At 38.2% G+C, this 523076-nt stretch overlaps 6 protein-coding genes across 24 annotated transcripts; 4 read left to right on the top strand and 2 right to left on the bottom strand.

Annotated features, from left to right (window-relative positions):
* The first annotated feature begins 43888 nt into the window (after window positions 1-43888).
* On the top strand, window positions 43889-118862 carry APC (APC regulator of WNT signaling pathway). 7 transcript variants are annotated; one of them, XM_083351472.1, is made up of 18 exons: window positions 43889-44329; window positions 45198-45241; window positions 54398-54495; window positions 64469-64621; window positions 68082-68166; window positions 70585-70786; window positions 71564-71672; window positions 72308-72421; window positions 77181-77264; window positions 84871-84975; window positions 89341-89439; window positions 102012-102390; window positions 103283-103378; window positions 104963-105102; window positions 105777-105854; window positions 106946-107062; window positions 108342-108556; window positions 109069-118862. In XM_083351472.1, exons 4-18 carry the CDS (start codon window positions 64487-64489, stop codon window positions 115622-115624), a joined length of 8514 nt encoding a protein of 2837 aa, XP_083207598.1. In that variant the 5' UTR covers window positions 43889-44329; window positions 45198-45241; window positions 54398-54495; window positions 64469-64486; the 3' UTR covers window positions 115625-118862. The 7 variants fall into 7 exon arrangements, with proteins under 7 accessions (XP_083207598.1, XP_083207597.1, XP_083207600.1 ...); XM_083351471.1 differs by lacking the exon at window positions 54398-54495 and having other exon boundaries at window positions 43889-44321; XM_083351474.1 differs by lacking the exon at window positions 54398-54495 and having other exon boundaries at window positions 72320-72421.
* A 7926-nt stretch (window positions 118863-126788) lies between these two features.
* SRP19 (signal recognition particle 19) lies at window positions 126789-132877 on the top strand. The gene is made up of 5 exons (XM_083351496.1): window positions 126789-126936; window positions 130147-130222; window positions 130989-131060; window positions 132127-132238; window positions 132392-132877. The coding sequence occupies exons 1-5, from the start codon at window positions 126896-126898 to the stop codon at window positions 132523-132525; spliced, it is 435 nt and encodes a 144-aa protein (XP_083207622.1). The 5' UTR covers window positions 126789-126895; the 3' UTR covers window positions 132526-132877.
* Window positions 132878-134555: 1678 nt separating this feature from the next.
* Window positions 134556-153468, bottom strand: REEP5 (receptor accessory protein 5). The gene is made up of 5 exons (XM_083356796.1): window positions 152856-153468; window positions 150912-151005; window positions 138213-138351; window positions 136445-136613; window positions 134556-135637 (listed from the first exon to the last, which is right to left on the bottom strand). The coding sequence occupies exons 1-5, from the start codon at window positions 152971-152973 to the stop codon at window positions 135588-135590; spliced, it is 570 nt and encodes a 189-aa protein (XP_083212922.1). The 5' UTR covers window positions 152974-153468; the 3' UTR covers window positions 134556-135587.
* A 6890-nt stretch (window positions 153469-160358) lies between these two features.
* On the top strand, window positions 160359-239482 carry DCP2 (decapping mRNA 2). Of its 11 annotated transcripts, none has more exons than XR_014491059.1 (14): window positions 160365-160477; window positions 163228-163379; window positions 166375-166502; window positions 166774-166872; window positions 172202-172354; window positions 174041-174153; window positions 174281-174391; window positions 177571-177703; window positions 178186-178302; window positions 181901-181949; window positions 183249-184154; window positions 185810-185867; window positions 218623-219052; window positions 222463-222766. XR_014491059.1 is itself a non-coding variant. In XM_083351493.1 (12 exons), exons 1-12 carry the CDS (start codon window positions 160425-160427, stop codon window positions 183291-183293), a joined length of 1176 nt encoding a protein of 391 aa, XP_083207619.1. In that variant the 5' UTR covers window positions 160365-160424; the 3' UTR covers window positions 183294-187864. The 11 variants fall into 11 exon arrangements, 4 of the variants coding, with proteins under 4 accessions (XP_083207620.1, XP_083207619.1, XP_083207621.1 ...); XR_014491060.1 differs by having other exon boundaries at window positions 183249-184850; XR_014491061.1 differs by having other exon boundaries at window positions 183249-185867.
* MCC (MCC regulator of WNT signaling pathway) lies at window positions 189697-385560 on the bottom strand. Of its 2 annotated transcripts, XM_083351476.1 has the most exons (19): window positions 385350-385560; window positions 368708-368955; window positions 358982-359193; window positions 263516-263629; window positions 257563-257705; window positions 250374-250516; window positions 242645-242808; window positions 236982-237188; window positions 222973-223119; window positions 218596-218685; window positions 217431-217579; window positions 216298-216438; window positions 211879-211979; window positions 209916-210099; window positions 203380-203614; window positions 202513-202719; window positions 201339-201436; window positions 193928-194050; window positions 189697-193605 (listed from the first exon to the last, which is right to left on the bottom strand). In XM_083351476.1, exons 1-19 carry the CDS (start codon window positions 385514-385516, stop codon window positions 193425-193427), a joined length of 3054 nt encoding a protein of 1017 aa, XP_083207602.1. In that variant the 5' UTR covers window positions 385517-385560; the 3' UTR covers window positions 189697-193424. The 2 variants fall into 2 exon arrangements, with proteins under 2 accessions (XP_083207602.1, XP_083207603.1); XM_083351477.1 differs by lacking the exons at window positions 358982-359193; window positions 368708-368955; window positions 385350-385560 and adding an exon at window positions 337036-337377.
* Window positions 385561-394605: 9045 nt separating this feature from the next.
* Window positions 394606-441205, top strand: YTHDC2 (YTH N6-methyladenosine RNA binding protein C2). 2 transcript variants are annotated; one of them, XM_083355895.1, is made up of 31 exons: window positions 394606-394874; window positions 396052-396142; window positions 397560-397756; window positions 398916-399115; window positions 399283-399449; window positions 401139-401241; window positions 403147-403303; window positions 406092-406199; window positions 406363-406508; window positions 407789-407924; window positions 408392-408518; window positions 415741-415806; window positions 419182-419360; window positions 419949-420045; window positions 420140-420227; window positions 420316-420396; window positions 420684-420766; window positions 421020-421125; window positions 422754-422873; window positions 422996-423268; window positions 424351-424477; window positions 425322-425527; window positions 426519-426714; window positions 430472-430581; window positions 431565-431857; window positions 432787-432849; window positions 433742-433919; window positions 436024-436227; window positions 437616-437798; window positions 438077-438179; window positions 439957-441205. In XM_083355895.1, the coding sequence occupies exons 1-30, from the start codon at window positions 394682-394684 to the stop codon at window positions 438155-438157; spliced, it is 4359 nt and encodes a 1452-aa protein (XP_083212021.1). In that variant the 5' UTR covers window positions 394606-394681; the 3' UTR covers window positions 438158-438179; window positions 439957-441205. The 2 variants fall into 2 exon arrangements, with proteins under 2 accessions (XP_083212021.1, XP_083212022.1); XM_083355896.1 differs by lacking the exons at window positions 432787-432849; window positions 433742-433919; window positions 436024-436227; ... (1 more) ...; window positions 438077-438179; window positions 439957-441205 and adding an exon at window positions 432021-432744.
* The last annotated feature ends 81871 nt before the right edge of the window (window positions 441206-523076 follow it).

The following is a 523076-nucleotide window of genomic DNA, read 5'->3' as shown; positions in this document are numbered from 1 at the left end:
TTTCTGAACGGGAGTGTCTGTGAAGATGGTACCTAACAGGACACTGAGAGATAAAAGTAATTGCCTCACCTTACCTCCAGGGAAAATAGGTAATGGGTAAGAGAATGATGCTTCATCACAGTGGTTTTATAATAACCTTCATTCTCTGAGTGCATCAGTATGAATTCAACTCATTTTCTCCTAAGCATCTTTTTTTTCACTGCTCAACCCTAGCTTTAAAAAGAGAAAGAAGTTACCTTCTTTATTGCTAGGTTAGCAAAGAGAGTTACTGTAATTGTAGAAATCTTTCACCTGGATTGCACTATTAGAAATAGTTCTGATTTATTGATCAGTTCCATAAGTAACGTAAGCAGTCTACATGATACTTTGTCCTCTATTTTCCCCATGAGAGACCTGTGAGGAGATTAAGCAGGCCCAAAGTTATCTAGTCAATTTCTGGGTCTAATGAAAGACTAGAGGACCAGAACCCATGGCCTCCAGGTTTTCTAGTCCAACACCTTAATTGGCAATGTAAAGGCAATCATAAAGCTCGACTCAAGATCACTTACTCCATTATACTGTTGGTTTTTTTAGAACAAGCATTTTGACATTGGATATTGACAGCAACTAACTTATAAAATGATAATTATTTATATCACATTTGAAGGGACAATGTTAATCTATAGATTTAGTCCTACAAACTTCTGCTCTGTGCTTAAAATGCATAGTTAGCATTCTAGTGGCTGCAGAAATTAGCCAAGAGGAAATCAGAATGGATTAATTGCAACTATTTCAAGAGCCTGCTCTTTGAAGTCAGTAGGCATCTATTCATCAGTGAGATGTTATCTCCAGTTATTATTCCCAAACTGAAGTACTTTATTTATCATTTTCATATAGGGCTTTTTTTCTCATAGAACGCTCAGAATGGAGTTCCGGCACCTTTTTTGGATGGAACCTTGTAGGGTAGGCAAGGCAGGTTGTATGACGTGTGAGTTCCGGCACCTTTTTCTTTTACAAAAAAAGCACTGCATATAGCCATACTAAAATGAAGGCAAACAAGGTCCAGGCAGAAGAAGAACATCATGGCTTCAAAAATCTAAGGGACTGGTTTGGACAAAACTCAGCAGCACTTTTTCGTGCGGCTGCTGATAAAAACAGGATCGCCAACGTCCGATAACGGATATGGCACAAGAAGAAGAATAGATACTAAAATGACCTGTCATTTGAATGGAGGCTGAAAATGTAGCTGGAGGCAAAACGTTGCAATGAATACCTTATAGTGTCCTTTGTGTTCAGTTTATTAACAGGGTTACCTTTTAGCACATTATTTCCTTGTAAAAAACACATTGCTAAAATACCATTAATTTTTATGACTTTTCAGTTTAATCATCCAATTATTCTTCATGAGGTAAATTTACTGTATTATACATGAGTTTTGGACTAAATTCCTATATTCTATGATAGATAGATAGATAGATAGATAGATAGATAGATAGATAGATAGATAGATAGATAGATAGATAGACAGACAACCTTTATTGTCATTTTTTCCTTTGGGCACAATGGCACACATTAAAAATGAAATTTAGTTGCCTCTCAAAGTGTACACATACATAACACACATTTAAAAACATACAATATACAACATATGTATAGAGACCTACACCCTACAAGTAACACATAAATATTATTCACTGTCCATCTTGAATACATAACGGAAGGAGGAAGCTTTAGATTTCACGAGGTTAATACTGTATGGAACAAAGCTGTGACTGAATCTGGATTTCTGCTTCAGTTACTAGAGTAACAAGTTTAAAAACACTAGCAGATTATTATGAATAGTGGCATGTTTTATTCTGTCTATCTGAAAATATGATATTGACTGATAATTGTGATACAATCAGATTTTTAAAATATTTAGAATTTATAAATTTTCTCACAGATTTGCTTTATTTGTTAAGAATTTGGGAATGAACGTTTTCTTTTAATATATTGTTGTTAAACTTACCTGATAAGGAGTAATGTGAAGTCATAATCAAAATCACAGATCTTCCATAGTGCAAGGCCTTCATCAGTTAAAAGGCTGTTAATATATGTGACTAAAGAGTAAAATATATCCACTGAGATTTATTCATAAGTTAATGCATATAGAACTGTGATTTTCAAAATACTTCCATTTAAACACAAAGCTTTCAACATATACAACAGAGTTGATCAAATAGATTTTAATAGATGGATAAATTTGAATTACCAATTGAACTGATGGTCATTTTAGCTCCATTATGAATGCTAATAATATACAAAGTAATGATGATAGAATGTTCTCCCTTTTTTTCTTCCTAGTGTTCTCCTGCAAGTCCAGGGCCTCCTTTTTTTCAGATCAATCAAGTATCAATCCATTGGTTGCAACAGGAATTGATTGGCCAGCTTGTTGTGCAAGCCTGTTGTGAGCAGAGAGAATGTGAATGGCCCAAAGTGCCCCAGCCAGTTTTCATGTCTAAGGGGGAACTAGAACTCATATCTCCTAGGTTTTAGCCTGATGCCTTAACCATTAGACCAGATTGGCTCTCAAAGCATGTTCTTATGTATTTTAAGTTATTAGTTATTCTTACAGATAAAAGGTTTTTGTTGTTGTTGTTGTTCTATATTTCCACACCTAGATCAGACAGGAAATGCAACAGAACTTCTTATTAGATATTTAAAAACAGTTTGGAGCTACATGGGACAAGACATGTTGAAGTTGAATGGATGGGAGTTGCTGTTTGCCCAAAACACTGAGCTTTTATTGGCTTTAGATGTTATTGCTGTTTGCCTGAAGGAGCACCAGTGTAAGTTGAAGATTCTTTTTGAATTCACAGCTGCTTCAGATAGGAGCCTGACAGCAAGGTTTTTCTCTAGTGAACCCTATCACTCATTCTAAAATAGTCTATTCACCAATGTCTGGATGACAAAACTGTTCCTTTGCTGAGCTATTTGGCTTAGGTCCTTGTTTAACTGGACTGTTTTAACTATATCTTAATTACACTTGTTTTTTCAATAGATAGTTTTTGGGATATTTATAATATTTATGTGAGCTATCCAGAGTTTGTAATGTAAAGCAGTATAAAAAAGTAAATAAACATAGATTTGTAGCTCAGCTTACATTGCCATATTGCCTACAAAAGTCCCTTAAAACTTTGTAATCCATTCTTGCTCAGTCCTTGTGGTTATTGTGCAAAGTGTCTACTACTATAACTATTTTGCCGAATATAATTTAAGTGTTTTATTCAGGTAATATGCAGCTATCCAGAATTTGAAGAGCCAGATCCTTAAATCTATAACTGACTAGTTTTTCACTGCCAATGAAATAAGCAAGAATCTGTATTCTATAATGTATGTAGTTCCCTTACTACAGGGGTATCAAACTGCTGGTCCACAGGCCAGATGCATCACGCCAAAATCGCACCCCTCCAATTGCCGGCAATGGGGAAAAAGTTGCAATACGTCGTGACACGTCACGTGACATCGCAAGTTTGACATCTGTGCCTTACTATATAACAATGCCATTCTCACAGCAGCCCAACTCCAATATTTTCTTGGCTGATTTTGTGAAAAATAAAGAGTTGCAAGATAATGATGGCTGATACTATCAGATTCTTGTATTTCTTCTGGGAGAAAAAACCTTACTTCTCCACCAAAGCACTATTGCATAATGTTTAATTTCCTCTTAAATGGTATTTGTGTTGTTAAGCTGATAGTAACACATGATTAGGTGTATGTGGGAGAATTATGGAAAGATTAATTAGTTGTGTGGTCAAGGCTGCATAAGATCCTTTTGCAAAAAAACCTGGTGTCATAAATAACTTTTAGCTCTAATGAATTTAAGAATTTCCATTGTATTTTTTATTTTTTTGAATAACAATGACTGTGAGGTGTTGCAACCGTCATGTGAGGTAGTTGCCAAGCACCCAGATCACAATCATGTGACCATGAGGGTGTGCAACAGCTAGAACTTCGAGGATCTGTCGTAAGTACAGGTAGTCCTTGACTGACAGCAGTTCATTTAGTGACCAAAGTTGCAATGGCACTGGAAAAAATGACTATGACCGTTTTTCACACTTATGACCACTGCAACATCCCCATGGTCACATGATCAAAATTCAGATGCTTGACAGCTGGTTCATATTTATGATGGCTGCAGTGTCCTGGAGTTATGTGATCACCTTTTGAGACCTTCTGCTAAACAAAGTCAGTGAGGAAGCCAGATTCACTTAACAACCATGTTACTAACTTAACAAATGCAATGATTCATTTGTTCAATGTTGTTACAATTCTGAACAGTCACTAAACAAGTGGTTGCTTACTGAAGATTACCTGTAGTTTGTTTGGTACTGGGAATACTCGATATGGTACTTGAAAATCAGAAATTCCAATTATGTTTGTGATCACATTTTTTTTGCAGCATTGTTTTCCTTTTCCATTCCTATCTTTTTAACTTAGCAGATGTGAGTCTATAACCTCTGAAATGTTCCATTAAATTTTGTTGTAATGTTATTTTAAATTAAATAAAGAAAAGAAAAAGCTATAGGTGGGTGACTGCCAACCTGGACAGCTATATATTGTAGTTAGAAAAGTTCAACTCCCAGAATTCCTGAGCTAGCATGGCTGGCTCAGGAATTCTGGGAGTTGAAGTCCACAAGTCATAAAAGAGCCAAGGTTGCTTACCCCTGATGAACTTTTGACATCCTAGAAGGCTTCTTGGATTTCACCTCCTCCAGAATATCCTCAAAGTAGAACTGCTGCTGGTCTCTAAAACAAAATGTTTTTTGTTTCTTGTACAATCATTTTGAAACAGACCTTTGAAAGCAAACATTAACTCTTCCCCTTGAGTAGTGCCTACAGATTGCGTGGTAATTGGCCTGCCAAAGAACCTTGTACATCTGCGAATAAATTATTTCTTTTCTCACAGCAGTGATTATGCTGTACATTTGAGAGGGAACATAATCAGTGTTTATTATGGCCCAGACTAATCTTTTATCCACAGCTGCTTTGAGGCACTAAACGTTTAGCAGGATATGGTACACTACAAAATACCACATTTTGTATATTCTGTGGAACTGTATCAAAATGTACACAATCTGGTACATTTTTTTACCTTTGGGAAAATCGTTCCAAAAGAATACCGTAATACATTTGTATTGATAAATTTCTGGAATATTAAGAAAGAGGGTGTTTTGGTGCTGCATTGAACATGTAACAGATTAGATGAGTTTTGTGGCTGTAATGTTAGCTATAACATTTTGTTATAATATTTTTGTTGGTTTTGTTATGTTTACATATAGTCAAAGAAAATTCATCATACGAGAAAAATCTAATTTAATTCCTTAGAAATTCATACATTATAGATGGCAATAAGGAATAACGCAATAATATAATTGAAAAGAAGATGATTCCAAAATAATTGATTCACTTACTGTCATGTCACAGAATATGTCTTTCTCACTTTGGTGAAGGTTGGTATATATACAAAGCACAAATGGCACTCCTGTTAATAAAAGCTGGCCTTTAATGTCTGCTTTAGGCATGTACTTCTTAACTATTATCACAACAATTCATTAATATTTTCTAGCATATGAAAATGTATATGCATACATGCCAAGCATCCAGATAGGCAAAAGCTAGTCAGACAATTGATGCTTCTAGCTACTGTAGTCCTTGTTATCTAGCTGACAAAAGAAGCATTATTTTCAAAGCTGCTGATTGCACTCAACTATATGAAGTCATGATGAGCTGTCAGTGCAGTATTTCATGCCAAAAGCAAATGAAAAGAAGCTACTATTTTCACTTCTAATAAAAAAAATTACTAAGATTAAGAGATGTTTCTTCCAAACAAGATCTTTGATTATTTATTTGACATATTTATGGCACATACTTTAATGTTGGGAAAAGTTATAAATTATTTTTAAAATGCAATACAGCATCATTATCATGATAACCAAAATAATAATGATAGAAGTATCAATAAAATCATAATTATACATCTGAGTGGCAATAGTATAAGATTTATTGCTCATTAAAAGTTTGGTTGACTGGTTTTCACTTTGAAGATGGATATTTTACAACAGAGGCACCATTATGAATAATACAGATCCTTTCACATTCCCTGGTTACCTTATCACTGAGGACAGAAAGCCAAGAAAGATTATATATCTTTATAAAGCAACCTTGTATACAATTAGAAGAGATATGGCATGCCATCGCTGTGTATCAGAATGGCTCTTACATCCTGTGAAGGTTCAGTATGGGGGGGAGGAAGAACAAAACCTGAAATAGCCACCCTTAGACCCCTGCGAGGTTGTGGCCATTGATCGGGGGTTTCTACATCGCAAGGAGAATTGGTGGATCTCTTGTGGCCCAACAGGCTGTGCAAGTGGTGTGAGAGATTTAGACACATGGGCTCAGCCCAAGGAAAACCTGTTAAAATGAATAAAACAAAAAACTGTGCCCTCACCACCACCCCCTTGAGTGTGTTATCAAAAACGTTGATAAGCTCAAAACCCGTCGGGATATGAAAATAATGCCCTCTGGCATCAGGATATGCCTATTGTTTGGCCCAAATAGGGGGTCCATAGATTTGGGTTTTTTTGAAACTATGGGAGATTATGCTCAAAGAGGCATGGATCATAATCAAAGTTCCATTGTGAATTCACTGGCTTCCTCTCTATCCCACCTTAGGGATGAAAACTGACTGGGTGATTTTGGGCCAATCATCTCTCTCAGCCCAATTCACCTCCCAGGTTGTTGTCTTGGGGAAGATAGGAGGAAGAATGAGTATTAGGTATGTTTTGAGTTATTTATAAAATAACTTGAGTTATTTATAAAAATAAAAAGGGATTAAAAAAATTCAATCCAGGCCGCAGCGAGAAGCCAAATACCCGAGAATACAGGTACTTACAACTTACAACTTACGTTCATTCAAAGTGACCACTCAAAGTTACAATGGCACTGGAAAAAGTGCGTTATGATTGTTTTTCACACTTATGACTATTGCAACATCTCCATAATCACATGATCAAAATTCAGATGCTTGGCAACTGGCATGTATTTATGAGAGTTGCACTGTCCTGGGGTCACATGATCACCTTTTGTGACCTTCTGACAAGCAAAATCAGTTTCGCTCAATTACCATATTACTAACTTAACAATGCAGTAATTCACTTAACAACTGTGGCAAAAAGGTCGTAAAATTCTGAAAATGCTCTAAGAGGCTTGCAAAGAATGAAAAATAAAATAGAATTAGTTAGAACAAATTACAGTGTCCAAAAACTACAAGAATGGTTCCTGACCATTAACACACCAAGAAAAATAATCATGGCAGCACTAAATGCCTGCTGAAAGGAGGGAACATGCCATTATATCAAACCCTAAAGGTATTCTGGCACAGCCAGGATTAGTGGATTTTCTAAATACTTTTGGTAGAACACTGTTCCAAAAAAGAGTCAGCAATAGAAAAAGGATACTCTCATGGTCCTGGTGACATCCCTGAAAAAATGAGATTTGAAGGGCACAACTGGTGCCCAGCTTTCCTAATTCCAGCCTTACATTCCAGCAACATTCAGCTACTGAGGCCTTTATATGAATACAATACTTTTGCAAGTTTTAGAATTTCAGCTCTTCCCAAGATTTCACAAAAATAGACAAAAGATTAGTTCAGGTGCTGCACCAGGCTCCAGGTCTCTTGGAGATTCTCCTAACCTCAGTTTCTGGGCACTTGCCCTTGGGTACTTCTCCCTTATTCTCTGAATTTATGCAGAAGTGCATATATTCTGGGGATGGATTTATCGCAAAATTGTCACAGGTATTTTTTTTAATGCAGGGAGTGGGCAGTACTAAACTAATTTTGATGAGTTATCATTCTGCGTAAACAAGATTTCCCTAGAAATTCTCTGTCTGCATTTTACTTCTCACACATACACCATAATCACATGAAGAGGTGAACAGGGATGACATGATTAAATCTCCTAATTCCATCCATTGTGATGCCAGTTCTGATTGGGCTACTACAATTTTTTTTATCAAATATTTATTTTAAAAAAATTCCCCACTTCCCATTTCACTGAGGCATCTATGATTGAATGCTATTAGAACACGGAGCTACCGTAAGTATTTCTCTCAGGGTAGCAACTGATTCAACCACATCATGGAGTCCTTGCCAATAGACAAATGCTTCTTAGAGAATTGTTTTTTGTTTGTTTGTTTGTTTTAGATAGGGTACACTTACTCAGCTGGGAAAGATTGAGGGCAATAGAAGAAGGGGACGACAGAGAATGAGGTGCCTGGATGGAGTCACTGAAGCAGTAGGCGTGAGTTTAAATGGATTCCAGAAGATGGTAGAGGACAGGAAGGCCTGGAGGAACGTTGTCCATGGGGTCGCGATGGGTCGGACACGACTTTGCAACTAACAACAACAACACTTACTCAGAAATGTATGAAATGTATATAGTTTATACATGCTTCAAGAATATTCATTACTGAGGGATGAAGTGGTCCTTGTGGCAAATTTATTAACTTTGGTTGATATATCATTAGCTACATCCTTTCCTGGATAGGCTGGCTGTTGTAATCCATGCATTAGAACAGGGGTCTTCAAACTTGGCCCTTTTATGACTGGTGGACTTCAACTCCCAGAATTCCTCAGCCAGGCACTGGCTGAGGAATTCTGGGAGTTGAAGTCCACAAATCATAAAAGGGCCAAGTTTGAAGACCCCTGCATTAGATGATGTATGTTTTGATAATTGCAATGGACTTTACATGAATTTACTTGAGCAGACCGAGATACCAGGAGGTTGACTGGATCTCCCGCTTTTTGCACTGACTATATTTTAGCAGCTGATCTGGGTTCAAGAACTTGCAATTGGTTTATGAACAATATGCAACTAGAGCCTGACAGATGATCTCTTTTGATAATGATCTATTAGGCTGGGCTACCCATTGTCTATGGGCCAACTCCACCCCACCCACCCACCCACCCACCCAAAAAAAACCCTGAGAGAAAGATATTTATCCTATCAGAATTTACCACATTATTCAATAACACTTTTCCAGCCCTCAGGCCTCCACAGCCAATAAAGTATGCCCCGAGGAGATGCCAGTTTGAGGTAGGTAGTAGTTAAGCCATTAGGCTAGAAACCAGAAGATTAGACCCACCTTAGGCACACAGCCACGTGTGGGTGACTCTGAGCCATTGATTCTCTCTCAGCTCTAGGAAGGAGGCAATAGCAAACTTCTTCTGCAAAACCTTGTGAAGAAAGATGCAGGGAATTTGTCCAAGGGAGTCGGCAGGAATCAAATATGGATTGGAAGTCCGTAATGTAAATATACAAACCTCCACTCGTCTAGCCAAGACGGGGCAAACCTTTCCCTCCCCGACCTTCACTCAGCTATCTCAAGATTGACAGCCGAGACCTAGACTTGGAATCCGCAGTGGCTGGTCACGTGTAGGCAGCGAGAGAGACAAGTTCAGACTTGCCTAATCACTTCCCTCCTCCAAAGGAAAAAGCGGGGGATTTAAACACCTGAGGTTTAAAGGTAGAAGAGAAATAGAGGGGAACGAGCGAGCTCGGGAGCTCGGCAGAGAGACAATAAAAAGATCCTGGAGGGGAAACTGGGGAAAAATATGAGGTTTTATCATCTATCCTGAACGTGGAAAAGTAAGACAAGGTAATATTGAATCAGAAAGAGGTTTATGTTTGAGTAAATATAGGTAACCAAATTCAGCTGTTAACTCTCTGCAAGGGTTTTCTATTTTATTGCAATGTGTGTTGCTAATTATATACTCTTAACGTCTCTAAAGTTTTAATGTTTGGGATTATTGTCTGTGGTGATATATTCTTTGCATACATGGAGCGATTTGTATAGTTCTTCTCGGGTTTTGTTTTTGTTTTTTGCATTTTGGCCTCATTACCCCAGAGGGCTTCCAAATAAAGATAAGCTAGTAAACATGGTCTGCTCTGCAGTTTTCTCCTACATACTATGAGAGATTATCTTTAATATACAGCCTGCAGTTTTAGCAGCGTTATGGAATATTTTCTGCATCATTCTCTGTGATTACATATCACTTTGAAATCTTATTTGTAATACAGCTTTATAATAGAATTATTTAATTATACAAGCTTTTCCCTTAATTCATACTACAGTTACAGAATGGACTATAGATTTTAGTTTGCTTTTATCAGTTTAGTGATCTCGTATTGGATGGAGGATATACTCTTTTATAAAAAGTGAGTGTTAGTAGCAAAAGTGGTTGTGCTGAGGCAAGAAAGCAGGGCAGAGTATATACAAGGATTTCTGCAAGAGGAAAAGAGAGAGTCATCACCTTTTACCTTACATCTCCCAATCCTGGTTATTAGGTGACTTTCTCTAAAATCATTGGAGGAACCTTGAAGGTAAGCATCAAAGAGTATCTTCTGGCCAATATCTGTGTCACCCATTATTGGAAATTTTTTCTACTTGGATGTTTAGCAAATACTATCAGTGAAGTCTATCAAATGTTAAGTATTTCTGCCAGCCCCACCAATATGTGGGTTACATATCTATTCAGTTTGATCCATAATTGATGATCGCCTCTTTTTCATGTTTATCATTTTAATAGTTGATATTTTAATGCTCCTTCTAAATTTTAGTTGTTCTGTACACTATGTGATGTGCTTAACATAGAAAATGATAATACATGTCACAAGGGGTACTTCTAACATCATTCTATACTTCTTAGACTAGAGGTTAGCAAACTCTGGCCTATGGGCCAAATCTGGCCCATCACCTTTTTTTTTTGAGCTAAGAATGGCATCGATTACTGGAGTGAAGGGTGGAGGTGAGGGCCAGAGGTGGGGTTTAGCCTGAATTGTGGCAGTGTCCTATCAGCAACCTGCTTGCTGGTGATCCAACACTATACAGTGTCTGCCACATGGCTTGCTATGTAGACCTCCCAGTCGTGCCCATGGAAGAGAGGTAGCATCTGGCCCTTTATTAATACTTTGCCAATCTCTGACTTGGACAAAATTAAAAGATGTAAAATTAAGATATTCAACACATGGTATGCTTTTCTGATTTATATATCAGCACTGAAAAGTTCTGTTTTACTGAATAACTGCAGAACCTGGTCATCCTTTCAGAGATATTTCCTTATGTAAACAGAAAAATAGAATGACCATGGATGGACAAAACTGGCATTTTCTGCCGATTTTCCATTGACTTTGCTTGTGGGAAGCCAGCAGGGAGCATCAGAAATCCTTCCTCCTTCTCCACTTCTTCCTCCTCCTCTGACCCATGGAGCTGCCTGTCACATTCTTGCAGGAGGGAGAACAAAGGGAGGTGCAGACCATGAGTAAAATTGCACCCCAACTCCCCATCCTGACATGTTCCCAGAAATCCCCACCATCCTGGGAGGAAGAGGCCTCACCCATTGATTGCCAGAGACTCCTAACCAGTCCTACCTTACCAGCAGGCATCAGAGTCACTCCTTGTCCTGTGAAGGCAATATATTAGAAGCTCTGAGGAATTTGGTAAGGATACATCTCTGAAAAGATGACCCAAGGGGTCACACTTTGCCCAGTATACTCTCATTCACATAACTGCTAACTGGGTTAAATGGTACATCATAGGGCAGGGGTGTCAAACTCGCAACGTGACGTGTCGTGATGTATTGCAACTTTTTTGCCATTGCCAACAATGGGGTGGGTGTGGTTTCCCTATGATGCATCTGGCCCGCAGGCCGGCAGTTTGACACCTGTCATAGGGCAATAATTTTTGAACCAAGATACTTCAAATGTGGGACCCCATGACTCTCATGGAATTGAAATTTGGTACATTTTATGAAACACTTTATGACATAAAATTATCATAAAACAGTTTATGACAAAATACAAAGTGTCATAAAATATTTTCTGTGCTGAGGCTTGTTCTATACAATTCAACATGGGCCATTTTCAAGGCATATACATTTCTGAATGTATCTCATATTTTCCAGTGATGATAGGACATTAGATATTCTGTGATGGTTTGAAATATCTCTGAAACAATAAACCAAGTGGTCATGAGTTGTTTAGTACGCATACAAAACGGACTTTAATTATGGCACTGCTTTTCCACCAACTTGTCTGTTTTGACTCCCTCACAGATGCCACTGTGTGTGTGTATGTGTATGTGTATAATGCATCATACATGCTGTTGTATACATTATATTCTGTATGATGTGCTGTATATGTTTTATCTGTGTGTGTATATACATATGTGCATGCACACACACAAATATGTGTGTCTGTGCGTGCTGTTTGTAGAAATGATATGTGTACAACATTATAGAGTGTAGCATGTAAAAAGAAGCTGAGACTGGGAATATGAGATGTGGAAAAATGTATTCATTTTGAAATGATCTACAAAACACACATAAACCTCACAAAAATACTTGTGATAAAGAGCACAAGGATGATTTCAGTACTCTGAGAATGGAATCCTGCAAGTGAGTGTTGAGCATGACATGATTTTTTCCCATGGGAATGTCTTAAAAGTCATTCCTATGGAGACATCAATGGAAAATTTTATAAACCACATGCTTCTCTTTTCCATTTTGTACATTGTGTGCTACAGTATATGTATAACGTATCATACATGCTATAGATAATATACTCTATATCATATAATGTATCATATATAAACATTATAAATCTAATTTAATACAATGTATATAAAGTCATTTGAAAATATACATATGTATATGGATATATTTCTGGTCAGTGACTGAAGGTGTGTGTGTGTGTGTGTGTGTGTATTAAAACAGGAATAAATCTTCATTAAAAATAGAACAATCAAACAGGTGAGTAATTAAAAAGAAACAGCATTCTACCCATGTAATCTTCAGAACGTACTTTTGTTTATCTCAAAATATGTAGAAGCCTTCATTCCTGGCTTAATCAAATGGTCATCAATTTTCTTTCTTTCATTTATTTTCATTTATATTCCTGCCCAAATCGCACAGAAGTGATTTTGGATTACTTACATGTAATTAGGAAAATATAAAAGACCTATAACAAACATAAAACCCCCACAGCATAGAATAACCAAAGCAATTACAGCATATTTCACTTCAAAGTCATTCCAGGAAGGAAGAAATAATGTTAAAAGCATTATATATAGTCTTACAAAAATACTACAAAAAGCCTCAGTATGAACTTAAGGGAAGAGAACCAGAGTTCTTTCTGCAAGGCAGCACTTTAGCTCGTATTTGCTGTATTCTTCCTTTGGCAATCTGTTTCCATTACTGTTATGAAAACCTCTGACATAAGTATATGAATATAATGTCACAACAGATAAGCATAATTCTTTCCCATCCCCTTTACTGTGGCATTTTAAAGAGACATTTTTAAAATGTGGGAATGTTCATACATCAAAAGCAGCATTGCTTTACTTGTTATAGTAATAGTTTTTAGAAGGTGAGGCACTGGCTGTTGTGGAGAGATGGAACTTTCCTCTACCTTAAAGCATTTTAAAAAGGGTTAATTTATCTTCTGTGCTTCTGATAGCTAATTAAAAAAAAGAAGTCTATAGGGCATGCATGGACTTATTTCCCATCAGCAATGGTATTCCATTCCTTGGAATTTAGAGGTGCACATGTATGATCGATTGACAGACAGGCAGGCAGACAGACAAATTTATTAGCTGAATTTCAAAGACTATGTACATAAACTTTGATTTATATAATCCAAAGTCAAATAAATGCATAGACTGCAAAAAGAAACCTAGGGAGAAAAAAGGAGCAGACACATCCATTATAAGAATGTATGTACAAGTGGCAAACCAAGGCAGACTGTCAACTATAGTTAAAAAAATTGATAACTGGCTTTTCTGTGGTCCCTCTAGTTTGGATTATTTGCATTTCATGCAAAACACTGAACAGCTCAGAACTGTTCCAGGAAATAGTAAAAAAGAGGGAGACTTCATGTAAGCTAAATACTGCAGTATAAAAAGAGATTTTAAATGGGGTTAATAATAGATATCCGATAACTGCTAGTTTGCTCATTGTTAGCCGATTTATAACATTCATGCAATTATTTTGATTTACGCAGATTACTAACTGACTTTTCTTATAAGACTACTTAGGTATAAAATGACATTCCGGGATAATTTGAAGGTATTAGCATTTTGTAAAGGCTTGAGGCTGTTTGTTTGTTCTGAACTCCATATATTCTTACCTTCTCTTTGTGATGGAGAAATTTTTTAAGCCTTTTAAAATCTCTGCCAAATGCAAAGGTGAAATGTTCAATTGTGGTTAAACCACTGTTTTTGTAAGGTATTAATATAACAGAGAAAAGTATTTTGGCCAAAATCCAAACAGCCCCTCCTTGGTGAACTTCAAGTATTTCCTCAAATACAAGGCTCTATGCAAACTTTCTTTCCTGTGGACTGGCATGGGAAGGGAGTTTGCATCACAGGACCCATCACACATAAAAGAGTAATGTGTCAGAAAATCTTGTGTGGAGTTTATGTTTCACAAAAGGAACCAACCCATTTGTCTACGCTGGGAAATATATGAAACTACAATTCTGTTTTTCCAAATCCATTGCATTCATTCATTGTCAACTTACAAAGGTTTCTTCATTAGTAATCCTTAACAGAACCCAGTCCTTGGGTTCATTATGTATATTTTCCCTTTGTGTCATTGTCCTGACTCTCCTCATTCTTCTTTGGATTTTGTGGCAGGCTGGTGCTTTGTAGTACAGAATAAGGACTTTAAAATAATAGCCTAGACTAGAGAAAAGACACAGTCAGCATATGTGAGCTGAGGTGGTGGTGAGGGGATAAATTTGGGATTGCCAAGCCATTCTTGTGATGCTGTAAATTCTCACTGTAGAAAGACTCTTAAATTAAAATCTAGATTACTGAAGAAGTGTTTCATAATATTTATCCCTAAGCAAAAGTGACCTTTTTTTGGAAACATGTAGATTAGCAGAAATGTGTAGATAAAAAATCAATAACAGTCTTTTTGAGAGTTTTCTTTTGTTTTGCAGGGGAGAGCTATGTTGGATATACTGTATTCATACTTGTCTCTTATGAGTTTTCTGTAATATTTATTAACACTAATAATATAAACAGGAATCTCGGCATACTACACAAACACTTAGTCTTGCTTTTTCCTGGTTTTCTTGGCTAATGTACCTAGGTGACCAGATAGAGCCTGACTGATTGAACTTGAAAAGTTCTTAATTCCCTATCAACTGTAGCAGGGGTACAATTTTCCTATCTGTTGAAGCAATGGCAGGCTATGTAGGATAGCAGTGAATTTCATAGTTTCCACTGGGCTCCCATCTGATTTTGTTTGTAAAAGATTCTTTTAATAAAGTATAAGTAGAAGATATACTTGAAAGCTGCAAAAACAAAAAACAAAACAAAAAAAAACACAGATTTGTCGTTGTTTAGAAATATGTCTTTTTGTTCCAGAGAAGAAAGTAAAATATTGTGGGGTAGTTGGAGTCAGAAGGAGAGGCAGGCAATTCCATCAGCCTATCTTTTGCCTTGCAATTGGGCATATCATCATAGCAGCTGTTTTGTGAATGGACAAGCTAAGGAGTTAACTCTACCCATATCTTCCCTGCTTTTACATACAGTATTTAGCACATCGTCTGGTTTGTAGAACTTGCTTGTTCTAGAGTGAGTTTTGGCCACTGACCATTTCTCGAGGACAAAAACATGCTGTGTCATCCTTTATCCACCTTGGGCCACTGGGAACACAATTTTGCCTAGTTTTCTGCTATACAGAAAACTTACAGCCACAATCAGGACCAGAATTTTCATTGCTAAACAAAGTGGTTTGGCACTCAATTTTACAAAATGTTTTTGCAATGATTGTTAAGTGAATCACATAGTCATTAAGCACATCTAGCTTCCTCATTGATTTTGCTTGTGAGAAGCTGGCTGGGAAGCTCACAAATCACATGAGTCCAGGATGCTGCAACTGTTATAAATACATGATCACATAACCATCAGGATGCTGCAATGGTTGTTAAGTGTGAGGACCAGTTGCAAGTCACTTCTTTCAGTGCTGTTGTAATTTTGAGCGATCACTAAATAAATAGTTGTGAGTTAAGGACTATCTGTATGTCAGTAGTATGTTTTTTTTACTTCTGTCAACACAGCCAATTCTCTTTATTTCATTTTATTTAATTATAAAAAAACCTTTCAACTCCATTTGGCTACTGCATGTATTGTGGAAGACACATTCTGTTTCTTCTGATTACTAGTCACTATCCCCCATAGTGTTTTTTTTCCTTTTTGGACAAAGTTCATCAATGAAACTGCAAACAGCTGGCAGTTTTTTATGTTTTACAGGTTCATTAAAGGAGCAAACATTTATACAAACATTCTTTTAGAGAGTCCTTTGGGGCCATTTGGAGGTTTTTCTGTGTCCTCAGGGTTACCTGAGTAGTGCAAATGTGTGTGGAGTCAGAAGGACTCTCTAAATTAGAATGCAAATGACCAACTGTCTACAAGGAATATAAATCCTTCCATTCCCCACCAGCCGCTCAGAGGTGAAGAAGCTTCTTGGATGAGAAGCGAAATGTCTTCAAAGAAAAACAAAGTCCAGTTACCTCCTGAAAAAGCACCTTTGGGACAACCATGACCTGGATGACTGAGAATCTCCATTGACACCAGAGATGAAAGTATCATAATTAACCATATAGACATATTAATAAATCAGCCTAAAAATAGTTTCTCACTGAGTATATATTTCTGATTCCTTATTTTCATTAAAATCTAATGGTTAAATCTCTCCTTGGGCTGAAACACATCCTGATCCTCTCCCTTCTATTTTTTAACAATCATTTTCCTCTTTGACTTTTTGCTAGAGTTAAGGAATTTATTAACCCTATGGTAAAAATAACCATTATAGTAACTCCCCATAGCTGTGCTTCAAAATGCTCTCAAAATCCCAGATGTGCCCACTGGTTCAAATAATTCACCTATCATGGCTTGAGGTTTATTCATTGGGGTACAATTTATTTTTTAAAGTCCTATTCTTTCTGCTACTACTGTGCTTTCTATTGTCTCCCCCCCCTTCCCCTAACCCTAATCCTTTATTTCCTTTTCCTGGTAAACTGTTTAGGGAATATTCCTGAAGATGTTACCCTTATTTCAAGAGTCACTACAAATAAATCCAAGCAGTGCAAATTGCTTTACAGTGTCCACCCATGTGTTTTTGTGGTTGCATCAATACTAAAAATACTTATTCTGATTAATTTGTTCTATTTGTATAAATGATTGAAGGTATTTTTCCCCCATTATCACTCCCAAAATTCTAAGAAGCAGTTCTGTGGATTTGAAATGCTAAGAAGAAGGAGCAAAAATCACTGTCCTGTAATGTTTATTCTGCACACAAGGTGTCACTCTTGCTACAAATTACAAAATGAAGAATGGGTCAGATTTTATTAGGAACAGATTATTAATTAAAATTAAAATTGTTATTACTAGAAGTTCATAACAGATAAATATACATTGGGCTCACAGGCAGTATAAAGTGTTTGATCTTCTGACTTTTATTACTGACAATCATATTTCAAGCACTGAGTAACCAAAAGAGAAAAAGTATACACTGTCATCAATGTCCCTTTACTATTGGGTTTACTATTGGTTATTTTGCTGTGCTGTCTACCATTTGTCTCCTTTGATTGTATCATGGTCGCATTTCTACATCAATGTGTTATCTATTGTAATTATGCCATCAAAAAGAACAAAGTCTTTTTGGAATCTCTGGAAAACACACAGAAAAAGTTACTGTGCCATTCAGAGACCCAAGAACAAGTGAGAATGGATAACATTTTGGTATATTTTTATTTAAAGAAAGGTTTGTTTCTTTCATAAGAAAGTTTATTCATATGTAGACATATGTCTATTCATGTATCATGTATTCATATGTAAATATGGCAAAGAATGACTATCAATTTAAGGCAAGATGGAATTGATCATTTATTATGAAAGGTTGAGATAATTAATGAAGAACAGAGATATAGTGATTCTGAATATCGGACATACCATTATTTGTAGGATTAGGCTTTGGGGAAGAATGAGCATGGAAGAAAAGGAAAAAAAATGAAAGAAATTAGAACGAAAGAACTGCAGGAAAAGAACGTATATTCTGTATGAAAAGTATTGGAAGTTAAGATTAATCTCTCAATAGAATGACTAAAATGAGCAAAATGAAAGAGAATGTAGAAGTTGCTTGGAACAGAATTGGGAAAAAAAATATGTTAGACAGCACCACTGAATGCGAAAAATTGTGCTATTGGGAAATAAAGAAAAGGATGCATGGAATAATGATAAAATGAAGGAGGTTGTGGATAGAAAAATGTTTGTGTGAGAATAAATGGTGGAGAAAATGCAGAGCAATTTTGATGGAAATAGGTTGTTTGGAAGCGTGTTGTCTTACAAATTTTATTAGTTGATCAAAATATAAAATAAAAATAAGAATAATGGGAAAGTAGGGGAGGTAAAGAGGAAAAAGCGTAGGATAAAAGAGGAAACAAAAACATTGACATCCAACTCTTTATAGCGCAGTACAATCAGGTAATAACATACAATCTCAACTTTTTATTTTTACATAGTACAGGTAGTCCTTGTCTTACATCCAGTTCATTTAGTGACTGTTCAAAGTTACAATGATATTGAAAAAAGGGACTATTGACTGTTTCACATGACCGTTGTAGCTTCCCCATGGTCACATGATAAAAATTTAGATGCTTGGCAACTGGTTCATATGTATGATGGTTGCATTGTCCTTGGGTCATGTGATCAGCTTTTGGGACCTTCTGTCAGGCAAAGTAAATGGGTAAGCTAGATTCACTTAACAACTGTGTTACTAACTTAACAGTTGCAATGATTCACTTAACAACAGTGGTAAGAAAAGTCGTTAAATGGGGCAAAACTCACTTAACAAATGTTTCACTTAGCAACATAAATTTGGGCCTCAATTGTGGTTGTAAGTCAAGGACTACCTGTAATATGTACTAGCCATTGCTACAACAACAAACTTATTTAATCCACAAAATCCAAAACTGAAGTTTCATTTTTTCCCACCTCAAGCACAAAGTTGTGAAGTGGTTTCCAAGTAAAAACACTACTTTACTTTAAGTAAAGTAGTCAATTTAGTCATCTCTGCTAAATGTATCAGCTTTTGCAGGCAGTCATTCATTTTGGGAATTGAAGTAACTTTCCATTTTTATGCATAAAGCATTCTTGCTTCTATTGGCATATATAACATCAAAGTTCTTTTTTTTCAAATCCTTTGTCTGTTAGACCCAAAAGAAAAATCTCCAGTTCTATCTTTATATTCACTTAAGTATTAAGATTTGAATCCTACTCCAATATTTCTTTGCTGGAAGTGTATGAAGAGGAGTAATCATGAAGCCTTCAACAGAGTAAAGAGAATTTTAAAAAGCTATGAAATGATTTGGGTTGAAACAGAATTGAAGGAATAGAAGGATTTTATTAGAGATTTGTATAATAATGCGTATAGAATTGTAATCAATGCTATAAATTCGATAACAATCCCAAACTGATAAAAAACCCATAATAGTCTGAGAATGCTGAAAATTGTAAGATTGCAAATATAGTCAATGTATAATTGAACATAAATGTTAAAATATGGGTGTGATTTGCTTATGGAGCAATTTTTTTCCATTTTTCTTCCTCTTTTACAGTATATAAAAAGGGCATGAAGAGTTTGAATGTTTTTTTATTTATTGTATCTTATCTACTATCACAGAGCTCTTTGAATAATAAGCTCTCTTTGGTAAAACTCTTCAAGAACTTCAATAAATCTCTTTGCTGTTATTTAGAGAAATTATCCAGACTGATCTTTTTATGGGCTTCCTAAAATCATTTGGTTGGCCATTGTGGGATTAGAAACATCCTTTGCCAACCTAGAAGATTTTAAATTTGTTGAGTGTTAAACTGCCGGCCCGCGGGCCAGATGCGTCATGCCAAAACCACGCCCACCCTATTGCCGGCAATGTGGAAAAAGTCGCAATATGTCGCGTTGTTGCAGAATCAAGAGACTCAGACCCCGGAATCAAAAGAAGTTTGTTTTATTTTGCACAAAAGGTTCAGAGCAAAAAGGAACATCAATGTCTGAACATGTTTTCAGGGAAAAGCAAGTACATATATAGTCTTCAAAAGTAGCAAAACACGGAAATGTAACTTATGAGCATTGATTGGTTACTTAAATTACAGCCCCCAACTCCCCCTTGTTGCTATGCTGAATTTAGCTAAATATCTTGCAACCTTTTACTGATCAAGGTCACAGGTTCCTTGTAGAAGTGCTTAAGTTTCTGGCACCATGTTTGTGGTTAGCTACAAACGAGACATATGTGGTTAGATGTATCACAGCTCTGTTTGACTAAATAGGTGTGAGAGACAAATGAACTCGTGGTTTGGCATTTTCCATTTCCTCGTTCTTTTCTAACTAATGCACACATTTTCTTTATGCTTCACTTTTATGTCCTGCCTTCACTTTATGTCCTGCCTCAGTGCGACATCATGTGACGTCGCGAGTTTGACATGCCTGTAGCAACATAAATGTGGGTTCCCTTGTTAATTTCTTTAGAAGCTTTAAAGTAGCATTCCCCAACCTGATGCCCTCCAGAAACTTTACATCTCTAACATGGTGGCTGGGGAATCCAAACATCTCTGGTATATTTGTTTATATGTATGCATTTAGGAAGATTGAAGTAAGGTTTTGGTCTATTCCAGCAGTTATTAAATTCTTTAGCATTCTTCTAAAATTATTTTTTCATTTCTCCTGATTTGTAATTATTTCAAACTTAATGCTAGTTTTAATGCTATCTGTTTTGGAAAAGTATGCCATAAATTGCCTTAGGAGTTGTTATGAACATTTTATAAATAATTAACACATGTATATGAAAATAAATATTTGCTGAATATCATACTTGACTATCTTTACAATGTGGCGTATTCTGATTTGATACACCTTGGAGGACAGTGTTGATATGATTATCACCAAAATTGCTATGAGCTCAAGAAAGAAGATAATCAATGCCAATATGTAAGCTATCACTCACTTTTAGTGCACAATCAATGAAGTCAGAGTGGCTGAGATAATTGTGCTCAATGAAATCAGCAGAAAACTCATGTAGACAGATTTTTCATTTCTTCCTGGAAATTACAAAAGGGAGGGGAATACTTGGGAAGTTCTTTTAATTGGGGGCTGCTGAAATATAACTTGTCTCCTGTTATTAATCTTGCCCATAAAAATAGACACTGGAGAGGTTCAGGAAGGAAGCTTTGTTAATTCAGATACCCAAGAGACTGACTAACATCATGTGCTGAGAATGCATTTTGAAGAATAGAACTTCCTGTGTAGAGGAGGCATTGTGTCTCTGAAAATGGATAGAATTTTTTAAAAAATGGTTCTGCAGACTGAGTAATTAAAGTAGTGGTATGCTGCATAGTCTATTTTATTATCACAGTTAAATAACAAAGTTACTTAAAGCAATCTAGGTGGGAATCAGTTCTCATTTTATCTTAACAAGATAAGGTAAGATAACCTTTATTGTCAATTTTTTTACTGTGGGCACAACGGCACACATCAAAAATGAAATTTAGTTGCCCGCTCTCAAAGTGGAACACATACATGACACACAACTAACCATACTATATACACATATGTATAGACCCACACCCCTACATATAGATAACAAATAAATATTAAATACTGTCCATCTTGAATATATAGCGGAAGGAGGAAGCTTGAGAGTTCACAAGGTTAATGCTGTATGGAATGAAACTATGGTTGAATCTGGATGTTCTGCTATGGATACCACGAAGCCTCCTCCCAGAAAGTAACAAGGAAAACAGGTTGTGAAGAGGATGAGTAGTGTCCCAGATAATCTTACGGACCCTGTTCAAACAATGCTTCTGTGCTATGTCCTGGATGGGAGGGAGGGAATTGCCAATGATCTTTTCAGCCATCCTCACCACTTTGCACCACCTTCCTGTCTGAAGCAGTGATGCTTCCAAACCAGACTGTGATGCTGATAAACAATATTTATCTCTGGGGTGACAATGGGCCGAGAGATAATAATTTGTCTCAAGTTGCACAGCATGTTTTAGCTGATATTTTTTACAAGACCAAGCTTATGTTATCATAACTATTTTTTTTTAATTCCATTTATATCCCGCCCTTCTCCAAAGACTCAGGGCGGCTTACAAGCTTAGCAGTATAACTATAACTATAACAATTTGTCCTGGTGAACCCAAATCCATTTCAATGTTATCTTCGAGATTTCATGTGTTATGGCTTCCTACTAAATATAATTGTGGGATTCCCCAGTCACTGTCCCTTGTGTACTAAAGCTTACCGTATGTGCCCCATTCTCTACCTAGACTGAGCAATCAGGTGTGAGCTGCAACAGTCCAGTCAACTACTTCATGGATAGCAACACTTAAAAAGTTTTCTGTATATTTTTATTGCTATGTTATGGTTGTCCACATTTTTGCAGCCCTTTTGAGAGTAATCTCTTGGATTTTGGTGTTCTTCAATATCTCTCTTTCATGATAAGAAAATTATGCTAAGCAGTACTGAAGTAAGCCTCTCTCCTCCCATGAAATTGTTGCAGCAAAAAGACAACCTCTCTTCAGACCCTTTGCCATATTTAACAGGAAGCAATAACTTTTCTGTCATTGACAGGCTAATATATAACCTTAAAACAAATAACCATAAATCATACTCACAAAACAGATGAAATAGTTCCTGTGACTGAGAGGAAGTGAATGTTAAAATACAATAAGTTTAGAGCACGTCTGAACATTGTTAACAACAAATGCTGATTCCCAGGGGGGAGGAAAAACCTCTGTTTTGAGCAAAATAGAAATTTTCTAGTATTTATATTTTAGTACATTTGCATGAGGTACCTTATGTGAATCCACAGCCTGTTTATTGCAAGTTACTAGTCAATAAAATTTCACCTGGTAGGAATCTGTTTATATAAGTGAAGTGCCTCCTCAAGATTCCCCTTCTATTCTATCCAAATGAAGTTTGGATAATTTATAGTATTCCTAAATTAATGAATTAATCAGCATAAGTCAAGTTTCAAATGCAAATGAATTTGAAACCCTCTTTAAAAGCCACTTAGAAGAAGAAAAAATGGCATCATGCTTTAAAAAAGTGTAGTTACTGGCCATTAAAATGAAGAGACTAATCTTAGTTTGCTTATTCTTCTATCAGCGTAGTATCATCATCTGATCTATTTATCATTACAATACATTACATTTTGGAGAGCTAACAACTACATTTATTTGGACTGAAAGAATATATGGAAAAGTGAAATTATTCCAAATTCTTTAGCAATTATTATGCTGTTTTTTCCAATCTTTAATGGTTTTCTACATACCAATCCCAATACAAGTAGAGTAGAGCATAATTAAGTGGCAAGTTGCCTCAGCTTCCAGCAATACGTTTCATGTTAAGTTTAGGCAATTAGTCTGGGGTTGATTTATCCAATTTGTTCATAACAGAATCAGCAGGAAAAATTGTAGTCAAAAAACAAACCCAAAGGTGAAGGCAGTTAAATATACTGTAAGTAGCAAGTGCAGAAGTTTGAACAGTTAAGCAGTAGCCAAGATTTCCTATTACAAAATTAAAGTCACAACTCAGATGCAAACAGTGTAGGTTGGTTATTAATGTCCCATTAGCCAACTGGTCACAGGCAGAGGTTTTGTAGAGGAGGCAGTCTTGCAAGTAAGTCTACCAATCCATCTCTCTGCCCTCTGATTCTCAGCCTAGAGCAGGGGTGTCAAACTCAATTTCATTTAGGGCCGCATCAGCATTGCGGTTGCCCTCAGGGGGCCGGGTGAGTATGGCCAGGGTGGGCGTGGCTAGAGTGCGTATGGCCTACTGGGTGGGCATGGCCAGCTTTACATCGTTCGCATCAAGAGTGCCTATGGGGGCCTAGGCAGGAGTGGGACAGATCTGAGGGTCTCTGGCAGGAGGGTCTCTGGGCCAGGGCAGTGGGGGCCGTTCCCTCACTGTTTCCAGGATGGCTTCGCGGGCCACATGAAACCACTTCACGGGCCGGATCTGGCCCCCGGGCCTTGTGTTTGACATGTCTGGCCTAGAGTCATTGCTGCCATTAGAAGCATAAAGGATATAGAATTCCTCTATGATTCTAGCCCAGAACCACAGATATGGAGGAGGTATAGTTGTTACTGTATACAATAAGCAGTGCTGCAATGTCATGATGTAAGCTTCACTCCTTTCCTACATGGCATTGCAGAGTATGTGTTTTGAAGAGGCAATTTTTTAAAAAACATAGTAACTAAAGGAGATGGGTGTTATCAATGGGCACAATAGTTGTGGGTTTTTGCCTTTCCAGCTAAGAGGTAGTAGATAAGAAGAATTGTTATTTGAAATGTTGAGAAAGGCTTTCAGGAATAGTTTTGCTCCAGTTCAGAACTGCTGGTGGGAGGATAATAATAATAATAATAATAATAATAATAATAATAATAATAGTAGTAGTAGTAGTAGTAGTAGTAGTACTAGTAGTTGGAAGGGACCTTGGAGGTCATCTAGTCTAATGCCTTGCTCAGGCAGGAAACCCTATACCATTTCAGACAAATGGCTGTCCAGTCTCTTCTTAAAAACTTCCAGTGTTGGAGCATTCATAGCTTCTGGAGGCAGGTTGTTCCACTGGTTAATTGTTCTAACTGTCATCCTTCTCTTCATTAAACTAGACATACCCAATTCCAGCAACCATTCTTTCTATGTTTTAGCCTCCAGTCCCCTAATCATCTTTGTTGCTGTTCTCTGTACTCTTTCTAGAGTCTCAACATGTTTTTTACATCGTGGTGACCAAACTGGATGCAGTATTCCAAGTGTGGCCTTACCAATGCATTGTAAAGTGGTATTAATACTTCACCTGATCTTGATTCTATCCCTCTGTTAATGCAGCCTAGCACTGGGTTGGCTTTTTTGGCAGCTGCAGCACACTGAAGTAAGTTCATAGAATGACCTTTTAGTGACTATTGGAAAAGGGGGGGAAAAGAAGCATTTCTTCAATTATGTCACCAGCGAAATGTCAAAACCCACCATTTTCTATAGCCCGCTTAAGAGGACATTTTTTTGTAAAATGACAGATACAAAATAGATTTCTATGCTGGATACCTCTTTCAGATGTAACGTTGGTCCTATTAAATAAAAGCTCAAGGTGGTATACTTTAGTGTACTTTACAATAATAATGCTTCTGAATATCGCCTTCAGTTTTCAGTCTACCCCAGAATTCTTTCCTAAGATAATATACCAAATATTTGATGAGGTGCCTGAAGTTAGGGGAAAAGTTTGACAATATCTCAGTGGCACTTATTAAATGATCACTCATGTCTGAAGCAGACTAGATAGACATTTAGGAGAGGCTATGGAGAGAACTAGAATAGTTGACCTGAAATTCTGTAAACAATAATGTAAATATTGAGTTCAGTAAATCACCCTTTTGGGAGAACAGCCAGACAATGAATTCCAAACTGAGCCAAAATAAATTAGGAGAATTTCTAGCATGCAGAACAAGGGAGAAGTTCAAAGATGTAAGGGGCTGGTCACCTATTTGAGCAGATTTATATTAAATTTTCTGGCAAAGCTCCCCTTCTAGCACTTTAAAAAAAAATCATGTGGTATTGATATGCCACATGAATCAGGGTTCTGAAATGTAGACTAAAATGTTTAATGGAAAGAGCTCCAATTGTTCAATATTTTAACAATAGAATACTAAAAAAATTATGGATGTTTCCAGGGTGAGAGTTCTTGTTTGCCTGGCACAATACCGAAATCTCCTGGTGCACTTCTCATTTGTCATCTTACAATCCTGTTGAATGCTGCAGTGCACCCACATTCAGCAGCCTGCTATGCTTTGAGTGTTTCGCAACACCTTTAACCATGCACTCAGTGCAAGGTATTTTCTCCTCATCTGCAGCACATCAACTGGGATGCCAGAGATCAAGATTTGGAATAGCTTCTAGCATCATGAGCACCAAGCTGAATTTCTGCCCACAAGCCTAACTTATCTGGAGGGACCTGTTCAAGAAACCATGGTTAATGTATACAAGGTCTCCCAACTCTTCCTATGTGCTAAGGTAGACACAAGAAACGGTGCACTGCTAGGGAGGTGTGGGCCATTACCATCAATTTTTCTGTGGAAACAGATCTTGTATTCGATATAAAATCAATAAATATAAAGCATATGTAGAAAGTAGTTAACTCTTCTAAATAACTCATTTTCAGCTGTTTAACACCAAATATGTCAGAAACCTAAAATAACAAGAAATCTATCTAGCCTGGGTTCAGCGCCAGCTTGTTTTGTCCATCCAGATCTTCAATGACTCAGTTGGCCACCTTAACCAAGGCTACTGGCCAAAACTTGATAGCTGCCACTGGAATAAGAGGAGAAATAATGAAAAATTTCCCTTCACTCCCCACCCTGAAATCATAATATGCCGGTAGGATTAAACTTGAGTTTGTACTTAAGTCTGGTGAGTTTTACTTTTCGTTTTACCAGTTCTCTAAGTATATCTTCTGACACTTCCTCCTCAAAAAAAGGTGGGAAATGGTTTATTATTACATAGCGGGCAGAGTTTCACTGTCTTGCTATTTTGATAAATACACAATTTCCACTTCATAAATAAATATACCAATTGCAATTTAAATTATTTGATTTCAAAATTTGTTGGCAATCCAGATTTTTCTGTGTATTTTTCTGAACATTTGTATAAAATATACATATTTTGGAAAAGTACAAACCAAATATTTTTGTTAATGGAGAAAAATAGGATGAATGTATATTAGAATATTTTAAAAAAATATTAGGTAAAAATATAAAAATGCATGACCAGCTACTGAGAAGAAATAAAATAAAAATTAATCAAACCCATAAACTTTCCTGGATGACATGAGAGACTCTTTTTACTGCTAAGAAGGACTTAGCAGTAAACCATTCATTTCTGATTCTTGAAGCTGATTCTTACTCCTTCACTAGAGTTTGAAGAAATCTCACAGACAAGGGTCAGTTAGAAAAGGCAAAAAAGTTATTGCTAATTGTATATAAAAATGAAACCGTACCAAAAAGTTAATTGTCTACGGCCAGTGACTCCTATATCCATGATAGTTTAAACTTGCTTTTCTTTCTCCACCCCTTCCAATGAATTAATGGATTCTTGGCATGGTGTTTTGGATTCTTGAAGCTGGGTGGTTGTTGTATGTTTACATAACTCTCATCTCTGCCTAAGAAATTCTATTTCTTAGGAAATAGTGTTTCTGTAGAAGTAATAAGACACACAATCTGTGTTTATGTTCTGCATATATAGTCACAAGGCAAAACCCGCAGAGGTAGTAACACTTTTTCTAAATATGGATAAATTAAAGTATTAATTCAAAAATGGTATAGCAAGATAGGAGAAAAAAGCAATTTTCTACTGAAGGCATTCCTAAACTGACATTGTTCTACTGACCTTACTTTCAACTTCAACCTTTACTCTCAAATTCAGGTAAATTATACTAGAATAAAGAAGTAGTTATTACAGCTGGAAGGCATGCCACTGTATCTTAGCAACTAAGAAGAGGGAAGCATTGTACAATTAATTCATTTAAATCTGCCACACTGAGCACAGCCATGAGGTTTAAAAATCCCAAGTTCAGAAATGGAACTATACAGTCATGGATCAATGACCTGATTTCATTATAATATGAAGGACAGAGATGGGCACACACAAGATGTTTGACAGTGCAAATGCAGCCTGTCTGTATTCATTAAAGCTGCTCCACTTTTTTCAGACTTCTGCACAAACCTGAAAAAAGTCACTGCTTTAGGAATCACATTAACTTTAATGTGTAGATTCCTTAAAGCAGGGATGTGATTTTTTTTTCAGGCTGACAAGAAAGCCTGAAAAAGGTTAGGCCAGGGGTGTCAAACTCAAATTTCATTGAGGGCCGCATCAGCATTGCGGTTGCCCTCAGGGGGCCTGGTGGGCGTGGCCAGGGTGGGCGTGGCCTAGTGGGTGGGCATGGCTAGAGTGCGTATGGCCTACTGGGTGGGCATGGCCAGCTCTACATCGTTTGCATCAAGGGTGCCTATGGGGGCCCGGGCAGGAGTGGGACAGATCTGAGGGTCTCTGGCAGAAGGAGGGTCTCTGGGCCAGGGCCAAGGCAGTGGGGGCCGTTCCCTCACTGTTTCCAGGGTGGCTTTGCGGGCCGCATGAAACCACTTCGCGGGCCGGATCCGGCCCCCGGGCCTTGTGTTTGACATGTCTGGGTTAGGCTGTTTAAATGAATAGCAGACAGGAGTTGAGATCGTGCTTGTGTAAGATACAAAACATTTCTTCTGAAGCGTTTTTGAAGTATGCACACTCCAGAAGAGAGCAGTTTAGCCTACCTCTTTCACAAGTTTACTGAAATAATGACGGGAAGGTTAAATGGATCACATGGAAAGGTAATCGTTTATGCTCTTGGAGAAAAAAAAATCTCAATATTCTATTATTTCAGATTCTATAGAAATCACACATCAAATTACAGAAGTGACACTATTTGACAAGTAAATGCAATATGATGTGTCAGATTTGACATTTTCTTAAACTTTATAACTACTCACTATAAGTGGAAATCAATGAAACTAGAAAATAGAACCATTGTACCAGGCATGTGACAGGCCCAGAAGATATTATTCGAAGCATAATATATTTCCTTTAATATGCTTTTTATTTTTCTAATAAAATATTTTTCTAATTACCATGGGCTTTAGAACAGATTGTTGATATCATCTTTTATCCAAGATAACACCAAGAGATTGCAATTGTCTTTCTTCTGAATGGTAAACTCTATTAAATATTCTTTCAGAGCAATCACCATTGCTGTAGTAACATTTATACATAAACTTCCCAAATCTTGTTATTTTGCATTATCTGTATTCTAGCCTTTGACTGTGATTTGATTTATTATCTGGATACTTTGGAAAACACTCCCTCCCTTCACTAAGAAATGGAGATGAGCACCCACACACACACCAGAATCAGACACAATTGAAAACCTTTACTTTTTTAAAGATGTATTATTTTCTCAAATTATTCTGTCCTCTCCCAGTGATTGTTTTTCACTTTGGATTACAATTAGGGTGCCTCCAAGGTCACTAGCGGAATCAAACTTGTCTAGCTAGATCAGCCATGTTTATATTAGCAGGATTTTGGAGTGGGATATCATTCATTTTCATATGCACACCATTTAAGAAAGATGTGATAAATAATTGAATATATTTTCTTCAAAATAATACTTACTTGGTTAATATCAATTTTGATTAATGTGCACTTATGAAATCTCAGTTGAAAATACTATGCTTTAAAATTAACAGATGGCTAGAAGATTGAATAATACGGAAGAAATAGAGGTCTCTGAAGAAAGAAAAACATTGGAAAGCTATGCATTTTTATGTATTACATAGGGCATGAAAATTTGTTGTAGATCACAGAAGAAAAACTGCTTTTTAATTACCATATTTCAGTAACGCAGCTGTGTTTTATATAACCTCCTTTTATCAGACAATGGGAACAAAGCATACAATTAAGATTTCTGGTAATTTTCTGAAGTACCGTGGCCTTCAGAAAAGGGTGGATTGTGCCCTCAGGGCCTTCTGTAATCTTATTTCATGATTCCATGATGCTTTACTGGTATTCTAAATGCCACAATACCATTTTTGGATGGCTGAGATTGAGAACGTGTACTCATACCCATCATCACAATGTGATAGCTTCACCTTGTTTCCTTGAGTTCCTGAACTAAATTATCTTTCATGTTGCTCCACAAATTGTTTCACTGTTATTAAAATGTTTCTCCTAAAACTTCACCAAGAAAAGTCCGCTATAGAACTCTTCTTCCCAATTTCCCAAGAAGTTGTCTATTCCAGAGTTCTAAAACAGCTGTGTTTTAGAGATGTACAATACAGTTGGCAACTGGACCTATTATTTCAAAAACAAGGTTTTGTCTTCCATTACCAGCGGTGTCATCGTGCAATGAATTTATCTTGGAATGGAATGGGGTGGGGGAATTGGCTTATTTTATTTTAATTTAGTTTAACAAGCAACTAAGAAAAAAAGAAGGAAGGAAGGAAGGAAGGAAGAAGGAAAAAAAAGATTTATGAAAAGTATAAAACTGAACAAAAATAGTGTCTTCCCTACACCCAGTGTTTTCCCTACCCCCCCCCCCCCGAGGCACCGCTTACTCCTTACCTGGAACTCTGCTAAAGAGCTGCAAGACTGGTCTTGTTAGGGTTAACACTAAACCTGTTTCTTCCCAACTATGCTTTACAGTCTGCAGGCAATGAGGCAGGCCTTCTACAGCATCACCTATGTGATGTGTAGCCCCAAAGGAAGCTGGCCGTCATTTGCAGCCTCATGTCTATGTTAAACAGCTGCAAGGAGAATGTAGGGCCCTGCGGACTCATCTACACCAATTGAAATCAACACTAGAAGAAAATCACTGCTACACAGTGACTGCCCAATCTCCAGAGTTGGTCTAAAAAGATATCAACAACAGTATCTTGTTCTTAGCTACATTTATATACAGGTGGTCCTCAAATCATGATTGATTGCTTAGTGACTGTCTGAAGTTGTGATGGATCCACCCAAAAAGAAACTTATGGTCTGGATTCAAAGCTCTGATGGCCAGCCTCCCACCTGAGTCACATGAAGGCATTTTGGGTGCCCTGCAGGTGGCCCACTTTTACAGCTGTTTGCAGCGTCTCAGGATCATATGACCATGATTTATGACTTCTTTTGCTGGAAACTGGCATTTACTTCCAGTTTCCAGCAATAAATGCCATAGTTGAGAATGGGTTTGCTTAATGGCTGCAGCGTTCACTTAATGACCACTGCAAAAATGACATAAAATCAGGTTGGTTGATCATGTGATGACCCACTTAACAACTGGCACAATTAATGACGGTTATTCCGGGCTCAATTACGGTCATAAGTCAAGGACAACGTGTAGCCAATTTCTGATAGCAAACCTGAGGTATTTAGCTGTAAATCACCAAATTAACACAGAAGTCGAAGTTTCTGGATAGAAAATCGGCACAAGAGCTTACTTTTCCAAGTATCTGGAAAGTCAAATTTCAGGCTCAGGGAAATCCAAGAATAGTCCATATGCAGTCCAAGATTCCAGGTAATCCCACAAATGTATATTGACAAAGTTGCAGTTAGGAAATTTAAATGCTATTTGTCACAATAAGTCAGGCATATAACCCTGATTACCAGCTTGACTTCAATGGCTGAGTCACTGGCTGAATCACACTTGTTTTCTTTCAAGTAGATGTCTTGTTTTCCTCTGCTCTTGTCTTCCTGTTGTTTTTTCCTCCATTCTGCTATATTTACCCTTCTTTTGATTTCTTGTTTTTGTTTTAATGTAAATTTAAACAATATATAAACTTCCCCAGAGTTGCTGTGAGTTGCGTGGCATAAATTGCCACATTATTATTAATATATTTATATTATTATTATATATTCCTATTTTGTAAATCTACACATTCCAAAATAATATTAAACATTTTATGTATATCAGTCTAGCCTGATACTCTTCAGATCTGTTAGGGAATTCCACTCATAAATTCTATCCAACCAAGAAGCTGATGTCCTAATATAGCTGGAGATGGTTAACGAAGACTTAGATATGGCATTACTCATGAATGAAATATATTTTAAATTAAGAAGCCTATTTGCCCTTTTCCCCCTACGTGCATCTTGTTCTCATACTGTACATAAGAGATTATTTTCATATTTTAATGCGTTCATAAGAAGAATATTTTAAATTCCATTGTTGATCTGTTTGGAATGATTCCACACTCTTATAAAGTGATGTAGTGAATGTAGCGAGAGGCTCAGATCCCTAAATATGTTAGCACAATATTAAGAGGAAAAGAGTAATGGTGAAGGATATGCTACATTTTTATTAATACTGCTTCGTTTTCAGTGTAAACGTTACCTTGATTTTAAAAAAAATCAGTAGCAATGCTACAGAAATATTTTTATTCCAGGCACCTACTTTTTATGGAAATCAAGTTGGCTGTTTTTAAGGCACACATGTTACATAATTTACATTGTGGCTAAATATAAAGAGGTAATAATTAGGAAATAGTCCCCATCCCCGGAACCATTGGGAACTCCTCCTGAATCTGTGATGAACTGTCTTACCCCTATTGGATTGGCCCATCTTACCTGCATCAGAAGAGGCATGCTGTGAATCTGGTCACTCGAGGAACTCCAGGTGGCAGGGTCCAGGAGAAGAACCTTTTCTGCTGTGGCTCCTGCCCTCTGGAACATCGTGCCCTTTGAGGTGAGATCTCTACTCACCCGTTTGGCCTTCTGAAAGGGCCTGAAGACTTTGCTCTTCTGTGTCGTTCTGAAGGTGGTTAATGGATTAAATAAGATTTCACCCTTCCTGTGTGTGTCTTGCACCCTTCCTCCCCCTCTTTTCAATTTTAACCAAATTTGAAATTACTGCTTATTGTTTTAATGTTTATATTGATGTTTTATCCAGTGTAAGCCTCTTAGAATTTCCTCCAGGCAAGATGGGTGGCGTATACAAAAATAAATAAAAATTGTAGAGTGGGGTGAAGCAGCAGCTTGAACAACTGAAAAGTTTTAATCCTTTTGGTCTCTGACTAATTAATTAGTAGTTTGTTTTCCTGCCCACTTTTTTTCCTTATTCCTTTATTCTAGTCTATTAGACTGTGATAGTTATTACAGTGGATTAAACAAGACAGAAAGAGTGAATAACTCTTAATGTAACAACTCACAAAAGACACAAGATTATGTCAATACAATATTTACTTTCTCTAGGAAATATTCTCTAGAATACAATTAGAATAGGCCAGAAACTCTGATAAGTGTGTGTGAAAAATTGCCTGCATTATTGCAATTTACTCATTTGTCTATAAACTGTCATACTGGATGCTTCATTTATACAGTAGATGTGACATAAGTATTGTGACTGTACAGATCATGAGATTGATTGGAATAGATGCTTCAGACCGCATATAAATGTACAGCCTTTTCTTTATGAGCCTTCATTATGAGCCTAAAAAAAGATATGGCTACTTCAAGAATCACAAGGAGTTGACTCCTTATTTTATATTTTATTGATTTTTAGAATAACAGTCTTTAATGCTTAGTAAACAATGTGTTGTCTGGGTTCAGATATTTAACAACAGTCAATAATAGTTAATATCTATATTTTCATAATCAACATGTTAACTAAAAATACTTTTCCTTGATCCTCTCTTCTTCCAATAGTGTTCTCCTTTTACCAACATTAAGCAAATATAATTCTTAATACTATCAATACATACAAATTTAAATATAAACATTTTTCTAATATTTCACAGTAACATCAGTATGTAATGTCTTTTCTAATCAGCTTATTTTACAGTTGCCTTTGTACAAAATCATCTTATATAAATCACTATAGTTCCTGTTTTCAGAACTCTTATTTAAGCTTAGTTTTCCCTCAGTAATCCAAACATTTCTTGCCAGTTATGGTTTTCTCAAAATTGATTACATTTAAATATCCAAAATATTTCGTACATGCTGGCTGAGGAAATCTGGGAGTTGAAGTCCACAAGTCATAAAAGGGCCAAGTTTGAAGACCCCTGATTTAAATCATCCCAATATTTTTAGATTTCCCATATCATAAAAAAGAAAGAAAAAAGAAAGAAAAAAATACTATACTACTTATAAATCACATTTCTCTTACTGTAAAACCTCTTCATTTCCAAAATTTAACTATTCTTTTAATCATGTTTAGACAAAATACTTGGTCATATGATACTCCATCTGGTATGTCAAGTCATCTCTCTCAAGTCTAGTTCTTGCCTGTTCTTACTTAAGCTTAGGTTTCCTTCAGTATTCAAAACATATAATAATAATGATAATGACATCATCATCATCATCATCATCATCATCATCATCATCATCATCATAATAGACTGTGGCAAAGGCAAGCAAGGGTAGTACCAATAGTAATAGGCGCCTTGGGTGCAATCCCAAAACAACTGGAGCACCACTTGAACACTATTGACATTGACAAATTCACCATTAGTCAATTGCAAAAGGCGGCCTTACTCGGAACTGCTTCCATGCTGTGACGATATCTGTAATACCATCAAACATCCACATCTGCCTATCCCAGGTCCTTGGTAAGGACTCAGTAGGTAGACAAAAATGCCAGATCCAGTCTGAACATCTGGCTGACTGTGCGATGATCAATAATAATTTTATAATAATTATATTACAATACAATAATATAATTAATAATATAATAATAATACTTTCTTTGTCTGTGTTGTGGTTTTCTTCATTTGTAGCCTCCAAATAACTTTCCTCTAGTTTTTGTTCTATTTTCTGATTGATGATGATGATGATGATAATGATGATGATGATGATAATGATAAAGTTGGAAGGGACCTTGGAAGTCATCTAGTCCAACCCCCTGCTCAGGCAGGAAACCCTATACCATTTCAGACAAATGGCTGTCCAATCTCTTCTTAAAGACTTCCAGTGTTGGAGCATTCACAGCTTCTGGAGGCAGGTTCTTCCACTGATTAATTGTTCTATACTCTACTCCACTACTAGATGTCAGTGTTTATTTTCCAGCTTTTAAAACCAAAAGATTATTTTCTTGTAATTCCGTCAATATTCTTTTAGTTATAAAATCTTAACAATTTCCAAAATTTTCAGTTTTATCCAAATTATAGCTTTATATTAGTCCATTTCAATGTATTTCTGTCCCCCATAAATACAGTATTAAATCACCGCTTCCATCTATGGAAGAGTGGGGTTATAGTCCCCTTCCTTCTCACTTTTGGAGGATTTTTTGCTTCTTGGGGATCTTTTCCAGGAAATCAGTTTCAAAATAGAGAAGAGAAGATCAATAGTCTGACCCAGCTCCAAAATGCTGTTCACAGTTGTTCTTGGTGCTTTTGGAGTTTGGATGCCAGTAGCTTGGGCTAGTCACTGGAGTGCAGCTAGCCTTTCTCCTGTAGGGTTGGAGAGCTTCCCTCAAATCAAACGGATTGACTGATTTCGTACCGCGATCATCAGGCTGCCCCTCCTTCTTTGTCACCTCTCCGAGGCGACTTTCAACCCATTTAGGGTCTTCAGGCAGGGCAAAAGCAGCCGTGTATAGTATGTTCACTTAATCTGTCTTCCCAAATAAATAGGCAGTTAGGTCTTATACTAAAAACATCCTACAAGCACATTTGTGATTATGTATCTAAGGTAAATCTGCACAACTGATTTCCATGAAGGTAAATCAGTCTATTGGCTATGTATAAATTCAATAAAATAATTCTGTAGTTGAACAATGCTTAACAACTACTTCAAGGAGTAAATTCTGGATGTCCTGAAAGAACAGCAAAATCTGCTAATTTGCTGTGATGAATTTGTTTATTACATACTAGGGGATTGGCCTCATATGCTAAACTAAGATTGGGCCTTTGCTTTGAGCCTAATGTTGGGTAGCAATGCTCTGTTTTTTGTCCCACAAAAACTCACTTGGGTCAACCCTGTAAAACTCCTATCTTACAGTTTTACATTTGCTATAAAATTATTAAAATTATATATGACAAATGGAGTAAAAGTTAAATAGAAGTGACAGACTGACATTTCCAAACAAAGCCCAGCCAAAGGATTTAAAAAGTTTGGTTGTTAGATCTACAATTGAAATGACAGATTGTCGAAGGATGTATCCATACAATTTCATTTTGTAGTAAGCAATGACATGGAAAGTGGAGAAGAAGAGTACAATATGATGAGCAAAAGAATTGAAGATGGAGATAAAAGGAAATCTAATCAAATGTAGTGCACACCAATACAATTCAATGAGCTTTCCCCTAATTTTCTTTACAAATCATCCTTCTACACAGCTTCTACATATTCATACACAGCTTCATACATTGACTTCTGTTCTTTAAACTTATTTTTGAGGAACTCAGCAATTCAATCTAATTGTGACCTTGGTCTTCCTCTTCCTTCATCTACTTCAGTACTTCATTCAAGGTTTTGCTTTCCTGATAAACCAATCTTGCATTTCCGTATGACAAAATAAATATAAGCACACTCTTATACACAGATATTTACAATATTTACTTGCACTAGAGCACAGGTCTGCAACCCGCGGCTCCGGAGCTGCATGCGGCTCTTTCAGCCGTCTCCTGTGGCTCCCAGTCCTCTGCCATGTGCAGTCCAAAAAACGGACTAAAAAAGTTCAACCAATCAATTCAAATATGCAGGGTAGGTGCATATCTCACCTTGGCTCCACTCTTCAGTCAAACCCTGTTCTGCGCATGTACACGCATTTGCACACATTTTTTGTGGCTCCCAGTTTTTCCTTTTGTGAGGGAACCAGTTCCAAGTGGCTCTTTCACTGTTTCAGGTTGCTGACCCCTGCACTAGAGTATATACTACCCACTACCAACATTTGTGCATATATCTCCATACATTTTCCTGTCTGTGGTAAACATTCTACAAAGGTGCAAAATTAATTTACTTGCTCTAATTTCACCTTTTATATCTTACAATCTTTCATTTCACATATATTCTTCTGTAAATTGTACTTAAAGGTGAAACCAGCGCAACACCTTCTTCAACACAGTCTAATATGGATTTGATGAGATATTTTTTAAAAGGAAAGGGGGAAAAACCTTTGCTATGATCTTTAAAGAATTCTTACAAATTTCACTACAAATCCTTGACTTGACTGTGACCAATTTAAAAACATAGAATCAAGCATTTTGTCAAAAGTTACTAACCATAACATCACTAGTACTTTTAACTATGGTCATTTCTTTGCTGCAGCTTACAGAAACTATGTGTAGCTGTGATTAATGAACCCAGAAAGAGGACACATCCACGGTTAAGATTATATTCCAGTTTGAAGGCACTGTCTGGACTTATTATATTTTTATCAGCAGCTGACCTTGTCCTTGGTGCTAGCCGTTTCCTCCCCCGTCCTGGCTGAGTCCCTTTCTTGCTGTTTCAGGCATTGTCTCGAAGAATAACTAAGGTGTGATAGATTACTCCTGACAGTTGTCCCTAGCAGCACAGCTGACAGGCTTTGTGCATTGGCTTTTCTAATGTCATTGTTTTCTAGAAAGGAGACAGTAATAGAATGAAATGGCCGTGCAATTGAATCTGTGGTACATTGTCAAAGGGACCTATTCTGTGTAAATTTTCACAGCACTGTTTTAACACAGCAGGCTCTGTGGTATCATTACGTGCTAGAAATAGCCTCACTTCTGCGTCAGCCTGGGATCAAAAATTGGAAGACTGCTTACAAGGACTTTGGAAAAATGCCATGTTCATCCATTCTACAGCTTCTTCTTCCTGTCATGTCTTTAAAACTAAATTACAAAGGAAATCTTTTTATGCTGGCACTAGTAAGTTAATTTGGATACAAGATGCGTCTTATGTAACTAACAAAGTATGAATGCTATTATTCTCTGTCCTCCCCCTTCTTTGCCTGATGCATTTGTAAATTTTCTAGATGGAAAAAATATTTTTAAACAATCCATTCTCTTATAAAAAGCTACCGGGTAAAATTGCTTGATTTTGGTTGGATTGGGATAGTATTAAAAGTAATCATTTGTAAAGGTCAACTACAGAATTAAAAATAACTACAAAATTGTATTTAATAGGGGCAATAATGGTCAAACTCTTGCATAATTACAGTCAAAGCAAGTAAAAACCCAAATGAGGTTCTAGAGCAGGGGTGTCAAACTGCCAGCCTGCGCTCCAGATGCGTCACGCCAAAACCACGCCCACCCCATTGCCAGCAATGGGAAAAAAGTTGCGATACGTCACAACATGTCACTTTACGTCACAAGTTTGACACCCGTGTTCTAGAGCAAAATGATTTCTACCCATTTTGTTAAGCTACTGACTACACTTAAGTATGGCATGCATTGGAAAGCTGCCTTCAGCTGTGGTACCTTGCCCATTTACCCATTTCCGGCTTTGCAGACTGGCAGGGGGGAGGGGAGAGGGATGGTTCCACGCATGTAGCTGGCAAGCATGCACATGCAGCTGCATTTGCACAAGCGATGTGCATGTACGCATGCCACTCATGCAAATGGAGCACACATGCATGCACTCATCTACTGCTCGTGCAAGTGAGGATGTGCACACTCGGTCACCCATTTCTGTGACCCGGTTGCAAACAGCTGATGACTGACTAATGGGCTGCAGCCCAGAGACTATAGCTGAATAGAAAAATATATCTTAAAGGCATATAGAGAGACATAGACCATGTAGGTTGTAGATTGATGCAGTTATATTGTAATTCCATATAATTTCTCAAACTTACCCCAGATTTATGTTTTATTACTTATAATATTGAATTTATAGTCAAAAGTCAGAAGAAAAAATGCATTTTGATGAGTAAGCTAAAAATGGGCCACAGTATATGCAGTTATATGGAGCTTCAGAAAGATTGAGGCACTTTAAGCAGAGCAGCAGGTCGAGATGGCCTTTGAATGAGCAATTTGAAGGTGTGAAGATGAAAAGGCTACAGGTGTGTGTTCTGCTCACAAGAATGCTTGTTGGTATTTTTCTGGTACCATTCTGGGCATTTCATGGCCTGTGGACCACATCCAGCCCTTTGGCGGTCTCCAATCTGTCCCATGGCATTGGCAGTGGGGCTTTGGTGGTCCAGCATTGGTGGCAGGGTTGAGGTGGTATCAGCAGGGAGTGGGGCATCAGCAGAAGGAGCAGGGCAGTGGTCCAGCATTGGTGTCAGGGGCAGGGCAATGGTAGTGTGATGTCATCCTTCCACAACAGGCCCAATTTCTCAGGTGGACCCTTGAGAAAATTAATTGCCCACTCCTGTTCTAAATAGATACTAAGATAATCTAGAAATAGGAGGCCTGTCATGGATTCTTCCTAAATCTGAGACAGTTCCAAGCGCCAAAAATGCAATCATGTAACCACGTATGTGGGGGAGATGCGGCACAATATTTGCAAAGGCTGCAACTTTACAAGATATAAAACCTTTCCAAGGTTGTTATAACTTTGACCAATTTTTAAACAACCGGTCATAAATCAAGGTGTACCTGTAAACCCATCCCTCCATCTCAGCAGAGGAATAATTACAGATGGAATTTAGTTGGCACAAGAAAGGCAGATCGGATTATTTAATTCAAGGGATGGGCTACCCACACAAAGAATTGTAGCTGGAAACAAGTAATATATACCCTGCTCATCATATTTGACAGTTCCTTTTGCAAACTACCTCATTGGCTTCAGCATCTGTCAGTTTTGAGTCAAAATAAACATTGAATCTCATGAAAAAAGAACCAATTATTCCTAGGCTAGCTTGAACTGTTGGATAAATACTAAGCAGATCTCTCCCTTTCCAAAGGCAGGAAGGAAACAGCCAAATTGAAAAAAATTTAAATCCCAGAGCAGACACAAATATAGGCCTGAAGAGAAATTTCCTGGGTATTTGTGGCTTCTATCTTATCTGCATTAAAGCAATTTAAATAGCAATGTTATATCTGCAAGGTTATGTAATAAACAAGTTCTAAAATACTGAATGCTCCTGCAGAAGAAAGAATCTTATTGCTCCAGATGTGAATTTTCATGGGCAATGGGTTGGATCTGTGGACTTACCCAATGCAGCCTGCAATGAGTTTAGGAAATCTTTGCTCTCTCTCCTGAAGCCCACATTTTTCAATGTAGATATTTTAAAAGCATATATTGGCACATATAGTATTGGGGAGAAAACAATTAACACTTTCCTGTCCATTAGTATAGTGTCTTTTTGTTTTTGTTTTTTGTAAAGTGGTACATCCAGCAATACAATGCATTTCTAAATTTTATCTATTGATATTAGCAAAAAATGTCACTGAAATCTTACTGTTGATATTGTGATAGTTTCTAAAATTTTGGCAGGCATGGAGTTGAAAAAGAATGTCCAATCTTATATAATAATCTTTTAAAATAATAAAACAATACTACTAGAAAGTCTGCACTACTCAACTGCTTTGAAACTCATTGAATTTGATAGTCAATGCATTTTGATGTGAAAATCTTGCCCCGGTACTCATTGGTTTTTTGGTACTCAACGAACAAGCTAGAATCTTTCAGTGTTGGACGCCTTGTGACTCCCTACATTATTCCTTATGGGCCTCCCAGAAGCAATTAATGTTGAGTATCAAGGTACCACTATATATAAAATCTTTGGAGAAAAGCATAGCAGTATATGTTTATGTGCTAATATTGAAAGCTATTCAGTTCACATGGCAAAAATAAAGTTCCTAAAATTAAACAGATATAGAGAGCTAGAATTCATAGCAGGAACTTGATGCTATAAAGAAATAATATGGGCATGATTGTTGGAAGCACAAGAATGGTATGTATGTGCTGGTTTTATTCTACAAGTCAAACTGTATGTAACATCCATTGAATGTGAGTTCATATTTAAAAGAAGAGCAAACTCCCTAAATAGAAGTTTACAGAGATTCTATAAGGCTTTTTAGAAACAAATTGTAAAATGTCTTCCTAAATACAGTATAGTAAAGCACACTGGAAATTGAGAAGGATCCTTTCCTGATATTTTTATTACTAATTTTATTTCACTAATTTTCATTCCATACATCTTTTAAAAAATTAACAAACATTTAAGAATATGCAAATGCATTATCAACCTTGTCTAAATTAGTACCCTACACAGATATGTTGGTTCCTATAATACTCAATCAGAATTGTTAAAGTTTTTTGAGAATTGAAGTCAAGCATACCTGGAGGGAATCAGGGAATCAGGTGGGGGATTTTAAGTTATATGAACCATAAGCACATCATGAAAGAAATAGCATAATTTGAACTTAAACCTCATGTGCAGAAAAACAGCTTGTTTTAGGGTAGTAAAATTATAGAAGAAATTTAACAGTAAAAATACATAAGTTAACAAACTAAGATGCTCTTCAACTCCTAATGATAAAATTCACATTTCTTAGGGTATGACCTCTTTTCAATATCCCCTTTTTGTAATTTTCAAATATATTTTATTTTCCACATTAATCAGATTTCTTGTATGGACATAGTTAATTTCTTCAGAAAAAAATATTTTATTTTACTTCTGGCTTGCTTTTCCACTGGCAAATGTTCAAATATAGATTAAAGAGTGAATGCACTCTTATTTTGATAAAGGGAATACTTTTTATACCATTACTCAGTGAACAGAATGTTAGCTATGAATCAAGAACAGTAACTTCTTTATTACACCAAATGAGACAAATGTAACTAAGTTTGGGGGAGGACTTAATCTATATTTGGAAATTTTAAAAGAGTCTTTGTTATAATCCCATAACTTCTAGTGACATTTCAAAGAAAGCACACTCATAAAAATTAGGCAGGGCAATCAGACTGCCAGTCATTATTAAAACACAAATGTCTGTGACTCACTTAAAACTACTTTCCTCCAGTAGTTGTGAATGCGCCAACAGTGAAAGTTTTTAAGAAGAGATTGGACAACTATTTGTCTGAAATGGTATAGGGTTTTCTGCCTGAACATGGGGTTGGACTAGAAGACCTCCAAGGTCCCTTCCAACTGTTATTCTGTTGTATCTATACAATATATCCTGCAAGAATTCCATTCAAACTCTTTAAGGGTTGAGTAAAGTTCTCCAGTAGTGCACGTCAGGGAACAATTGCATTTGTCATTCAAGGATGGGTGCATAACTGTTCCATTTATGTTTCTGCAAATGTAACATTCTGGCTACAAAGCACTCAAACAGCAAAGCACAGAACAGGAAATCAGATCAATCAATCAATCAGTATCAGGTTGCGCATCTGCTTACAACCTGTAGTTGGGATTTGGATTTGGATTTGGATTTGAGAGATGTGCACATTGACCTGTCTACAGCCATCTACAACTTTCGCTTACTCATCAACCCCATCACAGCATAGGTATGTGACGACAACTACCTGCAGTTGTAGGCAACTAAATCAGCCCTTAGAATGTGTTTCAATTTACTTATCTTTTAAATAATGCCATTGGACCTATGCAGAATATTTTGATTTTTAAATATATATATATATTTGAATTGAAGACATGGAACAATCAATTAAGTACAGGTTATCTGTTCTAACTATGCAATAACTTTTTAGCAACTTCAACATTGCTTCCATGTTGTCTTTCAAATTACTGAACTTAACAATTTCCACACATTTCACTGCCCAAATTTCTAGATATTTCCCACCAAAATAGGTTTTCTTCCTGAATAGGATAATGATCATATACCATCAAGCTACACAAAGATAAATGAAAAGATGAAGGTCACATATTTATTTTTTTCTTTTGCTCAGGATCTTAGGATATATCCAGCAGCTAGGTTTGTATGTTTCTTACACCATAATTTGTTCAATTTTGACTTGTTATATAAGCCTAGTATTGTAGTTTGCTTTATGGTTCTGTACAAAACAGTTATTCTGATTCGTTCAGCAAACCACAACTCAGTACAATATATGAATCAGATGATATATGCACATCCTTCTATTTACTATGCCACTACCTGTAAGAAAGCAACACAACCTTGTGAACTTTCAAGTTTCCGGTTTCGCTATGTATTCAAATAGTCATTAATATTTGTGTGTGTGTGTATATATATATATGTATATGTATATAATATACATATATATATATATATACACCGCATCCCTTAATATATATATATATATTAAGGGATGCGGTGGCTCAGTGGGTTAGGACGCTGAGCTTGTTGATCAGAAGGTCGGCAGTTTGGCGGGTCGAATCCCGAGTGCCGTGTAACAGAGTGAGCGCCTGTTACTCGTCCCAGCTTCTGCCCACCTAGCAGTTCGAAAGCACGTAAAAATGCAAGTAGAAAAGTAGGGACCACTACGGTGGGAAGGTAACAGCGTTCCGTGCGCCTTTGGCGTCTAGTCATGCCGGCCACATGACCACGGAGACGTCCTCGGACAAACGCTGGCTCTTCGGCTATGAAACGGAGATGAGCACCGGCCCCTAGAGTCGGAAACGACTAGCACGCATGTGCGGGGGAACCTTTACCTTTTATATATATATATTATATATATTATATATAATAGTGTGTGTGTGTATGCTATAGACATATAGACGTATATATAAAATGTGTGTTATGTGTATATATTTTTTCGAGAGCAGGCAACAGAATTCAATTTTTAATGTGGACCATTGTGCTTACAGTAAACAATGACAATAAAGCTTATCTATCACATACATTTTTAAATAAAGGCAAAATACTAATCCCTAGTATCATAAACAGTTGGAGAAAAATAACAGCAAGTTTAGATTCTTTATTTGGATAATGGGAGTTATAACCCAACATATATGGAATGGTCGAGATGTTCGCTGACCCTTCAAGATCCTTTTCTGTAGAATGTGTTATTTGCATTACAGAGCAACTCCCTTTCAACCTCGTAAACCTAAAAACCTAAAAAGGGCAGTCCGGCGTGTTGACCTCAAACACCGCTCCGCGCCTCCTTCCCGCAGCTTCTAGGCCAGGGGTCGGCAACTTCGGCTCTTTTATGACTCGTGGACTTCAACTCCCAGAATTCCTGAGCCAGCTGGCTCAGGAATTCTGGGAGTTGAAGTCCACGAGTCATAAAAGAGCCGAAGTTGCCGACCCCTGTTCTAGGCGAGCCACGAATAAACCGAAGCTCCTCCCTCGGTTTTTTTTTCCCTGTCACACAGCAGGTGTGAGCCGGCGCAGGCGCACTCGGCTCTTCCTTTCTCATTCCGGTTACCCCTACCCAGAAGCCGAGCAAACTTCTTTGGGAGCCGGGATTTCCAAGTAGCGCGCATGCGTCCGAAGCGGGCTCCCTAAGCAAGATGGCGGAGGGCCGCTGAGGGAGTTGCGGTGAGGGAAGGAAGGGGGGCGGCGACGGCCGCAGGTAGAACTACGGGGAAGGCAAAAGGCCGGCCGAGGTCCGATACCGATTGGAGCAAGACTCGTGCCGAACGGCGAGGATTCCTCGGTGGCTGTGCTCTTCGGAAATGCGGGGTCAAGGTGGCGGGACGAGAGGTCCTATTACCCCTTTTGCCCGCCGCCGCTCGTAAGCAGTGTCCCGTAGGGCCTGCCCGGCGCCCCGGATGTGTGGGCGGTCGTCATCTGGTTCCTTGGTGGGGCCGAGTCCCCCGAGCAGCGGCCGCGACGGAGGCGGCGGCAGAGTTCGGGGAGCTGCGGAGGCTGCGGCGCCGTTGGGTGTGGAGTGCGACCAGGTGGGCAGGTGAGTGGGCGCTTTCGGCGGCGTCTGTCTCTAGGCCAGGGGTCTTCAAACTTGGCCCTTTTATGACTTGTGGACTTCAACTCCCAGAATTCCTCAGCCAGCTTTGCAAAGCTGGCTGGCTGAGGAATTCTGGGAGTTGAAGTCCACAAGTCATAAAAGGGCCAAGTTTGAAGACCCCTGCCCTAGATAATATAGCTTCTTGGGGATCTATAGTGTTTGCCTAATATGAAGACTACTAAATTCCAAGAGGATGCACACCAAACTGTTATATTCTTAGTACTTTCTGGTCCTGATGGGTAAGTGCACTTTTCAAGTAGTTGAAATGATTGTGGGATGACTATAATTCATTAGTAGCACATGCATATTTTTTATTCAAAAGGTCCTAGGTTCTGTTTTTAGCATCTTCAATCAAATATGAGGAATGTGTCATGTTTGAAATTTAAAGAAGTATTACCAAACGGAATGAACTATTTGGCTGGTTTAGAGTAATGTCATAGATCTCTTTATGATAAGCAGCTTTATAAAACTCACATGATGTGGCCAATAAAAAGAAAACATTTTAAAAATACTGTAATAGTAGAGAAGGTAATTCATTTTTAATGCAATGTCAGGAGCTATGAATAAAGAACAATAGGTTACTAATAACTTTAACCTTGACTTTTAATCTTTATCGGATTAATATTGTATATTAACGTTTTATTTAGCTGATGGGTAGGGAATGAGATAAGTTGTATTTTGTTAAATCAGTATATTGTTTCACTCAGCATCAGTGATAGAATTATTCAGATATTTCAAGTTTTCATGATTTTATTGAAGCCGGGCTTGTTTATTGAAGCTAATCCTTCCACTATATATTTTGTCTACTTAGATATATTGTATGGAGGCAGAGGGAATCTAACTTTTGTTCTTCAGGTAAGTGTGATATATTTGGGGAGGGACATGTTTGTGAATGTATCTTTCCATGAGTTATTCAGTGGTGACATCTGTTGTTGGACTACTTTTATTCCTACCTTATACTTGCCTTGATGAGATTAGTAGTAAGTACTACAGAATCTGGCAAATACTAATAACAGTAATAATAATAATGATGTTGAAAGGGACCTTGGAGGCCATCTAGTCCAACCCCTGCTCAGGCAGAAAACCCTATACCATTTCAGACAAATGGCTGTCCAATCTCTTCTTAAAAACTTCCAGTGTTTGGAGCATTCACAGCTTCTGGAGGCAGGTTCCACTGATTAATTGTTCTAACTTTCAGGAAATTTCTCCTTAGTTCTAGGTTGCTTCTCTCTTTGGTCAGTTTCCATCAGTTGCTTCTTGTCTTGCCTTCAGGTGCTTTGGAGAATAGCTTGACTCCCTCTGTGAATAATGTATTGCTGTTTATAGTTACCATTAATATGAAAGTTGTTGGAAACTTATAATACCCTATGGTACTTCTAGGCAGTCACTATGCCACTTGGATGCACTTACTAACATGATTTCTCAGTACTGAACCAAAGTTAAAAATCAGTTCAGCTAAGGCACGATTTGTCTGATACAATAAGTATTTTATATCTGGAAGATAGATCTATTGATCATTGTAGGGTGAATGATAAATGTTTAATGGTGTAATGCTATGCCAAATACTTTTGAATAACATGAGACAGAAAAATTATTTCCCCATGATCTTTTCCATTTTCTACCTCCATGTTTGTGGAAGCTTTGCATGTCTATAACAACATAGATAAATTTTTATCTAGATATTTCCAGCTGTGAAAAGGGTTTTTCCCCATAAATAGCAGTTTATTGCTTGTATATAAGGGGTTTTCTGAAAATGTGTGTAACTAGGATAACTTTGAGATTCTGCATGGTAGACTGCATGGTAGGTAGTTGACACAGAAAAGTGTCTTTTTACAAAGAGAAGCTGATGTGTGCACAGATAGGGTGACATTAGAAAAGTAATAGTAGTAGCTTTTTAAAAATATAAGTAGCCAATCCGTTTGGAATGTTTCTTTTAGAACTGTTCTAATTTATTTTCAGTATATATTTGTAAAGTCCTCCATTTATATAAATTCCTTAATCAGTTACCAGCCTATAACACAAATGTTTTTTCTTATCTTATAATAACCATCTTTGCTTGAAACAATATAAAAAACATTCCAAATCACCCTTGTTCATTACTTCTCAAATAATTCTAAATAGCTAATGAAACAGGGTTTATATTAACAGAGACTATATGGAGTCTTAAGCAAGACTTGCTGTGTATATTTGGCAATTTTGTTTTTAAGATTTGCATTTTTTGCTGTTGGTAGTTGTAATCCTTTTGTAACAAGCAAGAACTATAGTAGAAGGAATGTGTAGAATTGCACAACTTTGACTGGCTTCATGGTGGCTGAAAGTGACACATGAATTACTTCCAGTATTATTTCAACTGCATAGCATGTAATGGAAGATAATCATTATGAGCATTTATGTTCTGATGTAGCATTTTGAATAGATTCTCAGCTATAGTGAAAGTTACATTGCCATATTGAACCAGTGTATCAGTTTGTGCAAGAATTTTGTGGGCACTTGGGTGTATCTTGAATTCATAATACTTTTGGAATAGATGGAGTATGAACATTGGGAATTTTCTTAAGCTGCCTTTGTGAAAGCTTTGTGCGCAGTAAATTGTAACACAAGTAGAGTCTGACTCTAAACCAAGGAACAAGTATGGGAATTTTCTTCAGTGAGTAAGGTTAGCATGTTAAGATTTTAAAATTATAAAATTTTCTTTATGTTAACAGTATTTCTTTGGTTTTATTTCATATGGTAAGAATTGACTTTTTACTAGTTATGTTAAGCCTGTGTGATATTGAATTAATGTGGAACTGTGTATTTCACTAACTTTTTGGTGCCAGCTCAAGTGACAGCTCGCTAATTAGATGTCATTGTTAGACCTTGAGAACTGGACTTGGTTCATGAAGTTTTTTCCAAAAATGTTTCAAGTGTAATGCATTTAAAAGAGTAAATTGAATGGGGAAAAAGTTCTTGTCCTCTTTAAGCAGTGAGTTTGTGTACTTCTCTGTTAGCATGAAAAAGTAGGTCTTTATGCTATTCTTATTTTTACTAAGGAACAAAATATCTTAACTTCAGCTGTTGAAATAGTTTGCCTCAGAAAAGTCTTTGTTTATATTACATTAAATTAGTAATTGTGTAAAGATTAAAATTGGATTTATTTTTATAGCATTAATGTATAACATTGCCTTAAATATATATATTTATTTTATTTTTATAAATAAAAAGGTAAAGGTTCCCCCGCACATGCGTGCTAGTCGTTTCCGACTCTAGGGGCCGGTGCTCATCTCCGTTTCAATACATCTACCTATATGTCAAAACTACATTCTTCTAAGCATATCCAATGTGAAAAGCAAAAAAAGCAAGTATTTTATCAAGTAAGACTGTACATAAAATGTAGCTGCCCCTTGAATAGTTACTAAATGGCAGAAAATATTAGGATGAAGACTCATTACTAACATTACATTCATTTCTGCAACTCTCCCAGTTAAGTGTTTTTACAATGATAACCAGTATTTTCTCTATTATTTATGTATTGAATCTCTTATCTTCATTTTGAAGTAAGACTGTCATATCATAAGAAGATATGCAATTATTAATTCAGTGCTATAGCCTTTCTCAGTTATTTCTACTATTTGTGCATAAAAATAATTTTACTTTGTTTACATTTCCAGCTTCTATCACTGCAATTTCAACATAGTTGATGTAAATAATATTTGTATTCCATTCTTGTTATAAAATGTAATAGTTAATTAGGTTCTTTTGGCAAGTTTTTGCCTCTGATTAAATTTTTCCTATAAGAAGCTTTTCCATGTTTTATTCATAAATTAATTTCTTGTAAGTAGTTAGAATTCAAAATATTTTTAGAATTTATAATAGAGCTTAATTAGTTAAATGGACAGGGTTCTCTTGTAATTTGATGGTGATTACAAATAAGCACAAATCTGAGTTATTACCACAAATACAATTCAATATATTTTATCTAATTTATTTTCAAACCATACTAGAATTATTCTTGTAAATAACTGACAAAGGCAAGGAACCTTTTTCATATCCTTTTCATGTAAAACTCAGTGACATAACATTTTGTTTTAAAATATATTGTTAAGCATTTTTAATAGAATTCTTGAAATAGTAACCATTTTAACCATTTTATGACAATTCTTCCCATTTGAAAAATTCCCCCAAAAGACCATTTTCCATTCCTATCGTGGGTCATCATATTTAGGTGTTTGATTAGTGCAGTTAAACATGTTTATAATATTATACATAGCTTTTCAAGACTGGAATGAAAGACTTATTTTCATACTTTATATCCTTCATATACTAACACGTCACTCAGATATATTTATGGGCCAGTATGGGGAAGGAAGGGTTAAGGGCAGGGGTTCCCAACTAGGGTTGCAAGATGATATTCCAGGGGGTGCAAAAACTTGGGTTTTCAAAATTATAGTGTATATGCATAATTCATTGCCGTTATTTTGAACTTTTGTAGGGGGTGCGATAATAGTGTTCTAGGGGTGCGGGGTATAGAAAAGGTTAGGAACTACTGGTTAAGGGGAATCTGTAGCATTTGATTTCAGATGGTATTGATGACCTTAGTTTAACAAAGTAGGAAGTTGGATATTGCTCAGGACTTTTGTGTGTCTTATCACAGAGGGTGATAGAATGATCTGTGGCTCAGTGATTTAACTGGGGTAGGTGGAGCTGGAATTGACAGTTTTTTATATGATGGTCTAATGCTTCATTGCAACATTGGTGAGGATTATTGTGCCTAGTTTTCTTATTGTTCCATAGACAAAAATGTGAGGTTGAAAATCAGTATTTTTTGGTTCAATTTCAGTGATCTCAAACGTTAATAGAAAAAAGCTGGGTTTGATTTCATTATTAAAGAAATGAGTGTATATTTTAAAAATGTTTATTTTAAAGCATTGTTTTATTTTATTTGCTTTTCTAAGTTCTAAACAATATAGTGCAGCGATTCACAAACTTTCTTAGTTCACAATGCCCTTAGAACACCCTATATTTTTAGCTGCTACTAACAATAGACTACCCACATATAATAATCCCCCAATGTGAGGGACTACCTTGATGTGGTTGTGGGGCTTATGTGCTCTGAGAAAGAGGAGAAATATGGCAGAGGTTCAGCCATACTAAACTGTCTCATTAGAGGAGTCAGCCTCTGCCATCAACAATATGATGATATATAATTTATAGGAACCCATACTGGACCAGTTGCGGCCAGGTCAAAAAGGACCATGCTAGGTGTTTGAGTTCCTGGACATCTGTTAGAAAGTGAGTTACAGGACTCAGAACTATTGGCTAAGCAAACAAGGCCAGCAGGTGCAGAACTGCTGGAAGAAAAATTGTTCACTCGTTGCAAAATATAGAAAGATTAAGATCCTGTAACAATACGTTTAACAACATCAAACAGCATCTGCTTATCCCAAATCCTTGGGAAGGACTAAATAGGTTGATAAAATTGCCAGGTTAAGTCTAAACATCTGGCCGACTGTGTGACCAACCATCATAATAAGCCCTCAGTGAGACAGTATTTTTATGTGCATGTGGAGCTTGCATGTCCTGAGGAAGACGAGAGCTATGCCAGAGGTTCAACCATACAGGACATGTCTCAACATAAAAGCAGACGAAGAGCATCCCCCCCATAAACAATTTGGTGAGATGAAAATTACAAACCCTCTATCAGATCAGTTATCTCCCAGGTCAACAAGGACCACACTTGGTGTTTGAGTTTCTGGACTGTTGGTGACAACTGGCTACAGGACTCAGGACTTTGGCTAAGCAGTCAGGGCCAGCTGCAGAACTACTGGAAGAAAAGTTGCTTGCCCATGGCAAATATTCAAAGACCCCAAACAAAGAAATAATAATTTGCTATTGCAAATCAAGTTCAAAGAGAAGAGGATATTTGAAAAGAATGCACCAGTTCTGGAAAGAAAAAGATCCAGAATCAGAAATAATAGGACAGAGATTAATAGATCATTACTAATTTATAATATGAAATAAAGTATTCACAGAAGTAGAATTGGAAGAACTGCAAATGTCTGTCCAGGGCAAAGAAATCAAAGCTTTGCTGAAAGTAATTTAGACAGTAGAAACAAGCCAGGGGAGAGTTGATAATAAAACTTGCCTCACAATTGAACTATTTTCATTTGCAAACCAACCTTCCCTTCCTCTACCTTCTCCTCAGAAGCGACAAAGTACTCTAATTGGAAAAGAAGAATATGAAATGAAGAATAACTGAGCACCTAGAACTGCAGGAAAAAAAACAGAATAAAGTTGCCAGAATTGAAATTTTATTACAAAAAAGCTTCAGTATTAAAAGATGCCAATACTATATAAGCATCACCACACTGCAAGAAACAGATCAACTGATGGACAGCTTAGTTGCTGCTATAACTGAATATCTTAGATGCAAAATGCACAAAGAAGAAAAAAAGACAAATATCAGAATGGATGATCAGGTTTGAGAATAATATGATGCAACATTGAATGCAAGCAAGCTAGAATAGAAGTGAAGGCCAAAAAAGCTGAAGAACAAGACCAAGTTACACCTGATTAAGAAATATCACCTAGAGACAGGATCAAGGAAGCACTGGAAATAATAAAGGAGAAAATAACAGCCATAGCCAAGAAAATCAGCAGGTACGAAGCGTGAATTGCTCACTACAGTAGACAGCATTTCCAATTTCAGTTAAATATTTCTACTAATCTATCAATGGAATGGAATGAACCAGCCAACACCTTATACAGAATACGGTAGATACGTATATCTGAGGGCAGCTATGAGACAACCCAAAGAAGTACAACGTGAACACAGTTTGGATAAAGGAGGGGAAAAAGGGGGGGGGGGAAGCTGAGATGGAAGAACTTGTAATAGCAACAGAAATGGTGGAGAAAAGGGCAAGGAAAATTAAGAACTGGTCAGCACCAGGTGAAGATGAACTGCATTTATTTAACTGATCTGCACCCACTCATTGCCAAGCAGTTTAACAAATACTGCAAGGAGGTGAAATTGAAGATTGGTTAACATCTGGCAAAACCTACCTGATAATGAAAGAGCCAACAAAAGGGGCACCACTAGGCAACTACAGGTTGATTATTTGCTTACCTGTAACTTTCAGGTTATTAACTCGTTTGATAGTTGATGCATCTAATTGAAAATAAACTCTTTCCATCTGACCAGTAAGGAAACTATCCAAACAGCAGCAGGACAAAAGATCAGTTCCTAATTAACAAGATGATTTGAGAAAACTCTTAGAAAAGGAAGATCAACTTTAATGTAGCTTAGACTGTGATTACTAGAAGGCTTCCCTATGTCCCTTTGGCTCCCTTTTCACATTACTGGATAATTAAGTGCCTAGAAATAATAAGAATCAGTAAAAACATATGAAGCTTTGTGCAAAATTCAGTAGTACAGTGGAAGACAGTTTCTAGTTGGTGATAAACCAATACAGGTTAACATTGAGAGAGGAATCTTTCACGTAGGCTCACCATGACCACTACTGTATGTCATTGCATTGATTTCAATAGTACTGAACAAGTCAGACTATGGTTATCAAACATCAAAAACATCTGCCAGGTGATCTTCTTTACATGGACAATCTGAAACTGTATGGAAAACTACCATCTGAAATAGAATCATTGCTCAACACTGCCTTATATTCACCCAAGATATTACAGTGAAGTTTGGACTGGACAAATATGCCACCTACACTATCAGCAGGGGAAAAATATTGGAAACTGAAGAAATCCGGATGATCAAGAATATGGATGAAGATGATCATTATGAACACCTGACATCCTTCAAGCTGACAACATCAAGCACGCTGTAGTCAAGAAGGTTAGTAATGAATACATCATAAGAGTGAAGAAAATCTTAAAGTCAAAACTCAGTGGCAGAAATGCCATGAAAGTAATTAACACCTGGGTAATCCCAACATTAGATATAAAGCTGGAATAGTGAATTGGACTCAAGCAGATGTAGAAGCCCTAGATAGGAAGAGAAGAAAAATAGTGAAAGACGGTAATTATGGCTTCATAAGAACAAGCCTTAAGAACAAATGCATATAAAGCTACAATTGAAAAGACAACAACAGATAGCAAAGAAGCTGAAGAAACAATGGACCATGTACTTAGCTGCTGCAAGAAGATTGCACAAACTAATTATAAATAATGAAATGATTTATTGGAATATCTGCAAGAAATATCACTTGGCTGAAAGCCTGAACTGGTGGAACCATAAATGGAGTAATAAAAATAAAAATGTTCTGGACTTTAAATTTGGCAGTGACAGATAAGCAGATGAGTGTAGTATCTGCTACACAACACTCCAGACATAACAATTGTTGATAAGAAAGGATGAGAAAGTCTGGATAATGGATGTGGCAATATCTGGAGACAGCAGAATAGAAGAGAAATAACTGTAGAAAATCACAAAAAACCTGCAAATGGAAGTAGAATGACTGTGGCAAAAAAAGAGTTATTACCAATAGAATAGGTACCTTGGGTGCTAGTCCAAAACATCTGGAGCACCACATGAACACCATTGGCATTGACAAAATCACCAGCCAATTGCAAAAGGCAGCTTTACTTATAATAGTTTACATCCTGCGATGGTACCTTTAATATTTTTAAACAACAGCATCTGCCTAACCCAGGTTGTTAGGAAGGACTCAATACATGGTCAAAAGTGCCAAGTCCAGTCTAAACATCTGGCTGACTGTGCAACCAACCATAATAATAAAAACATAAAAAGAGCAGTGATAAACTAATTCCATATTGTTGCCAAAAAAATTAGATGGATGTCTCCATAGTCTACTTGAGGAAGACTTTGTTATAAATTATAGCAAACTAAAAATAACTTTGTAAAGTATAGACAATGTTACTTTAAAAACTATGTTGTGTTTTAAACTGTTTTAAATTAATTACCATTATTACAGGAACCTGATTGTATAAATAGGAAATGAAAGCAATTTTTGTTAGCAAACTATCCTAAAGCAGGATCCTGTAATTTAAATGTAAATGGATTAAATGACTGTCAGGTTTAGTAATAGAAAACAGATCTGAAGTGGCTCTCCCTGTAATCAAAGGAGTTAATTCTTTTCCATAGTAACAATTTGAGTTCATTATCAATTGCCATTAACATACAAATATTACTTTTGAAAAATTCCATCTCGGTGCAGAGATAAATCCTTCAGCTAAATAGGATAAAAGAATTCTGTTTTGGATACGTTTTTCCCCCCCAAGTCCAGCTGTTAGTTTTTCCCTGACTCCATTTTATTTTGTTTTCTTTGCTCTGTAAAGGTTGTGTCCTTTCCTGTTCTTGTTGACAAGTTACCCCTCCCCTCTCTGTGTAGATTGTCCAGGCAGCAAGTCAGGGTGAGTAGGAAAAGGAAGCGTTGGGTATGAACCATAGTCTGTTACATTCTCCGAAGCAAGCAGGCCATTGGCTGAACTGGGCTGGGCACCCACGTGATTGGAATGTGGCTGTAGTGCTCTAACTGTAGCGCAGTCATTGAATACAGGAGGCTACTGGATATTGTAGACTGAATGGAGGTGCAGTCAGCATCGGAGATGGGGTAGGTGTACATTGGCATTGTACTCTTAATAGAAATTAGCATTTGTATCTGTGGCAATGGGCTGATCCATGCATTTGTATTGACAAATAATAGAGAGGGCAGCCTGGTTGTTTTTACCCATCTCCTCATTTTGACTTGTAGAGAAATATACGAGAGATAGATTCTTAGCATTATAATCCCTGTTTTTGACAGGCTGGAAGAAGGTGGTAATGGTGCACTTAGAAGGCAGTTGAAAAAAATAAGATGTCTTTATCGGGAACAAAAGATTGTTTTAAAGGTTTGACATAGAAAATGGGAAAATGGTATCTTAGGAGACGGAAAAAGGGCAACAAAGAATGAAACGGATTCATTGCTTAGAGGAATGAGAACTGAGTCCATTGAAATCCTCTGGTTCTCCTCCTCCTCCTCCTCCTCCCCCTCTCCCCTCCTGTCACAGAAGCAGCAGCCAGAGAGAAAGACACAAAGCCACATAGGAGATGCCTTGATGTGAATCGTAACAGCCCTACAAAATAGAGGCTGTAGGGGGAAGATGAGGCAAGTATTATAGAAACTGAATTATTTTAGCTTTGAAATATTTACTTTGACATTGGGAAGCCAGGAAGATTCTGTACTGAAAATGGTGCAAAATCATATGCCTTTGTTACTGACACGATGTATAAGTGGCACTTCTGCGGTTTACTGCAGCAGTTTTTCCTTCCTTACTTAAAAAGAAAAAGCTACCTAGAGACGAGAATGTTTCCTGCACTGCTGCAATCAGGAATGTAATAAAGCAGCTGCCACCTGGAAAAAAAAGCAATTGCTGAAATAGAAAATAAAGCTGTATATTGGGTTTCTCATTTTCTTTGATCATCCACCCAGCCGAAGCTATCTGAATTATATTCATCATCAACAAGACTCAGAGTTATTCAGTCTTGGATAATATTAATAATAAATAGCAAATGAGGTGTTTTTCTTTTTTCTTTTCTTGTCATATGGTTCTTTTAATGTAATAATTAGGTCATCCTAGACTTAGGTATTTCAGTATGGATGAAAAATGAAGGATTTTTCAGTATCAGTAGATTTATAAATAGTAAAGTAAAGCAATGATTTTAAAGTAAATGGATAAATTGAGAATAATATTTGGTAACATAAGCAGCAGATAGCATTTTAGAAGAAATTTGCTGCTTTTGTGGGAGGAGGGGGTTAGCCCAGATTATTTTTTAAAACTCGTTATCCTAAATTTAGAAATGCTATTTTTTTTCTACATGTGTATGCTTTTATTTTCCTGTTTTTGTTGGAACATTAATTGCATTCATGAAAATTGTCTAATTTTAGTTATATCCACCAATATTCCTTATTTTTAAAAAATGGGGAGGAAGACTTAACTATAGTTAGGGCAGGCCAGTTGAAACCCATGGAGGCTTCAGTCATGAATAAATGGAATCCCATTGATTTCAACTGGTCTTTAATCTTGAATCACATCTAATTTGTTTTTAGAAAGTGGGTAAATTAAGATGTTATTTCAAGATAATTAGTTATGATTTTAATAATTATAGCAAAGGGTATAAAATATAACCTGCCATTTAAATAATTTTTATTGAACAGAACTAAATAACAATGCTATATATATCATCTGGTACTGAAGTTCCATTGAACTCAACGCTATTTTTTTGTTGCTTAACGTGTAGAGGTTTGCACTTGATATCTATATAAAAATATTGTATGAATACTTTTGTATAAAATGTATTTTAGTATATGTAATTTTAATCATTCAGACTTAAACATATTACTATATAAATTGGTAGTAGTCCCAAAAGGATAACAAGTAATAACTATGGCACTTAATAGTAGCAGAAGATAAAGGGAAAATAATCTACCAATAAAGGAGAATATTTATAGCTCAGGTTGAAATGAGGGGTCCTTGGTGCTCTCTGAGCTTGGTTGTTTTCTTGCAGATATTTCATTACCCAAACTAGGTAACATCAGTTAGTTCCAAAGGGCAGGCGCACCCACAGAGAAGGCCCTCTCTCTGGGAGTCACCCGCCAGCAATCCTTCACCGGCGGTACCCTAAGAAGGCCCTCCCTGTGGGAGCGCAAGTTAAGTTAGCAATAGCCTTCATTCTATGTATATGCCTGCTTATTAGGGCTTTCGGGGGCCCCCAAGCGGCATTATTACAAAGTCAGCTTATTGCCCCCAACAATCTGGGTCCTCATTTTACCTACCTCGGAAGGATGGAAGGCTGTCAACCTTGAGCCTGGTGGGACTCGAACCTGCACTAATTGCAGGCAGCTGGTGTTACTTAAGGAGGCATTAGCCCACTGCTCCACCAAGGCTCTTTTTAATTATCCTACCCATATTGACTTACCTTTAAGATTTTTCTTATTTTGGGAAGTTACTATATAGAATATGGCTTCTTATCCTTCCTGGATGGTAAAAGCGAACTGACACTTCCAGTTGATGGCCTGAATTGTGAATGTGTCCCCAACCCCAGGGCCGCAGCCCGGTGAAGGCCCTTGCCTGCCGCTTCCGTGACCCGGTTCTGAAAGGGCTGCAGCCCAGTTAACAGGCTGTGGCCCTTTCAGAACTGGGCCACGGAAGCAGCAGGCAAGTGCGTTCAGCTCCATTTTTGTGAGTGACAGGCATGTGTGCCTGCCACTTGTGCAAATGTAGCTGCGTGCTCGCCTGCCACTTGCACAGAACCATCCCCTCTCCCATCAGTCCGCAAAGCCAGAAAGGTTGGAGACCACGGTCTTAAAGAGATGATCTTTATGTTATAAGACTGGTGTCTGAGCATTTCTTTTCAAACATAATGGCCATTATATGACTGATAATTATGGTCTTGATTTTAGCAGATCATTTCATTGGATTTTGATAATGGTCCTAATTCATTTTAATTGTTTTCGTTGAAAGTTTGGTACCTTTTTTGGGGGGGGTGTCTAAACAGAGAAGGTATATAAGGTATTGAAGGGTGCTCCACAAGAGTCAGTATTAGCGCTGTTCAGTTATAGTAAATGCTCTTTAATATTTAATAATATTATTTAATATTAAAATATTACATACAATATTTAAATAGAATACTACTGAATATTTAAATTATTTGGAAGAGTCAATGTTGATGTGTAGCTGAGTATCAGTTTCTGGTGATGATTCAAATTTTTGTTACCAAAGTTTGTAAACTGCATCATACAGCTTTGTTCAGTGACTTTTCAAAGTTACAGTGGTGCTGAATGAGTGGTACTTATCGTTTGTTCTTGGAGATATTGCTGTTGCAGCGACCCCATGGTCATTTGATCAAAATTGGAGCACTCAGCAGTCACAGCTGCCTAGTGCACTTCAGCTGCCCTCCCTCCTGCCTTTCTGCTCCCCCATCTCTGCCCTTATACCCATCCTGCCCTCTGCTACCTTGCCTTCTGTCTCCCCCAGTAGACTTTCACCATCTTCCTCCACCTGCTGCTGGAATGGCTCGCTACCTGTCCCTTTGCAAAGGTCTTGTGCTGCCAGCAGCTGTCTTGCAAAGGGCCAGCCCAGTGGCACCTTGTGAGCAGGAGGAAGCAGATAGTCATAGTTGGTAGGGGGCAACTGAGGGTAAGTTGGTAGAGCGCAGGGTAACCAAAAGGACAAGGTAGGGGTGGAAGGAAGATAGGTGGGTAGCAGCTGAAGCAGAGGCAGGAATGATATGGCAGGAGAAGCATGAAGCTTTTGCCTAATGAGTCTTGGCTTAAGAACCCGCAACTGGGACTGCTGAAATTGCCCTCGTTAAGTGGCGTGGTAACGTAATATTTCACTTAACCTTAGGTGACGCTTAGACAATGCTTAATGGTGGAAAATCCTGCCCCAGATAGGGTCATTAAGCAAAAGAACATTTGAAATGCAGAACTACTGTTTTGAACTTATATTGAATAAGAGAAATAGCCTGAAACTGAATCCAGGCAAATCAGAAATTATGCTGATAAGCACTTACAAGAACTAGATTGACTGTGTTTCTTTTTTTTCTATTTGAATAGATGCAGAATATTGGAATTTTTTATGAGTCAGAATGATTAGCTAATTTTTTACCAATTGTATGTAACATTTAGAGTCTCTGCAATCTTGGGCAGAGCCAATATGCTAATCCGATTTACAAAAAAAAAGATTCTTGTAGTATTCTTAATGTAAGGCTGCGCTTGAAGCTGTCTAAAAGAGATAAATAAGCTGGATGGTAGCTCTGTACTAACTTCATTCTATTTCACTCCTCTAGCTTCCTTGAAATTTTTCAGTGGAAGCCAGGATGCTATGTAAGCTCTTTACAACATTCATTTTTCCAGCTAGAATTTTTCTTTCATCTAGTCCTGCATTACTTTACTTCCTGCCAAATTATTACTTTAGTAATCAGCACTTCATTATCTACCTTTTCCACTCTTGATAAGAAGAGTATAAATCCTTAATCCTCCTTTCAACTGTAACCATCACTTTACTAAAATAAAGAATTGCATTCAATGTGAAAAAATGTGGACAAACCTCTCGAAACATAATAATAAAGTTGGAAGGGACCTTGGAGGTCATCTAGTCCAACCCCCTGCCCAGGCAGGAAACCCTATACCATTTCGGACAAATGGCTGTCCAGTCTCTTCTTAAAAACCTCCAGTGTTGGAGCATTCACCACTTCTGGAGGCAGGTTGTTCCACTGGTTAATTGTTCTAACTGTCAGGAAGTTTCTCCTTAGTTCTAGGTTGCTTCTTTCCTTGATTAGTTTCCATCCATTGCTTCTTGTCCTTCCTTTGGGTGCTTTGGAGAATAGCTTGACTCCCTCTTCTTTGTGGCAGCCCCTGAGATATTGGAACACTGCTATCATGTCCCCCCTCGTCCTTCTCTTCATTAAACTAGACCACAGGTCTGCAACCCGCGGCTCTGGAGCCGCATGCGGCTCTTTCAGCAGTCTCCTGCGGCTCCCAGTCCTCTGCCATGTGCAGTCCAAAAAAAAAGTGGGATTAAAAAAGTTCAACCAATCAATTCAAATATGCAAGGTAGGTGCATATCTCACCTTGTCTCCACTCTTCAGTCAAACCCTGTTCTGCACATGTGCACATGTACGTGCATGTGCACACATTTTTTGTGGCTCCCAGTTTTTCCTTTTGTGAGGGAACTGGTTCCGAGTGGCTCTTTCACTGTTTCAGGTTGCTGACCCCTGAACTAGACATACCCAATTCCAGCAGCCGTTCCTTATATGTTTTAGTCTCCAATCCCCTAATCATCTTTGTTGCTCTTCTCTGTACTCTTTCTAGAGTCTCAACATCTTTTTTACATTGTGGTGACCAAAACTGGATGCAGTATTCCAAGTGTGGCCTTACCAAAGCATTTTAAAGTGGTATTAGTACTTCACTTGATCTTGATTCTATTCCTCTGTTAATGCAGCCTAGCACTGTGTTGGCTTTTTTGGCAGCTGCAGCACACTGCTGGCTCATATTTAAGTGATTGTCCACTAGGACTCCGAGATCCCTCTCACAATTACTACTATTGAGCAAGGTATCCCCTATACCTGTACATTTGGTTTTTCTTGCCTAAATGTAGAACCTTACTTTTTTCATCACTGAATTTCATTTTGTTAGATAGTGCCCAGTGTTCAAGTCTGTCCAGATCCTCCTGTATGTTAAGCCTATCTTCTGGAGTGTTGGCTATCCCTGCCAGCTTGGTGTTGTCTGCAAATTTGATGAGTTTCCCATTTATCCCTTCGTCCAAATCATTGATGAAGATGTTGAAGAGCACTGGGCCCAGAACAGGCACCCCACTACATACCTCCCTCCATGTAGATGCGGTTCCATTGAGGACCACACGCTGAGTACAGCTGGTCAGCCAGCTACGAATCCATCTGGTGGTGATTCTGTCTAACCCACATTTTTCTATCTTATCAAGTAGAAGGTTGTAATCTACTTTATCAAATGCCTTACTGAAGTCCAAGTAAATTATATCTGCAGCATTTCTCTGATCCACTAATTTTGTCACTTGGTCAAAGAATGCAATAAGATTTATCTGGCATGATCTGTTTTTGACAAACCCATGTTGGCTTTTAGTAATGACATTAATTAGTCTCTCAGTACAATGATACTGTGCATGCAATCTGCATATTTACAATATATTTATATTCATTTCTTGATGCAAATGTTTACTAAGTAGGTTTCAGGTTGTGTAGTCATCTTCTAATACGCAAAATTTCAGCTTGAAAATGCATTGAAAATTTTTGTCTATTAGTTAATTTAACTTTTGGGGAAAATGAAGTATATAAGTTTTACCTAATAATATTTCCCCAAAATTTACTATCTTCTAAGCATTCATTAAAACCTGATCTATTTTGGGACATATTAAATTGTTTTGAAGGAGTAAATCTGATTTCTAAGAATTCAGGGGACAGTTTTTCCCCCCCCCTGAACATCATTATTAAAATGGATTTAAAAATATAAATAATAAAATTGCCTAAGTTTTCAATTTCTGTACCAAGTACAAAAATAGGAATTGATGGGATGGAAGCTAGACATCAAATTTACAGGTAGTCCTTGACCTATGACTGTAATGAGCCTGCCCATTCTGTTGCAAATTGTGATGGCTATTAAGTGAAGCACCCACATGATCGCTCCAATGAATTACTCCCATCCCTCTTTTTCCAATGCAGTGGTTAAGTGGAGCAGGGGGGAGGAGGCAGCTTCATTTCTCCCCCTGGCTTCTAGTGTGCCTAGGCTACAAAAGAAGACTAAAAACTATTGGGGGGAAGAGGGAGCAAAGCTGAAGCAAATTAAGTGAGCAGTCAGTGATAAGCCTGGATGAGGAGGAATGTATGGTACCTGGTGGAGTGGGAAGCAGGCCCAAAGTCTACAGGGACCCGGCTGGGGGTGTGGGAAATAGATGGAGTCTTACAGCAGTAGCTCTGCAGTCAGTTGTAAGGGTGAATGACCACGGGGGCGCTTCAGCAGCCTTAACTTTGAAACTAGGTCAGAGGTAAACTGGGTCAAGCAGTCACTAAGTGACCGTCATAAGTCAAGGACTACCTGTCATAGGTTTTATCTATAGCCAGTGGTCAAGGATACTGTAAATAATAATCTCAGGAGTTACTAGGCATTTTGCATTTATATATAAAGCAGATTTCTATAACTGCATAGGATGAGGGCCACACTTCATCTTTGAATGAGGAATTACAAAGCACATTCCAAATAGAATGGAAAGTAATTTTTTCTTCAGTTTGAGTTTAGCTCCTAGTGGCTTCATGAATATGTTTGTGTAGTTTTTCCTGGAAATATTATGCAAGTGATTTGCTATTCCTTCTTTGGGGATTTTTTAAAATAATTCCTAGACTAGTCCTTAATTCTGTTATTTCTTGCTGGTCTTCTATTTAATCAGCATCCAAATGGAAAAACAAGTTGCCAGAATATGCATGGCTATTAAAAATATAAACATAAATAAATTGGTGTTAATTGCATCAAGTTAAATAGCATGTGCTATTATTGAAGTTCTCTGAACTTATACATACACACAAAGATATGCACACGCGTACGCATATGTACCTTATTTAGGCCAATAAAATGAATGAATATGGGAGCAAACTAATTAGCAAGGAAGATTCATTTATTTTTTTTACTCACTGTTCATAGTTCATTTCTGAATTAAGCTTTCCTCCAGTCATCTTATATGTCCCTGCTATGAATGGAATATTTGTATACACGTGCATACTTCCTGACCGTCATGAAGCAACTGATTCAGTCCTTGGAATAAGGAAATTACTTAGCCATATTCTTTTTCCAAAATACTCTGTTGCTCATTCATAGCTGAATACCTACTGTTTTAGAATTAGGGTATTACCCACATTTTAATATATTTCATTTAAGTGCATTCTCTGCTTTCTATTTTATTTCCTCTTTTTAGAGAAAAGTAAGAAAATATTTTGTCTGTTGTATTCAAGTAACATTCTCAAATGGAATGTTAGTCACCTAATATATATATATAAGTAATTGCCATCAGGCATACTGGTGAAAGTATTGCCTACTATCCTTTCTGTAGCCACCTAAAAGCATATTCATTTTTTTTAAAAAAATCAAATGGACCTTAGAGACCATCTATTCTAATCTAACTCCTAGTCAGTACAGGATCCACTAGACTAGAACAACTATGACAGATATCCATCCATTCAGTCTCTCTTTGAAGACCTTCAGCAAGGGAGAACTTACAATGTCATACAATAGCCTGTTCCACTTGATATCTAACCTGTGCCTTCTCCTTTGTAATTTTGACTTCATAAATTGAAGTAAGTTTAGGGGAAGTGCCTATCTGGGGTATCAAAGTAAATACTACTCTTTGTATTGTGAGACAGCCCTTTATATATGACTGCTGTCAGCCATCTTTTCTATAAGATAAACATATCTAGATCTTTTAACCATTCCATATAGCAGGGGTCTCCAACCTCCAGGCTGCAGCCCGTTGGGAACCGAGCTTCTCAAGGGGCAGATGACCACACAAAGTTTCATTTGCGCACATGTGGGATTAAGTTATGTGCATGAACCCATACCTTCTCCCCTGCCACCCTTGCCAGTGCCGATCCATGGAGCCGGAAAGGTTGGGGACCACTGCCTTATAGGATTTAGTTTCCAGACCTCTCAGCCTCTTACTTCAAATTATCATTGTCATTTATGAAGTATGGTGCTCAGAGCTGGAGACAGTACTCCACAAGCGAGGCCTGGTCACAGTCACAGTTACTTTCCATGATCTGGATTCTGTATTCCTGGGGATGCATCCCAAGATAGGATTTGCCTTTTTAGCAGTTGCATTACACTGCTAACTCACATTTGATTTGTGGTCATGTAAGCCAAGCCTTACCCATCTTATAATTGTGCCTTATAGTTTTCCTGTACATTTTTTAATCAGAATTTTGCATTTTATCAGTTAAATTGTTCATTTCAGCCTACTGCTCAAGTCTATCTTGATTGTTTTGAATCTGTCTTTTATGTAAACGTTAGCCACCCTTCCCAATTGTCTGCAAACTTTATAAATATATTTTTATGTTAAACAGTGTATGGTCTAAAATAGAGGCCCAGGGCATTTTTCCCCCAATATTTCTTTTCAAGTTGAAGTTAGAACCATTTATGAGAACTCTTTGAATACAGTTATTTAATCAACTCTTGAGTCTTAACAGTAGTATCATCTAGGCCAGGGGTAGGCAACCTCGGCTCTTTTATGCTCATGGACTTCAACTCCCAGAATTCCTGAGTCAGCTCTAGGCTATGTTATACAATAATTTTAATGCAAATATAATGAAGTGTTCTATCAAAAGCTTTACTGAAATCCAGACACACCATGTCTACATCGTTATTCTGACCTACTAAGTTTATCACTTCCACAGATAAAAATTAGATTAGTTAGGCACAGTTTCTTTATAACAAACCCATTCTAACTACTACTACTTGCAGCACAGCTAATCCAAGTCTTTATAAACATACTGTTTGATCATCATTTAAAAAATCTTGTCCAGCATAAATATCAAGCTGACAAGTCTGTAGTTTCCTTTCTCTTCTTTCTTCCCTTTTGTGAAGATTGGGATGACATTCGCCTTCTGTCAGACTTCTGTGACCTCATCAGTACCACAGGAGTTCTCAGAGATCACTAAAAGTGTTCCTATGATTGCTTCTTTTAGTTCCTTCTGTACCCTGAGACCTAGCGATTAGGACCTTGATCTGAACATTTGTTCAGCAACTGTTCAAATTTACAACAGTGCTGAATTAGTGGCAGGTCTGTTACACGTCTCTTTGCCCATCCTAAAACATTTTTGTTCTCTCAGTGGAAGAATGACCAAGTAGGGCATTATTTCTGTTTTGAAAAAAGATATGCATAAAATAGGAGTTCAGAAGTTTTGTCTTCTCGTTTGTCAATTCATACTGTTTTCTCACACTGAACCTACAATCTTCTCGTGACTTTCCTTTTATTTTTAAGGTACTCTTTTTATTTTTTGTGTCTCTTGCAAACTCAGCTCACTTTGAACTTTAATATTTCACTTTCATTCCTTTTTCCACAGTGATGAATTGAGTGTGCTTTAAATTTAGTACATTAAATTAAGGGGCTTATCTATTTATTACAGCATATTTATTGGTTCTGAATTATTTTGAAAATGAATTCAGACATACTACTTGTCTATATGGAAATGCATGCTGTATACTAAAATTTGGATTGGAAACTTCTCATTACTGAATATTGTGATATTGTGATAACATTTATTGTCTTAAATGTTATTGTCTGAAGTAAAGGCATTCAAAAGTTTATTTTATTTATCTATTTAAAACAGTTACAGTATATAGCTGTCTATCTTTCAGCCAACTCTGGGCTGAAAGTAAGCAGATCTGCTCTGTACTTTGTACTTAAATAGGGAATTACTTGAAGTTCCAAGACATTTTTACAATATATAAAAACTGCAATGATAAATTATTTAGGTGGGAAGTAATGTTCTGTTTTAAAAATAATTCATGATATGTTTCTTGGAGCAAATGAAATCAAATGTTTATTCTCTATTTGCTTCAGGTCCTGGGGTAGCCCAGAATGGCTGCAGTGTCATATGATCAGTTGTTAAAACAAGTAGAGGCATTAAAAATGGAGAACTCAAATCTTCGACAAGAACTGGAAGATAATTCAAACCATCTTACAAAATTGGAAACTGAAGCATCTAATATGAAGGTATGGAAATAATTTTACTTTAAAAGCATTTTTGGGATTGTGCTTCGGATTGCATAGTTCTGTGATTTTTCCCATAATGCAATGGATATTGAGCTTTGTCCTTTTAAATAATTGATTTTCCCTTTAAAATCTCTGTTGTATCACACCTCTTGTATTTGTGTGTGTGTCTCTCAGTGTGTGTGCATTTATATTCTCTCAACTGTTTAAGGTAATATCCATATACAATTTCTTAAATAAAATAATTGGCAGTTCTGCCCTATTAATGGTGAGAGCTGCTTCTTCATGTGCTTTGTATCTTTAGGTTGAGATCAATTCCTTGTAAAATCTTCACCTTAGGAAAGCATGTTCTAAGCCAGGGGTCTTCAAACTTGGCCCTTTTATGCTGGCTTAGGAATTCTGGGAGTTGAAGTCCACAAGTCATAAAAGGGCCAAGTTTGAAGACTCCTGTCCTAAGGTTTCAATTTCATCAGAGACAACAGGGGCATCTTCTGTGTGTAAAGGTTGTCTGGTTATATCTTCAGTGTGTTATTGCACTGAGAAAGGCATTGAAGTTTGCTTCAGGGAAGACCCAGAATTATTTGGAATTGAATAATTTGTATATAGGTACTGTTCGTGTTGCAGCTTCTATGTTTTAACTTTTATATCTAATCTCCCTTTGAGGATTATATTTTTAGTATTATATATCTATCCCAGCATCCAGCTAGGGGTGAAGCAGCCTCAATGGGCTCCTGAATTTCTCTCTATAAATTACTCCACACATTATTTTAAACCCGTTTGGTAGGACTGTATGAAGCCTCATTGGCTTTTTCTTTTTTTAACTTTTCAGACCTTGAAGCTCAAAATCTTAGATTTATCATTTAATAATGAAGGAATTCTAGGGAATAAAGTGTAAGGTTAAATAACCCCATAATGTGGCATTTTTGTAAATAAACAGAAAGAATCAGCAAAGCACCATGAGTACCTTACCAAGCATTTTTATGTTTTACCGACAGATGAGAATATTTTAAACTGTGGTGTCCTTGGTCCTCTCTGACCTTGGTTGTTTTCTTGCACATGTTTCATTATCAAACTAAGTTAACATCATCAGTGCTAATAGGTGATCTTGTTTTATATACTAGTGCAGGGGTAGGCAGCTGTTCTGTACCAGCCTGCTACCGGCCCTGCAGAAAAGGCAGGGACAACCCCTTTTACAAGAAGGCAAGAGGCTGGAATTACGCCTGCCAAATTTATTACCACAAAAACAAACAAGACACGAACCAAGAAACAGGAGCTTTAAGAAACAGGAACTATCCAAGCGGTTGCCTTCAGCAAACCAGCCCTCCCACACATTCCCCTTATATACAGTTCAGGGCGTGGCTTCTCTCTGCCTCCTTCCGAGGAGCCCCATTGCCTTCCTCTGTTTACTCCTAATTTAAATTTAAATTAAATTTTAAATTTTTTAAAAATTTTTAAATTTTAATTCCATTTATATCCCGCCCTTCTCCGAAGACTCAGGGCGGCTTACAAACTTAGCAGTAGCCTTCATTCTATGTATATGCCTGCTTATTAGGGCTTTCGCCTCCCCCCCCAAGCGGCATTATTACAAAGTCAGCTTAATTGCCCCCAACAATCTGGGTCCTCATTTTACCTACCTCAGAAGGATGGAAGGCTGAGTCAACCTTGAACGCAGGAGGCGTTCAAGGACTGCCTCCTGCGTCGGGCGTCCTTGAACAGGGCCAGCTGTGGGTCATCTTCATCCACGCTGTCAGGCTCACACAGCTGGGTCTCCGTGGTGACCAAGTGGGAGGGGCCTGGCTGAGGGCTCTCATCAGCAAGATCTTCAACCCCCTCAGCAAGGTCTTCAACACCCCCTCCTCCTCTGAGTCGTCCGACCCAACTGCCGAACCCACAGGCTGACCCTGAATCACAACAGCAGCCTTGACTTTTTTATGACTCGTGGACTGCTGGCTCAGGAATTCTGGGAGTTGAAGTCCACGAGTTATAAAAGAGCCAAGTTTGCCTACCCCTGTACTAATGGTTTGCTCTGTCAGTATTGGAGGGAGTAGTCTTGGTGATTCCTTGGACTGTTGTTTATTGTTAATTAAACAAGTTAGCAGTAAATAGTCCAAGAAACCTTGCTTCCTCGGTTTTAAGTACTTGTTTAATAGGACCCTTCTAATTTTAAATACACAGAAATAAGAATTGAGCAATTGATGTAAGGACCAATTACAACTGCACTATTATCTCCATCCCTCCCTACTTTATTCTGAAGTTGAAAAGAAGGGAGAAGGTGGTTTGGTAGATGCATGACAAACATACCCCAAATTTCTTAGTCATGTAGTATTGAACCCATAAGCTTCCTTTCATTCTTTGCTCTGTAATAAGAAAAGGTTAGGCTTTTTAAATCACTACTCAGTACTGTAGTGATTTTCTGAATTTTTACTTCTCTTCTACAAGAGTTGCAGTATGTCACCTCTTGAACAGCTGCTCTCTAGTGGTGATCAGAAGATTTCTATTACATATTAACCAATTAATAAATATTGGTGCAGAGTATTCTTGGGGAATTGGGGAAGAAATGGTTCTATCATTCTTCTACTCAATTGACCAGGTGTTCAGCGTCAGGAATGAGAAATCAGATTTGAAATATGTGCTTTGGACTTTAAATCTGGTGATCATATGCACAACAAGAGGAGAACACAGTGGATATAAAAATGTATGTCAGTATGCTACAGAAAGGAAGAAACCACTGTTGATTGGTAGCTGCATCTTCTACATACAAAACAGAATTTAGAATTTTATGAATTCATATTTTAAAATATATTTAAAAGCATCAAAAAGATTATGCTCAGTGCCTTCAACCATCCTATAACATAATCAAGATGTCAATTATAAGAAAGGTTTGGTGAATGAAGTTGAATAGCTGGCCATCTTGAAGTCATGTTATCATATGTTAACATAGACTTGAAGAAGAGATATGTCCATGTCATAAAATAAAACAACAAAAAATTATCTCTGCTAAATAATGAAATATGAAGTTAAGATCCAAACTATAACTCCAAATATAAGCACTATCTGCTTTTTCTATTATATTTTATTTAGCAATTGAGTATAATAATTTTAATTTTAAGACATTAATAGGATTTCATAATATTTTTATTGTAATGCACATGAATTGATCTTTTTTCATTCTAAAAGCACAGTTCTTTTTCTAATGTACATATTGCATGCTGTAAAAAGTATTAAGAAATCATATATACAGTCCTTGAAAAATTATCAATCTGTACTAAAAATAAATAATAGCTATTGGGAATTAAAGATGTGCAGCATTTTTTATTATTTAATTTATCATTCTAAATAAAATAATTCTGTACGTGTTCTTACCTAATTCAAAAGATGTGTTTGAAAATGGGTGCACTATAAAACAGTAACTTTTATATTTCATTCTTGCTTAATTTTTTAAATGCTGTTCCTTATATTTCAGGAGGTATTGAAGCAATTGCAAGGAAGTATTGAAGATGAGGCAATGGCTTCATCTGGTCAGATTGATTTGCTGGAACGTCTTAAAGGTAAACGTGGGAGAAAGCTACACTAGTTAGCAAAGCAAATATTTTCCATGAATTCTTTCTGTGAGATCAGACAGGGTGAATGAACACTGTGAGCCAAAGATATATTCTGCCCCCCTGCCACGAAAAAAATGTTTCTCAAATTATCACGCAAATATGAAAACTCTGGCAATTTAACTTTCATACTTATAAAGTTTATATGTTTAGATATAGTAATATTTAGTACTGAATAAATTTCCATTCTGGCAGCTTGAAAACATGTATTCCTTTTGTGAGTTTCCTAATAAAATATTATTTAGTAGAAGAGAAAAGAGCTGAATAAATCTAATCCAATTGACACTAATTTTAATTTAGTAGGAAAAAATTTCTGTCTTTATGAAATATTAGAAGATTTGTTGCCTACTTTTATCTTTTAATCTGGAAGAAAAATTCACCAAACTCTACTGACAAACTGGGGCAAGTAGATAAATTGATATATCTTGTTGGAATATTTCCTAAAGACAGAGAAATAGCTGGAGAAATTTTAAGAGATACAAATACTAGTAAAAATGTAGTGGTAATAGTATTTTTACAGTGTTCTTGTGTGATTTCTGTTTCAATAATCTGTCAAAGCTTATGCATTAAAAACAATTGCAAAGAAGGGTAGTGGTAGTGTGAAGACAGATGACTTTATGTGAGGAATGAATGCTTGTTAAGAAATGAATATGTGAATGCAATAGAAATGGGTACCTAGAAAGAAATAATGAAAGAAGAAAAGAGAAGGGGAAGAATGGTTCTGAATTGAAAAAATGTGTGTTCAAATTACAGGATGGTTGAGAGAAAGGTGACTATTGAAGTGTTTAAAGAAAAAAGGCAGTGTATGAACCAGCCAGTGAACAGACATGGTAGAAGGATAGTTTTCAAGGACAGGAAGGCATGGACAGATAAGGGAGAATGCTGGGGCAAACTAGATTAAGCAGTATACCTTTTATTTTCTCTTACTGATTGCCTTGAGATTTTGGGGGGGTTTTTTTGTTTATTTCTTACAGGTGGTTCTCAATGTATGACTTGTCATTTGGCGACTGTTCAAAGTTACAGCAGACCCCAAAAACTACTTACAACCCAGTCCCAAAGTTATAGATGCCGGAGCTCCCCCACAGCCATTGACCCTTACAGCCAGCCACATGCACACTGCAGTGCCCCCCCTCTCTATCTCCCCTGGTCCTTGCAGACCCTGGGCCCACACCCTCCTCCTTATTTATCTTTCAAAGATCTGCAAAGCTTGGGTTAAGGAAGGAGAACAGGCCATTCCATTGCTGGGTCATGTGATACAATCCTTGTAGAGACTGCCATTTTCCGAGTAACTGCATTGAATTGTGGCCACCCAAAAAATGGCGGCTGTTTCCAGGATCATGTTGTGCTGCCCAGCAACGGAGCAGCTTTCTTTGTTTCCCTAACACAAGTTCTACAGCATTCCACAGCTGCGTTTTGCATTGAACTGTGGCCATTCAGAAAATGTTGCCATTTCTGGGATTGTGCCATGCTGCCCAGCAATGGAGTGACCTGCCCTCCTTCCCTAACCTAAGCTCCAGAGATCTTTGAAAGGCAAGTGTTCAATGGCTCATGTGGGGTGAGGAAGAGAGAGTGGGTCCCAGTGGATGGGAAGCAGGCCCAAGGCCTGCAGGGACCCCAGTGAACAAGAAGCAGAGCACAGGATGCCCTGGGAGTGGGGAGGCCTTGGGAGATCTTGGGCAGGGCCTGTGCTAGCCTCCTAGGGCAGACATGTCAAACACAAGGCCCGGGGGCCGGATCCGGCCCACGAAGTGGTTTCATGCGGCCCGCGAAGCCATCCTGGAAACAGTGAGGGAACGGCCCCCACTGCCTTGGCCCTGGCCCAGAGACCCTCCTTCTGCCAGAGACCCTCAGATCTGTCCCACTCCTGCCCAGGCCCCCATAGGCACCCTTGATGCCAACGATGTAGAGCTGGCCATGCCCACCCAGTAGGCCATACGCACTCTAGCCATGCCCACCCAGTAGGACACGCCCACCCAGGCCATACCCACCCGGCCCCTTGAGGGCAACCGCAATGCTGATGCGGCCCTCAATGAAATTGAGTTTGACACCCCTGTCCTAGGGCCTTCCCCTAAGGTCCCCCTGCTCTGATTAACGACCCATGCATTTGTTTAACAATCACATCAGGAGAGCAAAAATGAGGGGTTGTAAGTGACGAGATCATGTGGGTTCTTGACTTAATGGCTGTCACAACTTCCTACCACAGTGGGCATGCTCCATTATGTTAGTGAGTCAAGAACAACCTATATTCCTTTTCTGCCTTTTGAATAACATTGCTTACCTAAACAGGGAATGGTATAATAGAAAAAAAATCATACAAGACTTTTTTCTTGTTAACTTGACAAGTTTTCTTTTTTTTTTTCTGTTCAGAACTGAATTTGGATAGCAATAACTTCCCTGGAGTGAAGCTAAGGCCAAAGATATCCATGCGTTCATACGGAAGCAGAGAAGGATCAGTTTCCAGTCGATCAGGTGAATGCAGCCCTGTTCCCATGGGATCATTTCCCAGAAGAGGTTTTATGAATGGAAGTAGAGAAAGCACTGGTTATCTAGAAGAACTAGAGAAAGAGAGGTAATTTTTAATCAATCTGATTTATATCAATCTGAAACTTTAAATTAGTTGTACCCCTTCCTTCCTTCCTTCCTTCCTTCCTTCCTTCCTTCCTTCCTTCCTTCCTTCCTTCCTTCCTTCCTTCCTTCCTTCCTTCCTTCCTTCCTTCCAATAGCAGGGCCCTCTGGAACGATTCTGGAGTCTGAAAGAAAGGAAATCTGGAGGGCTTTGTCAGGGGGCTGGGGGTAGCGCAGAGTATGACACACCAGCAGAGACAACTTAGGCATTTTCTGAATTTTTGACATGCTGAATAAGTATGAATTTTATGTATTGTTGAAATTCTGAGCAGCTGTGAAACATTATCTTCCACTTGAAAAATAACAAGTTATTAAACTGTAGATAAAAAGACAGTATGAAAATATAAAATTTAAGATAGCCTTTTCTAATTTTTAAATTAGTATTCCCTAACCACATATTGATACTGTTAAGTAACAACAAATTAGAATGTATCAATCCAAATAAATCTACAACACTATCAAGATTAACATCAAATCAAGATGAGGCAAGATTCAATTAAGATGAGAATGGAGTAAGCATAAGTGATAGAATATTGGATTTGCATTGGGGTGAGGGTACATTTAAATTTGTACTCTGCACCATGAACCTCATTGGCTCATCTTAGAGAAGTTCATGGATGATTATGGAAATCAAAAATGATTCACTTATATAACTATTACCTGTCATATATTGGTTAATGTAGAGTAATAAATGATACAATCCTTGTTTCTTCATCTCTAGATCTCTCTTGCTTGCTGAGCTTGAAAAGGAAGAAAAGGAAAAAGACTGGTATTATGCTCAGCTTCAGAATTTGACTAAAAGGATAGATAGTCTTCCTCTTACTGAAAATGTAAGTGGTAACAACTGTACACATATAATAAGTATTATTTAAATTAAAATGTACCAGTTGAGATACGACATTATTTCAGATATTTTAAGGACAAGATTAAAGTCTACAGAAATATATTGGGAATATTTTTTAACAGTCTTCAGAGCCTTGGTGGAGCAGTGGGCTAATGCCTCCTTAAGTAACACCAGCTGCCTGCAATTAGTGCAGGTTCGCATCCCACCAGGCTCAAGGTTGACTCAGCCTTCTATCCTTCCGAGGTAGGTAAAATGAGGACCCAGATTGTTGGGGGCAATTAAGCTGACTTTGTAATAATGCCGCTTGGGGGGGGGTGTGTGAAAGCCCTAATAAGCAGGCATATACATAGAATGAAGGCTACTGCTAAGCTTGTAAGCCGCCCTGAGTCTTCGGAGAAGGGCGGGATATAAATGGAATTAAAATAAATAAAATAAAAATAAAATATGTTTATAGATTTTTCTCAGTCTTTCTGTGTATCTAGGTATGTCATATTGGGAAAAGGACATTAATTAGCTTTAACCTTTATAAGCATTGGATTCACATACTTAAATTTCTTTAGTTTATTATGGGATATTAGCATTATTCTTCATTGGAAGTATTGTATTTCATGTGTTTTTTAGTTTTCATTGCAGACTGACATGAATAGAAGGCAATTGGAATATGAGGCAAGACAGATCAGAGCTGCCATGGAAGAACAACTTGGTACATGTCAGGACATGGAGAAGAGAGCACAGGTAATCTCTTCTGCACATCAGTTCAGTAACAATTTATTAACAATTCAAAGGTGTACCTGCCAGAGAAAGTGCCTTTGTTTTCAAATGATATATTTAATAATTGTGCAGTAAAATTAACAACTGTGGTTCAAGAAAAAAACTGAGAACAGAAACAGTGGTATTAAATACAGTACAATACTGACATAGCATGAAGTGACTGCTCAATTTCGCTCAAAGAAAAGTAAAATAAGTTGCTTATTTTTCTTCTTACATAATCTTTCTCTTCTTAGTACTTTTGTCTGTCTGTTCCCTGCAATTCCTTTTCTCACTCTTCTTACCAAAGAGAGATATGCCAGCAGATATAAGATCTCTCTTATATGTACAGGTAAGGGAGATCAAGGAGCCACTGGATTTCTTAGTTTAAAGGTTTATTTTCTTTCATACTGACAGGATTGACCAAAACAATGAGTCTATGGAATCTATAGTCAGAATGAACCTGAGATCTTCTCTTTTGAGGAAAGGTTAAGTCTCAAAAAGGATCCTGAATTTTATCAGCCTGTATATAAAAAGGTGTGTTTAGAGTTGAGATCAGTTTTTAAGGCATTATAGACCAGAATGTAGAATAGCAGTATAGCATAATGTTGTATTCAACTTCTATATTAATAACATGGTAAAATGGTTAAATAAATCAAATTACCACCCCAAAAAAATAGGTGATCGAGGCAGATGATGCTGTGATCCTCTCCAGGACACCTGTAGGACTCAAAACAGCCTTGCAAGCCCTCGTCCAGTATTGTAATTACGGTAAACTAGACATAAATTACCAGAAAACCAAGGTTATGGCCTTTGCGAAAAGGCCAAAACTCTTTTCATGGTATCTTAATGGCCATATTATAGAGCGAGTAACCACCTTTAAGTATCTAGGGGTGGTCATCCATGCCACCGGATCGAGAATATGCGGCTGCCTCTGGCTGAAGATCAGCGAATGCTATTCTCAATTTTTTCTGCACAAAGGGAGGATACTATGTTCCTGCCACAATTTACTTCTTTCAGGGCAAGTCGCTAGCACAGCTTCTTTACAGGACCTTGCTCGGACCCTCAGCTTCGTGTTTCACACCATTGGAAAGAGTTCAATACAAATTTATTAGAGCAATTCCCCAGATGTTTTGTCTCAAATGCACTTCTGTGCCTGGAGACAGAATTGATAAAAGTCAAAGCGAGAATCTGTATAGCTTCTTTAAATCTTTGGCTAAAACTTAATTTTTTTTCGGCAAGGCCTTGCTCCATTAATCCTCCAAGACAAATTCTCCTCTTCATGGATCAGGGCCATTGAAACCTTGCCAAACTAGGTTTCTCTGCAGCCTCAATACTCAAGTTGAACTACGAGCAAGCAAAACAAACCTTGCAACAAAGGGTAGAGGACATTGAGAGGCAAGTGGACTTGGGGAAAGCTTTCTTGTTTCTGACTCCAGACTATACTAGATATGTTGTTACTCCTGCCAGTTATCTTAGGCAGTTGGAGACGGAGAAACACCGGAAAGCATTTTTGCTTACACAGTGCCATGCGCTTCCATCAACTGTCCTGCACGGCAAGTATAAAAAAATACCATTGACTAAAAGACTCTGTTCCTGTGGCTCAGGAGAGGTGGAGACAGTGGTGGGATTCAGCCAGTTCTCACCGGTTCAACAGAACCGATAGCTAATTTTTTGTTGCCCAGGCCCAGAATGGACTTCCGGAAATGGCATCCACACAGTTCACTTATTTGAATCCAACCACTGGGTGGAGACCATTGGACACATACTCTTTTGATATTCTTTTTAGAGAGATATTTTTAAAGATATTTTTAAAAAGCATATCCTCCCAATAATCAATAGGTGTCCTGGCTTATGTCCAGTGGCTGCTTAAGGACGAATAGACGGTGATTAAAGCGCAGGTGGCTAGATTCTGCACAGCAGCTCTGGGGATTCGTCAGAAACACGTGATTAATCCACCATAGCTATTTTACACAACTAATGCAGCAAACCCTTTTGCATTACTATTCTTTTGTATTTTATTTATTTAATAACTATGGGCCTCACGGTTTAAGGACTGATATTTTAGTATAGTTAGGCCATGTGTAATTGACAGATTGGATGCCCAATTGTGATTTCAATATAGATTTTATGTGCTATTTATGATTTTATTCTAGAATTTTTAACTCTGAATTTTTAACTTTCTTTGACTGTAGTAAACTTGACTTGAGTATCAGTAATCTTTCAGCAATAAAATATAAAAGAGGATATTATTAGAATCATCTGCCAAAAGATTCTAAGCAGATTCCTATACTCAGCAAAAAAAAAATGAATGACTTGAGGCGTATTAGACAATTTGAAACAGGTCATTTTTAAGGATATTTTTTAATCACCAGTAGTTTGATTCACATGGATTGTAAAAGAACATTGGACTATGAAAGGACTGTAGATTTAATTTAATTTAATTTAATTTAATTTATTGAGATTTTTATACCGCCCTTCTCCCAAAGGGACTCAGGGCGGTTCACAGGGCATAAATATGAGCTTAAGATGTAGACTAAATTTCTAGTATGTAGTACATATTGGCAGAGGAAAGCTAGCAAGAAAAAGTCTTAAGAAGACTTGATAAAGATTAAGGGTGTTATATGGCTGTTCTAGGGACGTGGTGGCTCAGTGGGTTAGGACACTGAGCTTGTCGATCAGAAGGTCGGCAGTTTGGCAGGTCAAATCCCGAGTGCCGCATAACAGAGTGAGCTCCTGTTACTCGTCCCAGCTTCTGCCAACCTAGCAGTTCGAAAGCACGTAAAAATGCAAGTAGAAAAATAGGGACCACTACGGTGGGAAGGTAACAGCGTTCCGTGCGCCTTTGGCGTCTAGTCATGCCGGCCACGTGACCACGGAGACGTCCTCGGACAAGCGCTGGCTCTTCGGCTTTGAAACGGAGATGAGCACCAGCCAATAGAGTTGGAAACGACTAGCACGCATGTGCGGGGGAAACTTTACCTTTTATGGCTGTTCTATAATCTAATGTACCTTTATTTCACAATATGCCCTTGTAGTCCTTCAGCAAATAGCTATTTGTATCAAGAAACAAAGAGATAGACTTGTTGATCTTTTTACACATACCCCCTCCAATTAGGTGCCCAAACTACACTCTTTATTTCTGCCCTCCAATCTTGATCCATTTAAATCACTTAATTTACTGCATACCTGGAAAGTGGTGACAAAAAATCTGTAAGTTTCTTACCTTATTGAGTCATTGCCAAGCTGAAGAGTAGAGAAAAAGAAGCAAAAAAAATATCATCCTGCAGCTTGTTTGCCTTGAGGAGCTGAAGAAAAAGTTCAGCTCTTAAAAAAAGCATCTAAAGCACAAATGTGGGCACCAAACTACAACAGAAGCTGGGTCCTAAAGGAAATCAGACAGGCAGTCAAAATCTTTGAAACCTTTGGGGAAAAAAGGATCAAGAAGTCTGTCCTCAGGTTATTTTTTGTTTGTTTATTATACTGGAAGAAATGTGGGTTTCTGGAGGAGGAAGGGCGTTAAACAAAGGAAAAGTTTTGGGAAGCCAGGGCAGACACCCAGCCTACAAGTGTGGCTTCATTGGCCAAGCATGGAAGCTTCTCTGGTATTGGAACACTGCAGTCAGCCTTAATCTAATTGGGTCCTTCTTCCCTGCTGGGCTGTGTTTGGCTTTGCAAAGCTTTTTGCTGCTTGTCTGCCTCCCCTATGATCCCAGCTGGGTGACCTGCCTCTCAGGGCCTCCCCACCCATGTTTTACTTCCTGCTTACTTAACAACCCTGGAATTGGTTTATCAGTGGCATCAGGGAGAGCAGAGTCTAGGGCACAGGTCTGCAACCCGCGGCTCCGGAGCCACATGCGGTTCTTTCAGCCGTCTCTTGTGGCTCCCAGTCCTCTGCCATGTGCAGTCCAAAAAAAAAAAAAATTGGGACTAAAAAAGTTCAACCAATCAATTCAAATATGCAGGGTAGGTGCATATCTCGCCTTGGCTCCACTCTTCAGTCAAACCCTGTTCTGCACATGCACGCATGTACGCGCATGTGCACACATTTTTTGCGGCTCCCAGTTTTTCCTTTTGTGAGGCAACCGGTTCCGAGTGGCTCTTTCACTGTTTCAGGTTGCTGACCCCTGGTCTAGGGGGTCATTAAGCAAGGCTGTCTCACTTAACAGTTATCATGACCTGCATCCATAATGGGCAGGCTCCATTACAGTTGTAGATCAAGGACTGCTTATTTATTTTCAACACATTTCCCTCTTTCCTCTTTCTGCTAGAAGAACCTTGTGATAGAGAAAGTTTTATGTTATATCAATTAAGTTTACAAATGGACAACTTTAATGAAACATTCATTTCCAGTGAACATTATTTAATTCTTGTCATTATTCTATTCTTTTTGAGGGAAAAACATATTTTTAGGATTAATTTTAGCTGGAAATAAAAGACCTTATGTATCACTTAAAGAGAACATTTGAATATCGATCTTTTTAAAGTGTTTTCCTAATGGAGGTGATCAGTGATCCTCCTCCTCCTTCTCTAGAAGGTTGTCTTAATTCAGGGTTATCTTCCTTCCTATATATAGCAATATATTCATTTCGAAGCAAGATCGGTAGCAAACAAATTTAATAAATAAATATTCTGAGTCAAACTTTACACTGCATTAAGAGCTTTTACATTGTAAGTGTCATATCTAATTTTTAAAGGAGAAATAATAACTGTGTTGTAATAGTTCTTAAACTTCATGTTGTTTCAGGTCCGAGTGGCTAGAATTCAACAAATTGAGAAGGATATTCTGCGTATAAGACAGCTATTGCAATCCCAAGCTGCTGAGGCAGAGGTTAGTTTTTGGTTTTTTTGCCATTTATTCAGGCATCAATGGGATAAAAAGAAATAATAGGAATTAACAGAATAATGAGCATATTCAATAGAAATAGTTAATAACCTATGCCAGTCTTTTAGCTTTGGTTAAATTGCAGCTGAGTAATATTAAATTATAATGGTATAGAAAAAAATGTCAAAATGCCTCATCTTGAGCTCAAAATAATCCAGTTTTGAGTTTGAACTGTTCTAACTGATACTGTTTTGTCTATCTTAAAAGTGTCCTAAGTGCAAAATTGCCCCATTTCAGACTTTTAAAACATTGTTTTGAGTTCAGAAGATAAACAGTTGAAATCTGTTTTGGGTTTGAAATGTTTTGCAAACCAGTATTATATTGTTTCAGTCAGACAAGAAGTTTGTTTAAAGTGTCTTTTCTTTTTTAATATGATACATTCAGTGCAACTAATAGCATGATCCTCCAGTCACTTAAAGAATCAATAGCCATACAAAAAAGTTGCCTCTGACTTAAAACAACATGCAGGCAGTCCCAGTTGTAGTAATTAGGCCACAACCTCTCCTGCCATATGCAAACTGCTTCTGCTTCAATACTCCCCCATCTCCCCACTATCGTTGCCCTTTTGTCCATCCTGCACAGCATGGCTAAGATGAGGAGGCCACTGAATCCTACCATTACCCTGAGCTGATCTTTTTTTTGTATATATATATATTTTTAGTAGTTTTATTACAATAATATCTTTAAAAAGCAACGTGGTGTCCAGGTTACAATGGTTCCATTTCAGACAAATACATATTATTACAAATTTCCAAGTTATAATCAATACTTCCTCTCTCTTTTTCCCTTTAATACATACCATCTCTTATCAATTTTCTTCAATATCTGGTAATGTAATCCATTTCTTATCTCATTTCCATATCCATATCAATTATACAATATTTAGAATAGTAGTCATTAAAATACCAATTTGTAAGGAGGAGAGAAAAAAAAACAAAGAACAATATAATATTCTTGTTTCTCATTTATAGTTTCCACATATTAAAAATTAACCAAAATTTCTTCCATTTCAACATTTAATACATCCTTTCATGTCTCTACATCCAAGTATATTAGTTACATTCTATCATTTTTAGCATATATACATCTTAACCCATATTTAAAAAACAATATTTCAATGTTAGTATTCATACATCTGTATTTTATTTTTTATTTATTTATTTAGTTAATCAGTATTTTTATCTACTCATCAAAACAATCTCTCGTAATTACAATACAATCCTGTCTATTTTAATATTATCTATTTCAGGCCTCTTAAAATGTTCATATTTCTTCAATCTTATTCTTACTTTCTTCCTTTGCCATGTCATTTTACGCTTCTTTGCCTCAGGGTCATCAAAGCATTCTTGTATTACTATATCATATTGAAGTGGCCCTCCAGTCTCCACCTTTGAAGGATTGAAGAATCTGCCAACAGCACCAAATCTTCTCATTATTTTCACCTCTTGATATAATTGTCCTGGTCCAAATAAACTTCCTTCCATATTTTCTCCATTACAATCTTCAAAAAACCTGTATTTGTTGAATATTTAATTCTTCTGCCAATGTATTTGACTGTTCTATTTCTTCTGTTAAGTTTTGTCCCAATAAAATATTAATTGTAGTCACAGTTTGAATTTGAGTTTGTTTCATCGAGATGCTTTCTAATTCTTTTCCAAAAGCTCTTATTTCATCACCAGCTGTAGAAAGGAACTGATAGGTTTGGTAAGATATTTCCCACAAAGCCTGAATTTGTTTTTGAAACTCTTCCATCGTGAAAATTCACATCTGGTGTTCAAGGTTACTCTTATCTTGTTTTTCTTAAATATTTTCTTGGTTTTTTTTAAAGAGAAAGTCAGATTGCAATTTCAAGTTTAGCCACTGGGTGTCCCCCAAGTACTTTGGAAATTCTTTTCTTTTAGTATTTCTTTCTTTAACGTTTTTTTAAAAAGCACCCCTGGGCTTGTTCGCCGCCTTTTGAAGGGAGGGTTAAATTTCCCCCTCCCTCTCCACAGGGGGGAAAGTACTTAACAGTTTAATTAGATGAAAAGAAGATGATTAATGTATAAGAGAGGAATCTTACCCCCCCCCGTCTCTTCCACACTGCTTTAATGTTGCCTGATGATAAGTTTGACTTTGGCTGTCTGCAGCCTAGTAACTGGCCATATTCCTATGGTCAGTCTTTTGTCCACCGGTACAAAGGGAATGCAGGCACTAACGGGGGGGTTGCTGCTCCCCCGCATTTCTGCAAAAGCCCCTTCTGTCTGGACACCCCTCCAGGGCGACTCTACGGTCCTTTTAGGACCCCCCAGCGATGCGAATCTGGATATGGAAGACGGGAGCCGTCCTCCAGACGTTCATTGTCAGCTGTTGGCAAACCGGAAGTACCCTGAGCTGATCTTCACTGTTGTCTTCATCTCCTCTCCCCTCTTTTTCCCTTTCCTTCCTTCTCAGCCCAGTCCAGTCTGGTTTGGGAGATGCAGCCTCTCCTCTTGCCCAACTCAGCTGAACTTTGCCAATGGAACCATGAGGAATTTTGCAGGGAAGAACTCCCCAAGCAGAGTGCCTGGAGTGCCCTGGAGCCAGAGCTGGGAGTTGTGGGTTGGAGACACAGAAGTGCAGCCACAGTGTGCACCAAAAGGCACTGAACATTCCCCAGCGCTGCATAGTTTCTCTTTGCTCCTGCACTGTTCAAAGATCAAAAAGCAGGGATCCCTGGCAGAGGGACTCATATGTTGGCGGCAGTTCTTTGTTGGCAGTATCAGAACTAGGAAGAAAGCAGAAGCTTCTGCAGTTAGCAGGTTGCATCAGGATTTTTGCATCAGGGCAACGGGCAAGTCCAGGGCAAACTGGCACAAACCCCTCCTCTCAGGGCACTCATGTCAGCATGAACCCTGGCTTAACAGCAGGCTGAAACTGCTGAAGTGGAGCAGGCCCACCAAGACCCCAGCAGCTCAGTTTTTGAACCACCCAAGTTGATTGCTATTGCCACAACTACTGGCAGCAAATTCCACAAAGTATATCTGTAGTTTATATTGGTCCCACATCTCTCTGGATTTTGTTTCAAAGTCGAACTGACCTTGTAACAGAGTGAGAAAAATGCATGCTTCCTTTTATATGCACCCTACATGATTTTGTATACCTCCAGTGTGACTTCCCATACATTCTTTCATTCCAAGCTAAAAACCTTAATTGCCATAGTCTCCCTTCATAGAAAGGGACGTGGTGGCTCAGTGGGTTAGGACGCTGAGCTTGTCGATCAGAAGGTCGGCAGTTTGGCGGGTCGAATCCCGAGTGCCGCGTAGCAGAGTGAGCGCCTGTTACTCGTCCCAGCTTCTGCCAACCTAGCAGTTCGAAAGCACGTCAAAATGCAAGTAGAAAAATAGGGACCACTCCGGTGGGAAGGTAACAGCGTTCCGTGCGCCTTTGGCGTGTAGTCATGCCGGCCACATGACCACGGAGACGTCCTCGGACAAGCGCTGGCTCTTTGGCTTTGAAACGGAGATGAGCACCGGCCCCTAGAGTCGGAAACGACTAGCACGCATGTGCGGGGGAACCTTTACCTTTTACCTTACCCTTCATAGAAGAGGTGTTTGAACCCCCTGTTCATTACAGACACACTTTTTTCGCCTTTTCTACCATTATAATATCTTTCACAGTATTTCATGTCTCACACACATTTATATAACATTATTATATCAACTTTTTTGTTTTTAATTCTCTTAACGATCATAAGTGCGGCATTTTCTTTTTTACAGCAAGTGTGCAGTGTTCACTGTTCAGACCACTATTTCTCTAATACAGCTTCCTGGATCCATTATAATTGGTTCAGATCCCACTAACAGGTTGATTGGATTTTCTGTGTCAATATGCATCAATTTGCATAATTTATGCTGAATCTCAGTATATATTTGAAGCCTATTTTGGAGAGATCCTTTGGAATGTTTCACAAAGCCTTTTTTGATTTTACTCTGTTGATCAGCAGTACAACTACTTCACTGCTCGCTCTCATTCTGATATTTTTCTTTAAAAATTAAAAATCACCAATATCAACACTTAGTTGATGACTAGTACATAGGATATATGTAACTTCCAGCTAATGTTCCATGCCTTGAACTGAAAACAGTTTTAAAATGTTGGTTTTTATTTTTAAGGACATACATGGCTTGGCTCTGAATTATTCCTCAGAACCTCCAAGTAAATCAGGATAATGGATTTTCTAGTAGAACCTGCTAGTGATCTCCCACTGCTAAGTTATTTCTCGAGTAATGAATCTAATAAATACTTTAAAAAATATATTGAGGGCAGGAAATACACAAGTTTATAAACATTGCAATTTCATTGTAAAATTCTGCACAAAGAATTGTACTTCCACGTAAAAGTCATTTCTTTTAAAGTTTATTTTTGGGCTCCACAGGTTGACAACAGTAAAACTTTCACATTATTTCATTTCTTTGAAACCAGATATTTGTCTACTCTAAAAATGAAGAACCCATTTTGTTCTAGTAGTTAGAGAAGATTCTACCAAGGAGAAGAACAAAAAGGAGAAGGAATAAAATCAGTATATGAAGTCTAGGTTTATCATTTTAGTATCAATATTTTATTTATCAGAAAAATAAATTTAGAAGGAAGTATGCCTTTTCTGGCCCAATAAATCTGATTTTACCATGGATAGGAGTTGTAATTCCCTACAATCACTGAATCCGTTATTGATTACAGTTTGGTTGAAATTAGAGAAATCTTGTGCTCTTAAAACTTTTATCTGCAAAATATAACAAGGGATAATATCTGATTTTGGTAGAGAAAAATTAAACTTTAGTATTGGAAGAAACCAATGTTTTTTAACAGTAAGGAACACTCTTTTATGATGAACCAAGCAGAACAGTAATGAGATGTTTTTAGAAGCATCAGGGTAGCTATAACTAAACATGAGAACTGCCAGGTTTTGATAAATTCAACAAAAAATACAGGTGACTCACTTCTGTGGAAGTTCAAATGTGTATATGCTTCCAGAGTGGATATCAGCTATGTCACTGCGTGTTTTTTAGTTTTGCCAGCTTCGCTCGTTTCTATCTGTACATTTTCCCCTGCTGTCTGCACCTGTGTTACTATCTTATCATGTAACCATAGTGACTCTCATATGTCCAGCTATATGTTATGGTTTCAGACTCACAGTTACTTTTTTTTTTACTTTTCTCTTCTGCCTGATGAGAGAATGTAGTCAGTTTAGGTCTTTTGTTTTCTCATTAAAGGTTTTACAATAGAATATGCCTTGGATTTCTTTTCTTTGATATTTACCATGCAAATGAACCACGGTCCATCCTCCTCTGGTCGGAATGTTAATTATTCCGCGACAAGCTTGACTTAAAGCTATGTCTGTGGTAATGATTAACCTAATTTATACACCGAAATAGAGCTAAATAAAAGAAGCAGAAAGTAACAACAAAATGGAAGGGAGGGAAAAGAGAGAAAAGCAGATCTGCATAAAAAGATCAAGATGACCACAATACTCAGGTATCACCATGTTGAAAACCTCAAAGCCAATGACACTTGAATTAGTACCTTAAAGCAATCAAACCTATGTTGTTTTTTATACTCTTTTATGTTGAGTTCTTGGAGTTCCTCAGAAAGGTGCTGTAACACATGGCCAACCAACCAATACTAAGGGAACCATAATTGAAGTGCAAACCTCTTAATAGCCACTAGATGGAAGCATCTAATAGATAATACCATTTTTTGCTACCATTCAAGTGATTCCTGTTTTTGCAGCCCCTGTATGCAACACAGTTGTTGGAGAAATGAACAGAACTAGCCTACAGGTTGGAACATTAAGAGGGCATATGTGCTTTCACCCTATGAAACATGCAGCCAAAATAACAGACCAGTATAAGAATATAAGTAGCTTAAGAGGAGAATCTGGGCGGTTGTAGGAAGAGACATAATGAGATGAAGAGAATAGCAGCATTCTATGGCAGGAACAGCAGCCAAGGACAGAAGGTTAACTAAAATCTAAGAAAGTATTAGCAATTCAAGCCTGATTACAAAAGGAAGGAGGGAGAAGCAGGGGAGAAGCTTTATAGAAAAAGGTAACAAATTTATAGAAACGTAGAATGTAGTATGTAGATATAGGATACAGAAATGTAAGACAAAAAGTAAATGGAAAAAACCACAAAGATAGCAATAAAAAATAAAAGACATAGAAATAAAGCATAACTATTGGAATAAGTGTATAATCTCAATTTTTAAACAATAAATCCCTGCATCAAAGAAGATAAATTTCATTTCTTATTTGTGGTCTGTGCCATGTTCCTTAAAGAATCTGTAACGGAGTGCAGACTTTAAACAAGGAAGGACAAGAAAATGTTAAATAATGGCAACAATAAAAAAGGGGTGGGAAAGAAAAGTAGAGACCTTTAAAAGAAGATAGGTGAAATTACAGGAATATTTGCAGGAATCCTTAAGAATAAACATAAAAGTGATCCGATAGAGGCAAATAAGGTTAAAAGAAGATGGAATGACTTTTGAAATCCTTTATAAATGGGGTTACAACATGAGAGAATCATTTGTGATAGATGATCCTTGTTTAGCAACCACAATCAGGTCCAGCAATTTGGTCATTCAGTGAGGAATCACATGATCATGACTTTGCTTATGATTTTACTTCAGCTTTTCCTTTTTCCTAATTCCCTTGCCTTTTGGAATGTCTACCCCAGCATTGGGACGATTAGCAAGAAGGGAATTATCGTTGGGTTTACATTTGTTGGAGGGAATGGGGTTACAAGAATAAAGAGGGAGTAATGTAGAATACACATCAAAAGGATTGTGCATGCATCATTTGCCTAGCATGCTTGGGCTGGAGATCTTTTAAAATCCTGTATTATAGAGATGTCCCCATAAAATATGCATAATAGCTCTGAGCAGTAAAATGGTTCTATATGATGTTCTATATTTCAGTCAGTTTTTTAAAAAAATAATGTTGCTTTTATAAGTAAAGAACCTATAAACCTATTTATAAATTTGGGGTTTTTTTTCCAGGAAAAATGGATAGTTTTATATATCTAACTAGAAATTAAGCTAGGGACAATGCATTATTTGCTGTTAAAATGGATGCTTCCATATAGGTCATCCTATAACTGAAACATTTAAAAATGCTTTTTAAACTGAAGTTCTGTGTCGATTTTTATGCAAATATTTATCTGTATTATTTTGATTGCTTTATTTGTAGCCTCCAGTAAATGCGTAGGTCATGTGACAAAGCAGCTTGTTCTAATTCTGTTACATTTCTGAAAGTGATGTGAGCACAGCTGGTGGAAGATGGTGTCTTGTGTCTCACAGCAGATCCTTTGTCTTCTAGAGCTATAATCCTCAGAGGACATGCTTCACTTTCATGCTACAGTTTTGCTTAGGCAGCCAGTCTCGAGTGCTAATTATTGAGGCTGGGGATTATAAAATACAAAGTACACTTTAGTGGAATGTAAAATTACAGCATTTATTCTTTCAGTTTTTAGAAGGTTTTGCATGATGAAGTGTATTTGATCTCTATGCATAATGCCAGAAATTCTTGCGTTAACAGAGAACAGCTCCAAGCAAGCATGGTGCAAGTTCACATGAATCTGAAAGGCAAAATGAATGTCAAGGAGCAGCTGAAATCGTTGTGGCAACTGCTGGCAGTAGCCAGGTAAGGCTATAAATTGTGCTTAAAAATACAGTCTTCTTGTAGGTTATAGGTAGTAATTCTGTAATAGCAACTTGTGCCTGCATGAATTATTTCATTTTTGTTAAACCAGAAAGCTAGCGTGCCACTGGAAGAGATGAACGCTCTTTAATCTGCTACAGAAGATTTTTTTCTAAACTGAAATATTTTAATATTCCATATTGTAATAGTATAATTCTTGTTCAAAGAGCTATTATGAATACATTTGGAGGAAAAGAATAAATGTATCTTTAAATTGATTTGTCATTTTTAATATGAGCATGTGAGTCAAAAGAATATTCTTTTCAATTGTGGAATGATTTTGAAATAGATTTGTTTTTCTTAAAAGGTGGAATTTTGTAAACCAAATAATTCCATCATTCTAGGGAAATGTTGAAAGAAGATATATTTTTAAAAAGTGCTTCCTGTGTTGTACATTATGTATTAATTTGGATATAGTCCAGCTCTACCTTTATACATGGCAGGGATTATCATCTAATTTAATATAGATCTGCATTTTGCTTTCAAGAGCCCTTTATAATATATATACATATGCTTTGGATCTACATTAATAACTAGAATTATTATATTTTTTCATAAATCAATTTTTACAAATCTGTAAAATAGTTTAAATCCACTTATGTACATATATACTTCTTAATTTTATTTAAAGTTATTAAGACTTCCTAGTATTACATAGCAACTATAGCTAAAATGTATTTTTAATTTTATTCTTTTTCTCTGTTGTTTTGGAACAACAAAGATCCATTGCTAAATCCTAATGAAAATTTAATTTAAAAGTTAAAAAAGATAGGAGGACATATTATTGTAAATAACCTTCACTATTTGACTTTGTTGCTGTCGTTGCTTTGTCACATTTTATTTTGATTATTTGTGTACTGAAACCTAAATATATCTCAAACCAGAAAATGAATTTTAAGCAGCTTTCCTTTTTAATAAGAAAAGTTCCATCATAACGTGTTTGACTAACAGGATTTCAGTGCATTAATTTTAATTTTTTTATTTGACCATTTTTATAGAACATAACATTAAAAATGAGGTTGCTTAAAATGATATGTAATAAAAGCACTGGACTAAAAAAAATGTAAGCAAGTCAGAGTAGTAATAATATTCAGATTACAAAAATAAAGTTACTTAAAAGGTGGCATCAATACAAAATAATTCAGTTATTTATTAGTACAGCCTAGTATGCCACTTCACTTTCGTGGTAGCTCTAATGGTTTAAAAATAGGTTTCTCAGTTTTATTCAAAGTACTTGTTATCATCAAGAGAGGTATATATGCTGTTGCACTGGTATACTGCCTTCCCAGAATTATTCAGTCCAACCACCTGGAGAAGGTCTGCTGAGAATCCTTGCAGGAAGTGCTTAGAACTTGGGTTAGATCATGGTGAGGCGGGGCAAAGGGCCGGGATGGTTTTGCGTGCACGCGCCATTTTCACAAATGCAACTTTGCGTACACATGTGCGCTCACCCACTACTTCTATGGTCCGGTTCCGAATGGGCTGCGGTCTGGCACTAGGCCATGGATTGGGGGTTGGAGACCCCTGGGTTAGATGACAAGCCTTCTGTGTACTGACCACTTAACCTAGAATCTGCTTTCCTGGAGGAATATGCAAAACTCTTTCCTCCTTAATATTGCACAAGTCCATGAAAAGTTTCTATCATCATAGTTGATTTAATGTAGCCATTCCATCTTTGCATGTTTTGTTTTTACTTTTGATATTTTCTGTTCTTCTATCTTTTTTGTACTCTGCCCACAGTCTTACATTTGGGACAATCTATGACTACGGTAAATAAAGAAATCCATAGCTTTATGATTATTTAATCTCTACAATAATTCAAAACCATAAAAAATCAGACAAAGAATAACAGCAAAATAATCTGTTATAACATCAGATGCAGTCATCACTTCCAGACAATCATCAGCTAATTCAGCCACAGCATAATAAAACTTTATTCCTGGAAGGCTCTGTGGAAAAGTTGTGTTTTAACTTCCTGAGTATTAATGTTCTGTAATTGAGCTTTAATTGCTTCTATTTTATTATATATTTGGTATTATACTAGTTCTGCCTTCAGTAGCTCAGATCCAAAAAAATGTAGAAACAACAAGATAGTGGTTTTTTTCCCTTCTTCCAGTAGCAGGTGTTTAGCTTCTTAGAAAATCAGAAATGAAAGCTTCTGTTCAGGGAAGCTTTAAATAATTCTTCCTTTCTATTAAGTTATCTGTAGCAAACTATCCCAGTTCAAGAGGATCCCCCAGAGTAATATCGGGTCCTTAGGGGGAAGAGGAGACCAATAACTACTTTTCAGTGGTGTGTTTTAAAGTAGAATTGTATATAAGGCCATTTTCAAGTTGAACTCAACTTCTGGTGACTTCATGGACAAATCCATATAATTTTCTTTGCAAAATACAGAGATGATCTTGCATCTTCTAAATGTTTTTCAGACTGCTACCTTTGGGGTTTCCGGGTCCTAGTACAATTCAGCTGCAATTGACCCTTTTGACAGATATTACTCTAATATAATACATATTTTACCTATCATGCAATTTCTTTTTATGCCAATCAAATTTATGTAAAACACAGAACTTTATGCAAAGCAGGTTTGATGATAACCAGTTTGGTCTAGTGGTTAAGGCACCAGGTTCTAGTCCTGCCTTAGACATGAAAAACTTTCTGGGTGACAGTCACTTTCTCTCCCACCTCAGAGGGTTATTGTTATTGCAGAGAAATAGGTGGAAATATTGTGTGTGTTCACTGCCTTGAGATAGTTATAAAAATAACAAAGTTGGGAAAGAAGTAGTTTTGACATCAAAATCTGTGGATGTTCCCATTGTGCCTGGAAAGCTTCAACTTGTGCAGATTTCTTTAGTTGTTTTGGTGATGTAAAACAGCTGCGCCATTGCAAAGCTCACATACTATTTTGCTTGATTCTGTTATAATCAATACCTTCCATTATTTAATGAATAAATTATTTTTATTTATGCAACTGATGCTGATGCATTTTCACCTTAATATTACTTTGTATTTATTTCATTTATACTGTTCCCCCCACTCCCTGGAAGACACTGTTTAAGATAGCAGCCCTATTTTAGAACTCTGTCATCACCTTTACTCTACAAATAAATTATTTTTAGAAATCAAAATTGCTATTTTGCTGCTGCAAGCTGGTATAATGGTGTGTCTTGGCTTTAGGTCTTGTTGTTCTGCAAATATACAGTTCCATCTATCCATGTGACTCCTGAAGAGCTTTGAAATCATTAGTTCTACCTTATATTGCCCATCTGGGAGTTACCCAATCAATAAAAAGATGGAATGGATTCATTTACAAAGGTGATGGGTGCACTGCTGCAGGATCTGAAAGAGCAAGTTAGGAGCAGATAATGATGGGAGAAAATCTGTGGTTACTAAGAGTCAACACTGATTTGATGGCATTTAATCAATTAATGAATTGAAAATAAAATCCTACAAAAGGACCTGTTTTTGCATAAGTGGCAAACTCTTTTTTCTCTATACTATGGTGGCTTATTATTATAACATATTGAATAAAAATCTAAACAATAATGAGATAATGAGCTTCGGTGTAAGAACTGTAGTGGAAGATTATATATTGCTGGCACTTGACTCCACTTACATTGGCGCATATATTTCAGAATTATTTTTGCAAATATTTGTGAGGTTGTCAAAAAGTGGCCTCAGTTTCATTTGTGATAGTCATTCAATAAAGGCATGCTCTTATGGCATAACATTTTTGCACAAAAGTACCACTATTAAATAAAAAAATAAATGCTTCCCAGATTTAGGTTTATTACATTTATTTACAGGACCAGATCTCAAGTTTAAAAATAAGGAGCTTACTATTTATTTAATATTAGCAAATAAAATAATAATTGCCCAACATTGAAAAACTGGATAGATGTGAATTAACAAATTCACTTCAGTTGCTGACTTTCAAAAAAAAAATCACAGGTACTGTTAAAATAATCAATCATCAGACAATTCTATCAAGTTTGGATGGATTTTATAGTTTATCTCAAAAGCAATAGGCTATAATATGGTAACTTTTATGGTAAATTTTTATATCTACAGTACCTGTCTCTTTGCTTCCCTTTTAAGTAGATATTTAAAATACTTTCTATATACCTTTTATCTATGCATCTTGGATTTATGTTATTTTGTTACTAGATAATGTTAATCATAGTTCAATAAAATATACATACATATACATAATGAGATTTACTGAGTTGACTTATTTAGTGGAACAATAAGTTCCACATTTGCATTGTGCTAATATTTTAACCCCCTTAACCCTATTTCTTAAACTTACAGAGTTCAACTGCTCGGATGGACCATGAAACATCCAGTGTTATGAGTTCTAATAGTAATTACTCTGTTCCTCGAAGACTGACAAGTCATTTAGGCACCAAGGTAACCAAAGTTTTCTGTAGATTTGCTAATCCTCCATTTTATAATTAAAATATATTTTACATCTGCATTGACCTATCTGAATTTATAATCAGTAATGGATGTCTCTAGTCCCTATTCTGCTTAGTGAATTCAGAGAAACAGGTGTGAAAATGAAGAATATCTATTTGGAGATGAATGGAGTCATTTTTTTAAACTATAAAAGAGATTTTAATAGATTTAATAGATTTTAATAGATGGAATAGTCTGCTGCACTGGGTTATTTTAATGGTTTATATGGCTGTTTTTAAATTGATACAATTATCTTTTTAAAAATGCATTGTTTTGTTTTTAGTAATTATTTACAACATTCATAAAATTTTGGGCTTTAAGGTTTTTACAGTAGTCATTTAATGAATACAGAAAAATACAAAAAAAGCTGAATAGTTGAGAAAACACTATATGCTGAAATTCAGGGTGAAATGTATTGATATGTATATAGACTTTTATTACAGTGAAGCAGCCTGAAGATGGCCGTAATTAATATATAACTCCAGAAATGCACACCTGGTATATAGAGTTAGTGGTTAATATTATTTTTAATAGTGATTTTCAGATTTAACATTATCTGTAACAACAATTTAATATACATCCTGAAAGAAGTTGAGTGAGTCATCAGATTATGCCTATGCTCTACTAATGCTGGGATTCTTTAGATTAGGGCTTTTCAACTGGTGGTATGTGTACCACTGGCGGTACATCGGCACCTGGCAGGCAGTACGCTTACGATGGGTTGAAAAGCACTGGGGGAAAAAACATGTAAAATTAAGTGTAAAAGTGTAGCGTGGAGGTGAGCTGAAGCGGGGACAACACAGCACAGGCCTGTGGGAGAGTCAGCTGGAGCTGGGGTGTTGCCGGGGCTCTGCTGAGTGCTCAGGATCCACACAGGGCTCCAGCTGACTGGCGCTTCCAGAAGCTGCATGCAGCCTGGGGAAAGGAGTCAGTTGCAGCTACACCAAAGACAAAAGGAGGAGAAGGGGATAGACAGACACGCCCACGAGGTGTATATATTTGGCCTGGGGCCACCCTAGAGACAGTGAGGGGCCAGCCCACCCTAACCCGTAATCAAAGGAAAACCCTTAATTCAGCGGGCCAGAAGGCAGCTCACCACTGCGCTCCTCCGTTTCCTTCTCCTCGCCCCCTGGGCACAGATGCAGTTGCAACTCCTCGCCATAGCTAGGGCGGGACGTGCGATTACCTCCGTCCTGCAAAGTGGCGTTCCTGCCCGCCACCATACTGGCAGGCCCGACTAAAGGCTGCACGCTCCAGCCTCACTGCCAAGAAAGGGGGCAGCAACCAAGACTACAGCAGATCTGCAGCTTGTCAGCAGCGCTCAAAGGCTGCCCAACTTTATCCTGCAATTTTGGGGTTGGAAAGTGGAGGGGCAGCACTGCGTTTGCAGGCCTGGTGGCACCTACTGAAAAGCCACCTGTTCCCCCCTCCCCCCACAGCTACTTCCTTCAGAGCCATCCTGATGCCGACGGGTCTGCCAGCATAGATCCTCCAGCTTCATCCTGCAAAGCACGGGTCAGCTGGCGCTCTCACCTGTCTGCCGGCATGGTGGCAGGCCTGGCGGGATGAGGATGGCTCTGCAGGAAGTAACTGCAGGGAGGGGGGAAGCAGGAGGCTTTCCAACAGGTGCCGTCAGGCCTGCAAACACGGAGCTGCCCCTCCCCTTTGTGGCCATGCAGTTCTGAAACCAATGGGCTGATGCTGGGGAGGAGAATCTTATTAGGGCAAAACGAGCGTAGTCCACCATGGTTTATTGATTGCAAACTTTTCCTCGGGTTTTCCTATCCCTTCCTGAGCTATTAAAATCACATTGGCAAGGTCTATACTGAACATCTGGCTGCAAACTACTCAACTGGATTTTAGCCTAGCCCCTTGTGCAATCTCAGGCCACATTCTGGAGGTAAGAGGATGTAGTAATAGGGAAGAGCTGCAAAATTGATTCATTATTTATTCTTGCCTTTACCAGCAATACAGGGAGTGCAGAATTATTAGGCAAGTTGTATTTTTGAGGATTAATTTTATTATTGAACAACAACCATGTTCTCAATGAACCCAAAAAATTCATTAATATCAAAGCTGAATATTTTTGGAAGTAGTTTTTAGTTTGTTTTTAGTTATAGCTATTTTAGGGGGATATCTGTGTGTGCAGGTGACTATTACTGTGCATAATTATTAGGCAACTTAACAAAAAACAAATATATACCCATTTCAATTATTTATTTTTACCAGTGAAACCAATATAACATCTCAACATTCACAAATATACATTTCTGACATTCAAAAACATAACAAAAACAAATCAGTGACCAATATAGCCACCTTTCTTTGCAAGGACACTCAAAAGCCTGCCATCCATGGATTCTGTCAGTGTTTTGATCTGTTCACCATCAACATTGCGTGCAGCAGCAACCACAGCCTCCCAGACACTGTTCAGAGAGGTGTACTGTTTTCCCTCCTTGTAAATCTCACATTTGATGATGGACCACAGGTTCTCAATGGGGTTCAGATCAGGTGAACAAGGAGGCCATGTCATTAGATTTCCTTCTTTTATACCCTTTCTTGCCAGCCACGCTGTGGAGTACTTGGACGCGTGTGATGGAGCATTGTCCTGCATGAAAATCATGTTTTTCTTGAAGGATGCAGACTTCTTCCTGTACCACTGCTTGAAGAAGGTGTCTTCCAGAAACTGGCAGTAGGACTGGGAGTTGAGCTTGACTCCATCCTCAACCCGAAAAGGCCCCACAAGCTCATCTTTGATGATACCAGCCCAAACCAGTACTCCACCTCCACCTTGCTGGCGTCTGAGTCGGACTGGAGCTCTCTGCCCTTTACCAATCCAGCCACGGGCCCATCCATCTGGCCCATCAAGACTCACTCTCATTTCATCAGTCCATAAAACCTTAGAAAAATCAGTCTTGAGATATTTCTTGGCCCAGTCTTGACGTTTCAGCTTGTGTGTCTTGTTCAGTGGTGGTCGTCTTTCAGCCTTTCTTACCTTGGCCATGTCTCTGAGTATTGCACACCTTGTGCTTTTGGGCACTCCAGTGATGTTGCAGCTCTGAAATATGGCCAAACTGGTGGCAAGTGGCATCTTGGCAGCTGCACGCTTGACTTTTCTCAGTTCATGGGCAGTTATTTTGCGCCTTGGTTTCTCCACATGCTTCTTGCGACCCTGTTGACTATTTTGAATGAAACGCTTGATTGTTCGATGATCACGCTTCAGAAGCTTTGCAATTTTAAGAGTGCTGCATCCCTCTGCAAGATATCTCACTATTTTTGACTTTTCTGAGCCTGTCAAGTCCTTCTTTTGACCCATTTTGCCAAAGGAAAGGAAGTTGCCTAATAATTATGCACACCTGATACAGGGTGTTGATGTCATTAGACCACACCCCTTCTCATTACAGAGATGCACATCACCTAATATGCTTAATTGGTAGTAGGCTTTCGAGCCTATACAGCTTGGAGTAAGACAACATGCATAAAGAGGATGATGTGGTCAAAATACTCATTTGCCTAATAATTCTGCACTCCCTGTAGCTATGTTGTTTGACGACTTTGCTAGCAACCCGCAGGCTGTGAACTTTCCCCCTTGGGGAAAGAATTCAGGAGTGCTAGATTTATTTTTCCTGCTAATTACACTATACCTTGTGGGTTTTTAAAGGAGCGTATGAGGAAAAAAACCTGTCTGAAAATTAAAGGATGTATGGATTGAGTTGTGTGACAGGGAAGGGAAGTACATGGACTTATGCACTTCCAGTTGCTGACAGATGTGCCACTAATATTCTGACTGGACACCTGCATACTCTCAGGGCCCAAAGATTATCTTAATTCTTCATTGGGCAGTACTGTGGATTAACTAAATTTTTCTGGGTTCTGATTTTAAGGTGAGTATCCTGAGCTATGGAGACCTTTGATCTTCTTCTTAAATACATAATAATGAAATAATGAGAACTAAAGGCTCAAAGGGAAGGCAGATTAGAAAGAACAAGACCTTTTGGGGTCTTCAATTCCCTTCCTCTTAAGAGTTCCTTAATAAGGTTTGCTCTTGCTTCCTAACATCAATAAAGGTGGTTTTTCCAGAAAATATGTGAAAGCTGTAATTAGAGATTTAACTATGTTTTCTTTTTGTCTGTGTTTTAATTTATATATAATGTATGTTTAATTGAGGAGGGCTTGGAGAGGTAGAAGTGGCCAATATGGAGGCTTCACCTTGCCCTCTAGATCTCTGTCTCCCCTGCAGATCTCTGGAGAGGAGGAGTGGGTAGTAGAGGAGCTGTGTGAGGGAAGCCTGCCCCAACAAGCCAGCATCCTTTCCAGGCACAATTGGAAATGGGAATTCCCTTTCAAGAAGGGCCAGCCTCCCTTGTGCAGGACCCGGGAGCGCTGTTCCTCTGCCGCCTCCTCTTGGTCTCCAGAGATCTGTCAAGATAGAAGTTGGACTCGGAGGAAACTGCTTCCTGCAAACATCCTCCACCTCCTGTTTTGGCAGGAGGGGGCACGGACAGGGAAACACCAATGATGTCTGAGATTGGGAAAAGAACTTCTCTTTACCATGCTATACACACACACACACACACACACACACACACACACACACACACACACACACAAACATTCCAAGCTTGGAGACTTGTGTCCACATCTGAGCTAGCAAATTGCCAATCATGCCTGGGCTTGGGGAGAAGGCCCCCTCCTTCCTCTGTAGATAAAAGTCCCCAAACCTGGAATGTGGTGTGTGCGCGTCTGTGTGTGCATGTGCACACACATGTGCTTGGCTACTAGCACTTTGGGGAGGCAAGGAGTTTGTGGGGCACCGAGTTGTCCCCACATTGAGTTAGCCAGTGTGACTTGTTCCGTTCTGACCCAGCTGTCTCGAGTCAGCTGTGTCCAGTAAGTGGCGTTGAGCAGGCTACGCCCATCTGTTAGGTGACTGGTGGTATCAAATATTGCCATATCCTAAAAGTGATACAATCTCTGCAAAGGTTGAAAAGCCCTGCTTTAGATGAGAGAGGCAAGCTGATACCATCCAGATATTTTAGATTTCAATTTGCTTAAGTGTTTACTATGTAAAATTTGCATATTCTACTATAGTCAGTGTAATGAAATTTGCTGTTGTTGCCTTAAGGCTAAGCAAAGCCTAAGAGTGGCGCCCTTTCATTGGTTAACTGACAAGACATTAAGATTCCATAAGTGCTGAAAATTAAAGTTGAGTGTGAAAGTGAAAGAGGCTAGGTCAGTGATGGCGAACATTTTAGAGACCGAGTGCCCAAACTGCAACCCAAAACTCACTTCTGTATCGCTGGGTGCCGGGTAGGCATGGCCCATTTATATATTTATTTATTTATTTATTTATTTATTTATTTATTTATTTATTTATTTATTTATTTATTTATTTATTTATTTATTTATTTAATAAAGGCGGTCCGGGTCTGGATGGGGAGGAACAGGCTTCGTCTCAACCCCGACAAGACGGAGTGGCTGTGCGTACCGGCATCCCGGGATATTCAGGATATCCCACCCCTCATTATGGGGGGTGAGTCATTACCTCCTGTAGATAGGGCTCGCAACTTGGGAGTCCTCCTAGATTCACAGCTCTCTTTAGAAGACCATATTGTAGCTGTAACTAGGGGGGCGTTCGCCCAGGTTCGCCTGGTGCGCCAGTTGCGGCCCTATCTAGACCGGGATGCCTTGCGCACGGTCACTCATGCGCTCGTGACCTCTCGTCTTGATTACTGCAACGCTCTCTACATGGGGCTACCCTTGAAGACCACTCGGAGGCTCCAGCTGGCACAGAATGCAGCCGCGAGAGTTGTGTCGGGGGTCTCCCGATACTCCCGTGTTACACCTTTGCTCCGCGAGCTGCATTGGTTGCCAGTTGTCTTCCGGGTGAGGTTCAAGGTGTTGGTAATGACCTACAAAGCCCTCCATGGCATGGGTCCAGAATACCTTGGGGAGCACCTGCAGCCGGCGTCAACTTCCCTCCGCCCAGTACGCTCCCACAGAGAGGGCCTCCTCAGGGTGCCGCCGGTCAAAGAATGCCGACTGGTGGCCCCCAGGGGGAGAGCGTTCTCTGTGGGTGCACCGGACTTATGGAACCATCTTCCGGTAGAGCTCCGGATGGCGCCCGACCTCCGCTCCTTCCGGTGCGACCTTAAAACCCATCTCTTTAAGGAAGCGGGCCTGGCCTGATGGGATGGGGTGGGTTTGTTATTATGACTTTAATTTTAAATTTGTACTATTTGTACTATGGGCATTGTTTAATCATGTTTTAATAATTTTAACTTTTGTATTTGTCTTTTACGTATTGCCCTGTTAACCGCCCTGAGTCTCTTGAGAGAAGGGCGGTATATAAATTAAATAAATAAATAAATAAATAATAAATAAATGTATGTATGTATGTATGTATTTATTTATTTATTTATTTATTTATTTATTTATTTATTTAATTGGATTTGTATACCGCCCTTTCCCGAAGGACTCAGGGCGGTTAACAGGGTAATTAAAACAAGAAATAAATACAAAAATTAAAAACAATTTAAAAGATTATAACAGTCCCTGAAAAAGTAAAAAACCCCAATTAAAATTAGAATTAAAATTCTCAGCCTGGGCCAGAGAGCTCAAAGAGCCAGGTCTTCAGGTCCCGGCGGAATGAATGGAGGTTGGGGGCAGTCCTCAGCTCCACGGGCAGCTGGTTCCAGAGGGCAGGCGCACCCACTGAGAAGGCCCTCCCCCTGGGTGTTACCCGCCGGCAATCTTTTACCGCCGGCACCCTGAGAAGACCCTCCCTGTGGGAGTGCACTGGAGGAAGGGAACTTGATGCTGGCAGCAGGTGTTCCCTCAGATATCCCGGACCCAAGCCATTTAGGGCTTTATAGGTCATTACCAGCACCTTGAATCTCACCCGGAGGGCAACTGGAAGCCAATGCAGCTCGCGGAGTAGAGGTGTTACATGGGAGTATCGGGAAACCCCCATCACAACTCGCGCGGCCGCATTCTGCACCAGCTGAAGCCTCCGAGGGGTCCTCAAGGGCAGCCCCATGTAGAGAGCGTTGCAGTAGTCTAAACGGGAGGTCACGAGCGCATGAGTGACTGTGCGTAGGGCATCTCGGTCCAGTCCATTGGGTGGCTGTGGCCATTGGGTGGCTGTGGTGGTCACAGCAGACTGGGTGGGTGTGGCCAGAATTGACGTGGCCACCTTGATGTTGCTTATGGGGAGGGATACCTGTGGGGGCCAGGCAGGGTTTGGGGAGAACCAGGGGGTCTCTGGTGGGTGGGATGGTGTGCAGGAGGCTCATCCTGCAGGGTGAGGTGAGGCGAGGCAGGGGGCAGGGCAGGGGTGCCATTGCTGCAAGGCAAGGTGAGGCAGGGGCCGGGGCGGCTGCTGCCTGACACCATCGGTCCCCGCACACAGCGAGTCCATGGGGGCCAACTGTGTCCATCAGCAGCCACAGTCTGCTGCTCCCTCAATTTCGGCACAATGTGGCCATTTGCCACCTCCCGCATTGCACCTAATGCTGCTATGAGGCTGCAGAACAAGCCAGGCAGAGGTCAGGAACCGGTATACCGGTTTCTTACCGCTGCCCCATTTGTTCCGCAGCCTCATGGCAGCGGTATTGGGCAGGTGGCGGCAAATGGCCGGTTTCGGCGTGATGCGGCCGTTTGCTGCCTCGTGTATTGTGCCCAATCCTGCTGCAATGTGGCTCGGCCGAAAGTGGAACAAGTGGGGCAGGTTTCCCATCTGCCCATTCAACTACAGCTTTGGTGGCTCTGTAGGCAGAGCTGCAGAGTTGCTCTGCCTATAGAGCCACCAAAGCAGCAGGTGGAATGCCGGAGGCTCAGGGAGGGAGGGTGCTGAAGTGAGCGGTCGGGCCATTGGCAAGAGCAACGCGTCTGAGTGGAAAGCGGTCTTGGAACAAGTGGGGCAGGTAAGGAAAGAAATCCTCACACCCCCCCCAGAAATTGCCTTTCTTTCCTTACCTGACTTCCAGCCCCATGCCGTATCTCCTTCACAATCCGCCGCTGCCGCCGCATGCAAAGAAACAAAGGGGGTTTTTTTGGGGGGGAAGTCAATCAATTCCATCTTTCATGAGAAGCCATAGGTTTGCCACTACGGGGCTAGGTCATGGTAGCTAGGAGGGAAAAAAACACTGTGGTGCCCCCTTCCCTTGGTGCATTAATCACTGTTTACTTTGCTTAATGTTTAATCCAGGGTAGGGATAAGATCAAGTAATCAGTTACCTGTACAGAAGCATAGCAGCAGTCTGAATCACCTGACCTAGAACCTGAGCAGGAAAAGATCCTCGGCCTTCACATATATACCAAGTGAGTAGAACAGAAATGTTCAGCGAGGTTCCTTAAAAGAAAGTCAGGACTCGGGAATAGATGTGCCTGACTAAAAGAGCTTTGGTGTCAGACTTTTGTTGGCAAACATCTTTCCGGTCTCAGAGGTTACCTCCTGAACATGTTCTGATTCCCTGATTGACTTTTGGACTGGCGCAAGGCTACAGAGTCAACTCTGATTCCTGGATCTTAGATTTGTCTGCCTGGAACTTACTAATAAGCTAGTTCAGTTTTCCTGAATAGTCTCTCATTCCTGCGCTATAGTGAATTATATAGTTGCCATAAAGAGCTCAAAGTCTAACTTTCTACATTTGTATTTGCTGATACAGGACAGATTTCTCTTGCAGCCCAAGCAGTAATGGCTGTGGAGGCAGTACCCAGTGACTGGGGAGGAGCGGGGAAATATTTGCAGATGCCTCAAGCAGGCGATAAGACTTCCAGAAATGCTAGATGTTGATGATTTCTTTTGTTCTCCTAGATTTATTTTGAGAGATTATGAAAAATGCTATTTTAAAAGTATAACTGTATGTTCATTTTGGGGTGGTATAAAAGAAAGGCTGTGTCATGAGGATATTTCTTCTAAAAATGTATAATGGGACATATTTGTCTCACAGTTAGAGGGACACAAGGATAATCCTCTACTCCAGGGTTGTCAAACTGCCGGCCCGCAGGCTGGTTGCATCATACAGAGGCCGTGCCCACCCCAGCTCCGGCAATGCAAAAAAAGTTGCGACATGTGACACGGCAAGTTTGACACCCGTGCTCTAGTCTATAGGAACTCTCATTGCAAATGGGCATGTAATTTGTTTCTATTTTGTCACGTGTACCATTCAGTATTAAAAACATTATTTAACAGAAATACAGCTTCAATTCTTCACAATTTTAAAGTCATAGTTTTTGTTTATCCAATAATTTCTGTGGTTGGGCTTGTAATATCTCAAAAGACAGATTCACTGTAAAAAGGAGGTTAATAGATTTGAACATTGGGCCTTTTCCAACAAAATGCAATTCAGTTGTGAGAAATGTAGAGTTCTCCATTTAAGTAGGAAAAAAAATAAGTGCTACAGGTATAAGATAAGTGATAGCTGGCTTATCAGTAGTACTTGTTAAAAACGATCTGGATGTCCTGATAGACCACAGATTAAGCATGAGCCAGCAGTTTTTTCTAACTTTCAAATAAGCCAATTAAATTTTGGGTTGCATAATGGGAAGTGATATTTCCAATCTCTGCTGGAGTGGTCAGAGCACAGCTCAAGTATTGTGTCTAGTATTGATTACCACACTACAAGAAAAATGCTGAGGTACTGGAAGGAATGCAAAGAAGAGCAACAAAGAAGGTTAGAGGCGTGGGACTGAATCTTGTATAGAACAGTTAAAAGAACCGGCAGTATTTAGCCAAAGAAAAGAAAAGAGCAGGAAACATGAATTCAGTCCTCCAATACCTGAAAGGCTACCACAGCCAAGAAGATACAAATTTATTTTCCAAAGTAGGATAAGAACCAATGGGTGGACACGGAAGAGAGAAACGTGAAATAACATGGAATTTCCTGACTGTTGGAGCTATTGTAGTGGAACATCCTGGCTCATGGAATCTTGGGTGCTCCATCATCAATCCAAGCTTGCACAGCCATTTATCTGCGATGGTCTGAGCATTCTTATCCTCGGGAGGAGTTTGGACTAGAAGATTTCTAGGAATCTTTTAAATCTGTGTCCCTGGTTTTTCCAATAATGCAAAATGTAATATTAACAAACCTGACCTTATTTTGTTATTTTGTTTTTAAAAGCAAGCTCTGTCCATGCAATACAGCACAAATTTTTACGTAACAATTAATTCTTTATTCTTATCCATCTGGACTATGTATCCTGTGGGAAAATTTATATTACAGATGCTTTTGAAATATTTTATATTTTCAGAAGGTCAAATAGTTTTAATTAATACATTTCAAATCAAATTACTTTTTATTTATTTGAATTTTTTATCCCACCTTTATTATTGTTTATAACTCAAAGCAGCTAACATCCCTAATAGTCCTTCCTCCTCCTATTTTCCCCATTACAATAATCCTGTGAGGTAAGTTGGGCTGAGAGAGAGTGATTAGCCCAGAGTCAACCACTGGATTTTTATGCCTAAAATGGGACTAGAATTCATGGCCTCCTGGTTCCTAGCCCAACACCTTAAGCACTAGACCCAATGGTGCTTTTTTCAAGAGGCAACTGGACTTTGTTTTTCCTGAACATGTTTCGCTTCTCATCCAAGAAGCTTCTTCATGAGAGCAAAACATCTTCAAGGAAAAACAAAGAAAGTTTAATTGCTTCTTGAAAAAAAGCACCTTTAGGACAATCATGACCTTGGATGACTGAGAATCTTCATAGACACAAACACTAGACCCAACTGGCTGTCTTATATTGTAATATGTATAATCTAGCAAATGTTAACATCTAACATACTTTTTAATATTTATTTCAGTTTTATAAAACAAAGTAGTTAATGTGCCTGTTATGACACTGTTAATATTGTTATATAATATCTGACTATTGCCAAATTAATAGTTTGAGTTGAATGCTAATGCATAATTATTTCCAAGTGCTTTGTTTACCCACAGAAATTATTAACTACCCAAAAGGACTGTGCTCTGCCTTTAGCTTTTTAAGTAAGTTTTAATTTGGCACTTAAACATGTTAAGTTACATTACCATACGTTACCTTACATACATCTCTGCCTGTGTGTGTGTATATAAACAATATTTATATATACGTATATTCATATATACCTATATATAATTGAAGTCACCCTAGAACAGGGGTCGGCAACCTGAAACAGTGAAAGAGCCACTCGGAACCAGTTCCCTCACAAAAGAAAAAACTGGGAGCCCCAAAGGACGCGCATGCGCGCAACAAGATGACAGAACAGTGGAGCCTAAGGGGAGACATGCAGCTGCCCTGCCCCCTCCGAGATCGGCGTTTCTCAGCCCGTGCTGATCTCACGCTCCTTACAGTCTCCCTCTCTTTGTTTCAGTTTGTTTTCTACATTTGGGACAAAGACTTGAGATTCGAAGAAACGCTCACTCCCTCTGCTGAGCCATCCCAGTTACTTACCTGGAGCACCTCCATATCTCGCAAGGGCGCACAGGAAATCTGCGTTTCTCCACGCACGCCCATTCCCTCTGCTGAGCCGTCCTAGTTGCTTGCATTGCAGAAGGCAAGTATTTGGGATGAAGACTCAAGATTTGGCGTTTTTCAGCCCGTGCTGATCTCGCCCTCCTTACAGTCTCCCTCTCTTTGTTTCAGCTTGTTTTCTGCATTTGGGATGAAGACTTGAGAGAGGGAGACTATAAGGAGAGCGAGATCAGCGCGGGCTGAGAAACGCCAAATCTCAAGTCTTCATCCCAAATACTTGCCTTCTGCAACACAAGCAACTGGGACGTCTCAGCAGAGGGAATGGGCATTTCTCCGCGTGCAGGAGAGGTCTGTTAGGGAGGTGGTGGTCTGGCGTTGTTTACCTCCCTCCTGTGTGTGTGTGTGTGTCGGACCCGGAGGGAACGGCTGGTAGAGGTGGCCATCTGGTGTTTCCCCCCCTCCTGTGTGTGTGTTGGGCCCATGGGCTTGACACACAGAGAGACGCAAACACCAGACTGCCACCGCCTCTACCAGCCATTCCCCACAGGTCTGACACACACAAACGAGAGTGGGAAAAATGCCGGACTGCTGCCTCCCTACCAGCCGTACCCCGCGGGTCCGACACACACAGACAGAGAGAGAGAGAGAGAAAAGGGGGAAAAGAAGGAGGGGATCTGGCAGCACCCAAGACTCCATATGCTGCTCAGAAACACCACCACCAAACCCGCACGCCCCATCCGACCAACCCACTACTTACCTTTCCAGCAGTCCTCCCGTCTCTTCCTCCACTGCCGCCATGTGCAGTCCAAAGAAGAAGAGGTTGTGGGCAGTCCCACAAACCAAAGAACTTCAACCAATCAATTCAAACTTCACAAGTTTTTTCTTTTCCATGACAAGTTTGAATTGATTGGTTGAACTTTTTTAGTCCCACTTTTTTTTTGGACTGCACATGGCGGAGGACTGGGAGCCACAGGAGCCGCGGGTTGCCGACCCATGCTCTAGAATATTCATGTGAATATATCCCATTAATTGTAGATAACAGTGTTTTAAAACTATTTCCTTTGCAGGTTGAAATGGTGTATTCACTGCTGTCAATGTTGGGCACCCATGATAAAGATGATATGTCACGAACATTACTAGCAATGTCTAGCTCCCAGGATAGCTGCATAGCTATGCGCCAGTCTGGATGTCTTCCTCTTCTCATTCAACTTTTGCATGGCAATGATAAAGACTCTGTGTTGTTGGGAAATTCTCGTGGAAGTAAAGAGGCTCGTGCCAGAGCCAGTGCAGCACTACATAATATCATTCATTCCCAGCCTGATGATAAACGAGGCAGACGAGAAATACGTGTTCTTCATCTTCTAGAACAAATCCGAGCTTACTGTGAAACTTGTTGGGAATGGCAGGAAGCCCATGATCAGGGCATGGACCAAGATAAAAATCCAAGTATGTTGGTTGCAATTCAGGTTTCAAAATCTTTGTGAAGTATTATTTGGTGTTAACAGCTTTGAACTCTAGCTAAATGTGGAATAATTTTTTTCCCAAGCAGGCTGTCAGAAATATAAGGTGCAAGAGGGAATGGGCAAATGTATCTATGTTAAATCATGTCATTTTTGTTATAAAGTATATATTTCTGTGTTGATTGGGAATTTTAACTTCTAAAATTTATTTTGACATGATTAATGGAGCCTCAATTTTTTTGTTCCTAAATGAGACAGTTGTTAAGTTAGTTTTGACAACCTTGCTTGCCACAGTTATGTGAATCACTGCCATTGCTAACTTAGTAACACCGTTGTTAAGTGAATCTGGCTTCCCCATTGACTTTGCTTGTCAGAAGGTCACAAAAGCGATCACATTACCTTGGGACATAGCAACAGTCATAAGTATGAGCCAGTTGCCAGGTATCTGGTTTTTTGATCACATAACCAAAGGGATTCTGCAACGGTCATAACTGTGAAAAACTGTCATAAATCACTTTTTTCAGTGCTGATGTAATTTTGATCAGCCACCAAATGAATAGTTGTAAATAGTTGTAAATTGAGGACTACCTATAAAATGAAGTTACATGGAAGTGATTACGAGTGACGGGCAATAGGTATCACATTCATTGAGAGCAAGTATGGAAGTGATCTGTTATTACTGATAACTGATCTGTTATTCTTCCTGATGCAAAACTGGCAGACTTCAATTTTTTCCATCGCAAAAGCTTAGAGAAGTATGTCCGTTAGACTTCGTTTAATAAATTGTTTGACAGTGTAACTTTAAAGTTTTTGTTGCATTCTTTAATTGATACAGTATATTAAATGAAAATGTGTTGTTTTTTTTTGTTCTAACATAGTGCCAGCTCCAGTTGACCATCAGATCTGTCCTGCAGTATGTGTTTTAATGAAGCTTTCATTTGATGAAGAGCATAGGCATGCAATGAATGAACTTGGTAAGAAAAAAATGACATTGCAGAAAAGTAAATCTTTCTCCTTAATATATAGTTGTTAGAAGGAGGTCTTAAAAGTCAGGACATTCTTTTGCAGGGAGCAGATATTAAATTAATTGTTTTCACCTAATAGAATGTTTCAAAATCCACATTAAATCATTGTTTTTATTAGGTTTACTCGAAGTATTCAGAACGAATACATTTTTAAAAATTCCTTATTATGTGAAGACATACTGGGGAAAATGGGCATATGCTTATAATATAGTAAAATACACTCATATACTTACAATACAGTAAAATACATTCATAAGATTGTATACATAAATTTATATATAATTCAGGGTTTGTCTGGTGCTCTGGCAGTTTGTTTGCACTGAGACGTGCACCAAGAAAAGTGCAATTGATTGAGTTTCCATGTTTAAAAATATAAAATGCAACGGTCATTTAAGTTATCTTACTACTAGAAAAAGACTCAAAATGAAGCTTAATAATGATTTTATTAAAAAAAGGAGCAAGAAATGCCACTTGATAACTTTAGGTAGTATTTAGAAGGAAAAATAATTGAGTTTTTTAGGATCTAATTTTGAATAGCTCCATCTGGTATTTTTCATAAAATATACATAAAATTTATTTTATACATAAAATAAAGGAAGCTAGCTAAGAGAAGGATTCCAGATTAGCAGAGTAGTTATGCCAACACAGAGGTCATACATGTGTACATACACATACAAAGGCGGACACTACACACACACAGGCTTTTTCACCAATTTAATTCAATGGTTATATTAACTATTTTATTTATATATACTTAATTACTTACTTAACTATTATATTATCTTGCTTTACCGGCAGTCTCAGCCCAAAGGTTGTACATGCATACATCAATAACCAACAGGAGTTTTCAGAGCAGCCACTGAATTCCTTTGTTTCATGTTTACATTTTACATATATATGTATAAATGAAAATTTATAAGGCTGCCCAACTCACACTCATTGACTCCTAGAGTTTGGGGCATACAAAAAAATTTAGAGCATCCAATAAAATTTGAAATTTAGAGCACACAAGAGATTAATTCATTCTAAATGTTAAATAAACATTAAAACCTACAAAATAATATTCATTGACTCAGCCTTCCATCCTTCCGAGGTAGGTAAAATGAGGACCCAGATTGTTGGGGGCAATTAAGCTGACTTTGTAATAATGCCGCTTGGGTATGTATGTGAAAGCCCTAATAATCAGGCATATACATAGAATGAAGGCTACTGCTAAGCTTGTAAGCCGCCCTGAGTCTTCGGAGAAGGGCGGGATATAAATGGAATTAAAATAAATAAAATAAATAAAAGTAGAGTTTCCATTAAATCAATGAAAAGAAATTGACCATATATCTGTAGTCCAGGATTATAAAACTAAGGATGTGTTATTTCCAAAAGTGATCAGTTTTGTTTCTCTTGTGTACAATAAAGCCATAATAATTACATTTGTTTCTCTTTTTTTGGTATATTAACATTTTTTAAAAAAGGAATTTTGGTAAATAAATATGCCAATTTACCAAAATATTTCTAACAAATCTTTCAATTATTTTATAGGGGGTTTACAAGCCATTGCAGAATTGCTACAGGTAGATTGTGAAATGTATGGGCTTACTAATGACCATTATAGTGTCACGTTAAGACGATATGCTGGAATGGCTCTGACAAATTTAACTTTTGGAGATGTAGCCAATAAGGTAGGTTCGAATCTATTTGGATTTATTTCTATTTATTGTAATAGATGTTTTTATACTTCACAGATTGATTCTTGCTATTTAAAGTCTTGTTGTAAATTCTGAATCTAGGTGTTGTCTGAATCTTATCAGCAGTTTTCTTCTTGGGTGAACTAATTATAATGAGCCAAGATCCAGTTCTTTTTGTTTCATCTTATTCGTGCAGCTCTTTATTCATTGAAATTGTCTTTTTTTAAAAAAAATATGCTCCTACACTTGTTCTATGCAATGAATGTTGATCTATAATTATATATGTGTTATTTATACTTGTACTATCAATTATTCTAATTTATATTTGCATGTGTGCTTGTTTATTGTGATTTTGAAGAAGCTTATTTCAATTTCTCCCCCCCCCATGTTTTAGGGGGATCTTTCCCCTTTTGGTATTCAATTAGGTTTGGGGGTTCTCACCTAAGATGTTCTCTTAAACCTCCCCTAGAAAAAAACTGCTTCTTATGTTCGTCATTCTTATTTCTTTATTACTTTAGTTTTATGAAAAGCCGTTAGTTAGTTGGCTAAGTGCAAAAACACAGAAAAGAAATAATTCTATTTTGAATATCCATTAGATAATTTATCCTCGACTGCCAACATAAATCTAATTACCTGCTTCATAAAATCTCTTTCTCTCTTTCAAATAGGCTACTTTGTGTTCTATGAAGGGTTGCATGAGAGCTTTAGTAGCACAGTTAAAATCTGAAAGTGAAGATTTGCAGCAGGTAAACTTCATTGCTAGGATATTCCATTTCTATATATTTATAACTTTCATGCAACATTTCTTTTTTGCTTCCTTTGTATACTTTAATCTGCTATATAGATCTTCTGGTTTTTCAAAAGTTTTCCCATTTTATTTTCTTATTCTGTATACTTTCAATTAGTATATTTAGTGACATAATTTTTCTAAATTTGTTTTGAGGGGGAAAAAAACACAATTGACGTGACTGGGGACAACTTGAGGAGCTATCCAGTCACTAAATTGATTAGTGGAACAAATCAAGCATTAAATGTTATTTGCCCTTCTTTTTACTACAACATTTGATTTTTATTGATTTTTTAAAAAGTTACGGTAAATGAATTAATATTGAGTTGAACCAATTATAATGTCTGAAAGTCCATCAAATAAGATAATTTTTATAAGCAAACTATCCATATTAGGGATTTTACATTGATGCAATTTATTTTCTTACCCTGAGAAATATTTTATTTTATATTGAATACTTTATGCTAAAATAATAATTAAATTGGAAAAGTTTTCATATTTCATAATACTGTATTAGAACACTTTCATTTACAGATGAATAGTGTAAATAACATAGATAGACAAATAGAGATAGAGATTTATAGATACTATTTTACCTCAGATATGTTGTCTGTTATTGTCAAGAATTCTTATGAAAAAATTTAAAAAAGATGATGTTCTATATTTCTGATTTAAAGTCTCAAGCACTGAATTATTTAAAATCAATATACATTGGTATCTCTGTACTCAGCGTTAGTAGTTCTGGGAGGTGCAATGAATACCAAAAACAATAAGTACCAAACAATTTTTTTCTATAAGAAATAGTGGAGTGAGTCATTAGCTAGCCAACACGAGTTCTAGTTTGTGTTGAGTACCAAAGAAATAAATAGCACAAGGACAAAATTTTCATGTCAAACTGCATTGAGTACCAGATTTGATGAGTTTCATAGCAGTTGAAACTCGGTACCACTGTATTAAAGTAACATATTAAAATGAGTAATAAAAATATTTTTCAGAATACCAAGTTAAAACACATTACTTTTTTCTATTATTTCATTAACAATATTATAGGTTATTGCAAGCGTTTTAAGAAATTTGTCTTGGCGGGCAGATGTGAATAGTAAGAAGACACTACGAGAGGTTGGTAGTGTGAAAGCACTAATGGAGTGTGCTTTGGAAGTTAAAAAGGTACTGTAGCAAATTAGTGTTTCTTTAGTATTTAAAAATATAAAACAAATCCTATTTTCTTGTTTAAGAATTTACATAAGAGAGAGTTCAAATAGTTACTTTTGTGAAAGAAGACAATCATTAATAGTTCCTGGAAAGCAGAAGCTTCTCTGGGAAGGAAACTAGGAGGAAGAATTGTTAAAAAAAGTATTTTCCACTTATGGTACTCTTCTAAATAAACTATACACTTGCCATTTTTATCTGGTGCTGTTTTTGCTTGTATATTATTTTGTAATAGTACTGTACTTTAGAACAAATTTAGTTGGTTGTGTATTAAATTAATTAGTCTTGAATCCCAGTGAAATCAACTCAATATATTGGGTAAAATCAGTTAGTTCCCATAGATTAAAGTCTGTTTGAATTTATAGAGTAATTTCCATCTAGTAAATAACATTGAAAAATACATTTAAATTTAAATTGTTATAAAAGCTGATGGGAAGTATCTCCCAAAATAAGTACTTAATTTTGGAAGGACAGGTGTTCTCTACTAAACCTTATTATATTAACAATTTGAAATTTTTATTAGGGCTATAATATGTCTTTGGAATACATCTGTAATGTACATGTATGCATAAATGTATTTATTTGTTCTTTTCCATGCCACAGTGAAGAGGTTATCACTGGATTACTATCAAATAATAAAATGCCTATGGTATATTTACAATGACATAACAATAAATGGCTACACATACACAAATTCCTTTAATATTTAAATAAAGACACATATTCTGTTATACATGTAGACATAGACCCATACATTGATAACGTTGCTACATGATTGCTGCCATGGGCAGAGTACTGATTTTGAGCGAAAAAGGGGAAGGAGGACGATAAGGCCTGTCAAGCACTTGTGTGGGGCATAGAAAATAATTGATCCTGCAGAGCCAGCTTATCTATTAATCCACTTATCCATTTATATCTTAAGACAGGGGTCCCAAACCCTCAGGCTGTGGCCCACTACTGGGCCCTGGCCTATTTGCACATGTGCCATGCGCCAGCATACACACACACACACACGCAGGTCGACCTGCAGTCGAGTGCACGTGCATGTGCACTGGCCTGCCACTCGTGTGAGTTGAGCTGTGCCACATGTGTGCCGGCCTGCCGCTCACACGGCCCGGTTTCCCTCTCCCAGCCAGGCCGCCAAGCCACAAAGATATTAAGATATTTCCTATTGAAATAAAGTGTTAATGTTTTTTATACAGCTAGGAAATCTAATGTAATGTTTTACTCTCTGCAGGAATCTACGCTGAAAAGTGTATTGAGTGCCTTATGGAACCTATCAGCACATTGCACTGAGAATAAAGCTGATATATGTGCAGTGGATGGTGCTCTTGCTTTTTTGGTTGGCACACTGACATACCGAAGCCAAACAAATACTTTAGCCATCATTGAAAGTGGAGGGGGAATTCTTCGTAATGTGTCTAGCTTGATTGCTACAAATGAGGACCATAGGTAAGCATACTGCTTTGTTGCATTATTTAGTTATCCATTCAATCAAAGATGCTTTATGAATGATTTGGGTGTGGGAGGCAAACTCTCGAATCAGATCTTAACATAATGAAGCTTTTATAAACAGATGAGGAGCTGCTGTCTCAGCAGAGCCAGCTGAGTAGCCATGTTTCCTTTTCATCTTTCTGTATTAGATTCATATTTCTAGAGTAAAATTACTTTATGTGCAGAATATTTAAAGTAAGTGAAATAGCATTATCAGCATAATATCTGCATGTAATATTTAGGGATATTCACATAGCTATCTCCTTGGCATAGGGAATATTTGCCATGGTAAATAATCTGTTGGAAACTATTGTTTCCATAGTACTGTTTGACTTTTTTTATTCATTCTTTGAGAGGATTTGTTATTTAGAGCTTACAAGCCATATTGTATATGGAAAAATAATGTTGATATATTTGAACTTTTTCGTGTTGTTAATGTGATTATTTTTATGCTTACATCTCAATTCCAGGCAAATACTGAGAGAGAATAACTGCTTGCAAACCCTCTTACATCATTTGAAGTCTCACAGTTTGACAATAGTCAGTAATGCATGTGGAACTTTGTGGAACCTGTCTGCACGGAATGCAAAGGACCAGGAAGCATTATGGGACTTGGGAGCAGTCAGTATGCTCAAAAATCTCATACATTCGAAGCACAAGATGATTGCCATGGGGAGTGCTGCAGCTCTAAGAAATTTAATGGCAAACAGACCTGCAAAATACAAAGATGCTAATATTATGTCTCCAGGTTCAAGTTTACCATCTCTCCATGTCAGAAAACAAAAAGCACTGGAAGCAGAATTAGATGCTCAACAATTATCTGAGACTTTTGACAACATTGATAATTTAAGTCCCAAAACATCTCACCGCAATAAGCAAAGACATAAACAGAATCTTTACAGTGAATATGTTTTGGATGGTAATCGCCATGAAGATGGAGTGTGCAGGTCAGAAAATTTTAACAGTGGAAATGTGACTGTACTTTCACCATATTTAAATACTACAGTGTTGCCTGGCTCCTCCTCCTCAAGCAGAGGAAATACTGAGAATTCTCGTTCTGAAAAAGAACGGAGTTTAGATAGGGAACGTGCAGTGGGATTGAACAGCTACCATAGCACAGCAGAAAATTCTGGCAATTGTTCTAAACGAATAGGAATGCAAATTTCTACTGTTGCTACTCAGATTTCAAAAGTAATGGAGGAAACAACAAATATGCACATATCACAAGATGAAAGAAGCAGTGGATCTATAACAGAAATTCACTGTTTGTCGGAAGACAGAAATGCTTTAAGAAGAACCTCTACTGGTCACTCTCACACAAATAGTTATAACTTTCCAAAATCTGAGAACAGGGCATGTTCTGTACCATATTCAAAAGTAGAGTATAAAAGAGCTTCTAATGATAGTTTAAACAGTGTCAGTAGCAGTGATGGGTATGGTAAAAGAGGACAAATGAAGCCTATAGAATCTTACTCTGAAGATGAAGAAAGTAAATTTTGCAGTTATGGACAGTATCCTGCTGATTTAGCTCATAAAATACACAGTGCTAATCATATGGATGACAATGATGGAGAATTGGATACTCCAATAAACTATAGTCTGAAATATTCTGATGAACAATTGAATTCTGGAAGGCAGAGCCCATCTCAGAATGAAAGATGGGCAAGACCTAAGCATGAAATAGAAGAAGAAATAAAGCAGAATGAGCAAAGGCAATCCAGAAGTCAAAGTGGAGCATATCCTGTATATCCTGAGAGTGGTGATAATAAACATCTAAGTTATCAATCAGCTTTTGGACAGCCAGAATGTGTATCTCCTTTCAGATCAAGAGAATCCAGTAATTCAGAACAAAACAGAGTAGGATGTAATCATGGAATAAATCCCAAAGTCAGTCAATCCTTGTGTCAGGTTGATGATTATGCGACTGATAAGCCTACAAATTATAGTGAGCATTATTCTGAAGAGGAACAGCATGAGGAAGAAGATCAGCCAACTAACTACAGCATAAAATACAATGAAGAGGCACACCATGTAGATCAGCCAATTGATTACAGCCTTCGATATTCAACAGATGTTCCTCCTGCACAGAAACCATCTTTTTCATTTTCAAAAACTCCGTCAGTACAGAGTACTAAAACAGATCATATTTCATCAAGCAGTGGAAATACATCATCATCTGTTGCGTCAAAAAAACATAACCAACTTCATCCAAATTCTGCTCAGAATAAGACAAATAATACTCAGAAGCCTACATCCTGCAAAGCACCTTCCATTAACCAGGAAACAATGCAAACTTACTGTGTAGAAGATACACCAATATGTTTTTCAAGATGTAGCTCTCTATCATCTTTATCATCAGCTGAAGATGAAACAGGACGTGATCATTCCACACGGGTAGCTGATACTGATAACTTTCTGAAGATAGTTGGAATGAAAGAAAACAGTGGGAATCTGTCAACAGCAGTTACAACTAATGAAACCTCATTAACTTCCCAGCATCTTAGGACCAAATCAAATAGACTTCAGACTTCTACTATTTCTCCTTCTGATTCAACAAGACATAAGGTTGTTGAGTTTTCTTCGGGTGCCAAGTCTCCTTCAAAAAGTGGTGCCCAAACTCCCAAGAGCCCACCAGAACATTATGTGCAGGAGACTCCACTCATGTTTAGCAGATGTACCTCTGTGAGTTCCTTGGATAGTTTTGAGAGCCGTTCGATTGCTAGCTCTGTTCAAAGTGAGCCATGTAGTGGGATGATAAGTGGTATAATAAGCCCAAGTGATCTTCCAGATAGTCCTGGGCAAACAATGCCACCCAGCAGAAGTAAAACTCCACCGCCTACCCAAGTGCCCCAAGTAAAAAGAGAAACAGCCAAAGCAAAAGTATCCAACACTGAAAAGAGAGAATCTGGATCAAGACAAACAGCTGTAAATACAGCTGTTCAAAGGGTGCAGGTAATGCAAGATGCTGACACATTGTTACACTTTGCAACAGAAAGTACACCAGATGGATTTTCTTGTTCATCAAGCCTGAGTGCTTTGAGTCTTGATGAACCATTTATACAGAAAGATGTAGAATTGAGAATAATGCCTCCTGTGCATGAAAATGATCATGTAAATGAAGCAGAACTTGAACAATCAAATGACACCAAGGATAAACTAGAAAAAGATACAAAAGAACCCACTGAAATAGAGAAAGATATTCTGGATGATTCAGATGAAGATGATATTGAAATATTGGAGGAGTGTATTATTTCTGCTATGCCAACTAAGTCTTCACGTAAAGCCAAAAAGCCTTCGCAGGCAACTGCTTCTAAAATACCTCCACCTGTAGCCAGAAAACCAAGCCATTTGCCTGTATATAAACTTCTTCCTTCTCAAAGCAGATTACATTCCCCAAAGCATGTTACATTTACACCTGGTGATGACATGCCACGTGTTTATTGTGTGGAGGGAACACCAATAAATTTTTCAACAGCTACATCTCTGAGTGATCTAACAATAGAATCACCTCCAAATGAACTGGCCAGTACAGGGATTGCTGTTTCAGGAATGGAATCAGCTGAAATTGAAAAGAGGGATACAATTCCCACGGAAGGAAGAAATACGGAAGATGCTCAAAAGGGGAAAAACAGCTCTACTGTTGGGCTGAATGATGACAAAACAGAAGAAGGTGATGATATTCTTGCAGAATGTATTAATTCTGCTATGCCAAAAGGGAAAAGTCACAAACCTTTCAGAGTGAAAAAGATAATGGATCAAATTCAGCTAGCATCTACATCATCCCCAATAACTACTAAAAATCAACTAGAAATAGAGAAAAAGAAACCAACGTCACCAGTAAAACCTATGCCACAAAGCAATGAGTACAGAGCACGCTTAAGAAAAAATGTAGAATCAAAAAATAATTTTAGTAGTGAAAGAAATAATGAGACTAAAGAGACAAAGAAGCAGACTCTTGAAAATAATTCAAAAGATTTTAATGATAAACTTCCAAATAATGAAGAGCGTACAAGAGGAAGCTTTGCATTTGATTCTCCTCACCATTATACTCCAATTGAAGGAACTCCATATTGTTTTTCTCGAAATGACTCTTTGAGTTCCTTGGAATTTGATGATGATGTAGATCTTTCAAGAGAAAAGGCAGAACTGAGAAAGGAGAAAAACAATAAAATTGAAGCCAACTCCAATAAAGAATATATTCCAAATCAGCAATCAGTTAGTGGATCACAAGCTGGTCAAAAGCACTCTTCAACAGGAAGAAATCAACCCAAACCTTTAGGGCAAAACCAGATCTCTTTTTGTCCATCAGCCAAAGACATTACGTCTACAGATGAAAAAACACAAAATTTTGCAATAGAAAATACACCTGTTTGTTTCTCTCGTAATTCCTCTCTGAGTTCTCTCAGTGATATTGATCAGGAAAACAACAACAGCAAAGAAAGTGAACCTGTAGAACAAATAGAACCACCTGATAAACATATAGAGTCAACTAGAGTACAGGTTTCTGGATATGCTCCTAAATCATTTCATGTAGAAGATACACCTGTATGTTTTTCAAGGAACAGTTCCCTTAGTTCTCTTAGTATTGATTCAGAAGATGACCTTTTGCAGGAATGTATTAGTTCAGCTATGCCTAAAAAGAAAAGGCCATCAAGGTCAAAGGGGGATAGTGAAAAATTTAGTTCTAGAAACACTGGAGGCATTTTAGCAGAAGATCTCACATTAGATTTGAAAGATATACAAAGGCCTGATTCAGAGAACGGTTTCTCACCAGATTCAGAGAACTTTGACTGGAAAGCTATTCAAGAAGGTGCAAATTCTATAGTTAGCTGTTTACATCAAGCTGCTGCAGCAGCATCACTATCTAGACAAGCTTCATCAGATTCAGATTCAATCCTTTCATTAAAATCGGGAATTTCCTTAGGATCACCATTTCATCTTACACCAGATCAAGAAGAAAAACCTTTTACTACTAATAAGGGTCCAAGAATTATTAAACCAGGAGAGAAGAGTACACTGGAAAATAAGAAAATTGAATCTGAAAATAAAGGGATTAAAGGAGGAAAGAAAGTTTATAAAAGTATGATTACAAGTAAAGCTCGTTCTAATTCTGAACTTACAAGCCATTTGAAACAGCCCTTGCAAACAAATATGCCCTCTATTTCCCGAGGAAGAACAATGATTCATATTCCTGGAGTTCGAAATAGTTCATCAAGTACAAGTCCAGTTTCTAAAAAAGGACCACAACTAAAGAATGCAGCATCCAAAAGTCCAAATGAAAGCCAGAGTTCTACTAGCTCTCCAAGAGTTGCCAAACCTTCTATGAAATCTGATCCAAGCCCTATATCTAGACAGCCATCTCAACAGGGTATTTCAAGTAAAGGACCTTCTAGGTCAGGATCTAGAGATTCTACACCTTCTAGACCACAACAACAACCATTAAGTAGGCCTCTGCAGTCTCCTGGCAGAAACTCGATTTCACCAGGTAGAAATGGCATAAGTCCTCCCAATAAGCTTTCCCAGCTGCCAAGAACAGCATCACCAAGTACAGCTTCCAATAAATCATCAGGTTCAGGAAGAATGGCATATACATCACCAGGCAGACAAATGAACCAACAAACTGTAGCAAAACAAACAGGATTGCCTAAAAGTACTAGTGGAATTCCTAGAAGTGAATCTGCCTCAAAAGGATTAAATCAAATGTCTGGCATCAGCGGATCAAATAAAAAGACTGAGTTATCTAGAATGTCATCAGCCAAATCAAGTGGGAGTGAATCTGACCGGTCAGAGAGACCTGTTTTAGTACGTCAGTCGACTTTTATTAAAGAAACCCCAAGTCCTACTCTAAGAAGGAAATTAGAAGAGTCTGTCTCATTTGAATCTTTGTCACCTTCTAGACCAGACTCTCCAACCCAGTCCCAAACACATACTCCAGTTTTAAGTCCATCGCTTCCTGACATGTCTTTATCTTCTCACTCAGCCACCCAAGCCAGTGGCTGGAGAAAATTACCTCCTAACCTGAGTCCATCTTTAGAATACAGTGATGGGAGGCCAACAAAACGACATGACATAACTCGATCTCATTCTGAGAGTCCATCCAGATTGCCAATTAATAGATCAGGAACTTGGAAGCGTGAACACAGTAAACACTCTTCATCACTTCCTCGTGTAAGTACTTGGCGAAGGACAGGAAGTTCTTCCTCAATTCTGTCAGCTTCTTCAGAATCCAGTGAAAAGGCAAAAAGTGAAGATGAAAAGCAACATGTAACTTCTTTTTCTGGACTCAAACAAGGTAAAGAAAATCAAGCGCCAACCAAAGGGACTTGGAGAAAAATAAAGGAAAATGAAATTCCTCAAATAATGACAAGTCCTTCTCAGAATATCTTATCAAGTCCCACCAATGGTGCTGATTCAAAAACTCTCATTTATCAGATGGCCCCTGCAGTCTCTAAAACAGAGGATGTATGGGTGAGGATTGAGGACTGTCCTATTAATAATCCAAGGTCTGGAAAATCTCCAACGGGAAATACTCCCCCCGTTATTGACAGTGGTTCAGAGAAAAGCAGTATAAATAGCAAAGATTCAAAAGATCTTCATGGAAAACAAAATGCCGGAAATGGAAATGTCCCGGTTCGCACCATGGGTTTAGAAACCCGATTGAATTCATTTATCCAGTCTGATGGTCCAGACAAGAAAGGAAATGAAACAAAAATAGTTCTAAGCAATTCTACAGCTGCCCCAGAGACTAGTGAAAACACTCTAAGTGAGCGCACACCATTTAGTTCTAGCAGCTCGAGTAAACACAGCTCACCCAGTGGTGCTGTTGCAGCACGTGTGACGCCTTTTAACTATAATCCAAGCCCCAGGAAAAGTAGTCTGGATAACAGTTCTGTTCGACCATCGCAGATACCAACACCAGTAAATAACAGTACAAAAAAACGAGACTCAAAGGCTGAAAGTCCAGATTCGAGTGGTGCACAAAGCCCTAAGCGCCATTCAGGGTCTTACCTGGTGACTTCTGTTTAATAAAAAATTAACAATGTATTGATTTATGTGGATTTTTAAAAAGTAAAGCAGCAAAATTGTGGTTAGCCCCTCTTTTTTTTGTAAATAGGTTTGATTCTTGTAGAGGGTTCTTGTTCTGGAAGCCATATATATTCTTTGTCTTCACTAATAATATTTGAGGGATTCCCAATTGATAATTTAGCAATAAAATTGCTAAAATAATTATATTTGTACAGTATATTTTACATATATTTAATTAACATCCCATACCTTTATAATTGTTTTGATGGGTTGGGGGAATTTAGAAAGATGAAAAACAGATTAAAATAAATAATTCTATTAATATATCACTTCTAGAGTTGCAAAATGGCTAAATAACTTCAGGGAAAATTTGGTATTTATGCCAAAAAAAACCAACCCTCCACCTTAGTATTTGTGAAGCCACTAACCTTTTAATTAATCATGTGGCTGTGAAATTCACAGTAATATGGTTTCTGCTGAACAAGCCTTTTATTCCTGCATGGATAGAACTGATGTTCATTTTCTGAAATGATAATTAACATTTCTGTGGTCACATAATGTGCATAGATAGTTATAGTGAAATAAATACATTTTTGTTTTTGTGCTCTGCAAAAAAGAAAAAAGAAAAAAAGGACATCTGTGTATGTGTAAACCTTGAACAAAATTATTTTACCAGAACTAGATTTTAACTGACAGTAGGTAGGATTTTTGCTATGCTGTAACTTGTTGTATATTCTGGTATTTGAGGTAAGATGGCTGCTCTTTTATTAATGAGGCACAGGTGAAGTCTCATCAAAACTAAATGACGGAATAAATTATTGCTGTATGTACATTTTGTTGTGTGTTACTTTTGCAGTACATAACAATGTTTTAATTTTAATGTTTAAGAAATCCGTTTCCTGTTATGCATTTCCTCAAAAAGCGTGTTGGGAACAATAATTATTCTACTGAAGTCAGTGGAAACATTCTTACAAATTTGAATGGATCTGCATTATATCCACTGCCTAATACAGTCGCACACTGGTTTTCTTCCAATTTCTAATAGCTGTTTGTATGTATCAGCTGCAGCTTTAGGATATAGCATTAGTGTTTTCAGCTGAAATATTTTTGGGTTCCTCCAGTACAGAAAAGAAGTACTTCCATATATATGCCCAAAGGCATAAATTTCCTATTGCACAGCCTAGAGTGATTTCAATATACAAATACAACATGGAAAGTATTGAGAATGAAAGTTGTTTAGAATATTTTTTTTCATTTGGTTAATGCACTAGAAACTAATGTACTAAATTTTAGCGTCTTATAGAAAAAAAGATTTGTATATTAAACTGCTCTGGATAAACCAACTTGTTATTTACATATATTTTTACTTTAGAGACCTTCCGTGACTGTTTACAACAGAAGTACTCTACTAAGTGCCTCTATACAGAAATAGCAACATGCGTGTGCACATTGTTAATTAAAACAGTATTGAGCAAATCAAATATATATCTCAGGCAGGTTTTCATTATTACAATCCTATTCATGATTATTTGACAAGTTCAAAATCTGTTTACAGATGTTCTCAGATAATCCAGTTTAATCTATAAATCAAACCAATGCTTTAAAATGTGTGGATGCTACAACTATTCTAATACCAATTTTAACTTTTTCAGACCAGATAATAACCTCTACATTAAGATAAGAGTGACAGCAACAATTAGTATGCATTTTCAACTGACTGATGGCCAAATTCACACAAAACAGAAAACTAGATTATATGAGAAATGATCACAGTATCCCTTTTACTTATTTCCTTATATTTTCTTTTCTTACACTTACGGTATAATAAAAGTGTGAAAAAAGAAAAGTTACGAGAAACAATTTAAGGTTTTATAGTGCCCAACTTTGAAGCACTGCGTAAAACCTTAAATTGTTATTGCTGTTATTAAGATTAGCAAAAATAAGCCAATGTCGTAAGCTTAAAAGTATTTTTATATTAAGGATAGTTGATATTATTTGCAATTTGTCTAGGCTTCAACATCATGATAAAGTAGCCCATGGTAGGAATTCTAGGGATGTTTCTGGGGTGTTTAGAATTGCAGCTCCTGCAGTCATTTGCCATTGACCACAGTAACCAGATCAAAGTACTATCTACTATGGCTTAGCCCAGGGGTCTTCAAACTTGGCCCTTTTATGACTTGTGGACTTCAACTTCCAGAATTCCTCAGCTAGGCACGCTGGCTGAGGAATTCTGGGAGTTGAAGTCCACAAGTCATAAAAGGGCCAAGTTTGAAGACCCATGGCTTAGCCTAAAACAGAAATAAGGTTCTAAAGTCATGGCCATGCTGGAAGAAGAGACAGCAATCTAGGCCTTGTAAGTTGGTTTAGCATTACATAATTGTATCCTTTGATGCAGGCTTGTATTTTAATTTCCCAGCCTCTATTCCACTGGGTCGTTTTTTGTTTTTGTTTTAAAATGCACACGTATAGGTAGGCAATTAGCCCAATAATCCTAATCCTAATATTACTAAGACCACAAAAAGAATTAATTTAAATTTAAGGTGTTTCCCCCCCAAAGTATGACATAAGAATAGATGTAACTTCCTATTACTAATTCTCCGTCAAAAAGATTATACATATTTATTTCTTGTACTTTTTGCCTTTTAACAGGGCATATTTATTGGCATACCATATTGGTAGAATATTTTACGTGAACACAAGGCCTGCTTATCATATATATAATCTTTGTGATGGATTAATGTATATGTTTCAATGTACTTTTTGTGAGGCATCTTATGTGGGTCAATAAACAGGATCAGTATGCAGTATGGTTCATCTCAATTTATCTTTAAATCACTTGTTGTATAAAGACAATAGGAAAGCATAATGGGAAAAGCCCATCATATACCCATCTTTGCTGACTATTAACTTTAATTCAGCATCTGGAGGTCACTAATGTTGTCATATTTGTACTTGCTGATTACTGCTATTTTGCTTCTACTGAAATTAATCACTAACTTGTAAAAGTGATGCGCCGTGCAGTATGGATAGAACCAAGTCAAGAAATTAAGGCAACATTTTTTTAAAAGTTGACAGATTCTTTTAAAGTTTTTCTGCTGCTTTCTGCAGTTTTGCTAATGAGAATTGTACTAATTTTATCCACTTCCTTGATTATTTGTGAGTTGATGTATAAGACAAGAGCTTTTCTTTTGTAATTTAATTCTCACACTGAAATAAACAAATTATTTGACAAATCAAAGTGCACCTTTTTAACGAAATGTTCCAGAAAATATGCATGTATTATTGTGTCTGCTTTTTATTTACATGAAGTACTTTCAGTTCCAATATATTGAATATATAAACATATAGAAGAAAATATCATATCTATCTATGGGGGGGGGGTGCTGTCCACATTTAATTGTGAACTCCATTTGCTGTCAGTTTTTTCACATAATTTATAGTCTGAAATATGCTCATTCCAAACCATAAAAAATACTATTCATTGCAGTTCACCATGCAGTAAAGTACAGGATAAAAAAAAAATCTGTATGCTAATAATTAACTATATCCTGTTTACAAAGCCATCCATTATTTTTACATATAAAAAGGAGGCGTATTGTGTATGAGATGCCCTGCTGAAATTGGAATCTGGCTTAATCTGTTGAGGTTTGCCATCTGACATTTTGGCTTAAACTATTTTTTTTTTACTGACAGCTCAGTTCTAGAATTTGCATCATAATTATTTATAACCCTGGAACAGGTGTAAATCTGAACCTAAAATGTTATAAACATGTAAGCTTAATATTTATATCCAGCTGGTCTCATAAGATAGCTCTGGGGTGAAAATATCTGGCTCTAGACTGACATTCTGAAAGATCTATATTCTATGTAATTCCTTTACCGTGTGTGTGTGTGTGGGGGGGGAGTCTGAAGATTATACTCTATGCCCAACTTATGGAGACATTTCACATGTTAGGTTTAAGAATAGTCCTGTACAAAAGTAATCATGTCAGTCATACATGTGCTTCTATGTTGCATTTTCTACTTGGTGAGAAATAACCAAATAACCTTTCTTAATTAACAACTGTGATACATTTGCTGAGAATACTATTCTCAACCACAATTTTGAAGATTGCCCAATTTTGCTTAATCATTACTATTTGACAATATTGTAGTTAATCTATCCTCTATATCTTTTATGTTCTTTTATCTGCCCTGTTTTCATTTAAACACATCTATTCAGCATCTTGTTTTTATATAAACTGAGGTAGCCAGTTATGATCCCAGATATCTGAAAAGGAAATTTTCAAAGCAGAATCTGTAAACTGTAAAACTTAGATGCTTTTTCACAGTATGGTATATAACATAACTGCATGGTTGCTCAACTTAAAATTTCCTATGACACATGTAAATATAAATTAATTTAATTTAATTTAATTTATTGAGATTTCTATACCGCCCTTCTCCCAAAGGGACTCAGGGCGGTTCACAGGGCATAAATATAAATGACAATACAAAAATTAAAAGACAATTAAATCAATGCCCAAGTTAAAATAAGAATAATAAAACAAGCCTATAAAAACCCATGTACCCCCATCAGGCCAGACCCGCTAGTTCAAATAAATGGGTCTTCAACCCGCGACGGAAGGATCGGAGGTCTGATGCCGTCTGGAGCTCAACCGGCAGTTGGTTCCATAATGCCGGAGCACCCACAGAGAAGGCCCTCCCCCTGGGGGCCACCAGTCGACATTCCTTGACAGGAGGCACCCTGAGGAGGCCCTCTCTGTGGGCGCGCACAGGGCAGCGGGGAGTCGACGCCGGCAGCAGGTGGTCCTCGAGGTATCGCGGACCCATGCCATGTAGGGACTTAAAGATCATAACCAAAACCTTGAACCTTACCCGGAAGACAACTGAGCATATTATGTGTGGTATCTACGTGCATGGGTGCTTTTAAATATACAGATAACTTTGGTTTCATGCATTCTTAAATTAGATTGAAAAACTTCGTTAAAAATGAAAATGCAAGAGAAGGCTAAAGTTGGTTTACACATAGTTGAATAGATATTAAAATAAATAGAATAGAGTATAAGATACTAATATATCACACACAGACTTTGGCTTAATACAGCTCTTTTCAAAACCAGACAATCTTTCATACAATTGTCCATTGTTGCTGTTGAAGAAATAATAGTACATGATCTTAACCAGACAATCTTTTCTCTGCAAATATTTTAATGTATTGTATATTCTCAGGACAAAATTGCAGGTATTTATTTGACGTTTCATTCACCATTAAACAAAATCTAGAGATACCTTGGTTCAAAGTAGATTTAAAACAGCTTTTTATCGTATTTGAAAATTCATATTTTATACGATCTTCTCAAGAGGGCTAAAGCTCTATCTGCTAAATTTAGCATGACTTAGTTTAAATGTGAATAAAATGTATGGTTTGTCTTCTGCAAACTGCCCTTTTAATTGTTTTATTTAAAGTAAATAAAATCTGACTTTGCTAAATTGGAAATTTGCAGCAACATGGCTTTCCTGTAATTATGCAAACATTTCACCGCTTTTTCTTAGTACTAACATTGTTCAGCATTTGCTCTTGCCTACCTTCATTTATAGGCTATATCTGGAATGAGATATGGCATTCATGAAGATGCTAAGGGCTATAGCATGGGTAGGCAACCTCGGCTCTTTTATGACTCATGGACTTCAACTCCCAGAATTCCTGAGTCAGCATAGCTGACTCAGGAATTCTGGGAGTTGAAGTCCATGAGTCATAAAAGAGCCGAGGTTGCCTACCCATGGGCTATAGAATATATATTATAGAGCTGACTAAAATGATGCAGTGGAAAGACCTATTTATGGCTTTCATGATGGAACAAAACACTTATTTTAGTGAAGGTTTCCCTGCCAGTGAAGATATAAAAGGCAGACCTATTCTTGTGAGTCTGCCCGTGTGTACCCCCAAAACATTAATGGCTGACATTGACCCGGCAATTATGGGATACTTCTGGCTCATTCGAATCACTTCCAGTCAAGAGATTAGGTTAGGGCAATATTGAAAGCTAAGGCATACTTGGGCACTACTGAAATTGTAGAAGGCAATATTTTCAATATTAAGCAAAAATCAAGAACTGACAGGAGGGAAGTTCAAAAGCAATGTTAGAAAGTATTACCTCACAGAAGCTTGGAGCCAATTTCCAGCAGAGGTAAGTGGATCAGCCCTCAGTAATTGAGTTTAAACATGCTTGAGATAAACATATGCCCATCACCTGAATTTTTTTAAAAAAATTAAAAGAAAAACTCAGGGCAGACTTGATGGTCCAGTGGGTTTTTTTTTTTTCCTGTCCACGGTTTCCTGTTTCTATGAAATGCCTAGGATAGAGCTATGATTAACTTGCCCACTTATTTCAGTGAGACTAAAGCATGATTTAGTTTAAATGTGACTTTGTGCTTCATTGTTTATGTTTATTGGACTTATGTTTATTGGACTTAAGAGTATTAAAATACTAAAATATACATCTTAAAGGTATTTGTTTATGTAGATCAGCTTTAATGAGTATGCTAGAACCAGATGCTTGTGTATTTTTCAATACTGAATAACTGTTATACACCAACATTCAAACCTATTGGGAAACTCAAGGGTTTACTGTTTCCTCCTGTCCCTTTTCTTAATAGTTGTTTTGGAAACAATGTTAAAATATGCAGCCTATTTGCCTATGACTGTAGTCATTTGTTTTTTTGTTTCTAAGGACCCTCTCTCACAGATGTTTTCTCAAAAGATGAGCAATGTAAAGATGCCTAGGGAATTGCAATACATGTAATCAAACAAGAGTGATCTGATTTATTTTACTCATATAGCAATATGGAGCTTTGCTAAAAGTTGGTCTTGGATATAAGTCATGCACACAATAGAGATATATAGGTAATTTTTAATGCATACATTTTGAAAAATGTAAGCATATACTAATGAAAAAGTTAATATTTTCTACTAAAGCTGAATAGGATCAGTGAAGGATTTTGTATGGATCAGCTAAACTTTGTCAAGTACTTAGGGATAATTGAATAAATCCAAAGCATGTCAGAAAGCATATTTACTGCTTAACTGGATTGATTGATTCCAGTGGGCCACTGATTTATTTTATTAATCAAATATATATATCAGTCACAAAAGACTTGTGGCAGCTCACAAAGATAAATAGGACATAACTGTAACAAAATAGTACATAAAAGCATCCTATAATTAATTCCTCAGAATAATACATGCTGTCAGACCACAAAAACTTATTTTCAAAATTTCATTTAAAATAAAAATAAAATATGCAAATTAAAATGATATATTTATTATGTCATTTTATAAAAAATATAGTTTTGAAAACAACAAAACTTAGCAACATTCAAAAAAAATCATACTGGCTAATAGCAACTGTCAGTTATACATAAAATAGATTAAATGGCTGAGAATTTTGATAAAACAGATATAAAACGCAGCTGTGTATCTTTATAAAATGCGCAATGCAACAATACTGCATATGGATTTTATTTTCAACAGTTACTTCCCTACAAGAACAGGATCAAATAGAAAGTAATTTTCCTAAACCTCCTTCTAAGGACAGTTGTTAAAAGTCTATTGTAACATACTGGGGTTTACTGCTGTCTTAAATTTAGGGATGGAAATACGATTTAGACATCTTGTTGGTTTAAAAAAATATTGCTTACTTTTCAAAATTCTCTAGGCCCTAGGCCCTAGGATAACTGATAGATGTAATTGATTTCTTCATGTTCCTTAAGGCTTGACACAGCTTGTTTGTAATCTATCATCACTAATGTATCTCATGAAAAGTTGTAACTGCAACATCCAGTGAATTTAGTCTCCCAAGTTGATTCAAAATTATCAACCAGGAGCAGAGTACCTAAAGCATGCTGCAAAAAGCTGTGATTTCAACCACAAAGAAAATATGCACAACCTTTTACTAGTCTCCACTCTAATCACATCAGTTTCATGAAAGACCACATTAGCATATAGAAATTGGAATTGTATTCTTTAATGAGGCAAAAGAGCTTTAGCAGCCTATGTGGAAACCAAATAAAAGTTACACATGATCTTTTGCTGAAAATGCTTTAATACAAATACAAATAATGTCCCTCTAGACCAGGGGTGGGGAACTATGGCCCTTTTATGACTTGCGGACTTCAACTTCCAGAATTCCTGAGTTATGGCATAATAAAGAGTAGTAAACAGAATAATAAAAAGATTGCAGGCCAATGCCAATTTTGAGGCATTTTGAATAATATAATCCCAGCGAGCCCTATGGTTACCAAGGAACTGAAACACTATTCACAGATACGTTCAGATTTTAACTTGTTCAATCAGATGTTCATTCAACTGTCAGGCATGGATTCTGGCATGTTTGACAAATACTAAGATCTTAATTTTAGAATTTATCTTCAGTATTTCTTATGGTTCATGGCAGAGCAAACACAACTCATTTCAAATCAATTGTCTATGATAATGATACTGCATCATTCAATGTGAATGTATCACAATGTGTTTATCAACCAGTTTCAGGGGATAGTATGCAGGGATATTCTATTGTTAAGAATAGATTTGGTGTAATATCCTTGTTTGTTTATATCCAGCCTTTATAATGGAAGGACTTACAGGATACTGTTATCATTAAGTATCTCAATAAAGTAGATTCCTATTTTTCCTAATCTGGTTTACAATGAAAGTTGACACGAATACTCTTAAGTCCTGAATCAAATGAAAGTTGAGAAGATGAAACTTAACCCTAGGGTTCATATCCTTTGTTAATCATTGCTTGGTTATGTGGACTGAAAGTCAGATGAGATTTTTTTCCCGGGGAACTTCAATAAAATCTTCTGATGCAAATATTGTCCATCCATTCCTTTGTATTTCATGTTGCATCCACTTCCTTACTCAGAACCACAACCAAGCAGCTAATTATGTTGTTAAAATACAGATATTGAGGGCTATTCTGACTCTTGTGAGGGAATTTAATACTTCCAACTAAGCAGTTTGAGTATGTTTCAGACTATTGTTTTCTTTTTTAAACAGTTGTCAGTAATTATAAACTATCCTGTTAGCCACTGTGTCATTAAAAGACAGACATATTAGTTGCCAGTATAATTTTTAATACTTCAAACCTAAGAAGTATATCCTTTGCTCTACTTGAGAAGATGAAATGAATAAATCAAATAATTCCTGATTTTTCTGCCACAATGTCCTGGACCTCCTTTTATGCTCATGTGTATATTTTTTTATCATTTTTCTTTGGAATAGATTTAACTTGGCAGGCATTAATCTCTTCCAACTAACTTCTTCTCCCAAATGTCTGTCTTATAGTTTCCAGACCTTTAGTAAGGAGCAAATGTATTCATCTTCAAAGGCCTAGACAGAAATGACATGAAAGCCCTTAAGAATAGCTTTCATTCTAATAATCATCAAAGGTAAAGTGGAACTGTAGGACAATTCTTTTAAATTTACATTAATTAGGAAGCCAACACAATATCTACCAAATCATTATATGAACTTGACAATGCAAGTGCTGAAAGAGAATGCACAAAAGCTTATCTATTATACATTTTTTCTTATCTGAAGCAGGCATTGCAATCTGTAACATAATTCTATGTGGTTATAAAATACAGAAAATGCCATAAATAATTCAAGTGTGTGTACCCAGTCTTGGAAGCTGAGGTATCTTTTGCATTGCATTGCTGCACAAACAGATCACTTCCCCAAACTGTTTGGAGTGGATCTCTGAATTTTGCAAAGATTTTGCATATATATCATTTATCTTTGTATAAAAAGATCTTTCTATACAGTATATTTCCATAATCTGAGTCCTTCGGGAGAAGGGCGGTATACAAATTAAATTAATAATAATAATAATCTGAAGTAGATTAACACATCTACATATAATGTGACGGGAAAAATAAACCTGGAATATAGACACTAGAACTTGGATAGACGTGTAAATAATCCAGTAACTAGTATACTTTTTCTTGGCAAAGGGGTCTATTTGCCAATGTTGACAGTTAACAGTGACAATGTTTAAAGCTTCTGGTTTTGCTGCCCTCCCAGTTTCATAATGTTATCAGCTGGCAGGAAACTATCCACCAATCATAACAGCAATGTGTAGGCAGAGAAATACAGATGTGTACCTCACTGGATGCTCTCTTGCTTACCTTGTGTAATAAAGCAAGAGAAGGTGGGAGTACTCACCAACCCCTCAGGCCAGCTGAAAATCTCTTTCCATTTTATTCATTTTATGAATGTTTTGGAACAGAAAAGCAGGACTGACTCAGGAATGAACAATAGAGCTTCCAAAGGCTATGTAGTTTTGAATTAACTGGACCAATACAAATTCTACCTCGTTCCCTACTCCTGTTCAAACCGTCATAGCTAGGACTTATTTCTCCAATCTCAACTCCAGTTCCCATAGTCCCTGACACATAACTGTAGATACATAACTGAAGAGCCCCAAGCTGGGAAAGATGGGTAACTTTTCATGTCAGCGGTAAAAGTCACCAACGTTACATGCTCAGCAAAGAGCAGGTGATCTCCAAACTTGGCAACTTGTTAAGACTTGCGGACTCCCATTCCCAGAATTCCTCAACCAGCAACGCTGGCTGAGGAATTCTGGAAGTTGAAGTCCACAAGTCATAAAAGGGCCAAGTTTGAAGACCCTACAGCGGGTGTGATTTCAGTAAGATTTCTTCTCTGTTTATATTGCTAATTTCTGTTTCTTACTCTTATACAGTATGAATTCTGAATTTTCTCCCACGGCTGTCATTATTGCTTTTCGTGTCTAGATGCAGACATTTTACCGAGTTCTTTTATCAACCTTCGGGTCTCTACAAGAGATAGAATCCTGTAAAAAAAAAAAAGAAAAAGAAAAATCCGTCACGTGCAACAACGTCCAACATGGGAGCCACATCAGCACCCACCGTTTTTCCTGCCTCTCTACCTACATAATCTGACGCATCTTTGTGGTTCGCTACGTCATCCGCCCGGCGAGGAGGTTAAAATCAGGGACCTCCCTCCGCAGCTCAATTTCCCATCTCTATAGTACCTGAGTCTCGCGACACCGAGAGAGTCCCACGAGCGACACTCCGACTAACCATTCAGGTCGAACGACGTCACTGAGCGAGGGCGGGACAGCCGGTTTCGCTTTCTCCGCTTCCTGTCCCCGCGTCGCCGTGGCTGGTGAATGGCCGAGTCACGAAAAGCCGCCGCCGCCGCCGCCGCCTGCCGACGCGGAGGCCATGGCTTGGGCTGCGTCCTCTTTACCCTCCGATAAATCTCGGTAACGTGGGAACGGGAGCCGCGCCGTAGCTCTCTTACCCGGGTTGGCTCCGAGCGGTGAATTGCCCAGTCGTCTCAGACTCGGCGCGGGGTGTGAACCGCGGTTTAGTTAATCCGGGAGTGCCTGGGTTTCCCCCCCCCCTCGGCTCGGGTGGCCGTCGGGAAGGGCCGGACGCGACAGCCGAGAGTGGCCGAAACTCAAACGAGAGGCACCTGTGCAAGGCCGCGGCGACGGTTGCAGCTGTCCCGTTTTTCTTGGGCTTCGGCAACCTCGGCTCTTTTATGACTCGTGGACTTCAACTCCCAGAATTCCTGAGCCAGCTATGCTGGCTCAGGAATTCTGGGAGTTGAAGTCCACGAGTCATAAAAGAGCCGAGGTTGCCGACCCCTGGGCTTGGTCTTCCGCAGCTCGACTGGGAGGTCCGGTGGCTTCCATAAAGGAGCCCGTTGGCTTGGCGTGTGGTGGGAATGCGCTTTGTTTCGTGGTCCCTGCTCGGTGGAGCTGAGAAAGAGGGACCTTGCATGCTTTCCCCCCCCCCCCCCCCCACACACACACTGTTTTTCGTAACTGAATCAGGAAGGGCAAGAGAATAAAGCAGGGGTGTCAAACTCAATTTCATTGAGGGCTACATCAGCATTGTGGTTGCCCTGGGGGGGGCGGGTGGGTGTGGCCTGGGTGGGCGTGGCCTACTGGGTGGGCGTGGCTAGAGTGCGTATGGCCTACTGGGTGGGCATGGCCAGCTCTACCTCATTGGCATCAAGGGTGCCTATGGGGGCCTGGGCAGGAGTGGGACAGTTCTGAGGGTCTCTGGCAGAAGGAGGGTCTCTCGGCCAGGGCCAAGGCAGCGGGGGCTGTTCCCTCACTGTTTCCAGGATGGCTTCGGGGGCCGCATGAAAGCACTTCGCGGGCCGGATCTGGCCCCCGAGCCTTGTGTTTGACATGTCTGGAATAAAGGCTGCAACATGCTTAGAGATTTCCTTCATTTATTCATTCGATGCAACCCTCTTTTCTTCAAGATCATAAAAGAGGACTACAAAGAACTTTTTTCTGCTTTTTTCCTCCCAACAGCAGCCTGACCAGTCCCATAGTCACCCCGCTGAATTTCTTGTGTGAGGGTAGACTACGCCCTTGGTTTTTAGCTCCTAGTCCACAGGTCTGCAACCCGCGGCTCTGGAGCCGCACGCGGCTCTTTCAGCCGTCTCCTGCAGCTCCCGGTCCTCTGCCATGTGCAGTCCCCCCCAAAAAAAGTGGGACTAAAAAAGTTCAACCAATCAATTCAAATATGCAGGGTAGGTGCATATTTAATTTTTGCGGCTAGACTTAATTTGATTTTATTTTAATTTTATATTGGATTGTTTTTAAATTTTGCCTTGTAAACCGCCCTGAGTCCTTTGGGAATAGGGCGGTATATAAACCGAATAAATAATAATAATATCTCGCCTTGGCTCCACTCTTCAGTCAAACCCTGTTTTGCGCATGCGCGCATGTGCACACATTTTTTGCGGCTCCCAGTTTTTCCTTTTGTGAGGGAACCGGTTCCGAGTGGCTCTTTCACTGTTTCAGGTTGCTGACCCCTGTCCTAGTCCAAAATCTTAACCATCCTAACTGATTAAACGTTAATAAAACAAGCATCCGACTTTGAGCAATGAATTTACATGAGTTAGCAGACCCTTCCTTAAGACAATCATCTAGGTTTTTGAGATCCGGTTTTTTGGCAGCACACAGTGGAGTGGAGTAGGCATCCATAAGAAGCCTGATGTCACATACAAATGTTGCATGTTATATAATGTTTGTGTGTGTGTGTGTGTGTGTGTGTGCTATATAAGTTGCATTAGTTGTGTTCACATAATTGGATGACACTGTCGTGATGGTGTGATATCCGTGCCCTCTTTGTAGGTGCTTTTCCTGCAGGTGCCCATTCATGCCCACCCTGCAAATGCCCATGCATTTTGGGAGCCTCTTCTCTTTAGATATATCCATGGTTGGTTTTAATGCTGTTCTTGTAACCTGTGATGGGTCTCGCTCTAGTTCCAGCCCACCTTGAAGGCTATGCTTGTGCATCCCTTGATTGAGGGAATAGAAATGATTTCTATTAAAAAAGTGGTTTACATCTGCAGTTGTGTTAAGCTACTATATGATTTAATTTAAAATATTAGAGACAGAATCTGCAAATAAAAATAGCAAATTAGCCAGTTTCATATTCTTCCTGTCAAGTGTTTTAGTTTTTCTTTTCTCAAACGTTCCATATGGTGGTGTTCATGCTAATTTCCTACTTTAAAAGGATTGGGGTGGGACAGAGTCTTTTATCATTTACCGGTACTTATTTATTTGGGGTGCATCTGCAAGCTTTAGGAATTCTTAAAATCTGCTGATACTTCTTTATAGGGATTGGCACTTGGCAACATTGAATTCACTCATAAAACATAAAATGTTTTGGAGAGTCAGTTTGGTCTAGTCAAGTTAAGGCACCAGGCTAGAAACCAGGAGACCCCAAATCTTGCCTTAGGTGACTTTGGACCAGTCTCTTTCTCTCAGCAAAATCCTCTTCTTCTTGTGAAGAAAATAGGAGGTGGAAGGTGTATTAGATATGTTTGTCACCTTGAGTTTATAAAAAAATAAAAGTGGAATATAAATAGATAAATGGTTTATTACCCAGTTCAGTTTTATCTATATGTTATTAAAACTTTTGTGTCTGTAACGTTTAACTGGGCCAAACAGTGCATCATAGGTCAACAGTTTTTGAATCAAGGTACCTCAAATGGGCTAACGTATAGAATGCATCCAAGAGCTGGGACCCATGCTTCCCATAAAATTGAAATTTGGCAAATATGTGGTCACTTCAGTGCTCCTGCAGTGCTGCACTGTTGCCTGGAAGCTCTTTAGCCTGATCCCACCCTAGCCCTCCGGTAGCTAGGTAGACCAGTTCTACATCAAGCCGGCTAGAAATCAAACGTTGCTCCTGTTCCCATTGCTTTTTTGCCCCTTTTATGTGTAGGTAAGGCAACGTCTTTGAAATGGCAACTCGTTAGGTTGTCTAGTTAAACTTTAAAAATATAAAAATAAGCCCTTTCACTGATACAGTTCTTAGCCATAGTGGATTTCTTTACTTTAGGAGCTGCATATGTCATATTTGGAAGAATATTTGAATGTGAAGAACTAAGTATTCTTTTATGTATCCTATCAGCTTTCAATTCTTATTTCTTGCCTTAGGTTTATCTGTATATATCCAGCCTATATAAATAACAAGAAGACAATAGCAGAAGGAAGAAGAATACCTCTTGACAAAGTAATTGTGGGTGAAGGGAGGAAAGAAAATCTGTGCATCAAAAATATAATTTGGAAACTTATGTAGAATAAAATGTATTTGTGTGAACTGTTATTTCATGGAGCCTTATTAATCAGATACTAAGATGTAGTATATAATTGCTACTAAGATGTAGTATATAATTGCTTTAAGTAAAAAAATAATTTCATTGTATATATTCATTAGCACATAATGTCTTTCATGTATAAAAAGACTTGGTTGTTTTAATGTAGTTTAAAATTAAAGCACTTAAATGATTTATGTATCTTGGAATATTAAAAATTTCAGTTGCAAGCTATAATTACTCCATGCTTAACTGTTTTGTTACATGAAAATTTCTTTGCTTTTTTTTTTCTTTTGGTATTGGGTAACAAATTGGTGAGGGTTGTCAATGCCAATTTTTAAAGCTGGCATATGGCTTGCAAAATTTAAAGCTGTGCATGCTCAAATTTATATCTATACATTCTATGGGCTATATCATATGTCTCTAAATATTTCCTATTTTATTGTGTTAATTGGTTTTTGTTGTCAATTGTACCTCAATATATTTTAGGAAATGTTTTTTTCTTTTTCCTATAAATGTGTAAGATGCACATAATCCTTTTAATGCTATTGCAATAAAACGCTGAAGGCTCCAAATTCTGTAGCATTAGCTAATAACGATATGTGGGTGACAGCTTAATTGGTGGCCAGAAATCATAGAAGCTAAAAAATATTTGGTTTGGGTTGTTGTTGTTTTTTTGGTTAGGCTATTGAAAATCCTACATCTACAGAAATCCAAGATGTTTGTGCAGCAGTTGGTCTTAATGTGCTTTTGGAGGTAATTTTTTTTTGTTATTTCCTACTATACTCTTATGTAAAACTATAATTTCACAATTTGTGACAAAGGGGAAGGGAGTAAGAAGAATCAAACTCATGGAAGCAATGTTGTAACACAAGTCCTTCCCTTCCTTAGAGTAATGAAAGCAGCAGATCTTACAGAGGACACTCTAATAAATGGAGGTTGAGGATTACAGAACACATTCTTCCAATAGAGTGTTAACAACACTCTGGAGAGATATAAATCTAAAATGTTTATGCTGGTATAAAAAGGTAAAGGTAAAAGTTCCCCCGCACATGCGTGCTAGTCGTTTCCGACTCTAGGGGCCGGTGCTCATCTCCATTTCAAAGCCGAAGAGCCAGCGCTTGTCCGAGGACGTCTCCGTGGTCATGTGGCCAGCATGACTAAACACCAAAGGCGCACGGAACGCTGTTACCTTCCCACTGTAGTGGTCCCTATTTTTCTACTTGCATTTTTACATGCTTTCGAACTGCTAGGTTGGCAGAACCTGGGATGAATAACAGGCACTCACTGTTACGCGGCACTTGGGATTTGACCCGCCAAACTGCCGACCTTCTGATCGACAAGCTCAGCGTCCTAACCCACTGAGCCACCGCATCCCTTTTCATGCTGGTATAATATAATAATTAAGATAATAAGCTGGGAAATCCATCTTTGAAATCTAATCCTTGGCATACACTCTAAAAAAACCCTTTAATAATATAACTTTCAAATTGTTACAATAACATGTAGCCTTTCTTACAGAGTTTTCCTTTGAATTACTAAGGTAATATATTTGACTATTAAAATAAACAGTTTAGCTCAGGGGTCTTCAAACTTGGCCCTTTTATGACTTGTGGACTTCAACTCCCAGAATTCCTCAGCCTGGCACGCAAGTCATAAAAGGGCCAGGTTTGAAGACCCCTGGTTTGTTCCTGTGTAACTATTAGGACTATTAATTTAATAATTTAATGGTTCTTGCTCCCAAAGTAGATTTATAATTGTAAGCATTTTTATTTTGCTTACGCTTACTTGTAATGTTCTGAACTATTTCTTTATGTACTAGAAAAACAAAATGTACCCCAGGGAATGGAACCGTGATGCGCAATATAGGGGTAGAGTTCGCATTCAGCTGAAGCAGGAAGATGGTAATCTATGTCAGCCTCAGTTTCCAACACGTGAGTGTTATAAATATTCACAAGACTAGTTCCTTTTTTTCATTTATAGATGGAAGCCAAAGCTGCATATTATGGAACGCAAATGGTGGATAATTCCTGGTTACCCTCTGCTTGGTGAATTATTTTCTTGTTCTTTTCTCTCTGTTTATTTAGGTAAGGCAGTAATGTTATATGCAGCAGAAACAATTCCCAAACTGAAAACAAGGACACAGAAAATGGGAGGCAGTGACCCAAGTCTACAGCAAGGAGAAGGAGGCAAAAAAAATAAAGGAAAAAAGAAGAAATGAATGTGACATGGACTAATATATATTCAAATGAGTATGGTTACAGAAGAATAATGATTTCAAATGACGGACAGACCAATGAGAACATGCAAAGCTATTTTGTGGTAGTTTTTGAATTAGAATGAATTTCATTTTGCATAAAATTATGGTTGAACTATTTGGGAACATAACCAGAAAATCCTCTTCTAATATTTAAAAAATAATGTTTTAATGTATTGAAGTGTAGGTACAAATGAATGCAAAGGAGTTTGTTTTTGCCTTGGATACATTTTCACTTGATAACTTTACAATGAAATACATTGTCATTGTGATGTTGGGCTTCTCTTTATTACAATAAACATATGTTTGAATTAAACTGTTTAGAATGTTTCAATTGCTAAGTAGTGCTTCCAGTTATATTATTTTTTGATGGAAATCAATAAGCTGTCATGCCTGGGAGGGTTACAACAGCTGTATTTCATGGGCAATTGCAGGGAAAGTACTCATAAATTGTACTCTGTTTATATCAATATATTTTCTGTAGATGTCCAAAGGAATAATTTAAATTTCATAACTGAACTTTTTTTTAGTGCCAAAATACATAAGAATATCTAAAAGTAATCTAGGAGTTGCAATTTAGATTGGGACGTTAAAAATATCTACAAAGTGACATCAGCAAACCACTTCTATGTTGTTGCCAAGAAAATTATATGCCTATTTCTATGAAGGCAACTGGAAGTTGAGTTTGAATCAAAAGGAAAAAAAATACTTGTAAAACTAGAGAATTACTATTTCCGAGAGCCCCCCCCCTTTGTTCTACATATGTACAATTCAAATGATTTTATTTTTAGCTCCCTTTCTTTTGAAATGTGTGTTTTAAGAGCTTCTGTGCTATTAGCAGTATTGAGATTACCCAAGCTATTGGGAGTATTATTTCCTACAAGATACATTGATGGATATTAGCACAGGTCGTTTAATATTTCACTTAGTATACAGGAAGACAAGCAGGCAGCAGCTCTCACTATCTGTGGGATGGAACATCATCCTTACAGAGGAGGGATTCAGACACACATCACAGTACCTTTGCTGAAGAAACATTCTAAAATATCACCAAGATCATTGTTAAACTGTAGAAATGAATACAAATTGCAAGCAGATAGCGTGTATAGGCAATAAATACCTTTTCCCTTTTAAATAATCCACTTTAGCAATACTAGGTACATTCACAAATGTTAGACCAGGATGTTTAAATCATAGTTTATTAAACTGTATTTGCCTGGTTTATCTGTTAACACTTGAATGTCTGAATTTCTGCGTTGTTGTGATTCAGGGTCAGCCTGTGGGTTCGGCAGTTGGGTCGGATGACTCAGAGGAGGAGGGGGGTGTTGAAGACCTTGCTGAGGGGGTTGAAGATCTTGCTGATGATTGCCCTCAGGCAGCCCCCTCCCACTTGGTCACCATGGAGACCCAGTTGTGTGAGCCTGACAGTGTGGATGAAGATGACCCACAGCTGGCCCTGTTCAAGGACGCCCGACGCAGGAGGCAGTCAAGTAGGAGTAAACAGAGGAAGGCATTGGGGCTTCTCGGAAGGAGGGAGAGAGAAGCCACGCCCTGAACTCTTTAATAAAAAGGGAATGTGTGGGGAGGGCTGGTTTGCTGAAAGCAACCGCTCGGATAGTGTTTCAAAGCTCCTGTATCTTGGTTCGTGTCTTGTTTGTTTTTGTAGTAATAAATGTGGCAGACGTTATTCCAGCCTCTTGCCGTTTGTAAAGGGGTCGTCCCTGCTTTTGTTGCAGGGCCAGTAGCAGGCTGGTACAGAACATGCGTAGCCAATAATGAACTCTTGTTTTGTTGTTGCAACTAAGCCAGTGCATTTGAGAAAATGTATGAGATGTGGCTGCCCACCTGCTTGTTTTAATAAGCACCCACTATTCCCTCGTCTTGCTGCTGTATGTTTTTAAATTAAAAATAAAGGTGAAAACACTGGGAAGCCTATGGAATGAATAGCATTCGAGGGCCAAGTAAACTAAAACACATCAAAGAACACAACAGAATCACTTTTAAAATTTTTATTTTATAAACTGAGCAAGCATCATCTGGGATTGCTCAAATGAAACACCATCACTATAAAAACCCATTACAGGATTGAAGTTCAGTGAACCAGAATAGCGTGTCAATGGGGAAGGGGAAAATGTCTTTTCTCTGCTTTAATCAGTGGTTTGGTTACATAACTCAGGTAATATTATAGGAGAGCCAGTCTATGTGTTAGCAAAAATTCAGTTTTCTTGTAGCAGCTTTTTCTAAAACAGTAGATTTTGTTAAAAAGCACAGACTTTTATGAGCTGCGCACTCTGCATCTAATTAGGTGAGCCCCAGCTCAAGAGAGCTTACCCTTGTTAATAAAATGTGATAGTCAGAAAAAGTGCTACCAGACTTTCCAATATGATGATGTTAAATAGCTTTTGGCAAAGGGTTCATTTTTTGGTGTTTAAAAGAGAATGCCAGTCAATATACATATACTAAACCAGATATTACAAGTTACAACCAATCTGTACTTCAAGTTTCCAGCACCGTCATCTCAGTTTATTCTTCCAACATTATAAGTAATTGGAGAAGGTCTGTGTGAAGAGAAATACACAGCAACACCCTTGTATATATACAAAACTATGCACACCAAATCACTATCATTACACTTTGATATTTAACTATGCTATAGCAAGAACTAGTCAAATATGAAATGAAATTTGCACATACAGCTACTGCATGCACAAACAGTGTAATATTCAGAGCCTGGGGCATATTTTCTTTTGAAAGTTACATGAAAGGCAAATAAGACGTTACTGAAAATCTTTCTGCTTAGAAGCTGTATAAGCTTTAGATGCCATCTACTGCATTGACGTTAAATAAAAATGCTTACTTTCAATACAGAAAACTGCAAAAACAGCAAGCAATCTTACAATACATTCTTTTAATAAAATCAAAATGGTTTACAAGGCAACATTATTCAAATTACTGTATCACAGTCCCCAGAAACATCACACTGTATAAAGGTAGTGATAAGAAGAAATTTCTTCCAATTAATTTCTTTAGATGCTCTTCTTCTCATCGCCCAGTAAATTTATTGTTGCTTTTTTAACTAAAAGATGGAAAGAAATCCATTATTTTTAACAATACTATAACAAGGTAACTCAAAATTATTGTAAATACCAAATTATGTTCAACTTCTATGGGACAACATCCACATTTGCATATAGTAATAAAGAAGTAGGGGTAGAGATAATGAAAAGAGAGAGTGGAATGGAGTAATCAACACTCCATGTCTAACTAAAATGGAATTATTCCAACATTTAATACAGAATGTTGTACTGTACTATATTATTAAACAACTTAGAAGTACTCAGCATGGTGTAATCAGTATAAATTACACAAGATAAATATATTTACATATTTAATTAACATACTTAATTACTTAATTTCTTGGATAGCATTTTTTCAGGGGCTGCTACCATTTGGGGAAAGGAATAAATAGGATAAGTCTCCCAATCTTCCTGCATGACAATTCTACTTTGTTGTGAAATTTCACTGTCTACAAAGTCTATAGCCCATTGCTACAGACCTAATAGAGCAGTCTTTCCCAACCTAAAGTTTCTGAAATAAATTTCTTAGAATGCCCAGCCTATGTGGATGAAATCGTATACATGTGGAGAAATAACACTTTCCAAAGAGCTTGGTATGGAGGCTTGTCTTGGAAAAAATGACCATTGAATTTTTCAACATACAGTAACAAATTCTGCACTTACATAGTTCAGAAACAGACATACTTCCTCACAGCAAATCTTGCTGTACATTTTTTTCTGATTAACTTCACTAAAAATGATTGATTAATGCATAATTATCTACGAAACAGACTTGTTTGAAATTGGCCTTGCTGGGCTCAGCTTACCTTCCTTAGTAATGGTGTCTGTTGTCTCTCCAGCTTTTTCTTTTAACTCCTTCATTACGTTATCCAACTGAGCCTCATGCTTCAAGAAAATAGGGCGGATAATTCTGCGGTAAAGGAACTCTGCTCCGTTTGAGGGACTTGCGGCCATACACCACACCAGAAAGCCACACTATACAAACAGAAAGAGCAAATAAGGAACAGGCTGTGATGCAGTGACCAGCAGTGGTATTTAAATATCAGTAATCCCGATACAACAGTTTAGGCAGCTTCTTAGCCTGAGTTTCTCACTGTGATAAATATATTAGCTTTAGTACTACCTCTTCTTCTCATCTGCAATATGAAGATAATATCTTACACAGAGACTATAACAATGTGAATCATTTTGGGCAATAAAGCCATACAAGTATTGTATGGGTCCCACAAAGCTCTGCAAAAGATATTACATGTATTGCAGATAAACTACTTCTTTGAGTTAAAGAAAATGGGTATCTAGCCTAAAATTCTAAGAACACCACCACTTCATAAATAAAGGAACACTTAGTGTGATTAGTTTTTGCAATAATCTATAATCCTAGGCTAAGGAATGAAGTGATTTTTCACAGCTGGTGGAATACACTATCTGAGAGCAGCCTCCAAAACAATAGGAGAAATTCCTGAAATTTGTCCTTGCGTCTCCTTGTGCATTAGAATATGGGAAGAAAGGTTTAGAAAATCAATGTGCCCTGCCTATGACACACCTATTAATAAAAATAATTTTAAAATAAAATAATTTCTGCCTCAAATCAGGTTTTAGTTCTTGTTACTTGATGGACACAGCCATGTGATTTCTTTGCAATAATATAAAAGTAGTTTGGCACTGGCTTCTTCCAGGTATATACATAATTGGGAGAATAAAATCTTCTAAACATAAGGTAGCAAAATAAGATTCATGCAAGTTTCCCCAACTAGACAATTGCAAATATGTTTTCCAAAACTGATAGAGAGAAATAATGCAAAATTTCGTGCCTTTTCCAATACTGGGGCATAGCTTTGGTTTAAGCAAAAAGGGCCTGTAAAGAAGTGGCCCCAACTTTTCTGGTACCAGGGACCGGTTTTGGAAGAAAAATTGTCTTCCAAACCATGAGGGGGGATGGTTTCATGCGCAATCTAGATCCCATGCATGTGCAGATGAAACTTTGCTCGCTTGTCCGCCATTTGTGTGGCCCAGTGCCTAACAGGCAATGGACCGGTACCGGTCTGTAGCCTGGGTTTTGAGGACCCCTGCTGTAAAGCACTTCTAACCATTGCAAAATGTTGCATCCCCTTCTGCAGTCATGTGATCATGGTCTGGATGCTTATAGGATTGCTTGTAATTTTAAAATTGTTCCAATATTGTTTGATATAAATGCAACTACAAAGCAGATTAATAGTAACTTTTGAAAAAGTCATGTTTAAAAGCAAATGGAAGTTTGCATGAATTTATGATACCTAAATTTATTCTTTTATGTATGAAGAAGTGCTGTTATCCTATTGTTGCTTGGATATTTTTATCACTATTCCAGACAATAGGTTTTGGTTTAAGAAACATCTTCAAGAACCAAATCTTGGTATGTTTGGAAACTAAATCACAGTTGGAGTTGAAGTTCATTGTATAAATTAGAGCTACTTTATAAACTAAGATTAAGATACATTTAACTATAGTCATTGCACCATCCAAGCTTATATTTCTCATTGTGATACTTGTTTCTTGAGAGAGGTATGTGTATATGGGGAGCAGAAGACTACAAACCTTCATCATATAGTAGAATGGGAACCAAGACAGAAAGATGTCAGAGAAAAATTCCAGTATGCTGAAGATTCCATACACGACCCAGTAGGTCAACCACTGTGTATCATCATCTTTGTTAGGGCTTTCAATGGCTTTGATGCTGAAAGAACAATAATCAGGAGACAAGTCACATCAAATATATGGATCATAAACCTGGCCAATTTTCTACTACAAATAACCTATTCTACAGCTGGGCGCTTTATATTCATCTAACAACTGTGTGACTCACTTAAGGACTGCGGCAAAAATGGTAAACAACTACATTGCTTAGCAGCTGAAATTCTGGTCACAACTGTTGTCATAAGTCAAGAATATAGTATATAGTTAAGCCTAAGTCTATTTGAATGCACTATTCAAACACAATATAATGAATAGATATCTATAAGCAATATTGATTTGATTTTTTATGATAAAAGATTGATAGAATTAATGAAAACCATCATATAATGTGTCTGGAGGGGGAAGTGGAAGAAACAGAAATAAGTAAAAGAAATTACATCAAAGTAGACTGACTGTAGGAAGATAAACATTGCCGCTCCCATGCATGTTTGCTTCCAACCTTTCTTCGTTTCAATTTTATCCCCATCACACAGACTCCTAGGGTTGGAAGGGACCTGAGCCTAATACAAAAAAACCTTATCTTCATGGAATTATTTTCTTACTTAATTCATTTCCCATGGAACCTATTGGCCCTGTATAACTGTGAAACATCTCAGAATTGGAAAAGTTTTAAAGTATACAACAGCAGGGCATAAAGAAGTCTGTTGTTGGCTGCTTAATGTATTCATGGAAAAATGTGTAAGGCACGCTGTGTTAATAAGAGAGATCAGTGCAAAAGAAGTGTATTAAATCAGAGGTCTCCAACCTTGGCAACTTTAAGACTTGTGGACTTCAACTCCCAGAATTCCCCAGCCAGCATAGCTGGCTAGAGAATTTTGGGAGTTGAAGTCCACAAATCTAAAAGTTGTCAAGGTTGGAGACCCCTGCATTAAACGATGTACCCATCTAGAGAGAATGAATGGGAACCGAATATCAAAACAAATATATTATAAAGGACAAGGGAATGGTTTGAGAGGAAAGAAGACCGAGAAAAGAAGCGATTAGTTAATTAATAAGAAAAGGAGGATTGAAGTTTCTGCATGAATTGGAATATGGGTGTAGCTGAAACAATAATAGTGTGCAAGGTTAGAAAAGTATAGAAAAATAAAATATTGATATAAATTAGATTTAGCTAAACTTCATTTACTTTTTCTTGTCTCGTGCCTTTAATTTCTTTGTCTATTGCTTCATACTTTCTGTGTTTTACATAATCATAGTATGATAGTTATGCATGCAAATATGTATACCTGTGCTATCCATTGCACAGGAAATAAATATTATTGGTTATTCTGCCTGACAAAGGTATATATGAATTCAGAGAATAAATTAAAAGTAATACATGATGGGCAAAACTACAGTAGGCAGGACTTCCATCAGAAGACTGTGAAGTTGACTTGCAATGCGTGTTTCAACTACAGTACAAAAACATGTGGTTTCAATAATGCAAAGTAGGTGAAAAACAAGATTAACTGGTTTTGATGCCAGAGCTCTAGAGAGAGAGATAAAATAATAACAGTAAGAGAACAGTAACACTAAAGCAGCAGAAACAGAAGCATAATATTTTATTGTTAATTGTTAGTACAAGTCAGTATGTTGGCACACCATCAGTCAATCTATTTTGATTAAAGCAGTCATTTAATCACAAGCTCTTGAAGAAGCCAGAAACAAGCCAGAGTTAGCATTCTAAATAAAAAAAAGTATCTGTAGGATGTGTTTTTGGACTAGTTCTTGGTCTGTTTGCCCACATTTTTGGTCAGATATTTAGGAAAGGAACAAAATCAAATCAGGATTATGCCAGGAAACTCTGAACAAACCATGCCAGTCCTTATGTAAAATATGCTAAATACCGCAATCAGTAAGACAACAAGAAATCATTGTTTCAAATTATGATTTACAGATAGACTGCTCATTTAGTGACTGTTCAAAGTTAAAGTGAAAATAATGACTTATGACCATTTTTCACACTTATGACTATCACAGCATCCTCATGGTCACGTGAGCAAAATTTGGACACTTGACAACCGGCTAATATTTATGACAGTTGCAGTGTCCCAGAGTCATGTGATCACCCTGTGCGACTTTCTGACAAGCAAAATCAATGAGGAAGCCATATTCACTTAACAATCCCGTGTTACTAACTTAACAACTGCAGAGATTCACCTAACAATAGTGGCAAGAAAGATCATAAAATGGGGCAAATCTCACTTAACAACTCTCCCACTTAGCAAAAGAAATTTTGGGCTCAATTAGGGTCGCAGGTTGAGGATTATCTGTATTATCTTAAAATAAACAATAATTTATTTGGTCATCTTATTCTAATATTACTCTCAGTCAAAAACAAGCCAACCACATTATGGCATAGTGTGATTGCGCAAATTGATTGATTCTGTCAACGGCCAACTACTGCAAACAGTCTAACAATAAGCATATATTGCATGAGACAGCAAAGGGTAGATTTTTCTACTGAAAACGAGTATTGAAGACAGATCTTTATCTTTATTAGACTTATATACCGCCCTTCTCCCGTAGGACTCAGGGTGGTTCACAAGGTTTTTAAAATAACAATACAACAATTACAAAAATTAAGAACAGTTAAAATGATTACATTTAGACCTTGAATAAATATAAAACCCCAATTAAAATCCAATTAAAACCCCAATTAATACTCTCAGTCCAGGCCAGAAAGCTCAAAGAGCCAAGTCTTCAGGTCCCGGCGGAATGAGCGAAGGTCAGGGGCAGTCCTAAGCTCTACAGGCAGCTGGTTCCAGAGGGCAGGCACACCCACAGAGAAGGCCCTCCCCCTGGGTATTATCCGCCGGCAATCTTTTACCGGCGGTACCCTGAGAAGACCCTCCCTGTGGGAATGCACAGGACGAAGGGAGCTTGATGCCGGCAGCAGGTGTTCCCTCAGATATCCCGGACCCAAGCCATTTAGGGCTTTATAGGTCATCACCAGCACCTTGAATCTCACCTGGAGGGCAACCGGAAGCCAATGCAGCTCGCGGAGCAGAGATGTTACATGGGAGTATCAGGAAACCCCCATCACAACCCGCACGGCTGCATTCTGCACCAGCTGAAGCCTCCAAGTGGTCCTCAAGGGCAGCCCCATGTAGAGAGCATTGCAGTAGTCCAATCGGGAGGTCACGAGCGCATGAGTGACTGTGCGCAGGGCATCTCAGTCCAGGTAGGGCCGCAACTGGCGCACCAGGCGAACCTGGGCAAAGTCCCCCCTGGTCACGGCTCCTATATGGTCTTCAAAACTGAGCTGCGAATCCAGGAGGACGCCCAAGTATGAATATATTGAATGAGGCATTCAGGTATATTTCCAAAATTGGTAGCAGATGTTTTTTTTTTCTTACCACAGCTATAGCTACAGACATACTATTCAAAACAGACAAATGAATACATGCCTGGGGAGGATTTTCTAAATTCCACCTGAATGTCTCACTGAATTTGGTGAAAATCCAGGGAGCCTTCAGGACTGGATTTACCATCATCCCCACAAAGCAAATAGAGAACATCCACAACTCTCCACTGACATATTGTACTTATGACTTGATATTCAAAATCAACTATCTTTGAGCCCAATATTTGTTTTTTTTATTGAAAAGTTTTACAGTACATTTTATTTTTAACAAAACAAAACAAAACCCCTCCCACCCCCCAACCCTCTTCCCAACCCTCCCCAACACCTCCCTCCCTCCCCCTCCCCCCCCTCCTTCCCAGAGCTAAATACAAGGTATAAAAGTAGAAACAATCATAATCTACCATATGCAAACAACAATAAACTATTAAGTCTATCACACTTTAACTCTTATAAAATAACTACAAGCAATATAAATATCACCTCAATACTTATTCAAATGCTAAATGAAACTTTTTAGTCCCATATTTATTCTGGATGTAATCAATCCATTTTTTCCACTCCACAATATATCTCTGTTGCGAATGGTCTTTCAGATACGCTGAGATCTTTACCATTTCTACCAGGTTGGAAACTTTTAAACTCCATTCTTCTATAGTCGGCAGTTCTTCCTTCTTCCAATATTGCCCTACTAAAAGTCTTGCTGCCGTAATTAAGTTAAACATCAACTTAGTGTCCACAACAGTAGTGTCAGTAGTAATGCCCAGTAAAAACAATTGCGGACAAAACTTTATCCTTTTCTTAAATATCTTCTGCATATTCCACCAAATTTTAATCCAAAATGCTTTAACCTTTTTACAGGTCCACCATATATGAAAATACGTTGCATCTTCACCACCACACCTCCAACATTTAGGCTGGCAGTTCGGATACATACTTGCTAGTTTTTTAGGATCTAAATGCCACCTATAAAACATTTTATAAAAGTTCTCTCTTAAATTTTGAGCTTGCGTAAATTTTACATTTCTCACCCAAATCTTTTCCCAAATATCCATTGTAATGACTTCTTGAAAATTCTGAGCCCACTTTATCATACAATCTTTAACAAGTTCTGTCTCTGAATCAATTTCTATCAGTACAAGATATATCCGTTTGATATGTGCTTGACCTTGATTTCTAATTTGCTTTACCAAATTTTCATCAGTCATTGAAAAACCAATTTTCTGATCTTCTTTCCACCTGGCCTGTAATTGCCCATACTGAAACCAAGTTTGAACAATCTTTTCTTCTCGTAAGATATTATACGGCTTCAAATGCCATACATTCCTTTCCAAACTTAAAATTTCCTTATATGTAGTCACATCATGTTTAAACCCAACACTTATATTTTCTATTGCGTGTTTCGGTATTGCCCATAAAGGTATCTTATAATTTAGCTTATGTCTATACTTTTTCCAAACTCGCAACAGAGCATGTCTTAAAATATGCACCTTGAACACATTATCCACCTTCTTATCATACAATAGGTATGCATGCCAACCGAATAGCAAATCATGACCTTCAAGATTTAATAATCTCACTTGTGTTAAAGAGCCCAATATTTGTTTAATTAACTGACATAAATGCATATTCTGATCTCAAGAATAATATGAAGGCGGAAGAATTATGAATGGGGTTGGCAGTAATGATATAAGGCAATCCATTATGCATAGTTAATTTTAAACAATTAGACAGATTGATGGAAAAGTTACAGGAAAGCAGTGCAAGCAGCTATTTATCACAACAAATTATTCATCCTGCTGCCTTTGCTTTTTCTTCCTGAGTCATTAAGGTCAGAATCAACCATTTTTTATTGACTGATAAATCACGCCATAATTACCTCCATCTAGAGTTGCTGTGAATACTCAATCATAAATGCATAGGTTTGGGTCCATGAGCATACACATGTCCCAAACACAGATACACACATGCATAGAGACAATTTCTGCTGGGATAGTTCTCTACCTGGAAGTTTTAGGAGGCTATTATAAATCCTCCAGTGTCTGAATACATCTGAACTGGTTAAAAAGAAATTAAATCTCTCTTTCAATCATTCATTTTTCTAACATATGGAATTGTGGAAGAGCTTGCTGCTTTCCCTGCCGTCTGAGTCTTCCTCCTAGCACAGTCAGTACAGCAGAATCGCCTTGGTGCAGGTGGGGAAAGGTATAGATCTGCAATCCCCAGGAAACAAAGAAGTGCAGCAGTAAAAAGAAAGAATGCATAGAGGAATCGAGTATAGAGGAAACCTTGTAATAGTAACAGAAATATATTGGATGGGACTAGAGGGAGTAGGAAGAAGTCACATGTCTTTGTAAGTTTTATACATCTCCTTTAGATGTATACATCTCGTGTTTCTCAGTAAAATCCATTCTCTCATCCATGATAATGCTTCAGCCTGATTACTAACACCCAGGTGCCTCTAGGCAACACTGCAGCTTCAAAAGTACTCCCAGCCGAAATATAAGAAGAAAAAATGCAAAGAAAATAGCAAAAAAGAGGCAACTCACTTAAAACAAACAATTTAAGACGACCCCCGACTTTTGAGAAGATTTTCATGGGTTAAAAAGGAGGCTTGAAGTTGCTTTGCAAGAAGGGGGGGCGCTCGATTGATTTATGTACCCGTATTTTCCGGCGTATAAGATGACTGGGCGTATAAGACGACCCCCGACTTTTGAGAAGATTTTCATGGGTTAAAAAGTCGTCTTATACGCCGGAAAATACGGTATTGCCTTCTTTTTGCCTTCCACTTTTTTCTGCTGCTAAGTTCTGGAAGAGGAGCAGCTTAAAAGCCCACTCCCCCACCCTTTCTCCATGGCTTCAAATTCTTCTTATTTTCTCCCTGCAATTTCCAGCATTTAAGAAGGAATTTTTTTTTTCCCTTTTACAGTCTCTTCATCATCTCACCCAGGCGATCCTCCAATTTTGCTTTCTGATTCTTCTAAGTGACTGTCCCGGCTTTCTTTTTCAAAATAAAGTCTCCTTAACTCTTACAGACAGATATAAAGGAACCACCTGATCCAAGTATTAATTCTTTTGAGTCTGGGTTGATCAGAGTGGGTATAATTTTAAAAAATTGTAATAAAATCAGATTTAGCTAAATTTTATTGTAGTTCAACACAGAAAATCAGTACTTATTTATTTGTATGTGTGTATTTCTCATTTATATACAGCCAGGCTCAATCGATTGTGCTTTATAGCCATAAAGACAAAATAATATGGGTAACACACAATAAAACAATATAAACTATGGCCACCATTTCAACTGCAAAGTAGCATGCCCCAACCTAAGGCAAAATTGGCTTTTACAACCCTCTGTTCTACCTGCCTTTCAAAATGCATTCAGAATGATTAGATCTCTAAGAGGCTGTTCCCATACAACAAGGACAACTCCCAGAACATATTTCTCCAGGCCTTGCAGCATTCCCATCTAGGATGAGTGGGCTGGACTGGTCATTTGTACCTATATGGAAGATAGGTCTACAAACATGCAGGAAACAAGACACTGAAGTATTTAAAGATCAAAAGTAACAGTTCAAGTTGCACTTGGATGCCTATCAACAACCAATGCAGCACCAATACAGGTACTGTTCTACTGTAATAGCTTTCCCTCCTGTCAGTACACAGGCTATTCAATTTTATGTCAGTTGCAACTTCAAAGGAATCACCAAAGAGAGCACTGAAGCAGAAAATACAGGTGATGATAAGGGCATGAGTTGCTGTCACCAAGTCTTCTCACTTCAAGTTGGGCCACAAGGGCACACCAACTAAAGCTGCTGCTTCTATCTTCCCATCAATTACTCTGCATTCAGGAGGATACCAAAGGCATGGACTTGTTTCTTTAGGGTAGTGTCATTCCTTCCAGAGTAGAGAGAAAACCAAAGGCTTCTGGATAAACAGCAACTTCACCTTTTTAGGATCAACTTCAGGTTGTTTCATCCCACTTAGACCCACATACTGGTAACGGTGAACTGAATCAGAGAGATTGTCCCTGAATATTATCAACACACTAGTGATATATGACCCCAAACATATGGATGACTTCTTCCAGAAGTCTGATACCATTATTGTTTGTGTTTTTTTTTTGCTTTCGGATGGCATATGGAATAGAAATGTGATTTTTCAACTATTTAGGTATACTACTTACTACATAAGTAATTACTTGCTAAGAATAATGCAGATTGTTGTGCTAATGATTGTTAGCAGAAGGGAGAAAGTGATAGTAGAAATGGGAAGATAGGGGACTGTACACAGGAGAGTGTGGATCACACCATGACTGTTTTTTTGTTAGAGAGGAAGATAATGGAGGAATATTTAGCTTGAAAAAGGGAAGAAAGGAATGGAGAGAAAACACAGAGAGACATTATACACACACAATATCTCTTTTATCAGAGAACCTGGAAAGAAAGCAACAAAGCTCAGAGTTGTGTTAATAAAAGGGTTTTGCATCTCTAAAAAGAAAACCTACTAAGTTAAAATACTATCACCTATGTAAGTTTGTCAATTCCTACTCTATTTCCTCTGCGTAGATATTTTCCTATTGTGTGAGTCAATCATGGTAGGCAAGGATCACTTATTCAAAAACTATTCAACCTTATGATGGTGCTGAACAAGGAGAGTTACAGATAGTCCTCAAAGTAGTGGCTGTTGCAGTGTCCCTACAGTAAAGTGATCATGATTGGGTGCTTGGTAACCAGCTCACAATTACAATGATCACAGTGTCCAGTGGTCATGGGATAGCCATTGGTGACCTTTGCTTCTAACAAGCAAAGTCAGTGAAGCCAGCAGGAGGTTACAAATGACAATCACATGATGTCACACCTAACAACTGCAACTCAAGCAGTTGGAGTTGCTACTGTAAGTTCATGTGGTCACATGATGTCACGCTTTATGATCACCTTGACAGAGTTTCCGTTCCCAATTAACATAGTTAACCAAGAACTGTTATTATTTTTCTTTGACTTTTATTACTGTATTCTTTCAGAAGTCAGTAACCAATGCAGATAACTTCCACCAATTAAGGCATGGCAGGCATAACGGGATAGGTCTGTCTTCAGAAGTCTGCCCACGTTGTGGATTGTGAATTGATTGTCCCTACTCTGGCTCCCCAATTGAGCATCTTTCAAGTTTAAAAATAATGCAAAATAAAGAAATATATGGGAGCATACCAGGAAGAAACCACCCCCAAAATGAGGAAGACTGCATCTATTTGTACAACTACCTAGGTGCTGGAGAATGAGCAAACACACTAGCTGATGGACAGCCACTCTTTCACTTCATCAGAAGGGGAAGTGTCTGAAATTGACAAATACAGGGGAAGTGGTAACCTTCTCTGCTTCTCCAAATGAAATACTTAGTTCTACTCTCAACTCCTCTGAATGTTCCCTGGAGGGAATGTATGTGGGGGAGGCTGGGGGGGGGGAGATGGGTATGAGTTCTGAAAGGAACACAGGAAATGCAGGGCTAATGAAGAGGACAATGTCTGGCTGAGATAGTAGTAGAGGTTGGCCTCTAAGGACACAGCCTGCACCTTTCAACAGTTCTGAAAAACTTTAATAGTCACCTGAGTTTCCCTGAAAGACAATGAGTGGTAAAGTGTAATATGGTAGATTTTATACACCTTGAGGCTGTCCTTGGTTAATATAGAAACAATATGGGATATGCATGTTTCATGTTAGTTCTGGAATAACAGTTTAACTGTGCTTTCTCATGGGTTGGTTACAAGACAGCAGCAATCTCACGCAAATAAAGAGGAAATTGCTGCTATCAAGGGATGGCATACTGTGGTCAACAGTGATGGGAGAAGATGTAAATTGGAGCTTTTTTACTTTTTTCTTCTTTTTTCCCCTTTATGTTTTGAAAAAACAATACCTGAGGGAGAAAAATAGCGTGAAGAACTACTAGAGCTAATCTTTTTGAAAGTGTTTTACTTTAAATTTTCTATCGAGAACAGGAGCAGTTTTTGTCCTCAAGAATTTGCCCGATATAGTCAGCCTTGAATGTAAGACAATTCAGTACTTCAGACTAAGTCTTTTCCAGTCCAATCAGAGATGTTAGTAACTATAAATCTGAGACAGAAACACTGTTGTTTATTCAATCTCCCCCTCTTGCCTAAGTTAGTGATGATAATGTCTACCTTAACTTCTGAGATGCTGGGCCAAAAAAATTGCAGATAAATGCTGCCTAGTCCTAAAATATGCTATCATCCTCCTTTTAACAGATTTATGATGCCCACAAAATATTCTATTAGAGCTGTGCGATGTTTCAGATTAAATTTCTCACAGTTCCTTCAGAGCAAATTGAAATGCTAATATAACACCTGTCTGCAATGTTTTAAAGCAGCATCTTTTCTCAGGATTACATAGCTACTCTCTAAACAGCCTTCATGTCTATATAATTACGTAAGGAATCTGAATTATATGTTGGGACTTTGGAGGAAAACTCTGTTGATCCATGTAAAAAAATAGCAACAGCTTCTCTGCCTTTTGGCTAAGATTAAGTGTAGTGTAGCAACAGCAAAAATTGATCCAGAGAAGTCTGCATTCAAGTTGCATTTATAGTCAGATTAAAACTGTATGAACAGTCTACATGCTGTATCATATTTTGCCTATGCTAATATGTATAACGTTTTGCATATGAAAAACCCAATGGGTTTTCCCATTCTACCCAAACATTCTTTGCATGTCATGCATGCTGCACTTCTTCACCATTTGTCCTCACTGTTATGATACTTGAGATTACTGTTCCAGGTTTATTCATCTGGAAAAGCAATTTCAACAGAGATTTGTCTTCCCAAGCTACATTATATTTTTGCTGGGAGAATCAATATTTAATAGGTCATAAAAAACCAAATGCATTCTATTGGAGATTGACTCCTTCTACTTGTATGCAATTTTTACTGACTCATTTCTGCTACCTTCCTGTATCAATGAGTTAAATGTTAATGGTTTTACCATCTTTTACAGGAAATTTGCAACCAACCACAAAATACAGAAGTTATTAAACTCTGAAAGGAATATAATATATCTGACTGAGGGAGGCACTATGGTAAGTACAAACTTTTGAAACTGTTTTGAAGCTGCTTTGAAATGTTGCTGTGAGTTCATGAATACATTCAAACCAGTGTTTCATCCAAGTATTTCAAAACAGATCTACCAAACAAAGAAATTAAGCTGGAAAGTGGGAGGAAGAAAGGAGAGAAAATTGATCACCATAGGTGTAAACTGGAAACATTGAGAAATATTGCATTAGAAGTGTGGATTAGCTAATCATTATATAATGAATAAATCATACATACAGGTCATTAAATGGTAAACACGTGCATGAGAAAGCTTGAATTCAATAAAGACACAGATCTGATCCATGTGACAAAGTAAGCAGTATGGTGGTTAGGTGAAACTGATTGTCCATGCTGAAATCATGGAGCAAAATTAGTTAAACCATATATGTACTCATGATCTCCACTTGTCTAGTCCAGCCAATGTTATCTTAACATTAAAGCAGCTGTTGTTCTCCCAGAAAACAGTATGTGTTGCAGGAATAATCAATGTTTTTCTGTCAGTTCTGGGTTTTCATTCTTTGCAGTTTTGTTTTTAAAGGAACTAAGGAGAAAGGTACACATTCAGGTCTTCGGTGAACCATTATTATAATCACAATAAAGGTTAGCAAAACACAGTGCAGAGATGACATAATACTATATAGCTGTGGCCTTCAAACATGTATGGCAAGAGACAGATGAAATATTCCATTAAGATCATTTCTCCACTGAAGGGTGACTTTCAAAGGTGATGTGGGAGACTTAAGAGGGTATTTCCAGATATTTTTGCTGACAGCAGCATGAGTAGACATTTAAATTGACTGCAGTACTGGGATTGGGGGGGGGAAGAATTTAATCCTTTTTGTGCTTTTTAATCAATTTAAATATAGCATCAATTATCCTTATAGCAGAAGAACATATACATGGACTCATACTCTATCTGGCTTTTCTTTTACCATCCCAAAATGCAGCTTCAGAGTGAGTATCATCAAATAAATAATGTATGATTAATATTTATCCCTTGCCTTAACATCCCCCTAATCCTGATTCCAATGTTAGATATTTTTATACACATGCCAGTTACAAATCTCCTATGTAATGGCTCTTCTGGGCTGAAAACCTGGATCATCAATAGATGGCAACAACTACAGTACAGAAAACCCTGAACAATTCTACTTAAAAGGTAATCATTTTGTTGAAAACAGGCAGTACATATTACATATCATTCAAATATCTCACTATTTCTAATTGTTACTGAAGTGCTGCATTGGTTTAGAATCTTAAGAAAAATACAATGGATCTAAATAAATGACCCAAAACTAGAAATGGCAAAGCAATATTAGTTTTAGCCGTTGGGTGGGAGTCCTATATGCAAATACATGCTGGACAATATACAAAGCTGAATATTTTCAGCCATCTTAGAAACAGCACAGAACAGTTGAAAAACTCTGCCTCTAATGTTTGATCTGCAACAACAGTTTCAAACACAAAGATTTTATACCATACTGTAAACATCCCCACATGAAACCACCCTGAGATTTCTTTTACTACAGGAGTCCTTATACTTAAGAGAAACACAATCTGACATTGTTTCTCTCCACTAACTAGGGCACCATAAAGTCACACTGTAACCAACCTCACTGAAGACAGTGTACATTTTCCAATCCTCCCAGAAAAATTCTAGCATGACGGATTGTAGCTTTAACTGTAATTCAAATCAGCTGCTGAAAACATTTAGCAGCAACCTTCAGTCATGTTCCTTCTGAATACATGTAGATTCCATAGGAAGAGGTGGAATACAAAGCTACAAATACAAATACCTTGGTTCTTCCTCTTGTCTTTAGTCTATGGCTGGTTCTATCTTTGCAGTAACATGCAAAGGAATCAAGCCCGCAATTGGCATCTGCATCCAATCTTTCCATTCCCAATCTCTACAGTGCCAGAGGCCAATTTGGCAAATGCAATCTGGCAAATGCAGTCACTATCTGGGAATAAAAGCTCAGTCCCCACAGTGCAATGGTTTGCAAACTATTGGCAACCAAATGAACAAGAAATATTATCTTTCACCTATAACCAACTCCCAGCATACAGTAAGAGAAGGGTTAGCTACCAGAATACTTACGAGATATATGCAGGATAAGCAAACCCAATCAGGTTGCACAGCAATGATGCTCCATAGCCAATAACCAGGTAAATAGCCAGCACAGCAATAAAGGCTAAAAGAAAATGCAGAAAGTCAGTCCATCAGTCAGGACGGGAGACTTAGTAGGATGGGTGAGAAGCATAATAGTGGTCCTGTTTACACAGAGAAGCATGCTTTTGTAAGGGAAGAAGCAAAGAGGAAATGGGAAAATATTTCCACAGAGCCAAACTTTCAGCTCACTAATTCTTACCAAAAGTTACATTCAGGATGAAGTCAGCTTGCCATTTACCTACAAGTTTCAGATTACAAGACATACCAGTAGGAAGGGGTGGGGACAAAACAGAAATACTAAAGGGATACATGCCAGATGAGAGAGGAAATCAAGACTTCAGTTCATCCCATGCAGGTCAGTGAGTTGATTACTATCCAGGGATGTAACTCTTCTTCCTCCCCTTTATATATCTACAGATATAATTTCCTTAAAACTACTGAGGTGAGCTCCATTTCCTGAGGAGCTGGTACCATTTACACTTCCCCACAAGAAGGCTTAGGAGTTGCCCTGAATAGCTGTAAGGAAAAAAAATATCTCATCTGCCATAACTGGAGCCCTTCCAGCTAGGTTACTGTTTCACCATTCAATATCCCGGGGGCTTCAGCCAGCATTTCTCCCAAATATCCTCACAAGATGCTCTGCAAGATTATCTATAAATATGCAAGGAAGAGATGGGTGCCAAGGAGGTGCAGAAGCTGCAAGTACAGTTAGTCCCCGACCTACAACAGTTCGCTTAGTACAATGGCACTGAAAAAGTGACTTATGACCATTTTTCACACTTATGACCGTTGCAGCATCCCCAGGGTCACGTGATTTACGCTCGGACGCTTGGCAACTGATTCACATTCGTGATGGTTCCCGTGTTCCACGATCACCTTTTGCAACCTTCTGACAAGCAAAGTCAACGGGGAAACCCGATTCACTTAACAACCGGGTCGCTAATTTCACAGCTGCACTGATTCACTTAAAACAGACGCGGCGAGAAAAAAAGCACAAAACGGGGCAAAAGGCACTGCACCCGTTTCTCACCCAGCACCCTACGTTTTGGGGCTCAGTTGTGGTTGCAACCATCTCGGCGTGGCGAGGCGGAGGAGTCATGTTCTCACTATCCCCTAAGGCAGCGTTTCCCAACCTTAGGAACTTGAAGATGCGTGGACTTCAACTCCCAGAATTCCCCAGCCAGCATAGCTGGCTGGGGAATTCTGGGAGTTGAAGTCCACGCATCTTCAAGTTCCTAAGGTTGGGAAACGCTGCCCTAAGGGTGCAGTGGAAAAAAAACAAAACAAGGGCGGGAGGGGAGGGGAAGAGGGAAGGCTGTGTACCAAGACGAGGCCGGCTACCTCCCTAACCGGACAGATCTCGTGAACTATTGCAGCATCTCACAGACCCATCCTGGCACTGGGGCTGTGGCCTGGAGGAAGGAGACAGACTGCACAGCCCAGCTAAGGCCACAGCTGCTAGCAAGCCAAACACAAACGTCCCTTCCCAGGCAAGGCTCGACTTTTGCTTCGTCTTCCAAAGAAGCAAGCCTCCGTTCCTTTTTTATTATTATTATTATTATTAAAGAGTTTTACAGTACATTTTATTTATAAAAAAAAACAAAACAAAACCCATCCCCACCCCCTCCCCTCTTCCCAACCCTCCCCAACCCCTCCCTCCCTCCCCCTCCTCCCCCTCCCCGACTTCCCAGAGCTAAATACAAGGTATAAAAGTAGAAACGATCATAATCTACCATATGCAAAGAAGCCTCCATTCCTTTCACCCACCCACCCACCCGGTAAGAGCACAGCGAAGCTTCGGCGGGCAAAATTCCCCCCCCCCCACCTCCACGCACACTGCAAGGCTGGGGCGGGATGAAGCGGAACCCTCACCGATGGCGACGTAGGACCTGCTGACGCCGGTCTTGCTCTCAATTTTGGCCAGCGCATCGGTCAGGCAGTTCTTCTCGCGCAGGAACTTGTCGAATCTCTCCCTCATGGACGCAGTCATGGCGAGACCTTTGGCGCGGCGGCGCGCGGCTTCCCCCTTCGGCTCCGCGCTCAGTCCGAGAGCTGATCCGCCCGAGCAAGAATCCCGCCGACGCTTCGCCTTTCTCGCGCGGCGGAATAGATAGACAGAGCCGGCTCCCGGCCTCTAAGGTGGAAGCGGAGCGAGAGCAAAGAAGAGAGGCGAGGCGACGTCAACGCGAGGGCTCGCTGTGCGCTGGCGTCAGCACCGACTTGGCCAGCCGACCGACCCACCCTTCGCCCTGCCTCCTGCCTCGGGTCCGCAATTTTAACGCCACACCCGACAAGCGCCGGCAAATAGCGCCCTTGCGCCAAGAGCGGGCGATCGGTCGTGAATACGACCGACGGACTTCGGGGTGGTGAGGAGAGCGGCGAGCCGGCGGCGTCCCTTGCCGGCGGCCTCGGACCTTTCTTTGTAGACGTCGTCCGAAATGCTTGCGAGCTTTAGAGCCTCATCCGCACGCCCTCGGGGCTCCGGTGTTATGATGGAAGGCTCCTCGCCGCACAGAATCCGGAGCAAAGTTGCTTTTTTTTCCCGATGGAAAAGGAGGAGTCGCAGGGGCTGAACCTTCTGATTCGCACCGCAAGGGTGTGGACCCAAATCGCGTCTCTCCTGTGCGAAATCCATTCAAGAAGGAATACAGAAGCAAAACAACCCAGCGGGATGTGTTTTTTTTTTTTTTTTTGCAGCAGGGCCTGTCTTCATTGGGACATTTGATGGTAGCGGCGGTGCCGTTTCCCTTCACCAATGTTACCAGAATCAGCCAATCTAATTTTGCATTGTTGTTGTTAGATGCGAAGTCGTGTCCGGCCCATCGCGACCCTATGGACAATGTTCCTCCAGGCCTTCCTGTCCTCTACCATCTTCTGGAGTCCATTTAAGCTCACGCCTACTGCTTCAGTGACTCCATCCAGCCACCTCATTCTCTGTCGTCCCCTTTTTCTATTGCTCTCAATCTTTCCCAGCATTAGGCTCTTCTCCAGTGAAATTTTGCATTAGGGAAGGGGTATTCAGGCTGCAAAGTGCACATAACTGTACTCTTCTGTCCAGAAGATGCTCAAATGTGAAACTATAGTCAAATCTAGGCTACCTTTTGAAGTAGACTTATATGCAAGATACAAATATTGGAATTGGGCTCTAGCCCTGAGTTCCATTGATCTGGATAGAGAATGGATTTACTCTGAACAAGAATAGCGTAGTAAATCATGGCACAAAGCTGGGCCTTGATGAAAACACCTTCTGCTTTGGTCCTACGATAGTTGATTCCTAAAAAAGCATCTCAGCGTTTGTGCAAGAGTTTTGAAACCATGAGAACTGCTACCTGGTGTGCTGGCCTCTAACCCCTGCAGTGAGAGAGATGACACCAAAATTTTTGTGTCTTACTGCCAATAAAGAACAAGGCAACTCAGCATGGGTAACAACAACCTATGTTAGAACTTACCATGTGACAATAAGGAGGGGTTGAAACATAATTACTTTTAAAAGTAACTTTTCTAGAAAGTAAATAGTAAAATGCAACACAACCAAGAAGAATTGTTTAGTATATGAGAGTGCTAATGTTTTTTTTTTAAAGGGCCACATTATTTGCACATCCTTTCCCCATTTAGTTATAAGAACAAACACTTAAGGAGTTAGTCAACAGTGGAAATTTTCACACAATAGAAATAATTTATAGGTAAAGTTTGTACAATATTGGCTAAATCTGAAGTATGAAACACAAATATATTTATTTCAAATACTGTTAAGCTCCAACGGCCAAGTAATCAAAATCCCAATATCTGGATTTCTGTAGTCATCCCTTAGAATATTGTAGTTGTTGAATGGCTAAGTATATAGCGTTGAAGGTTGGGACTCTCGTATTTCCTACCAGTGAAGCCCTCCAAGACTTGATATACTCACTCTAACACTGATGCTTGATATAAGGCTGTAACAATGTGTTTTTTTTCTGGAGATTGAAAAGCAAAAGTGCAAAAAAACCAAACTAATTTCAATAGTGCAATGTCCTGGCCATGGAGCATAGATGCATGGGATTAGCTTATATAGTTGCTCTTTCCTTTGCAGACAGACCAGTTAAATTTTATTTAAAAAGACAAGTAATATGTCAAATCCCCTTTTAACTTGTGGGAAGTCAGCTCCCCAGAGAAGGAAATATTAAGAGGGCAGGAAAATACATTTTTTAAAAAGAAGTTAAAGAGGCAGGAAAGCATGCCCAGTTTTTCTTAATAGCCCCAAGTCTCCCTCCCCCCAGCAGAAACCAACTCTACAGAAATGCAGATCTTGTCAGGAAACTGGGATTAGGAAGAAAGATCTCTAGAGCAGACATGTTAAACACAAGGCCTGGGGGCCGAATCCAGCCCACGAAGCGGTTTCATGTGGCCCGCGAAGCCATCCTGGAAACAGTGAGGGAACGGCCCCCATTGCCTTGGCCCTGGCCCAGAGACCCTCCTTCTGCCAGAGACCCTCAGATCTGTCCCACTCCTGCCCAGGCCCCCATAGGCACCCTTAATGAGAATGATTTATAGCTGGCCATGCCCACCCAGTAGGCCATATGCACTCTAGCCACGCCCACCCAGTAGGCCATGCCCACCCTGGCCATAACCCACCCGGCCCCCTGAGGGCAACCGCAATGCTGATGCATCCCTCAATGTAATTGAGTTTGACACCCCTGCTCTAGAGTCAACATCAGCCACAGCCCCAAGGAAGCAGGGGACATAATAGGACATACAACCAGCAAGAATCCTAGAGGGGCACACCTAGGCTCAGGATAGAATAGGTGACAAAGGAAATACAAAGCTTGCAACAGGAAATAACTCCAGACAATAGAGTCCAGGGGGTATAAAAACCCACTACCCACATGTGCTCACTCTTTCTTTTCCTGTTGGATCCATCTTTCTGTCTGGCTTTCCTCTATAAACTACAACCTTCTTCCCAAAGCAGTTGCCATGTTTATTCCCCGCTTGGAGGAACCATAAGAAGACTTTACTTCCTACAAACCTTTGCTATTAAGATGCAAATAATCAGTGTTGGTACGTTATCAGATTGACAGTGAAATGACTGTCAATTTTGTAAAAAAAATTGCCAAAGAAAATGCAATGCATTTGCAGACATGGCTCTCATCTACTGCAAATGGTGCATTTTGTTTTGGAGAAGTTGTAATTTTGGTATTATAGACAAGATTATTATAAAGAAAATGAGTATCTTCACGCCCAAGTTGAAGAATCACACAGTTTGTAAGTTTTGTATAGAAATAATGGTAAAAGCTCATTTTAGCAGAACACAAAGGAATAGCAATCAAAGCTAGCACATGAGCAGCAGGTTGGACTAGGAATAGCTCCTTTCTTCCAAGGTCCTTTCCTAATCTGTTATATTGTTACTGTTAAAATTTCTTGCCTGAGAATCTTACCTATTCTTACATAGAGGACTCTGTTCCCTCTGCTTCCATTATCTAGACTGTTCTGGCTTCCTAGAGATTCTAAACTTTAATCAGAGACTTGGAAAGTCTTCTTAAACCTATTTCTTTTTCATTCCAGGTTAGCAATTTCTGCCAGAATACTCTATCCAATTTTGAAAGCTCCACTCTCTTTTTATCCATGCTCTATTCTTTGTCATACACTAGAATTTTTATTGTCAGAATGCATCCTCTGTGTCAGGCTGGTAGCCTGTAGTACTGTGAATGTCTATGAAGCAGGCACATTCACAAGTACTGTTGTTTAATTGCTAAGTTGTGTCCAACTATTTGTGACCCCGTGGACCATAGTACGCCACACTCTCCTGTCCTCCATTGTCTCCCAAATTCATGTTTTTTTGTTTTTTTTAATCCCATTTATATCCCGCCCTTCTCCGAAGACTCAGGGCGGCTTACAATTTAAGCACAAGCCTTCATTCTATGTATATGCCTGCTTTATTAGGGCTTTCGCCCCCCCAAGCGGCATTATTACAAAGTCAGCTTATTGCCCCCAACAATCTGGGTCCTCATTATACCTACCTCAGAAGGATGGAAGGCTGAGTCAACCTGTTCATTGTGTCAATGACACCATCTAACCATCTCATCCTCTACTGTCCCCTTCTCCTTTTGCCTTCAATCTTTCCCAATATCAGGGTCATTTTCAATCTCCTCATTAGGTAGCCAGAGTATTTCAGCTTCAGCTTCTGTATCTATCCTTCCAAAAAAGAGTCAGGATTGATTTCCTTTAGGATTGACTGAACTCCTTGCAGTCCATTGGACTCTCAAGAATCTTCTTCAGGACCACAATTCAAAAGTATCAAGTTTTCAATGCTCAACATTCCTTATGGTCAAACTTTCACAGTCATACATACTACTGGAAAAACCATAGCTTTGACTATACAGACCTTTGTCAGCAAGGTGATCTCTCTGCTTTTTAATATACTGTCTAGGTTTTGCCATAGCTTTCCTCCCAAGGAGCAAGCGTCTTTTAATTTCATTGCTGCAATCGCCATCTGATTTGATCTAGGAGCTAAAGAAAATAATATCTGACATTGCTTCCATTTCTTCCCCTTCTATTTGCCAGGAGATGATGGGACTGGATTCCATGATCTCAGGTTTTTTTAATGTTGAATTTCAAGCCAATTTTTTTCACTCTCATCTTTCACCCTTATCTAGTACTACAAACATCTGAACAGAATCAGTCCATTTCATAAGTCCATCTCTGCAAAAGCTGCATAGATTCTAGAATCCCAGTTTTAAAGATTTCATGAAGGTCTTCATGGCACAATTATATTTAGAAAATATAATATAAGCACAAACCTCAGGGACTATTACCAGAGATTGGCTGATACAAAATTGTCTTTCTTGGCTTCCCATTTTTGAACTGGATTATGCAAAAGTACAACTTCAAATTAATAAGAGTATCTTTCTCAGATGCAGAGAATTCGGTGTTGATTGCAGTTTAAGAATTGTTGAACAGATGTTTACATGTTGTAAAAACACAAAAGTAAGTTCTATTTATATAAGGGATGGAATTATGAACCAGATGGTTTACATATACATGGTCACAGTTCCTGACAGATAAATACCAAAGACATGACAGATGGCAACAGTTCAGCAGCTAGTTCTCTTTTAAGATTTGCTCTTTTTATTGAGTAATTATATGCCTATTACCATATACATCCTTTTTCTAGTTTATTTTAGTACAATAGACAGAATATCAAAACAGAAACAGTAACAACAGTAAACTTATCATTAAAAAAGAATTAAAACACTAAAAGAAGGAAAAAAAGAAAAAAATCTCCAATAATCTTGGAAAAAAATAGCAAAATTTAACAAATACAATACCAAGGGGATTAGAGTTGAAACAAAAATCAAATCTATATAATTTATGGTCAATGTTTTACATAAAATACTGTATTGTAATCAGATAGAAGGAAAACATTTAGTGCAGGGGTGTCAAACTCAATTTCACTGAGGGCCGCATCAGCATTGCGGTTGCCCTCAGGGGGCCGGGTGGGTATGGCCAGGGTGGGCGTGGCCTACTGGGTGGGCATGGCTAGAGTGCATATGGCCTACTGGGTGGGCGTGGCCAGCTCTACATCGTTTGCATCAAGGGTGCCTATGGGGGCCTGGGCAGGAGTGGGACAGATCTTAGGGTCTCTGGCAGAAGGAGGGTCTCTGGGCCAGGGCCAAGGAAGTGGGGGCTGTTCCCTCACTGTTTCCAGGATGGCTTCGCGGGCCACATGACACCACTTCACGGGCTGGATCTGGACCCCGGGCCTTGTGTTTGGCATGTCTGATCTAGTGCCATTGTAAAATATTGTAACATGTATCCCAATTATATATTGTTTCTTTAATATTCTAAAATTCTAAAATCAGGAATGAATAAACCATGGTTCAAATAAGCATATTAGTATGAGTCACCTACTATGTTCATGGGGGCATATTTTCTTATAAAGGCATCTAGAATTTCAATTTTAGATTGCAAATCTATCTGCACCTATCTTGTTTCCACTGAACATAACAGCACTCAAGTGATACATTTACAATTACACACTTCTTCTCTGAAAACCCCGTATGATTACTCATCCAATTAGTGACATGTGGAACAAGTTTCTTTTGATGGCCAGTATGATATAAAGTGCTATAATAACCCACTTCAAACTAACCTCTTAAAGTAGCTTAAAGGTAAAAATTCTTTTCTGGAGCAACTTAAAAAAAATCCTAGCAGAAGACGTATTTTCCATTGCCCAATGCATATATGGTTTATAAAAAAAGAGCTAGGGAAGCTATACTACAGCAATTCAGCATCCTTTCTCATCTTAGAATGGACTAGCACCTGGATCAGCTATGCCCATTGGCTAGTTTCTGACACCAAACTAGGAATTAGCCAACCACGTTGTAGCCAAGCGGGTAGTGCAAACTGCCCACTTAATTTATGGCTCCGTGTGTTGCGTAAAACCAGAAAACTGGATTCAGCAAACACCAATTAAATTAAGCATGGGTATCTTATATGAACACAATCACTAAAACAAATAGCACGATCATACTGAGGGAAAAAATGGAACAGGACCGGGACTTCATGAACCCAGATTTAAATTACAAGCTACAGTATTCGGGAATTAACCTGCTTTCTGGCTTTGCTTCAGCCTCGGGGACTGCCTACGATCTAAAGCAGGGGTCTTCAAACTTGGCCCTTTTATGACTTGTGGACTTCAACTCCCAGAATTCCTCAGCCAGGCACGAATTCTGGGAGTTGAAGGCCACAAGTCATAAAAGGGACATAGTTCCCTCATGTTGGCTGAGGAATTCTGGGAGTTGAAGGCCACAAATCATAAAAGGGTCATAGTTCCCTCACGCTGGCTGAGGAATTCTGGGAGTTGAAGTCCACAAGTCATAAAAGGGTCAGTTCCCACACACTGGCTGAGGAATTCTGGGAGTTGAAGTCCACAAGTCATAAAGGGGTCACAGTTCCGTCACGCTGGCTGAGGAATTCTGGGAGTTGAAGTCCACTAGTCATCAAAGGGCCGAGTCTGAAGACCTCTAATCTAAAGCATACGCAGTCAGTGGCCAGACTATAGGGAAGAGCTGCCCGGTAGAAATTGCAAGAGGTTTTAATCCTTAATCTTTTCTTTAAAAGCGCGGGATTGCGCCCCAAACACTCCATCCTCCATCTCAGCTGCTTCCTCCCAACCCCGTTGTTTGCGGCAAGAAACGGCGCTCCGTCCAGGGTCGCTGGTTTATAGCGGAGAGCTATTTTCTTGGTTTTATGTCACGATGATTGGTTCCGATCTCCTTTCAACCCGCCCTTCCCCCCGAACGTCGACGGGTCTGATTGGCTTTCACGAAACCCCTTCTTTCCTACGGGATGGAATCGGTGAGGCTCCGCCTTTGCTGTCTTCGCCCGGTTTGGGTTTGCCCCCTCCGGCCTGTGTCGTGCGCTGCTCGGGCCTCGTTGCGTCGGGATGAGCTACGCTCTTTCTCCATGGAGACCAAGCGCCCTGAGATTCCCGGCAGCGTCTTGGACGACCTGTGCAGGTAAGGCTTCCGCCCAGAAAACAAAACAACAAAACAAAACCCAACAAGTTGGAGTGGCCCCTGCGGTCCTCCTCGTCCCCCAAAATGCCTGCCTCCGCCGCCGCCTCTTCAGCGTGGTAGCAAGCGGTCCGAGGGACCTCCACAGTTGCCTCGGTTTCAGTTAAATAATTTTAAATTAAAAGTGCTTGGACGGAGGGATGTTTGGGTGTTGACCATACTCTGGGATGAGATCCATCCGTTATGCTGAGCCGTAAATGCATGAATTATTAAACAAACTGCAGTTGGCTGGATTTCCGCACAAGGTTAAGCCATAAACCGTGGTTTATCTGCAAAGGTAAACTTGGGTTCCTGCAACCCGTTAAGCCAGCCAGATATTGTGGCTTTGTGCGGTCTGAACCTCCTATAAGATCCACGGATCAATTCTATGAAATGAATGCCGGTTTTTAGTTTCGCCCCCCCCCCCTCTTTTGAACACTTTTGCAGTTCTGTTGCGTTGTTCGCAGCAGATTTCCGATATTTTCCAATAATTCTGAAATTGTCAAAAAATGTTAATTTTTTTCTCCCTAACTTATTAAAAAATTAATTTTTTTTTAAAAAAAATGGGGAATATCCTAAACCAGCTTTAATTAAGAGACTGATCAAAAATATTAACATTTATTGTGGAAGAGAACTAATAGAGGTGAAGTAACCATAACCTTATGTGTCTTAAGTGAAGGATAAAACAATAAAGGCCTGAGGCTAAATCAGGTATTTTGGCTCAATTCTGACTTAAATGATTATAAAAATATTGATTAGATTTAAGTAGTGGTCAGGAAGAGTTCTTAGCTTGTTTAATTATATGAATACAAAGCTTTTAGTAATTAGCTTTCTGGATACTTACAGTTATATATATATATATAGTGTGTGTGTGTGTACGTAAGTACACACACACACACACACACACACACACACATATATATATATATTAGATACTTGTTATTTAATTAAATTATTTAATTAAACTGAGCCACATTAAAAGACTAATTCTTTTGTTGGACAGGATGTTTCTTTAAAAGTCAGGGATGGAAAATGTAAAATAACCTCTGGCAAAGTTATACATTATTAAAGAAGTGTGATGGATGGGTTTGCAAATTTATTAAAGTTAGTATCAGTAGTTGGTAACCAGGATCTTAGAAGAGGAATTGCCTTATGGTAGAGAAAAGTTGAGATGTCTCTTGGGGTGTTCTTAGTTGGATACAAGTATGTAATCTAAAAATACTTCTAGGGTCCATGAGATAATTTCTTGGAAAAAGTGTAAGTATAGAAAATACATTTAGTTAATGAAGCTGTAATTAAAAAAGGTGACAGCCCATTTAGAACTGTTTCAAGATTTTAAAAAATGCTGGGTGGCCCTAGATTTAGTGACATATAAATGGAATAGGTAAACGCTCCCATTTGACATTATTACTAGTGAATGTCTAGTAATATTTTGGTTACAATGAAATTGGCTTCTGACTGGTAATAACTTTTTAAAAAACTATTTATAGTGGATGGTTTAGGAAAATGGAGGAAAATGTTGGAAAACCAAAATTTTCTTATTAGAGCAGTATTGTACAGACTACAGATTTCCAAGATCTGATTTGTTATTAGACTCCTGAATTTTCCCTAGTTGATAAAAAAATGCAAAATATTAATTTGATAATTTGTTCTAATAGTTTAATAATTATATTCATATCCCTCATTCTTCAGTTACAGGAATAATTTCTTAAATATTATATATTTTCAGTGTTAAGCTCAAAGATAGCCTGTTTTTACAGTAAATAATTCAAAATGTTGTTACAGCTTATCCTTATAGAATAGATACATTATTTGTCCTATGGAAAACACTTGTATGGGCCACATCCCAGTAAGTAGGAGGGGCAAAGCAAAGAAAAATTCTGAAGCAGCGTAACTTCAAATTAATTTTTAAAATTATACATTAAAATAAGGAGCCAGTGTGGTATTGAAGTTAAGGTGCTGGCCTAGAAACCAGAAGACTCTAGGCCTCCCTTAGGCGTGAATGGCCCTGAAGTCATGAGTTTGCTGTTTGGCCTGGGGACCCACGGTGGTATGGAGTACATCAGCTAGTTGGTTGGATTGTTGTTGCTAAGGCCTGGAGTCACAGTGAGTGTGTTAGATGGCCATATAAAATTTCTGAATGAATGAATGAATGGCAGCTAGGTGACTTTGAGTCAGTCACACTCTCCTGACTCACCTCACCTCACCTCACGGTTGTTTTTGTGGGGAAAATAAGAGGCAATAGTATTAGGTATGTTTGGTGATTTGAATTGATTATATATAGGTGTGTGGAAGTGGGATGAGGAAATATAATAACAGTTATTTTATTTTACTCTTTTGTCACATTAAACTGGACTGAATGGTTTCAGAGGGCATGCCAAAGAATCGCACATGGTTGTGGGGCTGCAGGTTGTGTACCGTTTTCCTAAACCTAAAGAAATTGAATCTTCATATTTCACTAGTCTTGGTTTTGGTGGTATATTAGTTCTTATACCAAATTTGGGAATGCCTCATCACAGATCTTAGTCTCAGCCACTGTCATTTTGTCCAGCATTAGTATAGTTTCCAGGTGCCTCAAACTTGCCTGCCTGAGTTTTAAATCGTTTTGCAACTTGGGCTTGTTTTATAGAAGTATTGGATTCATGTATGTTGTACTTTAACCATAGAAAATAACAAAATACTTATTTCTTACATTTATTTTTTACTTTTGACAGTCGTTTTATTTTGCACATTCCGAGTGAAGAACGAGACAATGCAATTCGCGTCTGTTTTCAGATTGAGCTTGCCCATTGGTTTTACTTGGATTTCTACATGCAGAACACACCAGGATTACCTCAGTGTGGGATAAGAGATTTTGCTAAAGCTGATATCCTTTCTATGTGATTTTGTTAAACATACAAATGATATTAAAACATAGATAGGAAAAAGGTTGCATTGGGGATGATATACAAACTACCCAGGGTAGGTGGGAATTTTGCAGCTTATAAATTTAACAACAACAAAAAAAAACAATAATATACGTGCACTGCAGAAATAGAAGCAGGGGTTTATATGAAGACTAACAGTCAAAGAAGAAAAAACACGCATTGGCTGATTATGTAAAAGGTAGCGAAGAACAAACATTGATGCAAATTAAAAATTGGAACTTAATGTACAGGAAACAAAACATGAACATCAAAATAATTTCATAAAAACATGAGCCGAATGCTGGCAGAGAAAAGTATTACATGGTCAATTTCTACAAAAGATCAAGGGAAAGTGGATAAAGATAAAAACAAATGGAACATTTAAAAAATAAATAGTTATAAAATAGAATTAAAGATATTTGCAGATATGTAACATCTAGACAGTATAAATTGAAATAAACCATTATGAAGACAATCAACACTCTAAGTCTTGGCATAAAATGTAATGCTTTTGAAAGTAAAGGAGATGAGTATGTATCCCAAGGCTACTGAAAACTTGTTATCCTGCTAAGTGTTAAGTTAATGCTTTATATAGCACACTGTTATCTTGCTGTAAGAAAGGAAATAAATGAAGTCTTATAACTTGAAAGTTCAGAAACTTCATATTAATTTTGAATAAGGCTAATAGTCAATACTTATGTTTTAGGACAGAGTTCCCCAACCTTTTTGGCTGTGTGGACCAGTGGAGGGGAAGAGGGGACAATTCTGTGCAGGAGGCTGGCAAGCGTGCCCGCCGCACATACAGAACCATCCCCTCTACCCCCCCCCCCGCTGGTCAACAAAGCTGCAAAGGTTGGGGGACCCAAGTGAGGATGTGTGTGTGTGCTTGCCCACCACTTTTGCAGCCCTGTTCTGAAAGGCTCAAGTCCTGGTAGTGGACCGGGGGTTGAAGAGCCGTTTTAGGATATCACAAATCCATCAAGCTATTATTTTCTGTGATCTGATCTCTTACGCTGATTTCACCTGACTAAATAACGGTTCATTTAGCCACCTGAGAGTCTAGGACATTGGTCCCCAGCCCTCGATCTGAGGCTCACTACCAGGTCTTGAGCTTTTCAGAACCAGGCTGCGGAAGTGGCGGGTGAATGTGCGTCTGCATGTGCACCATTTGCGCAAGCGGGCGCACGTGCCTCCTGCTCATGCAAGTGGAGCTATGCACATGTGTGTGAGCTTGCCCGCTGCACACGCAAACCATCCCTTCCCCCACCAAATTGCAAAGCTGCAAAGGAGCTATGGGCGTGTGTGCGCACTCACCCGCTGCACAAGCAAACATCCCCTCTCTCCCCCCCCCCCCGCTGATCTGCAAAGCCACAAAGGTTGGGGAAATCTGGTCTAGGAATTCATTCCAGATTAAAATGCTTAATGGGGGAGTGCTTTATTCGGGAAAGCATTTCCCCAGTTCGGTGGCTCATTGAGTGCTCTTCTGCTTTTGGTTTGAACTTACTGCTTTTCACTTTTATAATTTATTATCTATTTTATACATTTATTCAAATACCAGCCATTAAATATATTTGCGTTTTATGAAAACAACTGTAGCAGAATATCCCATTTACTTTGAATTTGAAAACCCATTGTTTTTGTGTAAATATACAGGGGTTGGACAAGATGACCTCCAAGGTCACTTCCGACATCATCATCATCATCATCATCATCATCATTATTATTATTATTATTATTAGTAGTAGTAGTAGTAGTAGTAGAAAAATATCAAAGAACTAGGCAATAACCATAAGTTAATTACATTCTGCAACATATTTGTTAAAAAGGAATAGGTTTTTTTTTTTTACAAATTGTACTTTTCTATCATTTTCTGCTGTCATGGGTCATCAAAGGAGGCAGCAGAACAATTTTTTCCCCTTAAAACTGAAATTGATCTAATCAGCTTCATCAAAAAGCATTATTAAAGTAACTTTGGAGCAACTGTTGGCGACTAAGGCAAATCTCACTTAAGAATTGACTTGTATATTGGCCATTCAAAATAGCAACAGCACTGAAAAAGTAACATTTGTGGCCCGTCCTCGCATTTTTGACCATCACAGTGTCTCCAGGATTACATAGTCATGAGATCCTTTGTTTCATGAACTGCAGGGACTTGCTTAATGACAGAATGGGAAATGACATTGAAAGTCCATCATAGTCACATGATGCTTCACTTAATATCCCACTCTAAAATTGTTTCCCGCCAGCTTTTTCATGTCATAAACTTGATCAGATTACATAAACTGCCTTTTTTTTTACAACTTAATTCTCAGTGGTTTTAGAAATTGGTAAGGAATGTCTTGAGATTTTTAAAGTTCTTACGGTTCATTAGAACAGTTTCCCAACATTTTAATCCTGTGGAATGCATCTCAAAATGAGAGAAACTAGAGTTGAAATTATTGTAAAATGGCTCCTAGGGGATAGGCTGTTAAAAAAAAAATGTGCGCCCCCTTCCCCCCCTCCCTCGTGGCAGGAGAATCTGGTCATTATGTCCTTTGTTAAAGAAATTTTGAAGAGTTGGTTGAGAACAAATCATGTAGAGTTCTTTTTTTAAAGAAAAACAACAGAAATTACTTTTCCAGTAAACTCGGTAAACTGTAAATAAAAGGCTGATAAATGCACGGGGCTTTTGAGAATACAGCTGGGAGTATTTGGGCCATGGGCGTACTTAGGAAAATAAAGAGTTAAAGGAAATTGCAACTTGTACAGATAACTAGGGCAAGTAACTCCACAGTTGGCCAGATTTCCCAAATTGTTTTTAATGATCATAGACATTCAATCCTATCCAGGAAACGAGACAGCAGAAGAACGATGTTTACTAAAGGCAGCATGCCGAAGGGAAGAGGAAAGCAGTAGAAATGTGGTTTAAAGTTTTGAGATGTGATTTAGTCGATGAATTTCCTTGACTCCCTATACTTTTCAGCCATTGCCCTTTTTTACTCCCTCAAGGCGAAGATGTGCAGAAGGTTTTAGATGAATGGAAAGAGTACAAAATGGGAGTGCCAACTTATGGTGCAATCATTCTTGACGAGACCCTTGAAAATGTAAGGTATTTTCTTTTTAGCTTTGTTGAATAGAATTGACAGATTTAACTCTTGACTTTCAAAGGCAATCGGCAAAAGCAGATCTTCCACACCTGTTTCCCCACTGTAATAGAAGTATGTATGTTATCGGTTTCATTTCATTTTGTTTGCTTTAATTCAGACTTTAGTATCTAACTCTTTGTGAATGTTAACTGTGTGTCTATTTACCATGAGTTGATTTTTTTTTCCTTCTAACATTTTAATTATGATTGAATATTTTTATGTTTTGCAGGTGCTACTAGTTCAGGGTTATTTAGCAAAATCTGGCTGGGGTTTTCCAAAAGGAAAAGTGAATAAAGAGGAGGCTCCACATGACTGTGCTGCCAGAGAGGTGATTCTGTTTATTATGTTGTTTGACATATTCCTGTCAGAAGATAGGAAAGGGATAAAAACATCCAGACAAACATACATTGCTGTTCTCCAAATTGAAGCTTTATAAATAATAATAGCATACGTATGGACATTTATAGTGTTTATTGCAGTTCCTCATCTACTTCACCTGTCTGTTCCCTTATTTATATACTTAATAATTGCTTTATTACATTGCTTCTTTTTGACAGCTTAAATGGTGTTTTTACTTTTACTTTTACCTCTTTAGCCTTTTCTATAGCAAATAGTTGGAATTAAGATTGCCGGAAGAAACATCAACAACCTAAGATATGCAGATGATACCACTCTAATGGCAGAAAGTGAAGAGGAACTAAAGAGCCTCTTGTTGCGAGTGAAGAAGGAGAGTGCAAAACCTGGGTTGAAACTAAACATTAAGAAAACCAAGATCATGGCATCCGGCCCTCTCAATTCCTGGCAAATAGATGGGGAGGAAATGGAGGTAGTGACAGATTCTATTTTCCTGGGCTCCAAGATCACTGCAGATGGGGACTGTAGCCAAGAAATTAAAAGACGCTTGCTCCTTGGGAGGAAAGCCATGGCAAATCTAGATGGCATACTAAAAAGCAGAGACATCACCCTGTCAACAAAAGTGCGTATAGTCAAGGCTATGGTCTTCCCAGTTGCAATGTATGGCAGTGAAAGCTGGACCATAAGAAAGGCTGAGCGCCAAAGAATTGAAGCCTTTGAACTATGGTGCTGGAGAAGACTCCTGCGAGTTCCTTGGACTGCAAGGCGATCAAACCGGTCAGTCCTAGAGGAGATCAACCCTGACTGCTCTTTAGAAGGCCAGATCCTGAAGCTAAAACTCAAATACTTTGGCCACCTAATGAGAAGGAAGGATTCACTGGAGAAGAGCCTAATGCTGGGAAAGATTGAGGGCAATAGAAGAAGGGGACGACAGAGAATGAGGTGGCTGGATGGAGTCACTGAAGCAGTAGCCGTGAGCTTAAATGGACTCCAGAAGATGGTAGAGGACAGGAAGGCCTGGAGGAACATTGTCCATAGGGTCACGATGGGTCGGACACGACTTCGCAACTAACAACAACAACAATAGCAAATAGGAGGAAGTAGAGAGGGAAAAATAACTATTGAGTCTCTTGGAAAGCAGCATCTTAGTCACATTATCTGCACTGACTCTTGGTCTGTCCTTTCCACTCTTTTTCAGTTCTTTTTGCCAGCCAATCGGCTTTACGGATGTCACTGATTCTGCAGGCTTCTATTGGGCCCTCAACTGTACATTTCCCCTTCTTCCAAGGATTCTTTCTCCAACAATGTGCCTGCTTTCCTCCAGCAGCTTCAGTTCTTGCTGCTCGATACACACACAGTCTAGCACAACCACACCAACCAATCAACCAACAATCTCCTTTCTTAGCAGCTCTGCCCCTTATAAATCTTCACTGGAAGGCAAGCATGTCGGTTTAATGCAATGTCTTCAATAGTCTGAGGATATTCTTACTGTCTTTATGGCTCTTGTCATGGACTTGACCAACTGGCAAAACCTCAGCCTTGGGGCTAAGTTACAACCCACTCTCAGTCTTGGCAATTCATCCTGCTGACATCCAAGCATTTTTAATTGAAAAGATTTTTAGAATACAAATATAATATTAAATATAAAGTTGGTGCTGACTCCTTAGCAAACTACATAAATACTGTATATTTTCTCAGGAATAGAATATGCATATTGTGTATTGTAAATACAACATTTACAATACCTTTAAAGCCCTACATGGCTTAGGCCCTGGATACTTGCAGGACCATCTGCTGCCGGGAACGAATTCCCATCGCCCAGTACGCTCACACAGAGAAGGCCTCCTCAGGGTACCGTCGGCTAGACAGTGTCGGCTTGTGACCCCCAGGGGAAGAGCCTTCTCTGTGGGAGCGCCAACCCTGTGGAACCAGCTCCCCCCTGAGCTTCGGATGGCCCAAGATCTCCAGTCCTTTCGCCGCGGCCTCAAAACACTCCTTTTCCACCTGGCTGACCTGGACTGACAGGGATTTTAATTATGTTTACAATTTTAATTCTAATCTTTAATTTATTTCAATTTTTAATTTTAATTTACTGTACAGAGACCTTTAATTTTGTTGTTGTTAGCTGCCCTGAGTCCTTCGGGAGATAGGGCGGGATATAAGTCCCATTAATAAAATAAATAAAATAAACATACTTTTATACTTTTCTACATTAAATAGATCCTGGTGCCTTCATTTGTGCTTTCTCTGTTCCAGGTTTCATTATTGCAAGTGATAAAATAATATCCAAATTTACCAAGTCTTTTAGGGTGTTTGTTTATTAGAGTTATCTCCTGCTAGTTGATTAAAATTTCCTGGGAGATGGTATGTGATTGACTCAATATAGAGTTAAGTAACAAGAGCGAGCAGTGGTGTCTAATCAGAGACAGCATTTCCCTTCTCCAGAAGCCATCACTGGACCTGACAGTTGGACAGCTTTCATCTAGTCTCCAACCTTCCCTTTCTTAGATTATTAAATCATGGTCAGATTGTAGCTTTAAAGATAAAGGTAAGGGTTCCCCTGCACATGCGTGCTAGTCGTTTCCGACTCTAGGGGCCGGTGCTCATCTCCGTTTCAAAGCCGAAGCGCCAGCGTTTGTCCGAGGATGTCTCTGTGGTCATGTGGCCAGCATGACTAGACGCCAAAGGCGCACGGAACGCGGTTACCTTCCCACCGTAGTGGTCCCTATTTTTCTACTTGCATTTTTACGTGCTTTCGAACTGCTAGGTTGGCAGAAGCTGGGACGAGTAACAGGCGCTCACTCTGTTATGTGGCACTCGGGATTCGACCCGCCAAACTGCCAACCTTCTGATCGACAAGCTCAGCGTCCTAACCCACTGAAGCAGATTACCTGGTCGTCAAGTCAGGTTTCACATTGAGACATAGTATGGGGATGGCTTTAAGGTTAATGCTGATAAAGGTTGTATAGCCAACTTGCCTCTTCTTAATCTCTTAGCAGCTTTAATACTATCTATCATGATATTCTGTGTCAGTTCCAGGTATTAGGAATGGGAAACATGGTGTTACGGTCTTTTTCTTCCTGTCTCTTGGACTAGTTCTAGTTGGTGTTGGTATAGAAAGAGATTGGCCCTTTGGCGCCTTACCCATTCAATGTCTCAAGGTTCGAAATCACTGGGTGAAACCATTTGTTGACAGAGGCTCTCTCAATATGCCAATGATACTTAGTTGTATATCTTGACCCCCCCCCCCCCCCCCAGCTATCATGTCATGGTGCCTGGAAGCTTAAACTCAACCCTGGCAAGGCAGAGTGGTTATGGATTTTGGGGTCTTCTTGTATCTTTAGTTATGGACAAGGTTGCACTTCGTCAGAGAGACCTAATATGTAATTTGGAAGTTCTTCTGGATCCTGAATTCTGTCTGAGCAGCTATGGCCCAGATTTGTCTGGTTGCACCTATTACATTCTTGCCTGGACTGAGATTCCCTTCTCACAGTCATTCATGCCTTAAGCACTTCACATTTGGACTATGGCAATAAATTGCAACCATAGGGTTGAGATTAATAGCAGATCATACAGGCAGTCCCATAACTATTCAGGCAGTTATGGGTGCATCCGTACACCCATGTAACATATCTGCTATTTGAATTGCTAATTATTTATAGGTAGGCCTCAACTTATGACCAGCTGTTTAATTGTGACAAGCCTGGATTGGGTGCTTTATGGCCCATAAAACATTTATGACCATTATAAAATGCTGTGCAACACTCCACCCCCCTTGCATGGTTGTATTTTGGGTGCTTGACAGTCAGCTTGCCTTTATGATCAGTTGCAGCATCCTGTAATCACATGATCACAAATTGTTATGCCTTTTTGCTGGTTTCTGGCATTTTTTTGCTGAATACCATCAAAAAAAGCCCCATTCAGAACAGTGGCTTCACACTTCTGATTGCAACGGTTGATCAGTGACTTTGGATTTGCTTATTGACTGTTCCAAAAAATTGTAAAATCAGATCTGGTCGTGTGAGCACCTCAACTTACTGCATGATCATAGAAACACAACCGTAAATCCAGCCTCACTAAGTCAAGGCCTACCTGCATTTACATTATCTTATTATCACTGCGCTATTCTTGAGGTGCATATTCAAAACTAGAGGTACGTTCCTCCAGCAGAGGTGTGATACCTTTAGCTATTGGAAATCTAATTATTTGAAAAATCCACTAATAATAACAGTATGATTCATTTTCAGTTTCTGTTCCAAATATCCTTGTATTATATAATTTTAGTAGTTCTGCATACCGTATATACTTGAGTATAAGCCGAATTTTTCAGCCCACTTTTTGGGCTGAAAAATTCCACTTCGGCTTATACTCCAGTCAACAAAAAAAACTTACCGAGGACTTGTGCGCGGCCGAGGCTTTGGTGCTTCCGGGATTGCGCGCACCTCTCCCAAGCCACCGCCGTCCGGAGACCTGCCGAAGTTTGGGGAGGTTTGGGGAGGTGCGCGCGCACCTCCCCAAACCTCCCCAAACGTCGGCAGGTCTCCGGATCTCCGTGCCTTGCCTGCCTGCTTCTTTCCGCTGCGGAAAGAAGCAGGCAGGCAGGTCACGGAGATCCGGAGACCTGCTGACGTTTGGGGAGGTTTGGGGAGGTGCGCGCGCACCTCCCCAAATCTCCCCAAACTTCGGCAGGTCTCCGGACGGCGGCGGCTTGGGAGAGGTGTGCGCGATCCTGGAAGCACCGAAGCCTCGGCCGCGTGCAAGTCCTCGGTAAGCTCCGGGCGGTCACTTGCTTCGCGTCTCCTGAGGGAAGGGGGGGCGACTGGAGCGGGCGTGTTTCCTCACCTGCTGGGCGCCGCGATTTGCCCGGGGAACGCGCGGGCCCGAATGGCAGCGTGGAGCGAGGAAGCGGACAGCCAGGGCTTCCCCGAGAGCCGCGGCCACACAGGGTATTCCTGTGTATTCAGGCTTGCAAAATGGCGGATCGAGCCTCTGCTGGCGGCGGAGGCTTGCAGAACAGCGGATCGGCTTATACTCGAGTCACGAACTTTTTCCAGTTTTGGGGGGTGAAAATGGGGGTCTCGGCTTATACTCGAGTCGGCTTATACTCAAGTATATACGGTATATCTTTTTTGTTTTCTTAAAACCGTAGTAAGGAGTTACAACTTTAGTCAGATAATATAACTAAGCCAAATTTTTAGAGCAAAAGTCTGCATCAGATTTCTTATTTTTTTCAACCTAAAACAATCATTGCTTTATTCCTAAAATATTTGCATAAATTGTATTCTGATCTTATCCCTTTTCAGGTATTTGAAGAAACTGGTTTTGATATAAAAGATTATATTAATAAAGATGACTATATTGAATTAAGAATCAACGATCAGCAAGCACGATTGTATATCATCCCAGGCATTCCAAAGGACACAAAATTTAATCCTAAAACAAGAAGAGAGATTCGGGTAAATCTACCTTTCAACTATAATTGAATGCTCAGATACTAGAAAATTATTCCTGATATAATTTAGCTGCCTCTATCATCAACAAGGGTACCACTACCAATATCTTGTATTCATGGAGCTTCCTAAAATATATTATTTATTTATTTATTAGGTGGTCCACAATGAATATGCTTGCAATGATTTCCACTTATAAAGTGGTACTTCAGTCTCATCCAGGTTGAAGATTCACTGAACTAAATCTTTAATTGTTTATCTGGTGCATCATTTATTTATTAAACACATTTCTATAGGTACCCATCTCACCAAAGTGATTCTGGGTGACATACAACAGTTGAGTAAAACAACAGATATGTATTTTTTAATGTAGAATTTTATATTTTTATGTTATAAAAATGAATATGCAAACTTTGGGCAGAGAGAGGATAAGAATGGATAAGGATAAGGATAAGAACCATAAAACCATGTCTCTGATTACCTGGGAGCCCCAAACCTGATAACTTTTATCAGGCCTTGAGGGACTTCCACATTGTCAACATGGATGGAGCTAATTAATTTTGGGGGAAAGCATGTTCGATATGGCGGGCACCATGGCAGAGAGGGCACCTCTCCTGGGACCCACCCAATATAAGTCCCTGGTTGATTGCACCTACAACATGCCTTCTCTGCCAGATTTAATGAAGTGGGCTGATGTGACTGAGGAGAGGTGTCACTCAGATAGCCCAGTCCCACGCATGAAGGGCTTTAAAGGTTAAAATCAGCATCTTGAATTGGACCTGGAAGCAAATTGGCAGCCAGTGTAGCTTGTGCAGCAGAAATGTAAAATATGTGGTTCTAGGGGTGCATATGTCCATGTCATTGCATTCTGCATCAACTGAAGCTTCTGGATATTCTTCCAAGGGCAGATCCATCTAGAATGCATTTCAGCAGTCCAATCTGGGGTGACTATTCATTTATTTTCATAAAGCCATATTTATTAGAGATGAAGAAAATTGTTGTAGTGTCACCTTTCTGCTTTGCAAACAGAAGGTAGGAGAACATCAAGAAGAGACAAGACTGCTTAGATTCTAAATGTTTTGAAATAATTTTGTAGCAGCCTTTTTTTACATTACAGATACCACTTGTTCAGTGACCATTCAAAGTTACAGTGGTGCTGAACGGGGAAACTTACAACTAGTCCTGAAAGTTGCAGCTGTCACAGTGTCCCGGTGATCATGTGATCACAATTCAGGTGCTTGGCAACTGTTGCAGAATTATGATGGTCAGTGTCCCTTGGTCACATGATTGCCATTTGCAATCTTTAACGGCTGGCTTCTGATAATAAAAGTCAATGGGAAAGCTGTCAGGAAGTCACCAGTTGAAGTCACATTATGTGTTTAACAACCATGATGATTTGCCAAACTGCAACTGGAATATTCGTCGTAAGTTGGTGTGGTCATGTGATTTTTCACTTTATAACTGCGTTGTTTAGTAATGGAATTGCCAGTCCCAATTACCGGTTGTTAACTGAGGGCTATCTGTATTTACAATATTTGCTCGATTCAATATAAAGAATTCAAATTACTGTTTGGCGATAGAAAAGCTTCCTGAAGATATGCTTTATTTCTTGTTTAGAAGGTTAGTGGGAATTATTTATTTCTATCTATCATATCTGTAAAATGTTAAGTAAATCTCTTTTCTGTGTTTCAGAATATTGAATGGTTTTCAATTGATAAATTGCCTTGCCACAGAAATGACATGACACCGAAGTCGAAGTTAGGCTTGGCACCTAACAAGTTTTTTATGACCATTCCTTTCATCAGGTATGTTCAAAATGACAGAAGAAAATAAATCTGTTATGTTCCATTTCTGTATTGAGGATTTAAGGGTGGGGTTTTGAAATCCTGGTTCATAAACCTGAATATTGTTATTCTAATGTTAACTTTGCAGACCCTTAAGAGATTGGCTTTCACAACGGTATGGAGACTCTTCAGATAGTGACAATGGGTTCTCATCCGCCAGTAGCAGCACACCACCTAAATCCAATATAGAAAAACAGAGGTAATTCATTGTAAAACTGATATTTGCTTTCAAATATAAGTCAAGTGTTTTTCCCCCTGTAAATGAAATGAATAATAATAGTTAATGACATTTACCTGATATCATTTATCAGCTTTCTCAATCCTGATGCTTGTTGGATTCACTGCATTTTCAGATTGCCATAATTGCTTATGCTTATCAAATACTACTACTACTAATAATAATCAGGATTCCTTAACTAGCCTAGCTAATTTACCATGTCGATGAGAAATTGTGGAGTTGGTATAACAACATTAGAGCATCATCATTGTCTGTCTGTTTATCTCTACTGTATCTACCATCTATTATCTTCATTCAAAGCATCAACTGTATATAGTTAACTCAGTAAAGGCAGCTTTCATTTAGATTCTCTAGAAATTTAAAAAGAAATACCTGCAGTACAAATATGTTGTCCTATCTTTGAACAAATGCTTCTCCAATTTGAGCATCTGTGAATTGACTATATTGTATGTATTATGGAGCTATAGAGATCCTTATCTGCGTGCTGTATGTTAGGTAAAGGTAATTCATATTTTTGTGGTAATAATAATAGCCTCCAAATTATTGTGTTCACATTTTGGGATATCATTTATTTGTGTCATGGCAGAATATAGCTATAGCTAAGTGGCCTTCACTGATATACCATGTGTTAATTGTATTATTTATCAGCATCTTTTAATACTGAAGCCATTGTCAGTGAAAGATTAACTAAGATTAAAGATTAAAGATTAACATTTACAGTGTCAAGGTATATTCTTTACTTTTAGATAACGTGCTGACTTATATTACAGCATGTAAAATAATAATGACCTGGTAGAATAGGCCAACATGAAACAGCTTTTGGCTGAATTCATAATTGGCTGAATGACCGTACTTGGAGACTAATAAAAATGATATTCAGTTGGAGAGCAGACTATCAAGTAGAATTGCTCAGAACAATGTCTTGGGCCCTTTCTGTTCAGCATTGTTCTTAATTACCTGGTTGGAGTCATTGAAAGATTATCAAGCTACAGGTGATACAAAGCTAGGAGTAGCTCCTGCTTTAGAAATGAAAGAGAAGATACAAAAACACATGAAATGTACAGTGAGCCAAAAAGAACAGGGTGAAATTTAACAAGGAAAAAGGCATCTGGAAACTAAAATAGAAAGGCATGAGTATAGACTGGAAGATACTTGACTTGGCAGTAGTACATGTGAAAAGGTTTGTGTGTTTTAGTAGATTTATGAATTGAGTATGAGCCAACAATGTGATGTAGCTGCTAAGAAAGCAAATGTCATTTTGAAACATACCAACAGAAGCAAAGAGTCCAGATTATGGAAAATATTTTTCTCATTCTACTCTATTTTGGTCAGGCCTCACTTGGAATGCATACTGTGTACCGTATTGGCTGGATTGAATTCAGAGGAGGTGTCAGTTTGATGAGGGAACTGAAAGCCAAGGCCTGGGAGGAATGACCGTGTTTCTCTGAAAATGAGCCCTAACCTGAAAATAAGCCCTAGCTTAATTTATACGTTTGCGCCTAATATAAGCCCTACCCCCAAAATAAGCCCTAATTTTGGGGCGAGGCACACATGTAAAAATCAAGCTATGGCGGGGGTTGGGTGGAGCTGCCCCACACGCCCCGCACCTCCTTACCTCAGGACTGCTGCAGCCAGGCCTTCCATGCCCCAACCCCTGTCACGCCACTGTGTTACCGGTGTGATGAGCTACATGGCCTCTTGGCACTATCGGCAGCATTGGCACGATCGGTATGACGATTCATGTGGCGTCCTGCCACTTGAGGCGGCACCAGCACAGTATGTCATGTGGCATACGGCCTCAAGTGGCCGCAGAAGAACTCAGGCAGTGGCACTACAGGTGTCGGGGCGTGGGAGGCCTGGCTGCAGCGGTCCTAAGGCAAGCGGGTAAGATATCCCCTGAAAATAAGACCTGGTGCCTCTTTTGGTGGCAAAAAATATATAAGACCAGGTCTTATTTTGGGGGAAACACGGGATTAAAGGAACTGAGTATGTTTAGCCTGCAAAAGAGAAAACTGAGGCTGGGATGAAGGTACAATAGCACTCTTCAGCTATCTAAAGAGTTGTCATGGAGAGGAGGAACTTGTTCTCTGTATCCTGAAGGCAAGAGCAGAACTAACGAGTTGAAATGACAAAAAAGTAAATTGTGCCAACTATAAGTAAAGAAGTGTAGTCTGACAATTGTTTATCAGTTTTTCAATTCTTTTGGGAAAAAAGCAGTAATGCCCTAAAAAGAAATTTATCACACTGCTAAATGATTATTTGATTGTTGTTGTTGTTAGTTGCGAAGTCGTGTCCGACCCATCGCGACCCTATGGACAATGTTCCTCCAGGCCTTCCTGTCCTCTACCATCTTCTGGAGTCCATTTAAGCTCACGCCTACTGCTTCAGTGACTCCATCCAGCCACCTCATTCTCTGTCGTCCCCTTCTTCTCTTGCCCTCAATCTTTCCCAGCATTAGGCTCTTCTCCAATGAATCCTTCCTTCTCATTAGGTGGCCAAAGTATTTGAGTTTTAGCTTCAGGATCTGGCCTTCTAAAGAGCAGTCAGGGTTGATCTCCTCTAGGACTGACCGGTTTGATCGCCTTGCAGTCCAAGGGACTCGCAGGAGTCTTCTCCAGCACCACAGTTCAAACACCTCAATTCTTTGGTGCTCAGTCTTTTTTATGGTCCAGCTTTCACTGCCATACATTGCAACTGGGAAGACCATAGCCTTGACTATACGCACTTTTGTTGAAAGGGTGATGTCTCTGCTTTTTAGTGTGCTGTCTAGATTTGCCATGGCTTTCCTCCCCAGGAGCAAGCGTCTTTTAATTTCTTGGCTACAGTCCCCATCTGCAGTGATCTTGGAGCCCAGGAAAATAAAATCTGTCACTACCTCCATTTCTTCCCCATCTATTTGCCAGGAATTGAGAGGGCCGGATGCCATGATCTTGGTTTTCTTAATGTTTAGTTTCAACCCAAGTTTTGCACTCTCCTTCACTCGCAACAAGAGGCTCTTTAGTTCCTCTTCACTTTCTGCCATTAGAGTGGTATCATCTATCATTATTTGATAGAATAGTCTTATTAATACAGTTGTGTTGTATGATCATAATTGTCTGCTGAACTTTTCTAAAAAGATGTTGTTTTTTTTAACGAATCAGATCCAAACTCCATTATAGTCAGCAGGTGTTTACAGATACGCCTGTGGGAGACCAATCAACAAGGCAGAGGCAATTACAGCAACAAAAGCCATATAACAATCTTTTGGATATGCCTGAAGCTTTAAAACTAAAGGTGACTTTCTATTAAAATTGTTGTTAGATTAGGTTTGGTAAGAATTGACTTTTAATATGTTTTAAACATATTTTTTAATTTCTTGAACTTGCCTTTTAAATGGAACAAGATATTTTTAAATAAACTGAACATATTCATTGGTGAACTATTGAGAATACTTGGGCTAGAGGGATTGCTGCCGCCTTTATTGGATGTTGGCTTTTGGTGGGATGTTTTGGGGTTTACTGGGTTTGTTACCTTGCTTTTTTGTCTGAGTTTGATTCTGTTATTTCCTGATCTCTCTCATATTGCTTTGGTGTGTTGTTAGTTGCTCAGGCTCATTTAGAATTGGGCAGCATCAAATTAATTAATGAAAGTAAATAAACATACTTTGGTAAATTAGATGTATTTTGTTATGAAGATAAATGTATTTTAAAACTAATTATTTTCAGTTGAAAGCTGTCCTTTGTTCATTTTTTGTTGTTGTTGCGTTACTTGCTTAGAATGCACGAGGCAATGGCAAAAAGCAGTTCCAAGATACTCCTAATCAAAAAAAGAGAACAAATGGAGTTCAGAATCAGCCAGCCAAGCAGAATCAAACTTTGGTAAGATGCACAAAGGTAAATGCAAAAGGGAAAGCATTTTGAACTGGAATTGGGAATAATTTTTGCATCAAGCACTGTGTGTTGGTGACGTTATCTAACGGGTGCCCCATCAATGGCTCTGGAAATGTTTTTCAGTGCTTTGATTGCCGAGATGGCTTGTGACATAACATAAACCTGGGTATTCAGCTCTATCTGTTGGCAAACAAAGCTCTGTTGGCAAACAAAGCCTTTGTGCTCAACAGGTAGCTTTGGGGTATTGCTACTCTTAAGGACCACCCCACCTTTAACCTGGGCTTGATAGGAAAAATGGGGAATGTGCTCTGTTAATACCATCTGAGAATGTAAGATGCGTTGAGAATATCTTGCAGTCTTTCTGGGATAGTTTTGTTGGGAGTTTTCTTGTTAGGCTGCTGCTTAAAATGGTGTAAAATACAGGCATTGATTATTAGTGAATAATTTATTTTTAGGCTGGTGAGGAAAAGAATCCCGCAGCATGAAATACTATTGGATAATTTTGTTATTTGGTAGTGTATTTGGTTAAATGTTCTTGGCTTATGGTAGGTCTGCCATGACTTACCTGTCGTCTGGAAAATAACTCCTCCTCCCCCTCCCCTCCTCCCCATCGAATAAGAAAAGTGAATGGCAATTGGAAAGTTCACGTTTGATTGAGGCAAAGGGAAGATTAAAAAGGAAGGGTTGCTTTCTGATTACAAGGGCTACAAGTACAATGCAAATTGTGAGGCTTCAAATGACACGTCTTGAGGGCTATGATTGTGGGAGAAGTAAATGAGCATAGATACATGGGAATGTAATTCAGATGGTATTTTGAAGAATACCTGTTAGATCCTGTTTCCCAGGCAAGTGAATAAATCTTGTTTTCCACTTTTCTAGAATTTGTGATGCATTTGTTAGCTCCAAGAATATACAGAACTGCATATTAAAATGTGCTTGCTTGAATTAAGTGTTTAAAATGTATTACTAGATGGGCAATTATTTAAAAATAAGTATTCATTTTCTTTTAAATAAAAAACACAGATGCAATGATTTAGGAGCTTGTAGAAAATTGGCATAGCAACAAAATAAAAGGGTAATTTTAGGTAATCCCCGAGTTACGAGTGTTCACATAATGCTTGTTCAGAGTTATGCGACAAGCACCCACTAATGTTTACGAGCAAGTCCGAAAATCACAAATATTGCAGCACCACGGCAATTGTTCGCCCTTACAAATGACTGGAGAGGCTCTGCAACATTTGCCCTATCCCCCCCCCACACACACTCCCCACAACTGCTTCCCCCTCTCTTCCTGCCGCACCAGATACATTCACCTTGCAAAATCTGTCTCTTCTCTGCCACGGTTTCTTTCCCTTCGGGGGAGAGGAGAGTCAGCTTGGAAATGCTTTTTGCGCGGACAATGGAAACTCCTGGGTGCTGCAATATCATGCAAGTTCAAACACAAATTCTCTACAAAAGAGGGAGGCTTCTTTGCTTTGTTTGCATGCCTGTGGGACAAAGTGTGAAATTGGAGCTGGCCGGGCGCGGGAACCAATGCCGTCCATTACCCGGGTGTGCTGTTCGCTCGCGTGCACCAGCCTTAGTTTGAGGGCAGGAACAAAGCCTTCAACTGAGCAGGGAGGCATCGCGGAGCCAGGCCCCTTGCACCTGTATCCAAGCCACCGGCGGCAGTAACCACCTGAGTAGCCACGATCCCCCAGCCCCAACCAGCCACCGCCCAACCTACTCTTTGCCTGACTGGCTGGCTGGCACGAATCCTGACCGATCTTCTCCTTGTTGTTCTTTCTACTCAAGTGGCGGTAGTGGCTTGAGTTTCTCGGCTCTGTCCAAAACAAAGAAAGTGGAGACGCAATAGCAGGATTGCTCTCAAGAAGACCCACGTGCGCTGCTCGCTCGTGTGCGCCAGCCTTATTGAGAGCAACCCTCCTGCTGCGCCTCTGCTTTTTTCCACTCGGACGGAGACGCTTGAGTGGGAAGAACGACAAGGAGAACAGCAGTCAGGATTTGTGCCAGCCGGCCTGCCAGGCAACAAGTAGGTCGGGCAAAGTGGCTAGGTGGTTGGGGAGAGGAGATCATGGCCACTCAGGTGGCTGCTGACACCACCGCCAGCAGCTTGGGTTTCTCAGCTCCATCCTAGTGGAAAAGAGCGGAGGCGCACGCGAGCAAGCAGTGCATCCGGGTCTTCTTGAGAGCAATCCTGTCGCTGCATCTCCGCTTTCTTCCACTTGGACGGAACCAAGAAATTCAAGCGGCTGATGCCGCTTGAGTGGGGAGGTCAGTGAGGAGAAGAGCGGTCAGGATTTGTGCCAGCCAGCTGGTCAGGCAAGGAGTAGATCGGGCGGGGTGGATGGCTGACTGGGTAGGGGGGATCATGGCCACTCAGATGGCTGCCACCGCCAGTGGCTTGGGTTTCGAAGCGCCCCAGAGGCGCTGAATTTTTTTTTATCCAAACGGAGACCTGATGGAGACAGCAAGCTCCGTATGCCGGAAATGGAGTGCCTGAGAAACGGAGCCTTGTGCTCCGTTTCTAAGCGTGCATTGGCAGCCACACGAAGGTTCCAGTCTCCCCAAGGTCTCCGCATGGCTGCCAGTGCGCGCTTAGAAACGGAGCAGAAGGCTCTGTTTCTCAAGCACCCCATTCCAGGCATAGAGAGCTTACTGTCTCTTGTCAGGTTTCCGTTCGGATAAAGAGTGTTTCAGTGCCAATGGAGCGCTTCAAAATCCTTGCATTTTGAAGCGCTCCATCGGCGCTGAAACACTTTTTATTCGAACGGAAACCTGACAGAGACAGCAAGCTCTGTATGCCTGGAACGGGGCTCCTGAGAAACGGAGCAGAAGATAGGCACCGCAAACATCGCTAGAGTTCATTCTCTGCAAAAGAGGATGGGTGCCTGAACTTGCGCGATATTACGGGCCTCCAAAAGCTTCCATTACTCTCCTTCAAAGGCAGAAATCACAGCAGAGAGGAGACGGATCTTTTCAAGGTAAGTGAGTCTGGTGCAACAGGAAGGGAGGGGGAAGGATGAGGTATCTTAGTGGATCAAAGAGGCCTTGGGGGGCCTGTTCCATCAGTAGCCCCCTCCCCCCCATGGCCTTCCCCACCCTGAGATGCCTAATGTTCATTTAACAAGCCACGCATGTGTTAACGAGCAGGGAGTGATCTCTTTCAAGGTACGAGATTCATTTCCACGAATTCTTGAGTTACGAATGGAATGGGCAGGCTCCATTCCATTTGTAAATCGAGGACTACCTGTACTAATTGAGAGACGGACTGGCCCAAAGTCACCCAGATGGCTTTCATGGCTAAAGCAGGACTTGAACTCACTGTCTTCTGCTTTCTAGCCTGGTGCCTTAACCACTAGACCAAATTAGCTCTTTATTTTCAGTTTTGTTTGCTTAAAAGCACTCCCTTAGAAGGTGCCTCGTACACAGAATTGGAGATACAGACAATAAAAGCTCATAATCCAGTTTTAAATTTAAGCAAATGCTTCATTTATTTAATGATCCTCTGTTTACGAATGAAAATGTTTATATTTCTCGGTTGGGTCACAAATCTCAGAATTTTCTGAGAAGTGTTTAATGTGATTATCTTCTTAACTAGAAATGTGAAAAGAAGCATCCAAGAAAACTTCAAGATAATTTTGAAACAGGTATGTGTGATTATGTCACTTTAGATGATGCAGAATAAAGGTATATAGCATTTATAGTTCATATTACTTGTTGATTAGCGGACAACTTGGTACCTTAGTTTAAATGTCTGAGATTAATGCTCTATAATTTACAGTGCCCAACCTAGCAAAATGTTTGGTTTTACCCAAGGTATTGTGCTTGAAAAAGGGACGCGGTGGCTCAGTGGGTTAGGACGCTGAGTTTGTCGATCAGAAGGTTGGCAGTTTGGCGGGTCGAATCCCGAGTGCCGCGTAACAGAGTGAGCGCCTCTTACTCGTCCCAGCTTCTGCCAACCTAGCAGTTCGAAAGCACGTAAAAAATGCAAGTAGAAAAATAGGGACCACTACGGTGGGAAGGTAACAGCGTTCCGTGCGCCTTTGGCGTCTAGTCATGCCGGCCACATGACCACGGAGACGTCCTCGGACAAGCGCTGGCTCTTCGGCTTTGAAACGGAGATGAGCACCGGCCCCTAGAGTCGGAAACGACTAGCACGCATGTGCGGGGGAACCTTTACCTTTATTGTGCTTGAATAAGAGTTTCCTATACAGCTGAACAGGGAAAACTAAATCCCTGCACTGATGAACAGTATAGTCATGTAGTTTAAACAATTGTGGTTATGATAGTGCTAAAGCTGGGTACGAAAAGGATACGGGAGGGTTTTCAAGAGTATATTACAGTACTGTACCCAGTTTTATTAGCCTGAAATGGTTTCTGAATAGAGTACTGTACTTTAGTATTAACAATTTCTTTTTTAAAAGCATGGCTTTTCAAAGTGTAAATTCTAAGGAAAGCTGTAAAGTTTAACATTGCTTTAGTTGATGCTTGTGTTCTCTTATTTGAGAGCAAGGTTACAAATTCTGCAAGCTACTGTTATGAGAAAATGTCTATTGTAACAGTATACTTTTGATGTTAATGATCACCATCTTATTAAAGATGTCGCAAACCTATGGTGTTGTCACTGCTTATTCTGAAGATTAATAATAAGTTGGAAGATTGGGATTTAAAGGAGGAATAGGACACAATCTTGGGACAAAGGCTATTTTCATTTAGATCTGCTTTGCCTAAGGTAGCTTTCTCCAATCTGCTGCCCCTACTGTGCCCAGTTTTATTAGCCTATAAAACTGTGTAACTCTAATTTGATTGTAGTTCCCATACTGTCCAATTTTTAAATCAGTGAATGTCTAAGTAATATGATACTGTATATTTGAACTTTTCTTAATATGAAATTATTTTGACCCATATTTATAACTCACTGCTAAATTCTTTTTTTTTTAATGTAGAAACAGCGTATGATTTGTGCTGTCTCAGCGAAGACCAGCAACTAGAGCGTGGACAATTGGTGTCATGCAATGGCCATTTCAAATTCTCTTTCTCCTCACGTGCTTTTCTGAGCTTCAAGTTTGACCATGATGCGATCATGAAAAATTTTGACTTCTGAAGCTTGGTTGTTTGGACAAGCTGGCTAGAGTCCTGGCACAGAGCAATTGAGTGGGTTTTTTAAATCCAACTTTTACATTTTCTCAGGTTTTAAAGCAATGCAGGGACCTAGTGGTCGACTGGAAGGTTTTGTTCTCATTGTAATATGGGAGTAGCACCATGCAGTGTTGCACTTTAAATGCAGTTTAACTTTTACCTGCAAAAATGCTTTCCAATATATCATTTAGTAGTTCCTAGCTATGCATTAGTGGGCATTTTTAACTCGTTTGTTGTCTGTCTAGATTTTGGAGGAGTATTTTACCCTTGGCCGTGTTAACCTTTTACACATTTAAATTGATCTTATATATCATATTGGGTTTTTTGTGATATTTTGCAGTACAGCTGCTGAAAACCCATACAGATTTTCTGAAGAGTACCATATTCTGTACTGAGCAAAGGAGTAGGTATTTTATGATTCAGAATGTTGAAAAGCAACCTTTCATTCTGAGAATTATTCTGCCTGGGATCTTATATCATTCAAATCAATTTATTTCCCCATCTTCATTGTTGCACTGTACTGTAACTTTTTAAAAATATAGGCATGATTTAAAATTGTATTACTAGTGTGATATTTTATCTTACTTTCTGTTCAATAGTTGCGTTGTTTCAGGTCCAATGAAAAGATGGTGGTGATATTGGAATGTGTCTGATATAACTTTTACTGTTCCCCATGTGTGAAATGTCTAAGCTGTTTCCGACCAGATTTACAAGTACTTTGAAAAATGAAATAGGAAAATGTATGTTTAAGGAGATAATTCTAGGAGATAGAATAAATTAGTTTTTGGAAGTAGTACAAAAGAAAAAACCAACATTATATGAAATTACATGGCTTATAGCTTTTGTGGCAACCAAACTTAAGGAAAACATACTCTAGCCCAGGGGTAGGCAACCTTGGCTCTTTTATGACTCGTGGACTTCAACTCCCAGAATTGCTGAGTCAGCATAGCTGACTCAGGAATTCTGGGAGTTGAAATCCACGAGTCGTAAAAGAGCCAAGGTTGCCTACCCCTGTTCTAGCCAATCTCAAAGCCCTATTAGTTATGCTGCCTATGGCAGAAGTTTCATGGATGGTCTGAGGAGGTTATCTTGTCTAATGGAGCTGTACAGTTTAAAATCTCCTAAAAGTAGTACGAGAGGGAATTAACTACACCAGCTTCAGATTGGCAGAACTGATAGCCTGAATCAGGAAAAAAAGCATCATTGAACCATTTTGATCCAAAGCTGGTTCTTTCCCCACCTTGGAACACCATATATTGAGACTGTGTGCCATTTACTGCCTATAGAAACACCACCAGTTGACTTAGAAGGGTTTCCACAGTAATGGAATTGTTGGCAGAAGGGCACCACCACCCTATGCTAATGCCTTCATTCAAACAACAAGGACGTTTGTTTGTCCGGTTCACTAGGTTTGTATCATTTTCAGTATTTTGGTCTGACTTAGAACTGAGTTTTAAGAGTAGTAGCTCAAAAATGCATTGTGCTATATCAGTGAAAACATGGAGCGGAATAGCAACAAGCAATAAAACCTGAATTTATAGTCCTAGCCCAAGGTGCACTGAAGGAATGTCTATAAATACAGATTGTATAAAACCTACTGAATTTTGTTTCCTCGGTGCTCTAGCCTTATTATGACAGTTTGGATTCACAATATTCACTGAGGTTTCTGAAATTTATCTAGAGTAGGCTTGAAAGTTAAGCGTAGCCCATTCACTTGCAAAATGCTTGCAATATACAGTTTTCTCTTGTTAAAGGATAATACAATGAAATGTACATGTAACTATCAAACGTCTTGTTCATAATAGCAAAATAGGTGCAGATTAATTCCCAAGTAAGTTCAGTTTTCTTTATTGATCATTTTGTAAATAATTGAATTACGGACTAACCTAGTCACTATATGCCTGCTTACCGTATCCAGCATTTATTTCATAACATGAAGTTAATTGGATTTGCATTATCTGTTAAAAGTAAGATAGTTGAAAAACTGGTGATGAAGATGCCATATTCTTTTGTTTAATCTTCATCTGTGAAAATAACTTTTTGGTCAGTATTTAAAGCAGGTTAACTCTTCTAGTAATAAAAGTGCCTAATTTGCTAACTTCTCAATCGCTGCAAATTGGATTTTCAGGCTGCTAGTGCCAATATTCTTCTGATGAGTACCTTGATTTCCAGGAATGTTACTGTTTAATGCTGCTTCCTTTGTATGATGCCATTAATAAGAGGAACTTTGGCACAGTTATGTGTATTTTGAATATGAGGTGCTTACGTGTTATACTAGCAATGTGAGATTAATTTTCCTAAGTGTAAAGTAACTTATAGGGCCCACATTCTTTCCTTTTGAATATAGAAGATATTTTCTGTTTTGCAGAGAATAATTTCTTAAGAAAATCCAGTGTCTGACTACTACTTTGTTGAGGGCTTTCCAGGTACTCTAAAAGACTAATTTTGCTTTATTAACCTAGCCTTAATACAGGTTGCAAATTAACATAGCAACATATGCAAAAATTATCACTTTTACTACATATTGTATTGCACGTGGCTGTATTCCTTAATTTGATTCTTATCATGTCTTAAAAGTATGGGACATAATGTAATAGTTCCTGGGTGCCCTGCACTGTGAACATTTCAGATTGTTTACCTCTTCAGTTAGTAATTATTATTTTTTTATTTTCTTGCAGAGAGCTTAAATATTATACTCACTTATTCCAAATTGCAGGCATATGGTTTTCTTAGGTTTCTATGTATCAGCGAAGAAAAGGCAGTTCATTGGCTGTAACTGATTCTTGTTTCTCTAACGAGGCATTTTAAAGGATGAAAAATAAATGATCTGTGCATGGATCTGTACTCATCTCCATAACAAACATTACTGTTTGACTGTTGGATTCTGTACTGCTGTTTAGCAGAGGGCATAGCAATTATTAATCTGCCTTACTTAATTGAATTAAGTATGTCTTTTAAGATCAAGTTAAGTCTGCTCTAAAAATATAGACTAAATCATCTGGGGAGTGTTTCTATGTGCATGCTTAGTAAAGCTTTTCATTTGTTCTTAACCTTTGTCTACTCTGTTAGGGGTATCAGTATATTTTGTGTGGCATGAAGTCTCGTATATTTGGATGCTTTCAAATGTTCAGAGAAAACAGATTGAAGGAAGTATTCCAGCTTCAATTCTTCATTTTTTTTCTGGATTATGGGCTAAATTTAAGCAGAATTTTAAGAGATTTGTTATACAATTGTGCATGTTTGTTTCAGTTTAAGTGGAAAGTTTATTTCCAAGGCTGTCAAATATAGAACATATGATCACATAGCCAAGTGATATATTGATATAACCTTTTACACAGTTTTTGGTTATTATTACAAAGTAGGGAGTGCCGAATAAGTTAATAAATATGTGCTTAAAGCAGCTTTTGACATTTTAAATCTAGGGGTGATGGATAGTGTGCCTCTTTTCCAGTGTTTTTTCTTCTTCTTTCCATTGCTGCCTGCCTGAAATTGACCAATGACATTTTTTCTGCTATTTTAAATTTCAGATCAAATACTTTGTGAGATTTTTCTGGTTAGATGTGTAGATTTTGATTTTCCTGGATCAGGTATGTGGAACATGGATATTTTTGTAGCTATTAATCATGAAGCACTCAGTTCAGATGTTCTGTTCCTGCTTTCTTACATTTGAATTCTTATAGGTACGTTTAATCCTGTGCACTGTGAAGGCTTCCTTATAGGAAAGCTGCCTATTACTAAAATTGGAATGTATTTAAACGTGTATTTTGTTCAAGAAGCGGGAATTTGACTTAAACTGCTACTATATGCTGAAAACACTGATGGATGCAAAATGTCTTCAATGCTTAGTATTCAGTATACATTTCACTTGTTCCTTCAAGCATGCTTATCAGAAATGATGCAAGAAGGTCCCATTTTTCTTAATGGGTTTTGAACTACACATCCATTTTTTAATATCAATAGTCAGTCTCTTGTTTCATTGATCAGGATTCATCAATCAAACTTGTTCAAGGAGATTTTCGACTTTCCTTAGGCAACGATATCACATATTAGATGGCAACGATTTTTTTAAACCAAGGGGTGTTTCTTAAGTAATTTTGTATGTGACAAAAGTTTCTAACACAAGTTTTGTATGTGTGGAGTGTGTGGATGAAAATACAGCTGGACACATAAGCTTTTTGATGTGATAAAAGTAATTGTAATTAGGTTAAGTAACGTCATAAATATTAGAGAATTAAAATTAACCTGTAATTTTAGAAAAATAAAGTGCATATTGGGGTCCTGTTTGAAATGAGTTTTTCTTAAGTTGTTTTGTTAATGTAATTTAATGTTGTGTAAAAACAGCTTTTTGCAACTTATTGTAAAATGTTATAAAATCAGTTTTTCAATTGGTAAATCAGTTAAATAGTCCAGTGTCGTAAAATGACTATACAGTATTCATTGTGGCTTATTTCTAGAAAATGTAAAAATCTTTCCATAATGGCACATATATTAGTGGAAATATAAATTTGATGTCCAAATTAGTTTTTCTTGACCAGATTTAGTTTATTCCTTAAAGACCAATCTTAATCCATTGTAGTGAGTGGTGTCTCAAACGTGTTAAGGTGTTTTTCTTTGTTTTTAAACAAAGCAATTGTTAATATTCACTGTTATATGGTATAAAAGAATGACACTGCAATAGCAGCAGCTTGTTTTTGATGAGATGGCAATGAAAATTACAACCGAAGGTGCAGTTATAGTAGGTAATAAGAATCCATTTGAGAATTTTTATTGTTTCGCAATTGGTCTAATATATATGGTTTAAATATCTTTACTGCTGGACAAGACCTAAGGAAGATTTGAGACAATAGAGAGTGCAGATTTTTGCAATAATTTGTTCTTCAAAATGTTATTTTACTATTTTTAACAGCAAGAAACTTTGGTCCTGACCAGTGAGGAACAATGAGTTGGTTAGTAGAGTAATTCTTCTATCATGTTAGAGGATAGAATTTTTTTCCATTTATATATTTAAAATAAACCAAGATTATCTTTTAAATATAATCAGATGCCAAGTATCTAATGTGTATGATTTTGTACGTTCACCAAGATATTTGTATTTTGAAAAGAAACTATAAGAATGGGACTTGTGATAACAAATAATTTGAAATACTATGTTTCTGAACTGCAAGATTGTAGTGTGCTGCTTGGACTTTATACCTGACATATTGCATAGAAACTACAACTAACATTTACATACATTTAACATACATTAAATGATTTCAGTATTTAAATTGTAAATCATCCTTCTCAAGCAACTTGCCCTTAACAGGGAATTTCAATAAGCTTTAGGGTGCTTTAGGCTGCATTGTCACCAGTGTCTTTATTGCTTTCTGGATCTTCTTATATGTTTTCCATTTATATTTTTAAAATAAACCAAGTTTGTCTTTAAAATATAATCAGATGCCAAGTATCTGATGTGTATGGTTTTGTGTGTTCACCAAGATGTACTTTGAAAAGAAACAACTATAATGTTGCTACATTTAGTTGAACTTGCTCAGAAATATTCCTAGATCATGGACTTTCCTTTTCCAGGATTCTTGATTGCAGGATACCTTCCAGCTCAACAGGAAGATGGCACATATGCAGTAAGATATACAAGAGCAGCTATTTTTCCAAGCATTTTATCCAGAATAGGCTTTAAAAAGTGCCATATCCTATATTTAGTGGTTAAAATACATTTCTAAAACGGTGATTTTGTTATAACATTAATTTTGCACGATTCTTCTATGACACCATTAAACAATTTTCAGTCATAACTGTCATGTAAACAAATGTAAAGTGCAAGGTGTCAACCCTCAAAATTCCTGAGCCAGCACTGAAGTCTGCATAGCCAGAATTTGCTAAGGTTGGGGAATGGTGGTACAGAAAATATTCCAAGTGGAATGGAAACAAGTGCTATAAAACAGCGGTCTCCAACCTTTCCGGATCGGCGGCAGTGGGGTAGGAGGAGGAGAGGGGATGGTTTCATGAGCATGCATGAGTGCTGCTTTCACAAATGCAGCTTTGCATGCACTACCTTGCCCACCACTTCTGCAGCCTAGTTCTGAATAGGCGGTGACCCAGAGGTTGGGGAACCCTGCTGTAAAATATTCCTATATATAGAATAGCTTCAGCTTGAGAAACATTTCACGCCCCCCCCCCCAAAAAAAAAACATATCCAGGGCTTTTGACAAAGAAGGGCAAAATACATTAATCTGTTAAGAAAGAAGACTGAATGCCTTCTCAGCATTAATTTTTTATTCAGAATATAAGAACATTTATAAAAGTGTTATAAATGTCTCTGTATAAATTAACTAGTTTGTACAATTCTATATCAAACCCAAATAGCTATTTTACAGCATCTAAAAAACTATTAGAATGAGAAAAACCAATGACAATGGTGGTTTTTCAACAAAAAATTGCTAATATAAACAGGAACAATACTGACATTTAATTTAAAAATGTGCTTGCTGTTTTGTAAATAAAAATATATTCAAGCTGGTGTAAAAAATCATGCCTTGAAAAAGTAACAGAATATATTTTGTACAGTATATCAGATTAAAATAGAAGCCTATTTTAACAGCGTAACGTATCACGAAAACAGCTTTTGCTTAAGAGACAGAATGGATATTAACTGTATTACGATGGTGGAACTATTCTAGCATGCCTGCCAGCTTTAGCAAACCCAAGATGCTGGATGCATCCGTAAGTTTTTGCTCAGGTAATACCACTGATGGAATGCTGGAGAAGGTGCAGTTTCCCTTATCGTGTTGAAAAAATTTGGAAAATGCAGGACAACAATGGCAAAATTGCTGCATTCTTTTCATTTGGCATGATCCTCTGCTGGTTGAAAAGCCTTACATCAATTCAAGGAATCCAATTTGCATAAGCTAAAGTAGGGCTTTCCTATCCACCTAGCAGTTCGAAAGCATGCAAATGTGAGTAGATTAATAGGTACCACTTTGGTGGGAAGGTAACAGCGTTCTGTGCTCCTTTGGTGTATAGCCATACTGGCCACATGACCACAGAAAATGTCTTCGGTCAAGGCTACCTCCCTTGACCAAGAAAGGAAGATGAGCACTGTGCCTTAAGAGTCGGACAAGACTGCATAGGGAAACCTTATGGAAAAACAGCTAAATGGCATGCCAGTTAAAATAGGTTAAGAATTATAAGTAAAATATGGAATGTATAATGTAGTTCACAATACAATTCTGAAGATTTCTAACTAGAAGGAAAAAAGATAATGAAATAAATTACTTCCATGTACCAGAAACAGGTATTCTTTAAACTAGCAATTTCTAATAAGAATTGTCATTGCTAATCCAAAAACAAACCCAGAATGATTGAGACAAACTACTCTAAGTACAATGATAAAATACTATTACAAAAAATATTAAATCATGCAACAAGAAATTTTAAAATGAGAATGAATAATCTTTTTTCAGAATTACTTGCGGTTTACAACTTGTGAGGAAAAAAGGAACCAAATAGGTGAATTCCCCTCACATTTTACTATATTCTCCATGGATTTCTTTTTATATAAATATCTGATTTGCTTAGATTATGGAGTTGATGTAGTTTTGCCTAACAATCATACCATTTGTCATAAAACAAATGTACTATATTGAAAAACGTCAAGCAGAAAACGGCCCAAATGAAGTCTAATGTGAATAACTTGCAGAGCAATACCCTGGGTGTCACATGGAGATGGGAAGAATCACAGGTGAAGGATGTCACAAAGTGTCAGGATCACGTTAGCGAGCAGAAAGCCATTTTCTCCATAGGATGAAAAAGATGGAGTAAATCAGTATTCAGAGCATGCTTTTCTTTCCTATCCTTTCCTTCCAAAACCTGTCATGCAGATCAGCTTGGATACTCATGAAGCAAGAGCTTAGAAAACTGCATGGTACAGGAACAGGGATAGGACATTGTGTGTGTGTGTGTGTGTGTGTGTGTGTGTGTGTTTAACTCCACTTTTGGAAAGGGCAATCTGAAATGTTCTGTCTATACCAAATTCAAATGCAGATACCTTTGAAAATAAATTCTTACATAGTTCTTATTTCAGACAACTCCAAATTGATATAATTTAATGTCTCTAAGTAATCCTAATAAAGTAATGCAGGTTAGATCTGTCTAACTTGCTTTATTTGAAAACATGGCTAGGTGCTGATCTTCACTATAAAAGAAATAGAAAAAATCAGTTTGATTGTAAAGTGTATTAAATTGCCTACAATGATTAAATGTGGACGAACATTCAAAGGACTAAGAGGAAATTGGTAGGACTATTGGTCTTATTGTAGTCTTTCCAAGAATCAGTGCAAGGAGAAATCATTTTAAAAGGAAGGCACCACTGCAGAACATCTGCCATGATTGAGGATTATCCTTAAAAGATTAATGTCCGACATCTATACAGCAGACTAAAGGAAAAAGAATTATTGCTACGCTTATATCACAAAAGAAAAATAGAATAGAAAGACATTTCAATTTAAAAAGGCTTTAAAATTTAAGGGACATAGTACTACATTCTTCTCTAATTCTAATTGATATGGTTTACTGAGCTAAGTGGACAGTATTAGCATCATAACATCCTCACTGGAAATTAATATCCCCACATTTTTTTGGAAGTACATTTACATTCATTTAATCAGGCACATTCCTTAACATTTTATGCTGGTTTCAGTAAAAAAAACGAGCAAAGTGGAATATTGTTATTTTAGAACTTGTTAGTTTTATGAATCTTACCCCATACACACAGTATTCTAGAATATTTTGCAACACTCATGTAGTTTATATATGGAATGCAAAGGATTAGACATTGTCCAGCAATATATTCCATTTCTTTTATAAATGCATAACTGCTACAAATTAAGAACAACCTCTTATTTGTGATAGATAAGCAGCAGTGAAATAGCTTGTGTTTAGACAATAGATCAATGTTTCCCAAACAGATGAATTCTGGGAGATGAAGTCCACACATCTTAACAATTGCCATGTTTGAAAAATACTGCACTACATGTTTAGTCGCAGAATTACTATGGATTCTATTCCATGACTAACTGAGATGGCAAACTGCAGGTTTACCAAGCCATGCAATAGGATAATGCTGGGGCATTTTCAATGGGCACATTCTAAAAATTGTACTACAGACAGATAGAGGCACCAGTTATACTATGGGAGAAATTATTCCAGTTGGTTTGACATAAAATTCTTCCACTGCCCATATTCTTACTGTTATTTAATGAGAAGCAAAAAAAAAACCCCAACTAATTTAGTCTCCATTTCAAAAGCACAATTTAAAATCATTTCCAATACATCTTCCTTTGATTTGAATTGCAACAGCTATTTATCAACTTACACCTCCATTACTGCAAAAATTATATATGTGCAGTAGTTATTGTGACTTCCCATCACTTGAAGAAGGAAGAGTAATTCCTGTTCCCCTAAAAAGCCAATTGTATGCTAATACTTGATCTGCTGTGTACATAGAGGTTGACTACAGATACCTGATTTACATTGTAAGGGGGAATGCAGAATGAATGACAAAAGAAAATGGGAAAAGAAATGCTATTATCCAAATGAAAGCGATGAGTGCACTGGTGTTCCAACACTACCTCGTTATGGTAGACTCCAAAGAGAGCGTTCAATGAATAAGCGCAGAAGAATATAGTTACTCATACAAATTTGAAATTTATAAGAGAATCTGTAGTAATATCAGTAAAACTATTACATGAAAAATGTGATAAACTGATCCATTTACCATCAGGCACTGAGTATGCTCAACTATACAAAAACATGAGTTTGGGGGCTCCTGCCCATGGCTGTGTGTTGAAGTTGCAATCTCACTATGAGGTACTGATCTCCAACTTTGCCTGGTTTGTATCAATTCACAACTGTGTTTACTATCTCAAGGAGTTTTGTAAGGAGTCATTTTTGTAATGGCACATTGATTTAAAGAAAACTAATATCTCTTAAAGTGATGTCTCATTCGTATGGGGTCTTGAGTTTTCTTCTTCCAGCAAAGCAATTCTTTGTTTGAGCATCCTGACTTGCGTCTCATGTCTTTCCACCATTGCCATCATCTGGGATTCCAGTTTCTTCAGCTTATTTTGGTGCTTCTTCTTTGCTTTCTCATAGGCAGCCACAAGGTTACTATGGAAACACAATAATAGAAGGTCAAGGTAGTCATATCTACACATCCATTCTGATTGGCAGCATCTTAAATGGCTTTTGATTAGTTGACATACTGGGCAAGATCCCCACAACAACTTTTCAATTCCAGCTGGCTACACAGCTCTGCTCTGCTCTGCGTATAAGCCCAACATTCTGCTAGTGCATTGTCAGCCATGTATATTCCATATAGTGATTCACAAGAAGTATAACAAAAAACATGTTAGTTTAGCTCAGCGTATATACTTTTACTTTACTTTACTTTACATATAGTATGTTGCCATTGACTGGAGGAACCATTTACCTGTTTGCTCTTTTCAAATCATTAACAAACTCTGCAGATTGCTGATGCCGAATTTCGCTGCTCTTAGTTAGTCTTTCTAAGGCACTCACCAACTCCTGCACTCTGGATTTCAGTTTCTTTTCTCTGGAAAGTACAAAGCATAGTACCATCAATCCAAATGATGTTTCCAGGGCAAATAAGTTGAACAAAATCTTATTTATCATCTGCAATCTGAGTGACATGGCATTACTCTGATAGCATGGAAGCCACAGTAATACTGGTGTTGTTTATATGTTAATTAACTTCTTTATGTATTCAAGATGGACAGTGATTTATATTTATATCTATATATAAAGGTATGTATATATATATATATGTTGTATATAGCCTGTTTATATGTGTGTTATGTATGTGTACACTTTTGAGAGCAAGCAACAGAAACTCATTTTTAATGTGTGCCGGTGTAGCCACAGTAAAAAATGACAATAAGGGTTATCTTATCTAACTTATTGACTCAGGTTTGAAGCTGCACAAAGGGGTGGCAGCATGGACCATTTTTCTGTGATACAGATCTCATAATACTATTATATAACAACAATATTTGTTGCAAGTACCACACTGCTGGAGAGCTGCACATACAGAGTCCAAATGATAACCACAAGCAGGACTCTAATGAGTCACTCCAAAGCTGTTTCAGTATGGAAGATGCTACTGCTATTACATACTATTGCTAATTGCTAACACAATTGCTTTTCTAGGTCGGCAGTTTGGCGGGTCGAATCCTGAGTGCCGCGTAACAGAGTGAGCGCCTGTTACTCGTCCCAGCTTCTGCCAACCTAGCAGTTCGAAAGCACGTAAAAATGCAAGTAGAAAAATAGGGACCACTACGGTGGGAAGGTAACAGCGTTCCGTGCGCCTTTGGCTTCTAGTCATGCCGGCCACCCAAACATGGGACAAATCTTTATTTCATGTTTCGGCCTAACCGAAGGCCATCGTCAGGCAGTAGTCACAACAGTGACAGCTCATATTTATGTAAATTTTTAGATTGCTAACAAAGAATTAAAGGGAGACTGATATGCATTTCAAACTTATTTGTTTTCATCAGTCAGCTAGAATCTCAGAAGGGTATGGCTGACTGATGAAAACAAATAAGTTTGAAATGCATATCAGTCTCCCTTTAATTCTTTGTTAGCAATCTAAAAATTTACATGTATGTATGTATGTATGTATTTAATTTATATCCTACCTTTTTATTCAGGAGCTCAAGGTGGTGGATATACTGGCTTCTCTTCCTATACTCCCCAACAGGCAGGTTGGGCTGGGAGAGAATGACTTACCTAAAGGCAATGACTGTGCTAGTGGGGTAAGGGTGGCACTGGTCTCAGTGCCAGTCCTGCATCTTAACAGTACATCCCACTGGCTCTCAATGCCTTATATTATGACTTTCATTATACAGCAATTCCAAGATGGCCAAGCCATTTCTTATGAAACTGTAAGCAAGTCAGACTTGACAAGTACGTACCTAGTTTTCTATCTCTAGCTAAATCTAAGAGGTACTTCAGAAAGTGCAGGACGGCAAGCAGCCCCCTCTTTAAAGCAACTGCATTTTTAGTCTGAATTCCACACAAGCCTGAAAAATGATATGGCTGCTTTACAGAGAAGTTTACCTGTCTTCTGTCACACACTAATCATTGTATCTGAATCATCAACAAGCACAGTACAAATACCGGCACAGAGTTGAAAGTTATACTTCCGTTTTGGAGAGTTCTTATAGCTCAAGACTGTCCTATCTTACCAAATGCCAAAAAATAGTTTCTTTGTCAAAATAAAGCAAAAGCTTGGTCCTAAACTTATTAAAAGATATCATTCAAATTAGTTTCTAATTGTAATTATCTTTTTTTCTTTGGAAACTTTGATTTGTAACAATGAATGGCTACAACAAGACAGCAGAGCAGCAATACTGAAAAAGAATCTATGAACCCTCATCATTTTCAAACAGCCAGTACAATTGTACAACATTAGCCGTTAACTTTTTATTTACAACTGCAGCCTTAATCTGGCCTCCTGGTGGCACTGTCTACAATGCCAAAAGCCAAGCGTGCTGCCTTTTCTAGTAAATTTCACTTGAGCAACAGATATTTTAAAGGCATGCCTCTTAAACATTGTTGTCATCACTAATCAACCTGTAAAGCAAGTTTGCTAAGGAGGTGAACCTCTATAAATGAAATTAGAGAGAATGAGGCAGACTAAAAAACACCCTTTATCTGAGTCAGAGACTGATCTAATTTAACTGAGGGGCAGGGTTTAATCCATGGCTTAGCACATATGGCAGATTTGGAAGTATAACAGGAGAGCTACTTCTAAGGAGTAGCTTTTGCACATATTACTAAAAGATATAATGCTTTCAAGAATTCACTAAGGCGCCTGAAGGATCCTGTGCTTGGGTTGGATCAAAACCAAATACAGCTATCAATGGAATCTGGTACCTTGCTTCATTTAGCACCCAGCTCATGCCAGGAGCTTTTAGGTCTATTCAAGCCAACACAAATATAACTTCTCCATAACTCCTAGCTGAACACGTAGAGGTCAGAAAAAGTACAGAGTAGAGCTGTATGCAAAGCTCTGCTCTGCACCAGTTTGTTAAAATCAATACCTGGAGAGATTACCTTTAGTTATACCCAAGATCACCACTCCAAGATCACCGCAGATGGGGACTGTAGCCAAGAAATTAAAAGACGCTTGCTCCTGGGGAGGAAAGCTATGGCAAATCTAGACGGCACACTAAAAAGCAGAGACATCACCCTGTCAACAAAAGTGTGTATAGTCAAGGCTATGGTCTCCCCAGTTGCAATGTATGGCAGTGAAAGTTGGACCATAAGAAAGGCTGAGCGCCAAAGAATTGAGGCCTTTGAATTATGGTGCTGGAGAAGACTCCTGCGAGTCCCCTGGACTGCAAGGCGATCAAACAGGTCAGTCCTAGAGGAGATCAACCCTGACTGCTCTTTAGAAGGCCAGATCCTGAAATTGAAACTCAAATACTTTGGCCACCTAAATGAGAAGGAAGGACTCACTGGAGAAGAGCCTAATGCTGGGAAAGATTGAGGGCAAGAGAAGACGGGGACGACAGAGAAGGAGGTGGCTGGATGGAGTCACTGAAGCAGTAGGCGTGAGCTTAAATGGACTCCAGAAGATGGTAGAGGGCAGGAAGGCCTGGAGGAACGTTGTCCATAGGGTCGCGATGGGTCAGACACGACCGCAACTAACAACAATACCCACACTGAAGAGAGAAATTGCACTAAACCACAGCAGATCCAATTGAGCTCAGAATTATCACCAGTGGGCAGTATCTCTCTCTAGGGCAGGGGTCCCCAACCCCCTGGATCGGCACTGGACCGCAGCATACCAGCAATCAGGCTGGGCAAACAAGTGAAGCCCCACCCGCTGGATACAAGCAGCACATGAAACCACACCCCACAGAACCGGTCCTTGGTGCTCAAAAGGTTGGGGGTCTCTGCTCTTGGGTCACAGATAGCTTTGCCACCAGTCCCTCAAAATGTCAGAAACTAAAGCTTTCTGGAAATAATATGGCCAGGATCCGCTTCCAAGCCTTGTTGTGACAAGCAGCAGTTTAAAAAAATGATGAAAGGTATTTAAAAAGTAATATATTAATGGGAATTTGTATGTAATTATGAGGAACATCATTTCCATTAATGACATATTTTTTTTCCTTGGGAATCTATCTACAGTCCAAAAACAATATAAATATTCAAGTTTATATTTTATAAATTCTTCATTTGTACCATATAATTTTTCTTAGGAAAGGAAGGCCAGATTATTTCAATTTTTTGACAAGCCTACCTTTCTCCATAATGCTTTTTATTTTTTTATACTTCATTACACTTTTTATTAATTTATAGCTTCTACTAGAATTTAGTTCTTCTCGTCCTCCTGTTATTGTTTTACAAGTGGAATCAAAGTTTTCATGTTATAAAAAACCATATGCTGCTCAATTCCTCAAAGGCACAAAAAAATTTTTATGATGGAAAACTGGTATACACAGGTAGTCCTTGTTGAGCAATCATAATAGGAGCCAGCAACTCAGTCATTAAGCAGTTGCTAACTGAACATGACTGTGCATATGATTTTACTTCAACTTTCCTTTGCTTTACAAAGCTGTGCAGGTCACAAATGTGAGGTTTGCTGCCATTTCTTTTTGCACACCGTCACTGTATGAGGCAGCTGTTAAACATGAACTACTTTTAAGCTGACATCAGTATTCATCAGTATGTAACCTCTTTCCTTTCAATGGAGAATTAAAAGCTACTCCACATACTTTTATTTACAAATTAGCTTATAGTTGAAAAAAGAAATTTGTGAGGTAGTCTTAGGTTTCATCTCTTGGTTTCAGTTTTTTGTTGTAGCCAATTGTCAATCTAATATTAACAAAAGCCCTTGAGTTCCTCCCCCCCATAGCCCCTTCCCCCATCTTTGTCTTATTGGCACCCGGCATTTCCGCAGATGAAGAAGCCGATGACTTGGCTACCACTGCCAGCTGACCTTCCTCATTTTCTTTGCCTTCCTCCCTGCCTGATCCAACTGCGGGCTGGTCTGGGAGATGCAATCTGTCCTACAGCCAAAGCCCTGCAAAGCTCACATGCCCAAGTCCTGCCCAGCTCAGGCAAACTGCCACAGGGATCCTGAGCAGTGGCAGTGCTGCCTCCTCCTGGGCAGACCCATCCCGTGAGGCTGCTTTGCAGGCAGGAACTCCCAAAGTAAGAGTCCACGGTGCACCCCGGGACCAGAGCAAGGAGTGGAACTTCAGCTGTGGACACCCCAAAGTTTCTCCATATGTCCTGCAACTGCCCAGTTACCACTTACCTCTGCCTTGCCTCCAAGGTGCAAAGACCAGAGAGCTGCTTTAAAGCAGCAGTGAGCCTTGGCAGAAGGACTCACAGGTTGGTGGTGGCTCTTTGCAGAGAGATAAGCGAAACCAGGAGAAGCAGGAGCTTTTGTGGGTGGCAGTTTGCAGTAGAACTTTTGCACCTGGGTGCTAGGTAGGTCCGGGGTGAGCTGACGCAAGTCCTTTCATGCATGGTAAGCTTTTTAGCATAGCTGGCAGCAGGGTGAGATTGCTAAAGTAGGGCAACAATATTTTCAAATTTGATTCAGGATTTCATTTGCTTTAGTTTTTCTGCTGACATTTTCACAAGAGCACGCTAGTTAAATAGAATTTTTCTGCATTCTGAGATCTCACCCAGACCTAGAGAACTAAAATTGAAAACCACTGTACTGTGTATTTCTGGTTGCTAACTTCTTTGTCATATTGAATAGCTTTTTAAAATGATGTATAGATATTGTCTCACGCACAACTGTGTGTAACGTGGATAGAGAGGTCCTTTAGTCTTATTTGTTTCAAAGGTTTTAAATCCAGTCCTTGCTCTCATGCATTTTTAATAGTATCCTAGAAATATGATACAATAATCCTCTTCCCTTCCTAAACCCCCCCCTCCTCTCTATTAGATCATCTTACTTTCCATCCTGCCTGTGTATGATTGTTCCCTCTAGGATCTTTCGCTCCTTTCTGTTCCCTGTGGAGTAACTGCTCTTCTGTGCTCCTGACCTGTTAGTGAATTTATAAAGCCCAATATATAAAAAAGAAACAGCAAAACCTGCATCTCTCATCTATGACTGCAGAAGAAAGCTTACTTGTTCTCAAGGAACAATGTTATACTTAACACTCATGCCAAAATAATCTTATGTTTAGTACATACTGTTATTTTAGGATAGGCAAGTGGTACTATCAATATCCACATTACGATAAGCTAGAATACGTATATTGCAATAACTATAATGCTTCCTTTGCTTGCAAGGAAAGCAAGTCTTGGTCACAAAAAGAGTTAGATTTCTAACTGTCTTCCCTAATTCTTGAACAAGCTATATGGCCCTCCACTGCAAATACCAAAGACATTCCAATAGACTGGGGACGGTTCAAAGTGCCACTGAATTAGACTTGACTCAGCTCCTCCAGGAATATTCCAGTAGTTTCTTTGATCTCCTCCATCCATCTTAACTGCTGGCTTCTTCTCCTACTTTCTACAACCTTGTCAATCATAGCAGGTTTGGTTTTTTTTTAAATAATCATCCGCTCATATTAGGGGTTCCTAAATGGTTGGTTCTTCTTGCAGACCATGGTACTAGGGAGTCTTTTAATCCAAGAATTTTATTTTCTATTTCTATTTCCATAAGGCTAACGGTAGTGTTATCTACATATTGAAGTTAATATCTCAGCCTATTTTCATTCCAGCTGATATCTCTTCTAATCCTGCCACTCCTTTTATTATTTTCAACCCAAACCAATGTTATACAGAAAGTATAGAAGGGGCTCAGACCATTCGTCAACAGAATAGGAACAAATCTGATGTGACAGCAGAAGTCAGCAAAAGAAAAACTGAATTAAAATATGAAACCTACAGAGAAAAAAGTCCCCAAAATACCTCTATGGGAGAGGCACCCGAGGAGCAACTTGAAATGCTTCCATTGTTCCATTCTAAGCTCCTCCCTCCAGATTGCTTACCCAGACAGGATCTGGATCAGTCCTTCCCTACCTAAACTTAACTGACAGGCAGATGTTCCTGTGAGGAGACAATCGCTGAATAAGATAGTTGCTAAACAAAGACTACATGTTGTAACAATGCAGCTGTCATAATACAGGAGTTACATAGGTATATCGTGTTATACCATTAACTTTTCGGGTCATGGCATATAAATATTAGTATGAGCATATCAGCAACTATTGTCTTACCCTTCTAGCTACAACAGACAAAGTTATCAGTATGACAGTTAAAAGCATCAAACTGCTGGCAAGTAGTTCCTTTATGCTCTTAAGAGTAATAAAATGGTCGACTGGATTGCCTACTATAATGCATAGCATAGTAAGATAATTAAACTGTTTCACTCTGGCAAGAATTAGAAGGCAATTTAGAAGAACTGACAAGATTTGTGAGATAGGACGTACTGCTGATATTCTTTTTTTATTTAGTTATTTCTAGAATTACTGTTAATATAAAACTTGGCAGCTTATTCTTACAGGGAATCTAAACTAACAGAGATAATTCTGGAATGCTATTTCTAAATTTGCCAAGTCTCCCTAGTGATTTTTTGATTAGCATAGTCACCTACTCTGTCCTCTAGAGTTTTCATGTACGTTGTGAGAATTAACAGCAATAATTAATCTGCTGGTTTATAGATATTGTGAAAACCTGAGGGACATGCAGATGAGCATTTCAGAATATGAAATGAGAAAATGGATACTTCAAAACTACATAATTGCAGAACAGTAAGAACATCTGACTAATTTAAAGGCCGCTATAAACTCATAGATTTATTAGCACCTTTCTGTTCAGAAAAGGGAGGGAGAACACATCTCTCTTACCGTCTGAGGGCATTTGCCAATTCTGCAGTCAGCTCGCTTTCACTGTAAGATTTGAGCTCAGCTAGTGTTAATGATGCTGATGTGCCATCTGTGCACTCCTGCAAATTTAACCAAGACAAGGTAGGATTACCTTACATAAATCCAGGCACATTTTAAAGTTTATAGTAATCATAAAAACATAGCTTCATCATCTGACTATCAGTCACTTGGCTCCATTTTAACCTCTTTCAAGGAGACTTTCCAAATAAAAACAGCATAACACGTAATAAAAACATGTAATAAAATAGTAAGAGATATAAAAACCTTTCAAAATACCTATCCACAAATGCCACTTTTAAAACTTAAAAGACAACAGAAATTTATTTAAATCCTCTTAAATGTAGCATGCACGAAATCCTCTATGTATTTATACAGTAGGAAAGGAATATAACAGAATAGGCACTAGCAAAAAAAAAAGCTCCTATTGTTAGTACTCAGTTTTATGCATCTTGGAGGTGCATCAGTAAGAAAACTTGCAATGTTGACCTTAAAAATAGAAAGAGCTGCATATGGATATAGGTAGTTCCCCACACTAAAAGAACAAAGATGCAGCTTTAAATCGTTCAATAATGAATCAGCAACCATTGCAGCAAAAGGACTGATGCAACATTACCTACAGTCTTCAAGGGCAAAAATTCTCCCCACTTCAAGCATTTGATATTTGCTTTGCAACAAATTTGAATAAGCCTAATCTCTTACTATACAAATAAGTACAGGTAGTCCTCGATTTACAACCACAATCGAACCCAAAATTTCCATTGCTAAGCAAGATAATTGTTAAGTGGTGCCCCATTTTATGACCTTTTTTATACTACAGTTGTTAATCAAATCACTTTAGTTGTTAAGTGAATCATATGCAATTGTAAAGCAAATCTGGCTTTCCCACTGACTTTGCTTGTTGGAAGCCAGTTGGGAAGGTTAGAAATGGTAATCACATGACCCCGGGACAGTGCAACTGTCATAAATACATGCCAGTTGCCAAGTGCCCAAGTTTTGATCATGTCACCATGAAATGCAATGGTCGTTAAGTGTGAAAACTAGTCATAAATCCCTTTTTTTCAGTGCCGTTGTAACTTCAAACAGTTACTTAAGAAATGGTTGTAAGTTGAGGACTACCCGTATGACAGTAACTCACCTTACTTGACTTGTCTTTGCTGCTGCTACCAGTTGAACTGAGAGACCTCATTCTCTGTTCTTTTTGCTCTTCTACTTCTGACTTTAGGTGCTCAATGTGGACCAAATATGCTTGTTCTTGAGCTTCTCGACTGCTCAGCTTCAACTCGAGAGCTTTCTTCTCTTTTTCTAGCAAGTACAGCTGTGCTTTCAGTTCTGCCATTTCTTCCTGTTGGGGGAGACAGCACAAGATCAAAGTAGTATGTCAGATCGAATTCCGCATAACTAGCATGCAATATTTATTCTGTATCTGATAAGATGTGGTCTTCTTAATCATAGGTACAAAAAATATGTCTATTTTGTGTTCTATAGTTCACTGTTCTGGGTTAAATTGTTTAAAAATAAAATGATTTTACATAAAATTATTGCAGCTATACTTTTAAATCAAGATACCTGAGGGAACACCTGCTGCCGGCATCAAGCTCCCTTCGTCCTGTGCGCTCCCACAGGGAGGGTCTTCTCAGGGTGCCGCCGATAAAAGACTGTCGGCGGATAACACCCAGGGGAAGGGCCTTCTCTGTGGGTGCGCCTGCCCTCTGGAACCAGCTGCCCGTGGAGCTTAGGACTGCCCCCGACCTTCGCACATTTCGCCGGGACCTGAAGACCTGGCTCTTTGAGCTTTCTGGCCCAGGCTGAGAATTTTTAACTGGGGTTTTTAATTTTAGGGATGATTTAATCTTTTTTTAATTTGTTTTTAACTTTTGTACTGGTTGTTTTAAATGCCCTGTAAGCCGCCCTGAGTCCTTCGGGAAAGGGAGGTATATAAATTTAATAAATTTAATTTTTAATATCAAGATTGCCTTGCCTGATACATCATTAAATAAAATACCTTCATTGCCATGAGTTCCTGCATAAGTACAGCGTTTTCTAGATCCAGTCTTTGGCTGTCTCCACGAGGCTTGACATCGTAACTGAGGGGGTCGATATGGATGCTCTCCAGCTCCAGCATTGTTAATTTAATAGCTGCTCTATCATTTTTTAGCTGTTGAATGTAGTCCTTCAATCTCTGCTCATCCTCCTTTGTGAACTCTGTATCACAGCTGCTTGCTGTTGAACTAGTAGTACTTAGGAAAAAAGGGAAAACACATTTAGCAATGATATATCTAAATAGTCCTCTTATGTGCATAAGAATAAAAGAAATAAACAAAAACATGTCCCACTGTAGATATTGATAAATTTTTTTCAGTAAAACAGTGTTAAAGAGTCAATGAATAACTTAATTGATGAATAAGACCTCTCTTGTTTTAAGATTTACACAAAAGTGGGCTTGATAGACTATTTGCAAAAGAGAAGCCAAGAAGCTTATCACTTCATCATCTTTAACTACATGCTATAATCAGTATGACCTATACTCCAATATCATCTAAAGCACGGGTGTCACCACTCAATTGCATCACGTGACGTATTGCAACATTTTTTGCCTTTGTGGAGCTGGGGTGGGCATGGCCTGTGCGTAATGCATCTGGCCCACAAGCCGCCAGTTTGACACCCCTGACCTAAAGTCAGAAATGCTTGGTTTTCACATTTTATAATTGTAATTTATTATTTTATTTATATCCTGTCTATTTTTACAAATAACTTGAGGCAGTGAACGTATCCACCATACCTTCCTCTTCCTCTTTTCCCCACAACAACAATCCTCTGAGGTGGATTGGGCTGAGAGAGAGTGACTGGCTCAAAGTCATCCAGCTGGCTTTCATGGCTAAGACTTGAACTCACAGTCTCATGCTTTGTAGTAGTGTACTTTAACTATTAGACCAAACTGGCTTTCAAAAATAAGTTTAGTAATAATTTACTTATAGTGCTCCTTCATATAAACATAAAACACATATACAAATAGTTTTCTGGAAAAAAAACACAAAATTGCTAGAAGTTGGCTAACAGACCTAAGTCTAAGTCTAAAGAGATTTAGATTTAGAAATGATTGTGTTTTAAAACTGTAAAGAAACTAGCACTGCAAATGCTTCATATTTAACTACATAAGCCTGCTGACAATTTTTATGCATTATCTCAAATTAGAACACATAGCCAATCCGATCCTGTTTGTACATTTCAAATAAATGTTAATATGTTCCAGAATTTCTAGATAACTAAGTTATTTCTCAGTTATTTGCCATTCTAGTCATCCAAGAAAAAAGATTTTTAGAGGTTAATTGTGATTCTTCAATTCATCCCTTAACATTCATTATTGAACATAATTGTACTGTTACTACAAAGAGACAGAAACAATTCCACATTTTCTACACCCTTGTGCAGAAACTATGCTGTCTCCTGAGGACCTGTAATCAGCTGATGGGTAGGGGTTAAGTCATCCATTAGCTCTGCCTGTCTGGAATGCTGGATGATCTCAGTTATCAGCAAGGGAATAAATCATTTTCTGCACTGGGCTGCAATATTTTTCCATCCACTTTAGACAAAGAGAAGGAAGAAAGACATAGCACATGAACAGTTTCCATAGCCATACTTATCATGGCTTTATATTTTAAGCCTCGTTTTTCATTCTATTAAACTCAACTGTCTTTATAATTTAAATAAGTTATCAAAGAAACAGCTTGACAGTCTTCTAGAGATTTCCAAGCAAGCTTATCCTAGAAGTTACAGAAAAGTATTGGCAAAGTACACAGATCTGTCTGACCTGTTGTTTTCATGTAGTAGCCCTTATATGCTCCACATTGCTAAGCACATTGATTTGTGCTTTAGATTGTAAGCCGCCCTGAGTCTTCGGAGAAAGGCGGGATATAAATGGGATTTTAAAAAAAATCACCAGCGAACCTCTAACTCTTCTAGCAACAAGTATGCTGTGGAGCAGTAGCTAACAAGTCACTTTATTATTTTCTCTTAAATTCCCTTTGCCTTCACTGATAACTGAGAAAGGTGTAAATATGCATATCTATGGATATTCTCAGCAATCCAAATCATGGTTGTCCCAAAGGTGCTTCTCAAAATGCAACTGGATTTTCTTTGTTTTTCCTTGAAGACGTTTCACTTCTCATCCAAGAAGCTTCTTCAAGCTTCTTCAGTGTTTTTTCAGTGCCTTTTGAAAAGCACCTTTGGGTATAAATATGCAGTTTTATGCAAAATCTTGGATTCCTATATATTTCAATCAGTCTCGAGGCGAATACAAGCTGACACAACCACAGTACAAAGTTAACATCAACTTTCTGTAAATTCACTGTTTATATGCTACAGATTCAAAGTAAGAAAACAATGAATATGGCACGCAGAAATTCAGACCTTTCTGTCAATAATTTTTATCATCTTTAAATCGAAATAATGTCAAACAAATGCAAAGGTATGTGTATTCAATTCTCAGTAGAGTGTTTGAACCCCCACTGAATAACAACTGGCTCAGGAAGTAATTGAAATGTATCATTTGATCAGGAGTATCCACACTTTTAAGGGACACAGTGGCTCAGTGGGTTAGGACGCTGAGCTTGTCGATCAGAAGGTCGGCAGTTTGGCGGGTCAAATCCCGAGTGCCGTGTAACAGAGTGAGCGCCTGTTACTCGTCCCAGCTTCTGCCAACCTAGCAGTTCGAAAGCACATAAAAACGCAAGTAGAAAAATAGGGACCACTACAGTGGGAAGGTAACAGCGTTCCGTGCGCCTTTGGCATCTAGTCATGCCGGCCACATGACCACAGAGATGTCCTCGGACAAGCGCTGGCTCTTTGGCTTTGAAACGGAGATGAGCACCGGCCCCTAGAGTTGGAAACGACTAGCACACATGTGCGGGGAACCTTTAGCTTTACATTATCCACACTTTTGCCTACAACTGTACTTTCTCTTTACAAATATATAGGCTTGAACAAGGACTCTGATTTTCCTCAAAAGTCTCTGAAACTTTTAATTCACTAAGAGAGAGAGAGAGAGAGGAGGGAGATCAAAAGAATCAGAGAAGCCCCATGCTCAATTAATATCACATTCCATAAAACTTTCTGAAAATTTAATAGATTGTTTAGGCTCAAAACTAATCCTTTGGATATCATATTGAGGAACAGCATAAAGAAATAAAGCAAGTTTCTTAGTAGCTAATTGCTAACTGAATTCACTACAGGCAATAAGTTTTTTTATAATAGAAAATCTGATAAAAGTTATAATGGCTCAGAAGATACCTCCACATAAGCCTTGTATCATGCAAACTTTTACATTTTAGTTAAATGAACTACTGTAAACCTATTGTGTTATGTGTCTACATATCACAAATGACAATAGACAAAAATATAGTCTAAATGCCCAGGAATATATGCCTGTGTAAAAATTAAACATTTTGGATTAAACATTTGAGCAAATTCTTAAAACTTTCATATTTCTATAAGGATTTTAATGGTCTTTTAACTTGTAAGCCACTCAGAATCACTTATACAGTGAGATGGATGGGGCATTAATTTGATCAATCAAACTATTTTTGGTCCTAGACCATGCATGCACGCCTACTACAAATGCAGTCTGGATACTTCTCTCATAAAGTTCCAAATTCTGGTTTTATATTGTCATATCTGTGTTTAAATGCATGAGTTTAACAATCCCGTAGTTGAGTTTTAATCCCAGGAGCAGAACTGGGGGATGGAGAACTTTTTTCACTCATGTTGAGATATTAATTTCAGCTTCTCTGCAGCAGAAAACAGTGCCTAACAAAAGCCCTTGTCGTGTCTTCCTATTTATTCCCTGCATTCTTTATCCAAAAGCTATAGAAAATACTGTAATATTACTAAATGTATTTTATACCAGAAGAATGTGACCACCCTCTTATGGGGTTAACTATATCAAGGTGCTTCTATGTTAGTTTCTTTCAAGAACAGACTACAGATCAAGGCTTATAATGCGATGTTTTTTTTTTAAGACAGGCAATATAACTGCTAACACGTTCTCTAATAACTACAGTGATTTTTGGCTTTAATGGATTCAAACCCACATTTTAAATTTGGATTAGTCTATTAACCAATTATACTGTATGTTTATTTCCATGTTTGTTAAGACAGCATCATGCTTTTATAGGAGAAATGTAATGGAGACAACTCTAAATTTAAAAACAAGTGTAACAGGAGGTTGAACAGATCCATATTTGTGTAACAAATGTAAAAAATCACTGGCTATAGTTGCAAAAAAACACAGTGAAGCAAAACAGTATTTTGGACGTACAGTATGACTTTTTTCACATTCTAGCACAAAGATATGCTTTGGGATATGAATTTATTAATTATGTTCCTTAAATTAATAAGCTTTGATGTATTTCTAGTCTAATGTTGACCAAATAGGAGAGAGTAGTACATATGAAGTTTGGAAGCAATATCATTATGTCCTTAAACTTCATGAGAGCGCAGATCATTGTGGGTAAGTATGGGTTAAAAGAAAATCATTATAATTTTTGTGAAAGGTCATGTATTTACCAGGGTATATTTTAGGATATCTTAACTATTTGAGTACACCAATATACAGTGTTAATACTGTATCAAAATGAGTTTCCAGTTGCACAAAGTTTCAGGAATCATTTTGCTGATGGCTCTTTTAGCTTTTTCTACATCACCTAAATGCCATCTAATGTTTCAATGGTACTAATAAACAACGTACACATTCACTTTCTAGTTATTTATTCCATCTTTTCTGCAGCAGTTCAAGGTGTTTTAAATGGGGATTTCTCTTCACTTTATTTACACAACAAACTTGTATAACTGTTTGACTGAGAAAGAATGCTTGTCCCCCTCAAGACGCTGAATCAACTTGAATTACATGAGTGGCACAGAAGTATTAAAAAACAACTCTTCTAATAAATATAAAATATATCTCAAACCTGAAGCGTGGGGGGCCTGGAATGAAGAAGACTGGGTTCCTCTTTATGAAATGAGATAAATTAATTCTTTTTCAGCAGAAGGATTAGGTTGTAATTAGTATTCTAATATTATATATCTAGCAATTTCCAAGGGATGATTGTAATAATCTCCAGGAAGAAATATTTTAAAAGATTAAATAGAATATGAATCAGCAATATAGATTAGAATCCATATTTATCTGGCAAAGTAACCTCTAGTCCCTGAAAGTTTATGCTACAAATAGACTTTAATGTCTTGATACGTGTGTTTAAATATCAAGTAACAACTTCACCCCTTCCCTCTAGTGTTTTATTTTTCCTCCAGGTTCAATCAATTGTGCATCTTAGAAACATGCTTTGAGGCTGAGCTTTTGTCTTTAAAACGATTATTACTTCTTCATCCACCAGAGATGTATTTCTCTTTTCACAAAGGAATAAGCAGTCTGACTGGGAGGCTGCAAATTGAAATTCTAGCTATTAATTTTATTCACTGCCTAGTAACAGCAGCCTGTGTGCTGCTTTTTCCCATTTTATTGCAAATGCTCCCTTTTATCGCCTTTAACCTCCTTGTCCCTAGTGGTTGCCTGAGCATTTGTTCCCAGTAATGTGCTAGGCAATCTGACATTCAGCAGCTCATTTTTGATGCTGAAGTTAAGCCCAGGTCAACACTTCAATTACAAACCCCATTTTAAGGGGTCTCAAACAGCAGAAGAAATTATTCACATTGACATGGAAAGTCTTTTCCAAGGAGAAAGGCTCCCCCATTTCTTTCAGTGTTTACAAAAGAATTATACCAAACATTTGGAGTATCATCGGACACTGTGTATTACACAGAATCTATGAGCTTCAATCTTTTACACAGTTCTGTGGTTGCACAATTCAACCCCTATAATTGTACTGTGTTTTAGGAAGTGATCATCCAGAGGAACCTACAGTTGTTGCCAAAGCATAACCAAGGAAGGTGCATAGATGTAATAGCTAAATATGATGATTAAATCCTCTTACATACCCAAGCTCACCAATCCACATTGCAATAAAGTGTTCTTCAGGTGCAGAGGATTAGCAAATAAGTTATATGCATTCAGTTCTAAATGTCAAATTGACCCCATATATTGCATTACATTTTTAACATCAAATGGAATTACATCAAATGACTTCATTTATGTAGTTAACAGGCAACTTGGAGAAATCAGATTCTTACTCACTGTAGATCTGTGAAGACTTCATATAATACCACTGAACCAGTAATATATATTTTAAGTTTCAGTGAGAAGAAATGGAGAAATAAAGTAGCAGAGAAATTACCAAAATAAATAATATTGTTTATGAAACAGATTAGATTTCAAATACAATAAATGTCCACAAATCAGAACAGAATCCAGTAACAGATTGAGATCACCCTGTAATAATTTATTAAGAACACCAATATTATTGAACAGGTTGTTGAAGGATGGCTGGCTAGCTAATGCAAAAAAACAACAACCCCCAAATAACCTCTAAAACCTTAAAAAAAAAACCAAACGACTGGAGATTAACCGTGCCAATGAGCCATAATTACCTGGTATGACTGTTGGAAGAAAGACTCTCCCAGGGCTGTACACTACAGCCAGTAACTGCATAGGCTCCCCCACAGCTTCCATCCAATTTCATCAACAGGGCTTTGGCTGCATTCTCAGCTGTCTTCCTACAGTCATGGGCTCTTTTAAGCATCTGGGTGATGCTTTCATCTCCTGTTTGATCCCCTGTTGACAAGCAAATCATCAGAACAACATAATACTGGAGCAGTTCAGAAGTATTAATGTGAGTTGATGGGCTTTTAAGCAAATATCTATGTTCCCATGAGGACATTAGCACTTAATGGACTTCAAAAATAATTGGACTTGGAAAGAGGTGAAATAGGCAGTGGTAAAACTATAAACTCTCCACACAGAGTCTACACAGAGTGAGTCTTTCATCTGTTCTTGCTCTTCACATGACATCTTTGTAGGAACAATGAGATCTGAAGAAAAAGTTAGGCTGCATAGTGAATTGAATGGGATTCTATAAGAACCGAATCATAGTCATAAAGGATCCATACCTCTACCCAGACTCTCCTAACTTTTTTGTACTACCTGAAATAGAACAATATCTATTCATACAAATAGTTTCACAGCTTCCAATCATTATTACTTTGTATTCTGCTAGTGAGAACTGTTTCGATTAATCATTTTTATTCTTTGCATTAAAAAGTTTATACTATGTTTTAAAAGGATGTCTCTGTACAATTTAAAATAAAATAATATCCATGGATTTTTATTGGTGAAATAATGACAGACACTTTTTATTTCATGTGAAATGTACATTTTATATAATCTTTGCATTAAATGGTACAAAGATGAATATGAAAAACCTGAAGTTGAATGTTTGCATGTTTCAGCAAGACAACAATCTGAAGCTTTCTTCCAAATCCACTAAGAAGGGCTTACAGGAAAGAAAGATGAAAGGTTTTGAAACAGCTTTTACAGACCCCATAATGACAATAAATTCTAATAAGTGCTTTTGGTAGTGTGGAGAGCCCTAATCCCCTGCTTTATAGTCCCACATGGCTCTAGATCAGGGGTCTCCAAACTTCACAACTTTTAAGACTTGTGGACTTCAACTGATTAATTGTTCTAAATGTCAGGAAATTTCTCCTTAGTTCTAGATTGGTTTTCTCCTTGATTAGAAGCAGGTTACTATTGTTCAGTCCTGATTTTCTAGGTGTCAGGCATAATATTTTTTATTTGGACATGTTATAGTTTTATATTTTTAATTACTTAAATTACAAAAGCTATATTTCTTTCTTTTGAATAGCTTTTGTCAGAAGTATTTTGCATTTTATATAAAATAAGAATACAATTAACTTTGGCTTCTTAAAGCTATTGTTCTAAATAGATTTTAAAATAAATAATTTTTTTTCTTAAATAAATTTGTTTTCAATTTAGAAGAAAAGACTCATACTGGAACTCTCCATAGCGACTGTGAATAATTAATTCCAATATGCTAAAACAAAGGACTGAAATTCATTTGCCTTCTAAGAATGAAATCATATGATCATTTGATCCTTAAAAACTTCTATATAACATGTTGACTGTTGAGATGCCGATATAGTGAATTTAAATCTTTAAACATGTTGTTTCCATGCTCTGAAATACTCCAGCAGATGCCTAATTTTGGGAAACAAACTGGATGAAAAGTAGCATTTTTAAATTACTAATCACACGTATAAAATATTTAACGTTCTCAATCATTGTTGATGTGACTGTTTATGGATTTCCATTTAATAATCCTATAACAAGATGAGCTATTGTTCAAAGCACTTTTTCTCGCATTCTTTATTTAGCTTGCAGTTGAATCATTTGTTTTAACTGTACTAGGTTGTCCTAACAAGCACATACCAGTCGGTAGTCATGAGACAATTCATTATTGTAATGTTCTCTGTAAGGGTGATGGATAGCCAGTAAAGTGCAAACTGGATTATTAGAGGGAAAGTGAACACTTACCAACAGACCCAACACCTGCAGCTCTGAATTGTCCAAGAATGAGAGACTGTTCACTTTCAGCCAATGCTAGCAACAGCTCGTAGGCTTCAATGCACTGTTCACTGAGGAGAGAAAAAGACTGTATCAGTGTATTTGGTGGAGGAAATTAATCTATTTAAACCCCCACTCTGGTGAGTGGGAAACTAGCAAGTATGGTGATCATTGGTGGTCTCTATGTTCCTAAATAAGCTTGAATAATTAATATAGATAACATGAGAACTGCATGAATAAAATTCACAGTAAAATTTTGATTGTAGAATAGAAGCCTTTAACTCTAGGTATTATGAAATTATAGAACAACTTTCCAATTTTTTTTTCTAGAACACATCACCACACCAGTTCCAGAAACCTACTTTTTAGAATAGAACCAAGTAGTTTAGATGAAACCAAGCCAGGTGCTTTTTCTCTCCACATGTCCTACAACATACCAGGCATCCCAGAGCAAAATATGGGACAATTGAATTGGATGAATAAGCATTAGAAGAGCAGCAACTCTTTCCTTGAAGCATTTCTTCTGTTAGGTCTTGCTTTGGCTTGAATAAGGAATAGCCTGAATAGCTGATAAAGAACTTCCCTGAAGACGTTTTTAGTACCAAAAATATTTTGGATTTTTATCATGAATTATAACAAACATGGATTGTTTGTTTATTAGCAGTTTGATAATGTGTTTTGATTATGTGTTTCGCTAAATTGTTCTTAAAAATAAGATTTAGATACTTTGTTAAGCCTTAATGTGGAAATAAGTTGGAGTTTTAAAATGAAATAAGTTGGAGTATAAAAATGAACCAAATAAATGCTAAATACAAATATACATCACTTTCCTTTAATTATTATTATTATTATTATTATTTATTGCATTTATATACCGCCCTTTCCCTGAGGACTCAGGGCGGTTTACAGGGAATTAAAATCAACCATACAAAAGTTAAAACCCAATTTAAAAAAATTAAATCGACCCTGTACTAATTAAAACCCCAATTAAAATGAATGTCTCCTCAGCCTGGGCCCGAGAGCTCAAAGAGCCAGGTCTTCAGGCCCCGGCGGAATGATCGGAGGTCGGGAGCAGTGCTCAGCTCCACCGGCAGCTGGTTCCAGAGGGCAGGCGCCCCCACTGAGAAGGCCCTATCCCTGGGTGTCACCCGCCGGCAATCTCTTACCGGCGGGACCCTGAGCAGACCCTCCCTGTGGGAGCGCACTGGGCGAAGGGCATTTGATGCCGGCAGCAGGTGTTCCCTCAAATACCCCGGACCCAGGCCATGTACGGCTTTATAGGTGATAACCAGCACCTTGAATTTTACCCGGAGGGCAACCGGAAGCCAATGCAGCTCGCGGAGTAGAGGTGTTACATGGGAGTATCGGGAGACCCCCATTACAACTCGTGCGGCTGCATTCTGCACCAGTTGAAGCCTCCGAGTGGTCTTCAAGGGCAGCCCCATGTAGAGAGCGTTACAGTAGTCCAAACGGGAGGTCACAAGCGCATGAGTAACTGTGCGTAGGGCGTCTCGGTCCAGATAGGGACGCAACTGGCGCACCAGGCGAACCTGTGCAAAAGCCCCCCTGGTCACGGCTCCTATGTGATCTTCAAAATTGAGCCGTGAGTCCAGGAGGACGCCCAAGTTGCGAGCCCTATCAACGGGGGGTAACACCTCACCCCCCATCGTTAGAGGTGGAATAACTTGGTTAACCCGAGATGCCGATATGCACAGCCACTCAGTCTTGGCGGGGTTGAGACGAAGCCTGTTTCTCCCCATCCAGACCTGAACCGCGTCCAGGCACCGGGACATCACGGAGAGGGCATCGCTGGGTTGGTTCGGGGTGGAAAGAAAAAGTTGGGTATCATCAGCGTACTGGTGATACCCCACCCCGAAGCCACGAATGATCTCGCCCAGCGGCTTCATATAGATGTTGAACAGGAGAGGCGAGAGAACCGACCCCTGAGGGACTCCACAAATGAGAGGCCTCGGGGCGGATCTCTGCCCTCCCGTCAACACCGACTGCGAGCGGCCCTGGAGGTAGGAGAACCACCATAAAACGGTGCCTCCCACTTCCAACCCCCTGAGACGCCGCAGCAGGATACCATGGTCGATGGTATCGAAACCCGCTGAGAGATCTAATAGGACCAGGACAGAGGAGCAACCCCTGTCCCTTGCCCTCCAGAGATCATTCACCAGCGCGACCAATGCCGTCTCCGTGCTGTGTCCGGGCCTGAAACCCGATTGGTACGGGTCCAGATAATCAGTTTCCTCCAGGAACAGAGGGAGCTGATGCGCCACCACACTCTCAACAACCTTCGCCAGAAAGCGAAGGTTGGAGACTGGACGGTAGTTGTCTAAAGCAGCCGGGTCCAAAGCAGGCTTCTTGAGAAGGGGTCTCACCACCGCCTCCTTCAAGGCGGCAGGGAAGACACCCTCCTTCAAAGAAGCAGTTATTACTGCATGGAACCAGCCTCGTGTTCCCTCCCGAGCCGCATAAGCTAGCCAGGAGGGGCACGGATCCAACAAACAGGTGGTGGTGCTCAGTCTCCCCATGATCCTGTCCACATCATCAGGGGAAACAGGGTCGAACTCAGTCCAGATAACGTGCTCAAGACCGCCTGATTCCTCCACATCAGACTCTGCCCAGAGTCCAGGCCGGTCCGGATCCGAGCGATTTTGTCCGCCAGATGATGACTAAACTCCTCGGCTCGTCCCTGTAAGGGATCCTCCCTCACCTCCTGGTTAAGGAGGGAGCGAGTCACCCTAAACAGGGCGGCTGGGCGATTATCTGCAGACGCGATAATGGCGGCAAAGTAGTTAGACTTCGCCGTCCTTATCGCCGCAAGATAAGACCTTATAAAGGTTCTTAACTGCAATCGGTCGGATTCGGATCGGCTGGATCTCCAACCGCTCTCTAGACCTCGTCTCCGACGCTTCATCTCCCGGAGCTCCACAGAGAACCATGGGGCCCAACGGGATCTGCGCCGGGTCTGAGGTCGCATGGGTACAACACAGTCAAGTGCCCTGGTGGCAGCCATTTCCCAGGCCTCCACCAGAGCATCGACTGGGCTGTGGGTAAGGGTGATAGGTATAGGCCCAAGCGCCCTCTGGAATCGATCCGGGTCCATTAGGTGCCTGGGGCGGAACCACCTGGTCGGTTCTGCCGCCCAGCGGCGGGGGGTGGCATGACGGAAAACCAGCCTCAGGAGGTGGTGATCTGACCATGACAGAGGGGTGATGGACGGGGAGCCCCCTCCCAGATCATCCAACCACTGTCCAGACAGGAATACCAGGTCGAGAGTATGATCCCCCACATGAGTCGGGCCCTCAATAACCTGGGTCAGGCCCATGGCTGTCATGGAAGCCATGAACTCCCGAGCTAACTCCAACGACCCTCCCAGTGACGGCAGGTTGAAGTCACCCAGGACTATAAGCCTGGGGAACTCCACCGCCAACCCTGAGAGGGTGTCGAGCAGCTCAGGCAGGGCTGTTGCCACACAGCTGGGCGCCAGGTATGTAAGCAACAAACCCAACTGAACCCGAGAACCACATCTCAAGAGGAGGGATTCACTCCCGGCCATCTGGACAATGGTGGCCTCCCGGGGACACAAAGTCTCCCGAATAACCACTGCCACCCCACCACCCCTGCCCTGAGCCCGTGGCTGGTGCAGCACCCATAATACCCATATTGTCATATGAACTGACAATCCCATAAAAGCAAAGATACAAATTTGAAATAAAGTGATTTCCCAACTGTGAGAGCTATTAAACAGTGGAACAACTTGCCCTATGGAGTTGAAACTGACAGTTTTCAAACCAAGGCTGGTAGCAATTTGTCTGGAATGGTCTGAGAATTCCTGCCCCGGGACAGGGATTGGACTAGAAAATGGAGCCTGTGGCCTTGAAATGGAAAACGGCCTACGTACGGTTATTTCTGTAAATTCACTTGCTAAGTAGAAACAGGAATGCCAGCAGGCAAGAAATTAAGTAAAATAAAGAGAAAACACAATGCTTTGGTGCAGTCCTTAAACTTTTTATAGTACAAGTAGTCCTCGACTTACAACCATTGCAGCATCCCCTTAGTCACATGATCAAAATTCAGGTGCTTGGCAAGTAGCATGTACTTATGACAGATGTGTCACGTGATCATCACTTGTAACATTCCCAGCCAGCTTCTAACAAGCAAAGTCAGATTCGCTTAACAATCCCATGATTCATTTAACAAATGCAATTATTCGCTTAACACTGTGGCAAAAAGCTCATAAAATGGGGCGAAACTCACAACAACTGCCTTGCTTAGCAATGGAAATTTTGATGGTAAGTCAAGTACTATCTGTAAATCAAACAATGTAAGAACATGTATCAGTTCATTTATTTTTTTCTCATATATTCTCCATTGTTATACCTGTATTGCAATGCCAACCTGAGGGCTGTGGCATTGGATTCATATTTTCCAACCAACATGCTCATCCTTTCAGCATTGCTCTTACACTCTTCCAGAGTTATTGTCAATAAATCATTCTGGGATTTTAAGTGCTCGATGCGACTGTGGAAAAGAAAATCCTCTTAGTTTTCATGTAGAGGTTGCTGCCACCCTACGCTGTCTTAGGAGTTCTACAGCTTCTACAGACAATCCTTAAGTTGAGGAAAACTGATGTAAACCATCTATGCTTTCCTTGGACCTATCAAGGGCCTTAACTGGATAAAGTATCAGCCACTGGTGTGTTCTTTTATGAATTTGTATGAGGCTGGGGAGTGTAATCCTCTCACATGGTGGTCTGATTTGGCAATTCCTGCTGATTTATTTCTCTCACTCTGATCTACCCAAATCACACTTAAAGATTTCATACCACATTTCTTTGGAGATAACATCAGCTATTGTTATGACTTACAGAACAATATGGAAAGACTAACAGATTCCTTTATGACATAATACTAATGACTTCATTATCTTGTTGAAAGAAAGATAATAATTAGGATTGTCCTCTTTTAATTATCATAAACTTCCATATTGCCATTCAGCTGACATAAGCATAATTCATAAAAGTCAAAATGAAGAAGTTAATAAATCAATTAACTGAAAGAGATTACTCTTGCTCTTTCCCTCTCTACACTTATGTAAAGATTTTTTGATAAATATAAAATCTACTAACATTTGTGCACTGATAATGAGTTTGCATATCTAGTTGTTCTACAGGGTCAATTTTATTTCACAATATATTTTCCTATGCAGATAAAATTCATGGCCCAATTATTTAATATATTTATGAGCTTCTCTTTTAAAAGTTCCTAACAGTGACAAACAATAAGTGAAAATGTGCAGTAAAAATGATAAACTATAAATTATAATTTCTTAATTTTGAAAACAAAAGATGTAAATGCCAGATAAAACTCAGATTTTTTTCCCCCATAACTTTGTCTCAAAATGGAGAAGGCCCGTTCTCATGTAAATCATTTCAGTGCCAACTTTGGATTAAAATTAAAAAGGGGAATCTACTCTGTTGCAAAGTGGCTCTGCACATAAAAATGTCATCTTACCTGTTCAACCGTTCTGTTTCTACTTCAAATTCTCTAATTTTGCTTTCAGAGATAGCAGATCCATGTGAGTAGAGTGTTTGGAAAATCTCTTGTATATTGGAACAGTCTTGAAGAGAATGTGCCAGGTGTTCTGCCACACTACTGGATACCTGTAGGCAGTTTTTGAGAAAATTGTTAAGAATGGATCTATTATTTGGATATTGTTTTGTCCCTTGTTGTATAAATAACAGGAATAGTCATTAAAATAATTTTATGTTCTGGGGACTTAGCCACTGCTCAGCTCAGATTTACATGTGCTGGAATACAAAGAAGTGGGGAACAAATATAAGCATAATAGAGTTTTCCTAGAAATTATATTTTTCATTTTTGCCTTCAAGCTAAAAGCGACGAACAAAAGAAGTTAATAAAACTTCAGTGTGAATCTGCTTTAGATGTTCACATCATGGCTGGATTAGCCTGCAACTTCTATAATGAATGGCCAAGTAGAAAAATAAAAAAAGAATAAGAAACATAAAGTACAAAGTACATGAAAAAAATAACCTCAGAAGAAATAGCCATTTCTCATGCTCCTCTAGTTATGTAATTAAGTGCATTCCTAATAATTCTATCACCTCTTAAGAAATGATAAGACCATTATATGAAGATTGTATACTAATTTGGTCAACTCTATTCAACTGAGTCTAAGGAAACTGAACATTGTTAAGAAGTATTTTCAAAATATTCTATCAACATAATAAGAAAAGGAAATGTTGATGGGGAGAGGAATAATCAGTATTCCAAACTTAGTTCATATCGTCTGAATTTTCTCTAATATTCCTCATATAACTTTTAACAGAGCTACATAAAAACATAACCCTTGAGTATGTATTTTAAAGCTGCTTCATTAGAATGCTTGCCTTCTCTAAAAACAGCTGCAGGAAATGCAACCCTGACTGTAGATGTTTACTGCAGAATCCAAATGCATGACTGTGTCTGTTTTATACACATTCCTAGAATGGCTATCTTTATCTTGAAGGATTTTCATACTTTGGAGGAGAAATACCCAAAACATGAATAACTTAATTTAAGATGAGAACTGCTTTTATTTCTGTGACTTCAAACAATCTTGATCATGACTGTCAACTAAAGTAGCTAAGTATGCATTTTGTGTGGATATTATACTTACTCCTATGCTACTGATTTCTGATCCCAGGACAGGACGATCAGATGCTGAGGATTCTGACCTCGTTTTTGAAAGCTTCACTCTCTCCGCAATCTAGAAACAATCAAGATAGAATGGGGAACAAATCACAACAATGACTTCTGGCTTGTTGTCATGACGAGACAGGCAAAAGAAATCAGGGCTCTGGTTTCCTAGCCCGATTTCACTCCGTCTGGAGACCCCAAGGGGTCGGAAAGTTGCCTTGGAGAGGCAATGAAGAGGAAGGGAAGCCATGGAAGCTTGGAGCCAACAACGGTTGGCCCAAATGAACTGAGGAACCTCTTCAAATGGACAGAAGAAAGGCTGCCTGTAAATGCACAGGCAGCCCAAGTCACAGACAATCAGGAAAAAAGCAAAAAAAATGCGGCATGCTACAGCATGCTGCCAAACAGCTGATTGTCAACAACGTGCTGAGATCCAGGTGAGATTGTTTCTTATTTCTCTTCTCTGTGGACTTAGAAATAAAAATCCCCTGAATGGATAAATTTCCAAAACAAAGACCCCAGGAAGACTTGGGAAGAAGGGAGTCAAAAGCGGTGAAAAATTTTAAATAGGGGAATGAAATGAAGGAATATAAAAGAATATATCAAAATGAAACTGGAACTGATTTAAAGAAAATTTGGCTAATCTTTACGACATGGAATTTATTTATTTATTTTCTGTGTGAAAACATTTTAAAAAGAACTTTTTTAAACCTGGATATAGACAATGCAGTAAATAAGGACTAGTGGTGAGCGGAGATACTAAAATAACACCAAAAGAATTGGAGAAATTGCTGATGTTGAATGAACAGCTGCTGTAAACAAAAATAAATTTATGTGACTCTATGCTAGAAAAGACCTTCTACAATCATATCTTTTGACCCTGGACATAACCATAATAGAAACTATTTGGAAATAGAGGGCTTTTTACATTTTTATACTAATTGGAACATTTGGATTAGCCTAAAGCAGTTGGCTTGTTTCACAGTTGGACTATAGCCTAAGGCAGTTTGCTTTTTTTTTCTTTTTCCTTTTCTCTTCGTGGATTTACTAAACCTGTTCACTTGAAAAATGAGTGCACCAAATCTCACTAAAATCACAAAAAATCCTCTTCTGCACCCTCTTCTGGAACATCTAGTACAGCAAATCAGGGATCTATTGAAACAATGTTACAACAAGAAAAAACAAATAGTTTTCAAAAAATGTAAGCCACATTACAGCTAATTCAAGAAACAATGCAGAAAATTCATGAAGAGACAAAAAACAACTTAGATAAGTTAAATGAGCAAATGATTGATATAAAGACACAATTTGATGCCCATCAACAAATGATTGCCAAAAATAAAGAATTCAGAAAATAGAAGATAAATCAGAAGAAACGGATTAAAAAATGGAGGCATTAATGGAAGAAAATGAAAGGCTAGAACAAGCAAATCAAAGCTTAGAAGAAGTTGCAGCCTTGTAGAGAACGCTGTACACTATTTAAGATTCCAGAATATACCTGAAGGAAGAAGATATAGTAGAAGTGATTATCAATCTACTGGTGGAGAATCTAAAAACAGATAGAGGGGAGATACAAATGGAAATTGACGGAATACACAAATTGCCTAGAGACGTTCATGTAAGATTTGTAACGGAAACAAGAAATTGTGGTATTGAAGCAGATTCCTAAGAGAATAAGGGGCACCTGAAAACAATATCACTTTTTGACTACAAAGTTAATTGCAAAAAGGTGTAAACTTTAGATGGTTAATGCCAGAAGGGATCTTAATCAACTGGAACAATACAAGATATCAATTGGATTCAGTTTGGAAGGCAGAAGATTTTGAAGAAAGAAACAGAGCATTCCTGGATGAAAGAGTACAAAAGCAAGAGGACAGAAAAGGCCAGAAACAGACAGAACAAACAACAGAGGAAACAATTACACAAACAGAAGAAGAGAAAGATAAGCCAGATCAAGAGGGAATGGCAAGAGAGCAGAGGACGAGATCGACAAGACATAAATATAAGTAAATAAAATGGAGAAGGAAAACAGAATTTTTTCAGTGAATATAAATGGACTAAATTCCCTATCAAAAAGGAACAGAATCTTTAAAAAATTGCAGAAATTAAATATTGATATAATTTGTCTGCAAGAGACACATATAAAAAACCCCAATACTATAAACTTTTGGAATACCCAAAAATTGGGACACTTTATTAATGCATCAGCACAATAACAAAAAAGAGAAGTAGCTATATACGTTAAATAGACAATAGATTCTAAAATGATTTATTCAGATGAAGAAGGAAGAATTGTGATGGTAGAAATATTTTTTACATCAAAAACAGGTACTTTTGGTAGCGATATATGCACCAAATAAGCAAGAAGAATTTAATCAAAGTCTTCATAGAAAAATAGCATAAATGGAATATCAAAACATTTGCATAGTAGGAGAATTTAATGCAATGACTTGCAGATGACTTGGTATTCATCCTAGAGGAATCCTAAATTACTGGAAAAGATAGAACAGTTTGGAGAGATAGCAGGACTGAAGATAAACAGAGAAAAAACTAAAGTGATAGTTAAAAATCTTACAGATAACAAAAAAAATGTCAGAAAAATAGAATTACAAATAGTCAAAAAGGTTAAATACTGGGAATATACCTGACAGCAAGGTGTTCATTGATAAAAGAAAATAACTATATAAATTACTGAATCAAATAAAACTTGATTTGGAAAAATGGAAAAACTTGCAACTGTTGATCTTAGGAAAAATTGCTACGGTGAAAATGAACATATTACCAAAAATATTGTTTTTATTTCAAACAACACCTATAAAACTGGAGAAAAAATTCGTTTAAGACTTAAATTCTCTAATTTTAAAATTTATTTGGCAAGGGAAGAAAGCTAGAATTAAATTGAAAATATTACAAGAGGTTTTGGCCTTCCAGAATGGGTTTATATTATCAAGCATCAGTACTAACACGGGTAAAAGAATGGATCTTAGAAATAAAAGGTTGTTGTATTTGGAGGGACATGACCTACAACTCGGTTGGCGTGCCTTCCTATGGTATGGGAAAAATAAAATTCATAAACATTTTCAAAACCATTATATTAGAAATGCATTATTACTAACATGGGAAAAAAAATAAAATGTAAAATATACTTGAAAATTCCAGGATGGCTTTCAACAATGGAAGTATATGTACATCCAAATTTAGTCAGTCTTGAGAAAATGTGGATATATAAAGATATTCTAAACCCTGAAGGGAATTTAAAATATAAACAAGAGATGGGAAATCAGGGCATATTTACAAATACAAGTGAGATATGATAAAGATGTTAAATTGTACGGATTTCATAAAGAGTAGAACTTGTTTGATCAGATATTATTAACCTCTGATGAGAAACTAATTAAGAAAATGTATAACTTTTTATTGAATTTGAAAATGGAAAATGAACAAATAAAAGAAACAATGATAACATGGGCAAAGAATTTTGGATACAATATAGACTTAGAGAAATGGCAAAACTTGTGGGAAAGAAATTATAAATTGACAAGGTCAACCTCTTACAAAGAAAACTTATATAAAATGTTTTACAGATGGCACTTGCCACTAGTAAGACTAGCAAAAATGTTTAATAATATGTCAGATAGATGTTGGAAATGTAATCACAAGTCAGATACCTATTACCATGTATGGTGGACATCTCTTAAAGCAAAGAAATATTGGACAAAAATACATACTTGGCTAGAAAAGATGTTGGGAAAACGTGTAGATTTTAAACCTGAACTTTTCTTAGTAGGTATAATGCCAGAAAAGCTTGACAAACAAAGTATATACTTGATTTTACATGTGATAACAGTGGCAAGAATAATATTCGCACGATATTGGAAAAATGAAGAAATACTACTAGAGAAAGAATTCTAGATTGTGCGGAAATGGACAGACTTACTTTGAGGTTGAAAGAAAAAAGAAGAAACAGAATATTTTCAAATTTTGGACTTATTTTATCAATGGCTGGAGAAAAGAATAAGGCATTAGGAATTCAATTTGTATTAATGAATGATAACTACGACAACACATTTATGGAATAACTACTTTTGAATTGTATTAAAAAAATCAATAAAATTTTATTAAAAAACCCAATATTTTATGGGGCCCACATAACTCTTCTAAGATTCTCCTCATTTCACTCGGGTACTATGTTCAGAAACTCAATCTTAAAATGCATATATAAACTAGAATACATGTGTTATGACCAAACAAGGCTGACATTTTTTTTAGAAAAATATCTCTCCTGCTGGTTCAGGATCACTGTAGAATAGTAGCACAACAGAGCAGCAAACATAAGCAGTAATGTCCTAGGACTCACCTTAGCAATGGGAATGTCATTACTACTGCTGCTGGTGCTTAGTTCTCCAGTGCTAGGATTAATGGGACGGTTTGCAGAAGTGAGGCGACCTGGACTTGATGGGCCTGTTGCCTGAACACTCTGTAATCGGGTCTGTAGTTCTCTGACCTACAAAAATATAATTATATAAGCCAATATTATTTCTTTATTCTCTTTAACTTGTTTTGGTAATGTAAGAGTTAGAGATACTCAATTCTGCTTCAAGTTGGGATAACTGATAACAAACCTTCAATATTTTTGACTCAAAAACTTTCCCTGGACTCTTGATAGCACAAAAGGATACTTATTTTTGTGTCATTCTACCTAACATCATCATAGTTTCAAAACATTTTCTGTCTGTAGAGAAAGCATATACTGAAGATGCAATCAATAAATTTCTGGCAAGAAACATAAAAGATGTATGGCATGGATAACTGTGTTACAGAACTTTTATACAGAATCAAATATTTGAAAATATATAGCATAATTGAAAAAAACCACAGGGACACATAGAGTTCCAAATTGATCAAAACATTGTGTCTGCCCAGAATCCAAATTCCAAAGAACCAATGAAATAACTGGAAGGATAAATTTATTTTAAATGACAATGCAACATGTTTTACTGATTTTCTTCTCCAAATATAAAGAAAGGTATATAAGAAATCTCAATATTATGTATTGCTTTAGTTTTTCTTTAGGAAATAACAAATAAAATAAAATGGGCAATTTTTCCCTGGCAAAAGATAAATAATTCACTTCACTAGTTAATTGGGAATGGTGAAAATTCAGTGATGAGAAAAATTGAACTGCAGTCAGCCAGTGGCAACACAGTGGCCAAAAATATGCCAAAGGGTTAAGGGAATTTTAAGATGAACATGAATTAGAAACAAACTATAGATACAGATGATTCTCCAAAAAGCAATTCTTCAAAAGTTTGTTTGTTCTGGAAAAGTCAGATCTAGACCTAAACTAACAAAGCTTAAGCAGCAAGATTAAATAGTTTAATACTGTATATAATTCACTGTTAGGAGATATATTGCAGTTACTAGGATAGATTAATATCCAAAATAATTGGTATTCTTTAGGAGCTTTCTCATTGTCTTTATGAATTTGGAAATAAGTCATTAGTCTGTTTTGCTCTTTTCTTGTTCCTTTCACATAAGATAAATTTAAATCATTGTGTTAACTAAGTTTGCATAAAAATTCCTGTTAAGATACTATTTTTGATTTCTGAATAAAGAAGACAGGAATCCAGCACTCAAGATGGGAAAAGGGAAGATTAATAAAGGGTTGGGAAAGACAAGTTTGCATCATGGTTTTTCCTGGGTTATTAAATTATGAAGTTGAGAAAGATCATCCAAGTATGTTTAGTTAATCTGTTGTCAAGACAAAGGACTCCTTATCAGGTTTTAAAAAATCAGCTTGAGAGGATTCTTATCTTAGGATATATACTGCTCAAAAAATAAAGGGAACACAAGATAAGACATCCTACTATTAAATACAGTACATTATGTTGTTTAAGTGTTCCCTTTATTTTTTCCAGCAGTATATATTGTACTGATTCCCTTTTTATGACCCTCTACTCCTTTAATTCGGGTAGAATTGAAATAGTACTGACTATTCCAAATATGTTTTAACTACTGAGCAGACAAGGTAGCTCAGAGTAAAAGGAAAACAAAATCTATGGTCTACCTCAAAGGACATGGATGAAGATGGTCTTGATGCTTTTCCTAAATGTGAAAGGAGTAAAAAGTTAGGAGCATCTCCAAAGAAGGGCATTCCATAGTTCTCCATTTGAGCTTTGTGGATTTCTCTTAAGTCTTAGGCAGCCCAGTCAGAAATGGCCTCATTTGATTTGGAAGAAACATTTTAGAAAAAATATACACAACACCACTCTGCTATTTGTTAAAGCGGCCACGTCTTTTTTCAGGCTCATTCAGAAATTTGGAAAAAAAACCTGCTTTATTAAAAGGCAGAGAGATGCTTTGCTTCTGCAAGTTCTGAAGCATATCAAAATAGTTACAGAGTGTAATGTAAAACTTCTGATCTTCAAACCTGAGGCAGATACTTAATATGAAGAACAGAACCTGGCAATCTTCCATCTGCAGTATCACTCTGAAATAAGGCTTCAAAAATGTGTGTTGAGTAAAAAACTTCAAAAACGAATGTGAGTTATTAATGTCAACTTAACAGAAATGAGGGAGGACATTGTGAATAATTGTATTTCAAACCTTACAAAAATTTGATAAGAAAAAAAGGTAATTGCAGAAGAGAGATCACTTTGCTTATAATTAAAGATATTTAGGAAAATAGCCTTAGTAAAACCATAATTTTTGAAGATTTTCTTTAAAAATGACCAAATTAATTGGGAGATTGTACATAGAAAAATTGCCAAATCTAAACATAATTTTTTAGTTTTATTTCCCAGAATGCCAGAGGCATTTTTAGGGAAAAAACATAAATGGGGGCTTTATTTTGGTATTATGCTTGGCAGTATTGCCAGAAAAAGAAAGTTAAAATTGAATAGATAGATGTCATGGAAGCTTTGTTAACTGCATTTCACTGAAAAGAACAAAAAGAAGAGTACTAACCATTTTAAACACAATAGAAAAGTAGTTTCACTAAAACTTCATTACCTGAATTACTGAAAGAAACCTGATGAACAATGCAAAACTATCTGAAAGAAAGTAATATTTTAAAGCAGAAATGGTTTATCTTTGTTTCAATTCTACCAATGAAACCGGTGACAAACAACTTTAAAATTTAATGTTATGAAAACAAACATGGATATGACATTTAAATTCCCCAAACACTGAAAATACATAAAATGTCAGTTGGGAAAGGGGACAATTGTGATAATTTCATTGTTAACTAACTGGATATTTTTATTATTTATCCAATACTATTGAGGTTTGGCCTGAACTGATTTTCAGGAAATAAATTGTTTGAATCCTGGAAACCTTTGAGAAATATTTGTTTGCTGGCATACATCAATATCTCATATTTTTCTACCCTAAGGCTCCATAATCAATATTATATATCTCCCCGACTCAAAATAATAACTGAATACTCTTATCATTAAATGTTAATAATTAAGAAAAGGGGGTATACAACCTCCTGTAACTTGACATCATTTAAGGGTATAAGATATATGGTAAATAATCATATGCTAGCATAGAATATAATATAATTTCATATGTATTGAAGAACAAGTTGTGGTTTAACTTGTTAATCAATTGCTGATACTTTAGAATCATGGTCAAGCAACATAGAGATATGCAGGGCTTTTTTTCTCATAGAACGCTCAGAACGGTGTTCCGGCACCTTTTTTTTTTTGCAAAAAAAAAAGCTCCCTCTATTGGCTTTCGAAAGCCTATTGCAAGAGTAGGCAATCTTGGCTCTTTTTTATGACTCATGGACTTCAACTCCCAGAAATCCTGAGCCAGCCACACTGAGGGGAAAGGAAGAGGTTTCCAAGCTGAGCCATGCTGGCTCAGGAATTCTGGGAGTTGAAGTCCTTGAGTCATAAAAGAGCCAAGGTTGCCTACCCTGCATTAGAGGAGGACATTAAAATTATTTACAAGGTTACTTCTTTAGGAACTAAACTTTCAGAATCTAAAACAGCTAATTCAAAAAAGCCAACAGGAAAGAACCTCACATTTTTCATCTGCTTCTGTCTTTTGGAAGGTAAAATTAGATAACAAAATAATCTATTTCCTATGTTAACATCTCTGCAATGAAATCAATAAAGGTAACAGGAAAAAATGAGAAACATTTTTCTCAATGTAATATGTCTAATTTAGCTGATGCTAGAAAAAAATAGTATCTTTTGTACACTCTTGAAAACTATTTTGAATCTATAACCATCTATTACAACTAAACCACTTTAAATTAAACAATTCTTAAGAATGAAATATTCTTAATTTGGACTTTACTTTTACTGTTTGGACTGTTGTGTGTTTTGAAAAATAGATTATTTAGAATCTAGTTATGTTGCACTTCAGTCTTTAATTAACCTAGTATATACATAACAATATATGATGTTTTCCATGGTGAGCTTAAAATCAATAACATTTATTAAAAAAAGCTAAAATAATTTCTGGTGGTATTATCTGTATATTAAAATTTTGTTTAGTCACAATCTTTCACTTTTCACATTCTGGACAAGCAGTGGTCATGTATCCTAGCAAAAAGATGTTACATATGTGCATAAGCATAGTCAGTAGCATATGCCTTTTAAAAATATCAAACATGCAAAGAAACAAAAATACGTCCAAAATATCTGTATTACATCCAGAAATGCCAACTTTGCAACCAATATTTCTCATCCATAACTATGGCATCCTAAGGATACCTGCATACCATATTTTCCGGCGTATAAGACGACTGGGCGTATAAGACGACCCCCCAACTTTTGAGATGATTTTCAAGATTTTTCATCTTATACGCCGGAAAATCAGCGAGCCCGGGAAGGCACGCCCTCCCCTCTCACTGTGGAGGAAGCAGGGCAGGCTGGCGTCTGGCGGGAGCCGGCAAGGCAGTCCTGCGCACGCGCGCACTCCGGATGCGCATGTGCAGGACTGCCCTGCCGGCTCCCGCCCGACGCTCTTCCCTCTTGAGGCAGCATCCCCGAGGACTCCTTAGGAGCCGGGGAGCGATGCTGCCTCAAGAGGGAAGAGCGTCGGGCGGGAGCCTGCCCTGCTTCCTCCACAGTGAGAGGGGAGGGCGTGCCTTCCCGGGCTCGCTGATTTTCCGGCGTATAAGACGACTGGGCATATAAGACGACCCCCCAACTTTTGAGATGATTTTCATGGGTTAAAAAGTCATCTTATACGCTGGAAAATATGGTACATGCAAATGCTTCTCTGGGATCAGTAACGCAGCAGGGATTGCTTTTTCCTTCCAGTAACAGATTGCTGGGAAATACCAAACATGGTCTTGAGAATTCCAATGTTTGTTACAAATTTTTCTGGATGTGGTTGGAAAGAGGCCTACAAATGCCAGCACAAATACATCACACTTGCTGAACGTGCACACACAACTAATTACAATCTTCAATTATATGTGATATATCTAAAATGAGATGAGCTGTCTCAACTACAACTTGCAAACCGTTCTGTTTTGCGGCAAAACAATCCAGGACAAGCTGATTAGCAGAGCTTAGAGAGGACTCATTAAAACAATTTTTGGGAAGAAAAGAAACAGAAGTACAGTTTAACATCTTCCAGTTGATGTTATGTTATGTAACATCTTCCGGGAGTTGAAGTTCACGAGTCATAAAAGAGCCAAGGTTGCCTATGCCTGGCCTATTGGCTTTTGAAAGCCAATAGGATTTGCTGTTGAGTGCGCCAAAAGACCTGGCTGGCAAACATTGCACAGGCAAGTTGTCTGCAGTGAAGGCAGGAACTTTGCACCCCTCCCTGCTGCCCAACTACACCATCTCAACTAGGTAAGTAAGATATTATTTGCAAATAGGATGGCAATAAACAATTTAGGCTGCATTTACATCAGGGCTTCTCAACCTTTTCAGAAATTGTACCACTTTTAGGACATGACAATATTCAAGCACCACCAGTGCTTAACAAGGTGTCAAAAACTTGATGACTAAAGAAAAGGGGGGGGGGTATTTTGGGTTTCATTGGTTAGATTCATTTACTGTTATAGAAATGGCTAGTTTATAATATTATAGAAAAGCAAAAATTTGAGGTTCAATATTAATGCTTCCTTCTACTCCTGTAACAGAGGAAGTCAGAAGTCAGTGCCTTTTCTTTTTCCCTTCTCCCCCTCACTTTTCCCTTTTTCTCTCACCCTTCGCTTGCAAAAGCCCCATCACTCACTCACACTTTGCTCACAAAAGCCTCCAATCGCTCTCACTCACTCCTCCATCTCTTTCAAAGTCACCTCGTTCAGTCTCTCTCCCACTCACTGCGTCTCTTTCAAAGGCCTCTTGCTCGCTCTCTCACTGCCCCATTGCTTCCAAACGCCATTTGCTCATTCACTTACTCACTTGCTGCCCCGTCGCTTCCAAATGCCATTTGCTCATTCACACACTCACTTACTGCCCCGACGCTTCCAAACACCATTTGCTCATTCACTCACTCACTTACTGCCCCATCGCTTCCAAATGCTTCCAAACACCACTTGCTCGCTCGCTCACTTACTGCATTTGGAAGCAACGGGGCAGTAAGTGAACAAGTGCCGGTGCCGGAGGCCATCAGCTGTTTGGCGCCAGAGACCACTGCCACGAGGAACACAGCTCTGGGTCGAGGTTCGGAGCAGCTCCAGGCTCAGCACAGGCCGTGGCGTGGCAACTGCGGGGAGGGGAATCCCTATGGCGGCTGTGGGGAGGGGAATCCCCATGGCATGTGGCTCCGAGCCGCAGGGCGGGGGTGCAAAGGATGGGCGGTGACGCCATAGCAAGACACCGGCATCGCTCCCAGTGAGAGCACCTCTGAGTTCCGGCACCTTTTTTTTTTTTTTTAGAAAAAAAGCACTGGAGATATGTAACACATTAGCGAATTGCTTAACATTGTTTCTAGTTTCCCAGATCAGAAAGGAGATAGCATATTAGGTTTACTTTCTTGATTGTTTACTTTTCTAGTTTTCAGGGCTTTCATATTTTAAAAAAAATAAAATAAATGATTTTATCTCTAATATGTTTACTAGTAACATAGATATGAATGATTTGTACCTTTGATCTAAAACAGATGTTCAACATGTTTATTTATCCAAGTTTATTTTAAACTGAAGATATTGTGTATTTATAAATATACATGCAGTACTGCAGATCAAAGTAAAGGCAGATCTGTTTAGAAATTGCTCACATATTTCCATGAGTTATAGATAAATAGGAACCACATAGGTATACAATATCAGCCTGATTTTTTATTTAACTAAGATGTACACATTTTTAAAAATATACCATTAATATATATGAATTTGCAAACATTTTGCATAGTATTGTACTGTATCAATATATAATACAATATTACATATTAATGTATTAATATAAGTCAATTTGTGAACAGAATTATTAAGCAATATGCATATTTCAGTACAAATGCTTTTATAGATAGCAAACAAATCTAATAACCTGACTGCTCTTTTTTTATATGGCTACTCTGCAAAGAAGTAAAGCCACATTATGTGCACACTTAAAAAGTAAGTAATTACTTCATTTACTAATGACCTTGAAGAGGTACATGTCTTAGTTATTATACTCAAAAGTAGAACAAACTGTTAACTGAATACATTAAATATCTAAATTAATTAATCCTCTAACAAGCCTCCAAAACCCAACTGAGAGCACTTTGTCTGATTACAGATATTGGACTAAAGTAATAAACAGCCCTATTGATTTCTTAAGCTTTGACTTCTTTTATGTACCCAATTTAATGTGTACAGAAGAAAAACTAAATTTAAAGTAAGGGTTTCTTTCGCATCCCCTAGGGAAGTAATATAAAGTCCCATTTGGTTAGAGTTTCATATATAAAATATTTAATAGGTCAGAGAAAACATTAATTTGTGTGGCAGCTATAGTCTGTATTACAAATGCAAATAAGCTCCCTGGTGCACACCATTACATCATGTGCCTGACATGGACATTTGTTACAGACAGATTCCTCCAGGGAGAAATAAACTTACTGTTAAGCAAATTAGCATTAGTTTAGAGTACAAAGTTTTCCTAATTTTCAATATGCAATGAGAAAATGAAGAATAAAAATTCTGCATTAAGTGATCAGAAACCTATGTTTCAATTTTTGTGTTATGGGCCAAAGTTTACAGGTTAACAATAGCAAAGAAAAAAGAAAAAAGAAAGAACCATATTACTTTTGATTTTACACCAAGTGAGACTATTTCTTTCAGGGGTGGAGATCAATAATTGCAGTGCAGGATCTATTCTGAACAAAAGCACGGGGATCAAAATGTTATTTTATAGATTTTATTCCCATAAAATGTGATAAGGACCTGGGTTTGAAGTGGATTTAAATGCATTCATGGAGTATAAATATAACTTTCCTATTCATGTTATTGAGTATTGAAGAAAAGTTGTTTATGGGTAGTCACTATAGAAAGTAGGATAACTTGATTAGACAGACCAGGGACAGAATCTTTTAGCTCATGGACTACATTCATATCTTGGTAGGCTCCTTTAGGACCTGTTATAAATACCTCTCGCTGTAATTTCTCTTTCCTATGATCCTACCAATACTTCCCCCAATTACTGAAATACTTCTCAGCATCCCATTGACCATTTGTTTGATAGGCTTCAAGGAAGTGCCATCACACTAGGACAGGGGTAGGCAATCTTGGCTCTTTTATGACTCGTGGACTTCAACTCCCAGAATTCTGGGAGTTGAAGTCCATGAGTCATAGAAGAGCCAAGGTTGCCTACCCCTGCACTAGGACTAGCGTGATAGAAGACTATCCTGGTGCAGGTTTTCCCATAGTCCTTTCACCAGCTAATGGCATTTCTCCGCAGCCCACTAAACATTTATACCAAAAGTTGTGTATGGGAATGCACGTGTTTTTATACATAGACATGTACCAAGACATATGTATAGCATCAGAGAAATAATTGCAAAGCTCCTTCTTCTATTTGACCCCTATGATTCAAATATAAAGCAGAGCCTGAATTATTTAAAATTAAATCATTTTATTTAAAAACATGTCATAGTTCAAAATTAAGGTTAATTTCTTTTTCATTTCAATCTGGTCAATTCTTCTATTGCTTTCTGATGGCTACTCTAAACTCATGGTTAAAAAACAACTGAATTTCATTGGTAAATAGAAGGAAGACAATTTATCTTATTAAGACCAGCTGTTGCAGCTCAGGACAAAAAAAGAACCCTAAGGAGCCACTGGGAAAGAAAGGAATTTGCTGTAAAGTGGGGAGGGGGTTTAAATGCTGAATCTTAGGGAAAAATGCATACTTTCCAGTCTTACAGTTAGATTTAACTGTCTCAACTGTTGGCACAAAGCATCTTTTAATTGCTTTACACCTAGATAAAAACAGATAATTTGCCAAGCTCCCCTTTTCTGGATAAACTAAGATGACATATTGTACATCATGTCTACTGATATAAAAATCAGCATTAGGCTGGATCTTGAGGATAATCTATGGTCCTTGAATAGTAGAAGTACAGATCTGAATAAAATTCTTCTGTGTGATAAATAAAATGCATTCCATTATCACTAAACTTTTTGTTTTTGTTAAAACTAAAAAAAAAATCCTACAACCCCATAATCTACTTTTCAATGATAAAATCCCTCAAAAGGCTCACTGTAAGAAAATCAAGAGAGATAAAAATGAATTTTGCAATGGAGCAATTTTTTTTACCCAAAAACAATATTTGACTGCTAAGATGAATTAATAGAAGAGCAACATTTGAAAGCTGGAAAATGGAATAAAGTGACCAGGAAAAATTGAGGCCATCTGGTACTTTAAATTTATTTTCTACAATTTAATATTCTGCACCAATGTTAGGTTAATAGATCTGGAAGACATGAAGACAGGGGAAGCTGTTTTAAAAAGCCTTCATTATCAGATAGCAGAGAAAGCTGACAGCTATGGGTGGTATATAAGCCCTTTCTTTAACATGGACACAATGGAAAACCTAGCTTCATACCTTATCTTTAACTTGTTTGTAATTTTTTAAAAAATGCAAAGAGTACCTTAAGTTTCTGCTTTTTTTGTATGATGGACTGACTGGGTCCCTTCAGCTCAGAATTGCTACTTTAGTACACAGACAAGAGAACAACTTCAAACAATTGCATACTCCTGATCTATGCACTTTTAAAAGGTTTCTGCTCTATTGCTCTAATTATACCATACACTTGATTAGATACACAATGTTTCTAGGCCTGAAAGACACATTAAATTGTGCTGAATAGAAGTTTTGATAGTGAGATTTTTTGTAGAGCAGAACAGCAGATCCGTGAAAATAACAAATGAGAGAATAAGAAATGCATTCAGAAATTACTATTTTTAGTGCAAGCTCCTCAGATGACAAGGAAAGTTATAAAAGTAGGCTGATGTTAATTCCCAAATCCAAATTATGTAAAAAATGAAGCTTCAGCGAGAAATAAATATATAGCTATATATATTTGTATTAGACATGTTCAATGCACTCAATGTACACCACAGATATTAAACATCCTGCTTCCAAAATGTTCCTGCCCCACATATGATTGAAGTGCACTCTTCAAAATATCAATGAAGTCTGATTCAGCCCTACCCCAACACTAGGAAGATGGAATTAATCTCTTGCATTCTCAGAAGTCTCTTCCATAAAATCTTTTATATACAACGGCATAACTGTAAAAAACTAATCAGCAGTATCAGATTTCTAGGATTATAATTTCAGCTGGCAGATAATTTTTTTTAATTTGTTTATGTTTATGTTTATGTTTTATTTAATTTATATACCGCCCTTCTCCCTGGGGACTCAGGGCGGTTCACAGGGCATATAAATAAAATACAATACTATACAAAAGTTAAAACAAAGATTAAATCAGTGCCCAATTAAAAAAAACAATAATACAATCTAAAATGACAATTTAAAACCCAGCTCCCCATCAGGCCAGACCGGCCAATTCAAACAAATGGGTCTTCAGACCACGACGGAAAGTTCGGAGGTCCGATGCCGTCCGGAGCTCCACCGGCAGTTGGTTCCACAAAGCCGGGCCACCCACAGAGAAGGCTCTCCCCCTGGGGGCCGCCAGTCGGCATTCCCTGACCGGAGGCACCCTGAGGAGGCCCTCTCTGTGGGAACGCACAGGGCGGAGGGGAGTTGAAGCCGGCAGCAGGTGGTCCCCGAGGTACCCCGGACCCATGCCATGTAGGGACTTAAAGATCATAACTAAAACCTTGAACCTCACCCGGAAGACAACTGGTAACCAATGCAGCTCGCGGAGCAAAGGTGTAACATGGGAGTACCGGGAAACTCCCAAGACAACTCTCGCGGCCGCATTCTGTACCAGTTGGAGCCTCCGAGTGGTCTTCAAGGGAAGCCCCATGTAGAGAGCATTACAGTAGTCAAGGCGAGAGGTCACGAGCGCATGAGTGACCGTGCACAGGGCATCCCGGTCCAGATAGGGCCGCAACTGGCGCACCAGGCGAACCTGGGCAAAAGCCCCCCTAGTCACGGCCACTACATGATCTTCTAGGGTAAGCCGTGAATCTAGGAGGACTCCCAAGTTGCGAGCCCTATCCACGGGGGGTAAGAGCTCACCCCCCATAGAAAGAGATGGAACATTTTGAATGTCCCGGGATGCCGGAATGCACAGCCACTCAGTCTTGTCAGGGTTGAGCTGAAGTCTGTTCCTCCCCATCCAGACCCGAACCGCCTCCAGGCAACGGGACATCACAGCGAGGGCATCACTGGGGTGGTTTGGGGTCGAAAAGAAAAGTTGGGTATCATCGGCATATTGATGATACCCAACTCCAAAACCACGAATGATCTCACCCAGCGGTTTCATGTAGATGTTGAACAGGAGAGGCGAGAGAACCGACCCCTGAGGAACTCCACAAACGAGAGACCTCGGGGTCGATCTCTGCCCCCCTGCCAACACCGACTGCGAACGTCCCAGGAGATAGGAGGAGAACCACCGAAGAACCGTGCCTCCCACTCCCAATCCCCTGAGACGCCGCAGCAAGATACCATGGTCGATGGTATCGAAAGCCGCCGAGAGGTCTAATAGGACTAGGACAGAGGAATATCCCCTGTCCCGAGCCCTCCAGAGATCATTCACCAGAGCGACCAATGCCGTCTCCGTGCTGTACCCGGGCCTGAAACCCGATTGGTAGGGGTCCAGATAATCCGCTTCATCCAGGACCAGAGGGAGCTGATGCGCCACCACACTCTCAACAACCTTCGCAAGAAAGCGAAGGTTGGAGACTGGACGAAAGTTGTTCAATACAGCTGGGTCCAAGGCAGGCTTCTTGAGGAGAGGTCTCACCACCGCCTCCTTCAAGACGGTGGGGAAATAACCCTCACTCAAAGAAGCAGATATAACCGCCTGGAGCCAGCCTCGTGTCCTCTCCCTGGCTGCATAAACCAGCCAGGAAGGGCACGGGTCCAACAAACATGTGGAGGAGCTCAGCCTCCCCATAATCCTGTCCACTTCATCAGGGGTCACAGAATCAAACTCTTCCCAGATAACATTGACAAGACCGTCCGTGTCCTGATCGCCTGACTCTGCCCAGCTGGAGTCCAAACCGGTCCGAATCCGAGCGATTTTATCCGACAGATGTTGACTAAATTCCTCGGCACGACCCTGCAAGGGATCCTCCCTCACCTCCTGATTAAGAAGTGAGCGAGTCACCCTAAACAGGGGGGCCGGGCGATTATCTGCGGACGCAATGAGGGTAGAGAAGTAATTACACCTCGCCACCCTCATCGCAGCGAGATAAGACCTAATATAGGTTCTTAACCGCAACCGGTCGGGTTCGGATCGGCTCGACCTCCAACAGCTCTCTAGGCCCCGTTTCCGACGCTTCATCTCCCGGAGCTCCGCGGAGAACCATGGAGCTCGCTGGGATCTGCGCCGGGTCAGGGGCCGCAAGGGTACAACCCGGTCAAGTGCCTCAGTGGCTGCCCTTTCCCAGGTTTCCACTAAGGCATCCGCCGAGCTGTGAGCAATGGAGGCAGGTGGGGACCCCAGCGCCGCTTGGAATCTATCAGGATCCATTAAGCGTCTGGGGCGGTACCATCTAATTGGTTCCATATCCCCACGACGGGGGGTGGCAAAACGGAAGACCATCCGCAGGAGATGATGATCGGTCCATGACAGGGGCATAATAAATGGAGAGCCCCCACCAAGATCATCCAACCACCGTCTAGATAAAAAAACCAGGTCAAGAGTGTGGCCTCCCTCATGAGTTGGTTCAGAAATTACTTGCGTCAGGTCCATGGCCGTCATGGAAGCCATGAACTCCCGAGCTAGCTCAGATGAGCCTCCCAGGGATGGTAGATTGAAGTCTCCCAAAACTATAAGTTTGGGAAACTCAACCACCAACCCTGAGAGGATATCAAGCAGCTCGGGCAGGGCTGCCGCTGTACGACTAGGCGAAATGTACGTCAGCAGCAAACCCAACTGCGCCCCAGAACCAAATCTCACAAAGAGAGACTCACACCCGACTATCTGAGAAACGGTGGTCTCCCGCGGACATAAGGTCTCCCTAATAATAACCGCCACTCCCCCACCCCTACCTTGAGCTCTAGGCCGGTGCAGCACCCGGAAGCCTGGTGGGCAGATGTCAACCAAAGGGACCCCACCCTCTGGGCCCAACCAGGTCTCCGTGATGCAGGCCAGGTCCGCATGCTCACCCTCAACTAAATTGACTAGATCATTAAAGATCATTAAAGGCAGAACTGTTTGCTTAATTGGGGAAAGCACCAGTCCCCAAAAATGCTAGTGTTTTGTTATCCTGTATATTCTATTAAACTTGAAGGCCCTAAAGGCAGATCAGATGTTCTGTTTTAAGCCATCCTCTCTGCAATTAACTCTAAACTTATTTGGAAAGCCAAGATTTTTTTTCAAATACTAATACATACAATTTAGTTCGATACTCTTAATTATTTTTATCTGGAATACTATGTTTGATTGTTGCCTTCCTGTTGTCTTCTTTATATCTAGACTTTTGGCTTCATTTGTTTAAAAATGGAATTTCTGATTAAAAGTTTCCCAAGCACCAGACTGCACTACTATTCATTGTGTTTCTAAGAGGCTCACAAGATTTGCTAAATTCTATATTTTTGGATTTTGGAAAGGAAGATATAAAGTACCTTTCTTTATATTTCTTAGAGCTGGGATTACTTTATGTAATTACGTTTTACTGGCAAATCCTAGCAAGAAGAATCAGCCAAATTATTAACCCCCTCCAATTTAGAAGATAGTGTGAGAAAGAGAGAGAGAGATGAAACAGCTCTTTATTGTAGCAACTTCCATTTTTCTCACAAAATTAGATGTCAATCAAGAAATCTCACCCTTCTGCGTAATCTGTCTCGTTCTTCACGGATAGCATTCATGGTGGCCTTAGTTCTGTTTAATTCTTCTTCCTTGCTGCACAACATTGCTGTTAAGCTTTCATTCTCTTCCCTCAAACCTGCCAGTTCCTTCTCCCATCGGGACCTTTCTTCAGCCAAATTTGGGTACAAATCCCGCCCAAGCACACCTTCAATCTCCTCAACTGTCTGAAAAACATAATAAATTAAAATTTTAGAGGAATGTATCATGAGGAATCTCTGAATATACACATTCATATTAGTTCATTGCCGTTTAGTAGATAATTTTGATTTAAAAACTATCATTTTTGAGCATTTATGCTACCATTTTAGTCCTTTGTCCGTAGATAAATTCAAACATAATCAGAAAAATATACTAAAAAGATACTGTTACTATTCCACATCCTTGCTCCAATTTATTTGGATCCATGCTGGATTTGAATTAGAATACAACATTTCATAGAATCTTTCCTAATCTTTTATGGAAATCAGTGCTTTTACTATTATGACTTTTAAATCTCATAGATATTGTATTGGGAGGACTGAAAGAAAAGGTGTGTTTGTCTATGTATATATGTGTGAATGTATATGTGTGTGTACACACACAATATATGTGTTATTCTGGCTATACCTATATACAGCCAGAATAAAAAAACAGAAAATAAAAAATCTTTTCTAAACCAGAATTCCTTAAACTTTTTGTTTTCATAAGCTTGTCAACTTAGATAGGAAAAAATATACAATATAAAACATACCCAATACAAAAAATAAAAACACAACAGCAATGTCTCAATATAAAAAAAGAATAAAGAAATTGACAATATTAAATTGCAGTTTAGGGTATCCAAAACAGCTTAGTCTTAAGAGCTTTAAAAAAACCAGAAAATATCGAGCCACCCAGATCTCCACAGGGAGTCTGTTTCAGAACGTTGGCATTCTGCTGACAGAAAAGTAGCACCTTCTTGCCGCAGCCCCTCACACCTCCTCAAAATGTAGGATCCGCAGTAACTTTTCGTTGGAAAAAATTTTTTGGTTTGGGTGAAACTGACAAAAGAAGGCAGTACTGCAGGTAAGCAACTGCCAAATTAGGAAGAGTTTTATAGAATAGAAGCAGTTTACATTGGACTTGGAAATCACTTGGCAAAGAGTAAAGGTTGTGTGAAAACGGTGTTGTTTGCTGCCAGCACAGAGAATAATTTTTTCTCTGTGTCTCTTCTCTCCCCAAACATTTTTGTGGATGTTTATTAAATTAATTAATTAACTCAGAAATGGACAAAAATTGATTTAAGCCCGGCAAAGGAAAGAAATAAGGAATCCAAAATATATGCAGATAATATCCCCCCATCCTGAAGATAGCTAAACATAATGGACACTTTCTTGGTTTATTTTGAAGCGTTTCCCTCAGATATATCTTTTTACCAAGCCAATCTGAACAGTAAAAGGCCAGCTATTGGTTGAAAAACTAAAAATAACTTTAAAAATTCTGAAGAATAAGATAAAGGATACTATGCAAATAGGTAGGTGTTTCTTTAGTGCTAAAGAAATTATGAGTATTTCTATGAGATTTATTGACATAGATTACTTACAACTATGTTTGCAAGACAATACTTGTTACAACTTATTTACAGCAAGATCATAACAGCAGCTGGAATTCATATGCTATGTATTTTATATTGTCATGTATTTCACTTCTTTGAAATAACAGTGATTTATTTGGAAAGAAAACACAATTCAAATTTGTTTAAAATTTGTAACTGTAATTTTCTCAACTCCTTTCTATTTCACTTTCCTGGGCTGCACTTGCCTCCAAACCAAATACATACAACTATGTTTAAGGCTCAGTCAAGAGAAAATTATACTTTTTAAAGATAAAAAGGGCTATTTCATTCACATCTTGTTATGCTAATGTAAGCAATACTAAACCATTGACATTTGTAGAGCATATTTGCTCAGTAGGCAATGAAGCTCTAATTAACCTCTAAAATGGGTAGCAAAGTGCATTCCGGTTAATCAGTCGATATATTAAGTGGACTTACTGCTGCTTTCATTAACTAATTGAGAAAAAAAGTTGTTAACTGAATGAACTACCACTTAATGCAAACACTACAGGCTCCTTATCTGGAATACACATAGTCTAAAAGATGTTCTGTACAACTATTCAAATAACAGTAACCTATGGCAGTTTCAATTTGCATAACTTTGAAGTGTTTTACTGACTATTTCGTCTGCTAGGCAATAGAGCCTGACCCAAAGAGATTGGGAACAGCCAATTGCAATTTCAATCTGGAGTTCCGGGGACTCTTCTTAGTTTACCATTCTTTTTCATCTCTTTCCAGGAAGAAAAACCAGGATAAAACTGCTCATCTCAGCTCTCTTAGGAAGCTGCATGCATGTAGCCAGACAGCTTATCAATGTCTGAGACAGCAGCACGGAAATGTTGGAGACCTGTTTTTTTTTTTTTGCAAAAGCCATGTTTTAAAAGAAATAGCTCTTCCATTTTACTATTTTGTAACCAAAGAAATGACAGCTGGTTTCTTTTGACAAGAGATGTTACTGTGAAAACTTTGAAGTTCTGAAGAACACTAAATCTGCTATCTCTGAGCAGATAATCATACCTGGAGGAGTTTAATAATAAAGCAATAAACAGTGCCATATACATCTCTTTTTATCCCCTCCCCAATTGAACTGGAGTGGGGAAACCATCAGTATGAGAGGACAGGGAGCATTTTTCTTGGTCTTCTCTAAAGACGGACAGAACTTGCAATCTGTCCTCTCCCTTTACACTTCGCCAGATGTGTGTGGGTACGCAAGTATATTTCTTCTTTAGTCTGACTTCAAAGCTACAGTTGGCTATGAAGCAATAAAGGCATAATTATTATTCCTAGTTCGTATTCCAGCTATGGATTAAGCAAAAACCACTCGCCTTTTTCTCTTTCTTCTCAGTGTGTAAGAATAAAGGAAATAATTCGTGTAGAATTGAAAAGAAGGCATCTCTAGAACATTTTCAGTGTTCTTTGTAAGTATATTTACATGCTTTGGGACAGAAGCTGGCAGCAGGTGTGTTATCCAAATCAGTTTTATCATGATGTATCTTGCCAGATATCAAATCCTAGTCCATCGCTACATTTTGCCAGGTGAGGACATTTCAGTTGGCAGCAAGCCAGAATAGGGGCTCTAAGGATCAGCAACTGAGGCAGAAAATATTATGTTGCTTTAGTTTTTTGCCGGCTCAAGAATTAATAAGAAAAGAAAGATGGGACATAGGAATAACTGAGCATGAGACATAGATCTGTTGTCAATGTTTTTGAAGATAGAGAATTCTAAAACTCCCAAAGAATATGGGCAATATTACATTTGCAATAGTCATAGCAAAAGTGATTTCTATAAAGAAGATCATGTTTATGTTATGCCAAATTAAGCCACAGGTATTCATAAGTCCCATTCACATGAAGTGGCAGAAGTAGGATTTAGTACTTTTGAGAAAAGTTGATTATGTGACCAAAATGAAATCCTTCCACTCACATGCTTAGCAATGGAAGTGCTGGTCCCAATTGAGGTCATAAGTTGAGGACTACCTGTAACTTACCTGCATATACAAAAGTACTATATAGTATCAATAACTTTAGTCACTTATGAAACTCATGCTTGCATGTGATTAGCATTTAAAAATTAGCATGAATCAAGATGTATAAATTCAGTTAAAATTTGTGCAATTATAATACTTTAATAACTATTACAGTTAAAACGTATGTGCTTGCAATACTATTATTTCTTATTGCAAGTGTATACTACACTATATGAAGGCTGAGTTATGATCATTCAAGTCTGAATATATATGTAAAAGTGGCAGGAACATTGATTAACTAATAATTAATTGTTTCTAGGAAGACGTGGTGGCTCAGTGGGTTAGGACGCTGAGCTTGTCGATCAGAAGGTTGGCAGTTTGGCGGGTCGAATCCCGAGTGCCGCATAACAGAGTGAGCGCCTGTTACTCGTCCCAGCTTCTGCCAACCTAGCAGTTCGAAAGCATATAAAAATGCAAGTAGAAAAATAGGAACCACTACAGTGGGAAGGTAACAGCATTCCGTGTGCCTTTGGCGTCTAGTCATGCCGGCCACATGACCACAGAGACGTCCTCGGACAAGCGCTGGCTCTTCGGCTTTGAAACGGAGATGAGAACCAGCCCCTAGAGTTGGAAATGACTAGCACGCATGTGCGGGGGAACCTTTACCTTTACCTTTACTAGGAAGACATGTTTCTGTATTAGCCTAATGGTGTGCTCATTTTTAAAATTTCTCATTTTAATATTTTTTAAATGTTTTGACCAAAGTAGACCCTCTTCCCTCTTAAGCATCTCCTGATGTATCATTATAATTCTAATTTCTATTACTATCCGCAACTTCTCATTTTTAACATGGTATTTTATGAAACAGCACAGATTTAAAGGTGACCTACATAGATCACCTTTAAATCAAAATTCAGGATCCTTCCCTAAGCTTTTCAGATTCTGGATGCATGAATGAACTTCATTTTTGAAGTATGAAAAAAGGTTTAAAACAAAATCCCTTTCGAATACATAATTTTTTAAAAAGTAATAGCATTTTCCTTTATGAAGAAGAAATGCAGCACATAGAAAATTTCCCAGTTATTACTAATTATAATAATCATTCAAATAGGAAGTCTAACTTCCTTATTATGTCTTAAAATGGTTTACAAAGTGTACAAATTTTAAAAGTCTATAAAATGATATACAGGGTGCATATCAGGCCTGGATATGCAACAGAAACAGCACTGGTTGCTCGTTTTGATGATCTCTAGTGGGAATGTGACTAGGGTATTGATCCATTCTTGCTCTACTTGACCTTATAAATTGACCATGGCTCCAGGGGTTGGGGTGGGGGGCACTGCATTGTGCTGGTTTATTTCCTGTCTCTGGAACCATTCTTAGTTGAAGCTGATTGGGGGCAAAAGGTCTGAACCTTTGCTTTGCGGGGTCCATCAAGGGTCAGTACTTTCTCTATTCCTGTTTAAACACCTACATCAAACTTCTGGGAGCGATCATCCGTCACATTGGGATAAGATATCATCAATATGCTGATGATGTTTGGCCATACATCTCTGCCTATCGTGAGTTAACCAATGTTACAATTACTCTCTCTTAGTGCCTGAAGGGTATTGAGGTTTGGATGAGGAGCAATAGACTAAAACAGAATCCTGGCAAGATGAAGTGATTCTGGGTTAGGCCTCTTTGGCTCTGGGAGAATTAACATCTTTGGACATGAGTGAGGTTGCGCTATCCCAAACCAATTCAGTGCATAATCATAAACAAGACTCCCTGTCATGTTGCCCTAAAAATATTGTTTTGTCAGCAGGCATGGGGCCATGAATGGAGATGAAGCCAAACAAATGACTGATTTGATTATGTGGTTGCTGCCATGGGGTGGTGTATCATGTGTGTCTGTGTGGTTTATAGGTTTTATCTGGTGGATCTTTAAATATTACAAGCTGCCTGAAGTCGCCCATGTGTGAAATTGCAGCTACAGAAATTGGTTTAATAAATAAATAAATGCTTCTTTATCAAATAAACAACCATACATGTGGACCAATTGTATCACATTCTATAGTTACAGTTAACATTACCACACCTTAATGGCTAAGTCACAGTGTTCACTGGCAGTTGTGAGCTGTTCAATATGCCGGTCGACATCTGCCACAGACAAGCTACAGCTGCTCTTCTTTCTCCCGCAGACAACATTCTCCAGTCCTGTCAGCACTCTCTGCAATTCCGAGTTCAAGTCACTACAGGTATCTGGAATAAACAAAATGTGTCAGATGAGCATTGCAGAAAAGACTACCTCTTCATCTTTCTAACGGGATTAGGGAAGAAGGGTGCAGATTCAAATTTTCCTTGAAAATACAGTACTAACATCCTAATTTTGCAACCTACTAATGGTCACCTGACAACTAAGGTAAAAAATTAGTTCAAATACTATCTTCTTTAATTCAGCATTAAAGCTCCTATTGCTCAATTTCTATGTAAGGGAAATCAAGGTATTTTTTCAGAACAATATAAATGGAGGTTGGTTGCCATTATCTTTTGGCTCCCCCCTGCCAAACTCTGGGATTTCCTGATAATCTTCTATCCAAGTATTAATCAGATCTGGCTTTGTTTAGTTTTTTCCAGACCAGCCAATCAGCCTAAAAGTTGGGACCCTGATTTTCAACAACATGACAAAACATTAACTTGAGGACCTCAATGGTAAGGTCAATTTGCCAAAAATGTGAAACATCTACACCAGGCATGTCAAACTTGCGACGTCGCACGATGTATCACGACTTTTCCCCCATTGCCGGCAATGGGGTGGGCATGGTTTCAGTATGATGCATCCGGCCTGCGGGCCGGCAGTTTGACATGCCTGATCTACACAATATCACTAAAGCCAACAAGTAAGGCAAACCAGAAATCTTCAGTGTAATGTAATTATATTCTCCTAAGCAATCTTTAGCATGGTTCACTTACATTTTATAACACCTTATAAGTGTCTGTAATATCAGAGCACTATATCTTCATTACAATTTTTTCAAAAAAGTGAGGTGATCTCTGTTTCTGCTTGCACTGAATCTGATTACTTTTATTATTCTGGATGGTCAGAAGATGAACTGGTACAGTCCACCCACATAATGGTGGTGGTGAGGAATAAACTTAATGCATTTGATAATATACTTATCTTGTATATCTGACAATAACAAAGTGACAGGCAAGCAATATATATTCCTACTGAATTAATAATAATAATAATAATAATAATAATAATAATAATAATAATAATAATAATAATAATAATAATAAGTTGGAAGGGACCTTGGAGGTCATCTAGTCCAACCCCCTGCTAAGGCAGGAAACCCTATACCATTTCAGACAAATAGCTGTCCAGTCTCTTCTTAAAAACTTCCAGTGTTGGAGAATTCACCACTTCTGGAGGCAGGTCGTTCCACTGGTTAATTGTTCTAACCGTCAGGAAGTTTCTCCTTAGTTCTAGGTTGCTTCTCTCCTTGACTAGTTTCCATCCGTTGCTTCTTGTCCTGCTTTCAGGTGCTTTGGAGAATAGCTTGACTCCCTCTTCTTTGTGGCAGCCCCTGAGATATTGGAACACTGCTATCATGTCACCCCTCACCCTTTTCTTCATTAAACTACACATACGCAATTCCAGCAACCGTTCCCTATATGTTTTAGCCTCCAGTCCCCCAATCAATCTTTGTTGCTCTTCTCTGTACTCTTTCTAGAGTCTCAACATATTTTTTACATCGTGGTGACCAAAAGTGGATGCAGTATTCCAGGTGTGGCCTTACCAAGGCATTGCAGTGGTATTAGCACTTCACGTGATCTTGATTCTATCCCTCTGTTAATGCAGCCTAGCACTGTGTTGGCTTTTTTGGCAGCTGCAGCACACTGCTGGCTCATATTTAAGTGATTGTCCACTAGGACTCCGAGATCTCTCTCACAGTTACTACTATCGAGCAAGGTACCACCTATACTATACCTGTGCATTTGATTTTTCCTGCCTAAATGTAGAACCTTACTCTTTTCACAATTGAATTTCATTTTGTTAGATAGTGCCCAGTGTTAGAGTCTGTCCAGATCCTCCTGTATCTTAAGCCTATCTTCTGGAGTATTGGCTATTCCTGCCAGCTTGGTGTCATCTGCAAATTTGATGAGTTCCCCATCTATCCCCTCATCCAAATTGTTGATGAAGATGTTGAAGAGCACTGGGTCCAGAACAGAGCCCTGGGGCACCCTACTACACACTTCCTTCCATGTAGATACAGTTCCATTGAGGACTACACGCTGAGTACAGCCTGTCAGCCAGCTACGAATCCATCTGGTGGTGATGCTATCTAACCAACATTTTTCTATCTTACCAAGCAGTAGGTTGTGATCTACTTTATCAAATGCCTTACTGAAGTCCAAGTAAATTGTATCTACAGCATTCCTCTGGTCCACTAGTTTTGTCACTTGGTCAAAGAATGCAATAAGGTTTGTCTGGCATGATTCTGTTTTTGACAAACCCATGTTGGCTTTTAGTGATAACTTTGTTCGCATCAAGGTGTTCGCTGATTTGTTGTTTATCTTTTCCAGAATCTTCCCAGGCATTGAGGACAGGCTGATAGGTCTGTAGTTTCCTGAATCTATTTTTTTTCCTTTTTTGAAGATGGGAACTACATTAGCTCTTTTCCAGTCCTCTGGTAGTTCCCCAGTGAACCAGGATCTTTGAAAAATATAGTTCAGTGGTTCTGAGATCACGTCTGCCAGTTCCTTGAGAACCTTGGGGTGTAATCCATCTGGTCCTGGTGATTTGAACTCGTCTAGGCTGGACAGGTGCTCACTTCTTACCATTTTCTTGCCTATCTTAACTTGCGTTTCTATTCTGTTTTTTATGGCACTGGTTTTGGTAGGTTGGACTGTTTTTTCCCTTTGTGTAAAGACAGATGCAAAAAACGAGTTAAATAGTTCTGCTTTCTCCCTGTTGCTTGTCACCTTCTTGCCACTTTCCCCCACTAATGGACCAATCATTTCCTTAACTTTTTTCTTGTTTCTTATATGTTGAAAGAAGCTTTTTTTGTTATTTTTGACTTTGGTCACAAGCCTTAGTTCATTTTGAGCCTTAGCTTCCCTCACTTTATCTTTGCAGGCACGGGCTGTTTGCTGATGTTCTGCAAATTTCTGCAATTTATTGGGTAATGTTTATAGAATCCAAAGTACTTTCACTTATTTTATTTATGATCATGAATCAAAATGAAAGCAATAATATAGTTAGGAACTAATAAAACATAATGAAGAATTAACATACAAAAGGGACAAAAGGTAATGAGAAATATTAAATGTTGGCAACTTTCTATACCATATAAGACAAATTTATAGCATCACTCAGACCTTTGTGTCATTGAAGAATACATTAGAAATATTTTCTATAAGAATTCTAATAACAAAACCAGCAGAATTTAACAACTTTAATATGTCAATAGATTGATCCATTTGTAAAAATTGCAGAACTTCCATTTCAGGTCAAGGTAAAACACTGAATCTTGCAATGTAAATGCCCCCCCTTGTAGAACAGAGACAAGAGGTGGTCTATTCTAAAATCTCCCATAAAAATGATTTGAACCTTTGCAGAACGTCTGTCCTTTTACAGATCCAAATCAAGGAGTCTGACTTCTACCACTGGGATTGGGCTAAGAGGCTGCAGTAAGACAATTCCAAGGCCATGCATTTTTCTTAAGAAGAGTTAAACTTGTCAGCAAGGACTAAATGAACAAATGACCCACCCTGGGAAATTAGATTTGGCTGATATTTCTAACTAGCATTAGAACTAGGAAAATTAATTATAGCATTGGAAGATTCTGGGCATACAACAACAGCTTTTCAAGCCATTTGTTAATTCTAAGCAGCTGTAGATTCAAAATCAATTCCAAGCTATGTAAAAATCTTGGTCTATTCAGCTGGGATACCATTGTTTCTCTGACCATATTTATTATTTAGTAAAAAAGCCATTTTTAAAAAATAAATAAATCAATTTGTTTCATCAAAGTAATGTGTTGCTATAATTCTGCTGAAAAGTAACCTGAGTCTGGAAGAGAATGACAATGTAAATGAATATTGCCTAATCCGGACACTGAAATTAAATTTTTACTTTCATAGAACTAAACAGGAGAAGCTTCTTGAGTGAAAACCCTAGTTGTATAGGAAACTATTTGCTAGGTAGTGATAAATATTAGTGACTTTTTCTAAAAGTTTTTATTCTGTATGAATTTATAAAAAAGATGATCATATTGTAAAATATTCAAAACTTGTAAATTAATAGTTTTTCATTTATGTAGTTCAGATTCCTCAGTCTCAATATGTACATATTGCTATATTTTGTCTCTGTTGGCGACCTTCATTGAGCAACTGAACACTACAAAACTGTTCTCAAAACCTAATTTTTGTTAACTTAATATACTTAATAGTTACTACCTGTCTTTGTAGAAAACAAATACAAGATGAAAAAAACTTTCTTTCTGTTTTTGCTATTCTGACTGGTATAGCCTCAACATTAAGGTATACTAGACTCAAAGGGGAACCGGTGTCACATGTAAAACAGTCTGGCAGCTTCTTAAAACAATAACAACGTTTTCCAGGTTCATGCTGCAGTCTAATACAGTATTTGTTTCTGTTCAAAATTAAACTAGCGAATTTTTCCAAACAAGATTATCTAAAATAATATCTTTATGTATCTAAAACAAAAATATCTAAAAATCTGCTCTGGGCAACTTTACCATTCAATATGCATCTCCAAATTTGGTGGGTCATATATAGCTGTATATTAATCAACCAGTATTAACTATGCATAATATTAACAAATGACACCCATACATAAATTTTGCTTTTGCTTTAAGATCTTACAGTAATTGGACCACTGGTTGTTTTTTTTTTGCTTTATGGTGGCACATCATAAAAAATATGTATAGATAGAGCCTTGGTGGAGCAGTGGGCTAATGCCTCCTTAAGTAACACCAGCTGCCTGCAATTAGTGCAGGTTCGCATCCCACCAGGCTCAAGGTTGACTCAGCCTTCCATCCTTCCGAGGTAGGTAAAATGAGGACCCAGATTGTTGGGGGCAATTAAGCTGATTTTGTAATAATGCCACTGGTGTGTGTGTGAAAGCCCTAATAAGCAGGCATATACATAGAATGAAGGCTACTGCTAAGCTTGTAAGCCGCCCTGAGTCTTCGGAGAAGGGCGGGATATAAATGGGATTAAAATAAATAAATAAATAAATAAATAAAATATCAACAGTTACCCCCTTATACTCTATTTTCTGGTTTTATTTTGCTCTGAAAGAATTATAGAAATACAGAGATTATTATAATATAGGAATTAAAAAACAAAGAGCAAAACTTTCAGTACATACATACTTAAGTACATACATACTTAAGTAATTTTAGAAAACATTTAAAATGCTTTAAATATTCACATTCACATTTCTATCCAGAATAACTTTTGTACAGAGGATATGGACCCAGGGCTTTTTATGTCATAGAACACACGGAACGGTGTTCCGGCACCTTTTTTTGAACAGAAAAACCGGTTCCTTCTAAGCTGCCAGCGCGAGTACATGTATGGCTGCAGAGTGATTTTGCGGACCCCTAGCAGCCTGATCCAGGCTCTGGAGGCCTGGATAAGGCCTCTGCCGCCTGGTTCTATGGCTGCAGAGCGATTTTGTGTCCCTCCCACAGCCAATCCGGGATCCAGAGGCCTGTTCCAAGCCTCTGGAGCCCAGAACCATGGCCGTGGAGCGATTTTCGGCACCCCTGCGACCCGATCCAGGCTCTGGAGGCCTTTTCCAAGCCTCCAGAGCCCATATCTATGGCTGTGGAATGATTTTGCAGCTCCTCTGTAGTCTGATCCGGGCTCTGGAGGCCTTTTCCAAGCCTCCAGAGCCCGGATCCATGGCCACAGAGCGATTTTGCGCCCTCCCATCAACCCGATCCGGCCTCCGAAGCCCAGATCTATGGCTACGGAGAGATTTTGGGGACCCCGCATGGCCCGAACCTGGAAAAGGCCTCCAGAGCCTGGATTGGGCCGCAGGGGACCACTCCAAGGTCATGGATCCAGGCTCCAGAGGCCTGGAAAATGCCTCTGGAGCCCAGATCTATGGCCACAGAGCGATTTTGTGGCCCCCTGCAGCCCAATCTGGGCTCCATAGGTCTTTTCCAAGGCTCTGGAACCCGGATCAATGGCCACGATGCAATTTTGTGGGGCCCCCAATGTCCGATCTGGGCTCCAGAGATCTGGAAAAGGCCTCCAGAGCCCAGATTGGGCTGCAGGGGGGCCCTTGCAAAATAGCTCAGCGGCCATAGATCCAGGTGGCAGAGGTCTTTTACAGGCCTCCAGAGCCTGGATCGGGCCATGGGGGGCTGTGGATGCGTCCCCTGGTCTCAGATTGGTGCGGCAGCCAGAACTGCGGCAGAGAGAAGACAGACCTTTTCCAGGTGAGTGATATGTGCATCGGAAACTCTCTAAAGCGGTTTCTTCTCCCCCCCCGCCGGCTCTGTAATGGCTTTCGACTGGAACCGGAGCTGTGCATGAGTTCGGGCACCTTTTTTTTTTAAACAAAAAAAACCCACTATATATATCTATTTGGAAAATCATTTTTATAGTCTGAAAATGGTGAGTAGATTTGAATAAAAATATCTTCAATTGCAATGTTTCAATGTTCCTTTATATGCTGACTTTTTTAAGTCAATTTTTTTAGCAATTTTATATATTTTACAGATCCAATCAAACATTTATTTTTCAAATATTTTGCGATAGCTAGGACAACAGTAATTTAATCAATTTCTTAGCTGAACTAATTTATATGCCATAAGAAACACAGATTTCCAAATGTATATTCAGGAAAATGTGAGACACACACACTACACAACATACTCTTACCAATAAATTATTAGTAGGTTTAGAAGAATCTTATCTCTCTGAACTAAACATCAGAATCCAGAATCTTTAAAATGTGACTTGATATACTGACTCTTTCTGTCACAAGTTATTTCTACATAGCACATTGGCTACAGGCCCAGGCAATGGAACCACAAAACCTGCTGGAACTTGACAAAAATCATGATTACTAGAGTCATTCTGACACAAACAAATGTCCCTAACACTTCCCAGCTCAGCCAAATGTTATCTGAAACCTGCCATCTGTATAAAAATTATACAGCTTTCAGAAAGCAACAAGTCTTGGAAGAACACTGCTTTTCATTTTCTTTGTTACTGATCTAATAGTACTAGCAATTTATGAATTTATACAGTTAATTGCATAAGAAGAAATCTTCAAAAACTAATAATTTAATGTACTATTGAATAAAATGCTATATTTAAACTTAATTAATTATATCAGAATATTTTAAAAAAGTAAATGGACAAATGAGAATGTTTTACTTCAGCACTTTGCAAACATTTAAAAAAAAGATTACCTCCTATGTTATTTCTGATTTTTTTTTTACTGCATTTGAATTCTCAAATACAAACATTCTCACTACAACTGTTGCTGAAATTAATATTCTATACTTATTTCTGGGTATTAATGTTTTATGTGTATTTTGAATACTTGTATTATTAAAAAATGTTTGATATTTTTACTTTACTTTCAATGTCATTTTTTGATGTCATTTTTCCTTCAAAAAGGAGGCTAGAAAAAATTATTAAATGCAGCTGTTTACCTCACATTTTAAAAAATTAGGAAGGTTTGCTAGTTATTTAAATCTATTTTGAGATATGGCACTATAAGCTTTATTTTAAAAATTAATCTTTTACAACTATAAATATATTCAATATACCAATGTCAGCTGTGACCATAGTTGACTGGTTTTCAGGAAGGGAAGCAGAGGTCTGATCTTGGTCCATGCTATGTGAATCATCATTGACCTCATGTTGACTCTGACTGAGTTCTGATCGCAGTTCAGAATATTCATCTTCTTCTCTAAGGAATGAAACATAAAATATTCAGAATAAATAAAAAGAAACTGAACAAATGTAGTTTAATAATTTCAAATGATCAAAAATGCTTTTTATAGATATTCTACATTACATTCAGTAATATCTAAGATGTTTGTAAGATCTAAGACATTAATACACTGGTCAATGAAGGGAACATAAAGCATACAATCGATCACAGAAGGTATTGAAAATAAAGCTACATACAGTACATTCAGTACTAGTATTCAGTTATTTAAACTCTGCTTTCAAATTGTTATTTTATTCATTTACCATTTGTAACTTCCAGGTTTTCAAATGAGCAGAAATACATAGTTTATACAATTCCACTTTCAACCCAGGTCTATCTAATTTACTCTCAGGGATCTCTCACATTTTTCTTGCATTATTCCTTTGCTAGTGGGTGGGTGTGTTTCACTTTTAAGAAATTCATTATTTCACAATATTAATTAGCAGTATATAAATGAACAGAAAATATATCGTTGGAAAAAATCAGTCACTTTATTTCACAGAAGGCTATAGCTAGGAATTACGTTCAGTAGCACATTTCTTCAGGTACGCTAAAATTAATACTTTAAGAACTGCAGAAGTGATTATTTTTATACCTTAAAAGGAAATTTATCCTACTGTGTTGACACATTGTACAGCAAACTATTTACAAATATTTCAATAACACATTCCAATAGAAATAGATTTTATTTAAATATATAGTTCAAGGGCTTTCTCCTTCCCAAGAAAATATTTAAGTGCAACTATTCAACTACAATTGAAGGCAGTAATGGAATACTCCGGACGCCCACAAAGACGCCTTCAAAAATGCCTAGATTCAATTGGCTGAGGACTTTCCTTTAAGAGGAGAGCAATTATTTGTGTTCAAATAAGTCAAGGTTGACTCAGCCTTCCATCCTTCCGAGATAGGTAAAATGAGGACCCAGATTGTTGGGGGCAATTAAGCTGACTTTGTAATAATGCCGCTTGGGGTGTGTGTGAAAGCCCTAACAAGCAGGCATATACATAGAATGAAGGCTACTGCTAAGCTTGTAAGCCGCCCTGAGTCTTCGGAGAAGGGCGGGATATAAATGGAATTTTTAAAAAAATACTAGCTGTTTATGATAATAGGAAAACATAAAATTATTACTTGCTCTTTGTGCAAGTGCACAACTATTCAAATTATCAAAACTAAATTCAAATGAGAAGTATTAGTTTATTAGGAGAACCAAAAAATATTCAAAACATGCCAGGCGTTTGTTTAAAGTTGAAATCAAAGCTATATATTTATTAAATAAGAGAACTAAATTCTAAATAGCACAGTAACTGGCACACAAATTAAAATTCATGATAATGAAATATTGGTTAATGCTCTATGAATAGTTAATTACTGGGAACATTACACTCCAATAATAATTAGCCTTAAGCAAAAAAACAATTACCATGATGTTGAAGACATGTCTTTTTTGGTTAGAAGGATAATTTGTTTGCTTCCTTAGTCAACTCTCTGCAATTAGTCATTCATTTCAAAACTTGAATTACTTCTTTCCTGGTGAAAGAGCTTATCACCATATTAAAACTGAACACACAAGATGCAATGAATATCAAATTTATTCTATTTAGCCAAACTGGGTTAAATTCAAACTAGGAAGTAATGTTAGCTTTTTCTTTGTGAAAACAAACAATGCATATTTGTTATAGCTGAACACAGTCCAACAATCTGGAGAGCATCCCTTACACATGCAATTTCCTTATTTTAAAGGAAAGACTGATCAGTCTTCTCTAGTTTTCATTTTATAGAATCCATTTAAGGAATACTTTTTTCCAAAATTAATTTAGTTTTGAAAGAAATCTGACTAACATTTTTCAGTTTAGCATGCTCCCTTTATTTATAACACATGCAGGCTAATAATCTGCCTCATGTTAATATTAGTATTTCTGAGTTAACTTAAGTATGACTTCATTGCACAATTGTGTTTCCCACACGCCTCTTTATGTCGTGCATTTTTTTCTTCTTGCATATTTTATTACATAAGTGATCCCATCTCACCTAGATATCACATATATTAAATATATATAAAATTAAATATACTTATATGAATTCAGTACTTTCTTCAAAAATGTGTTGTACCATCTCTTTTATTTGAGGTATCACAGCTTTTGATGTCTTAGTGTTCTCTATCCCTAACCCTAACCTTTCTTGCACTAGGGACTGGTTTTGTGGAAGACAATTTTTCCATGGACCAGGATGGTGGCGTTATTTTGTGCAACCTAGATCCCGTGCATGCACAATGAAGCTTTGCTCTCTTGCCCACCATTTCTGAGGCCCAGTTCCTAACAGGGGGTTGGGGGCCCTGTTCTAGATGTATTGGTCATACTGACTGAGAATTGTGAAGTTCAACACACTGGAAGACTCTAGGCTATGGATAATTGTATTACAGCAAATACAGTATGACTCCAGACTGAAAGTTATTTGTGTTTGGCTAGTAAGTGTATGGCATATGTGTAAACATTTCAAGTTGAACATGTTACGGAAATTATAACTGCTCATTTTCTTATATATATATATATATATATATATATATATATATATATATATATATATATATATATATATATATATATATATATATATATATATATGTGTATATGTGTATATGTGTATATGTGTATATGTGTATATGTGTATATGTGTATATGTGTATATGTGTATATATGTATATATATATATATATATATATATATATATATATATATATATATGTTTTAGTTTAGTTTAGTTTTATTGTATTTGTATACCGCCCTTCTCCCGAAGGACTCAGGGCGGTGAACAGGGCATACATAAAAAATACGAGATACAAAAATTAAAAAAGAATTAAATAATAGCCCAGTTATAACAGTCGGTAACAATATACAATATAAAAATCCCCATTAAAAATCCCCAACATATCCCCATCAGGCCAGGCCATCTTGTACAAATAGATGGGTCTTCAGACCGCGTCAGAAGGAGCGAAGGTCAGGTGCCGTCCGGAGCTCGACCGGCAGCTGATTCCATAAAGCCGGAGCGCCCACAGAAAAGGCCCTCCCCCTGGGGGCCACCAGCCGACATTCTCTGACCGGAGGCACCCTGAGGAGGCCCTCTCTGTGGGAACGCACAGGGCGGAGGGAAGTTGACGCCGGCAGCAGGTGGTCCCCGAGGTACTCCGGACCCACGCCATGTAGGGCCTTAAAAACCATTACCAAAACCTTGAATCTCACCCGGAAGACAACCGGCAACCAATGCAGCTCGCGGAGCAAAGGTGTAACATGGGAGTACCGGGAAACTCCCAAGACAACTCTTGCGGCTGCATTCTGTACCAGCTGAAGCCTCCGAGTGGTCTTCAAGGGAAGCCCCATGTAGAGAGCATTGCAGTAGTCCAGATGAGAGGTCACGAGCGCATGAGTGACCGTACACAGGGCATCCCGGTCAAGATAGGGCCGCAACTGGCGCACCAGGCGAACCTGGGCGAAAGCCCCCCTAGTCACAGCTACTATATGATCTTCCAGAGTGAGCTGTGAATCTAGGAGGACTCCCAAGTTGCGAGCCCTATCTACGGGGGGGTAAAAGCTCACCCCCCCATAGAGAGAGGTGGAATATTCTGAATATCCCGGGATGCTGGAATGCACAGCCACTCAGTCTTGTCAGGGTTGAGCTGAAGTCTGTTCCTCCCCATCGAGACCCGAACTGCCTCCAGGCAACGGGACATCACGTCGAGGACATCACTGGGGTGGTTTGGGGTCAAAATGAAAAGCTGGGTATCATCAGCGTACTGATGATACCCAACTCCAAAACCACGAATGATCTCACCCAGCGGTTTCATGTAGATGTTGAACAGGAGAGGCGAGAGGACCGACCCCTGAGGAACTCCACAAACGAGAGACCTTGGGGTCGACCTCTGCCCTCCTGCCAACACTGACTGCGAACGTCCCAGGAGATAGGAGAACCACCGAAGAACTGTGCCTCCCACTCCTAATCGCCTGAGACGCCGCAGCAGGATACCATGGTCGATGGTATCGAAAGCCGCCGAGAGGTCTAATAGGACTAGGACAGAGGAATATCCCCTGTCCCGGGCCCTCCAGAGATCATTCACCAGAGCGACCAATGCCGTCTCCGTGTGTGTGTGTGTGTGTGTGTGTGTGTGTGTGTGTGTGTGTGTGTGTGTGTAAAAGAAATATCATATATATGACATTCTGGACACAGCTAATTGCTATGCTATTTAAATTTATTTTTGAGAATTATTAGGTATACATAATAACAGAAGTATTTTGAAATATATTGAGTTGATGAAAGCTCTGTACAAAAACCTAGTTTTCTAGTTACTAATCGTTGGCTTTCAATCAGATCACAACCCCATTTTAACAGTTATCACCTATCCTTCTAAGAACAGATCATATATATTTGCTTTTCTCATTAAACAAAACACAAGAAATTATACTAATTACACAAACTTTTACTGCTCACATATTCCTCCACTAAGGAATTAATTTGGGTTGCTGACAGGGTGTGTGCACAGTAATTCTATCGTGATTTCACACACAATCTAAAAATTGGCTCTTTTCCAACTTTCATTCTGTTTTAATCAGTGCTGCCACAATACCTTGATATCTATGGTTTGAAATCCTCTGTGAATAAAAGAGTTATTGTAATTCAACTTATTTTAATATTTGTGTTACGTCTTCTCACTGTTAGTTCTCTCATATGAACACTGATTAACAATCCTCCATTTTTTTCTGACCTTTGGTAATCTGAATGGATGACTTTGTTCCCTTGTGCAACAAATCAATTTTGTGAAGATAAGAGATTTATATTCTAGAATATGGACAAAGGAAAATCCTTTTTGAGTGTAAAGAAAAAAAAGAAATTGAATTTTATTTTTTTATTAGGGTTAGGGTTAAGAAAAATAAGAAACAATAAAAAATTTCCCTCATAGCAAATTTATAGTTAAAATAAATATACAGCATCAAAGCATAGAATAATTTGCTATCAAGATAAGCTTTCACAGAATACTAAATGACAGTGTATAGAATATGTCACACACCAGTAAAGATCTAAACAGAAGCTGAACACAGATATTTGCTAGATAAGCATTCCTAAAATTAAGAAGTTAATCAAATACAGTTTACTTGTTTCAAGTCATTATTTCAGATACTTCCAAAAGTGGCAAGGATAAACTGATCCAAAGTTATTATATAATCCACAAAATAATAAATGGACGTCAGAAATTTTATTTTAATTAAGCTAAATGAGAAACAAGGCTTCACCCTCAAAAACTTATAAAAATCATACATTTTGAACTAACATCTATTTGATGAATTATACAAACACATACAACTCTTTATCACAGAATAAAGAAAAAATAGCAAGCAGCAATGATATTTACCCTTTTAGCTATTTTTTTTCAGTAGGAAAATAATGATTTCAAATGGTGAATATTGTCAGTACTCCTTTGCTTGCATTAATGAATTTTAGAACAATGCCTCTATTTTTAATAGTGTATGCTTTGTTGAAAAAAATTGAAAGATTTTTGACAATACTAAAAACCAAATCAGCCCTGTCATTAAAGAAAGACTACTTAGAGAAGAAACATATAATATTGCACTGCATTGAAAACTCTGCTTACATTTATTTTTGAAGTCATTAAGTCATTTCTATCTGTGCCATTCAGTCCAGTAGGAGTGAATGGCAACTAGCAGGGTCCAGGAAGAAAACCTTTGAAATCCTGGTACTCCACCCTCTGGAATGTCATTCCTTCAGGCACCAGGTTGATCTCTTCCCTGCTGGCCATAAGGCCTTGAAGATGTGGCTTTGTGCTTGAAACAGGAAGCCCTAGAGATGGGACCCCAGTTTGGTTATATTGACTGTTCAACTGGGGCTTTACAATTTTTTTCTGGTGCTATGGGTTTTATATTTTTTGTGTAAGTTTTTATCAGGATTTTTATTTTGTTAGCTGCCCAGAGTCATGAATATGAGATGGACAGCCATATAAGTCCACTGAATGAATAAGAAAGAATAACAAATGGAAGTGCATTAAGAACTTATTGTTATAATTTGGTATGGATCTTATTTTGCTTTGCAAAGTCTTACATACACAGATGATACTAAATAAAAACTATAAGTCTTCATTACTAAAATGTTACTCTCCATATATTTTGCATACTTTGTACATGTAGTTTTACCATCTATTGATAAATGCTTGTGAGTTGGACAACAAATCTATGTAACACTAAATAGTTTTCTTGTATAAAACCAGTGGATCAGAGTAGTTGGTAGAATTAATATGGACTACTCATAAATAATATTCATTCATAGTCAAGAGTGTGTGGTGCCTTAATGTTTCAAGGATAGACTTCTCTGGAAGATGTAAGAAACTAAAGAAAGGTATTAAGAATCATCTAATGGCATAAATGGTCAGCAAAGCACAGTATCATGTTCCCCTGGCAAAATCAGGGCACTTGCCACTTTGTCAACAACTTTTTGGTGGATTTTTGGAAATGCAATCTACTAAAATACCTTTTTCTTTATCATTACAGGGCTCCTGATCTATAATGGAGCAGAGTTTTATCTACGAACCCTCATGCAACTTCTTTCCCAGCATTGGCCTGGAAATTACTGAAATGAGTGTTACAGCTTCTCAATCTCCCTGGTTATTGCAAATAAAACTTGTTCTGCTCCTCTTATCAATAATATAATCTTCTCCAGTGACCAGAAGATTGTTGACAGACTGTCAAGGCCTCAGGTTGCTCATTCCTATTATAAATAGTTAAACTTAAGGGTTTTTAAAAATGAACTTTTAATTCTGTGTTATTTGGATAGGTGTTAAATGCTAAGGACTTGGAAAGAGTGGCAAGAGAGTTTATGAAATGTCCAGAATATGAATAGGGGAAGCAAAACACAGAATTCAGTCACTAATCTAAGGTCTAAAAGAATGTATATATAGAAATTGTTTTCATGAAACGCAAAAAGTATGTTCACATGCTTGTTAATAAATACATTTGTCATTGTACCTTATAGTAGTTCCTTGCAGTCGATCTATTTTCTTATTTAGCTCTGCAATAATGCTATGAAGCTCTGTGATCCGTTCCTCATAACGAAGCGTTGTACGCTCTTGCACATCTTCATGCTCTCTCATTAGGTGAGATTGCTCACACTAAATAGTGTAAAAAGAAATTTAGAGGTCATATGGAGGCAATATGGAACATGATGCAAGATAGTATTTTACAACCTGTCATCTTCCCCAACATATAAAAACTTGTAACAGGTTTAGATTAGTTAGACTGGTTAATGAAAAATTTCCTTCAAGGTTTAATATAAGCCATAACAATACTCCTTTTTGTGTAAATATTCTTTGATGAAATTATTTGTCTTTGTAAAAATAAAAAAGCACCCAATGAAGTTTAGGAAGATAACCTTGCTCTGTCCCCAGGCTCTTGGGTCAAAATGAAGAAATTCCTAACTGATGAAATATAGTATATTATATGTCTGATTGCCATTTACTTCTTTTAGTTTGCTTTATAATGGTATCTTTGGTATTTTTATTTTGTATTTTTTATTGTACATCACCCAGAATGATATAGTTTGAGTTGGGTTCCCATATAAATATACTAAATAAAACGAAGTTAATCCATTATGCACAGTCACAGCACAGCACAATGTATTCTCATCACTACAATATAATTTATAGTCGGTAACTGAAACTATCAACCTTAAACTATAATTTAAAGAACTTTTGAATCACACATTCTTTACTCTTTAGTCTACATTCTTTAGTCTACATCCTGCTGTAATATCATATGTATTTCCTGTCCCAGTAAATAGTAAAAAGGTTGACTTCTGGATGGTTTGGATCTGTAAAAAAAAGGTGGCTATGACATCTGGATGTCATTCCTACTACAAAGAAAAGAGGCTAATCTGCTCAGTGTGTTTTCTAAAGAAGTGTCCCGTCTGGTGAGATGGATCACATTGAAATTATTTTTGGCTATGTACTAGTCCCAAACCTAATATTAAAGAAGAGGAAGAGTCCTACCAAAAACATTGATCTGGAACATTCCTGATGGCAACTTATGCAAAAATATATATGAATCACAGAAATCAGAATGAAAACCCTATTAGTTTTAGGATATTGATACAATAATTTAATGGATGGTCTCATTTTAGATTTAATTAAAATTAATTAAAATTTAACTAATTAATTAATTAAATAAAACTTTATAATAACATACTGTAGCTTCATTGTGATGAAAGACCGTATCGCTGTAGACTCAGCTATGAGACTAAATTTAAATTTTAAGTAATGAAAGTTCCATATGAAGACAGGATCATTACATTACTCAATATATCATGATAATTTACAAGGTGTGTCATGTTTGAAATAAAGGGGAGGCTAGCTTTCCATTTAGGTCATTTAGAGTAGGATCAAAGCAGAAAGTAGGAGCAAAACGGGATGCAAAAATGTTTCCTCTTTAGAGTAGCTAGGGTAATGCTTGAATGATAGTGGGTGGATGAGAATGATTAATAATCCTGATATGGGGATAAGTTCACATATCTGCTGGGTTTAACTGGATGCAAAATACATATTCCATTATTTTACAGTAAAAGAGCCACTGCCTGAAAACTAGACCAGAAATTTAGTCGTGCAGCATGCTCCAGGGACAAAAAGAAGCAAGGACTTTTTAAGAAAAAGGTGGAAGAGTCAGGATCAGAAAAAGGAAAGGAGGTTGTCGTGCAGGAATACAAGCTAATTTGAGAGCTAATCAACATAGAGCTCCATTTCCATCTGCCCTGTTTGCCATCGTTCACTCCCTAGAGATTAAAATGGATGATCTGAAACTTGAGCTGGCCACAAGCAAGGAGTGTATATAGGAGGTGGTGTCCCTTTGAGAGCTGTATGCAAAATTTCTTTTTGATGTATGCCGATAGGTGTACGTTCAAAGGGACAATAAAGTTGTTGTTGCTGTTACTGTTGTTGTTATTATTATTATTATTTTTATGCATAACTGTGCAATCCATGACATACTGTAACTACCCCATTAGCTTCGCTGGAAAATTATTCATGTTTTTTATGGAACTGTCAACCGAAATCATTTAAGGAAGTTACTTCATGCTAGTTTCTCTGTTTTATCACAGCAGCAAATATTTCAGACACAAATTTTGCAATATAACATTTTAATTAACTGAACAATTATTTTTAATACTTGGAAATCATCAGAATTCAGAAAACTGGTATTAGTTATCTTGTATATTAAAATATTCACAGCCACAAATATTGAATTGCATAATACTAGTATACTGAAGATTATAAAATATTTTTCTTTAATTAATAATCTGTTTTTATAGAAGAGTGTCTGTGTATTAGTATGTTTAATATAGTTTGGGTGTCTTCTCCTTCCAAGATGTTGATGACCAAATCCCCTCTATGCTACTCTTGCAATTCTTCATAATTTAGACAAATCCAGTTACATGGTTATTGTAGATGCTGCTTTGTCATATATTGCTTCTTTTTTCTTCTATTGTTCCTTCTAACCAAGTACATTATATAGAGATGCATCAATGATCCAAATATTTAATTGATGGTCATTACGAACCTTTTTTTCCCCCTCTGCCATCTCTAGGACTTCCAAGATTTGATCTTTTGTTACTCCACAAGATTCTCAAAATTCTATTTAAAACCCTATTTCAAAGGCTTTTAGACTGTTCTTAGTCTCCTTGGATATTCTTCATGTTTCACAATTATAAAGGAGAATGGACCAAATACAGCATCTGATCATGCCAATTCTTCATTTTAAATCTATTTTCCTTGAGATTAGAATATTTTTAAATTCTAAAACAGCACTCCAGGCAATTTTTATTTGCTTCTTTATATCACCAGTTTCCCCCCCTCATCTTCTAAGTTTAAATTTTCAAAATCAACAAAATGTTGCCTTGCTAAAGAAAGGTGTAATTGATTTTTGTTTTTATTTTGCATCTTCACTTTTTGTATTAAAATGTAACCTACACTTTTTACTATTCTCAGGCTCTTTAGTTCTTCTTCCAGTTCCATCAGGAGCATAGTACCATCTGTATATCTTAAATTATAAGTTATTTACTTCACCAATCATGGTGAAGTTCTTAGTTCATCAAATATTTTTCAGTATAGGCACTGAAAAGAAAAGGCGACAGAATATGCCTCTAGTGCTCTTCCTTCCGGATTAAAAACTGATTTGAAAACTTTCCTTCAGTCTCAAAACAAAACTGCTCCCAACGTAGGTATATTATAATCCACCTTAGAATTAGTAATTATAGTTAGCATGTGATCTCCAAAGAATAATTATCTGGTGATGTGATGATCTTACTATACACTTGCCTGCTTGATACTGTAGTTTCCTCATATTAAAAAAATCCGAGATTTCATATTGAAAGGAGTGAGATAATCAATATTATCATGCCTTGTTCTAGGTATATTGCACATTAGGAAACTACTGAGAAAATTCAAGACAGACTAACAAACTACAATGGAAATGTCATGAATGTAATAATTTATGGTTATTAAAGTACATTAATACTAATCAAAGAATACACAGTTCTGGTTTATGCATTAACTCCTGTCCAACTGAATAAGGATTTCTTTTTTGATGTTCCTGCTATTATTGTTAGCAGATAGTTTTCAATACCGTAATTTGAAACAAAGCCCTAGGTTAGAAACCAGGAGATTGTTGTGTTCTAGTCCCACCTTAGGTATGAAAGCTATCTGGGTGACTTTGGGCCAGTCACTTTCTCTCAGCCCAATTCACCTTACCAGAATGTTGTTATGGCGAAAATACAAACAGGAAGGAGTATTAAGTATGTACTTAAGTAGGAAAAAGTTGCAGTGTACAGTGGATTACTCAACCCAGCAGTCAAGCTTTGTCCATAACATTTCATGTAGATTTTGGCCAATAAACTGATTGGTAGAGAATAAAGCTCATGAAAAAGAAATGGTTCTTTAATTTTGTGAGCAAGTTTGTCAAGTCCAGAAGAGCCAACTCCAGGACATTACAATTGCAGTTTGCTAGACTAACAGACTATGGCCACCAGCAGCAGATATACTGTCACTGGAAGAAAAGAAACTCAATTGAAATTGCAACATAAAATTCCAACTAACAACAGTCAGAAGTTTCAGCTGGAGGACAATAAATCATTCCCACAGATGGCAAGAGAGAAACCTAGTCAAAGTCGGCAGTTCAGGTTTTAGTGCTAAGGAATAGAGGAAACCAAGATCCCTCTAAATCAAGTGTCAGTGACATAAAAACCATTTACAAGATATAAAAAAAGTTAGAGGGAAAAAAGAGGAAACCTTGAAAGGTTCATGGACAAAAATAATTTAAAATGGCAAGCTAGCCCCAAATATACAGTGATGAGAAAACAAGGAAAGATATAAAAGAGGTGGAGCCAAATTTAATTTCTCAAATTAACAAGGTGACAAAGTATTCTAGTCAAGTTTAGCTTTTTTAACGTAGTCTGGGAAAGCAGTCAAAGCTGAACCTGTAGAAGACAGATTGCCAGATCCAGAAGGAGGAGTCAAGCAGAGAATTAGTTCAGAGTCTTTATGTAATCAAAAGAGTCAACCCCCCCTCCCCATTGCTGTTAAACCCTACCTAGTTTTACCCAGGGGCAAATTGTTAGTTTGAGAAGATTCCTGTGTATAGGCATGAGCCAGAAAGCAGTAAACTGGAACTTTTATGTATGGACCTGATTGTTTGCCCCTGGCATTATCAATTCAGAGATAAATAGGTAGTGGTTGAACCATTCCAAAAAGAAACTGAAAGTTAAATTTGTTTTCTTCACATCTTTATAGCATTATAGCATTTACTAACAACCAGTCTAAATATTTCCTGAGTATTTTGTACCATCCCAAATCTATAACAGAAAATAATTATTCTATACTCTTATCAATATAGCCTAATTTTGCATTTGCCTTTTTTTTTACAATGCATCACATTGCTACTTACCTTTTTTCACAACTGTTATTACCAAGCCAGGTATCCCCATCCTTTACTTGTGTGCTTCATTTAATTTCCTAAGTGAAGAATTTTGTATTTATCTTTACTGAATTCATTATGTTACCTTTCAGCCCATTCCTCTAATCTCTCACAATTGTTTTGAATTTTACTTCTGTCTTCTTTGGTATTAACTATCCTACTCTACTTTGTATCACCTTAAATTTGTTTCCTTCTACTATTCATCTAAGTCATTACAAAACTATTTTAAGAGTCTAAGACTCAGGATCCAGTCTTGTGGCATCACACCCAATATCACTCCAATATGATGAAATGTCATTAGTGAATATTCTTCAAGTGCAATTTTGAGACTGTTGCTGTAGGTATCAACCTGCCATATCATCTTGTCCAGCCTTATCCATTGTGCTAATCAAATATTATCTGTCCTTTTATCAAATGTTTTGCTAAAATAAAGGTATAGTATATTTGTATATTGCCACAGTCTATTAAGAAAGCTTAATACCAGAAATGTATTAAGGTAGTCTAGCAAGACACTGCAGAAGACTTCTGGATTTCTCGAGAAATCCATGCTAAGTCCTGATAACTGTTTTCAAGTGCTTATAAATCAATTAATTTCTCTACAAACAGGAATTTTGCTTCAATTGGTGAGAAGCGCAATAAATATACATGCCATTTTGGACTGAATGCACCACTTCCATTGGTAGGAAAATTACTGATCATATTTGCAGGAATTTTGTTTTTCATAAACTGTACAAACTCTTTGAATAGGGCAATAACTTGATTATGTATTACTAAAGTAACTTTGTTTTACACAATTTTGTTCCCCAATGCCCTTAGTATAAAAAAACTACTTTGGTAGACTTTGATATGTTAATCTGTGAAAAGTCACATTTGATGCTTTTGATGTAACAACAATTCTTTTGATTGGTTTAAATGCTTGAGATATTGAGCAAAGGCCATTTTAGTAAGTTGAATAATGACTAACCTGGGCTTTTGCCAATTTCTTTTCCAACAAATCTCTCTCTCGTTCTGTTTGCTGTAAGCGCTTATTAAGATCAACGATGTCGCCTTTCAAAGATGCCAATGCTGCTAAGTGGAACTGTAACATATAAACAAAATAGAGCTAAAGTTAAATACAATCAATAAAACATGTCCTAGTTGAGACAATGCAAGTGGTATAATTCATGTATAAAATTTCATACTTTGGAATTTCAAATGGATAAATAGAACAACAATTTCACATTATTCAAAGTTCTACTTTGTATACCTCCAGCATTAATATTTAATACATTTTATTTTTTAAAATTTATAATTCATTTATTAACCAAAGTTCTACTCTGCCACAATTTAGGGACTTTTTAAAGCTGACATTGATTACAAAAAGCAAGTAAAACATTCACATCACAACAGTGATAAGAAGGTTAAAGCAACATAAAAGCTTCTATAACATCAATGAGCAGGGTAGCCTAATTAAAACTAGGAGGCCAATCCACAGAATTGGCTCCACTACAGAAAGATAGCACTTCTAACTTTAGCCTCCTGGACCTCCCAAAAATGTGGGATCAATAATATTTCTCTCTGCTTAATCTAATGATGGGACCGGTAATGGCTGGAGTAGACTGTATTGCACCTAGGCAGCAAATCTTAAAGAGCTTGAAAGGTTAAAACCAATACCTTAAACTGTACTCAGAAATCAACTGGAACAAACATGAGAGTATTTGTCCATCTAGGAATAAGTGATGTAACAGAGAACCCCATTACATCCACAACAGCTCAGATTTACTAGGCCTCACCTTCAGCTGTTTTTTTCCAGCCAGGCCCAGGTGGCTTTCAGGCACCAGAAAAGAACATCAACAACAGTGATGTACAATTGGGTATCATCAACATACTCATGATACTGCACCCCATTGAATGACCTCAAGCAGTAACACCCATTCAGGGGCCATTTAGCCAATCATTACTTCCTCAATGTGAAAATTGGAACTAACCACTGAAGAAAGGAGCTGGACCATTATAGACCATTGTCTGTTATCTTCAACCTCTGCAGACAGTCCAACAGGATACCATGATTGATGCCATCAAAAGCCACTGAAATGTTTAGTCCAGAAAGGGTTCACCATACCCATACAAGTCTCCAAACCTGGACTTAGTCAGAAAATCTACTTTTTCTAAAATGCTGCAAAATTGATCCACTATTACCAGTTCAACAACCTTCCTAACAAAATCCAGTAAAATCAGTGGGAATATGCTCCTCTCGTATAGTGTCTAGCAGAAATCATCTGCCAAGATAAATCAAGATTAGTTCAGTCCCAATCTCAAAGTTAAAACAAAACAATCCAAATGGAAAAGAATATGAAATCCAGTTGATACCAGCTCCTTAAATACTCAAATTATAAGTTCGAGAATTAGTTAAAATGGCAAGGCAGGTGAACTGTCACTGAACTAGCATTTACAAATCCTTATTATTATTTTCTTATTATGCTCTTTTAAAAATGGTTATTTCATTATTTATTTATTTAATATGATTTGGAAGTTAATTGATTTCCAGATTATTTTGGGCAGGTTATATCCAAGGAGAGGATTTGCCCATTAAGAAACAATTCTGATGAAACACTGAATCTTAATATATCCACAGCAGCTCAGCTTAATTATTATTATTCAGTATAAAACGAACAAAACAATTTCATTACAAAATGGCTGTCTTTCTCCATAATACATTAACTAAGGAATTTAATGAACATCCATATTCAAAAACAGCCAGTTTGGCTTAGTGGTTAAGGCACCCTGCTAGAAACTGGGAGACTGTGAGTTCTAATTTTGCCTTAGCCATAAAACCATCTGGGTGACCTTGAGCCAGTCACATTCTCTAAACCCTAGGATGGAGAGGCAATGGCAAACGACTTCAGAAAAATCTTGTCCAGACAACTGCAGGAACCTGTCCAGGGCAGCTCCAAAAGTCAAAAACTGATCTGAAGGCATATCCTCCCACCTACCCTCCCCCCACATTTTCAATATGATTATTAGAAATGTGATGTTTTCATAAGGAGTCTGAGAAAAACAAATACTTTAATAGTGTACCTCTTCTCAGAACTAAACACAACTTAATTACCTGGAATTGGAATATAACTTACTAACATAAGAGCAAGTGTCACAATGCTTTAAGGAAAAGAAACCCCTTTTATTTCTTTACTGGGGAAAAATGAACTATTTTTACCCTTTCCTAAAATTGAATACTTTTGTGCCAAGAATTGGTACAAAATAGATATTGAAGATTTATGCTAGTTCCAACATTTATTCTTTACACAGTAAACTGACAGCAGAGAGATAGACTTATATATACACCTTGAATAAACTGGAGGGAACCAAAATGGCGAAGTGGAAAGCACCTAGCGATCAGGGTCTATTGGTAAATTTCTATTTTTATCTTATACTATCTTTTTAATCTTTTTTAATTACTGGATCCTGTGCATAAAGATGAGCTTATACATGGAAAAGAGGAAGAAATGACAAAAATGAATTCTGGCATACAGATATTCCTCAAACCATCTAAGAAACAAAAAATAGACAAATTTTTAAAATAAATAAATTTTTAAAAAAGCACGTGAAAATGAAAACTTAAGTAATGACTGCACAAATGTTAACATTATTACTAAACCAAACCCTGCACATATTTTAAATATCCAAGCTGGGAAAGGAAGGAAGGAAAGGAGGTGGAAGGAAGGAAGGAAGGAAGGAAGGAAGGAAGGAAGGAAGGAAGGAAGGAAGGAAGGAAGGAAGGATGGAAGATTTCCACCACTTACTGCCAGCTTCCCACAAGAAACTCAATGGGAAAGCCAATAAGAATTTGGAAGTTGTCCCACTCCCACGGATTTTTGCCCACCTGTTGTAATTCTGTTTAGGTGAGGAAATATTCTTTAAAAAATGATCCAATGTATCATGGATTGTCTAGTCCATCTTTAAAACTTTGTTGCTTAAACTATAGCAAAGTAATTTTAACAATCATAGCTAAAACATCTGTAAAATAAGATGAAGCAGTCACCACTGGATTAATAGCTTATTTTCCTGATGTCATTAAAGAAGTGTAATTTTTTTTAAAAAAATATGTACTAATGTAGCTATAGTCTTTAATATAAAAAGTCTGAAAATTTGCAACTTCAATGTACATAAAACTTTGTATTGCTTTTTTTGTTCATTGGATAGAAGACTCAGCAAGCTGTTGAATAGGGCTTTGCAATCTTTCACTTGATCAATTTAATGGTTCCTAGGCAGCTCCCTTCTCCCAGTCATATATAGCAATATCACACACAGAAGATCTAAATCCTCAAGAAATAACTTTTGTACCTCACAGCAAGAGAGATTTAGATAACAGGAATATGGTTTTTAGGAGTCAAATTAGAAACTAGTAATAATTTCTAGCACAAAGTTTAAATATATAAACTGTGGCTTTTGGTTTGGGATACAAATGATCAGGAAGCAGAGAATATATCATTAAAAAGTAATGTATTTTTCACCTTTTTCAATTACATTTTTTAAATTCAAAGTTGGCAGCCTTTTTGTGTTATTTTGCTTTTTTGCTACTATTTTTGTATTTTAAATATTTAGCAATAAACACATAAACTAAAAAGAAATAAATATAATATGCTTAACAAATCCTTCTCATAAGCAGTTTTCCAGATGTCTTGACTATAACCCTTCAGTGACAACCATCATGACATCTGAGATGAAGGGCATTGAAGTCACAATACATTTGGCAGAGAAAGACTAGGCCAGGGGTAGGCAACCTCGGCTCTTTTATGACTCATGGACTTCAACTCCCAGAATTCCTGAGTCAGCTGACTCAGGAATTCTGGGAGTTGAAGTCCATGAGTCATAAAAGAGCCGAGGTTGCCTACCCCTGGACTAGGCCAATGGAGACTATACAAATCTTTTCTCAACAAAATAATTTTTTGTATACTGAATTGGAATGATTCATGACTTCATGAACATCACAAATGCAAAGAAAAACTGAGAGAATCAAACAAAGCTCTGATTAAAAATTCTTTGTTGTTTATTTTTAAAGCATGTTGTGCCCTACAGAGAGCTAAGAGGCCTGCACCTGCTCAATGTGGAAGCAGGAGAAATGCTGTGTCCATAGAACTTACCGGTGCCTGGAGCAAGTTTCATTGTAGATGAAACTAGAGATTTTCCTTAAGGTTCTAAACCACAGAATTGGAAAGAGAGCAACAGCTAAATTAAAAAGATGCCTAGCCTATAGTAGATGCAGAAGTAAAATTATATCTGAACATCTCACATCTCTTTGAAACCCTTTCAAATCCAGTCTAAATTGCTATATGATGGCAGTGTGGGGTTGGAGTGGGCTTAACTTTATGATGGTAATAAGAGTGGTTTCTCTTTCGATTCTTACCATTAGCATAGGAGGAAGAGAGAAGGGAGAAACACAGCCAAAAGAATCTAAATTGTTTTGGTCTTGTCCTTTTGAATGATATTGTCAGATCCTCAGATGACCTCTTGTGGCAACTTGGAACATCAAGAGCTGTGATCTTCCACACCTCAAACATTGCCCATAGCTCAGGATCCAATCTGGATCGGTCACTGGGAGCAGAGGTTTTGTCTTCTGAACTTTCTGGACTCATGTTGGAGCCCGTCTTCAGGGAACTTCACTTTAGCAGTGTGTGTATTGTTCTGTGTGTGGTATTTATAGTGCCTGTTGTAAATGGCTTTTTAGATGTTGATTGCGGTGGGTTGATGGCTGTCGTTTGAATTGAGTTGAGTCTGTTTTCAACTCATGGGTCAAAGAGGAAATGGAGAGAAACAATTGTCCGCAGCTGATACTTCCAATTGGTAATCTTAGAGCAATTGCCCTAAAAGATATGGTTGGGCTTACAGTTGTACTTCAAATGCTACAGGCTGTTTATGTTATCTTTTAAAAATTTCTCTTTGGCATCCAAACTTCTTCCATCTAAATGACAGCTCTATTCTAGCTCCTACTCTGCTGGCATTCAGGAGGCATGACAAGGCCTGGCTCTTCCAACTGGCATAGGGATCTAAGAGGGACATTCAACCCTTGGAAGGATTGGTGGCTTGAGGAAACTCACTCTGCCTTTTTAACTTATTTTTACCTCTGTTTCTAACTTGTATTTACCTATGTCTCCATATGGTTGTATGGCTTTTATTTGTAAATTGCCCACTTATTTAATTTTTGATAAATGAATAAAATATACAAAATCAAATGCAATAACAATATAAAGTAGCTAAGTTAAATATGCACAGTCATGTAAAAAAGAAAGTACACCATCTTTGAATGCTATGGACCTAGTAAAAATCATCTGGTCCTTAGCAATTCTTAAAAACAGGTAAATATAACCTCAGATAAACAACAACACATGACATATTATACCATGGAATTAAAATAAAAATAAAAAAATAAAAAATGTTGTCATTTATTTTAGAAAAAGAAGCCAAAATAGAGAAGCCATGTGTGAAAAACTAAGTACATACTTACTGCTTCCATAGGTATGAAGAGGCTAAATAGCAGCCTGATGCTGCTAATCAAGTGCCCTTGATAAATTGATCGTCAGCAAGTATGGCTACCTCTATAAAAGCTGAAGTTTTACGAGTTTCCTGATCTCTGGCATTGAGATGTGTGTTAACACAATACCAAAGAGGAAAGACATCAGCAATGATCTTAGAAAAGCAATTGTTGCTGCACATCAATCTGAGAAGGGTTCCAAGGCCACTTCCAAACTTTAAAGTCCATTATTCTACAGTGATGAAGATTATTCACAAGTGGAAAACATTCAAGACAGTTGCCAATCTTCCCAGGAGTGAGTGTCCCAGAAAAGTCAGACAGTGTAATGCTCAGAGAAATTGCAAAAAAATCCAAGAGTTACATCTCAGACTACAGGTCTCAATAAGCATGTTAAATATTAATGTTCATGACAGTACAGTTAGAAAAAAGACTGAATAAGTATGGCTTGTTTGGAAGGGTTGCCAGGAGAAAGCCTCTTCTCTCCAAAAAGAACTTGGTAGCATGGCTTAGGTTTGCATCTGAACAAATCACAAGACTGCTGGAACACTGTTCTTTGGACAGATGAGACCAAAGTGGATAATGCACAGTGCCGTGTTTGGCAAAAACCAAACACAGCATATCAGCTCAAACATCTCATACAAACCACCAGCTGTGGTGGCTTAAGGGTGATGCTTTGGGCTTGTTTTGCAGCCACAGGACTTGAGCACCAAAGTATTTTAGAGTCAAATGTGAGGCCATTTGTCCAAAAGCTAAACTTTGGCCAACATTGGGTCATGCAACAGGACAATGATCCCAAGCTCACCAACAAGTTTAGAACACAATGGCTGGGGGAAAAAAGAATCAAGGTGTTGCAATGATCCAGACAAGTCTAGACTACAACCTGATTGAAATGCTGTGGTGTGACGTTAAGAGAGCTGTGCATAAGTAAATGCCCACAAATGTCAATGAACTGAAGTAATGTTCTAAAGAATGGGTCAAAATTCCTCCACAACCATGTGAGAGACTGATAATATCATACAGACAATGATTATTTCAGGTTATTGCAGCTAAAGCTATAGAATCATAAGGTGTACTTAGTTTTTAACATTTTTCTGTTTTTCTCCACTTTGTCTTTTCTTTTGTAAAATAAATGACATGATATAATATATTGTTATTCATCTGAGGCTGTATTTACTTACTTTTAAGAACTGCCAAGGACCAGATGATTTTTTTTACTATATCCTAATATGTAAAACCATAGAATTCAAAGAGTACACTTCCTTTTTCACATAACTGTATATATGGGTATGTGTATAAATATGAGGATTGGGGCTCTTATTTTTTCCGTCTTTCATTAAATAGATTAAATACCATTCAGGAGACCTAGAAACATGCCAAGAATTAAAAAATGGCAAAATTCAAATTAAATTTTGTGCACACATAGCAGTATTACGGTACCAATATTATGGCAACCTGTTACAATCCTCATTTGCAACTGTAAATTTGTTGATAGATACACATTATAATTTGCTTCACTGTCATCAATCTTATTGCAGACCTATGTGGTAAGCTTTACTGAGAAACTAAACTTTTTATGAAACCAGTTAGCAAAGACTTATCAATATAAAATCTTAGGAAGAAATACACAGTATATACACTTTATAACACCCAGTATTAAAAAAGAGATCTAAGGATCAGATCAGTAACATGTATTTATAAATCCTACATATAGTCATAAATCTTATATAGCTCTTATGCTTTCAGTGAAAAAAACCTCTTAAATAATTTTTGAGCCCAGAACAAACTTGTTCTAGGACAAAAATCAAGTATAATAGCCTTTAAAAAAATAACTTAGTAAAACAAAGAGGGCCTGTAAATTTCTGGAAAATGTACCCCTGCATTTGTAATGAAATTAATAGATCCCTTTCAAGATTTTCCATTCTGTTCACTAAACATTAAACACTCCATTCTCTTTCTAAAACATTTATATTTATGAATATTCACACTAACCTGAGAAGAATATCAGAGTTCCGAAGATTGTAATTCTGCCTCAGAGACTGTCTGAACAGCCAACCCTTTGGCTCCTAACCTTGAGCAAGGCTGTACCCCACCCAGTTAAAACAGCTCAGTGATGATTAGGTAGAAACACAGATGTGCTAATGTATTTTTCTCACCAAACAGGTTTTCAAGCTTATACCAACCAATGAATGGAAAAGCCATTCAAACAAATATACCATACACAAACTCCTAACATTTCTGAGCAGGAAATTAGTTCTGTGTCTTCAGTATTGTTAAAACCTAACTGGTTTGTACCTTCACAAAAGACTACCAATACAAAGCAATATGTCTGAGATGGAATTCTAAGTAATTTTTTTTCAGAACAGAAAAAAATGGTTTGGTATTTGAGAAAATGCATGAATTGCTAAGAAATGTGAGATACAGAATAAAAGTACTAGTTTCCTTTAAACACCTTATTTTGCTATTTTAAATGAACATATCCTTAAATCCTGGAAAATGTTGTATTCTACGTAACTCACTCATAATGATTTTTTTTAAAAAAGATTGCTGATTGGGGGAAGATGGTAGTAATGTAATATACAGTATTTAACAAATTAGGGGCATTTTGTTTCTTTTTTTAAAACTGTAACTCAGACATGTCAAACTTGCGACGTCACGGAGCTTTTTCCCCATTGCCGGCAATGGGGTGGGCGCGGTTTTGCCTGCAGTTTGACACCCCTGCGTAACTGATAATTTGGAATGAAGTCATTCAGAAGTAATTTTATATACAGAATTTGCCTTTCTCTTCATCTTCAGTAGAAATTAACTGGTTGGAATGAACTGAGATTAATTCCAAGATTAAGCTGCTTTGGGGAATACTAAAGGAAGAGACATTTAGCTGGATTCACCTCTTCTCATACACACACACATATGCACACAATTGTGTCAGAGTGAGCATGGAGCAGTTAACTGTAAATAAAATGGAATATATTTATACCTGTCACAGAAATATGAAAATACATACCGGTAGATGGTATTTATTAATGTTCATTTATGAAGCTTCTGAAATGGGAATATGTTAAATCCCATATTTTATGGGAAGTGAAGATATTCCCATAAAAGTGATGTTTATTAGTCAATACTGTACTACATTATTGCATCAGAGAGAGTTGCACAGAACAGGTATTCCTTCTAATCTCTCAGAGTTACCATATAGGACACAAAGAGGCAGGGCCACTGTAAAACAGCTGCAATTTTGTAATACACTTGTTTATCATCTTGAGACTGCACAATCACTACAGAACATGTTCTAATATGTCAGCTATATCAAATTAAGTATTCACAATAATTTATGTTTGCGAATTAAGAAGTGTAACACTGCAGAATGACTAGACGAAGCATTCAAATAGATACTATAATCAAAGAAATGTATGTTAACAAAAAACTGTCTGGTTTTTGAATGTTCACTGGAGGGCACAGTTAATTAACTTCCTTTAAACAAGCATCTGTTTCCTTATTTAAGAAAGTAAGCAGAAATTCTGCCCAAGTATACAGTATCTCATAACAATGATTAGCAATTAATTTTATCTGTGACTAAATAAAATTGTATAAGTATGCTATGATGTGTATGTTGCTTATACAGCCAACTGTAGGCATCCTGGCAAAATTTACTGAAGCATAAGATGAGGGAAGTTACATTTTTCCAATCAGGAAAGAACATGCCTTTTAATAAGCAATTTTTTATGGTATGGGTAAATTGAGTTGTGTTTTTAAATAGATTTATCAGTTCCAACTCATAAGCATCTCCAAATCAATAAAAGCATCTGCATTTCAGTAACTGAACACTCTTTTCATTCTTAGCAACAGTTTAAAGGTAAAAGGAAAGCTAAGGTGAGGAAAGCTAAGGCTTAAAATGAACTAAGGCTTGTGACCAAAGCCAAAAATAACAAAAAAGGCTTCTTTCAACATGTAAAAAACAAGAAAAAAGTTAAGGAAATGATTGGTCCATTAGCGGGGGAAAGTGGCAAGAAGGTGACAAGCAACAGGGAGAAAGCAGAACTATTTTACTCATTTTTTGCATCTGTCTTTACACAAAGGGAAAAAACAGTCCAACCTATCAAAAACAGTACCATAAAAAATAGATTAGAAACACAAGTTAAGATAGGCAAGAAAATGGTAAGTGAGCACCTATCCAACCTAGAGGAGTCCAAATCATCAGGACCAGAGGGGTTACACCCCAAGGTTCTTAAGGAACTGGCAGATGTGATCTCAGAACCACTGAACTATATCTTTCAAAGATCCTGGAGCACTGGGGAACTACCAGAGGACTGGAAGAGAGCTGATGTACAGTAGTTCCCTTCTGCAAAAAAGGGGAAAAAATAGATCCAGGAAACTACAGACCTATTAGCCTGATCTCAATACCTGGGAAAATTCTGGAAAAGATAATAAAGGGACGAATCAGCGAACACCTAGAAGCAAACAAAGTCATTACTAAAAGGCAACATGGGTTTGTCAAAAACAGCTCATGCCTGACAAACCTTATTGCATTCTTTGACCAAGTGAAAAAATTAGTGGACCAGAGGATGCTGTGGATATAATTTACTTGGACTTCAGTAAGGCATTTGATAAAGTAGATCACAACCGATTACTTGATAAGATAGAAAAATGTGGGTTAGACAGCATCACCACCAGATGGATTCGTAGCTGGCTGACCGGCAGTACTCAGTGTGTAGTCCTCAAGGGAACTGCATCTACATGGAGGGAAGCATGTAGTGGGATGCCCCAGGGCTCTATTCTGGGCCCAGTGCTCTTCAACATCTTTATCAATGATTTGGAAGACAGGATAGATGGGGAACTCATCAAATTTGCAGACGACGCCAAGGTGGCAGGAATAGCCAACACTCCAGAAGATAGGCATAAGATACAGAAGGATCTTGACAAACCTGAACATTGAGTGCTATCTAACAAAATTAAATTCAATGGTGAAAAAGTAAGGTTCTACATTTAGGTAAGAAAAACCAAATGCACAGGTATAGTATAGGTGGTACCCTGCTCAATAGTACTAACTGTGAGTGGGATCTCAAGAGTCCTAGTGGACAATCACTTAAATATGAGCCAGCAGTGTGCTGCAGCTGCCAAAAAAGCCAACACAGTGTTAGGCTACATTAACAGAGGGATAGAATCAAGATCATGTAAAGTGTTAATACCACTTTACAATGCCTTGGTCAGGCCACACTTGGAATACTGCATCCGGTTTTGGTCACCACGATGTAAAAAAGATGCTGAGACTCTAGAAAGAGTGCAGAAAGAAGCAACCAAGATGATTAGAGGTCTGGAGGCTAAAACATATGAGGAACGGTTGCTGGAATTGGGTATGTCTAGTTTAATGAAGAGAAGGGTGAGGGGTGACATGATAGCAGTGTTCCAATATCTCAGGGGCTGCCACAAAGAAGAGGGAGTCAAGTTATTCTCCAAAGTGCCTGAAGGCAGGACAAGAAGCAACAGATATAAACTAATCAAGGAGAGAAGCAACCTAGAACTAAGGAGAAACTTCCTGACAGTTAGAACAATTAATCAGTGGAACAACCTGCCTCCAGAAGTGGTGAATGCTCCAACACTGGAAGTTTTTAAGAAGAGACTGGACAGCCCTTTGTCTGAAACAGTATAGGGTTTCCTGCCCGAGCAGGGGGTTGGACTAGATGACTTCCAAGGTCCCTTCCAACTTCACCACCACCACCACCACCACCACATTATTAATACAAACTAGTTTGACATGAACCACAGTTTAACCCATGGTTTATTTTTATTTTTTTGCAATATCGAACCTGGGTTGGTCATCTGGTCCCGGTGACAGACCCAGATTGGATCCTAGAACATTATCCTGGGACACGTATATTTTCCTTCATTCCTAATTTTTTTTTACTTGTAGAAACTAGAAACAGTGGAACACAGTGTAATAGAATAGCTATGGCAACACTCTGTCAGATAATGCACTAAGATTATTTTTTTTAATTCATTAAAATCAAAGTGTTTAATCTGTTGGTTTAATCTGTAGCTGCCCAGAATCACTGCAATAATGTCTAGTTAAGTTGGTATATCTCAGTGAAGATAATGTTTGCTTCTTTGTTAGCTCCGGGTTCCCCTTCTTAATGAACATTTTGCTGGAATCACAGCTAGTGCTTGATCAGCAGGTAGAGGCCATGTTCATGGGGCCTTTGCCCAGCCGCAGCAAATATGGCTTTTGGGGCCCTCTCTGGAGCAAAATACCCTGGCAACCAAAGTCTTACCCTCATTGCCTTGAAACTGGGACTGTCTTTAAAACTAACTGGCAATTGTGGTTGATGCAGAATGCACTGGCCTTCAGTGAAAGCCTCTTTCAGCCATTCAATATGAATTCTGTAGGCTTTTAAATTGGTTCTCATACATTTCAAAATACAACATTTTAAACCAAGGATTATCATAGGAGTGCATGCAGGGAACTGCAATACAAATAAATGATAGCACCAGGACAAAAAGCTGGTATTAAAAATAATTCAGGGGTAACCTTTTGAATGGTTTGGGAATCAAATCCAAGACTTTTGGAGACAATCTTTTTTATATAAATCTTTTGGCTCATTTTCTTTTTACTTGACTTAAACAAATTCTACTTGGTTGCCTTTGATTTATTCTAAGCGATTGATGTCTATCTTAACCAACGCCCTGAGCTGTGTATGATTGGTACTCGCAGAGAAAAAACAGTCAATAGCACAACATTTAACTCTCATTGAGGATATTTCCTGAGGATTTCTAAGGCTGGTAATCAAAAGGCAGTTCACAGCAATTCTATCTTTTGTTCCTTAATGGAATAGAAAAAAGGAATTCCATTTCCAAATTTTCTGATACATTTTCAAATTTTCTGATACAGCAGCCAACTCAAGGACATATTTTCTAAAAGATCAGCAATTTAATATAATAGAAATTACTGAATGGATATTATCTGTAATTTTTAATTTTTTATTTCAATAAATAGTGATATCAATAGTAGAAGGATGTTCAATCCATGTTGACTTCTTAAATTTATTTCATCTTTTAGATTCAGTTCCCCTAATATATATAGTATTACAAAGCCTTCAGCCAAATATGGATATAAAAAAATCACTAAAATGTTTTAATGACCAAAGTAGTAAGAAGATGAACATGTCAAGGGTCAGTGTAAGGTACTACTTGTAATTTATAAGTGAAATGATGTATGATGTGCTTTCCATATTTCAGTGTTTGCATCCTCTCAGTACATTAAGGGAGCAGAGTTTTGTACTTACCATCATTGGCATGGCTGTAAATCTAAGTAATATTATAAGAACATAAACCTTGAATTTTACAGGCTGCCAATATATAGCCATCACATACTGATCACCCATAAAGTGTTTTACTTGGCTGAACTACACCAATAAAAACTGAAATAAAAAGCATGATAAATCAGACAACCGAGTAAATATTTTATTCTCTTCCCTTTGCCTTATGATTTTTTCTAAAAACCCTAGTTATTAACATGTATGTCTGTTTTAAAATCTTTGGACTGCCTGCCCAATCAGATCCTGCAACATAAGTATTCACGAAAAAAGAATTTATGAGGTTATTGAAACTTCTACTTCACCTATCTGCTGTATAAAAATGTACCAAAACTCCCTTCTTCAACCAATTTTGAATTTTTTGAAATGAATTTTATCCCAATGCCATGCATTCTGCAAAATGAAATGTAGGTATCACCTTCAAAATGCTGGGTGATGCATATAATCATCATCATCATCATCATCTATAATACCATCAAACATCCATATCTGCCTATACCATGTCCTTGGTAAGGACTCGATAGGTAGACAAAAATGCCAAATCACAGGGCTACTGCAAATCCACCAAACTGTAGAAGAAGAAAAACGAAGTTTGAATGACTATGTGAATCAAAGTACAGAAAAATTGCTACAGGCTGTGGAAACAGAGAGCATTATAAAAATAACAGAAACAAAGGCAGAATATAAGGAAAAATGGCTGGATGACAGATTAAATAGATGGAAAACCAAAGCTTTGCATGGACAGCATTTGAAAAACATTGAAAGAAAATGTGATAACAACTTGACATGGGCATGGCTTAAGATGGGAACCATCAAGAAAGAAACGGAAGGCTTAATACTAACTGATCAAGAACAAGCACTACAAACTAATGCCATGAAAGTGAAGATAGAAAAATCTACTGACAATCCAAATTGCTGACTTTGCAATGACAAAGTTGAAACTGTTTCACATTTAATATGTGAGTGCAGCAAAACCGTGCAAACTGATTACAAAGCTAGATATGACCGAGTTGCTAAACTAATCCACTGGGCATTGTGTAAAAAATACAACTTGCCTATGTCCAAAAGGTCGTAGGAACATAGGGTGGAAAAAGTTGTTGAGAATGAGAGGGGAAGATCTTGTGGGACTTCCGAATACAGACAGATTGCCATTTGGAACACAACACGCCAGATATCACAGTTGTAGAGAACCGAAGCGTACAGTTGATTGATATCGCTGTACCAGGAGATGCCAGAGTTGAAGAAAAAGAACTGGAAAAAATTATGAAATACCGCAACCTGGCCATCGAAACTGCATGATTATGGATGAAACATGTAACAGTGATACCCATTGTTATCGGGGCACTGGGAACTATGTCCAAAGACTTTACAAAATACATCAAGAAATTGCAGCTTCCTGCAATAACTCCAGCAAAACTACAAAGAACTGTGCTACTCGGAACATCTTACATTTTAAGGAGATACCTGGTTGATACCTAGGATGCTGGCAGCAACCCATGTCAATCATTAGTGCCAGACAATTTGAGTGTTCAGTTGAGTGAGTTTCATGTTTAATGAATAAAAGTTATGTAATCATCATCATCATCATCAATAATACCATCAAACATCCACATCTGCCTATCCCATGTCCTTGGTAAGGACTTGATAGGTAGACAAAAATGCCAAATCCAGTTTGAACATCTGGCTGACTGTGCGATGATCAATAATAATGACAACAACAAGAAGAAAGTCATTAGTGGGCGTGGCAGTGCCTTATTATTAAGAAAGAACTGGTGAAGATAACAAAATACAAAGACCTACAAATAGAAATAGAAAGACTATGGCAAAGGCAAGCAAGGGTAGTACCAACAGTAATAGGCGCCTTGGGTGCAATCCCAAAACAATTGGAGCACCACTTGAATACCACTGTCATTGACAAATTTGCCCTTAGTCAATTGCAAAAGGCGGCCTTACTAGGAACTGCTTCCATCCTGAGACAATATCTATAATACCATCAAGCATCCACATCTGCCTATCATAGGTCCTTGGTAAGGACTCAATAGGTAGACAAAAATGCCAAATCCAGTCTGAACATCTGGCTGACTGTGCAATGATCAATCATCATCATCATCAATAATGATGATGATAAAGTTGGAAGAGACCTTGGAGTTCATCTAGTCCAACCCCCTGCTCAGGCAGGAAACCCTATACCATAATCGTCTTTAGAAAATAAAGGTATAGCTAGTCCTCAACTTACGACCACAATTGAACCCAAAATTTCAATTGCTAAGCAAGATTGTTGTTAATTGAATTTTGCTCCATTTGACAACCTTTCTTACCACTGTTAAGTGAATCATGACAGTTGTTAATAACATGGTTGTTAAATGAATCTGGCTTCCCCATTTATGTGACCCCAGGGTACTGCAACCATCATAAATACATGCCAGTTGCCAAGCATTTGAATTTTGATCACATGATCACAGGGATGCTGCAATGGTTGTAAGTGTGAAAACTGGTCATAAGTCACTATTTTCAGTTCTGTTATAACTTCAAATGGTCACTAAATGAATGGCTGTAAGTTGAGGACTACCTGTATCAGTTAGATAGCAGTCTTTTCTCCAGTATGACGTGACAATCCTTGTGACTACTGCTGTCTGGAAAACAAGGAGTACGAGTTGGAAAACTGACCAGGAAGATTACATGATAAACATGAGGTATAGGCTGATTGGAAAGATAGCTGTGGATGGAATAGTTATCCAGATTTTTTACTGAGCTGAGGAAATGGAGAAGAGAAGGAAAGGCACATTGGTTAACAGAAAGAGAGGGAGAGTTCTTCTATGAAATGGTTGTGCTATTAGAGTATAAATCTATGGGCTCAGAAGCAGTAGTTAGATAAGATGAGATTTAGATCCCATCATAATATACTATGTTATACAATAAACACAATAAATTTAAAATAGCCATTTGGTGCCTGTCCCATGGCAACTATTTTGTGTCAGTAATATATGGCATGATAGGGCTCGTAACTTGAGCGTCCTCCTGGATTCACGGCTCAATTTTGAAGATCATATAGGAGCCGTTACCAGGGGGGCTTTTGCCCAGGTTCGCCTGGTGCGCCAGTTGCGACCCTACCTGGACCGAGATGCCCTACACACAGTCACTCATGCACTCGTGACCTCCCGTTTAGACTACTGCAACGCTCTCTACATGGGGCTGCCCTTGAGGACCACTCGGAGGCTTCAGCTGGTACAGAATGCGGCCGCGCGAGTTGTGATGGGGGTTTCCCGATACTCCCATGTAACACCTCTACTCCGCGAGCTGCATTGGCTCCTGGTTGCCCTCCGGGTGAGATTCAAGGTGCTGGTGATGACCTATAAAGCCCTAAATGGCTTGGGTCCGGGATATCTGAGGGAACACCTGCTGCCAGCATCAAGTTCCCTTCGTCCAGTGCACTCCCACAGGGAGGGTCTTCTCAGGGTACCGCCAGTAAAAGATTGCCGGCAGATAACCCCCAAGGGGAGGGCCTTCTCAGTGGGTGCGCCTGCCCTCTGGAACCAGCTGCCCGTGGAGCTTAGGACTGCCCCCGACCTCCGTTCATTTCGCCGGGACCTGAAGACCTGGATCTTCGAGCTCTCTGGCCCAGGCTGAGAATTTTTAATTTTAATTGGGGTTTTTATTTTTTCAGGGATTGATGTAATTTTTTAAAATTGTTTTTAACTTTTGTATTCCTTGTTTTAAATACCCTGTAAACCGCCCTGAGTCCTTCGGGAAAGGGCGGTATATAAATCCAATAAAATAAATAAATAAATAAATAAATAAATAAATAAATGATCCCAAAATTCTGTATGATTCTATCAGTTAAAAGAAATAGATGAATCTTGCTATAAAAGAATGGGTGGATTTTATTATTATACAGGAAATCTATTGTTTCTAGACTGAATTTGGAGGTCTCTCTATAATCTGCAATGCTCAGTAACTTTTAGGACTTCAGTTATCTGAAAGATTCTATTATCCTGTATAATTTTCATTTGGGTTTTAAAATTTTGGGCAAGCTGAATCAATCTGGAGCAAACTCAAAGACAGGACTTTCTTGATATTCTCCCCATATTTTATAATTCCTTTACAAGTGCTTAATTAGTAAACTGAGTTGTAATTGTATTCATATTGTCTTAAGCAGTTGCTTTCTCACCATGTTATTTTATTTGGTTTTATATTATTGCCATTATACATTACTATGTATTTTACTCCATTTGCACCACTGATTTATACAACTTCTATTTTTTACTGCAGGAGCTCAAGATTGAATAAGTAGCACCTTTCCCCAATTCTCCCCCACAATAACAATATTGTGAGATTAAGATGAGAAAGAGTAAGACCCTCCAGAGTTTCTTTGGCTGAAGGTGGACTACTATCTCAGTCTCTTTAGTCCTAGTCTACATCATTGTTTTAAGTTCCTTCAGTTAAATAAGATGGAAAAAAGAAATACCAATTCACATTTTGGCATAGCAATCAATGATAATATATTTCACAATTCTTTCACAAACCTCTTGTTTCTAGCTTGACTTTCTATTTTCTAGAGGTAAAGTTTATTATTAACATGAAAATATAAAACAGTAATTTTGTCATGTCAGACTTAAATTTCACTTCAAATTCTACTTCTCTACTTCCACTTTTCAAAAATGTATCTCCCTGTAAAACAATATTTCTAGAGTATTCCAGCTCATACTAAAAATGTTGCAGAGAAATACATCTTTAGTTACAATCACTTGCTCCATCCCATGATGAGTTAATTAAAATTGAGACTTTTAAAGAGATTAAGCGTTTGTGCAGATTGGGAGGGGAGATGTGTAATGTAATAATCTACAGGGAATTCTAGAAGCCATAACTAACTACTACGCATTTACCAAGTAATTGAAAATCACCAGAGCAGTTGCCCTCTTATACATATATCAAAATTGCTTCCAGAGAAGAGATAAAATGGATTAAAAGAAACAATTGCCTATATCTTATGCTGTTAGCTGACTAAATCCTGCCAAAAGTATAATGAAAAATAGGATGATAAAGAAAGAACGGACGTAGCAAAAAAAGTTAAGTATAGCAGCAATGTGGTCTGTTGTCACACCATGCAAGCTCTCTATTTTTGTTAAAAGTAACCTCATTTACACTGACAATATAATATTTGGAAATCAATCTGGCAAAAAAGGCAATATATATATATATATATATATATATATATATATGGATCCTTGGTTTTTCGGGTTTTTCCCCGCGTAGAATTAAAGGTGTAGGCGCAACGTTTCGACGGAATCCCATCCGTCATCATCAGGCTTCTGCTTCCTTCTTCTGGGAGAAGCATGTGGCTGTTTGTTCCTCTTTTTTAAACTGCCAGAGGGGGTGTGTTCTGTGGAGGTGTGCTCTGATTGGGTAGGGGACCAAGTGTGTTCTGATTGGGTGGGAGTGTGTTTTGAATGGTGGGTGTGTTCTGATTGGGTGGGGGTGTGTTCTGAGTGGATGGGCTGGTCTCAGCTGCCAGCTCCAGACCTGAGCTGGTGAGTTGTGCTGCTTTTGTTCGGCTTCGTGTTTGTGGTGGTGCCATGTTTTTATAGTGGGTGTCAGTTTGTTTATTGTGTGGTTTGGAGGGGTTTAAAGTGGCTGATGTTGCAGCTGTTGCAGCTGTAGTTAGGTTTCTGTTTTGTGGTTGTGTGTCTTTATCGTTGTGGGTTCGGATTTGCTTTTTGAATGGTTGTGTGGTGGTGATGTCATGTGATGTTATCATGAGTTTGGGTCTGGTATCATTCTTGGTGGTTGAGCTTCGTCTGTCAATTAAGGCGGGTTTCCAAATGGCTGGTAGACGAGAGGTATCATCTCGTTTATTCATGCTGTGGGGGCGTTTTTCTATCTCAATGGCTTCTCTGATTATTCTGTTGTTAAAATGTTCGATTTTGGCGATAGTTTTGGTTTTTTTAAAATCAATTTCATGTCCCGTGGCTTCAAAGTGTTGGACCAGGGATGAAGTTTGTTCTCCTTTTCTGAGTGAGTTTTTGTGCTCTTCAATGCGTGCACTTATTCTTCTGTTGGTTTGTCCGATGTATGTGGTGGGGCAGGTGGTGCATGGGATTTCGTATACTCCTTGGTTTTCTAACCCAATTATGTCCTTGGGGTTTCTTAGGATGGTGGATATTTTTCTGTCTGTGTAGAATGCTGTTTTGATGTTGTGTTTTTGGAGGACCTTGCTGATTCTGTCTGTGGTCCCTTTTAAGTATGGGAGGAGGGCTTTGCCATTTTCTTGTTCTCTGTCTTGGGTTTTTGTGGGTGTCTCTCTTCGGATTAAGTTGGTAATCGTGTTTCTTTGGAATCCATTGGCTGTTAGTACATTAGTGAGAGTGTGTAGTTCGGTTTTTAGGTGTTGTTCGTCAGCTAGGTGTTTTGTTCTGGAGATGAGTGTCTTGGCTACGGAGTTGATCTGTGCTGGGTGGTGGTGTGAGAGTGCGTTCAGATAGCGGTTTGTGTGTGTTTTTTTATGGTAGATAGTGTGTCCTAGGGAGCCGTTGGATTTCTTGTAGACTAAGACATCAAGGAAGGGAAGTTGATTGTTAGCTTCTGTTTCCATGGTGAATTGTATTTTGGGGTGTAGGCTATTGAGGTGTATGAGGAAGTCATCCAGTTTTTCTTTGCCGTGTGGCCAGATTACGAAGGTGTCATCTACGTATCTGAGCCAGAGTTTGGGTTTGTGGTTGGATTTTTCTAGAGCGAGGGTTTCAAAGTGTTCCATGTAGAGGTTTGCGATGACAGGTGAGAGGGGTGATCCCATGGGTGCTCCTTCCATTTGTTTGTATCTTTGTCCATTGTAGATGAAGTATGTGTTAGATAGGCAGTGGTTGGTCAGATCTAGGATGTGTTTTGGGGGGTTGTATTTATTTAGGATAGCTGTCAAGGCTTCTTTGATAGGCACTTGGGTGAAGAGGGATACAACATCGAAGCTCACAAGTAGGTCCCAGGGCTGTAAGTTTAGTTTACTTATGATCTCTATGAATTGGAATGAGTTTTGTACGTGTGAGGTGATGGAATTTGCATAAGGCTGTAGTTGTTTGGCAAGAAATTTGGCTAGATTTTGTAGAGGTGAGCCTATGGAGCTGACTATGGGTCTGAGTGGGGTTCCTTCTTTGTGTATCTTGGGCAGACCATAGAGCTTAGGACATCTGGATGATTTTTCTCTGGGAAACAAACAATTTTTCTCCAGAAAACAATCATTCCCAGAGAAAAATCATCCAGATGTCCTAAGCTCTATGGTCTGCCCAAGATACACAAAGAAGGAACCCCACTCAGACCCATAGTCAGCTCCATAGGCTCACCTCTACAAAATCTAGCCAAATTTCTTGCCAAACAACTACAGCCTTATGCAAATTCCATCACCTCACACGTACAAAACTCATTCCAATTCATAGAGATCATAAGTAAACTAAACTTACAGCCCTGGGACCTACTTGTGAGCTTCGATGTTGTATCCCTCTTCACCCAAGTGCCTATCAAAGAAGCCTTGACAGCTATCCTAAATAAATACAACCCCCCAAAACACATCCTAGATCTGACCAACCACTGCCTATCTAACACATACTTCATCTACAATGGACAAAGATACAAACAAATGGAAGGAGCACCCATGGGATCACCCCTCTCACCTGTCATCGCAAACCTCTACATGGAACACTTTGAAACCCTCGCTCTAGAAAAATCCAACCACAAACCCAAACTCTGGCTCAGATACGTAGATGACACCTTCGTAATCTGGCCACACGGCAAAGAAAAACTGGATGACTTCCTCATACACCTCAATAGCCTACACCCCAAAATACAATTCACCATGGAAACAGAAGCTAACAATCAACTTCCCTTCCTTGATGTCTTAGTCTACAAGAAATCCAACGGCTCCCTAGGACACACTATCTACCATAAAAAAACACACACAAACCGCTATCTGAACGCACTCTCACACCACCACCCAGCACAGATCAACTCCGTAGCCAAGACACTCATCTCCAGAACAAAACACCTAGCTGACGAACAACACCTAAAAACCGAACTACACACTCTCACTAATGTACTAACAGCCAATGGATTCCAAAGAAACACGATTACCAACTTAATCCGAAGAGAGACACCCACAAAAACCCAAGACAGAGAACAAGAAAATGGCAAAGCCCTCCTCCCATACTTAAAAGGGACCACAGACAGAATCAGCAAGGTCCTCCAAAAACACAACATCAAAACAGCATTCTACACAGACAGAAAAATATCCACCATCCTAAGAAACCCCAAGGACATAATTGGGTTAGAAAACCAAGGAGTATACGAAATCCCATGCACCACCTGCCCCACCACATACATCGGACAAACCAACAGAAGAATAAGTGCACGCATTGAAGAGCACAAAAACTCACTCAGAAAAGGAGAACAAACTTCATCCCTGGTCCAACACTTTGAAGCCACGGGACATGAAATTGATTTTAAAAAAACCAAAACTATCGCCAAAATCGAACATTTTAACAACAGAATAATCAGAGAAGCCATTGAGATAGAAAAACGCCCCCACAGCATGAATAAACGAGATGATACCTCTCGTCTACCAGCCATTTGGAAACCCGCCTTAATTGACAGACGAAGCTCAACCACCAAGAATGATACCAGACCCAAACTCATGATAACATCACATGACATCACCACCACACAACCATTCAAAAAGCAAATCCGAACCCACAACGATAAAGACACACAACCACAAAACAGAAACCTAACTACAGCTGCAACAGCTGCAACATCAGCCACTTTAAACCCCTCCAAACCACACAATAAACAAACTGACACCCACTATAAAAACATGGCACCACCACAAACACGAAGCCGAACAAAAGCAGCACAACTCACCAGCTCAGGTCTGGAGCTGGCAGCTGAGACCAGCCCATCCACTCAGAACACACCCCCACCCAATCAGAACACACCCACCATTCAAAACACACTCCCACCCAATCAGAACACACTTGGTCCCCTACCCAATCAGAGCACACCTCCACAGAACACACCCCCTCTGGCAGTTTAAAAAAGAGGAACAAACAGCCACATGCTTCTCCCAGAAGAAGGAAGCAGAAGCCTGATGATGACGGATGGGATTCCGTCGAAACGTTGCGCCTACACCTTTAATTCTACGCGGGGAAAAACCCGAAAAACCAAGGATCCACATACAGGCACCCGCGAAAACCTCAGAAAACAAATATATATATATATATATATATATATATATATATATATATATAATTTTAATTCCATTTATATCCCGCCCTTCTCCGAAGACTCAGGGCGGCTTACAAGCTTAGCAGTAGCCTTCATTCTATGTACTGTATATGCCTGCTTATTAGGGCTTTCACACACCCCCAAGCGGCATTATTACAAAGTCAGCTTAATTGCCCCCAACAATCTGGGTCCTCATTTTACCTACCTCGGAAGGATGGAAGGCTGAGTCAACCTTGAGCCTGGTGGGATATAAAAGAAATTGGAGCAAAAGAAGCAATGGAGCTGTTACAATTTAGTAAAGTGTTGCAGAAAGTGTTATGTTTATAATCAGCATTTTAAAAAAGCTAAGCAATGTAATGGATGAACTCATCCACCAATATACTGTATATATAGAAAGTAAACTATTGAAAAGTATTTCTTATGGCAAAACCTAAAGTATGGATTTTCAAATCTGAATTGTTCATTAATGCAGACTTGTAGAAAATACAATTGCTGAAGGATCTGAAGATTCCCTCACCCATTTATAGATATTTTCATCTAAAACATAAGAAGAATCAGAACTTTTAGAAAAATAAATATAGACATAATTTTAAAAATAAGATTTAAATTGCATTCTTTTTGAATTGGCAGTGATGCATTTTGCATTGATAATATTGCTTTGGAAACATACTCAGCAATTTATTTCAACAAGCTGACCAAATATTTAAATTGAGGGAATTGTATAATACTTGAATATAAACTAAAAACTAGATACTACAGTATTAAATCAAGGATACGTGAACATTTCTGAGTGATGCAGAGTAAGCCAACCTATAAAGCAGCTTAAGGTTCCACTGTTCAAGATATGTTATATAAACAGTTGATATTATTCATAATCAAGATAGGTATGTCAATGGGTATTAAAGACAGACACACCTTCCATTGGTTCCATCTGGTTCAATTTTTTGCAAGCCCTGGGGTCATGTCAGAATGACCTGTTTTCTTTTATAAATTAATCATAAGAACAGTATGCTCCCTTGTCAGATATCATAGAGCTGCCTGCTGCCTGACAAACTAAGGTCCTCTTATCATTTCAGAACAAAAGAAAATCAGTTCATCTCTCAAATAAGAGGGAAAAAAACCTTGGGTTATCTTTAAGAATATACCCAAAGTATTTGAAGGGGGTTAAGCATTTCTAGGAGTTGAATACTCCTAGAATAATCATATTTCATGATTATAAAATATATATTTTATAATAATGAAAAAATAAGTTTTACTTTTCTCTCTGTTGCTAATTAGTGTAAATGGAATTGATGGTTAGTTAAGCTAAGTGATAAATACTCCTTGTTTTCAGTAGGAATTGTATTTTAAAAATTAATTTGTGACCTTAGAATGTGGGACACTGTGAATTCTAATCCTGCTTTCGCCGCAAAATCAGCTATGTGATCTTGGGCCAGTCATTCTCTCTCAGCCTTAAGAAGCAAGAAATGACAAACTATTTCAAAATTTTTGCCCAGAAAACTGCAGGGACTTGTTTAGTAGTTGCCAGTAGTCAACATTTATTTGTAGGGACATTTTACACAAAGGCTAAAAGCAACAGTGATATGTCAGGTACCTCAGTAAAATCTATTAGGAAATATAAAACATAACCAAAACAATAACATAAACAAAAACATACTGAAAGGAAGACTGAAATGGAGCTGGCCTCTAGTACTGTAATTATTATTTTTTAATTCTGTTACATCAAATTGGCCACTCTCCAAATGGGATCTATACCAATGTAAAAAACAAGAAAAAAGTTAAGGAAATGACTGGTCCATTAGTGGGAGAAAGTGGCAAGAAGGTGACAAGCAACAGGGAGAAAGCAGAACTATTTAACTCGTTTTTTGCATCCATCTTTACATAAAGAGAAAAAAACAGTCCAACCTATCAAAAACAGTACCGTAAAAAACAGAATAAAAACGCAAGTTAAGATAGGCAAGAAAATGGTAAGTGAGCACCTATCCAACCTAGACGAGTCCAAATCATCAGGACCAGAAGGGTTACAACCCAAGGTTCTTAAGGAACTGGCAGATGTGCTCTCAGAACCACTGAACTATATCTTTCAAAGATCCTGGAGCAGTGGGGAACTACCAAAGGACTGGAAAAGAGCTGATGTAGTTCCCATCTTCAAAAAAGGGGAAAAAAATAGATCCAGGAAACTACAGACCTATTAGCCTGACCTCAATACCTGGGAAGATTCTGGGACCTGAAGACCTGGCTCTTTGAGCTTTCCGGCCAGGATTGAGAATTTTAATTGTAATTTTATTTTAATTGGGTTTTAATTGGAGTTTAACAGGGGTTTTATTTTATTCAAGGACTAAATTTAATTATTTTAATTGTTCTTGACTTTTGTAATTTGTATTGTTATTTTAAATTCCTTGTGAACCGCCCTGAGTCCTACGGGAGAAGGGCGGTATATAAGTCCAATAAACATAAACATAAAAGATAATCAAACAACAAATCAGCAAACACCTAGAGGCAAACAAAGTCATTACCAAAAGCCAACATGGGTTTGTCAAAAACAGATCATGCCAGACAAATCTTATTGCATTCTTTGACCAAGTGAAAAAATTAGTGGACGAGAGGATGCTGTGGATATAATTTACTTGGACTTCAGTAAGGAATTTGATAGAGTAGATCACAACCTATTACTTGATAAGATAGAAAAATGTGGGTTAGACAGCATCACCACCAGATGATGACCTGCTGACCGGCAGTACTCAGTGTAGTCCTCAAGGGAACTGCATCTACATGGAAGGAAGTGTGTAGTGGGGTGCCCCAGGACTCTGTTCTGGACCCAGTGCTCTTCAACATCTTCATCAATGATTTGGAAGATGGGATAGATGGGGAACTCATCAAATTTGCAGACGACACCAAGCTGGCAGGAATCGCCAACACTCCAGAAGATAGACATAAGATACAGAAGGATCTAGATTCTAGACAAACTTGAACATTGGGCGCTATCTAACAAAATGCAATTCAATGGTGAAAAAGTAAGGTTCTACATTTAGGCAAGAAAAACCAAATGCACAGGTATAGTATAGGTGGTACCTTGCTCAATAGTACTAACTGTGAGAGGGATCTCAGAGTCCTAGTGGACAATCACTTAGATACGAGCCAGCAGTGTGCTGCAGCTGCCAAAAAAGCCAATACAGTGCTAGGTTGCATTAACAGAGGGATAGAATCAAGATCACGTGAAGTATTAATACCACTTTACAATGCCTTGGTCAGGCCACACTTGGAACACTGCATCCACTTTTGGTCACCACGATGTAAAAAATATGTTGAGACTCTAGAAAGAGTACAGAGAAGACCAACAAAGATGATTGGGGAACCAATATCTCAGGGGTTGCCACAAAGAAGAGGGAGTCAAGCTATTCTCCAAAGCACCTGAAGGTAAGACAAGAAGCAATGGATGGAAACTAACCAAAGAAAGAAGCAACCTAGAACTAAGGAAAATGTTCCTGAGAGTTAGAAAAATTAATCAGTGGAACAACCTGTCTCCAGAAGCTGTGAATGCTCCAACGCTGGAAATTTTTAAGAGACTGGACAGCCATTTGTCTGAAATGGTATAGGGCCATGGTGGCGAACCTACAGTACGCGTGCCACAGGTGGCACACAGAGCCCTCTCTGTGGGGACACATACCGTCGCCCCAGTCCTAGGCCTTCAGCTGGTTTTTATAAAACCTTTTCCCTTTAGGCCTCCGCCGCCATGTGCAAAAAAAAAAGTTCAATCAATTTCAACTTATCGCAGGGAAAAAAAGATCTTGCAAAATTGGAATTGATTGATTGAACTTTTTAGTCCCATCCAGTCTGCTGTTACCACCGCAGCCACGCCCACCCAATGGGCCACACACACCCAATTGGCCATGCCCACCCAGCACCCAACAATACATGTGGGTTTGGGGTTGCAGTTTGGACACTCAGTCTCTAAAAGGTTCGCCATCACTGGTAGGGCTTCCTTCCTGAGCAGGGGGTTGGACTAGATGACCTCCAAGATCCCTTCCAACATTATGATGATGATGATGATGATGATGATGATGATGATGATGTCATTCAACTGTCTTCATAAAGGCATTTAGAAAATCAGCATCTTGAAGATATTTGGCATTCTCCAGGAAGCTCAGCACAATTTACAACTAATAGCACTAAGACCACTTGAATGGTGGCTTTTTAGAATTCATCTGGAAATATTTTGCTGCTGCCCCCACCCCCCAGAAAATCTTTCCATCTGGAGTGGAAACTGACACAAAGACCACAATTCTAAAATTCATTCCAGTTTTAAGGTACTTTTTTTCTCCTTTACAAGCTAATTGGGTGGACTGACAGTATAGACAATGACATGGTAAATCTTTTAATGGAACTTCACAGAAAACTAAGTATTTTAAAAGCATAAACTGCAATTCTACAAAATGTAGAGATTACAAGAGCACATATGCATATATAGGACATTTGCCCCTCTATGTACTATGAAACATTACTTTTACACAGAACAGTATTCAGGTCTCTATACATGAAAAACACAGCATTTACTCTAGTTTGTGATGGAAGTGGATCCCTGGGGGGCAGGGAAAGTGTGTATTACAGAGGAGTAAAATCTCAATCCAGATAACGTGTGAGAAAAAGATGAAGATATCCCCTCCCTAATAGTTCAGAGAGTATATTGTAGATGCAGACAGTAAACTATTCAGTCTGACAAAATTTGTCTATAAGTGTGAATCAATAAATAACTCATTTTAGAAGAATTACCACATGCCATTCTTGGTTTCGGGCCTGACAATCTACATTAAAAATTAGGCAGCAGAGGCCTGTTATTTATACAAACAGAATGCACTGTGTTTAATGTTCACACAACAGTCTCACTTCTCCAGCTCAGTCCCAAAATAATGCTGTGTAAATTATACACACACATATGTACATACACACATATACACGTACTACACTAAAAAAAACCAGTATTATACAAGAGTAAGAGCACTTTTATTTTAAAGTTAAATAGATCACTGCCATTTCAAACTCTTCCAGTTTCAAGCTGGAATACTTTAGTCTGGAACACCATAAACCACTTCCTGTTCTGGAAAAATTAGTGCCAGAAAAATATGAACCAGATCCATCAGGAGGGTCACACATTCCAGAATCAGATTACATTCACACCCAAGTTAAAGTTAAAGTAGAAGAACTACAAAAGCCCTTAATCAGTGTTGCAACTGACCAAATGTGAGAGAAAAACACTTGGGAATAGTGACTACATAATATAGTAGGTTTATGTGAAAGGGGAAGGAAAAAAAGACCTTTTAAAAATGCAAAGTGTGAGGAAAGTGTCTTCAGAAATCAGAGGAGAATGAAGAATATATCTCATAACAGATATTTCTTAGGGCTTTTTCCACATTGCTTCCATTCCATTCAATTCCAATTCTTTCATGGCAGTTTGAAGTTGTCTGCCTTCAAAACCAATAAATTAATGAACGTTCTCTCCGACTGATTTAATACCAAAATGGGAAAAATATTGAATTAGTACCTTACTCCCCAACCATATTTTTCTTTCAAGATATTTTTGTTATTTAAAAAAAAATCTCCAAAAGCTGCTCTGTCTCTTATTCTTTATGTCTGTCAATGAGATCTTGGGAAGAAATTACATATGGGGCTCAGGACCTTTGTCGATTAGCAGGATAATTCTCCAGAATTGTAATGGAAGGGGACCAAAAGCCAGAAAAAGAAAGATAAATATTCAAAAATGGTCCAGCTCATCAGAGTAAAATGCAGGAAAAATGCAGAAAATTTTTCCCAATGCTTCCATGTGGGAGAGTCAGATACTCAATTTTTATGGAACATATAACCTGAAACATTGCTGGTATTAAAGGGTTAAAAAGAATTCCAGAAGTCATGCTCTGTAGTTTCTGTACCTTGTTTAAATGAACAGTATCTCAGCTTTAGGAGTAAAACAAATAACTGACATCCAAACTCTCAAGGACCATGAATTCAAGCAAGCTTCCTTAATATCTATGGAGATTCAATCATCCAGGTCATGGCTGTCCCGAAGGTGTTTTTCCAAAAGGCAACTGGACTTTGGTTTTTTTTCCCTTTGAAAACGTGTCACTTCTCATCCAAGAAGCTTCTTGGATGAGAAGTGACACATTTTTAAGGAAAAAAACCAAGAAAGTCCAGTTGCCTTTTTGGAAAAGTACCTTTGCGGTCTCCTTAATAGTTTGCTTAGGCATTTGCAGATGCTGGCTCATAAGTTATCTTAAAGTTTTAGATGGAAGCAAGGAAGTAACTAACCACAAAAACTGATTTGTGCTGACATCCACTTTATTAATTACGTATTCTCACTGTAAGCACAAAATCTAATCCATGTTATCAAAAATATAATGATTCACATATAACATCATTACTGGTCAGCATTTTATATACTACTTTTTTGTGTCCTCCTTAAGTGAGCAAAACCTTGCATTCTGTCTCACTGTTGTTTAAATAAACTTGGTTCAAGCAGATTATGTGGTCTCCACTTGTAAATTGCTTCACTGGGAATTTGCCCCTTCAATCTGGGATTGAGTGGAGAGCAAGGGTGAGACTCCAACCCTTACCAGTTATAAGTACTGGTATACTTGCACTACGTATTTCCTTGAAGCCAAGGGGGGGTTAAGTAAAAGTGTGTCTGTGACTCTTCCTTCCTTGTGTATCTCAGGTTCAGAGGGATGCCTGCACTCCCTCCCCTGTTGTGTTTCTACACTGTTTATGACAAGCCTAGGTTTATATTCCAAGGGACTAATTGAGTTAATAAGGTAGAGTTCTAGGGAAGAATTATCTGCAGCAACTTCACCTCCATAAAGAGATAGTTGAGAGAGGATTGAATGCAAGAGCCCAGAAGCAAAAAAAAAAAAATGAAAGAGTTCCCGCGAATGGGAAACTCACCTATAAGATCTCCAGAATTTCAGCTATGCAAAATGACTTAAGTGTGATTTGAAGTAAATCAAAACTCAGCTGGAAATAAACAATCTTATCTGACAAACACAGATAATGGTATGAAAATGAACAGATGTGTACTTCATATGGAAGAGATGCAAACATCTGATTTGGAATCTCTGAGGGACATCTAACACTTGGGAGATTGTTTTCAAACACGAACACAGCAACTGACCAATTAAGGGAAATCTAGATAAAGGAATACATTTTTAGTTTAATATTTTATATTAATGAAAGGAAGATGGGAGACTTTCATTCTACTGAAGTTACCATGAATTAATTTCAAGACTTCTTTTGATGTGATTTTTATAATAATACAAGATATATCTAATTCTATTTTCAATGGATACTAGTGGATACTAGTGGATACTAGTGTTTTTATAGACAATTTTTAGGAAAGAAAAAAATCAAATACTATCAAATACAATACTGTACAATACAATACAAATAGGATAGGATCAAACAAAGATATAATAATAATAATAATAATAATAATAATAATAATAATAATAATAATAATAATAAGTAGTAGTAGTAGTAGTAGTAGTTGGAAGGGACCTTGGAGTTCATCTAGTCCAACCCCCTGCTCAGGCAGGAAACCCTATACCATTTCAGACAAGTGGCTGGCCAGTCTCTTCTTAAAAACCTCCAGTGTTGGAGCATTCACCACTTCTGGAGGCAGGTTGTTCCACTGGTTAATTGTTCTAACTGTCAGGAAGTTTCTCCTTAGTTCTAGGTTGCTTCTCTCCTTGACTAGTTTCCATCTGTTGCTTCTTGTCCTGTTTTCAGGTGCTTTGGAGAATAGCTTGACTCCCTCTTCTTTGTGGCAGCCCCTGAGATATTGGAACACTGCTATCATGTCACCCCTCACCCTTCTCTTCATTAAATTACACATACCCAATTCCAGCAACCGTTCCCTATATGTTTTAGCCTCCAGTTCCCCAATCATCTTTGTTGCTCTTCTCTGTACTCTTTCTAGTCTTAACATATTTTTTACATCATGGTGACCAAAACTGGATGCAGTATTCCAGGTGTAGCCTTACCAAGGCATTGTAAAGTGGTATTAGTACTTCACGCGATCTTGATTATATCCGTCTGTTAATGCAGCCTAGCACTCTCTTGGCTTTTTTGGCAGCTGCAGCACACTGCTGGCTCATATTTAAGTGACTGTCCACTAGGACTCTGAGATCTCTCTCACAGTTGCTACTATTGAGCAAGGTACCACCTATACTATACCTGTGCATTTGATTTTTCCTGCCTAAATGTAGAACCTTACTTTTTTCACCATTGAATTTCATTTTGTTAGATAGTGCCCAGTGTTCGAGTCTGTCCAGATCCTCCTGTATCTTAAGCCTATCTTCTGGAGTATTGGCTATTCTTGCCAGCTTGGTGTCGTCTGTAAATTTGATGAGTTCCCCATCTATCCCCTCATCCAAATTGTTGAAGATATCGAAGAGCACTGGGTCGAGAACAGAGCCCTGGGGCACCCCACTACACACTTCCTTTCATGTAGATGCAGTTCCATTGAGGACCACACACTGAGTATGGCCTGTCAGCCAGCTACGAATCCATCTGGTGGTGATGCTATCTAACCCACATTTTTCTATCTTATGAAGTAGTAAGTTGTGATCTACTTTATCAAATGCCTTACTGAAGTCCAAGTAAATTATATCTACAGCATTCCTCTGGTCCACTAGTTTTGTCACTTGGTCAAAGAATGCAATAAGATTTGTCTGGCATGATCTGTTTTTGACAAACCCATGTTGGCTTTTAGTGATAACTTTGTTCGCATCAAGGTGTTCACTGATTTGTTGTTTGATTATCTTTTCCAGAATCTTCCCAGGTATTGAAGTCAGGCTGGTAAGTCTGTAGTTTCCTGGATCTATTTTTTTCCCTTTTTTGAAGATGGGAACTACATCAGCTCTCTTCCAGTCCTTTGGTAGTTCCCCAGTGCTCCAGGATCTTTGAAAAATATAGTTCAGTGGTTTTGAGATCACGTCTGCCAGTTCCTTGAGAACCTTGGGGTGTAATCCATCTGGAGAATTGTCTGTCCTAATTGAATTCCCAAATGTAAATGTTCATAATCTACCTATTTAGATGTAACAGCATGTCTATTATATATAGAAAATTATTGTAAATGTCAAAACAATATTATTTCTACCCAAACTGCTAATGAACATATTTCCCTTTTATTTTACACAGTGAAAAGTATCACTGTTCAAAGATTATTCTTCTCCACAACACGTTCATTTGTTTGCAGAAAAAGAAGAAATTTTAAAAGCTTTGTCTCAAAGCCTGGGATGGCATCCTGGGTAGAAGAAACGACAATGTAGAAAATTTAATTCCTCTGATCCTTTTTTTGTTAGTAAATTAACTGTTATAGGTGAGTAATATGTGAAACATTTAACTCAGACCAAAAGGAATGCTTAAGAGAGCATTTTTTAAAATCACAAATTATGAAATACTGTGTAGAAATTCAGTCATTACTGTAATTCAAACAAAATAAAAACTAAAAATAAGGAAACCTTGGGCTCCTTGCTCTGCCAGCCTTCATTCTTTATATATGTTTTTGCCATAATAATAGTTTTCTGACTCAGTCAGTGAGATCAAACAAGATGACAACTGATCTCCAAAATTATGGTTTGCAGAGTCTATTCAAAAAAAATGTTTCAATATTCTTTGTCCAATATTATAATTATTTGTCTCTAATCTATATAATTGAGTTTGCTATATTTAGGTGCTAACTCACTGAAATAAAACATTTACAGAAATTATTTTAGCAAATTTTAATATCACATACATACATAAAAGGTAAAGTTTCCCCCGCACATGCGTGCTAGTCGTTTCCAACTCTAGGGACCAATGCTCATCTCTGTTTCAAAGCCAAAGAGCCAGCGCTTGTCCGAGGACGTCTCCGTGGTCATGTGGCCAAAGGCGCACGGAACGCTGTTACCTTCCCACCGTAGTGGTCCCTATTTTTCTACTTGCATTTTTACGTGCTTTTGAACTGCTAGGTTGGCAGAAGCTGGGACAAGTAACAGGCACTCACTCTGTTATGCGGCACTCGGGATTCGACCCGCCAAACTGCCGACCTTCTGATCGACAAGCTCAGCGTCCTAACCCACTGAGCCACCGCGTCCCTTATACATACATACATACATATAAAACAATTCAACAAGGTTTCCCCCCTCAACATTTTTGAATAAATTGTGTAAAATGGCAACACAACAATTTCACACAAAGTGAGATAGAAAACTTACTTTGAGAATTTAAGTTAATTTTTATCCTGCCTATATTAGTTTTACAAACAAGCCAAGGTGGCGAACATATCCAACATGACTTCCTCATCCTATTTTACTACAACCACCTTGTGAGGTGGGTTGGGTGGAAAGAGTCTGACTAGCCCAAAGTCACCAAACTTACTACCATGACTGAAGAAACTTTCTAATCCGGAGCCTTAACCACTAAATCAAACTGGCTCCCAAAAGAAAAAAAAACAAGAATAAAAATCAAATAAAGTTGTTTCTCTGGACTATGCTATGTTAGAAAGGTTTTGTTATAATTCTACATTAGAATCTCAAATACAAGAATCTGTGTAATAAGAGGAATATAGTTGAAATTTGGAGAAAGTATATAGATACTAGAATACTGGGCAAGATACATTTGCTATGCTATTACAGGGGGCTCCTTGTGTGAAATTTATAATGACGGGGCAGTGAGAGAGAATAATTCATTAGGCATGTGAGTAAGGATTCAAACAAATCTCTTAATGGAGGCGTGTCAAACTCCCAACGTCACATGACATTATGTTTCACGACTTTTCCATTGCAGGCAATGGGGTGGGCGTGGTTTCAGCATGATGAATCTGGCCCATGGGCCGGCAGTTTGATACCCATCTTAATGCATTGTTACCAGGTACAGAATATGACAAATTGCCATAGCTCTGTAAAGCTTAGTCAGCACTATTTTTAACAATCTGTTCCTCTGAAAGAAAACTTTAAAGCAGCAGTTTCCACCTTTTCCGGCTTTGTGGACTGGCAGGGTGGGGAAGAAGGGGGATGATGCCATGAAGTATTTTGTGTGTGTGTGTGTGTGTGTGCGCGTGCGCACGCGCCCATGAGCTTGCTTGCTGCTTCTGTGGCCTAGTTCCAAACAGCAATGGGCCACAGCCAGGGGTTGGGGACCCCTGCTTTAGATGTAGTCCATGACTTATGACCCCTCAAAGATAGAATGGTGCTGAACGATGATTACCAATTGGTCCTCAGAGTTCTGACTGTTTCAGCACTGCTGTGGTCATACGATCACAATCTGGGTGCTTATGATCAATGGCAGCAACCTGAAATCATGTGATCACCATTGTGACTTTTTCTGGCTGCTTCTCCAGAAAGTCAATGGATAAACTGGCAGAGAAAGTTCCAGGTCTCTGGTATAAGTCTCCCCCATCACGAACTCTTGTATGGCTCACACTGGCCATGAACTCCCCCATGCACCCTCCCCAACTCTAGAATACTGCCATGCATTCATGCACACCTTCCCTGACCCTTGCTACACCTCCCTTGCACCTCCACACTGAATCTCATGTGCACCCTCGCGTTCTCCCCACCACCACCAGCAGCCATTCACCTGCTTGCTGGCCTGTTTGCAAGCTGTCTGTGACTTGCAACTACCTGCTGCCTTTCCCACTGACTTTGTTATGAGAAACTGCCAGAAAGATGCCTCCCATAATGACCATGAGATTCAATTAATAATGGCAACTAGGATTGCAGGAATGCAACTGCATTTTACAACTACATCACTTACCAATGGAAATTTCTGACCCATTTGTTTTGGAATGATATTGACATTGAGAGTAAAACAATACAAATCTATGTGTAAAAAGTTGTAAGTTATAAAAGACTTGGTTTCCTCTTCGTCCCAGAGCAAACTTTTTCATGAGTATTAAAAACTGCTTTTCTTCTACACAGGCTTGCACAATTTGATTTGTCCAGCACTTAAAGCAACACAAATCAAATCATAACCCCACATTCTGATACCCAGACCAAACTGTAAGCAGATGAAAAAAGTAACTTTTATTCTTCACTATCCAAAATATTCTGAGTACCAGTTAGCAGACATGATCATGCTTTACATGTTTTTTACTAACCAGTTTATATTAGACTTCTAACTGTAATAGGAATGAGTGAACAGCAATGTTTTCCTCTTTAGTCCTTCATATCTATAAATTGCCACATTTCCAGCAATCATTAATAAACACATTAAAAATATCAACAGCTGTAATAAATTATCGATCTGCTTATAGCATCAAAGTCTATTTAAACAATTGAGAGATAGGGCCAAATAATGTTATAGTAAATATGCAACTGATCCAATTTATATACTAACTTGTGCATAATGGCTGAAAATACAGTACAAAAATATAGCATTATCATCAAAAATCCATTATGTTCAAACCTTTCCACTAAGACTTAAAAGAGCCACTATTAAATAATTTCTCAAGTAATACGTAAAATCTTAAATTACCACTTATTTTTTCTAATTACAGCAGTACGGGTCTGTGGGTAAGTGCAGTTCATACATGATGAAGGAATGCTTACTCTTTTTGATCTCAGTAATGTTTAAAAAAATGCTTCCTCCAAAATGGCTAGGAAATTCAAAGGAGAAAAAAAATCAGGAAATCAGCAGAATGATTTTGGTAAACTCCTAACAATAACAGAGGGCAGTTTTTTTAAAAAAAATGTCAAGTAAAGGAATAAATCACTCTTTTACCAGAGAAACCACTCCTCCACCTACCTATAAGCTAAAATTAAGAATGCTATATTAAAGTTGAAATCAGAAGCTTGCTTCTAATATGCATTTCAAGATGGTACTAAATCAGGAAGAGCATTCATATATGTTCTTTACTTAGAATATTCATAAAAAGATTTAGATCTTTCTTTAGTCATTGGCTGCAGTACCAAAATTAAAATGTGGACCTTTTACATTTGGTGTGACTAGTGTGCAGTTTGATGCCTGAGTTAGAACTGAAGATCCTTCTTTCATCTTACCTTCCTATGCAACCCAGGATCCTCTGTTGACTTCTGATTCCTAGACCAGGATCTATCTATCCTCCATCTAGCTCACTGAGAGTCTAGCAACAAGGAAGAGCTCTCTCAAATATGGTATATAAATATATAACTTTATGTGCTGTCTAGAACATAACAAACAAAACATAAAACAAACTCTGTATATTAGGTGCTGGGGAGGATAGATCAGATTTCACAGGTATGCAGTTGCCACTAAATATGTTGGTCTGATTCAGCACTGCTTCCTTAATACTGTTATCTTTTCTGTGTTGTGCTTGCATTACTGACTATCTTCCAGCCTATTACTAATTTGGGTTTATTACTGGCCCTGATTCAAAAAAAGCACTGCTTGCATATAAATGGCTAATCTGTATGAACTTCATGCAGATATAAACAGAACAGGAGTGTAGTTAGAATCCCATGTCCCAAAGAGCTTTTTCAAGAGGCAAGTGGACTTTGTTTTTCTTTGAAGACATTTTGCTTCTCATCCAAGAAGCTTCTACAGCTCTGACTGGATGGTGGGGAATGGAAGGATTTATATTCCTTGCAGACAGCTGGTCATATGCATTCTTTTAGAACAGGGGTCTGTGGAATGGCACTGGTCCGCAGCATGCCAGCAACCGGTCCTCATAAACAAGCGAAACCCCATTTGCGGGATAAAGGCAGTACGTGAAACCACGCCCCCTCTGGTTCACAGAAAAACCTTTCTCCATAGCACCGGTCCTTAGGGCTCAAAAGGTTGGGGGCCTCTGTTTTAGAGAATTATTGAGGCCACTTGGAGGTTTATCTGCGTCCTCAACGTCACCTGAAAATGATTGTGGAGCCTTCTTGGAACGTTCCAAGAAAGCTCCACACCCATTTGCACCACTCAGGTCACAAATAAACCTCCAAGTGGCCTCAACGACTCTCTAAAAGAATGCAAATAGAATGACCAGTTCTCTGCAAGGAATATAAATCCTTCATTCCCCACAATCCAATCAGAGCTGAAAAGGCTTCTTGGAAAAGAAGCAAAACATCTTTAAAGAAAAACAAGAAGGTCCAGTTGCCTCTTGAAAAAACAACTTTGGGACAACCATGACCAGATGACTGAGAATCTGCACAGACAGATAGAATCCCATGTGAAATCACAGCTGCCATAGCATCAAACTGTAATTATCAGTGCTACCCAGAAAATGCCTGCAAGGAAAGAATACAACCACACAGTGCATGAACCCCTAATTTCAAGCTTATAGTGACAATCTCAAGGTCAACAAACTGTGGTTTGAAAAACCAGCAAACCCTAAGTTATTCTTTCAAAGTAACCTAGGCAGCTGGATAATTGACCCCCAAACAATTACAATTATATCAATAGTATCCAGAAATTTTGGAGTTTGACAAACACCATCTGTCCAAGAACTATGTTTTAAAAGAAGTGTTCATTACACTGCAAAACAAGAAATAGTGTTTAATTGAAACGAACCTTTATTGTCAAAGTACAACTATGTGTACATTGAGATTAGCTGAGCCTCCCTTTGTGCTCCCACCCCCCAACACACAGTGACAACAAACCCTCCATCTTACTACACCATGTGAACCAACTACACCACACACCGGCATCGTCTGTCGACCTATTTTCCCTATAGGCAAATTGATGTTTATCAAAATCCAGTGGAAGGCATGTCCTGAGATGTTGGAGAACCAATCTTTCGAAGTATTTCATGACTACAGAAGTTAATGCAATAGGTCTGTAGTCGTTCAGGCACTCAACTGCGGTTTTCTTGGGGACCGGGACAATGGCAGCTGCTTTCAAGCACGATGGTACACATGCCGTTTGCAAGATGTTAAAAATCCTTGTCAGGACCCCTGCTAATTGGTCGGCACAATTCTTAACCACTATCCCCAGCACCCCATCTGGGCCTGCAGCTTTGCTGGGATTCACAGCCTTCAATACAGCTCTCACTTGGTGTTCACATAGGGTGAGTGGCTGAGAATCAGAAGGCCAGCCAGCAGAGGCTACGGGGTCTGGTCTTTTTACCTCATTGCGAGCGAAGAAGATATTCAGCTCCTCAGCCAATGAGGCATCGGTGTTAACCACGCTCCTCGTACTAACACACCTAAGCTTTTAAGGACCCTGATATTGTTCTTTCTTTTTCTTTATTTTTGGGACTTATATGCCGCCCCATCTCCCGAAGGACTCAGGGTGGCTAACAACAATAAAACACAATAATACAAATGTTTAAAAAGATTAAACTAACAAGCCCCAATGATAAAATATAAAAAATATTCTACTTAAAAATCCCTATCGTCAGTCCAGGTCAGCCTGATGGAAGAGAAATATTTTAAGGCCGCAACGAAAGGACCGGAGATCCGGGGCCATCCGGAGCTCAAGGGGAAGTTGTTTCCATAGGGCCGGTGCTCCCACAGAGAAGGCCCACCCCCTGGGGGTCACCAGCCGACATTGTCTAGCCGACAGCACCCTGAGGAGGCCCTCCCTGTGTGAGCGCACCGGGCAATGGGAGGTCATTCCTGGCAGCAGACGGTTCTGCAAATATCCCAGGCCTAAGCCATGTAGGGCTTTATAGGTAAGAACCAGCACCTTAAATCTCACCCAGAGGACAACGGGTAACCAATGTAGCTCACGCAGGAGGGGTGTAATATGGCAGTATCGGGATGCTCCCATCACAACCCACGCGGCCACATTCTGCACCAGCTGGAGCCTCTGGGTGGTTTTCAAGGGCAGCCCCATGTAAAAAGCATTGCAGTAATCTATACGGGAGGTAACGAGTGCATGAGTGACCGTACGTAGAGTATCTCGGTCCAGATAGGGGCGCAACTGGTGCAGCAGGCGAACCTGGGCAAATGCCCCCCTGGCCACAACTCCTATATGATCTTCAAAACTGAGTTGTGTATCCAGGAGGACGCCTAAGTTGCGTGCCCTATCAACGGGAGGTAATACCTCTCCTCCCATAACCAAAGACGGAACCTCTTGGACTAAACGAGATGCCGGTACGTAGAGCCACTCAGTCTTGGCTGGGTTGAGCTGGAGCCTGTTCTTCCCCATCCAGATTCATACCGCTTCCAGGCAGTGGGACATCACATCGAGGGCATCACTGGGTCGGTTCGGTGTGGAGATGAAAAGCTGGGTATCATCAGCATATTGATGATACCTCATCCCGAAACCACGGATGATCTCACCCAGTGGCTTCATATAGATGTTGAACGGGAGGGGAGAGAGGACCGACCCCTGGGGCACCCCACAATTAAGGGGCCTCGGGGTTGACCTCTGCCCTCCTGCCAACACCGTCTGCGAACGGCCCGAGAGGTAGGAGAACCACCGTAAAACGGTGCCTCCCACTCCCAACCCCCCAAGACGTCGCAGCAAGATACCATGGTCGATGGTATCAAAAGCCGCTGAGAGATCTAATAGGACCAGGACAAAGGAATAACTTCTATCCCGGGCCCTCCAGAGATCATCCACCAGCGCGACCAATGCTGTCTCTGTGCTGTACCCGGGCCTGAAACCCGACTGGTACAGATCCAGATACTCAGTTTCCTCCAGGACCAAAGGGAGCTGCCGTGCCACCACGCTCTCAACAACCTTCGCAAGAAAGCGAAGGTTGGAGACAGGACGAAAGTTATTTAAAATAGCTGGATCCAAGGCAGGTTTCTTGAGGAGGGGCCTCACCACCACTTCCTGCCTTAGTAAGCATTTGAGGAAATATTTTGTTCAAAGTCTATAGTACTTATTTACATGTACGATTACAGATTTGTGCATGGATTTGCACATTTGAGTACAAAATTGGGTAGTACTTCAATAAACAAAATGTATCTTTACATTTAGAGCAAATTCTTATAAAAATACTGTTTGTGAAAAATGGCTAGTCATGTCTCTCTTGCTGTCTCATGTTATTTTACAGTGGCCTTGGCTCAACTAAGAAATTCTGTGTCCAAAACACGAAAGCATTTATTGAAATTTAGCATTCTGATCATCTGCATTCCCTATAGTGATGCTTCTGGCCATTTTAGTCTATTCACATTTAATTCTGCATCTGTTGTCGGTTTGTATCCCATATCACAAAACACAGTAGATGCTAAATATTACTGAGACTTCAGTCATATTACTTAGTTTTTTGGTGATTGCCATCCTTCAGTATATTCAAAGGACACCCTGCTAATGGCAAAAAAACCCCAACAACCATCTGGTTCAGGTTCAGAGATGTATATCTATTCCAATTGTTTGTTCAACAATACTGAAGGAGAAGGCAGATGATTTTTCAACACTATTTTTAAAACAATAATCTAACAAACATTTCTTTCAAACCTGCTTTTAAGAGTAAAGACTATTTTAATTAACTTCCAAGGTGTAACAAACCTTAAATTTAATTCAAGCAGCAAAAGAACAGGTGTTTACTCTTCACATAATTGGTTTATATACTATGCAATTCTATTTCAGCATTCCTTATAACTACCATTTGTCATATCAGTAAGATCTTTTAACAGGCCCAGAATAAAATTATTCTGTATCCTAAAATGACTTAGATGATCTTCACTGGAAGCTGCAGTACATCCCATTGTCTTGTTAAATTTCCAGGAGATTTACTAGAATTATCACTTTGGCAGCCATGGAACTTCACAACAGCAAATTATGTATATATTGTGTGGAAGAAAAAGAAATCTATTAGTAGTAAATCTATAAATAAGATGTATATATATATTTTAAAAGAATGTTTTTATATGCATATATTACATTTTTTTATCCAATCCAACCTCTGTATTGTTCAGGATGCTGTGTGCACAAACACAAACATACTTCTTCTTCTGCTACCATTTTACCAACATGGCACTTTTTATTATTTAGAATTGTCATCAAATCATAACAGCATCTAGAATATTTACATTTTTACTCTGAATGTACAAGTTCCAAATATATATCTGTATGCAGGGACAGGGATTGTCTTTTTACCAAGTTTATTTTATTTACTATTTATTATTAAACTTCTAGACCATCTATCTTGCCAAGGTGATTTTTCAAGTTGCATGAAAGCAAGCTAATAATTTGCCACTAAGAACAAGCAACTAGAACCAAAATATACATTGCATAACCAGGAAAAAAGGAAATAAGCGTGAAAGTTCCATAAACAAGTACAATGTATTTAAAAAATGTCCTTTTAAAATTGGTATTTCAAAAAAAATATGGCAGTATTTATGTTTCATATGTAATACAAGCTCTTGCAATGTACTAACCCCAAAGAATTTACTCCTTGAAATGGAATATACAAAGAATTCCACACAGGGTGATATGTTTAGGTTTAAAAGAAGGAAAGGGCTATTATCTTTTTAAAAAGAAAAAGGGTTTTGAAAGCAAGACAGTTTTATTTGTAAGAAAGAAATTGGATCAAATTCTTCAGATGTGAAACACAACTAGTTTCTTAATTATACTTGAGATTAGGTAATGAATCCATTACTTTCAAAAACTTCCTTCACTATTCTTCACAAGATGACTTGGTCCTGTTATATGAACATTGCTATTAAAAATGTATAATACTGGTCTTGTTTGAGAAAAATCCCTTCTCAAAAAAAAAAAAAAAAAAAAAAGACATGAAGCTTAATTTCTGATCCATAAACCTGAAAACAAGTTAATATGCACTGCATGCAAATGCTGGTTCAGTTGGATTTCTCTAAAAATACCATCTCAATTTAATGTTAATTTGAAAGTTAAGACTAGTTATTAAAACTTTGTCCAAGCCCTCAGAAATGCAGCTTATAGGCTTCCGGTTCTGGAATTTCGGTGCTCCCAGACGTGTGAGGGATTTGCTCGTGTCGCCTGGGTTTCTTCATTGGAGGGCCCCTGTAAATGGGTCAAAAGTTGCCCTGGAGGGGCGATGAGTGGCGGAGAGGTCTCTCCAGTCGGCAGTAGAAGGGCGGCGGCGCTCCTGTTGGCTTGGAGCTACTCTCTGAACCGAAGAAGAAAGGATCGGCCACTCCCATGGCCCATCATTTAGCCAAAAGCACAACAAAGCATTTGAAAGCACTTGAAAACTGGGTGAGAATTGCCTTCTTGTTTTCCTAATTGTCTACTTTCCCTGTCAAAAGCTTCTTGAATTTGCTTCCCCCTGCATGGAGAGAGGGAAGGGATATTTTTCCCCCACCCTCCTCAAGAGCGGCCTTTGTCTACATTGGGAGAGAAAAGAATCAGCCTTCTACTAAATTATACTGATTTATTGGACTTACTGCCTTTCTACTTTCCCCAAAGTTCCTATATGGACTATTCTACCTATTAGTCTAAAAAGGGGACAAAAAAGAAATAAATAAAAATATATTGTCTTTTGAAGTACTCTGAGAATATCTAGTGAATACTATTGACAAACAAACTTGCTTACATTTTGGACTGGCCTTGGCATTAAGATAAAAACCTGAAACAGCTGGAGATGAATTTGGCTTAGACTTGTGGACTCTTACTGATTTTTGTTTGAAAAATAGCCTCCACCAAGAACTATTTATAATTATTACAAAATGGAGAAGGATCACCCACAAAGCTTGCTTGATTATAATCTCATACTTGAAATAATTTATAGAGTCACTGAGATGTCTATCTCCAGATTTAATAATTTACATGCCAGCCTTAAGTCACAAATTGAAACCCAGACTGCAACTAAAAAATTTACACTTCAGAATATAATAAAAATTGGAAGATATTACTATTGAGACACAGGAATATAAGCAGCAACTATCCAAAGAACCGACAACTTTAAAAGTACAAGGAACTATCACTATGGCAAATAACCTTAAGGACCAACAACATACCGTACTATGGGAAAACTTAATGTGCAAGATAGTGATGTTAACATAGAGGACGTGGAAGATCAACAAAGAGAGTTTCCTGAAAGCCCGGATAGCCAAACATTAATTACAAAATTGGATAAGACTCTCTATTTAAAGCAGATGAACCCAGACGGAAGAGGAATCCAGACTGAACTGAAGATAAAAGTTTTTAGAGCAAATAGACTAGAACAGGGAAACAACATAATGATTACAAATGGTTTGGTTTTTGTGGACCACTGATTGTTAGATGGCCTCCTTCGATTCAAATAATATCTATTGGAGCAAAGGGAAACCTATCTGGCAATTCAAAAAAAAAATAGGGACCACTACAGTGGGAAGGTAACAGCGTTCCGTGCGCCTTTGGCGTCTAGTCATGCCGGCCACATGACCATGGAGATGTCCTCGGACAAGCGCTGGCTCTTCGGCTTTGAAACGGAGATGAGCACCGGCCCCTAGAGTTGGAAACGACTAGCACACATGTGCGGGGGAACCTTTACCTTTACAGTCATACGATTGCTATTTGTGACCTCCTACCAGCTTTGCCATTGGCTCTGCTTTGTGGAAGGTTGCAAATATTATGTGACCACAGGAAAGTGCAAATGTCATAAGAGAGCCATTTGCCAAGTGCCCAAATTGTGATCATGTGATTGCAGGAGGCTGCAACTACAAGGAATGTTTATAAGTCCCATCATTTAGCACCGTTGTAACTTCAAATAGTCACTGAACAAGTGGTGACTGAACAAGAACTATCTGTATATGATTTAAGGCATGGGTGTCAAACTTGCGATGTCATGTGACATGTCACGACGTATCATTTTTCCCATTGCCGGCAACGGGGTGGGCATGGTTTTGGTGTGACGCATCCAGCTCAAGGGCTGGCAGTTTGACACCCCTGATTTAAGGTAACTGTATAATATATCTAAACCAAGGATAAGATATTTTTGGTCCTTTGAGAAATTTGAAACCCATCCAACTTCCCCATAGTTGTGAGATCCCTCCCATTCTCCAAATCTCCATCCTACTCCTGCCCTAGCCAGTAAATCTATTATACTACTATGTGTGGAAAGTGTTTAGAGCAGTAAAAGGACAAAATAGATGAGTTAGGGTAGTAAAGAATTTTATTAAATGCCTACCTTCAATTTAGCATAGGCATTACAGCAGTACAGCTGGCTTTTCAAGTAGCATGAATATAGCCTATTGTTTCAAAATATACATTTATCCATAAAAAGTAATAACTAAGCTCTCTTCCTTGATGGATAGCAGCCAAAGACTCGTTAAAGTTCCTGTAAAGATCTGATGTCCTATTTTAGGTCCCTGAAAAACAGGAAACATTTCTTGGCTTTATTCCTCAAAAATGTAGCCTTCTTTCCCAGGTGATGCAGACAGTTTCCTTTTATCATCATAATTAATCCTACTCAAGATTACCAGAAAATTCACAACCAGAGAGGGAAAACAAATGCACATTTCAGGCAAAAGGAAACAGTCTAATTATATTATATGCTGTTTAAAATAATTGTAATTTCTTACCATGGAATGTTTTCCCTCAAAGCATGTTAAAAGTAAAAGCTGAACAACACAGATCTAATATAGTCTGTATTTACTTGTATAAAAATGCAGGTATCTAATATCAAACACTTTTATGTAAGAACTCTCTCATTTCAAAAGCAGCTACAGACCTCTATGATCATATGTCACTGAGGAGTTTCGTAGTAAACTGATTCACTTTCATTCAGTTGTGGTGTTACGATGACTACCAGATCTGGGCTACCTGACAGCAGTAAAACATTAAAATTTCACTTATTTCTCTGCTACTGCTCTGGATTTTGCAGCCTAAAACTGATAGCTCTAGGTATAATCCAAACGAAAGGAAAAGACAGGGAAGCATTGTTTCTGAGGTTCACTTTTAGCAGGCCATTAAAACAATACTTGCTTGAATTGAAATGAGATTTGCTGTTTCCTCTTTTTTCTTTTTTCAGGGATGAGAAAGCTCATTAAATGTCAGTTGATTGAGTCTCTTTTTTCCTTTCCTTTTTGGGGTAGGGGGAAGGAGGGTATTTTGATTACTTCAAAGTTTGGAAACAGCATGTGACAAATTCTTGGTTTTAATATAGCTCAAAAATATACTCAAAAGAAGTAGGCAAATATTCTGATGGCTGAAGTGACAATTCATATTTTGCTTCACCACCACTATTACCACCACCATCAAGAAAAACTGCTTCTCCCATATAAACTTCTTTGAACTGTGGCACAATTGGAGAACACGTATCTATTTTCCCTTACAAGGACACAACATAATTTCTGATTTGCTGGTGACACAGCATGTTAACAGAATTTTTATTTTCTTAACTGGACAAAGGAACACTAAATGTTCTCCAAAGGACTGGCTCTTAATTATCCTCCATATTCTATGAAACTGAAGGCAAAGCTCAAAGGGGAAAGGAAGAAAGGAACAATAGCAATGTTGGAAGAAGAGGGAAGATGACGGTCTCTGTTCACCTCCCCTGTCTGAAATGAATGGTGATGACATCTAGATAATAGCTAAGCAGATAGAAATAAACTAGTTTCGCTAAGTTTGTTGTATTAATTTTGATTCACAATTCCATGTGTGTAATTGTTTTTATTTTTCCAATAATTTTGCGTTCCAAATAAGCACAACCACTTTTTATTTCTTTATAAAATTTATTGGCTGCCCATCTTACCACAAAGTGGGCGGCTTACAGGGATAAAATTGTATCTGCATTAAAACATAAATTAACCAAAGATTAAAATCTAAGGACATGTGGGAAGGGTGAGGACAGAATGGAGAGAAGGTGGGACCTTTTGTGACTCAACCACCTCCACTGTGCTGTTCCCCCATTGGGGCCCCAGGCTAACTGGCAGAACCAGGTCTTTAGGCCCTTACAAAAGGATAGGAGGGTTGGGGCCAACCTCACATCGGGGGGGGGGCAAGATGTTCCAGAGGGCAGGAGCAATAGCCGAGAAGGCCCTCCGTTTTATACCTAAAACAGACAACAATGTGAAGTTACAGTTCCCACAGTCTAGAATGTATGCATTTTATTTAAAAGTTATTACCTACTTGCTTCCACTTCAGATTTTTTAAGTACAAAAGCAGGGACAGCTTGGCAGCCAAGCATATTCAATTTAGTGTACTCTGATTTTATACAAACACACCCCACTGTGTCCTGAAAAAGCACACTAAACATTTCATTTCCTCTAGTGTAAAGTTGAAGGCATTTTTGTGTGGGGGTGAGTAACTGATTTAAAGATGTTATTTGAAGGTTCCCATTGTTCAGCAGGAGGAACTCCCTCATTGTGTTTCTCAGGATTCTGAGTTCAGCAGAGTGAATTATTGGATGTTCCGCTTCAATGTGCTTTGAGGAGATTGGAGGGCAGAAAGGATGCCATATGGAAGTGCCATGAAAATATTTGGAAAAATTCAATTATGGATAGGGAGAAGTATAGCTGTAGACATGAAGGATCCTTTAGTGAAACAAGATTTCTTTACTTGTGTAGCTGCCCTTTTGTTCATCTAAAATTAACTGATAGGCAAAGTCCTATTTATAAGAAACAAAGTTTAATATTAAATCCAAACTTTATCTTCAAACACAAACTCAAGGGCACACAAAAACTTTAGCTTGTGTTAAGAAACAAAACAGAGTGCTACATTTTGAAAGGATAAGGGCAGTATTAAGGGTCCTCACACAATAATGCCAAAATTATACCTAAATTCTTTATCAACCAAACTTTCAACTGTCTTATTTTCAGAATGAGAATTTTAAATTTTAAACTAATCAATACCAAATTATTTTTGATTATCTAACCTTTTGTAAATTCAGTATGGGTGTAATTCATAGGATTTTCAACTTCTGAGAAGCGAAAATGCATGTGCCAAAAATCCCTTTATTCCTTATAGTAATATAATTCTTCATTAACTATAAAGTCTTCAAATGTAATATTATGTATCTTTTTTAATATCCAGCTAAATTAGATGCAACTCACAATGTGGGAAATAACTCCCTAAAGACTTTCTTTTCATTTTATTGTTAGGCCAAAGCCACCTATTCCTCTTTGAGTACAGTTTAACGAAAAGTAGTCATAGTAACTATTTAATTTTTTTAAGTGGCCATAGATAAGGTTTCCTCTGTTCTTTTATACCAGAATTACTTTCAGCAGATTTGTCAGCAGATTTCAGATAAATAGGTAAGGAAAAACACAAGTCACAGTGGTTCTAAGTACCATAAGGAAGGCTGACTCATCATAAGATCCTACTTTCAGGTGCAAAGATTACAGGATAGGAGATACTATTGAATGCTAGTAACTTTAATAATACCAAACCATATTACCTAGAAATGCTGCAGGTGCTTCAATCTCCATGTAGGGTTGACAAAGAGTAGCATGAGGCATTCTTAAGCCTGATCTGAGACTACAAATCTGGAGGAATTTCTCCAGCAATACAGTTTAGCACTCTCTTTATAATTAGGACCAGCTGCAATAATATATTATTAAGCTTCTGTTATGTGATAAGAAAAGCTCTGGTAAATTACCCCATACTAAATTCATATATAGAGAGAGCTCACATATTATATGTTATGCTATTCTAGTTGAAATCTTAGTTGCTATGGAGAAAAAATATTAGAGTTTTAAAAAATAATGGTCATAAATGGCATTTCAATCTGCAGCAAGAAATAGGTGTATTTGAAGAAAACTTTGTTTCATAAACTGCTACTGAGCCTTTAAAAATTATTCTCCCTCTTATTACGCTTATAGATTTTTATACTTTTTGAAAGAAGCATAGAGGAGGTTCCATGAAGTTCCATATTAGTTATGTCACCAGTTGGAAATGATATAATTAATTATCATAATTAATTATGATATAATTCACATCGTTTTTATAAGACTTATTAATATAAAACATATTATCAACTTCAGATTTTCATTTTATTTTTAATTTGTATTATAGAAATACTCAGCACATAGTACACAATCTAAAACAGGCTAATGATGTGAAAATAATTTAAAGTTCCATAAATAAAAATATTTGAAACTTACCAAGGATTTATTAATCAAATTATTTAACTTGTTATTTTTATCAAATAGAGAGATATTCATATTTTCCATTAATCAAACAGTGCTACAAATTTACACCTTGACAAAAATTTTGAGGAAGTACTAAACACATATCACCCCAAATCTATTAAAACAAAACAAAAATTTGCAGCAGGAGTCAAACATTTCCAAGAATTTTATTCATTCCTGCTGGAAGCTTCCTGTATTACAATAATATAAAATTGAGTAATTTAATTGTGTCAAATTATGTCAAAAACAATTGTGATAAGATGTTCAGAAACAGTTACATTCTTAAGTCTCTGCAACATATGCAATCAGAAGAATAAAAAATAAAGGTCTCAAATTACCAGTTTTCCTACGATTTAACTCCATAAAATGCATATTTTACATATTTAGTGTTTGCTGGCCTTTTGCTAAGCTTTTCCTACTTAAAACACTGTACCTTCCCTATGAGTTCAACCCCATCACAGTTTTATATATTTTAAAAACAGATAACAATATGTTTAGTTGTATTAATATAACAAATTACTACTGTAAAATAAACTAAAATACAACTAGAACAAAAAAAAGATTCACAATTAGCAAGAGCTTAGAATTAGGTAAAAGAGAGTTAAAATAAATCAGTTTCATACTGAAAGATTTTGGGAGGCTGAATTCCAGAAGTACAGTTTGGAAAACAAAGAGTGAAGACACAGAAAGGTTAAAAAAATGTAATGACTTTAGGAAAATAAGCTTTATGTTTTTTTAAAAAGGAGTTGAGAAAAGAAAAGACATCTAAAATTTGAAGGGAAAAAAGGCTCAAAACTCTGATATATATTACATGTATTCTGAGGAAAATATATTTTAAGAACACTGAGTTATTTCACAGTTCCTACAAATATTTTTATAAATGCCCACAAAGTGCTATAGTTTGTTACGGTTCTCAAAAAATGTGTATATATAAATGACTTATAAATTAACTGCAAACTGAAGAACATAGGAAAACAAGTTTTTAAAATCATTATTAGAGGCAAACATCAGAGGTCAACTAAATATCATACATACCAGTTGAGCTGTAATGAATCTTCTTCATAAAAGAGCTGAACAAAAAGTTAAATATTTTGATTTTGATAAAACTTGTTTTAGTTAACTATTGTAGTGTCTCTTGTTGAAAAAAAAATGGTAATTATCCATGAGTTGATAACATTTAGCTCCTCAAAAGACAACCATGAAAATGTGTTTTTATACCACTTTGAAGTATTTATCAACATATTTGTTCTATCTTGTAAAATGCAATTTTCCACCCAGCTCTTTGCCAGTTTACTTCTTTTCTTAATGTCACACTAGCAAAATGAAGCCAGATAATGTTCTGTTTTCATAGTCACATTTAGAAAAAAATATTCACAATAAAAATCTGGACTTATCTGGCCACTTCCTTTTAGGAAATTCCACTTTACTCCACCCAACTTCCAACATAACAGACTATTCTGTGTATATGAGACAAACCAAAAAACAACACATACACAATAAAGACTGACAGAGCCCAAAGGAACAGATGATGCACATATGGCATGGAATTATAAAATATATGTATAGTAACACTTCTGTTTGCCAAGCAAAAATAAAGTAACAAATTTTTTAATGTATGCGAGCAGAGAATGGGAATCCACTATCCCAGATGCCTAAACCTCTGATCACACTGCATGCAAGCCTTTGTGAGTGACTCTTATCAGCTCTAATAATTGTGCTTACAGAACAGTTTGTAATTAAACAAAGGCAATGCAAAAAAAAAAATCAGCACACCCGACAGATGAATTTACATTCATCTATGAATATTTCCTATTTTCTAGATACATAGAAAGATGTTTCTACTTTATGGCAAAATATGACAGAGCCAGGACTAAATGCTTTAAAACTAGGCATATTCTTTTACCTGAGATTTTCCTTGCTTTGAAAAAATTCACTGCATTTGACGGGAATTTCACATTATGGCTGTTTTAATTTCCATTTGTTCTTTAGCTAAGTAATAGTGATGTTTCCTTTTACAACTAATCTTGATTTACAGGTTTTAGCTTCCTAAATGTTGTTTCCATTTCTTTGACTTTATATACCTGTGCAACAGCTATTACTAAATCCCTGACAGAAGGTTACAGAATAGAATACAGAATAACAAGAGTTAGAAGGGACCTTGGAGGTCTTCTGGTCCAGCCCCCTGCTACAGCAGAAGACCCTATGCCATTGCAGACAAATGGCTGTCCGATCTCTTCTTAATTCAACTGAAAAATTTTGTAGTAAAATCGTAAAATAAATGTATGAATGTATAATCTCAAAAGGACAGATTTGCTATGTGCTTAAAACTTGAAAAACAAGACAAGCCATTAATGAGCAATACAGATAGTCCTTGGCTTACAACTGTTCATTTAGTGACCGTTCAAAGTTATAACGGCACTGAAAATAATGACTTATGACCATTTTTCACACTTGCGACTATTGCATGTATTCCCAAGCTCACGTGAACAAAATTCAGATGTTTGGCAAATGGTTCATATTTATGACGGTTGCTGTGTCCCAGGGTCATAGGATCACCTTTTGCAATCTTCTCACAAACAAAGTCAGTGGGGAAGCCAGATTCACTTAACAACTGGGTTACTAAGTTAACAACTGCAATAATTCACTTAACAACTATGGCAAGAAAAATCATAAAAGGGCGCAAAACTTAACAAATGTCTCACTTACCAACATAAATTTTGGATCCAATTGTGGTCTTAAGTCAAGGACTACCTGTATCCTAGTTAAATGAAAATAGCCCATTGGCTAGACCAGACATGTCAAACTCACGATGTCACGCAACGTATCGTGACTTTTTCCCCATTGCCAATGGGGTGGGCACGGTTTTAGTATGATGCATCCAGCCCGCGGGCCAGCAGTTTGACATGCCTGGGCTAGACAGTCACAATTGACATAAAGAAAGCATTATAATCCAAATGTAGTTGATAAATGAAAATACAATGACATAGATGGCATAAGTAGAATTTCTTTTGTCATAAAACATATGAGTGCATATATTAAAAAATAATAATGTTTTAATGTGTCATACCACTGTTCATAAAGTTAACACTATATTAAATGTTAGTTTTATGAACTGTGGTATGATATAGTTTTACATAAGAATACTGACAATTATCCAGTTGCTCAGAAAAATTTTAAAAAGCAAGTAAGACTTGCTGGATCAATCAAATTTATGTAGGCCATTAGCTAATTCCAAAGAACAGCAGCACAGCATAGCACAGCATTTTAGGGAATAGCAGAAAGGTAGCAGAATGCTTGGAGAGAAGGGGGAGAGTGTCAACATCAATCCAGAACAGCCAATAAACGCTGCTCTATTTCCATCCACTTTGACTGCTTCTTATATAATGGATGGAGAAGCATTCAGTACCCTTGGAGAAAAGATTACTGTAGCCACAGAATGGCTAAGGATAACATAAGCCCCCTCAGTTAATGGCTGGAGATGAAATGAAGGCAATTACAGGGAACATGGGGAAAAAAATGTTGCCATGGTATGTCTGTACCATGCATATGAGAAAGGCCTAGGAACAAACTTAACTTTTGTGAGGGCGTTACTGTGCTTCCTAAAGCATATCATGCTGAGAAATCCAAATCCAAAAATAAGGTATTCAAATGTTGTTTTCCATATAAAGCTTTCCTATAAAATTATTTTTTATACAGTGACATAATTGGTCAAAACTAAGCTATGCCTTTATGTCTCAATCACAGGATCATAAGGAAGATGAGCTATTTTTCCATCTACTGGGTAATCCATAATATCAGTTTACACCGTCTTTTCTTTGATTAGACATAGCAACAAATACTCGTAACAAAAGAGGTGGGCTTTCAGTTTCTTTCACATTACTGCTAAGCTTGTAAGCCGCCCTGAGTCTTCGGAGAAGGGCGGGATATAAATGGAATTTAAAAAAAGTGATTATGGGAAAAAGAAAAAAGGAGACCTCAAGGATGCCTAACAACATTCAAACCTGAATCCCAGATTATTTTTCTCCAGCTCTCTTTGCAAAGTTTTAATATGGACTCCAAAAACTGCCAACACATTAACTCGGTAGCTGCAAAGGCATCTCTTTGGTTTCTGCCTCTGTTCAATTATTAAAAACTCCTAAGTCTTTTCCTGTTCAGCACTAAGTTTTCTTCTTAACTCTGGTATAGTACACTTAACCTTGAAACTATCCAATCAAAATTTACTAGACTTTGACAGCAAGTGCTCAATTCTGTCCTGAATTGTTTTTAGCACCTTGTTTGAAAATCTAACATATTAAATAGTAGCTAAAAGTTACTTTTGGGGTGAGGTTCTTATCCAGTTATTTTTTGCTAAGTAGTTTATTTCCTCCTGGGGAAAAAATATTCATTCATTTGGCCACTCTATCCCATTCCTAATATCACTTGGTCCTAAAAGACATAAGCAAGAAATTAATCATAATTTTAAAAAAGACTCCTTGATTTGAATTTATAGAAAGATATATCTAAAGTTCATTCTTTGTGAATATGGATAAAATGTCCCAAAGCCTCTTTCTTTCAGTGCCTACATAGTATCACCTCTACATACACAGAAGAGCATCGATACAAGCGAAACTCAAAGCTGTACTAAGTATTGATAGAGGGAAGATTTAATAATATCTCTTACACAGAGCACTTCTATATTTGCTGAGAAGCTGCTGTTGAGTCAGTAGCACCTTTTATTTTAAATATTGTTTTTATTTTAAATATTGTCCCACTGATTGCTTTGATATGCAATGTTCACATCTCTTTTTCTCAGCTGATATAATTCACTTCTCACTTGATTCTTGAACAAAGAACTTCAGGAACTTCTACAGAATTACTGTTTTCCTTAAAAGTTTCTGGACGTGATCCTTAATTAGGTGAGGATTGTATGGTTATTTCTGGTATCTTCACACACTTATCACCAATCCCTCTTTATTGCTTTTATCGTGCACCATTTTTGTCTTTTCTTTTGTGGAGAGGGGTTGGGCACACTAAGCAGAACAAAAACCCAGCATTTTCCCATTAAAAAGAAAGATAATTTAAGAACAATTAAAAGGCCACTGGTTTAAAATAGGAAGATGGGAGATTCTGCTTCTATTTCTTCCCTGTATGTTCCCGTCTACTCATCATTTTCTGGATCATGGTTTTTTATCTTTTGCTGATCTAAATTGAAGAATATTGCTTTTTTGGGAATTATGTTATATAATTATTTTTAATTCTTCATATGAGTGTATTTTATTTTACCATATCGTTTAAATAAAATATTTATGCCAAAATGTGACAGAACCTAGAACCAGAATGCTGGCTGGGTGGGAAAACACTGGGTGAAGTCCACACACCTTAAAATTGGTGAGGTTGACAAAACACTTAAGAGGATGACTTCTATCTCTTAGGTAATATAGGCTCAATATTGACCGTGCGGTCAGTCTGCTTCGGGTGGAGAACATGTGAAAAGAAATGAGTGAGATTGGGACAGATGTTATATCATTTCTAAAAATGTGGTATTCAACAAGCAATCAAGAAAGAAAAGAGAAGAAAAAGAGAATAAAATTTTATGGGATCAAGCTATATTATCATCCTCTCTAAGAGTCTGTCACTCTTCATATTCAAGTTGCATATTTTCTCTTTCTAGATAGCTGGACTGAATCTATTACATTTTGAGACAATTCTCTGGCAACTGATCCGGCCTTTCTTGAAAAATATAATCTTTTCCTTAACATAAATGAAATGCAGATATATTTCAAGACAGAATGCATTACTGAATTTTTATAACGAATTTTCTTCCCAGTTTTTTGCTTTCCAGTGCAGTGAATTTAATCAAATGCTTGAGTGTGTATGAAATTATAGGAGTGGATGTAACAGAACAGAATTTTCTGTGCAAGCCAGACTAGAAGAAAAAGATGAGGGTAAACTTTCAAAATCTTAAGAAAGATGTGAATTAGAAATCCCACTGTAGGAGCTCCACAGAGCTATGAATTAAATTACATTCTTCAGCAATAACAATAAAATTTAAGCCATCTGGGAGTATAAAACTGCGCAGTATTTCTTTTTCCAGTGAATCACAGCTCAAATAATATTGGCTACTAAAGGAAAAACTTACATGGGTTGCATGGACTGGTTATTATGTAAAACACATGAATGGAATAAAAAACAAAAGAGAAGGAGGGGAAAGAGTTCTGCCCATGACCTTACATTTATTAATTTGGATATAACCAGCATTTTTCATTTAGAAATAGTAGCAATTCAGGCTACATTTTCTTTCCACGTAGCTGTTTCCTGAATGCAGCTTTAGAAAGCAGCCTGAGTTTTGCATGAGGACAAGCAACACAGCGCAAATGTTTCACACAATCACAGAATTGATTTCTAGCAGTTTTAACATGCTTCTCAGTATCTATCAATGTGACAATAACATTTCTTAGGATACTCATTTATTAAAATGGTAAATTGGTAAACTGAATTGTGCCATTAAAAATATTCATGCAACACAATTATCTTCTGCTGCTAGTTTACTAAGGACTGAAAATATAATTCAGCCCTCTAGCACAAGCCCAGTAATGAAAAATAAGCAATTTAATTCATAAGGTTAATATATCAGCTGTCACCAGAGGAACAGATGGCTCTAAGCTTTGCTCATATTAAAATGAATAATACTATTAATACATTTTCAAAATTAAAAAGAAAAATTCAGACCCAAAAGCCAAGAAAAAAAGTAAAGTGCAGCACACTAACGCAAAATGATACAGCAAGTAAATATTCAGAAAAGAGCTTTTTCAGTTGATGAAGAGCTCAGTGAAAAAAAATATTCAAAGTGAAATGCTGACAAACACATTTGGCAACATTTGAATCACTATAAAATTATGGTTATTTTCTATCAAAATTTATGTTCTAGAGGTCAGTAAACTCCAACAGTCAAGCAAATAGTGCATCTTCCCTATAAGTGGAGGTTAAAGCCTCAGGATAAGGGTAAGCAGCTCTTCAGACATTTTAAATTTCAATTTTCTTCATCTTTAGTCAATAAGGTTGATGGTGATGAATTATAGTTTTGCCAAAGCCACATCAGTTTTGCAAACATAAACTGAAGAAAAAGAATAACAACAGTTACAAAATTGTGACTTGCATAGAAAAAGTAGAAAGATCTACCTTAATCTATGGATTATGGATAAACTGTGGATTACTCAATTAAATGGCTTGCAAAATACATGTGGGATTCCAACAAAATTTACAGACAGAAAAGTGCACTTCAGACTAACAGCTATACAACATGTCTAAAGACTTCTATTGGAAAAATCATACTAATTCACAAGACAGCCCATTCCACAATTGACAGTTCTACCTTTAGACAATTCCTTCAAATATCTAAACCAGAATCTGATTCCCCCAAGATTGAATTCAGTGCTATTGGTCTTGGTATAGGTACAAGCAGTGCTTTTTTTGTAAAAGAAAAAGGTGCCGGAACTCACACATGTCATACAACCCGCCTTGCCTACCCTACAAGGTTCCATCCAAAAAAGGTGCCGGAACTCCGTTCTGAGAGTTCTATGAGGAAAAAAAGCCCTGGGTACAAGGAAGTCTCCTGTTCTATATTCTCACAGTCCTTTCTTCTATATGCTAAATATATCCAGTTTCTTTAACTGCCCCTTACAAGACTTGTTTATTGCCCCATCAACAGCAGTCTCCATTGTTGTCATTCAGCAAGAACCTATAGCTTCATGGGTAGTTAAGTGAGTCACTGTGGCTCTTACATACAGCTTTAATTTCTTCAAATAATGAAATATTTTCTTCTCTTTCAGACCTTCCAGCTTTCTTGTGAGCAGTGGCTATCTAGAGCACATGTGAGTGATTTCTTCATTTTCTCCAGAGAAGCCCTGCAAGACCCGTGTTAAGGAATTTTGTTGTGCAGAGGTCTCCTTGTGCTACCAAGGGGTTGCACAGACAAGGAAGGGTACTGAGAGCAGCAAGAGTCACACAAGAATACACTGAGTTGTAAAAGCAAAAAGTAGTTTACTTTGGTGTAAGAACAAAAATGCACAATCAAAAATAAACAGTCCAAGTAGCAATCCAAAATACAAAGTCTTCTTACCGGTCCAGAGGTCAATACACAGTTCAGGTTTACAACAGTAGTAAACCAACAGCAGAGCAAAAACAGTAATAGTAGAGAGCAGTGAATTCAGAGAGAGAGAGAAGCTACACGTTACTAGCTTCCTCTTATGGCCATGAGAACACTTACACACCCATTGGCCAATTAACATCTTAAAGTCATAACATTATGGTTAATATATTTTCAACCCAACATTGTAGGCTAACACCATGTGCCTAACAACCCGCACCTCACCCAATCGGAATTCCAGCCTTGACACTTCACACTTATGGAGATGTTCAGCCTGTCATTTTCCCCTAGTGGAAGTCCTCAATGACCTTGCTTTCTGGAAGGTGGCAGGAAATCACAAGTTATGGTCACATGAGGCTCTTGCTTAACTGCTGATAAGTGATGTGGTCATGTGACATCACACTTATGACTGCATTGCTTAGTAATGAAAATCCTAGTCACAACTACGTAGTTAAGTAAAGACTATATGAGACAATCTTAAGAGTATTTATATGGCTGTACACAGGGACAAATCTTAAGAGAAATCAATTACTTGACAGACTTCAGTTCAATAAAGATGCCTGTAAATTGTCTAGGCAAGTGAGTAGCATGTCATTAGGTAGAAGTCTCTTTCATATGCTTCTCAATTTTTAATCAAGGATTGCAGAAACTGAATTTGTAATTTCTGAAACAAAATTTCTGAACAAAACCCTCTACCAAAATATTCTAACTCTTCTTCCATAAATAATATTTTAAATATCAAGTGTCAATTATAAATATCTGCACATTATATAGGTCACCCTTAAAGGTAAAGGTAAAGGTTCCCCGCACATGTGTGCTAGTCATTTCCAACTCTAGGGGCCGGTGCTCATCTCCATTTAAAAGCCGAAGAGCCAGCGCTTGTCCAAGGACGTCTCTATGGTCATGTGGCCGGCATGACTAGACACCAAAGGTGCACGGAACGCTGTTACCTTCCCACCGTAGTGGTCCCTATTTTTCTACTTGCATTTTTACGTGCTTTCGAACTGCTAGGTTGGCAGAAGCTGGGACGAGTAACAGGTGCTCACTCTGCTATGTGGCACTCGGGATTCGACCCGCCAAACTGCCAATCTTCTGATCAACAAGGTCAGCGTCCTAACCCACTGAGCCACCGCGTCCCACAGGTCACCCCTACTCACCCTCATAAGTCTTAAATAGCTTATACCTTTTTACTTTACAAGAAGAATGGAGAATATGATATAGGACAGTCTTTTCAGATGACATTAGTTACATTAACTCATTTCTGAAGAAATTTTGGAATTCCCTTTTAGCTAACTGTTCAAAACAAATCCCTGGAAGTTAAATGAGTTACAAAAATTAAATTTAATAAAACATTTTTTTCTATTCCACCCTACTTTCAAGATACACCACTCAAATATCTTAGCTGGGGAAAGGCTGTTCTCCCTTGTCCCAGACTGAGGAAAATTCATAAAAAAAACTACTGCCACCTGCAACATTTCATTATCACGAGTAACTAGTAAGAATGGTATAAGCAAGCATTTATAAAATTCAATCTATGTTTTTCTCACACTGAAGTATGGTGGTGGTAAATATCTGCACTTACTAAGGACTGCTAAAATGATAGGTCATTTTTCAATCATCATGATCCAGGCCCGTATCTTAGGAACAGTTTTCATAAATGTTTAGCATAGTTGAACTAATACTTTTGTCAAAAAATGTATTCTACAGGGTCTTGGGGGTGGTGGTGAAGAACTTTTTCCTTCTCCCAATGTCTATTAATATGTATTTATCTATACATACTAGACGCACAAATATTCATCCTTTCCTTAAATATAATCTGACTTTTATGATTCTCTCATATCAATCTGTTGGGTTGAAGCAAGTTCCTATACCTATAGGAACTTTCATGACAACAAAGGCAAAGAAGAAACATACTAATCCAAAAGTGCACAATCTGACAAATGTATAGTAATCTCCAAAAGCTTTAGATGAAGCTCCCAGGCATCTCCAGAATTTTTCAACAAGTTGTAACTGTCAATGTAGAAGGAGGAGGAAGTTATTAATATTTGATAAAAATGTGATCACATGAATTATAATTTTAATGACATATTCATGAATAGAAAGCAAATACAATTTCACCCAGCCTTTTTGAAATGAATAAACATGCCATTGATAAACAGTATCCCTAGTCTGAAGAAAGCCAATACCCCTTGCACTAAGTCATAATGAAGGTAAACTTAATGTTAATTGAACCTATTCCAAGTACAAAAGTATATTAAACACAGAGATTTGGAACCTTTGCCAGTAATAAGGCTACTTACTTCAAAATGATTCTGCATATTTTAGGCTGGCAAAGAATTAGCAATGGGTGACTTCCCTCATGGCCTCTGGTGGTAAAAATTGAAACTCCTTGTCGCATAGCGCATAGGATCTTTGCTGCTACGAGAAAAACTCGGGGTGAGGTATGATTATTTGAAATAAAAATGGGATGGGCAGAAATGCTGGCAAGCAACGTTTACAAAAGTGGCTGAAATACCAAATGAGGAGGAGTGGCAAAATAATGCTGTCATTATTTTTAAAAACATTATTTTTATGTGATACAAATTATCACAGAAGTTAAATCAGAGAGCTATAAATCACTTTTCCATTTTCTGTCATTTTATTTTTCCCCAAAGGGAAGCTCTTCATTTATTTAACTTATACACCTCTTATTCCTCATGGATTACAAGAGGTTTACTATATATCCCTAACCAAAATATCAGTTTAAGCCATATTATTAAAAAAATAATTATATAGCAAGCAATTCCTCTCTGAGCCAAACCCAACCGCATTATAAATTTTAATTGTGATTGTAAATGCAATGTTCTAAAGAAGACTTTCATTTTTACGTCTTTCCTGAAAACCATCAGGGATGAGCTGCAATTTTCATACATTAGCATAAAATAGAAATGGCTCAAGAATCTGTGAAAGGCCTGAGTTTACTTGTTTTTCTAGACTATACATTAAAATGAATGTATATTTTAAAAGGATACATGAAAATCTGCTCCTCTGCTAAACACAAATTTGGACCAGGTTTCTCATTTGCTGATGGAATTCAGTTTCAGATATCAACCAACACAGCCTACCCTTGTCTGTTATTGCCTTACTTTGAGTAGAAATCCACCAGATGTTAAATATGACTTTTATACTACTTGATATACATACATCCTTTTCAGTTTTATTTTGAGTGACAGAAATCTATCATGACATCACAAATTATATTAACATATAATAGAGGATTATTCCGTGTACTGTATCTTTGAATGATATGCTTTTGAGGGCATATGATAAATGTATAGTTTTAAAGAAAAAGATTTCTCTAAATTATATCACAAAGTACTTGACACCTATTATAACTAAATCTATATCTGTATAATTCCAAATTATTTCCAGGTGGACTAGTGGAATTTCACAGGAAAAGTTTGACAAATGTTTTAATTTCTCTTTATATCTCTTCCCATTAAAGGTTAAAGATTTACAGTTGTTTCACAGTGGCATATTAAATCTTAATACAGAGATATACTTTGAAGGATATTTTATGTGTTCTGAAGTAGAGTTAACAAATTAGAACTTTATCATCAGTCATAAAATATACAGATCTTGTTCAAGTCCATGCTATACTGTCTCAGTATGGCAGATGAGCAGAAAAGGAACATCCCACCACATCCCTACCAAAGATCCAGTAAGAGAAAGAAACAAACTGGAAGTCACTAGAAATTGCCAAGAAGAAAAGACAAAGCCAAGAAAGACAAAGATCTCAGGAAAGAATTTAACAAAGAATTTCATACAAGAAACAGTATTACTATACCTGCAAAGATACCAAAGATAGAAACATATGGAAACAAACAAGGAGAGGCTTTTAAATGATGTCTGAATTCAGAAAATCCAACCATGAATTGAAAGGAACTGATATCCTTACTATCGCTTATGGTCAGTCATGCCTTGATCATTTCCCATTTGGAATGCTGCAACATGCTCTACATAGCTGCTCTTGAAGACCACCCAGAAGCTGCTACTAGTCCAGAATGCAACACTATGCATAGTAATGGTTTACACCTCTATAGTATGAGCTGCACTGGTTCTCGATTTCTTTTCTGATAAAAATCAAGATGCTATTACTTTAAAGTCCTCTATGGCAAGTTATCTGTGGGATCGCCCCTCCCTAAGGACATCTACCCATTCTACCAGATCAGATACAGTAAGCATCCTCCAGTTGCTTCCCTTAAACACTGCCATCTTGTGGAATCTAGGAAATGTGCCTTTTCCATGGCATCCCTCTGCCATATGGCAAATCCTTCCGGCTGAACTTTGGCAGGCTCCCATGATTGACTAAATAAATGTTTTAAATAAACAATATCCAAGATATCTTAGAAGATAGTTCTTACTTAAAAGAACCTCTGGTACTAGATGATGACATTTGATGACATCATTATTAAATTGAAATGCTATAGGAATTGATCTGCAGAAAAATCTATAGAAATATGGTAAGCTATATAAAAAAATCAGTAAAGGTTCTAACCAAACTATACCAGCAAATCTGGAGAATGACACAGTGGCCCACAAATTGGAAGGGGTCACTTATGTACCAAAGCCAAAGAAAGGAGACTTAATAGTGTGTATCAATTATGGTACAGTACTCTTACTCTCACATGTCAGCAAAATAATGTTTAAGATTAATCGACACAGATCAGAATCCAACATAGAAATGAAGTTGCCAGATGTTTAAGCCGGTTTTAGAAAAGTTTGAAGAATAAGGGACATTATTGCCAATGCGTGCTGAATAACTGAGGAATAATACCATAATGAAGACAATATGGGCTTCATGAATTATAGAAAGATGACCATGTCAATCTGTGGAATTTCCTTAGGAAAATGAGAATCCCAGAATATCTCGCTGTTAAGTAAGAAAAGGCTGTACATTCTTTATTTATTCAATCTAAATGCTTAATATATTTTGCAGAGTGCAATTGGAAATAAATGAGCATGATTTAAAAACAACAATAACTTGCGCTGTGCTGATGGAGTAGGCCAATACCTGAAAATTTAAATCAACTGGAAGTTCTAATTATGAAAGTCAGGGACAATACTAAAAAAAATAGAACTAATGTTCAATACAAAGAATACCAAATTGATACAATCTTAAAAATCATTATGAAGAACTTGATAGTTTCTGACTTTTATGATTGACTATCAAGAGTAAAGATAGCAGCAGTCAAAAAATATACCATAGATGAACACTTGGTAGAACAATGAAAGTCTTGGAAAAATAGATATTGTGATGCATCTACACAGATCAGGTTTATGCAGGTAGTCGTTTTCCTTGTAACATTCTACAGAATTTCTAAAATTCAGCTTTAATGGTCCAAAACAGAAAGAATATTTATGCTCTTGAACATTGTTGTTAGGGGAGATTCCTTAAAATATTGTGGATAGTCAAGAATACCAACAAATGCGTAATAAATAATATAATATGTTACGTTTATATTAATTTTTGGGAGCATCTACTTTGTGTAGCAGAGATAAACAATTTGAGAGCTACAAAAATCAATATGCCCACTATAACATCTCTTGGCATAAGTCAGGTTCCATTTTATTTTTTAATTAAAGGGGAAGCCAGCATATTACAAAGCAATGTTTCAATTCTAAAATTATTGCTGTTTTTAAGAAAGATTCTGGGTACTCAACAGACATTCTTAAAAAATAAAAATCCTTTGGAAGCAGCTGACCAGAAAAAAGACAAGAATCTGCTCTTAGGCAAGTGAATATTTTGTATTAAGCCACACAAATTCTTTCTACAATTAGACAAATCCTCCTCCTTGCTTAAAGCAAATTACTGGTAATTTTGAAAAATAGTACATAGTATTTGTTCAAAATTTCCTTTATATCTACCAAACCATTTGAGAGATTTCTTATAACCTTTTATAAGTATGCAACCAGGAGACCGTCTACAAGTAGCATTTATTTTAGAACTAACAATAACTATTAAGAGAATCAGAGTTCTGCCAATATGAAGGAAATATCTTCATTTAGCATTCAGCCACATCAATATTCAATACATGACTGTTTGAAACTCCATTTAGCTTAATGCTTGCAAAGCAATGTTTTTGACAACATAAGAGTAATACGGCTAATAACTATTTTTAGCCTCAGCTAATAGAACGATGGCTGTCCATTAAAATAATGCACTGTATAATCGCAAATTTCATTTGCTGAAGTGCTTGAGTAAAAATAATAGCAATCAGGAGTTTTTGAATTCAACACTAATACTCTGTAAACACTAAGGATTTATTCTATCTGGCAACTGTAAAGGAAACATGTTTTATTGAGCATGACCTTTATATCACTTTATATTAGATTTCACTGATTAAAGAAACGAAGAAGAAAAGCAGTATTTTAAGGATTTTAGGGCACAAAACATCCAAACTATGACAAAGTATTAGATCATTATAACTAGAATTAGTTGCTATACAATATATCAATCTGTGAATTTGATAAAAACCCTTTCTAGTCTAATTAGAATTTGCTTTTATTGAATGTAAAATAATTATTCTACATTGGTAGAAAAGAGAGATACAAAACAAAATGTCAAGTGGAATCCACAAGGACTTGTAAAGAATATGTGAAAGCATGTGTTCTTTTCTCAGCATCATCATATAGTAGAAGTAAAAGAAAATCAAAACTTATTTTAATAATATGGAAAGTAGACTATTATTCATAGGTAGAATGTTTATGATTTAAAACCTTGCTTTGTCTGGAACAAAAGGGTTTTATTAAAACACTTTATAGATCCATCGCTGAGATTACAATTCAGACTTTACTCAATAAAGAAATTCTTCAAAACAAAATCATTTAGATAACTGTGAGATGAAAATTTCAAATCTCTAATCTCACTTCTTCCCAATTCTGAATACTTCTTACTCATACATTCTCATATCTTTCCCCTAATTAAAAAAATAAATTTGATATAAATATTAGCAATTGTTTCAATAAGTATGCCAGAACAAAGATAGAAAATTAAAAAATCAAGGTGCAAATTTTCAGGATTTCAGAACTATATAAACACTCCACCATGCAACTGTCCCTGCTTCACTAGTCTCCAGTTTCCTCCCCAACCCGTGAGTCTAGTGTAGCCCCTCCCTGATCCTCCCCTGCATCCCACAAATCCCTTTGCTTTCTCCTCCACCTACTCTGCCAGCCTAGGATTTGCAACTTCCTGCTGGCTTCCTGACTAATTTTGGTTGTGGGAAGTTAACAGGAAGTTGTGCAATTTGCTTAATTGGGGCTGTAGGGATTGCCATCACTTTAAGATCACATCACTTAGCAATGAAAATTGCAGTCCCAATTGCAGTTGTAAGTTAAAGGCTACAATGCTACTGTAGGAGCCACGGTATCATAGTGAATAAATGAAAAAAGAAAGCACAAATGACTGAAATAGTTTCAGCTGTTCCTTCTTTCATAATTGCTTTCATTTTCATTTTCAATATTTCAAGAAGCTACCTTATGTTTACTTAATATTCCATTAAACACAACTCTTAATTAAATGGTTTCCAAAACCGACTTGAAATAATTATTAATGTAATAATCAGGGTGCCAATACAAATATATCTGTCTTTTTGCCAGCAACATGGAACAAGGGTATATAAATATTACTCTTTAGTGAAAGAAACAAAAGATTTTGTTAATGGTATACACTCATGGATTCTTCAAGACAAATTGATAATACAAAAGGAATTGTGTAGCGTATTTACTAATATGAAATCTCCGCTTCAATAAATTTGAAAAGCTTTGTTATAACTGTATATTATATTCTATTGTATCTGTTCTCTAATCTTACTTTTTTAGAATTTTATTAGTTTATCAAAATATAAATTACACGGAAAAATAAAAATAATGGGAAGGTAGGGGAGGGAAAAAAGGGAAGAGGAAAAAGTGTGGGGTAAAAAGGGAAAGAAAAAGAAAAGCATTTACTTCAGACTCTTTTTAGCAAATAGAATCAGGTAATAACATACAACCTTCTACTTTATACGTAAACATTTTATGTAAACTGATAAAACCATAGCACTAGCAATGTCTATAAAAACAAGCCCGTCTAATCAGCAAAACTCAAAATCAAAGTTTCATATTTTTTTCCACCTCAAGCACAAAGTCTAGAAGTGGTTTCCAAGTAGAAACGAAATTAGTTGTGTTCTTTTCTCTAAGTAAGCAGTCAATTTAGCCATCTTTGGAACTCCATCAGTTTTTGCAGCCAGTCATCCATTGTGGGAATTAAAGTATAACATTCCGTTTTTGTGCATCTAGAGCATTGTTGTTTGCTGTCAGCATATATAACATCAAAGTTCCATTTTTCTTTGTCCATTAGGCCTAAAACAAAAGTGGTTTCACCACTTTAAGAATCTTCTGTATTAAGGTGTGAATCCTACTCAAATATTTCTTTGCTTTGTCACAGGTCCACCACAGATGGTTAAAAAGTTCCTTAGTTACATTTACATTTACAGCATGCTTCTGAAGCACCTTTATGCATTTTTGAAAATTTATCCAGTGTTAGATACAAATGTTACATCATTTTATTAAAAAAATATTTTATAACCTAATATAAGTTTTAAACCCTTCGTCCATGTTTTCCCCTTGTTCAAGCATTATATCTAAAATTCTTTGCCCATTGGATCATACAATGTTTCACATACACATTCTCAAAATTGAATTTCAACAATAATTTATAAAACTTAGCAATAATATATTCATCATTACTAATTATTAATTAGAATCAGTTAGCAGCTTTTCATATCATTCAGAGAAAAATGGACTTATGTTGAAACTTTCCAATAGTACAGAAATACACAATAATTTCCTAGAATTATGAAAAAGCTCATCCATGAAAGGTGATTAGTATGTTACTATAATTTACTTAAGACTTCAGTAAAGGCATTTGATAAAGTAGACCACAACCTACTACTTGATAAGATAGAAAAATGTGGGTTAGACAGCATCACCACCAGATGGATTCGTATATGGCTGACCGACTGTACTCAACGTGTGGTCCTCAATGGAACTGCATCTACATGGAGAGAAGTGTGTAGTGGGTTGCCCCAGGGCTCTGTTCTGGGCCCAGTGCTCTTCAACATCTTCATCAATGATCTGGATGAGGGGATAGGGAACTTATCAAATTTGCAGACATCACCAAGCTGGCAGGAATAGCCAACGCTCCAGAAGACAGGCTTAAGATACAGAAGGAACTTGACAGACTTGGGTGCTATTCAATGGTGAAAAAAGTAAGTTTCTACATTTAGGCAAAAAAACCCCAAATGCATAGGTATAGTGGTACCTTGCTCAATAGTAGTAACTGTAAGAGGGATCTCAGAGTCCTAGTGGACAATCACTTAAAATATGAGCTAGCAGTGTGCTGCAGCTGCCAAAAAAGCCAACACAGTGCTAGCCTGCATTAACAGAGGGGTACAGAATCAAGATCACATGAAGTGTTAATACCAGTATTCCAAGTGTTAATGCCTTGGTAAGGCCACACTTGGAATACTGCATCCAGTTTTGGTCACCACAATGTAAAAAAGATGTTGAGACTCTAGAAAGAGCACAGAGAAGAGCAACAAAGATGATTAGGGGACTGGAGGCTAAAACATATAAGGAACGGTTGCTGGAATTGGGTATGTCTAGTTTAATGAAGAGAAGGACGAGTTGTGACATGATAGCAGTGTTCCAATATCTCAGGGATTGCCACAAAGAAGAGGGAGTCAAACTATTCTCCAAAGCACCTGAAGGCAGGACAAGAAGCAGTGGATGGAAACTAGAACTAAGGAGAAATTTCCTGACTGTTAGAACAATTAATCAGTGGAACAACTTGCCTCCAGAAGCTTTGAATGCTTCAACACTGGAAGTTTTTAAAAAGAGACTGGACAATCATGTCAGAAATGGTAGTACAGGGTTTCCTGCCTGAGGAGGGGGTTGGAATAGAAGACCTCCAAGGTCCCTTCCAACAACATCATCATCATCATCATCATATTATTATTATTATTATTATTATTATTATTATTATTATTATTATTATTATTATTATTATTATTATTATTATATTATTATTATTATTATTATTATTATTATTATTATTATTATTATTATTATTATTATTATTATTATTATTAATATTAATATTAATTATTATTCATCGCACAGTCAGCCAGATTTTCAGACTGGATTTGGCATTTCTGTCTACCTACTGAGTCCTTACCAAGGACCTGGCATAGGCAGATGTGCATGTTTGATGGTATTACAGATATCATCGCAGGATGGAAGCAGTTCCTAGTAAGGCCACCTTTTGCAATTGACTAATGGCGAATTTGTCAATGCCAATGGTGTTCAAGTGGTGCTCCAGTTGTTTTGGGATTGCACCCAAGGCGCCTATTACTATTGGTACTACCCTTGCTTCCTTTTGCCACAGTCTTTCTATTTCTATTTGTAGATCTTTGTATTTTGTTATCTTCTCCAGTTCTTTCTCGTCTATTCTGCTGTCTCCAGGAACTGCCATGTCCACTATCCAGACTTTTTTTTCTTTCTTATCGACAATTGTTAAGTCGGGGTGTTATGTTGCAGGTGCTTGTCTGTTTGAATTCTAAAGTCCCAGAGCAGTTTAACTTTATCATTTTCTATGACTTTCTCTATTTTATGATCCCACCAGTTCTTGCTTACAGGCAAATGATATTTCTTGCAGATCTTCCAATGCACCATTCTTGCTACTTTGTCATGCTGCTGTTTGTAGTCAGTCTGTGCGATCTTCTTGCAGCAGCTTACCAGGTGGTCCAGTTTCTTCAGCTTCCTTGCATAGGCGGCACTTACTGTCTCCTGCTGTCTTCTCAGTTTTGACTTTGTATGCATTTGTCCTTAAGGCTTGGTCTTGTGCAGCCAGAATTATTCCCTCGGTCTCTTTCTTCAACTTTCCTGCTCTTAGCCATTGCCAGGTCTTGTTATTATCTGCTTTCCCAGCTATTTTTTTAATGTACTGGCCATGTAGTACTTTGTCTTCCCATGCCTCTATTCTGTTCTTCATTTGGTCTTTCTTGTAGGCCAGTTTGGTCTCTCCAGTAGTCAGTAAGCCTTCCTGATATACTAATTTCAGTGATTATTATTATTATTATTATTATTATTATTATTATTATTATTATTATTATTATTATTTTATTTTTCAATTATATGGATTTTTTAAGCTCTTAAGCAAATATACTCAATCAGCAGCCTTCATCTGCAAATAGGAAAAGCAAAAATATGCATGTAGATTAGAAGGAATAAGATAAAATACTGGTAGGTTTTATTTTTTTACTCAAACTTATAAACCATTTCAGTTGCAACTGACTCTTTCTACTACATGCCCAAGCTGTAACAGGACTTAAAGAAATACAATATTTAATAATTTAAAATGATTAATTATCATTAATGCTACTGCATGAGAAAAACTCTCTAGTACAGGTTTAATGACAAGAAGCATTAGGGTGACCCTAATCAATTCATTATCTTGAGGCGTCCTGGCAGAACCAGGTCCCAATGACCTTACTCAGTTTCAAAAACAAGTGGAGCTACTTTAAGCCATTTATTTATACTGAACACTCTTTTAACAAGAAAAGTGCACGAAGTGGAAAATTAAAACAACTACTGAACTCTTTTGAATGTCATTACTCTTTGTTCTTATCTTTCCAACAGCTTTCAACTTTTCTTCAGGTTTGTTTTATTTTAGTGTGCTGTAATATAGGCACTACTGGAACTCCAAAATCTGGAATGGTTATCTTAAAATAAACTGTAGGTTCCTATTAAGACAAATCTGCTTTCAGATAATGTGGTCATTTCAGCATGTCATCTTACTTATTAAAAATATTAAAAATGTTAACAAAATGCAAGAGAATAATAGCATAAAAGATATCCCTGAATAAAAAATGCAGTAGGCTGTTCTGCACAACTATAACCAGCCAGTTATAAGCTACTTTAACACAGCTAATATCCAAAATAAGTGTTTAATGCCACTGCACTAACAGCATTCTTTATGTCACTATGGCTGTCATTCAGCTTCACAATTTCAAAAAAGTGTCTTACAAATACCAGTACATGAGATCCTACCAGAATAAAAATTACATGCTGGCATTTTTAATTCATTATACACTCCAGACTATTACTACACTAAGATATTTTGGAAATAAATTGCCTCCTCCAGATTTATAACCTATTTCATTAGTGCAAATGATATCACGGAGGAAACAAAAACAATGCCCATAAGTGACTTCAGAAACAACTAAATTTAAAATTCTTGGAATGCAATAAAGACATATAACAAAAATGCTTTTATTATTACCATCAAACAAAGCCTATATAATCTTAAGGTACAAAGGCCTTAAAGCGTTGTAGAAAAGCAAACATATCTCTAAAGCAGTCAGTAATATTCAAGCTAATATCTGAAAGTATCAATACTTTTCAGCAGCCATGTCTTTGTTATCTGCACCTCCAATCCTATTAACACAGTAAATTTCAGAAAAATTATCTGATGGTTAAAAACTCTCTTCTTCCTACTGGTTAAATATGGTAGATAACCAATTACAAGAGGCATCCTTGGTTTACCATATAATGTTAGGGGACCTTTGAGATTAATTCTGGGTGCAATTGGCATAAACTCATGTGAAAAAGAAAGTACACACTCTCTGAGTTCTATGGTTTCACGTGTATAGTGTAATTATACTGTAATATATGTGTATAGTGTAATTACACTGTAATATATCATGTGTTGTTGTTCATCTGAGATAGTATTTACCTATTTTTAAGAACTGCTAAGAATCTGATTACTTTTACTGTGTCCTGATATGTAAAACCATAAAACTCAAAGAGGGTGTGCTTTCTTTTTCACGTGGCTGTATTTTAATAGCAAACAGAAAGAAGATGCTATCATCAGCTAACCTGAAAGCATTCCTTAACTCCTACCCCACGCAATCTATTTATGGAATTCAGGAAAACCATTAAGACCCAGCTTTTCCAGAAAGCCTTCATGGAATGAAATATAGATGGCCATCCAGCAGCTGATGTTTCACTGAAAGAGTATTCTGTAATTAGTTGACTATAAGTTTTAATTTTTCTTACAAAGGTAGCATGTTTACCACTTAAGAGTCAGCCATAATTTAAAAGCGGCCAAACGTAATAATTACACAATCTTTAACATCTTTTTGTTAGGAGTTTTGGAATAGAGCATTATCTGCTCTGACATTTACTGGGCAGCACAGTAATCTATTTATAGTGTTTTAATTCAATTACATGCAAGACTGGAATTCTTTATGAATTTTATTGGAATGTATGCTTCCTCTGCTTCCACATGTTTTAAAAATCAGAACTGTTTGATTAAATTGGATCATCCTAATGAGGCCAATTTTAAAAGGAATGCATAATTGTAACACGCTTATTTGAGAAAAGAATAAGAGATGAATAAAACATTACCAGCAAAAAAGAAAATTTAAAATATGAATCAATGAATTAAACAGATGTCCCTATCATTTGTCTTCTCTATATATCCTAACAGAAGAAAATATTTGTAGCTCAGGATTGAGCTGTGGAGTTCTTGGTGCTGAGTTTGGCTATTAGTTTACAGATGCTTCATTACCAAACTAGGTAACATCATCAGTGTTGATGTTACAAGCATGTTATATGTACCTGATTAATGTGGACCGTTCCATTCAAAAAACAATGTAAAACCATGGCTTACTGAAATATATAAAGTTAGTGACAGTGATTTTAAGCCAAGGTTAACAATGCACATTATGTAACATCAACTAGTGATTTAAGCAATGAACTATGGTTAAATTATGTAATTGTAAAAAAAAGGAAAGGCCAACATATTATTGACTATTAAAAGAATGACAAACAAGCTTAGAAATTTAAAAGGACAGTATATTTATGACTTTTAATTTCCACTTTGAATTCATATAAAACCTGTTGCTACTTAATGCTTTATAGATCTTTGCTTTTATGCCACATTTTAACAAGTAGAAACATGCCTTGCAAACTCTTCAAGAACATAATTTATTTTCTCAAGCCTGAAGTGTGCATTTCTAAACTGAAACTATCTATACTTCTCCTGACTAATATCTGTTCTGCTTCTTGGCTAATAAAACAAAGTGGTTTTCATGATTTGCACACAATAGGATTACTTAAAGATTAGGTGTTGTCTTATCTCTTTTCCCCAAGTAAGTGGAAAGAACAGAAGGAAAAAAATGTTCTTCTAGTTCTATATATATGTATATATAGAACAAAACTTGAGAAATTCTTGTCCTTTTCCATTTATTGGATCTATAAGATTATTTTTAAATAAGAAGTTTCCATTTCATCTGGCTTTTTTCATTACTTAAAAATCAACATACAATAATTTAAAATTTTAAGGTTTTTCATATTGTTCCTATTTTTTATTTCTCGTTACAAAAGCAGGGAAAAATCAGGATAGCTCATATGTTTCAAAAGTATTCAAAATATCACTTCCACTGAATCCTTTGAATCCTATTTGAATCCTTTGCAAACCCTCAGAAGACCAAATGGAACAAGCAAATAAATAATTTCATTTATATGGACTATGAATTACTTAAGCAATAAAGAGAGAATACTTATACAGTATTTATAGTACCGAAAATAAAATTTTCATAATTCTTAACACATATCAAAATCAATATTGTGACATTCAAAAATTATTACTGTATAAATATCAAATATCAGGCTAACTATTTCTAACTGGATGGTAATTCTTGGTGCAACTAATATGATACTTGAACTGGAATGAATCAGAATAGTAATGAAATTAAAGAGTGAATTCTTATGAGAAGGATAAAGCTGAGCAGAAAAATAACTTTTTCTACACATTAAGCAGGGGAAAAAGATAAAAACATTTTTATAGACACAATGCTGACAGAAAAATCTTTTGTGATGGATAGCTGGATATATTTCATAGCAATATGGAAAGCCAGCATATTATTCCAAATGCATGTCTCTGTTTATGGAAAATATCTTTTACAATCAAAATAAAATTTAAACCAAATTGATACAAACCACTTAGGCTCATTATCTCTTTTTCCTGTACAGCCTTCTACTGTAACTGTATAATTCAGGCCATTCCTGGCTTTGTATACCAATATTTGTCTGCCTTCAGAAAGTTCTGATCTATATTTAAGTACTTGTTGATTGTAGCCTATTGACCCTTCAGATCTTCCATACCAAGAGAAAGGAGAAGACATAGACTGGCTGTTGGTCACCACAAGCTAAATGGCCAAAAACACTTGCTTACACTGATCTCATATGTGAACCAGGCAATTTGTATTTACACTAGGAATACTGGGAAAAAAATACTCAGGATTGTTTTTTCTTCGCAAAAGTGCTAAACGCAGCCAATTCCTTTAGTTTCCTTTAATAATCATGGGAGTCCTGTCTCCCTATGGCCAAGCACATGCAATTAAAAGCTACAAGAAAATATATTAGGGGAGGGGAAGAAGAGAGAAAATAACAGCACAAATTCGCTGAAAGGCAAAAAGAGAAAAGATGAGAAAGCTCATTACATCTTCTCAAAAAAAAAACAGACAAAGGACACAAAAAAATACAAAATAACATTAGAAAACATTGGTAGATGACTAAATAATAAATTCTAATGGTTCAGCATTATATATGCCATAAATCCTATTTATTTACTGGTTTGTTTAAACCCCTTTATTACTTTACAAATAACTCAAAGCAGTGAACATACATCATATGCCTTTCTCCTATTTTCCTCACAATTACCCTAGGTCCTAGGAGGTAAGTTGGACCAAGAGAGAAACACTAGTCCAAAGTAAACCAGCCAGCTTTCATGACTAAGGTGGAACTAGAATTCAGTCTCCTAGTTTCTAGGCCAGCACCTTAATCACTATATCAGGTATGCAAGGCAGCATAGATTTTGACTTCAATATGTATCTGCAGTATTAAAAATATAGCAGAAATCAATCATTGGATTTGATGCTGAAAACCAAAGTTTACTCATAAAAATGACGTGTTGGGTGACTCTAATATAGGTTAGGTTGGATTTGGATTACTTCTTTTATTTAACATATGAATAAAATATTTCTGCATTGAACATAAGAATTTTTCTTTCTATCTCTAGTTTAACATTTCTTTAGTTGCCACAAATACTAATAAAAGCAGAAATGTGTTCTTTCTGCATGTACTAGGACTGTCCTAAAATGCAGACTTTATCCCACAAAGGTGTTCTGGACCTGAATGTAGCACTTGCCCACAACTCTGTAAAGCAAATGTGGATAGCCATATGTGTACTTTTATGCTGTCATGTGATCATAGCAGAAAATGCAAAAACTTTTACTTAAAGTGATGAGACAGATATATATATATATATACTGCTCAAAAAATAAAGGGAACACAAGATAAGACATCCTACTATTAAATACAGTACATTGTGTTGTTTAAGTGTTCCCTTTATTTTTTTGAGCAGTATATATATGCCACTAAGTGATATGAAGTGGAATTAAAACCATAGCATCACGAAATCATGTATGTTTATTATATTTTCAAAATCTGCTAAACCATCAAATCAAGTCAAACTAATTTTTATTACAATCATAGACCATCATTAAAAAATCAATCAACCTGATCATCTCCTACTGCTATAATCATCTTCACTGGTTTAAATCCTAATTCTAACACAAATATATAATTAGTTTTGGGACATTTCTGAAGCTGAAATAATATCTGTACCAGAACCAATGATATACAACATACAAGACACAAACGTAAGATTTTGACAAGCAATGACACAAAAAACTATTAATGCCATCAAAAACATAGTATTGTGTTCAAACAAGTAATCTCAGTATTACGACATACACATTTAGGATTCCACCATAGGAGATGTAACTTCTTAAAAATTACTGACATGATGTATAATATGGTTACAATCAATTTGAATGTTATCTGAAATGAATGTGTATTAAGGCCAATTTGTAGTTTCTAAACTATGCTTTATGTGATATATTTTAATACCACGAATCTCCTTTTTAAAAAAATATTAAATGGGAACTATTTTAGGAGCTATGAGAGATGAAAAACAATTGAGCAACTAATACACTACATCAACAGCAAGAACAAGCAGAAAGGAGTGTTCGCCAAGAAAGCTGAACCACAATAATCACACTCAGCAAAGTACAGATGATTTAATGCTGACCAGAGGAGTTTGAGAAACTGCCAGGTTTCATTCAAGGTTTGTAATTAATTTTAAATGAAATAATTAAATGACAAAGTGCATGATGTCAAACTCAATCATCCCCTTTCCCAACACTATTTCTCCTTTTTTTGCTAATTTTAGAGAGGATTCCAATTTGTTCCACTGATGTCTTTACATTTCAAAAGTTTGTGCCTTCAGAGTTTTCACTGAACATAATGAGCTTTTCTATCTATAAATCAATCTCCCTCAACCTGGGAATATGTAGATATGTCAGGATCACAATTTCCAGTTACCAGCTCTTACATAAGAAAGATATAAAATACCTTCTAATGTGGAATACTTTCTGTATACACATTAGAAAAAAAGGAAGATCAGATTCAAAACTGATCATTTGACTATTATTTTAAATATGTATCCAGCAGATATTCTCTGGTAATGTTATTTTAGTTGTCAGAAGAGGTAAAATGACAAGACCTGATCTACGCAACTCTACTAGGGAAAAAGTTGGACTAACTCCTACAAACACATAACTTTAACACTGGTCATAAACCAACATCAAGCATTCAAAAACTTGACAGGAAACAAAATATACAGCTGCAGTTACTAAAATAAACAGTTCAGTTCTCATCATCAATAAAGGACCATCACAGGCTAGGACTTATACTTTTGGGTAAATAAATGAAGCAAAATGCCTGAGTGTACCTTAATGTAGCCAGCTGGTCATGTGACTTCTTGCAGAATATTTGTTTCATACTCTTAAACTAAAATAAAATGCCATCAGCTTGATTTCGCCTGGGATATCCATCCTTCTTACCTACTCCAGAATGGAATGCTTGCTGGGTGGAAAACGGTGCACGCGGGAGGGGGGAGATTCCTTGCAGCAGAGTGCTAAACGGAGAGGGCAAATCTCCGTGCAGTTGCAAGAATTTCCCTTTCAACGCTTAACCCTTACAACTCGATTTCAGATCGCTTCCTGAGTAGCCCTACACGTCGGGATAACGTATATACACTTTCATTATTATTTTTTTTTAACTCCAAAGCGGATGCCCCAAAGGAGATGACCGCGTTCTGAAAACAAAATCCGAGCAGCATGAAAAATAAGGACATAAAAAGCCTCTTACCTCGCTCAGTTCTGCAGAGTCATTTCCATATTTCATGGCAACTCCAGTATTCATGATTAAGACTTTCACCGGGGCTTTGCCTGCCGTCTATAGATTTTAAGGTTTCAAAGCTCCAGAAAACTCAATACCCCCTTCGCATCTGAGCTTTTTTCCGTCTTGCACTTTTTGCACTACTAGACAGCCATTTTCGCGGAACATTTAGACCCCTAGAAATTAATAACGCAGAGTCTAACAGTGACAAAAAGAAATCTGCCTGCCGTTTCACAAACGATTCATTGCTGCAAAACACTCGTTTAAAAAAAATAAAAAAACTGCAGAGCGCTCCGCCAGACGGAGTCCAAGAAAGATATATATATATATAGATAGATAGATATAGATATAGATATATAAATCTTCCGGCTGCTAAAATAGCCGCGATTCAGTTTCGTGCCTTCAGTTATTTCAGCTAGCTCAGAAAGAGAGGCAGTTCAATGCACTTGGAAATGTTTATGGAGCTTCAAACCCACTCGTAGCTCCGACTGAATCCTACTCAGAGGTGGAGGAGAGAACCAGAGCGCAGACGTAACGTGCTGCTCCCGCTAAAGTTTCCCCTTCAAGGGAGCCTGGAGTTGTAAGTGGTTTATGATCAAATACAGCTGTCTAGCTGCTGGCTACGGGGTGCCTGGAAGAGGCGGTACCAAATGGAGGAGGGATTTGGGGTGGGGGGGGAGAAGGAAGCAGAACACATGCTCCGGAGAGCTTACTTTGGGACTGCAGGCATCCTTCCAGAATTTTGTGTGTTGTGTGCACCCAAAAACCACTGTGTTCCAAAGTTCAAAGCAACCAAAAGAAAGAAAAAAAGAAGGAAAAAAAAACCACTCTCAAATAGGTAACTTTTGATGACTGAGATTTTTTTTCTTTGTTACACCTAAGAAAGCGAATGAAAACTTTACAGGCATTTGGGCCGTGTTTAAATTGATACGAATTCGTTTTTATGCAGAACATGACATAGAAATTACTAAAAAACAAAACAAAACCTGAAAGTTTCAAATTGGAATAAGGGAAAATATGGAAGAACCATCCTTAATTCAAGAGTCCAATTCCTATGAAACAATTGCCTAGTTTTCCAAACTTAAAGATGATCTTGTACATTTCTGATTATTTTACTTTTACATTACTTTTAAAGGCTTGACTTAAGTTTGTTCTCCTGACCAAACTTTTTCACAATTGTAACTTCACATACCACAAAAGGTAAAAGCAAATGCTCTTTAAAAAGTCATACCACTTTCATTTTTTTCAGTGAGATTGCAATTAAAATCATATTTCTAAAATGCCGTAAGTTTTAAAATTAGGGAGCAAGCCAAAAATAAAACAGCGAAGTGTTGAAATTCATGAACTGTCCTTGTACAAATCAGAATTTTTATAGAAATCTCCCTACTATTCTCGTAACAGAAATTCACAAAATATTTTTCTAAGAGAAAAGTACCAAAAGGATAAAAATACAGAGAAACAAATTTGAGCAATCAAAAGGAAAAAATATTCAATTATTAGATCTTTTACAGTTTTAATACACAGAGCTACTTAACTTTAGGCAGTTGTCAAGGATCAACAGCTACAAAATAAGGTCAGCATCATACTGTATATACTTAGTTTTAAAAGGAGATAATGACACACACCCATCTTCTGCTTAATATCAAAGTTCAAAAAGTGTAAACCCGGGTGTGTCCCTAACTCTTGCTGTGGTGTAAAATAGAGTGCAAAAGACGCTGAAAAGTGCTGCATATGTTTCCTTCTTGAACAAATAAAATACACAATTTAATTTCCTGCATGTCTTTAATGTTTATTTCTCCATCCATTAACAAAATAATTTATTCCATTTTATAAACAGCTCTAGCCCTACTTTGTTTTGAATAGTTATTACTTATACCTCCTTGTGAAAAATAAATACTAACTTCAAACACCTAAGGCACTTATTACTATTGGTATTATCTTTGCTTTCTTTTGCCACAGTCATTCTACTTCTATTTGCAAGTCTTTGTATTTTGTGATTTTCTCCAGTTCTCTCTCTCCAGTTCTTTTGTTGGGAATGTAGTTGTTGAGAGTCAAAATTTACCCAGTTCAAATATACAAGGTACCTATTTGTTTGACTGTACTGCTGATGCCTCTTCAACTTCTTCCACCATTTTGGTCAGATTATCAAGAGACAGAACCTGTGTTGTTATCTATTTCAGATAAATAGTAAGAAAACACTATTAAAAGAAAACATGATTTTGATTCCCTTTTGCAGAAATCAATGAACATTTCCTATTCCTTAATTTTCTTTGTGGTATGTAGAACATATAATAATAATAATAATAATAATAATAATAATAATAATAATAATAATAATAATAATAATAATAATAATAATAATAATAATTAATTTGTATACCGCCCTTCTCCCGAAGGACTCAGGGCGGTGAACAGGGCAATAAATACTAAAATACAAAGATACAAAAATTAAGAAAAGATTAAACATAGTGCCCTATGCAATACAACAATAAATTACAATACATTAAAAACAATAATAAAACCCAAACCCATCAGACCAGGCCGGCTTGTTCAAACAAATAGGTCTTTAGATATAATTTCAATGTTATTAATCTTCTCTTGCCTGGCTACTTTTGCAGCTTTAAATAATTATATATAAATACCTACTATTAAAAATATAGCATTTTAATGTAAAATAAAACTTTATATTGGCAAGGCAATTATATAATGAACTGTAACAGAACTTCAATTTTGGAATTCTTGGTGCTCCTTGAATTTGTTTGTCTGCTGGCAGGTATTTCATTACCCAACTAGTTAACATTTTCAGTGCATGAAGGAAGTGGGGTTTGTTCTCTGTTTATATATAATACCTTGCCCTGTTAGTGCCCTCCAAAACATCTTAAGTAAACCAAAAGACCCAGTTGCCCATGAAGAAAAATCAGTAGTCATCTATAACATACAGTATGACTGTTGCAGCCACCATGAAAGAAAACAAACAGAAGACTAGCAGACAAAATCCATGCACATCAAGTAAAAGTCAGAAGAACACAATGAAAACTCTTAATTTCACAACACATGGGCAAACATAACCAAAGTTTCAGTTGGAAAACTGTGAGCAACCTAGAACAAGTTAAATCCAAAAAATACTAGCAAATTCCTGGAAACTTGATACTCAGACAAATCAGCCATTAACAGACACAGAGATAAACCACATTTACACATCATTCAAAAGGGACAATAAAAAAGAAAGACTAGAAAAGATACTTATCAACAATCAATGTAAGTAGGGATAAACACCAGGCAAACAAACAATAAACAATACTCTAATCAAGGAAGTACCAACTCAGACATACAAACAAGAAGTAAAAAACAACCTAATCAAGAAACTATCAAGGAGAAAAAAACCCTACCAAAACTGATAGGGCAAACTACTGTATATAAACAAAGAGCAAACCCCACTCTTTTCTAGCCCTCAAGATATTACTTAGGTAATAAAATGACTGCAAACAAACAACCAAGCTCAGGAATACTAAGAATTCTATAGTTTAACCTTGAGCAAAATATATTCTTTTCTATTGGAGCATCAATTACCCTTCCAGAAATTAGAATCACTTCTTTGTTTTCCATAGGTTGAAAATATACAATATATCAATATACAAACCTCTAGCCATAATTATAATCTGTCTCCCTGCTCTACAAATGTCAATGTCCTATGCTACAAGGAGATTAAGGAATCTCAGTGAAGACTTTCTTCCCAATAATTATAAATGAAAAAGAAGATGCATTCCCTAGAGGGGTGTTTTTCTCACTTCAGCAATAAAATTATGAATAGCATCTGGCTGTTCACAGACTTTTTACTGAAATACTAAACATCAGTACCTGCTGAAGTACGGAATAAACGGCACAACTAATGTAACACATTACATCACTGACACAAATTGCATAATTTGCATAATGTGTATGATGTTATGATACACGTGGATGCCTATGGTAATAAAATGAACTGCTGGAAACATTTTCTTGTGTGCAATAGTTGCAGAGGCAAAATTCTCACTGAGTTTATTTTGTGTGATATTTTAATGTGTTGCAGTGTAATTCAGAGAAAGTGGACAGAATAGACAAAAAGGTGGAGCAAAAATGCTTTTATGATCTTTGGCTAACTTTTATACAAAGTTATATTGTAAATTTCATTTTCTTCTTTGGTTGGAACAAAAATAATATTCTGATTTTTTTTAGACCCAGACTTACAGCTCTATGTTTTAGAAAGAATAATTTGAGTTATTGGTAGTAGAACCTTCTCCAAGATAAGTAGATCTTTTCCAGACAGTATACACTATATACACTTTCTTTTTTGAACAATGTTCAGTAAATGCTGGTAGTTTAGAGTCAATTCAAATTTTATTCAAAACCCTAAGAATTGAACAATTGAACCATTAAATGAATGAATGAATGAATAAGTGAATGAATGTTTGTGTAGCTCTGAGCAGAAAGGTTTCTTTTTTTTGTAAGCTAAATGTTCTGAGGTCAAAGTTTTCATAGCTCTTAGTGGGCAAATAAGGAGAATTTTTTGCTGGTTTATTCCTAGTCTCTGTATTTCATTTGTTAAATATCAGTATTTCCGTTAGTATCAACCTGAATCAACCCACTACGGGCCTTTTTAATGAATGTTATGGAATGTAATCTACCACATATAGGGTATACACCAGGTTAGCTATAAATAGAGTGGAGAGGTAGAGAAGAGGGAATCAATATTTAGCACATCTGCCAAAAGAGCCAAATGTTATATTATGTGTAAATTATGGAAAGTAAGTACATTTGGTAATAGTTTTTGTTTCTACCTTATTCTGCTTCTAAGAATAGAAAAGAGAACCCTGCTTCATTCTTAAGAATTTCTAGAAATCCTACTGTCTAGAATTACTTTTCCCATCTTGATGCCCTTCTGATGTTTTAAAACATTTGTTACAATGGTTAGGGATGATGGCAGTTACATCTGAAGATTTACCAGATATAGGATTGTAACCGCCTATACCTATATTTATCAGTAATTTTTTATAGAAATATGAAAATACATATATTTCTATATATTGAATGTAAACCAGGCAAAATAAAATACTTACTTTTACTAGTATACAGATATCCCAGTTATGAAACATTTGCTTAAAATTAATTAGTTTCAAATTCTAATCAGTTTCAAGTACTGATCAATTTCCAGTCAATATTTAGGAAATATATAGAGCCTTGGTGGAGCAGTGGGCTAATGCCTCCTTAAGTAACACCAGCTGCCTGCAATTAGTGCAAGTTCGCATCCAACCAGGCTCAAGGTTGACTCAGCCTTCCATCCTTCCGAGGTAGGTAAAATGAGGACCCATATTGTTGGGGGCAATTAAGCTGACTTTGTAATAATGCCGCTTGGGGTGTGTGAAAGCCCTAATAAGCAGGCATATACATAGAATGAAGGCTACTGCTAAGCTTGTAAGCCGCCCTGAGTCTTCGGAGAAGGGCGGGATATAAATGGAATTTAAATAAATAAATAAATAAATAAATGTGATGTGTGTGTGTGTGTGTTGAAAATACATTGGTGTCCTGTATATGAAGAAGGGTATAATTAATCACATTTGTGAATTTGTTTTACATAACATGAATCTTTGAAATGTCCAAGTGAAGATCAAATGTAAAGTTATGCAAACTGTGTTTTAACAAATTAAATGTAACATACTGTATGTACAAAATCACCAGTTGTTTTCATGGACATGTACACTGTAGTTGTATTCCATCTGCTTCCTTGATTGTTCTTTTTCAACACCATTACATCATTTATTGAACTGCAAATGTTAGTAAAGCAGTTTTCTTTAACAAACCTGAATTAGTTGCCATAACAGACAATATGTGTGTGTGTGTGTGTGTGTGTGTGTGTCATTTCAAACTCTGTTCACCCTTAAAGATAGACAAAGAAACATCAGCTTAATCTTTCAAGCACAGCACAAAAATATACTTTGAAGCATTTTTGAGGCACTGGCAATCATCTGAGCTTGAATATAGGTTTACTATATTCTATTTAGTATACTTTCTTTTCTGCATTTTGGCACATGTGTGCTAGTCGTTTCCGACTCTAGGGGCCGGTGCTCATCTCTGTTTCAAAGCCGAAGAGCCAGTGCTTGTCCAAGGTCCTCTCCGTGGTCATGTGGCTGGCATGACTAGATGCCAAAGGCGCACGGAACGCTGTTACCTTCCCACTGTAGTGGTCCCTATTTTTCTACTTGCATTTTTACGTGCTTTCGAACTGCTAGGTTGGCAGAAGCTGGGATGAGTAACAGGCGCTCTGTTACGCGGCACTCGGGATTCGACTCGCCAAACTGCCGACCTTCTGATCGACAAGCTCAGCGTCCTAACCAACTGAGCCACCGCGTCCCTATTCATTACCTAGTTTAGGTGATGAAACCTCTGCAAGAAAACAAGCAAGCTCAGAGAGCACCAAGGACCCAAGCTCATAACAACATATGCAGCACAAGGACCCAAGCTCTTAGTAGCATGTAGTAGCGCATAACTGAAGATATTGTGGAAATAGGAAAGTCCATTTGTCGCATATAAGGCTACTTATTGAATCTAATTTCCAAAACTCTTATTTACAGTATTTTAACAAAAGATTCATTCATTCTCAGACAAAGAAAAGATAATAATTGAAAGGTACAAACAAATGCATTATTGTTTATTTAAAAGGCATTTATCCGGTACAATTAAACATGTATTTATTTATTTCAGAAAACTTATACGTCCACTCAACTCACTCTCAGTGACTTTGGGTGATTTTCTGACATAAAACCCCAATATAAAGATGTTAAAAAGCAATAACCCCTCATCTACCTGGCAACATCTCTCAGTCAAATAAGCCACTTGATGAGTCCAGTTGGCAATGCCCGGTCTTCAGGGCCTTGTGAAAGAGTGTCAAATTGGGAGCCAACCTCATCTCCATGGGGGGAATGTTCCACAGAGAGGAGCCACCATGAAATAGGCTTTTCTTCTTGGCCCTGCTAAATGAACCTCCTTAGGAAAGGGGATCTGTAGCATACCCTGCCTCCCTGCTCTGGAGGGTCAGGTAGATGTGGCCAGAAAAAGATGGTCCTTCAAATAACTGGTCTCAAGCCAAGGGCTTTGAAAGTGACAACCAGCACCTTGACTCCTTGTCAGGGTTTAGTTTCAGCCTGTTGCTCCCCATCCAGTCCTTAACAACTTCCAAGCACTGCAATAGGGAGGTCATAGCATCGCTTAACTCAACATGGAACGAGACATATAAGTGGGTGTCAACACTACACTGATAATATATCAGCCCATGGTAGCAGATGATCTCACACAACAGCCTCATATAGATGTTAAACAGAATTGGAGAAAGTATCAAGCCCCACGGGACCTCACAAAGCAAGAGGCTAGGGCCGGATCTCTCATTTCCTATCAACAATGCCCGAGAGTGACAACAGAGGAAATATGTGAACCAGGACAACACAGAATCCCCCACTCCTAACCTCCAAAAACCACCATGGCCAATGTATCGAAGACCACCTGGAAATCAAATTTAAATCAAGTAGAGCGAGAATGACTGCACACACACACACTCCTGCCAGAGATCATCAAAAGAATGACCAATGGCATTTATGTCCCATATCCTGGCCTGAAACCTGATTGGAAAGGATCTAAATAATCCATTTCACCCAGGAACTTCTGCAGCTACCCTGCAACCACCTTCTTAACCACCTTCCCCAGAAAGAGAAGATTGGAGACTGGATGAAATTTATCCAATAGGTGGAATCAATGACTTCTTAAGAAGAGGGCAGACCACAGCTTCATTAAAACCAATGCAGAGATTTTAAAGGAAAGTCAGAAGAGCAGCCCAAAGACATGCTACGCTACACTAAATGCTACATATATTATTTAAAGTACTATTTCTATATAGAACCTCAAATATCCTTATCCTAGCCCATTTTCCTTTAACAGCTATCTATTCCCAGTTAGATCTTCCAAAATACCACAGAAATCTAGGTTTCTTTTCAGTATGCTAAAGCAGTACCTGCAAAGATAAAAGGCTGAATAAAGTCAATTGTTTCTCATAATAGATTCCTAGCTTTTTGAGGTAAATAGTCTTTAAATGGCAGACCTTTTTGCAACTTCTATTTTTTTATCTTCTTTTTGATCATGAACTACTTAGCAAAAAAGTGCAACTTAGTTGCTGACTTTGATGTCTTTATTTCTTGAAACCTAAATCTTGCATGCTCATTCTAGACATTTTTACTGACCATCATTCTTGTCCTATTTCTTCTTCAGCTTCTATATGAACTCTACCTTCTCTTTCTGAATATCTGAATGACTCTGAAAAATCATGGTACTGTCCTTTTGTAGTCCCAGATCCATATGAGGCCCTGAAGTCCATTTTTGCAGCACTGGGAGTCCTCCCAATCTTAACTGCTTGAAACTCAAAGCACTTTCATATTATCAGTTAGATAAAATAGTAATGTATGGCATAAAATAGGCACGATCATTCTTAAAAAAATAAAACTTCCAAGTTTTCCCCCAAATCAAGTCTCATTTCATAAGTATGATTGTATGACATCAACTATGGGTAGTCCCTAGCTTCTTAAAAACTATTGAATTCAGCCGTTGGTCACAAAAATGCCCACTACTGTTTTATAATATTTGGTTTATGTAACGATATTTCTTTTCAATTCCAAGGATACTGCTGATTGCTGATAGAAAGTCAGGAGTCATATAGGGACATGTCTCTATATTAACCAATTCACAGATATCCCTCTCTCACAAACAAGAAATAACAGGAGAATTGGTGGGAGGAACAAGAATGCAACAAGAATCTCCCAACACCAGTGACTGATCTATAAACTGATGGTTTCCATTGCAGGAAAAAAACAATGTCAAATAGAATTGCTGGGAAGAAGATGGAAATCTACTTCAATTTTCCCACATAAATTTGATTCCAGATTATTGATTTCCTATTGCTACGCCAAACCCTCCCTCCCATATTGAATATCACAATAATCAGCAGTTAGAAGCCAGTTGTCTGATCTTTTCTAGCCAACAGATTAGATTTATTATCTGGATGACAAAAACACATTACAGTATTACTTCTGACTGTCATTAGCAATGAGAAATTACTATTTGATTTTTACTAGCAAAGAAATCACAATCTAATTGCCTCACCTGGTTGTTTTAACTACCACTCTCTGATCAATGATAGTTTTATACACCATTACCTGCCAGCTCATAGATCTATATTTCTGACTGGCAACAGAATGTTCAGTATCTAATGGAAGGTGACCTTTTTCATTGTCCTGTAGAAAATATAAAAACTGACAAAATTAATCACTGTAAGATCCACTAAGATTTATAACTGCTTTCTTACTAAGATACATAATATCTTTTGCTGGTAATTGATGGATTACCATAGTAGGCTTTTCTATAAAGTAGCAGTCAGCTTTCATTTAAAAATAATTGTGTGATCTCTTATTGTTAAGCGCTTACATTCAGTTGGATTCAACAATACAACTATATATAATTTTTAGTACTGATATTACCGTATCTTAGAAAATCCTATTTCTCTACAAAAGCTACATTTTATTAAGATTTTTTCCTATAATTATTTTTCTAATCATCAAAAGTTTATATCATTATTTCATTGTTTGTTTTATACAAAATGTCAATAAAGGCTTTCCGATCAACAATATGCATGGATGCTGCCCTTTCTCTGATCAAAGAAGTTAATTTGATCATCTGAGCAAGTTCTATCATCTTCATCAGGGATCTACAAACTTGGCCCTTTTATGACTTGTGGACTCTAACTCCCAGAGTTCCTCAGCCAGCGTGCCTGGGTTCTAGATAGACTTCTAGATAGATCAATACAATTAATTTTAAAATAAAAAATACATAGACACACAGAGTTGCAAAGGACTGGATATTGGACAGAAGTTGATTTCCAAAAATTTTACCACTTTTGAAAGTTTTTTCCCTTCACACTCAGGAAATTATCCACATGTTTTAATAGGACTATCAAAAAACCACAGACTCTGAGAAGAAAGTAACTCACAGCACATGCCCCCATAAGAAATGGATTAGAGTAAATCCAATATGTGTGATATATTTGAATTCAGCATTATAAAATATGGGATTTCTCTTTTAATATAGATGAATTTTCTCAAAAACTTTCTGGAGAGCACTTTAAAGGCAAAAATTTGTAACTTGGCTAATATAATTTGTGAATATCAGTTTACACATACATGGCACAACAGAGTTATCACTTTTAAAATCTGGAACCATTCAGCAACCATGTTTTTTTTTAAAAAAAATAAAAGTAGTAAAGTTGATCTGTACTATAAAAACAGTTTTCAAACATACGTTAGCTTTATCTTGGAAGAATTTAAAGTTATTAGCTTTGAGTAACTGTATATAGAAAGAGGTTTTGTTTTAGAATCAAGTTGTTACCATTTACTGCATTTCAATATTTTACTATTTATTTTCCACTAAACATTCTTTAGAAAATTAAAGTCATTATGGATATGCAGACGCACAGAGTTGAGAGCCAATTTTTCAAATGCATGTCAAGTTTAATATTCTGTCCCACTGCAAAAGACAATGCAATGCCAAGACAAAATTGGATCCTGATCCAAGGAAATGTAATCTCCTTTTGATTGGTCCCATATAGAAATATTTCTATACGATCTAATTTTTTTTTGAAATATAAGAGTATCCTGATTACTTTTTCATATTCAATAAATAAAAATCCAGTGTCAAATAGGTTTTTTTAATGCTAAAAGAACCATTGTGCATAATTATAGAATTCAATCATGTATCATGGTGAAGTGAACAGACTATTAAAACTCACGCAGGAGCTTGATGGGGTTCATGTTTTGGGACTGTGTTACTTGCTGTGCTGTCTCTCCCTTTGTTGTATCTATCCATACTCTTAAATTTGGTAGGAGAAGCATGCTCCAGGTCCCCTATAACATAAGGGAATGTTATCCAGTAGGACTCAGAAAGAAAGCCTTTTCTGTTGTGCTCACTCTGTGGAACATCATTCACCCAGAGATCAGATTTGACCCAATCCTCTTAGTCTTTCAAAAGCCCTCAAAAACCTGGTTTTGTCATAATGTCTTGGGCCCCAGATACCTGAATGGACTCTGTCATGGCTGTTTTAATTGTTGTTACTTGTTTTTTGCTTGGTTGCCACACGTGTTACTTTGCTATATGGATTGTTATCTTATTTTTAAGTATTTTTAGCTTCCCAGAATCATTTATTTGAGATGGGCAGCGACATAAATTGAATAACGCCACAAATAAACAAATAAATGGATGTATATTCTTATCTATATTTTTTAATATTTTAAATGAAAATTGTTTATGTAGATCGAAAAGCAAAAATAGAAATGTGGATATCATCAAATCAAGCTCTGTGCTTCTTTATATTGTGAAAAAAAAATCAGAAGAAACGCTTTCTGTAAAACTGAGAAGAAAATCATATGTGTACATGTATTGGTATTTAATGTGGTATCTGTGTGAATGGGTTGTACTGTATATACGGCGGCTAGGAACCAACTCTGATGCTTCGGAGCAGCCGACCGGCACCCCCTCTCTCTCCTGCTTACAGAGCGTCAGCTGCAACTTTAAGAGTTATTGTTGGCCAAGAATGGTCCTGACAGATCTGGGACTTGTCTGCAGTGAGAGGGCAGAACAATTAACTATCAATCCACCCTCTGATGTGAGAGATCAGCTGAGGTGGATTTATCCCAGTTATCTTTAGCCAAGTTTTGCCCAGATGTATTGCCAATTGTTGTGAGAGAACTGTTATGGCTTTATATCTGTTGCCAGCTCGGGTGAGAGTAGAGCTGGCTTGGCTCGGCTTGGCTTGGACGGGCTTGGCTTAATGGTTTTTTATGTTTTGCCGCCCTGACTTGACAAGGTCAACAATATACTTTAACATCTTTATTCTAACTTTATTCTAACTACCTAGCTGCCTACAAATAGCCCAATGTGGACCGCTGGATTTATTTATTATTATGCGCCTTAGTTACCCTAGCACCGTTCTGTTCGCCCTCAGGGGTGCCCCCCCATCCTGGGTGCGACCTGCCGCATTTTCCACTCTGCCTCTTGATGAAGGGCCCGATTGTTGGGACCCTGAGAGATGGCTGGGCAGGAACAGGGGCCTCAGGTATAAATTTAATAAGAGGCCCCTGGTTAATTTTCTAGTTAATTTTTTTGTGGGGTTAGGGAGGGGGGAGGGTCGTGGTTGGTTGGAAATGGGGGGTAATCCACCAACTGTTGTCCAGGCCAGGTCCGGGATTGATCGCGTAGGGGGGGAGCCGGGGTTAGTTGCCTCCGGAGCTCCGAAGCGGGTCGTTGGATTACCTATTCCCACGTTAGGGAATGGCGGCAGGTGTACGAACAGAGGGCCGTATCGACATCTGGGAGGGCATCTCCGCTACTTACAAGCGGTGAGGCGCTCTGACCCTCTGTGTTTGGCCCGAGGTTCCGGGAGCGGGGATGTGCAGCCACCTGAGCTCCGGCTGGTGTACTTGAATGCCAGGTCCGTTGTTAACAAGGCTCCTCTCATCCGGAATCTGGTTGAGGGTGAGCATGCGGACCTGGTTTGCATCACGGAGACTTGATTGGGCCCAGAGGGTGGTATCCCCCTGGTTGATCTTTGCCCACCAGGTTTCTGGGTGCTGCACAAGCCTCAGGCTCAGGGTAGGGGCGGAGGAGTGGCGGTAGCTATGAGGGAGACCTTGTGTCCACAGGAGGCCACCGTTCTTCAGATAGTTGGGTGTGAGTCTCTCCTCCTGAGATGTGGTCCTAGGGCGCAGTTGGGCTTGCTGCTGGTGTACCTTTCGCCTAGTCGCGCAGCAGCAGCCCTGCCTGAGTTTCTCGATACCCTCTTGGGGCTGGTGATTGAGTTCCCAAGACTTATGGTTTTGGGTAACTTCAATCTACCATCCCTGGGAGGATCCTCTGAGTTAGCTCGGGAGTTCATGGCTTCCATGACGGCCATGGACCTGACGCAAGTAATTCATGGACCGACTCATGTGGGAGGCCACACCCTTGATTTGGTTTTTCTATCCGGACGGTGGTTAGATGATCTTGGTGGGGGCTCTCCAATTGTTATGCCCCTGTCATGGACCGACCATCATCTCCTGCGGCTGGTCTTCCGTTTTGCCGCTCCTCACCGTGGGTGTGCTGAACCAACTAGATGGTTCCGCCCCAGGCGCTTAATGGACCCTGAGAGGTTCCAGGCAGCGCTGGGGTCCCCACCTGCCTCCTCTGCTCACAGCTCGGCGGATGCCTTAGTGGAAGCCTGGGAAAGGACGGCCACGGAGGCACTTGACCGAGTTGTACCCTTGTGGCCCCTGACCCGGTGCAGATCCCAGAAGGCTCTATGGTTTTCCGCGGAGCTCCGGGAGATGAAGTGTCGGAGACGGGGCCTAGAGAGCTGTTGGAGGTCCAGCCGTTCTGAATCCGACCGATTGCGACTAAGAACCTATATTAGGTCTTATCTCGCGGCGATAAGGGTGGCGAGGTCTAATCACTTCGCTACCCTTATCGCGTCCGCAGATAATCGCTCGGCCGCCCTGTTTAGGGTGACCCGCTCCCTCCTTAATCAGGAGGTGAGGGAGGAACCCTTGCAGGGATGTGCCGAGGAGTTTAGTCAACATCTGTCGGACAAAATCGCTCGGATTCGGACCGGTTTGGACTCCAACTGGGCAGAGTCTGACAATCAGGACACGGGTGGTCTTGTCAATGTTATCTGGGAGGAGTTCGATCCTGTGACTCCGGAGGAAGTGGACAGGATTATGGGGAGGCTGAGCTCCACCACGTGTTTATTGGACCCGTGCCCTTCCTGGCTGGTTTATGAGGCCCGGGAGGGGACACGAGGCTGGTTCCAGGCAGTTATATCTGCATCTTTGAGTGAGGGTAGTTTCCCTGCCGTCTTGAAGGAGGCGGTGGTGAGACCTCTCCTCAAGAAGCCTGCCTTGGACCCAGCTGTGTTAAATAACTTTCGTCCGGTCTCCAACCTTCGTTTTCTTGCGAAGGTTGTTGAGAGCGTGGTGGCGCATCAGCTCCCTCTGGTTCTGGATGAAGCGGATTATCTAGACCCGTACCAATCGGGCTTCAGGCCCGGGTACAGCACGGAGACGGCATTGGTCGCTCTGGTGAATGATCTCTGGAGGGCTCGGAACAGGGGATATTCCTCTGTCCTAGTCCTATTAGACCTCTCAGCGGCTTTCGATACCATCGACCATGGTATCCTGCTGCGGCGTCTCAGGGGATTGGGAGTGGGAGGCACGGTTCTTCAGTGGTTCTCCTCCTATCTCCTGGGACGTTCGCAGTCGGTGTTGGCAGGGGGACAGAGGTCGACCTCGAGGCCTCTCGCTTGTGGAGTTCCTCAGGGGTCGGTCCTCTCGCCTCTCCTGTTCAACATCTATATGAAGCCGTTGGGTGAGATCATTCGTGGTTTTGGAGTTGGGTATCATCAGTATGCGGATGATACCCAGCTTTTCATTTCGAGCCCAAACCACCCAAGTGATGCCCTCGACGTGATGTCCCGTTGCCTGGAGGCGGTTCGGGTCTGGATGGGGAGGAACAGGCTTCGACTCAACCCTGACAAGACTGAGTGGCTGTGCATACTTGCATCTCGGGATATTCAGAATATTCCATCTCTTTCTATGGGGGGTGAGTTATTACCCCCCGTAGATAGGGCTCGCAACTTGGGAGTCCTCCTAGATTCACAGCTTTCTTTAGAAGACCATATAGTAAATGTGACTAGGGAGGCCTTTGCCCAGGTTCGCCTGGTGCGCCAGTTGCGGCCCTATCTAGACCGGGATGCCTTGCGTACGGTCACTCACGCGCTCGTGACCTCTTGTTTGGACTACTGCAACGCTCTCTACATGGGGCTGCCCTTGAGGACCACTTGGAGGCTCCAACTGGTACAGAATGCAGCCGCGAGAGTTGTGTTGGGAGTTTCCCGATACTCCCATATTACACCCCTGCTCTGCGAGCTCCATTGGCTCCCAGGTGTCTTCCGGGTGAAATTCAAGGTGCTGGTAATGACCTAAAAAGCCCTTCATGGCATGGGTCCGGAATACCTCAGGGAGCACCTGCGGCTGGCATCAACTTCCCTCCGCCCAGTGCGCTCCCACAGAGAGGGCCTCCTCAGGGTGCCACCGGTCAAAGAATGTCGACTGGTGGCCCCCAGGGGGAGGGCGTTCTCTGTGGGTGCGCCGGATTTATGGAACCATCTTCCGGTTGAGCTCCGGATGGCGCCCGACCTTCGCTCCTTCCGGCGCGATCTAAAGACTTACCTGTTCGAACAAGCCGGCCTGGCCTGATGGGTGATGGGTTTGGGTTTTATTGTTTTTTATGTATTTTAACTTAACTTATTGTTATAGTTTTGGGGCATCTTGTTTAATCTTTTTTAACTTTTGTATTCTTGTTTTTTTAACATGTATTGTCCTGTTCACCGCCCTGAGTCCTTCGGGAGAAGGGCGGTATACAAATATAATAAATAAATAAATAAATAAATAAATAAATAAATAAATAAATAAATAAATAAATAAATATACACACAGATCAAAATGCAGATGTATGTGGATATAATAGGCAGCTTAAAAAACTAAGATCCTTTTCTAAGCATACATTCTAATGTTTCCATACTTCCTTGATGAAATAGCAGAGAGTTTAATATTTTCACATAGCCCATAGATGGTTGCTGTTCAAACCAGAGCAGAAATGTGACTTTTTTTTTAAAAAAAAGTACCATTTTGAAGTATACATTTCTTAAATAGGTAGTTTCCTTTTCTGTTTTCTTTTTTTAAATAATATCCAAGTATTACCAGGTGACCCAGTCACCTTAGATAGAAAGATTTATTTTTTATTTTTTTATTTTTTATTTTAATTCCATTTATATCCCGCCCTTCTCCGAAGACTCAGGGCGGCTTACAAGCTTAGCAGTAGCCTTCATTCTATGTATATGCCTGCTTATTAGGGCTTTCGCCCCCCCCAAGCGGCATTATTACAAAGTCAGCTTAATTGCCCCCAGCAATCTGGGTCCTCATTTACCCCCCTCCCGGCTCCCAAATATTCCGTACTTGGGAGCTAGAAGCACAGTGAAATCATTTTATCACCAGTGACTGGAATTATATAACAGTAAACCTCTGTATTTATTTAGAAAAACTTTTGGGGAAAACTAGTTACTCAAGAAAAGAAAAATATTTTTGGGCTTCTCTATTTTAAGCAAGGTGTTTTAACCACTGTGCTATTTCATTAATGCAAATAAAACAAGATACACAAATATTAGTATATATGATTAGCACTGGTTAAGTTGAAGGGGCAGTCCTTTTACTGCAAACTGGGCAATTAACTGATGATGTTAGCCTGTAGCAAACTGAAGCTATCTAGCCAAATGGACAGAAACATTCAAAGCAATATAAAAGAAAAAAATGGACTTTGGAAGTGGAGCATAAAAACGTGCATGAAGGTTGCTTGGAGGGTCAGTGGAGGACTAAGAGAGAGCCACATCATTTATTTATACTTTCTAAAAAGAGCTGCTATCCAGTTTTGCTGATGAGGTAAGCAACACATCATCATATGATTAGAATTCCCAGCATATCTAGAAAACTGCAGATTGCAGAAGGCTGCAGTAAGCTATATACCATGTTTTCCCCAAAATAAGACCTGCTCTTATATATTTTTTGCCTCCAAAAGAGGCACCAGGTCTTATTTTCAGGGGATGTCTTACTGCTTAGCTAAGGACCGCTGCAGCCAGGCCTCCCATGCCTCAACACCTGCCTTACCTCGTTGGACCACTTCTTCTGTGGCTGCTCGCTACCACTTGTGCACATTGCCCCCGGCCTCCATTTCACCATCCGGAAAGGCCACTGCAGCCAAGAAATGAGCTCTGGATGAGCATGGAGCCCCCAGCCTCCATTTCACCATCAGAGGCCTTCTGGAAGAGCCTCAGATGGCAAAATGGAGGTCGACGAGTAGCCACAGAAGAAGTGGGCTGGTAAGGTGATACAGGTGTCGGGGTGTGGGAGGCCTGGCTGCAACTGTCCTAAGGTAAGTGGGTATGGGGTGCATGGAGCTGCTCCTCCTCCCATCCCCGCCCTAGCTTGATTTTTACCCATGCGCCTTGCCCCACCTCGTGCAACCAAGTGCAATGGAATGGGCGGGGTCTTAAGTAGGGCTTATTTTGGGGGTAGGCCTTATATTGGGAGCACGTGTAAAAAATCAAACTAGGTCTTATTTTCGGGGTAGGTCTTATTTTCAGGAATACATGGTAATTGCCTAGTAATTTATGGTAATTAATTAATTTTGTTCTTTTTGTTGCCTTCACGTCAGTCTTATCTCTTTGCATCTACATAGACAAGTCCTTACAGTTTTCATGGAAACATTTTCCAAAAATGGCACGTCACTGTCTTCTTACTCGGGTGGCTGAGAAACAGTGACTGATCAGTCATATAGCTAGCTTACATATTTAAGACCAGACAACAATTCAGGTTTCCCTGCTTTAACCACTAAATCAAACTGACATTCTTGAAATGAAATTCTTGGGGGGGGAAAAGTGATGTAAGTTTAAAAAGTCAAGGAACTCTGAAAAAATTGGCTGTTGATGGGACAGAGCATTTGTATTTAATAGAAATAAAACTTAAATGTGTTTACAATGTAATTACGACCATCTTTAAATATAAATATATATATTTAAAATCTTTTAAATTTTAAAATCTGAATGGTCTTAATATTTTACAACATGTTTAACATAGTAACCTGGCTTTGCTTGCAGTGAAAGATAATATTAGCAATGGCTTTTTATACAGCAAGAAAGCAGTAAAGCAAGGAGCTTAAATGATACAGCCTATGTTCAGTGTGCCCTCTGCCAGTTACTTAGGAAAATACACTTAATGGAGACAATTAGCATTTGAACAGAAAAAATACTGAAAAACATGAAACAAATGAGATTCAACTGAAGCAATTCAAAGGAGCATGACAGTGATTCATTTTATAGTACAGTCTTACAGTATAATTCTCAAAAATGGCAAGATGTTTGTTATTATAGTGCTATTCTGCCTCATTATGCAAAGGAACCTTTCAGATATTTCTTCCATTGAAAGAATTGAAAGGCTATTATGCAATAAAGTGTGAGTCATGTTCAGTATACATCAATTGTCAAATTTTATACCTGCTTTTATAATAAATAGAAATGATTTGAGATGCATTCCCATAGAAATCATACAGTAATAGACATAAAGAGGGGCCCTAATATGAGCACTCTTAAAAAAGACTCTGGTCACTCCTTTGTTTAAATTATACCAACTTCCTTATACAGGGAGTGCAGAATTATTAGGCAAATGAGTATTTTGACCACATCATCCTCTTTATGCATGTTGTCTTACTCCAAGCTGTATAGGCTCGAAAGCCTACTACCAATTAAGCATATTAGGTGATGTGCATCTCTGTAATGAGAAGGGGTGTGGTCTAATGACATCAACACCCTGTATCAGGTGTGCATAATTATTAGGCAACTTCCTTTCCTTTGGCAAAATGGGTCAAAAGAAGGACTTGACAGGCTCAGAAAAGTCAAAAATAGTGAGATATCTTGCAGAGGGATGCAGCACTCTTAAAATTGCAAAGCTTCTGAAGCGTGATCATCGAACAGTCAAGCGTTTCATTCAAAATAGTCAACAGGGTCGCAAGAAGCGTGTGGAGAAACCAAGGCGCAAAATAACTGCCCATGAACTGAGAAAAGTCAAGCGTGCAGCTGCCAGGATGCCACTTGCCACCAGTTTGGCCATATTTCAGAGCTGCAACATCACTGGAGTGCCCAAAAGCACAAGGTGTGCAATACTCAGAGACATGGCCAAGGTAAGAAAGGCTGAAAGACGACCACCACTGAACAAGACACACAAGCTGAAACGTCAAGACTGGGCCAAGAAATATCTCAAGACTGATTTTTCTAAGGTTTTATGCACTGATGAAATGAGAGTGAGTCTTGATGGGCCAGATGGATGGGCCCGTGGCTGGATTGGTAAAGGGCAGAGAGCTCCAGTCCTACTCAGGCGCCAGCAAGGTGGAGGTGGAGTACTGGTTTGGGCTGGTATCATCAAAGATGAGCTTGTGGGGCCTTTTCGGGTTGAGGATGGAGTCAAGCTCAACTCCCAGTCCTACTGCCAGTTTCTGGAAGACACCTTCTTCAAGCAGTGGTACAGGAAGAAGTCTGCATCCTTCAAGAAAAACATGATTTTCATGCAGGACAATGCTCCATCACACGCGTCCAAGTACTCCACAGCGTGGCTGGCAAGAAAGGGTATAAAAGAAGGAAATCTAATGACATGGCCTCCTTGTTCACCTGATCTGAACCCCATTGAGAACCTGTGGTCCATCATCAAATGTGAGATTTACAAGGAGGGAAAACAGTACACCTCTCTGAACAGTGTCTGGGAGGCTGTGGTTGCTGCTGCACGCAATGTTGATGGTGAACAGATCAAAACACTGACAGAATCCATGGATGGCAGGCTTTTGAGTGTCCTTGCAAAGAAAGGTGGCTATATTGGTCACTGATTTGTTTTTGTTATGTTTTTGAATGTCAGAAATGTATATTTGTGAATGTTGAGATGTTATATTGGTTTCACTGGTAAAAATAAATAATTGAAATGGGTATATATTTGTTTTTTGTTAAGTTGCCTAATAATTATGCACAGTAATAGTCACCTGCACACACAGATATCCCCCTAAAATAGCTATAACTAAAAACAAACTAAAAACTACTTCCAAAAATATTCAGCTTTGATATTAATGAGTTTTTTGGGTTCATTGAGAACATGGTTGTTGTTCAATAATAAAATTAATCCTCAAAAATACAACTTGCCTAATAATTCTGCACTCCCTGTAATAATCACACACGCAGCAGAGTTTTTTGAAAAAAGAAAACATGTAGCCATCCTGACACATGTTGAAACCAATTTGCACTTGTTATACAGGCTTCCTTCCTGCAGACAATTGTGCTGTATATCACCACAAGAGACAAACTAAGAGCTCCCCTAATTTCAGATCACATAGCCACTGTCCCATATCAGGCTTACGATGACTTGAGATAAGCCCAAGGCTGTCATGTTGGCCATGAACCCAAGCCACTCCAACTCCTAAGAAAGGGAGGTTGAAGTTCCCCAGAACCATAAATCTGGGGAACACCACTGTCAGTCCAGAAATGAAGTTGGGAAGGTTGCTATGCAGCAGGGATGTTGGTACTACAGCAACAATCCCAATGATCCCTACAAAGAACACTGGGACTGCTGAAACTACATTGTTAAGTTGGCAAAGCTACGCCTTATTACAGAGTTCCCAGCTCTAATTACCATTGGTAAGCAAAGGCTGACCCGTTTTCAGGAAAGCTCTTCCTTAGATAGAGAGGTACCAAGACCACATGCAGACTCCTAATCCCTCTTCCATGGCCCCTAGATCTCTATTAGCACTGGCTGAAAACTGGCACCTCAGTTTTTCAGAATTTTGATAGAGAAAATATACACAAGCTGCAAGTTAAGTCTAGAAATAGGTTTAACAAAGTTCATTTGGACAAAGTGAAAATAAATATTTTTAAACCTAACCTATGCTGTGCCATTGTTCTATCCACTGTGGCCCTACAAAATGGTAAGCACAGCCCTTGACTAGCAAAACCTAGTCATCCTCCCTAGAGAAGTATGTGTCATGCACATACAGTGATGGGACAACTGCCTTCAGTCCCTAAAAGAGAACTAGAATGAAGGATCGGATGCAAGAAATGTCTTGTCCATGGAAGAGTAAGTAAGTGACTAAGTGACTCAATGGGCAAAAGAAAGAAAGGTCTGAATAATTAAAATGGATGAATGCAACAACCTAATGTATCTTTCCAGACTTAGTTGCTTTAATGAATTTAATGAACTTTAATGAACTACCATTCTAATTTATATGGTCAACTATGATTAGATTATATTCTTATCAGTATTTCCATTGATAATAAAAATAATAATAACACTTACTCGGCTCATAAAATCACCTTACCTTTCCTAATGCTAGCTTGGGGATTCTGGGAGTTGGTATTCACACATCTTAAAACTGCTAAGGTTGAGAATTCTGCCTTACCTGAGGGTATGGTATTAACATCTCTTTGACCTCTCTTGTATAAACTGGTTGTAATCTAATTACTCAGTTGGTTTTAATGGATGTTTTGTTGTTAAAAACATATTTAGAACAACTCTCTATTCACATCTTTCCACTTGTCACAATTAATATTATTTCCCTGACAAAGAAGACACATTCATTCTGTCTTTTTTTACTCTTGTCATTGTTGAAACACTGCTAAACAATATGCTCAGTTCAGGACAATTTTCCCCCCCTAAATCTAGTTCTCTGCAGAGAGGTTTATTATGTTTAGACATCAGTAATTTGTAGAGAAAGTAAACAAACACTGATATTTAAAGCAAAGTAAAATAAAATATTAAATAATGGAATGGATTAGTTTCTGTATGACATAGACTTCTGTTGCAAGCTGACTAGTTTAAATTTAAATTTTTTTCAAGCATGACATTGCACCAATGATGTAGTTATAAAAATAAAATTAAGATTAAATAAAATTAAAATTATATGCTTGAGAGTCTTTCTTAAGTAATAGTAATAATGTGTAACAAAACAAATGCTAGATGCAAATTTACAAAGCCAAGCAAACCAAAACAGGGATAGCCTCTCTGATAAAAGCATAGGGTTATTACTTTGGAGCTATCAGACGGGAGGGAATAGATAAAGAAAACTTATAAAGCAGTTGCCTAATAACCTCTATGAATTGATGCAAATTATTATCCAAGTTGAGAGTGGGAGGAATACAACAGATTTAAAGAATTGTATCTGAAACAGTGGTACTTACAGTGTTGGCAAGTTCTAGATAACTTCCTCCGACTGAATTGCTTAGATTCGTGGCCTGTGTAAGCAATCTTTGAAGGGCAACTTGTTGATTCATAGTATTCCCGCCATATTCAAATGGCTTTTGTAAAGTTGAACAACTGTGCAAATCAGGGCTATGAAGATCTCTGGCTCCAGAATCATATTCCCAACTCTCTCTAGCTCCAGAAAGGGCACCTGTATAGAAAAAGATATTTATTTATAAGGAGTGATGCAATAACTCCATACAAATATCTTCTGATTTTTATAGTCTTTTTGTACTGACTCCCCTTTGTCTCTACAAGCATAGAGCAACTAGACCAGGGATGGAGAACCTTGGCTTTTTGGAATTCTGGGAGTTGAAGTCCACAAGTCATAAAAGAGCCAACGTTCCACACCCCTGAACTAGACATTGATCTGAATGAAGAATACCTTCTTCCCTCTCTGATTTCTAAATGCAAATGGCTAATACCCAGCTGTCCTTAAGAATAAAATTTTAAACAGCTAACAGAAAGTTTCTGAGACACAGAAGTATAGAACTATAAGTATAGTATAGAACTGTGTGGTGCATATATTTATGTGTCTATAAGACTGCATAGCAGTACTTTTGTTTGCATATGTATATTAGTTATGGTTGTGCTACTATATTTGTTTAAGGGGTGATGTGAGAATTGGATGAATACTTTCTCTCTAAATGGGAAGGACATTTTTTTCTTCTTTGTAATAGCAGTACCAATGACATATTCTCTCAAAATCCCAAAAGTATGGTATATATAATAGAAATGAAAACAATATGGAACCATCCTTGCCTTGAAAAGTAAGCTGTTACATCAGAGGGAAGTTCCTATGGAGAATTCATGACTTCAGGCTCCTTCCCGTTACACCTCCCAATAGATGTACCTGAGCTATTTAGGCTAGATAGGTAGATTAGATGAAGGAAAAGTGTCCTCTTAGATAACCATCCCAGAGTCATTGACAGCTTTAAAGGATGTGACCAACATCTTAAAGTGAACTCAGAAGTATACTGGCATCCAAGGCAGCTCCTGCATCAAAGGTAAGACATGGCAGTGTTAAGACTGACCAATAAAAATATAGGCCACTACATTTTAGATCAGGGGTCCTCAAACCTGGCCCTTTTATGACACTACTCATTGTAGGTATCTTCCCCATACCCTTTGAACCTATAATCTTTCTACAACAAAATAATTCAGTGTTATTTAGATCAGGCTTTTTGCTTTGAATCTGGCCCAAATTCTTCCTTCCTTCTTTCTTTCTTTCCTTCCTTCCCTCCCTCCCTTCCTTCCCTTAAAGTTTTCATATCTCCCCTGGGATATCTGCCTAATAATAAACCAATCTATTTTATATGTAAACCTATATCCATATCAGGCATCTGCATGGAAGCTCCTTTTATTTTGGCATGGTACTTATTGAGTGAGAATGCTGAAATATGGTGAAGCAGAACTGTTAAACTTTACCATCCTCAACTGAGGAGACTCTCCAGAAATTGAATGATTCCAGCATTAACATAGGGTATGAAAACTTTTCTTCCTGGGAACAAAATTTGATTTAAAGATTATTTATGCATCCATGACAGAGTATCCCAAGGGTGAACTCCCTTTTGGGTCTCTAGTGGAATATCAACTGTAGATTGCATCTTAGTTACCAGCACTTTTGCCCTCCATTGCAAAGATTTTAGTGTGTCCTTTCATTGAGACAGTGATCACCTACCAAGAGTAGGCTCTTTTGTTTTTGACTCAACTGGTTCAAGTCAATTATTATTTATGATTTACCCTTTATTGACAAATATATTATTCCTATCTGAAGAAACAGGCTGGTCTCAATTTTTGCTGTCCCATTGGCTAGTGTTTTGAGATAGTCTATATGAACAAATGGTTATTCCCTTGAAAATAATATTAATCTAACAAAGAATCATTAGACTTTTTCAAAAACACAGTCCATTCAGACCTCCTTTTACATTGATCAATGTAAACCCCACTTCGACACGTTTAACAAATGGCATAGCACCGTGGTGGCCACAGGTGGCACGCAGAGCCCTCTCTGTGGGTACATGCACCGTCGCCCTAGTCCTAGGCTTTCAGCTGGGTTTTTATAAAACCTTTTCGCTTTAGGCCTCTGCTGCCATGTGCAAAAAAAAGTTCAATCATCAATCAATTTCAACTTCTCATGGGAAAAAAAAGATCTTGCAAAGTAGGAATTGATTGATTGAACTTTTTAGTCCCACTCACTCTGCTGTTACCACCACGGCCACGCCCACCCAATGGGCTACGCCCATCCACATCCACCCAATGGGCCATACCCACCCAATGGGCCATGCCCACCCAGCACCCAAAGATACATAAATGGGTTTTGGGTTGCAGTGTGGGCACTCGGTCTCTAAAAGGTTCGCCATTATTGGCATAGCACAACCAAAGGACAGGTAATTCTTCCCTACCAGAATATCTGTATTATAACAATTCCCCCTCATATGAAAAAAATTACTCACTAAAAAAGAATGGTTTTAAAAGAAAAAAAACATAGTTATGCTCTTAAGCAGAGGTCCCCAACCTTTTGGGCACCAGGAACAGGTTACATGGAGGTTTTTCCACAGACCAGAGGGGGCATGGTTTTGTGTGTTGCCTGCATCCTGCTTTTCTTGTTTGTGTGGACCAGATGTGACATGCCACGGCCCAGTACCGGTCCACAGACCGGGGGTTGGGGACCCCTGAATTATATAGCCAATTCCAGTTACATATTAAACATTCACTACCTTAAAAATTAGTGAAAAATAAATCAATGCATGAATATTGAAATGTATTCTATTAACATTTAAACAGAATCGAGGTCACTTTCAGCAGACTGGTCAGCATAGCAACAATGGATACTGAGAAATCAGAAACATCTGGAAGGTCAAGGTTTACAATTTTCTGCAATAATAGCTACAAAGCTTTGGTAATATGTTTTTAGACAGCTGAGCACAAAAACATTCCAGTTTCCAGATATTTTGAGAAAGATTACTTGTCACTGCCATTAAATAATCAATAGAAATACTATGCATTTATTTTGTTTTCTGGCCGCTCTAACCCAGAGTTTTGTGGCCAATATTTTCCATATAATTTTAGCAGCATAAGCTAATGAGCCCTTTGTAACCTCTCCATTGAGATACCCTGGCTATAGTTATCTGTGTATTCATAACATCTCAGATTATTTACACTTTTGCCTTTGAAGGCTGTTCAGAAATTGCAGTTATTGGGAATGTTCCTTTCTTTCACATTAAATTTCTTCTGGTTCTAATGATCACCCTCACCCGCCTTCCCCTGAGTTATTTCATCTTCTGAAAATAGTAAACAGGCCTGTTCAAATCTTTCACATGAATTCATGGAAGTGCACATAAAGCGTCTATTTTGGAATGATAAAAACAACTATTTTGTTTTCCAGGCTTGCACAGCTGCTTTGGAAGCTATCCTAACTGTCTGCAGTAGAAGTAGCTCCCAAAGCCATTTTGAGAGTCTGCAAAAAGAGATGGTGCTTTAACTATTAGAGAGGAGATGCTTTGTATGTAGCTCCACATGTTCCATGTCTTTTGAAGGATTAAATTGTAATTATATACACAGATTCTCTTCATTATGCCACTTCATCTCATGTTTCTAATTGATGTTCACTTTGGTTCTTTTTGTTGTTTATACCAGGTGATCATACTCTTATTCATCCAACCCTTTGTTATGTAAGTCAGATTTCAAGCAGGTATTCTTTTCCAACTGCTTAGCTGTGATCTGCTTTATTATGCTATTTTAATTTTCAAGCAACTCTCAGTTAACAAGCATTTACAGTATGTAACATATAGAGTATACTGCTAAAAGCTCATTGCGCAAAACTAGAATATAGGACCCAGAAACCAATTACTGGATATTTTAATATAACATAGATGGAACACAAGCATGTTGTTGGAAAATTTCATGCTGCATCTTCTCTACTCATAACTACCATAATACCCATTTAATTACATCAGCATCTGAACAATTAAAGAACAGCTGCAGCACATTGAGCTGAGGCAGGAGTTAAAGGCCAAAATCTTTATTGAATTCTATGCATAATGGTTATTTTGCTTCATATAATGTTAATTACTTTCAACTACAGCTGCACTGATCCATCAATAAAATACAACTTACTCAAAATGTAGTCATTGAAAAGTATCAAACTGCTGAAAAAGAAACCAACACAATACAAAAATAAAACTATGACCGCTAACCTAGATTCTACAGGAAATTATTAGCAATGCTGTCTTTATAGTTTCATTGAACCCACATTGTTTCACTGAACATTGAACAATGCAATTGTTGAAAGAAATGAAATGTAGGCTTTCCCAATAACTTAACTACTGCACAAAATAGGAAAACTGTCTCAGATTCATTCAGAATATGATAATGGAGGTGTGTGAGTTTTTTCTGTCTATTCTTTTCTTCAGACAGTATCATCCTGAATTTACTTACAAACTATACTCTTGAGATAAATATGATTTCTGCCATGTTTGATAAGAAAAGAATTCTCTTCAAATTATGAAAAATATTTTCATAAATATTTTGAAGTTAAAGAAAATTAAAAAAATATTTTACCAGTAAACTGTTTAGCTCTTTCATTTCATCTGTTGTAAAAATACTCAAGAAAGTAAATTATTTGGTGCAAATAGATTATATAATGATAAAAGATGAGATAGATCAGACATGTCAAACTCGTGACATCACATGACATCACGCAACATATCAGGACTGTTTTGCCATTGCCGGCAATGGGGTGGGCACGGCTTCTGCGTGATGCATCCAGCCCGCATCCAGTTTGACACTCCTGAGATTGTTACCTACAGTTCAGTACTTTCCAGAAAGATAGAAAGTGTCCATTAGTCTGGAAAAAATGCCTAGAGTAAGTTGGAAATTGATAGCATTAGGGAGAACCAGGATGGCTTCTAATTAACTGATTTTTATTTATTACTCATTTTTGCCATTGTAGCCATTATAGGAATGGTTAGGTATCACCTTGCAGCCATTCTGAAATACATTCCGAATACACCTACAAAACCAAAATGTTTTGGGATCTTTTCTGAAAAATGTAAGAAAGGGGGAAGCAGGTCTTCCTTCCTCCCTCTTTCTTTCCTGTTCCATGCTGGCTGAGGAATTCTGGGAGTTGAAGTCCACAAATCATAAAAAGGCCAGGTTTGAAGACCCCTGAGCTACATCAATCATTTTTGTCTAGTTTGGTCTAGTGCAGGGCTTTTCAACCAGTGGTACAGGTACCACCTGTGTCACATTGGCACCTAGCAGGTGGTACGCGACCATCCTAGAAAAGTGGTAGCGGGAGGGGGGGAGGAATGAACTTAACCGGTGGCAGCACCGCACAAGCCTGAGCGAGAGATGGGTGGAGCTGCAGGGCTGTCAGGGCTCAGTGAAAACACCAGGATCAGTGCTTCTTCGGGGCTGTCAGGGCTCAGTGGAAGCGCCAGGATCAGCACCAGTCTCCAGCTGGAGCTCAGCGCTGATCATGGCGCTTCTGAGCCCAGAAAAAGCACTGATCAGCTGGAATGTTGCAGCATCTCCAGGGTCTTGTGATGTACATTCAGATGCTTGGCAACTGATTCATATTTATGATGATCACAGTGTCCCAGGGTCATATGAAGTGACCAAAACCTGCTGCAACCACCCAGCAGACGGGGGTGCCAATCCTCAACAGAAATGCTCATAACAATGAAAACCTCAGACAGGAGGCAGGCAGGCCATGTGTCTTGCTCGGCTGTGGCTTGGGGGGCACTTTTTTCAGTGCCATTGTAACTTTGAACAGTCACTAAGCGAACTGTTGTAAGTCAAGGACTACCTGTGCTTCATCACTTTTTCCCTTTCCTGGTCATAAAGTTTTTGACACCTTGCTAGGCGACTGGTGGTACTCGGATATTGCCATATCATAAAATGGGTGAAAAGGTTGAAAAGCCATGGTCTAGGGCAGAAAACCTTGGCTCTTTTATGACTCGTGGACTTCAACTCCCAGAATTCTGGGAGTTGAAGTCCACGAGTCATAAAAGAGCCAAGGTTGCCTACCCCTGGTCTAGCGGTTAAAGTACCAGGCTAGAAACCTGAAGACTGTGAGTTTTAATCGTAAAAGCCAGATGTGTGACCTTGGGCCAGTCTCTCTCTCTCAGCCCAATCCACCTCACAGGGTTGTTCTTGTGGAAAAAAGAGGAAAGAGTTTTAGGTATGTTTGATGCCTTGAGTTACTTATAATATAGCAGACTAAAAATATATAAATAAATAATCAATCCTTTATCTTTTCTCTGCCAGATTACGCAGCTGGAACTGACTGTTGGTAAAAAGCACATATGCCAAAATGTCCCAAAGGGAAAAGGATGAAAAAGCTTTAGATTCCCAATCTTCTCCACTTCTCCAAACTTTTTTTACCAGCCTCTGATTAGACTTTTTTTAGTAAGAAAGAAAAACCAGAAGAAAATATTAATTTATCACTATGAAATGTGACATGTCTCCAGTAAGATCTGATGCATACAGGAATCCTCCACTTTTATTTATATTTTATCCATCCATCCATCCATCCATGGATAACAATATACCATATAGGATAGCACAGCCAACAGAACCTTTGGAAGCAGAACAGAACAAATACATAATACAAACAAAACTTATTATTATGACTAGTCATCTCTTCTTTCTTTTGCTTTGCTTTACCTGTCTTCTTTTTTTAATGTGTGTCCCCCCAAAAAAAAAAGTACACTGCTCAATCAAACTGACATGGGGCAGCATGGAAATCTCATTAATAAAAATAGAAACTAGGCAAAAACTGCTTGGTGTATTTTCAAGGTGTATGTTAATGCCTCAAGCATTCATATATTTTTATAAAGCAATTGGTTATTTTATTAACTGGTCTTAAAAGGATAGATATGAAATAAAAAAAAATTCTAATTTACCATAATGTATAATAGAATTTTTTAAAATCCCATTTATATCCCGCCCTTCTCCGAAGACTCAGGGCGGCTTACAATCTCAGAAGCACAAATCAATGTGCTTAGCAATAGCCTTCATTCTATGTATATGCCTGCTTATTAGGGCTTTCGCCTCCCCCCAAGTGGCATTTTACAAAGTCATCTTATTGCCCCCAACAATCTAGGTCCCCATTTTACCTACCTCGGAAGGATGGAAGGCTGAGTCAACCTTGAGCCTGGTGGGACTCGAACCTGCACTAATTGCAGGCAGCTGGTGTTACTTAAGGAGGTATTAGCCCACTGCTCCACCAAGGCTCTTCTAATTCCCCAAGTTTTACTGCCAATTCTTTATACATTAAATAAGCAATATCAAAACCATGTTTTTAATAGAACTTAAACAGACATTTGATTTATGTGATTTTTTTTTAAAATAAGAAATGAGAAATTCATTAGAAAACATGATGCCTAGCTTTTATATAGGACTAAGGGAAATGGAACTACATGATATTACGTAGGAAATATACTTTTCTCCTTCCTGGTCTACTGTTTTGAGATATAACCTAGGCAAGAAACATGCAGTCCTCTAGATGTTCTTCAGTTCAAATCTCCCAGCATTTTTCACACTAACCATGCTAGCTACAAAGGTTTGGAAGTTCTATTTCAGCAACTTTTGAAAATTCACAGCATAACATAGCATATTTTATACAGTAAAAATGCAATACTTGATAGCCACTTCACATTTTTTACAAATGCACAATTTTTGCAATCTATATGTTATTAAGAAGCTATGGTTTGCAAAGTGCTTTCAAGTTATATCAATAGTTTAAAAGAATATAACAGCCTATGTTATATAAAAGAATACACACAGGCTAAGTAGAGGGTAAAAAGTATGATTTTCATACAAAGTAGAAATGAAATTGCCTCAATTTATCAAACAGAAGATAACAGACTAGGAAAAAAAAATCTAATTTCAGAGTCACCAACACCGTATCTTTTAGAACTAATACTTCTACTACAAATTTCTTGAAACCACACTATGGAAGGAGACCCTTTAAGCAATCAGTGCAACTCCTTCCTTTCCTTTGTTGACTTTCCCCACTAGGAAAGCAATAATAATAATAATAATAATAATAATAATAATAATAATAATAATAATAATAATAATAATAATAATAATAATAATAATTTTTATACTGCCCTTCTCCCGAAGGACTCAGGGCGGTGTACAGGGCAATACAATAAAATACAATATATAAAAATTAAAAGAAATATTAAATACAGTAGCCCAATTAAATAGATTAAAGCACACCTGATCTTCCATAACAAAAGAAAACACTCTAAGCACATGAGTATGGTGTGCATTGGAAGGAGATTCTTACTGTGTAGGAGACCAGAAGTATTAGGAGAAATTGTAGGCAGAAATGTGAAGCAGTGGCCAGGATAAAATGTAGCATAACAGGCACCTGTGAAGGAGAATTGGGGATAGACTCCAGCAAACCAATAGCAGAATTCTTGAAAGAGAAAGGGGAGCCAGGCAGTATCTCTGTTCCAGCACAGATGGTGACAGTCGACACCAGCCAGTAGCTGTTAAAGGCACCTCTCTTTTTTGCCTTCCCCAAAGACTATGCAATGCCAATGCTTCAGCACAACTGGCAAGAAGATGGCTAAATAGCAGCTAAAAACTTTGTAACAACAAGAAAAAAGAACTGTTTTAGTATTCTTAGTATTCTAAGGATTCTTAGATATGCACATACAGCAGTCATAGAGATCAGTATAGAAATTATATAAGGTACGCTATAGGTTTAAAGCTAGGTGTTAGGTGACAAGAAATAAGAGCTTTCTTTGTAATAGCAGCCACACAGGAAAGATAGATATTATCCTTAACTTGTGGTGTCTATCTAAAAGACCACCCCTCATATTATATAAATAAAAATAGCATTTTACAAATTAAAGGACAGCTTCAAGTGTAATATCTATTTGCAAGGCCACTCCTATACTCACGTTTTCTTTAAAAAACCCTGAAAAGTTGCAGTCCACTACTTTGGAAATGTATCTAGCCCATCTATCACTCCAGATATTTGCTAAATATTTTCAAATTGATAATTATGATCTTAAATGACATGTTTATAAATGCTCCAAAGTACTGCACAGAAAAGTGAACAAACATTAAATACAGAAGAAAGTTTGAGTAGCTTTGCGTAGGATTGCACTTTTGAACAGAACTTCTATCTTGAACAGGAGACAGTATCGTACTAGAAGACCAGAAATAGTTGTAAAGTGGAACTTCAATATACTTTCTGGCCAAGAAATGATTTAAGATTGTGATGATCACTATGGCAGTTACTTTAAGAGAGTGCAGCTTTCAAAACTCCAGATATGCCTAGTGATTTCTAATATAATATGCCTGCAGTGGAAAGATTCTTAGGAACATGCAAAAATAGTATTTTATCTGCAGAGTTTTTAGTTTGTAATAATTTAGGTTTTCAACATATTTATTATAATTTACCACCCAGAGTTAGCTTGAACTGAGGTATAATTTAAAAGCAATCAACATAGTTTGCAATAATATAGCTAATATTACAAGTATGGTGGTAGCTATTTCATACTGTACTTTGAACTATATTTCAAAATATTTGATACTCTATCAATCTTTTAAAAGAAATACATAAATATTGTACTTACTACTCTTCCTAATTGTATTGGATTTTAAGGTAATAGGTATAATTAAACCACACTGACCTAAACTGTTATTGCTGCTGGTTGGCCATGAAGCTATTCTATCCCTTAAAGTTTTCTTTTTACATGAATCATCAAATTTCACAGAAAGCTCCACTTCTTCCTTCCTGATTTCTCGTACAAGCTGCATACGACATCGTGTGAAATCTTGAAAGGAAATTTTTCCATGCTCATCTGCACCAAGCTGATGCATGATCTCAATCACAGATTCTTCCATGTTCAGTTGGCGACATACCATCAGCAAATCATTCCTAAAGAAAGAACAAATAAAACCCAAAATGAATGTAATTTAATAAAAAAGCCAATATGTCCACAGATATTTTAAATATAATAAAGTTATTGAAGGCTATTTTTTCCTTAGTAAGAGACCTTAAAGATAACCAATTTAATCAGAGGAACGATGTCTGATTAAAGAAACAAATTTATATAATCCAATATTTTTGCTAAAATCAGGATTCTGCCCATCCTATCTCATTTTTATGAAAAAGATTTCATGCTTTTTCATATAAGAAAAATTGATACCATCTCTGAATTTATATGAGGGAAGAAAAATAGGGTGGTACAAAAGACAAAAACATTTTCTGAATCTTAAATTTTCCTTAATACATTCTGGATTTAAAACGTATATACTTCTCCCGCATCCTCATCCCAGTTTATTAGCTGAAAAAGAGAATGCTCTATCAGGATATTGGCAAATAACACCACAAATATTTCTCTATGATATATGTGAATTTTTATATCTTTTAAAATAGGCTGCAAAGTACTTGAAATATGTTTCACGCATCCCCATACAAAAACGCTTTAAAAGTATTCAGGACATGACTTCCGGTTTGCCATTGCGGCCGTCGCGGACACTGGAAGGTGAGCTCCAACTTCCACGTTGTTTTGTTCCGCTGGGGGACCCTGGAAAGGGGCGACGAGCAAGGGACCCCTGCTTGATCGCAGGAGGGCAGCAGTCCTTCCGCTCAATTTGGGGCAGCCCTCCAAACCGGTGGAGGAAAGACCGACCATAGCAATATGGTTCATCCCTAAGCTGCAGACAGCTGAAGTCAAAATTACCACCAAGCACTTCTAAAGCAATGCGGATGAAACTAGGTGAGATCCGATATTCTCTTTAAGATCCTAAGTATTTTCTTTTCCTGTAAAAGCTGCCCAAAGTATCTTTTCCCCCTGTGAAGAGAGAGGGAAGGGAATTTCTACCCCACCCTCTAAGAATAGCAGTGACTGACTACCCAAGGGAGTTAAAGCACTAAAAGAACAATTTTAATCTAATTGGATTTATATGTTTCTGAAACTTGGGGACCAAAAGTTTTCTTATTTTTACTGGAGACTTTTGTTTTTATCTACAAAAAAGAAATTGGAAGAGGGATTATAAAAAGTTTGGACTTAAAAAACTTTAAACAGCATCGGTGACATCTTGTGGCAAAATTTGGTATTACAACTTGTTATTGCCTAAAGAGACTTGGCTTGAAGCCCAGACTTCAGATAAAACTCTTTCAACCTTGATAGATACCATCTGTGAGAAACTCAGCTGTAAAGAGAACTTTTGAGCGGCATAACTGGCCTGCTTGAACTATGAATGTAAACCTTTACTGACTTTCAGAGCTATATGTGGGGAATTGCTTTCCTATTTCTTTATCTGAGGAACATTGGTTATTATATGAGATGATGAAATACCTTGGACTATAAAATCTTATTTGACAAATGACTTCTACTATAAAGACTACCTATAAACACATGAAATAGAGGTCCCATATCTAGTTATAAAATTATTTTTAATGTCTGATTTTAAGGTCCTCGACTTAACACACTATTAACTATTAATTAGATAATTTAATATGGTGGGAAATAATTTTTAGAAAATATAACAAGACTATACTCAAATAGATGTGTATTTTGAATATTAGATTTTGTTATGAATTGAGATAAAGGAAACTTTGGTTACCTAAAACCTGGAAATTATAAATATCAAATGTTAAATTTGAATATTGATGGGAAACTAAAATTGGGAAAAAACCATTGATAAATGTAATAATGATGTTTTTACTTAGTGGATATAATAAGAACTATATTAGCTTAAATACGAGATAGATATTAAGGGGAAAAGAGAGGAAATATTTGATGTTGTAACTTGAGATTTGTACTAAAGATTTTTGTATGTTATTGAACTATTGATTAACTCAGTAAAATTATAAAATTAATAAAATATTATTTAAAAAATATTAAGGACACAAATAAAATGAAAAGTTACAAATATTTAAGGACACAGAGATTTCAAGTGTAAAATCAAACTTTTCCCTCTGAAGTACTAGGATTCTATTTTTTTCTATTATTTCCTGTGCATGTTCCACACTTTTTTGTGAATTGAGTCTAATGTAACTTATTCTATAACTAGTTTTTAAATTTTGCATAATAATATTGTTCAATGCTTTCATATTGGAAAAATAGGGAATAAAATTGTCCCTGATTGGTAAAAAAAATCCCTGCAATGCTGGCTACTAGTAATATTTTGAAACATTTATATGAAGCAATTAATATACTAGCTTCTAATGTTTGCTCCAAGTATTCCTTTTCATCACTACCTGCCTGCTTTTTCCATTTACATTTGAATCTGAACAGAAGGAAAAGACTGGGGGAAAATGGTGACTACTGTAATTCTTCCCACTTTTGTCACTGATCACTCAGGGCAAGTAAACTATTAACACTGGTGATAAGAACGATCAAGAGTAGTGGAACAGGCTGCAGACAACCTTTTGGCATGCATATTAGCAGAAGCCCAATAACACTGTTGTGATACCTTTCTATAGTATATTGCTAGAGGTAGATTAAAATTCAATCTTATGTTTCACAGAAGAACAAGAGAGAGATTTGGATGACTGAAAACTACAGTATAATTATTACAGATGTGCACAGAAATGGAAGAACTGAAACTTTCACAATACAGGAATTTGGCAGAGTTTGCAGTGGTGGTGGTGAGCGGACTGGGCAGCGAGGAAGGGATGGCAGCTGAGCACATCCCATTTTCACACACCACAAACGACAGCAGCAGGGTGTGAAAACTGTCACCTCCCTGCCACCCACCCTGCCCACCGCTGTTGTCATTACATGGCCTGAATATTGCCACCACCAAACAGCCCATGGCAGTGGCAGCGGGACGCATGAAAAATGGGATGTGCCCAGCCACTGCTTTCTCACCTCCTGCCCCACTGCCACCACCCCCAGCTTCCTCAGCCAGGAGGTGGTGGCAGTGGCTTGGGGTGTGAAAATGGGAGGCTCCTGGCCACCACTACCACTCTGCGCTCTGCCCACTGGCTTGCTTGCCCACCTGGTTCTCCCTTGGGCCACCTACAGTGAGTTATTTTTGTGGAGATTTGGCTGTGTGGAGTTGTCCTGCAGTGACTTGGCAGTGGTGAGTTGTCAAAGGCAACTTGGCAGCAGTGAGCTGGCAGCACCATGTTGTCCCATATTGTACAAGGAATTTATCTCCAGTGCAGAAGTTCTCAGATATATGCAAAACAACTGAATAATGATAGTCATAATAACCTTTTCATATTTTTATATTTATTAATTTATGTAAATATTCTTAATGTAAAAATACTATATATAATTTTAATATACAGTCTATCTACCTACCTGTTTTAAACTTTTAATAATTTAGCATAATAAAAAGAAATAAGATTAAATTAAGATTAATCTCTTATGAAACCAGGGTGAAAGTTGCTTGGTAATTGGTTGTCCAGTACATTAGCTATGATGTCTTCTGAGGAAATAATACTTAAATTCAACGATGCCTTGATCTTGCATTTCTCTATTTTGAATCAAATAATGAATCCAATATTGACCTCAAAAGTAAGAACTGGCTCATGTTTAGCTTAATTTTCTGTCTCTGAATAGCTGATCAAGAAACTGCATCTCAACATGTTTGAGCACCCTGGCTTTGTTGACAAAATTACTGCTATAATTTGGCTTCTACTGATCTGTGTTCGAACTGGAACTCCAGTGGAAATTCAGGATATGACATATCATCAGATCAAATCTATATACACTTACCCAACTACTTTTATGTTCAAGACTATTGGCAATCTTGTTTTGAATGGTGTATTCAAATAACTCATTCATTTTCAAAGCTGAACTGTTAAAAGATTTTGTGTCAAAACTTTGATTTCTAGAAAATCCCCAGAAACTGGATAAGAGCCTCCTCTGTGGTATGAATTACAATGTATATTAACAGCAGAAATTACTTATATTTTATGTGTCAGTTTTTCAGTATACTATTGTGCAGACTGGTCACTCTGGCTTGTGAGAGGATGTAGTCATTAAATAGAATGATGCCCAGGCTTTATTTTATTTCTAGCCCTATTTAGATATTGATAAAAAGCAAATGTCCATCTATTTTTTTACACTATTTCTTAGGCAACTTATTTCTTAGACTTGTACAAAGATTCTGTCATTGCTAGCCATCTTGCCTAAAATACTCAATTACATAGTTTTATTTTGCTTTCTGCACACTTGGCAGAAAAGAGAAAATAAAGTTTTGCCTATACTTTTTTCTATTTTTTATAACTTCTGTTCTCATTTGTACTAATTTAAACTTGTTAGGAAAGCTTCTCAGAGAAAAAGCTTGGCATTTGGCCCACTATGAAAAGAAAAGAATTCTTTGAACTTATAAAATGGAAGCAATCCAAAATAAAGAAGAGTTTCATTATATTTCAAAGACGTTCTACATAAGGATGTTCAATGGCATACTGTTATCAGTATTAAATAGTCCAAAAGATTGATTCTTGAGTGTCCTTTTATATATTTGCCAAATGTTATAGATAGAGAACTTCAAGGATTATGTTTAAGCTTGGGGGGGAGGATGGAAAACAGTTCATATGTCAGCATAACAGTACCAGCAGTCTTAATAGGTGGGAGACGAAGAAATAAAATGTAACATCATCAACATTCCCCAGCATTTCTCAAGTTTCAGCAATACTTACTAAATCTCATTTATCTTCTGCAGTAAGAAATGTGGTTCTTAAAAAATGTCATCCATACACATTTGTATAGTCATTCAAACCTTGTGTCGTGTAACTTGATCTGTTCTTTTCTGTATTTATGTATTCCTCACTAGAAGTCTCTAAGAATACCCTTCAACCCCATTTCAGTTCTTAGCACTGAACGATTTTGCGGATCTTGTTCTCCTACAATACAACATTTAATTTGATCTCCTGTAGATCAGTATCTCCCAAAACCATTCTTCCCAATTTTTAACAGGTGCAGCCAATTTCTTGCCAGGGATCTCTCATCTCAGAAATACTTTCCTATCTCTATCATGGGGCCTTTATTTTAACATCTATATTTTTGTGGAATGAGACTTCTGTCTTTATTCCTCTCTGAACCCATTTGGAAAACATCTTTGACATCCTGAAAAATATTAGGATCTAGGTTTCTTAAATCAAGATATTTGTTTCCGGTCTGAAAACTACTGGTTTGCAATTTGATCCCAAATTACATATCAAATTCATCTTATGATATAACTCAAATATAAAAATAATGGCTAAGAATTTTTACAAGGTAATATTTTAAATTAGTTGATTTTATGGTTGTTTTTAGAATTTTCAGAGATTTTCATTTACGTATGTCTTGCCCACAGTATACACATGACAAAACATACAACCGCAACGTGTATAGGTAGTCCTCAACTTATGACAATTAGGCCCAAAATTTATATTGCTAAGTGAGAGTTTTGACCGATTTTATAACCTTTCTTGCCACAGTTGTTAAGTAAATCACTGCAGTTGTTAAATTAGTAACATGGTTGCAAAGTGAATCTGGTTTTCCTGTTGTCTTTGCTTGTCAGAAGACTGCAAATGGTATCACATGACCCTGGGATACTGCAACTGTCATAAATATGAGTCAGTTTCCAAGAGTCTGAATTCTGGCCATGTGACTATGGGGAGGCTGCAACAGTCATAAGTGTGAAAAACAGTCATAAATCCTTTTTCAGTGCCCTTGTAACTTTGAAAGGTCAATAAATAAACTGTTGTAAGTTGAGGACTACCTGTATTAACTAAACAATGTTCTTAGATGCCACCAAGCTATCTGAAATTTTAGCTTCTTTAAGAGGTACTACATATTAAAAGAAATCAACAATTTAATTTTACAAGAAATTGAAAAGTGAAATTTAATTATATATTTGGTGGAAAAAATAATTGAAATATTCAAGTTTGGAAAATCAATGGGTCTGGGTATCAAAAAACATAACTTCACTTCTTGATTCACTTCTTGAGTTCATTTTTCAACATTTTTTCTCTTCTGTTTCTGAAACGGCTTTATGGTTTAAAAATGAGAAATGCAGCAATAGATTTTCATGTGGTCTAAATTTAATAAGTTAAAGGACTGGATTGATTCTACATTGACACTAAAGTGATTTTATATGGATTTTTCCCCTTTTTGTTACATTTTATTTTAATCATCATCATTGAATGTGGATTCTTTTCTTACTATAAAATCACGAACTATAGATTTTTTGTGGATGTTGTTTTTTACTCCACTATTATTCATTACATGCACACACATACATTGAAAGGCCATTACTCTATTATGGTTCCCTCAGATGAAATTCCAGCCTCACCTGTCATCCACCGCATAAAAAACATTCTCCAACTGGTATGCACAATGCTTGGGTTCTTTTTTTATTCTTTACTACATTAGGTGGAAACAAAGAGATCCTTTTCTATCCCTTCTGTGCCATTAAGTGGTCATTTTTATTTGTGTAGTCAAAATGCAGCAACTGGGTAAGTGATCTTGAAAAGCTAGTCAAAGCTTATGAAATTGAAGCAAGATTACCTCTTTTTCAAAGGTGTAAAATATTTGCTGCAATTATTGTAAAGCTTTTGGCAATTGCCTCAACCTGAATGCAAAATTTTCACAGAACCTTTGTTAACCAGATTTACTGTTACAGCAATTTCAGCAACTGGATTATTACCCATACAGAACTAATACATCCCCTGAAATATCATAGGCAAAGAGTAACACCATTTCTTCTTAACAACTTTTGTGTTAAGTGTGATCAAAATGCAGTCCTCTTTGCGAATAATGAAAAACCCTGCAGTTGTTTATTTACTAAACCATCTCTATTTTATTAACCTACGAATACCCTGTAGTCGGAGAAACAACTAACCTGTTTTATTAACTACCTTTTACTAAAATAAGAAAGATAATGAGAAACAAGTCTCAAAAATATATTATTGCTCCTTGTTGCAACATGATGCTGTCATGTATGTGCAAATACACATTTCATATATGAAGTGATATATGTACTCTATTAATGTAAATAAGAATCCACAGTATACACAGAAAAGACAAGATAAAACATTGTTGTGAATTATCATTCTAAAAGAACAAAGAAGTATAACACACAACTGTGAATTATTGTCATTCTGGTTCTTATCAATGTAATTAACCTAGTTTTTTTAAAAGTTACCTAATATGCACATACATAATCATATATAAAGCTCTACATAAAAATCTGAGATAACAATTTTAGTAAACTTTGAAAGCAATTATGAAAAACATGGAAAACACCAATACAGTAATGCTGATATGATAATCACACCTTAAATATAAAACTGCTTTATAAAATGTTAAGAACTTTATATTTTGTACACAAAGCCACTTATATTAGCATTATAGGAAATTAACATGCATTGGTGGTGCAGCAAGAAAACAACTATATCCTGCAGACTATTTTGCAGATTTTCCCAATCCATTTAACACTGTATTTGACCATTTTAATCATGAAAATAGAAAACAAGTCAGAGAAAATGTAAATTTTGCCTTCCTTCCAACTACCTTCTCCCAATATGTCTAATTTTAACACCACTAATGTCACAGTTAAGAACTTACTTGCCAACTTCTGTTTTTTTTAAAGAGATTCCCACCAAGATTACATTTGAAATCAGATCACTTAAAGTTTAACAAAACACTAAAGCATTTCTTTTCTTTAGGCTCCTCTAAAATTTCTTTATAGTAAATTATTGCTGAACTTTGATTATATAGGGCAGGGGTTTCCAATCCCTGGCCACGGTTAGGGAACAGACTGCACAGCTGGAAGCAAGTAAGTGAAGCTTCTTCTATATTTGCAGCTGCTCCCCAGTGCTAGGCATCACCACCTCAGTTCCACCTCAGATCATCAGGCATTAGATTCTCATTTGAGTGCGACCTCCCCTCCAGTGGAAAAATTGTCTTACATGAAACTGGTCTCTAGTGCTAAAAATATTGGGGACTGTTGATATAGGGGATACTGGTATTATTATATGTCATAGTTTTTCAGCTCAATTTATATTAGTTAGAATCATTATAATAAATGAGTGTTTCAATTGTTGTTCTATCTATAGTATCTGTTTTGGGCTTAGTCGTAATAATAAATTGTATGGATATAATAAATTCTTATTCATGATTTTTAAAAAATCTACTTTAGCAGCTGCTACATTCTCAGACATATACATTTGTCACTGAAGACTGTCCAGTTCTAAAATGCTCTACATGCAAAAGCTAGTTGGCATATTAACAGCCACCAGGGTATTCACCTGAGGACAAGGAAAAGAGTTTAAGATATTAACAGGATCGCCATCTTCCTCACTCGCCTAGCAGCTTGGTTCTCTCTTTCTGGCAAAGGTAGACCAGGAGATGGGCACAAGGAATAAGTAAAAAGAGAAAGAATCCTATTGCTCAAAATTTCATACATGCCTCTAAAAATTAGTGGGAGCTGAGGGGAGTGGAGAGGCTAGGAAGCATATGTACACATGGAGTCCATGGGTTGCATTCCTAGAGTTTGGAAGCTAATCATTAGAGATTTGGGATTATCTTTGTATATTTTTGCAGGAAACAATCTTTGAAACTGTGTCACATTCAATCCAAATCCCCTTGTTCTGAAATTATTAAAAATATTAACTCTCACTCCCAATAGGACAAATATAAAATGTCAATTTAAAAATATATTGAACTATTTAGAGTTTTAATTATACCTAATTTTTGTTATTTTATGCTCAGAACTGCAAGTTCTTTATCTTGACAAGAGTTATTCAAATGATCTTTGTATTATAAGGAAATATTTTAAAGCATTAGTTCATTAGTTGAATTTTAAATTACACCCTGTACCGCCAAATGCAATTCCTTTTTAATATCAATCAGCAATTTTTTTATTCACATTTTAAAATGTCACCCTAACTATTCATAGTATGAAAATTAACTATTCTCTCTGGAGGTGCCTTTTCTCTCCATATGTAGTTTTTTATTACCCAGCTAGTATTCAAAGAGTTTTCAATTTAATGTACCACAAAGGATTTTCACAGCTGAGACACCATATAACTTCATTAAGTATGCAAATAGCTTGTCTCCATACACCAAATTAAACTGCATACAATAGGAAAGCACTTGATTTAGAACAAGAATAAACACCACTTCTGCATACACCAATGCACAGAGTATGAACAGTAAGCAGGGTGAACTAGAAATTCAGGTAAATGAGGGCGGATATGATATTGTTGCCATTACGGAAACATGGTGGGACGAAACCCACAAATGGAACGCACAGCTAGAAGGATTTAAATTATTTAAAAGAAACAGACTAAACAAAAGAGGAGGTGGAGTTGCTCTATATATAAGAAATAACTTTATCTCTACAGAAATAGAGCACAACAATGATGAAAACTGTAAACTTGAATGCATTTGGGTCAATATAAAAGGGGGAACAATGACAATGCCAGGTGTATACTATAGGCCGCCCAACCAAGCAAAGGAAATAGATGAACTTTTTGCTAGTCAGCTAACTAAGGTATGTAGGAAGCACATCACAATAGTAATGGGGGACTTTAATTACCCTGATATCAACTGGGAGACAAACTCTGCACCAAGTGGAAGATCAAACAGATTCCTGACAAACCTAGCAGACAACTTTCTCTCCCAAAAAGTAGAGAAGAGAACTAGGGGATTAGCCATATTGGATTTAATTCTCACTAACAGAGATGAAATGATAGAAGGTGTTGAAGCCACAGGAACCTTGGGGGGAAGTGATCATGCAATATTGGAATTCAACATTCTGGAAGCACAAGCAATAGAACACAGCCAAACTAGAGTCTTGGACTTTAAAAGAGCTAATTTCAATAAACCTAGAAAGACCTTGGGAAGAATTCCATGGTGAGAATCCTAAGGGGAAAAACAACTCAAGAAGCTTGGGAAATTTTGAAAAGTGAGATAATAAAGGCCCAGTTTAGCACAATACCAACAAAGAAGAAAAATAACAGCTCTCAAAAGAAACCGGCATGGCTGCATAAAGAACTCTCTGATAAATTGAAAGATAAAAAGGACAAGTGTAAGAAGTGGAAAGAGGGGCACATAACTAAGGCAGAATATCAGCAAATAGCCCGTGCCTGCAAAGATGAAGTGAGGGAAGCTAAGGCTCAAAATGAACTAAGGCTTGAGACTGAAATCAAAAATAACAAAAAAAGCTTCTTTCAACATATTAAAAAACAAGAAAAAAAGTTAAGGAAATGATTGGTCCATTAGTGGGGGAAATGGCAAGAAGGTGACAAGCAACAGGGAGAAAGCAGAACTCTTTAACTCATTTTTTGCATCTGTCTTTACACAAAGGGAAAAAACAGTCCAACGTACCAAAACCAGTGCTATAAAAAACAGAATAGAAACACAGTTAAGATAGGCAAGAAAATGCTAAGCACTTGTCCAGCCTAGATGAGTTCAAATCACCAGGACCAGATGGATTACACCCCAAAGTTCTCAAGGAACTGGCAGATGTGATCTCAAAACCACTGAACTAATATTTTTCAAAGATCCTGGAGCACTGGGGAACTACCAGAGGACTGGAAGAGAGCTGATGTAGTTCCCATCTTCAAAAAGGGGAAAAAATAGATCCAGGAAATTACAGACCTATCAGCCTGACCTCAATACCTGGGAAGATTCTGGAAAAGATAATCAAACAACAAATCAGCGAACACCTTGATGCAAACAGTCATCACTAAAAGTCAACATGGGTTTGACAAAAACAGATCATGCCAGACAAATCTTATTGCATTATTTGACCAAGTGACAAAATTAGTGGACCACAGGAATGCTGTAGATATAATTTACTTGGACTTCAGTAAGGCATTTGATAGTAGATCACAACCTACTACTTGATAAGATAGAAAAATGTGGGTTAGATAGTATCACCACCAGATGGATTCATAGCTGGCTGACTGGCCATACTCAGCGTGTGGTCCTCAATGGAACTGCATCTACATGGAAGGAAGTGTGTAGTGGGGTGCCCCAGGGCTCTGTTCTGGGCTCAGTGCTCTTCAACATCTTCATCAATGATTTGGATGAGGGGATAGATGGGGAACTCATCAAATTTGCAGACGACACCAAGCTGGCAGGAATAGCCAATACTCCAGAAGATAGGCTTAAAATACAGGAGGATCTGGACAAATTCGAACACTGGGCACTATCTAACAAAATGAAATTCAATGGTGAAAAAAGTAAGGTTCTACATTTAGGCAGGAAAAATCAAATGCACAGGTATAGTATAGGTGGTACCTTGCTCAATGGTAGTAACTGTGAGAGGGATCTCAGAGTCCCAGTAGACAATCACTTCAATATGAGCCAGCAGTGTGCTGCAGCTGCCAAAAAAGCCAACACAGTGCTAGGCTGCATTAACAGAGGGATAGAATCAAGATCACATGAAGTACTAATGCCACTTTACAATGACTTGGTAAGGCCACACCTGGAATACTGCATCCAGTTTTGGTCACCACGATGTAAAAAAGATGTTGAGACTCTAGAAAGGGTACAGAGAAGGGCAACAAAGATGATTGGGGGACTGGAGGCTAAAACATATAGGGAACGGTTGCTGGAATTGGGTATGTGTAGTTTAATGAAGAGAAGAGTGAGGGGTGACATGATAGCAATGTTCCAATATCTCAGGGGCTGCCACAAAGAAGAGGGAGTCAAGCTATTCTCCAAAGCACCTGAAAGCAGGACAAGAAGCAACGGATGGAAACTAGTCAAGGAGAGAAGCAACCTAGAACTAAGGAGAAACTTCCTGACAGTTAGAACAATTAACCAGTGGAACAACCTGCCTCCAGAGGTGGTGAATGCTCCAACACTGGAGGTTTTTAAGAAGAGACTGGACAGCCATTTGCCTGAAATGGTATAGGGTTTCCTGCCTGAGCAGGGGATTGGACTAGATGACCTCCAAAGTCCCTTCCAACATACTACTACTACTATTACTACTACTACTACTACTTATGATGATGATGATGACGATAAAACTCATGTTTATGAAGGCTTTTAAACCAAGAAACAACTTCATTCACAAATGCACATGTGGAAAGAAGAGTACAAAAGGAAATGGCAATCATAGAAGAGAAGGGGCTTGTACGTAAAAGTATGAGAAGAAATTATCATTTCTGAACAATGTGTTTACGAGAGGGAAGGAAGAAGAGAGACAGACAGGCAGACAGACAGACACACACACACAGAAAGAGAGAGGGAGAGGGAGAGACAGAGATCTTTAGATTTTTTGACCCAGTATCTCAGAAATCTCAATCACTAAAGAAAGCTTGTATTAAAATGATACCCTAGCTTAAGTCAATTGTAATCAAACCACACATGAAAATTATAGAACAGTAACATCTTATGTTACTCTTCCCATTAAAGATTATTACTGTTTTGTATTTGGCTTGAGAATATTTAAGAATTCTGGCTGTGTATCTTCAGGGAAATCTTTAAATAAACAGATTGTCAGAATCAGTCACACGATATTCAGCCTAATAACTCAATCCTAAATTCTTCAGGTTAGAGCCAGACTGATGTAGTGGTTAAAGCATCAGGTTAGAAACTAAGAGACTGTGAGTTCTAGTTCTGCTTTAGGCATGATCTTGATCCTGATCTTGAGTCAGTCACACTCTTTAGGAAGCAGGCAATGGCAAAATCCTTCAAAACCCTTGCCAAGAAAACTGCAGGGACTAGTCAAGACAGTTGCTAGATATCAAGACTGACTCACACTCACACTCACACACACACTGAATAGGTGGAAAATGGCAGATTGATGTGCTTCCTTCTATTTTCTTAGAAATCTATCCTGAATGTATCAGTCCCAAGTATATCAGTTAGGTAGACTATGTCTAAGGATAAACTTTATCCAGGATAGTTTTCTAAGAAGATATTTCAAGACTGGGCTGGTAAGCTGCCATGAAGTGATAAATAGCTTTTTAGAGTGCTGGAGGGCAGGATACATTTCACAGTGAATGCAGCTAGGACAACTGACTCATTTTAAATTATACTAAAGTGAGTAATAAAAATTAATAGCATATATTTGTTTCTCCCAAATATTGTTATATTCAAAATTACAATTTAATTGCAACTTTTGTAAGGACTCTGAAGATTGTACCCAAGATTGGGGGTGGTGGCGAGAGGGCTGTTCTGTGAATTTATGTCATGCCATGCACACATTTGAGTAGTTTCACAGAACCTAGTAAAACTTGCTTTAAAAGTTATTTTTATAATTGGTTGTAAGAGCTATACATTCTATTCTGTTTATGAAGTATTTACAAAACAATAATGGTATTTTTAGATGTATATTTAAATATCGTAACAGAATTTACAGCTCTTAGAAGCAAATCTAAAGATAGTGGCTCTTAAGCAAGTTATTTAATGGTAAACTATATGTATAAAATTAACCATCATTTATACAGTAGCAGTAGCAACAACCCAAATCAATCCAGTGCAGATCTTTCTCTCTCTCTGTTTTCACTGAAATTGGATTATCACACCAAATAAATGACATGAATGTATTTTAATAGAACACCACCACACAGAGCATTTTCCAAACATTTAAAAAACAAATGAAGCCAGAAATCAAAGCAATGTGATTCACTGTGAAAAGAATTATGAGTTTCACTTGGAACAGAATGAAAAATGTAGGTTTTTCTGTTATGTACTCTGCAGAAACTGGGATTAGTTCATTTTCATTGATAGTGTACTAGAAGTTCAGCCTTTTTCTTTATTTCTTTCTACTACAATGCAGGTAGTCCTCAACTTACAACAGTAATTGAGCCTAGAAATAGGATTGTAAGTCAGGCCAATCATTAAGCAGGTTACCATGTGACCATGTCTGATTTTACAACCTTTTTTGCAAGATTAAGTGAATCTTGGTACTCATGAAACAAACACAGCCATTATTAACAAAACCCTTTGCCTGCAATGGCCCGTCACATGACCACAAGAACATTCCCTATCTCCAATAGTATCTATCAATCTCTATCAATCCTTTTATAAAATGAAACATGCATACGCAGTAAACATAGAACAATACTTTGCTAAATTGTAATTTTAGACATAGAGGGATTTGAGATAATGATCTTAAAGGGCTGATACTTGTTAAGGTAACTGGATTCTAATCATTTCTCCTGTTTTAAGTGGTGTCATATATTTCAATTTGGTCTGTGAGGGCAAAATGTTTAGAAGGTAAAACTTGCTATTTATTCATCAGCCTGAGGTGGGGGCGGGGAACTTGCCTTATAATGTAATTTTAATGTGTAACATCAGCTGAAGCATCCTGAAAAAGAAAGGAATTTTTCCCTAAATAAATCTGTGCATATTTTAAAAAATACATTTTCAGATTATATACTGAAAACACTAAAACAATTATTTTTAAATGATCTTACCTCATCAGTTTGAACATTAAAGGGACTAAAAATATAAGAAGCTACTTTACTTTTCAAAACACTGTATACGTCAGTTATTCACAACAAATGAGAATTGTAAACCAAAGGGCACCAAGAATTTCAATATTTCATCAATATGGAGGATTGTTTCATCCTGTGCATAAGTATTCTGGAAAAATCATCAAAGAGCAAACATCAAAGGATTCCATTGTAGGTATTTGGTTTCCATTTACTATGCACTTCTGCTGACTAACAATCCAGTGATGTTCAAACTGCTTTCGACAGGTATTGCTTTTAACCATTTATAATTAACAGTGTATGTCCAGCTACACATTGATAGAACTCCCTAAGTAATTTATTACTGTATTTAAAAGTTTACCACCAATAACAACCTCCTGTCTTGCCTGAACACTCGTGCCTTTTTATTTCTTCAGTCATATGCTTTTCAAACTCAATTAACAATAGTTTCAAAACTCTCTTAAAATTCACAGTACATATGAATTCAAATCAAAAAGATATATTAGCCAAATATGAAATGTGATGAGATTGGATTCTTATGCTGAATTTACAGTGCTCCTTGTATTAAAAGATGTCATGGATTTTATGCTTATTTTTTTATTTATACTTTTCAAATCTTTAATTATGGCAAGACAGTATGGAGCATGAACATTTCTGGGCTTCTCACATTTTTGTTGTGCCAAAAGGAGCTTTTACTACTGTACATTACATGTCACTACAAAGAATAGTCAATTAACTTTAGATTCTAAATTTAATCATTGAAGGATGGCATACAATGTATTGCTTCATTTAATCAAAAATGAATTAAATCTATCAGGATATGTTGGGGGCTTACAAGAATACCTTCCCCAAATCATACTTTGATTACTTTTAAAATCTTAACCTGCGTAGTTTTAATATTTTAACATATTAAAACATATTTACTTGTTTTATAACTTGTAAGCTACCCACAGTCACCTTGCAGGGGAGATGAGTGGCATAAAAAATTAATAAATAAAAATAGATTGCATTATTTATTGCAAAGCTAAGGTAAGGATATCTAATGGGGGAAAAGAGCGAAACTGGAAACCTGTTTCCTTTTCATCTCCTCCTTCAACTTCCGAGCACATAAAACAGCTCAGTTGAATCTGAAGTAGCTCGACAGAAGTATGTATGTATGTATGTATGTATGTATGTATGTATGTATGTATGTATGTATTTATTTATTTATTTTATTGGATTTGTATACCGCCCTATTCCCTTAGGACTCAGGGCGGTTTACAGGGCAGTTAAAAGTAACGACGCGAGGAAATACTAGTGCGGCATTTTTATACCATTCCCACAAGTAATTCCGATCACATTCCTTACACTTTTAAACTTTTTTAAAAAAAGGGGGGGGCAAAGATCGCAGTCGGAATGCAAATCTTAAAAAGGAACTTTTAAGAAAGACGGAGAAGCAAGCGGGAGAGGCAAAACGGCTCGAAGGAAAAGAGCCTTTTCTGAGAACCGTTTCTATTCGCTGGGAAAATGCCAGCGTGCCAGTCACTAAGCCAGGGGTCGGCAACCTTGGCTCTTTTATGACTCGCGGACTTCAACTCCCAGAATTCCCGAGCCAGCTATGCTGGCTCGGGAATTCTGGGAGTTGAAGTCCGCGAGTCATAAAAGAGCCAAGGTTGCCGACCCCTGCACTAAGCTAAGGAGTCCGAAGGTGCTCCGAGCTGGGGCCCCATGGCAGAACTGAAGGCACCTCCCCTAGCCCACCATTCAACTCGGGGTCAAAGCCCGACTCAGAACCTCCGCTCAGCAACTTGCGAGGAAGTCGACCCGCCCTTCACGGGGACTCACGGGAGCACTTTTACATCTCTTATGAATGACACGCATAGTAGGGATTGTCCGGCACGAAACCGAAATGTCGCAGCTGCCCTCTTCAGCTCTTCCCTCACCGGCTGATAAAGCCGTCGCCGTCCCCGTCGCAGGTCTGGAAGAGGCGCCTCATCCTCTCCTCCTCGCCCGTGCTGGAAGTGTCGCTGCCGCCGCCGCTGCTGCTGCTCCCGCTGCTGCTCCCGCTCACCTCTACCACCACGGCTGGGCCGGCCGCTGTCGCCATCATACGCGCTGCCCCGAAGAAGCGGCGACGGCGACTCGAGCCCCGCTCAAGGCGTCCAAGGTTCCCGGAACCTCCAGTTCGCCAGGGACTCCCCCCCTCCTCTTCCTCCCGCGCGCGCGCGCGCGCCCCCGCGCGCGAGCGCTCCCCACCCCCACCCCCCCCTTTCCCAGCTCAGCTGTCGCGCATACAAAGCACGAGAAGGCGGCGCCGTGAAAACAAGGAGGGCGGGGAAATCCAGACGCTCCGTTGCTCCTTCTCGCGCGCCGAATTCGGCGCGCGCCGCCTCCTGCGCCAATCAGGCGCATCCTAGGGACGGCGCGCGCGTTTTACCGGCGCACCAGACCCGCTCTGCCCGTTTTTGGGAAGCAAAAGCCGGGAGTTCGTCGGCTTGCAACGGAAGAACGCGGGTGGGGTTTGGGGGGAAGACAGTGGACGCGGAGGTGGAATTTGCATGCTTATTTGTGTTTTCGGCTCTTTTCCCTGCGACTTAGGCCAGGGGTCTTCAAACTTGGCCCTTTTATGACTTGTGGACTTCAACTCCCAGAATTCCTCAGCCAGCAAAGCTGGCTGAGGAATTCTAGGAGTTGAAGTCCACAAGTCATAAAAGGGCCAAGTTTGAAGACCCCTGACTTAGGCGAACGAACAGAATATTTTATTTTTTATTTATTTTAATTCCATTTATATCCCGCCCTTCTCCGAAGACTCAGGGCGGCTTTACAAACTTAGCAGTAGCCTTCATTCTATGTATATGCCTGCTTGTTAGGGCTTTCACACACACACCCCCAAGCGGCATTATTACAAAGTCAGCTTAATTGCCCCCAACAATCTGGGTCCTCATTTTACCTACCTCGGAAGGATGGAAGGCTGAGTCAACCTTGAGCCTGGTGGGATGCGAACCTGCACTAACTGCAGGTTATCTTTCTGGAGCAAATGGAAAGAATACTCTTATTTGTTTCCGTCCCGCAGACTACATATATATGGACGACCCCCGTAAAACATCGCTTCAGTTCGTAGTAACAGTTACCTTTAAAAAAAAAAGAGCCGCTGGCTTGGAGATTCGGTTTTCTTGGATCTTTTTTACTCCCAATAGAAATGCCCTTGATGCTTTTCCACAGTGAATGATTATCTGATGAAGCCACAATTCAACTGTTTGGTACACTGTCAACAGTGCATTTGCATGGGAATTGTGCTCGCAAAAGTTATGCTTGGGCTTGCTGATGATTTGCCTTGAGCAAAAATGTTTCTATCTGCGTTGTGTGCCAAACAACCATTATGTATGTCATATAAAAGATGTAAAAGTACCATTGGTAAAAGTAAAAATGAATGAAATGTTGCATCTGCCCAAAATGTACCTCATTGTATTACGTTATTCATAATACTATAATCGTAAATTTTCTTTGCCTTAAGTAAAACTTTTCTATGACTGTGTGTCTGATTTCTCTTGAAGTGATCATTGTTATTGCTGAGAAAAATATGAATGTTGCAAAAAAATGCATGTTCAAGGACATGGGATCAAATCTCCATCTTGATATGTCAGTTAATTCATATTTTAAGTTTAAATAATTTTAGCCAATGTGGTGGCTTTTCATTTTTAATAGCTTTATTTTCTAAATGTTTTTCAGCAGCTGCACAGTACTTGAGTTTGTAAATAACAGAGTTGAAGTACCATAAAATGGTTTATGGAAGTGTTTTTATTTTGGTACAGCACCATCTGTCTGGTTTATGGTACTCAAGTGGCATATGATGTACTGCCCAGTTTATTGTTATGGAACAATTTCTTAGCTTGGAGAGACTGTTTCTAAATAATTTTATATTAATATACATACCTCATCCCAACTGCAAATCATGTCCCTACACAGGTTAGTATCTGATAATCAACTATGTAGAGTGGATTTGGTTAATATTAACTTGGAATATAGAAGTAGGTGCCTGTCATTCAAATAACTGCTGAGATTTCAAGTTGCATACAGAAGTTATAGCACTAATATCTGCCCCATCTTTTAAGTAACCACCTGGCTTCAGCAATAAATCAAAGACTTCCTGACATTTCATTGCTGAACCTAACATTGTTTTCACCAGTCTGAAAATTCTTAATCTTGGATGCATTAAAAACTTGATTGCAGACAACAGTGAAATCATATTTACCAAGAAGTGAAAGACATACTCAATGATTTATACTTATGGTTGCCTTCTGCCCTTCCAAATTAATACCCAATGCAGAGTATTCTTATTCGAAAGCAAGAAATTGTTGCAATTTACATAACACAAGGCCTCCGACTTGGGAAATATTGATTCTTGCTTTGGCTACCTCAACACGGATAGATTATGTACCATCATGTCAATGTTGACTCTTAGCAACTACATACCGTAGATTTTTTCCAGGAGTAGATAAACCTGATCCTTCAGGTTTTCCAACAATAAAGTCATTACTGCCTTAATTGAGTTCATCCATGTTGCTGCAGATCAACCTTTTTTTCCACATTTCTGAACATTATAAATTACTCAGCAGGCTTTCATCTTTGCATGAAAATGTTCAAAGTATAATTTGAGCTTGGCCATTGGTGCCTTAATTCAAAAGTGAATTGATTAGCATGTTGCATTTGTTGTTTGTTGCCTATTTCAAGTCTTACAACCACAAACAAGCTCCAGGGTACAGTGTTCTTGCTCTTTTCTTCATAAAAATGAGAAAAACTGCAACTTCTCAGACTCAGTTATATATGCATGAGACAAACTATTAATTCAACACCATTATTTTCCTAGGTGGTGACCCTCAGCATCATTGAAAATGTTGAGTGTACTGTATACCTCAGCTAGTAAAAGGTACATTGTTATGCTATGTTGTCTTTAATCAAACAACTTTATATGTCACAATGGTTGGCATTACTTACAATTATCATAAACCATGATGTAAAAAAACCAGTGGCAGTTGCACCATGTGATACCAAAATTTGACAAACCACATTAGGAGAATTTAATTCTGATTTATGAGCACTTTGCATTTTGCTCCAAGCCATTTCATCTCCTGATGACCTACATAGGTTTTCTAGCTGTATGCATGTGTAAGATGCTTCTGCAAACTTCCTTAGCAGAAAAACACTTAGTATTTTGAAGATGCACCTACCATAATTGCTTCAGAAAAAGAATCAAAGGAAACAAAATAGTACAGAATGTTCTTTATAACTGATTATGGCTCTCGTAGCTACCATTTTGTGAGTGTGCACAAAACTTCTAAATCTATTCACCAGACAGAAAAGGACTCCAACCTGTGGTCTTGTAAGGAACCACTCATGAATTTTACCAATCATAATTATGTAACTTAACTCTAGCTTTTCTTTTTTTAGAATATTTGCTTTTCCCAATTCTATAATTTTTCTTGTCACACATTTTCTCAATATATTTTTCCTTGCTAATTTTAATTACATGTTTCTATTTCATATGCCTTCATCTAGCTACTGGCTATTTCTAAAAAAGGTTAAATATTTTGTGGAGCTAATAATTAGACTGTTTTCCAGCAAACAGGTTACCTCAGCTTTGAAGCATATGTAGTTGCACTACCCTTGTTACTGCATTCTTATCAGGTTTTAATTCTTGGAATGTGTACTAATTGTATGCTTGCAATTGCATTTCTTCTCCAGCATTGTGGTTAATCTCAGAAATGTCTTTCATGAAACTTCTTTACAATAAAATCCCTTCAGAGCATTTAATTACAAATCTTATCTTGAGCCTGTATTTTATTTCTATTATTAGAAAGGGACCATAACATTAAAAACATTGCAAAAACCAATTAGACCAGACTAAGTGCCCGTTTGATATAATATTCTGTTTTTCACAATAGCTAACCAAACAGTACACAAATCAGGAAGGAGCAACCCTAACTTAAACAAAATAATGCCCTTATATTTGTGCTCCCATTAGTGGAATTGGGAAAAATATATGATTTACCAAGATTATCACATATCTGGATTTTTTCAAATAAATCCACTTTTTGCCATAATCATACTCTTTCTACCAGGTACAATCCCCTCCCCAAATGTCTAGAACTGAAGTGGCAATGGTTGTCAGCTGAAGCATCCACAGATCTCATGGAGAATTCCTTTACCCATTCATCAGCTATATTATTTTAGCAAACTACATTTCCTTTACTTGATTTTACAGGATAAGGGATAGGTACAATTGGTAAACATTTCAAAGCTGGGCAAGGACTCTTCTGATCATGACTTCTGCCTGCTGATCCAGCAATGCTGATAATCCAGGGAAGTCAATGGTTGCACAGTAGCCATGAACTCGAGTAAACTCAACCCCACTCCAAAGCAAGGAAGTTGAAATACAGTCTAGTTGGAGTCTCCCACCAGTTTACCAATAGGTAGGAAGTAAAGGAAGGAGCAGCATGAGGGCCAATATGCCTCCATCAGTATGCTTTATATTTGTGCATATTGTGTCATGAAGGGTTAGAGTGCTAAACAGAGAGAGAAAGCAATAGCTATGATTTCTGTAAGAGGAAATTCCCAGGCCTTTCCCTCAATTGATATCAATTTTACCTGAGTTGCTGCGATCCTTTAGTATCCTCTAGTAAGTGTCTGGAGAGATTACATGGGTAGCTTAATTTGGAGGTAGAAATTAATGCAGAGATCCAAGTTCCAAATTATATTGCATTTTACAGAACAAATCACTAACTGCTTAAATCAGACATGTCAAACACAAGGCCCGGGGTCCGGATCCGGCCCGCGAAGTGGTTTCATGCGGCCCACGAAGCCATCCTGGAAACAGTGAGGGAACGGCCCCCACTGCCTTGGCCCTGGCCCAGAGACCCTCCTTCTGCCAGAGACCCTCAGATCTGTCCCACTCCTGCCCGGGCCCCCATAGGCACCCTTGATGCCAATGATGTAGAGCTGGCCACGCCCACCCAGTAGGCCATACGCACTCTAGCCACGCCCACCCAGTAGGCCACGCCCACCCTGGCCATACCCACCCGGCCCCCTGAAGGCAACCGCAATGCTGATGCGGCCCTCAATGAAATTGAGTTTGACACCCCTGGCTTAAATTGTATATATGAGTGATTAGGACAAGCCAGTTAAGTACCAGAGAGATGTTCCCAATTAAAAAGCTCCTGGAATTAAAATTTTAAATAAATAGCATAATAATATAAGAAATACACACATAAATATATTAAATAAAAAAGCCAAATGGATTAAAAAAATGTATATCATACTTGACAACCCAAGCCCTGTTGGATCATCATTTCAGAGATTTCCTTAACTAAACAGAGGAAAAAATGGGCAATAAAACAGAGCAGGAGCAATTTCCAACTTCCCACTGAGTGTCCTTGTGGGAAGCTGAAAGGTAGAATCAGAAATCTTCCTTCCTTCCTTCCCTCCCTCCCTCACATTTCTGACAGCTTTTGCATTGAGTTTGCTTGTGGGAAGCTTGCAAGGAGAAAATCAGTGGGGAAGCCAGCAGGAGGTAGCAAGTCCAAGGTCAGCAGGCATGTAAGTGGCTGCTACTGGGTAGGCGAAGGAGTGAGGGGTGCACAGAGGTGCAGGTCAGGAATGGTACTTGGGTACATGAGAGAGGTGCTATTGGGAAGGGAAGGGTGTGTGGGTGTGCACCAGAGATGCCACATGGCTTGGAGAGGGCATGTGGATAGGCAGCATAAGCTGGGCAGAGTGTCTGGGGTGCACAGAAGATGCTATGCAGGTCAGGTAGGTTATGGTATGGCACAGGTTAAGAATGGTGCATTGGTAAGCAGGCATGTACAAGAGGTGCTGTGCAGGTCAAGTAGGGTGTGCAGTGTGGCAATGCGGGTTAATAAGAATGGAAGGATACAGGGAATGGCATGAAGTCAGGGATGTCATGCAGAAGGGGATTGCCTGGGTTTGTGAAAGATGCCTGGAAATGCTTGGGAGGGTACAAGCAGTGGCGTAGCGTGGGTTGTCAGCACCCGGGGCAAGGCAACCGGAAACAGAAATAGAGGGGCGGGCGGGCGGTGACGTCACGGCACTGCTGAAAAGACGCGCCCCGCAGCGGCGTAGACTTTCCAAGAAGAGTCGCGCGCATGCGGGATGCTTCTGGGTCCCTCTCGAGGGCGGCTGGGCGGGGCTCCGACCTGCAAGAGCCGCTGCATTCAAGCTCGCACGTGAGCCCCGCTAAATAAAGCCACGCATGCGCACGAAGCTAGGCCGGGCGGCCAGCGGGTCCGTCTTTGCTCGGCCAAACCTGCCAGGGCGCCTGCGGGGCGCTTGCGGTTGGCCTGAGCCTGGGCGGAGAGTTGGCCGCTTCTATTTATTTTATTCAGTTTATGTGGCCGCCCATCTCACCTGCCGGACTCATTTCGCTTTGCAAGAAAGAGCAGCTCGAGAGCGGAGCCAAGCCAACTCTGTGCAGCCCTTGGGGCTCCCTGAGCAGCTCAGTGCGAGCGCGCCCCCCCAGATGTTGCGCCCGGTGCGGCCGGCCCCCCCTGCACCCCCCACGCTACGCCACTGGGTACAAGAATTGCTATGCAGATTGGGAATGAGGCATAGGAGGTGGCACCGATCAGGGTGTGTGTGAGTGCCCTAATGTGCCAAATAGATCAGGGAAAGTGTGCATGGAACAACACAGATCTGGGAGATGAGGTAAATAGGGGTGAACAGGAAGTGCTGTATGGCTCAGGGGAGGCATACAAGGTGTAGGTTGAATCTGAGAAGGCATGTGTGTGTGTGGGGGTAGCACAGTTTGTGGGAGCATGTAGGTGCCTGGGCTGGGAAGACTGCATGGGGGTCCTTTTCTGTTTCTTTCTTCCTCTTTCCCTTCCTGTCCCTTTCCAGCAAGTAAATAAATGGCTGTCACTGATTCAGGAAGGGAGTGAGGGATTGCAAGAGTGGCTGCGAAACTATGACAGAACATTAAAAATGAAGATGGTGTGACTGACCTGCAGCCTAGCAGCAGCCAGTAGCACTGAAACAACCACAATTTCCCCAAATTTCTTTCTCTTGGAAATCATTGGTTGTGTATCTGTAAGTCAACCCATTTAAGGTATCTTGGTTCAAAAATGGTTGCCCTATAGTTCACCATATCACCCATTTAAAGATGATAACAAGAGTTTTAGTAGCATATAGATCTGATATTTGAGCTTATAGAATAACATTTCCAAATATTGTAGTATTCTTCTGATGTAAACTTAAAACTAGACTGACTGTTAGATCATGGTCATTAAATAAAGAAAGAAAATAAAATTTCTTTCGTCTTCATCCATATCCCTTCTCCTCACCTGTCAACTATTCAAGGATGGACATAGGTTTATTTATTTATTTATTTGTTTGTTTGTTTGTTTTTATAAACCGCCCTTCTCCCGAGGGACTCGGGGCGGTGTACAGAATAAGGTAGGTATACAGAATGAACAATAGTGAAAAAAACAATAGTAAAAAACAAACTGGGACCCCAATTAGAGCTATCAGGCCAGGCCGGACTGTTGGAACAGGTAAGTTTTTAAGTCGCGCCGGAAGGTGCGGAGGTCGGGGGCCATCCGGATTTCGGTTGGTAAGCTGTTCCAGAGGGCTGGCGCACCCACTGAGAATGCCCTCCCCCTGGGGGCCACCAGCCGACATTCCTTGAGCGGTGGCACCCTGAGGAGGCCCTCACTGTGAGAGCGCACAGGACGGTGGGGTGCTGACATTGGCAGAAGGTGCTCCCGTAGGTAGTCTGGACCCATGCCATGTAGGGCTTTGAATGTCATGGTTAGCACCTTGAACTTCACACGGAAGGCAACTGGAAGCCAGTGCAGCGCACGGAGGAGAGGTGTGATATGGGAGTATCGGGAGGCTCCCAAGAGTGTCCGTGCCGCTGCACTTTGCACCAGTTGAAGCTTCCGAGTGGATCTCAAGGGCAGCCCCATGTAGAGAGCGTTACAGTAGTCTAGGCGAGAGGTCACAAGAGCATGGGTGACTGTACGTAAGGCATCCAGGTGCAGATAAGGCCGTAATTGGCGAACTAGTCGAACCCGGGAGAAGGCCCCCTTGGTCACAGCTCCTATGTGATCTTCCAGGGAGAGCTGCGAGTCTAGGAGGACACCCAGTTTAACACTCTTCCAGAACATTAGACCTGCATACAGAAATAGTCTCAGCAATGCAGTAGTCAGTACAAGAGAAAATAACACGCTGTTTCTCCTGAAAGCTTCTATTTTCAGCTGGATAGTTGGGTCTCTTTTTTTTTAATTGAAGCAGAGTCATCCAGTGATTCTGTAGATACAATCAAATATATACTAAAATATAACAGAGACTGAGCTCACATAGGATTTTTTCGTAAGGTTAAATCAAGGGCTTCTATCCTCAGGATGACAGAAAACCCTACCAAGATGCCAAAATTTGATTCGGTTTAGCATGCTTTGTGAGGGCAGCCACTGTGATTTATTACTTAGTAGAAGTATGTTTCATTACTAAATAACTTATTAGGACAACGCTGGAAGTATGCCGGACATCATCATCTGAGCCACAAAGACTTATATGAAAATAAATGTATCCATGTACATGATGCCGGAAAAGGATGCGTTTTTTGTTCTATTTATTTAACATGCTCAGAAGGCGATCTCCTCCGGAAGATTTCTGATTCACATAACAAGCTAACCATTATTTTCAAAATCACCCTAATCACACAACACTCTGACTCGTAGTTTAATTTAACCCGCTCATAAGGACCTAAAGCAGGGGTCGGCAACCTTGGCTCTTTTATGACTCGCGGACTTCAACTCCCAGAATTTCCCGAGCCAGCTATGCTGGCTCGGGAATTCTGGGAGTTGAAGTCCGCGAATCATAAAAGAGCCAATGTTGCCGACCCCTGACCTAAAGCTTACAGCATTAGTATCCGTTTATTAGGCCAAAACGTGGCCTCGACCCATAAAACAGCCACCCCTCAGGAAGTCGAATCGTATTTGACTCGCAATAGCGTCGTGCCTAACTTCCAGAAGCGACCTCCCCTCCTCAGCGCCAGCGCAATAAAAACCAGCTTGCTTTTCTTTCGGCCTTCCCTTTCCCGCCTGGGAGGCTGTGACGTCACTCCGCGCAGCCCAAAGCTCCGCCCCTTGCGCTGCTCTTTTCAGTTTCCCGACGGAGTTTCGGGGTATTTCGGGCCTTGTCGCGGCCCGACCGCGGCTTCTCATGGTGGCGCCGAGCTTCAGCTCGTAGGCGGCGTTAGGCGATGTCCCGGCCTAATAGCGTCTCGCCTCGGCCCTCGGGGAGCGGGTCCACAAGCGGAGGCCCCTCTACCGCCTCCGCCGCCTCCGGCACCGGCGGTGGTCGCTCCAAGGGGCTGAAGGATATTCGTATTGACGAAGAAGTGAAAATCGCTGTGAATATCGCTCTGGAGCGGTTTCGGTATGGGGACCAACGAGGTAAAGGCTCCTTACCCCGGAGGAGACCCACAGTTGATGGGGTCGTCCCTGCCTTGTACCAGGGCAGCCCCCGAGACAAGCTAATCCAGTGTTAAAAGGTTTGCAAATTAAGTGGTCCTTCCCGTTGGTTCTTCCCGTGGATCGAGCTACAAGCGCTCTCTCAGTGTATCCGACAAACACAATGAGAGTTGTCGTTCAACACAACTGGAGGAGATCCCTTAGGAAGGCTTAATGGGAGTAAATCAATTGCTGGTGAACAACTGCCTGTGTTGTTGTTTTTATCCTGGAGGTCAAAAGTGATATATTTCTGTTGTCTACACCAACCTTACCTCCCCTGCATTAGTTACTCTGGCTAGGAAAGTACAGATGTTTTGGTTGCTGATTGGAGTTGTTGCTGCAGAAATAATATAGCAGTATCACATTTCTCAAGGACAACATTCAGTCTTTTTATCTATTAGTTACCCAGGGTCTTTCATTCTCTTGCAACTCACAAGGCAGTTTTCTCCCACTCCATCAAACTCTTTTAAAATACTTTTAATCAGATTCTTTGAGACGGAGTTGCCCATACTGATAATATTTTCAGACATTCAGAAATAAAATATTTTTTTTCAGTTTTATAGCGGGGGGATACTAAGGAAATATCATCTGAGTTGAATCATTTGGCTTTGATATTTGCTATTGTTTGTGTATGTTTGTGCGTAAACAGCTAGACCAAGCTGCAGATAAATAAGGCATGTTTCCAATTGTGCTATCCCACATACCTTGGAAAGGTAACAAGCAAACATGGTGGTCATAAAGAAACCATAAAGAGGTTTACCAGGCCCCGAGTACCAAGCATTTCTTGCTTCAAGAAATTATTCAAGTTAAAGAATTTATATACTTCTCTGGTATAATATTTTTCATAAATTCATTTGTCCATTTATTTAAATACCATGTAAAATAAAAGTAATTTACACATTTAGCAGTCAATAGTTTATTTTCTCCCCAGAGTATTACTAATCAAATTTGTTAATTGACACGTGATATAATTCTGTGCCTTCTATTCTGAAATAAGCTCCATGGGATTCAGTGGAATTTTTCCAGAGACGACTTCTTTCTCATCTTTGAGAAATATTTGTTCCTTTTTATGAATGAAAATAATCCCAATGAATATTCCCGTTGTAATTTTCTCCTGCAGAAATGGATTTTCCTTCATCATTGACCAGCACTGAGAGAGCTTTTATTCATCGACTAAGTCAATCTCTTGGTTTGATTTCTAAAAGCAAAGGGTAAGTTGATATCCTACAAAATAAACAGCCTCCATGTATTGCGAGTCTATGTGGATCATTCAGAACTAATATTTCTGATACAATTGTAGTTTTAAGCTTCTGAAGTATTTTGATGTTCTTCATGAGTTTGGTGTGCTTCTGTTTTAAGTAGTGCTACATATAGTTACTGTACTACTTTCAAGTGCTTGTTCATAATTCCATGTTTAGATTGAATTGATAGCCAGATAACACTGGCTATCAATTTATCCTGTGTTGCTGCAATAAATATATTTATATTTTATATTTTATTATGTTTATTTATTTATTTTTAAATGACTATTCTTAGATTTAGAATAGTGTATTTAAGACATAAATTCTGTAGGTGTTAGAAGTAAAATGCATTGAAATGAGCTGGACTTTAACTATTGTTAGGATTTAACTGTAGGTTTTCTGGCCATTGACTACATAAAAAATCTTACTGTGTTTTATTCTGGTAATCTTTATCGGGCTAAAATTATATATAATTCTTTGAATAATTACAATGAAGTTTCTTTAGTTATAAATAATTGTGGTACTCATGATCTCAGTAGATGGCAGCATCTGACTGAGTATGGAAGGTAACTAGGATCGCCCTGGTTAATGTTGAAATGGAAGATCACCAAGCACTGTAAACTAGACTGGGAAGTTAAAAACATTCCAGAAGTCAGCAGTGAAAAACCTTATATCAAGAAGACCGCATGGATGTATCAGTGAAGATACCAAGATTCAAGCTCATTGAAAACAGACTTTACTTTTACTCTTATGATTCTCATTAGTAAAATCTTAGATTTATTTATTTATTATTTATTTATTAGTTGAATTTATATACCGCCCTATTCCCGAAGGACTCAGGGCGGTTCACAGGGCAAGTTAAAAACAATACAAAAGAGAGAATAAAATAAAATTAAATTAACACAGCCCACAATTAAGTTAACATTAAAAATTAAAATTTAAAATTAATTTAATTTAATTTAATTTAATTTAATTTAATTTAATTTAATTAATATAATTTAAAATCCCTCAGTCCAGGCCAGACAATTCAAACAACCAAGTTTCTAAGTTTTTAAGATGTTCCTAAAAAGTTATTAATGCTTTAAAAAGTATGTGTTTAGAATGATAAACATTTCAGCTTACAGTATAAAAAGCCTTGACATAGAAACAAACTCAGTTCTACATATTTTAAATCGTATTCATTTAAAATGCAGTAGGGATTTGCTGTATTCAACTGTGTTGTGTTTGATTGTATTTCATAGTAGCTGATCTATGCATTGATAATTCAGAAATAATGAACTGCTAAAGAGAGCAAACTAAACAGAAACCTAGCATATTTTATTCTGATTAATGTGAATGTATAAAGATCATTCCTGGTGATAAATACAACAATTTGTCCATATTACAGGAAAGGAGCAAACAGATTCCTAACTGTGAAGAAAAAAGATGGATCCGAATTGGCACATACAGTGATGACTTGTAGTTTGATTCCAAACACAAAGCATGCTATTAGAAGTTTAGTTCAGAGATTTCCTGTAACCAATAAAGAACGCACAGAACTTCTACCAAAGACAGAGAGGGGAAATGTGTTTGCTGTTGAAGCTGGTAGGTTGAGTATACTCTGAAAAACTGCAGTATATTATGGGAGGAAAATATATTGCTGAAAGATATGTTTAGAAAATGTTACCATTACAGTCTGACATTTTTATAAAGGTAATGATTGCTATCCTAATGAGTGTGAGTTCAACCCTATGTTGATGGTGCTGATTCACCATTTCCCAATACTACTTTCTGAGTTGTTTTTTTTTTTAAAGAATTCTCTAAACCACTAAAGAAGAAAGGAGAGATTTGGTGGAATACTTCCTATTCCCTTTAATGAATTCTAAGCAAAACTCGGGATTCACACCTATATTTTCAGTAGTAAGTAACAAAAAGAGTCACAGAAATAACTTCATTAAGAATGGACATTAGGTGGAATTTTGACATTCAGGTAGGATTTCAGTACAGATTCCATATTTCTTAAATTTTACTTTGAGGAGCAGGGCCCATACAGATGAGATTCTGAAGAAATCTGAGGAGTGGACCAGCCTGCTCTTTGATTCCTCAGAAACATTCTTGATTTTTTTCCCTACTATTGTAGTTTAAAGACCATTTTAAACTCTCTTTGTACCAAAAATAATAGCTATATGTTCTACTTCTGCCTCATGGTAGGCCTGAGCTTAGCTGTTTTAATCTCATAATCTTTACAATACCAGAAAAAGGTTTAAATCTACAGTTTTCCTGTGTTCTGGAGCAACATACTGAACTCTCTTCTGTTCTACAGTCTTAAAATATTCAAACTTGTCACAGACCAGGTCGTTTGGTGGCCACACAGGAAACAATTCATCACTGAAGCAATGAGACTAGTCCTTTAAAGCTTTCACCTGGGAGCTGCAAGACTGTTATTGTGTAATCACTAATCTATTTAGTACTTTGATCTTTGATTTGCCTGAGGTTTTCAGAATGAAAATGTAAATTATAGCTGTTCTCTATCCATTGTGAATAAATGGAATGTGTGTCTATTCTCAGGTTGAGCAATTCCTGTTTATTCACAATTATGTTCCACCAGTGTTTTATTTATCAAAGATACTATTACAGTGCAAGCTAAGTAATATTTGTTATTGTTATGTTGTGTGATATTCAATTTCTATAACCAAATGGCTTGTTTATGGCCTGTTAGAGTAGATATATTTTCAGCTTAGCATAATCCTTTTTTCCTCCCTAGAGAATAGAGAAATGAGTAAAACAAGTGGGCGTCTTAACAGTGGCATCCCTCAGATCCCAGTGAAACGAGGAGAATCAGAATTTGATTCATTTCGGCAGTCTCTACCAGTTTATGAAAAGCAAGATGAAATCGTTAGAATTATTAAAGAAAATAAAGTAATTTTGATTGTGGGGGAAACTGGATCTGGAAAAACTACTCAGGTATGTTACATATAAAAAAATTAGAAATATGGAAAAGCTGTCCTAATAGATAAATAGTTTTAATATTTTAAAATCAGCCAGTTTCAGATGGTAATGTCATGTGATGTGGGATTTGTAAGTCTAGTTAACAGATTTTTTTTCTAATTACACTTATATTTTATGTTCAGATACCTCAATTTCTACTTGACGACTGTTACAAAAATGGTATACCGTGTCGCATATTTTGCACTCAACCAAGACGGTTAGCAGCAATTGCTGTGGCTGAAAGAGTTGCTGCTGAAAGAAGAGAGAAGATTGGTCAGACTATTGGTTATCAGATCCGATTAGAAAGCAGGTCTCACCAAATGTTTTTTGTATACTTGGATTTTAGTATTTTAGGAGTCCTGCAGATTACAGATTGTGCAAGTAACAAGCTTTAGAGATAATCTCATCCCTTCCTTGGCACATTATTTTTTTCTTTTTAGTCCTGTACCTCTATATTCCTCTTATTTTAGAAATGGGGAAAACTGATATACAAGTAGTCCTTGACTTACAACCGTAAAGGAGTCCAGAATTTTTGTCATATGTCACAACAGTCTTAATTCAAGACAGATGAAATTTTATGATCTTTTTTATGGCAATCATTAAATGAAACCATTGTCCATAATGCATGCTTTTGCTTGAAACCAGAAGTAAATGCTGTGGGACATTGCAAACGATCGTAAATGTGGACCGGTTGCCAAGAACCCAAAATGCAATCACATGATCATGGGGTGGCACCTGTCAGAATTTTGAATCTGGGTTATTGCCAGGTGTGAAAGATCAGGACAGTTTGTGATGTTCCAATCAAACTGATTTGTTACTAGTAATGCCTATGTGTAGGAAGCTACTAAATTAATGATTATGATTAGCATTATTTTGGCATTAGATAAGAATCAGTGGAATTCCAGAGGAGTTGATTTATATGTAGAGATTCTAGGCTGACTCCTTGACTCTGCCCCAAGATTCTGTCATTACTGTGGTCATAAATAGATTTTTAGGGGATCCATTATAACTTTGAACAGTCACTAAGTGAGCAGTCATAAGTCAAGGAGTATTTGTTATAGGTTTGTTTGATTATTAATGCTGTGTTGCATTATAGTGATAAATACTAATAGCATGCACTGTTTCCAAATGAACATCCATTTCATTATCTGCCAAGTCTATTTTTTGATAATGCTGCCTTCCAGAATTAGTCAACAGTACATAACAAAGTGATACTGTGTTTATGGGATCCTTTTCACAGTACCGTAAGTCTTGCCTCATAGATTTTTTTTTCAAAACTTTCCCACTGCTTCATCTTTTTACATTTGCAAGGTTTTCAAAATGTAGTTCAGTGATTGTTTTAATGCTGGTAGTGATTTCTTTTCTCTCCTCACTGTCCAGTACTCTAAATATTTTTTGTGATTCCTCACACTAGTATTCTTGATTATTTTAATCTTGCTGGAAATTGTGAAACAGAGAGTAGTTAAGATGTTTAAAAATATTTCTTACATGTTGCCACTGTGTGTAATGGTGATATTGATTTGTTGAGGAACCATACTACATCCGTCATTGACTGAACATGAACTGTTTCATAGTTTAACCACCACCTTCTAGCCTTAGATTTTGTGCAAGTAAGATTAGAAAAAAAACATTTCCGCCTGGTAATATGTAGATACATTTTGATAGAGGAACTACATGTAACATACCTTTGTGGTTTTTTTCTTGCTTAGAATTTTCTATAATCCTTTATAGAATCTTTTCTTGTGATAAACCTATATTTTAAAACAAGTCATTTGGTCTTTCAGAATAACATTGCACCTTTGCAGCATAGTTTGTTCAAAATTTACAGTATTGAAGTGATAGCATTGTGATTAGAAGCCTTTATTTGTAGCAACTTCAATGTCTATATAATTGTGCTTAATGTTTTTATTTATTAAACAAATTTATATAGCTACCCAATTCACACATCAGTGATTTGGGGAGGCTTACAATTTTTTTAAAAATAACTTTTTATTAACAGGGTCTCTCCAAAAACGCTTCTAACATTTTGCACCAATGGTGTATTACTTCGTACGCTAATGGCAGGAGATAGTGCATTGTCTACTGTAACTCATGTTATTGTGGTAAGTTTGGCCAATGCTTTTCAGAAATGGTATCCTTGTTAATGTGCAAGCTTTCTAATACAAATTTATAATAAAAATAAAATTAAGTTTAAATACAATTTTAAAATAAAAATGTTAAGATATAAACAAACTTTCTTATTAGCATACTAGTGGTCTTATTTATTTAATCAATTTCTAACGATGCCCTTTCCCCTGTAACTCTGGTACTTCTTCATTGATCATATATTAGTTTGAGGCACTTGCTCCTGGACATATGGACTCCAACAGAGGAAGAGGTTTTGAATTATTTTTTAAAGTTTTATAGATACATTGAATAGAATTTGGTTATTATAATTTTTATAATTATAGTAGGTTCTAAAGCTTGAACAACTATATTTACATACTAGATTTGTAAGCTTGAATTGTAAAATAATATACAGGTAGTCCTCGACTTACAACAGTTTGTTTAGTGACCATTCAAAGTTACAGCGGCATTGAAAAAAGTGACTTGTGACCGTTTTTCACACTTATGACTGTTAGAGCATCTCCATGGTCGTGTGATTTACATTTGCATGCTTGACAACTGGTTCATATTTATGATGGCTGCAGGGTCCCGGGGTCATGTGATCTCCTTTTGCAACGTTCTGACAAGCAAGGTCAATGAGGGAGCCAGATTCACTTAACATCCGTGTTACTAACTTAACAACTGCATTGATTCACTTAACAAATGTGGCAAGAAAAGCCGTAAAATGGGGCAAAACTCACTTAACAAATCTCTCACTTAGCATCATAAAATTTTGGGCTCAATTGTGGTCGTATGCCAAGGACTACCTGTATTGATAAATTTTACAATTTAATTACAATTATTTTAAATTATTTTGAATTTCCGATTATTTTGACTTTAAAGTGATTTGATAAAAGCATTTATCTTCCAATATGAACATACGTGGTACCTATAGGTTTGTCAGTTTTTTTATGAAAGAATATAATTTTCTGTGTTCAGCCATTTCTATATATAACAAGAATGTGAGATTTCAGGAGCAGTTTTCAAATGGATCATGTAGAATTTGGGATTCTGGTTGTGTTTTTTTTAAACTGCCTTTTACATGAGCTTGAATGCCCTAAAGCAAAATACTGCCTAAAATCCCAACATAGGGCAGCAGGATGGATTATATGTTGATTGTTGAGTCTATTAATATTAGATAAGACAATAGCTAGGTAATTCTGAGAGTTTAAGCCCATACATCGGGAGCATGCACAAGGTAGGGTAGACCATTAGTCTTCCCTACTTTGTGCATGCTCCCGATGTATGGGCTTAAACTGCCAGAATTACCTAGTTATTGTCCCACCTAATAGTCTTCTCTAGAGGGAAGGTTTTCAGCCCCATAGAGATGAACACCAGTATTTGTAGAGCAAAGCAGTAAAAACATAGCAAAAGCATGGCTTCAGTATAGTAGGCATGTCATTATGATATATGCTATCTGTTATCTTTTCTATGTCGGGTTTCAAAAAAATATGGCCAGTGTTTTTACTGGAATTTTGAGAGCTATGGTTGCCATAGGAGAAATATGGATCACATTCATGGTGATTATACTATCCAATCATATCAACCTTTTTCCTTTTACTGCTGTCCATTCTGGGCATAGCTGCTTTTTAAGTGAGTTTGATCGCATGATGTGGCTGAAATAAGTAAGGTGGAATTTTGTGATTTTTGCAATATGTAAGGTTTTATATATGCTTATTTGTCACCTTTTCTGTCCAAGGAGTATTACTAAATTTATATATAAATAAGAGCTATGTATAATTAAGGTATTTGCAAGAGGTGAACAACTCCAGTTAACAGATGAGGACAAGAACAAATCATTGTATGTGATGTAACAAAATGCTCAGGTTTTGTTATAAAAACATAACTTGTTTATGTTGTAGGATGAAGTCCATGAAAGAGATCGATTCAGTGATTTTTTGTTAACCAAATTAAGAGATATGCTACAAAAACATTTGTCATTGAAACTCATACTTTCTAGTGCTGCTCTTGATGTGAACCTCTTTGTCAGATATTTTGGAGGCTGTCCAGTGATATACAGTAAGTTCAAGTATTAAAAAGACTCACTCTGTGTCTGTGTGTGTGTATGTGTCTGTGTTATGGTATATACTAAACCTTGAAAACAAATGGTTGGATATCTGTGTGAAAGATACACATACATACAAATTTGCTCTTTTTCTCTTTGAAGCACTACTGCTGAACTTGTATTTTTATAATGTACTAAACAACCCATGGCCTTTTGGGTCATCATTTCAGAAACATTTCCTTACCAGATTTCATCAATTCCTTCAACAGTGGCAGAGCTTCTAATGTACCAGTTCTTAAAAATTCAGGGAGATAATCAGAATTGTATCTGCCTTGAAAGTAACCCATGTTGAACTGTATAACACAATCCAACATAAGGATTCCCTATTTTGGACACATGTTGTAAGTTAGCCCATTTGAGATATCTTGGTTCAAAAATTGTTGTCCTATGATGCACCATTTCATCCAGTTAAAGTTTACCTACAAACGTGAAAATTTTAGTAGTGTATAGATTAGTATTTTGACATAGCATGATTTTGGGGGAAAAGGGAATATTCAGAATCCCTTAGCTGTTATATAATACATTTTTTGTTAAATTCTGAGTATGTAATTTTACATATGCAGAAGTAAAAAACTATTTGGATATAAACTTAAATATTATTCTTAGTATATATTAAGTGGGGCTTAAGTTAACTGGGAAAACATTTACCCTAATTTTTTCCCCAGTTGCTAAATCTAAAAAGAGCATTGTGGTAATGAAACAGCCTTGGCATTTGAGTTCCACGGGAGACAATTCTAGGATTTTGAGAAGAGAACACAGATACGCACACACATGTTTGTGATGCCTTAAGAAATAAAATAAGTAAACATGGTTCTGCCATCATAAAAGGTGGCATATATTTATAGCATATGTACACTTGTAGTAAAGTTTGAGAAAACATTGGCCATACTTCAGTTCTTGAGAAAGAACGTAGATGAAGACAAAGAAGGCAGAATTACAGCAGAATTGATGGAGGAAGCAATTTGCCATAAAGAAAAAAAAGGAAATTCCAGTGAATAAGACTGACACAGAGGAACAAGAAACAAGACTTTCTGCAATGTGGAAATTTAGCAACAACTTTCAGGTCATCGGAGTATAAATAGCCCAACGGGAGAATAACACTACTTAACCGGATAGAAGAGGTTTGCCCTCTCTTGAATAGCAGGAGACTCATAACTGCTATTTGCAAGAAGATAAAAGAACTGCAATAATTGATATCTTACTGTTAGGTTCAGAAACTAATGTCTGCTGGCCAGACTTACTGGCTTATTAAGAACTGGTTTTCATTTTCCAGGAACATGCACTACTGGTGTGCTGAAACAAGTGCCGAGACTCCTCAAGCCTACTGATTTCTTGTTCATAAATATGACAAATGTTATTACCAAGAATAGTTGGTATGAATGACCTCACCTCAGAATTTGAAATTTTAGGAAGGAAAAATATGAAGAGTTTGTAGTTCTGCAAGTGGTATTCCAGTCTATGAGAAAATTTGGAAGGAAAAAAATACTGCAAGTGAAATGACTGGCTATTGAAAATGTGCCAACAGAGGATTTATTGATGATTGATTGTACTATGATTTGCATTATCTATGTGCTGGCATGAGGGGGTTGCATTTCACAAAGGCAAGAAGAATCATTAGGAGAGTCTTAAAACGATTTTGTGGGTACTGGACCCAGAGTCCCAGAAATCAGGTGCAGGTTTATGCAATTAAATTGAACAGATACATGCAACTAAACTAAACTGCAGCTAACCAGATGTATGCAATTAAAGCCTATTAAAATTATTAAGTGAAGATCAATAGATACTTAAGTAAAGCATATTATCATTACCTATATATTATTGCTTAGCTCATTGAGAATGACAAAGCAAACAATACAGAAAGGCATATTAACAAGTGTTGCAGCAATAGGGATACCTACTAAAGTTCACCTCTGTACTAATAGCTAACTAATCAAATCAGTATAATATGATATATCCTTTGCTTAGTTATTAATATTATCATTGAAGTCTGCTTCACTTGGTCATTTTATTGTGCTTCATGAATATGCAAAAAAGCTAGAAGATTTTAGGTTCAAATGCATACACCAATCAGAAGATTTTAAAGATTAATATACAAATGAAAACCGGGACTACTTCTTGGGACTGTTGGAAAAAAGTAATGGAACTTTGTTTTTATATATGATAACCACAACAAGATTATTATATGCATAAAGATAGAAAGATTTGGCAATACCTACAATGGAGGAATGGTTTGATGAAGATGATAGAACTTGCTGAAATGGCCAAATTAACCTCTTTGATTAGAGAAAATGCAATATCTATGTTTATTGCTGACTGGAAATCCCTAATGGACTTTTTACATAAAACAAAAAAAGTAGACTTATTGGTCTATGATTCTGATGATTAGATAGGATAGATTATAGAAAGAAGAGAGTCTTCTTTCTATAATCTATGTAAGAAAGAAGGAGGTAAATCAACAGTTGTATTTAACAACTGCTGTAAAGAAGATCAGAAGCCAAATCTTTATATTTGTCTTTTCTATTTTTCTTCTACTTTTCTTTTTGCACTTTAACTTTGTCTTTTATTTCTTCCTTTTTCTTTTCTCCTTTTTCTTTTATATTAATTTTTATTCTTGTTTTAAAAACTTGCAATAAAACTATTTTAAAAAGATAACTTATGTGTTCTCTAAAAACACGTGTGTTTGTTACAATTCCTAATTGTTCAGAATGAACTCGGAATTTATAATAATCTTTACGTTTTCAGTTCCAGGAAGACCCTTTGAAGTAAAGGAAATGTTTTTGGAAGACATATTAAGAAGTACAGGGTATACAAATAAAGAGATGATCAAATACAAGAAGGAAAAACAGCGAGGTGGGTATTTAGTTTTGCAGTGGTTGGAAAATTAATGTTTTAATTGATTGCAAAATGGGAAGGGACGATGCTGTAAAATACAGTGGAAAAATCCTAACATAGCAAAAGCTATGGATCTAATCTTGACTTTTTTCTTTATGTAAAACATAAATATGCTACCTAGAAGAAAAACAGCAGACAACTTTGACTGAATGGTATTCTGCGCAAGATAATAGCAAACCTGAATTGCAACGACAGAGGGCAGTACCAAATGTAGCTGAAGAATATGAACTGCTGGATGACGGGGGTGACACTGTCTTCAGTCAATTGGTATGCACTACTCTAAGATCTTCAATATATTAGATTTTATATTGGATAGGAATGATTATGGTTATAAGCTCAGGCTGTGCCAGTGAACATCAAGTTCTGGTTGATATATCTTTTTCACAAATACCTTCATATGCATGTCCAACTCTACAAAAAAATTAGAAGACAATGGAAGTCCAAACTTGCTATAACTTCCACATTGTATTATTTTGTGCTTTACAAGTTTTGCATAACCTTTTCATGATTTTTTCATTCTTTTAATTGAGTTCATGCATTATTTACTTTGTATCATGTAAAATTGAATTTGATATATATAAACGAGGAAGCAGATTATATTGGCAGAATCAAGTGCATGAATTTCTCCCAATTTTACCGTAATAACATAATACACTAATTTTGGCTGGTGGGGTCCAGAACAAGAGCCTTTTCAGATACGGCTCACATCTACTGGAACATTGTGTTCTCCCAGGTGAAATCTATGTTCACCTTTTTGCCTTCCAAAAGTGGTCTTGGCCCCAATGGGGATGTGGCATTTTGGAGGTGACTAATGGATTAGATAACATCCCACCTCCCCCCCCAATGCATTTTGCTCCTTCCCTCTGTATCCCAGTCAATTTTATTTTAAGTGAAATTTAAATTTTAAATGTAAGATCCCTACTTATAATTTTAATGTGTTATATTGTATTTTAATTGAATGATTGTAAACCACTTAGAAGAGGGACGTGGTGGCTCAGTGGGTTAGGACGCTGGGCTGGTCGATCAGAAGGTCGGCAGTTTGGCGGGTCGAATCCCGAGTGCCGCGTAACAGAGTGAGCGCCTGTTACTCGTCCCAGCTTCTGCCAACCTAGCAGTTCGAAAGCACGTAAAAATGCAAGTAGAAAAATAGGGACCACTACGGTGGGAAGGTAACAGCATTCCGTGCGCCTTTGGCGTCTAGTCATGCGGCCACATGACCACGGAGACGTCCTCGGACAAGCGCTGGCTCTTCGGCTTTGAAACGGAGATGAGCACTGGCCCCTAGAGTCGGAAACGACTAGCACGCACATGCCGGGGAACCTTTACCTTTATCTAAACCACTTAGAGCTGTGGCATATGGAGAGTTGGGCGGCATATAAGTTTAATAATAAATAAATAGCGTTAAAGTTGTAAGGTTTAGATAGAAGTGCTATTTAAAAGTTGAAATTTTTAAACTTTTTGCCAGTTTCAGGTCATATAATGAAATCATTTTTTAAAAAGTTTTTCAAGCGTTTCCAAGTGACAATAAAATGTGTTTTCATTTGCAGGCTGAAAAAGATGTTAATTGTCTTGAACCTTGGTTAATTAAAGAAATGGATGCTTGTCTTTCTGATATTTGGCTACATAAGGACATTGATGCTTTTGCACAAGTGTTCCATCTTATTTTAACTGAAAATGTCAGTGGTAAGTTCACAGTAGTTAACTTTTTTTTACTGAATGACGTACTGAGATTCCCAAAGATGCTTTTTCACGAGGCAACTGGACTGAGATACCGTATCATAAATGGCCATGCCATTTGACAGAATAATAAGCCAGGTTTGGTTTCTTAGAAGTCTGAATAATAATTTTGAAAGGATGAATGATTCCTGAATAAATCAGTTACGCGACTCATGGATCATCACCATTTTTTCCAGTGTCTGAATTTTCTCAAACAATGAAGCTTGGTCTTGAACAAGCTGACTAGTAAACGTTTATAGAATTGTACATAACAGCAAAATAATTAATACTTAGGCAATTCAAATTTTAATGCTTTGTGCTTTGTAACAATAACAGAATATTTTGACAATATTGGAATAATAGTTTAAAGTTTGAGCAGTTCATAAATAATATTTCTAAAACTTATTTCCCATCTTTTCTCGCCCTTTCCCTAGTTGATTACAGGCATAGTGAGACAAGTGCAACAACATTAATGGTAGCTTCTGGAAGAGGTTTCTTGAATCAAGTAGAACAGCTGATTGGTATGGGAGCAAATATCCATACCAAATCATCCAATGGCTGGTAAAAATGCCATTTTTTTCATTGTTTTTCTCTAGGGAATATATGTGATTTAAGACTGGGGGAGGGAGGAAAGAGCTTAATTCTAGTTCTTGATGAATATTTCTGTTACTGATCATGCTTTAATATGTGGTATCCAACAATGAAAAAAAATAACTCAGAAATAAACCTGCCACAGAATATAGCTCATCTTGGAAACCATACTTGAATTATAATTCTATATGTAATCCTCTATATATGAATTTGTACCACATCTGGCGCTTGGATCTATGCCCACGGAGTGATTTTGGCCCCCCCCCGTGGCCTGATCTGGGCTCTGGAGGCCTTTTCCAAGCTTCCGGAGCCCGGATCCATGGTTGTGGAGCAATTTTACGCCCCCTAGTGGCCCATTCTGGGCTCTAGGGGCCTGGAAAAGACCTCCGGAGCCCAGATCTATGGCCATGGAGCAATTTTGCGGGGGGCCCCGCGGCTCGATCCAGGCTCTGGAGGCCTGGAAAAGACCTCTGCTGCCTGGATCTATGCCAGCGGAGCAATTTTGTGCCACACCAGCAGCCTGTTCCAGTCTCTGGAGGCTTGGAAAAGGCCTCTGGAGACCGGATTGGGCCGCAGGGGGGCCCCCGCAAAATCGCTCCACGGCCATAGATCCGGGCCTCAAAGGTCTTTTTCAGGCCTCAGGAGACCGGATTGGCCGCAGGGGGCTGTGAAATTGCTCTGCAGCCATAGATCCGGCCTCCGGAGGTCTTTTCCAAGTCTCCGGAGCCAGGATTGGGCTGTGGGCGACTGGACACGTCCCCTGGCCTTAGATCGTTGCAGCAGCAAGAACTGCAGCAGAGAGGAGTCAGACCTTTTCCAGGTGAGTCCCGCGCAGCAGGAAGAGGGGGAAGCATGAGGTATCTTAGTAGGTCGGGGAGGCCTTGGGGGCCTGTACCATCACTAGGCTCTCCATGGCCTCCCCCACTTTAAGATACCTCATGTTTACTTAACGAGCCATGTGCATTTTAACGAGGAAGAGAGTGATCTCGCTAAAGGAACAAGATTTACTCTACAGGTTTTTGATTTACGAGTGGAATGGGCAGGCTCCATTACACTCATAACTCGAGGACTAAGTGTATAAAGGAAGGCTATTTTTCTAATATTCTGATACTATGATTTAATTTAAAATGCACGGTATCAGTTATTTTGAAGTTGAAAGCCTGAATGCATTGGAACAAGGCAAGAAGGAAAAAAGGATAATATTGGTTCTAGCTTATTGAAAGATATATTAAAACTAACCACAACTTTTTTTTTTAAAAAAAGCAATTTTCATATCTCTCTCTCACCTTCATTGTGTTTATTATTTGATTATGTATTATCAAGTCAGTATTGATCTTAGTGAGACAGACACCCCACCGTCCTGTGCGCTCCCACAGAGAGGGCCTCCTCAGGGTGCCACCGCTCAAGGAATGTCGGCTGGTGGCCCCCAGGGGGAGGGCATTCTCAGTGGGTGCGCCAGCCCTCTGGAACTGCTTGCCAACCGAAATCCGGATGGCCCCCGACCTCGGCACCTTCCGGCGCGACTTAAAAACTTACCTGTTCCAGCAGTCCGGCCTGGCCTGATAGCTCTAATTGGGGTCCCAGTTTGTTTTTACTATTGTTTTTCACTATTGTTCAATCTGTATACCGTATATACTTGAGTATAAGCCGAATTTTTCAGCCCACTTTTTGGGCTGAAAAACTCCACTTCGGCTTATACTCAAGTCAACAAAAAAAAAGAACTGTCCCTTCGTTCGGAACAGGCTGCTGAGAGAAGGGAGCGGCAGAGCCTTGCAGAGCTGGCGGCAGTCCAGCGTTGTTTCTCCCCCTCGTGGGTGCGTGTGTGTGTCAGACCCACGGGAATGGCTGGTAGGGAAGCGGCATTCCGGCATTCCCCCCCCTTCCTGTGTGTCGAGCCCACGGGGCTTGACACACAGAGAAACGCAAATGCCGGACTGCCGCCACCTTTACTAGCCATTCCTGCGGGTCTGACACACACACACACACACACACACACACACACACACGCACGCACGAAGGGGAGAAACAACGCTGGACTGCCGCCACCTCTGCCAGCCCTGCAAGCCTCTGCCGCCCCGGCGTTGGTGGTCGAGCTCTTCGGAGCCGGCAGAGAATCTCCCGCAGGAGGAGGTCGCGGCTTTCTCTCTTGCTTCGGACTGCAAGGATTTAAACTCCAGGAACAAATCCCGATGGAAGTTTTTTTTAAAAAAAATACTCCTCCGGGTCGGACAGGGGACCCAGGCTGAGGTCTAGGGGTAGTGGGGGGGGGGCTCGCAGACATAGATGGGCTCAAGTGGAAGCCAAGCAGCCCTCCCGAACCTGGGCTTCTGGACGGAGCAGCCGGTGGTGCGTTTCAAAAAGCAGAAAAGTTGGATTTTGAACTTTTCAGCAGCGCATCTGCACCCGCTGCTTTTATGACCGACCTGCCGTTTCCCCCCCCTCCCGGTCCTTTCCCCTGTCCAAGCGGACGCTCCAGGCTCTTTGGGGGGGGGACGGGCAGGCGGGGGGGGAAGGAAGCGTGCCGAGGCGCCGCTCACCTGCGATCGGCGAGTGCGCTGGACTCGGCTGCGTGTCCAGCGGAGGGTTCAGATCATTCCGGGCCAGAGCGGCTTGGCGGGCGGGGCCGTTGGGCAGGCGGCGTGGTGCAGCGGGGGAGTCAGGGCAGCTCTGCCATGGAGCAGCTGGGGTGGGTGGGTGGGGGGAGGAGGAGGAGGAGGAGGAGGAGGCGGAGAGGAGCGAGCGGATGAAAGACGGAGCCTCCCGTGGCTACCGCTGCTGAATATTGCAATGAGCCGCCCTCTCCCTATGACCGCCGGCGAGGGGATTTCATCAGAGCACGCAATCGGGGCTCCCCGCCCCTCGGTCCTGCCCAGATGCAGCAGCAGCAGCAAGACCACCCCCCCACACACACACACACCTCCGGTCTACCTTACGGCCCGGTGACTTGACCCCGGGTATAGATCGGAAAGAAGGCAACAGACCTGCAGAATCGCGGCGGCGCCCCCGGAGAAGCCTACCCCGAGGCTGCGGCCGATTTTTCCTTCTGCAGGCATTTTTCCTTCTCCAGGAAGTCCACCAGTCATCAAAGGGCCAAGTTTGAAGACCCCTGCGTCTACGCGGTATCTAAGAGCCGCCACCACCACCACCCACTAACCTCTCCACGGTGCCCCACCCCTTGGCTCTTCTCATTGCTGGAGCTCCTTCTCAGCGAAGGGGCAGGAAGGTCTGTTGCCTTCTTTCCGATCTATCCCCGGGGTCAAGTCACCGGGCCGTAAGGTAGACCGGAGGTGTGTGTGTGTGGGGGGGGGGTGGTCTTGCTGCTGCTGCTGCATCTGGGCAGGACCGAGGGGCGGGGAGCCCCGATTGCGTGCTCTGATGAAATCCCCTCGCCGGCGGTCATAGGGAGAGGGCGGCTCATTGCAATATTCAGCAGCGGTAGCCACGGGAGGCTCCGTCTTTCATCCGCTCGCTCCTCTCCGCCTCCTCCTCCTCCTCCTCCTCCCCCCACCCACCCACCCCAGCTGCTCCATGGCAAAGCTGCCCTGACTCCCCCGCTGCACCACGCCGCCTGCCCAACGGCCCCGCCCGCCAAGCCGCTCTGGCCCGGAATGATCTGAACCCTCCGCCGGACACGCAGCCGAGTCCAGCGCACTCGCCGATCGCAGGTGAGCGGCGCCTCGGCACGCTTCCTTCCCCCCCGCCTGCCCGTCCCCCCCAAAGAGCCTGGAGCGTCCGCTTGGACAGGGGAAAGGACCGGGAGGGGGGGGAAACGGCAGGTCAGTCATAAAAGCAGCGGGTGCAGATGCGCTGCTGAAAAGTTCAAAATCCAACTTTTCTGCTTTTTGAAACGCACCACCGGCTGCTCCGTCCAGAAGCCCAGGTTCGGGAGGGCTGCTTGGCTTCCACTTGAGCCCATCTATGTCTGCGAGCCCCCCCCCACTACCCCTAGACCTCAGCCTGGGTCCCCTGTCCGACCCGGAGGAGTATTTTTTTTAAAAAAAACTTCCATCGGGATTTGTTCCTGGAGTTTAAATCCTTGCAGTCCGAAGCAAGAGAGAAAGCCGCGACCTCCTCCTGCGGGAGATTCTCTGCCGGCTCCGAAGAGCTCGACCACCAACGCCGGGGCGGCAGAGGTTTGCAGGGCTGGCAGAGGTGGCGGCAGTCCAGCGTTGTTTCTCCCCTTCGTGCGTGCGTGCGTGTGTGTGTGTGTGTGTGTGTGTGTGTGTGTATGTGTCAGACCCGCAGGAATGGCTAGTAAAGGTGGCGGCAGTCCGGCATTTGCGTTTCTCTGTGTGTCAAGCCCCGTGGGCTCGACACACAGGAAGGGGGGGGAATGCCGGAATGCCGCTTCCCTACCAGCCATTCCCGTGGGTCTGACACACACACGCACCCACGAGGGGGAGCCCCGATTGCGTGCTCTGATGAAATCCCCTCGCCAGCGGTCATAGGGAGACGGCGGCTCATTGCAATATTCAGCAGCGGTAGCCACCGGAAGCTCTGTCTTTCGTTCGCTCGCTCCTCTCCGCCTCCTCCTCCTCCTCCTCCTCCCCCCACCCACCCACCCCAGCTGCTCCATGGCAGAGCTGCCCTGACTCCCCCGCTGCACCACGCCGCCTGCCCAACGGCCCCGCCCGCCAAGCCGCTCTGGCCCGGAATGATCTGAACCCTCCGCCGGACACGCAGCCGAGTCCAGCGCACTCGCCGATCGCAGGTGAGCGGCGCCTCGGCACGCTTCCTTCCCCCCCCGCCTGCCCGTCCCCCCCAAAGAGCCTGGAGCGTCCGCTTGGACGGGGGAAAGGACCGGGAGGGGGGGGAAACGGCAGGTCGGTCATAAAAGCAGCGGGTGCAGATGCGCTGCTGAAAAGTTCAAAATCCAACTTTTCTGCTTTTTGAAACGCACCACCGGCTGCTCCGTCCAGAAGCCCAGGTTCGGGAGGGCTGCTTGGCTTCCACTTGAGCCCATCTATGTCTGCGAGCCCCCCCCACTACCCCTAGACCTCAGCCTGGGTCCCCTGTCCGACCCGGAGGAGTATTTTTTTAAAAAAAAACTTCCATCGGGATTTGTTCCTGGAGTTTAAATCCTTGCAGTCCGAAGCAAGAGAGAAAGCCGCGACCTCCTCCTGCGGGAGATTCTCTGCCGGCTCCGAAGAGCTCGACCACCAACGCCGGGGCGGCAGAGGCTTGCAGGGCTGGCAGAGGTGGCGGCAGTCCAGCGTTGTTTCTCCCCCTCGTGCGTGTGTGTGTGTGTGTCACACCCGCAGGAATGGCTAGTAAAGGTGGCGGCAGTCCGGCATTTGCGTTTCTCTGTGTGTCAAGCCCCGTGGGCTCGACACACAGGAAGGGGGGGAATGCCGGAATGCCGCTTCCCTACCAGCCATTCCCGTGGGTCTGACACACACACACACACACACACACACACACCAGGAAATCGAGAGCGCAGCCTTAAGTTAAAGGTGGCGGACGGGCCCGAGAAAAAAGGCTGCAAAACTCCAATCTTTTAAAGCGTGCGGTGTTGTTGTGTTTTTTTTTTCCTCCCCCCGAAAGTGAATGCCAGCTTTCCGTACTAGTGTATTTGTACTGCCGCGAGTGACAACTGACAAAGCTTGCCGGTGTGATCTTGATTTTGGAACTGATGAAGTCTGTTAACAGGCTCAACTAAGATGGCAGACGTGTCGAGCTGAGCTCCGTGAGCTCCGTGAGTTTGGTGTGGTTTGGTGGTGAGCTGCTGCATTTCCCAGCCTCGGCTTATACTCAAGTCACTAACTTTTTCCAATTTTTGGGGGTAAAATTAGGGGTCTCGGCTTATATTTGAGTCGGCTTATACTCAAGTATATACGGTACCTACCTTACTCTGTACACCGCCCCGAGTCCCTCGGGAGAAGGGCGGTTTATAAAAACTAATAAATAAATAAATAAATAAATGTATGATGTATTTTCCGTGCTAATTTGTACCTGACTTGGTCTTTGAATGGTATATCCATTGCCATTGTAATTAAGTCTACCCAGTTGGTACTGGTCATCCTTTTCTTCTTTTTCCTTCCATCTTTTCTAACACTAGAGCTTTCTCTAGAGAGCTAGATCTTTGAATAATGTATCTGAAGGAGGAAAATATGAGCCTAGACATTTGTTTCTTGAACAAGAATTGTGTTAATTTGTTCAGTGATCTACTTGTTTATTTTCTTGGCTATGCATAGTATTCTTGGGAGGTTTTTTTTCAGTACCAGAACTCAAAAACATCAATTTCACTTCCTAACCTGCTTCTTCAAACACCAGCTTAATAGAGTATCACAGGAAATACCATTACTTGCACTATTCTGATCTTGTAGGTATAGTCACTGCAAACATCATTGCATACAAATATCTTTTCCAAAGCTGTCATAGCAGTCCTACCAAGTGCTACTGTGCGGCATATTTCTTAACTGCTTGTTTCTTTACCAACCACAAATGATACATATTATATAGCCAAGGCTGGGAATAACAAGCAAACTGAGCTCAGTTATTATCTTGACCAATACACAGGAGAAAAGCCAGGTCTTCTTGGTTCTATGAATGGTTGATAGAATCCTTGTGGGGATGGAGTGTGGGAGAGGAGCTCATTCCAAAGGGCAGGTACAATAATAAAGAAGATGCATCTTCTACATCCCATTAGATAGCAAAACGTCAGTGGGGGGATCTGGAATATCCCCATTCAGTGCAACCTTGTGAGGCTGGTAGAAATAGCTGTAGATAAGCAGTCCTGCAAATAATTAAACATATGACAACAGAGAAAAGTAATTTCATATACTATAGATTACTTGTTGTAGTAGCAAGAGATCCTAAGTACTTTGCAGTAGTTAAAGATGCAACCTTAGAGTTCAAATATTGTTAAAAAGCTCTTTTCCTATCATTAAGTGGCTCATTAAATAATAGAATAATAAAACAAGATTACAGATCAGACTTGTTCAAATTCTTCAAAATAAATGTTTTGCAGTACAAAGGAGCATGTAGAAAGCACATTTCTTGCAACTATTAAAGCAGTCGTGTTTTTTCTAGGCTTATATAGCTGTTTTCTAAGCTGTTTGCTGCTATCTGCATGGTTTACATGTCACTGTGAAGCATTCATAGACCTATTGCATAATGAATATAACTAGAGAATATTGGGAACATTCCATTGTTGTGCATAAACCAAACATTTTATCAAATACTTTTACAGGACAGCTTTGGATTGGGCTAAACACTTTGGGCAGACAGAAGTAATTGACCTGCTGGAATCCTATTGGTAATGTATTTTCTGTTACTGAAATGCACTACAGAAATCTGTCAAAATCTTTTTCACGATTAGGATGCTTTTGATATCTGATTTGGGGAGATCTTTTACTGAACATAAATCTGTCCAGGCCTTTGGAATACAGTTAGTCCTCAAGTTACAATCACAGTCAAGCCCAAAATTTCCATTGCTAAGCAAGCAGTTGATAAGTGAGTGAGCCCCTTTTATGACCTTTTTTGCCATGGTTATTAAACAAATAACTGCAGTTATTAAGTGAGTCATGTGGTCGTTAAGCAACTCTAGCTTCCCCCATTGACTCTGCTTATCAGAAGCCGTCTGGGAAAATTACAAATGTTGATTGCATGACCCTGGGCCAGTGCAACTGTCATAAATACATGTCAGTTGCTAAGCGCCCAAATTTTGATCACATAACCATGGAGATGTTACAATAGCCATAAGTGTGAAAACTGGCCATAAGTCACTTTTTTCTAAAGCCATTGTAACTTCAAACAGTCACTAACCGATGGTTGTAAGTCGAGGACTATCTGTATTTCTTGAAGCAGATTAAGCTTTTTCAAGTAGGAAATTTCATGATAAAATTGAAATAGGAAAAAGAGTTACTTAATGATACTTGGAAAAACTCTTAATGTTTAATAAAAGTATTAAATACTTTTAGGACCATTCCCCAATCTATTTTTATTACACACACTGCACTTCGCAGTTTATTTTCTTCTTGATGTATATGTTAATTCCAGGGTTAAAGCCAAGCTACCTCTAAAACAAGGCATTAATGGTCCTTGCAAAATTAGCAAATGATTTGTTTCTGTAAGTTAGCCTGTATTTGAAAGATATGAAATAGGATGAACTAGAACATTATTGAACAGCAATTATAACACAATATGGAAAGAAGTTTAAACAATGAGGTAATTTAATATAAAACATATTTTTTAATGTTGACCTCTATTAAATATATCCAGAGTGGTGGTCATATATTATTTCACATGCAGAACAGACCATATGAGTTGTTCTATCAGAACATTCTGAGTTAGTTGTTCAATTCTGTATTGTCATCTTTGAGCTATAGAAATCATTAGGAACTTGGAAGAGGCAAGATGGGGGGGGCATATACAGTTGCAAGAAAAAGTATGTGAACCCTTTGGGATTATGTGGAGTTTTGCATGAATTGGCCATAAAATGTGCTCTAAACGTCATGTAAGTCACAACAATAGAAAAACACAGTCTGCTTAAAATAATACTACACAAACATTAGCTGTTGTCATGTTTTAATTGAACATAAGATGGAAACATTCACAGTGCAGGGTGGAAAAAGTATGTGAACCCCTAGCCTAATGACTTCTCCAAGAGCTAATTGGAGCCAGGAGTGAGCCAACCTTGACTCCAATCAGTGTGATGATATTGGATGTGTTGCTGACAGCTGTCCTGCCCTTTAAAAACACACACCTGTTTTGGGTTTACTGGTCTCAAGAAGCACTGTCTGATGTGAACCATGCCTCGCAGAAAAGAGCTCTCAGAAGACCTACGATCAAGAATTGTTGACTTGCATGAAGCTGGAAAGGGTTACAAAAGTATCTCCAAAAGCCTTGATGTTCATGTGTCCACGGTAAGACAGACTGTCTACAAATGGAGAAAGTTTACCACTGTTGCTACTCTCTAAGCGTGGTCGTCCTGTAAAAATGACTGCAAGAGCACAGCGCATAATGCTTAATGAGGTAAAGAAGAATCCTAGAGTGTCAGCTAAAGACCTACAGAACTCTCTGGCACATGCTAACATTTTTGTTGACACATCTACAATAAGGAAAACATTAAACAAGAATGGAGTACATGGGAGGACACCACGGAGGAAGTCATTGCTGTCCCCCAAAAGTATTGCAGCACGTTTGAAGTTTGCAAAAGAGCACCTGGATGTTCCACAGCACTACTGGCAAAATATACTGTGGACAGATGAAACCAAAATTGAGTTGTTTGGGAAAAACACACAACACTATATGGAGAAAAAAAGGCACAGCACACCAACATCAAAACCTCATCCCCACTGTAAAACATGGCGGAGGGAGCATCATGGTTTGGGGCTGCTTTGCTGCCTCAGGGCCTGGACGGATTGTCGTCATTGATGGGAAAATGAATTCCAGAGTTTATCAGGACATTTTGCAGGAAAACGTATGACCATCTGTCTGCTAACTGAAGCTCCGCAGAGGATGGGTGATGCAACAGGACAATGACCCAAAGCATACAAGTAATTCAACAAAACAATGGCTTCAACAGAACAGAATACGCCTTCTGGAGTGGCCCAGTCAGAGTCCTGACCTCAACCCGATTGAAATGCTGTGGCATGACCTTAAGAGAGCGATTCACACCAGACATCCCAAGAATATTGCTACACTGAACAGTTTTGTGAAGAGGAGTGGTCCAAAATTACTCCAGATCATTGTGCAGGTCTGATCTGCAACTACAGGAAACGTTTGGTTGAGGTTATTGCTGCCAAAGGAGGGTCAACCAGTTATTAAGTCCAAAGATTCACATACCTTTTCCACCCTGCACTGTGAATGTTTCCATCGTATGTTCAATTAAAACATGACAACAGCTAATGTTTGTGTAGTATTATTTTAAGCAGACTGTGTTTTTCTATTGTTGTGACTTGCATGACGTTTAGAGCACATTTTATTGCCAATTCATGCAAAACTCCACGTAATCCCAAAGGGTTCACATACCTTTTCTTGCAACTGTAAGTCTAATTAATAAATAAAAGCTTAACCCCCTTGCCACTAGAGTAAATACATTGATAGTTGATATTGAAAGTGTTAACTGTATTGCTTTCTAGGACAGGGGTCCCCAACCCCAGGTCCATGGACCATACCAGGTCTGCACAAACAAGCAAAGCCCCATCCTTGGGATGCAGGCAGCACACAAAACCATGTCCCCTCCAGTCCGCAGAAAAATCTCTCCACAGAACCAGTCCCTGGTTCCCAAAAGTTTGGGGACCTCTATTCTAGGAGATTAGTTTTTCAAGGTTTTCATTGAGTAAATTGAACAAATAAAGCATGTGAGTAAGAGTATGGATTAATTGAAATTAATTTTATGAACCTATTCCTGTTGAGGTAAATTCAGTGGATTATTAACCAAGATAGAATTACTATGAACACTGGCTCTTTAGGACTTTGAGAGTGAAAGGGGAAAAGACAAAAATCCTTGGATTAACTAATGTCTTTGTTGAGTCAATGCCCTTATATTCTTAAAAAGATTTCTTTGTGGTTTCCAAATATTTGTAAAATTGAAAAAAAAATCATGTTGGTACTTTTGGTTTTTTATTTTCAGGTTTAACACCTATTTCATCAGTGTTACCTTATTTATCTCTGCTATATATTTCAGTGCCTCATTAGAGTCTGGTAATCTAGATGAAAGTTCCTTGGTCCATGCTAATGCTGGTGAAATGAATATAGAAGATCGAGAACTCCTGAAAGCTTATCACTACAGTTTTGATGATGAAAAGGTAGATCTTGACCTGATAATGCACCTACTGTACAACATCTGCCATAGCTGTGATGCAGGTAATGTCCATTTATGTATATCCCACTTTAATACATTATTTCATTCATTATTTCATATCAAGGCTATATTTGTTTGTTGATTTTTGCTCAATCCTAATCGCTCAGTATGACTAGAAATTTAAAAAAAATACAATCCTAACATTAAAAAGTATGAAAGACCTGAGTCACTGAAGGATGGATTACTTATATTATACTCCAGTGTGTATCCCAAGGCCAGCATATATACAGAGACAGAGATTGACAGACCTGTTGTCACTTTTTTCTTGCAATTTTATAATGAATTATGAGCAAGGCCTAAATGCATATAAATGAAATTGAGATCTGTTTCACATTCAGTTACATAGGCAAGAGAGCATAAGGCTTGGCTTGCTTTTATTTCTGTTGAAGCACATTCACATTCAGGGATGATTTGAACTAGCTGATAATAGAAAAACCCTTTAAGAAGTGTTTGAATTCTCAAACTAAAGACTATATACATAATTCCACAGAGTTCTGAAGCTATTTTATTAATTGTGAGAAATTTGAGTGCAGCAATAATTAGAATTGCTTAGGCTCATCTTTCTATAGCATTTGAACTTTGTTTTACAGGTGCAGTTTTAATTTTTCTTCCTGGATATGATGAGATAGTTGGATTGAGAGATCGCATACTCTTTGATGACAAAAGATTTGCAGATAATGCTCATAGGTAAAAGTTTATATATTTTTATTTTGAAGGGCTTTTTGTTTTACTTTCAGAACTGCAATATTTTTGGTATTCCATTCTGATTTTTTGCTATCAGATTCCAGGTATTTATGCTGCACTCAAATATGCAGACATCTGACCAAAAAAAGGTTCTTAAGACTTCTCCTCTAGGCATCCGCAAAATAGCAAGTATCAAATGACTTTAGTTATTTAATGATTGTTCCCACTTTAACATTAGGCTGTCGTTACAAAGTTGTTGTTTTGTTTCTGCAGATACTTTCTACAAATATTGCAGAAACCAGTATCACAGTAAATGATGTTGTTTTTGTGATTGACTCGGGAAAAATGAAAGAGGTATGCTATCTTTAATGTGGATATCTTATAATATAATGTATATTTTAAAATTATTTTGTAGAAAATTTAATTAAAGAAAGTTATGTCGGCATTACTTTAGTAAAATAAAAATAATTATATAACACACACACACACATACATCATATATATGATATATTGTTATATGACTTAATTACTAATTTAGTGTTCATTTTTATATCATTAACTGCCAAATGTTGGAGAAGTATAGATGTAATTAATAAATAAATATTGATATTTTATAACATAGATTTTCCTTAACTTTCTAGAAGTCCTTTGATGCGCTGAATTGTGTAACTATGCTTAAGATGGTGTGGATTTCTAAAGCAAGTGCTGTTCAGAGGAAGGGCAGGTAATAAAAATATAAAAAAATATTTTTAGAGGCTTGCAATAGAGATGTTCAGCATTTTAAGATACATCATTAAAAAAAGAAATCTTTTTCCAGACCTAGCAAGAAACCCTCACAAATATATAAAATTAAAAGTGGGAAGAAAATTTTCACTTAGGATAGAAAATTTAATGAATGAATTTTTAGTCTGTTTTGATAATTTATTCATATATTTTTTAATGTTATAATTCAGCTTAAATAATTTTTTACTTCTAAGGGCAGGACGTTGTCGACCTGGAATTTCTTTTCGACTTTTCAGTAGATTAAGATTTCAAAATATGTTGGAGTTTCAGACTCCTGAACTTCTAAGAATGCCTCTACAAGTGGGTAATTTTTATTCTCTTTTTAAGCCTTTGTAATACTGTGCTTGAGTTTAGCCGTGGTTTATTTTTTAGCTCTGATTTGTTGAATCACCTGTGAGGACTTGGCTCAAATTAACCTTAGTTTCTGTTACTTTCTGATATTTTTAGCAATTAAGTTCAAGAATTTGTTTCCAGATCCAAGAAATAGCCTGAGGAGAAGAGAAAATATGAAGGTTCAGATAGCCTATCAAAATATCTGTATATGTATCTATGTTTACAAGACTGAGTATATGTATATGTTTACAAGACTGAGTGTGCCTTGTTTAACAAACTTTAAACAAACTCTGGTTGATCGCTACTTGCAACAAATATGCAACAAATATATTGAAAGCTGTTTTGGAGGCTTTGCATGGAAATCCTTGAAAACTTTTGAATATTAAAATAACAGTACTTTTCAATTGTGCTAAATGCTTAATGGGAACCAGATTTTTATGAGATGTTGAATAAATTAGCTATTCTGCATCTCAGGCTCACTTGTCTCTTGAATAAGAGTTTTCTTAATATGCATTGTAAAATCTGATGATAGTCACTGTTGTGGGTTTTCTTTTCATGCCTACTTATACAACATTGCTTTGAATAATTGTAAAGATTCAAGTAATACATTTTTTTTGCACTGGAAAATATTTTTGCCTAGAATAAAAATTTTAAATTATTGAAACCTCACAGATTTTCAACAATGAAAAGCTTGAAATTTTGCCTGACAATATCTGACAACTTATGTGATTTCAGCATTTCAGAAAGTATCAAAAAAATGTAAGGCTCTGTAGGCAGTTACATTGCCAGTTTCTGCTTCAGAATGTCAAAAAATCTAATATTTCTCTTAGATTTCCCTTTTTATATTATATTTTCAATAAATAATCAGAATAGACCATCAGAAGGGACCATGGAGGTCTTCTAGTCCAGCCCCCTGCTCAAGCAGGAGTCCCTATATCATTTTAGACAAGTGGCTGTCTAGTTTCTTCTTAAAAACCTCGAGTGATGAAGAACCCACAACGTCTGAATATATGCAGTTGAATGACAATCCTAGGCATGCTTATTTATAAAACCAATTGAGTTTGCTAGGAATTTCGGTGTTGTTGTTGCATTCAGTAATCATTCCAAAAAATTAATATTTGAATTTATATTATCTAATTATTCCTGAATGACAGAAGACAGTTGTGGCTTGTGCAATGGCTTATTTAATCATCTGGTAACCAGCATTAATTTTTAAGAAACATCATAAGAGTCACTTGAACTGCAAGATGAGCGGCAAAGAAATTTGATAAGTAAAAAATAAAATAGAATATATGTATGATAAATGAAAGATTTATAGATGTTGAAGTGAGCTGCAAGATTGTAGTCTAATGTTTTGGAAGATTTTTTCAACCAGACTAGTTTTCTTGTCTGTCTGCCTACCTACCTACCTACCTACTTACCTATCATATTTTTGAACCAACCATCTCCCTCAGAGAAGAACCTAAGTTGCTACAATGGGTAGAAGAAATTGATAAAAATAAACACTCTATTCCATCACTGACATCTAAGTGGAAATACATAAGATTGTACTATGAATGAAGTCATAATCTGAAAAACATATTTTTATATTATAGGAGCTTTGTTTACATACAAAATTGCTAGCTCCCATCAATTGTCCAATTGCTGACTTCTTAATGAAAGCTCCAGAGCCGCCTCCTGCTTTAATTGTGCGAAATGCTGTGCAGATGCTTAAGGTGAGTAAATGGAGTGCGACTGAATTTTTAACTAATTTGAATTTGAACTTTCATTATGGCCCAGAAAATTTTTTAGATTATGCATGTCTGTCTATAACATTGCTTATAATTTGTTTTAATAGACCATAGATGCTATGGACACCTGGGAAGATTTAACAGAACTTGGCTATCATCTGGCTGACTTACCTGTAGAGCCCCATCTTGGGAAAATGGTGCTTTGCGCTGTGGTTCTGAAGTGCTTGGATCCTATTTTGACAATTGCTTGCACACTTGCGTATCGGGATCCTTTTGTGCTACCCACACAGGCTTCTCAAAAACGTGCAGCCATGCTGTGTAGAAAACGATTTACTGCGGGAACATTTAGTGACCATATGGCTCTTCTTCGGGCTTTCCAGGTATTAATATGTTTATTTACTAAAAGGACATTTAAAAAATCATGTTCGATTATATGAAACAATGAGCTATTTTAGCTAGATCAAATTGTTTTGAAAAGTTACCTCAGGAATAATATAATTAGGGCAGAGCTCTTGAAAATCTAATTTATATTGTTGTTAGTTCCTGTCTCCTTTTTGCTGCTGCCAGTTAGCCTCTGCTTTCCATCTGCTATTTGTTTCCTTTTTTCATTGTTGCCAGCTGGCAAAAGACGATAGCGTTATGTTGATTCTGTATGTATTTTCTGCTTTTTCTTTATCGCTTTCAAGACTTCCATTTTTAACCTGTGTTAAAAGTGAGAACCTCAGCAGCTTGCAGTTCTGGCTCCCGTAATTCTGTAATATGGTTAAATTGATTGCTGAAACTTTTAAAATTTCCTTAAAACCTGATAAAAATTATGCATCTTATTTTCTAAATTTTAAAAACACACATTAGTTGAAATAATAATGGAAAAACAGTTCTAAAGATTATGCTGTGGACGACATCTCTTGTGTATAAAAAAGCATTGTATAGAGCTGTCCTTTGGTTTCTTTGGTGCGTGCAAGAAAAGTTAATGGAGGGCTCAAGGTGATTGTTTGATTTGAAAAGTATTCAAGAGCAGTGAAGAGTGCTTCATTGCTGTGTGGGAAATTTTTTCTGTCAGTTTTATTTTCCAAATATTCCCAGTGGCTGTAGGAACGCTACGGACGTTTGGTGATCTCTCTGTCTCTCACCTGTTATGACCTTCCTGCCCTTTAGGGGACACAATTTTGGAAGACTTCTGCAAGTCCTAAGCAATTGCCTCAGAGACAGTGCAATGGTTTTTGCCTTTTGAATTGTGGATGCATTAATCTAATCTGTACAAAGAGCCTGTAGAGCCAATGTAGATAGATATTAGTTGTCTTTGATTGTAAGTTTGAGAGATGGGAAGACATACATTAATTTTTGGTAATCTGGAAAGGGATTAGGTTTGGAAAGGCCACTGAAGATGTATTACATATGTGTCTGTCTCTGTCTGTCTGTCTTATCTGTTGTTCTAAGCATTTTAAACCAACATGTTTGATAGGCATGGCAGAAAGCACGCAGTGATGGCTGGGAAAGAGCTTTTTGTGAGAAGAACTTCCTTTCTCAGGCAACCATGGAAATTATCATAGGAATGAGAACACAGTTGCTTGGGCAGCTGAGAGCCTCAGGTACAAATATATCTATTCATAATAATCATAAATAATAAAGAAAACCATCTCTTGGTTCCGTATGTAGAAAGCTACAACTTTCCTTACTGCGTTTGATTTGCTATGTTTGAAAGAATAAGCTGCTGTAATTTATTCAAGCCATACACTATTTTCCTAATACAAAAAGTAAAGGGACATCAGTAGTTATATGTAGATTAATAGTCACATGGAAAATAGTAAAAATGTAGTTCTTTAAAAAAATCTATATGTTAGAATTTATAAAGTTGAATCATTATTGTATCTAGAATAGTATAAATTATTAATTGATGCTATTTTGCCTATGATTCGTTCTTTTTCTAATTTCAGTTAAATATTAAAATAGGGAAACGTGTTTGCATGTTGGAATGAATTCCATTTTTGTGTAATTTTCTGAACATCTGTTAGAAAGAAACTTTCAGAGGTTGCTTTTGTTCATTGTTTTAAGGAACAATATTTCCACACTGCACTTTCAGAATTTATAGCTAATTCATAAGTATCTCTGATTGGATTAGGAACACCATTGTATAACTGCTAATGGTGAAAAAGTGTCTTACAGAAGGTTCAGAATTACATAAATTTATATATCTGTCTGGCGTTGACAATCTGTATGATATTAAAATACAAAAAGACAAGTATAAATCAGCCAAATAAAGTGGAGAGCAAATCCCCTAATATCTGTTTTTCAGTAGAATTCATCCATGCTAAATGTACAGTTAATATATCTTAAAAACGAAGTGAGAGTTAAGAAATTATCCAGGCTGACAGTTAAGTACAAGAAATAGAGTTGTTTTTTAAATAATTAACTAGTGATTTCTTTCTTTCTCAGGTTTTGTTAGAGCCAGAGGTGGTGGTGATATAAGGGATGTGAACACAAACTCAGAAAATTGGGCTGTAGTTAAAGGAGCCTTAGTAGCTGGAATGTATCCAAATATTGTTCATGTTGATAGAGAGAATGTAATTTTGACTGGGCCCAAAGAGAAAAAAGTCCGTTTTCATCCTACATCTGTTCTTAGCCAACCCCAGTATAAAAAGGTGAGATAAAAGTATTAGGGTTGCAGTTTTGGCCCGTGGAAAGAAAGAATTGCGATAGCCTTCAAAGCACTTACTGTGGGCCTTCTAAAGTGTGCCCTTAGTTTAACACTTGGCTCATGAATCTTTTTCAAGTGCCTTGCATACCTTCCTATTCAGGTTTGGAGGAAAAAGCAACTCTTCCTCAAATGTTTGGGATAGCTTTTCCTATGAGGATTTCTTGCATAATTTACTAGGCTTTCAAACTTTTAACTAAATATGAAATGAAAATTAATTTCCTAACTGAACAACTTAGAGGGAGATTATATAGTTCAACTTTTGATTAATTTCTGTTTAGAGGACAAGTGAAAAGGTAAAGTCTTTCTAAAATAGAGTGTGATTTCATAGACACATCCATGAATTTTCTTAGCAGCAGTACATACATTGTTTGCCAAGTGGTCTTCTGGGACCTCTTTCACCTTTCCCATCCAGCCTAGAGCTTTTGTTTTTCTTGAAAGTCTCCCACCTAAGAATTAAGCAGGTCTGAATCTGCTTAGCTGATGGAAGATTAAATAAAAACATATCATATCAGGGTTACAAATTACATGAATAAACTCTATGTGTATCATCTTTTATACTTGGCAAATATATGTGAAATAGTATTGTATTTCTCCACACATGCATATACACAGAGATATATTTAAGATTTTTTATGAGCCATAGATTTGTTAAATTTGACATTTAACATAATTTTTTGCTATAAGATATTCAGGTCTAGAATACTAATAAATAGATTGTTTGGTTTTCAGCAAACTAAGAGTGACTTATATGGAGCTATTGAAATCTCCTGCCTAAAGTTTTAACAAAACTCTACAACTGCTTATGTTAATAATCTGAGAACATTAAGTGATCCCAATTCTTTTCTTGTTAATTCATGCAACATAGCTTAAAGTTAATATTTTTGAATTGCCTCATTTATTGTGCTGAACAAACCATTTTGCTGAACTGCTAACAGATTCCTCCTGCAAATGGCCAAGTAGCAGCTATTCAGGCACTTCCCACAGACTGGCTTATATATGATGAAATGACGAGAGCCCACCGAATAGCCAATATCAGGTGCTGCTCAGTTGTGACTCCAGTCACAGTGGCCCTCTTCTGTGGATCAGCTAGGTTGCCAAGTAATGCTTTACAGGAACCTTCTTCCTTCCGAGGTAGGGTATTCATATTCCTGTAACTTATATTTTTAAAAATCCTTGAAAGTTGATGTTTATTTATTTATTTATTTATTTATTTATTTATTTATTTATTTATTTAGTTACATTTATATACCGCCCTATTCCCTGAGGACTCAGGGCGGTTTACAGGGAATTAAAAAATCCACCATACAAAAGTTAAAAAACCAAATTAAAAAATATTAAATTGACCCTGTATACTTAAAACCCCAATTAAAAATTTCTCCTCAGCCTGGGCCTGAGAGCTCAAAGAGCCAGGTCTTCAGGCCCCGGCGGAATGATTGGAGGTCGGGGGCAGTCCTCAGCTCCACCGGCAGCTGGTTCCAGAGGGCAGGCGCTCCCACTGAGAAGGCCCTATCCCTGGGTGTCACCCGCCGGCAATCTCTCACCGGCGGCACCCTGAGCAGACCCTCCCTGTGGGAGCGCACTGGGCGAAGGGCGTTTGATGCCGGCAGCAGGTGTTCCCTCAAATAGCCCGGACCCAGGCCATGTAGGGCTTTATAGGTAATAACCAGCACCTTGAATTTCACCCGGAGGGCAACCGGAAGCCAATGCAGCTCGCGGAGTAGAGGTGTTACATGGGAGTATCGGGAGACCCCCATTACAACTCGCGCGGCCGCATTCTGCACCAGTTGAAGCCTCCGAGTGGTCTTCAAGGGCAGCCCCATGTAGAGAGCGTTACAGTAGTCCAAACGGGAGGTCACAAGCGCATGAGTAACTGTGCGTAGGGCGTCTCGGTCCAGATAGGGACGCAACTGGCGCACCAGGCGAACCTGTGCAAAAGCCCCCCTGGTCACCGCTCCTATGTGGTCTTCAAAATTGAGCCGTGAGTCCAGGAGGACGCCCAGGTTGCGAGCCCTATCAACGGGGGGTAACACCTCACCCCCCATCGTTAGAGGTGGAATAAGTTGGTTAACCCGAGATGCCGATATGCACAGCCACTCAGTCTTGGCGGGATTGAGACGAAGCCTGTTTCTCCCCATCCAGACCTGAACTGCCTCCAGGCACCGGGACATCACGGAGAGGGCATCGCTGGGTTGATTCGGGGTGGAAAGAAAAAGTTGGGTATCATCAGCGTACTGGTGATACCCCACCCCGAAACCACGAATGATCTCGCCCAGCGGCTTCATATAGATGTTGAACAGGAGAGGCGAGAGGACCGACCCCTGAGGAACTCCACAAATGAGAGACCTCGGGGCGGATCTCTGCCCTCCTGTCAACACCGACTGCGAGCGGCCCTGGAGGTAGAACGGTGCCTCCCACTCCCAACCCCCTGAGACGCCGCAGCAGGATACCATGGTCGATGGTATCGAAAGCCGCAGAGAGATCTAATAGGACCAGGACAGAGGAGCAACCCCTGTCCCTGGCCCTCCAGAGATCATTCACCAGCGCGACCAATGCCGTCTCTGTGCTGTGTCCGGGCCTGAAGCCCGATTGGTACGGGTCCAGATAATCAGTTTCCTCCAGGAACAGAGGGAGCTGATGCGCCACCACACTCTCAACAACCTTCGCCAGAAAGCGAAGGTTGGAGACTGGACGATAGTTGTTTAAAACAGCCGGGTCAAAAGCAGGCTTCTTGAGAAGGGGCCTCACCACCGCCTCCTTCAAGGCGGCAGGGAAGACACCCCCTTCAAAGAAGCAGTTATTACTGCATGGAACCAGCCTCGTGTTCCCTCCCGAGCCGCATAAGCTAGCCAGGAGGGGCACGGATCCAACAAACAGGTGGTGGTGCTCAGTCTCCCCATGATCCTGTCCACATCATCAGGGGAAACAGGGTCGAACTCAGTCCAGATAACGTGCTCAAGACCGCCTGATTCCTCCACATCAGACTCTGCCCAGTCAGAGTCCAGACCGGTCCGGATCCGAGCGATTTTGTCCGCCAGATGATGACTAAACTCCTCGGCTCGTCCCTGCAAGGGATCCTCTCTCACCTCCTGGTTAAGGAGGGAGCGAGTCACCCTAAACAGGGCGGCCGGGCGATTATCTGCGGACGCGATAAGGGCGGCAAAGTAGTTAGACTTCGCCGGCCTTATTGCCGCAAGATAAGACCTTATAAAGGTTCTTAACTGCAATCGGTCAGATTCGGATCGGCTGGATCTCCAACCGCTCTCTAGACCTCGTCTCCGACGCTTCATCTCCCGGAGCTCCACAGAGAACCATGGGGCCCAGCGGGATCTGCGCCGGGTCAGAGGTCGCATGGGTACAACGCAGTCAAGTGCCCTGGTGGCAGCCGTTTCCCAGGCCTCCACCAGAGCATCGACTGGGCTGTGGGTAAGGGTGATAGGTATAGGCCCAAGCGCCCTCTGGAACCGATCTGGGTCCATTAGGCGCCTGGGGCGGAACCACCTGGACGGTTCCGCCGCCCAGCGGCGGGGGGTGGCATGACGGAAAACCAGCCTCAGGAGGTGGTGATCTGACCATGACAGAGGGGTGATGGACGGGGAACCCCCTCCCAGATCGTCCAACCACTGTCCAGACAGGAACACCAGGTCGAGAGTATGATCCCCCTCATGAGTCGGGCCCTCAATAACCTGGGTCAGGCCCATGGCTGTCATGGAAGCCATGAACTCCCGAGCTAACTCCGACGACCCTCCCAGTGATGGCAGGTTGAAGTCACCCAGGACTATAAGCCTGGGGAACTCCACCGCCAACCCTGAGAGGGCGTCGAGCAGCTCAGGCAGGGCTGTTGTTTAAACTACTGGATCAAAATATCAACATATATAAGGGGTTATTTTTGTTCCATATATTATATAATATAAATCTAAACATGATTTTTAAAGGGTTGGATGAAAGAAAAATGGATGGTCAGCAATTGATGATGGGGTGGGGAGAATAGTGCAGGAGCTGGTGGGATGGGAAGCAGGCCCAAAGCCTGCAGGGGACCCAATGGAACAAGATTGGGGGGAGGGGGGGAGATAGGCTGGAAATGGCTACAGCGTCCCTGTAGTTGGTCATAGGGACGAATCAGTCTGAATTTTGTGCATGTGACTGAGGGGGCAGTGCAGCAGCTGTAACTTCAAAACTGAGTTGTAAGTAGCTGTTGGGGGGAGTTGTCATAATTTTGAATGATTGCTAAGCAACTGGATGTTAATACAGGACTACTTGTAGTGTGAACTATACTGTATTATTATTGATTAGGAAATAATGTCAGAATAAAATCAAGATATATAATTACTAGATATATTGAATAGTCTTGCACATGTTTGGTCTAATTCATGGCAAGTTGAGTTTATTGTGTTTGAAAAATTTGGTCTGCATACATGAAAGATCATTGTGTGAACAATCTTAATTTAATATTTATTTATCTGTGGGTGTGTACATGCATATATAATTAGATTTCATTTCAAATCATACAAAATATGATTGCAAGTATAATATTTCTATATTATTGAACTAACTTATTGTTAATAACAGTTATACAGCTCTAAATTTCCAGTACTTTTAGTATATTCTTTAAAAAATGTGTTAAGTCTCTATATAATATATCATAATTGTTGTAATTAAGTAAACTAATTTTCAAAGTAAATGAATTTGATTATATATACCTATTGCATAATATACGGATTCCAGAAATGTTTTCTGTTTCCATGAAAAACAATGGTTCATTCTTTGTATTTTAGAGAAATTGAACATTTACTTTAGGGAGTTCTTAGCACAGATTAATCATTAAAATCTCAAACTATGTAAATACTATTTACAAATGACTAATACATAGGATCTCTGTTTTCTAATATAGTTGATGGTGTCCCTAACGATAGCAGTGATAGTGAAATGGAGGATCGAACAACTGCAAACTTGGCTGCTTTAAAATTAGATGAGTGGCTCAATTTCAAATTAGATCCAGAGGTAACTGCTAAAAAACACATTTAATACACAGGTTTTTTCCCTAAAATAAATATTTGCTTAAAGGCTTGTAAGATGAGGATTCCAAATGTAGATCCATGAAAGAAAGAAAAAAAAATCTGTACCGCTATATTTCAGTAAATTCATGGAACTAAGTATTGTAGTATCTTGCATTTATCTGTGTCTGGAATTCAGTTGCTGAAAAAAAATGAAGTAGTGCAATTTTGGAAATAAAAAATAGAAAAATTTGAGAAGATATGAAAGGTTTGAGGATTTGTTAAAAAAAAGGATGATGTAGAGAACATACATATAAATATCTTTTTCCAGCACAAATATGAATTCCATAAAATTGGTTATCAGTAGGTTCAAATAATTCATAATAATTCATAATGACCATGACATTTTCTTGCCACACAATGTGGCAATGGCCATTGGCATACAAAGAGAATAGGTTAAAAGAGTAGGTTAAATCTTGAAAGAGATTATCAATCAAGAGTTGCTTGCTCTGAGTGGAATTCCTACCCTTCGTCAGTATAATCCTGAATACCAATTCTTATTAGACAGTAAAAGTTCAATGTTGATGGTGTTAATATAAGGTTTCTTTTCTTTCTCTCTTATTTTGGTTGTGTACAAAAATTAAAATTCAGACCACTCACAGTTATCTTCTAGCTGTCCATTCAAGATCAAGAAAGTTCAGTTTACTTTCAGGTCATTTGCATTGTCCCTATATTTGAGGATGTTCAAGATTGGCTGTAGGTTTGCAAATGTTCATGTTCATATATGTACATGAAAAAAAATTCAGCATAAATATCTATTTTGTGGCATAAAGAAATGTTGTATAGATCTTGTATTTTGTCATTCAGTTCAGTTAATAGTATTGGAGCTCTAAAAAATTCAGTTTATACAGTTATTTGAATCTGAATTGTCATGTTTCAAAAAAGCCTCAAAGATATGTGTGTTAAAATAAAACTTGTTTTTTTAAACAGGCTGCTAGCCTCCTCTTGCAGTTAAGACAAAAATGGCATAGTTTATTTCTGCGACGCATGAGAGCTCCTTCAAAGCCATGGTCTCAAGTTGATGAAGCAACAATACGAGCAATCATTGCTGTATTGAGCACTGAAGAACAGTCTGCAGGTCTGCAGCAGCCTTCAGGAATTGGGCAAAGACCAAGACCTATGTCATCTGAAGAACTTCCCTTAGCCTCTTCTTGGAGATCAAACACCAGTCGAAAAAGCTCAGGAGAATCAGAGTTTGCAGATGATGCTTTTAACTCAGAAAGGTTAATAACTCCAATTTTACTCATGGGGAAACCCATTCTTTTTTAAAGAGTCCAATAACAAATGGAGAAATAGTTTTCAGTTTTTTCTTTTAGCAGTGGCAGGACTACTGAAGCAACTTGCCATTCAGCTAGGTGGGTCACCTCATATTATCTGTTATTTCAGGAAGATGTATACTTGGTACATCTTGGTACTACATCTTGGTACTACTTAACCTTTGTCATTTGTGGAAGTGAATTAAGGCATCTGTTGCTGTTTACTCTTCTGAAAAAAATGGATACTCCTGCAGTTGAATGAGATAGAGAGATAGACAGACAGACAGACAGACGGACGGATGATGGACAGACATTTCACTACTACCTGTATCTGTTTCTTTTGTTGCTTTGTTTTCATTAATTAAAATATTGACAACCTGCTAAAGTGCAGTTTAGTTTTCTTAGGACCATATCAAAATTATTTTCCTAACAGTTTAAAAACATGCTATATTATAGGGGAAGATTCTGCTAGTTCTTTGTTTGTGGAAAGTCAATATGTAAATAGATATATTTGCATACAGGAATATATAAAAGACCTCTCACAATATATTTTTTCCTGTGAGTCCTGCTTAAAAACTGAATAAGTGTCATTTGTGTTAAAACAGGCATCTTCTCAACAAATATAAAGGTAGTTTGGTGTCATTTGAACATCGTATTCAAGCCATAGAATTTAACCATTTTGAAAGGAGTAGCATATTTGGGGGAGTCCCTGCCATGCTTTTGTAGTTACTGTTGTTTTTAATCCCTGCTTCCATATCTTGTTTTATGCTTTTAACCTTCAATTGTGTATTTAGATATTGTAAGCTACCCAAAATGTTTTTGGAGTGGGCAGTCATAATGATGGCAATCATGATAATACCAGAAATTTACTTAGATCTTTACCTTTTCTCTTTCAGAAATACTCCCAAAGCAACTTTAAGCTATGATATAAACAAAGAGCAGAACAATACAATATTAAGGTAATGTTTCTCTTATAACACTTCTTTTACAATTTTCATTTACAGTAGCATCAGTATTGCTATTTTTCCAGAAAATTTAAGGTGACTTTGCAGGAAGTCCAAGGATACCTTTAGGATATCTCAGACTATGGGCTCTGAGGATATTTGTTGTTGTTAGCTGTGAAGTCGTGTTTGACCCATCGCGACCCCATGGACAATGTTCCTCCAGGCCTTCCTGTCCTCTACCATCTTCTGGAGTTTATTTAAGCTCACGCCTACTGCTTCAGTGACTCTATCCAGCCACCTCATTCTCTGTCGTCCCCTTCTTCTATTGCCCTCAATCTTTCCCAGCATTAGGCTCTTCTCCAGTGAGTCCTTCCTTCTCATTAGGTGGCCAAAGTATTTGAGCTTCAACTTCAGGATCTGGCCTTCTAAAGAGCAGTCAGGGTTGATCTCCTCTAGGACTGACCGGTTTGATCGCTTTGCAGTCCAAGGGACTCGCAGGAGTCTTCTCCAGCACCATAGTTCAAAGGCCTCAATTCTTTGGCGCTCAGCCTTAGTAAGTACTATATCAATTTCTTCCCATTCCCAACTCTTAAGCCTAGCTTCATAATGACAGATCCCAGAAATACCTTGCAAACAGTAAAGTATTTCTATACCTCTGAGCTGTTTACCTAATGCCAGGTATGTTTATGCCACATAATTTATGCTATGTTACAATGAGCAGATTGTCTTGTATAGGTGCATATAAAATGTGTTTAGTTTGATGGACCTGAAAACAAGAGTTGAATCCCTTTAAATACAAGTGCATGTTACTGCAGGAATCCTTTTAAAAGAACATTAAAGCTGCAGTATCTGGTTAGAGCCACAGTTTATTTTTTATTAAATGCTGCATTCTGCTTTTCATTTACAGAGTCTTAATGAAATCTACATCTCCAGCATTTCACCAACCACCAAAATACAAAGAAAGAGGTGTTGTGCACTCCAAACGAAGCACGGATGACAGGGCAGACCAAACATCTGTGAAATCTACAGATAGTATCAGTTATCCCAGTCCCTGTGCCAGTCCTTCTCCTCCATCTTCTGGGAAGGTATAGTAGTTTTAAATCCTATTAAAAAATAATGCAAACTGAAGAACATTGGCTAACATTAAAAAAACAAACTAAAATAAGTCTACAGCTATGATTAAAAGTTTGTGAACTCTTTTGAATTTCCATATTTCTGCATAAGTATGACTTAATACATGATACATTGTCTATACAAGTCCTAAAACAATATAAAGAGATCCCAATAACATGAGTGAAACACATACAGTATACATTCATTTATTTATTGGGGAAAATGATCCAAATGTACATATTTCTGGGTAGCAAATGTGAACCTTTGTTTTTAGTAATGTGTATCCCCTTGGGCAATTAAACAGAAGAATTTTAGCCCATTCTTCCTTACACAACTGTTTCAACTCAGGAATGTAATTTTCCTCAATGAATGAATGAACAAGCATGATGTTTTTAATTCATTTCTTTCACTGGGTTTTCTTTATCTAGTTTTAGATCATTTTATGCAGAAATATTGAAAATCCAAAATGATTCACAAACTTTTAAGCACTACTGTATGTTATTGTGAATATACTGTGATTTTCAACATTTTATGTTGACATTCCAGCAAGTACTTTATCAAGAAACCTAAGTCATAATATTTACAAGTTTATGAGGCTTTCTATTATCTTTTTATAATACTAGTAGTTAAAAAAGTAGCAGTGAAGAAAGGCTTTAACTCTGTTTATAGGAGACTCACAGAACTCCGTTAGCCTACTTGTGAGCAGTTTGAGCTGAAATTTGTCTGTGTTTTGAAGTACTCCAAGACACTGGACTGTACCACTTTGCCAGAAAAACAACTTAATTCTTTTTTGCTTGAGTGACAAAAAAAAGAAGGAAAAAAGGATGATACTGGAAGAAAGCAGTGGGAGTGAAGAGGAGTTATTCCATCAACGTCAAGGGATGGGGTATTGCTTTCATTTCAGCTTTGGAGAAGCTAGATAATCCTGGTCACATCAAAGCACAACTAGACCTATACATACCACCTCTTTTCCCTGTCTGTTCAAGTGCTAGCCTGCTCTAGCATGGAGAAAATTGTTTGCCAAGGTGGCTGGCCACTACCATCTTCAGTTGCTGGGAAAGCAACAAATTTCAGGGAGGCATTAGCTCAAAAGTTTTTCAAACTTGGCAACTTGAAGCGTGCTGGTTGTAGAATTTGGTGGGGTTGAAGTCTACACATCTTAAAGTTGACAAGTTTGAAAACATGGACTTAGCTGAAGGAACAGTAGTGTGTATAAAGGAGGCAAATTGGATGGAGGAGTAAAAAACGAGGATTGGAAGAGCTGTGGAGTGCAAGCAGAAAGGCGGCACTAGATTTGGGAAATGCAGTCAACCAGGGACTCTGTAGACTTGCCTTATATCCTGCCTCCATTTCACTGATGGAATATGAGCATTGTGTTATAAAGCATGTGAAATGTGAGTGCTGACAATATTTTATGATAATTAATTACTGATATTTTTAAATTATTTTATGCAATGTACCTATCTTCATTTTGCCACCATTAAATAAAACTACACCCTCCTACTAAAACTATTATATAGGTATAAAACATTCAAGAAAACCAATGTGTTAGCAAGTATTAGACTAAAATGAAATGCTTAGTGAAGTGGAATAGTGACTTATTTGTATAATCCATTCCATATTTCTTGCTATTGTGATCTTTGCATTTTCCCAAGAGGCAAAATATTAATTTGCTCAGGAATTAAGAACAGTCTTCCAATCTCATTTATTTATGAAAGCTTGGCTATAGTTTGGCTGTAAAATGTTTAAAACTAATAAGATTACCGTAAATAAAACCTATTTCCAGATCTACATACTACTTTGGAAAGGTTAATGATGAGCCATAACAGAAACACCAACATTTATTGATTTTATGCTGCAATTAATACTGAAGTTCCAAAGTCACCAGTTAAATGACAGTGTGATTGCTACATTTGATTTTGTACTTAATTTTCAGCATATAACATTCATACAGTATTCTCATTCTTTTGATTGCCAGCTCTTGAATTACATAGTGCAAAAATTGCTGAGTTCTTAAGGTTTTTTACAGAACTTAATTATATATCCCAAGCGCTATAAAATAAAACTTTTTTGCAGGGTTCCAAGTCTCCTTCTCCGAGACCAAATATGTCAATTCGGTACTTTATTATGAAAAGCAGCAATTTAAGGAATCTTGAGATTTCACAACAGAAGGGAATTTGGTCTACAACTCCAAGTAATGAGAGAAAATTGAATCGTGCTTTTTGGGAAAGTAGTGTTGTTTACTTGGTATTTTCTGTTCAGGGATCAGGACATTTTCAGGTAAGAACTCTCCAAACTGACAAATTGACTGTTGACAGTTCACTACATATTACTGACATGTAAACTTTTGTCAAGTAATTGACTTGTTAATTTAATTTTACTATTACTTCAATACTTTCAGAAAAAGTGCCTTTGTGATATACAGATACTTCTCACTTAAAGATAGCAATTGGGACTGGAATTTCCATCTCTAAGCAACATAGTTGTAAAATGCAATGTCATGGGACTGTGCCATTTAGCAACAGAAATTCTCGTACTCCCGGATGCTGTCATTAAGTGAATCACCATAGATCAGTAAAAGCAAGGATGTCATGTAGTTGCTATTTGCTAACTTTGGCTGGCTTCCACATTGATTTTGTTTTCAGGGAGCCAGCAAAGAAAATTGCAGATGGCAATTGTGTGACCCATGGGATGCTGTGATGGCCATAAGCATAAAGAGTGGTTGCAACTAACACTTGTTCAGTGGCTTCTTAAGTTCAAATGGTCCTTGAACAAATGGTTATTAAACAAGGAGCACCTGTACTCCTGTACTCCCTGCAGATGTAAAGTAACATTGTAGAGCCATGGTGGTGCAGTGGTTAGAATGGAGCATTGCAGGCTAACTGCCCACAGCCAGGAGTTTGAGTCTCACTGGCTCATGGTTGACTCAGCCTTCCATCCTTCTGAGGTCGGTAAAATGAAGCAATATGCTGACTTGGTAAGCTGCTTAGAGAGGGCTGTAAAGCGCTTTGATGCGGTATATAAGTCTACTTGCTACTGCTATTTTATATCACGTGCAGTAAGATTTTCATATAAAAATTGATTCAGACATAAGGTTTCTCTTCACACACGCACACACACACACACACGTGAACATTCTTATTTCATTTTTATAAATGTTTGAATTAAATAATCTTAATAAAATTAAAAATATTGTTCATCACTTGTATAGCATTGTGTTAAACATGGGTGTTTAACTTCATTTTATAGGAATAAGCCTGTTTTGGGGAGAGGGGGTTACTTTTCCAAACAAATGCTTGCATATAAGGATGAAGGCAGAGAACCATGATTTGGTTAAATGGTGTGTAATGTCAAGGCAAAGCAATCCTAGGATATTGCCTGGATTAGGCTACTAAACCTTCACTCCTGGGGCTTCCAACAAGCAAAGTAAATGAGGGAAGCCAGATTTGTTTAATAAATATGGTGATTCATTTAATGACCAGGGCAAAAAAGATTGTAAAATTGGGCACAACTGTCTTAACCGCATTACTTAGTGACAGAAGTTCCAGTCCTAATTGTGATTGTAAGTCAAGGATTATCTATGATTTAGAAGAGATTGTTTTAACACAGAGCTGAAAATTAATACCTAAATTTTACTTAGATTTTTAATCTTGCTAAAATTTCCACAGGGCTTTGCTCGAATGTCTTCTGAGATAGGCCGTGAGAAAAGTCAGGACTGGGGTTCGACTGGTTTAGGGGGAGTGTTCAAGGTGGAATGGATCCGGAAGGAAAGTCTTCCTTTTCAGTTTGCTCATCATCTGCTTAACCCTTGGAATGACAATAAGAAAGTACAGATAAGCCGAGATGGCCAGGTATACTATTTTTACACAATAAAATAAGATCTTCTTGCTTCTTTTAGTCTTTATTGTCAAGAATGTTTTGATACAGGTAGGTTTTTTAAAGTGATAAATGGAAGTATTTTGCACTTCTGGAAATATTTCTGGAAAAAAGCTATTGTTTTTATTATTATTAAAATGATACAGAATCTCATTGCCTCAATTCTGCTTACTTTTATAAAGTGGTTTGCTTTTTATAAGCCAGAATTTAAATTTTAGCAATCTCAAAGCCTTTTTTTCCTCCTCCCATTTAGGAACTGGAACCTCAGATTGGTGAACAGTTATTACAACTATGGGACCGTATTCCTCTAGGGGAGAGAAACACAGCAGACTAAAAATAAAAGAGCAGATTTTGAGGTAGGAGCTAGTCCCAGGTTGCTATTACAAATGAATGTGTTGAGATTTTCTTCCTTTACTGATCTGTGTATTCACAGACATTTAGATGAAAGTGTGACTTGGGAAAAAGTAGCTGCCATCAACACATAGTTAATGTAATGTTAGATGGCCTATACATGGCACTATACTTAAAGCCAGAAGTGGGACAAGCAGAGCATATCCTTTCTGTATCACAGTAATAACAGCAGAAGGAAAAAAGACTAAGGTGGGAATATATCTGTGAGATATTGCAACACTTACTTAAACCTCAAGACACTCTTCTAGAACACACTTTAATTTTGTACTGAGGATTCGTAGCTGGCTGACCGGCCGTACTCAGCATGTAGTCCTCAATGGAACTGCATCTACATGGGAGGGAAGTGAGTAGTGGGATGCCCTAGGGCTCTGTTCTGGCCCCAGTGCTCTTCATCAATGATTTGGATGAGGGGATACATGGGGAACTCATCAAATTTGCAGATGAAACCAAGCTGGCAGGAATAGCCAACACTCCACAAGATAGGCTTAAGATACAGAAGGATCTTGACAGACTTGAACATTGTGCACTATCTTAACAAAATGAAATTCAATGGTGAAAAAAGCAAGGTTCTACATTTAGGCAAGAAAAACCAAATGCACAGGTATAGTTTAGGACAGGGGTAGGCAACCTCGGCATAGCTGACTCAGGAATTCTGGGAGTTGAAGTCCATGAGTCATAAAAGAGCTGAGGTTGCCTACCTCTGGTTTAGGAGATACCTTGCTCAAGAGTAGTAATTGTGAGAGGGATCTTGGAGTCCTAGTGGACAATCACTTAAATATGAGCCAGCAGTGTGCTGCAGTTGCCAAAAAAAGCCAACAACGCTAGACTGCATGAACAGAGGGATAGAATCAAGGTCACGTGAAGTGCTTTGGTAAGGCCACACTTGGAATACTGCATCCAGTTTTGGTCACCACGATGTAAAAAAGATGTCGAGACTCTAGAAAGAGTACAGAGAAGAGCAACAAAGATGATTAGGGGACTGGAGGCTAAAACTTACAAGGAACGGTTGCTGGAATTGGTTTAATGAAGAGAAGGACTAGTGGGGACATGATAGCAGTGTTCCAATATCTCAGGGGTTGCCACAAAGAAGAGCACCTGAAGGCAAGACAAGAAGCAATGGATGGAAACTAACCAAGGAGAGAAGCAACAACCTGCCTCCAGAGGCTGTGAATGCTCCAACACTGGAAGCCTTTAAGCAGAGATTGGACAGCCATTTTTCTGAAATGGTATAGGGTTTCCTGCCTGAGCAGGGGACTAGATGACCTCCAAGGTCCCTTCCAACTACTACTACTACTACTATTACTACTACTACTACTACTATTATTATTATTATTATTATTATTATTATTATTATTATTTGCACAGTCAGCCAGATGTTCAGACTGGATTTGACATTTTTGTCTACTTATCGAGTCCTTACCAAGGACCTGGGATAGGCAGATGTGGATGTTTGATGGTATTATAGATATCGTCGCAGGATGGAAGCAGTTCCTAGTAAGGCCGCCTTTTGAAATTGACTAATGGCGAATTTGTCAATGCCAATGGTAGTCAAGTGGTGCTCCCGTTGTTTTGGGATTACACCCAAGGCGATGATGATGATGATGATGATGATGATTATCTTTGTAAAACAACTGAGGAAATGTCAGGATCATTTACCAGAAGGCAGATGTTTTGGTTATTGCAAAAGTAATAGTTAAATTTTAATTTCATCCTTCTCCACAGTTGCATCTCATGTGAAAGCAAACTAAAATCATCAGTGCTCATACAGAAAAGAAATGCCGTAAAGAATAAGATTGAAGGAAACCAGGTGCATTTTTCAAGCACAAACTGAACTAACGGGGCTGCTGTTAACTTCCACTAAGAAATTTGTTCTTCACCTTGGAAGTTCTACTGTTTGCACTTCGAATCAGACAGAAGCTCCTGGTGAACTATGAATAATGTTGTAATTATATTTAATATATCTTTGGAGAAATAGATATGTCTACAGTGCATAAGCTTTCAATAAGATCTTGTTCAGAAATGCTCAAGGGGAAAATAAACAGCATGGAAAGTTAAAGGTCTGAAATAATTGTATTGTTGGAGTAAATATACAAAAGAGTTCTTCTCTATTTAAACTTGAATCAAACGATTTAGAACTATGTATCTTAAAGGGTCCTTTAAGTTGGTTTTCGGGTGTTTAGTTTACATTCTGTCTAGTATGAACTCACAAAAAAAGTGTTGGGTATTTTTGTACATTTTCGTAGCAGTTGGACCAGAAAGAATTTCTTCAGTATCGAAGAAAAGGACACTTGAAAAAACCATGTGGTGTTAACCATGTAATAGCCTCAAGTACTTTTTTGCCCCCTCTTTCTTTCCTTTTAAAACTTTTCTTTTGTGTACTTCTAATTTTTCTTTCTTTCTGTGCTTCTTACAATTTTTATTTACTTAATACCTTACTCCTTACTAATTCTTTATCTGATTTACTGCATTTTACTTTTAGAGTGGTATTGGTCACTATAACCTATAGTTTCTTTATCTACTGTTTTGAGAACTAGTGGGTCAAGTTGAACAAGTGGAAAGGAAAAATGGCACGCTAAAAAGAGATGATACCTGTGTACTTCTAAGCAGTGTTTGAATAAAGAGCCATTTAATTATTTGTCATGCTGTAATCTAATAATGAAAAAAGAATGATAATTCTTATCCAAAACCACTACGTGGAAGAAGAAATTATAATGGAAGGCTTTCATCATCAGCAGACTAGTACAGTAGAGCTTTAGCCAAGATTCTGGATTTGTTGCTTTTTCATTCACATGTTCCTTTTGTATATGTATTTATCTGTACTGTGATTATTTGTAATTTGTACACATTCATTTAGTATTCTCTTGTTAATGAATTATAAATCATTATAACTATTGTAAATTGTGAATCAATATCTTAAGAAGTTTTAAGTTGGAAATAAGATGTCTTAGAATAAATTGTTTTGTTTTAGTTATGTAGTTTGGAGTAATTTGTAATATTGCCAAAAAAATTATCAAAGGGTATATTGACCTAGAAATCTCTCTTGTTGATTGTTAAACTACATTCAAAATATCTCTCTCTCTCTCTCACACACACACACATACAACCTGTGATCATCTTGACCACGTGTGTCAAACTCGACCGTGTCATGTGACGTATTGCAATGTTTTTTGCTTTTGCGGAGCCGGGGTGGGTGTGGCCTGCACGTGATGCATCCAGCTTGCGGGCCAATAGTTTGACACCCCTGATCTTGACTTAAGTGCATTGCAGTCAACAGTAATGAGTCGATATTGGCAACTGTCAGTCTTTCAAGGTAGTTCAGGTCAAGAAGTAGAAATCACTAGGTTTCATAAGTGCTATTTTGTTGTAGTGTATAACAACAATCCTGAAAGCCAATATCTCATTCTATACTAAACAAAAACAAAGTGGTTGAGACTTTTTTCCTCACACTTCCTTTAGTCTCTGGACTCTTATGACTTCTTGTCCAAGTCTCTTGGTTCACTCATACCTTCCCTAAGGACAGCTCTAAATTTCTTTAAAGAAATTTAAATTTCCTCAATTTCCTCTTGCATGTGAATCATAACATTTTCATAGATTATATCACATTTTCCCCTGGAAAGTGCTACCTTTCTGGTTTGGTTCAGTTTCACCTTGCCTTCCAATAGGGTGGCAGCAAAATCCACAAAAGATAAGCAGGCCATCTCACCTTTGATGCAAGGAGGATTTGTTGATGTGTCCTATATCTTTCTCTTGTTGATTGACAAACCAAAAGTGATCTAGTAATGAAACATATTCTATATTCTCCACAAATGTAAAATGATTCTTCCCTTTTAAAGGTAAATTATTGAGGTAAATAGTCCTCCTTTTACTGTAAGTAAATGCAGGAATAGCATTGAACCATAAGTATAGTTTCATGCCTCAGAACATATTGTGTAGAGGAAAATAGAAAATTCAGTAAGCTGAATTTCCAATTATTAAGAAATACGAAGGCAGAAATGGAAACAAATTACATGCAGTATTTGAATCTGATTATCATCTGCATTGATTGAACAGGGTTCATACCTATGAAGGACTAAAATCAGTTCATTAGAATGACCAATTACATTTCTATTCACTGCAAGATCTCACTGAATTAATTCGTCTATTTGGCCTAGATAAAGTATTTTTATTCTGTACAGCAGGAAACAGATTATTTTTAAATTGAAGATCATAATTTAGGATTGGCCAAGATTGTCTTCCAATTCTTTTGTGTGGAAAGTGCTATTTAAATTGGTCAAGCTGTTAGAAATTATGGCAAGGAGAGGCTACTGACCTTAGCAATCATGATTACTTCCCATAACCTAAAGCCATACTGTATCTGTTATGATGTATTAGAAAATTCACATGAAAACATTCTGTCAGGTTGAATTCAGTCAGTCCTGCAAACACTGGGATCAAACACTGTTGTATAAAAGATAGAAGTGCAATTTGTGCTCATAACCACTAAATGGCACATTGAAACAGTTCAGTCAAAGGATACTTCACCAGTTTTGATACAGAAAAAATTACGTTGGTCAGCTTAGAAACAATGTCTGTTACAAAAACGATTGTTTTCATATCAGTTTGCTTTTCAGAAAATATATTTGTAAGTAAAACATAAACTCAAGGAATTTGTTTAAATTGCAATGTTAAATCTGAGTTTTGTCTTGGGCAGTTGTGAAATGATCTATGATTCAGAGTTACTAATATCTGCCTGATCATTCCACAATTGGTATAAAGTTCTCTATTGGTATAATGTTCCCAGAGGAGGGACCTATTTTATTGATCTACCCCAGACATCTAATGGAACTGTTAGGTTTCCTGATAATATTTAGGGAATTTCCAAAGCTAACAGGTTTTAACTATTTACTGGAATGAGGGGACAATAACCTTGGATAAAATTGCACTTGAATGGCCCTTCCCAGGTTGCTGATACAAGATGGCTTCTTGGTTCTTTGACAAGCTCTGGAAATAAAACAAAGATATGTCTAGAGTGCCATTAATTAAAACAAGGATCAGATAGAGCACAGATAAGATAAAGTTTGAACCTGATTTGCATTTTGAATGTTCTCTCAAATTCACAGCTCCTATTTGAAGAAGATGTAGGAGTGTTCAAGGGAGACTTTGCACAATTTCATATTCCTTTCTGGAATAAGAGGCATTACTCATTGTCACTCCTATCTTACTGCTAAGCTTGTAAGCCGCCCTGAGTCTTCGGAGAAGGGCGGGATATAAATGGAATTTAAAAAAAAATCAGTTTTGATTAGACTGATGTACATGGAGTTGCCCTTGAAAAGCATTCAGAAGCTGCAGCTGGTTCAGAAGAGACCAGCTCAAGTAGTGGATAACTCAAGATGCACCCATGTAACATCTTTACTCTGAGAGGTGTCAGTTGGCTTCTGGTGTAATTCAAGGTGTTGGGTGCCATTTACACCATTGTTTGGTCTTATTTCCCTTCTGTCTATCACAGCTGCCTGACTGAATGTTCCAATAGGTGAGCTTACTACGTGTGCCTTTTCAGTCACTGGCTCCTCTAGAACAGCATCTCCCCCTCTCTCTGATGCATAATCAGCGCCTTCACTTCTGGTTCCCCGGAAGTTGATGAAAACTGAGTTGTTCCACCACCTCAAGGAGGCAGGACTCCTACAATGGTCTCTTGGTTGTGAGATTATTGTTAATGTTTTTATTCCTGACTTTCAATTGCATAGAAATACTTCTAGCTGTTTTTGAACTGACTATATAACTTTAATGCCAATTATGTATTTGAAAAGTGTATGCTATTTAAAAGTTGGCAGACTGGAGCAGCCTACAAGACACGTAAATAAATAAAATACAATTGTAATCTCTCTCTCATAAAGAGCAGCACAATTATGTTCTTAGGTTGCTCGAGAATAGCACCATTATGCTAGGTGGTGCTCTTGTATAAATGTTTGCCTTTAAAAAAAAAGAAAAGAAAAACAGCTGCTTTATTATGTTTTCACATTTATGATGATATGCTTCCTAGTACAGTGTCACTGAGCAGGATTTTTCAAAGTACGGGTTCCCCCCTGTCTTCCCATAGAAGGGACATAAGCAGCTTAGTTGTTTGGCGGTGGTTCTGACATTTTTAATTGCTTCAAGCTGACCTTGGACTACTTAACATTACTAAACTCATAAACTCATCCTCTACCCTGTTTCCTTTCCTCAGCATTAACTTACCTGTTCATTTAATAGATACTAAATTTATAGCTTGCTACTACTGAGGCACAGCAATTCATTGATATCTCTTCTGACGCTTCATTGAAAACAGTATGCTCAACAATGTATCTCAATGAATTTTGGGTCAAAATGAATACAAAGAATGAACTGAGAAGGCTACAAACATACTTATCCCATTAGAATATTTTATTTTTATTTGGATCACTGCTTTATTTGATATACAAATCATTGCATGGGGGTGTTTACATTCATTCACTTAATCATTTTAGGGATTCTTTTGTCACAACACTGCATGAAGTTGGTACCCTGCATGAAGTTAGAACCAACCAGAAAACTATCAAGAAATCTAAATAGAACAAATCAAGAGACTGGGTGAGTTGTATCTCTCAGAAATACTGTTGTCCACTGCATTACTAGTATTGTACTGCTGTAACAAATAATGCTAAAATGCTTTTATTTTTGAATTCTAACATTGTTCATATCCATGTTAAAAAATGCACCTACACATGCATGCTTGACTGTCTCTTAAAGGGCTCTTGGTATTATTTAGCCAATCTAAGTAATAGTGTTGATACAGACAAATATAGCAATAGATGTTTCATTCATCAAATATTAATAATTTATGCCAAAATAAGACATAATGGGCCAGAATGTTGGAAATGGGTGATTTTGTTAAGTATTGAAATCATTTAAATCCAGACAAACACAAACTTTTGCATCATAGTGGGGTTTTTTTGCGGGGGGGGGGGGATGTCATTTATTTTAGCACCTACCTGACCTTGTCTGGTTCAGAATCTAAGGAAGATGGAATCTTGTTAATAGTTGGATGGGATTCCTCCAGGAATAGAAGATTGATCAGCTAGACTGGGAAGCTAAAATACAGATTCCAGAAGAAGGCAAGGGCCTACTATTTCCTTTCTCCTATCAAGGCAACGACATGGATCTATTGTTAAAGACATTAGGAGTCAAAGTAAATTCAAAAGGGACCTTAGCTAAGGCTCAATTCTAAAAAAAAACCCAGGTCCTTATCACTAGAGCAGCTCAACTTGACAAATTCTGTTCAATCTCAGTACAGCTAAGGCAGCAGATAGTTTGAAAATCAAAAGCAGCCCCCCTATTTATCTCTGAAAAACTACAGTGCCAAAATTGAGTATTTTAACGGGGCAACCTTCTGTCAATTATTGAGACAAAAAGCTTCATGTCTGAGTTTGTGGGGAATTCAAAAGAAGAAACTGCAGGAGAATCAACCGATTCAAAATAAAGCATCATGCAAACTAGTGTTACTGAAGTGTCAGCAATATCAAGGATTAAAATGTGATCTATGAAAATGCGCTCTATTTAGAAATGCACAGCATACCCACTGATCAAAAAGATTAACTACCATTGTCAGGTATCTGATCTACTGGAACTTATCTGCTTTAAAAATATTTTAGGCTTTCATTTATATACCTCTCTTTGTCTTCTACCCTTTGCAACACTGTGCACATAATAGGCACAATCTATTATCATTACTGTTATTAATTGCATGTAAACGAACCTCTTGATTGGTTCTATACGATATCTTTTTCAGTTACACTCGGCAACACTTTGGTATGTTATGTATAACAGTTTGCTCTTACTAAAATTCTCTTTTGATTCTCCTGTCAGTGCATATTTTTCAGGGCTGTCACAATTCTGACCTCAGTTTTTTCCCCCAAAGTGTATCTTTAAATGTGTGTAATCAGAGAGAAAAAGGTATGCTAAAGAAAGAATGCTAATCTCATGTGATTGCACTGGAGCGAAAATAATAGCATTTTCCATCTTTTCATTTTATAGTAAACTATAAAAAAGAAGCTCTAGAACACAAGTGAGCATCCTTTGAGGATTTCAATTTTCCTCATTCTACTATATCTTACAAAGTTGGCAGTTTTGACTTTCAATATTTTACTCTTTCTTCAGAATTTTGCTGGGAAGGAATTTGTTGTTGTTATTTTAATTTTGTGATGAAGATTCCCCATGACATCATCTATCATCTTCCCTTTGCAGAGGAGAGATGCAATCAGGTCTTGCAATTTGACTTCTTTTAATGAATGATGATTGGAAAAGATTCCTGTACATTTGTAGAATAATAACAGTGATGTCATGAAATATTTAGAAACTGAAAAAGATAACTGGTACTACAGAAGATGTTGAAGGGCCTACCCTGCTCTGCAATCCTACATTATTCTATTTACTGCTGTGGAAGTTAGGAGTAGAAATAACAATAAATGCTTCTTTTTGTTTCTTCAGTGTTTTTCCCCATATGGGAGACTAATATTCTTGTGGTCTCTCTTTCAGTTTGTTTTCTGTAAGAAGAATAGATCCCTTTTTCTTATACTATTCTACCATTCCAAGAGCATAAATCTTGGAGATTGCAGCTTTCCTTAATGTGTCCATAATAAAGGAAAAGGAATTAAGGATGTTTTCTCCTTTAGGAATCTAAGGAACCTAAGCTTCTCCCCATACATAGTCCATCAACTATATATTGCTTTTAATAAGGATCCCAATGAATGAATCTAACCAGAGGGACCTCAATATTTTCTCAACAATTGTGGGATTCTTGCCTGTATGTTTGAAGACTTCAGTATAACAGTATTGCAGTAAAGCAAGCCTAGAACTCACAAAGTTTGTAGCAACAAGTCCGGATGTATTGAACCAATGCCTGAAGCTGTTCAGGGCTGGATAGGGAGAAGTAGACTTCAGCTTTATTCTGATAAGACTGAGTAACCATCCCTGTTTGGCTACAAACAGTTTGGGTCAGTGATATTTTCATTGTTGGTCTTAGATGGGCTTGTACTTCCCCATGCAAGTTTGGTGTAATGATAGGGTTGTCCTGAGTTTGCAGCTCTTTCTTTCAGCATCAGTTGCACCTTTCCTTGACTAGAAGGCCTTTCCAATGGTTACTTATGCCCTGGTCACCTCACAATTGGAATATTGCAATGTGATTAACATGGGGCTGCCCTTGAAGACCATGAAGAGGCTACATCGGGGACAAAATGCAGGGGTATGAACAGTAATGGGCACTTCAAATTACACTCAACTGCCACGATTGCTATGCAAACTATACTGGTTGTCAGTTGGCTTCTGGATGCAATTCAAGACACTGATCATCACCTATAAAACCCTTCAATGCTTGAGGTCTATCTGAGGAACTATCTATCTCCAAATATATCATGTTTGGACAGAGTGGATATGCTCCAGAGCCCTTCTATTCAATTTATATGTGTTTAATTGGTTTCTGGATTTTGCAAGCCACCCAGAATCCAATGAGGTCAGCAACTATAACAAATTTAACAAATAATTAAATAAATCAAATAAAATTCAGCCTTAGCTGCTGGTCTGCTAACTCACTATGGTAATCTTCCTCACCCTGACATTTAATTACAGAGTTAACAAACTAGCTGTCAAGGCTGAATCCTGGTTGAGAAAACTTTAGCAAAATACTTCTACTGAAGTCATCCTTTGTTGGTGACCTTTTATAGACCCAGGGCTTTTTTTCTCATAGAACGCTCAGAACGGAGTTCCGGCACCTTTTTTGGATGAAACCTTGTAGGGTAGGCAAGGCAGATTGTATGACATGTGTGAGTTCCGGCACCTTTTTCTTTTACAAAAAAGCACTGTATAGACCCACCTGAAAAACAATAGCTTCTGCCTTCTAAGCAGTGGTAATCAGGAGCCACCATTTTGACTTCCCATTATGTCTTTAGTATATATTACTCCAAGACCCTGAGAAATTTTAGTGGCAATTCACAGATTCAACTGCTGAGTTTGGGAGCATAAGAAAAGACAGAATCATGCTTCTCTGGGATTACATATTAATCTAAAAGACTTGGTCAACTGTTTGGTATCTATTAATTCTAGCTGAATATCATCTTTCTCTTTCTCCTTCCTTTTATTCATCTATCGATCCATCCATCCACTCACATACACAATTTTTCCCCCTGAGTCTCTTGAGATAATACCATTTCAACCGGATATCTATATAGATAAATAATAATCTTGATCTATCTCCTGTAGCTCTTCCAAGGACAGTCCTATAATTTCTTTGATACCATCCATCTTTCACAGCAATTGTCTTTTTTATTACTTCCCTTAACTTTATTGGGACATTGGCCTCTCAACCCAATCTACCTTACAACATTGTGATAAGGAAAAATTTGAGGTAAGAAAACAATATACGTACCTTGAATTTCTGCAGGAAAGATGCCTAGTTCTTAGCTCTAGCACCTCATCTAGTCAGATTTCCAAGCCAATTGGATTCAATCTATTTACAGCTATTATTCTCTGACCAATGTGATTTTAAGTCTTGCTTTACCATGTGTAAAATATATAGTACTTTGACCACATCAAGTTTGCAATTATTTAGTTTTATTATGATTTTTATTTGCTGCCCTAGAATTTATCTCTTTTTGTGTGAGGTATTCAATGACCATAATTTATTTTATATACATAGAGAGATGAAACATACCTAGCCATATAAGTTCTTATATATATGTATAGATATGAAACATCACAGTTAAATATTCTATGATACTATAGAGTTTAGTAAAATATATCCTTAAAAAGAAAAAAATCTGAAGGAAATTAAATAAAAACTAAGAGAAAATTAAAAATCAAACTAAGAAAGTCTAAAAATCAGACAGCAGGGCCTTAACTCCTGTGGTTTTTCTGATTTTCTTAAAATAGCTTTTATTTTCTTTTGTTTCGAGAAGATCAGAGAAATCATAGGAGCTAAGGTAGAAAACTCAATCATAAAATAGAGAGGAATGTGGCTAGTGGAAGAAAAACATTTCTATGTCTATTATATTTATTCATGTAATGATGTATCCATTTACAAGTGAAATTACTTATATTGGAAACATTTGCAGAAAATAAATACATTAAGGAACTGCCCCTATTAGAAAGTGGGATATAAAAGGTAATACAAAATATATAATAGAAAATGAAGGAATGTGAATATCTTCACTAAGGTTTTCTTGTTTTGTATTGAAAAATTGCATCCAGCCGTCATACATATTTCTTATTGCCCATTTTTTAGGCTGTTATGATTATTTATTCTGAAAGCTGCTTGCATTTTTTTCCTCTTTCACATTTTGGAAGTTTCTCTCTCCCGCCCCCCCTGCTCTATTTCTGTTCCTGACTCTAGTAGAAAGTCCTCTTCCTGACACTATTATACTCTTAGTCACTTAAACTATTATTCTCTTAGTCACTTAAATCCTCTCCATATATCACACTGGGAGGCTTCCACTTTTTAACATTCATTTGGTTTTAAAAAAAAATAGAACTCAACACTCCCAACAATATGAATTATCAAAATATGGCAACAAATTTTAAACCAGTTTGCTTTTTGCTATGACAATTTCCTTCTTGGGAGAAGCTATTATAGGGAACTTTTAAAATATGTTTGTTTCTGTTATTGTCTAAAAAACATGCAGTCCACTTGAATATCTTCTTTAAACCAGACCAGACTGATGTTAGATGAGGTGTTGAATTCTGGGCTATAGCATTTCAGAATGTAAATTTGAGAGATGTAATTCTGAAATTAACAAGATCCTCTCATAGGTTGAATCAGTGTGCATTAGGGAGAAGGCTACTGTAAATTTCTGCCATGCAACAATTTACATAGTAATTTTTTTCCTTTTACTTCTGCAACATACAAAAAGATCTTCTCCAATGAAGTCTGAAGTGGTATATTTTAGACGTCAACTGCTGTACCTTATTCTATGAAACCATTAGAAAAACTCTTAGTATTCTACTCCTCTTATGCACAGCTTCTAATCTTTATATCTGTGTTTGATAGAAGATATCGCAAGCTAAAAGCTGTTATTTTCTTTTTCAAGATCATAGCTGCCATCTCAGTCATTTAAACTTTCCCGTTCTTTGCCTTTAATATGTTTCCCAAATGTATGAATTTGGGAAGGAATTTAGCTCTGGCCTTAAGAGAAAGTGGAAGAGATGAAATAGTTACTCAGCCATGGGAAAATTGAAGGTGGAGATAGAGACTTAGTACAGCCTTGACATTATCTTGTTTTCCTTAAAAAGTGAAATACAGGCTTTCAAGATTCTGTTAATATGGTAACTCTACAACAATAAAAGATCACACCTGGAACCCCTGCAGTGTGTTTCCAAAATGGCTGAAATAATGTGATCCAGGACAGGAATGGATGAATTCTAAATTAGCAAATATTAGTCAGATCCTAGAGATAAATTCTTAGTCAAAAGGACATATGGGTCAAGATTCAAAGAAGCAATCAGATAAGGAAACAGATTAGGCATTATCCTAGCACAAGTATTGGTTATATAGGGCCAAGAGCAGTGGTGGATTCAATTATGTGAACAACCAGTTCTCTGTGTGGATGCCGCTTCCAGGTATCTGATTGACTAGTTTAAGATATGTCCCCCTGTCCAAGTTTATTTGGGGATCCATATTTTTAAAAATGTTTTTATTTTTCAGGATGGTTTCAAACTGTGATTATAACATAGCATGTATAATTATGTGATTAAGTGATTGCATGGTAGATATAATGATATACATCTGTACCTTGCTTCCCAGCTACAGATAGTTTGGATTAGACATTCTTATACTAAGGAAAAGCGTACTTGCAAGAGCTCTGTGTGATAGTTATGGTGAAAAAGAGAGAAACATGCTAGTTCTTTTTTAAATAGTAATTATATTAAAAATTACCGTATATACTTGAGTATAAGCCGACTCGAGTATAAGCCGAGATCCCCAATTTCACCCCTCAAAACTGGAAAAAGTTATTGACTCGTGTATAAGCCGATCCGCCGTTCTGCAAGCCTCTGCCGCCAGCAGAGGCTCGATCCGCCATTTTGCAAGCCTGAATACACAGGAATACCCTGTGTGGCCGCGGCTCTCGGGGAAGCCCTGGCTGTCCGCTTCCTCGCCCCACGCTGCCATTCGGGGCGCCCAGCAGGTGAGGAAACACGCCCGCTCCAGTCGCCCCCCCTTCCCTCAGGAGACGCGAAGCAAGTGACCGCCCGGAGCTTACCGAGGACTTGCGCGCGGCCGAGGCTTCGGTGCTTCCAGGATCGCGCGCACCTCTCCCAAGCCGCCGCCGTCCGGAGACCTGCCGAAGTTTGGGGAGGTTTGGGGAGGTACGCGCGCACCTCCCCAAACCTCCCCAAACGTCGGCAGGTCTCCGGACCTCCGCGCCCTGCCTGCCTGCTTCTTTCCGCAGCGGAAAGAAGCAGGCAGGCAGGGCGCGGAGGAACGGAGACCTGCCGAGGTTTGGGGAGGTTTGGGCGCCTCCCCAAACCTCCCCAAACGTCGGCAGGTCTCCGTTCCTCCTGCCGACGTTTGGGGAGTTTTGGGGGCCTCCCCAAACCTCCCCAAACCTCCCCAAACGTCGGCAGGTCTCCGTTCCTCCTGCCGATGTTTGGGGAGGTTTGGGCGCCTCCCCAAACCTCCCCAAACGTCGGCAGGTCTCCGTTCCTCCTGCCAACGTTTGGGGAGGTTTGGGCGCCTCCCCAAACCTCCCCAAACCTCCCCAAACATCGGCAGGAGGAACGGAGACCTGCCGACGTTTGGGGAGGTTTGGGGAGGCGCCCAAACCTCCCCAAACGTCGGCAGGTCTGCGTGGAGGAACGGAGACCTGCCGACGTTTGGGGAGGTTTGGGGAGGCGCCCAAACCTCCCCAAACGTCGGCAGGAGGAACGGAGAACTGCCGAGGTTTGGGGAGGCGCCCAAACCTCCCCAAACGTCGGCAGGTCTGCGCAAAGGAACGGAGACCTGCCGACGTTTGGGGAGGTTTGTGGAGGCGCCCAAACCTCCCCAAACGTCGGCAGGAGGAACGGAGACCTGCCGACGTTTGGGGAGGTTTGGGGAGGCGCCCAAACCTCCCCAAACGTCAGCAGGTCTCCGTTCCTCCGCGCCCTGCCTGCCTGCTTCTTTCCGCTGCGGAAAGAAGCAGGCAGGCAAGGCGTGGAGGTCCGGAGGCCTGCCGACGTTTGGGGAGGTTTGGGGAGGTGCGCGCGCACCTCCCCAAACCTCCCCAAACGTCGGCAGGTCTCCGTTCCTCCTGCCGATGTTTGGGGAGGTTTGGGCGCCTCCCCAAACCTCCCCAAACGTCGGCAGGTCTCCGTTCCTCCTGCCGACGTTTGGGGAGGTTTGGGCGCCTCCCCAAACCTCCCCAAACGTCGGCAGGTCTCCGTTCCTCCGCGCAGACCTGCCGACGTTTGGGGAGGTTTGGGCGCCTCCCCAAACCTCCCCAAACCTCCCCAAACGTCGGCAGGTCTCCGTTCCTCCTGCCAACGTTTGGGGAGGTTTGGGCGCCTCCCCAAACCTCCCCAAACGTCGGCAGGAGGAACGGAGACCTGCCGACGTTTGGGGAGGTTTGGGGAGGGGCCCAAACCTCCCCAAACGTCAGCAGGTCTGCGCGGAGGAACGGAGACCTGCCGACGTTTGGGGAGGCGCCCAAACCTCCCCAAACGTCGGCAGGAGGAACGGAGACCTGCCGACGTTTGGGGAGGTTTGGGGAGGCGCCCAAACCTCCCCAAACGTCGGCAGGTCTGCGCGGAGGAACAGAGACCTGCCGAGGTTTGGGGAGGCGCCCAAACCTCCCCAAACGTCGGCAGGTCTGCGCGGAGGAACGGAGACCTGCCGAGGTTTGGGGAGGTTTGGGGAGGCGCCCAAACCTCCCCAAACGTCGGCAGGAGGAACGGAGACCTGCCGACGTTTGGGGAGGTTTGGGGAGGCGCCCAAACCTCCCCAAACGTCGGCAGGTCTCCGTTCCTCCGCGCCCTGCCTGCCTGCTTCTTTCCGCTGCGGAAAGAAGCAGGCAGGCAAGGCGCGGAGGTCCGGAGGCCTGCCAACGTTTGGGGAGGTTTGGGGAGGTGCGCGCGCACCTCCCCAAACCTCCCCAAACTTCGGCAGGTCTCCGGATGGCGGTGGCTTGGGAGAGGTGCGCGCGATCCCGGAAGCACCAAAGCCTCGGCCGCGCACAAGTCCTCGGTAAGGTTTTTTGTTGACTGGAGTATAAGCCGAAGTGGAATTTTTCAGCCCAAAAAGTGGGCTGAAAAATTCGGCTTATACTCAAGTATATACGGTACATCTACAACAGTAAAAACTAATGCAAACTAAAAAGAATAAAAATAAAAAATAGAAAATACAGAAAAGTAAAAACAAAAAAATAGAATATAGTGAAGAAAAGGGAAATATATAAAGAAATGGTATCTACATACCTTTTAATAATCAAAATATCTCTTTTAATTATTAAGACATCAGTCATTTCTTTTGTATGTAAAGTGTAACATTTTTCCTATGTCATTTTGTAGCCTGTTGTTTTTAAATCCATTTTCAGTCTACCTATAGTCTTAAAAGGGATGCGGTAGCTCAGTGGGTTAGGATGCTGAGCTTGTTGATCAGATGGTCAGCAGTTTGGCGGGTTGAATCCTGAGTGCCGCGTAACAGAGTGAGCGCCTGTTACTTGTCCCAGCTTCTGCCAACCTAGCAGCTCGAAAGCATGTAAAAATGCAAGTAGAAAAATAGGGACCACTACGGTGGGAAGGTAACAGCATTCTGTGCACCTTTGGCGTCTAGTTATGCTGGCCACATGACCACGGAGACGTCCTCGGACAAGCGCTGGCTCTTTAGCTTTGAAACAGAGATGAGCACCGGCCCCTAGAGTTGGAAACGACTAGCACGCATGTGCGGGGGAACCTTTACCTTTACCTTATAGTCTTAAAAATAAATCCTGGGTTCGTTGTTCAAAATCACCCTTCAATATGTCTAATATTAAAATATTTTGTTTCATTCTGTATTAGAAAATCAAGTTGAGTGTTCTTATTTTATTTATTTAATTTATTTTCTGCCCATCTCGCTATAAGGTGATTTTACCTTTAATTGTAATCTTTAGCTCCTTCTAGTTCCTTTGTGTGTCCAATTGTTAAGGTCTTATCTTTTTTAAAAATAGAATTTAAAACAATAAGCATTTTCCCTCAGGAAGAATTCTTTATAATTAGTCCCAAAATCTTATTTAAATGTTATCTGGACCTTTAGTCCATTTGTAACTTTCTAAAAGCAAAGTTTTAATCACTCTTTTGCTGCTTTTATTAAAGTAATAGTTTTTAAGTCCTTAAAATAATATTTAATCATCTTTCACTAAGAATTGAAGGAAACTCACCAGTGCTATAAAACTTGGCAAGCCAACTAACTGACTAAAGATGTGACTAACATATCTTTTATTTATTTTCTATTCATTCTTAAACTCTCTTTCTTTTTATACATTCTTTTCATTCCCTAGTCAGGCATGGAAAAATACAATTGGACAAAGCCTTGGGGATCATCAGTTATTGACACACAAATGGTTCTCCCCTATCTACAGATGGCCTAGACAAGCACAGCAAGACATATCTGCTCTCCCAAGTGCAACTGATAACTCACTTTTTAAATAATTGTTTTAAACTGAGAATCCCTGTTTGTCTTAGCTTAGGCAGATGGTAATGTTACTACAGATTATCTCCTTTTAAAGAATGACAGGTAGTCCTTCTAACTGTGAAACCAACAACAGATGTGAGTAGTATGTCAGGCCAATGTTGCCGCTATTCTAATTTTTCAGATAGTCTTTTCGCTGACTGCACTATGTGTGGCCTTGTAGATAAATAGGGGAGAGCTCTGAGTTAACATTGCAAAATGTCCTTGTCCCAAACTGATACATTTTTCTTTTTAGATGTATGCTAAACAAACATATTTTATATGTACAAACATATAGAATTTTATATCTATATGAGTTCAGAAATAAATCTCATAGAATTAATGCTACATTTATAGCTATCGTCTTGATGTCCTTGACTTCTATACCCTTGGTACCTTTTCCATGTGTTGAATCCACACTTGCCTTGATTTTTACAGCTCTGATCACAGTGAAGGATTGGTAACATGCTGAGTGTAGATAGACAGAATAAATGTGGAGAGTGGCACATCATACATTAACAAACTCTTTCTCTCTCTTTCTCTCCCTCCCTCTCTCTCTTTCATATTTTATTTTCTCAGATCTGTATGCTTCTCTATTTTAACTGTGAAGATCTCTTGAGTTTGTATCTTAATAGAGATAATAGTCTCTTAAGATAATTCTCTGAAGATTAAAATGTTACTCCTATATACAAATATCATTTGTAAATCCTACAGCATATATATATAAACATTGGAATTTACAATTGCTTATTGAGACTACCAATTTCAATTAATTTTGTAAAAAAGCAAATGTATTGGCAAGAAGGCTATCAATATGAAGTCTATAAATATAGTGGGATCATGCTAGAAATTCTATTTTTTTGAACTGACATTGGAATATTACGGGCATAAGGGCAGAATTTTTGTTGCAATGTCATGGTGTACGTTTTAGCACTTGCCCCTATTTTTCCCTTCATGGCTGCCTATGATTAGGGATCTTTGGCAGGTGAAGGTCTAAACACAATGAGACTGCTTGGAGAGAAGGAAGGGCGATCCGTTCTTTGTGGACCATTTTCAAGGAAAAAAACATGTATGTATGTATGCTATTTGTTGCTGATAATAATGATGACAAAACCAACAAACAACAACAACAATAATAATCAGGGCTTTTTTCTCATAGAACGCTCAGAACGGCGTTCCGGCACCTTTTTTTTGCAAAAAAAGAAAAAAAAGCTCCCTCTGAAAGCCTATTGCAGGGCTAGGCAAACTTGGTCCTTTTTTATGATTCGTGGACCTCAACTCCCAGAAATCCTGAGCCAGCCATGCTGAGGGGAAAGGGAGAGGTTTCCAAGCTGAGCCATGCTGGCTCAGGAATTCTGGGAGTTGAAGTCCACGAGTGATAAAAGAGCCTGCACTAGAGGAGGACATTAAAATTATTTACAGGGTTACTTCTTTAGGAACTAAACTTTTAGAATCTAAAACAGCTAATTCAAAAAAGCCAACAGGAAAGAACCTCACATTTTTCATCTGCTTCTGTCTTTTGGAAGGTAAAATTAGATAACAAAATAATCTATTTCCTATGTTAACATCTCTGCAATGAAATCAATAAAGGTAACAGGAAAGAAATGAGAAACATTTTTCTCAATGTAATATGTCTAATTTAGCTGATTGTAGAAAAAATAGTATCTTTTGTACATACTCTTGAAAACTATTTTGAATCTAACCATCTATTACAACTAAACCACAAGGACAAGGAGTGGGAGGTGGGTTCTGCGGAGTCCATGTGCACTCCTTCCTTGTGCTCACCCGTGTCAGCCAGGCTGATGGCCTACCTGGTGCTGGACCTGTGACACTGTCGCTTTGCCCTGAATGCCTAAGTGGCCACCCTGCATCGCCTGGCCCGCACTGCCTCCGCCACCCGCCTTGCGGAGCCCCGCCATATAGAGCAGGCCGCGCTGCTCCCACAGCACCAGCCACGCCGGCTCCAGCCCCAGGGGACAGCCCACCACCAACACCCCTCGCACCCATGACCACAGCAGCACCGCTCCCCCCCGCCCTCCCACCTCCTGCGCCCACCAAGATGAGACTTCCAGCACCTTTTTTAAAAGAAAAAAACATAATAATTTAATAATAATAATAATAATAATAATAATAATAATAATAATAATAATAATAATAATAATAATAATCGTCATGTGGTCAGCATGACATCACGAAGTTTGTTACCTTCCCACTGAAGTGGTACCTATTTACTTGCATTTGTATGCTTTCAAACTGCTAGGCTGGCAGGAGCTGAAGCAAGGATGGGAGCTCACCTTGTGTGGAGCTTGGGTCTCAAACCTGGGCTGCTGGCTTTCCAGGCAACAAGCCCAACATCTTAACCACTGAGCCACCTTGCTGCCCTACACACACACACACACACACACACACACACACACACACACACACCCCTACACACACACACACAGAGAGGGAGATGGAGACAGAGAGAAACTTAATGAAAACTGCATAGAAAACTAATTTAGTTGAGTTCTTGTAATATAATATTGAAGAATAGAAAGGAAAAGGGGAAACAGAAATTATCACAACTGTAATCTTTTGCTGATTTCTTGATCTAACTTAAAACATGATCATTTTTTGCTTTGTACCTTTTTTTCTTTTTTCCTTTAAAATAAAACCCTTCTAACATTAAACATGAAGATGTAAAAATACTGAAACTTTTCTGACTATACAATGCTGAACATACCTCCAATTCCTTTTTTCTTCTTTTTTCCCCCCAGACTGCTGCTTTTATGAAGTAACAGTTTTGGAAACTTCCTTATGTTTAACCTTTCTCTGCTTTTCTGCAGACTCATTTCCTTGCTCTTTATTGCTTTTCTCTTCTATCTGAAAGTTGTCAATATGCCCTCTTCATTTTCTCTCTCTTGCTATGCTCAGTTCATTCAAGGCAGTCTTGCATAACTTGTCTGCTAAACTTCTTAGTATTCTCAGCACTTTCCCCAAAATGCTTTCAGGTTTCTCTGAGCTTGATTTATCTGTGACATACTGTACCAACTGCAGACTCAGGTACCCTAACTGTCTTCTACTTCTTTGGTCTGTGAAAGGATGTCTGGTATGGTTATTTCACTAATTCAAATTCTTTAATTGTTTGGTGCTCATCATCTGTGAGTATATTTTCAAGGAGGCAGATATTCAAAATGAGAAGGAATGGTTAAATTAAGAAGCAAACTTTGGGCTTATCAATCTTTTTTTTTACTTTTCAAATATTACCCATGGATGACTAATATAAAGCCCCAAAGTAATATTTTGAATTAAAACAACATTTTTAAAATATTAATATGATATTAAAATGTAGAGGAAATGAGTTTAAGGATAGATCTTAGGACTCACTTAGAGATACCCTGACTGCAGATTAAAAATTCTGAGATAAATTATGATTGTGGGAGGAAGAAATATTTCCTTATTTCTACATCTAAGCAAGCTTTAGGCAAATTCTGGGTACAGTTTATGAATATATGGCAGCTTTATTCAGACAATGGCAGGGTGGTAATTTCATCTTTTTTCAGACAATATTAGCAATGGGCTTGGCTGGAATAAGCTGCTTCTCCTCAGCAATGATGGTGAGCCTGCATTACCTACTGCATCGCAAAGACAAAACACAGGAAAAAGCAGATACAGTGGAAAATAAGTGTGATGTTGAAACTTTTAGATAAACCCATTCCTGCAAACATTATTATTAGTATTATTTATCCTTTCCTACTAAGTCAGCATATTAACCATACTATCTTTGAGAAATGGTCAGTGAATAGAAGCAATTTGATTTGGGGGCCATAATTCCTGATGGATTCTGCTTCCTGTCACCATTCAGGGTCAATTCAACTTGCTGAAAATATTCTTTCAAGGACATTTCACACGAATGCAGCTCATATATGTATGGTGACCAACATCACACATGGTCTATGCCAGGGGTAGGCAACCTCGGCTCTTTTATGACTCATGGACTTCAACTTCCAGACTGCTAGAAAATACATGGCTATAAAGGAAATTTAAAACAATATTCCTGGGACAAAGCAATGGCCCTCTGCCTTCAAACTGATGCAAATAGAACTACATGGAGGTCTTTGTAGTCATCAAGAGTTGAGCATAACTTGAGGGGGTTTTGTCTTATCCGATAAGAACATATTTGCCATCCGGTTCAGTCCTGCCCATTTCTAGTGAGAATGACATCTTAATTGAGTTGAGTGAGGCTTATTCCTGAGTCAGTGAATACACAATTGCTGCCTGAGGCTATAACTGACACAGAGCGGTCTTAAACATCAGCCATGCTTTGCTCTGCTTTTAATTTTTTTTTAAGCAACTGGCCTTATGTAGATTTCAAGCATTCTAATAGTCTAATTAACTATTTCTTCAGATTGAGGTTCTTATTTTTTTTCCTCAAAGCCAACATGGCTGTTTCTGCTTTTTGTGTGTGTGAGAATGTAGTGCTTTAGTTCAGAAGCTGAACTACTGGTAGATCCCAGAGGCTCCACTTCACCTTCACTCCCAGATAGGAAAGGTCACCAGATGTTTTGGGGGTCATTCCTGCTCTCTCTGCTGAACTTACCAGACAAAGGTGGCTGTTATAAGGAAAAATAGGAGGAGGGAGTCTTGAATCTGCTGCCTTCAGCTCCTGCAGAAAAAGAGATAAAATACATAAAAATGGGTGATGATTCAGATGATAAGCATAGGGTAGCAATTCATCTCTCCACCAAGGTTTTCTAAAGATGTCCAAGGCTAGAAAATTAGACAATCATTAGAGAAGGAAATGTGAGAATCATTTATTTTATTTATTTATTTTATTTTAATTCCATTTATATCCCGCCCTTCTCCGAAGACTGAGGGCGGCTTACAAGCTTAGCAGTAGCCTTCATTCTATGTATATGCCTGCTTATTAGGGCTTTCATACCCCCCCCAAGCGGCCTTATTACAAAGTCAGCTTATTGCCCCCAACAATCTGGGTCCTCATTTTACCTACCTCGGAAGGATGGAAGGCTGAGTCAACCTTGAGCCTGGTGGGATGCGAACCTGCACTAATTGCAGGCAGCTGGTGTTACTTAAGGAGGCATTAGCCCACTGCTCCACCAAGGCTCTGTCATGACTGCAGTTTCATGACTGCATGACTGCAGTTTCCTCCTTTATGGTGGAAAAAGTTCTCGGACAGTAAGGAAAGTTATTAAAGGTAATCCTCAACTGAGCCCAGAATTTTTGTTGCTAAGCAAGACAGTGGTTAAGTGAACTTTGCCCCATTTTACAACCTTCTTTACCACAGTTGTTAAGTGAATCACTGCAGTTGTTAAGTGAATAATATGGTTGTTAAGTGAATGTGGCTTCCCCATTGACACTGCAGCCATTAAAATATGAGTCAGTTGCCAAACAACTGAATTTTGATCATGTGACCATGGGGAGGCTGCATTAGTTGTAAATGTGAAAAATGGTCATAAGTCACTTTAGTGCCATTGTAAGTTTGAAGGGTCACTAAGTGAACTGTTGTAAGTTGAGGATTACCTGTATTCAGTTTTTCTAGCCCAAATATATATATTTCTTTTCTCCTAGTCTTGAGAAAAATGAATTCATAATAGTTTATTGACAGTAATAGTTCCATCTTTTTGATGAAAAATGCTCAACAAATTAAGATGATTAAGAAGGGATGGAGCTGCCATATCGACTTGTTTGCTCCTTCCTGCATCTCTTTTCTTGGGTAGTGTGATTTGAAACAGTTTTGAAAGTGGCAGGTGCTAGTTCACAGAAATCCTTTGTCAATTTTTGATTATTTAATTTATTTTTACTGTGCTTTGCAAAATGGATTTTTGCAAATGGCTTCTATTCTTTTAAAATATAAAAACACCATCTTATTAAGATAAAAATAAATATATCAGACTAGTAATCCTCTCCATCTCTAAATGCCTTCCTTAAATTCCAGCTTAATCTTGAAATGGGAACTAGACCTGGGATTGATGAAATATTTTCTCATTTATACGAGCAATTCCACCACTTCACAGAATATCTAAGAACAGTGGTAAGATGTTTAAGTCAAGATGATCAAATTGAGTATTAGATTGGTATTGATTTGCAATTTTGAATGCTTTCTAGAAATAGCATTTACAATACTGCATTCCACTGTGGCTGGGTTTACGTGCTCAGGTGATACCAAACCAATCTACAGATTTGGCAGAATACATGAAAGTCTCTGTGTGCCAGTTAACTTTTATCAAATTTGCTGTTCTCTAACTGCTTTGGTCTGAACATAACATCAATTCCAGCTAACATACCTATGGGAGTGATAGGTATTGTAGTCCAACACAATGGAAGAGCAAGATTGGGAACAGCTGTTTTAGTTGGAGGATTGTATTCATAGAATCAGAGTTGGAAGGGCATAGAGCACAGGTGTTGTGACGTTTTGGCGTGACGCATCCAGCCCACAGGCTGGCAGTTTGACATCCCTGGCATAGAGTATAGGAATGCAAATTGAATCAATCAGCACATTACAATCCCGGAAGTCGTACTTTCAAGTCCATTTATGCTTGAAAATATCCTTCTCCTTCAAGTAAAAATAATTTGACTTCAAGAAAGTCCTCCATGTCGTAGATTGCACATCTACAGGTAGCTTTTTACTGGAAACATTTCAGTTTCATCAAAGAGAATTATAGAAATATAGAGTTGAAATGAATTTGTATGTTGGAAGCAAGTTTGTTATTGGCTCAAAGGTGGCTTATATAATCACTGTTTATTCAAGCTCTGGATTAATACTCAAAGATTATTTGAGTAGAAGATAGTCAAAGATTATCTTCTGCTAACACCTTTTCAATGTTTTTGTCTCTCACCCCCTCCTTTCGACCTGGCATTTTCCAATCTAGACAATCTTGCTGCTTTGATTTGACTTCATGAAGCAGGAGCCAAGGGCAAAAGCATAACTAATAAGTCTCCTGCTGGGGCACTAAGAATTGGATCTGTTCACATGAAGAAAATTATATACTACCACATCTGTTACATTTCAGATGTTTCTAATTTAAGCTTTAACAAATGATAGCTTTAAAAAAACAAAACAACTGGCAATTTCTTCTTCACTGTATATCCCATAATGAAAGTGAATGTTCTAAAGCTGAACAAAGAATTCTTTTCTTCTACAACTTAATTTTTGTTAAAAGCCGTAATAGATTCAGCCCAACATCACAAACAATAGGTAACCTTTCAATATTCTCTTTTTCAGACAGAATGTTAAAATGTCACCTAAAACATAACAGTCCTACCTGAAACCTGAGTTTAGGGACTCTTGGTGCTTTCTGAGCTTGGTTGCTTTCTTGCATATTTTCATTACCAAACTAGGTAATGTTGTTTACTGTTAGCCTGTTGGCAGTTCCTTGATTGGGATATTATTTGCTTCTTGATTGTTGGTCTAATGTTAATCTTGGTGTTAAATCTCTGCTCATCTGTGTGTTGATTGCTGGTGAGAAGATATTTGGGTCTTTTTGTTTCCTTTTTGGCTTTTTGATCATCTCTTTTGTGTTGTTTATGTCTATGTGCCTGCTGACGGCCAATCTGAGTGTCAGGCTTCCAGAAATTCGCTAGGGTGCTCACAGTTTCCCAGTTAAAAAACAAGGTTAAGTCTGTCCGTGTTTTATGAAATTAAGTAGTTTTTATAATGACTTCTGACTACTAGTTGATGTTCAAGGAACTGCCAAAGAATCTAATGGTAACAAGAGCCCAATCAAGAAACCAGTAAGATCACTTCCTACTAGCACTAATGATGTTACCTAGTTTGGTAATGAAACATCTGCAAGAAAACAACCAGGTTTAGAGAGCACCAAGAACCCCACAATTCAATTCTGAGCTACAAATATTTTCTTCTATCAGTACCTAATTGTCATCTTCTCTGAGTTCTGCTGATTCCTGTTATCCTCAGCCAACATACTCAGTTGTGGATGATTAACACAGAGGATATTCACAAATAAACTATCACAGAGAAGTTGCTGCTTCAAAATGTTTAGAAAGAAACAAACTAATCTACAATGGCAAAATCCAACATGCCCTAGGAGGATGACTGTCCCCCTTGGTCGTTGGGGCAGAAAAGACCCCAGCCTCCCTCATATTTTATGTCTGCAAGGGAGTGCTGCACTCCTTCCTTTGAAAATAGATGTAATTAAAGTATTCTTCAGCTCAGATGGAAATTTGAGCTGGAGAACTCTGTGTGTGTGTGTGTATCTCAGTGATCTCATTCACTGAGTGCTAGCGTGAAAGGGGTAAACAGATACTACCTTTGTATCAGCAGTCTTAGAAAACATGTGAAACCATGTGAAGCTATAATGTTATTTCATTTGTTTCCTTATTACGCCATCGAAAAACAAATCGGATCACAGGTAAAAATTGCTTTGGGGCTAAGAAGTGCACTATTTTTTTGTTGAGTTTAAAGTCTTTATTGGCCAAATTTTGGGCACATGATGGAATTTAATGATGTGAAATGGGTGCATTATTTTGTCCTTGAAGACTTTCCTAAACCTCTCAAAACAGGCTGAAAATGTTGGTCCACCCTGGCCTTGGGCTTTCTGTGGAGGGGGTATACTATCACCTGCATTCCTAGCATAGCTCAATGATTGGAAATCAAGATTCCAGAATCTTCTAGATACAAGTTTGGGATATTTTTTCCTTCATTTATTATTAACAATGTTATGTAAGGAATTATCAGATGAACTCTTTTAATTCTGTGCTATGTTCTCTTTATAGCAAAGCCAACATTTTAAAAATTACTTCTTGTACTTCAAGTCAGATTTGTCAGACTGAAATTTAATGAGATCGTGTTCTTGTGAAAGGGGAGGTTCAGGAATTCCTGACTTCCCTTTTCTTGCTTTTTGTCAAGCACTCTGATAGATGAAGCATCTGAAATCTGTAGTCCCCCGGAAGAGGCAAGCATTTGTTAGGAAACTCAGACACCCATCAATATGCCTCTTTTTGGATTATTTTTGCTTATGTTATTTCCTTTCAGAACGACAAAAATCCAATTGTTTTCAACACACTGCAGGATCATTTTCTCTGATTTTCAGCACCCTTCAGCAGAATCATGTACCTACCTATGGAGATGCATGCATATGCACAAACAGACCAAGGAAAACTCTCAACCTGTGAATTCTGCTTGAAATGGCATTATGGAAATATGACTCTGCTTTGGATGCAGCTCACATAGGAGAATGTAAGCAGATTGCCAGTGGAAAATCCCACTACAGAGAGCTTTGCTTTGATCAATTGGAGTAGATTATTCCATCATTTTGCATAATTCATATTCCCTCTTTGCTTTGCAGGATATGTCCTCTCACCAGGAGGATGCAAGCTGCTGAACTAGGGGCTCCCTCAATTGTCTGCTTCTATTTGCCACAAAGTATTAGTTTAATAGTAATAATGCTTCAATACTTTTTTTAAACAAGCAATATAAACAGGATGGATAATAAAAATGGATTTATATGAAATTTTCTACTTTCCCCATTTTAAAAAGGAAATGGATTATGCTACTGATTTCCCATCTATTTTAAAATATAAGATGAAACAAATTTTTGGTAAACCAGGTATTTTATATGTATTTACATCGGTTCTTTTTTAAAAAATTCCTAATATATTATTTCTTAAAAAGATGCAAGATTATGCCAGTACAATACTGTTTCTTTCACCTAACTAATATAGAAAATAAGTATATTTGCCACATATTTTGATTGTATTTTTCCTAAGATGTGTTAGGTTTATTTATTATACAGTAATAACTGATAAAGCTCACATTTCCTTTGCACTTAACAGTCTCACTTCTATTTTGATTCTTACAGCAACACACCAGTGGAGTAGGCTTGACTGAGAAAAAGATTCTACATTTAGACAAGAAAAAACAAATGCACAGGTATAGTATAGAGAGCGAGTGCCCAAACTGCAACCCAAAACCCACTTATCGCCGGGTGCCAGGTGGGTGTGGCCCACTGAGTGAGCATGGCTGAGGTGGTCATGGCAGATTGGGTGGGTGTGGCCAAGGTGCTCATGGGAAGGGATGCCTGTGGGGGGTGGGCAGGGATGGATGAGATCCAGGGGGTCTCTGGCAGGTGGGGCGGTAGGCAGGAGGCTCGTCCTGCAGGGTAAGGCGAGGCAGGGCAGGGGTACCATTGCCATGGGGTAAGGCAAAGGCTGGGATGGCTGCTGCCTGACCACCATCGGCCCCCGCACACAGAGGCTAGTGAGCACATGGTGGTCGATGGTGTCCGTCAGCAGCCATAGCCTGCTGGCTCCTTGACTGACACAATCTGGGGCTCTGCAGCCTGCCGCCAGCAGTACAAAGAAGCCAACTCTGAGCTGGATGGCCGGCCAAAAGCTGAGGAGGCGATGCAGTGGGTCGTGCCCAGGAAAAGGAGAGCATGAGAAGCCAGGAGGGATGGGACGGGGGGGAGGGAAACCAGCCGTGCCAGGATGCATCCGGCCACATGGGGCCTTGGCATTAGCGGGCTGCTTGAAGAGGGATGGTTGCCATCTCCGGGGCATGATGAGCGTGCCCACAGAGAAGAATCTGAGTGCCGCCTCTGGCCCGCATGCCATAGGTTTGCCACCACTGGTATAGGTGGTACCTTGCTCAATAGTAGCAATTGTGAGAGGGATCTTGGAGACCTAGTGGACAATCATTTAAATATGAGCCAGCAGTGTGCTGCAGCTGCCAAAAAAGCCAACACAGTGCTACACTGCATTAATGGGATAGAATCAAGATCACGTGAAGTGTTAATACCATTTTACACAGTTTTGGTCACCACGATGTAAAAAAGATGTTGAGACTCTAGAAAGAGTACAGAGAAGGTCAACAAAGATGATCAGGGGGCTGGAGGCTAAAACATATAAGGAACAGTTGCTGGAATTGGGTATGTCTAGTTTAATGAAGAGAAGGACAAGGGGTGATATGATAGCAGTGTTCCAATATCTCAGGGGCTACCACAAAGAAGAGGGAGTCAAGCTATTCTCCAAAGCACCTGAAGGCAGGACAAGAAGCAACAGATGGAAATTAATCAAGGAGAGAAGCAACCTGGCTTCCGGTGGTGACGCTGTGCTGATGGTGGCTTTCTTCTGGCTGCCAGCCCTGTGATTGTGTGAAAAGCGCATGGAGACAGCGAAAATCAGCTGTCCCACGGCTTGAAAACCTCCCCCTCGGGAGAAGAGGGGGAGGAGAGTTCTCCTCGGGTAGAGGTAGAGCTCCCCTTGACCCCCTTAATTATTTGGGGGTCGAAGGGTGAGAGCTCCCTCGGAGCCTGAGGCTTCCTCCACACTCTAGGACGCCTTTGCTCCGAGCTTCAAGAGCAAAGCAAGATGCCGCATCCACATCTGCATTTTAAAGGGACTTGTGAGTAATTTAAAAGCAGATAGAGCTGACCAGGAGAAGTTAAAATTGCAAGTGCTGAAAACTTTAACTCGGGGAGAATTAATCTTCTCCATATTTTAATTTGACTTAAAAGGAAAAAATGGTGCCGGAATGCTGTTTCTTTGTTTGAAAGGACAGTGTCAAGAAAGAGATACATTTGGCAACAAAGTTTAAACAACGTATTAGACTTTGTGTATTTACAGCTTCTTTCTTTTTTAAAAAGATAGAATTCTTACAGAATATTTCTTCTTCTTTTTTCTGGGATTTTGCTTTTTACTTTTTTTTTCTTTAACTGCTGATTTTGTTGAAGGGGAAAGTGAAACTTATAAGAAGTGGATTTATATAAGCAGGAAAATGGCTTCAAAGCGTTTGGGAATTTCTGCTGTTTCTAAAAGTACAATCTCTTCTCCTGTAGCATAGCCTGCAGTGCAATCTAAGCCTAAATCCCCTCCACCTTCTCCCCCACTGCCTGCATTTAGGCTTAAAGATATTCAAGATGCTTTAAAGCAAGCAACACAGGAAATAAAGGAGATGGCTGATCTCCTTGACAGTAAAATGAAGGAGGAGATGGCTGACCTTCTTGGGAATAAAAATAGAGAAGTGAGGGAAGACATATTGCTTGCACTTCAAGGGTTAGCTACACATATTGAACGCTTGGATGACCGGGTGGATGAAGTTGTGGAAAATACTGAAAAGCTAGAAAGCAGAGTTGTCAAAGTTGAAAACAAGATTGATATAACAGAGGATGAAGTTACCATCTCACAATATAGAGATATGGAATTTGCATTGCGAATAAGAGGATTAAAGGAGGACCCACGAGAAGATCTGAAAGAGGAGGTGGCAAAAGCTATAGCTCCTATTCTGCGATGTGAACCTGAGGAATTATCAAGAGATGGATAAAATATTTAGGGTCAATTCATGGATTGCAAGGCAGAAAAATTTACCCAGAAATGTGGTTATTTATTTTTCTAGGAGATCACTTCGAAATGCAATTATTCAGGCTTTTTACAAACAGAGATTTCAAATTGCAGATCAAAATATTATAATCTTAAAAGAAATACCTCCAAAAATTCTTAGAAAAAGAAAAGATTTCGCCTTTCTGTCTGAGGAGCTCAAAAACCGACAGGTCCAGTTCAGATGGGAGATACCTATTGGAATAGTGGTAAACTATGCAGGGACACGATATAGACTTAATACAATTTCAAAGGCAAAAGATTTTTATACTTATGTCCTAAAAGCAGGTTCACCACCATCTCCACGACCTAAGAGAATAGAAGAAAGGCTGGAAGATAACCAGTTGAAGGCGTAATGTCACTGGTTGTAGGAGATTTACCGCAGGCTGAGCCTATTGAACAGAGTTTGGAGGTAAAGGATGATTCAAAGGAACAGAGGATGACTCGTGCTGCATATAGATGTAAAGAAAAGGAGCAGAAGCAGAAGGCTAATTCTGGACCAATAATACAAGGCCCGATTACTACAGAGCCTGTGGGCGGGGCACAACCAAAGAGATCAACGGCTGATCTTCAAGTAGTGTTCCAGAGGCTCCAGGCCACTAAGGATGGCAAAGCTTCTGACATGGAATGTTAATGGCCTGACTTCACCACAGAAAAGAAAGAAAGTATTTCACTACTTGAAACAACATAAAAATAATATTGTTTGCTGACAGGAGACTCACATTGTTGCGAAAGATCAAAAGTACTTGATTAGCTCTCAGTTGGGATCACATTTTATAGCTTCTGCCCCAGATAAAAAGGGGGGAGTGGTTTTTATGTAAGAAGAGATTTATTGGCTAGATTAATTGAATCTGATATACAAGGAAGATATGTTATTATTGAACTAGTGCTACAAGGCAAGAAAGTTCTTATTATTGAATTATATGCCCCTAATCAGCAGCAAAAAAGTTTTATAAGTTTTTACATCACAAACTAACTCAATTGGATTATAAATCTGTTATCGTGATGGGTGATTGGAATGGTGTTTTGGACTCAAGTAAAGACAAGAGGGGAACTTTCAAAAATTCTCCTAATCATTCTAAATTACCTAAAGCTTTTTTTTGATTTGAAAGATGATTTGGAATTTAGAGATATTTGGTGAGAATGGAATGTGGAAGATAGAGACTTTGCTTTTTTTCGGATAGGCATCAATCATTCTCCAGAATTGATTTTTTTTAATTACTACTGATCTTTTCTCCAGGGTCAAGAATGCTAAGATCTTTCCTAGAACATTGTCGGATCATAGCCCTGTATGGTTGGAGTTATTTGCTGAAGATGGGAACAGAAGATCTTGGAGATTGAACGAAAATTTATTTAGATATGAGGTGCTTTCGCAGAAATGTAGAGAACATTTGAAAGAATTTTTTTACTATATGCATAAAGGCACTTCGATGGCAATGGTTTGGGATGCTAGTAAAGCTTATATGAGAGGGGTTTTGATTCATATGAATAATGGATATAGGCGTAAGCAGATGCAAAAATGTAAAGAGCTTGAAGAAGAGATTAAATCGAAGGAGAAAGCTTTTATTTTGAACCCATCAGATAATAGATTAAAGGTTTCTATAAATATGTTGAAAGAGCAATTTAATATGTTAATGGCTGATCAGATTGCAACTAATTTGCGTTATGTGAAACATAATACATTTTGTAATGCAAACAAGCCTGGTAGGTGGTTGGCTTATCAATTACAGAAGAAACAGAAATCACGTATTATAGAGAAAATAGAATATAAAGGTAAAGAGGCATATCAACAAAAGTTGATTAAAAAGAGTTTTTTGGATTTTTATACAAAATTATATGCTAGTGAAAATATACAAGCTTTAGATATAGATAAGTACCTACAGGCAGCACATTTTCCTAGACTTTCAAATGAACAACGAAAGGAGATGAATTGTTTAATTACTTCTGAGGAAATTATTTTAGCAATTAAACAGTTAAAAGTGGGGAAGGCTCCTGGTACAGATGGCTTATCAGCAATGTATTATAAAATATTTTCTGTAGAGATGATAGAACCATTAAAGGAACTTTTTAATAGTATCCAGATTGGAGGAGAAGTGCCTCCGTCTTGGAGAAGGGCTTTTATATCGCTGATTCCAAAGGAGGACCAAGACCTTACCCAGCCTAAGAATTATAGACCTATATCGCTTTTGAATACAGATTATAAGATTTTTTCAAAAATATTGGCAAATAGATTAATGCAAGTTTTGAAGCAAAGAGGTGGGGGTTTAGGGTGGGTTGGTTTTGGGGTTTATATTGTAACTTTTATTAAACTTTTCAATAAAAAAAGGACAGAAGCAACCTAGAACTAAGGAGAAACTTCCTGACAGAACAATTAATCAGTGGAACAACCTGCCTCCAGAGGCTGTGAATGCTCCAACACTGGAAGTCTTTAAGAAGAGATTGGACAGCCATTTGTCTGAAATGGTATAGGGTTTCCTGCCTGAACAGGGGGTTGGACGTCTTCTTCTTCTTCTTCTTCTTCTTCTTCTTCTTCTTCTTCTTCTTCTTCTTCTTCTTCTTCTTCTTCTTCTTCTCCTTCTTCTTCTTCTTCTTCTTCTTCTTCTTCCGCCGGTCAGAGAATGTCGACTGGTGGCCCCCAGGGCGAGATCCTTCTCTGTGGGCACCCCGGAGCTATGGAACAGTTACCGGTTGAGCTCCGGATGGCGCCCGATCTTCGCTCCTTTCGCCGCGATCTAAAAACATACTTGTTCGAGCAAGCCGGCCTGGCCTGAGGGGGGATTGGTGGGGTTTTTATTATTTTTATTGGGGTTTTTAGTATGTATTAACTGTATTTTTAATTGGGCATGTATTTAATTACTTTTTATCTTTTGTAATTTCTGTGTTTTATTCTTGCCCTGTACACCGCCCTGAGTCCTTTGGGAGAAGGGCGGTATAGAAATATTAATAAATTAAATAAAATTAAATTAAATTCTTCTTCTTCTTCTTCTTCTTCTTCTTCTTCTTCTTCTTCTTCTTCTTCTTCTTCTTCTTCTTCTTCTTTTTCTTCTTCTTCTCCTCCTCCTCCTCCTCATTATTATTATTATTATTATTATTATTATTATTATTATTATTATTATTATTATTATTATTATTAATTGCACAGTCAGCCAGATGTTCAGACTGGATTTGGCATTTTTGTCTACCTATCTAGTCCTTACCAAGGACCTGGGATAGGCAGATGTGGATGTTTGATGGTATCGTAGATATTGTCGCAGGATGGAAGCAGTTCCTGGTAAGGCCAATTTGTCAATGCCAATGGTGTTCAAGTGGTGCTCCAGTTGTTTTGGGATTGCACCCAAGGCACCTATTACTATTGGTACTACCCTTGCTTGCCTTTGCCACAGTCTTTCTATTTCTATTTGTAGGTCTTTGTATTTTGTTATCTTCTCCAGTTCTTTCTCGTCTATTCTGCTGTCTCCAGGCACTACCAAATCCACTATCCAGACTTTTTTGTCTTTTTTATTGACAATTGTTAAGTCTAGAGTGTTATGTTGCAGGTGCTTGTCTGTTTGAATTCTGAAGTCCCAGAGCAGTTTAACTTTATCATTTTCTATGACTTTCTCTATTTTATGATCCCACCAGTTCTTGGTTACAGGCAAATAATATTTTTTGCAGATCTTCCAATGCACCATTGTTGCTACTTTGTCATGCCGCTGCTTGCAGTCAGCCTGTGCAATCTTCTTGCAGCAGCTTACCTCCAAGGTTCCTTTCAACTATTACTATTATTATTATTATTATTATTATTATTATTATTATTATTATTATTATTATTCCAAATTTATATTTCATTCATAAAATTATTTTGAGAATGTGGGCAAGAGCATATTTGTATCAGTTATTGGTAGGTAGTTATGAAAATATATGGTTCCCATTTTTCCCCTATTCTTATCACTTCTTTCCATTTCAGAGTTGAGCATTGCTTTTGTGATCCAAGGATAATAATAACAGACAAAAGAACTGGTTCATGGCAGGGTTAATTATCTGTTTTACCCTTTCAATGTTCCTCTCCACTCCTATCTCCCTGAATTTGGGAATACCCATTTATTAAATACACAGCAGTTGAAATAATCAAGTGGTTTTAGTGCCACTAACACAACTGTAAAAACAGAGTTTCTGAGCAATTCAATAGAATTAAAATAGTGGATTTTAAAAATGTTATATTTGAACTTCTGTGGGCACCTTTAAATTGTTCTTTGCTTTGGTGAGGGATAGAAGCTTGTACTTTGAACAAAGATTCTCAGCTTCAGTTGATACGAGCAAAAAATCCTGCTGAGATGCAATTTCTGTTAAAAATAGCTTCATTTCCTTTTTTCAGCATTGTTGCCTTGCCTGAAATGAAAAAAACAGTAGTATGAATAGTATCCACCAACAATGAGCTAACTGCAACAAATGCCCATAGCAACCTACACTAGATCGAGTATAAAACTTGTGAGTTCTTACAGTACATACAGTACATAAAAATAATCAGAAGAGATTGGTCTTCAAAGAATCAAGCCATTACATATTTTCTCCTTCAGTGTTTCTATTTGCATGACTCATACCAGCAGAGTTTCAGTGCATTAGAACCAATTCTGTTCCAGTTCACAAGACCCACTGCATTCTGATTCATGCTGCAGGCCATTTTCTTTTCCTTCCTGCTGTGTGACATGCCTGAAATCTTGCAGATTATAGTGAACGAAAATGCTAGATAGACACAAGATGGGAGGAAAAATTGGTGGGTGTTGCTGCGATTGCCTCTTTCACAGAATTTGTATCAAATCCAAAGATACATGGAAAATCTGCAGATCACATCCTTACTTTTACTGTAGTGATTAAATCTAAACAAGGTTAGATGCCAATTTCTAATCTAAAATAATTTTACATGCATGTTCCTTATACAACTGCCCCAGGTGATTAAAGAATCCTTTGGATATAGACCAGAATTGGTCTCTCTTATTGATGGTCTATAATAGACCACCATGTGGGAGTGCAACTTTTCTGTTCCTGGCAAATCTTTGAAACCACCACCCATAATAAACTTTTGGCCAGCTATGAGATTTGGGAATGGGGGGCGCGTCTATGCAGTCGTTCACTTCTGTTCTGAGTGACTGGACAGTCCATTGTGCTTTGTAACTCTTTCTTTCCTAACATGTACATGAAATACACCAATCTTCAGCATGGGGTTTGAAGATAACCAGTTATATATCCTTACCCTGGGCTGAACAGATATGCACTTGATGTTATGCCCCAATGCCTAATGGTTGTTAAGGATAAAATGAAACAAGCTAAGGCTGAATCCCCCAAAGACAGTGTAAGGGTGGATTCAGAAGCCTACTGATTTGGAGTAAAAAAAAAATCTGTCTTTTTATGGAATTGTACAACCTGCTATCTGGGAGTCCTTTTGGATTCCTGGGCTCTTCCTGAATAGCAAGTGAAGGCTATGGCCAAAAAAGACCTAGATTTCCCCACGTCTACTATCGGAGCTGTACTGGCTATTGGTCAATCAGTAACATTCGTTTGGTTGCTTGGGTGATTTCCACCTGTCCTTTGCTTTGGCAAAGGACTAGTTTGACTTCAGATAGCTTTATTCTGACTCATGACAACTGCTTCTCTCACACAGAAATGTAGCGCAGTGTTTATATTATTGGACATGCTCAAAAGTTATTTTTCACATATTAACATGCATTACATACTGCTAGTCCTTGATTTACAACTGCCGTTGGGATCAGAAATCCATCTGTAAGTGATTACAGAGGTTAACTCACTTCCATGTGATCAGGAGCCATTTTAATGACCTTTTTTGCAGCAGTTATTAAGTAAATCCACAGCTATTAAGTCAATGCTTATAAGTGCTGTTATAAGTTGTGGATCCATTCATTCAAATGAGTGTTTTCATGTGACTGTGGAATGGTGTGACTGATCATAAAAGTGTTTGGTTGCCAAGCACCCAACATGAGTCATGTAACCACGGAGGGGGGGAGGGGTGCAACTATTTATGATGGCTCATAAATGTTCCATAGCTGTCATAAATGCAAATAGTTAAGCAACTGATCGTACGTTGAGGACTACCGGAAGTAATCTGAATTCACACCTTCTGGAAATCTTTCATCTGATGTAACAAATAAGTGGAAGTTGGAGGTGGCAACGTTCTATTTTGCTTACCCTTCTCTAAAGAAAGCAATTTACATCATCCACCTTCACACAAAGGCATAGCCTCTTTTGGGTGTAATATAACTTGTAAACTGAAAAATGACACATGCCCAGGGATTTGCAATTGTTCCAAATACTGATGTTTTCCCATGGTTTCAGGGAAAGAACTTCTGTTTCAAAGCACTTGCTCTGTCTAAAACTGGCAGAACACAAAGAATGAAACGCAAACAGAATGGTATTTTCCATGCTGGCTTATCCCCACCCACCACCCCCACCAATGAAGAAAAGGGTTATTTTGTCTCCTCTGCCATACTCAGAAGAGAACAGACCCAGCTGGTCTATTGCTAATTAAGTCTATTTAATTTCTTCTGACTTTTTTGCCTAGGCTACGGAATGATTCAATGTTTGAAGAAAAGTTTGGTTTATTCTTTATTTGACAATAGATCACAAAATAGCTAGGTTTATCTCTGGTGAAATGATATTGGTAAACAAACTTTATAGGAAGAAAATCTAGTACTTAATTGAAGAAATTGAAAATGAGTGGGACGAAGCCTTGGAACTGAGGTAGGACAGCTGGTGAAAACTGATGCTGTTCTAAGAAGCATTGGTAAAAGAAGCATGAATTCAGAGCATGTAATAAAAGACGAAGGCTTGTATAAATCTGAAAGGTTTATTTTATTGGCATGATGGAACTAATCACACTTTTAATTCCCCAAATTCTTAGAATTAATGAAATAATCACATATGGTCAGCCATATTGGCAGAGGTTGTTAGGGAACTCTGTGGGAAATCGCACCATAGAAATAAGAACCTACTACTCATTTCTCTCCCGTTTCTCATACTTACTGCTCTTACATTGCTCCGAAACCTTGAGTAAGTATACTTAAGTAAGTATACTCTATGCTCTAAAATCTGAGGAAATCTATCAATGATCAATCAATCTATCAATGATCAAATCTTCTATCAATAAAAAGCATCCCAAATCAGAAGCATTTGGTTTGTATCCTATAAAAAGCATGATATTTGCCCATTTATCTGGCAGTAATTCAAGGGATTGCACCATTAGTATTACAGTATGAGATATTGTGCTAATCATGATCTCAGTTATTTTGAGTGATTTTATTTCCTATACCGATTTATATCAGCAGACTTTTAAAAAAATGCCATATTTGGAGAAACCACCAACATTCTTTAGAAAAGTGATAAGCTTTTCCCCCCCCCTCTTCCTGGCATTCCCCAACATTCAGCCCAATAAGTAAGTTGAATAGTCTGCCTGAACAGGAAAGAAACAATGGAGAAGAAGGATAAAATGGCATCTTCTGGATCTTTTAAAGTACCTTGTCAAAGCATCAAGTAGTGTTTGGTGTGCAGTTACGAATCCCTTAAAAAAACTGGGCACACCCAGAGTTTATTTGGAACAGATTACTCTGGTAAAGGAGTAAAGAAAGAAAATAGCTCTAAATTGTTAATAAACTCCTTTACTCCCATATATTACAAAATCACATAAATGAATTCAACAGCTATAATTTAGTTCTAAGATAGACTGAGATTTGAAGCCTTTATAAAAACATTATCTTGTGATACATATATTCGCCTCCATTCCTTTATAAAAACTGCTTATTTTACTCATTTCACAGGTGCTCTTACGACATCCTATGCAAATTCAATTTGAAGCAGTTTACAAATATATGGAATACAGTGATAAAAACAATAATCCGAGACAACAGAATCTAATTCATTCAGAGAGGCATGGAAAAATATAACAGCAAAAGATCCATTAAACTTAATACTTTCTCTAAAATACAGAGACCTCAAACTTCAGGATAATCCAGGATGACTATCTGTAGAGATAGTTCAGGAAGATACAGTGTTGTTGACAGTTTGAGAAGCTACTGAGAGATTGAGTATTAACTAGCTTTATTCTATAATCAAGAACAATGGAATAATATCTATCCTTTTACATTCAGGCTCCTAAACTCTGGTGATGTTTTTGGTGAAGTTGGTGAAGATTTGCATCTGGAATCAGCAATGGTCTAGATATTTGCATACTCTATACTGCAAAATCCAGTGACATAAATAGCAAGTTTATGGTATTGCAGAAGAAACATTAAAATGTCAAGTTACCACCTGATTCTTTTTAATATTTTTCCTCATTTATGCTTTAATTCCAAATGTTCTTAATTTTTTCACTAATGGATTGGATATTAATTCTGCCCTATTGCATGATCAAAATTAAAATCTTACAAGGCCATCTGATCTCCTCCTTTAATGAATGTTTTCATTATGTATGTTATAACAACTGACATTCTATCAGCAATGTCCTGATGTGCTTTTTAAAATGGATGGAGGTTTTAAAAGTACTGTATCTCCCTTTTACTTAGTATCTTCTAATATTTTTGCTGAAATTATTATAATTTTATTTGCTTTTAGCCAAAGTTCAAATACAGAGGAAAAGCATGACAAGAATGATTAACACCTAAGTTATGTTGAAAGATACAGAAGCAATCTTTGGCTTATAACCATTTCTTTAGTGAAGGTTGAAAGCTACAACCAGTCATTGCACTTACAACCATTGTAGCATCCCATGGTCATATGATCAATGTTTGGGTGCTTGGCAACCAGCATATATTTACAATGATTAGCAGCATTATGGGATCATGTGATCACCATTTGTGACCTTCCCAGCTATTTTACAGCAAGCAAAGTCAATGGGGGAAGCCAGATTCTTAATTGAAGCTTGATTCACTTAACAAGTTTCAAGTTTCAAGTTTTATTTAATTTATATACCGCCCTTCTCCTTGGTAGGGACTCAGGGCGGTTCACAGGGCATATATAAAAAAGACAATACAAAAATTAAAAAAGATTAAACCCATGCCCAGTTAAAAACAGTAATACAAATCTAAAACAACAAATTAAAACCCATAATCCCCCATCAGGCCAGACCAGCTATTTCAAATAGGTGGGTCTTCAGGCCACGACGGAAAGTTCGGAGGTCTGATGCCGTCCGGAGCTCCACCGGCAGTTGGTTCCATAATGCCGGAGCGCCCACAGAGAAGGCCCTCCCCCTGGGGGCCACCAGTCGGCATTCCTTGACTGGCGGCACCCTGAGGAGGCCCTCTCTGTGGGAACGCACAGGGCGGAGGGGAGTTGATGCCGGCAGCAGGTGGTCCCTGAGGTATCCCGGACCCATGCCATGTAAGGACTTAAAGATCGTAACCAAAACCTTGAACCTCACCCGAAAGACAACTGGTAACCAATGCAGCTCGCGGAGCAAAGGTGTAACATGGGAGTACCGGGAAACTCCCAAGACAACTCTCGCGGCCGCATTCTGTACCAGTTGGAGCCTCCGAGTGGTCTTCAAGGGAAGCCCCATGTAGAGAGCATTACAGTAGTCAAGGCGAGAGGTCACGAGCGCATGAGTGACCGTACACAGGGCATCCCGGTTCAGATAGGGCCGCAACTGGCGCACCAGGCGAACCTGGGCAAAACAGTTGCAGTGATGCACTTAACAACAATGTAAAAAGGTTTTAAGTTTAGTGCAATTCACTTTAAACAATTGCCTTGCTTAACAATGGAAATTCTGGTCCCAATTGTGGTCATAAGTTGAGGACTACCAGTATAGCTATTTTCAAAACCTAAAATTGTTTCATATAATAAATTCTACATGGACGCTACTAAATCTGCTGAGTACATTACTGAAAAGTGAATTATTCCCTTCCCCCCCAGTATTTACATTTGAAAGTTGTTTTAAAAAGTCAGCTTATCTATTAGGGATAGTTGTGTTCAAAAAATAAAAAAATGCACATATGCATTTGTATATATTAAATATGTCCATATCCAAAGTTCATATAACAGTTTTGGGGGATGTTGAAAAAAAATGATTCATTAAAAAAATTAATGGGATAGAACAGGGATCCCCAAAGTCCAGGCTGCGGCCCACTACCAGGCCTTGAGCCTTTTTGAACTGGGCCGTGGAAGAGAGGGGTGAGCGTACTCATACACATACGCATAGTGCAAGCAGCAAGTGAGCGTGAGCGGTGGGCGCACATGCCCATCACTTGTGCAAATGGAGTTGTGCCTATGCTTGCCCACCTTGCACATAACCATCCCTTCTCCCTGTCCCACCAGTCCGGAAAGCCAAAAAGATTGGGGAACTCTGGGATAGTATATTGCATAATATACTTGCAAAACCAGACCTATACTTTCCCACATATCCATATTCATGAATGGAGATATCTGACATCTTATACACAACCTTTTCTTCAGTTTGATGCTCACGCTTGGAAGAAAATGAATTTTCCAAATATTTTTCCTATGTAGAGCTATTTTGGAAGAATGGAAACAATTGATTGCAATTCTTCTGACCGAGAAATAGGATGAACATTACAGAGATATAAAAGAAGCATTAATAAATATAAACAATAAATGACAGCTGTTAAATAGCGGGTTCTTTGGTGCAGGAATGAAGACGCGGAACAGAGTACAGGATAACTCATTGTTTATTTTGTGCTGGAACTGTACTGGGGAAATGTCTGCAACTAGACGCAATATGCAGTCTAGCCACTAGGCGGCAGCCAATAGGTTTGAATCAACCATTGCCACCTGGAGATAGCCAATTGCAGCACAGGAGACTTAAAGTCCTGTTTGCTGGAGAGACGTGGTGTTTAACAAGAGCCCAGTACATAACAACAGCCATCTCTTGCTGTCTTATACATTGATCTTGGCCAGCCAGTACAATCCACTTGGCTCCAACAATGCTATATTGTGACTGGATAATCATTCCATGTTATTTGCAGACATTTCTGCCTGGAATATTGTAGGATCTACTGAGGAAACTTTGTCTACTTCTATAGCAATTTGAACATTCAGGTTTCCACTATGACATACATTTCCTAAACTTTTATCTGACATGGTTGTGGAATTATGCAGACACTTTGATATGCATATATAAATACATTGATAATTGTTATGAATAAATCATGTTTTTCTAAGCTCAAGTTATTTTGTTTTCACGAGTCAGTTATATGCATTAGGGCCCTAAATCATTTTCAACATCTTACTATCTCTATTTATGTACTATCTCTATACAAAGTTTTGCTGTGTTCATGTTTTCCAAGAAAATGACAGCAAAAGAAGCAATATTTATGTCAGGCTGTTATTTCAGATACTATCTGGAAAGGTTGGAATTTGGATAAAACAAGCCATCATATGTAATTTAGCCATTATATGTGGTTAACAATTCTTCATTTCTTATATCTCTTCTGATATCCTTTGACAATTTTTTATTGGGTTGATGAAATCTAATTGAAAATTGATACCATTTGTAAAGAAACTCAAATGCTGCTTCTTTAACTTGTGCAAAAATTATTTCAAAAAATTTTCTGCACTATTATGTCATAAATCTTTAGTTAACATATTTAACATCCTATGTATCAGTGATGCAATATTCCTCATTGTTTTGGATTACCCATTGGTATACATATTTTCAAAGATTATTTTTAATAACCAGTCAAATATTTAACTTTTCTCTAACCACTGTCTTTATGTTAATCTAAAAGTTGGTCTAGAGGGGTAGTTTCGTGTGGTGGTTAAGGCATCAGTCTGGAAACCAGGAGACCATGAGTTTTAGTCCCATCTTATATACAAAGCCTGCTGCGTGACCTTGGGCCAGTCCCAGTCTCTTTCAGTCCTAGGAAGGAGGCAGTGGCAGATCACTTCTGAAAAACTGTGCCAACAATAGGGCAGAGACTTTTCCAAGCAGTTTCTGAAAATTGGGGCTCGATTGAATGGAAGTGGGGGGAAAAGGTGGTCTAAGACAGTATAGATGAAATGATGCTAAACTTGATTTGTGTTTTCCAGAGTTTGGAAGCATTTTTAAAGAAAGGACTTTAAATTGTTCCAATATTTGGAGGTTGTGAGATAAAGGAAAGAACCAACTTTTAACTAAAGAAATACAAATTATTTTACCCATAAGAATTCTGATAGCAAATGAGAGAGAGAGAGAGAGAGAGAGAGAGAGAGAGAGAGAGAGAGAGAGAGAGAGAGAGAGAGTTGCCCCACCTTAATTCTCTTGGAATTCAAACATGCTTAAATTGGTTAGGCATGTATTCTTGTATGTATCCATGAATGAAGATTTCAGTGTGTGTCCATGAGTGAACAATAAACTAATGGTATTATAAATGTCCTTTTGATGGCTTTCTACTTATCTGTGTTGTATTTAAACATGTTCTTAACAATCTTTATGAATGATGAAAGATGAAACCCTATAACTTTTGTTACCTATATATATTGATGTTTTCTTGGGATGGCTTAAAAAATTTATATTTAAACTAAAAAGAGCATATGATATACAATATGGCAATAAATCATAAATGTACTTTAAATAAAATTAATTTTATTTCATCAGTAATTTAAGGTCAATTTAGTGGTATATTAGCATGTTAAAGAAAAAAAACCAAGCTAACATAAAGACATTGTAAAGATAAAAACATAGCTGTCATTGTGATCAGAGGCCTTAATAAGAAGGCCCATTCCTGGAGGACTGCCAACTAAACCCCAACATGAAAGAACATATGAAGAAACTGTCTGAAGATAACCTTAAGGTTGTGATAGGAAAGAGGCATTTTTTTAATGTAAGGAAAAGATTTTCAATTTAATACCAGCATCTTGAACAGTGTGTACAAGAACTCAGAACCACTGAAGATGATGCAATACTGTTATAATACAGGATCAAATCCCAGCCTATAACTTTGCCATTGTATTTTGTAAAAAAAATCCTCTATTATATATACAAAAGAATAGAGCTACTTGCATTTACAGTTCTGCAATTTCCAATCTGCCCTTGTCCAAATGTGTTAGCTCACCCACTAGCCATGCTGATTTAGGATTATAGGGGTTTTCCTTCCTCAACCCTACATGATAGATGTCACTGAGAGATGGTGATTAGCTTAAAAGCATCATTGTGCAAACCTTTCTGCAAGCATGAATGAATGAATGTGTTATGTCCAGTGCCGCGACAGATGACTCGGAGACAGGGTTAGGGTTAGTCTACTTTATTACACTCCACGTGGCTGAACTGGCCTTGCTTGCCCGGGTTGCCCTTATACAGTATGCCCGGCATCTACCTGACGCTAGCCAACCCGCTGGCCCCGATCTCCCGCCTTGCCATGGTCACCCAACCCGGTGTCCAGGAATTCCCGTCGGCCAGGTGGGCCAATCAGGTGGCAGTACAGGTGCCTACAGAACAGAATGAACCTTTATTGTTGAAGTACAACCATGTATACATTGAGATTGGCTCCAAGCTATATTTTGCAATAGTTTTGTTCCGTGATTCAGTTCTGTAATTATTTGGGATTGCAGGGAAGAAAGAGGTTAATATAATCTGTTTGGAAATTGATTCCTAAGGAGTAAAGTAATTAGGAGTTCTTTTGTACTGTGCAAGGCAGAAGGAAGTATACATAGTTAATAAGTAAGAAGATGGGGACAGTTTCTCTCTCCCTAATTATTGTTACCTTTGCATTATTCTTGAAAAGTAATGCCCTTGTAGCCATAAGAAGGTGTTGAACAGTAACTCATTGTGAAACTTGGATATTTTTCTTTGGATTCAAGAGATTGAAGCCTGAGTATGTTAAAACAGACCACCTATGCATTCAAATCACTTTAACCAACCAAACCAAAAGTGTTTCAGTTGGACCTTATAGTTTTATGTCATTCAAGCCATGCAGCTATATTCAGTACGAATGATAGCACTAGAAATGATTTACAGAGGCTATTAACTTGAAAAGAATGTTGGACTGGTTAGGAGAAACTTGGCAGCTTGAAAGCTGCATCTGATGGATATGAGATATAGTATGAAAAGGGAATTGGGAAATAAGGTTGGGAACTGAGAGAAGAATCCCAAAATAAAGGAATAGAAAATATACCTTGGCAGATAAGACATTTCTGCGCTACAGTAAAGAGGATTGTCTAACGGCTATTTGTTTGCTATTTAGCAGAATTCAAAATGTTCTAAATTGAATCAAATTATCCATATTTACTGAATTCTTTACTTAGACTTGCTGGGACATTTTGCTTTGCAGTTGCTGGCAAGCATTATAAACTGTTTTGGAATGCTATATGTAATGTGATTATCTCTTTTCTCACACTGTAGAAATACGAGAAAGAAGTATTCAGGATTAGTATGTTCTATGGCAGGATTTTGATGTCTGAATATTGCAGATAAGTGGCCCCATATTAAAGTGTGCATTACCCTTTCTTTTTGCTGCTAGGACAAGATAGCATGATTGTGACTAAGAGAACCCATTTTTAGCTTCGCTGAAATGACTGTACTGAATTTCATATACTAAGATGGAGATACAACTAAGATGGAGATACAATGGAGTAGCTGGTTTTACTAGCTCCACTTTTTTTTTGTAATGCTCTAATTTTTTTATGGGCTGATCTTTCCAAGGCTGGTAAGTGCAATGTTACCATTATCCCTCATTATCTTAATGCTTGATGAATGAAACTTTAAAATTTGCACGTTGTTTTATTAAATAGGAATTTTTAATTATCCATCTGTTAGTCATTGCAGATCAGCACATTTTTCATCTATTCTGTTGCTAACATGTAGGATGAACATACCACATGACAGTAGGAAACATCCGTTGGTCATCAAATCAAAACCAGGGTTGTGTTCAACAATGTTATTAAAATATGTGAGAAAAGTAATGTTAACACTGAAATGAAATCTGTAGGCTACTGCAGAGACATTCACAGGAAGATTACAGAAATCATCAAAAAATTTAAAGTTGACAATAGCAGAGAAATAATTGAAAGAAAAGCCTCATTTAATTGTAGGAACAATTGATATTTCACTCATACTTTTGAGTTTTTCCAGATCACTATGGGAGGAGAAAGCTGGACTAAATAGATCTTCAATCTAACACAACAAAAACCTTTTATTGTGTGTACTTTTTTACATGATGTTCTGTACCAGCCTGCTACCGGCCCTGCAGAAAAGTCAGGGACAACCCCTTTACAAACGGCAAGAGGCTGGAATTAAGCCTGCCAAATTTATTAAGATAAAACAGAGCAAAACAAGACACCAACCATGAAACAGGAGCTATGAAACAGGAACTAATCAAGCGGTTGCCTTCAGCAAACCAGCCCTCCCACGCATTCCCCTTTTATACAGTTCAGGGCGTGGCTTCTCTCTGCCTCCTTCCGAGGTGCCCCATTGCCTTCCTCTGTTTACTCCTGATTGACTGCCTCCTGCATCGGGCGTCCTTGAACAGGGCCAGCTGTGGGTCATCTTCATCCACGCTGTCAGGCTCACACAGCTGGGTCTCCGTTGTGACCAGGTGGGAGGGGCCTGGCTGAGGGCTCTCATCAGCAAGATCTTCAACCCCCTCAGCAAGCTCTTCAACACCCCTCTCCTCCTCTGAGTCGTCCGACCCAACTGCCGAACCCACAGGCTGACCCTGAATCACAACACATGAGTTACTGAAAACTACTCAAAGAAATTTGTAGAATAAACTATGGGCCTGTTTTAGCTTGGTGAATTACATTTGAGCTTTCTATATGTTGATTAAAAAAACCCATTATTGCAGTACTCACTAATTTGGTGCATCCATCATAGTTACCCAGAGGTAGGCAAGGGGGAAGAAAATGTATCATGACATTGTCCCACAAATGCTGTGACTAATTGTACCTATTTTAGATATTGTGATGCAAATGCATAATTGCAGCATTTGCATGGTGATATCACCTTTGTACAAATAGTATACTAATTTTTCATATAAGCAAAATTTGGCAGTTGAAGGATGAAGTGATATCATCCTTGCAAGATGCCAGCTTCAGTCTTTTGACCTTAACTTTGCCAAGTCAAGCACTTTAGTAAGTCATTAAAAATGTCCTTATTCACTTCAGTGAGGATTTTTTTCTTTGGAATAGTAAAACGCAATGAAGGAAACATCATTTTATAGGGCACTAATCCCCCCTGCTAATTCAGACACAGGTTTGAATTCAGTCCTTGGATCCGAAACCATCATTTGGATCCCATCTTTGGAGTCCTTAAGGTTGCTGTTGATCAAGGAGCAAAGAGAATCTAAACTCCACTTACAAGCTATGAGCAATGATTGATTTTGGTTAGGCTCAGATTCCTGTATTCACCTCAATTCAAGAATATACTGCTGGAAACACTGTTTATGACACCTCAGTCCATCAGTTAAGTCTAGTTTTGTTCTGTTTGTCCAGAATTTTAAACCTCTATTTTGTCTCAGTTATGCTCCTTGACTGACTCTTTGAACTGCTGTTCAATCTGTCTCGACCATAAATTCTCTTTTGTGAGCAAGTGATGTGAGATTCCCTGGATTTTGTCACTTAACTACATTATGCTGAATAAATTCAGAACAGGTCAGAGGCTCCAAACATATTTTAGATGTGAATCATCTAAGCAGCAGCATTCTTAAAAGGCTAAAAAAAATAAGATTTTCTTTCATTTGCTTCCTTCCTGGAATTAACATAAGTTTAACACAAAAACACATTACCGTACTTTCTAATATGGTTGCATAACTTTTTAAATAGTATGGGGACAAGAAGGCTTGGGTGATCATATTCAGAGTCATTCAGAGAAATTTGTGGAACACCTGATGTACAATTCTTTGGATTTGTTCCCAGTTGGAACCCACACATGAGATGCCTGGGGAAAGGTCTTGGAACAGTTCAATCCTGTTGGACCTGATGAAGTGGACAGGGTCTTCAATGCTGTCAGTGCAATCACCTGTCAATTAGATCCCTGGCTCTCCTAGTTGGTGAAAGCCTCCAGGTCAGTGTCAACCGGGCAGTAATCAATTCTTCACTGCAGGAGGAGATGTTTCTGTGATCTTTTAAGAAAGCCCTGGTTCCCCACCTCCTTAAAAAAATCTCTTGATTCCCACCTTCTGTACTACTTAAGTTCACTCTCCCACCTTCCTTTTTAAAGGAAGATGGTAGAGAAGGTGACTTCTTGGCAGCTTCAGAACTTCAGTACCATCGATCATGTATCCTTTAGGGCTGGCTGCAGGGCTTGAGGCTGGGTGGCATTGTCTTATATGAATGAACCTTTATTATCAAAGTACAATATGTGTACAGTGAGATTGGCTGAGCTTCCCTTTGTACCCCCCCAACTCACAGTGACAATAAACCCACAATCTTGTTACACCATGTGAGCTAATTGCACAACACACCAGCCTCGCAAGTCAATCATACATAGAGTTATTTCCCATTCTGGAGCCTGACTGCCCATGGATAGAAGCTGTTCTTCAGCCTGTTGGTATGGCTGGCTATACTTCTGTATCTCTTACCTGATGGTTCTGCTTCTTTTTCCAAGGCCAGTCCGAATCAGTGTTGATAGGGAGTGAGAGATCCAGCCCATGGCCTCTTTTGTGGTGTGCCCTAGGGCTCAGTAGTCTGTCCACTCCTTTTAAACATATATATGAAGCCATTAGTTGAGACCATTCACCACAATAGGATGAGGTACCGTTAGTATAATGATGATGCTAAAGTTTACATCCCTATCCTGGGTGACTCAAGTGATTTTGTCATTATCCTTTCATAGTGCCTAGAAGCCAAAAGGGTCGACACAGACTTTGGTCGAACCCTTGTAAGACTGAGTGGCTTTGGATGTATGGAGCGTCTGTCTCTAGGACTTTTAACATCTTTAAGTCTGGATGGGGTTGCACTACCCCAGACAGACCTGGTGTGCAATCTGGGGCTTCTCCTGGACTCACAATGAGCCGGTGACAGTTGTGGCTAGGACAACCTTTGCACAACTTCATATTGTGTGTCAGTTGCACCTTTACCTAGATCATGTCAGGTGCAAGATGCATTTGACCCCGTCCTTGAGCTCAGCTGGGTCATCTCCCACAATCAGGAGTCTCTGCACTCAGTCACTCAAGCCCTAGTGATCTTATGTTTGGATTACTGCTATGTACTCTACATGAGATTACCTTTGAAGAGCATCTGGAAGCTTTAACTGGGGTAGAATGCAGCTACATGGACAATTCTTGGGGCTTCTAGGGTGGCCCGTGTTATATCACTTTTCCACGAGCTGCAAAGACTGCCAGTTTGCTTCAGGTGTTTGTTATCACTTTTAAAGCCCTTCATGACATGGGTCCAGACTATCTAAGAAATAAGCTCACCAGGATGAGATTAGCCCAACTCATCTGTGTCTGCAGAAGAACAGCCTTTTCTGCTGTGGTTCTTGCCCTCTAACTTATTGCACCTCTGAGGTCAGATCCGCTCCCACACTTTTGGCCTTCAAAAAGGCTTTGAAGACATGGCTGTGCCAAGTAGCCTGGGTCCCAATGGTGGTGTGACATTTTTGACATGGCCAATGGAGTATATAACACCTGTCTCCTCCCTTTGAGCACTTTGCTCCCACCCTCTTCAGCCTGCTTAGTTTTCTTTTAATTGAATTTTAAATTTAAGATCTTTATTTATTGTTTTAATGTGTTATAACATTAACACAATAAATAAGCTGTCTAGAATCACCTTTGGTGAGTTGGGTGATATACAAGTTTGATAAATAAATAAATTGTGAACTAATCAAATGGATTTTAGTTTAGCATTTTGTACACACCCAGTGCATGGTATGTAAGGTGTAATGCAAACCAATGAGTCAACCACATTTAGATAACCATAGATAAAGACATAAGGTTTGTCATTTTATACTGTATACAAAGTATATTTTCTACCACTAAACCAATCTCCTTTCCTAAATCAGGAAGGTTGTACTTGTTCCTGTACAGGTTTCTGTACTTATTGTACAGTATAACCAATTGCACAACCTATTAGTATAACTATTACTATAGCTATTAGTATAACTGTACTGTGCAACCTATTAACAGCCCAATACTGGCTCTACTCATGTGACACTTTTATTCATGATTAATTCAACTACTAAAGTGCTGAATTATAATTCAGACTGTCATGTGAATGCAACCACTCTGTTGAGCTTGTATAGCTAAGATGCATTTCCTAGTGCAAGCCATCAAACTCTGCAGTGATGCCAAACCAAGTGCCATAAAAAGATTAGAAGAACCATGCTTGATCAGATAAAACAGTGTTTTGCTCCCATTGTGATTGTCTTAACCACTTTGCTAGCATTGCACACTGAGTCACCAATTAGCCAACTGCATTGCAGCTAGTGTATTCTGGCGTCATAGGGTTAGTTTATACTTTAGTGTCTCATACAAAGCTAGAACACTGGTTAATGTCATTAACTTTGGATAAATTAACCACAGGAAAGTTGTTGTACAAACATAATCCTTGTCTTTGTGAAGCTTCTAAATATGACCTAAGAACAAGAGCACCTTCCTGCTCATTTTTCATATTAATAAGCCCTAAGGGGCCTTCTGCCTCTCATTTGGTAGATAGCCACTAAGACTAGTAGCTATTATATTATTTAAAACTGCTAAATTGCCCTTTCTACTGTCTAGCATGGTGGCTATTATTGAATGTTGAGATAGTATACAATGTTTTTATAAATAAGCATTTCCCTTTACTTGAATGAAATCACACATATTTAGTGTTACTGGATGACTGAAGATTATTCTGAATAGCTAAGCCTTGCTACTTCTCCACATCTGTAGTCCATGTTACACAAGTCTGTTTATTGTCTGCAGATTTAAAAAAGTGTCAGAAAACCACAATGGCAACTATTCATTTGGTATTGGGAAGTTCAATGAAAAAGCATTGTGGCATTAAGATAGGCTGCCCTTTAAGGAAATGAGGTGGGTCTCAAGCTGGGTGTCAGGTCAGGTGAGTATTTTTGCCAGTGGGAAACCTGCCTCTCCCCCCCTCACCCCCCTCACCCCACTCTGCCCAGTTCTAGCCTTCCTAATCCAAAACCACTGTTGTGGTTATTCCTGTTGTACCACAATTGAACTGGAAGTAAATTTGCTTAACCCTCCAGCAAAGATGATGATAGTAATAACACTTAGACTTATATAGCGCTTCACAGTGCTTTACAGCCCTTTCTAAGCGGTTTACAGAAGCAGCATATTGCCCCCAACAATCTGGTCCTCATTTTACCAATATCTGAAGGAAGGCTGAGACAACCATGATGTAAGATTAAAGAAGTGAAGGTTCCCTGGAATGATGCAAATACCATGGGTGTGGATATCAAGGGAACACCCCCAACCTGCCCCCTTCTCCTTAGGAGATAGGATAGAATCATATCGAACTGAACCTTAAATCACGGAGCAGAAATAACCATTTTGCTTTCATATGCAGCAATTTCTATGATAACAGATGGACATTTCATTTGTATGCTAGTCTCACTGGTAACAGATGGACAAATTATTTCATGAACAACAATAGCTCAAAAATGACTCTCTTAGTGATACTCAGAATAATCACTCCAAAATATAATTTCAAGTTCTTCTTTAATTGCCTGAACATACAGTTGTATTGTATTGTTTGGGTACAGCTGGACTGAACCTGCAACGATCTATTAAATACTTTTAGATATGGTCTGCATAAAGGTGAGTTTTTCAATCAATTGGCAAATGTTTAATGAGGAATATTGGTTATTTCTTTGTAAAATCTATGACTTGTACTATGTTCATCTTAACACAACATGATCATTCACTTTTCTCCAACCCAATGCCTTCTAGATTAATACTACTTCACTGTCTATAATTCCCAATTGACACATGTTGGCTAGAAATTAAGAAAGTGGTAGCTTTACAACTTCAAAACAAATGTAAATATTATAATTCTGTTCTACAGGTTTGGTTTATTGAAGTCAGAATATGGTGCTAATTTAGCTTATCTTTCTAGTGACTCCTGTGCCATTTTTGTTATGTCTGTGCCTGCTGAATTTGTTATTTTATTAATTCAACAATAGCTATGTGAAGAATACTTAATTCCACCTATTATTCTTGATCATCAATGTAATAGAATCATATTCAATACAGTTGAGTAAATGAGTTGATTTTATTGCTACCAGTTAAGTTATCTGAATATTGGCTTTGACTTTTTAAATATTTTTGTAGACATTTTAATTTAGTGGAGTTACATAGTAATGATACAATAGTACCAAGGGAAATTTTGCTTACTATAAACGTCTATACACTACTAGCCTTCAATATATCTTGTGAGAAATCACTTTTTAATTCTTTAAAATAAAACATGATACACATTCTGCTCACTATTATTATCCAATAAACTGTGGAACTTAAAAAGTAGAATTAAATTCAAGCCTTCTATCATATATTTGAGGGATGGTCTTTATTTCTTTGAAGATTGTGGTCTGTTTTATTTAGTGAATTTCTAACAGTTAAGCTCATTTATTCATGGTTTGCTGGGAATGTTCATAACTCACTGCAAACATATCTTCTGGTCTCCAGCAATGTAAATTGAGAAGCCATCAGTGAGCCTGAAAATTTTTATTAGTAAGGACAAGCCAAGATAAGTAGGGTGGCTGGAGTTATGCATCATGTTAAGTGATAATAACAGATCACAAAGTCTGGGTTCACAGGACACGCTTAAATAATATCAGCCAAACAACATTAGAACTTACAATTGTATGAGAACTTACAGCCACTTGATAAAGCTTTATTTCTCTCACTTGACTCCCCAAGAAATTTGTTAATAAACTTTGCTGTGTATATGATATATGTATTATTTACAAACTATAAATCATACCTCTAAAACAGAAATCAATAATTGGTACCTAGAAGCACCTCAGAAAAAAAAGGGATTAGATCAAAAGGCATTAATCCATACATCTTCATAGCTGTAAATATGACTTTTAAAGAAATAAAACCAAACAGAACTGTATATTTTCTAATACATATAAGGATCTCCCATATGCCAAAGGAATGTTTTAACTGAATACATAGCAGGTATGTGTTCAAAGCTCTACCAGATAGTCTCTGCTTATAAATGAATCTTTAGAAAGTGTGTAAGTATGCAGAAAGGATTGAAAAGATGCATGCAGGCTCTCTATAGAACTCCGGATATCCTTAACTGAATTCCATGCTTTGGGATTCCAGGAAGCAGGATCCCAGGAAATAGTAACCTATAGAGAGCAAAGATCCTTTACCTCAATTTTAGGGTGGCAGCTCTTCTGAGTACATTAGATTAGATTAATTGGTTTCACTAGATATCTGCATATTAAATTAAAGAACTGATTGATAATATTCAAGCCAATGGAATGAGAAGAATATGAGACCTAATTATTCTGACTAAACTAATGTCCTGATCATAGCAAAATATGATTTTTGTTGTGGTTAATATTCAATCACTTATTGTTAGACCTCAGTAGAAGATGCTATTCCATGGATAGTTGTATTGTTTTGCCCTTTGAAATTTAAGAACTTTTCATTCACTGCCCTTGGGTTGACAAGGTTGACTTTGCTTCACTTCACAGCTCTCATCCTTAAGGAGGAGTGAGGAAAAGCATACTTAAATAGATGCTGTAACCTTGTCATTTATATCTAGTTTAGTGTAATGAAAAAGTGGAACATCTGCAGGCTTCCAATCTTTTTCAATTCACCTGGGAGATCTTGCATTATCAGTCAGTCATGAAGATAACTCAAATTCTTCTTTTGAAAGGTAAGTTGTCTTGGTGACAGCTCAGCAGAGGACAGTTCCACTTTTATCACACAGTCAGCTTATCATTTGTAGGTTTTCTGCCCTGGGAGGAAGGTGGTAACATCTATGCTAGTTTAGATATAGCCTTTGCAATATTCAAATTTTGGTTTTGCAATCCATACATTTTTGAAAGAAAATTACTGAGAAAACATATCACTATTGGCCATTATTAAAACTTCTCTGCTTTTTAAAATAAACATAAACTACTAAGTGAATTTGAAATATTCTGAAGACGGAACATAACTGTACAATCCATTAAAAATAGCACATGCCTATGTTCATCATTGCCAAATACAAATATGAACCTCGCCTTAGTTCAATTCAAAATTTTATATAAATAGTATAAATATATTAATATAATAACAATAAAGTGTTTAAAGACAAACCAGTTTATAGACTGATTTTTTTTCTTGGAACTTAAGTCACATAATATCAGAGATGTAGGCAGACTGATGCAGAAGCTTAAATCCAAAATTTAGAAAAATAATTCATTCAGTGGTTCTGAATTTGTTTTAAATTCTATGTTTCAGGGAAAAATCAAACTGTAGAAGAAACTTTTAATTTTATTTTGCTATTCCAAATAGTCTTGAAATAGCTAGATTAATTCATTAATAGACCAAGTATATGAAACACATATAATTGTATGTTTTTCTAGATACTAAATGTTGCTTTAAGCTTTGGAGATGTCAGATAGAAGTACTTTATCCATCACTTTCTGTCATTGTCTGCAGCCTGCAACAATATCTTGTAGCAACCAAATATGCTGCCCAGAAAAGGCAGGATACTATATAGGCATGAGACTGACCACTGAAATCACTCTAAGACGAGGAACAGTGATATCAATAGCCTAGCACTTCTAGGTTACCTATATAGCTAAACAGTCAAAGGTAAGGCCTGTGAATCATGCTGTAGAGTTGGCAGCCCAAGACCTCTCATGCTGAACCACTCTGGTAGATGCTACCAGTTGGTCAATGAGGTATGGTCAGGAGACAAGACCAAGAGATTGAAATGCCTGAAGATCACAACTATCTCTTTGCTGAGCAAGGAGGATCTCTCGGTGGGAAGACAAATATACAAGCAAGCAAGATCTCTCTGCTTGGGGAAGGAAGGAAGGAAGGAAGGAAGGAAGGAAGGAAGGAAGGAAGGAAGGAAGGAAGGAAGGAAGGAAGGAAGGAAGGAAGGAAGGAAGGACTCTGCTAGGCAAGAAGACAGAAGAGACAGTATATAAAAGAATGGGTTTCCTTGATGTCACTCTAAATACAATCTTGAAAAAATATTATATTATCAACTCAGTAGTAAAAGTAAATACAAAAACACTGCTAAGTGACTGAAGTGATATGGCTACTTCATGTGCAGTTTTGGAACAACCTGCCTCCAGAGGTGGTGAATGCTCCAACACTGGAGGTTTTTAAGAAGAGACTGGACAGCCATTTGCCTGAAATGGTATAGGGTTTCCTGCCTGAGCAGGGGGTTGGACTAGATGACCTCCAAGGTCCCTTCCAACTTTATATTATTATTATTATTATTAATTAAATATATACTGCATTTTTCTTTGTTTTCTTGACTCACTAGACATTTTTGAATGAATAAATGATAAGGTTTCAGTGTTATAGCCTGCAACTCTCTCCTCTTTACCCCTCCCCTCTCTTCCTCTTCCCTCCCTTCATTTTCATCAAGTTGTGCAGTTTTCTGAAATCCTTAGGAAGGAAGGGCAGCATATTTTCTAAAACTATGAATTCACTGTCTCCCACCCTACAACCATCCTGGTTGGTATAGAACAGTTTCCCCTGCCCTGGCGTGACTTTCTTGCCTGAATTGCTAAATAATCTTGGCTAAGTTGTCTTTTTCAAAATATACTTTTCGAACAATCAATTCTAATTAGCATTCACTTGAACCCCTCACATCATTGTGTATTCCTATAAAGCTGTTCTTTTGTTGTTGTTGTTAGTTACGAAGTCGTGTCTGACCCATCGCGACCCTATGGACAATGTTCCTCCAGGCCTTCCTGTCCTCTACCATCTTCTGGAGTCCATCTAGGCTCACGCCTACTGCTTCAGTGACTCCATCCAGCCACCTCATTCTCTGTCGTCCCCTTCTTCTATTGCCCTCAATCATTCCCAGCATTAGGCTCTTCTCCAGTGAGTCCTTCCTTCTCATTAGGTGGCCAAAGTATTTGAGTTTTAGCTTCAGGATCTGGCCTTCTAAAGAGCAGTCAGGGTTGATCTCCTCTAGGACTGACCGGTTTGATCGCCTTGCAGTCCAAGGGACTCGCAGGAGTCTTCTCCAGCACCATAGTTCAAAGGCTTCAGTTCTTTGGTGCTCAGCCTTTCTTACGGTCCAGCTTTCACTGCCATACATTGCAAAAAGCTGTTCTTTAGAAAGAGCCAATATATTTGTGTCACTTATTTAAGGATGCAGTTGCTAACATAAAATTTGATGGTGTCATAACCAGTCACCTTTGAAATGCTGAAAGCATTTACATTTGGGCTCTGGGATAAGGGACGTAAATAGTTCTTTTCAAGCAATTAAACCAGCATACGGTAAGTTCCATGGTTTTATTAGTAAGCAAATCATAGAAAGAAAATATAGTTTGGGCAACTAGAAAGTTCTGTTCTATTCTTTGTAGCTGGACATCTTGTCATCGTCTTCATTCACTTTGGACCTTCCTCTAATAACTTCACATTACATGCATGGTGTTATTCTGTGATTTGGAGATGAATATGAGGTGTGTGTGTGTGTGGGGGGGGGAGGGAAGATAATACAACTGACATTTTATTCCAATACAGCATATTTCAGAGATTGGGGTGGTGGTGGTTGGGGGGTGGGCAGAATACCTTTTCTGGAAAATATTCAAAATGTTGATGGAATCACATGCCTTTCTCTCACTGAATATTGTAGGCATACCACAATTCAAAAGTGTGAGTGTACTTTTTAGAAGTAAGAAATCTCTGTGTGAATGAACAGCTAAAATTGTTACAGCATTGGATATCTTCAGGATCAAGATCCAGGAACATAATAACTATGTTACCCAAGCCTATAACATAACATGAACAGTACTTGATTTATTTCAGGCATATTTATTGATCATTTGTATTTTCAATGTTATGTGAAATGACCATATAAATAGAATATGAAGTAAGATACCGGTAGGTAGGTTCCGCTGAAGATGAACTTGCCCTTGTTGTCCTTATCATTTATATCATATTGATGTATGCCCTTCTTAAACCTCCCGAAGCTGCTTCTCTCTTCTTGGACTAAGTTGTACTTCTGAAATTTTCTGAGAAAATTTAAACTACCTGCAAATTCTCAGGTCTGAGTTTCAGAAAGGGATAATATGAGTAAAGTCACACCTTGTGATAATTAGTGATATTTTCCAATGCTGCTAATACAATAGAGTTACACAGACAATTATCAGTGCAACCATCAACCACCTTTTAAAGCTAGGCTTATTGTTTCACATAGTAATAATTTCAAAAGTTTGCCCACTGTTTTACGATTTTGATTTGTTTAATTATGACATTGCCCTAATAAAGATTAGGGGATTACTTGATGAGAGTCACATAGAGATAATTTTTGCCATTTTAAGTTAGAACTCTTTTTCTTGAATCCTTCTGTAGGGTAAAATTATCTTTCCAGGGTCATAACAGAACACTGTAAAGTAGGAGAGAAAAGTGACTTAAGGAACCAGAAGTTATAATATACATATTGGATTTTAATAGCTAAATCACTTTTATGTACAGTATTTTTATAGCAGTATGATTGTATTGATTCACTGTAGGACAAATGTTAGCCAATCCTAGTATCTTTTGGCAGAGAAAGACTTCTGATAAGGTTAATTGCCCTTAAACTATTGCCTTTCTGCTTTTTCTGCTGTGACTTCTTAGTCCAGCAGCGAATCTTTTGGGGGTTAGTATGTCAAAAATTTGGAAAATTCCCAAGTTGACTATGCTGGCATGTCTTTTCTACTAAACAAAAAAGAAACAATTCTCTTTATTTCCCATCTAGGCCACCCTGAACAGCAGCACTCAGTGGCAGTGCCAAGGTTTGGCCTGAAGTAGAGGCTTGGGCCTTGATTTCAGTCCCAGGGCCATTGCTGCCACTCAAAAAGGCTGCCTTGTGCATGAGCTTCAGGAAACAGCATGATTTGTCCCTGCTGCCTAGTGCTCCCCAGGGTCTGCCTCATGCTGCTTTCATTCAGATGATGTTGTCTTTCTGCTGGCCCTTGTAGCTTTCCCAAGGCTACTTTCGATTCCGCAAGGCTTTCGTTCTTGAAGTGGCTTTGGAGAATGCTTTTTTGCAGCCTCTGCAGTATATGAAAACCACATGAAAGCATGTCCCATTCTTACGACATTTTCAGGGGCTCTGGAGGCTATATAAATGTATGGCCCTCTCTAGTAACTTCTGAGACCATGCAATAACACACCCTATTCTCATGCATCATCTATCACCTCCAAAAATAGAGCAAGAATGGGGCGGGCTTTCAAGAATAGTTGTCGTTGGGTGTCGGTGAAAGCTGGGGTGTCACCCAAAATGTTGTGGTGTGTCATCTTTGACACACAGGTTTGCCATCATTGCCACAGCAATAAGTCACTGGGAGCAAAGACTGCAATGCTTAGAAGTCTTGTGAATAAAATGAGTGTCTCTGTGTTTGCATATTCATGGTAAACATATAAGTTTCTCCTGAAATAGTTAAATAATAAGCAAAATCAGAATAGAACATTATATTAAATAGAAGGTTCAAGTTTTTTTTTAAAAAAACCAAGAGTGATTAAGGAAGGAACACAGTGAAAAGGTATAAAAATAAGAATGAAAAAACAGTCTTTCTCATCACGAAATGTATTATAATTATTAGGTTTGTGCATGATTTGAAAAAGTAAAAGGTACTTCAGAATGCATGACACAGTGAATATAGCATCTTTTTGTAAAGCAGATGCTTCCTTTCTAGTCCTCTGCGTGAGACTTTAAAAAAAGATAAGTCTTCTTTAAGGAGTTCAGCCATCAAAACAAGCACATCTTTTGTGTGTTTCCTTAAAGCTGCCATATACCATCCCTTTTGATTTTTGAAGATACCCAACCATAAAAATAGCAGAAAAAAATGACTGCAATGTAAAGAAATTTTAATGCCTCATTTTTGTACCAATTTTGCAACTAAAATCCAGTGTAGCTACAGTAATTTGTCTACCTTTAATACTGTTCACGCACCAAAAAGGATTGCTTTGATTAATGGAGGTTGATTTAAATGTTTTTTTTCTGAAGAACATGGCATAAATTTAGTATCTTCTTTCCTGTGTTATCTTCCTTTTGTTATTTATACTTACATATGTTAGCCAGTGCACTTGATAATTTACTACTAATTGTATAAATAATAAATGGCAAAGAAGATGGAAGGAAGATGAATTACTGCATAAATGAGCAAGCGTAAAGGGTCTCCAGTTTACAATTTGCAGTTTGGATTATTAAGAGCAACAATCCCTGGGAGAAATTGGAATAAATCTTTCCAAGCATAATTAAATGCGATGAGTGTCATTACAAACCTGTTCGAAAACACTGTCCTATATGGCACTGTCTCATTTTCTTTTAAAATGCAAACCAATGAATGCTTGTTGTTCGATCTGTTTCAACTTGACTTTTTTTGATCCTGTTTTCCATTAATTAATTTCAGGTAATGTTAAGAGAGAAAATACAGGAGCATGGAAGATGAGTATAGCTCCCTATGTTGTTAAATTGCTTAGATCAAGGGTTGGCAGAATCTCATCTTTTATTTACAAGAATTCATTGTTCCCTACAGATGCTCACTTACCCTCCCCCCAGCCACTCCTCCAAAGATTAGTAGGGGGGAAAAAGCATTCTGGAACATTTAGAGGGGGCAGTAGATAGCAACCTTATCAGTTTACATAAATGGAAGCATTGTAACTAACTGTGACCAATATGAGGAACAGCTTATATATTTGCAAGCCTCTGAGAAGTCATTTTGTGAGAGTGCCCACAATATGTGTTTAAAATTCTGCATAGCTACTCTGGGCTTGGAGGGCAATTTTTTTATTCCTAATCACACCAGACTGCTTTCCTAAGAAGAAAAAAAGATATATCCTTTTTGCTCTGTAATACTAATAAAAATTTCCACCTCTCTTAACTAATTAAGAAAAAGATACAGTAAGTAGATATATGTGGTATATATAAAAGCGGTTTCTAATTTAGCCTTGGGAAAGTGATTTATAATCTATGAAAGGTCATACTCTAAAAATAACATTGATGTTTCTAGAATTTTAAATACTAATGTTTTCTCCTCTTTGATTTTGTATTCATTTTTTTCTCTTTCCCCCAGTGTGCTCAGCTTAGCCAAAAACTATTTTTTAAAAAAGAAATACTCACTGCCTGGCATGGGGCCTTACTTGCCCTGGCATAAGGGTGGATCACTAACCATCTCTTGTGAATGAGACTGCAGAATGGAAAGGTCTCCGTTCTGTTCTGGGCACTATGGCAGAAATATCCACTGCCCTCCTCAATGAGCTGCCCTTCAGAGCCATTTTGTCTTAGGCCAGGGAATGGCTGAAAGAAACCTAGAATGGATTGGTTGAAAATTGCTCTTTTTTTTTGGAGGGGAGGTAGAGGTTTAATGAATGAATGAATGAATGAACCTTTATTGTCAAAGTACAACCATGTATACATTGACATTGGCTGAGCCTTCCTTTGTGCCCCCCCACAACTCACAGTGACAATAAACCCACCATCTTGTTACACCATGTGAGCTAATTGCACACAACACACTGGCCTCGCAAGTCAATCATACATAAAGTTATTTCTCGTTCAAGAGCCTGATAGTCCATGGATAGAAGCTGTTCTTCAGCCTGTTTGTACGGTTGGCTATATTCCTGTATCTCCTACCCGATGGTAGGAGAGTAAAAAGGTACCAACCAGGGTGTGAGTCGTCCCTGAGAATTTTCCTCACTCTTCCAAGGCAGCGAGCCCTGGCGATGTCTTCCAGTGGTATCAGGGGACAGCCCACGATGTTTTGTGCTGTGCTCACCACCCTCTGTAATATCTTCCTATCTGCAGCTGTCAGGCCAGCATACCAAACCACAATACAATGTGAGAGGATGCTCTGTATAGTAGACTGGTAAAAGAAGGCCATTAGCCATTATTCTACCCTGTTCTTCCACAAGACCCTGAGGAAGTGGAGTCTCTGTTGGGCCTGATGTATACTTTGATGAAAATTGGCCTTTCTAATTTTAAGTAGACAAATTGACAAGATTTTCAGTTTTATTTCTAGCTCAAGTGACAGAATGAAAGATGAAAATTAGATCCTTGTCCTTCCTTCCTTCCTTCCTTCCTTCCTTCCTTCCTTCCTTCCTTCCTTCCTTCCTTCCTATTTTTGTACTAGTGAATATACCAAATAGAACATAACAAATATGAAATGAAGTCAACATAAAGGATTTCCTACAAAAGGTCCATTGGAAATAACTTGTCCTCACAGACCTGCATGAAAAAGTGATGAGCGCCTGCTTTTAGAAACAAGTGAGAGTGGTAAAGATACAGGAGTCCACTGAGGGTGACAGCAACCACAGTCTAGACAGGACATCATTGTAAAATCTAAAAGTGGACTGAAATTCAGAATGTAATTTTTTAAAACCAACCTCATTCCCAGCTTGTGAAACCTGCAGCTTAAGACTCCTGTGTAAAAGACTCCATATAGCAGTCCTGTTCAATACCAAATAGTAAATAAATATAATCAAACCAAAAGGTCCCATTGTGTTTACTAAGCAACCAAATCCTTGCATGCCAAAAAGAGAAGTAGAACTAACTTGGTGAGCTGTCACTACCCAACTCAGTAATTGTTTATTTCTTCTTTTCTTAACCAAAGTCACATAGATTCAGAAGAATGATTTTTCTCTGGAAGCTGGAAGACGGCTAGAAATATCATCTTCAATTTGAATAATTTACCTTCCATTTATAGAACGGAGAGTGGATGGAAACAGATGCTCATTTTTCCTTCCACTTTTCTACCAACCCACTTAAAAAGGGTTCCACTTGGGACAAAAAGGAGACAACCCCTTTAAGGAAACCACAACTACTTCAGAAGAGATAACTTGGATTCACCCAAAGTTAAAGAGTTGAAATCCAAGTGTGGTAAGTTCCTTGGAGGATGCAGAACAGGGGGAAACCAAGAGTGAGAGGCTGTATCTCTTGAGTGGACCAGACCAGATAAGAAAGGAGCAAAAAATGCTTAGTCTTTTCCATTTTGAAAAGCCAAGTAAACAATGTAGAGTAGACCTAGGAGAACTGTCCAGAAAACATTTGGAAAGCCATGTTGATTATATTTCAGTCACAGCCAGCCAGCACTCATAGTCAGCCATAGCAGCCAAGTCATACAGCAATGCAGGATTCTAGCTTCAGAAAAAGAGGAGGCTGGAAGTAAAAGAATTATCCAAGTGTAAAGGCTTGGTCAGATAATTTCCAAAAGTTTTTCCTACTGGCCAAAAACCCCTCAGATTTAAGGTGCTTGCAATAAGCCAGAATTATATTTCGTTTCCTTTACCTTTTTTAAGGAAAAAAGAAATATGTTATTACCTATATGAAGCTTTGGTAATTTACAAGAAACTAGGATAAAGCACTTTGTCAATTTCTGAAAAAAAGTGTAGCTGATCAATATGAAACCCCACTTTGCTCACCACTCCTTGCTCTGATTTGAGAAATTGGCCATGAAAATGACAGATAAGCAGACTGCTTTTCCATGTTTTCCATACAATGATGTATCTCTCAAGCCTAACAGGTTAAAAAGTTTACAATTTTTTTTATTGCTTTTGAAGATAAATGTACAGCTAAAGCTATGCAATAAGGCAGCCTTTATAGTTTTGGGAAAAAAGTAGGGACCCATGCCACAGAATTTGTGCATATATACACAGCTCTTTCTTGACAACTGCTCTAGGTCAGGGGTGTCAAACTCAATTTCATTGAGGGCCGCATCAGCATTGCGGTTGCCCTCAGGGGGCCGGGTGGGCATGGCCAGGGTGGGCGTGGCCTACTGGGTGGGCGTGGCTAGAGTGTGTATGGCCTACTGGGTGGGCGTGGCCAGCTCTACATCATTCGCATCAAGGGTGCCTATGGGGGCCTGGGCAGGAGTGGGACAGATCTGGGGGTCTCTGGCAGGAGGAGGGTCTCTGGGCCAGGGCCAAGGCAGTGGGGGCCGTTCCCTCACTCTTTCCAGGATGGCTTCGCGGGCCGCATGAAACCACTTCGTGGGCCGGATCTGGCCCCCGGGCCTTGTGTTTGACATGTCTGCTCTAGGTCAAGAAAAAATTTCCTTCCATTCTTCTCATACTTGCCCAAAACTGCTGAGAATGAAGAAATGGCATTTTGCTAAAACTGTACCCATAACTGTAGGATTTCAGTAGAAGAGAATATCTGTAGCTCAGGGTTGAACTGTGGCGCTCTGGGTGCTCTCGGAGCTTGGTTGTTTGCTTGCAGATGTTTCATCACTCAACTAGGTAGCAACATCAGTGAGTAATGTTACCTCATTGGATAATAAACCATTTGCAAATGAGCCCTAAGAACTCCACTATTTTAGGATTATCAGATCTGGGATGCAAAAATCTTGATGACTATTAGATGCCAGCAAAAGATGCCTCTGTTGTCATCTGCTGGTTACCTATATTTTTTCAGCCCAGTTTGGTAGCCCTATTTATCTCCTTGTTTAACAACGGAATCCCTGGTCTCTGTTGTGACTGTAAGTCGGATTACTTGTACTTGTATCTCACTACAGCAGTTGCTCTTCTGCAATCATCTTGACAGTGACATGGCTGCTGTTCTTCAGAGCACGAATATGTGAAAGCTGCACTCTATAAAAGAGAATTTAGGGACAGTTTCTTTGTTTCTGATATGGACTGTTCTGGCTCTTGAGATAAACATCTGAATCTTGTATTTTAAAGTGTCACACTACATTTGAAAAATCTGAAACATTTCTTTTTATAAACTATTCAGGCGCATCCAATATTAACCTTGCATTTACAGTATTGGAATATTTACTATTATATATACAGACAATAAGCTTTCAAATTTTGCAATACCAAGGCATGTGAAAATGATAATCTGTTTGGCTTTTTCATGGAGAAAGACAATTGATTTTATTATGGTTATGACTGGACAAAAATATGTCATGGACTTGTGGAGATAAAATGAGATCGGGCTTTTAAAAATATTCTTGGGGAGGAAAGCCATGGCAAATCTAGACAGCACACTAAAAAGCAGAGATATCACCCTGTCAACAAAAGTGCGTATAGTCAAGGCTATGGTCTTCCCAGTTGCAATGTATGGCAGTGAAAGTTGGACCATAAGAAAGGCTGAGCGCCAAAGAATTGAGGCCTTTGAACTATGGTGCTGGAGAAGACTCCTGCGAGTCCCTTGGACTGCAAGGTGATCCAACTGGTCAGTCCTAGAGGAGATCAAACCTGACTGCTCTTTAGAAGGCCAGATCCTGAAGCTAAAACTCAAATACTTTGGCCACCTAATGAGAAGGAAGGACTCACTGGAGAAGAGCCTAATGCTGGGAAAGATTGAGGGCAATAGAAGAAGGGGACGACAGAGAATGAGGTGCCTGGATGGAGTCACTGAAGCAGTAGGCATGAGCTTAAATGGACTCCAGAAGATGGTAGAGGACAGAAAGGCCTGGAGGAACGTTGTCCATAGGGTCGCGATGGGTCGGACACGACTTCGCAGCTAACAACAACAACAGTGTGAGAATTCTTGCTTTAAACCATTATGGGATTTGCTTACATCTGACTTTTTGTGTCGTATGAATACTGCCATGTAAATGGCTGCTAACATTGAATGTTATTGCTTGACACATGGTATATGGCTTAGGGTGATATATACCAGGACCATTGCAGTTAGATAACTGTGTCTGGGCTGCAAAAATCCAGCCATCAGTAGAAGGCAGAAAAGAGAAATAAAACCCTCTAATTCTGACTGCTATAGCTCGGATATGGTATGTTTAACAAACTATGGTTAAAACAAACCGTTGCTTAGCATAATATTTAAAAGCTATGACTTTGGATCAGTTCCATGGAAACCAAGGACACCAATTTTTGAGGACAGGGAAATGCAGGACACAGCATTAATAGGAAGAAAAGAGTGAGCTTGAATGAAGGGTACCTTAGAAAAGGGTCTTAGACAGGCAGATTTCAGATAGCCTTGGAGCTCAAACATCTTCTAGAAACTGCTGCTTACAATCAAGCAGTCTTGTTTAATTTTAACTTTTTCGGAATGAGAATTCATGGACTCTCCCCTCCCTACTTCTTCCTTATGCAGTCACACAAATGTGCTAGCAGTGTTTGTCAGCCTGCAGGTGCCTGGCTGGAGTTTGAAAGGGAAGCTGATCTATCCTGCCACAAAAATACTGTTCTACAGAGAGATGGGAGGGAAAAGAAAGCTTGAATTATATTTTAACCATTTAGCATCTCTGTGACTTCTGGACAAGCCCAGCAGATATTCAGTATTGCCAATTTAATTGAAAGTACTAAACTCTGCCCTTTTAATAACAATTGCAGTTTTACACTATGACCTTGAATTGCTGCAGAAAGTGCATATAGCAATAATAACAGTAACAATAACAATGTGCCTGGTTAAAAGAAGCCTGCTGCTGGATTTTAATCACTGGCTCTGTGCTCTGCCAAGCAAGCAAGCAAGAGAAAGGCAAGCTCTGCAGAGATCTGCGTAGGCGGATGAATTATCTGAGGAATGCTTGCAGGGATTGCTCACATGTGAGCTTCTTTCATGAAGGATTTCCCTGGCTCCACATGCTGACAGGATAACCAATGGGCTTTCTGCTGCACTGAAGGGGAAATTCCATTTTGTCTTGAAAAAAACCCACAACCTCCATGGCTGAGGAAGGAATAAAACAAATCTAATGCCATATCATGCAAGATGGTATTTTATTTTATTTTCAGAATCCTGAATGTGTGTGTGTGTGTGTGTGTGTGTTTATATGTGTGTAAAGAAAACAGTAAAAGGGGGGGGGAGGAAGCCAATATGAAAAAAGAAAACAACAGTAAAAGAAAAGAATTTATTCATGTTGCACTTCTGCAGTGACCGAATGTTTTAAATTAGTGGCTGATAATAATCCAGTGATTAAACTGTGCTGGATTAACCAGGATGGTATATTTTATGTGGTTCCAGCATCCTTACCTTCATTCTGAGGTCTGTCTGGTGGATTTCTGTACAGTACTGATTAATATAGCTCAAACAACCTAGCTATTAACTTGCTGGTGAATCAGTTATGTTCTGAACTTGTGATAAACATGCAGGATGTGTGTGTGTGTGTGTGTGTGTGTGTGTGTGTGTGTGTGTGTCTCCCAACCAAGAGGCTTAACAAAACTCATTGGAGCTGCATAAGATTGCACTGCCAGTCTTTTCTGTCACATCCTTTGAGAGGCCATGAGGCAAAATATTCCAAATGAAAACAGCATGCTTTTCCTGGTTGCCATTTATTGCAAGATCAAAAGAATTGTCTGACAGTATTTGGCTGGACTTTAAGTAACAGATGTTAAAAGAAGCAAATACTTTTCAGATTTTTTATTGTCTTCAAAAGACCTGTCTGTCTTATACTTTAATGAGATCCAGTTTCATCTAGTGGTAAAGACACCAGGCTAGAAACCAGGAGACTGTGAGTTCTAGTCCTGCCCACCTTATGCATGAAAGCCAGCTTAGATGACTAGGAGACAGTCACTCTACCTTAGGCCACAATGTCATGCTTGGGCAGCAAGCTGATCGCTCAATTCCTGTTGCAACCAATGGGTCAATAATCGCTTTATCTGACAAAAGCAGATCCTGCACTTACAGGAAAACACTAGAACAAAAAAAAAGTACTGACTCATTTACACGACAATGGGTATAAATAGCAGAGCCACCCAATGTTAATTTAGCTGCTGTCAACAGAAGGGTTTTGAGCAGAATTTGGGAGGAAAAGGCAGAAAAAAGAAAGAGGAAAACAATTCAGATACCATTTCTTACATTTCATTGTTCCAATAAGGCAGACATGTCAAACACAAGGCCCGGGGGCCGGATCCGGCCGGCAAAGCCATCCTGGAAACAGTGAGGGAACGGCCCCCACTGCCTTGGCCCTGGCCCAGAGACCCTCCTTCTGCCAGAGACCCTCAGATCTGTCCCACTCCTGCCCAGGCCCCCATAGGCACCCTTGATGCGAATGATGTAGAGCTGGCCACGCCCACCCAGTAGGCCATATGCACTCTAGCCACGCCCACCGAGTAGGCCAGGACCACCCAGGCCATACCCACCCGGCCCCTTGAGGGCAACCGCAATGCTGATGCGGCCCTCAATGAAATTGAGTTTGACGCCCCTGCAATAAGGGAAATCTGTGATGAAAACAGGCTGCATTGCTTTCATTTTTGCTAACCTAAAAGTGCTGAGTCCTCTGAGGGAACACCGTGAGCCATATACTACACCAATTTGATGACTTTTTGTGTGACCGTCCCTCTTCTCCAAGCAATTACTTACCTTGGACCTAAAGAACCCCTCACTTCTTCTGTGCACCAGAGGAAAACAAAACAACAACAAAAAATACTACTATCCCACATTTTCAGTACATGTTATGTGTATTAATCATTCTCCAAAATAACAGAATGAGTGATATCAAGAGTAGTTTTGGGTGGCAAAGTCATCATTATTCCTGCATTTTAAAGTACCTTGAAAATATGAAGGTGAAATAATAGCATGTCAGTCATTTTCCAAGTAGTATGTTTCTTTTCCATCAGTTACAATCATCTCTGCACACTTTGGTATCCATTGGAATGGAGGAGATAATATTTTAAACCATTGTTTTTCAAATATGACAACTTTAAGTTGTGTGGACTTCAGTTCACAGTATTCTTCAGCCAGCATTTTAAAATCTTAAGCACATCTTAACGCCCCATGTTTGAAAAACAGTGGTTTAAACAATATTCACCTGCAAGGAGAAGAAGCATGAGCAAAAGGCTTAAATACCTTGCCAGGTAAAGAACAGAGTAATGGGGACTAATTCTAGGAGCAAAGAAGCAGAATGAGGTAAAAATCCCCATCAGTGGGGAAGCAGATGGCCAACAACTGATGCAGAGCTACAATAATCCAAAGGGGGAAAATAGCTGTACTCCAGCTTCAAATAATCGGGCATCCAGCCAAAAATAAATTGACTCACTTCCCCAGTCAGTTAGTACCTTTCAATCAAGTAGTTTTGGAGCTGATTCTGAATTGGACAAGGCAGTTGGAGCGCTACTGTGGGTCCTTTTGCTGCTCTCCCTCACAAAGCTGCTCAGCGTGGATGGCTTGATAACAAGGAATTGCTGATCAAAATGGCAGTGCAGGGCAATGACAGTTCAATATGGAAGTGTTTTATTTTTCTGGGCACCTGTTTGGGAGCCTCTACTTTATGACACAGGCTACTCCTACTGCAGTTATTGAATTCTAAGATTTATGCACATGTCCATCAGATTACAGATACATCTCTTATTGATTTATCCTGCCTCCTTCTTTAGCTGCAAATCTTGTCCTATAAGGTTTCCTCTGAGGGATGAGGGCAAATTTTTTTATTACCGATCTATAATTCCATCATGGTTTGTGGTAACATAGTAAACAGTGTTTTATGATAGTAAATGCCTGTCACAAAATTCAGTTTTATGACAAGCTTTTGCCAATGCAGCAATTCTCCGCAGAGCTACAGTTGATGGTCTATTTTTTTTGAGAGCCAGAACAACTGTGATGAACATTTTCTTCCTGTCACTACTGTCACTGTCAAAATTGTTTTTATAAAGAAGTTTCTTTTTATCATTTGAAGGTTGAATAAACCATGTCTTAGATTTTTTTGCATATCTATCCATCCATTGAAATTAATGATGATTATAATATTTAATACATCACATTTGAATTTCCTGCTCATTCTCGCCTAACGCTTACTTATTTCTCCTAGCTGAGTATTTTTTCTGACCCAAGTCACGTTGGCGAGGCATGTATTAATTAAAGTCAGTTTATTACTCACTTAAACAGTGTCCCACAACTCACCAATGTTGCTGGTAAAGGTCCACCCCACTTTCTCTGTCCATATTCCCCTTCTGCCAGAACCATTGGTTCCACAAACTAGGGTCAAGTTGACTCATGAAGCACAAGGACAAGACACACTGCTCACAAAATCCTAATCTAAAAAACAGAGTCCAAGGTTCCAAAAGCCTTGGTGGAGCAGTGGGCTAATGCCTCCTTAAGTAACACCAGCTGCCTGCAATTAGTGCAGGTTCGAGTCCCACCAGGCTCAAGGTTGACTCAGCCTTCCATCCTTCCGAGGTAGGTAAAATGAGGACCCAGATTGTTGGGGGCAATTAAACTGACTTTGTAATAATGCCGCTTGGGGTGTGTGTGAAAGCCCTAATAAGCAGGCATATACATAGAATGAAGGCTACTGCTAAGCTTGTAAAGCCGCCCTGAGTCTTCAGAGAAGGGCGGGATATAAATGGAATTAAAAAAAAAGCACAGTTCAAAATTCTGAAGACAACTCCTAAGTTCACAGGTTCAGAGTCCAAAAACACAGTCCAAGTTTCAAGAAACAGAAGCCAGGAAGGTGTGCACCAAATCAAAGTTCCTTGAGGGCAACCTCACCAACCTTCTCTCTGCCTCTTCTGCTCTGCTCTCTGCACCTGTGAATTGAGTAGGAGATGCAGCTATTCCTTGTCAGAGGTGGTCTGAAGCCTGTCATCTCCCCTGGTGCTCTGCAGCTGTTCTGCTTCTGCAGGTGGTTCTCCATCCAGTTGGTAATCTCCCTCCCCCAGTGGACAGCCTTGGAACTGCCTCATTCCTGAACTGGACTCTCTGTTTGTTCTGAGGGGACTGTGCCATCCTCCTCCTCCTCTGAACTGAGATTTGACAACAACCATGACAGCATTAGACAAACTATCAGACATTTTATTCATATAATATATTGAAAGTAGCCAGGCCTCATTCAAGTAGTACACTAAGTCCTTAAAAAGACTTCTCAAGCCTACCATGTTGTGCAATGTTTATTACTGATCTAATTAAGTCTATGTGTGTTACCTAAAAGCTATCAAAGTGACCCTAACTTTATGCAAACTGTGAGTCTTTCATACACAATGTTATTGTGTTGTACTACATCAGGACAGTACAACCAGTGTGATAATGGTTTATGTTGGATTAAGAGAGGGGAACCCCAGATTCATACAAAGTTTCATGGATGATTTGTAGTCTCTCTCATATCAATCTACTGCACAGAGATACTATAAATATAAAATTAGGACTAGTAGAACCAAGATACTTCTTGAGCTCTCTTACACATAAAAGTAGGGTATTTTTATTATAAGTAAATGAAACTCACACAGGATGCACCAACAAATGCATCAAGTAGATTTTGAGGGTTTCTAACATTTTTGGATGGTAGGCACATCTGGAATTTTCATATGTTGAGGCTTTTTATCAAAATGTTGATTGGGGAGCATGCTATTATACAAAATGGCTACTATGTGGGATATACTGTATAACGAGTAAAACACTGATTTATCTGAATACTCACTCCTATATCTAATCCCTTCTCTCCACACAATATACTCCCTTTGCTCTTGTTCACTGTTGTCTATATTCTAGGCAAATAAGTGCACTTCAAAATAAAACATTAGTTTAAAACAATAACAAAAAGGCAAAAAATATATTGGATATGCATATAATTATTCTATGCCTAGCTTATAGAGGCTACTATACCCATATTTGGAGTAACAAAACCAATTTTATTTCTTGTTCCCCAAATCTGCATGTTGGGGATGTATGTTAGACATTGCTGCACAGATGTGGCCAGGATCCTGATAGTAACAACTCCCTCCTTGCCAAATTATGGATTCATTAACGAACTGTGCAATTTATGCCACAGACTGCATAAAACAACCTTTGCCCATGTAATTTCTAATTTTGTTGCTTCATCCTTAGTTAGTTTTGATCACAAGTAGAATTTTAAATTATGGCCCATCTGGTCAGACTGATTTTTACCTGTTGTTGTGATAAGTCATTGTGGCATCTAAATGTTTTTCTCAGCAGTTGTCAGAAAAGAAGTATCTGTCTTCAATGTTGGCTTGTGTTTGGTGGCAGCTGGTGCCAGGTTTGATAGAAAAATAGTGTGCCAAGCTAATGAAATACTGAATCTGAAAAAAGACTGAAGGAGGGCAGTCCTTTCTTCTCCATACATAAATGATTTTCAGCAACAGCAGGCTAACTTTTAGGGAAGAAGTTTTCTTTAGAGCAGAGATTCCCAACCTTTTGGGCACCAGGGACTGATGCCATGGAGAATTTTTCCCCCCCGCACACCAGAGGTGTGTGTGGTTTTGAATACTGCTTGCATCTTGAGGATAGAGCTTTGCTTGTTTGTGCAGCCTGCTTGTTGGCATGCTGCAGACTGGTGCAGGTCCACGAACCAGGGGTTGGGGACCCTTGCTTTAAAGGAAAAAATAGTGGTTTGATCACTGTCTCTGTCACAATTTTCATTGTATGTTATAATACTTAACAACAGTGAGTTTACAAAACATGCTAAGCCACAAAACAAATCAATGTAAAGCCTCACCAAGTTTATTAAGTTGTGCCAGCAATGCTTAGGTCTTTTACTAAGTCATATACTCTCTTTTAAAATTTTTTCCTATATAACATTACATTAAGAAAATTTGTGGGATATTAAAAATTTTGTTCTGATGGGAGCATCCTGAAAAATTAATCAAAAAGTAAATTACAATTACTTTCTGGGCAAGGGAGATTTAATTTTTCAAATGTTCAGATGGACTTTCATTTTAGCTTTGTTTGGAATAAGTGACCCCAGAGTCCTTTTCAAGGCTGAATATAAAAGCTATTAAATATCCCTATGAAACTTTGGTAAATATTGGAATTCATGTTTATCTGAAGATCAATTTCAGTACAATTCAAACTTTGCCAGGGTGAGCTTTATTTTTGGAGATAATGTGTGCATCCATAAGAAAATATTCATAGATATTATATTACTTAGCTGTGTATTAAATGAAGATAATCCCCTCATCACATGTTCTAGTATACCAGGGGTCTTCAAACTTGGCCCTTTTATGACTTGTGGACTTCAACTCCCAGAAATCCTTAGCCAGTGTGCCTGGCTGAGGAATTCTGGGAGTTGAAGTCCACAAATCATAAAAGGGCCAAGTTTGAAGACCCCTGTAGTCAGGGTTTTTTTCCTCATAGAACGCTCAGAACGGAGTTCCGACACCTTTTTTGGATGGAACCTTGTAGCGTAGGCAAGGCGGGTTGTATGACATGTGTGAGTTCTGGCACCTTTTTCTTTTACAAAAAAAGCACTGCCTGTAGTATACTGTATTACCTATGGATTTCATGTTTGCTCACTGGGAATGCTTGGTGCTGCTGCTGATTCTTCAAGTAGTAAAACTAGACTATGCACAGAAATATTTCTGTTGACATTTCCAGAAAATATAAAATACTATGAATAGACACTTCCAGGTTTCTTAGTTTCCATTGACTTAAAATTCTCGAGTCTAATTTGCAGAGTCCAGAAGGCAAGCTATAACATTTTAGTTTATCTCCAAATATTAAGAATATCTGAAGGACAATTCCTGCATGTAACAGGCACCCTAAATTTCTTCCATCAATAAGAATGTGATACCTAGAGTACAAGACCTATCTCATTGGAGCGCATGATAACATACCTGGTTGCTTGTAAGAATGATTAAACCAGACTCTGGAAACTATTAGGATTATAATTTTTTAAACTAGAGAAATAATGTGGTAATATTTAACAATATTTAACAATATTCTATTTTGTAATCCAAACCATGGCATGAGAGAAATAAATGATCATATTTTTTTTCTAGTGAACTTTAAAATAATAGCCCGATGAGATTTTTCTAATGGTGATGCAAATTAGTTGGATTAGTTCTTACATAGTTCACAGCAGCACCTATTTGATTTTAGCTGCTCTCAAAAAGGCAAGCAGTTTTTGGTCTGGTTAATATTCAGATGGGAAATCTCAACATTGCACGATAGCTTTATAAGTTGAAAACGATCCTAGGAAAAGACAATGACAAACTACTTCAGCATCATTGCCAAGAAAACTACATGAAGGTATCCATAAAGTCACCAGATGTGGAGGCTCAACTCAGTTCAGAGGTGATTTTATCTTTTGGGGGCTGGAAGTCAGATAGCTTTATTGAGTGAACAAAAGGCGGCAGTGAGCAGAAATGATGTAATATGGGGGAAGCCATACTTCAGCTATACATAGGCTGGCTTTCTCTTCTGGAGGGCTTGAAAAATTGTCTTTCTATTGACTAGGTTAAATCTGTTTTAGGTCCTATGCTAGGGTTTTCATATGTTCCCCATGTTGAGATGTCATGCAATTGGCTAAGTGTTTATGGTGTGCATATCACTGGAATTTGGAATTGTAATTAGTGGAACTTCAGGACTAAAGTAAAAAGAGGCTGAATGTGGTTCTAGCATCACAGATTTCCCACCCTGATCTAGATAAAAATTAGTATCCGTAGTTTTCAACTTGTCTTTGATCAATATTTGTTTTTATAGTTGGAGTTGAACAGGAAAATATAGTCATATGTAGAGTCTGACCCTAGGATTGAACTTTTTGTCTTTATCAGAACTTCTCTGTGTATAGTGCTGTTAAATGTGACAGGAATGATTAATTTAGCTGGTCTGAGAGGTAGGTGTTCTCCAAGGTTAATTGTTTAACTTATTAAGATTTGCTCCCCACCAGTTTATTCAGGTGTCCGCAGTAATGCTTACAGTGTTACAGACATTATTTTTTAAAGAACATTATGCCATTTTTGAAGGGGATATGTCATCATTTACATCAACTGAAAGCACATGCTTTTCACTTTTTTTCTATATTCAAAATCAACATTTACTCCTATGTTTTCTGTAGAATTTAGCTAAAATGGATCATTTGGTGAATCTGTGAAGGTAAGAGTTTGTTTCTTTCACGGTGATATAAGTTATTCATAATTCATTACTATCAACATAAATAGAGGTTGTGAAATAATAATTTATTTTGGATTGCATTTTCAGTTTAAGAACCAAGACAATACATTTAACATAATATCCATATATTACTTAAGAAAAAAAAACCTAACCAATTTTATTAGCACATAAACATTTCAGGAGCACATCATTTTATCAGATGATCAATAAACCAATTCCCAAGAAACAGAAAGCTTATAAATATGCTCACAATTATACTGTATATGCATACAGTCTGGGGAAGATGGATTAAGTGATGGGGAAGAGATGGTGAGAATAAACAAACATACTGTATAGGAAGAGAACAGAAATTCTTCTGTTCACTTGTGAAGAATTTTGGAATTAGGACAAGGATTGCATGAAGTTGGGCTGAAGGCCACTAGCAGCATCTATACCAAGAGGTTCCTACTATTTGTTCCTACTACAAATATTAATCCAGCAGGCGAAGAGAAGATTAAAACTTTCCCAACAGGTGCCTTGGTTTTTTCCCCCCAGAGGGGATTACAGATAAAGGTTTTAATGAAGAATTTTGTTTCAATCCTTCTATTCCCACCTCTCAATGAGAAATTCCACAGCTGTGTTAGAACTACTCTAGAATTTTACAAAAATCTCCAAATCTAATCCATTTAATCAAATGTAGGTAACAGGGAAATTTGAGCCCCTGACTTGGTTAGGATTTCCTGAAACCTTCGCCCCACCCCTCCATTTCTCTTTTTACATTGTTCTTAAAACAAGAACAGAAGGATGATTGAATGGGGGACAACAGGGATGAAGACTCTGAAATAGTTGCTACTGCTCCCTATATAATCACTAGTTTATGTCTCAATTTAAAAAGCAACCAATCAGAATACTATGATGTTAAAGATGAGAGTCCATTGACACAAGAAAGACATCTTGATAAGTCGGTCTCCAAAGCTAATATTCTGAAATAAAATGATATTCCTTACTGAAACCAAAATCTACAACAAAGATTATCATGGGTGAGACTTGATTCAAGAGAACCTCTGTGGAAGGGAATGAAAAACTGATCCTATATTCCTGTACCCCCTATAATTTGTCATATTGCAAAATATGAAATCACTGCCCCGGCTTTGCAGTTCCTAGTATTGAAAATCAATAGTCCGCTCTTGGTTGTATATAAGGGAAGCAAAATAATTTTTCAACCAGACTAGGAGTTAGAGGACAAAAAGTTAGTGAATAGTATCGGTGTCTATTTTTCTTATGTAATAGTGGTTAGACAAAACAAACAGAAACAGCCCCCTTCCCACTCAGTGGGAAGCCTCTACAGTGGAATCCATCATCAGAATAATCAGTGTTGAAGAGTAGCTTAGAACATCCTTCTTAGAATTTATAGTGAATTTATTGGATTTAGGATTTATTGGGACTGGTGACATGGTCAGTACTTATGTGTTTGACTAACAAAATTATTCAAGGAAGAAGATGACCCACTCTGCTATATATTGTGCAGATGTTCTAATGATATATAGGTTTACTCATGCTTGAAATAATTCAATGAGATACCCTTTCTGCTTGATGTTGAGTATCTCATGCTTCTGTGAGATAATATAATCAAAGGAACAAGGCAGTATTTGTCATACAGAGGGCACAGCTCCTTGTTCAATTATTTTAATGAGATGCTTGTGCTCCATATATAGTCTCTTATATCTTTTTCCCCAAAAAATAAGAAAAGAAAGGATTGCCTCATTACAAGATGTTTGAAATGTATTTTTTGTTTAAGAAAATAATTCGAAAAGAAATTAAAATTTTAATCAGAGGCAAAAGTAAATTGTACAAGTTGAAGTGAAATACAAGGTCATTTGCACCTTTTCTAATTGTCTTGCTCCTTTGGTTTTTCAAGCATTTCTTCTTTGGAGTTCATTGTTCATCTCCTTGGAGAGGCTATTTAGTTGCACAAGGTAAAAGTAAGAATTATAGCTAGCTGTTATTTAGGATCGAGGGAAAATAATACGCTGAAGAATAAATAGCTTGCATGGATTTATTATGCTATATTTTAAAGGGTCCAGGGGCAATACTGTAGATCAATTTACATATTATATAATACACATATACATTGGAACTTAGCCAAAAGGCCAAGAAGCTATATAGTACAATATTTATCAAGAGGCAACTATATTTATCTTAAGCAGGTTTAGCTTTGTTTTTATTTTGTCCTTGAATATTTTGAATGCTTGTGCATTTAAAGCTGTATTGTTCCTCTCAGTCAATAACAGAATGCCTGGTGAATCACTCTAGTTTTGAGTGTGTTTGAACCCTAAATTAGTATTAAAAGGTAAAGGTTCCCCCGCACATGCGTGCTAGTCGTTTCCAACTTCTGAAATAGTCCTTTAGGAAAGTGCCAGTCATTCCAGTCATTTATAATTCCTTCCAGTAAGGCATAGAATGAAGAAAAGCTTCCTGTATAGATATTCTCATCCTAAGGCTTTATGAAGAACACCCCATTTGATATGACATTATACAATAATGCTGTGCAAACAATCCAAATAATGAATGAACAAAGATAAAAATGTACAAAGCTACATTTTTAGCTCCAATTTCAGTTACACATTGAGGATGTGATTTGTATAAAGTAAAGATAAAGGTAAAGGTTCCCCCGCACATGCGTGCTAGTCGTTTCCAACTCTAGGGGCCGGTGCTCATCTCCGTTTCAAAGCCGAAGAGCCAGCGCTTGTCCAAGGATGTCTCTGTGGTCATGTGGCCGGCATGACTAGACGCCAAAGGCGCACAGAATGCTGTTACCTTCCCACCGTAGTGGTCCCTATTTTTCTACTTGCATTTTTACGTGCTTTCGAACTGCTAGGTTGGCAGAAGCTGTAATTAATTAGTATTACTCAGTAGCATTAAATCTCACAACCACTTCCCCCCCAAGAACTTTAGCACAAGTGAAGCTTTTGCAGCATTATCTTGTGATACTCAAATTACCCAGAACAAATATTGGGATGTGATAAAAGTGTTAAGAGCCACATAAGAGCGTCATGAGTCCAAATCAAGAAAGGTCAATTCACTATTGTATAGTCCAGCGTTTCCCAACCTTAGGAACTTGAAGATCCGTGGACTTCAACTCCCAGAATTCCCCAGCCAGCATAGCTGGGGAATTCTGGGAGTTGAAGTCCACGCATCTTCAAGTTCCTAAGGTTGGAAAATGCTGGTATAGTCTATTGGAAGACAGTCCTCTACTGGTAAGAAATGTCCCCTCCTTTTCACAGTATATTGGTGCTCCCCAACATCTTATCTGGACTCATCCGCCTGATAGAGCTCATCATTTCGCTCCAGCATTTGATACCTCAAATTCACAGCTGGATTTAATTCCACTTAAAGAGATATTTAGCTGCGTACATATACAATGTAGGAAATAGCCAAGCACTTTCAGGCTCACCATCATTTTTAACTTAGTGTTAGTTTTAAGATGCTTTTAATTTTCTGAAAGAACAAAAGAACAAAAATCAGATTTCTCAGTAAGAGTTGTGTTAATTTTCTGAAAATATTGTTTCCAGTCATAAATAGTTTTATTATTTGAGAGCAATTATGTATCCTTTTGCCAGTGAGTTTTTCTTAGCCTTGTTCACTGGCCAGACATTGTGGCCTACATAATTGTCATATTTACCTACTGCCAATCAAGGTAACAATGACACAATGGTCTAATGAAATCCTTAGGTGTTATTAATATTCCATGTAAGATGAGAGCAAAGGGCCCAATCAAATGGCTTTCTATTTCCTGTAATCTGCAGTGCTGAGAAAGCTTGGGTCCCATCTTCCCTCTAGGACGTGAATATGAAGTAACATTTCTGAACATTAACTAGTGGAAAAGAAAATTAACCCTGTAAATGTGGAATGGCTGGACATTTGTGAGATCTGATTTCAGAGTGTCATGGTAAAGCAGACCTGAGATGAAGGTTGGTGAATTTATCTGGTGAACAGTGAGATACCTGTATGATTGTTTGTGGAACAGATTAACTTCCACATCAAACTAAATTGATCTTTTTATGGATTGTCCTTTGGTTTGGTGTAATGCATTATTAAATTGGAAAATGGTTTTCACAGGCCGCCTCAAAACTGTAAGGCAAAATATTCTGATATGATTAGAAGGACTGGTAGTATCTGCAAGGGCACTTTTACACTATCACCATTTTAGTTCCTTATATTCTCAAAAACAATCTGAGATGATTCTCACTTTTCTTCGCTTGCCATGCTGAGAACAAAAAAATACTAAAGATATGGTAAGGGACAACTTGCTGTCTTAATTTAAATCCCATCCCAGTATGTTGAAGGGTCTGTTGGAAATGATTTAGTGGCAAATCTCTCTCTCTCTCTCTCTCTCTCTCTCTCTCTCTCTCTCTCTCTCTGTGTGTGTGTGTGTGTGTGTGTGTGTGTGTGTGTGTGTAAGTATATGTATATGTATATAATCATTATATTAAATCATTTGTGGAGAAGGAAATTGGGTGGGCAGTTTCTTCAAATTTCTTCAGATGAAGAAGATATTGTTCAAGAGCAGGACTCCCCCTTAGCAGTGATATCAACATTGTTACTGAAAAGGATTTCTTATAGGAACTGTCTCATGAACGCTTCCCTTGGAATTTCATGTTGGAAGCTTGTTAAAATCTAATGAATAATTTTATAAAATAGGTAATTCAGAACTAAATAAAGGTAAGAATACCACAGTCTAAACATGCATAATTTAATTGAAATTCTCTTTTAGAAAAAAATGTGAAAGCAAGTTTTCCTTCCTCTTAACTGAATGAAAACTGGTAGGAAGTAAAAAATAAAAATGAAAAAAATCCACAGAAGCATTTCTGTCTTTTGCTAATCAGGCATTCTCTCCAGGATTGTTTCACTAAAGTAGCTTTGTCCCTGTCTGCTGCAGTACTGGAAAGGTGCCATCTTGTCTTCTTTCAGCAGTGATTTGGGGATATCCCCATAGCAGATCTATTTTTACAGGTGCCGCACAGCATGTAAGTGTAAAATGGAAAGCTTAAATCAGAGCTGCAGAGACTAATTATAGACATGCTGAGATGAATATATAGAAAGACTACTTTCTTCACCTGGTGACAGGGAGACAGCACTCTAGGTAAAAGGTTCACCAGATCCTGCTCCAGTCTCCCCATGTGAATGCTTTAATGCACTTGGTACCAGCTTGCCTGGAGAGTCTGGTTTCGCTGCATGGTGATTTCAGCAGCAGCAATTAATCACTGCTTCAAACTATTGCATTCCCTCGGGACAGCAGCACATCCCAGAGGAATCAAATTTTTCATAGGCTTTTTGTACAGCTCTGATTTATTCATCAGTTAACCTATCCACCTGGTAGCTTCTATTATTAATACATATTGAGAAAGAAAAGATTTTTTCTCGGGAACGGAGTCTGAGGACAGTAGCTGCAGGATCAACGTCTAAAAGAAACAGAACCAATAGAACCATCGAATTGGGCATTGAAGCCAATACCTTTTACAGTCCCAGATTGACTCCTAGTGATTGCATGGTCACATGCATGCAGTTTTCTTGGCAAAAATGTGGACAAGGTTTGCCACCTCATTCCTCGAGGACATTTTCTTTTTTCTTTCCCAGTCTAGCTTACAGCACTGATATTCTCTGGGAATTTTCCAACCAACTACTGCTCAGCTCTTGCCCTACTTAGTCTCCAAAGCTAATCAAGGTCAGGCAGATCGTGGTGCCTGTGGGGGTGTCTGCTTATGGCAGGAATACAAATCAAAGCATCTCCGTAATCTCCACCTGTCTGATTTTTCAAACCATCACTGAAGAGCTTTTTTTTTCTTACTTTCAACAGGATTTGAAAGGAGTTTCTGTAACCTAAATCCACTGTTATATAATGCCTTCTGATACTTGAGTATTATCATAGTTTGGTATTCTTCAGGCTATTCATACTCAATTTTTTTCAATTTCTCTTGAGAGATGCGGCTAGTTTCTCCATTGGATCTTTGCCCTACTCTGTACTTCTTCCAGTACTAAATGCCATATTATGTGGTCTCACCAGTGCAGAAGGGAACCAATATTTCTATTTATGCACCCTAAATCTTTCTTTGTGTTTTTTTTGGGGTGGTGGTGGTTGCAGCCCCTTTACACCTGTAACTCATCTTCAGTTTGTGGTCAAGTATTATTCTAAGAAACCTTGCACTTGTATTATTGCTAGGATATCCCTTCTCATATTCTCCCACTTTTTTTCTTTTGAAAGAAAGAAAGAAAGAAAGAAAGAAAGAAAGAAAGAAAGAAAGAAAGAGAAATAAATAAATATCTAGCATCATTGACAATGTATTTGGTAATAGTTCTATTTGAAATCCCCTTATGAGCTGCCTTTGGCAATTCTTTTGAAAGCCATTCGCAGTCTAATGTCATCATATGTGGCAGCATTCCGTGGCAGCATTAGAGGGTCTTGAATGAAATGGATTATCTGAACCCCTTCCAGTCAGGTTTCATGTCTGGTTACAGGACAGAAACAGCATTGGCTGCACTTGTTGATGAGAGCAGGGTGGAACTGATGCTTCCATCCTTGCTGTCCTTGACCTGTGAGTGGCCTTCGATATCGTTGACATGGTATCCTTTTGGGCTGGCTGTGGAGTTTGCAGCTGGTGGCACAGTCTTGCACTGGTTTGGCTCCTTTCTCCAAGGCCAGTCCCAATCTATATTTATAGGGAGTGAGAGATCTAGCATGAGGCTGCCCTGTGTCATGATGCAGGGCCCGGTACTTTCTCCACTTCTTTTCAACATCTACATCAAGCTGCTGATTGAGATTATCTGCCACCATGGAATGAGGTATGCAGATGATACTACACTTTATATCTCCATCCTGGTGATCCAAGTGTTATTGTCTCTGTGTCTTACAGTGCATGGAGGTTGTAGGGGTCTAGAAGGGACACAACAGGCTTTGGCTGAACTTTGGTAAGACCAAGTGGCTACTGGTGTGAGGGCTTGGTGATCTGGGAGTTTAATGTCTTTAGTTCTGGGTGGGGTTGCACTGCCCTAGACAGACCCATACACAATGTGGGGGATCTCCTAAACTCACAACTACTGTTCAAAAGCAGGTAGCAGTAATGGCTAGGAGAGCCTTAGTGCAACTTTGTGTTGTACACCAATTGTGTCCTTTCCTAGATTGTAAGTCCCTTCACTTAGTCACTCAAATCTTGGCCATCTTGAAATGTACCATATATGGGACTGAATTTAGGTAAGGTATATTTAGAAGATACAGGTGGCACAGAATGCAACTGTGTGGACAGCTCTAGGGGCCTCCAGGTTTGCCCAGGACTATCTCTGGTGTGTGAGCTGCACTAGTTGTTGATTTGCTTCTGGGTCCAATTCAAGGTGTTATTACCGTACCTTTAAAAACCAATATGGAATAGGTCCAGATTACCTGAGAAACTGTCTCATCTCAATGGGACTGGCCCACCCCACCTGCTCAGGCAGAAGGGGCATGCTGTCAACCCAGTTGGTCAAAGAATTTCAGCTGGCTCCCACACTCTGGAATATCGTGCCCCTTAAGATGTGATCTGCTGCTATTCTCTTGGCTTTCTGCAAAGGCCCCAAAATTGGTTCTGTCAATTGACCTGGGCCCCCGATGGGGGTGTTCCATACTGGAAGTATCAGTGGATTAAAAAGAAGACCCCATCTTCACCCCATTGTAAAGTAGTTTCTATCTTTTTGTTAATTTTAATATTTAACATTTTAATGTTTTATGTCGTCACTTTTATTAAGTTGTAAGCCAGGGTTGTCAAACTGCCGGCCTGTGGGTCAGATGCATCACAAGGAAGCCACACCCACCCCATTGCCGGCAATGGCAAAACTGTCCCAATACGTTGCGCGACATCATGTGACATCTCGAGTTTGGCATGTCTGTTGTAAACCACCCAGAGTTACCTGATGGCAGGGTGGCAGCATATGATAAAATAAATAAATGAATAAATAAATACATAAATAAATAAATGACTGTATGTATGTATGTATGTATGTTCCAGCAATGAGGGAAGAGTTATTTAAAAATCCTAGCTGTAAAAATCATACCTTAAGGGTCACTTCTGCATGGATGCAAAGAATAGCAATATTTGTATTTAATTTTTAAATGTTTCTCTCTCCCTCTTTTTAATGTATTTGAAGTAATTCTTATGCCATTATACAAATTACAGGGGTGACGCATCAAAAATGAAGAAATGTAGCTATGTGCCTTTGTAAAATTGCCTGAATGTATTTAAAATTGTACATGTAAAGAAAAAGCAGAGTTTTGCCCACAAGAGGCTTTGTTCTTTTGGGAAACTGTGAGGAGGTCTGCAGGGGAAAGGAAACCAGGAAGAAAACAATATTGCAGGGGAGAACATACCTGGAATCATTCTTCTTTAGTCCCAAATTGAAAAAAACCAACAGAAACAGAAAAAAAGGAAGTTCAAGTAAATTGTTATGATATGATTTTGTGTGGCAGTGCCAGTTCAATCTTGCTTTTAGTTTTCACCTGGTGTTTGAAGATATGAAGACTTCAGGCTTAGTTAATATGTAAGATATGCGACACAGTCTAAACAAGATAACCTTGACAGATAGTTATTAAACCAAAAAAACAAATGTCAAGTTCTGGATGAATTCAATTTCCTGTTTTGCTTTTAAGTTACATTGCTTGTGGTGCTATATATCCAGTTTTATGGATCCTTGTACAATCAGAATTTAATACAAATAATACCTTTCATATATGTCATTTATTATGCTTACTGCATGCCTTTCTAGGAACTATTGTGTTCAACAACATCCAAACTTAGTCATGTCATCAATGTTGGATCATCTTTAAAAACTATTCTGAGTGTGTGTCATGGGCAGGATATTGGTTCCACTGGATTCCCACTTTAGTTCTGGGCACAGAAAAGTTTTGAACCAGGATATTAGAAGATCTGCCTACTTCTGTGTAAATCCGCCCATTAGTTAAATTCTCCTGTTTTTGTTTGTATGACTTCATTACTTAGTCCTTTAATGGAAGTTATACACCACACAGTAAGGTTATTAGGAGAACAACACAGGAATAGACCTTAATCAACCATTTAAATAAAAGATGCTACCATTTTATAACTACATATTACACATTAAAGGACAGAACATGAATGAAACAGTTTTACCATTACACTCGGCCAATCTTACACTTATTCTTGCCATACCTTGATGGATATTAATATAAATCACATTATTAATATGTTGAACATGTTTTCATGTTCTTTCTTGTCAAACCGATAGAAGAAAATTGTTTTTTTTCCAGTTTGGTTTAATTGTGCAGTAATATTTGTAATATCACCTGGAAAATCTGCAAAGGATTTGCCTCAGGCCAAGAGAGCAGCGAAGGAAGCAGACATTACCATTTTTGATGCTGAAACCACAAAAGAATTGAATATAATTAAGGACTTTAACATTCACAGGTTAGGACACAGAATGTATACTTTTTCCTCCTGCAAAATGTGAAGAAATATTTATAACAAAATAGCAATAAAACCTAGGCTTTTATATCACTTCACAGTGCTTTACATCACTCTCTAAGCTGTTTACAATATCAGCCTATTGCCCCCAACAATCTGGGTCCTCATTTTACCGACCTTGGAAAAATGAAAGGCTGAGTCAACCTTGAGCGGTGAGGATCGAACTCCTGGCAGTGAGCTGAATTAGCTGAATTAGCCTGCAATACTGCATTCTAACCACTGCGCCACCACGACTCCTAAACATAAAATCCTTGGAGAGTGAACAATGTGTTTTCATATTTTTCTGATTCAGGATAATATATAAACATTTCAAAAGTCTTGACAGAACAAGGAATGAATTAAAAAATCTGCTAAAGATGAGGTTGGGAGGTTTTCTCTCTGGACTATTAATTAATTTTCTTTAGGGTTATTTGCTATTATTTGACTGCTCTGATTGACCAACACAAAAATGAGAATTTGTCCTGCAGTTTATAGAACACAGATGGTTGGGTGGCAGCAACCTATTTTGCAGAAAACATAGGGGTGTCATCAAAAATTGTCCAAACTTGCAGGCATTTTTGCTGGATTTTGTGGTAACATCCTGCACTCATGGCAGGGTACTTTTTCCAAATCAGAATGCTGTAGTACTGGAATGCCTTTTTTATTTATTGCAGATTTTGCATTCTCAGAGGCTGAGTTTAGCAGCATTTCCACAGAGGAGTAACTAGAAGGAAGTAAGGTGTTAGGAAACTCAGTTATAGCTGTGGCAGACTGCAGCATAAATTTGATTGTTTCAAGATAAATTGTCATTCCTGGGCGGGGGGCATGGGGAGAGTAGCAAAGAGTTGAGTTAAATCATCCTCATCTTCCAAAAAGTCATTTGAAACCTGTATCTTTCTTTTAATTAAATCTAGGGCATTTCTTTCCCTCTGTTTATTGAGATCTGACTTTGATGTTAACTCCTTTAACATCAAGGTCAGAACAGGATAAATACAGGGAAGGACACATCCCTATTTACAGATAGAGGATGGTTGTGATTAGGACTCTAGAGTTTGTGCCATTGTCTCTCATTTTCTTGGCTCTTCTCCTAGAATTAAATCAGGGATGGATACAACTCTTATAAAAATACTGATAGAATGTAAAGCCTCCTTAAAAAGTTAAATCTGAAAAGGATTTATCAAAAAATAGACTTCTTAAAAGTCAGCATTATCCTTTTAGATCCATGCCTGCTAGAAAGCTGGGATATTTCTGTAAGTTCATTAGAATATATTTTACAACAAGGGAGTGTAATATTGCCCATCTATTGTGCTATCTGTCAAGTATCAGCAAATTGAAGCAAGATTCTAGATCTCTGCAAAATTAGTTTCTCTCCAGTGACTTCATTTTGTACATTCTCTATAGAGAAAGTCATTGCACCCTTGTCTTGTTTGGGATTTTATCTCTGGTGAATCTCTGGCTTGTACTTCCTTTTTATCTTTTCAGGTTCTTTTTTTATTCCTCCTTTATAATTGTGTACAACACTCTAGGATACCAGAAAATCTTCCAATTATAAAAGAATTAAAAATATAGATATTTATTCTAATTACTAAATTAATATACTGACCTCTTTAAATTTCACTGTATGAAGGCATTGCATATGCACATGTGAACACTTTGTAAGGGAGAAGCAAGAACAATAAGCTAAGAAAGATGTTCAGGAGTAGAAACACGAAGTAACATAAATAGAGATATCTGTTAACTGGGCCTTCTGCCTCTAATCTTCCATTTTATAGTAATATTTGACCCTAAATATCAAATAAAAGAATGCTGCAGACAATTCTCTCTAGTTGTGCTTATTGGACTTGGAAGAAATAATACAAGAGTGTAATCAAACGGATATCTGCAAATGAAAAAAATTATCTAAATTTCATTGTGAGATTGGTAACTAATTTCACATGAAATAAGGCAGTTCCATTTATGAGGTAAATTGAAAGTTGTTCCAATCTTCTGGGGTTTCACATCAGTGCTGGAAGGTTGACTTAGCTGTAGTACAGGTGAAACCATTGAGAAACTGGATTTTGAAAAGTATTGTTTGGGGTTGTTGCTGCTTTAAAATAACTCTTTTTCCCTTCTGGAAAACATTTGCTACAGCTGCTGGCTTTTAACTTTCAGATTCTGTAAGAGAAATGTAAGCTTGTTGGCTTTGCAGTTCAGCTTCAGTAGCCCAGAGTAAAGGAAAAGTGTAATAATCCTGTAACTTGTCAATTGCCTGTTTCTATTCAACAGGGAGTTGGTGTGCAATGTCCAGCCCATCACCTGTTTTCCTTTCCTTCTCACCCTCTTGGATGGTGAGTAGTAGAGCATTTTTCTTAATTTGACATCTGTAATAATTTAGGGTGGAATGGCCATTTTTGCTTCTTGTATTAGTATTTCAACTAACAGGAATAAAGCCATTCCTGGATTCCCTTCAAACTGTTTTTGAAGATTTGGGAAGTGAAAAGGATGGCAGGGTGAAAATGCCTGCAGTTGACTCACATGTTAAGTGCTCATATGCTTCTTTTCTCTTCCTTCCTTCCTTCCTTCCTTCCTTCCTTCCTTCCTTCCTTCCTTCCTTCCTTCCTTCCTTCCTTGGAATATGTAGTGCTGAATATTGCATACACTTACATGACCATTATAAGTAGCTGTATACAAATCACAAGGGACGCAGTGGCTCAGTGGGTTAGGACGCTGAGCTTGTCAATCAGAAGATCGGCAGTTTGGCGGGTCGAATCCCGAGTGCCGCGTAACAGAGTGAGTGCCTGTTACTTGTCCCAGCTTCTGCCAACCTAGCAGTTCAAAAGCACGTAAAAATGCAAGTAGAAAAATAGGGACCACTATGGTGGGAAGGTAACAGCGTTCCGTGCGCCTTTGGCATCTAGTCATGCCGGCCACATGACCACGGAAACATCCTCGGACAAGCGCTGGCTCTTCGGCTTTGAAACGGAGATGAGCACCGGCCCCTAGAGTTGGAAACGACTAGCACACATGAGCGGGGGAACCTTTACCTTTACCTTTACTTTATACAAATCACATCCTCAATGTGTAACTAAAATTGGAGCTAAAAATGTAGCTTTGTACATTTTTATCTTTGTTCGTTCATTATTTGGATTGTTTGCACAGCATTATTGTATAATGTCATATCAAATGGGGTGTTCTTCATAAAGCCTTAGGATGAGACTAGCTATACAGGAAGCTTTTCTTCATTCTATGCCTTACTGGAAGGAATTATAAATGACTGGAATGACTGGCACTTTCCCAAAAGACCATTTCAGAAGGTCAACAAATGTTATTGATTTTGGAACTAAAGAATTGTTCTCCTTGTTTTGTGTGTAAAGTCCATTTCAAACCCCAAACTGCAAAAATCAAAAGATTTGACTTTTGGTAAATCCCATTGCTTTCTAAAAGCTGAACACATTTTTAATAAATAGCTAATATGGGATTAACCTTCTGCTGGTAAAACCAACTTCTAGTTCAATAATGTCTGATTAGATCAATTTAACCTTTATGGTTTCTTTCCAGATTTGATTTGTGGAAAGCTATTCAAGAAATATGTAACAGGGTAA

Source organism: Vipera ursinii (assembly GCF_947247035.1).
Source record: "Vipera ursinii genome assembly, chromosome: 2".
NCBI classification, from domain to species: Eukaryota; Metazoa; Chordata; class Lepidosauria; order Squamata; family Viperidae; genus Vipera; species Vipera ursinii.
This window is presented reverse-complemented; position numbering and strand designations above follow the sequence as displayed.

What these genes read in the sequence shown, in the direction of transcription:
- APC (XM_083351471.1), top strand. Translation starts at nt 64,487, where the DNA reads ATGGCTGCAGTGTCATATGATCAGTTGTTAAAACAAGTAGAGGCATTA. An exon ending in GGACCAAGATAAAAATCCAA is followed by an intron (nt 102,391 to 103,282) that starts GTATGTTGGTTG and finishes GTTCTAACATAG; the next exon opens with TGCCAGCTCCAGTTGACCAT. An exon ending in AAAGTGAAGATTTGCAGCAG is followed by an intron (nt 105,855 to 106,945) that starts GTAAACTTCATT and finishes ACAATATTATAG; the next exon opens with GTTATTGCAAGCGTTTTAAG.
- SRP19 (XM_083351496.1), top strand. Translation starts at nt 126,896, where the DNA reads ATGGCTTGGGCTGCGTCCTCTTTACCCTCCGATAAATCTCG. An exon ending in TTACCCTCCGATAAATCTCG is followed by an intron (nt 126,937 to 130,146) that starts GTAACGTGGGAA and finishes TTCTTGCCTTAG; the next exon opens with GTTTATCTGTATATATCCAG. An exon ending in GAAGAATACCTCTTGACAAA is followed by an intron (nt 130,223 to 130,988) that starts GTAATTGTGGGT and finishes TTTTTTGGTTAG; the next exon opens with GCTATTGAAAATCCTACATC.
- REEP5 (XM_083356796.1), bottom strand. Translation starts at nt 152,973, where the DNA reads ATGACTGCGTCCATGAGGGAGAGATTCGACAAGTTCCTGCGCGAGAAG. An exon ending in CAGGTCCTACGTCGCCATCG is followed by an intron (nt 151,006 to 152,855) that starts GTGAGGGTTCCG and finishes ATTTTCTTTTAG; the next exon opens with CCTTTATTGCTGTGCTGGCT. An exon ending in GCTTATCCTGCATATATCTC is followed by an intron (nt 138,352 to 150,911) that starts GTAAGTATTCTG and finishes TTGTTCTTTCAG; the next exon opens with CATCAAAGCCATTGAAAGCC.
- DCP2 (XM_083351492.1), top strand. Translation starts at nt 160,425, where the DNA reads ATGGAGACCAAGCGCCCTGAGATTCCCGGCAGCGTCTTGGACGACCTG. An exon ending in ATGACTGTGCTGCCAGAGAG is followed by an intron (nt 166,873 to 172,201) that starts GTGATTCTGTTT and finishes ATCCCTTTTCAG; the next exon opens with GTATTTGAAGAAACTGGTTT. An exon ending in AAACAAGAAGAGAGATTCGG is followed by an intron (nt 172,355 to 174,040) that starts GTAAATCTACCT and finishes TCTGTGTTTCAG; the next exon opens with AATATTGAATGGTTTTCAAT.
- MCC (XM_083351476.1), bottom strand. Translation starts at nt 385,516, where the DNA reads ATGATGGCGACAGCGGCCGGCCCAGCCGTGGTGGTAGAGGTGAGCGGG. An exon ending in CTGCAAGGAACTACTATAAG is followed by an intron (nt 250,517 to 257,562) that starts GTACAATGACAA and finishes TTCATTCCTTAG; the next exon opens with AGAAGAAGATGAATATTCTG. An exon ending in GAGACAGATTACGCAGAAGG is followed by an intron (nt 223,120 to 236,981) that starts GTGAGATTTCTT and finishes ATATTTTTGTAG; the next exon opens with GTCAGAGAACTACAGACCCG.
- YTHDC2 (XM_083355895.1), top strand. Translation starts at nt 394,682, where the DNA reads ATGTCCCGGCCTAATAGCGTCTCGCCTCGGCCCTCGGGGAGCGGGTCC. An exon ending in TCGGTATGGGGACCAACGAG is followed by an intron (nt 394,875 to 396,051) that starts GTAAAGGCTCCT and finishes TTTCTCCTGCAG; the next exon opens with AAATGGATTTTCCTTCATCA. An exon ending in ATTTCAAATTAGATCCAGAG is followed by an intron (nt 430,582 to 431,564) that starts GTAACTGCTAAA and finishes TTTTTTAAACAG; the next exon opens with GCTGCTAGCCTCCTCTTGCA.